The sequence below is a fragment of the Episyrphus balteatus genome, chromosome 1 (genome assembly GCF_945859705.1).
Source record: "Episyrphus balteatus chromosome 1, idEpiBalt1.1, whole genome shotgun sequence".
NCBI lineage: Eukaryota > Metazoa > Arthropoda > Insecta > Diptera > Syrphidae > Episyrphus > Episyrphus balteatus.
In genome coordinates this window covers 86011844-86522946 of record NC_079134.1, presented here as the reverse complement: position 1 = coordinate 86522946, position 511103 = coordinate 86011844, and the positions used below count along the sequence as shown (strand labels likewise).

Sequence of the window (511103 nt, the reverse complement as noted above, 5' to 3'; positions counted from 1 at the left end):
TTCAGTTTTGGGAATTGGTGAAGTGGTAGTATTGGAAGGATTTTGAGGAGGTGTAATCCTACTTTCGAGCTGGTGTACACGATTGTTCACCAATTTAATTTGTTCAATGTTCTGATTTACAGCACCAACCAGCTGTTTTATTTGCTCAGATAATTCTTCCAGTATGACAGGCATTTTGGAAAGGAACGATAAAAAAATGGGTGGGATTGTATTTTTGTATTAAATTGGTTAGGATTTTTTGGAAATTTTTTGTTTTTACAGTATTTTTATATGGTTAAGATTTTTATAAGATTAACTTTTTCTTGGAATTCAATTGTATAAATATAGTAGTCAAATAATAATAAAAATTATATAAAAATAAAGGTATTTAATAAGTTTTCCTATCAAAATTTATATTTAATAGCTATGATAATTTATTTTAAATTTTTTTTCTTTAATTGTGTTGTTCTTACAGCATAATTTGCATCATTGGGGTTCCGGTTTTCTCCTTTTTGCGTCAGCTGCTAGGGTGCGGTTTCTTCTGGGTAGTCCCACGGTTTGAATGCAACAAAGTTTTTTGTATAGGTACACTGTGCTTTTCGCACTACACTACACTTTATTGTGCGGTTCTTATGTTTTACGCACTAGGTTGAGAGTTTTTAAGTTAATTCGAACTTTCACTTGTTCGGCTGTGTTAAGCTTTTATTTTTCTGCCGGGTACGCGGTTCTTATGTTACGCGATGTACTTAATGCGGTTGTTAAGTAACGCACTTAGAAATCTGCTCGGCTTTCTTAAGCTTTTGTGTTTTAAATTTTTAATTAATTTTTTTGCCGGGTACGTGGTTCTTATGTTACGCGATGTACTTAATGCGGTTCTTATGTAACGCACTTAGAAATCTGCTCGGCTTCCTTAAGCTTTTGTGTTTTAAATTTTTAATTAATTTTTTGCCGGGTACGCGGTTCTTATGTTACGCGATGTACTTAATGCGGTTCTTATGTTACGCACTAATAAGCTGTTCGGGCGCCAGTTATCGAAGTTGTTATACCTCGATTTAAAAAAAACACAATTGATTCGGTTGACTAACGAAGAGTGTCTTTATTTATTATTTTACCTTCTATTTATAACATATCATTCTTTAACAATATTTCAAAGTATGCAAAATTAACAAATAATTCTTTAACAATGTTTTTTAGTTTCCAAGAATGCAAAATTAACAAATATATCTTTAACAATGTTTTTTAGTTTCCAAGAATGCAAAATTAACAAACAGATGAATTAATAAAATGTTGAATAATCTAAATGTTTGAATTTCTAGGAAATTGGAAAGTTAACAAATAAAATATGATTTTCATAAATGCTGATTTGGCAAAGGTGGGTGTTTGTTTTGTTAGTAGCGGAAATTGGATGGGAATGTGAATGGGAATGAGAATGGGAATGTGTCGTGTTAACTTGGATGTGTTGTATGGTCACCATACTATGCAATAGGTACATATTGATGGAATAGAAGGTATTCAGAGAAGATTCATGCTATTTTCTCTCCGTTTTTCTACCATGGTCCCCCGCAGTCTCACTAACTCCCTACAATCAAAGAGTTATGCTATTAAGTTTCCCTCTACTTTCAGCTTTGTTACATCAACAAACTTATTAATAAACGGTTCTATAACATCGCCATCAACTTTGGATCGTCTACATTTCAGTTTTAGCCCAGTTAACATAAAAAGACAAATACCTTTATGTCCATCTTTCAGTAGAGTAAATTATGGATTAAATAGTCCTCTTAATCAATTGATTTCAGTATTTATGTAATAAATATTACTTTATGATCTCTTCCATTAATGATAATTTTAAAAGTATTAAATTCAAACAAACTTTTTTGTAATGTAAATTTGATCTATACTAGTTTTAAGATATATAATAACAGCCTTATTTATAAGATTTCACTAAAAAGCTCTAAACGGCTGCATAGTTATACAATGCATAAAGCTTTATGTAGCCTCTATGCAACGTTACATAAATTTTTAATTATAAAACATTTTCTTAGCCATTATTATAGTTATGCAAGATTATGACCTTTTTATGCAATTTCTTGGATTTTTTGATTAAATTAGCAATTTTCTTAGATCTTTCATATTTATTTTCACATAAAGTTGATTATTTGGGCGTTATATATTTGGCAAATATGTTTTTATGAAAATAAATAGAAAAGATGTAACAAATTTGCTAATTTAATCAAAAAATACAAGAAATTGCATAAAAAGGGTATAAAAGTAATATGCTTCAGTGTCCCAAATTTCATGACTTTTTGTCAAGAAATGGCCGTGTAAATGATTTTTGACGCCATAAAGCACCACTGTGCGACGAGGAGAATGATACATAGTCAAATCCCTCTTGACCAACAGATTTTCAAATCATTAACGAGTTAAGCTGCAAAGAAACCGGCGAAACGCACGGTAGCAAATAGATGAATTAGTGTTTCATTAATTGCATCCAAAAATAGAGATCATTAAAGCCCAAATAAAACCTAAAAATATAAATACACAGTTGAGAGTTGTTTTCGACGCCTCAAGTCGGACATCTTCTCAACTATCACTGAATAACACCTTGATGGTTGGGCCAACAATTCAAGGCGAGTTATTTTCGACGTTGTTCCGTTTTCGTACACACAAATATGCCATTACGGCTGATATTACGAAAATGTACCGGCAAGTTCTTGTTGCTGAAGAGCATAGAAATACCAGCTCATAGTGTGGAGGCAGCATCCGTCCCAGCCATTGCAAGTCTTTCGATTAAACACTGTAACGTATGGAACGTCTCCGGCGCCATTTTTAGCGATACGGTGTAGATGTTGGGCGATGCCAATGAGTCTTCTTTCCCTACAGGGTCAGATGTAATTCGAAGAGATTTTAACGTTGATGATCATCCAACTGGTGCTGATAATCTCGAAACCCTTAAAAAATGAAATTTGAGATTCAATAAATCCTCACAAAAGGAGGGTTAGGTTAGGTTAGGTTAACGTGGTTATCAGCATGAGAGCTGATACCACAATGAATCTATGAGATTTTTTCTTTTTATTCGTTGAACCACTTAGAGCTTCTAATAAAGCGAGCGAGACTACCTATGTCTATATTTGCTAGCTCACTAGGATTGTTATAGGAGAATTCTCCCAAATGGAGTCTACGTCTTTGAGAGAACGCAGGACATTCACAGAGAAGGTGTGGAATCGATTCCACCTCCTCCTCATCCATTCAGCTTTTGCAGAAATCATTGAAATAGATTCCGAGGCATGTTGCGTGCTTGCCTATTATGCAGATCCAGTATTGGTCAGATCTGTTTAGTCGCTACATGTGGTGATATTATTCCACCTAAGCTAAGGTTTGTTTTATTTGTAGCATCTTGTTTGAGCATTAGTTTACACGTAGCGATGGGAATACCTATGTTGACCTTATTTGGTAATAACGGTATCAGTGTTCCACTTTTGGCAAGTTCATCAGCTCTGCAATTTCCTGAAATGTCTCTATGACCCGGCACCCAGCAAAGGTGAATATTAAACTGCTGTGCCATTTCCATCAGAGATAATCGACAGTTAAAGGCAGTTATTGAATTGACAGAGAAAGAATCAAGAGATTTAATGGCTGCCTGGCTATCCGAGAAGATACGAATATCTTTTTTTGATACCACCTTTAATTTAAGCCAAGACATGACTTCTTTTATTGCCAAAAGATCCGCCTGGAACACGCTACAGTAATTAGGAAGACGAAAGGAGAGACAATTTAGTATTTCTGAGTATAAACCTCCTAGGGCTGCCATATAAAATTTTATTAATGTCGGGACAACAGGCCTTAAAAGTCGGGACAAATAAAAAATACATGAAATCGAAAATTTATAAAAATAAAAAGAAGAAAAAAAGTAATAGAGCATGTGTTATTCCAAACTTTTGACTTATTGCTTACATTTTATGCAAAAGTATGAATTTTATTGGTAAAAATTCCATTTTTTGAAAACTGGACTTAAAGAAAAATAACAAAGTCTTCCTCCTTAAAAATAAAAACTATCAAGTGATTGATCTTTTAATAAATGTAGGTACCAAGCATCAATTTCCATTAAATTTAACGTTCCCTTTTGAAAGAAGGAGTTTAAAAAATTTTATGCGATTTGACAGTTTTTTTTTTAATTTTTAATGTGGACTTTAAAAATAATTGAGAATGAATATATTGAAGCTAAAAGCTTTTTATGTTTAAAATTTTAATACACAACAGAAAGTCAAAGATATAATTTACCAATCATTTTACTTTTCACACATGTTCCTAGTTAGGAAATGTCAAATGTTATTCATTTATTTTCATAAGTATATCAGTGACTGATTTTCTTCCCCTAAGTCTTCGAACGAAAACAAATTGTCGGGACAAAATCGGGACATTTTGTAAATCGGGACAGATATCGGGACAGGGTCCAAATGTCGGGACTGTCCCGCCGAAATCGGGAGGTCTGGCAGCCCTAACACCTCCACCAACTCAATCTTCAGTTTTTAATCCGTTCGAAACATCTTCCAGGAATCCCTTATCCTCCCAGACTGATCTAGAGGGGATGGTTACCTGAAAGCTTCTATCAAATTACAGTTGTGGGATGGCGTAGTCTATTTTACTTGGGATTGATCCGAAAGAGTTAAAATGATAGATTGACGAATGTTATAATTGATCCATTGTGAAGAGGCTTTGAGACGAATAGCTGTACTTGCAGCCATTTGTTTGCTTTATATGTCGAGGGGTGTTAGATGGAACAGCGAGTCCAGTGCTTTGGATGGAGTTGTGCGAAGTGCTCCTCCTATGCACAGACAGGCTGAACGTTGGACTTTGCTTAGTTTAACAGAATTAGCATTAATTTCTAGAGCAGTCCACCATACTTACACACCGTATGTTAGAATCGGTCTGATTACTGTTGTGTAGAGCCAATGAGTAATTCGAGGTTGAAGCCCCCATTTGTTTCCCATGGCTTTTTTGCAAGGCCACTTTGGCCTTTTTAACTCTTTCTTGAATGTTAGGTTTCCAGCTTAACTTTTTATCTAAGATCAGACCTAGACCTAGATAATGGAAGGGGGTTCTATATGAGGAATTTTGTATTTCCTGGAGAAGAGGATAAGATCTGTTTTGTGGGGATTTACATCTAGTCCACATCGATCGGTCCATCTTGTTAGCTTATTTAAGGCATGTTGTAAGGGATCTTTAAGGGTACTGGGGTGCTTTCCTGATACGGTAATAGCAACATCATCCGCATATGCAATCACTCTCCGCCTCTAAATGTCTCAACATCTCATTTACTACCAAGTTCCATAAGAGGAGTGAAAGGATACCGCCTTGCGGCGTCCCTCTACTGACAGATCTTCTTGCAGAGGAGTCGCCCAGCTTTGAATTGATCATTCTGCTAGTTAGCATTTGTTTGATCAATTCTCCAAGCGACTCTTACACCTTAATAGATGACAGTGGCAGACGCGATTGCAGATGTGTTGACATTGTTAAAAGCACCTTGTATATCGGGGAAGGCAACCATAGTATACTCTTTATGATGGAGGGAGTATTCGATGGTTCTCACCAGTGTATGGAGAGCTGTTTCCACCGATTTCCCTTTGCAGTAAGCATGCTGTGCCATAGACAGAAGTCTAGTATCAATGTTTGTTCTTAAGTTCGTTCACAGGTTTTGAGGAGGAATGATGACAGACTGATAGGTCTGAGATCTTTCGGTTCTACATGGGAACATTTTCCTGCTTTGGTTAGCAGGGTTATTCAAGGTTCCGTAACAAAAGAAAAAAATGAGAAAAATTAAGATTTGTGGTCACGGCACATGAAAAACCGTCATATAAATGCAACTTTGTAGAGCGTTCAATTTTATACAATAAAATGATTAAATATAGCCTTTTTGATGAACCATTAAAAAGTTATAAAATTCCAAACTCAAAAACACAATATTTCCCATGTAAATCATATGGGTAATAGAAATTTGCGATGCGGCGGTAATTAATGTTAATATTAAGGGCTGAAACTTTTACAGTATTTTTTTTCGGCTTTTCCAACAATATTTTCGGAAATGCTTTGCTTTGCGGAGAGTGATTGCATAAAAAAAAATTTTTTTTTTGAATCAGTCTAATATAGCGTGTTTCTTTATTGTTATTCCAAAAACGTGGAACACGCCTATTTCGTTTCTTTATTCCTCGGAATATTCCGGATACACTTTTTTGTTTTTTCTTTATACATTCCGGAATATTTGGAATGCATTTTTTTTATTCCAACTCAGACCTGGAATTTATGGAATATTCTTTCACACATACGCAGTACGCAGTTGTGTGTAGGTTGTAGTGAAAAGCTGTCAGTTTTTCAACAAAAACAAAATTAAAATGCACTCTGAAGCAATTCCTGGACATAAATAAATACAAATTGTCAGAAAATATAATTTATTAATAAAAAAGTTTTTATTTAATTGTTTTTTTTTTCAACATCTTATTCATGAAAATAGAAGTAGAAGAAATAATAAAAGATGATTTTATATGTGTTTGTGTTTTAACTAAAAAATGTGGTTTATTTTTGCGTTCTGGATATTCTGGATATACTTTTTTGTCTCGCCGGTCTATTCTATTCCTTTTCCGGAAAAAATAAAGAAACACACTCATAGATTTTATGATATTTGGGAAAACCTGCACCAGGTAAAATCTCTAAAAAATGTGTTTTTTTGCTTTAGTCAAAAATGGGTACGAATCAAAAATTTATTTTTGTAGTTTATGTTATTCTTCTTAAGACCTAGTAACAACAATTATTTTAAAAGTTCTTCTTGATTTTGTGTGCTTGATAGAGCCCATTTTTTTGTGGGTTTTATTTACCTATATTAATTGATGGAGGTTCTCCAATATGATTTACCAGATATAATCCAGGATATTTCACTGATTCAATTAGCTACTTTAATTACGAATAAGATGACGCCCACTAAGGGCTGATGAAGATTACGGTTATCATTGGATGGGAAGAAATGGACCTGTTCAATGATTTGCATGTTCTCCAAACTGCAAAATATTGGCTTTTTTATGAATAGAAGTGAAAAGCGTCACTTATTTGCATCAACAGCACTTCTTGTGGAACAAGAAGAATGTATTCTCTGAACCATCATTAAAAAAGGGACAATATATTGAATAAATTAATATTCCCGATAAAATCCAAAAAACGAGCACAAACGATTAAGCACATAAAATCAAGGGGCACACTTTAAATAATTGTTGTAAACAGAATATATTTAAACTACAAAAGTAAATTTTTAATTCGTACCCATTTTTGACTAAAGCAAAAAAACGCATTTTTTACAGATTTTACCTGGTGCAGGTTTTCCCAAATATCATAAAATCTATAAGTTTTCTGGCAAACTTGTGAACAACATTTTTTTTCATTATTGTTATCTTCATAAGAATAAATTTATAAAACACTAGGTTTGGTTTATAACACATTTATCGAAGAAAATCGGGCCCAAAGTCAAAAATTATCATGGGTAAGAAAAAAATAATTCCATTTAAGAATTAATATCTGAGCAATAACAAAGGATAATAACATTTTTACTTGCTCAATAGGGCAAGTATTGGTTTCGTATCAAAAAAAAATTTTGAGGTTTTAATCAAAACTAACATTACGATGATGGAGAAGTCCAAAAAAGTCGGTTTCGTCATGACGTCCGTCGGTCTGTGCGTCGGTGCGTCCATCTGTACAAGTAGCTACAGCCTAAACGGGTTAACAAATTTTTTTGAAATTTGGTATAGATGTTTTTTTCGTAATTTCCAAGGTTGGTTTTTTTTTGTTTTTTAATATCTCGCTTAGAACGTATAGCTCCCATTCAAAATTTTTGAGTTATTGCACTTTTCTCGAAAACGGCTCTAACGATTTTGATTAAATTTAACACACATATTGCTGTACAAAGTTCCAACAAAACTGCGTTTTTAGTTTTTCTCTAAAAATACGGATAATAGAAATATGGTATTTCTTTTTTAATCACTAATGTCGGCTCTAACGATTTTGATTAAATTATGCATACGTTATATTCAAAGCAATTGCAATAAAACTGCATTTTTTGTTTTTCTCAAAAAAGTCAAATAACAAAAAAAATTTTATTTAACAAATTTTAGTTTCCATGTCGGCTCTTCCTCTACATAAACCAAATTTCTTAAAAATATACATATATAGAGGCAGCTCTTATAATCTACAAGTAGACTAACATAAAAGTGCTTTGAACTGCAAGAGCAAGTACATGCGACCCCAGTCGTGCATTTTATTTAAATGCAGGTACAAAGAATAGCATTTCTTCTAAAAATTAAGACATTAATAAAGTTTTTATCGTAAGTATTAACGGAGTTATTAACATTAACATGAGTAAAGGCATACCAAAGGACAATTTTTTTCTTAGAATATACCCAAGAATCATCCCTCAAAATCTTCTTATCTCAATCCGGGACAAACTGTATATTCGTTTTTGTTTGTTTCGCCTCCAAAGCTGCACATATTGAATAAGCTTCTTATTTGTCGTCTGAATGTTTTGTTCACCCTTAAAAGGTTTATCTGTCGCCGAGGACGATCTACTGTAGTGATGGGAATAGTGATGGGTAGGACACGAATTTAAAATGAGTTTGTATGAGGTACTCATTTTTCGAAATGAGGTGGTACTTTGTCCTACCTCAAATGTCCCATGGGACAAACCAATTTTAGTGGACAATTTCGATTACAAAAAAAAAAATTAAAAATAACAATAACAAACCTCATTAAATTTACAACTCTTTCTTATTCTTCTTTTTCTTTTTTTTCTTTATTTTCTTTCTTATCTTTTTTTTTCTTTCTTTTCTTTCCTTTCTTTCTTTTCATTGTTCTCTTTTTCATATTTTTATTATTGGTTTCATTTTAGTACATTGTCGTATGTCCTCCTCGTTTTCTTTAAAAAAAAAAACAAACGTCACATTCTCCTCCTCATTACTTCTAATTTTCTCCCCTCAAAATACGTACCTACTTCAAATGTCCCATAACACAAAACCTCATACATTAATTTATTTTTCACTCTTTACTCTTCATGCATGAGGTACCCATCACTATGATGGGTACCTCATACATGAGGCAATACAAATGTCCCATACAAAACTCTGAAATGTCCCATCACCTCAAAGCAAAAAAATGTATTACCTCACACCTCACCACAAAAACAAAAAATATCTCTTTACTCTTTCCAGAAAAAAACTTATTCGTATTTCTCTCTGTCTCTTCTCATGATGATGAGCAGATGAGGAATGAAATTGAGTGTATGAGGAAAAGGAAAATCATGAATGTACCGCGCCACGAAATGTGTGTTCATAATGTACAGTTGTGTTCAAAATAATAGTAGTGCCTGCAACAAAATAACATTTTTTTATATTTACGGTGCTTCTACGGTTAAAAATTTAATTTCTTTGATGTCAAAGTTTGTAACGGTCAATTACTAATAAATGTATCGTAGTTTTAAAATGAAAAAGAAGGTGCTAAATAATTTTTCATTGACCTTTGGTTGTTCTTTCTAATTTGGCCTGTTCAAAATAATAGTAGTTAAAGTTATTTTTGAAGAATTTAAAAGCGGTTTATACCTTAGAATATTTATGTTTGCTTTAAAAGTAAGTACTCATATAATTTGAACAATTTTTCAACAAAAAACGATTTGTTTCGGTTTTAATCTATTTAAAGTTCGAAGAGCAAAACACTGCAGTTCGGATAACGGAAACTTATACGAAAGCTGCTTGAAGAAGGAAAAACCTACTTGGAAATTCAAGGTTATATTAGGATGGTCCCCTACAATGGTAGCCAATACAATAAACTCAACAAAAGACCCGAAACGCGCGGTAGAAAAAGAAAAAAGACCGTCGTAGACGACAGGCGTATTGTCTAGATGAGCAAATTTGAACCTTCGGCATCGTCGTTTCGAATCCAGACGGCTTTAAGGGGGGGTTTCCATAGCATTTTAATGGAAGACGGTTGACTAATTGTTGTATAACTTTTGCAGTTTATAAGATAATCTTATGAAACGTACGTATTTTTATAAGGGTCGAAAATGATTTTTTTCCTGCAAATTTAGATTGAATCAGAATTTTGGTTGGGGCACCGTTGTTTATAAACTTTTTATTTATTTTTTTTTTGTTTTATAATGATCAAATGTGTTTTCATGCAGTACGCGAAACAGATTTTTTTTTTTTTTTTTTTTTTATTAGAAAAAAAGCTTCGTTAATTTGTTGTAATTTCATGTTTTTTTACTCACTCTTCTTAGAATAACTTTACCGTTTATTAGTGTTTTTAGATGAAACAAAAAGAAAACAATAAAGGGAAATTAGGAGAATCCAATAAAATTTCTAAAATTTAATTTGAAGTTAGTTTGAACGGTTAATTTGAAGGAAAGGTGTCAAAATGCACTTTTTTAGCATTTTGGTCGTGGGGCAAAGCGTGATTATTTTTTAAAATGTTTTTGTATTTTTTAATGAGAAGTTAATAAAGTTGTTCATGCAACCCGTTTGCCAAAAAAAAAATATTTTTTTTATTTACACACTAAAAATTTGATTTTAATAAACCAATATTTGCATTCTGTTTTTGAGGAAGGGGCAGTCAAAGCATCCACAATTTATTTTTATTATTTTTTTTCATTATATTTCAAATCAGTTTCAAAAAAAAAATATATATTTTTGCTCACAGTATTTTTAATATAAATTGTTGAAAAAGTGTCTATTTAAGCTTTTTTTACTTTGAAAATTCCATTGATCACGCACACATGCAAATTTAGTTCAAAAGAATGCCACGCATAAGCTGGCGCTGATGAACTCTTTTTTTCTGTTCTTTTCTATTTATTGAAAAAAAAACTTGCTCTTGCGCTCTCATTTTCTCGTTATATTTTGTTTTTGTTTTTTGTGTTTACATAATATGTACTTTTTTTTTTTTTGTTTCCTATTTCCTCACTCAGGCAGGCAGAAATCATTCATGAAATTATGAAGATGCTGCAGAGAGTAGGTAGGTAGATAGTAGATATTTTTTGCAAGATCATTATCTTTTGTTTTCAAAAAGGGTTGTTTTGTTCTTGTTGACTCTTGGGTTTTTTCTAACAATTCATTTCGTGTTTATAATATCGCACCCGCGGTTGCGAGTTGACACTTTTGGGTTTTTTTTTTTTTGGTGTCAGCGAAATTCTTTGCATTGTGTAATATTCACATCGCTCGTGCGGGGATATAGGTAAAGGATTAGATATGTGGTATGCATTTGTTTGTGTGTAAAAATGTGTATTGACATTTGACATGTGCTTGTGCACAATGATTGATTTCTATATTTAGGTTGATTTCTGGGTTGTATTGTTTATTATACTACACTCGCGCGTGCGTGCGGGGTTATATAATATAAATATATCGTTTTGTTTTTCATAGTCTTTGTTTATATGTTGCGGATTCGGTTTTTTTTGTAGGTTTGTAGGTATAATAGTTATATTTTCGCGGGGGAATGTGTAAAGGGTTATATAAGTGTATTTGTGGTTAGAATGCACCTGATGGTATTTATAGAAATAGTTTTGAATAGGTGAAGATGCTCAGTATGTTTCCTTAGCAAAAACAAAGTTTTTAAAATTACACCTACTGAGGAAACAAGCAAAAAAGTAGCTAATGCCTATCTGAATTTATAAATAAAATATCAGTTTGAAAAAATAGATCTTTTTTTTTTTTCAAAGTGTTGAGCTTGAAAATTATTTTTGAAAACTTCCCTAAACTTTGATTACATAGTTGAAAAATTAATTTCAAGGTTTAAAAAAAAGTAACTTATAAGTTACACTGGTCAACAAGCTTTTTGCCACAAGAACCAAAATATACTTTTCTATATGTTTTTGATATGCTGAACTCGAATCTGAAGTCAGAAAATGTTTATTGGCCTCCGTTTTTGAAATATTACCGTTAGAAAATACCGAAAAACGTCATTTTGGCTATTTTCGAGGTTATGTTTTTATGTGGGGTAGTTCCTTATGAAAAAATTTGTAACGGTTCCTATAAGAACTGGTTTTATTCTTTCAAAAAATGTTTAAATCTTTCCGATATCTTTTTTACTTCCCGAGATATTTAAAATTTAAGGAGTGGTCTTTGACTCAGAAATAGCACTGGCCAAACAAATTAAACTTTTTTTGCCACAAGAACCAAAATATACTTTTTTAAAGGTTTTTGAGTTGCTGAACTCGAATGCGCAATCAGAAAAATGCTATTGGCAACAAATTTGTTTATAATGAATTACCCCACATAAAAACAGAAGCTAGAAAAGAGCCAAAATGACGTTTTTCAGCATTTTATAACTGTTATATCTCAAAAACGGAGGCCAATCAAATTTTTTTTGACTTCAGATTCGAGTTCAGCATATCAATAACCTATAGAAAAGTATATCTTGGTTCTTGTGGCAAAAAAAAAGTTCAATTTTGTTGACCAGTGTTATTAATGCTGCCTTATTTTTGTTTCCTAATAATGTAGGTATAGGTAAATAAAAAACAAAATCGATTCAACTGAGTTCATTGCATTGGTGACTCTAAAAAAATCTTTATTAAAAAGGTGTTGAAAGTAAATTGGATTGATATCGAGTCCATCCTCAAACAACATATAGATAAGAACCTAAACATTCTATATATTTTAAGTAAATACATTTCCATGTCAGCTGGCACGCGCGTGTGCGAGATAAAAAATTGCTCAACGAAGAACAACTGAAAAGTGAGCAAGAACCTGAAAACCAATCCTTCTGCGCATCTACTCATATTTTTATACAAACTACACAAAGGATACTGTCAAGTATATTATATCAATGCACCCATATAACACATCCTCTACCTGCTTCTCCGCTGAACAACTATAATTATTATTATAATGCAAAAAATTTCTCTGATACACAAAAAACTCAAATGCCATCCACAACAGCAACATGGAAACAAGTTTTCATTTCAAAAATAAATAGGTATACACTCCAGAAATCTTTCATGAAAATATTGAATTTCAAACCAGTTTTCGTCCACAAACACCATATCCATATAAAGATCTATGTAGTATACCTACATCCATTTGCATGTCACCCCGCACGCGTGAGTGCGATGGCGATCTCACAAAGAGACAATGAATGAAAACCATAACCAACATCCTGAGAGTAAAAAACCAGAGAATTCGATGGCGAGAGAGCGAAACACATTCACTAATACACACAAATGCTTTTACATGAGATTTGACTTTGCTGAAAAAGGGAACCCAGTCTTAAGCCTGGATTGCAGTGCAGTGACCATTCAGAGGCGACTGTTAGAGACTAATTTTTGCGCTTGAAGTCCACGAAAAGTTCCGCGGAACATATTAAAAAGCGTATCCAGTTTGTAAATACCACATAAACTGGCCAACGAAGTAATGGCGTAACATATTGTTTACTGATGAGAGCAAATTTGTCCTCTTTGGTGGTACTGGATCTCCACAATACGTCCGACGTCCACCCAATACGGAATATGTTCCAAAGTATACGACGAAAATAGTAAAACATGAAGGGTCCAAAATTTTAGTATTTTAACATATTTCTTTGTTAACAGCGGAACTTTTCGTGGACTTCAACCGTACAAATTAGCCTCTAACAGTCACCTCCGAATGTTCACTGCACTGCAATCCAGGCTTAAAGCCTTCTGGATTTGAAACGACGATGCAGAAGGCTCAACTTAGCTCATCTGGACAATACGCCTGTCATCTACGACGGTCTTTTTTCTTTTTCTACCGCGCTTTTCGGGTCTTTCGTTGAGTTTATTGCATTGGCTACCATTGTAAGGGAGCATCCTAATATAACCTTGAATTTCCAAGTAGGTTTTCCCTTCTTCAAGCAGCTTTCGTAAAAGTTTCCGTTAACCGAACTGCAATGTTTTGCTCTTCGAACTTTAAATAGATTAAAACCGAAACAAATCGTTTTTTGTTGAAAAATTGTTCAAATTATATGAGTACTTACTTTTAAACCAAAAATAAATATTCTAAGTTATAAAACGCTTTTAAATTCTTCAAAAATTACTTTCACTACTATTATTTTGAACAGGTCAAATTAGAAAGAACAACCAAAGGTCAATGACAAATTATTTGGCACCTTCTTTTTCATCTTAAAACTACGATACATTTATCAGTCATTGACCGTTACAAACTTTGACATCAAAGAAATTAAATTTTTAACCGTAGAAGCACCGTAAATATAAAAAATGTTATTTTGTTCCATGCACTACTATTATTTTGAACACAGCTGTATGTATGTGTATGAAGAAATGCATGAAGAGTAAAGAGTACCAATGCTTTAAAATGAAAAATAAATTAATGTATGAGCAAAGATCATATAACTAGTAAAGATGTCGCACGTAGAACAAACTTCTGTGCTTGAAATTTTCTACCATCAGATTTTACCCATAGGTCCAAAACATGTATCCAAGAATTAAATTGTTGAGAAACATTTTAAAGTTTTTCGATGACTGCGTAGAAAAGAGAGGGTTGATTTTTATAGATGAATTTATTTAATGGGAGGAAGCGAGATAGTAGTTAAATGTTGATACGAATAAGGAAAAGAAAAAAAAATACATTTGTCTGCGAGAATGTAGGTACCTATGAAATAATTTTTTTTTTGTTAAATTAACAGGAAACTGATATTAACACATGATTCAAAATAATAATTTAAATAAGAATAATTTTAGATATATATATGACAAGAGTGTATGAGCAAAATTGTGGGAAAATGAATTTCAACCCTCAAATTGTCAATAGGTCCAAATCATTATAATGCAGAAATCCTTCGCAACATTAAAAAAAAGTTCTTATCGTGAGTGGGAAAGAGAGAGTTATTTTTAATAGATTTCTTAAATGCGAAGGACCGAGATGTAAGTTGAATAGGAACAAATGAAAACAAAAAGGATCGTTTTGCCGTGCGGGTATATATTTTTTTCACAACTGGATTGCTTCGCACAAGCAGGGCGAAGACGAGATGGCTAGTTTTAAAGATTGATGAAAAAAAGAAGCAAAAACAACTTTTGCAAGTGACTGTGTGCTTGAGGTGGGTAGGTATAGGTAGGTATACGTGTAAGCAGAAGAAGGTTGATAAGTTTTTTTTTTGGTTTTAATTTTTTTTCGATGGTAGTTAGATATTTAGATATTTTTTTAAGTGGAGGGTGGTTTTCTATTTCTATATTTTTGTTTCCTTTTTGAATAATCGCAAAGGCACAGGCGCATTGCTTTTAGGTGTAAGTACACACGTAATATGTAGGTAGGATTTTTTTTCCTTTGCGATAGCAATCGTCCTTGAAAAATGTAGTTCATTGTATTTTGGTTGGAAAAAGAAATTCAAACAAGTGGTAGGTAGGTAGGTAGGTAGGAAGTGATAAAAATGATCATTCTTAGTTTGTTGTTATTTTCTTTAGTGGGGTAGGTTATGTAGGTAGGTATCTATTGATATTGAAAGATTTATTTAGTGTGGATCAGGGCTGTAAAAAGTTCTATTTAAAAATGCATTTGAAATTAAAAATAAATGATTGCAACCAAAAATATTTTGCATAAAAAAATGTTATTGCAACTGAAGAATACCTATTTTAATTGAAAATTAAATTTTTATTGCAACTGAAAATATTTTGCACACAAAAAAAATTAAAAATGTTGCATTAAATATTTGTTCATGATCTTAGGCGATTAACTTTGCATTTATGTTATTTTGCAATTATTAAAAATATACTATTGGAGATACAAAAATCTTCTATAACTTATTTGAAAGGTAATAATGTAAAGGTGAATACCACAAAAGGATTCTTAAAAATTCAATCATTAAATAGGGTAAATAGGGGTAAAACGAAATTGCAATAAAGTGACTATTTTCTAAAAGCAACGTTGTAGAAAACTGTTTTTTTTTTTTTTAAATGTGTAGATACATTTATTGGAAGACTAACGAAGGTATTGAAAAATTCTAGAAAATTTCAAAACTAAGTTATAAACGATTTTCTTAAACTAAAACATGAAGTAGACCTTTGACATAGTTGTAGGTAGGGGACATTTTTTTCACAATTTGAAAAATGCCATTTGAAAGATAACGAAAAAAAAAAATTAAGGGTCTCTGCGTTTCAAAATATGAATTTTTGATCTTTGGTATGAGGTTTTGTGTTATGGGACATTTGAAGTAGGTACGTATTTTGAGGGGAGAAAATTAGGAGTAATGAGGAGGAGGATGTGACGTTTGTTTTTTTTTTTAAAAGAACACGAGGAGGACATACGACAATGTACTAAAATGAAACCAATAATAAAAATATGAAAAAGAGAAGAATGAAAAGAAAGAAAGGAAAGAAAAGAAAGAAAAAAAAATACTTGTGTCACTAGAGGACTGCCGCGGTAAAGCTATTGCATTGCATTTTTTATCGACTTATGCAATTATAATTTATTTACCTACACTACACAAAACCAATGATTATGTTTTTTTTTTTATCTACCTATCAATTCATATACAACAACAAGGTCACATTTGAAAACATGCATACACACAATCTCATGTCATAAACTTCTCCAGACAAAAAAAAAATAAGAAAACACACTCTTCTGATTTAATATCGCAAGCGCAATGCAACGCTTTACTCGTTCACAAATCACAAGAAGTTGAACAAGAAACAGAAGAATGGGAAGAGAAAAGAAACAGACACATCATTTATGGTCTTCTTCCTTACTCCTCTCTTTGTTGTCTAACACAATTTTTATAACCCTCTCTGTCTGACTTAAGGAAGTTGAACAAGAATCAGAAGAAAATAATAAAATACATAGACACCATACCATACACGTATAGCTAATTATCTATGTGTGGGGTGTACTAATTTTTCGTTACGAAATTTCTTGGTTAGCTCCCCATGCCAGGCCTGCGTTAAAATCTATGCAATAGCTTAAAAAGATAAGAAAGAAAAAAAAGAAAAAGAAGAATAAGAAAGAGTTGTAAATTGAATGAGGTTTGTTATTGTTATTTTTAATTTTTTTTTTTTTTTGTAATCGAAATTGTCCACTAAAATTGGTTTGTCCCATGGGACATTTGAGGTGGGACAAAGTACCACCTCATTTCGAAAAATGAGTACCTCATACAAACTCATTTTAAATTCGTGTCCTACCCATCACTAATTTCTACTGCGACAACGGGGCGAATCTTGAGAGAAATTCGAGAGGAGTTGACAGAAGGCGCAGAAGCTGTTCACGGATACGCAGCAGAGGAAGGCTGCTTGAAAAGATGGCAGCTTCTATGCTGGCTCAAGCAGCAGTTCCAAGGAGTATCTGCTTGGCCTACAAGCGCGATCCAAGTGGGTACAGGAGCAGCCCAATCTCGTCGGGGGCCAACTCGTCCTTATCCACGAGGACAACTCACCTCCTCAGCGGGGGAAAACAGGGCGAGTGATAGGGGTCGTCGAAGGGCAGGACGGCAAGGTCAAGGTCGCCGACGTCAAAACCGCCAACGGCGTGCTTAGGCGCCCAATCGTCAAACTGGCCCCCCCTTCCTGATGAAGATATTTGAAGCCTACAGTCTTTCTACGTGGCTGGTGTTTCGTCAACACGTATCTTTTAAAAATACAAATGAATTATACTAAAATTGAAATTGTAATTAATAACTACATACTATGAATTAAACTACTTTGAATTTAAATTATTGCGTTTGTTTAAAAAATTAGCTATTGTGAACTATATTTATTGGTATAAAATTCAATTATCCCGCCCATCCGGCCATATTTAATTTTAAAACATAAAAAGAAGAAGAAGAAGAAAAAGAAAGGGATAATAAAATCATTCCATACAAAGTAACCACTCTATACGCACGCATTTTTAATTATCCATTTTCGCAAAGTTTAAATTTATCTTTTTTTAGTTTTTTTTTACTTTGAAGCTCAAATAAGAGCAATAATTGAAGCGCTTAGAAGATGAAGGTGTTAAGTGACATTTTTTGAAATTTTGATTTTTCTCTACAGATGAAAGTCTTACATAAAAACTTAAATTTCTCCTTCATCTGCACTCTTCTAACGCCTATAGATTGTTATTTAGCCAAAGATGAAGGTGTTATATGCAACCACTTTGGTAATAAACTTTGTGGATGAATGTGTTAAATGCGCTTAAGGGGTAATATCACCTTGTAAACCATGAAATCGAGCGTCATATTCATCACCGTATAAAACAAAGAAGAAATATTATTTTCTTTTGGTGTTTGTTTAGTTTAATTAAGTATATTAATAGGTAACAGAATAGGCTAATGTAAAATTTTTTAATGATGTGAAATTTTTTAAATGGCGGTGTAGTCCAGGATGATAGTAAAATCCTGTGCTCCCATCGGGCGACCAACTAACTCCTACAGTTTTTAACCGATTGGGCTGAAATTTTGTGTGGAGCTTAAAAATACTATTCTCTAGTGAAGTACGTAGGATTTTTTTGAAATATTAATTTTTAAAGAAATGGCATTAGTTTGAAAAAAATTATTTCATTCCAAAAAACAAAATTCGTTGAAAAAAGACCATAAAATCGTTAAATTTCAATATTTCAAAAAAATCCTACGTACTTCACTAGAGAATAGTATTTTTAAGCTCCACACAAAATTTCAGCCCAATCGGTTAAAAACTGTATGAGTTAGTTGGTCGCCCGATGGGAGCACAGGATTTTACTATCATCCTGGACTACACCGCCATTTAAAAAATTTCACATCATTAAAAAATTTAACATTAGCCTATTCTGTTACCTATTAATATACTTAATTAAACTAAACAAACACCAAAAGAAAATAATATTTCTTCTTTGTTTTATACGCTAATGAAAATGACGCTCGATTTCGTGGTTTACAAGGTGATATTACCCCTTAAGTCCTTTATACACAAAAAAATTATAAATGAACTTTTTATTTCGTGCATAAATAAGTGTGTTATGTGAGCACTTAACAGCTTCATCCAAAATTTATTTTCCTTTATTAATCAAGCTACCGACTATGATAACACTGTATTTCGCGACATTATAGGTAAACACCACGAATATCAATCAGTGCATGTGCAGGATAAGCCACCGACGCAGGTGAATTCATAACGGGAATTTTCCTAAGCTTGCTATGATTATGTTTCTTATTCTGATTTCGTTAGTAAGCGGAATAAATTATGTAGGTCATAAGAGTATCGAATTCTTCTATTTAGGAACTCCATAAAATGGATTCGGGTAGAGGAGTTTGGTTCTTACCTTGATACAAAGAATGCTATGATGAAGATGTTCCTTTTAGTAAGGTCATTATAGCCAAAAGTAATAAGCGCCCTGATATTAATCAAGATTTTATGCCAAGAGAGAACAAATCGAAACAACTTTCTGAAGAAAAAATACAGAACTTAAAAGAACAGATGAAATTCGTTCCTGTAGAACATCAATGGATTTATTTAAATGCAATTTCAGCAGGTCCTGGAGAAGGTAAAGAGAAAAAACAAAAAAAAAAAATAAAATACAACATATCAAAAAGTCACTTAACCTTTATAAAAAAAAATCCGATTTGCTACAAAAAAGTTCCTGTATAAAGGTGTTAAATGTACAAAAGTCTTAATACCTCAAAAACTATTTGCATTAAATACAAAAATTACTAAAATTCAATTCACCTGAGTTTTATTGACTTAAAATTATCCATACAGTTTTTTTATAAACAAAGTTACAGACAATAAACTTTAAATGCTGATAACTCAAATGTTTAAAAATGTCGCATAAGTCCTTCATCTTCTGAGCGCTTCAATTATATTTGTAAAAAAGATTACAAATTTTCAATGTAAATATGGATTAACTAAATAAAGTAAAATTGTCACGAGATATTTGCGAAAAACTTTTCGTGACCTTTTGACCCTTATAATGTTTAAGCCTGCACGACATCAATGTCGATTTTTCACGTGTTTATTGAAACGCCTTAATAAAGGTGTATACCAAAATTCAGGTCAATAGGAATTTTTCCGCAGATCAAACATAAAATAAATTATTGGACTATAATACAATTTATTAAAAACCATTGGTCAAAGTCTATCAATCAATTCAATTTTCAGTTTTTCAAAAACGAAGGAAATTGTGCGGTAGGTGCAGTTGACATTCTGTATCGCTTTTCGTTTATTTTTTTTCTCTTCGCATAGATGTCAAAAAAAAGAATTTTTGATTGTGAACTTTAATTTTCTAGGCGTGAGAGATTTAAATCGATACAAAATTTGTACCAAAGCTTTGATCAAAAATTTATTTTTCCTTTCATTAGTAACGTCCAAGAAACTAAAATTTTATATCAGACCCAAAAATCGTAGGTAATCCAGATTTCGGAGGTGTGGTGTATTTTTTTAAGTGTGGGTAGGTACAAAGCAATATAAAGGCCTATTAATATGCTCAGAATTTTATAACATCAACATCTCAGTATGCTATTATTTTAGTTATAAATGAAGAAAATGTATGCATATGTCTGAGTTCTACTTACAATTTCTTTTATTTACTTTAAATTTAAGCTTTACAACTATTTATGTTAATATAAAGTAAACAGTCATGCGCGTTAATATGGATACCATCTTAATGGAAAGTAGGGATGGGAAAAACCGGCCGGTTTAAACCGGTTTCGGTTTTTTTGCTTCGGTCAACCGGTTTTTTTCGGTTTTTTTGTCCTCGCGGTTTAAACCGGTTTTTACAAAAAAACCGAAAAACCGAAAAAAAACCGGCTGAAAAAAAAACGTCCAACAAAAAAAAAGATCCGACGAGACAAAAAAGTGAAAACCCTCAAAACATTCATTCCCTCTCTCAACTTACCATATAATTATAAATTTTCATTCATATTCGGTTTAACAAATTCCTCAAAACTCTTATTAAGAGTGAGTTAAGAACTCTTAGGGCCAATTTATTGAGCCTCCATTAAATTTGGAAATTTATCGTTTTAGTTAAAAGCTTTGTTAATCTATTGACGTCTTTAAGTTTCCACCATTAAAAATTCATTTAATTCACTCTGCTTTAGTTAAAGTCTTTCTTTTAATGGAAACTTTAAATTTAAAACTCCATTAGAAATATGGCAGGGTTATTTTTTGAAAAATTAAACTGTCAAAAGCTACATTTTTGTCAAATAAAATATATTTAAATTTGAAGATTTGAAGGATAAACAATATAAAAACACAAAAATGATGACCCGTAACAGAAGGTGTTACAATTAGGATTACGCAGCATCTCAACCCTGATTAGTTTCACTAGTCGTGAAGATATTCTCTGCGCTATGTGAAGTGGATAAGAAATGAATTAATTTCTTTGAATTTTGTGTCTATTAAAAATCTCAAATAAAGTGTTGTCCATTAACCCTCATACCCATAGATTTAAAAATTTATATACCATACTGGCGAGAGAGAAATGCCAGTAGTGACCAAAACCTGAAGCAATTCATTCCTATAACGTACATGTCGTTGAACTAAAAAAACACAAAAACGACTTTTTCTGTAAACCAAAATTACCAATTACCAAACGTTGGTCTTATGAAATTGATTGAACACATTTTTACCATCCCATTTTTCCATATTCATGCATGTTTTATTCATTTGTAATTGTTAACTTACACTGAAACTTTGTTTAATAAAATAATAAATGAAATGACATTTGACGCTAATGGAGAGTGAATAAATAGAAATCCTGTTTAAAACCTTCGTTTGCTCTAAAAATCCCTCTTAAAAGGTCGAATTTGGTGTTTTAACTAAAACGACTTTTAAATTTAATGCTCAATTAGTTAATGATGCCAAACTTCAAAAAAATCCTTAAAAGAGACTGAATTAAACGAATTTGGTTTTAAATTTTGAAATTCCCTTTTTTAATGGCGATTTAAGTTTAATGGAGAGTCAATAAATTGGCCCTTATAACAAAATCAAACTAAAAAAAGCTTTGCTCAGGGATTTTCTTCGAAAAGTTTTTTTTTTTTTGGTTGACAATTTAGGTTTAATTTTGTCTTTTTTATAAATCAAGCAAAAAAAAACCGAAAACCGGTTTTTCCAAAAACCGGTTTATTGGCCCGGTTTAAAACCGGTCGGTTTAAATGAAAGGAAAAAAACCGGAAAAACCGAAAACCGGTTTTTGTACTAACAACCACGGTTGCCACTCGCATAAAAAATTTCCTACCAAAGTTTCCAAAAAAACCTACCAATTCAAAGAAGAACCTACCCAACGAAAATTTTCGATTTTAAGAGAATAAATTCTTGTTAAAAAAAAAACAACAGCAATTACCTACTGATATTTTATTGGAAAAATAAAAACATAAATTATTGATTAATATTAATTCACAGTTCGTTTTTTTTATTTTAATCACAAAATCAAAACTAAGTCTAATAATAAGGAACATGAATCATAAATTATTACAAAATAAATACTTATTTGAATTCAGTTCTTTTATGTTATCACAAAATCATAGTAAAGTATAACAAAGTGCTTACAAAAAATAAAATAATAAAATCAATAATAAACTTAAAATTTTGTGCTTGGTACTCAAAACATATTAATAATAATAAAAATAAATTGAAAATTGCCACACATAAAGAGAAACAAATGTTTATACAATGTACAGTAAAGTACATACATAAAAAAGCAGTATTGGTACCTATATGAAAATGGATGAGTTCAGACACCAACAATGAAGATACTTCGTTTACATACACTAGTTAATATAATTACTCTCAATTTAGATGGGCACATTTATTTGGCACAAATATTTTGGGTAGATTTGACAAAATTACAATTTTGTTTGTCAATTACACTGTGCAAGTCGAAATTCTTGACAGGCGCGCGAATAACTGTTTCGCCCTATTTCGGACCCGAGAAATCCATTGGCATCATTAGTTTTTGGATTTATCGGTACGACTTCGAACAAAATTTTTTTTGAAAGTTTTTTCAATTATTTTGAGAATTTTCCACTGTTTTTAGTCATTTTTCAATCAAAAACATTGTTTATATTGCTAATAATTCTGCTCAAACGTTATTTGCTACCAGTAGAAAAATATTGTAAACAATTTTGAACAATTTATTTGAAAGTTTAGTGATTTTTTTTGAAATTTTTTTAAAAAAATCGAAATTTTTTACATTGTTATCGTTTTTTCGCTGTTTTTGTTCTCTTTTGCACAAATACATAGCATGTTTTCCATTACAAATTAATTTAACTGTTAATTTAGTGTTGGTTAAACTTTGACATACTATCGATAGCATCGATAACAAAAAAATATCGAGTATATCGATACTTCACAAAACTATCCATAGTTTCAATACTTCCAAATTATTATACCACAAGGATACCGATATTTTTTCTTAAAACTATCGATACAATCGACAATGGGAACTATCGATATCTACCAAACACTATGTTAATTCGTTGTTTACATCCAATGTCAAACGAAAACTTAACTTGTAGTTCAAATTGTGTTTAATTAATATCAAAGCTATCGATAATATCGGTAGCCTTGTGGTAAAATAATTTGGAAGTATTGAAACTATCGATAGTTTTGTGAAGTATCGATATACTCGATATTTTTTTGTTATCGATGCTATCGATATTATGTCAAAGTTTAACCAACACTAAATTAACAGTTAAATTAATTTTTAATGGAAAACATGCTATGTATTTGTGCAAAAGAGAACATGTTTTTGTTTTTGTGCGAAAAAACGATAACAATGTAAAAAATTCCGATTTTTTTTTAAAAATTTCAAAAAAAATCACTAAACTTTCAAATAAATTGTTCAAAATTGTTTACAATGTAGCTACGGTTTGAGCAGAATTATTAGCAATATAAACATTGTTTTTGATTGAAAAATGACTAAAAACAGTGGAAAAATCTCAAAATAATTGAAAAAACTTTCAAAAAAAATTTTGTTCGAAGTCGTACCGATAAATCGAAAAACTAATGATGCCAATGGATTTCTCGGGTCCGAAATAGGGCGAAACAGTTAATCGCGCGCCTGTCTCAAAAATTTTTTTCAAAAAACTTGCACAGTGTTATTAAAAATAAAATTATTTTAGAGAAAGAACTTGGAAAAACCTACCAAATTGACTTCAAACCTACCAACCTACCCAAGGTGAAAAAACCTACCCAGTTTGGTAGGATCCTACCCACTCCGGCAACCGTGCTAACAACCGCCATCCCTAATGGAAAGTAATTATTGTGTTTGTAATATTCCAAAAAAGCATTGGGCGTTATTAGAAATTACATTTTAGTAAAAAGGAAAATTAGACATCTTATTTTATAAGCTATATTTTCTTATTAATTCAATTAGGGTAAATCACACTTGTCCTTTTTAAGTGATAATGAGTTTATGATATCTTTAATTGTTGCTCCAATTCCTTTGCTGGATGTACTTGAATCAAATGATAAACTATTTTCTGGATGTGCATCTAGGCACTTTTGATATCGGAGCTGTGGGATAAACATTTGAGTAAAACATTCAAATTTAAATAAAATTCTTAAACCTTGCAAGCTGCTTCCACTGTTTTACAAAGGGCTCCACTTGAAGGCTCACAATGAAAAACATGAGCCACAAACTTATTACGTGCGGTGTGAACGATAAAAGCGCACTTTTTGAAGTTTTTCCCAATTCCCAGAAAACTTAAGTATCGAACTCTGCATTCAGCTATGAGTCTGCCATAGTCCTGTAAAAAATAAACAAAATAATATTAAGATATAAATAAGAGGTACTTGTTCATCAAAATGGTAATAGTTGAAGGGAATGTAGGTATGAATGAAGGGACGGGTATGGTTTGTTTCGCTTTTCTTATTTCGGTTTTTGGTTGTTTCGTCTAAGTCGATTCGCTATTTTATTGTTTCGTATTTTTGTTGTTTAGTTTTTTATTTATTTCGTTTTTCCTTATTTTGACAAACTTATACTCCGTTTTCTTATGACTTCGTTTTTATTTTATTTTGTTATTGATTACTTCGTTTTTTCATTATTTCGTTTTGGAATTAAGTTTTCTTTAGTTCACATGGACTTTAATTATTTCGCCACCATTTGTTTCGGCCATTTTTTTGTGGATGTTAATAGCCTAATTCGCGCGAAAAAAAAGAAGAAAAAAGAAAAAAAAAAAAAACAAGGAATTCGTTATAATTTAAGGTAACAGATCTCTTATATTATAACGGTTTGCTTATCTTTAATACAAAAGTCTTCAAAACCCAAAACAATCCACAAAACTAAAGATGGACTAACCAGATACCAAAATAAACTAAAAGCAAAATGAACCTTGGAAAAACAACTCATTGCACTTGTTATGAAAATGCGAAATAAATAAAAATCAAGAAGTGTACGAAAGTACAACAGTAGCAAATAATAGTACCTACTAAATTATACATTGGGCAATGCTTATAAATTACATTCCACAATTGAGCTACTTTTTTTAAAGCTAATAAATTGATGATTTGACTGTACGAATCGGCTGTACCATAGGTCTTATGACAAAAATAAAATATTATAACGATTTATACTTTCAAACTAAGTGGTTGAGTTTTATTTCGAATTATTCTAATCAAACTTTTTTTAATACAAAAATTTAAGAAAATTATTAAGAGTGATTAAAACAAGAAGACACAAAGCGAAGTTATAATTGGGCGAAGTGATCGAAATACGAAGTAAACGAAAACCCAAATAAAGGATGGCGAACTAATAAAAAAAATTTTGTCAAAAACGAAATAACACAAATCGAAGTAAAAAAGGGGAAACAATACGCGACCTTAGAACAACAGGGTTCTTAGTACACCTAAGTGTGTTTTGAGAAAAACGCTTCTGAATATTCAAACACCTTTATACCGTCACTGTGTATGAAAAGTTTGATTTTTTGTTTACAATTCGATGAGTTTATAGAAAATCTTCAAGATTTTAGCTTGGAATGCGTTGAAATAAAAAGATTTAAATAATGTATTTCTTTTTGTTTAAGAGTGGTGGATTACGGCAATTATTTATAGTTTTGAGAATAAATTCTATTTCAAAATAATAAACAAAGTCTAGTTGCTCAGCATTCAATTTTTTCGTCTAAACATGTAACAAAGTTCTAACTGCAACGTTGTTTGAAGTTAGAACCCTATTGCTCTCAAATCAAATCGAAAAAGAGGCAGATAGAACTCTGTATCTCTGGATATTTTGTGAAACAAAGTAGACCGAGAGCCCAAAACAGATTTTGGGAGTTTTTGGATAACCGAAAATGGGTCATATGTATATGTAGGTAATAGCGTCCTGATGAAGAATTCGAAAGTCTGGCAGGTTTATTTCACGGCATTCTATGGTTAATGGGGAGTTGAAAAATGCATTTTTTCCGATTTTTGTGTCGAGTATATAACCACTTAAATTCATATAGAGCCGATAAAGGGCGATACCTTGATTGCAAAAAGTTCGGTCCCAGACGTTTTATTCGCGGCATTACCCTTGCCAGACGTCCTTGAAAATTCGCGAAATGCGATTTTCATACAAAAGTCGAATATTATTTTTTGCAAGATATATAACCGTCTAATGGTACCTCTTAAGAAATTACCACTACCCATTGATAAAAAAAAAATCAGTGCCAGACGTTTTAATCACGGCATTACCTCCACCAGACGTCCTTAAAGAGTCGCGAAATAGCGATTTTCATACAAAAGTCAGAAAATTATTTTTTGCGAGATATATAACCGTCTGGTGGTACCTCTTAAAAATTACCACTACCCATTGATAAAAAAAAAAATTAGTGCCAGACGTTTAAATCACGGCATTACCCCCACCAGACGTCCTTAAAGGGTCGCGAAATAGCGATTTTCATACAAAAGTCAGAATATTATTTTTTGCAAGATGTATAACCGTCTGGTGGTAACTCTTAAAAAATTACCACTACCCATTGATAAAAAATAAATTAGTGCCAGACGTTTAAATCACGGCATTACCCCCACCAGACGTCCTTGAAGAGTCCCGAAATAGCGGTTTTCATACAAAAGTCAGAATATTATTTTTTGCAAGATATATAATCGTCTGGTGGTACCACTTAAAAAATTACCACTACCCATTGATAAACAAAATTGGTGCCAGACGTTTTAACCACGGCATTACCCCCACCAGACGTCCTTGAAGAGTTCCGAAATAGCGACTTTTGTATGAAAATCGCTGTTTCGAGACTCTTCAAGGACGTCTGGTGGGGGTAATGCCGTGATTTAAACGTCTTGCACTAATTTTTTTTTTATCAATGAGTAGTGGTTATTTTTTAAGAGGTACCACCAGACGGTTATATACCTTGCAAAACATAATATTCTGACTTTTGTATGAAAATCGCTGTTTCAAGACTCTTCAAGGACGTCTGGTGGGGGTAATGCCGTGATTTAAACGTCTGGCACCAATTTATTTTCTATCAATGGGTAGTGGTGATTTTTTAAGAGCTACCACCAGACGGTTATACATCTTGCAAAAAATAATATTCTGACTTTTGTATGAAAATCGCTATTTCGCGACTCTTTAAGGATGTCTGGTGGGGGCAATGCCGTGATTGAAACGTCTGGCACTAATTTTTTTTATCAATGGGTAGTGGTTGTTTTTTAAGATGTACCACCAGACATTTATATATCTTGCAAAAAATAATATTCTGACTTTTGTATGAAAACCGCTATTTCGGGACTCTTCATTATCCTCACTCTCTGGTGGGGATAATGCCGTGATTTAAAAGTCTGGCACTAATTTATTTTTTATCTGGAGGTAGTTGTGATTTTTTAAGAGCTACCACCAGACGCATATAAATCTTGCAAAAAATAATTTTCTGACTTTTGTATAAAAATCGCTATTTCGCGAATCTTCAAGGACGTCTGGCAAGGGTAATGCCGCGAATAAAACGTCTGGGACCGAACTTTTTGCAATCAAAGTATCGCCCTTTATCGGCTCTATATGAATTTAAGTGGTTATATACTCGACACAAAAATCGGAACAAATGCATTTTTCAACTCCCCATAAACCATATAATGCCGTGAAATAAACCTGCCAGACTTTCAAATTCTTCATTAGGACGCTATGACCTACATATACGTATGACCCATTTTCGGTTATCCAAAAACTCCCAAAATCTGCTCTGGGCTCTTAGACTAGTTTTAAGTGGAAGTTAGAACCTTATTGTTTAAATCTCAAATGAAAATTGTGCAGATAGAACTCTGTAGCCCAGCTTATCTTCGAAACGGAAAGAGATAGAGCAAAATAGATAGCGGGAATCGAAAGAGCACCACGATTTTACCTAGATTGGATATATAACTCATTTTTTTCAAAATTGTCGGTTAGAACCTTGTTGTTTTGAGGTCGCGAATAGGCACCCTGAAGGGGATATGGTTTGTTTCGCTTTTCTTATTTCGGTTTTTGGTTGTTTCGTGTAAGTCGATTCGCTATTTTATTGTTTCGTATTTTTGTTGTTTAGTTTTTTATTTATTTCGTTTTTCCTTATTTTGACAAACTTATACTACGTTTTCTTATGACTTCGTTTTTAGTTTATTTTGTTATTGATTACTTCGTTTTTTCATTATTTCGTTTTGGAATTAAGTTTTCTTTAGTTCAAATGGACTTTAATTATTTCGCCACCATTTGTTTCGGCCATTTTTTTGTGGATGTTAATAGCCTAATTCTCGCGAAAAAAAGAAGAAAAAAGAAAAAAACAAGGAATTCGTTATAATTTAAGGTAACAGATCTCTTATATTATAAGGGTTTGCTTATCTTTAATACAAAAGTCTTCAAAACCCAAAACAATCCACAAAACTAAAGATGGACTAACCAGATACCAAAATAAACTAAAAGCAAAATGAACCTTGGAGAAACAACTCATTGGACTTGTAATGAAAATGCGAAATAAATAAAAATCAAGAAGACACAAAGCGAAGTTATAATTGGGCGAAGTGATCGAAATACGAAGTAAACGAAAACCTAAATAAAGAATGCCCGAGTCGAACATTTGGTACTATTTAAAACATATTTTAAACCGAAACATTCTCTGTAAAGATTTAATAGGATATAAATATCACCTATTTTTTAAAGGAAATAACCTCTACTTAAGACCTCAAACAGTCGGTTATCGGAAAAAATCCCATTTCGGGTAGTTATTTAGGACCTAAATACGCTACAAGAACTCATTAGGCTCTATTGATTCTGATTATATTTCGCTTTTTGTTCTCATTAGGGTTTAAATATTCTTAATAGGTCCTACAATTTTCAATTACCTAAGATATTCTTGTTTAGGCTAAATAAAATGAATAGTGTCTTTGTTTTTCTGACCATTCAGTACTTAGCTGAGTGAACATTTAATACTTTAAACAAACACCAAACTATTACTTTTATTTATTATTAATAAATCATTTGTTGTTGAAGAGTCAAAAATGTACTATACAATATACATATGGAGGTTTCAGAAACTGACCAAGTCAAAAAAAGAAAACAAAAACAAATCTAGTTCCAAAATCTGCACAAGATTTGACTCTACCGACGTCTTTCATTACTTTCAAACAAAAGTGTTTCGATTCAAATTGTCATTTGTTCGAAAAAAATATATATTAGTTTCAATGGAAACGAATTTACTTTAACTCGTTATATCTCCGAATTGACTTTTTGTGACTTGGTTCACTTCAGCTCTTAGCCCTCCATATGTAAGTTTGGAAAAAAATGTTTATGTAAACAAAACAAACCGATATTTTGTTTATCCTTAGCAATTATTTGTTGTTGTTTACATAGCAAAATTTTTCTGAGCTAAGTACTGAGCTACCAACAAAACACGGCTCACACAGAAATCTGTTTATTATATTGATCCAGATTAATAGCAGTTTTACCTGTTTAGCTCAGAAAAGAAATCCGAAAACATCGAGCATATCGAGCATTCTCTGAACATCCTTTGAACAAAGTGTGCTCCGAGCACTCAGAATTATTTTTAAAACACACACACTACACTTAACACTTACTTGCCATTATTTGACATTTCTCATTTTAATTTTCATTTTCTTTTACGCTAACAAAACTTTAATAAAAATGAAAAAACTAAAACTAGACCGACTACAACTGCACTCCTGCGCCATTTTTAATTATTGGAGAGATTTTTTTTCACAAAATTTTTATTTTTTTTTTATTTTCTATCACTTGAGTTTTTTTTATTTTCAATAACTTGAGTATGTTTCATGTTTTTCAAAAATTAAAATCACCGCGCGACTACAAATTCATTGATCCGCGCTCGGAAAATGACCTACTTCGAATGGTCTTTAATGTGTCAAGTGCAATAGACCGAGAGCCCACAGCAAATTTTGGGAGTGGAGGTATAACCAAAATGTGAGTATGCAGTTTTATAGCCTTATGCGTTCTAATAACGAATTCAAAAGTCTGGCAGCTTTAAATCGCGGCTTTATATGGTTTTCGGGGGGTTAAAAAACGCAAGTTTTCCAATTATAATATGAATAAGCTAAGTAAGCAAAAATTCACATTCTGATAATGAGGAATGATGCTCTGTCATTTCCCCTAATCCTCAATACTTCAATCTCGGTGATACGACAAATAGTAATCAAGATATAAGCTTTTTTAACTAACAATATCAGCTCTCTTCTTGGAGAGTTTTGAATTCAAAATAATAAACAAAATATTAAACAGAAAAGTCTCCAAAACAAAGCCGCTTAAAAAGCTTATATCTTGAGTTCTATTAATCGCATCGCCAAGATTGATGTCTTCAGGCTTAAGGGAAATGACAGAGCATCAATTGCTGTATAAAGAATATGAAATAGTTTGAATTTAGCCTACTAATATGAATTGGAAAACTCACATTTTTTAAACCTCTGAAAACAATATAAAGCCGCGATTTAAAGCTGCCAGACTTTCGAATTTGTCATTAGAACGCATAAGGCTATAAAACTGCATACTCACATTTTGGTTATACCTCCACTCCCAAATTTGCTGTGGGCTCTTAGACTACAAGAGACAATGGAAAAGATCATGCTTGTCTGAACTTGTATTTTTAGGACTTAACTAGAACTTGGAGTTTTGATAGTCTCTAGCTTAAAGAGTACAAATTTAGGGGTTAAACATTCTAAACACATAAAAACATTTAGCACTTGAAAAGTGTTTGAGTTTTAATAGTCTCAACCTAGCTTAAAGAGATTTTCAAGTACATATTAAAGTCTAAAACTTCAGGGCACAAATAGAATATTTATGATTAAACTATAGTGTCTTCAGTTTTAAAAGTCTTTAAGTATAAGTAGTGAATGTTTCTCAGGAGAAACTGAGTTTTGTAAGTGTACAAAGTTCATATTTAGGTTCATTTTAAAATGAAAAGTATTAAAATAGATTCTATTACATATTTTGAGTGCTAAATTCGTACATAAAGTTCGACTCGGGTGGCGAACTAATAAAAAAATTTTTTTCAAAAACGAAATAACAGAAATCGAAGTAAAAAAGGGGAAACAATAGGCACCCTGAAGGAACACTTAATAATAAACCAAATATAGAAGGACAAAAGAGTGGAAGTTTATGGTGAACACGCAGGCCCCAAGATGTCGACATTCATCGACTGCAAGAAAAATGAGTGGGAGTGGCAAGTTTGGCTCCCAAGGATTGTACAGGCACAACCAACAAAAGCAATAGAAATGAAGATGTACACAAGGATTAATGTTGCTACACTCCCCTCCCTCGGGGACAAAATCCATGGGTGGTCAGAGCATAATATTGGCGCCAAGCCCCACAGTTCAATTAATCCACATGCATCGGCGCGTCGCACAGTGCGTTGATTGTATGGAGATGTTGGAAAAAAATCAAATTTTTAAAAATAAGTTAAGTTGGGAAAAAAAAATTGTTTTTTAATGTTATAACAACACGTTTTACAAACTTTAGCGAAATTTCCACGCCCCCTGCCACGCCCACTTCTGAGTGTGCATATTTATATCTAGAAAACGGCTTGCACAATTTGAATAAAATTGAAGAAATTTGATTATCTAGGCGAGTTCAAAAATACAAACTAGTGTCGACCCTATTCGCCCCCTGCCACGCCTACTTTTGTATACATGATTCAATCCAGGAAGTTGTTTGTATGGGAATTCGGGAAAAAAATAAAAAAACTAGTGTTTTGCTAAGATTTCTTGATTTTCAGGCTCTAAATTTGATTGCATATTTAGTTTTGACTTCATTAACTGCAAAACACCACGCAATCGGGCTGTTGAGTTGGAAAAACAAACATCAAAAAGCTCCCTAGCTGAACACATTATGTAAAAAATACTCGTAAACAAACACTTGTTGCAAGAGAAAGCGCAAGTTTCTGCAGAAAAAACTTACTTTTTTTAAAAGTTATAATTGTTTTCTTTCTTTAAATAAAAACACTTTTTTCCCATCTGACCCCTCTCAAAATATATGGCTAATCAAAGTTAGTACTTTCCACGAACAAAGAAGCTTTGATTTGGACTCTCAAAAAAAATTTATATTTACATGTAGAAAAAAAATATGCTGTTAGAATAATTATATTTTCTCTCCTGAATGTGAACCTAGCAAAAAAAATATCATATGTTCCTTTTTTCTTCAGTAAATTGTCTTTTAACCGGTAACTACAAATCTTACTCTAATTGTTTGTTTTTTTGTATTGATCTTCTGAGGATCTCTGACAACAGAAAATTGAACTTTATCATAAATTAACTGTCGATTTATTCATTCAGACTTATTACCTTGAATTTGGCATACTTGCTTCACATTTTTGGCAAATTTTTTTTTTTGATTTTTTTCCACTAGTCGCCGCACTGTGCGTCGCGTCACAAAGTCTGCTTCTACACGAAGACCCAAGACGCAGAAATTGTCTTCGAATTTCCTTTTTTTCGTTTCGTTTCGGTGCGTCGCGCGCTTCTACACGTAGTACCTATTTTTTATAAGACGCAAATTTGACAGCTATTTTTTTTATTGTTTTATTTGTTCTCGTTTTCGTTTGCATTTTTATTCCAAAATAAGCACCAAAATATACAAAAAATAACTTCATCTGGCTATGTGCAACGAAAACATTTAAATAAATAAAAACAAAGTTACTATACACCCAAATTATATATCTACATCCGACGAAGCGAACTCTGCGACCGACGAAATCAATAAATGCAAAACAGCAAAAAAAAGGAACAAGATCAAAGAGAAATGTCAAAGTGAGTCTCGAAATTTTCGACCGGAGACTCACAGGGTAGAAAATCTTCCTTCCCTTTTTTACGAACTTTCTTTCTCCCTTGCTCATTTGCGTCTAGTAGTAGCAGACATTATTAAGATAGGTGTGCCCAGGGGCGCAAGAATTGATGGGCGCCACTTTCACAAAGGCGTCCCAATTTTTTTTCTATTTTACTTTTTCAACGGCACTCGTATTTTTCGTCCTAAGCTTTTTGAAGAATGAAGGCGCCTCCCATTTTGGGTTAATTTGTTTGGCTTCCGGAAGGACAATGGTGTCCAAAATCTTCGTCCATCTTTGAAGAACAAGGCGCCCCAATATCTTTTGAAAGACTAAAGCAATCCTAATGTTCCTCCAACCAATTCAATTTTTGCAAAGTCGTCCCTATATATGAATCACTAAATCATAGCTGATAATGTGGAGATGGAGTGTGTTTCTTAATTTTTTCCGGATATGGAAAAGAATAGACCGACGGAACAAAATAGTTTATGGAGAATATCCAGACTGTAATAATGAATAAAGAAACAGAAGGAGACGGACAGAATCCCGAAATCCAAAATCCTGAAAGCCCAAAAATCCCGAAAACTTAGAATCCTGAAAACCTAAAATCCCGAAAACCCTAAATCCCGAAAACTTAGAATCCCGAAAAACCAAAATCCCGAAAATCCTAAATCCATAAAGGCCAAAAATTGATAGCTTCTCCATTTCTCATAAGAACTACGTTTTTGTGTTAGAATAAAAAAATTGGTCTGTGTTCCCCCCTTCAGGCTTGATTCAGCCTTGTGCGTTAAGAAAAAAAAAAGATACGAAAACCACCACCAAAATGCAGAGTAATTTTTTTCTTTTTCAGTATTCTCAACTGGCCAAACCAGGGATCTTTTTTTTATTTATTTATTTTTCAAAAAAAAAAAAAAAAAATTGTTTGTGTGATTCCAATAAATATTAAATATATAATGGTTGATTAAAAGAATTGTTGGTTTTTTTTTTGAAGATTTTTTTTTTTATTTCAAGAGAAATTACAGTTTTATTCTTAATGAGACAAAGTTTTTTGAAATCACATTTGAAACAAATTTATATGTTAAATTAAAGTTTATAAATAATTTTTCACTAAAAGCTAGTGAATTAAAATTTTTTTTTTAAATTCAATTTATCATATAAATTTGTTTCATGCGTAATTTCAAAAGGTTTAGTTTCACTAGGAACAAACTATTTCTTTTACGTACAAATTTCACCACTTCTATATACAGGGTCTCTCAATAGTTATGGATCAAACGAAATATGCTGATAGGCCAACTTAAGGGCTCTCAGAATTTGGTAACTGGTTCATCCCAAATCCTTACAGTTTTCGATTAAATGCAGTTCTTGTGAAATTTCGTTAAATCCCTACTTTGCAACAGTATTTTGCTTCCTGTGCCCATAATTGATTTTTGTTTTTTTACCATTCCTTCACTAAAACATTGCCTGATAGTAAGGAACAATTAATTGATCAAAAGATTTTTTATTTCATACGCCATTTTGCTGCAAATTAATTAACAGGTCCAAGTTTTATGAAAACTCAATTTCTTACTTTTATTTCAAAGCAACACCCTGAAAAAAACTTGTATGGTGTGGTACAGGTTTATTATTTTAAAAACTTGCCGTGTTATTGCAGTTTTCAAAAATGTATACAAATTTCCAAAGTTAAAATTAGAACGAAAGATATTATAGTCTAAGATCCCGCCATAGGACGACCTACCCTCATCGTTATACCAGTTGAGAGTTATATTTTCTGAAAGCTAGTGTCTAAGGAAATAAATTGCACATGGGTTGCCTAGCGATATCCTGTCAAGGCATAGGCCTTAAAGTTAATTTTTGCAAATTTTTGAATACGCGACCCTGCTTAATGGCAAGCCTAAGAGTTATAAAAAAAATATAATGTCATAGGAAATTTAATTTAAAAATTTTAATTTTCAGGATTTTTTAAAATTTGAAGTTTGAGTAGGGTAAACAAAGGTGAATTTAGAAAAAGGGCAAAAATCTATTATCTAAACAAAACGTGATAAAAATAAAATTGAAATTGGAATCGATAGATATTATAAATATATGAAAGCCACACATACAAATAAAAAATGTTAAAAATCTACAACTCGAGATATAGTCTTTTTAGAGTCATGACACTCAAATTTGATATTTGAGAAATAATTCACCAAAAATCAGAATGAAAGATTTTTTAAATAATTTTTATGTGATAAGTTAGGAAAAATAAAATAACTTGACACGTATCTGTCAAATTTTTAATATTACTTACCGTTTTTGCGTAGGAATGTTTTTAAAAAGTACTTATTTTCGTATTTCAGCATATTAAAGGAAAAAATCCCGTCATAGGTAGACCTATCCACGTCGTTATACCAGTGGAGAGTTATATTTTCTGAAAGGTAGTGACTAAGGAAATAAATGGCACATGGGTTGCCTAGCGATATCCTGTCAAGGCATAGGGTTGCCAGGCCTTAAAGTTTATATTTGCGTATTTTTAAATACGCGACCCTGCTTATATGGCAAGCCAAAGAGTTATAAAAAAAATATTATGTCATAGGAAATTTAATTTAAAAATTTTAATTTTCAGGATTTTTTTAAATTTGAAGTTTTAGTAGGTTAAACAAAGGTGACTTTAGAAAAAGGGCAAAAATCTATTTTCTAAACAAAACGTGATAGAAATAAAATTGAAATTGGATTCGATAGATATTAAAAAAACATAAAAGCCACACGTACAAATAAAAATGTAAAAATCTACAACTCGAGATATAGTCTTTTTAAAGTCATGATACTCCAATTCGATATTTGAGAAATAATTCACCAAAAATCAGCATTAAAATTTTTTTAAATATTTTTTATTTGATAAGTTAGAAAAAATAAAGTAACTTGACACGTATCTGTCAAATTTTTAATTTAACTTACCGTTTTTGCGGGGGGATTTTTTGAAGAAGTCCTTATTTTCGTATTTCAATATACTAAAGGAAAAAATCCCGTCATAGGACGACCTATGCACCTCGTTATACCAGTTGAAAGCTATATTTTCCTAAGGATAGTGTCTAAAGACACAGTTTGCACATGGGTTGCCTGGCGACATCCTGTCAAGGCATAGGGTTGCCACGCTTTAAAGTTCATTTTTTGAGTTTTTTCGACCACTCCACCCTGCTTATATGGAAAGTGTTAGAGGTGTAAAAAAAAATTATGTTAGAGAAAATTACATTTAAAAATTTGTATATTCAGGATTTTTAGAAATTTGACATTTTAGAAGGGGAAACTGAGGTAAATTTAAAAAAAAGGTCAAAAAGCTATATCCTTAACAAAGAGTGATAGAAAATAGATTGATACTGGAATCGATAGATATTGTTAAATTATATAAGTCACACATACAAACCAAAAATGTAAAAAATCTGCTACTAGAGATATGGACGCTTAAAAGTCAAAACCGTGAAATTCGATGTTTGAGAAATAATTCACCAAAAATCAGCACGAAAGGTATTTGAAATAATGTTTATTTTATTAGAGAGCATAAATAAAATAACTTGACACGTATCTGCCAAATTTTTGATTTGACTTAGTTTTTGGCTTTCAGAAAATATAACTCTCAACTGGTATAACGATGAGGGTAGGTCGTCCTATGGCAGGATCTCCTACTATTACAATTTGAATTAAAAAAACAGACGTTTTCAGAGCAAAATAACAAACAAAAATCGAGACTTTTATTCAAAAAGAAATAAACAAACAACAGTCGAGAAAATGTGTTTATTTTTCTTTCTAATTTTAACTTTGGAAATTTGTATACATTTTTGAAAACTGCAATAACACGGCAAGTTTTTAAAATAATAAACCTGTACCACACCATACAAATTTTTTTCAGGGTGTTGCTTTGAAATAAAAGTAAGATATTGAGTTTTCATAAAACTTGGACCTGTTAATTAATTTGCAGCAAAATGGCGTATGAAATAAAAAATCTTTTGATCAATTAACTGTTCCTTACTATCAGGCAATGTTTTAGTGAAGGAATGGTAAAAAAACAAAAATCAATTATGGGCAGAGGGAGCAAAATACTGTTGCAAAGTAGGGATTTAACGAAATTTCACAAGAACTGCATTTAATCGAAAACTGTAAGGATTTGGGATGAACCAGTTACCAAATTCTGAGAGCCCTTAAGTTGGCCTATCAGCATATTTCGTTTGATCCATTACTTTTGGGACACCCTGTATGTACTTTTAAAGAACAGTTTTCAGTGGTTTTTGTGTAGCTAAAAAAGTACTGAAAAATATATATATGAAGCACTTCCAGATGTGCTTCGCTAATGTACTTTTAATGGAGGGGAAATTTATTTCATCTTGCATGCAAGAAAGAAATAGTTGCTTCACGTATTCTTATGTACAGAAAGTATATAACTCCCGAGCTCCTATCTGTTTTCAGTGGAAAAGAAGTACTTCTTTCACGTACATATTTCACCGGTTTTTTTTGTAGTTCTACGTTTGCTGGGTCCGCTCTGACAAAATACCCAGTTATTCAGTGTGCGAACACAGAGGAAATAACTACTCTGGTTGAAAAAGCAGCTACAAAAAACGCTTGACAACGAATTCGGAGTGACCCAGAGTGCCCTAGAGCTCACAACGAAAAAACCTAATACTTATAAAGGTATGTCGTTTTCGATTGGCCGTCCGGAATCATTCAGAAGCCTTCTCCTAGTGAAAATAAATGTATTTGATTTTTTACCAATACCTACAGATAATAAATAATTTCAGAATTGGGTGCAAGCCATTCAAACTTTTTTTATTGGATTTCAGAATAAGTGATTCCAATCGAAAACAACATTAATGTACCTATTTGAAAAAGTTTTTGAAAAAATATTCATGCCTCTTACCTCTTACCCAAGACGCAGTAATTCACTCCCCGGGAATCTACTCGATCCGTAACCGCATCAAATTTCAATCCGTGAACTCCCCGGGATAAACTGTATTACCGATCCACGAAACCACCTTAAACTGCTTACTGACATATGTCAAATGTCATTCTATCACTTCGGCACCGGCGAGTTCAGTATTAGGAAATCTGAGGAAAGTGACTCTAATTCCCGCCGCTTCTGCGTCTTCGACTGTACCTACTCTTTAAATGTGTTTAAACAAAAACGTCAGAGATAAACGTAAACTTGTCAATTGAGCCTAATAACATGAATATTTAATTTTTTTAAAGTTAAGTTTATGTACTTTAATAAACTGAACATTGTTACATAAATGCATTAACAAGTATATGAAAGGTAAGACATAATCTACTATTGCTTTTTTCGTGATTTTAAAAAATTGTTTTAAAATTAATTTTTTTTTAGAGGCGCCACTTGCAATCTTGCCCAAGGGCGCCGGTAGTGCTTAAACCGGCTTCTCCACAAAAGAGTAAATCGAACAAACGAACAAAAACAAACTGGTTGTGCGAGCTCTGCGCGTATACTTATCTACTTCTTTTCTTCTTTCTATTTCTTTTTTTCTTGTATCCCTAACAATTAAGGTCTTAAACCTGTCCAAAAACATTTAGGAACATTTTTCACATCAAATAAAAGACTACAAAGTTATTTAGAAGGAACATTTTTAATTTTCTTGGTACCTACAGTAAAAGTGCTTACCTCCCGATGATTAAAAATGATTAAAAATACAAAAATGTACGTACAGTCCTGCGCTATAATTTTTTTTAAAGCTAGTAGTTGATTCTTTATTTTGTTTTTTGATTCAAGTTGTTTCATTGAGTAGTTTTTGAGAAATTAAGTTTTAAAGATGAAATTTAGAAAAAAAAAAATTTTTTTCGTTAATTAATTGATTCTGTATAAAATTTAGCAATATCATGGACCTTTTTTTATCATTAGTTAGTTTTAATTCAAATACTAAAGAATTCATTGTAATAAATAACAAAGTTCCTAAAAAATTTAAAGAAAACTGAAACATACTTTTTTGCTGGGATACCTTGATTTTTTTTTTTTAATTTGCATTTTTTTAAAAATTTTTATCTGAATGCATTATATCTCAAGAATATTATTTCAAAATTTTGGACTTCGCTTACGAATGTTTTATTCCAGAGTTCAAAATTTTAAATCGTTCTCCCCACAACTAACGTTTTCAAAGCCTCATAACTTAAAAAACTACTGCACTGATTCTATTGAAATTTGAAATACTATTTCTGTATCCCTATAGAAATTTTCTCATTAATATAATACATTCAATGGAATAATTTTTTGTTGAAGAGTTTTTCAAAGAGCCTTTATTTCCGGGGTAACTCGGGCAAACTCTTGAAATGCAATATTGTTCTACATATCAAGCAGTTAAGTAATATATAAGTTAGAACAAATGTTGCGGCGTGTTGCGGTATTTCAAAACACTAATGTTTAAAAAAAAAAACAAGCAAATTCTTTAAGTGTTTACTTCAACCCCTTCGTATGAAAAAATAGAGTTGCATATAAAATAAAATTTTTTTTTAGAATACAATTTATACCTTGATTGTCAATATCCATATCAAAATTATTCACTAAAATCACTTTTATAGTAAAAAATACTTAGAAAAGTCACCTTTTTTATAAAAAACGCAGAAAAAATCGTGTTTACCCAAATAGTGCAAGTTGCAACTGATGGTGTCGCGAACTGGATTGACCAATTTATAGATAGATTTCACTAAAAAGTAGCCTGGTTATTTACCTGTTATGTTACATAAGCTTAATCCTGGGGGGCAAAATTGAGAAATTTGATTTATGACCACGTTTTAGGTCAAAGTACCGCACTGTGGGATGTTCGTTCGAAGTTCAAACATGTTCCTAGGTCTGAGTTTTTTCTATTTCCTTTTTATTCGAAGATACGAATCTTCGAATCTGAGTTCGACTTTTTGTCCGTAGGCCTCTTAAACACAAATGAGATCATTTCAAAATATTCCAAAACATATGAAACAAAATCATTTTTAAAATATAATGAGCCATGTTTACTTTGTTTATTTTATATTGTTTAATTTTTTATGTGTTCTGTGTTGCCCTTTATGAAAACTGCAATTCTTCAGCGTTGATCGTGCCTATCGTAGTCCTCCAATATTTGTTACACCTAATGATGTGCCTCCGGTATATATAATAATGAACTGTTCATTTTTCTGTTTTCTGAATGTGCAAAAATCGTAATATTCGAGTATTCAAAACTGGGGACCTATTTTGTAAAAAGAATTTTTGTGGAAACTATTTCGTTCTTGTTCAAATGTGATCAGGTATTACGATAATCATTTTATTTCAACGATACTCGTTTCTCCTTACGACTGTCATTGGTCTATCGTTTGACTTTCGTTTTCGTTTGGCTTGCTTAGAAAAAATTTGCCAAACTTTGAAGCCAATTTTATTTCCACTGAATACAATGAACATACCAACAAAAAATATAAAAATACTCAAATGTTAGGTAAAAACGAAGCACATTTCGTTTATAAAGCACAACAACACAACAAAAGGATAAAACAAACAATTGATCTCAATCTTCATGGCCAAATAGGTAACAATGGCAGATATAGAGTTCTCGGAAAGATGATTTTCTTCTTTAAATTCATAAAACAAATAGTCGAAATCAAAAAATATGTCCATAACAACAATTTTATTATGTTTTTAAATAGAAAATATTGTTAAATAGCACAAGAAAAGTAAAAAAAAAAATATATTTTCCCACAAAAAATTTTGTTTGTCTACTTATTTTTGACCGCTTTTCATAGGCGTGAAGTTGGATGCGCTTGAAAAAAATACGGATTCATTATCGTTTTACTTAATCGAACAACTATCGTTGTCCTGGGTATCGTTGTTTTGCCTTTCGTTTCGTAATACGAAATAGGGCCCCTGTTTTTTTTGTGAAAATTGCACTATCGGAAAAAAATCAGAAGACAATTCATATCTAGTTGGACGAAAAGTTTCAAACAAAAATTTCAAAATTTTAAAAAGTGTGGAGTTTGACTTGGATTTTCGGGAATGTTTTTTTTAGTTACTTTTTGAAATAAAAATTAAATAATAGTTAGAAACTCGATTAACTTTTTGTTTCAGTTCATTATTTGATTTGATACCAATCGGGCGGGTATTTATAAATGGGTATTTACCGGGCTTATACCGGGTAAATACCCAAACGGCACTTATATACCCGAAATGAGGGTGTTTACGATTTAAAGACGAAAATGAAACATCGACATCCTACTAGGGGGAGGAGTGATGTCAAGAAATATTTTTTTGTATAAAGTCCATTACATGCCCTTTAAAACGTTTTCAATCAATACTTGTATTTTTAATAAGCTTTTATTAGCTTCACTTGTAACAAACAAACTAACTAGCAATGTAATAAAATCGAAAAAGTTAATTTTGACCGACTTCCGGTTATCGTATCAAGCTGAAACTTTGTACACATATGTAGTTCAGACGCACCAATTTTCGTTTACATAAATTTCATTTTTTTTCTGTTTGTGCAAGAATAACCAAAAAAATTGTATTTATAAGAATGGTTATTTAGTTCTTAATAGAAAAACAAAAAAAAAAGTGGGTGAGTGGAAGTTAACGGTACTTTTTACTCCTTCTTGTCTCTGATGTAAGAAAAAGGGCAGTTTTTTTTTGGTTCACATGATTAGACGCGCACCTTAAATTAGTTAGGAAGATTAAGCATAAAGAAGTTATTTTTTAGTGATTTTCATTCAAAATCTGTTGAAAAAAAAATTCTGAGTGTGGAAAAATAAGGGAAAAATAACGCGTTGGACTAGAAAGGTTTTCCATAAGCACCATTGCCAAAAGAATAGGATAAAGTGAACATTTCGAGATAGAAATAGTTCCTCCTATGAAAAACACTTTAAGGGAGGAACAATAGAAGCTTTAACACCTCAGGAAAAAAGAAAATTTATGAAAAAAGCGTGGAAAACAGCTCTATCTCCGAGCAAAATTAAAGAAAAAGCTGGGATAACGGCAAGAACATCAACTTTACGGTGAACTTTTTTGAATGCTGAACATCAGCTTTTATTTTTCATAATTTTTTCAAGCAAATCCAACGATCGGCTAGGAAGATATAGGCAAAAAAGGACTTAGTATACTGCCCTATTTTGTCACTTATTCCAAACAAAATCATACTAACTGCACTTAGTATTTTTATGAATAAAATTTCTACTAAACCCATTTATATTATATTGACATAGTATTGTTTTGCATGGAATTCTTAAAAGTTTTAACTTAAGTGTCACTTAGTATTTTTCTTTTTGTACAAAAGAAAAGAAGCTGACACCTAAATGTATCTTAGTATACTTTTCAGTAGATTTTTTTTTTTCTTGCCTGGTGTATGAAAGTTCATATTTTATCCAAATTTAGCCGTATTCAATTTTTGACAATACACGACAATTTTAAAGAAAAATAAAGTTTCTTCTTTTCTCCATTACATGTTCAATATCCATAAATACTCAAAGATAAAAATGGATTATTTAGTAGAAAATTAAAAATGTCGTTGTTTCTCATTTTTGAATAGTTTTTCTTAAGTTTTTTGCAATAGGTATTTGAATTTTAAATTATTTTAAAAAGATACCGGTAGGATATCCATTAGAAATTTAATTATCTACAAAAAATTTCGTAATAAAAATTTTCAAATTCAGCTTCCTTTTCAAGTTATAGACAAAAACTCAAAAAGTAACAGAAAAAGTCGAAAATATTGATCGTTACAAAAATTGTCATATCGTTATAAATTATCCATAGATTTTAAAGAAAACTATCTTTTTATCTTTGCCAGAAAGTGTACTATACATGAAAAAATTTAAACTATGAAGATTTTAATTTTTTCTTTAAGTAATAAAGTTTTTTTTGCAAAAATTTCCTTTAAAATATCGATTTTTTTTAAATGTTTTAATACATTGCACTTAACATCTAGAGTTACCCAGAAAAGTTATTCTAGTGTTTCTTACTTATTTATTCAGCTTTCAGGTTCTGGTTCTTTTGTTCAGTTTAGTCATTTATTACTCAAGATATAACCCAAATACTAAGTATGCCTAGAAAAACAACAACAAAAAACTTTGAAAAAATAGCTTAAGAGCCCCCGCACACTACAAACTTTCTATCGGCTGATAGTTTAGTCGGTCTCTTAATCAGTAGGAAAATGTATGAAAGTGCGCACACTACAACGATTAAGTATCGGCCGATGAAAAAGTTTGTTTGATCGAAAAAATAGTTTGTTTTGCTACACAATTGCCTTCAAACTAAAATATTTCTTACCCAGCCGACTATTTAGTCGCCTGCCTGTGCGCACACTAGGAGCCCAACTTGACTAAACTATCGGCCGATAGAAAGTCTGTAGTGTGCGGGGGGTCTAAAAGTGTAAAAATCATAACAGAATATTTTTTTTTTGAAAAGATCATAGAAGTTCATATTTTGAGCTAAGGAATCAGTAAAAATTGACACAAAAAGATTTCATGACATAGGTATTTTTCATACAGGTATTCTTTTCACATGGAATTACTCATAAAGAAAATTTTTGAAATATAAAAAAAAACTAATAATAAAAAACAATATAAAAAGTAATACCTAATAAAAAAATTTGATAAAAAAATAATAAAAAAAAAGTTGTGTAGCTTTTATGTTTTGAACAAATTTCATACAAAATGCTTAGGTGTGTGAAAAACTTACTAAGTTTCCTTTCCGTTGGTAAATGGATTTTGGTCTGTAATGTCCCTATATGTAAATTGTATTGTCTGGATTTCAACTGGTGCGCTCGAAATTCAGCTGGTATCTCCATTCATCCCAATTTTACAACCACAACATAGATCGGAGGGTGTAGCCCGATAAATGGTTGGCTGCAAAATGAAAATCAACTTCGATACGATTCAGGAAACTAAACTTCTACCACACAAAAAGTTGGGTTGTACCTGACTTTATGGTTTTTTTTTTTATAATAAGCGCGCACTAAAGGGATTAATGTACCCTTAATATGGTGAACACAGTACGAGCATTGGGAAAATAGGGAGGGGTTTGAAAGGAGATACCGATGAACATTAGTTTTGAAGTTCTGAGTTTTGAAATGGGATAGGAAAACAGAGGCGGGTAACGCGTTCCACATTAGTGTAGTGCGGCTGAAGAAAGAATCTCTGTATTTGACGGTACGTCCGAAGTTGGACTCTAGGGTAAACTGATGAGCATTCCTTGAAGCGCGAGTATTACGGTTGAATTGTTTCAGGGGAGGAATGCAACTAGCTATTTCATAAAAATAAAAATAACGATAGATCAACGTGAGACATGAGACGTTACGTGAGACATGAGACGTTACGACGGTGCTCGAGAGACGTAATTGTATCAGTTATTGATCTATCACCTATCATTTTTATAGCTCTATTTTGTATTCTATCCAAGAAACTCAACGAGGTTATTGGAGCACCTGCCCAGATGTGGGAGTTATATTCAAGCTTTGGACGAATGTACGCCTTATAAATAATTGCTAGATCAGACGGGGAGAAAAATTTCTTGCATCTTCGGAGGAAACCTAAACATTTCGCAGCGGATTTAGCGGTGTCAAATATGTGTTCATTTCACAGGAGGTGGTTTGTAATGCACATACCGAGGATGGAAAGCTTTTCGGTTTCTTCGATGCAAGTACCACTCATGGATAGTGGCATGGGAGACATGTTCCGCTTTAATTATAGTAAGCAGCATTGAGTTTTGGAAGCATTAAATTCTACGCGATTTCTTATTCCCAATTGGACAATGCTATTAAGATCAGAATTTAATGAGTTTATCATATTTAGCCGTTCAAGATCCACTTCCGAAGAACTTGGGCGAGAATCAGGAAACGAATATGAAAAACTGAGGGTACTATCATCTGCAAAACAGTTGAGTGGATTAGAAGTTTCAGACAGGAGATCATTTATAAAAATGAGAAAGAGAGTCGGAGACAGAACGGAGCCCTGTGGCACACCAGCATTTATTTTGTGGGTTTCAGACTTGAATCCATCCAATACGACTTGTATTGAACGGTTCGAAAGGTAATTTCTAATCCAACGAAGAAGAGATTCATCGACGCCAAAAGCACGCATTTTCGAAAGAAGAGCTTGATGCCAAACTCTATCAAATGCCTTTGAAATATCAAGTGCAACAATCTTACTTTCTCCAAAACGATGTAAAGATTTGTTCCACTGCTCGGTGAGATAAACTATCAGATCACCAGTGGACCTGTTGCTACGAAAGCCGTACTGCCGGTCATTAAGAAGCTTCCGTTCCTCAAGATATTTCTTAAGTTGAAAGTTAATCAACGTTTCCATGACCTTGGAAAGAAGGGACGTAAGTGCGATCGGTCGGTAGTTTGAGGGTGAGGAAGATTCGCCTTTTTTAGGGATAGGCTGGACAAATGCTGTTCTCCATCCACTCAGAAAGAGACCTGTAGAGTAGGACAGATGGAAAAGCTTACGCAGTGGTTTTACCAGCGTGGAAGAACACCTCTTCAGAACGATGGGGGGGATACTATCCGGGCCAGCGGATTTGTGTATGTCAAGATCTTTAAGAACTCTTGCTACTGTACGAGTGCGAAAGAAGATTTGTCCCATGAATCCGTTTACGCGCTCAAGTACTGGCGGAGTCATGACACTATCAGGCAGTGTTGAGTTGGCAGCGAACTGCCTCGCAAGTAGGTTAGCTTTGTCAACAGAGCTAACAAATGGAGTGTCATTGAAGACGAGCGTTGGAACCGACGACGAGGTAGTGTTGCGAATATTTTTTACAAATGACCAAAATTTTTTACAGCCTTTGGGACATTGTAGTATTTTTTGCCTTAATTCTTGATCATGCAAAAATTTTGTTCGTCGAATATGGGCGTTGCTGGCCTTTCTAGCTTGTTTGAACTTTTCTCGGTTTTTCTCAGTGGGATTGGCTTTATAACATCGAAAGCTTGCCTCTTTAACCCTGATAACCTCTTTGCAGCTCGAATCAAACCATGCATTCTCTTTCGGTTTGATTATTTTAACCCTATTCGGGATAAAATTTCTCATTCCGGAGAGAATTAAATTTGTTATCATATCAGCACTGGAATCAACGTCACTATCGAGGAAGCATAGCGACCAGTTAAAGTTTTTGAAGAATTCGTTGAGTTGGCTTTCTCGTATTGCCAGACGGTTCTTCTTGGTGCTTTTTCTTTAACTGGGTTTGTTTGACACGAGAAATTCGACACACGAGAAAGATGACACAATGGTCTGATGTGCCTAGAGGCGATAATACACTAACAGTGTATTTATCAGGGTCAGAGGTAAGGAACAAGTCTAGAGTGTTTTCAGCTCGACCATTAACGTCCGATATTCGAGTCGGCTCGTCGACAAGCTGAGTTAGGTGGTTTAACTCAGCAAAGATCTCGGCATACCTTCTTTCGGGTGTTGTCTGGCCAAAAAAGCGAAGCCACGAAGAATTGTGTACATTGAAATCGCCCGTAATAACGATTTCAGTGCGAGGATAAAGGGTAACAATCCTTTGAATGGAGTCGGACAGAGCATCAAGTTCGTTAGAAGTTGAATTACTGTCCAGATTGGGGCTCCGATAAATAAAACAGGTATGAATGATGCGCTTATTAACCGTGAATTTAAACCACATGAAATTAAAATATGTGTTTGTACATGGACCGTATTGTGGTTGAAGTTGGTATGCGACATCGTTTCTAATATAAACGGCGAGACCATGGTGGGAAAAGAATAATGGCACCAAGCTATACCCAAATAGATTAAATTCAGAACAGTCTGTATTTTCACCTATTTGCGTTTCACTCAGTGCCAAAACAGCTGGCCTGTTTTGTACAGTGTAAATATACACGTCACAGAAATTGGATCTTAGCCCACGAACGTTGGCATAATCGACCCTGAATTTACAAACCATTAAAAAACTCAAAACTTTCTAAAACCTATTCGGACAATTACCTATATTGATTCCCTTATCTAAATCCCAATTGAAACTTCACAAAACAAATTGTCACTAGTGTTATGCCTTAGTGACAACTTGAACTGATCCGCCCCTGTTGGCTATTTAGTAAGACAATCAATAATCTATCCGAGTCAGATTGATAACAACTGTGAATATGTACGAAGAGTTTTTTCCCACAATACCACAGTTGCTATACAAAAACTAATTGCGAAAGAAGATGGGAAGGGAAAAAAAAATCAAAGCTGAAGTAGCGATTCCTTTGACCCTATTCTACTTTTGGTGTCGTCACAAATCCAAATTACCTCACTAAATCTCCGAGTCTTACCCTGTTGATCGGATAGCAATTTTCAATCTATGACGTAACCAAAAGTTCCCTCTGTCCCTAGATTTGCTTTAAATTGGCTGTAAAAATGGGTGTGGTTCTTGCCACTCCTCAAAATACTTTCTGCTCTACTAATCAAAAGAAAATCGTGCCGATAGTAAAAGGAAAGGAAAGTGGGAAAGGAAAAAGAAAGAGGATGTGAATTAAAAAGGAAAGAAAAAACTACTAAAAAAAACTATTGCTGAAAAGAAAATGAAGAACAAATCCAGGAACGTGAACATCATCTAAGGAAACGTAAGTATAGTGCTTCAGCAATTATTTAAAATCTAACCTAACTAACCTAAAAAGATAGTAACTTTAGTAGATTAGTGGTTTCCACTCTAAATAATATATATATATGGACCTTTGTGTCCTTTGGTTCACTTACCAGTTTCTTGATCCTTTGATATTCTGCCGGCAGCACCACGACGAATCCCTTTTTGTGCCTTTATGCACAGTATTTACTTTTTTATAAGTTAATTAATTAATTATTAAAAATGAAAATTATCACTTTTTCCAAAGCTTTCTTATCTCTTTTTGTAAAACTAAAAAAAAACTGAATTTAACTTAAAAATTAAAAACAAAAACAATTTGGAGAACTGAATTTCTTTAAACTTAATTATTCTCATAAAATTTACTTTAAATCTCTAAAAAAAATTGTTCTTTAATTAAACTTTTTGTACAAAAAAAAATTCACTTCTAGAAGTCCTCCTTTGTATAGATGTATATGTGCCCTTAATTATGAAAGTGGACTAAGTCACTCCTTAAAATGGCCTCAAATCAAGTCTTAAAATAACACTGTGGTAGTTTTTAGAACTTTTTTTTGCAACAGAGCGGAGACACATCGATTCTAGTTAATTCGCGTGTGATGAATTCAGTGGTGGCAACCGTTTTAAAAGTTTGGCTCAGGTTTTCGAGATATTTCGCTTTTTAAGCGACCGAAATATAACAATCTAGGTTGGAATAGTATTAAACATATAGCTTTATACAGGAATAGCTTTTCTCTAAACTAAAAACGGCTTAAAACAACTTAATTATTCGAAATTATCAGTATTTTAATAGTCCCGACCTAAGATTTTATTTTCGAAATATCTCGAAAACCTGAGCCAAACTTTTAAAACGGTTACCACCACTGAATTCAGCACACTCGAATTAACTAGAATCGAGGTGTCTCCGCTCTGTTGCAAAATCGAACTATCACAGTGAAATTATTATTTAAGAGGTAACGTTTATTTGAAAGCGAAATTGCAGTAAATAAACTTCTCTAGTGATTTCATAAAAGAAATATAATTATATCGTTATAAGAAAATTATTATGTAAGTTTTTCTTTAAACAATGCAAAAAGTGACTTAGTCCACTTTCACAATCATGGGCACATATATACGTTCTATATATACATTTACACTATCTTGTCTTGAAGTCTCTTCAAGCTTCTCAAACTTTCGACCTTTGTTCTTTACGAACAAAGCAAAGTTTCCTTTGGATTCAATTCCAGTTGCTTTTGGTGCGATATATATATGTACAAAAAAAAACCCCAGCAGAGACCTAGGTTTGATTTGATCTTCGAACTGGTAAAATTCATAATTCTTAATTTCTTTCTAAATTTCTATTTTTAGATTTTATAGATGACATACCTATGCTTTATATAAGCTTTGATTTTTGTATTCTAGATTGTCTAAAAATTCCCCAAAAGTGTTCCTTTTCTGTTCTCACAAATTGGCTTTCTATGTACCTACGTATATATATATACCTACATATATATGTCCATGCATCTAAATTGACTTTTATTACACTTAAAATTAAACTATTGGCTCACTTTTTATTATCTTTTGATATATTTCACAAAATTTATAATTTTATTGTCTTTTGCTATAAAATTTGCAATAAAACTTGCACGTTAAAAAAAATGCACAAAAAAATTTAAATTCCGATTTGAAAATTTTCTTTTCGAATTTGAATTGAATTTTGCAATGATCATAAAATCTTAATGCATTCTCTAGTTTCGTTATCTTTCTGTAAATGTATACATAGTTACCTCTATATCTGAGTGAGATAACTAACTTGCAACAAAATAGTCGGTTCAAGCTGCTCGCGCATCTTGAATTTTCCAAACCAACATGGATGTTCAGCATTGATTAAAATTTTTTTTTTCTTAATCTAATATTTCTTTTCTTTTTATTTACAGGCATGAAGACCAAACTATAACTACCACTTTACTAAGAACCACAATCAAAAAAATTAAAAACAAAAAAAAAAAAAATCGCCTACAAAAAAAACAACCACAACAAGGGGACTACAACGTCAAGGGATGAGACAATTAAACCCTCAAGCCTGCATCCGTACAGCCAGGTTTGGCCTTTATTCAAAATTACTAATTCTCCGTATATGTGTTGGGTCGTTAGCGTTGCTACCTCTCTCTTAATTCTAAATAAAAGTTCTAATACTAATTTTCACTAACTTATTTATTAGCATTTATTTTTGTTTCATATATACGTATTATGTATATCATCGTTTCAGAGAGATTTTAATGAACATTGATAAAAAAACGTTTTTAAAAATTTAGAAAATTCTTTGGTTTTCAATCCATACGAGCACTTTGTTCTTCGGTGTGATATAAGATCACACCCCAAGTTGAACAGGAGGGTAAGTAGGAATGATGTAGGGTTGGTAGATAGGACATGTTTACAGGAATGATGTTAATGTGAATTGCTGGAATAGGAAGAAAAATAGGGATAAAGATCGGTAGGAAGGTAGGTCAGTTAGAAGATAGAGTAATAGATAGGTAGATTAGGTAGGGAGATAGATAGGTAGGATAGGTACATTATTAGATAGGGGTGATTAGGTAGTTAGGTTTATAGCTAGTAAGATGATAGTTAAGTAGGAAGTTAATAGGGAAAGGATGTAGGAAATGAGGTAGGTTAGTAAGGTTGATAATTAGATAAATAAGCAAGTAGGTAGTAAGATAGGCATGCAATAGGAACTGGAATATAATTAAAGAATAGTTACTGTACAAAGAATAAAAAAAATAGTTTTTATTAGTGTGCTACGTAACATAGACTGTAAGTAGGTATTACTCTGCTGTTTTATTTCCGGTTTTTTTCTACAAAAAATCAGTTTTTTCCCCGAAGTCGGCTTACTAAAATATTTACATTTTCAAAACGAATGGATATCCACACTCTGAAATTGGCACATAGTTTTAAAATTGTATAAGCTAGTTTATAGTCCGGTCAAATTAGACTAAAATAAGGGGGTGAGGTTACATCAATTCCCAGCAAGCTGAAAATTGGTAGGATTGTTGTTGAAGTTGAGTTGTAATCGTCATAATCAGGCCTATCCTAAAAAAAAACTCCCAACTGAAAAGTTCTTGACAATTCATTATTTTTTTAGCTTGAAGTTCGTTCTTCAATGGTTAAGAATATGGGAAAAGCAAAAAAAAAAATGGAAATTTTCCGATTGGGACCCTTCTCCCCAAACCATTTCCCTGGGAATTTTTGTTTAAAATATGTCTGAATATATACAGGGTGTCCGATAGAGAATGGACAACCCTTAAACGGCTGATAGCTTAAATGTAGCTATCTGGGAATTAATGTAATCTAGGATGTCTAAGTTAGCTGGACTATTTAAGACTATTTGAAAAAAATATCAAAAAGGTGGAAGTTTTTTAAATATGGGTTTGAAGTGCCAACTTCGGGTTTTTATCAAAAAAATAAATGTATTTCCGGTTTAGAATTCATATTTGAAAAGCACGTCTAATTTTGCATATAATCCATCATTAGCCCTGTTCCATTGGGAGGTGGCAAAGTACTACTAGTTGTTTACTAGCGATTTTCAATGGAACGCACTTTTAACGAATTCAATACAAATCGTATCTACAAAATATCTACTACTAGTAAACTACCACCTCTAATTGAACAGGGCAGTTAAAAGAATTTGGCTTTTTTTTCTATTTTTCAAATAAACTCATCTCAGAGTTTTCCAAAACATTAGAAGCCCATAACTTCACTATTAGGGCCTAAAATTCAAAATCCTTCCAGATGTATTTTTTGAATCGATTCAGGAATACATACACCAAATATGAACAAAATTTGACTACCCACGAAATTTTTCGTTGCTAGTTTCACGTGAAATACTCCACATGTAAAATACTCAAGTAGCACACTGGTGTATAAATTGGTGTAAATTCATTAATTTTGGTGTAAAATGAGGAAATTGAAAAAAATATGGTGTATTTCTCAAAATTATTGGTATAAAAATTTTCTGTAAAAAATTTAAACATTTTTTTAAGATTCAGTGCAAAAAATACACCTACAGTGTTGGACAAAGAATTAGCACATTCATAGGAGAAAAAATTAAATTGTATTTAGAACACTTGTTTCTATTTCCATATGTACATTTTTCTGTTAAAAACATTACTGACACATATAAGTATTGAAAAAACCGACAACTGCATTAAACGCAAAAACAACCGGACAGCTTGGTGGTAAAAAGTATTCTCCTTTATTCAAAATAATCTACTCTACTCTATAAGTATATCTTATATCTATATACAACTACATTTACATCTACTTAAATTATCTTATCACTAGTTTTCTTAGGATTCTAAACACATATCGATAACGACGCAAGATACGATACATCCCTTCTTTACAGCTATATTGCTCACAGATGTGTGTCATAAAACACAATCTCTGAGTAATTACGGTTATGTTTGAAAGGGATCGACGTGAACTAGCGTCGCTATTTATTTGTTCTTTCAACTTATCTAAAGATAATTGAACATACTCCCGCCATTGGCATCATTGAAAATGTGGCAATTTAATGGTGTTAGGGTTATGCTGATCTTCAGAAACGTCGTCGTTGGAAATTGGTAGAATTATTGTGGTATGATTCGGTTTTATGATGATGCTGAATGCCGCAAGTGGTGCTTTTGCAAGGTATATCAACTGGATACAACGATTTGACGATTATTCACCAGAATCTTCAAGAGTTGTGTCATCCCATTTTTATTTTACGTCGAGGAGGCACCGTGATGTCTTTATATGCCGTCCTAGACTCCATATGCTAGAAACGGTGTTAGTATTTTCTTCTTTCAGAACTCAATTCGATTGCTCGGATTTGCAAGAGCTAACATCTGGTTGCCAATAGTACATCGATTGGGATTTGAATAGTCGATAAATAAGAGCCTTGTCATTATTTATATCCAACATTCTTCATCTTCGTTTATTTACCATTTAGACTCGTCATTATATCGATCAAGGGGAATTAAGACCTTTAAACAAGTTGGTGTTACTGGCAAATTGAGTGCAATCCAAGGTCATCATCTTTTGAATATTCGTCTTTACTGAATTCGAGTTTTATCAGTATGTAAATCCTAGATGATTTTATCAAACACTCCATTGCACTCACTGGTGATATCATATCAGCATACAATTTTTCTGAATCAACCACTTAACTCTTCTAGTTTACCAATTCCATTATTGTTGTTGTTTCCTGGTCGGTCCAATGCTTCCTTCGGTTCGAGATAAATTTACTTGTAATTCTAAGATGTTATTATATTTCTTCTCAGTATAAAACTTAATAAATAATGCCAGTTTACAATTTTTACAATATTTTAATTCAAGCAATTTTTAAGTAAAGTCTATAAATTCTTTAATTATTCAAGATATTACAATGAATTAGATCGATTTTTTTACATTTTGAACCTGTTTGGAACATGTACTTAGGTATAAATTTGTATAGAAACACGAAATAAATGAATTTATTGTTTGGAAAACGTACTATATCAATAAAATCATAAACAACATATTTTTCTTAAACATAAAATGTTATACAAATTTAAGTGTTTTGTTTGACATATTGTAATTTCTTTTTCAAATGTCTATACAACTTTTGATAATTAGATTGAATATTTTATTGTTCAGTTAACTTATGCTAACAATATTGACTACAATTTATTACTACTATATTATAAATGCGTTGATTAATTTATAAATGCGAGATATATTTTTCAGTTATAAATATATAACTTGTTTTGTATCCTTGCTAGGAAAAGGACGAGCAATGTACTTGAATTTTTCGAAGTCCCATTGCTTGTCCTTGCGTCTAGTGTGGGATAGAGGCCAATTTAGCCAATGATATTCTTTGATTCCCTGCCCCCTTCCACGGCTATAGGGGTATAATTTCTTTTTAAATATTATATTTTTATATAAAATGAGCAACAAGATGGCAACACTAAAAATATTTCTTCTTTTTGAAGCTTTTGTAATAAAAAATAACCATCTTGTTTCCGTATTGTAAATATTACAATTTTTGAAATGGTTTGAAACTGCAAATATTACCGTTACTTTGCCAAATTCAGAACTTCTTGACAGTACTTGAGAACCTGAAATATAGAGCTTTCGATTAATAATTTTCTTTAAATAACATATAACCATGCTGCGAAAATAAGTATAGATAGTAATCAATGCTTTGGTAATTAATAAAACATCTTCTTGGAACATTTCAAGTTTATTTTCGGCCCATACGACTACTTCTCTGTTTCCTTTATTACTACAATATTTGCGAAATACTAAAGGCGATTTTAGCATCATCATAGGGGGTGATTCTTCATATAAACCCAAAACAAAAAAGTAAGAATTTTCATACAACAATAATTTCAATTCCATTTTGATATCCTTGGATATATCAAATAGTTTGAAAAAATACTTTAGCAAAGAATCTTCATTTATATACCAATAATAAAGGTTAGTGGAAGAAAGACTTTTTAAACAAAATTTCGAAACACCAACTGTTACGAAATTGGAAAACTCTATGTTCATTTGATGTTTTAAATTTATTTTAAAATGAAATTGAAGTTTTTGATCAATATTATCAAAACCTGTTGAAATTGGAACACTTGCGGTTTCCTTAACTTCTTGTTCCGCGGAATCCTTGCATTCCTTTAACATACAACTATGTAGGGAATTAAAAAATATTCCCATTAATTTTAGAGTTTGAGTTTTCGTTGGAACATTAACTATAAAATCTTGTTCATCAGAACTTAAGCAACTAGAACCTATTTCTACTGCTGATGGGTAAGCAATCCCATCAAGTTCTTTTTCATTATTCAGATTTAACTCTGAAATTTGTAGATCTTGAGTCTCACTTGGATTACCAAAGATCATACTTTGTTCTGTTTTAGAACAAATCAATAGAGAATCTACCCTTTCGACTTTTTCAATTTCTTCTTTATCGGAATCTTCATAGTTCGAAATTGGTAGAACTTTAATTTCGATTGGATCACTAAGGATCCTGTTTACTTCTTTATTGAAAATTAGCTTTTCATTCACCAAAGGACCATCAAGGGTCACATCATGTTCCTCCGCTTTGGAAGATACAAGTTTTTTATTAGTTTGAATATTCACGTCATGTTGTTCTTCGTAAGAACATGCTTCGCTCGAAAATAAGTGCTCTGCTTCAACTGACGAATCACTAAGGATAATCTCAGTTTTGGTACTAGGAACCTTTTTTCTGCATGAAGCAAAGTATTGTGATTGCCATTGCAAATATCACAAGAACCTTCGCCACAACTTTTGCTTAAATGTTTGCCTTTCAAACATTTAAAACAAAGTTTATTTGCGATTAACTTCTTCAACTTTTTCTTGTAGCTCAATTTAATAAATTTGGCACATTGATGAGTGAAATGAAAGGAATCACATCCCATAGCGCAATTATCGATTGAAGGTATAGATGCCTTAAAAATAGGCTTTTTTTCTTGATGGGCTTTTAAAACTTGAGATAAGCTATCCTCCAAAGGAACCTTTTTCCTTTGAACTCCTGCAATATTTGAGAGCTTGGTTTGGCGGGTTTCGAAAACAAAACGCTTTTCTTCTGTAGCTTTTTCAGGATTTCTCAAGTCAAAATCATTTTCGAATGACTCTTGAGAAGAACACTCTACAAGGGGTTTCCACAACATACACTCTTCTCGAACATTCGAGAGTTGCGTTTTGGAACTAAACGTAAAGTTTGTATTTTCACACTCTTCATTTGAAGCTGTGTCTGAAGTTTCTATAGAAGGGCAATTGGTTGCAAAATTCCCGCTTCTTTTACCAAAGGTACAGTTTCTCAGTAATGGCCCTTGAGGTGCAATTTCCTCTAAAGGAACTAGTTTCCTTTTTTCTCCTCGCATATATGAGAGATATGTATCTGAAATACTTAGGATGTTTCTAAAAGAAGAATAATCCCCAACTGAATTAGTAAGAATTCTTTCGGATTTTTTAATTAAAGATTTGAGGTGTTCTGTTGTCTCATCCTCCGAGCCAGTTTCTGACACATATTCATCAGATAACTGTTCGGCGCAATCTCTTGCCCTAAGAAGAGAACTTAAGCCTTCAGTGCCTGTTTGGAAGTCCTCCAAAACTTCCTCAAAGTTTTTAATTGCTCGTTTGAATCTACTAATCACTTTGCTCGACACCTTACTTATTTTTGAAGCCTCATTTAATTTACTCCAAAGGTTCTTACCCGATTGTATTTTGTTTCTTACCTTTGCAGCGCAGTTCGTCCTAATGTACTGCATGTTACCACTGGCTCGTAAGTCTGAATCGCATTCCTCAAACAGCCACTCCCAGTGGTCCAGTTGTAGTTTCTATTCTGTGAATTCCTTCCTTCTCTCCTCAAGGCTGGCCTCAAGCATCTCCCTTTTCAAACTTGAAATATGTTGCCCAATAATATATTGGCTTTTTATTGTTTCAAGAGTCATATTTTTAATTTATACGCGGAACACTTGGAGAAGAAAGAAACAAAACACAAACTTATAAGGACTTGTTCCTTATTAAACTTCGACTACACGCACTTTAGAACATTTTTTTTTATTAATATTGTGTGCTCGATACAACACTAGGGGTCACAATGAAAAAACCGACAACTGCATTAAAAGCAAAAACAACCGGACAGCTTGGTGGTAAAAAGTATTCTCCTTTATTCAAAATAATCTACTCTACTCTATAACTATATCTTATATCTATATACAACTACATTTACATCTACTTAAATTATCTTATCACTAGTTTTCTTAGGATTCTAAACACATATAGATAACGACGCAAGATACGATACATCCCTTCTTTACAGCCATATTGCTCACAGATGTGTGTCATAAAACACAATCTCTGAGTAATTACGGTTATGTTTGAAAGGGATCGACGTGAACTAGCGTCGCTATTTATTTGTTCTTTCAACTTATCTAAAGATAATTGAACAAGTATATTTTCCCAAAAAACAATCTTATAATTTTAATATCTGAAAGAAAAAATTAAAAAAATACTAAAAATATCCATTTTTGTGTGGACACGCAATTAGCACATTTCAATAAAATTGCTTATTTATGATACTTAGCGTTACTAAAACTATATTTTTTTAATATAATTTGTTGGAAATCCGTTATTCTTTAAAACTGAGTTGAGTCTTCTTGGCAAGCTCTCGACTTAGGCCTCACTGCGTTGCTTAGGTATTGAATAACAAGTATTCTGTATCTCTTGCCACAAATCTGTTAAAATGTTCGGTTTTTGTTTTTCAATGCGTTCCTCAGCGTCATCCCATAAATTTTCTATCGGATTTAGATTGGGTGATTGAGCAGGCCACATTGAAACATTTACTATATTGAAGTTTAAGGCACTTTTCGCTAATTTTGAAGTGTGCTTAGGGTCATTTTCGTGCATGAAGCGCCATTAAAGCGGCGAATTTTCTTCGGCATGTGTAACGCTCTCGTGTGAAGGTTCAGGATAATATCTTTGTACAAGTTCTGATCCATTTTGGGGTTTATCTTCACTATTGGACCAGCACCGTGCCAAGAAAAGGCAGCCCACACCATCGCGTTTCCACCACCTTGCTTAACTTCTTTAATGGTGTGCTTTAGAACGATGAATCCAAGTTCTGTCGAATTGGATCGGGCGGTAAAACACATTTGTGGCGTCCACAAAACAAGGAACATGATCTAAAGTACATCATTAAAGAAGTTAAGCAAGGTGGTGGAAACGCGATGGCGTGGGCTGCCTTTTCTTGGCACGGTGCTGGTCCAATAGTGAAGATAAACCCCAAAATGGATCAGAACTTGTACAAAGATATTATCCTGAACCTTCACACGAGAGCGTTACACATGCCGAAGAAAATTCGCCGCTTTAATGGCGCTTCATGCACGAAAATGACCCTAAGCACACTTCAAAATTAGCGAAAAGTGCCTTAAACTTCAATATAGTAAATGTTTCAATGTGGCCTGCTCAATCACCCAATCTAAATCCGATAGAAAATTTATGGGATGACGCTGAGGAACGCATTGAAAAACAAAAACCGAACATTTTAACAGATTTGTGTCAAGAGATACAGAATACTTGTTATTCAATACCTAAGCAACGCAGTGAGGCCTAAGTCGAGAGCTTGCCAAGAAGACTCAACTCAGTTTTAAAGAATAACGGATTTCCAACAAATTTTATTAAAAAAATATAGTTTTAGTAACGCTAAGTATCATAAATAAGCAATTTTATTGAAATGTGCTAATTGCGTGTCCACACAAAAATGGATATTTTTAGTATTTTTTTAATTTTTTCTTTCAGATATTAAAATTATAAGATTGTTTTTTGGGAAAATATACTTATATGTGTCAGTAATGTTTTTAACAGAAAAATGTACATATGGAAATAGAAACAAGTTTTCTAAATACAATTTAATTTTTTCTCCTATGAATGAGCTAATTCTTTGTCCAACACTGTATATTCAGTTGTTTTTATAATATACCATTAATGGTGCATAAAATTATTCGATTCTGAAATCAACCAAAACGGTATATTTTGTATACTCTCTTTGGTGTAGGAAGTACACCCTGTGGACATAAAATTTACCAGAATGCAAAAGTGGGAGACGACATATTTTTCAATGGCCGCCATTTAAAAAAGAAGACAGCGATTAATTATTTTACTATAATAGTATATTTATCGACCTAATTATCCCGCATTCTTGGTTTTTTCGATTCCATTATATTATAAAAGAACTCTTCTAAAAAATGTAAAAACAACAAAAAAATTATAATTTTTGAAAAACTGATTTTTAAAATCGAAAAAAAAAATCATTTATTCACTGACATTTTTGAGGCGCTCGATTTTTAGAGGGGGTAGTATCTAAAATAAGTAGACAGAATTCATATTTAACCATTAGTTTCTTATGGCAATATTATGAAAGTGAATAAAAATTCATTTTCATTTATTTCATAAGAAATGGTGTGAATTAGAATTCATCAAACTGTTTGAGGTAAAAATAAACTTTGGCTCAAATTTTAAATCAGAATAAATTAAATGATGTATTTTATCCATAGATTTATTGTGTATTTTTCAATTTCAAAGGGATAATTTTCACCAAAACCCAGATCATTTAATATACCACTAGCGCCATTTATACACCAAAAATCGGTTTATTTTTTTAACCACCGGAGTTTGTTATATACGAGCAAATGGTGTATTTTTTATATTAAAAATGTATATCACGAAAGTGCAAAAAATACACCAAATATTTTGGTGTATTTTAGACTTTTATACTACTTGAGTAGTACATTAAATCAAAAAATCAGAATTAAGAATCTATAAATCCCATAGAAATTAGGAATAAAACAAATCTATTAATTTTTAAATGTGAAAGGGTGTTTTTTTAGATGTAGAGAAAATATGCGTATATTTGAAATAGTGTGTAATACTAGAGTTATATTAGTGGTACCCTATTGTAATTCAGTAATTATGTTACTTTTAAGAAACTACAATCTAAAGGGTCTATGAAAATATCATGGTTTAAAGGGTGTTTTTTTTAATGGGTCACTCTAATAAAATTTGGTAAAAACATTGAATTTGGGATAGAAGCAAGAATAAAGAGTTTTCATAAAAAATATTTAGGTGAAAGGCTGTTTTTTTTTCGAAGATACAGTAAAATCTGTAATTGGTCCCAAAAAATAACATGTGTCATATGATAATATTCGACAAACAATTTTGTTCACTATATTTTTGACCTTCATCCCTTCCCTTTTGTCCGCGAAAAAACCCTTCCACACAACTTTTTTTTATAGACTTCCTTGGGTCTTATTCCAAAAGCAAACTTTTTACCAAGTTTCATGAGTGTAACAATTTTTTCTTTTTTAAATGCTTATTTTACCTGTACTAATAGTAAAATATATAATTTTAAAAACAACGCTTTTTCACGCATTAAAAAACTATAAAATAATTTTGTTAATTTATGTCAAATGGTTAGTCTTAAAACAGTAGAGCGCGCTCTGTTCAAACTTAAACTACACACGCACAAAATGCGCTCTACGTTATTTGATCTAAACATTTGATATAAGTTAGCGCCTGATTATCAAAATTAATTGCATTTTTTTCAAAAACCCACTAGATTTTTGTGGAAAATTTGTTGAAGACTTCAAAACACTCTTTTTCTTCTGCAATCAGCGGATGCTTATTTATTGATGGCTAAAACAAAAAGATCCGTTCAAAATTCGATATCTAAGCGTCGAAATCAAACTTTAAAAAAGAAAATTTATGCTGAATAAACAAGTTATCCGATCCATATTGTGGTTAAGCTGGAAAGATTTTTTCCAAGTTTTTAGAACAAAAAAACAAACGGAAAATTGCTAATTTTTTTGTCTTTAATAGGATTAAACCGAACATGTAGCTTGAAAAAAAAATTCTTATGATTTCTCAAAACTGGAAAGTTTGAGCTTTATCTTTTTTTAAATTTTGGAATTTTTCTTCTGATCCGTTAATTTTTTCCGCTAGTGTCTCTTTAATTAAATAAAACTTTTTTATAAATAGAGCAGTTTTCAAGAAACCAAACAATAATAAAAGTGGACGTGGCAGTGGCCGGATTTTGCTTAAATTACTTTTAAATATTTTTTCTTGCTCATAACTCTGAAAATTTCATTTAAAACTATACATCTGTTTTTGAAAAACAACACTGATAAACCTGGGTGAACAAAAAAATGAATTGTTTTTTCCTCCAAAATTTAACACAACAAAATAACGTCAATCAAGAAGACCGAACAAGTGTGCCCCAGCCCCTGTCATGTTTATATAATATAAGGGGCCTATTTCCCGGCGCGGATCTAGAAATTTGGTTTTGGGGGGGGGGGGGTCACAGGATTAAAAAAACTTACTTTCAAAATAATCAAAAAATGGTCAAGTGCTCAAAATATATGCTAAATTTTATCTAACATACAAAATTCTATCCAAATTCTTAGATCAAATGTAATTTCAAAAGATTTTGTTTCGGAGCTTAAATTAAGCTAAATTTTTGACAATACATTTTTTTAGAAAAAATTTTTCAGCTGTCAAAGATTAACCCTGCTCTGGGAGCCGGTTAAACTTTTATCTTCAGAGCATAAATTGTTTGCAGAAGAATTAATGTATTTTTTTAATTTATAATCAAAAACTGAAAATAAAGAAAGAAAATTGGGAAAGTAATGTCAACTTTTCACGAGTCGATTTTAGCCTCACGATAGCTTACAATAAAATCAGGATTTCGCAAATAAATATAATGATCTGATCTGGTTCACGAGAAAAATAAAACACAGCTTTTATTGATGATGAAAAAAAAATTAAGTGAATGTAAACGCAAAAATAAAATTCACAGGTCAACGCTTGGTGGAAGTTTGTAAATTGTTAATATTTATAAATGTTTTATACACCATTAATTCTTTGTTTTGCAACTAAGAAAGTATTTAGTAGTACTTAAGTCAAAAACTCATCCTCGGCTAAAAATTTAACCAAATTCACACACGGCCTAAAACTAAGACTTGAAAAATATGTCCCGTTTTCGTAAAATTGATATTTAAAAAATATATAATAATGAATGTTATCTTCTTCGTTGGCTACAAGTCGTATTTTGATTTTACTTTTATTACCTACCAGAGTATTGGATATCAGTGATATTGCCTTTCGTCAGAATAACATTAACAAAATCATGGATACTCTGCTTTAAAATTCTTTTCCAATAAATATAATAAAAAAATTATTGAACCAGTATTTTAATCCATTGGTTCAACCAAATTTAGTTACAAATACAACATAGTTTTCGTACAGAAGTTGTTTGTACATTCCTAATCTTTCGAATCGACTTCAAGATGCTCTTATTAGAAACAAAAATAATGTTCGTTTAGCTATCTAAATGTTTTAAGAAATGATAAATCAAATATCGTATATAAAATAAAATGTTAAGGTGATGGAACAAACAATTGCCCATCAGTTTATGCAGGTACATCCATGCAAAAATTGAAAAACCGTATAGCTGGTCATAGATGAGATATAAATAACGGTCATAGACCAGATTATAACAATGTAGATATTTTACAAACAGAAAAGCATTATAGCAAAGATCATATAACTAGTATCATTGTACAAAAAATTCAAGGACACAGTAGAGAATTGAATGAAGTTTTTAAATGTGCCCTTGAATTTTTTGTACAATGATTCGTTTTTGAGATATTGATAGTCAAAGTCAAAAGTATGGTTTTTGGTTTGATGACTGATATTGCAGTCTAAAAAAAATCGTAGAAGTTTGAAACAAAATGAATCTTAAAGCCAAATAAATAACCTTTCTAAAAATAATAATCATTTTATCAAAAAAATTTTCCCACTTTCTTAGGAGAAAAGTAAAAACAAAAAAAAATGAAAAATTTTGGTTTTTGAACAGTTCAAACAATTTAGCTATTTTACCGTTAGAAAGAAAATATTTAAACTATAAATCCTAAAACAAGAAGAATAGAGCTTTCACATGCTTTTTATTTTGTCATGATGCGTTCATTTTTTACTGAGATACAGCCTATCGAAAATCACTAAAAAAATCACGATTTTTTTTTGTTCCCTTAATTTTTTGGGCTAGTGTATATAAGCAATTTTTAGAACATTTTTTCTGAGAGTCCTGAGGAAGATTGTAAGCACAATCGAAACGTCGACAGAAAAGAAAAGTAATATCAAAACACGACCTGTAGCTAACGAAGAAGATAAAATTCATTAAATAAAGAAAGGTCACGTAATAAGGAAAAATTTATATTTTCCTTGCTCCAATAAATTAATTTTTCTATATTTAATTTTTTTTTTTAATTAATACAATCAATTAATTTAATCTGTTGAAATTATTGAGGTTGTCTGTTCAAACATTATGAACATAACAAATCTATAGATAACCCAATGTGTATGTGAAATAAAGATAAGACAGATTACCCTAAGCATACACTGACGGTTATCTACAGATAATTTACATAAGTAAGAATAGATTGATAAGAACATAGACATTAAGAATAGAAGATAAGACTAGAAAATTGTATATATATAGTAGGAACGTAGTGAAATAAAATTAGTATTCATTCGACTTTACAACCGAGTTTTACTCAATCATTTGGTCCTTCGAGCTATATTAAAAATTTTCCCCCACCAGTGGTAAGAGATTTTTAATAAACGAACGAGTGAAGTTTAGCGTTATCAGAGCTACAAATACTGATAAAGTAAAATTAGCGTTGTCAGAGCTACAAATACTGACAAGTACCAAAAAAAATATATAAAGTGAAAATTAGCGTTGTCAGAGCTACAAATACTGACAAGTAAAAAAAAATCATATTCAGTGAAAAATCATAACAAGTAAAAAAAAAAACAAATTCAACAATGTCATCAGAGCATTTAAAAGTAATTGAAAAACAGGTTGAAATATTAAAAAACCTGGAAAAGTTATTAAAAGATGGAGAAAGTGTAACAACACGCAGCAAAAACCAAGAAATTCTTGTCTATGCTGAAAAGAATCTTCAAGCATTCAAGGAAAATGACAAGCTACTTCATAAGCTTGGTGTTATTGATGTTCCCTATTTTAAAGAACAATGGATGAAAGGAGCAGAGAACTACTTTCAGAAAATTCAAAATTTGCTGAAAAACAAAGATCTGGACAGTGTAGAACAAGGCATAAGCGAAGCAATGTTAGCTAGCAAAATAGCAGAAATAAAAACTGTTAATCAGCAGCTAGCCACTGGACTAGACTTGCAGCAAAAACAAATGAATGAGATCATGATGAAAACAATAACAAATCATGAAACTCAAATAGATTTAACGAAATTACGTACAATAATGGAAAGTTTAAAAAAAACAATAGACGAGGCGAAACTTGAGGCAATTTCCCATCCTCATACAAAAAACATATGGATTGGAAAATTGAAACGGTGGAATGACCGACTGCAAGTTGAGCTGTCTAAGATGAATCCAATACAAGAAGAGGAATTCAGAGAAGAAAATTATATAATCGAGTTGGAAGAAGATCTGAAATTACTTCTTTTCAAGTTGGAAGAAAATCATGAGAGCATAAAATCTGATCCATATGCAAATGTATTAACACAAAGTCCAAAAATTGAACTGCCTAAATTCGATGGAAAAATTGAAGAGTGGAAGATATTTTCCGACCTCTTCATAGATTTGGTTCACAATAAGAATAATGTGCCAGATTCTGTGAAATTAAATCACTTGCGATCGTGTATAACCGGTGATGCTCGAACTTCTATTGCTAGCCTAATACAAGGATCTTCGGCAAACTATAATGAAGCATGGAAGACTCTCGTCAGAAGGTACGAAAATAAAAGAATCAACTTCTCCACGCAATTGAATTACTTGCTGGACATGCCAATGATGAACGCTACATCACCTTCTAATGTTAAAAAGCTTCACGATGCAGCAAAGGAATGTATTTACATCATCACATCGACAATAGGCAAACATAACAATGAAAACGATGAAATATTTGCTCACCTACTCCTTCGCAAATTTGACAAGGAGGGCTTACAATTATATGAGCAACACATCAAAAAACCAAGCCAAATACAAAAACTGGAGGATGTTATGGACTTCCTTGAGCAATTATTTCAAACCCTTGAATCTCAACATCAAACAATGACTTGAAACAAAGAATACAAAAAACAAAGTGGAAATTCTCAATCAGACAGAAGAGAGTGGAACTGTGATTTCTGCATGCAGAGTGGTCATCGAATTTATTATTGTGAGAAATTTTTAAACACCGTGATTCCCAATCGATTAACATATGGGTAATTCCATGAAAAAGTGGACACGAATTTTGAACAAATTATGCAGTCTTTTTTACTGTCAAATTACTATTTACAAACGTCAACTCTTTTTGCAAGTTGCAAGAAAAGATTCTTTGTTGTATTCCCTTATGGATAGACATCAAATTCAGGGAGTTTGAATAATCTTAAAGCATTTTTATAGCATAAGCTTGCCAACAACAGAAGAATTTCAGATGAAAATGACGGAAAAACAAGGAAACTAAAAACATGATGAGTCTAATAGTGACGATGACAACACCCCCTCGTTATTGGTAAAATAAATTAACATTTAAGCAAGCTTCGTTACACAATATTCGATTTAAAAAAAACTTGAGTGAAAATGCATCTTTTCTTTACATTTACAACCACAAATCACAGGTAACATGAGTTACCAAAATAATGTAACGTGAGTTACCTAAATATTTTAAAATTTTTCCTCGAAATATTGAAAAAATGTTTCGTTTTGTCACTTATATTAAAAGCTTGTAATTTTTTATGTATGGAATCTTCATTAAAAACAAATAAAGATTCTTAATTTCACATAAAAACTTCATACTGTCGGACTCTTAAGACTGGGTTCCCTTTTTCAGCAAAGTCAAATCTCATGTAAAAGCATTTGTGTGTATTAGTGAATGTGTTTCGCTCTCTCGCCATCGAATTCTCTGGTTTTTTACTCTCAGGATGTTGGTTATGGTTTTCATTCATTGTCTCTTTGTGAGATCGCCATCGCACTCACGCGTGCGGGGTGACATGCAAATGGATGTAGGTATACTACATAGATCTTTATATGGATATGGTGTTTGTGGACGAAAACTGGTTTGAAATTCAATATTTTCATGAAAGATTTCTGGAGTGTATACCTATTTATTTTTGAAATGAAAACTTGTTTCCATGTTGCTGTTGTGGATGGCATTTGAGTTTTTTGTGTATCAGAGAAATTTTTTGCATTATAATAATAATTATAGTTGTTCAGCGGAGAAGCAGGTAGAGGATGTGTTATGTGGGTGCATTGATATAATATACTTGACAGTATCCTTTGTGTAGTTTGTATAAAAATATGAGTAGATGCGCAGAAGGATTGGTTTTCAGGTTCTTGCTCACTTTTCAGTTGTTCTTCGTTGAGCAATTTTTTATCTCGCACACGCGCGTGCCGGCTGACATGGAAATGTATTTACTTACAATATATGGAATGTTTAGGTTCTTATCTATATGTTGTTTGAGGATGGACTCGATATCAATCCAATTTACTTTCAACACCTTTTTAATAAAGATTTTTTTAGAGTCACCAATGCAATGAACTCAGTTGAATCGATTTTGTTTTTTATTTACCTATACCTACATTATTAGGAAACAAAAATAAGGCAGCATTAATAACACTGGTCAACAAAATTGAACTTTTTTTTGCCACAAGAACCAAAATATACTTTTCTATAGGTTTTTGATATGCTGAACTCGAATCTGAAGTCAAAAAAAATTTGATTGGCCTCCGTTTTTGAAATATAACCGTTATAAAATGCTGAAAAACGTCATTTTGGCTCTTTTCTAGCTTATGTTTTTATGTGGGGTAATTCATTATAAACAAATTTGTTGCCAATAGCATTTTTCTGATTGCGCATTCGAGTTCAGCAACTCAAAAACCTTTAAAAAAGTATATTTTGGTTCTTGTGGCAAAAAAAGTTTAATTTGTTTGGCCAGTGCTATTTCTGAGTCAAAGACCACTCCTTAAATTTTAAATATCTCGGGAAGTAAAAAAGATATCGGAAAGATTTAAACATTTTTTGAAAGAATAAAACCAGTTCTTATAGGAACCGTTACAAATTTTTTCATAAGGAACTACCCCACATAAAAACATAACCTCGAAAACAGCCAAAATGACGTTTTTCGGTATTTTCTAACGGTAATATTTCAAAAACGGAGGCCAATAAACATTTTCTGACTTCAGATTCGAGTTCAGCATATCAAAAACATATAGAAAAGTATATTTTGGTTCTTGTGGAAAAAAGCTTGTTGACCAGTGTAACTTATAAGTTACTTTTTTTTAAACCTTGAAATTAATTTTTCAACTATGTAATCAAAGTTTAGGGAAGTTTTCAAAAATTATTTTCAAGCTCAACACTTTGAAAAAAAAAATGATCTATTTTTTCAAACTGATATTTTATTTATAAATTCAGATAGGCATTAGCTACTTTTTTGCTTGTTTCCTCAGTAGGTGTAATTTTAAAAACTTTGTTTTTGCTAAGGAAACATACTGAGCATCTTCACCTATTCAAAACTATTTCTATAAATACCATCAGGTGCATTCTAACCACAAATACACTTATATAACCCTTTACACATTCCCCCGCGAAAATATAACTATTATACCTACAAACCTACAAAAAAAAACCGAATCCGCAACATATAAACAAAGACAATGAAAAACAAAACGATATATTTATATTATATAACCCCGCACGCACGCGCGAGTGTAGTATAATAAACAATACAACCCAGAAATCAACCTAAATATAGAAATCAATCATTGTGCACAAGCACATGTCAAATGTCAATACACATTTTTACACACAAACAAATGCATACCACATATCTAATCCTTTACCTATATCCCCGCACGAGCGCACAGTGGGTCCCACCATAGGTCAAAAATAAAAAAAGTAAATGTCAATTTTTTAAAATCCAATGATTAAACAACGTTCTACAATGTCCCATCGAACCAAAACCAAAAAAAATTTGACGGTTACCCTTTTTTTCATTTCTTAATAGCCATTCAAAGTCGGTATATAAAAAAAGGTACAGTTTTTTAATCGCTGCAGTTATAAGGTGTGAACTTGCGATAGTGATAGCGGGTGTTATAAATTGTGAACAGTATTAAATTGTTATGAATATTAAACGAGAAGGTTAATACTTTCTAAAAATATAAATTATATTGTTAAATAACATTAAGGCTAATTGTAATGGGGCTCGTTAGCGAAGCAATTTTAACTATTTTTATTTAGCTCAATTTTCATTAAATTAGAGATTTAGTTGGTTTGCCTTCGAGTGCCCTCTACAATTTAAGTTCTCAAATGAAGAATACCGTCCTACCTTTCGAAATAATAGCGCCGTTTTTTCCCCTTTTTTCCCCTTTTCGAGTAATACGAGTTTAAATGACGATGGACGGAGAAAAAAAAATTAAAACGTAAAACTTAAAAAATTCCTTTTTGGCACTATTATTTTTATAAAAAACTGAACTAGAGGGTAAGGGTAAAGTGCTCGACTGACAGGCAGGTCCATTTCCGGCATTAACCATTTTTTTTATATTTTCAAAAAAAAAAAATTTTTTTACCTTTTTTTATTTTTCTTCAAAATAACCAAAATTTTAAAAAACTGACTTGATGCATTTTTTTGCAATAATAAATCATATAAAATGATAATACAGGTGTTTCATTTAAAAAAAAATGGTCATTATATTTTTGACCGCACTTTGTATGGGAGGTGACCCACTGTGGAGCGATGTGAATATTACACAATGCAAAGAATTTCGCTGACACCAAAAAAAAAAAAAACCCAAAAGTGTCAACTCGCAACCGCGGGTGCGATATTATAAACACGAAATGAATTGTTAGAAAAAAACCCAAGAGTCAACAAGAACAAAACAACCCTTTTTGAAAACAAAAGATAATGATCTTGCAAAAAATATCTACTATCTACCTACTCTCTGCAGCATCTTCATAATTTCATGAATGATTTCTGCCTGCCTGAGTGAGGAAATAGGAAACAAAAAAAAAAAGTACATATTATGTAAACACAAAAAACAAAAACAAAATATAACGAGAAAATGAGAGCGCAAGACCAAGTTTTTTTTTCAATAAATAGAAAAGAACAGAAAAAAAGAGTTCATCAGCGCCAGCTTATGCGTGGCATTCTTTTGAACTAAATTTGCATGTGTGCGTGATCAATGGAATTTTCAAAGTAAAAAAAGCTAAAATAGACACTTTTTCAACAATTTATATTAAAAATACTGTGAGCAAAAATATATATATTTTTTTTGAAACTGATTTGAAATATAATGAAAAAAAATAATAAAAATAAATTGTGGATGCTTTGACTGCCCCTTCCTCAAAAACAGAATGCAAATATTGGTTTATTAAAATCAAATTTTTAGTGTGTAAATAAAAAAAAATATTTTTTTTTGGCAAACGGGTTGCATGAACAACTTTATTAACTTCTCATTAAAAAATACAAAAACATTTTCAAAAATAATCACGCTTTGCCCCACGACCAAAATGCTAAAAAAGTGCATTTTGACACCTTTCCTTCAAATTAACCGTTCAAACTAACTTCAAATTAAATTTTAGAAATTTTATTGGATTCTCCTAATTTCCCTTTATTGTTTTCTTTTTGTTTCATCTAAAAACACTAATAAACGGTAAAGTTATTCTAAGAAGAGTGAGTAAAAAAACATGAAATTACAACAAATTAACGAAGCTTTTTTTCTAATAAAAAAAAAAAAAAAAAAATCTGTTTCGCGTACTGCATGAAAACACATTTGATCATTATAAAACAAAAAAAAAATAAATAAAAAGTTTATAAACAACGGTGCCCCAACCAAAATTCTGATTCAATCTAAATTTGCAGGAAAAGAATCATTTTCGACTCTTATAAAAATCGCACAAGAAATGTTTCTAAAATTTAAATGATGCAAAAATATTTGTACGTTTATTACCTTTTCAAAAAAGTACGTTTCATAAGATTATCTTATAAACTGCAAAAGTTATACAACAATTAGTCAACCGTCTTCCATTAAAATGCTATGGAAACCCCCCCTTAAAATTCGTGTCCGATTTTTGTAACGTGAGTTACCATCAAACTTTTATTTTTCCCAAGCAAATGTTAAAAATAAAGTAAATTTTTTTAATTAATTATTAAAGTAATAGTTATGCTCCATTCATGGATAGTAATTTCGTATCAATTTACATTAAAATTGACAAAAAAAAAATTTTTTATGTGTTGAAAATTTTTGTGAATGTAACGTGAGTTACCATGGAATTGCCCATATGTACGCAATAAACAAATATGTAGTATATGTCTTAAACACAGTGCAGAAACCAAATGCTACTCTCAAATAAAATGTAAGAAGTGTAATAAATCACATAACACTCTACTACACAACGAAAACTACCAAACGAAGAAAAGGGTCGAGGGAAATCAATACAAAAAATTGAGCCCCTCAGACAACAACAATAAAAAAGAAAAATCATTATCATCCCTGATGGTAAAGAAGATAGAGAGTCCAATGGTAATATTAGCTACAGCACAGATATCAGCCACATCGTCAAATGGTGAAACATGTCTATTTCGGGCATTGATTGATCAAGGTTCTCAAATATCAATGATATCTGAGGAAGCAGCGCAGATCCTCTCCTTGCCAAGGAAAAGAATAAGTACAGAACTAACTGGACTCTCAGATGCAGCAGTGGGTACATCAAAATCAAGAGTGTATTTAGAGATAAGACCAAGATTTATGAGCAACAACAAAATGCAAGCAGAGTTTTTGGTATTACCAACCCTTAATAAACCACTACCTGACGAATCATTTGAATTTAATAAAAATGAGTGGGAAAACTATATTCTGGCAGATCCAAACCTGAATACAAAAGATCGTATTGACATTATCATCGGAAGTGACTTATATCCAAAGCTAATTGAAGAAGGAGTAAGGAAGCACAATGGCATCGTGGCACAAAATACGATTTTCGGGTGGGTAGTTTCCGGCTCACTACACGAGAAACGACAATGTGGCAAAATCATGTCAGCGGTTACTTCATCGATGGAGAGGTTCTGGGAGATAGAAGAAATAGAAAAAGATAATGAAATATCAGAAAACGACATCTGCATGCAAGCATTTGCAGAAACAACAAAAAGAGATACGGATGGCAGATATGTAGTTATGTTGCCACTAAGAACAGATATAGAGCTTGGAGAATCTAGAAAACAAGCTTTAGCTAGATTTTTACAGTTTGAGAAAAAGATTAATAACAAAATAAAAATCGACTACATACAGTTTATGCGAGAATACGAAAACCTGGGCCACATGGTCAAGGTAGACAAACAACACGAAAATATGGGTAAATACTATCTACCGCACCATGCAGTTGTGAAAGATACAAGCCTAACAACAAAAACAAGAGTTGTATTCGATGCCTCAGCGAAGACGTCCAACGGATACAGCCTTAATGACGCAATGATGATTGGCCCTAGACTGCAAAACAATATCTTTGACATCATCATCAAATGGAGGCAATGGAAATTTGTAGTTACGGCAGATATCGAGAAAATGTACAGACAGATCAACATAGCTGAAGAACATCAAGATTATCATCGAATATTTTGGAGAGAACAACCAAAAGACAATATAAGAGAATATAAACTGACAACAGTTACGTATGGAACAGCAGCAGCTCCATTCTTAGCTGTCCGAACATTGCAAGAAGTCGCAAACCAATGCAAAGACAAAGACAAAAGAATAAAAGAAATCATAAGAGAAGAATTTTACGTTGACGACTTAATGACAGGTGCCAACAACGAAGACGAATGCAGATACATAATAAGAGCAGTAAGTGAAAATCTTTCAAATGCTGGTTTTCAATTACGAAAATGGTCTTCAAACAATCAAAATTTGCTGACTGGCATAATGTCGAATGATGAGCAAAAAATAATTAATGTCAAAGAAGGCGACACTATGAAAACATTGGGACTTCACTGGGATCCAGATCAAGATGAGTTCCGATTTGTTATAGATTCATCTAAATTGTGCATTTCAAAAACCAAAAGAAATGTGTTATCAAATATTGCAAAAATATTCGATCCTATTGGATGGCTTGCTCCAGTTACGATAAGAGCGAAAATATTCATACAAAGATTGTGGCAATCAAACTATGACTGGGATGATGAACTTGATGAAATCATGAAGGCAGAATGGATGACCTTTCAACAAAACTTACAAGAAATCAAATTAATTAAAATCCCACGATGGATATTTAATGACGAAGCAGGTCCAATAGAAATACATGGATTTGCGGATGCTTCAGAAAAAGCATATGCAGCTGTCATATATGTTAAAACAAATATGACAATTAAAATACTAACAGCCAAAACCAAGGTGGCACCCATCAAAAATAAAAAAACTCTTCCCAAATTAGAGTTATGTGCAGCTCAACTACTTGCAAGGTTACTCAACAAGATAAAAAAGTATTTCTCAAATGATACAAAATACTATGGGTGGAGTGACTCCACTATTACTTTGTGGTGGATAAAAAACAACAAGAGCAAAGAAAAGTTTATACGAAGCAGAGTAGCTGACATCAAGAGTCTAATGGATAAAATCGAATGGCTGCATTTAAATTCGAAAGACAACCCAGCCGATGTTGCATCACGTGGCATATGCCCTTCAAAAATTGCTGCACACGAACTATGGTGGACAGGTCCGCAGTGGCTGAAACAATCAAAACATCATTGGCCGCAACAGCAACACTTGGCACCATCAACAGATTTAAGAACGATGTCAACATTACAATGCAAGAAACATTTTGTATCGAATTTAATCGAACGATTATCGAACATCAACAAAATTGAGAAAAGTGTTGCATATGTGCTTCGTTTTATTCGGTGGTTTCGATACAAACAAATAACGCCAGGATCAATAACTGTATCCGAACTGTCACAGGCGAGAATTTTAATCATCAAACAACAGCAAAAAATTCAATTTTGCAATGAATTACAAAAAATTGAAAACAAAAAGGATATTCCTTTGAGCAGCAAAATAATTCAAATGAAACCTTACCTAGATGATGAAGGAATCTTAAGAGTGGGTGGAAGGCTTAAGTATGCAAGGTTACCTTTGAACCAGAAACACCCAATAATACTGGATAAATGTAAACTAGCCAGTTTAATCGTTAAAGAAGCACATGCAGCTACACTACATGGTGGAAATTCGGTGATGGAAGCATATATTAAAAGAAGATACTACATAATTGGTATCAAAACACTAATAAGAAGATGTTGTCGTAGTTGTCCGATTGGTATTCGATACAACAGTAGCGGTGCGAACCAAATAATGGGAGATCTACCAAAGCAAAGAACTACAGTTTCTCCACCATTTCTACATGTTGGGGTCGACTATGCTGGACCAATATTGATGCGAACATCAAGAGGTCGAGGACAGAAAGCGTACAAGGGCTACATAGCAGTTTTTGTATGCATGGCTACTAAAGCCATTCATTTAGAACCAGTGAGTGACCTTACAACAGAAGCATTCAGGGCAGCTCTAAGAAGATTTTTTGCAAGACGTGGCAAAAGTGCTCATATATATTCAGACAATGGGTCTAATTTCATTGGAGCGAATCGATGTTTAGACCAAGAATTCAAGAACGCCATCAAAAACAACGCGTCACTCGCTTCAAGGTTAGCTGAAGACAAGGAGGAATGGCATTTCATCCCACCCGCAAGTCCTCACTTTGGAGGGCTTTGGGAAGCAGCCGTCAAATCAATGAAACACCATTTAAAACGAATAATGGGAGAATCTAAATTAACATTTGAAGAGATGACAACATTGCTATGTCAGATAGAAGCAATATTAAACTCACGTCCCTTATGTGCGATGGGTAATGACATAGACAGCATTGATGTATTATCACCTGGACATTTTTTGGTGGGACGTCCTTTATTGGATTCCCCTGAATCAGGAGAACTTGAAAAAATTGGGTCCCTAGATCGCTGGAAACTGGTGCAAAAATTAAAACGAGACTTTTGGCAAAAATGGAAGGACGAATACTTGGTGTCTCTTCAAAAACGTACCAAGTGGAAGTCTGAAAAGAAGAATCTGGAGGAAGGTGCAATCGTTATTATTAAAAACGAAAATACCCAACCGTCGAGGTGGCCCATGGGACGCGTTGTTGAAGTCCACAAAGGGTCAGACGGCAATGTACGAGTCGTTACACTAAGAACAAAGGACGGACTCTACAAAAGACCAATACATAAATTATGTCCACTCGAGACTTCTGAAGAAGAATCGGAGAGTAAAATTTCACAGCAAACATGCCAGCTCACCCGTTTAAAAGAATATAATGGATCAAAAAACACACAAGTTAATGGAATTAAATTTTTGATGTTGATGTTATTAGTATTAATTGCATTTGGACGAGCAAAGAGTTCAACAACCAATATGAGCACAACACCTGATATGACAATTAAAAACTTAGACGAAAATGTGGGAATTTACTTAGACCCAATCGGAAAAATGGATGTGGTGGCATCAAAATGGAGACTTGTAGTTTACTACGATTTAGATTCATATATTGAAGAAACCAATAATATTTCAAGCTACATAACTAAACTACAAGACAAGTGTTCCAAAATGTTCTACTTCAGCGAGCAGTGCAGTTTAATAACAGCAAACTTAAAGAGAAGATATGAAGTACTGTCTGAAAATAACAAACTATTAATAATAACCAACAGGGTAAAAAGAGCTCCACTTGAATTTGTTGGTTCACTCTACCACATTTTATTCGGTATTATGGACAGTGATGACAGAGAATCTTTAGAAGAAAACATGAAAAATCTTTTGGACAACCAGCATGAACTGGATGGCTTAAACAAGAGGCAAACATCACTGGTAAATGCTACAGTAAATGTCTTAAAGAAAACGACAGACGAAGTAAACGACCAATTTGTAAGAATCAATGGTCAAATTAATGAAATACGCAATACGACACTTCAAGCTCATAATGCATACAAAGCAGGAATGATATTTCAGTTAGCAGCAATGCAACTTGATGCAATGTTAAGTGAATGTAATGATGTGCAAATGGCAGTTATAAGCATCCTCATTGATGTTAATAATCACCATATAAATCCGTTGTTATTAAAACCATCCCAACTACAAGAAGAGATTCACAAGATTCGGAATAAAATCTTAGGGAAGTTTCGTTTACCTGGTGATGGTACAAAAAATGGATTGAAAGAAACATTTCGCCAAATGAAAGCGAGGGGATTCATACTTGGCCGGCGTTTAGTAATAGACGCGGAGATTCCACTACTTCACTCAGAAGCATCGGACGTTTTTCGGGTAATTGACTTGCCAATACGTCAGGGAGATATTATTGTGACACCAAAAATATACACCGAAATACTTGTCTTCAACTTCCAATTAGACGCATACAATCTAATGAGTCAGGCACAACTAAATCTCTGTCTAAAAAACGAAGAAACGCACTATATTTGCCATGGTAATTGGTCATGGAAAACTGCAGCAGATGGATCATGTGAAAGCAAAAACAGCAAGCTGTCATTTTGAACGAGTTGGTCAGCAAGACAAATGGATTCAGTTGACTAAACCAAATACATGGTTGTTTAAACAATTTACGACCACGGCTATTCATATAAGCTGTGGAAATTCTGAGCACAAATTGGTTAAGCTTCCAGCACAAGGGCTTCTAACATTAAGGCCACAATGCACGGTTAGATACAACGGAGGTTTCCTTACTTCACCGCAACAAGTTAAGTCTGAAACCATCAGCCATTTCGAGGAACAGACGATATGGACGAAGGCACTGGACGAAGTTGCAGAGGAAAGAATCAAACCTATACAGGCAACGATAATAAACAACAAAAATGAACTACTCAAAATTCAACGAGACTTGGAAAGGTTTAAGAGGGAAAACATTCACCTTAAGGGCTTGGACCTTCACCACATAAGCGGTCACAGCGGATTTATATTAAGTTGCATTTTGGTTATTATTTTAGTAATCTATATAGTACGAGGCATAATATTCAGGAAAAGAATTTTAGCCCTTTCTGTTGGCCCGCAGAATGTTCAAACATTATGAACATAACAAATCTATAGATAACCCAATGTGTATGTGAAATAAAGATAAGACAGATTACCCTAAGCATACACTGACGGTTATCTACAGATAATTTACATAAGTAAGAATAGATTGATAAGAACATAGACATTAAGAATAGAAGATAAGACTAGAAAATTGTATATATATAGTAGGAACGTAGTGAAATAAAATTAGTATTCATTCGACTTTACAACCGAGTTTTACTCAATCATTGTCATTTTAAACAAATTTTGTAGTTAATAACCGTTCTACACTGTGTAAATCTTGAACCTAGTAAAAATAAACAGAAACCACTTTGATTTAACTGTTTTTCGGAATGATGTTTCGTTGAAAGCCATCATTTTCAAATGTATTTTTTTTTTTTCAAAATTGAATCAACGTTGAACATACTATATTTTACATTGCGAGTGCAGTTGAATGTTTTTATCAAAATCGCAGGGACCGGTTTGGAGAAAATTACCTATATTTTTACAAAATTCTTACGTGGAAGGTACCTTAATTTATGGTTCAACTGTACTTAAAGTACGAAAATAATTCAGAAATGTTTTTTTTCCACATTCGTGTTTTGAGTAGAACTTGAATGGTGCCATTCACTTAAAAAAAACTTTGAAGTTTCGATTACATCGATGTTTCCAAGAGCGATGTTTTCAGCATAATTATTTTTTTTGCGGAAACATCAAACCATAAATATTTTTTTCTATAAAAAAGTACCGAGTAAAAATAGTATAGTTATATGTTTAATACGCATTTTGAGAAATGTGATCTCTGAAAGCAAAAGTTGGCTTTAAAAAGAAAAATATGTACAAATTAAAAAATACATAGGTATGTTTAGGATGAAATAAATTTCCTCCACACAGGTTTGTTAGAAAGAAAAGCGTACCTATATCTTCTTAAACCAAAATATCGTTATTAAGTTATTGCGATTATGTAGATATGATAAAGCGTTCGTGGATCGAGATACATGTAATCATGTAGTAGTTATTATATCATGGAAAATTATATGATTTTTCAGGTTTTAAAAGTTTTCATTAAAAAAATGTGTAAGAAAACAAAATTTTTTTTTTTCATGGCCTCGTTATATTTACAACTAAAAACGACTTCTTGCTAATATGCCCATGAATCATTTCCTAAAGCATAGTCATAACAATAAAGAAACCCTTCTTATGGTTTAAAAGCTCGTTTCCACCTTTTTGCCTCATAATTTTCTGTTTTTCATCTGAGGTTTTGGGGTGGGTCATGACCCCCACGACCATTTGGGCGCCCTACTTTTATTTTGGGCCCCTGATGCATCATTTGTTGGTTGCTAAGATCATTCATGTATCATTTTTAGGGGCCCTAAGACAATTATTATTTATTTTTTGGGGCCCTGACGTAATATATATATTTTTTTTTATGGAATATTATGTGGCTGACAACCAATTCGTTTTGCATTACACTGAAGAATATAATTTGTCTCTCTTGTGTCCAAAGTGATTAATTTTATAAGTTCCCTTCTTTGCATTGTCTCCAGTGGGGGCCCTGGCGTGTTGGGGGCCCCGGGGCACCACCCTGCTTGCCCCAATGGTGTGTACGCCCCTGCCCAAGGTATAAACCCACAAATGGTATATACCGGGTATTTGCCCATCACTAGACACCAATAGGATGCAACCGCTAATTCTTTGTCTTAAAAATAAAGAAACTACATACATTTATTACAAACCGTTTCGTTCAATCGTTCTATTGGTAGGGGAGCCCAGGAAGGGATTTCGCGCGTTACTCGACCACGTCAGAAAATCATATGGGGAGAAAGCTTGTACTCAGTAATGTACTCCTACCAAATAAAAAAGCTTGATACAGTGGTGTTCTTTCGGAAACACTCGAGCGCGTCAGATTAAGGAATGGTTAAGTACATCCAGAAAAGTGTATATTTCAATAATCTGACAATTTGAGCGTGGCATAAGAAAATGGGGGAGGCACGTTAAAAAAAAACTCCACCTCGAAATACTCGAGCGCGATAATTTTTTTTTTTTATTCTGAAGGGAATTTTATCAGGAACACGAAAAAAATATAATCATGGGGCAATTTAGCCAAATCCATCCATAAAGCATGAAAGTACAGTTAAAAAAAAACAATTTATTGGTTCATGTTTCTGAATTTTTAACGTGTTTGTCGAAATATCTAATTCCCACTATTTACTTACACTTATTATCTGGATACGGATTGACTTAAAAAAATCAAAAGAATTCATAAAATTTGATAAAAAGAACGTGCCAAAGGGAATAAGCTCCAAACGGCGTTTTCTATGGATCTTTGATTTTATGGATCTATGATTCGCGTAAAACGTGTAAGAACTTATCTATAAATGTTTAATTTGTCATCAAAACCATAAATTAAATGAATCATTGGCTTTTTGGGACCAATTGCAGATTTTACTGTCTCTTCGAAAAAAACACCCTTTCACCAAAATTTTTGTTATGAAAACTCTTTATTCTTGCTTTCTATCCCAAAATCAATGTTTTTACCGAATTTCATTAGGGTGACCCATTATTTTTGTTTCCACTCAAAAAAACACCCTTTAAACCATGATATTTTCATAGACCCTTTAGATTGTAGTTTCTTATCTTAAAAGTAACATAATTACTGAATTTCAATAGGGTACCACTAATATTACTCTTGTATCACACACCTTTTCAAATATACCCATATTTTCTTTACTTAAAAAAAACACCCTTTCACATAAACAAAATGTATAGACTTACATTATTCGTAATTCCCATGGAAAAGAGAACATATTTAATGAATTTTGTAAGGGTACCATTTATACCATTGATTTTATCGGACTTATCGCGGATTTTTCCCTATTTCCCAAAAAAACACCCTTTAACCTAAAATATTTGTATAGACTGTTCGGGTTCTTGGTTTCTGTTATTAAAAGAAACATTTTTACCAATTTTCATCATCGAGTAAAATGATCGTGAACAAAATGTTTATGATCAATGTGATCCAAATTACTCGAACTGGAAAGGAAATGTTCATAGTGTTCGAGGGTGGTTTTTCTTGTAGCATAAATAAAAGAGAATCAGTTTGGTACACAAAAGCAAGTTACATTTGTTTTATTTAAATTAATTAATTTGACAAGATAATGAAATGAAGAAAAACATATTAGAATAAAATTAAATTAAATACAGAAAAAAAAGAAAAATTAAATAAAACTTAATTGCTAGATACAAAAATTTTTATTTATTAATTATGAAAAAAAATATATTTAAATTGGATTTATCTTTGAGTTTGAATTCGCAATCATCAAATTACTTACAGTTTCTGGGTTCAACCTCGATCGTTTTTCTGTAATTATATTTCCAGCCTGTGAAAATGCATTTTCACACCACCATTGAAGAATATCCACAGGGCCTTTCGAATTAAACTGAATGTATCTTTCTATTTCAATATCAATCGTTGTTGTATTTTCATTCAAAAGGTTCGTCGTTGTTTTAAAATTTTTCTTTACTTTTTTGCGCGATCTGCATACCACAAAGTTTGGTATAGTATCACCATTTTGATTTTTTATTTCGCCAAAAGTCCCCCATACCTTACTTCGGCAGTTTATTTTGTCGCAAATAGAAAATATATTATTATTAACATTTAAGCTAGTACTTTGTTCTTCCATTGTTTTTTATAAAACTATTACTTTTTTAAATGAACTCAGAAGATTAATATTTAAATATTGTTCTCGCAAGAAATCAGCTTTTGAACTAAAATATTTCATTCATAACTTTCCCTTTAACCCTTTCATGCTGATTTGTATTTTCCCCAATATACCTAACCGAAAAAATAGTAATTTGTTTTAAAAACAATCAGCCCAAATTGTATTATTGCATATTTTTTAGGGACAGTTTCTACTACGCACCTACCTGCACAAATTAACTGGGCATTCCCCACTATTTGTATTGTTACCTAACGACTAATTACTTTTTTATTTACTCAGGCATTGAAAATCCCTTTCTAAAACCACAATTGTTAAATTAAAATAACCTGCTTTAAATGCAGTTGTACCGCAAACAACTAACCCTCAAAATCTAATTAAAAAAAAAATATGCAACAGGTACCTATAGGACGTAGAAATTGGAAGTGCTTGTTTTCATTATTCAAACTGTTCATGATTTTTCGATCACGTTCGAACACTTCGATCACTTTCGATCATTTCGAGTAAAGCCTAGTGTTTATGAACAGTCGATCTGTTTACGAGTAATTTTGTTCGTGGGTATTGAGAATCGAGTATACTCATGAGTTCAAACAATTTGTATGGTTTTGTTTGTGAGTGTTTTTGTTTATGAGTAAGATGATTTACGAGTATAGAGAGAAAACGATCGAGCACGAACGATCATTTTTAAAAATTGAAATTGCTCGAACAGGTTGGAACATACACATTTGGATCTCTGGTCCCCATGACGCTCAAGTAACTGCAAATTTATACGAGCGTATTTTTAAGAATGTTGGCCACCTAGGTTTCTACAGATTTATTTTATACCACAGGTGTTTAAAATTTTTCATAAAATAATTTTTTTACATTTTGCATCGAAAAACAGATTTCAAATTTTTTTTAAGGAAAATGTGCAATAGCTATGAAATTTTTAAAGTGTTTATGTACTCATGCAATTATTGTAGAAAATTATAAAAAAAAAATAAATAAAATTCATTCAATCGTGGTTGTAGTGAACGAAATCATAAGATGATAAAATTTAAAATACACTGAACTATCAGCTATTAGCCGTTTAAGGGTTGTCCATTCTCTATCGGACAGGGTGTCCCTATTCTAAACAACAGGGTGTCGGACCTATTCTAAACAAAAATTCCCAGGGAAATGGTTTCGGGAGAAGTTCCCCAATCGGAAAAATGGTGAAAATTTACATTTTTTTTTGCTTTCCCCATTTTCTGAATCATTGAAGAACGAAATTCAAGCCAAAAAAATAATGAAATTTCAAGAACTTTTCAGTTGGGAGTTATTTTCAGAATAGGCCTGATTATGACGATTACAACTCAACTTCAACTTTTTGAATCGTTATACCCATAAACAAAAAATACCAAGACTGGAAACTCGGCGGTCAACTGACGTTTGCCTACAAGCTGCGAGGTGTGGTGAATGTCGTGAACCTATCGTTGTGTTCGTGTTGGATGTGTGGTGAATGTCGTGAATCTATAAATGTGTGCGTGTTAACGTCATTTACCAACGTGGTGGCTTTCACATATATTCACAGACAACACTGTACACAAAAGGGTTTTGGGGGGAAAGACGTACGAAAGTTTCCAGTCTTGGTGTTTTTTGCTTATGGTTATACCTAAGAAACGGTGGGTAAAAAAAAACGGTAGTAGGAAAAAAAGTGTCATGACACTTTTTATATATAATAATCTGGTCTACAATTCTCGCATTGAATTTGTTTGATAAGACTTACCGTTTTCCTGAAAATCGTGAAAAACCAGTTTTTGTGACCTTTGACCCCAAGTAAATTTTTTCCAGGTCTCGGATTGATGAGGACTTTTTAGATTTAATGGTGTTTCCAACAATCCTACCAACTTTCAGCTTGCTGGGAATTTATGTAACCTCACCCCCTTATTTTAGTCTAATTTGACCCGACTATACTGGGCAATTGCGAGGCACTGATGCGTAATGCACCAATAGTCCAGTCATTTTATATATTTGGAAATGCAAAATGACCGAGGAAGCTAAATTTTGGATATGTTGTAGGGGATGCTTAAAAAAGCTTAACTTGAAGTTTTCGACCAAGATTTCTCCGCCATTTTGAAAAAAAGGATAAAATTGGTTTTTTGACAATAACTCGGCTACGCGATACGAAAATTTTATAAGAAGCTTTTTTATAGCTCCTACCATGTTCCACAATTCATGTTTACACGTTTTTTGCGTATCATGAACCGTTTTCGAGATATCGATCAAAAAAGTCAAAAATTTAGGACCAAAAAACCAATTTTATCCTTTTTTTTCAAAATGGCGGAAAAAGCTCATAAGAAATCTTGGTCGAAAACTTCAAGTTAAGCTTTTAAGCATCCCCTACAACATATCCAAAATTTAGCTTTCTCGGTCATTTTGCATTTCAAAGCCACTTTTTTCCGACGAAATGACTGGCCTACATAGATACCTTGGTCAGCACCAGGTGGTAGTTTAAGATCTTCCGTCTCCTAAATACTCCAAACAAATTGAATAAATGAAAGATATCAACCTGTACGGACACCGTGTTGTAAGAAGTTACTCACTAGACCTTGAAGATCCTAGTGCTCTATACCTACATTCATTCATACAATAAAATATAAATTACCTTTGAACTGCGCACTGTTATCATGCTCGGGGCAATAACAACGTTAACATTCTCCCAATCTTCATTTCTTGATTCTGATATAACACTATTTATTGCTTCATTGATAATTTCCATTCCTGTTGGTCGAGAAACATCTTTACATCCCACGTACAAAGCCTTCAATATTTTTTTTGGCTCCTCCATTGGAATGGGAAATGATTGCGCTGAATAAAACAGAAATTAAAACATTTTATAAATTTTGTTGTGTCATGTTCTCAATTAATTTATTTATTATTCATGTTAACAAAAGCCGTGTTTTATTTTCCCTGTTATCCAGATCAGATCAATGCATTAATTTGCAATGCAACACAGACAGGATTTTGCTTTGTTGTTTTAACGTAAATAAATTCAAATGATCTGGTCTGGATCACGGAAAAAATAAAACACGGCTAATATGTTTATTTCAAATCCGAAAGATTAGTTTCGGATTTGTATAGAAAAACCTAAAGGTAGGGTTGCCATACGTCCGGGTTTTCCTGGAAATGTTCTCTTTTTTGACTGTGTGGGGGAAGTCCATAAAAGTTTGTATTAGTTGTCCGGGATTATACTCTTTTCAACCCTTCAAATATCTCACTACCTGCATGCTTCTCTTCAGAGTTCATTTAAAGTGAGGCGTATTTATTTTTGTTTATTTCACAATAATTTTTGTATTACTGTTCCAATTTTATTTTTGTAAAATAAAAAATAGAAAAATTGAGCTAATAAAGCTCAATTTTTCTATTTTCTGTTCCAAAAAAATCGAAACTCAAAAATTAGCGTATTAGCTATTGCTCAGGGCCATTTGCTGGCCATTTGCTGGAACGAAACTTAATTTATGTTGAACATAAACTCTTATTCTCTACTTTTTCTTCTGCGTAAAATGTCACATAAGGATTAAGGTTGAACTTAAATGCTTGAGTTTCGATTCAGCAAACGGGTCTCAATGAATTTTCTGATCAACAAGAACAAAATTAGTCTTAGAAAATGCTAGTACATATTTACTTAAAAATCACAGTATTGCTGAGGGTCTTCGGAATTTTTTATTCAACTTTAAGTTAATAGCTACAAAATTAACATTGAACAACAAAAAAAGATTGTATCTAATGGTTCTGCAATCTTTAATATATTTATAGGTACATTTTTATAGTGAGAAGATTAATTTTCCAATTTTATTAGTAATTAAATAATCCCTTATTTTAAAACACATTGGTTTTTAACGGCATTTTATAATTCGTCGGCTAAATTCACTATTTACCGAAAATGAGTTAATGATGCAGTTTTACTAATTTGAGGGTGCTCTTTCTAAATTTGAAAACCGTTTTTGTCAAAAAAATTTCATTCCGCAAATAATATTATTAAATGGGACATAGAACAATAAAAACAGGGAAATAGCCTTTTGAAAATGAGCCCGAGTTTTCTTGATTGTTCTAAGTCCCATCATATTTTGTTCTAAGTCCACTTTTTATTTAAGGAAAAAACGTACTTGTACAGGAATTGTTCTATGTCCAATTTTGGGTTTTTAGTTTAAACAAATATTTAAAAATAGTATACACCTAATAATGAGGTAAACTTGTATATTTTATTCAAGAGAAAAAGAACAAAACTTTATAAAAAACAAGTTAGAATGGCAAACGAGCAGAAAATTGTCGCTTTAACCCTTAACCACCTACCTGCGGTCTCACAGACCGCAACGGTTTTTCAAATGCAATAATGCGATAGTGTGCATCTATGTACCTTTTCTACACCTGAAACAGCAACACGCATGAGCTTTGGGCGTTAATACGTGCACACGTTTGGCCTACGTTAGTAAAATTAATTCTTCAGCGGTCTCCGAGACCGCAGGTAGGTGGTTATGTTTTTTTTTTCGCCGTTTTCTACAAATAATTGAAGATTTATCGTATCAAGTGTAGAAATGCTTAAAATGCGAAAAACAAGATCCAGTTGTGATCCCAAAATGAAACGGGAGACAGTTTACTAATATTTCATGTACAAAAACAAAATTTTCTTGGGGTGCCCGAGCAAAATTTGCACTAATTGCAGCGAAAAATTGTGAATGTAAGTGCCTTGCAATTTTGTTGAAGATTTTTTTTTATATTCCATTCTTTATTTTTATTTAATTCTTTGATATGTTAGTTTATAAGAATAAATAGGAAGAATTCGAAATTTTAAGCTCCTACAGTAACAGAGCGCAATGTAATGTCATTGTTTGCTCTAAAAGCGCCAATATATGAAGTTTTTAATAAAATCACAAAATATTAATTTAATTTACGTTATTTTAGTCTTTAAAATAATGGTTAAATGTATTGTAAACAATATTACAGATTTTTTAAAAAATATAATACCAGAATTTGCGAGATAGAGGTAAAATTCTGTAGCGGTCTCCTGGACCGCACGTAGGTGGTTAAGTGACTGAAATAGGGGTAGGTGGTTAAGGGTTAAACCAATTTGAAAATTAAAAATCGTTCAATGTAAAATTTGCTTTTTGTGACTTAGAACAATTTTGCTTTACGGCGACGAATTATTATTTTTATTTTACTGAAAAATGCGTTGCAACTTTTTTAGCTCAAAAGATAACACTGGTCAGCAATGGATATAGAGCAAAAACCAAACCCTCCTTTTCGAGAGGAATTTTGTGTGCTGAGTCCGAATCCCCGAATCTGAAGTCAAAATTTCACTGGCACGTCTCATTTTTGAAATAATTGAATATTAATAGGACAAAAACGCGTTTTTTTGGGTACATTTGACATCGAATTACATCACCTTGTCTCAAGGCTTTTCATATTTTTTTGTGGAAAAAATAAGAATTCAAAAAAAAGTTGGGAAAGAGTTAATAATGTGATGTGTTAAGTAAAACTTAGGTAAATCTTCAAAAGATTTTTTTTTTTGTTTTTTTTTTTATAATATTATGCATTTGTTGTGTTAGACACTAATCTATTATGTCTCACACTAACCATAACCCTCCACAATAATTTAATTCATTCATAATTCAAAAATTCAAGGGCACCAAGAGTAATTCGCTTTGTAAACAAAACAAACGAATTACTCAAATTAATTGGGCCAACAACAATTGTAAACACCTGGCCAATGATTCAACTTCAATAATAAGTTGAAGCGACGGCAGGTCGACGACGATCCGGTGACAAAGCATACTGGATCGTCACAATTAAAATAAACAAAAGAAAATTGCTGATGGGTCATATTGGTTATTGAGTGTTGATGGCTCAAATTGCGTCACCAAGAAATTGAGGATGACGCAAAGTAAGGTAAAAGAAATTAAGTAGGTATAATTTAAATATAGGTTAATAAACAATAAGGTTAATAAATAATAAGCAACAAAATAAAGTATTACCCAAGATTGCGATGTAAGCAATCTTAGTTTTGTAATTGGGTAATGCTTAATACTTTATATTGTATACTTTAGTCGTATAAGTATTAGTGTGTAATATTAAAATGAAATTGTATAAATAGTATAAGAATTATTAAGAAAAGTGTCAGTCTTGATAACTACACTGGGAGGAACCTTTTTTCTCGTATCCGAATATTCTCAAGGGACCTTTATTCTCGTATCCGAATATTCTCAAAACAATAAATGTAAGAAAAGTTTACAAAGACATTAATTAATCTTTTATTTTCTCTCTTTGAGGAAGTGGGCCTTAGTTGCCTCCAAATAACTGACCCCCAGTGTGCCTAACAACTGGAAAATATGGAACTTTAGGGGAACTATCTTAAAAAGGGAGAGGAACCCATTTGTCGGGTTCACATCCCCTGCCTTTACGGCAAATCCATTTTATTAATATTCGTTATGTATGAAAGATTACATAACATGAATTGTCGCAGCCGGTAGGATGGTATGGCGTTTTGAGAGTAAACAATTGCCTTAGAAACTGAAGCATCCTCCAGCTTCAGCATGCCATCCTACGAACATACAAAAGAAAAATTTTAACTACAATTTCGTTTCCACTGACATGCTTTTATTTGAAGTCAAGTCACTTCAAACTTTTAATTTACTTCCTGATTTCAATATTTAAAAATAAAATAATAAAATAAAAAGAAAAAAAAATGAAATTTCAGAATCAAATAAAATCACTCTTTTTATAAGCAAACCAACATAAACAATAAAAAATGTCGTTAGGCTTTGAAAAACTTCTCAAGCTATCACACGGCGTTCCTGAATTTTCGGGAGGGAATGACCCAAGGATAGCACAGAAGTTACAAATTTTTTGGACATGCTTACGTCCCATTCAAAATCACATACCTAAAATAGATGAAAAACTATTCATAGAAATACTGACTACTCGGTTACGAGAGGATGCTCTTGACCTTATATCAACTTCAAAGCCCTCTACATTCAAAGCGTTTGAAGAAATCCTAAACAGAGCATATTTACCAATTGAAGATGGTAATGATCTGGTAAATAGTTTAATCACCAGTCGCAAAAGTCCATTCGAGACTTTGAATACTTTTGTAAGTAGGCTTCGACATTGGTTAATACAATGTCGAGAGGCAGCAGACATTAAGTATGGTGATCAATCTGATGTTGTAAAAAAAAACAATTAGAAGATTTTGCTAAATCAGCCCTTGCTTCCGGGATCTCAAACAAGCAATCAGGCCAATACTTGTTTACTTTAAGAAATCAATCTTTAGAAGAACTAATAAGAACCGCTTTTAGCATGGAAAAACACGTGCAGAGAGTGGAAACAATACCACTCTCACATACATCGTGCAATCACACTCAAGCGGCTGCGCCTACTTGCAATGATCTAAATATTTTATTACAAGCGAAAGAAAATATAATATGTAGCTTCTGCAGCATAAAAGGTCACACAAACAGTGAATGCCTTAAACGACAAAACACTCCAATTTGCCAACTATGTAAAAGTTATGGCCACGAGGTGGCTACTTGTAATAAAAACCACAATCAGAACTACAACACGAGTAATCAACAAAATAACTATCACAATAATCAGAGGACTCAAGATCAAAACAGATCGAACCCTTTTAGAAATGTTTATCCAAACTCTCAAAACCGAATAGAAAATAACAATGAAAACCGAGTATTCCATATGGAAACCGTTTGTGATTTTTGTGGAAGAAAAAATCACACAATCAATGAGTGTTCTTTTAGAAATAAGTGGAAAAACACCCAGTCGGGAAACTCCAACTAGTCGACCGAAAGTTTCCCCGTTCGACTTTAAATAGAATTAAGACAAATTTAGGACAATCCCATTGGAAACACCAAGTTCCAAGGAAACCTGATCCTATACAGGACTCAGAATTATTAACAGTAAATAAAAAGATAAATTTACCTTCAATAGAAATAGTAGAAACAAAACAACACGGTTATTGGTAGACACCGGCTAAGAGGTCAGTCTCTTTAAAAAAGGAGCATTAGGATATAAAACGTTCATAAACACTAAAAAGAAGTTAACCATTAACACACCTTGTGGTTCTGATCGAACATTAGGAGAATGTATAGGAAAAATTGAAATACCAACACTACCCAAATGTGAATTTCAAGTTATAGAAGATGACCTAGCCATCCCAGGTGATGGAATTCTAGGGTATAATTTTTTGGGAAAATACTGTAATGTAGATGGCCCAAACAAATTATTAACATTTTCACAAATACACAAAAGTATCACGGGAACACACGTTGGTGAAGTATTCAGTATCCCACTGCTGGAATCCGATGTAAATACAGAGAATGGGTTGCCCATTTCACACAATGGAAGTTGTTTCACGAGATATCACTCGCACGTGTATAACTCAAATGAAACACAGCAACAAACCCAAACAAGCCACAATCAAAAGGTGAGGGGTAAAGGTTCAAACACACTTAATTTGGAGAAAAAATTACTTGAAGAAAAATGTAGTTTGCGGCGCAACATTGCGACCGGCCTAGACAAAGATTCTGAAAGTTTATTGACCACCAATTTAGGTTCCTTGAGCACAACCACTAGTTTGCAATCACCAAAATCTCAATATCTGCCTCGCAAAGTGGAACAAAAAGACGATGGGCAAAAAGTTAGTGCAACTGGAGAAGAAGTAAAACTGCAGAAAGTATCATTGCGACGTGGCTCTGGTAAGCAGAAAAAACTATCTCTCAGAAAAAGGAATATCAGAACTAAAACACCTTCGTGTACCCCAAACAATGGTATTTCTTCAAAAATAGAAGAAGAAATTAGAAAAATGATGAATATAAATATTTCTGAAAATAAACATGTAAAAAATAATAAGAAAGGTCATAGGAACCAGAAGAAAATAGGTACTGCACACACAGACCACAATTTAGATAGAAAAATTAATCAAAATACACTGCAAACAGCGGACTCACAAGAAAAAGAAACAATAAATGGTTTTCACCAACAAACAAATGAAATTATAACACAAGTAGAAGAAGAAGAAGTAGAAGATGAAAACTTAGCTCAATTAATACAACCTCAAGGGTTAGGAAAGACAAAATTACAAGAAATATATAATTTAATAATAACATTATCATATACAATTTTACATACACTTATATTAATAAGCACACCTATCCAGACAAAGGTTATAACATTATTATACATATATCATTATAAATAGACTAATATTAGTAAACACATTTCTTCAGACTAGAATAGGTAAACAGAATTTACCACGTGAAAATGGCGACACATATAAAGAAAATATTAGTTTAACTTTGAAAAAGGAAATGAGAATTCCTCCCAGATCAAAAAAGATAATAGAACAGGCATGTCAAACTCAGTGGTTCCTAGGGGCCAAAACAGCGAGATCTAAATTTTGATGGGCCACAAAAAAGCTAAACTAGAACTCTTTAAAACAGATTTATAAAAATAAGAAGAATTATAACATTAATGATTTCTTCCTGATAACTAGAATCTCTTCTTTACTACCATTTTGTTTTTCACCAGACCAAGGTGTAAGTTAGGCTGGATTTTAATTCTCTTAATAGTTAAAATATTTGCTCGCATCCGAAAGTTGTATGAAATTTGCAAACGATTTTTAATTGCAGTTTTAAATTGTGCCAAATCTGACTGAAAAAGACGTATAAAATTCGGTTATATCCACTTCATAGAAATTTGGAATTTACTTCGCAGTTACATTAAAAATCGCATGCCTCCATTACTATATCATTCGACATTTATTCTAATTTTTATGAAAAAAAAAAAAAAAAAAAACAAAGAATGCCATACCTATGGCATTCATGATTTAACCTACCGTTGGATTAAATCAGAACGTTCGCTTCCTAATTCACGATATCTTATTAATTTATAACTTTTTTTTCAGGTACATTCCATGCCTGGTACGCAGATCGAGAAAAATTTAAGCATATTTCGAACTTTAATTGGTCAGAACAAACTCATAATAAGATACATTTTAGCTCCCATACAAACTGTCGAAAAATGTTTGCCGTTTTAAAATTCATCTGAGCATCTTATCTATAAATTTGTATGAGACCTAAAATTTAGCTCGAATCTGTGTGAGGGCCGCAAAGTTACTCGTTGTGGGCCGCATGCGGCCCGCGGGCCGCAAGTTTGACATGCATGTAATAGAACTACCAATACAAAATGAAGAAGCAATGATTTGTTTAGGAAAAGAAATAGAAGATGGAGTATTTTTAGGAAATTGTTTAGTTAAACATAACAAAAATAGTATATTAGTTCCAATAATAAATACAAAACAACATAAAATTAAAATACATAATATTGATTTAGAATTAGTCCCTTTAAAAAATTATAAAATACCTAATAAATCTTGATAGGAATCTTACAGATACAAACCACATTTCATGTTATTACAGAAAAACGTCAACAATTAATGAGCAAAAAAGAATAATAGAACTTAAACAGAGTTTAAATAAAGAAAAAACTTTAAATAATGAAGAAAAAAAGGCCATATTAGATCTTTGTGCACAGTACAATGACATATTCCATTTACCAGAAGACAGATTGACTCACACAAATACAATGACACATGAAATACCAATAAAACAAGATCAGGCTCCAATAAATACAAAAATGTATAGACTACCTGAAAAACAAAGAGGTATTATAAATGAACAACTTGCTGAAATGTTGGAAAACGATATAGTTCAACCAAGCAAAAGTCCTTGGAACTCACCACTTTTAGTAGTACCTAAAAAGGCGGGTCCAGACGGTGAAGCACGATGGAGAGTTGTTGTTGAATTTAGGAAACTTAACGATTGTACAATAGGGGACGCTTTCCCACTACCGCGAATAGAGGACATACTCGACCAACTAGGACATGCTAGATATTTCACTACACTGGATCTTGCAAGTGGTTATCACCAAGTACTTGTCCATCCAGAAGATAGGGAAAAAACTGCTTTCAGTACAGCGTATGGACACTATGAATTCAAACGAATGCCATTTGGACTCAAAGGAGCCCCGGCGACTTTCCAACGACTCATGAACTATATACTAACTGGACTACAAGGTTTAGAATGTTTTGTATACCTGGACGACCTAGTCGTTTATGGCAAAAATATAGAAGATCACAATACAAAATTGAGACTAATTTTTGACAGGTTGCGGGAACACAATTTAAAACTTAATGTAGAAAAATGTCAATTCCTCCGTCGAGAAGTTGTATATTTGGGACATAAGTGTTCCGCAGAAGGGGCACAGCCCGACCCCAGCAAAACAAGTTGTGTACAAAATTTCCCGGTACCCCGAACCGTTAGACAAACACAATCTTTCCTTGGTTTAGCCAACTACTACAGAAAATTCATTACAGGTTTTTCAAAAATAGCACGACCACTTTCTAACTTAACGCGAAAAGATGCAAAATTCAAGTGGACAGACAAATGTCAGGAAGCCTTCCAAAAACTTAAAGACTTATTAGTATCACCCCCTCTCCTAATTTATCCCGACTTTGAAAAAGATTTTATTCTAACTACTGATGCTAGTAATGAAGCCATTGGAGCAATACTCTCACAAGGAGAAGTAGGGAAAGATAAACCTATTGCATATGCTAGCCGAAGTTTAGACAAGACAGAACGAAAGTATTCAACTATAGAAAAGGAAATGCTTGCTACTATAGCAACGAAAAATTTTAGATGTTACCTGTTAGGTAGAAAATTCGTTGAGTATACAGACCATCAACCACTAACCGGTATTTTCAGGGTAAGGGATCCCACATCAAGACTTATTAGATTACACCACAAACTATTAGAATATAGTGAATGTACTTTAAAATATAAAGCAGGAAAAACTAACATTAATGCTGACGCACTCAGTAGAATACCAGCAAATACGTCTGACAATAAAGACAAAGACACAATGGACGAGAAAACTTGTTTGGCAGTCACAAGAGCTCAGAAAGCTTTACAAAAGACAGATGCAGAAGATAAAAACAAGGACGGAACTGACTTCGATACTAACATATATAACGATGCCAATTCTCAAAATGAGAAACAAATTATTCAATCAATCGAACCTAACAAAAATAAAGATATCACAAATACCAGAGAAAAAATAGACAATCACGAAGAAAAAATGACAATACTTAGAGATTATCACGATTCACCCTTTGGCGGACATCAAGGCGTTATTAATACATACAATAGAATCCGAAAGAAATACGTTTGGCCAAAAATGTTCAAAGACATTTCAAAATACATTAAACGATGCCCAAAGTGTCAGAAATGAAAGTGGCAAAAATGCCAATGGTAATAACGGATACTTGTGAAGTACCATTCGATAAGGTTTATTTAGACATAGTAGGACCCCTTCAAGATTCACATTTAGGAATTAAGTATATATTAACTTTTCAAGACAACCTAACTAAATTCGTAGATTTTTATGCAATACCAAATCAAGAGGCAGAAACAATTGCCCATATATTTTATGAACAAATTATAACTAGATATAGGATACCAAAAAGATTAGTAACAGATCAAGGAACTAATTTTTTAAGTAAATTATTTAAACAAGTATGTAAACTTTTAAAGATAGAAAAACTACAAACAACAGCTTACCACCCTCAATCAAATGGTGCACTTGAAAGAGCTCATAGACCTCTAGTAGAATATTTAAGAACAATTTGTGATGAAAATCCAAGATCTTGGGACCAGTACTTAAGAACAGCTGCTTTTGTGTATAATAATAGTGTTCACGAAGGAACGAAATATACTCCAATGGACTGTCTTTTTGGTTTCACAGCTGACATACCATCTAATCTAAAGCGAGACCCAGAACCAGTTTATGACAGTGAAAATTATTTCTTCGTTCTAAGACACAAACTCAAAAAAACATATGCTATTGCCCGAAGAAACTTGATAAATAGTAAAAAGAACTCAAAGATTCACTATGATCAAGGCATTAAAATTAAAGCATTCCATATTGGAGATAAGATACTAATATAAAATGAAAACAGACAACACAAACTGTCTGAAATATGGAAAGGTCCATACACAATAGTAGAAATACTCAGCCCTACAAATAGTGTAATTCTTATTAAAAGGAAACGAGTGAATATACACAATAATCGTCTTAAACATTACTATGATACCGAAGACGAAAAACTTAAAAAAAAAAAATATATAAAATATGAAATAAAATAAAATTCAAATATTAAGGTTAAAAAAAAAAAAAAAAAAATATCCAAAGAAAAAATAATAATAATAAAAAAAAAAAAAAACAAAACAAAACAAAAAAGATAATACATAATTAAAAAAATAAAATATTATATATATATATATATAAAAGATGGGAGAAAGATAGCCCCAAAAACAATATACAACAAAAAAAAAAATAAATAAATAAATAAAAAGATGGGAGATAAAGAGCCCCAAACACAATATATAAAAAAAAAAATAAAATAAAAAATAGGTATATATAAAAGATGGGAGATAGAGAGCCCCTAATTCACACATACACAAAAAACACCAACACTACACACACATACACTAAAACAAAACAAACAAAATAGGCACCCCAAACAGGACTAAAAATTGATGGAAGACAGAACTAACCCACCGGACCAATACTAGTGGAAGATAGGCTAAACCACAGGACTAAAAACAAGCAAAAAAACGCAACATCCAAAACCTTCACGGAAAACTACATTATTTCGATTAAGTTAATATAAAAACAAAAATAAAAAACAAAAAATTATATATATAATCAATAGGTACAATATGTTAAAATGTGTTTCACTACTTAATAAGAAATTCTTTCAAACAATGTTCCTTTGTACACTAAATTAGAAGTTTAAAAAAAAATAAATAACCTGTAAATCATGAAACATTCATTAATCAATTTTTCACATGTTAACAAAGACAATTTTAGAATTCAAAATACATTTACTCAATAATTTTTAATACTTGAACAATCATCAAATATACATACATCAAATTAAAAAAAAAAGAAAAAAACATGTAAAATTAAAATATCTATTTAATTTACTTTGCCTTCTGTTTGATCAATAAAAATACCCGCTCAATGACCAAAGGAAGCAACCCACTCAGAAATTTTTGTCTCTTCTAAACAAAAAATGCAATTCTTTAAAAGGGGGGAGGTGTTGTGTTAGACACTAATCTATTATGTCTCACACTAACCATAACCCTCCTCAATAATTTAATTCATTCATAATTCAAAAATTCAAGGGCACCAAGAGTAATTCGCTTTGTAAACAAAACAAACGAATTACTCAAATTAATTGGGCCAACAACAATTGTAAACACCTGGCCAATGATTCAATTTCAATAATAAGTTGAAGCGACGGCAGGTCGACGACGATCCGGTGACAAAGCATACTGGATCGTCACAATTAAAATAAACAAAAGAAAATTGCTGATGGGTCATATTGGTTATTGAGTGTTGATGGCTCAAATTGCGTCACCAAGAAATTGAGGATGACGCAAAGTAAGGTAAAAGAAATTAAGTAGGTATAATTTAAATATAGGTTAATAAACAATAAGGTTAATAAATAATAAGCAACAAAATAAAGTATTACCCAAGATTGCGATGTAAGCAATCTTAGTTTTGTAATTGGGTAATGCTTAATACTTTATATTGTATACTTTAGTCGTATAAGTATTAGTGTGTAATATTAAAATGAAATTGTATAAATAGTATAAGAATTATTAAGAAAAGTGTCAGTCTTGATAACTACACTGGGAGGAACCTTTTTTCTCGTATCCGAATATTCTCAAGGGACCTTTATTCTCGTATCCGAATATTCTCAAAACAATAAATGTAAGAAAAGTTTACAAAGACATTAATTAATCTTTTATTTTCTCTCTTTGAGGAAGTGGGCCTTAGTTGCCTCCAAATAACTGACCCCCAGTGTGCCTAACAACTGGAAAATATGGAACTTTAGGGGAACTATCTTAAAAAGGGAGAGGAACCCATTTGTCGGGTTCACATCCCCTGCCTTTACGGCAAATCCATTTTATTAATATTCGTTATGTATGAAAGATTACATAACATGAATTGTCGCAGCCGGTAGGATGGTATGGCGTTTTGAGAGTAAACAATTGCCTTAGAAACTGAAGCATCCTCCAGCTTCAGCATGCCATCCTACGAACATACAAAAGAAAAATTTTAACTACAATTTCGTTTCCACTGACATGCTTTTATTTGAAGTCAAGTCACTTCAAACTTTTAATTTACTTCCTGATTTCAATATTTAAAAATAAAATAATAAAATAAAAAGAAAAAAAAATGAAATTTCAGAATCAAATAAAATCACTCTTTTTATAAGCAAACCAACATAAACAATAAAAAATGTCGTTAGGCTTTGAAAAACTTCTCAAGCTATCACACGGCGTTCCTGAATTTTCGGGAGGGAATGACCCAAGGATAGCACAGAAGTTACAAATTTTTTGGACATGCTTACGTCCCATTCAAAATCACATACCTAAAATAGATGAAAAACTATTCATAGAAATACTGACTACTCGGTTACGAGAGGATGCTCTTGACCTTATATCAACTTCAAAGCCCTCTACATTCAAAGCGTTTGAAGAAATCCTAAACAGAGCATATTTACCAATTGAAGATGGTAATGATCTGGTAAATAGTTTAATCACCAGTCGCAAAAGTCCATTCGAGACTTTGAATACTTTTGTAAGTAGGCTTCGACATTGGTTAATACAATGTCGAGAGGCAGCAGACATTAAGTATGGTGATCAATCTGATGTTGTAAAAAAAAACAATTAGAAGATTTTGCTAAATCAGCCCTTGCTTCCGGGATCTCAAACAAGCAATCAGGCCAATACTTGTTTACTTTAAGAAATCAATCTTTAGAAGAACTAATAAGAACCGCTTTTAGCATGGAAAAACACGTGCAGAGAGTGGAAACAATACCACTCTCACATACATCGTGCAATCACACTCAAGCGGCTGCGCCTACTTGCAATGATCTAAATATTTTATTACAAGCGAAAGAAAATATAATATGTAGCTTCTGCAGCATAAAAGGTCACACAAACAGTGAATGCCTTAAACGACAAAACACTCCAATTTGCCAACTATGTAAAAGTTATGGCCACGAGGTGGCTACTTGTAATAAAAACCACAATCAGAACTACAACACGAGTAATCAACAAAATAACTATCACAATAATCAGAGGACTCAAGATCAAAACAGATCGAACCCTTTTAGAAATGTTTATCCAAACTCTCAAAACCGAATAGAAAATAACAATGAAAACCGAGTATTCCATATGGAAACCGTTTGTGATTTTTGTGGAAGAAAAAATCACACAATCAATGAGTGTTCTTTTAGAAATAAGTGGAAAAACACCCAGTCGGGAAACTCCAACTAGTCGACCGAAAGTTTCCCCGTTCGACTTTAAATAGAATTAAGACAAATTTAGGACAATCCCATTGGAAACACCAAGTTCCAAGGAAACCTGATCCTATACAGGACTCAGAATTATTAACAGTAAATAAAAAGATAAATTTACCTTCAATAGAAATAGTAGAAACAAAACAACACGGTTATTGGTAGACACCGGCTAAGAGGTCAGTCTCTTTAAAAAAGGAGCATTAGGATATAAAACGTTCATAAACACTAAAAAGAAGTTAACCATTAACACACCTTGTGGTTCTGATCGAACATTAGGAGAATGTATAGGAAAAATTGAAATACCAACACTACCCAAATGTGAATTTCAAGTTATAGAAGATGACCTAGCCATCCCAGGTGATGGAATTCTAGGGTATAATTTTTTGGGAAAATACTGTAATGTAGATGGCCCAAACAAATTATTAACATTTTCACAAATACACAAAAGTATCACGGGAACACACGTTGGTGAAGTATTCAGTATCCCACTGCTGGAATCCGATGTAAATACAGAGAATGGGTTGCCCATTTCACACAATGGAAGTTGTTTCACGAGATATCACTCGCACGTGTATAACTCAAATGAAACACAGCAACAAACCCAAACAAGCCACAATCAAAAGGTGAGGGGTAAAGGTTCAAACACACTTAATTTGGAGAAAAAATTACTTGAAGAAAAATGTAGTTTGCGGCGCAACATTGCGACCGGCCTAGACAAAGATTCTGAAAGTTTATTGACCACCAATTTAGGTTCCTTGAGCACAACCACTAGTTTGCAATCACCAAAATCTCAATATCTGCCTCGCAAAGTGGAACAAAAAGACGATGGGCAAAAAGTTAGTGCAACTGGAGAAGAAGTAAAACTGCAGAAAGTATCATTGCGACGTGGCTCTGGTAAGCAGAAAAAACTATCTCTCAGAAAAAGGAATATCAGAACTAAAACACCTTCGTGTACCCCAAACAATGGTATTTCTTCAAAAATAGAAGAAGAAATTAGAAAAATGATGAATATAAATATTTCTGAAAATAAACATGTAAAAAATAATAAGAAAGGTCATAGGAACCAGAAGAAAATAGGTACTGCACACACAGACCACAATTTAGATAGAAAAATTAATCAAAATACACTGCAAACAGCGGACTCACAAGAAAAAGAAACAATAAATGGTTTTCACCAACAAACAAATGAAATTATAACACAAGTAGAAGAAGAAGAAGTAGAAGATGAAAACTTAGCTCAATTAATACAACCTCAAGGGTTAGGAAAGACAAAATTACAAGAAATATATAATTTAATAATAACATTATCATATACAATTTTACATACACTTATATTAATAAGCACACCTATCCAGACAAAGGTTATAACATTATTATACATATATCATTATAAATAGACTAATATTAGTAAACACATTTCTTCAGACTAGAATAGGTAAACAGAATTTACCACGTGAAAATGGCGACACATATAAAGAAAATATTAGTTTAACTTTGAAAAAGGAAATGAGAATTCCTCCCAGATCAAAAAAGATAATAGAACAGGCATGTCAAACTCAGTGGTTCCTAGGGGCCAAAACAGCGAGATCTAAATTTTGATGGGCCACAAAAAAGCTAAACTAGAACTCTTTAAAACAGATTTATAAAAATAAGAAGAATTATAACATTAATGATTTCTTCCTGATAACTAGAATCTCTTCTTTACTACCATTTTGTTTTTCACCAGACCAAGGTGTAAGTTAGGCTGGATTTTAATTCTCTTAATAGTTAAAATATTTGCTCGCATCCGAAAGTTGTATGAAATTTGCAAACGATTTTTAATTGCAGTTTTAAATTGTGCCAAATCTGACTGAAAAAGACGTATAAAATTCGGTTATATCCACTTCATAGAAATTTGGAATTTACTTCGCAGTTACATTAAAAATCGCATGCCTCCATTACTATATCATTCGACATTTATTCTAATTTTTATGAAAAAAAAAAAAAAAAAAAAAAAACAAAGAATGCCATACCTATGGCATTCATGATTTAACCTACCGTTGGATTAAATCAGAACGTTCGCTTCCTAATTCACGATATCTTATTAATTTATAACTTTTTTTTCAGGTACATTCCATGCCTGGTACGCAGATCGAGAAAAATTTAAGCATATTTCGAACTTTAATTGGTCAGAACAAACTCATAATAAGATACATTTTAGCTCCCATACAAACTGTCGAAAAATGTTTGCCGTTTTAAAATTCATCTGAGCATCTTATCTATAAATTTGTATGAGACCTAAAATTTAGCTCGAATCTGTGTGAGGGCCGCAAAGTTACTCGTTGTGGGCCGCATGCGGCCCGCGGGCCGCAAGTTTGACATGCATGTAATAGAACTACCAATACAAAATGAAGAAGCAATGATTTGTTTAGGAAAAGAAATAGAAGATGGAGTATTTTTAGGAAATTGTTTAGTTAAACATAACAAAAATAGTATATTAGTTCCAATAATAAATACAAAACAACATAAAATTAAAATACATAATATTGATTTAGAATTAGTCCCTTTAAAAAATTATAAAATACCTAATAAATCTTGATAGGAATCTTACAGATACAAACCACATTTCATGTTATTACAGAAAAACGTCAACAATTAATGAGCAAAAAAGAATAATAGAACTTAAACAGAGTTTAAATAAAGAAAAAACTTTAAATAATGAAGAAAAAAAGGCCATATTAGATCTTTGTGCACAGTACAATGACATATTCCATTTACCAGAAGACAGATTGACTCACACAAATACAATGACACATGAAATACCAATAAAACAAGATCAGGCTCCAATAAATACAAAAATGTATAGACTACCTGAAAAACAAAGAGGTATTATAAATGAACAACTTGCTGAAATGTTGGAAAACGATATAGTTCAACCAAGCAAAAGTCCTTGGAACTCACCACTTTTAGTAGTACCTAAAAAGGCGGGTCCAGACGGTGAAGCACGATGGAGAGTTGTTGTTGAATTTAGGAAACTTAACGATTGTACAATAGGGGACGCTTTCCCACTACCGCGAATAGAGGACATACTCGACCAACTAGGACATGCTAGATATTTCACTACACTGGATCTTGCAAGTGGTTATCACCAAGTACTTGTCCATCCAGAAGATAGGGAAAAAACTGCTTTCAGTACAGCGTATGGACACTATGAATTCAAACGAATGCCATTTGGACTCAAAGGAGCCCCGGCGACTTTCCAACGACTCATGAACTATATACTAACTGGACTACAAGGTTTAGAATGTTTTGTATACCTGGACGACCTAGTCGTTTATGGCAAAAATATAGAAGATCACAATACAAAATTGAGACTAATTTTTGACAGGTTGCGGGAACACAATTTAAAACTTAATGTAGAAAAATGTCAATTCCTCCGTCGAGAAGTTGTATATTTGGGACATAAGTGTTCCGCAGAAGGGGCACAGCCCGACCCCAGCAAAACAAGTTGTGTACAAAATTTCCCGGTACCCCGAACCGTTAGACAAACACAATCTTTCCTTGGTTTAGCCAACTACTACAGAAAATTCATTACAGGTTTTTCAAAAATAGCACGACCACTTTCTAACTTAACGCGAAAAGATGCAAAATTCAAGTGGACAGACAAATGTCAGGAAGCCTTCCAAAAACTTAAAGACTTATTAGTATCACCCCCTCTCCTAATTTATCCCGACTTTGAAAAAGATTTTATTCTAACTACTGATGCTAGTAATGAAGCCATTGGAGCAATACTCTCACAAGGAGAAGTAGGGAAAGATAAACCTATTGCATATGCTAGCCGAAGTTTAGACAAGACAGAACGAAAGTATTCAACTATAGAAAAGGAAATGCTTGCTACTATAGCAACGAAAAATTTTAGATGTTACCTGTTAGGTAGAAAATTCGTTGAGTATACAGACCATCAACCACTAACCGGTATTTTCAGGGTAAGGGATCCCACATCAAGACTTATTAGATTACACCACAAACTATTAGAATATAGTGAATGTACTTTAAAATATAAAGCAGGAAAAACTAACATTAATGCTGACGCACTCAGTAGAATACCAGCAAATACGTCTGACAATAAAGACAAAGACACAATGGACGAGAAAACTTGTTTGGCAGTCACAAGAGCTCAGAAAGCTTTACAAAAGACAGATGCAGAAGATAAAAACAAGGACGGAACTGACTTCGATACTAACATATATAACGATGCCAATTCTCAAAATGAGAAACAAATTATTCAATCAATCGAACCTAACAAAAATAAAGATATCACAAATACCAGAGAAAAAATAGACAATCACGAAGAAAAAATGACAATACTTAGAGATTATCACGATTCACCCTTTGGCGGACATCAAGGCGTTATTAATACATACAATAGAATCCGAAAGAAATACGTTTGGCCAAAAATGTTCAAAGACATTTCAAAATACATTAAACGATGCCCAAAGTGTCAGAAATGAAAGTGGCAAAAATGCCAATGGTAATAACGGATACTTGTGAAGTACCATTCGATAAGGTTTATTTAGACATAGTAGGACCCCTTCAAGATTCACATTTAGGAATTAAGTATATATTAACTTTTCAAGACAACCTAACTAAATTCGTAGATTTTTATGCAATACCAAATCAAGAGGCAGAAACAATTGCCCATATATTTTATGAACAAATTATAACTAGATATAGGATACCAAAAAGATTAGTAACAGATCAAGGAACTAATTTTTTAAGTAAATTATTTAAACAAGTATGTAAACTTTTAAAGATAGAAAAACTACAAACAACAGCTTACCACCCTCAATCAAATGGTGCACTTGAAAGAGCTCATAGACCTCTAGTAGAATATTTAAGAACAATTTGTGATGAAAATCCAAGATCTTGGGACCAGTACTTAAGAACAGCTGCTTTTGTGTATAATAATAGTGTTCACGAAGGAACGAAATATACTCCAATGGACTGTCTTTTTGGTTTCACAGCTGACATACCATCTAATCTAAAGCGAGACCCAGAACCAGTTTATGACAGTGAAAATTATTTCTTCGTTCTAAGACACAAACTCAAAAAAACATATGCTATTGCCCGAAGAAACTTGATAAATAGTAAAAAGAACTCAAAGATTCACTATGATCAAGGCATTAAAATTAAAGCATTCCATATTGGAGATAAGATACTAATATAAAATGAAAACAGACAACACAAACTGTCTGAAATATGGAAAGGTCCATACACAATAGTAGAAATACTCAGCCCTACAAATAGTGTAATTCTTATTAAAAGGAAACGAGTGAATATACACAATAATCGTCTTAAACATTACTATGATACCGAAGACGAAAAACTTAAAAAAAAAAAATATATAAAATATGAAATAAAATAAAATTCAAATATTAAGGTTAAAAAAAAAAAAAAAAAAATATCCAAAGAAAAAATAATAATAATAAAAAAAAAAAAAAACAAAACAAAACAAAAAAGATAATACATAATTAAAAAAATAAAATATTATATATATATATATATAAAAGATGGGAGAAAGATAGCCCCAAAAACAATATACAACAAAAAAAAAAATAAATAAATAAATAAAAAGATGGGAGATAAAGAGCCCCAAACACAATATATAAAAAAAAAAATAAAATAAAAAATAGGTATATATAAAAGATGGGAGATAGAGAGCCCCTAATTCACACATACACAAAAAACACCAACACTACACACACATACACTAAAACAAAACAAACAAAATAGGCACCCCAAACAGGACTAAAAATTGATGGAAGACAGAACTAACCCACCGGACCAATACTAGTGGAAGATAGGCTAAACCACAGGACTAAAAACAAGCAAAAAAACGCAACATCCAAAACCTTCACGGAAAACTACATTATTTCGATTAAGTTAATATAAAAACAAAAATAAAAAACAAAAAATTATATATATAATCAATAGGTACAATATGTTAAAATGTGTTTCACTACTTAATAAGAAATTCTTTCAAACAATGTTCCTTTGTACACTAAATTAGAAGTTTAAAAAAAAATAAATAACCTGTAAATCATGAAACATTCATTAATCAATTTTTCACATGTTAACAAAGACAATTTTAGAATTCAAAATACATTTACTCAATAATTTTTAATACTTGAACAATCATCAAATATACATACATCAAATTAAAAAAAAAAGAAAAAAACATGTAAAATTAAAATATCTATTTAATTTACTTTGCCTTCTGTTTGATCAATAAAAATACCCGCTCAATGACCAAAGGAAGCAACCCACTCAGAAATTTTTGTCTCTTCTAAACAAAAAATGCAATTCTTTAAAAGGGGGGAGGTGTTGTGTTAGACACTAATCTATTATGTCTCACACTAACCATAACCCTCCTCAATAATTTAATTCATTCATAATTCAAAAATTCAAGGGCACCAAGAGTAATTCGCTTTGTAAACAAAACAAACGAATTACTCAAATTAATTGGGCCAACAACAATTGTAAACACCTGGCCAATGATTCAATTTCAATAATAAGTTGAAGCGACGGCAGGTCGACGACGATCCGGTGACAAAGCATACTGGATCGTCACAATTAAAATAAACAAAAGAAAATTGCTGATGGGTCATATTGGTTATTGAGTGTTGATGGCTCAAATTGCGTCACCAAGAAATTGAGGATGACGCAAAGTAAGGTAAAAGAAATTAAGTAGGTATAATTTAAATATAGGTTAATAAACAATAAGGTTAATAAATAATAAGCAACAAAATAAAGTATTACCCAAGATTGCGATGTAAGCAATCTTAGTTTTGTAATTGGGTAATGCTTAATACTTTATATTGTATACTTTAGTCGTATAAGTATTAGTGTGTAATATTAAAAAAAAAATATGGAACTTTAGGGAAATTATCTTAAAAAGGGAGAGGAACCCATTTGTCGGGTTCAAATCCCCTGCCTTTACGGCAAATCCATCTTACTAATATTCGTTATGTATGAAAGATTACATAACACATTCGATTTGTCCTAGTTTTGTACTAATTTTTAAGTCCTTATTTGTTCGGGAAAGTCCGGCAACTCTATCTAAAGGGCATATTTTTAAGAAACGCTAATCTTGGCATACATTTTTTTGCTAGCTTCAAATTAAATACAAATTAAAAAAAATAACAACAGTCGATAAGGTAGCTAAAGTAACGATAATAATAGAGTATTCTTTTATCTTTGGTTTTTGGCTTTCAATTTTATTCAATATGTCACCTATGAGGATGTACAAAAGCCATCTACACGGTTAAAAATTCTGGAGCTCTTGTATTAAAGCAATTTTCAATACAAAAAATATTACATTTTAATACTTCCAAAATATTAAAATTATTTTTAATCTTTTTTGTATTAAATTTCAATATCTAAGTATTAAGTTTACTACTTGTAATACAAAAATTATTAGAAAATAATCTTCGTGGGTTAAATTCTAATCTGGTATTAAATTTTAATACCGCTGTATTAGATTTTAATATTTTTGTATTATATTTGAGTATATTGTATTACATTTTAATATAATTATACTACATTTTAATATAATTGTATTAAAATATAATAAAAATTTATTAAAAACTAATATAAAAAGTATTAATTTGTAATACGAGAATATTAAATTTTAATCAAACGTCAGCTGCCACAGTACACATAATGAGGTAATATATTCCGAACGTTGTCAAAGTTTGTTTGTCAAAAATGGCCACCAATCTGTCAGGTCGGCCTTTAATTTTTATATTTTAATCGCGGTAAACAGGAATTTTTTTTTTGTTTTAATTTATAAAATTTCATTTGAAAAAATTATAAATTAAAAAATAACCAATTTCTTTGTGTTTCTTCGCGGAAAATGGTGAATAATTGTTAACAAATTAGTGGTGAGCGTGGTTTTTCGGTTTTTGTGCGTTTTTCGTCGGTAAATAAAAGAAATACGATTTGGAATATATTACCTTTTTATGTGTACTGTGGTCATAAGCAGCCATTTTAAAAATGAAAAAAATCCATTGTTTTTTTCGAAGCAAAATACATATATTGCAGATGAATTTTGATCGGCAATAAGATTTTACATGCCACAGTTTGTGAAACATATAAAAAAGATACAATAATATCACCATTATTATATTATTTATGATTAATATATATTTTCAGTAATGAATTTAGGAAAAGAATACTTATTATTAACTTTAAATACATTTGGTATTGAATTGAAATATTTTTGTATCATCTTTTAATCTTTTTAAAATCTTTTTAGATCTAGAACATATAGATATTTGCCTGGTGTCCGAAAGTCACTTTTCCAATGGGCAAAGTCTAGATAATGTAATAGAAAACTATTCATGTTACCATGCTCCACATCCAGCTGACAAGGCAAGAGGTGGATCTGCGATTCTTATAAAAGAAAGCTTAAAACATTATGAAGAAACCAAGCTTACTAATGAAAATATGCAAGTAACAACTATTAGTGTTGGTATGAAAAAGAAAGAGTTTAAGATAGCAGCTATATACTGCCCACCAAGGCGCTCCCCGACAGAAGATGACTATACAGATCTATTAAATCTTCTTGGGCATAACTTTCTTGTTGGTGGAAACTTCAATGCGAAACCCACCCATTGGGGTTCAAGACTTATATCAACAAAAGGCAAAAGACTTTTCCAAGCAGGCCGTAAATACAATTGCGAATTCTATTCCTCCAGGTCGCCTACTTACTGGCCTTCCTAACTAACAAAATACCAGACCTAATTGACTTTTTCGTAGCTAAAGGAATCAAACGAAATCACATTAGTGTCGAAGGTAATTATGACTTGTCATCAGATTATACTCCAGTGATTCTATCACTAAGTGAATCGGAAGTAATAGAAAAAAGTAATCCAAAGCTTGTAAATAAGAAAACAAACTGGAGTGATTTTAGAGAAAGGCTTTTAAGTTTTATAAATTTAAGATCTCCCATGGATACAATCCAGCAAATTGACCATGAAGTGGAACAATTTATTGCTGATGTGCAACAGGCCGCTGAAGAAAGTATTCCAACATTTTCTAATAGAAGACAAAATGAAATAAAATATCCTTTAGAGATAAGAGAGTTGATAATAGAGAAAAGAAGAGCTCGAAGAAAATGGCAAAATACTAGATTTCCAGATTTCGCCTTTGAAATCTCAAGATGGGAAATGGATCGGTAACCCAAAAGAAAAAGCTAACCTTTTCGCGGAACATCTTGCGAATGTTTTAAAGCCATTCCCAACAAACGCGGCTGAAAATAACTCACAGTTTGTTGATAAGATAGATGAAAGTGAAATTCCAATTGTAAGATTAAAAGAAATAAAAAGTATGTTCTTACATCAACTATCAAATAAAAAATCACCAGGTTACGATCTAATTACTGCCCAGGTTATGAAAGAAATGCCTTTGAAAGCCTTCATAAAACTCCAATATATAATAAATGCATGCCTTAACCAACGGTATGTCCCACACCGTTGGAAAATTGCTGAAGTTATTGTCATACCCAAGCAAGGTAAGCCACCTACAGAAGTGACGTCTTACAGACCAATATCGCTTATACCAATTATGGCAAAAGTTTTTGAAAAACTGCTCTTGAAGAGACTTAGCAAAATTATAGAAGAAAGAAGGTTAATCCCAAATCATCAGTTTGGCTTTAGAAATAAACATTCCACGATAGACCAAGTTCACAGAATAACGGATGTAATAGAAAAAGCATTAGAAGAAAAACAAGTATGTTCAGCTATTTTCTTAGATGTTGCTCAAGCCTTTGACAAGGTTTGGCATGAGGGACTTGAGTACAAACTGCAAAGGGATCTTCCCAGACAGTACTATGAAATATTAAAATCGTACATCTCAGATCGATTGTTTAGAGTAAGGTACGATCAAGAATATTCGGAATTGAAGAAAATAGAAGCCGGTTTACCACAAGGAAGTGTCCTAGGTCCTACCGTGTATTTACTATACACAAGGGATATCCCAGTTGGTAATCACACCATAATGGCTACTTTTGCAGATGATACCGCAATTTTGGTACCCGACAAATGTGTCTCTAAGGCAGCAGTAAAACTACAAAATGCCGTCGACACAGTCAGATATTGGACCGAAAAAGGCGTATCAAACTCAATGAAACAAAATCTTCACATATAAACTTTACAAATAAAAAGATAAACAATATTCCAAAATTCATTAACAATCAAGCTGTACCTTACGCCAATATGGCCAAATACCTTGGAATGACTTTGGATGCAAAGCTAAAGTGGAAAGAGCACATCAAAAAGAAAAGAGAAGAACTAAACTTGAAATATAGAAAAATGTACTGGTTACTTGGTAACAACTCTGATTTATCAACCCAAAACAAAATAAATGCTGTATAATCAAGTACTAAAGCCTGTTTGGACCTATGGTATCCAATTATGGGGCTGTACAAAGAAAACAAATACAGAAATCATCCAAAAATCCTAAAACAAAGTCCTTCGTTGAATAGTTAATGCACCTTGGTACATAAGAAATAGCGATCTACATCGTGACTTACAAATAGAAACGGTTACAGAAGTTGTTAAAAAATACGCTGTATCGCATAATCAGAAACTGCAATGTCATACCAACTCTGAAATGATGTCCGTCTTGAATACCAGAAACCATGTTCGGAGATTAAGAAGAACCAAGCCTCATAAGCTTATGGTCTAAAAAAATATGGGAAAGTATTAAAAGTTTAAACTTCCCCCAAAGTGATTTTACAAAGTTAAGAAAGAAAAATCTGATGTCGATCTCTCAAGATTGGTCCTGATAAAGGGGTGGTGTTAGTGGTTAAGAGTCCCACACTACTTGGTGTCGAATACTGCCAAGTGTCTTTTGAAGATTTCCTCCCGTCAAAAAAAAAAAATTATCTTTTAATAAAATTTTTATTAGAAATTTATATGAAAAGATTAAATTTTAATATACAAAAATTGAAATTTAATACATTTGGTATTAAATTCTAATATAAACTGTATTATTTTTTAATACAACTATATTACATTTTAATACATTTTTTATTAACTAAAAAATTTTAATATTTGTCCTGTATTACATTTTAATCCTTTTTTGGTGTAGACCTTTATCGTCGCCTGAGAAAAAGAATGTCGTATATCACAAAAATCGTTTTTTGAGGTTTGAACGCAGTTTTGATAAGAAAAAAATAATCTTTCGAATGGTGCAATCCGCGTTTTGATATTTCCTTTAGTTTCGGAGATATTTTGTATTATTTTGTCGTATGTGCAAGGTCAAATGCGTTTTGGGTATTAATTTTGTCGTATGTGTAAGAATTTTTCACATACGACATTTTTTCTATGTAAAATCGCGGTTTTTGTTGGTTGCGTAAATGATTGTCGTATGTGTTTGAAATCCTTCACATACAACAATTTTTTACCCAACTTACGGTTAATTATTGTCGTATGTGCCATAAGAATGTGTATGCAGAAGAACAATTTCAGTTGACTTCAGAATGTCGTCGAGTGCGGACGGTCCCCTGCGCCGGAGTTACCGCCAGAACTTTTAGCGTGAGTATTATAAAGTATAAATCAACTTAAATATTTTTTAATAAAAAATATATAATAGCTAGCATGAGTGATGACCAGGGATAGGATCTTGTGGACCTAAAAACTTAAAAAAAGGCAAAATAAAACTCCGAAAAAGGCATAAAAAGGCATTTATTGAGAAAAGAATGAAATATAAAAATTAATTGCAGTAATTTGGAACAATCATGAGTTTTTTAAAATTTTCAGTTAACAAGCGCCTACGATTGTCCCTTAAAGCCTGGTACGCTGCTCGCGCTAAATTTTAGCTAAAATAAAATTTCCATACAAGTTATCGATAATAATTTGTATGGGACTCATTTTAGCTCTGCTAAAATTTTTCGATAATTTGTATGGGAGCTAAAATTTAGCGCGAGCAGCGTACCAGGCTTAAGAGTGCTCTAAAGGAGCTAAAATTATCTCTCTACATCTGTAGAGACGACTGGACCCCAATTAAATAACTCGACATCGCCCACTTCAACATTTGCAGGGTGCTCTGGGGTCGAACTACGGCATAAGTTCGTTACCGTTTTGACTATTGCTTTCTCTATTTGATTAGAAGAAAATGAGTCCCTCGAAAACATCTTTTGCGACTGCCCCTTTCGCAGCTTCCAAATCTCTCTGGATTATGTCCAAAATCTGGAAAACTTCTTCAATGGAGTATTGTAAATTGAGAATGTTAGCTTTTGAACTCTGATACGTGTCGGTTGTCGGCCGCGCAATAGAACGTAGAAGACAATAAATGGTAGCAATAGCAGACAAACAAGTTGCATAGGTAGATCTTTTCATTCGAATTTTGTTTGTGTGGGGTAATTAGTGAATTTTTAATATAGAAGAGATATATTGAGTAAGTAATATACTGAGTAAGTTAGCTTTTTGTTTGTATATTTGAGTGTTTTGTGTGTAGACATTACCTTTAAGATGCTAAAAAGATAAAAAACATAGGAAAAGACAAAAAAAGGCAATAACAAGAGAAAAGGCAAAAAAAGGCAATAACGAAAGAAACGGCAAAAAAAAGGCAAAATAAAATACATATATTTGGAACGAGGGGGACGTAAAACGTGTTTGTATTTAATCTATAATGTCGTACGATTAAGCAAGAAAAAAAGGCAAATTCCACAACATCCTATCCCTGGTGATGACATACTAAATGACACTGATTCTGTTGACTTTTCTGTTGACGACGAAGAAGACGATCCCACCTTTTTACCCACAACTGAAAACAACGAGCGCTCAGCTCTCAGGTCGTTCTATGAAAATGCACCAAACGAAATAGAAACCCCATCGACATCGAACCAAATAGAGAGAAGTTTACCGTCCAACTACACAAGCTCGTGTAATTTTTTTTATAATTCTTATCCACAAATTGAAGATGTATAACGGCATATTTATTTCACAGCTTGCAGCAGCACACCAATAAGCAGGAAACGAAAACGCAATCCATCTCTACGGAAGCAAAATGTAAGAAAAAACTGCGAGAACAAGGTTTGCCATTCACAAACAACAAGGGAGTTGAAAAACAGGGACGGACTTTGAAACCAGCATGTTCTGCCAAATGTTTTTATGCATGCACGCAAAATATTTCAGATGAGCGCAGGCACGAGGTACACTCACATTTTTGGGGTCTGACTTTGGAGGAAAAACAAATATATTATGGCAACTTCATCAAAACAGCAGACATTAAAAGGAGGAGGATCTCTAAGAACGCTGTAAACTCAAGAAAAAAGGCAAGTTTCCATTTCTATTTTCAAGTTGATGGTAGCAGAATTTTTCAAGTGTGCAAAAAATATTTTTTGAACACTTTGGACATATCGGAACGCACTGTATATTATTTTTTTACTAAACACTATGATAGCACCGTATCTAAAAAGAAAACATTTAAATTTTTTATTTTATGTGAATTAAATTATTTTTGTTTCAAAAAAATATTGAATAACTCGTATTTTTTTTATTTGTTTGAATAAAAAGTAGCTGAATTGGGCAAAAGTTTGTCGTATGTGCAAATTTTTTGTCGTATGTGTATGGAATAAACATTTTAGTTAGCAAAATGTAACATACGACAAAATAATACTATGGTTTATTGGCTTTAAAATCTGTAGAAATGGAAGCTGGGTTTTAATTTTGATTCTAAAATGAAGTTCCATCAGCTCTGCAACTATAGTTAAAGTTTTGAAAAATTAATTCTTAGCCGTTTCGGAGATATGATTTTTTAAACTTTGATTGCGATTTCCCAAAATCAAAAAAATGTCGCTTACGACATTATCATTCTCGGGCGACGATATGTAACCAAAAAAGTATTAAAAAATACTCCAGAATTTTTAACCGTGTAATAATCACAAATTTCACAAAACTTCATTTGAATTGCTTTCTGTGCATCGTTATAAGCATCTTCATAGGTGAAATGTTAAGTGGCCCAATATCTTAAAATGAGGGTTACATATTGTACTAACAATCCTATTAATTTGATCCTTTTATCACAAACTTCACAATAATTTTTCATACTTTTACTTTCACTCCATCAAAATTGTAATTTGTATGAGAATTTAGTAAAAAATAAAAGCAAGCAATTTAAGTTTTGCATGAATATTCAATATTCCATGGTAAATACAATTCCTTTTTTGATTATTTTTGATTCTCATACGATGTATAAATTATATATGCGGTTCAAATAAATGCAAACATTTTCCATGTGCTGCAATGGTACCATTTCAAATGTGTTTTTTCTCACTAAAAAGACCCTTTAACCCGAAATATTTGGATGAGCATATTTTTTTATTATTTTTTTATATGGTGCTCAAAACTTTAAAATTGTCATTTTTTTCTTTTTTTTTCACTTTATCGGCTTGTAACTTTTTTAATATTCAGAATATCGAAAAAGTGTTCTTAACATAAAAGACGCGAAATTTAATTGCCTACGTTTTTTGTACATACCACTTTTATGAAGGATAAATAGAAATCGAGATATTCAACAAAAACTAAAATCCAAGATAGTGGCCGAAAGGTGAATTTCGCGAGAGCCAAAAATCAAGGTCATGATATGTTCTATCGAATGAGCAAACAAAATTTGGGGGTGGTACAAAGTGCTGGGTCGCCCATGTATGACCATCATAAATGCACTGGACTATCACTATTACTAAATGGCTAAAAGCTAATAGATGTCTGTGAATTAAAAATGTAATTTGTACATCTGTGATTTTTTAAAATTTCTTTTTGTTAACTAATTAGATTTAAGAAATTTAATGCTTTAAATAAATAAATAAAAATAAATAAATAAATACCTTTACATTTACATTTTTAATAAATTGCAGTTTAATGTTTTAAAGAAGAACTCTTTAGTAAAATATTTGGCCCTAACTTTTTTCAAATGGCCCTCAAAAAAATTTGAAATGGCCCGCTACGCTTTTTTCTTCGCGGCAACGCTGGATAACGTGTCGATTTGGATGATGGTGAACGGTGTGGTAGACTTCGTCGCCTCAATAAAATATTGTCGTTTGTGCAAAATTGGGGTTTTGAGATTTGAATGCAGTTTTGCTAATTGATTTTTTCTCTTTCATTCTGTGAAATCCGTTTTTCGATATCTGTATCCGTTTCCAGGATAATCGCTATGCATTTTGTCGTTTGTGTAGGTTTACTAACATTTTCAGTAGCTTTTTGTCGTAAGTGCACAGAAAACGTGCACATACGCCGAAAATTATCACATACTACAATTTTTCAGACTAAATCTGTGTTTTTCTTCGTTCCGTTAATAAATTGTCGTATGTGCTGTTTTTGCTACACATACAACAATATTTTACTAAAATTTCAGTAAACGTTTGTCGTATGTCCCATAAGGAAATACACTGACGAGTGTAATTTCAGTTTTCAGTTGCAATCAAGATGTCGAGCAGGTCGGACGATTCGACCTGCGCCAAGTTTATCCGAGGAGCTTTATGCTCTATTTTATGCATACAAAATGCAGAAAATAGTTGTTTTATGATTTTATTAATTAAGCATACGTAACGAAATATTGGAAGATGAATTCCTTGATGCCGATTCTTTAGGTTCTCCCCTAATTTTCCGAATCCAGTGACAGTAGCTTTGTTCCTTTGTGAGGTGGCGAAGTACTACTAGTAGTTTACTAGCGATTTTCAATGGAACGCACTTCCAACGAATTCAATACAAATCTTATCTACTCGGGAAGAAGAGCATGAGTAGATGATAGTACTAGATTAAGTAAAACATCTACTATTCCACCTCCAATTGAATAGCTTTTGTCGTGCTATCTTAAAACAGTAATAATTTTAATTCAACTTGAACAGTAACTTAATTTTAGTAAACTGTAATCTCATTAATTCTACAATTGCTTTAAAAATAATGTAGCTATTATTTTTTTTTCTATTTAGGTATGTGAGTTTCTCTTTAAGAAAGAATTTTGCTGTGAAGCCAATAACCCATAGTAATAGGTATAGCCGAATTTAGCGAAACCTCGATTTTAACAAAAAAATAAAACATACATCTCCCTTCGAAATTAAAAAAGTTCTATCATATTATAGTATTGGTGAACTGCTTGTAAACCAATTCTTAGTTTAGAACTAAGATGTAGGGGAAGTGGGTGCAAGACGGCCTATGGGGGCAAGACGGTTTTCGTACTATGTTGTATGAAAAAAAGTAAAATTGGCAACACTTGCAACATAAAATATGTGCCTTTTGGTATGATCGATTATGTCTGTAAGTATGAGCAAGCTCGGTTGAGACGCCGAAAAGTACTGTTAAATTTATGGTTTTTCATCAAATCGTTATCGTTCATGTAAAAAGTAAGTTGTATTTTTAACAGTGAAATAATTCAAGTTTTAAATTTTTTTTATTTTTATAATAGAAGGTGGATATCCAAAAATATTTTTTTGTGAAAGAAGGAGCTGTTAAGAGACGATCTCAAAATAATATTCCAGAACATCAGGTAAGATCTGAATGGGGCAAGACGGCCCATGGGGGGCGATCTTGCCCCCCATGGGTTAATTGTTTTTAAAGAAAAAACCTTCATCTATGTGTTTTTTCGCATTGAATTTGAAATCTATTTGTCGTATGTCGTAAGCAAGGTCGAATTCAACTTTGCTTATTTTTGTCGTCGTATGTGTCATCTATTTGTCGTATGTGTTTGCCTAACAAATAGTTTCTGTGAAAACGTTACATACGACATCGGCATATTGGAGAAAATTGACTATATATTTGTTTCTGCATTTGAATATTGAAATAATTTTAACATAATTCAATAGGAAAATATTTTCTGTATATGTCATGATATATGATAAAAAAACAACTTTTAACTAAAATGAAGTCTTTATTCAGTAGGTAAGTATATTATTTTTTCTAGGAACTGTCATCATAAAAAAAAAATTTAAAAAAATACTGTATAAAAGATAATATGTTTTGAAAAAAAGTCGAACAAAAAACCGTCTTGCCCCCACATGGGGGCAAGACCGCCCTGTCAAATTGTATTGATGGCGAGACCGGATTTCTCTTTTTAAATGCAATTTATTTGCAATAGTCACACACGTAAGCTATGTCTTCATGAGATCCCACTCCAGCACAAGCTTCGTGGCACCATTTGATGCACATTGTGCATTTAATCCACCCATCTTTTGGATTAGATTTTGAAAACAGCTGCAGACAGAAGAGACAAATACAGTCTGCAACGTTGTTTTCTTGTGAATCATCACTTACAAGCACCTGTCGCTTACTTTGTTTTGTTTCTTTAACGGTGGTATTTGTTTTGTTTCTTTTTTTGGCTACCAAATCTTCCAATTGATTCTTATATGGAGAACTTGTAAGAATGGCTGTTTTATACTACGTTTCCACCTACCCTAAATCCGAGATTTAGATTTAGAATAAATCTCGAGATTTATTCTAAATCTACTTCGCTAAATCACGGATTTGGGTTCATCTACCCTAAATCCAAGATTTTCACCTAGCTTCAATCCGAGATTTAGAATAAATCTCGAGATTTATTTTAAATCTACTTAGCTAAATCTCGGATTTAGCGTAGGTGGAAACATAGTATTACCTCTTCTTGTCTTTCTCTGGGAAGTAAATCTCTTCCCAGAAGGTATGTTCATAAGATCTTTTGGAGAAGTTACATTGAAAGCTTTAGCTGTTGACGTTGATGGTATGTTGTCAATGTCAGCTAGGTTAGTGTTGGCACGAGTTCGGTGAGCTGGAGACGGTTCACGCACCCTTTCCATGGAAGCTTCAAATGTGTTTTGTGCTGTAGAAGTTCTGGCGGGATCTAAAGTGTCACTCAATAATATTCGTGGTTTCTGCCGGTTCAAACATCCAGTCTTTAAAAATGTCACTATTTAATGGATAAATTTCTGTTTTCTTAAACGCATTCACTGCCGTCTGAATAGTTGCAGATTTCATGTACGCAACACCAAACATCTCTGGAATTTGGCACTCGGTAACCATTGACGTTGAATTTGGGCGCATCAATTTTTTCGCTTCTGACGAATAGTATTGACTGAGTGGTGACATGAAAGCAACGTCGAGAGGTTGCATTCGATGCGAACAATGAGGTGGAAAACATAAAACAAAAACATTGTTCTCTCGAGCTTTGTTTATGAATTCTAGATTCTTCGTATGAGTTGAGTGTCTGTCGAGTAATAATAGCACTGGTTTATCTTTGGTTGGATTTGTATATTTCAGAAAATGGTCAAACCAAATTTAAAACAAATCAGTCTGCATCCAACCACTAGGGTGATAGGATGCGACTGCAGATGGTAGAGCTCTCTGAATTAGGTTGACTTGCTTGTGTGCTCTGACACGGGGAAAAACAAAGAGGGGTGGTATGAACTGCCAGACGCACTCATGCAGATTTCAACAGTGATGGTTTTACCACGTTCTGAAGAGGTGAGAGTTCCAACCTGACAATTAAAAGTAAGGATATAGAATTGATTGTAAGAAAAGAAAAACTAACTTACCTGTGGTTTGCCTTTCTTAGCCAATACTTTAGAAATTTTTTTTGGGACCGTTGATATACCCGTTTCGTCAACGTTATAAATACAACTCGGTGAAAAGTGATACTTATCGATTAGTTGTGTCAAGAGCTCAAAAAATTTAGACACGGCTGCTACCCGATTGGAACCCATGGCTCTGGCACCAGACGTTGCTTTTGGTTTACGGAGACTGATTGTAGAGTTTCTCTTTAAAAAATTTTGCACCCACTTGTATCCAGCCATGCCAATTTTTTTGTCAAAATTGTTTTTAATGTTATTTTTTAGTGCAAGTTGAAATGCAGTTTCACCCAACTCCTTTATAGTTATGGGAAACAAACGTCAAGAGCTCAAAAAATTTAGACACGGCTGCTACCCGATTGGAACCCATGGCTCTGGCACCAGACGTTGCTTTTGGTTTACGGAGACTGATTGTAGAGTTTCTCTTTAAAAAATTTTGCACCCACTTGTATCCAGCCATGCCAATTTTTTTGTCAAAATTGTTTTTAATGTTATTTTTTAGTGCAAGTTGAAATGCAGTTTCACCCAACTCCTTTATAGTTATGGGAAACAAACGGCTTTCGAGAAAAATTATATGATTACACAACTCAATCTCTTGTTCTTGTGTTTTTTGGTTTTATGGGTTCAAGAGAGCACTTTTTTGAGCACATTTCAAGAGTGTGACTGCCGCGTAGTTTTCCTAATGTAATTCCATACCCAGAGACCAGAAATAACAGTCAACCTTTATTTTCAATCGGTTTCTCTCTGAGAGTTACCACATTACTTTAAATAGTTTCGGTTAAGGTTTGAGATTTATTTTTAAAAATAAAAAATAAAGGTTATCGGTTGAGATTTATTTTTTATTTTTTTAAATATCTCTCAATGGTTGAGATTTTTACAAAAAAATTAATGGAAACCGTTTTCGATGAAAATAAATCAAAACAGGTCAATTCAAAGAAAAATGTCGAATATGTCAAGAATGTCTTTATATTGAAAAAATAAATATGAAAAGGATGTTTTTTCTAAGATTATGTATTAAGTAATGTATGAACTAAATAGACCCAAAATTATATCTCTTTTCGTTTAAAGTAAAATCTAAAGACGAAAATGTTTAACATGGAAGATGATTTTTTAAAAATCTGACAATGTGCAAAGCGTAGGCCCATGACACAAGCTATCATTTGGCATCACTCCCAAAAATTGCTCTCAAGTGGTTTAGCTTCCAGAAGCGTTCAAAGATTCGGGGATTTTTCGAAAAAAATATTACCCCAACTTTCAAACGCGATTTTCTCGGAATTTTGAAAAAAATCCCAAAACCCGATTATACCACTATCGGGTAGCTGAGAATATAAGCTTTCATTAGGCACCACTCCCATGTCTCCAGGAATTGATACATTTGTAGATGAGATTTATTTTTTTCTCTCAGCGATAAATCTCACTGGTTGACCGAAACATAAAAAAAATACAAAATAAAGGTTTCTCTCAGACCTTGACCGAAATTTTTCTTTGTTAAAAATAAAGGTTATTTTATGACCTTTATTGAAAATGGTGACAAATAAGAGTTATTAAGGAACCTTTTGAAAGGTTCCTTAATAACTCTTATTTGTCACCATTTTCAATAAAGGTCATAAAATAACCTTTATTTTTAACAAAGAAAAATTTCGGTCAAGGTCTGAGAGAAACCTTTATTTTGTATTTTTTTTATGTTTCGGTCAACCAGTGAGATTTATCGCTGAGAGAAAAAAATAAATCTCATCTACAAATGTATCAATTCCTGGAGACATGGGAGTGGTGCCTAATGAAAGCTTATATTCTCAGCTACCCGATAGTGGTATAATCGGGTTTTGGGATTTTTTTCAAAATTCCGAGAAAATCGCGTTTGAAAGTTGGGGTAATATTTTTTTCGAAAAATCCCCGAATCTTTGAACGCTTCTGGAAGCTTAACCACTTGAGAGCAATTTTTGGGAGTGATGCCAAATGATAGCTTGTGTCATGGGCCTACGCTTTGCACATTGTCAGATTTTTAAAAAATCATCTTCCATGTTAAACATTTTCGTCTTTAGATTTTACTTTAAACGAAAAGAGATATAATTTTGGGTCTATTTAGTTCATACATTACTTAATACATAATCTTAGAAAAAACATCCTTTTCATATTTATTTTTTCAATATAAAGACATTCTTGACATATTCGACATTTTTCTTTGAATTGACCTGTTTTGATTTATTTTCATCGAAAACGGTTTCCATTAATTTTTTTGTAAAAATCTCAACCATTGAGAGATATTTAAAAAAATAAAAAATAAATCTCAACCGATAACCTTTATTTTTTATTTTTAAAAATAAATCTCAAACCTTAACCAAAACTATTTAAAGTAATGTGGTAACTCTCAGAGAGAAACCGATTGAAAATAAAGGTTGACTGTTATTTCTGGTCTCTGGGTATGGAATTACATTAGGAAAACTACGCGGCAGTCACACTCTTGAAATGTGCTCAAAAAAGTGCTCTCTTGAACCCATAAAACCAAAAAACACAAGAACAAGAGATTGAGTTGTGTAATCATATAATTTTTCTCGAAAGCCGTTTGTTTCCCATAACTATAAAGGAGTTGGGTGAAACTGCATTTCAACTTGCACTAAAAAATAACATTAAAAACAATTTTGACAAAAAAATTGGCATGGCTGGATACAAGTGGGTGCAAAATTTTTTAAAGAGAAACTCTACAATCAGTCTCCGTAAACCAAAAGCAACGTCTGGTGCCAGAGCCATGGGTTCCAATCGGGTAGCAGCCGTGTCTAAATTTTTTGAGCTCTTGACGTTTGTTTCCCATAACTATAAAGGAGTTGGGTGAAACTGCATTTCAACTTGCACTAAAAAATAACATTAAAAACAATTTTGACAAAAAAATTGGCATGGCTGGATACAAGTGGGTGCAAAATTTTTTAAAGAGAAACTCTACAATCAGTCTCCGTAAACCAAAAGCAACGTCTGGTGCCAGAGCCATGGGTTCCAATCGGGTAGCAGCCGTGTCTAAATTTTTTGAGCTCTTGACACAACTAATCGATAAGTATCACTTTTCACCGAGTTGTATTTATAACGTTGACGAAACGGGTATATCAACGGTCCCAAAAAAAATTTCTAAAGTATTGGCTAAGAAAGGCAAACCACAGGTAAGTTAGTTTTTCTTTTCTTACAATCAATTCTATATCCTTACTTTTAATTGTCAGGTTGGAACTCTCACCTCTTCAGAACGTGGTAAAACCATCACTGTTGAAATCTGCATGAGTGCGTCTGGCAGTTCATACCACCCCTCTTTGTTTTTCCCCGTGTCAGAGCACACAAGCAAGTCAACCTAATTCAGAGAGCTCTACCATCTGCAGTCGCATCCTATCACCCTAGTGGTTGGATGCAGACTGATTTGTTTTAAATTTGGTTTGACCATTTTCTGAAATATACAAATCCAACCAAAGATAAACCAGTGCTATTATTACTCGACAGACACTCAACTCATACGAAGAATCTAGAATTCATAAACAAAGCTCGAGAGAACAATGTTTTTGTTTTATGTTTTCCACCTCATTGTTCGCATCGAATGCAACCTCTCGACGTTGCTTTCATGTCACCACTCAGTCAATACTATTCGTCAGAAGCGAAAAAATTGATGCGCCCAAATTCAACGTCAATGGTTACCGAGTGCCAAATTCCAGAGATGTTTGGTGTTGCGTACATGAAATCTGCAACTATTCAGACGGCAGTGAATGCGTTTAAGAAAACAGAAATTTATCCATTAAATAGTGACATTTTTAAAGACTGGATGTTTGAACCGGCAGAAACCACGAATATTATTGAGTGACACTTTAGATCCCGCCAGAACTTCTACAGCACAAAACACATTTGAAGCTTCCATGGAAAGGGTGCGTGAACCGTCTCCAGCTCACCGAACTCGTGCCAACACTAACCTAGCTGACATTGACAACATACCATCAACGTCAACAGCTAAAGCTTTCAATGTAACTTCTCCAAAAGATCTTATGAACATACCTTCTGGGAAGAGATTTACTTCCCAGAGAAAGACAAGAAGAGGTAATACTATGTTTCCACCTACGCTAAATCCGAGATTTAGCTAAGTAGATTTAAAATAAATCTCGAGATTTATTCTAAATCTCGGATTGAAGCTAGGTGAAAATCTTGGATTTAGGGTAGATGAACCCAAATCCGTGATTTAGCGAAGTAGATTTAGAATAAATCTCGAGATTTATTCTAAATCTAAATCTCGGATTTAGGGTAGGTGGAAACGTAGTATAAAACAGCCATTCTTACAAGTTCTCCATATAAGAATCAATTGGAAGATTTGGTAGCCAAAAAAAGAAACAAAACAAATACCACCGTTAAAGAAACAAAACAAAGTAAGCGACAGGTGCTTGTAAGTGATGATTCACAAGAAAACAACGTTGCAGACTGTATTTGTCTCTTCTGTCTGCAGCTGTTTTCAAAATCTAATCCAAAAGATGGGTGGATTAAATGCACAATGTGCATCAAATGGTGCCACGAAGCTTGTGCTGGAGTGGGATCTCATGAAGACATAGCTTACGTGTGTGACTATTGCAAATAAATTGCATTTAAAAAGAGAAATTCGGTCTCGCCATCAATACAATTTGACAGGGCGGTCTTGCCCCCATGTGGGGGCAAGACGGTTTTTTGTTCGACTTTTTTTCAAAACATATTATCTTTTATACAGTATTTTTTTAAATTTTTTTTTTATGATGACAGTTCCTAGAAAAAATAATATACTTACCTACTGAATAAAGACTTCATTTTAGTTAAAAGTTGTTTTTTTATCATATATCATGACATATACAGAAAATATTTTCCTATTGAATTATGTTAAAATTATTTCAATATTCAAATGCAGAAACAAATATATAGTCAATTTTCTCCAATATGCCGATGTCGTATGTAACGTTTTCACAGAAACTATTTGTTAGGCAAACACATACGACAAATAGATGACACATACGACGACAAAAATAAGCAAAGTTGAATTCGACCTTGCTTACGACATACGACAAATAGATTTCAAATTCAATGCGAAAAAACACATAGATGAAGGTTTTTTCTTTAAAAACAATTAACGTTAATTTATTAACGTTTTAAAATCAGATTGGCTCTTAATTATAACCCGACTTAGTTTTATCAAAACTCTATTTTAATAAAAACATCAATGGTAATAAAACATAGGGGAAGTGGGGGCAAGACCGCCCACTTAGTGTTTGACTGTCTTCGCGCGAATTTTTCGATTCCCCAAATTGACCCCTTCGTAATGCCTTAAAATTTTTTTCAGTCTCCATATCTGATCGTCAACTTGGATTTCGTTTTAGTTTACATATATCTATTTATTGTTCCATCTCATGGGGCAATGGTTGGTGCTTGGGACTTTGACGCCAGAGGTCTGGGTTCGATTCCCAGTTCCCAACATCTAAAAGCAACAACTTGGATTTCGTTTTAGTTTACAAATATCCTTTAATTACCGAATTTAGACTCTGAACTACCTTGCAACTAAAATTTAAAAAAAAATCAACATTATTTATTGAAATAAATGGGAACAAATAATAATTTAACGAACAAAACATTAACTATAACTATATCAACAACGATATCTATCCACAAAATGGGAGTTGGTGAACAAAAGGAATTTTTTTTAATTTCCCGATTGTCTTCTTGATAAATATCAGGTTTTATTCAGAGATTTTATTATTTGTTTTTTTTTTTTTTAATTCGTAAAAATTTAAATTGAAATAATGCCAAATTGGTATTATTTCGTTTTCTGAAACGAAATAAACCCAAATTGAGAATTTGGTCTTATTTCGTTTTCAAAAACGAAATAATGACGTTAACACGCACACTTTTATAGATTCACAACATTCACCACACATCCAACACGAACACAACAATAGATTGACGACATTCACCACACCTCGCAGCTTGTAGGCAAACGTCATTAGACCGCTCAGTTTCCAGTCTTGGTATTTTTTGTTTATGGTACAGTCACCACACCTGAAATATCACCCCGCAACTCCGCATCATCAGCGTCACTAGATGTTCACCACCAAATCATCTCCTCTATCATCAGTTTAATCAACTTTACCTTAATTAAATTCACCTCAGTTAAAATCATCATTATATATTTCTGTTTCATTTGTTTAATACTATCTTTGTTTTTTGTTTCTCTTTTATGCGATCACTTTTGATAGTAAAAAAATTAATTCCTCTCACCTCTTTTCACCACAGTACAATCGTATTTTTTTTTTACCGAATTTTTTTTTAAGTGTACAACAAAAAAAAACAACCAATTGCTAACTAATCGGTGTGTGTGTATGTGTAAGTGCTCTCACGCACATAAATGTGGTGAATCTCTCTTTTCCTTTCAATAAATTCTTCGCTTAGCAATTACAGTTGAAACTCGATTAACCGGGATGGTCGGGACCGAGTCCATTACGGATAATCGAAAATCCCGAATAATAGAACTTTCTTTTCTGAAACAAAAAATTATATTTATTTAAGTATTTATTTAAAAACTTATATACGAACAGTGTTCATATATTACGGATAGTAGAGTTTATTACGGATAACAGAGTTTAAACTAATACGTTGTCTTTATTTTCGAGAACAAATTTCCAATTTTTTCATCACGGTTAATCGAATCCCGGATAATCGAGTTTCAACTGTATAACAGATACAAATGGTACTATGCAGAAATGAACCTATGATGCGGTGCACCTCCTCACATGGAAATCTTAAGTAGTGGTAAGTTTTTATTTTTAAATTGTATTATTGGAAAAAAAGATAGATTAATTTGCTCATTTGGCTTTAAACTTTAACAGATACATATGTTTGATTGATTGATAATATTTGGTACTTAAAAAGCAAAAAAATTATATTCAAGGTCAATTTTTCTGAGATGTGACCACGCCTAAGTACAATTGAACACATTTTCCTTCCTGGGCCCCTGTTCTGCAACTTTATCACTGGCTATAAACGTTTTTCAAGGTATCCAAAATCCATTTTCTTCCATAAATAAAGCAACATTTCTTTCAAATTCAGAATTAATGAATTAAGAGATTCTGATCTGAAACAAATTTTCTTTTAATTTAATGAGATTTAATGGATTTTAAAGTCATTCAAATATTTTATCGCCATTGATAAAAGTTACAGAACATGAGCACTGCAGCCAGGATCAGCCTCCAGTACCTTTACGCGCGCTGGAGGTTGCAATGGTGGTAAGGGGAGAGAAAGGTTCAAGGACCCTTTGATAGTTATGTTCCTTCAGAAGGTAACCTGATCAGGGGCAATATTTCACCCTGATACAGAATCTCGTTCCTATGGCATTAACATCCCTAAATATTTAAAACAACATAACGTACTGCTCAGAGTCTTAGCCGTCAACACCAGGTTCCGTTATAATTTCGTCGGTCAAAGGAAAACTCACTAACTACATACGATTTCAATAGCAGTTGTGAGTTTTTCAATTGAACCGACGATTTATAGTCCAAGAGCCCATTCGATTTTTATGTCCTGAAGGGCTAGACGATTATTATGTTTGCTAAATTTTTCTTGATAAAATTTAGTTTCTGAAAAGTCAACAGTGTCTGGTCATATCCTGCCGAAAGACCATGTGAAACCATGTGAACACCCCGAGGACAACCTAGTCAGCAGACTTTTTAAATTAAGTTTATCCATGTATAATATTTATTTATATTTTATAACTTAGTCATTGTATAAGGTTAGGCCCCCTCTGTGCCAACAAAATTTTGTATCTATCAATGAATCTTAGACATAAGTTAATTTTAAGTCAATTGTAAATAACAAGTTCAATAAAAACAAAATTGAAAATTGACCATGTGAAAGTGGTGGTGCAGTGCACGCTTTTTAAAGCTGTAAGAACACTCGGTCTTAGACCAATCAAATCTGAAGCGGTCAACTTAATTGAATAAAATTCTAAACTGATAAAAGATAATAAAGTATAGTTACATAGTAACATCACTGTGTTGGAGGATGGAGGTTGATCTATCTAGCCAAAATGATGTCGCTAGTACAGATTAACCTTCAGTACTCAATCAAGGCTTCGGCCTCCCTAATCCTCCGCCTAACACAACAAGCGGTAGACATCGTCCTTATCCAAGAACCCTGGAAAGTAAAACACCATGATGAGGGGACTAAGGACTCCTCTATACTACATACTCTATGCAAAAGACAAAGGTAACCCCATTTCTTGCATGCTAGTTAAGTTAAAAATAGCATTAAAGTATTTTTACTCCCTAACTTTAGCCATATAACCGCAGACAGGCTTAAAACAGCCAAAAGCTTATTTTGGCTAGTTTGGCTATCTTGGTCATTACAACCTTGGCCCTCTCCAAGGACAAACCCTAGAAAAGATAATCGCTGAAGCTGAACGACAGAAGACAAACCTCATAATGAACCCTGCCTTTTCTAGCAAGTGACGTGTATTTTTGCGCTCCATCTTTATTTTGTTTATTCTCGTCGTAATTAATTAATTTACTAATTCTCTTACTTATTCTAAATAAAAGTACTGTTAAATATGACTAAGTGTTAACTAAAATATAAGTGGTCTTTTAATAATTAACTTTTACAAATTCACATTTTTCATTCTGTGTTTTGACAACCTCCATCCAGTGCTTTATTTTTTTGTATTGAGTGGAAATAAATCTAATAAGAATAACTATCTGTTTCATTCTCTGGTTTGTGGTATTTTGCTATTGCATACTTCAGTGATTTGTATGAAATATTCTAGCAAATACTTCATATTGTATACTTTTGAAAATACATAGCATACTTTCGGGCTATTTGTGGTTTTATTATATAACATTGGAAATCACACAGGGCCGTAGTTCAAATTGTACCCCAATAAAACAAAAATTATTATTTAAATTATTAATAGTGGTCATAATGTCTGTATGCGAGAAATGTTCTGAAATATGCGACTTTACGATTGATTCTATCATATGCCATGGTAACTGCCATAAAACATTCCGATTTAAGTGTATAGGCGCACATTCTAGTTCAATTAAGCTTTTAACAAATCGAAACCGAAAACGAATCCCTCTCAACCTCCAGCCCCACTCATCCCACCAGAATTAAATCAACATTCATCTGAACAATCTGCAGCTTCAACTTCCAATCTCGCTCAGCTCTCTGTTTCAATGATTCAGCCTGCATCAACTCTACCTCCATTTGAACAGCCTCCAGCTTCAACTACTAATTGTGCTCAACATTCATCTGAACAGTCTGCAATAACTCTACTTCCCTCAGACCAATCTACAAATTCAAAGTCAAATCCTGTTCAACTTCTTGTTTCATCGACCAAACCTTCATCAACGTCACCTACAGCTTCATCAAAAATTCCTCCCGCCAATCCATTCCGTATTGTGGATAACTTAGCATCGCCTATTGACTGTGGATTAAAAATAGTTGAAGGACAAAAAACTCTTTTCATTTCGAAACTTGATCCCTCTACAAATGCTCTCGATGCAAAAAACTACATTAAAACAAAAATCGGGAAGCTACGTTTAACGCTCGTCGAGAAAATGATTCATCGTAATTTTGCAAAATATTCTTCGTTCAAGATCAAAGTTCCAGACTCAATATTCTATCGTCTTAACTCATCATCGTTTTGGTCAGAAGGAATTATTTCACGAATTTCAAAAGAGAACGCTGCCAATTAATCATCACCATTTTCAACAACACCACTGACAACGCCATACCTGAAACAGAGCAGCTTCAAAAGGTATTAATCTACTACCAAAATGTTAACGGACTTCGGACAAAGACCAATAAGGTCTACAAGAATATAAACAACATTCCTCACGATATACTTATCGTCACCGAAACTTGACTAAACTCATCTTTTATGGATACAGAAATTTTTGACTCCAGCTTTCAATTATTATGATCCTTCCGCTACTGTTGGTGGTGGTTTGTTAATAACTGTTCGTAACCAATTCCTCTGTAGTCTTGTCGATAATGATAATTAATCAGTTCAACACGAGCAGTCAGTAGACACGGACGTGTGTACGGATTAAAAAAAAAAAAAAAAAAAAAACACCCCGACAGTAACCACAAAAATTACCTGACAGCTACTTGAAGGAAATTCCAAGAAGTCAACAGACAAAAGGATTTTCCCCAAGCTAGTTAATCCGCCAAAAAGTAATTAGTGCAAAGGACCCGTTTTACTACCCTGTGGTAATAAAAAGGATTATCCCCAACAAACTAATTAACTTAAGCCTACACAAAGTTTTTCTTAAAATATATCCAGCTCCAGAAGAGACTCCAAGCAATCAAGCCAGGTCCGGATACTTTCAAGAAGATCAACAGTGTTATCGGAAAGAAGCCTCCTATGCCAGTCATCATCACAACACCTAATGGATAAGTTACAACTAGCGAAGATAAAGCAAAAGCGTTTGCCGACTACTTTGAACATCACTTCAAACCGAACCCGCCTCTGGACCCTGAGTTTTTAGAAGAAGTCAACACTTCAGTGGAACGCGCCCACAACATCACTGAGACCAGGCAATTCAGCGCCCCAAAGACAACTCCGAGCTTACCAACCCAGATGAAATAAAGGAAATTCTACAAAGGAGCCATCAAAAGAAGTCAACAGGACCAGATAACACCTCTAATTTTGTTCTGAAAAGAGTGCCTCATTCAGCGATAATTTTCTTGGCAATTATCTTAAACAACTGCGTTGTCAATTGCTACTTTCCTAGCAAATGGAAAAAATCAAACTCGTGGCCATACCAAAGAAAGAAAACAACAAGGACGTCTCTGGATATAACCCATTTCACTTCTAAGCAATATGAGCAAGATACTCGAGGACCTTATACTTAGGCGTCTGAAATCATTTTGCAGCGACAACTGCATAGTGCCTGACATGCAGTTCGGATTCCGGGAAAAACACTCTACACTCCATGCACTCCTAAAACTCCAATATGATGTTGTCGCCTCCCTAAACAAAAACCAAGTCACTGTCGGGTGTTTTCTCGACATAGAAAAAGCATTTGACAGTGTCTGGATACAAGGACTTATTCACCACTTTCACTTATTCACCAACTCTTCCAGCTAAGATTTCCAATTTCACTAATCAAAATTTTTTACAGCTTTCTTCATTCCAGATCGTTCTTTGCACAATTAGGAAACAGCCAATCAACAATTTTTTTTTTTTTTTTTTTATAATTAACGCGCACTAAAGGGAGTTAAATACCCTTAATATGTTAAACACAGTGCGAGCTTCAGGAAAATAGGGAGGGATTTAAAAGGAGAAACCGATGCACATTAGTTTTAAAGCTCTGGACATTAAAATGGCAGGGAAAAACAGAGGCGGGTAATATATTCCACATTCGTGTGGTGCGGCTAAAGAAAGAATCTCTGTATTTGACGGTACGTCCGAAGTTGGGCTCAAGGGTAAACTGATGAGCATTCCTAGAAGCGCGAGTATTACGTTTAAATTTTTTCAGGGGAGGAATGCAACTAGCTATTTCATCTGAACATTGTTTATAAAAATAGCGATAAAACAAGGAGAGACATGACACATTACGTCGGTGGTCTAGGGACGCAATTGTCTCAGTTATCGATCTATCATCTATCATTTTGAAAGCACGTTTTTGTATTCTGTCCAAGAAACTCAAATACGTTATCGGAGCACCTGCCCAGATGTGACAATTGTATTCAAGTTTTGGTCGAATGTAAGCTTTATAGATTACAGCTAGATCAGAAGATGAGAAGAATTTCTTGCATAAACGAATATGAAAAGCTGAGGGTACTATCATCTGCGAAACAATTTAATGGATTAGAAGTTTCAGAGAGCAAATCATTAATGAAAATGAGAAAGAGAGTCGGAGACAAAACGGAACCCTGGGGCACACCAGCGTTTATTTTGTGGGTTTCAGACTTGAAAGCATCCAATACGACTTGTATTGAACGGCCCGAAAGGTTATTTCTAATCCAATGAAGAAGAGAATCATCGATACCGAATGCATGCATTTTCGATAAGAGAGCTTGATGCCAAACTCTATCAAATGCCTTTGAAATATCAAGCGCAATAATCTTGCTTTCTCCAAAACGATGCAAAGATTTGTTCCACTGTTCGGTGAGATATACCATCAGATCACCAGTGGACCTATTGCTACGAAAGCCGTACTGCCGGTCATTAAGAAGCTTCCGTTCTTCGAGATATTTCTTAAGCTGGAAATTAATCAGCGTTTCCATGACCTTGGAAAGAAGGGACGTGAGTGCAATTGGTCGATAGTTGGAGGGTGAGGAGGATTCGCCTTTTTTAGGGACAGGCTGGACAAATGCGGTTTTCCATCCACTCGGAACGAGTCCAGTAGAGTAGGACAGATGAAAAAGCTTACGCAGTGGTTTTGCCAGCGTAGAAGAACACCTCTTCAGAACGATGGGAGGGATACTATCCGGGCCAGCGGATTTGTGTATGTCGAGGTCTTTCAGGACTCTTGCCACTGTACGAGTGCGAAAGAAGATTCGTCCCATGGAACCGTTTATACACTCAAGTACTGGAGGAGTCATGACACTATCTGGCAGTGTAGAGTTGGCAGCGAACTGCTTTGCAAGGAGATTAGCTTTCTCAACAGAGCTTACAAAGGGAGTGTCATTGAAGACAAGCGTTGGAACCGCAGATGACGAAGAGTTTTCAATGTTTTTAGCAAATGACCAAAAATTTTTACTCCCTGTGGGACATTGAAGTATTTTTTGTCTTAATTTTTGATCATGCAGGAATTTGGTTCGTCGGATATGGGCGTTGCTGACCTTTCTAGCCTGTTTGAACTTTTTCCGGTTTTCCTCAGTGGGATTGGCTTTATAACAACGGAGGACAATTAATGCTGGAGTTGCCCAATGATCGAAGCTAGGACCATTCCTCTTCAATATTTACACTTCCGATCAGCCATACCCAGAATTAGCTCAGAATCTTCTGTTTGCAGACGACAAGCAGCTCATAAGGCCTATCATCACCTACTGTTTTCCTATCTGGTTCACGGTGACAAAGTCCCACCTAAACAAGTTAGCAATCCTGGAGAGGCAGATCTTAAGGATCTGTACAGGCATGCACTACGACAGGATACGTAGAAAACACGTCAGCAACAAGAGATTGTATGAAGAATCTCAAATTATAAAACTCGACAAGTATCTAACAAACACAATTACAATTAACTGTAAATTTAGCTGTGATGCCTTTCTACCTGTCGACGCTTCCAACAACAACGAGTTTCTCGTTATCGACGGAATGGCTTCTTTTGGCCTTGATCAATAAAATGGAGTGAGTAACTAATTTGGCAAAACTTTGGACCTTATCTATTTCTCTCATGTCTCCAACTCTGATGCTGCAGTTTTATTGAGTGACACAAAACTTGTAGAAGAAGATCGCCATCATCCTGCATTATCTATTTCTATGAGCTTAAGTATCTATCATTCATCTAATATTTGTAAGGATCAGCATGAATTTAATTTTAAAAAATGTAATTTTACTCTACTGTTTAATTTACTCAATGACATTAACTGGGATTCTGTTTTCTTTAATGTTTATTTTGACGAAATGATTGTACATTTTTATGAAATATTATTTGTTTGCTTTTTAGAAACAGTCCCTTTAAGCAAAAAAGGTCTATTTAATAACAGCGCGCCATGGTTCGATCTACATATAAAAAAGCTTAAAAACAAAAGAAACAATGCTTGGATAAAATTCAATCTATCACAAACTGATGAAAATCTTAACAGTTACATTCATTTAAAGGATGAATTTATAAGCTACTCTAACTTTCTTTATACAAGCTTTATATCTAAAACAGAAAATGAACTTAAATCTAATCTGAAAATCTGACGGTTACCAAGCACATATGACTTATAATAATTCAACTAGCCATTCCCCAGAGGTTATAGCCAACATGTTCGCCGAGTTCTTCCAGGGTGCTTTTGAAAATGATTCTACAAATGACTCAAATATAACTTATTCAATTGATGAATTCTCACATCTTAACTCGATTAATTTTGCAATTTCTGAAGCAACTATTCTTGACTATATCGAAAAGTTAGACGAGTGTTTCAGTCCCGGCACTGATGGCTTGCCGTCTTTTATTTTGAAAAAATGGTGCAATATATATGTCTTACCCGTTATTTGTGCTTTTCCATACGTCAATTAGTAATTCTACGTTTCCCGCTATATGGAAAAATGCATTTCTTACTCCCATTCACGATGACGTGAAAATATTTCGAAAAATTGACTCAGTAGCTGACTGTGAAATTTTACAAGAAGATCTTCAAAAATTCTGGGAATGGTGCAATACTAATCGTCTGTCTTTAAATATCGACAAGTGTAAAATAATGCGTTTTATACGCAAACACAATGTCCTGTCATATACTTATTTGTTGAACACGTCTCAATTATGTAGTCCATCAAGTTTCTCTGACCTCGGTGCAGTGCCGGCTTAAGCACTACCGGCGCCCCTGGGCAAGATTGCAAGTGGCGCCTCTCAAAAAAAATTCATTTTAAAACAATTTTTTAAAATCACGAAAAAAAGCAATAGCAGATTATGTCTTACCTCTCATATACTTGTTAATGCATTTATTAACAATGTGCAGTTTATTAAAGTACATAAGGTTATCTTAAAAAAAAAATTAAATAATCATGTCATTTAGGCTCAATTGACAAGTTTACCTTTATATCTGACTTTTTTGTTTAAACACATTTAAAGAGTAGGTACAGTTGGTTTTATTTGAACAATAATTTTTCAAAAACTTTTTCAACTAGGTACATTAATATCGTTTTCGATTGGAATCACTCAATGATTCACTCATTCTGAAACCCAATAAAAAAGTTTGAATCGCTTCCACCCAATTCTGAAATTAAATATCTGTATTGGTGAAAAATCAAATAATTTTTTTTTGTTTTTTCACTAGGAGAATAAAAAACTTGCAGCAGGCTTCTGAATGATTTCGGACGCTTCCGGACGTCCAATCGAAAACGACATACATTTAGAAGTATTAGGTTTGCTCGTTGTGAGCTCTAGGGCACTCTGGGTCGCTCCGAATTCGTTGTCAAGCGTTTTTTGTAGCTCCTTTTTCAACCAGAGTTATTTCCTATGTGTTCGATGTTCGCTGATGAAACTAAAGCTCTGAGGTGTTCGATGAAAAATGAAAACCCGAGAAACTCTGATTTTTTTGACAGTTAATTGACATGATTTAGAGTGCCCTGGAGGGGGGAACAACGAACAGACCTATTTTTTTATTCTCACAAACGAACGTAGTTCTTATGAGAAATGGAGAAGCTGTCAATTTTTGGCTGGATTTTGGGTTTTCGGGATTTTGGTTTTTCGGGATTTTGGGATTCTGGGTTTTTAATTTCGGGATTCTGTCCGTCTCCCTTCTGTGAATATTAGGATTGCCTAAGTCTTTCAAAAAAATTGGGGCGCCTTGTTCTTCAAAGATGAACGAAGATTTTGGACACCATTGTCCTTCCGGAAGCCAAACAAATTAGCCCAAAATTGGGGGGGCGCCTTCATTCTTCAAAAAGTTTAGGACAAACAAAACGAGCGCTGTTGAAAATGTAAAATAGAAAAAAATTGGGGCGCCTTTGTGAAAGTAAAAATGAATAAAACATCGATTGGAAAGACTTCGTTATTTATATAACTTTTGTAAAAGTTCGGGGCGCCTGTGGCGCCCCTCAATTCTTGCGCCCCTGGGCGACGGCCCAGGCTGCCCCCCCCCTTAAACTGGCCCTGCCTCGGTGTGGTGTTGGATTCAAAACTTTCATTCACTAACCATTACAATTATATTATAAAAAAAGCTAATAAGATGCTTGGTTTCATTAAAAGATTTGCTCGTGACTTTCGTGATCCTTATGTGCTTAAAATTCTGTATGTTTCATTTGTTAGGTCTATTCTGGAATATGGTTGTATTGTATGGGCCCCATATTAAGTGGTTCATGTCAACAGAATAGAATGTGTTCAAAGAAGATTTATGAGATTTTGTTTACGTTTTCTTCCCTGGTCTAGTATGATTGATTTGCCACCATATTCACATAGACTTCAACTAATAAATCTTCCATCTCTTTTAAGTCATCGAGAGTACTTGCAATTCTGTTTTATGGTGGGAATTGTTAGCGGAACTGTTACTGCTCCATCGGTTCTGTGCAGATTGAGTTTTAGTGTAAGTCGTCGCAGCTTGCCTCTTTGTAATATCTTTAGTAGATCTAACTATGGGGCAAATAGTCCTCTCAATATTTTGATAAATATCTTCAATAAAAACTATTTCTTAATTCAATCAATAAATGTTAACGTTAAATCACAAAATTTTAAGAATATGTTCTTCATACATTACAATTAAATTTATAAAATAGATTTAAGTATTTATAAGTATATGTAATTAACGTGTTGAATAAATAAACTTAAGCATCTGGGGCTCGGAAAACCCAAGAGTTATTGTTGAAAAGCCTCTCCTTCCTCAACGCGTGACTGTTTGGTGCGGTTTATGGTCCGGCGGGGTAATTTGACCTTACTTTTTCGAAAATGAGGCTGGAGCAACAGTTACGGTCAATGGATTGCGCTATCGAGAGATGATTAATGATTTTTTATGGCCGGAATTGGATGGTATTGATCTGTACAACGTTTACTTTCAACAAGACGGCGCGGCGCTACGTGCCACACAAGCAATGAAACCATCGATCTTATACGGGAAAAGTTTCCGGACCGTGTTATCTCTCGAAAAGGTGATCACAATTGGCCACCGAGATCTTGTGGTTTAACACCTTGCGACTTCTTCCTTTGGGATCACGTGAAAGATAAGGTTTAAGCCGACAGCCCAGCGTCGATTCAAGACCTCAAAGATGGAACTCGTGAGGCTATCGAGGACATAGGGCAGCCACTTTGCGATTTGGTTATAAAAAATTTTATGAAAAGGATATGATCCTGTAAGCGTGGTCGTGGCGGCCATTTGGCTGATGTTGTGTTCCATTATTAACGGTAATTCCGTTATAAAATACAAAACGGTAACGGTTATAACGGTTATATTTCAAGAACGAAGGCTAATAGAATTTTTCTGATTGCGGATTCGAGTTAAGCACCCCGAAAACTACTAGAAAAGTATATTTTGGTTCTTGTGACAAAAATTCTGTGACCAGTGACTTAAACTTTAGATTAAATTTAGTTTCTCTTTAGCTTATTAACTGAAACTTAAGATATCTCGAGCAATAAAAGAGATATCAGAAAGATTTAAACAGTTTTTGAAAGAAGAATATCTTCTTCTTATAATCACCTTTACAAATTTGTTTGTAATGAATTACCCCACATTAAAACAGAACCTCGAAAACAGCCAAAATGACGTTTTTTAGCATTTAATCAAATTTTTCTGACTTCAGATTCGGATTCAGCACCCCAAAAACTACTAGAAAAGTATATTTTTGTTCTTGTGGCAAAAAAAAAGTTAAATTTTGTTGACCAGTGTAATTAATGTTTAATATGTCACTTATTTTATATAACTATTTAAAGAAAAGAGAAAAAAAATATTTTCATATTTTTGTACATATAATTGTAGTTACATTTGCCTACAGTTACACAGAAAAAATTATGACCCGCTAAAAACTAACAGATTGCCATATTGTTTTACCGTCCATACATTTCATAAGGAAATCTTATTAAAATCAACGATTAATTTTAAGGAGATTTCTTATTATTTTAATTTTTTTTTTTTTTCACTTCAGATTCTTTGATGTAGTAAGCTTAGAACAAGCTTTTAACTACAATCAGAGGCTCATCATAAGTGCATGTTAGTGGTTAGTAGACAAAAAATACAACCTCCCACATGCACAATATAAAACAAAATAATTACGAACAAATTTACAAGTTATAAAATTATAAGTACAAAAAATCCAACATGTATAATTTATTTAAAACATTGATTAACAGTCACGATTGTGGAGCACTGGTTCGAAACAATGTTTTTAAACCCATTTTCGTCAAATTAAAGTCTAAGGATGAATAGTTCAAGTTAAAAAGTTTACTCATGCGACTAAGACGCTCATTAATACCATAGTTTGTTCTATGAAAGTCGATATGCAAAGGTTCAAATCTTCGTAGGAGGTGAGATCCACCCTGATAATTTATACCAATACAAGCTAATAGATCAGGGGCGTCAATTTGGGAATTAATAAGCTGATGAAGAAAGATTAAATCATTATTTACACGTCTCTGTGCTAAAGTTTGTATCTGAAGAAGTTGAATGCGATGTTCATAAGGTGGCAAGTTGAAAGGGTCGGTCCAAGGAAGACCTTTTAGAGCGAAGCGTACAAAATTGTGTTGAATAGATTCGATTCGGTTTTTATGAACTTCATAAAAAGGACTCCATACTTGAGAAGCGTACTCAAGATGGGGTCGAACGTAGCAGTTGTACAAAGATAGAGTAACAAATGGATCATCAAATTCCTTTGCCCAACGTTTAATAAGACCAAGCATTGAGCTCGCTTTATTTACTATAAAATTGATGTGTTCAGTAAATCCTAAATTTGAACTAAATTGGACACCCAAGTCTTTGAAGCTAAATACTCGACATAGCTTATGTTGCAAGATGTAGTAATCAAAAATATTAATGACTCGTTTTCTCGAGAATGTAATTGTTTGGCATTTATCTGGGTTAAGTGAAAGGCCATTTTTACCACACCAAACATTAAAACTGTTAATATCGCTTTGTAGAAGGATACGGTCATTGTCAGACTTAATTTCTTTAAAAATCTTCATATCATCAGCAAATATGAGAATATCACTTGAAGTTATGCACGAGATTACGTCGTTTATAGCTAAAATGAATAAAAATGGGCCTAGGTGACTTCCCTGAGGGACGCCAGAGTTGGCTATAAAAAGATCTGAAAGACAGTTTCTAAATTTGACCTGATAGGATCTTTGGTTAAGATAAGATTCTACCCAGGCAATAAAAATACGTGGAAAACCAAAAGCTTTTAATTTGAAGATTATTATTTTATGACTAAGTTGATCAAATGCCTTTGAAAAGTCAGTGTAAACGAAGTCAACTTCATTACCTTTTTCTAATGCATTTGAACATTTATTTAAGAAGCTAAGAAGATTAGTTGTAGTAGATCTTTTTCTTACAAAGCCATGCTGCTTTTCACTTATCAGATTTTTACTATAAAATGCTAGACTGTCACAAACGACTTGCTCAAAAACCTTTGGAATGCAGGATAGTTTCGAAATAGGCCTATAATTCTTTATATCTGTCTTATCACCCTTCTTGAAAACAGGAGTGAGGAATGACTTTTTCCAGATGGAGGGAAATTTTCCTGACTTGATGGAAAGTTTGAATAAAAATGTTAGAGGCTGAACTAGGGAGTTTCTACAGTTTTTTAATACTATTGGTGGCACACCATCTGGGCCAGCAGAACAATCATCATTTAAGGATGAAAGAAGGTCTAACACAGTACTTTGCAGTACAGGGAAGTTCGTACAACTCGTTTCGGAATATGAATGTACGTTTTTGAAATAGATTTCGTCAACATCAACAGTCTCATTAACAAATGAATTACGAAAGTTATTGGCGAAAGCATTGCAAATGTCAAATGTTTGATGTAATGTAATATCGTCATGAATGAAGTTTGCCGGATATCCATCTGAGTTTTTCTTTGAGTTAACAAGATTCCAAAATGACTTTGGATCTTTTCTTAGGGAATTTCCTTTCTCAATCATATAGTCGGTGTACAAATTTTTTGAATGAGTTTTGAATTCTTCAAATAGTTCAACGTAAGAAGCGTGATCAACTGGTGAAAGGGTTCTTAAAAAAAGTTTCCATGCTTTATTTCGTTTATTTCTTAGTATTTTTAGGTCTTTTGTGTACCAAGGGTGACTAAAATTATTATTATTATTATTTGATTTTTTCATGGAAATGGAATTTACAAGGCAACTGTTAAGGATGTTATAAAAATTTGTAACTGCTTCATCAATATTAGATAATGTAAGTATATTTTCTATCCCTGAACTAGATATGTTTTCAGAAAGCAACTCGAAATTTGCTTTTTTAAAATCAAGAGTATAAGAGCAATCAAAATCGTTACTGTTTTCAGTAATATGATTGCTCCAGTCAAAGAAGATATCCAAAGGTGGATGGTAACCGTCTATATTAGTAATGCCAGTTCTAGACTCTAGAACAAGAGTACTAATAGCGTCAGAGGAAAATACTAAATCGAGAATTCGATTTTTATAGTTTTTAATACAGCTTATCTGCTGTAAGTCAGTATACAAAATTTTGTCTAATAAAGCAAGCTCATTTTGTGAAGATGTTAGTGAAGCTTCTTGATATGTTTCATCATCGGAAGGGACCCAATCAATGTGAGGTAAATTGAAGTCTCCTAAAAGTAATATGTTGCTATTGGAGCAAGACAGGTCAAGTACGTAATCTAAAGCCATCGAAAGCTCTGTATAAGAGGATGATGTACTTTTTGGAGGGATATATACATTTAGAATATAAATTGATTTAGTCATTGAAGAAATTTTAACGCAGATTAAGTCAATTGAGAGCTTAAACGGGAATGATATGGAAGAAGAAACAAATTTATTTCGAACCGCTACTAAGACACCTTCTCCGAGTTCCTTTGCATTTCCGGCGTGTCGATCTTTTCTGTAAACTAAGAACTCTTGACAAAATAGTTCCGTGTCTAAAAAGCTAGCATTTAACCAAGTTTCTGTTAAAATAAATATATCATGTGGAAATGTTTGTGAATTCATGAAAATGTCAGCGGCTTTGCTGCGTAACCCCCTTACGTTTTGGTAAAAGAGGGCCATCCTGCTGAGTTTTTTGTCGAAGGTATTTTAGATACAGGGTGTTTTTTTGTGATAGAGAACTCTTTAACTAAGGTTTCTAGGGGCCAATTATGAGTGTTGCAAATGGAATCAAAATAAGTTGGGTTTGTTACAATTTTAAATGATGAAATAAAACTATTGGGCTTACTTATTTTTGTGCACTTAATAGATGTTGTTGAAGGAATGCTTTTACAAGAAACTTAATGGGAAATTATATCATCAGGAGATGTATTAGGGTCTAACCGTGAAATGAAAATCGATCTTGGTTTCGAAACAGCCTTGATTATATTAGTACTAGCAACGGTGGTTGTCGAGGCTACTGGTTGAGTAGGATTGGGTAATACAGCAATATGATGAGGATTTGTGTTGAGATTTGTGCGTTTTGGAGATGGACCAGAATTTTTCCCATTCGATGAATTGTCTCTCCTTCTTTTTTTGTTAATTTTTTGGGTACGCACATGAGCTTTGTTTATACCGGAACCAGACTGAGCAAGAATATCATCATCGTGAGAAGAAATAAAATTTTGAGGAAGGTCAAGAACTAAATCATCAGTTGAAGTGGAGTTATTTACCATACTGTTAGTTGTTATGGAAAAAGAATTTAAATTTGAGACCGCAGTATTTAAAACATTGAGAAGTTCTTCGAAACCTTTTGAGAGTTTTAAAGTGTCTGCTTCAAAAGAAGACATTTTGAAAGCTAATGTAGATATAGATAATTAGCGGCAATCAGGGCAATACCAATAGGCAAACTTAGAGTTAGAAATCTTTTCAATAAAACCATTAGTGGAACCAATGCATTTTGCATGGTAGAGATTACCACACGGTCCGAAGCAAGCATATAAGGGAGTAGAAATCGACCCATCAGAACAATTTTTAGTCGAGCAAACCATGGTATTTATTTGAAACACAATAAAAAAAAAAAAAAAAAAATAAGTAAAAATGATAATTAAAAATATAAAAAATAAAAAAAAATAATAAAAAATAATAATATTGAAAAAACAAATTAAATAAGAAATAAAAAATAGATAAAAAATAAAACAAAATAAAATTGTATGAAAATCAATAAAAAAAAAAGAAATTGATTTTTCGTCAGACAGTGGGAATTGAACCTGGACCCCTAAGATTAAAAAAACTTAAACAAAAAGAACCGCGCTTTTACCACTTGAACCGCGGACGCTTTAAATATTTTAAAAACAAATTCTAATGAGAAACTAAAAAAATGGGTTTAAAAATATTAATACAAACAAAAAAAAAAAAGTGAGCTATAAACTAATAAACGGAATTAATAAATGAGGGGAAGTGCTAATGTATAAGAAAAATACACTGACACATGTAAATAAAGAAAAAAAAAACACTCAAACTGAGGGAATTTTTTTTTTATTTTTTAATAATTACCGGAGACTATTTTCTATAAAGTAAAACATTTAATTTTAAACACTTTTAACACAATTTATAGAATTATTATAGGTAAACACAAAATAGTACACTTTTTTCAGTGCACTAAAACAAAAATTTGAAATTAAATTTAAAAATTTACAAATAAAAACGACAGAAAACACGGAGACTATTATAACACACAGCTACAATAAATGAACCAGTGCTGTCCACTGAGAGAAAATCTTATTAAAATTTGACTGAAAAGTTGATTTTTTTTTGCTACTTAGTAGGGCTGTAAAAGTAACGACAAAATGAGTACCCGCATGTATACGTTACTTTTGATACTAGTACCCGCATCAATAATATCGTTACTCGTTACTTTCGTATGCTTCGTATATTTCGTATGCTTCGTGTGTTTCGTATGTTTTGCATGTTTCGTTTGTTTCGTTACTTTTGCATGCTTCTTATTTTTCATATATTTCATGTATTTGATACATTTCGTATGTTTAGTATTTTAAGTATGTTTCGTTCGTTGGTATAAGAGTAAACCAAAAACAATTTGTATAATCTAAGCTACTTTTTAAAGCCATAAAAATTAATTTAAGTTGCGGCGTTCTCATGTTATAAGAGTTTGAAGGTAGCTATACTGATTTTTTTCGATTTTTTTTTAATCAAACGTGGAAACTTTTTTTATTTTTTTCTATTTTTTCGACAAAATTTTGGTAATTTTTTGTTTATATCCGTTCAGTAATCTTATCACAATTCTTTATTTCAAAAGTACATCGCCCAGATCTCGTAATATTAACACTTCAATACAACCATGTCGAACAATTTTTCATTTTTTTTTTCTATTGACAGTGATTTTTTTCTCGGCTTTTTTTTTAGTTGAAAATTTTGCAATGAAAATTAACAAATTTTTTCAAAAACCAAAACACTTTTGTAAATTGTTATTATCGAGACAAAAGTAAACTCCAGATAATTATCTGGAGTTAGCATTCCGACTACGGTAATGATATCGATACGAGATGCTAAATGCGCCAAATTGAGTGTATCACTTCGTTTCGTATCTCATATATCGGATGATTTAGTATTGAAATTGGAATGGGGTCGTTACTCGTATGTTTCGTATCTCGTATATGTTTCGTTACTTCAGTACCCAGTAACGAAACATGCGAGTAACGATACTGTTTAGAAAGTAACGTTTCGTTACTCGTTACTGAAGCAAATACCCGCATTTTAGTGACGAATACATACGATTTGCTACAGCTCTACTACTTAGCACTAGAACTAAAATAGCAATCAATATTTTCATAGCAGCTTGGTTCTGGTGGTAAGGTGGGGGACTAATGATTTGAAGTCTCCAGTTCGATTCCCGGCCTGGTCGTCGTTTTTTTTTTTTTTTTTCAAAACCCTACAAGTGCAGATTTTAAAACAATAAGGAAACCCGATTGTTTTGATAAGGTTTCCTTCTTGGATGAAAACCATAGATATTTCTTATTGTTTTTGTTCTATTTTATGTGGTCTATTTTTCTCTGTGTAGAGACTATTAAAACCATTTTCCTTATAGCCCAGTAATTTTAGGCATTTTTTACCCCAATCTGCGGAAAAATTCCTACTGGGCTCGATTTTGGTATAGACCTTCGTTACGGCGTTGTTATGAAGATGTGAAAAATCGACATTGATATCGCGTCCGCGTTAGAAGTTATAGAGGTCAAAAGGTCACGAAAATCAGTTTTTCGCATATATCTCGTGACCTGTTGCTCAGAGGTCAATAGGGGTCTATGGAAAATCTGTTCGTCATAAAATTATCTACAAATATTGCCTTATGCATTTTTCTGTAAATCCAACCGATTTCGGACTATATTATAACGTAGTCATTCAAACTACATAAATTTGTTCAAAGTTTCGATATGACTCTTTGAAGTAGTCTAAGATTGATTTGGGGTGTTTTGAACCTCAAATATTTTTACCCTGAGACTAAAACGTAGGTAATTTTGACCTAAGGGTCAAAATTAATTGCTAAGATTTTATTGAATAGTTAGTTAGTAGCTAAGTAACTTAGTTAGTTAGTTAGTTAGTTAGTAAGTTAGTTTGAATATCGATTACAAGTGAAACTTATAAAACCGTATTAATAAAAAGCAAAAGAGATTAAACATGTATTTTTCAGTATTCAAATACTGAATTATTCACTCTTAAATAAAACAAAACTATTATTACGTATCATGTATTATGCCTACGCTTGAAACAGCTCTATTCCAAAAACGGTTGGATTTACAGAAAAATGCATAAGGCAATATTTGTAGATAATTTTTTGACGAACAGATTTTCTATAGACCCCTATTCTGCCGTACTAAGCCAAAAGGGCGCATGAGCCAAAAATTCAAAATTGAGTTAAAGGCATATTTGACATCCTGAAACAATTCCTCATTTATATGTCAACTAAAAACAGCACATTTTCAATTCCAAGTGGCTTAAAATAGTCAATGAAGATAAGCACAACGATATTACTCCACTGTATTCCTCAAAAGAAAAATGCATTTATTACTAACTCTAAAAATTAAAAAAAAAAATTAGATGCGCATTTGGGAAGCTTGAACAATATATAATTATTGTGTAAACTAAAAATTATAATTTTCCTACTACAAGTTTCTTAAAATCATTTTTGAAACTGAACACATTTACAATTCTCAACCTTTTCCCTTGTCAGTAAAATGCATTTATCTCAAAACTACAAAAATGGATATGCGCCCTTTTGCTTAGCACGGCAGTATTGACCTCCGAGCAACAGGTCACGAGATATATGCGAAAAACTGATTTTCTTCATAACAACGACGTAACGAAGGCCAATACCAAAATCGAGCCTAGTAACAATTTTTCCGCAGATAAAACCTAAAATTACTGGACTATTATGAAATTACCTTTCGATAGAATTTGGGTGCCACTGCCATTTTTATTGGCAATTCAAAATTTCATTTGGTCGCAAAATTTATTTTCTTAAAACTTACTTCAAATTAAAAAAAAAATATTAAAAATCAATGGCAACACTTTCAATTAGAACTGATACTTTAAAAGCCAGAACATTACGCTTAATTTAAGTCTTAAAATTAAGTTCTTTAAGTCAACTGTTTTTGAAACAACCGATTTCAAAAACAAAATTTTGAAAAAAAATAAAAATAAAAACACATTATATGAAGAAAACTGCTTTTATAGAATTATAACCAAATACTGAAAACCATAATGTTTCTATGCCTTCTAGTTTTCGAGAAAATTGAAAAGTAGAAAATCTCCTTTTTGTCAGACTTTTATTTTTTGGCTGCAAGCTGGAAATGCTTATCCAAAAAGACAAACAGAGAAAGTAAAATTAATTCGCAAAACTTTTTTTTATAAATCTACTTCAATAAAATTACATTTGATTTTCTGACCTTGCTTCAGAAAAATGAATTTTCGATATACATAGGTACGTAGCTTAAATGTTTGCATATTCAAATAAAAAACGAGTGAAAAGGAATAAGTACAGGTAAAATAGGCATTTAAAAAAAGAGGTTGTCTGTAAAGCCGGTTTACGGACGATGATTTTACGTGATAACGTCGTCAGAAAACAGGTTTTGTGCTTTTGTTTAAAATGAGTCAATTGAAGCGTTTACTTATTTCACACAATCATAATGTACAAGAAAAAGCTAAAAAAAATACATTTTTTATTTTCTCATTATATTAATTTTTCTATTTTAAAAGCTTACAAAAAAAATTATGCAATTTAAAAGCCAAGTATTTCTTCTTAAGAATAAAACCATTTTTAAATTTTTACAGTATAAAAATTATTTATTGAAAATAATCATTTTCATCAAAAAAAGCAAAAAAAAACGTCATTAATTCCATTTTTTTCCCTAACAACCTATACAAAATTTTATACCATCTGTCTTAGTTCAAAATATATATATCGATCAGGCCTATGGGACATCTACAAAAAGAGATAGAATTTTTTGAACTCGATCAAATTTCATTAAAAAAAGCAAAAAAAAAACATTTATTTTTATGTTCTCACGCTATGGAATCATTTTTTTTGTTTGACATGGTATAACAAAATTTATACCATGTGAAAGCTTATTTTGTATATGTTGTAGGGGATGCTTAAAAAAGCTTAACTTGAAGTTTTTGACCAAGATTTTCTATGAGCTTTTTCCGCAATAACTTTTTTGAGAATAACTCGGTTATCCTTCGAAATACGAAAATTTTACAAGGACCTTTTTTGTAGCTTTTACCATTTTCTACAATTGAATCGTTTATTTTCAAAACATGATAAGTCCACTTTTTTTCAAAATTCGTTTTTTTAACTGAATATGTTCTTTGGGGATAACCACACCTGCCTTCAAAATATGAAGCATCTACTCAGTCTATATTCGATTTTACAGCTAAGCGAAAAAAAATTTTACTGTCAAAACATCATAAAAGTCCCGGACTTATCATCTTTTGAAAATAAACAGCAACTTTTTTATGAGTAATTGACTACACATAGAGAAGCTGACTACTGACTGACTGACTCAAAATCTTAAGTTGAAAGCGTCTTTCAAGTAAAATAACTACTCGAAACATTATATTCTATTCCCTAATGCAATTGTTTGATAGACTGAGGCTTTAAAAAAATTATATATTCATTTTAAAACTTATTTCACATTCGTTTATTTTCAAAGTATGATAAGTCCAAAATCGTTTTTATTTTTTATCTTTTAAACAATCGGTCCAAAAAGTAAATACCAAACGATATTCTGTAGCTAGGTAAAAGTTCTACAAAATATATTTTTTATACATTTTGCTACACTTAACAAAAGAAAATAGAACGTTTTTTTCTTCTCCTGAAAAATTTGAAATCATGGACTTATCATGTTTTGAAAAAAAATGATTCAATTCATGAATACACATTGTTTGCGTATCATGAACCGTTTTCGAGATATCGATCAAAAAAGTCAAAAATTTACTATATGCGATTTGTTTTTTGACATTATCTATTTTTGGTGATGAATATCCAAAAAAAATATTAAAATCAAATTTGTAGACCCTGTTCAGACCTACAATTAAGTATTTTTTTTTTTTACGTAAAAAAACATTAGGTAATGATTGTTTTTTTCACAACCGAACGAGCGGCTTGCTTGGCTGTGGGTGCGGACTAAACGACTTTGCTGGCGGCTGGAGGTCGTAATTTTTGGCAAAAAAAAAAATAAATAAAAATACGGAATTGTAGGTCTGAACAGGGTCTACAAATTTGATTTAATATTTGTTTGGATATTCATTTATTTTTGATCGATATCGCGAAAACGGTTCATGATACGCAAAAAATGTGTGAATTGTAGAACAAGGTAAAAGCTACAAAAAAGCACCTCGTAAAATTTTCGTATCTCGAAGGACAGCCGAGTTATTGTCAAAAAAGTTATTGTGGAAAAAGCTCATAGGAAATCTTGGTCGAAAACTTCAGGTTAAGCTTTTTTAAGCATCCCCTACAACATACCCAAAATTTAGCTTTCTCGGTCATTTTGCATTTCTAAGCCGTTTTTTCCGACATAATGACTGGCTTATATTGGAAAGCTGACTGGAAAGTAAAGAAAGAAATTTGTCCCTAAAAAATTAGGAAAGTTATTTTTGTCAACATGACAGCTTATTGTATTTAATTACAGAATTATGGTAGCAGTATTAAATTTATTTATGTTAAAAAAGAGTAAAAAGTGTATTATCGGTTATAATTAATATTATTTATTATTTATATTTATTAAAGTGAAGTGTAATTTGGTGTCTGCCCATGCGATCTCTTAAATTCTCAAGTAAATTTTGACAATAATGGTGTATCCAAACTAATTTAGTCAATTTACTCAAATTTTCGTTCAGAAAATGACGTTACCTAAATATCTAGTCCTTAATATTTCCTGAACGTGTCCATTTTATAGATAATTTTACTGTTAATATGTCTTACCTGTGACATTTTTTTAAAAATGAATAACAATGATGGTGGCTGCCCCGCCCTCCAATCATCCCAACAAATTGACAACCACCTGTACGTACACATTCCATTAAAAAAATTTTGTCCCGCGAAAAATGCGATTTCATGCCCATATTTTGACTAATTTGCCTGACTATAATTTTTGAAACTATCATAAACGCTTTTAATTGGTTGAAATGTAAAGTTACCCAACCCTACGTAAAATTAATTAATAACAGAAACTATTTACTTACAATGTCTAAATTCCCGAGGTTCATATTTAAGATTTTTTGGTTGGAATGATTCTTGTTTAGTTTTGTAACCACTTGTTATTCCTTGTATATTTGAATCCAACTGAATTGAGCGCTCAATCATAATTTGTTTGCATATGTCACTGTAAAATAATGAATTATATATGTTTATGTACTAAAATATGTAGGTACATTAAGGTGGTCCTTATATTGTTTTTTGCCGAAGTCGACCATGGGCGAAAAAAAAAATTTTCTAATATTTGCGAGACATATTAAAATCAAAGGATATGTTTGCGTTATTTCCGGGAGAGGAACTGAGTCAAATAAAAATATACAAAAATAGGGAAAATTTTTCTCAGTATTTCCAACCGGATGGCGGCTATTCAACTACATGTGCCAAATAAGGACCACCCTAATATACATATATGAACAGCATTTGTTTTTAAATATTTTTACTTAAAATTATGAAAATTTCTTTAAATCACACTAGGGTCAATGTGGGTAAATGTAAACAATTTCATGTCTTTTTTTTTCTTTTGACTTTAGATTTTAATATGTTTTCACGGAGCAACTTGACAGGTATCTTCTAATGCAAATATGAAATGATGGCAATTCTTCTTTATAAATATAAACAAATATTTCCCAAATTGTTTAAATTACTGTAAAATATGGCATGTTTACAAATACCCAACCATGTTTGTGTTTTTTTTACAAATTCGGGGTAAATGTAAACGGTGGTGGTTTAAAATTTAGAATTTCCTCTTAATCATTTGGATAACGACTTGAAAAACGTTCAAGAAGGTATTTGACAAAAACTTTTTCAAATTCTAATAAAAGTTTTTGTTTTCTTCCTTTGATTCTTTATATAGGCACCCAATATTCATCCTGAGCAGCTGTGAACGTCATATTTTTTTTTTCGTCAAAGACCGATTTTGCAACATCATCCACTGAAAATGATTGTGTTGGCTGCTTTAAAATGTAACTCCGCGGCACTTTAGCAATAGTAATTGACTAAAAGTACTTTATTTTTATTAAAACCAATAATTTCAGCAAAAATATATGTTTATATTTACCCCCAGAATACGTTGTTTTAAATGAAAGCACAAATCGACATAAATGTCCTGTATTTTAAAATTTGTTTGTTTCACATAGAATCTACATCAAAATTCAAAACTAAAAAGTATTTGCAAATTATACTGGCTTAATTGAATCTGCAAAAATATTTAATTTTTCTGAAAGACTAACGACTTGTTTGGCACTTTAAAAAATTATCTTTCACGGAAAATACGCTCGTCAAATGAATTCTCTCTCGACAGCAATGAGCTAGACGTATTAGTCAAAAGATACATGCGTCCGCGATTTGTACTTATGTATGCATCAAAGAGATTTAACTGAAGCTTGTTATGAGCCATGTTTTCTTTTACCCCTGTTTACATTTACCCACATTGACCCTAAGGGGTTATATCTAGTTGTAAATGCGAAAAAACGTTCATTGTGGATTTTTTGTGAAGAGGCATTTAATTATATAAACATAAAGAATACATGAACATATAGCAAAATTTATGTATTAAAAGAATTCGATGTGTTTTTTTTAATATTGGGTTCCGTTATTTTTTTAGTAGATCTCCTAGACGACCTCCAAAAAAAGGTGTCGGGCGGTGAGCGAGATATCTCTGATCCAAATCACTGAAAATTAAAAAATCCAAAAGATTAATTTCCAGGATAGACGAATGCAGGTAATGAACGAAGGAATAGGTAAAATTTGAATTTTTGACAAAATGGCTGCTTTCCAAAGAAAAAAATCGTTTTTTTTCACGAAAATTTACACTTTAAAGTGGCTTAAAATATCGAATTATTGTCAAAAACCTTATTCCTTCGTTCATTGCCTAACAAAAGTATCTAAGAAAATTGTGTACAAATTTCAAGCCGATCACTCCAGCCGTTTCGGAGAAATTGTACTCACCGACTTTGAAAACACAGTTTCGAGAAAAACGCGTTTAAAAATTTTGGGAACCTGTAAACTTAGTTAAAAAGTCTTCACAAATACGTACTTTCTCGGAAACTAATTGCTGTATCAATGTGAAATTTTCGGACAACATTCTTATTACGTACATTTAAAATATGCATATATGCAAAAAAAAATTTTTTATTTTTTTCAAAATTACAACTAGGTATAACCCCTTAAATTACATTTGGGACTAACTGTAAATATAAATTGGATCAGTTAGTAAGTAATTAACTTACCGTAAAGTATTCGCAATCGTCCTTGCAGCTGTATCACATCGAAATACATGACACATGTGAACTCTAGTTAATCTATCGCGAGATACATAAGCGAAGTCCCTAAAATGATTTAAAGATTGGTATAATTAATAAATTATTAAAAAATATAATAAAATACAATATAATAAAATGAGTTGTGTGTAGTGATGGGAACTATCGAATAAAAACTATCAAACTATCGATAGTTGTAAAATATTCATTCATTCGATAGTTTAAAATCATTCATTCGAATAGTTTTTTCGTTCGATAGTTTTTTATTCGATAGTTTTTTCATTCGAATAGTTTTTTCGTTCGATAGTTTTTTATTCGATAGTTTTTTCATTCGAATAGTTTTTTCATTCGAATAGTTTTTTCAAACGATAGTTTTTTCATTTGAATAGTTTTTTCAAACGATAGTTTTTTCATTCGAATAGTTTTTTCAAACGATAGTTTTTTCATTTGAATAGTTTTTTTATTCGATAGTTTTTTCATTTGAATAGTTTTTTTTATTCGATAGTTTTTTCATTCGAATAGTTTTTTTAAACGATAGTTTTTTCATTTGAATTTTTTTATATTCAGTTACTGTTTTCTTTCAGTCTATTAGATTGTTTTTTTGTATTCAGTCATAATTTTACTTCTCTACTATTTTCTTTTTTCTCTTGATTTTACAAATTAATTGTAAATGTTCTTATCTGCTTTTGAAGGAAGGACTGAAAAGGAAGATGAATGATGAATTGATGATACACATATTGTGGGATCTTCCAAATGATATCTTGAAAGTTTTTCAGGACTGAATTTATGTGTTTTATGTTGGAGTGCCCATATTTTCAAAACAAAGGCGGTAAAGAAGAAAAAGAAAGGCGACACGGTGCATGAAAAGAATAGAAGTTATCTGTCGGTTAGTGCGGTGTCATAAAAAAGTGACAAAACAGAAAAAAACAACTCGTTGACCTGGAAAGCGGAACATGTTCATTTTTCAGTCAGTGTATAGTTTATGATCCTAATTAGTGGGAAAACCCATCATTTCAATCACTTGACGAGACATGTCGCCGGAAGATGCAAAACATTCGCGCACGCACAAACAGCAGGTATCTGTGTCAACAAGTGGATTTTGTAAATAAATAAAAGGGTTGTTAATCGGCTAGACAAATATATGATGCAACTGTGTGGTTGGTTTGGATTATTGTATATATAGGTTTATACTTCTGATATTTGCAATTTTGCATGTGGACGAGCAAAAATAGAAAGAGTAAGAAAAGGAAACAAATCCTTTTCATAATAATATTTTGTTTCTTTTTGTGCGCAAATGTTTTGCCTCAGTGTGGGTTTTCCACTGTTTTCGTTTTAATTTAAATCATATCATATTTTAGCAAAAATTCCTTTATGATTCAGTATTTGTTATTTATTATTTAATGTAACCTCAGTTAAGAAATAGTATTTAAATTCTAGTTAAAAAACTGCAAACAGTGAAATAAAGTATGTCCTTTACAAGGTCAATATATTAGTAAAAACTGGAGAAAATAAATCGGATAAAAAAATTGCGAGTAAAAAATAACTGAATATTTGATAGTTTTCATTCGATAGTTTATTCGATAGTTTTTATTCGATAGTTTATTCGATAGTTTTTATTCGATAGCTTATTCGATAGTTTATTCGATAGTTTTTATTCGATAGTTATATTCGATAGTTTTTATTCGAATGAATAAATGAATGAATGAATGAACTATTCGATAGTTTAAATCATTCAGTTACTAACTATCGATAGTTCAAATCATTCGATAGTTCCCATCACTAGTTGTGTGATCTTAAAAAAAAATAAACTTGCTATCCTGACATCGTAGTACAAAAAAAAGAGTGTGTGTACACATACATGTACACGCGACTGAAGTTATACTTCTCACTCATTATATTAAATGAATTTCATTTGATATTTTTATTATTTTTGTTTTATATTATTATTAAAACAATCAAACAGCGTATTTTTATAACGATCTCAACGAATGGTAAAAAAAAATTAAATTTTAATAACCATTGACGGCCTTTATATCAATACAAGTTTTGTTTTAGTCTATGTTCTTTTCTTTCTTTACCATATTTTGCATACTGACTGCCACACACCTCATGCTACTTGCCACATGCTCTTGCACCATGATTCATGCCACATGGTACTTGCGACATGCAACTTGCGACATTAAACTTGCCACGTGTTGTGTGTTTTTTTACCGTACTGCTGCGTACTGCATTTTTAAATACTAAAGTACTACTACTACCAACTCTAAAGGTTACGCGACAGCCCTGCTGCCCAATTGTCTCGGAGATGGCGATCGCGTCATAATCATTTTGACATTCTTGTCAAAAAACAAATTTTCATACCCACCGTCCCATAAGAAGTATAACTTCAAAAACTTTTACTTCAATAAGTACCTCGATTAAGGCCATTTGCTCATACGGTTCATAGATATGAATCATAGCTACACGGAGAAAAAAAGGGCACTTTAAAATTAGATGATGCCTACTTTAAATCTCACCCTTTTAAAATAGGTAGAACCCGCTTAAATATAAGAAGCACCCCATTTCATTTCAGTATGAATTTTCACCTTGAAAAATAAATAAAAATTTAAAATTAAAGGCAGTCCTCAGGTCTTATACCTAAACACCAGTTAGGTTTTAGAAGCAAACACTCGACGATTGAACAAGTGCAGAGAATATCTCAGAAACCTGACGTGATGGGGTAAAATTAACTTCGAATTTGGATTCAGCGACCCAAAAACTATATGATTAACATATTCGCACATCGAGATCAGAGAAGAAAAAAATTTTGTTCGTGACATTTTTTGAGGTTTTCTCGAAAACCTGATGTGATAGGGAAAAACGGACTTCGGGTTCGGGTTCAGCGACCCAGAAACAATATTAATATCAAAGTCGCAACCCCAGGTCAGAACTTTTTTTTTTGTGTGGCTGTGTTATTTATTGTTTTTTTTATGAAATTAAAGTAACTTTTTATTGTTTAAATTTTCAAAAGCTCAGTCTGTTTATTATTATAAACGGACTAAAATAATTTAATTAGCTTATAGGAAATGGTAAAATCAAAAAGCGTAGAGCGCTTTGTTCAGTTTTTATAAAATACACGGAAAAAAAATGGGCTCTACGCTCAGGCCCGTATTTCGTTCCGGGGGGGAGAGGAGAGGAGAGGAGAGGAGAGGAGAGGAGAGGAGAGGAGAGGAGAGGAGAGGAGAGGAGAGGAGAGGAGAGGAGAGGAGAGGAGAGGAGAGGAGAGGAGAGGAGAGGAGAGGAGAGGAGAGGAGAGGAGAGGAGAGGAGAGGAGAGGAGAGGAGAGGAGAGGAGAGGAGAGGAGAGGAGAGGAGAGGAGAGGAGAGGAGAGGAGAGGAGAGGAGAGGAGAGGAGAGGAGAGGAGAGGAGAGGAGAGGAGAGGAGAGGAGAGGAGAGGAGAGGAGAGGAGAGGAGAGGAGAGGAGAGGAGAGGAGAGGAGAGGAGAGGAGAGGAGAGGAGAGGAGAGGAGAGGAGAGGAGAGGAGAGGAGAGGAGAGGAGAGGAGAGGAGAGGAGAGGAGAGGAGAGGAGAGGAGAGGAGAGGAGAGGAGAGGAGAGGAGAGGAGAGGAGAGGAGAGGAGAGGAGAGGAGAGGAGAGGAGAGGAGAGGAGAGGAGAGGAGGAGAGGAGAGGAGAGAGAGGAGAGGAGAGGAGAGGAGAGGAGAGGAGAGGAGAGGAGAGGAGAGGAGAGGAGAGGAGAGGAGAGGAGAGGAGAGGAGAGGAGAGGAGAGGAGAGGAGAGGAGAGGAGAGGAGAGGAGAGGAGAGGAGAGGAGAGGAGAGGAGAGGAGAGGAGAGGAGAGGAGAGGAGAGGAGAGGAGAGGAGAGGAGAGGAGAGGAGAGGAGAGGAGAGGAGAGGAGAGGAGAGGAGAGGAGAGGAGAGGAGAGGAGAGGAGAGGAGAGGAGAGGAGAGGAGAGGAGAGGAGAGGAGAGGAGAGGAGAGGAACAAATTGGTTTTTGGAGGGTAAAATGTACGAGAGTTTCACATCCTCTTTAGGGTATCTCTGACCAGATCAATGAATGAAATTTTGTTCTTATCTTTAATATTTTTGCATGAGATAGATAAGGGTTAGGAATAAATAAATGAGATCTGGTTTTGAAAGATTTTTTGGAAATCAAGGAAAAAAGAATGCATGCACAGTTTTATTTGTTTGCGCATTGATTTGATTTGTATTTATTTTTTTTGTCTTGTTGAACTGGGGTATGAAATCATGAGTATCTAAGTAGCCTGGTACCTACCTACCTTCTAATAGATAATTAATGTGAAACAAGTAGGTACATATAGTTACATATCTACTACACTTTGTTTTTAATTTTGATCAAGTTAAGTTAGTAGGTAGGTACATACCTATGTTGATCAAATAGTAACTATGTTCAAACTTAAGGAAGGTAGAACATAGGTATACATACACAAATAAATTCATTTAAACCGTAGTCAGTCAGATATGTTTGTAATTATATTATGTATGTAGCAGATACTACGTATTTCATTGAGCCGTATGCATAAAAGGTAGCAAATGCTTTTACTAGTAAATTTTTATAGGGTTACGGTAAAATTTACCGCAACAACGTCCCTTTCTTCCCGTTTGCTTTACAGGTGTTTCCTTCGATTTACTGAGAGAGATGAGGGCAGCCATGGATCATCAGCCATCGGTTATCTCTTTCAGTAAATTTGTAGAAACAATAAACTTGATCTTAACACCTAAATTAGATTGGTGCGCTAATCGACGAAATGCACTCTGCTATTATACCAAGGGAGTGTGAAGCAGTAAAATCGGCCGACAGGTGGTCGAGCCTTAATTATGGAAATATGCCGACAGATGGTCGTGCCTTAACTTCAAAAATCGGCCAAGAGGGGGTCAAACCAAACACATAATTAATACCGCCCAAAGATGGCCTAACAAAAATTGTTTGATGTAGAAAACTGACCAAAAGATGGTCAACATAAAAGTCTATTGGTATACGAGCAAAAGCACGGGTTACGCTTGGTTCCCGATTGCTGAAGACACTCAAAGTTGAGTATGGCCCAGGGCCCAACATATCAATATATATTTTTGTAAAAGATGGATAGTTAAGGTTATTTTTCTATGCACTTTGCACTTTGATTATTTTCTTTCGTTTTATCTTGTAAAAAAAATGGGGATGAATGGCTGAATGCGTTCATGGAATTCCCGCCACTGGAAACGATTCAGCTGCCGGCGAATTCCAGGATGATAACGAAAAACCATGGGAGAACGAGAGTGCGATTAGGTAGGACCGTTTGATTCCGACATGGGCGCTCTGCAGCCAATGAGCTGAGAGTTGCTGAGTGACATGATCGGAATCGGCTGCTCCGGATTGGCCGAAAGCACTGGGGGTATGAGAGCGAAAAACTGTCGTCCAGGAAGAAAAATTTCTGGCGGTCACTTTGATACTGGCTAGCTCAGAGATAAGATTTAAAAATTGGAAATTGGAAAAAAGATAAGCAAAGAAAATTTTGAAAGTGTTTAAGAATTTAATTTTAGCAAAGTTAAGTTTTAAAATTTGGTTCCTCAAAAATAAAAATTTTGTGAAAGTGTTAAAAATTAGTATTTTTGAAGAAAGAAGATATTTTTTGATATTTCATTTGGTATTATTGCGTTTTATTGTTCGTAAATTTTGAAAAACCTTTTTGCTTACAAGCCGTTGGCTTTTGTACCGTTTCATAATTTCCAAAATTGCGGGACACGCGACCCAGTTAAATAATTGAATTGTTAACAGTTCGAAAAACTGAACTTAGCATTCCATTTTACTAAGCCAAAAATCTTTGTTCAATTGGTTGAAAAGATTTTGGGTCTTATCCCTGATTAATTGCAAGGTTTCCCAAACAAATAAAAAGCTTTCAATTCTCCACTACAGAAACTAAATTCATTCTTTTATTTTTTGTAATTTCCTTTCCAAAAAAAATTGCTGGCGCCCTTTTCATTTTTAAATTTCAGCTTGCGACGCTCCTGATTAAAGTAAGTTGGAATTCAAAAATTGTATTATTACCTTTTTGTTATTTTAATTCGCTCATTTAATTATCATCATATCATATTCGCTGAACCCACCCCTTGCTAATTTAGCCGTGGTTGCAGCATATAAATTTGCTGTGTGTATTACACTTTTTTTTTGTTGCTTGAATTGGGTGAACAAAGTCAGCTTATAGTCATCATATTCGTCGTCGTCGTCATCGTCATCATAATTGTCCCTTGCGGTTTTAATATTTTCTTTTATTTAAATAATAAATTAGAGTCGGAAAAAGTGTAACAATAGGTAGTATTTACTACTTTCCATATGCATAAAAGACAGAAGAAAAGTATTTACTAGTTTTTGATGAATTTTTGTAGTACATACTTGTACTGGTATGCATAAAAAAAACTAGTACGAACTTTTACTACAAATTTTTCAAGTTTCGAAATACCAACTTGAACATTTACTAGTAAAAACTTTCTCATGTTTAATGCCGACATCATCAGTCACAACTTTACTTTCAAAGCAAGCGGTTTGCAGAAGATTTATTTCGAGTATAAATTTGGCAGCTTTTTTCAATTTAAGATCTGAAAAAGTTTATAAAGAGCGAAGATCGCCCTCGAATAATAATTTTAAAATGCTCTAACGTTTTGAAAAAAATAACGTTGAGCGAATATTTTATGGGTAAGATATTTTATTTGCAATTAATTGCAGAAAATTGAAAAGCAAGCGGCGGCGGCGCACACTGGGGATTTTGAGGAAAAAAGTCAAAAATTTAAATTTCCTTGGAGAATATTTCAATAGTGTTTCTAAATTCTAGAATAAAATCTGAATCGAAATCAGAAAGAATTACTAAAATCGGACTTGTAGTTTACTTTTTAGAGCTTTGTAAAGGGACAAGTTGTTGAAAGTATAAAAAACGATGTGAAAATACCCACAAATTAAAGCTGTGTAATTTTTTTTAGCTTGAGCCGACTCATACACTTTTATTTTTCCGTAAAGAAGCCATCGTTTGTCTATTGTAAATCGAAGAAATTATTAATTTTAAAGATGTTAATTATTTTATATAACTATTTAAAGAAAAGAGAAAAAAATGGCTTGATTTTTTCATATTTTTGTATATATTATCTTAGCTACACTCGCCTACAGTTAGAGACTATTAAAAACTTTTTCCTTATAAAATTCCCTTTCGATGAAGGCCAAATTTGGATGCCACCAGGTGCCACTGCGTTTTTTATTGGCAATTGAAAACTTCATTTGGTCGCAAAAATCATTTTCTTAAAAATTACTTAAAATAACAAAAAAATATTAAAAATCAATGGTAACATTTACAGTTATAAATGATACTTTTTTTAAAAGCCAAAATATTAGGCTTAATTTAAACTTTTAAATTAAGTTCTTTAAGTGAATTGTTTTAGAAATAATCGATTTCAAAGTCAAAATTTTGAAAAAAAAAAAATAAAAAAAAAATATCCAATACTATTTTTGACAAGGCTGGGGATTTGAATTCAATTTGAATGATGAAGAACACTGCCTTAATTAATTCCTTACCAATCACTGAAAACCATATGTTTCTATGCCTTCTAGTTTTCGAGAAAATTGAAAAGTAAAAAATCTTCTTTTTGTCAGATTTTTGTTTTTTTTGGCTGCAAGCTTGAAATTCTTATCCGAAAAGACAAATAGAGAAAATAAAATTAATTCGTAACACATTTTTTTACAAATCTAGTACAATAAAATTACATTTGATTTTTTGAACTTGGCTCAGAAAAATTAATTTTCGTTATATGTAACTGAAATGTATGTACATAATATATTGAAAACTATTCAAATTAAAAACGAGTGAAAAGGGATTATGCGTCTTCATTATACATTTTATTAATAATGGGGTTTTTTATTTTGCGTGGACGTGGACCTCGACAACAGTACCTACTATGAGTTATTCTTTTCCATTTAATGTATTTAAAATCGGGGAAATGGTTCCAATAATACAAAAAAATTTAAAAAAAATGCTATAAGTACAAGTAAATTGAGAATCGGAATTCTTTATTACTCTCACAAATTTTTTTAAAAGGGCGTGGCAGTGGGCGGAAATGAATAATAATAATTTCTTACGACGAAAACTGTCATCCCTGAAAATTTCATCCAAATCTATTCAGTGGTTCAATTTTTATTTAATTATTTCCGCACTCCCATACAAATTTCCCCAGTGTGCGGCGCTGACTCTTCTTTGTCCTCTTCTGCGCTTTTTCGTTCCTTGTTATGGTTATCTGATTCCACGGATTGACCACCTACAAAAAAAGATTTGTAAAAGTAATTTTTTTTATAAAACTTAATATAACAGGTATTCTTGAAATTGATGGGTGTTCGTTAACATTGATAAGCTTTAAGAAAATATGTTCCCATTCTTTAAGCTTGATTGGTTTATTTCTCGTTGATTTAAGGTCCGATTTTTTTTTTCACGTCAGTCTTAATGTTATTTATCCTCTTTTTTAGTTGGTCTTCCGTTATTAAAATACCCGTTCTGGCTTGAAACTCATGAATAAACAATTTTAAAAGCTCCACGTTTGATTTTTTATTTATGAGGCTGTTGAGATTTTTTGTAAATAAGTACGGCATACTTTTCTAGTCTTTTAACAAACTCTAAGGTTGTTGAACCTTCTGCTTTTGCCATTTTTTGAACTTTGAACACTCACTTTTAAACTCTTAAAAATTGTAAAACAAAAATTGTAGGTAACACAAAAAATGTAACGGTAATTTACAAAACAAAGAGAATCAACACCATTTATTCTTTAACAAATTTGGTGACTTTTCTTATATATAAATAAATTCTTTTATTGTGGGCTTAAAGTCAATTTTATTCAATTTTTATATATTATATTTTTTGGCGCAACGTTTCAGGGATGGTTATCCCCTTCATCAGGCCTTTAAATAAAAATATTTTAAATAATTAATAAAATATTTATAAATTACAAAGTTGGAAAACTTACAAAATATAAACAATATTTGATGAAAACAAAATTATTTATGATTTTTACAAAATAAGCAAAATATTTAAAATGAAAACAAACTCAAAATTTAGTAGTAAAAATACATAAGTAAGGTAATTTAACTTTTAGCTAAATGACTATATTTAATACTAAGACCATCGCAGTCCGATCTTCTGTTGACAACATTTTCGTTCTTTTGAATGTGCAGCATTTCTAATAGCATACGTTTAGAATAATGATTTTCTTGTTGTAAGATTTTTACATTATCAAAATCTGGCCTGTGGTCTTCCTCTAAACAATGCATAGCTAGCGCCGTTTTTTGTGAGTTACCGGTTCTCACATCTGATTTGTGTCCGGATATCCTGTTTTTAAGTTTTTGTTTCGATGTTCCAATATAAACTTTTGAACAAGTATTATTTCCACCTAAACAAGTAATCTGGTATACCACGTCCGATTTGTCTTCTTTTTTTGTTTCGTCTTTTAGTTTGGTAAACACATTTGTTTTTAGTGTATTGGAAGATTTGAAAGCTATTTTTATCCTTTCCTTATCTCTTATTGGAGCATTTGTTAGTCTTTCCGAAAGTTGTGGAACATATATAGAACTTCTATATATTCTTTGTTGACCACAATAAAAGAATTTATCAACACCATTTATTTATAACATTTATGTAGGTATCTAGTATATAATACTACTACTTTCAGATGAATTAGTAGTATTCACTGGAATGAATCCAGTATTTACTACTAGTTTATAGATACTAGCAAGTAGAAACTTAGGTTTATGCATACCGAATGTAGTAAGTATGTACTATTACTATTTCAGCTTCTACTAGTTCTTCTTCTTCTTCTTCTTCTCCATTATCGACGATAGTCATGATCTCGAATGGGGTCACAACTCTCCCACTCTACTGCTTCACACTACGGCTCCGCATGTGGGGTTCGCCGGGTTGACCTCAGGAAACGTCGGCAGGCTTCTCGATTTTGAATTGTTCCATGTCTAAGGCCAACTGAATGCAGTTGTCGTTGCATTTGTCTTCTCCATGAGTTCTTAGGCCTGCCTCTTCTTCGCGATTGCGTTGGAAAGTCGTAAACGATCGCCTTTTGAACTGGATTCTCAGGGTTTCGTATTTGTACACGACAGTACCAGCTTAAACGGTCATGCTGGTATTTTATCCTAGATGGTGTTTTTGACGTGAAGGCTTCCTCGGATTTTCTTGCTTCTAATTCGATCAAGCTTTGTTACTCCTGCTGTCATACGAAGCATCTTCATCTCAGCTGCTGTCAGTTTACTCTCATACGTTCTGTACATTGTCCAACATTGTGAACCGTATGTAAGTGCTGGGCGAACAACTGCAGTATAGAGCTTTCCTTTCAGTTTAGGGGGCATTTTTCGGTAACAGAAGATGGCAGAGTTTTCGCGCCACTTCATCCACCCTTCACTTATTTGGTGGTTGATGTCGTCATCACAAGAAGCTTGGTTGTTGATCATAGATCCAAGATATTTGAACTTTTCGCACTTGGGAAGTATTGTTCCATTCAGGTAAATGTCCGGAATAGGGCCGTCTGGGTAAGAAAATGGACAGCAGAGATATTCTGTCTTTTTCGCGCCTATCCGAACCCACTTCCTTCCAGAACATCCACCCACACATCAAGTGCTCGTTGCAAGGATGTTGGATCTTCACTTATGATGGCTCCATCATCAGCAAAGAATAACTTTCGGATCCGTCACTTTTCCTTCAAGCAGAAAGTCAAGGACTGTAATAAAGAGCAAAGGACTCAGGACGCTTCCCTGGTGCACACCGACTTTGATTGGGAACTCTTCGGTGACTCCTGCGGGGCATTTTACCTTCGTTTTTACTTCCTCGTACATGTCCTTGATCATCCGCACGTAGACTTCCGGAACCCCTCGCTGTCTCAGGGACACCCATATCAGATCTCGTGGTTGTCTATCGAATGCCTTTTCGAAATCAACCAGCACAATATGCAAATCCCTTGAGGAATCACGGTGTTTTTCCATTCGGATTCTTAAACTCTGTATGGCATCTGTGGTTGATTTACCCGAGACAAACCCGCACTGGTCATCAGACAGCCGTATTATTTTTCGCAGTCGGCCGTCCAAAATCCGCTCAACGATCTTTATGGTGTGACATCAGCTTAATCGATCGGTAGTTATCACACTTTCGTGTGTCCCCCTTTCCTTTGTAGATTGGGAGAAGGAAACTTTCTCTCCACTGATTTGGCATTTGGTCACCGCTAATGAGTTTGGAGATGAGAATCGTGAGCCATTTACACCCAATGTCTCCCATCTTTTTCCAGAACTCAGAGGGTATTTCGTCTGGACCAATCGCCTTTCCTTTCTTGGAGTTTTTCACCGCCACGCTAACTTCTTCGACTGTAAGGTCGGGTACTTCTTCTAAATTAGGTTCGGCTGTTGGAAAGTATATCCTGGGAAATTGCTCATTTAGGAGTTCGTCACAATACTGTCGCCACCTGTGAAGAATTTTGGCGTCATTCACAAATAGTAGGCCTTGAGCATCGTTAATGAACTTTGGTGAGCGAATTTCCTCAGCATTCCTTCTCCTTTGAGCGGCAATTTTGAAGATGGCTGCGCCCTTGTTCAGCTCAGCATGTCGCAGTTCCTGGAGAGCCTGGTTTGCATCAGCAGCTGGATCAGATATTTCCCCAAGCTCGCGATACATGCTTTCCGTACTCTCTGCCTTATGCTGGGCGCATTTCTTCTTTGCTTCCTTCTTGTAGCGCTTGTAGTCCACTTCGAGTCGTGCTTTTTCATCTCTATTATGAGAGGGGCATTTGGACCAAGCTTGGAAAGCGGTCTTTTTCCTTGTTATCACTGCTTTAACTTCATCGCTCCTTTCCCGTTCTTTTTCCCGTTGGTAGTTTCCTTTAGATGTTCCTAGCAGTGATCTCGCCTTCACCAAGGAAGTTCTTAGCAGAGAGTCCCACATATTTTGTACTCTGCACTCTTCGTTTTTTAATCTGCTGATGGTCTCGCACAGATAGTTTCTCATAACAGAGATGAATGCATCGCCTTTTTCTTTGTCCAGGTTGTACCACTTGATTCCCCCGATAGCCTCTCTTTGTTTGTTTGCCGCCTTCGTCTCCATAAAAAATTCTGTCAGTAGGAGACGGTGTTGCTGGGCGATCGCTTCTCCTTATATCACTTTGCAGTCTTTCACTAGCGGCTTCATAAAACTAGATACAAGATGGTAGTCGATCTGTGTTTCATTTCCACCGCTGCTATAAGTGATAAGGTGTCGGCTTTGTTTAATGAACATGGTATTCAACACTATAAGACCATGTGACCTGCACATGCTTAGAATTTCTTCACCAGGAGGGTTTCTAGCTCCAAATCCAAGGCCACCATGGCAGTCCTCATAGTCTTCGTTGCCGTTCCCTACATGTCCATTTAAATCTCCACCCACAAACAAAAGCTCTTCCTTTGGGATGTCTTTAATGAGGTTGTGGAAGTCTAGCCAGAATGCATCTTCCACCTGCTCACATCCAATTTGGGGAGCATATGCACTGACTGTATTCCTCACCTTTCCTTCCATCACCAGTTTAAGAGACATCAATCGGTCACTGGACTTCGAAATAGCCAAAACGTTTCCAAGAAGCTTTTCCGCAAGGATGACACCGATTCCGTTTCTACCTTGCTCTGTTCTGTATTGTTTTGTCTTGACGTCTAAGAAACGAGCTCTGTTTCCAGTGTTTCGCCACTTGGTTTCTTGGACGCACAAGATATCCACTCGCCTCCTCTTCATCATCTCTTCTAATTCACAGCTTCGGCCGTTCATACTACCCACGTTCCAACTCGCGACTCTCAATTTTCTTCTAACCTCGTGCATTACTTTGCTAGCCCCCGGAATCCGTATAGCTCTGACCCGATTATTTCTAATCGGTCCAGGATCAGTACCGTGTGTTGCAGCGGTACTGCCTGGCGGGGTAGTGCTGTTCGTGTTAGCAAGTACTTTTATAATGCTCGAAATTTTTCGGAAAATTTCGCGAAACGTTTTTCGCAAATTGTCGACACTGGCATGCTCCTGTTTTTGTAATGTGATCGTCTTTTACTACGCCGGTGATCTCCAGTCGCCTAACCCAAGGAATTGCATGCACGCGTAATGGAAAGCTCTTAGATATTGGTGTGTGTCGCTGGGCTCACCTTGATGTTATTTTGCCTAGATGTGATTTGCTCCTTATATACCTGTGCTCTGAATATGTCGGAGTAGCTCATATAAGGGGTTCACCAAGTAGTTCGGCCTAACTAGAACTGGTGACGCTACCGTTGATTCTGTAAATGAATTCTTCCGCTACCGTCAATTGTTGGGAGTGCCTTGGTGGGAACACTCCTTCGTTGTTGGGGTAATTAGTAGCAACAGCCTACTCCGCTTCGACCTGTCGACCATGGGAGGCCCTTCTGTGAAAACAAGTTTCGCGATCGCATAGCTCTTAGCTTCATAGTAGTAGTCACCGTAAGCCCATCCGCCACGACAAGGCTTACCCCCATGGATGGGGGTAGTACTACTAGTAGTACTAGTATTTACTACAAACCTTTTACTACTAGTAATTACTTTCTTTTTATGCATAAATGCCTCATTGTTGTACATTACAATAAGCAGGTTTATGAAACTAAACTAGTTTTTATCAACTTTTGATTTTGATCAACTACGATTTTTATTCACAGAACAGAACATTAATATTTGTTTTACAAAAGAAATTATAAATTGTAGGTACAAAATAACAACCCAGTGATTTTTCGGGTTCCGTAGCCAGAATCATGTAGAGAAAAAGAGTATTTGAAAATAAGTAGGCAGAAGGTACCTAGTTACGAATTTTCAAAAACATAAAAATGTTTTAATTGAAATACCTACCTACCTGCATTAAAAATACCTAATATAAACATGCTAACAAATTTAAGGAGTATATACATACCTATATTTATTTAGTTTAGCGTTTCAGTATTTTGATTGGAAAAAAATCGATATCAAGAAGGGGAAACCGACGAAGTTACGAATACCAGTGTTACGGGCGATAGAGCTACGAGCGGCAAAGTTACGCGAAACCGAAGTTACGAAAAACTAGAAATACGGATTCTAAAGTTATGTTAAGCTATGACATGTGATTTTTGGGTTGGCAGCAATATCGAGGAACGATATGGAATTATGGAAATACAAACAAGAGATTAACATTTTTCTCATTGGTCAGAACTAAATGAGTAAAGCGAAAATGGGTGTTATTTAATCTTGTAATATTTTGATTGGATAGGTATATATACATATATGGTTTTGTTTTTGTGAGAAGATCGCAAAAACGTTGAAATAGAAAAAAAAACATAAGTATACCTACATATGTAAGTTTGGGGGACATAATTGAAATTAACTTCTATTTGTCCAACTAATATTGCACCTACGTATTTTTTATTTTGGTGGGGTGAACTGATGTGCAATGGTCTTTTATATCATTGAAGTTGCGATCATTCACTGAGCTTTGGTCTAACTGCCTGAATACAATGGTGTAGCTGTGGCTGTAGCTTGTAGTACTGTCAAAATTTTACTAAGGGAAAGAACAACCAAAGTTGGCGGCAGCAGAGCAAAAAGTTGAGAATTCTTCAACTTGCGCTACAAGCTACAGCCACAGCTACACCATTTTATTCAGCCAGTAAATTACACTCCCCCCTCTTTTCTCCTCAGAAGAAATTATTGAATGGGGCACAATTTGCTGACGTTTGTTTATTTTCATTTCTGTTTTGTTTGTAATATTGAATAGAATAATATGTCACAAAATGTGACGCCACAACCTCCTTAAACGGAGGTCAGGTAGAGCTGTGTCTATCGTGATTGATTCGGTCTTTTTGATCCGTTCACCGAAAATTCTGATTGATTGCAATCACTATAGACCAAATCAATCAATCCTAATATCAATCTCGTTCATAAAATAAGAAAATACGAAGTTGAAAAGTACGTTTCGTTCATCCAAATCGTTTACAATCAAAAGCAAGAAGTGGAAAAGAACGTTTCGTTCATTCAAACCGTTCACAATCAAAAATCATCTAAACTCGGATCTCGTTCATTCCATTCATTCTCAATCATCATTTCGATTCAATGCATACAACTGATGCAAGTTTATATGAGCAGGTTCAGAGTTTGAATTGAATCGGATTCGATTGGGAATTTCTATCGAACATCTGACCTTGTCTTCTTTTTATTTTTGATGTATCTATTTCGACGTTTTGAACTTGGCGAAGACATAGGGCCTTACTAATAATCAAATTTACCATTAAAATTTTCCAAAAATATATTTTCAAAAAAAAAAAGCAGAGAAAATTTAGATTTTAAAAAAGCTCTCATAGAAAATATAAACGCAAAATTGTTTTATATGGTTGCATTGAAATGTTAATATTTCACGATATACCCGATGAACTTTTCAGACAAAATTCTCTAAAGAATTGGTATACAATTATTGGACGAACATAAACATAATATTACCAAAGTTTTGTCAAAAATTAAACAAAAATACAATAAAGTTTTCACGTTTGATTTAAAAAAAATCAATATGGCTACCTTCAAACGCTTATAATACAAGAAAGCCGCAATTAATGTTAGTGTTTATGGCCTAAAATGTTGCTTAGATTATACAAATGTTTGTTATTTCTCTCAAAAAATTTCCACCCATTGACCCATTATGGACCCAATAGCCCCTAAGCCCACCAAAAAAAAGTTTAAGGAAGTATAGCAATATTAAAAGTACAAAAGTAAATATAATTTTTCTCTTGCTATATTGGTTTATAAAAAAGAGTTCATAAAAAGGTTTTTTTTCTTTACCAAATTCTAAGTTTTCTGCTTTATTGCAGTAAAGTTTCTACTCGGAAAAACGATCTAAAACTACTTTTGAAAATTTTCTCTTTCAAGCCAATGCGTTTCTGTAGTCGGGTTTTCAAAAGTCTTCTTTTTTTTCTGCGACAGTGAAAACAATCGCCATGTGTAAATCTTTAGTATAAATACTTTTATGAAAATGCAAACACTCCCTTTTCCAGACTTGTTTTATTTTGTCGTACTATGAAACGCATTCACTATTTCTGTTTCGATTCCATAAGTTTTCCCGATTTCTTGTTTCTTCTCTCATTTGTTAGAACGAAATGAGTGAAAAAAAAATGGTTTTGATTAAATGAACGAAAGAACGATTGATAGAAAAGACCTAATCTTTGGTGAAATCAATCTTTGAACGATTCGATCTTTTGAAATGAACGATTTGCCCCTCTAAGGTCAGGGAACCACTAAAAAAAAAAAAAAAACCAAAGATGAAAATGTTCTATTTCAATCGTTTCTGTTTGGTAGGGGAAACTCCATTTTTTTTAACTCGTATAGTCTTTCCTTGTTTAACAAATTCATAATTATGTAAATAATTTGACAATAACTGACAAATAAAAGCAGATACATAACATTATACAAATTCAGTGCACACCTATTGAGAAAGAACAATGGTGGTGGCCGATCACTGTTTCCCCAACTCTACAAAAAATGGATCGCGCATGTAAGAGAAGGAAGGAGCAGTCAAAAAAATAAAAATAAAAAATCATTCACATCCGACCGCAGCGTTGCCGAATTGGCACGGTCGTGTACTTTTGGTGTTTTTTTTAATTACATGGTACTGTGGTTCTCAAATGTTTTGAAATGCCACTCTATAAAAATGTATATTAAAGATACAATATTTACAACATTTAGTTAATTTGACCTTATGTCGCACCTCCTATGTATGGACTTATATTTTTAATTAACTAATTCCTTGATGCTTTTATTTACTTGTTATGTTTCGTTGAAACTTTGAGGGCTTGGCCACACCAAAAAGGTATGCGGTACCTACGGGTTAGTGTAACAAATTCCGCATCTCAACGTTGATGTACACTGTACAGGTTTGGAATTTTTTTGCAAACATACCATTATCGAATACTGTCTTGTGTGGCCATTCATTAAGTTCTTTTTATAATTAAATAAATTTACTAGTTTTGCGCTCAATAATTCTCATTAGTTATGTCTTTAGTCTTCAGACTTATTTTTACTTTTATGTTTGAGGCACGAAATGGCCCAAGTTGTTACCTGTTGTTAACATTGGCACTTTAGAAAAAAAAAATTCCCGGTAACACCTCCGACGTCTCACCTACATAAAGGGGCCAAGGCATAGAAACTGTCGCATCCGTTGATTTGTCGACGGATTTTATTGACCTTGATAAACAACATTTTTGTAAGAACCAATTCGTATATTAGTTGGACTTGATGGTTGCCGTTTGCTTATAGGTCTGTTTTCATGAGAACTAATGTATTTTATTGAATTGTCCGTTGAATGGACTCTTAAATGCGTATACAAAGAATTCATAAGTTGAAAATATATAGGGTTATTTTATTTTCATAACAATGAGTTCAATCAATGAGGAATCAAATGCAGTGGATCCGACAAAAGTTGTAACGTCTGCTAAGTTTGGATGCAGAATTGAAGAGGGGTTTATCCTGAGTATAAATCCTAGAGAAAAAAATAGTACTCAGGAAAGAAAGATAATTATATTACCAATCTAAAAAGCCCCTGCAAATTTTCTGTTCGATCAGGCGTTCTCGAGATATTGAGACTAATGAGTTTTTCAAAATGGCGGACGCCCCACAAGACCAAATAATACGCAAACTGAAATTTATACTCAGGATAAACCCCTCTTTAATACTGCATCCAAACTAAGTCACAACTGTCGGATTTTTCCCCATTGACTGAACTAAATGCAAGTTTTAGAAAAGAACAAGTCAACAAGTCCAAAATTTGTTAGGTTATCTCTTTCATAACAATAATAGTGTTAGACAGTGGCATCTTAAATGAAAAAAAATGCATTCTTATTTCCCCACCTAAATAAGTAAAATAAAAAGCGCATTTTTATTTCCATTATATAACTCTGTTTCTGTTGTTAGATTGGGACAAACCTAAGCCAACGATAGATGATATCTTTCTCACACACACTCCCCACCTCCACATCAACTAGTCGAAAATAATGTGTCATTAAAATACGGTTGTAGTGTTATGTAAAGTATAACACAAGGTGGAGAGGGAGAAGTAGTCGAGTAGTAGGCCAGTCATTATGTCGGAAAAAACGGCTTAGAAATGCAAAATGACCGAGAAAGCTAAATTTTGGATATGTTGTAGAGGATGCTTAAAAAGCATTTTGAAAAAAAGGATAAAATTGGTTTTTTGACAATAACTCGGCTATCTGACGAGATGCGAAAATTTTACAAAAAGCTTTTTTGTAGCTTTTAACGAGTTCTACAATTTATGCCTGCACATTTTTTGTGTATCATGAACCGTTTTCGAGATATCGATTAAAAAAGTCAAAAATTTAGGACATGCCATTTGTTTTTTGATATAATCTATTTTTGGGTGATGAATATCGAAAAAATTATTCAAATCAAATTTGTAGACCACATTCAGACCTACAATCTTGTATTTTTATATTTTTTTTTTGGACAAAAATTACGACTTCCAGTCGGCCGCAAAGTCGTTTAGTCCGCGCCCACCGCCAAGCAAGCCGCCCGTTCGGTTGTAAAAAAAACAATCATTCATGTTTTTTTTTTTAATATTTATATTATTATACCAGTAACACATACCTACATAACAAATGTATGTATTTATTTAATGAATAATGAGAAGAAGATGGTAATTGTTTTTTTGTAACCTCAATTTTATTAACCCAAATTTTGTAAATACAGTATACCGGCTTTTTGTGTTGATTGTGCATTTTGTAATTTGCTTCAATCTCTATATTATTTAGTTCATCAAAATTGTTATTAGATCAGTGCCAATAATTTTTGAAAATAAAAAAATTATTAGCAGCATTAGCAGGTTGGAAAATTTAGGATAAATAGTATATGAAAGGGGAAAAATAAATTGCCCACAAACTAATTGGTGGAAAAGGGTGGGTGGGCGAAAAATAGGGGTTGGTGTGAAAAATCGTGGTTTTTTACGATTTGTGTCAAAAGTAGACCTCCTATCGAAAAAAGTTAAATGCAAAAGTTTTGGATATTAAAAGTGTCATAACTTTTACTCAAACCATTTTTTTAATACATATAATCTCAAAAATATTGAAAAAATGCAAAAAATGCGATTTTTTTATTATTATCTTTTACCAAATGATTTTTGATTTTAACAAATCTTGGTTGAAAATTACTTTGTTATATTTTCTATCTATTTTAAATGTTTTTTGAGCAAAAAGTTAATGTTTGGATTTTTGACGAATTTAATTTGAAAAATTGCCTATTTTTCAATCCAAAAAGTTTTTGATTTTTGAAAAGCTTTGAATGCAGTTACTTTTAGATTAAAACCTTTTATTGAAGATTGTATGGAAAAACTATACTTTTGATTAAGAAAATATTGAGAAAAATTGAAAAAAAAAAACAAAAAAACGATTTTTAAGATCGATTTTTCCGTAAATGACAGTAATATTGGCGAGAAATAATTTCCCATAGAAACCAAATTATACTTTTCTAATGGCATTTGACCTTCTTAATTTCAATCTAGCATTAGAATAGCTCTAACGTGCAAAGTTTTTGAGATATTGAATTTTGAACGTTCAAAATACTATTTTTGTGATGTATTGGCATGGTAATATCTCAACGTGATGTGATAGAATTTTTCTGACTAAAGATTCGAGCTCAGCATACAAAAAATCATTAGAAAAATATACTTTGATTTCTATAAAAAAAAAACTTTTTGACTAGTGAAATCGAACAAGGCATTCACCCACCACCTTTCCCCCAATTAGTTTGTGGGCAATTCATTTTTCCGCTTTCATATACCATTTATCCTAAATTTTCCGAACACCCATATGCTGCTAATAATTTTTTTATTTTCAAAAATTATTGATCTAATTACAATTTTGAGGAACTAAATAATATAGAGATTGAAGCAAATTACAAAATGCACAATCAACACAAAAAGCCGGTATACTGTATTAACAAAATTTGGGTTAATAAAATTGGGGTTACAAAAAAACCATTACCATCTTCTTCTCATTATTTATTTAATAAATACATACATTTTTTATGTATGTGTTACTGATATATGTAATAATATAAATACAAAAAAAAAACATGAATGATTGTTTTTTTTTACAACCGAACGGGCGGCTTGCTTGGCGGTGGGCGCGGACTAAACGACTTTGCGTCCGACTGGAAGTCGTAATTTTTGTCCAAAAAAAAATATAAAAATACAAGATTGTAGGTCTGAATGTGGTCTACAAATTTGATTTGAATAATTTTTTCGATATTCATCACCCAAAAATAGATTATATCAAAAAACAAATGGCATGTCCTAAATTTTTGACTTTTCTAATCGATATCTCGAAAACGGTTCATGATACACAAAAAATGTGTACGCATGAATTGTAGAACTCGTTAAAAGCTACAAAAAAGATTTTTGTAAAATTTTCGCATCTCATCAGATATCCGAGTTATTGTCAAAAAAACAATTTTATCCTTTTTTTCAAAATGGCGGAAAAAGCTCATAGGAAATCTTGGTCAAAAACTTCAAGTTAAGCTTTTTTAAGCATCCTCTACAACATATCCAAAATTTAGCTTTCTCGGTCATTTTGTCATACGATGATTTATCGTATGTGTCGATTACCTCTTTCTGTGGCTGATTAAAAAAACGAATACGAGCATATTCTACACTTAGCTCAAGTCAGCGGTTATAAAAAGTCTCTCATCGACCAATTGATTAAAAAGCATACCCAAAGAATCAAGAAGAAGAATTGCTCTACTCTTTTCTCCCAAAATACAGAGAACATCAACACTGATCGTCGTGTCGCACTTCCTTTCGTGCCAAAAATCTGTAATCAACTTAAACACACTTTCAGTAAAGCTAATTTGACTATCGTAAATTCCAACAAAAACAAACTCAGCTCTTCTCTTGGTTCTTCCAAAGACGCGAAACCAATGAACAAAAAGAGCGGAATTTATGAAATCAATTGTTCCACCTGTAGCAGCAAATACATCGGACAGACAAAGCGCGCTGTTGAGTGTCGTATAGCTGAACATCAAAGGTACATCAACAACAAAGAAATTCAAAAAGCAGTTGCAGCTCATGCATTTGACTTGACCCACACTGAACCTCATAACATGACACCTCTCCTCGACAACTACAAGCTGTGTACTGTGTACCCCTTCCATCGAAATTAGACGCATATGAATCAATTTACATGAGCATCACCGAGAATTTGATGAATATAGAAGAAAGTCCAATAACTTCTAATTTTTTTGCTCTTGCTAAATAATTTTGTTTGTGTAATTTACATATAATAATCTCAATGTTACTCTCTATTTTTTAAATTTTGTAATTGCTCTTTTTTGTTTTAATTGTATTAACTTATAACTTTTTAGTTGTTCACGCGTATTACGCTGATGATGGTAGGCCAATTGCCTTCCGAAATGCATTCGGTATTGGAAAAATATAAATAAAGTACAACTTAACTAAATTTTGTTTGTGTTTTTTTTGTTTTTTGTTTTATTTTTCTTCAATCTTTTTGCGGTCAATAAGGAAGAGACTTATCAATTTTCAATATGACACAAAAGACCTGCCCATATGGCAAATATATAGGTATATTAGAATTCTTTTTATTAGGTGGGGTTTTTGTTTGATTTTTAACTTATCCTGTGTCAAATAAATAAACAAGGAATGGGGTTGTTTTTTGCATAAAAAGATTAAACCACACCCATTTTCGTTAAAATCTATAAAATAACCAATGATAATCGATATTCTCTTATTTATGTGGGATAAGAAAACAATAAAAAGACCCGAACTATGATTCTAACAAATTTAATTAAATTTAAGTGTAATTTAAACAAAAAAAGGATAATTCAAAACAATTTAGGTAATTATAAGAAATAATCCAGTCAAATAAGGGTTTAACCTCGGAATGAATGTTAGTAGAAATTTTTTTTGCTCAATATCTTCCTTTTGCCATTCTATAACATATCTCAAAAGTCTAGAAAAATCTCATGTCCGCTTGTCGCGATTTCAAGGTCAAATCGCGAAATGGAGATTTTCAAAATTAGCAAAAATAGGCTATGGTATTATATACGCATATGATACATGATTTCAAGGTATTTTTTAATGCTGATTCCAAAAAAATCTAAAATCAAGACAATCTGACGTCTCTGGAAAAAGTTATACCTGTTTTTCATCTGTCAACTCATATTATTATAACAGTTGCAAACTTACTGCCGTAAAACCCTTAAAAGTTATGGTAGATGAACCAAATTTTGCATGAAGATTTTAGAATCCATCATTATTAAAAATCAAAACAATCCATTACAAAAAATATATATACCTACGAAATAATGGTATTTTTTGATGGAGGGGCAAATTTTAGGATATGCACTAAAAAGATTCTTGTTCATCTTAGGAATAAGTGCTAATAGGCTAATTTTTTCATTTTAATATTTGTTTGGATATTCTTTAACTACCCTCAAAAATTCAAAAAAAACTCATGTCCGCAAGTCCTAATTTTCTTGGTTTGAAGATAAGGTGCTGATTTTAAAAAATTGAAAAACTACACTTTTCATTGCATTACTTTTCAGGGATGGTCAGGTTGACTTGTTTGTGAGTTTTGTTGGAATAAGTGTTAAAAAATACCTTTAAATCATGTCGCTTATGTTGGTATACATATAAAAATTTAAACTTTTCTTATTAATTTTTTAAAATCTGCACCTTATTTTCAAACCAAGAAAATTAGGACTTGCGGACATGAGATTTTTTTAGATTTTTGAGGGTATTTAAAGAATATCCAAACAAATATTAAAATGAAAAAATTAGCCTATTAGCACTTATTCCTAAGATGAACAAGAATCTTTTTAGTTCATATCCTAAAATTTGCCCCTCCATCAAAAAATACCATTATTTCGTAGGTATATATATTTTTTGTAATGGATTGTTTTGATTTTTAATAATGATGGATTCTAAAATCTTCATGCAAAATTTGGTTCATCTACCATAACTTTTAAGGGTTTTACGGCAGTAAGTTTGCAACTGTTATAATAATATGAGTTGACAGATGAAAAACAGGTATAACTTTTTCCAGAGACGTCAGATTGTCGCGATTTGACCTTGAAATCGCGACAAGCGGACATGAGATTTTTCTAGACTTTTGAGATATGTTATAGAATGGCAAAAGGAAGATATTGAGCAAAAAAAATTCTACTAACATTCATTCCGAGATTTACCCCTTTTTTCTCCTTATTTGACTGTATTAAAAAAGAAAAAGAAAAAATACACCGTCGTTTCACGTCTTTTAGGTACGTCAGTAGTGGGTCGCTGTTCGTCGTTCAATAATATATATATGATATGATCAACCGCACTATGGAAAATATCGGCCATTTGCTGATCAAAAACCCATAACTTTTATGATTTTAAAGGCACAGACTTGAAATTTTGCACGTATGTAGTTAAATATCCAACAATTCATTGTGCAGAATATCAAACATAAAAATGTATCAATCGCAGTTCTGTGCTACTTTCGAAAAACGATTTTGTGAAAAATCGACTTTAATATTTTAGTATTTGAGTAAATTTGGCATTTTTAAGAACCAAAATATACTTTTCTAGTAGTTTTGGATGTGCTGAACTCGAATCTGGTCAGAAATTTTTGATTGGCCTCCGTTTTTGAAATAATTACCGTTATAAAAAGCAAAAAAAAAGGTTTTTTTTTAGAACGGTTATATTTCAAGAACGGAGGCTAATAGAATTTTTTTGATTGCGGATTCGAGTTCAGCAGCCCAAAAACATTTAGAAAAGTATATTTTGGTTCTTGTGGCAAAAATTCTGTGACCAGTGACTTAAACTTTTAATTAAATTTAGTTTCTCTTTGGTTTATTAACTGAAATTTAAGATATCTCGAGTAATAAAAGAGATATCAGGAAAATTTAAACAGTTTTTGAAAGAATAATATCTATTCTTACAATCACCGTTTTAAATTTGTTTATAATGAATTACCCCACATAAAAACAGAACTTCGAAAACAGCCAAAATAGCGTTTTTTAGCATTTTATAGCGGTAATATTTCAAAAACGAAGTCCAATAAAATTTTTCGGACTTCAGATTCGAGTTCAGCACACCAAAAACCTCTAGAATAGTATATCTAGGTTCTTGTGGCAAACAAAAAGTTCAAATTTTATCAATTTTATATACATTGTAGGTCTTGGTGTGGTTAAAAATTACTAAAGCATGTGAATAATTTCGTCAAAGATAAACTGCAAACTGGGGTGCTGAATCCGAATCTGAAGTCAGAAAAATTTAATTGACCTTCGTTTTTTAAATATTACCGTTATAAAATGATACAAAATGTCATTTTGGCTGTTTTCGAGGTTCTGTATTTATGTGGGGTAGTTCATTGTAAACAAATTTGTAAGAGATATTATAAGAACAGGTATTCTTCTTTAAAAAAACTGTTTAAATTTTCCCGATATCTCTTTTATTGCTCGAAATATCTGAAGTTTCAGTTAGTAAGCCAAAAAGAAACTATATTAAATCTAAAGTTTAAGTCACTGGTCACAGAATTTTTGCCACAAGAACCAAAATATACTTTTCTAGAGTTTTTTGGGTTGCTGAACTCGAATCCGCAATCAAAAAAATTCTGTTAGTCTTGGTTCTTGAAATACAACCGTTCTAAAAAAAACCTTTTTTTGCATTTTATAACGGTAATATTTCAAAAACGGAGGCCAATACAAAATTTCTGACTTCAGATTCGAGTTCAGCATACCAAAAACCTATAGAAAAGTATATTTTGGTTCTTGTGGGAAAAACCTTGTTGATCAGTGTTATTATCAATGTAATTTCTACAATAATGCCTTTGCGATACATGATTGCAAAATTCGTCATTACTTCAAGAATCGCAAAAACTAGCAGCTGAATTTTATAAATAATATAGATAAATACCTAGCGTATGAACTGAAATAAATTTTAGAACAAAGCTCAATAAAGCAAACTTTAAAAGTCTCGTTGAACTTTAAAATAATACAGTCAAATAAGGAGAAAAAAGGGGTAAATCTCGGAATGAATGTTAGTAGAAATTTTTTTTGCTCAATATCTTCCTTTTGCCATTCTATAACATATCTCAAAAGTCTAGAAAAATCTCATGTCAAAAATAGGCTATGGTATTATATACGCATATGATACATGATTTCAAGGTATTTTTTAATGCTGATTCCAAAAAATCTAAAATCAAGACAATCTGACGTCTCTGGAAAAAGTTATACCTGTTTTTCATCTGTCAACTCATATTATTATAACAGTTGCAAACTTACTGCCGTAAAACCCTTAAAAGTTGGCGCAGGGACATAAGTCCCCGGGACACAAGTCCCGAATTTTTTTTTCGGGACTAATGTCCCGCTTTACTGGGTCACAAGTCCCGAATCCAATTCGGGAATTATGTCCCACCCTACTGAGACAGAAGTCCTGAATTTTTTAGTCGAAAATGGGACATAAGTCCCGAATAAAGTGAAAACTATTTTATATACATAAATTTTTACTATAAATGTTCATATAGGTACTAATTAATCCATAACATTATTTTTTGGTGCCATGAAATACGCCCAAGTGAAATAAGGAAGTATTTCGCGAATTGGTATAATTTTAATTTTCAAAAGAGAAATAAAGCCATTTTTCAACATTTGGCTTTCTTTTTCGCGTCAATTTATTTTCAAAAAAAAAAATAAAAGAAAAGTGCCTCGTTTCGGTTTATTAAAGCGAAATAATACCATTATGATTTTTAAATCATTCTTACTTATCAAAGAATAAGTTTTATATAAAATTTGTCTTACTCCAGTTTGCTCCAAGGAAACAAAATATAACTCAAACTTCAAAGAGAATATTTTGCCAGTTTAATGTTTGTTCCAAAGATATGCTTGTGTTCTAACTCGATAAACGCGAAGCGGAAAAAAATTTCTCAGATTTGAATTTTTTCCGCTCCGCGTTTGGGTTGTGCAAATTAAAGAGATTCGAATCTGAGAAATTTTTTTCCGCTTCACCCTGGTAAGTACTCATATCGGTTATCACAAATATCAATTATTAAACTTTCACTTTATACATTTGTTTATATTTTGTCACGATGCAATTTCGACTTACCAATAAATTTGCAAGCTTTGCTTTTGTTTTCCAACAGCTTGTAACCGTACCTTACATCGGAGTTGGTACTACGAAAAAAAATCGTGAGAACAATATCGGTTCTATTATTTCGTCAGCTGTAGTCTTTAATAGTCTCTATAGATATATTTATACAAAAAAAAAAACGTGGGACATAAGTCCCGAAAATTTTTTTCGGGACTAATGTCTCAGTAAGGTGGGACATAATTCCCGAATTGGATTCGGGACTTGTGACCCAGTAAAGTGGGACATTAGTCCCGAAAAAAAATTCGGGACTTATGTCCCGGGGACTTATGTCCCTGCGCCTTAAAAGTTATGGTAGATGAACCAAATTTTGAATGAAGATTTTAGAATCCATCATTATTAAAAATCAAAACAATCCATTACAAAAAATATATATACCTACGAAATAATGGTATTTTTTGATGGAGGGGCAAATTTTAGGATATGCACTAAAGAAGATTCTTGTTCATCTTAGGAATAAGTGCTAATAGGCTAATTTTTTCATTTTAATCTTTGTTTGGATATTCTTTAACTACCCTCAAAAATCTAAAAAAATCTCATGTCCGCAAGTTCTAATTTTCTTGGTTTGAAGATAAGGTGCAGATTTGAAAAAATTGAAAAACTACTCTTCAGATATTTGTGTCAGATCAACATGAATAAGGTACATTACTTTTCAGGGATGGTCATATTGATTTGATTGTGGGTTTTGTTGGAATCAGCGTTAAAAAATACCTCGAAATGATATGGGTTATGTTGGTATACATATAAGAATCTAAAGTTTTCTTATTATTTTTTTTAAATCTGCACCTAACTTAGTTTAACCTGGAAAATTAGAACTTGCGGACATGAGATTTTTTTAGATTTTTGACATAAGTTATAGAATATCCAAACAAAGATAGAAACAAAAAAATTAGCCTATTACCACTAATTCCAAGATTGTACCAGGATGTTTTTTAGTGCACATGCCAAAATTTCCTCTTTTCTCAAAAAATACCATTTTGTCATATATATAAAAGTTTTTTTGCATTGCATTGTTTTGATTCTTAATGATAATGGATATGAAAACCCTCATGCAAAATATGATTCCGCTACCATTACTTTTAAGGGTTTTTCGGTAGTAAGTTAGCAACTGTTATAATAATATGGGTTGAAAGATGACAAACAGGTATAACTTTTTTCAGAGACGTCAGATTGCCTTGATTTTAGATTTTTTGGAATCAGCATTAAAAAATACCTTGAAATCATGTATCATTTGTGTATATAATACCATAGCCTATTTTTTCTAATTTTGAAAATCTCCATTTCGCGATTTGACCTTGAAATCGCGACAAGCGGACATGAGATTTTTCTAGACTTTTGAGATATGTTATAGAATGGCAAAAGGAAGTTATTGAACAAAAAAAATTTCTACTAACATTCATTCCGAGGTTAGACCCTTATTTGACTGGATTAAAAAGGAGTTTTTTTTTTAATATTTCGTCGTTTGAAATAATTCCATCAATAAAAAATCTTGAAATGCAATAACAATGCCTGATTTGAAACCTATAACTAATACGCTTTCTAAAAAAAATCACAATATAGGACTTTCTTTGGCACTAATACTCGTAATCGAACTTTGAAAACATGCATAAAATGACAAAAAACCGATCTGATTCCCGATATGTGCCCTTAATAAGTCACTCCTAAAAATGGCATCAAATCTAGCCTAAAAATAATTATTATTTAACCCACGCCACGCAAAATAATGCAATAACCAAACTTGCGGTTCGCGCGAACCCCAAAGCTTTTATGCACCCCTAATTGTTCATTATCAACAATTTGATGCATTGTCTCTTTCTGTTATTGATTAAGGCGACAGTTGCGGTGTCTTTTTATGATAACACGTGTTTGGTTTTGCCAAAATATACCTAATAAAAATGGTTGAAAATAGTCCATTTAAAGTCTTGGGGTTCGCATGAACCCCAAGTTTGGTTTGTGACTTTTTTTCAGAAAAAATTCCAGAAAATTATATAAAACCGCTTTTATGGAAAAAAAGACAAAAAACGTAAACAAAAATGAATTTCGTTCACTGAGTTTTCATCCCAGGTCGAAAAAACGATTTAGAAAAAAGTTATAACCATTTTAACATGCGTTGGGGTTCGCACGAACCCCAAGTTTGGTTTGTGACTTTTTTTCCGAAAAAAATTCCAGAAAATTATATAAAACCGCTTTTATGGAAAAAAGAAAAAAAAACGTAAACACAAGTGAATTTCGTTCACTGAGTTTTCATCCCAGGTCGAAAAAACGATTTAGAAAAAAGTTATAACCATTTAAACATTCGGATCATGCGAACCCCAATTTGTAAACTAGGGTTAAAAGGTAAAGCTTATTTGAAAGCGAAATTGCAGTAAATAAACTTCTTTATTGCTCCTCTAGTGATTTTATAAAAGAAATGCAATTAAATCGTTATAACATAACACGGTGTTACAAAAATGAGGTTTTAAAATATACGCGGGCGGAGACCTATCAGGTTTTGTAGAGCTAGTCGCACTGAATACGAAACGGTATTTGAAAATCCCCTAACACCCCCAAAATCTGGAGTTACGGGCAAAAAACGGTTTTTTGGACCTTTACCCATTGAAAAAATTCTAGCTTCGACAATTTTTTACCCATTTTCGATTTTTTTTATAGTTTCTGATAGAAGATAAATATACCTTTTTAACAATGTATAAAACATGTAACTCGGTTAAACCACTTAGAATTTATAAGATGTCAAAGTTCAAAAATTCAATTTTTTTTGTCATTTGCCCAACTTCGGCATCAATTTAAAGTATATGTTTTCAAAACAACTACTCCAGTCAAAGCGTCATTTGACCTTGCGATGAGAGGCACTGTCTGTTTTTATTTCATGGATCGATAGGGGTATATTTAAAAGGCTTAAACATAATTTCTCACCACCTGATCATTCTTTTTAGCGGAGTTATTCACAAAAATGCATTTTTTGGGATATTTTACTTCTAAGCTAATATCTTTGCTCCAGATTATCGTAGACCAAAAAATAAACATACATTCTCTTCCTTATAATATTTTCTATCGTTGTATGTAATTTCATTGTATTTGAGTGAGTAAATATAAAATGGCAACCATTTAAAGTCAAATTCTTGTTGTTAAAAAACACAATTTTGTCATTATTTCGAAAAAAGCTTATATCATGATTGACATTTTTCTAATCTATTTTGTAGCCCTATTCATGTCCTGCATTTTACAGAAAAAATCAGCTCTTTATCACCAAAGATGGCCGAGCTATTGATAAATGAACGCATGCAAAACCGGTGCGAAAACACCCAAAAATATGGTTTTTTGGGAATAACTCGACTTCAGAATGTCCTACGGCAAAAAATAAAGCAATGAATTGTTCGTTACAACATTTTCTATCAATTTAGTGCACAATCTTTTTGTTGAAACAAATAAAAAATGAGTAATATTAAGTCAAAGTCGTTTTTTTGTTTAGCAAACTCTTGCCTTATTATTTTGCAAACGGTGCGAGTATTGGCTAAGAAAATAGAATATTATTGTAGTCCTTTAAATTATCTACAATTTAAAAAAAAAATTAGCACTCTATGACCCACACGAGCCGAGTAATTAATTTTTTAAAAAAGGTCCAAATGACCAACGAAAAAACATAAGACAAATTCTCTTATAACAAGAAACAATGAAAACAACCCCTCTCACTGAGAACTAGTATTCGAATCATAAACAAGGGAAATTTTTTTGAATTTTCGTACGGATTAATGCTTTCTTAAAATTATAATAGCTCGGCTCCCGTGGGTCGTAGAAAGCTAAATTTTTTTTTGAATTGTAGATAATTTAAAGGACTACAATAATATTTTATTTTCTTAGCCAATACTTGCACCGTTTGCAAAATAATAAGGCAAGAGTTTGCTAAACAAAAAAACGACTTTGACTTAATATTACTTATTTTTTATTTGTTTCAACAAAAAGATTGTGCACTAAATTGATAGAAAATGTTGTAACGAACAATTCATTGCTTTATTTTTTGCCGTAGGACATTCTGAAGTCGAGTTATTCCCAAAAAACGATATTTTTGGGTGTTTTCGCACCGGTTTTGCATGCGTTCATTTATCAATAGCTCGGCCATCTTTGGTGATAAAGAGCTGATTTTTTCTGTAAAATGCAGGACATGAACAGGGCTACAAAATAGGTTGGAAAAATGTCAATCATGATATAAGCTTTTTTCGAAATAATGACAAAAATGTGTTTTTTAACAATAAGAATTTGACTTTAAATGGTTGCCATTTTATATTTACTCACTCAAATACAATGAAATTACATACAACGATAGAAAATATTATAAGGAAGAGAATGTATGTTTATTTTTTGGTCTACGATAATCTGGAGCAAAGATATTAGCTTAGAAGTAAAATATCCCAAAAAATGCATTTTTGTGAATAACTCCGCTAAAAAGAATGATCAGGTGGTGAGAAATTATGTTTAAGCCTTTTAAATATACCCCTATCGATCCATGAAATAAAAACTGACAGTGCCTCTCATCGCAAGGTGAGGCCCTTTTTTCCGACGCTTTGACTGGAGTAAACATGCTATTTAAAAAATATATTCTAAAACTATATCTATTTCCCAAGTGATCGATGTATTTTTTATGAAAATCACTTCAAAATTGGCTTAGAAAAAAAAATTTTTCGATTTCAACCCAGATACAGAAATTCGAACTTTTAGGTATAGAACAAAAATGTTGTTTCGGCACGTAGAAGGATAAGTTGGACGCCAGGATTTGATGAAGGGTTTTTGTAGAGGAGCTCAATACAAACATTTTTTTTCTTTAAGAGGGGGGTCTATCTCCCCCCGTTTAGGTGGGAGGGGCATTTTTCTAAAAAAAAATTATCAAAATAAAACAAAATTATTAAAAAACAACGGCAACACTTACAGTAATAAATGATACCATTTCCAAAAGGCAAAATTGTGCATTTGATTCTAATTTTTAAATCAATGTAATATTACCAATAGTTTTTGAAATAATCGATTTCAAAGTTAAAAATAGGGGAAAAAAAATTTTTGAAAACTCATTTTATACTATTTTTGTCCAGACTGTGAATTTTAGTAAATAAATTACTTAGACAGAAAACTGCCTCAATTAATTCCTTATCTAACAGTGAAAACTATATGTCTCTATGTCTTCTAGTTTTTGAGAAAATTGAAAAATAAAAACAAAAAATATTTTGAAAAAAGAAAAATCTGATAAAATAATTTTTCAATTTTCCCAAAAACTAGAAGACATAGAAACATATAGTTTTCACGGTTCGATAAGGAATCAATTGAGGCAGTTTTCTTTGTAAGTAATTTTTTTTACTAAAATTCGCAGTCTGGACAAAAATAGTATAAAATGAGTTTAAAAAAATTTGTTTCCCCTATTTTTAACTTTGAAATCGATTATTTCAAAAACTATTAGTAATATTATATTGATTTAAAAATAAGAATCAAATGCACGATTTTGCCTTTTGGAAATGGTATCATTTATTACTGTAAGTGTTGCCGTTGTTTTTTAATAATTTTTTTTTATTTTGATAATTTTTTTTTAGAAAAACCCGTCATCAAATCCTGGCGTCCAACTTATCCTTCTACGTGCCGAAACAACATTTTTGTTCTATACCTAAAAGTTCGAATTTCTGTATCTGGGTTGAAATCGAAAAATTTTTTTTTCTAAACCAATTTTGAAGTGATTTTCATAAAAAATACATCGATCACTTGGGAAATAGATATAGTTTTAGAATATATTTTTTAAATAGCATGTTGTTTTGAAAACATATACTTTAAATTGATGCCGAAGTTGGGCAAATGACAAAAAAAATTGAATTTTTGAACTTTGACATCTTATAAATTCTAAGTGGTTTAACCGAGTTACATGTTTTATACATTGTTAAAAAGGTATATTTATCTTCTATCAGAAACTATAAAAAAATCGAAAATGGGTAAAAAATTGTCGAAGCTAGAATTTTTTCAATGGGTGAAGGTCCAAAAAACCGTTTTTTGCCCGTAACTCCAGATTTTGGGGGTGTTAGGGGATTTTCAAATACCGTTTCGTATTCAGTGCGACTAGCTCTACAAAACCTGATAGGTCTCCGCCCGCGTATATTTTGAGTGTTACACCGTGAATTATTATGTAAGTTTTTCTTCAAACAATGCAAAAAGTGACTTAGTCCACTTTCATAATCATGGGCACATATCGTCGCCCTAGTATAGTATAGTATACGCCATTTTTACATTTTTGGGAAATCGCATTTAAATGTTCGGAAGATAATTGCGAAAGAAGTAACCGCTGGTATTTTTTGATATTTTAGTATGATATTTAATTAAAATGTGTCTTTTATATACATGTTATTGGACATCTGCAATTCGTTTAGTTTTCAAAATATTTAAATTTTTGTCCAAAATGAGTTTGCCGTATACGCCATGAAAATCAGAAGTTTCTTTTATTCTTATACACGAACGTGACATACACATACACATACACACGAAAAAAACATAACGTACGTCAAAACAATTCTCAAAATTTTCTTGCATTGCATGAAAAATTTGACGTAAATGCCAAAATTTCTTGTTTTTGTCAAAGCAATAGTGAATATATCGGCAATGAAAAAAGATAGAAAAAAACGGATAGCAGATTTGAAAAGAGCACCTTCGAAAACATACGACTGCATACCTAGTTCAAAAAATGCAATTTGGCGTATACGGCACTCCAATACTAGGGCGACGATATGTCGTTTTCGAACTCAATTTTCAAGCTTCAAATATATTTTGGTAAAAAAAACTACTGAATAATGAAGAATAACTTATTAGGTATAAAATAAAGCCAAAATATCATTATATATTCAACATTGCTAAAAATGATTTTTGATCAGCTCTTGTATCCACACCGAAAACCTTCAGAAAAGTATATTTTTGTTTCGGCAACAAAACCCTTGTAAACCAGTTTAATTTATTGATTTTTTTTTTATGAAAATACATAAAGTAACTTTTTATTGTTTAAATTCTTCAAAAGTTAAGTCTGTTTATTATTCGCCAACATTCTTTTTCTAACGAAACAGATGCACTCGCGCACTTTTAAATGCCAATTAAAAAAAAACAACAAACAAAAGTCTATTAAAGAAAAAAAAAACATGTTTAAGGGGTAATAACACCTTGTAAACCATGAAATCGAGGGTCATTTTCATCAGCGTATAAAACAAAGAAGAAATATTATTTTCTTTTGGTGTTTGTTTAGTTTAATTAAGTATATTAATAAGTAACAGAATAGGCTAGTGTTAAATTTTTTAATGATGTGAAATTTTTTAAACGGCGGTAGAGTTCAGGATGATAGTAAAATCCTGTGCTCCATTCGGGCGACCAACTAACTCCTACAGTTTTTAACCGATTGGGCTGAAATTGTGTGGAGCTTAAAAATACTATTCTCTAGTGAAGTACGTAGGATTTTTTTGAAATATTATTTTTTAAAGAAATAACATTAGTTTGAAAATATTATTTCATTCCAAAAACAAAATTCATTGAAAAAAGACCATAAAACCGCTAAATTTTAATATTTCAAAAAAATCCTACGTACTTCACTAGAGAATAGTATTTTTAAGCTCCACACAAAATTTCAGCCCAATCGGTTAAAAACTGTAGGAGTTAGTTGGTCGCCCGATGGGAGCACAGGATTTTACTACCATCCTGAACTACACCGCCATTTAAAAAATTTCACATCATTAAAAAATTTAACATTAGCCTATTCTATTACCTATTAATATACTTAATTAAACTAAACAAACACCTAAAGAAAATAATATTTCTTCTTTGTTTTATACGCTGATGAAAATGACGCTCGATTTCATTGTTTACAAGGTGTTATTACCCCTTAATCTTCTACGAAAATACACTTTACCTTCTTTTTTCTCTTTTTTAATAGTTGCGGAACACAATTAATAATAATTTTTATGATATTTAAATCCACCACGCACAAAACTAAACCTAGATTGTCTACTTTATAAACAAATCTAAATGTTTTATTCGTCGCCCGAGAGTTGTTTTGTCGTAAACGCCAAAATGGACTTTTTTAAACTGGATATGTAGTAATAGGTTTTAGATTTGTCGTATCGTTTACCGTTACTGAGATAATTAGTGTGCATTTTGTCGTATATCCACAAAATAAGCATTGGATTAGCGTTGGTTTGTCGTAAGCGCCAACTTTTGGCGTTTACGACAAAAATTTTATGTATTTTTCAGCTTTTTTTTCCTCAGTATTGGTTTGTCGTACGTCGTACAAAACCGATACGGTAGAAAATTTCGAACGAAATTTTAAAATTGTTTTTTCTTACATGTATGCAGGTATATATCCGAAATAGAATATAAACAGATATAATATACCTACTAGAAAAGTATTTATTGAAAATAAGGACTTCATGTGCTATAGGGACAACGACTTTAAAAACTATGGGCTGCATTAAGCTCTGCGCTACTTGAGGTTTTGCTTTATTCCTAGAGGTGCAAGGAAGAAAAAAGTGCATTTCAGAGACATCTCAAATGTTGTGTTTAATTAATGGTTCTTGTCGTTTGTTCCTGCCGCAAGTATCTTGACCTCATCCTCGGTCGCAAGTACCGAACTGACACAATATGGAAGTGGGTGTGGCTCATAAATATGTACCCTTATTGATCTTCTATCGAACACACAAGATCAACAAGTCGACCGTCGGTCGCGGGCGCCACTTCGTTCAAGCGCGCTGTCTTGAAAGAAGTGAAAAAAGGTTGCGGTTTTATTGTTTTATTTTTGTACACTTATTGATCTTGTAGCTTCGTTCACGCGCGCTGTCTTCAACGAAGTGAAGTGAAAAAAGATCGCTGTGTTATTGTTTTATTGCTCTTGTATCGATCACGTAAGATCAACAAGTCGACTATAGTCGTGGGCGCCGCTCCGTGGCGCCTCTTCGTTCACGCGCGCTGTCGTGAACGAAGCGAAAAAGGGTTGCTGTGAGTTTTGTTATTGCACCCGCTCGCAAAAACACCTGCTGGTAGAAAATTATTTTTTTAAGTCGCCATTGTTCTTCGCGAAAAAAAAGGTCGCTGTTTTATTGTTTTATTGCTGTACACTTATTGATCTTGTATCGAGCACAAAAAAACAACAAGTCGACCGTCGGTCGCGGGCGGGGCACTTCGTTCAAGTGCGCTGTCTTGAACGAAGTAAAAAAAAGCTCACGGTTTTATTGTTTTATTTGTTGTTTCTTTCATGTTTCATAGTCATAGAATGGCTTTTATTTTTTGTTAAAATTTAAAAAAAAATTTTTTTTCCATGTTTATGGTCATATTTATTGTTTTATTCTTTGTTTTTAATCTATTTATTTTACTACTTCTATGTAATAAGAAACTATTTGTTAAATGTTTAATTAATAAATAAAAACGAACTGTAAAAATTGAAAATTTACTTTTTTATTTATGTCTTGGTATTGGAATGTGCGCCTACTTTGTCGTACGTGTATGGGATGGAAAAAATTTTGATTTTGGTGGCATTTACGACAAACTGATTTTGGGTAAAAACCCCGATAATTTGAAAACCAAACTAGATGTGACAATTTTGACAACATAAACATGAAGAAGATATCGCACAAAATATTCTACTAAAAATTGAAAAAAATCTATCGGCCAGTTTTTTTTTTAGAAGCTCAAACCTTAAAATGCGATTTCCCAAAATTCCAAAATTGGCGTATACGACCAAACAATTCTCGGGCGACGAAATAATAAAACGAAAAATCGACAAATTTAATTTGATATGTCAACTTTCCAGTTAGAAATGTCTACAAAAAGCTGAAAATTCCATGAAAAAAGTAAACTTACTGGTTGAACAGAATAGAAATTCGCTTGTAGCAAAGAAAATAACGCCGTAATACAAGATATCAAATTAAATAAAATCGCTCAAAATGTAGAAAAGATGAACAGAATATGTGGCGCACTAAAATGTCAAGTGCGTTGAAAAAAAAATTATTTTAACTGAGCAACCATTAGAAACGTCAAAAGTCATTGCGCTTGTAGCTTGAAGCAAAAGTCGACTCGACTTGTACCACAGCGATTTTCCTTGCTACAGCCACATCTACGTATTCCGGCACCAATATATTAATTTCACATGGTATAAGAAGACAAGGTTTGATCATTAGAGTCCCTTACAAGCAGATTCTTCGACCTGTCATCGCCTAAAGCTTTCCGGTATCTATGGTATACCATCTCCAAGACCACCATGAAGGAACTTCAAATTTTTTAGAGGAAAATCCTAAGGATCTGCACCGGAGTTTACTTCGATCGACAGTGACAAAGGTATACTACAGCAAGGAGCTACTCTACGAGGAAGCAAACATCATCACGTTGGACAAGTATCTGCTGCAATCGGCTGCAATCTGCAAAGAAACTTGTCGGAAGCATCGCCTACTACCCCAATCAGCTGATGAGAAGCATTTGATAAAATAGTAGAGCTGGAAGTTTATAAAAAGGAAAAAAAATATATCTGAGAATTGTAGCCAGGGGCAACTGCCTATTTCCGCTGAATTTTCATCAAATATTATAGAGCACTTCTAACTATCGCAGAATCTTGAAATTTAGTAGAATGGTTGACCTGGTAGTTTATACAAAAGAAAAAATTTAAAATTTGACAAGGGGCGTGGTAACCGCCCATTTTCTCTGAATTTTCATCAATTACAGAGATTTTAAGTTCTACAGTTCTATGTTGAAATTATGCTGACACAAAAAGTACTGAAATGTAAAAGTGTACCAAGTTCTAAAGCTTCGCTCTAAATTTGTATAAATAGTGACACACACCAACATCTAACAGCTTTCCATTAAGGGCCTAGTTATAGCTATCAGTAAAATCCATCAGTAAAAACTTTGTTTTGCTATTTTGAATACTTTAATCTTATATTTTGTGGAAAATTTTGATGAAATAAATTGAAAACATATTTCCACTAATTTTTTTTTAAATAATCAATGCATTTTGTGTTAAATTTTATAAACAAATTCATTTTATAAATTTTACTGATGAAATCTCATTTTACTGAACAGCTGACTGCCAAAAAAAATTCCATTTCGTTTTACTGATGGCGTTCCATTTTTTTACTGTTCCGGTGCCATCATTTAAAAAATTACTGATGAAATCAACAGTAAAAAAAATTGCTTGAGACGCGAATGTCAAATAAACATTTAATTTAATGACGTAAATTTACTGATTGCTATAAACGCTTATTAGTAAAAGATTTCAGATTCCTGATGTTTCAATTTTTACTGATGAATTTTACTTATAGCTATAACTGAGGCCTAAGCGTGCATGCAATTCCTTGGGTTAGGCGACTGGAGATCACCGGCGTAGTAAAAGACGATCACATTACAAAAACGGGAGCATGCCAGTGTCGACAATTTGCAAAAAACGTTTCGCGAAATTTTCATCAATATTTCGAGCATTATGGAAGTATCACGAACAGCACTACCCCGCCAGGCAGTACCGCTGCTACACACAGTACTGATCCTGGACCGATTAGAAATAGTCGGGTCAGAGCAATACGTATTCCGTAATGCACGAGGTTAGGAGAAAATTGAGAGTCACGAGTTGGAACGTAGGAAGTATGAACGGCCGAAGCTGTGAACTAGAAGAGATGATGAAGAGAAGGCGAGTGGACATCTTGTGCGTCCAAGAAACCAAGTGGGGAAACACTGGAAACAGAGCAAGTTTCTTGGACGTCAAGACAAAAGAGAACAAGATGCTCTACTACGGGACGGAGCAAGGTAGGAATGGAATCGGTGTCATCCTTGCGAAAAGGCTTCTTGGAAGCTAGGAACCCTCCTGGTGAAGAAATTCTAAGCATGTGCAGGTCACATGGTCTTATAGTGTTAAATACCATGTTCATTAAACAAAGCCAGCACCTTATCACTTATATCAGCGGTGGAAATGAAACACAGATCGACTACCATCTTGTATCTAGTTTTATGAAGCCGCTAGTGAAAGACTGCAAAGTAATATTAGGACAAGCGATCGCCCAGATCGTCTCCTACTGACAGAATTTTTTATGGAGACGAAGGCGGCAAACAAACAAAGAGAGGCTATCGGGGGAATTAAGTGGTACAACCTGGACAAAGAAAAAGGCGATGCATTCATCTCTGTTATGAGAAATTATCTGTGCGAGACCATCAGCAGATTACAAAACGAAAAGTGCAGAGTACAAAATATGTGGGACTCTCTGCAAAGAACTTCCTTGGTGAAGGCGAGGTCCCCGCTAGGAACAACTAAAGGAAACTACCAACGGTAAAAAGAAACATGGTGATGGAGCGATGAAGTCAAAGCAGTGATATCAAGGAAAAAGACCGCTTTCCAAGCTTGGTCCAAATGCCCCTCTCGTAATAGAGATGAAAAAACACGACTCGAAGTGGACAACTAGCGCTACAAGAAGGAAGCAAAGATGAAATGCGCCCAGCATAAAGCAGAGAGTACGGAAAGCATGTATCGCGAGCTTGGTGAAATATCTGATCCAGCTGCTGATGCAAACCAGGCTCTCCAGGAACTGCGACTTGCTAAGCTGAACAAGGGTGCAGCCATCTTTAAAATTGCCGCTCAAAGGAGAAGGGATGCTCAGGAAATTCGCTCACCAAAGTTCTTTAACAATGCTCAAGGCCTACTACTTGTGAATGACGACAAAATTCTTCACAGGTGGCGACAGTATTGTGACGAACTCCTAAATGAGCAATTTCCCAGGATATATTTTCCAACAGCCGAACATAATTTAGAAGAAGTACCCGACCTTACAGTCGAAGAAGTTAGCGTGGTAGTGAAAAACTCCAAGAAAGGAAAAGCGATTGGTCCCGACGAAATACCCTCTGAGTTCTGGAAGAAGATGGGAGACATTGGGTGTAAATGGCTCACGATTCTCATCTCCAAACTCATTAGCGGTGACCAAATGCCAAATCAGTGTAGAGAAAGTTAACTTCTCCCAATCTACAAAGGAAAGAGGGACACACGAAAATGCGATAACTACCGATCGATTAAGCTAATGTCAAACACCATGAAGATCGTTGAGCGGATTTTGGACGGCCGACTGCGAAAAATAATACGTCTGTCTGATGACTAGTGCGGGTTTGTCTCGGGTAAATCAACCACAGATGCCATACAGAGTTTAAGAATCCGAATGGAAAAACACCGTGATTTCTCAAGAGATTTGCATACTGTGCTGGTTGATTTCGAAAAGGCATTCGATAGACAACCTCGAGATCTGATAGGGGTGTCCCTGAGACAGCGAGGGGTTCCGCTACGTGCGGATGATCAAGGACATGTACGAGGAAGTAAAAACTAAGGTAAAATGCCCCGCAGGAGTCACCGAAGAGTTCCCAATCAAAGTCGGTGTGCACCAGGGAAGCGTCCTGAGTCCTTTGTTCTTTATCACAGTTCTTGACTTTCTGCTTGAAGGAAGAGTGACGGATCCGAAAGTGAATCAGTTATTCTTTGCTGATGATGGAGGCATCATAAGTGAAGATCCAACATTCTTTCAACGAGCACTTGATGTATGGGTGGATGTTTTGGAGGGAAGTGGGTACAGGATAAGCGCAAAAAAGACAGAATATCTTGATCGAATCAGAAGCAAGAAAATCTGATGAAGTGAGTAATGTCAAAAACACCGTCTTGGATAAAATACAGCATGACCGTTTAAGCTGGTACTGTCATGTACAAAGAAGAAACCCTGAGAACCCAGTTCAAAAGGCGATCGCTACGACGCACAGTGGATCGACTAGTACAAAATTCCGGTCATGGGGTGATTTTTTTTTTTTAGTTTATTGTACGAAATTTTTTTTGAATTGTATAGATAAATTATCCCTTCTGTCATAATCCACAAGTTTTTTTTTATCAAAATGTTTTGGTTCCCAAAATACAGAAGGTCAAGTGGGGACTATTTCACAAGAAAAAAAATGATGGTTGTGTTAGTAATTTTCATACTCTTATATCTAGCTCATTTTTTAAGATACCTTCTCGAAGTAAATTTTTTCCATAAGATAATGATATCTAAAATATATTTTTAAGAAAAAAATTACTAAAAAAAAATTCTAAATAATTCTAAAACCCGTTTTTCTATAACCCTTTTTAAAAACTTCACTTAACTTTGAAAAGGCTTTTAAAAAAATGCTTTCAAGTAGTCTAAGCTTTCTAAGTAGTCTAGAATGAAAGCTCAATATTTTGTGTGTAATATTTTTAAGCTTTTGGATCCGACCGAATCCGACCCCGTTTTTTGGAGCACCATCTTTGTAAATTTAACCCTTAAGGTAGTATTTTTTCTAATCTGCAAGGGGGAGGCTTGGTGTTATTTGGCTAACTAAAAGTGGCATGGGGTAGTTAAAAGCAAGAATGTAACAAAATGTAAATCAGATTGATATAAAATTAAAGAAAGAATGAGTAAAAACAATTAATTTTTAAGTTTTTTGTTAGGAGTAAAGCATTTTCAGATCATAACGAACATATGAAATATTATAAACATACATATGTATTTTTTAACAAAAACTTGATTATAAAGTAGCAATCCAACTTAAGTTTAATTTAAAAAAAAAATATTAAATTTCAATTTATAAAGTCCAGTATCCTGCTGAAGCGAAACGAAAATTTTTATACAAAAACAGCAGAAAGAAAAATTTTGTTATGCTTTTCGTTTCAGAGCACAACAGCTTGGCAAATGACATTCTTACCTGTACTTGAATACTTGGAGAGTTTTCAATAATTTTTCACTATTATTTCTGACTAGTATATTACAAAAGACTGTAGTAACTCAAAAAAAAAAAATTCTCGCTGAATCAGCGAAAAACTGTTTATTTACAAACTTTTCAAAATTATGAAAAAATAATTTTTGTATCAAGTTCCTTTATATAATTTTGAGTTAACCAGTGCGATTTGTTCAAGTCAAATTTCTTGGTCCAAAAAAAATTTGCACCTTTTGAATTTTTATTTCAAGTTTTTTTCTTCAAAATTATTTTCTAGTTTTAATTTATTGACTGTATTTAATTTTGACTTTCGCTATTGACTTTGTAGACTTAGAAACATTTTCGTTTCGCTTTAGCAGCGTACTAAGTAAGCTTAAAATAAGAAAAAAACAAATTGGTGGTTTCGAACTAAAATTTGCCTTACAAAAAAATTGATATTTTAATTATTTCTCGTTTCATTAAATAAAATGTATTTTTTTCGGTTGTTTGAAAAATTTAAACTTATGTAGGTTAGATTACTACTAATCCAGTTTTTATGTTTAAAAAATTGCTTTAAAAAATAGGCACATAATACAATTTCATTCATTTTTAATCTATTTTTTATTCATAAGATTTTTTTGCAAGTTATCAGTATTTCAAAAGACTTTTAAACAAAGTAAACGCTTTTTTTTAATTAATTAATGAGACAACAATGTAAATTAATAATTTTCTGCGTAGTAAAATAAGGATTTGGTAATTTTTGTATGCTAACTGATATTTAGGTAAAAAAAAATTAAAGAACTAAAAAATTTATGTAATTTTTTTTACTGAATTCAATTCTGTGAATTTCAAGAAGCAATATAGCGAAAACCGTTTTAAAATCCGTTCATTAGATCAGAAGTTACAGCCCCATGACCACTTTTTCACAGTTACGATCCACTGTGCGACGTTCCAACGCAATCGCGAGGCAGGCCTAAGAACTCATGGAGAAGACAAATGCAACGACAACTGCATTCAGTTGTTCAGTTGGCCTTAGACATGGAACAATTCAAAATCGAGAAGCCTGCCGACGTTTCCTGAGGTCTACCCGGCGAACCCCATATGCAGAGCCGTAGTGTGAAGCAGTAGAGTGGGAGAGTTGTGAGTTGTGACCCCATCCGAGATCATGACCAGAGATACCCAAAAGAGATGAGAAACTTCTGACGTCATACGGGTTTGCCTACAAGCTGCTTTAGACATTTTTGGATAAGTATGCGTGAAAAAATATACATTTTTGGCTAAGTATACGTGAAAAATCGTAGATTTTTGCTTAGGTGTGCGTAAAAACACCGTGGCTACACTATGTGTGTTTTTCACATTTATTCACGAATACAAAAGAGATTACAACAACACGAAATAAACAAATGGGTTTTGGGGGGTAAAACGTACGAAAGTTTCCCATCTCCTTTGGGTATCTCTGATCATGACTATCGTCGAAATGGAGAAGAAGAATTTTGATTGTTCTCTCGACAATTTTTCTTAAAATTACAGATTTTTAAAGCTATTTGAAAAATTACCAAGAAAACAATCAAAATTCTATTTATACAAATTTAAAGCCAAGCTTTAGAACTTGGTACACTTTTACGTTTCAGAACTTTTTCTGTCAGCATAATTTCAACATAGGAGAACTTGGCTCTTTTTTTAACAGTAATGTATTTGTTCTTACACTAAAGTAATAATAATACCGAATTCTAGGAATTTCCCCCATTAGAGATCAGTGCCCTCGATACATAGAAAAAACTCTTAATGCTGTCATTGAAAAGTGCGCCATTGGTTTTCCATTTCTTTTGGATGTTTTGTTTTTTTGTCAAAGCTTTTAGGTTGGTCTTGCGGAATAATTACATAAATAAATTGCACGACTGGGGTCGCACGTACTTGCTCTTATGCTTAAAGTAACTATAATGTTAAAGCTTTTTATTCAAGAAATTTAAAATTTGATATTTTGAAGAAATTTCATAAGTAGTATAAAAAAATTAAATCTGTTTTTATAGTTAATTAAACTCCGTTTTAAATTATCTTAAAATAAAAAAAAAAATATGCCATTTTATTTCTCGTATAAAAAGGTATTTTTAGAAAAAAATTTCGAAAATTGTAGGAGCCGTTTTTTAAAAAAATAATTTTTTGTATATAAAAATTTTTTAACATTTTTCAAAAAAAAAGTTGGTATGCCATTGTGAAGAAATAATTGATTTACACATAAAAACTAAATTTCAAAATTTTTCATTGATCCGTTTTCAAAAAATTGATTTTTCAAAAAAAAATTTTGAAATATTTTTTAAAAAACCAAAAATGCGTTTTTTGAAAATTTTCTAAAATTTTAATATTATCTTTCCTTACACACTTTTGTACAAAAATTTTCATTTAAATCGGGTTAATGTTGTACGAGATATTCAGAAACGAAAAAAACCGTTCTATGACAGGTACCGTTAATAACGGTACAAAAAATATTTTTTTTATTTGAAAAGTTGGCCCTTATGTGTAGTACTACACACAAAAATTTTAATCAAAATCGTTAGAGTCGTTTTTGAAAAAAATTAACTTTTCTATTTCCGTTATATGGCAGGTACCGTTAGTTTTGGTCATAAAAGAAAAATTTCAATTTCCCCTCTAGGGAATCACCAAAAACTGCTAACTACCAAGTTTGAAGAAAATCACTTCACTCGCTGCAGCTCCAGATAGAGACAGACAGACAGACAGACAGACAGAATTGCCAGACCCACTTTTTTGCCATTCTCCATCATCGTAATGTCATGTAAAATTGTTATCTCGAGTTCGATTTTTTTTACGAATCCTAAACTTGCCCTATAGTACCTATATCGCAAGTAAAAAATAACACGTACAAATATGTTTTGTTTTTTCTTTTGAAAGTGAATTTTTTTCATTACTTATAATGTTCTCATGTGCGTTGTTATCTCCTAATTTCAGATGGCAAATTTTCATCTTGTGTAAAGCCTAGTACGCAGCTGAAGCGAAACGAAAAATTTTCAAGTCTCCAAAGTCGACAACGAAAATGCTAACGAAAAAGTATCATTGAGTATTCTGTCAAAGTCAAAATAAAAACATGCAAAATTAATTTAAAATCAAGAAAAATCAACGGCAAATAATTTTTAAAGTAAGAAATAATTGAATTAAAAGTGAAAAAACCGTCAACACTGCTCTTGGATCAAGAAAAATACACAGGACAGTAAAAAATAAGTGACAAATGAGTGAAAACTCTCCAATTTTTCGCTAGAGATGCGTACTGTAAAACGAAAAGCAAAATGAAATTTTTCGTTTAAGATTTCGTTAACGAAATTTTGTATAAAAAATTTCGTTTCGCTTCAGCTGCGTAGGTAATAGGCTGTAGAATGGTACGCGTATGCATTAACATCATTAATTAATTCATAAAGAATAAGCAAACAATTGGATCAAATAAAGTCAATTTCATTTTTATTGATGATATTTCCTTAATAAAATTGTATGTTTGTATCTTACAAAAATCATAATAAACTAGGTTATTTATTTATGTATTTATTGAAAAACATAACAGGGTCATACGTTCTTAAGTACATTAAGTACACGGTTAAAAATTCTGGAGTATTATTTAATATTTTTTGGGTTACATATAGGTCTACACCAGAAATGTATTAAAATTTAATACATGACAAATATAAAAATTTTTTAGTTAATACAAAATGTATTAAAATTTAATATTGTTGTATTAAAACATAATACAATTTATATTAGAATTTAATACCAAATGTATTAAATTTCATGTATTGCATATTAAAATTTAATCTTTTTATATTAATTTCTAATAAGAATTTTATTAAAAGTCAATACAAAAATATTTCAATTCAATACCAAATGTATTTAAAGTTAATAAAATATATTCTTTTCCTAACTTCATCACTGAAAGTTAATATTAATCATAAATAATTTATAATAATGGTGATATTATTTTATCTGTTTCACAAACTGTGGCATGTAAAATGTATGCATTTTGCTTCGAAAAAACACAAAGCGCCTTCAAATTAGTACAAATTTACAGTTTTTGATTTAATTTTTTTTTTTTTGGAGAAGGTACCTCAAACAATGGATTTTTTCTTTTTTTTAATGGCTGCTGGCGTCCACAGTTCACATAAAACATTGGTCGCCAAATTGTCAAAACATGACTATTTGGCGACCAATGTCAGCTACCGTCATTCTTAATTGTTTAAATTACCAACGAAAAACGCACAAAAACCGAAAAACAACGCACACACACTCATTTTTTAACAATTATTCACCATTTTCCGCGAAGAAACACGAAGAAAACTTGTTAATTTTTAATTTATAATTTTTCAAATGACATTTTATAAATTAAAACAAAAAAATATCCTGTTAACTGTGATTGAAATATATAAAAATTAAAGGCAGACCTGACACGTGTACTGTGGCTGGCGTCGTTTGATTAAAAATTAATATTCTTGTATTACAATTTAATACTTTTTATATTAGTTTTTAATAAATTTGTATTACATTTTAATACAGTTATGTTAAAATGTAATACAAAAATATTAAAATCTAATACAGTGGTATTAAAATTCAATACAAGATTAGAATTAAACGGAGGTTATTTTCTAATAATTTTTGTATTACAAAAAATAAACTTAGTACTTAAATATTGAAATTTAATACAAAAAAGATTAAAAATAATTTTAATATTTTAGAAGTACATATTAATATGTAATATTTTTTGTATTGAAAATTGCTTTAATACAAGAGATGTATTAAAAAATACTCCAGAATTTTTAACCGTGTACGTGTTACCCAGTTATGTTTTTCAATAATTAAAAATATCACCTTTTTTATTTTAATTAATTTTTGTAAGATAAATGCATACAATTTTATTTGGAAAAATGTCACCAATAAAAAAGAAATTGACTTTATTTGATCCATCTGTAACTAAATTATATACCTTCCATAGGGAAGTTTAATTTGCTTTAAAAATCAGTATTTTCAGCCTTATAATAGGTAAGTTAAAAAAATATGTACCTACCTTACTTTCTAGTAATTTCTATTAGAAACTCATACAAAAAAATGATTTACTGTAAAGTTAATCATAAGCTATAAATTTACTAGAAAAGTAAGGTAAATTTCATTCTATTGGGGAGTCATCCCTATTTTAACTTAGTTAAGTTTCAGATGAAAAAAAATTTATAGTTTTACTTTATTCGTAGTTCCTATGGAAAAGACAACATTTTTAATAATTTTCGTAAGAGTAACTTTTATACCATTGATTTTATCGGACTTACCGCAGATTTTCCCTATTTCCAAAAAAAAAAAAAAACACCCTTTAACCCAAAATATTTTTATAGACTACTTTGATTCTTGGTTTCTGTTATAAATCAAATATTTGTACCAATTTTTATTGGTGTAACAATTTTTTCCCAGTTTTTGTGGTACTAGCTCCGAATTTCATCATATCTTTAAAAAAAACACCCTTTCACTCAAGATAATTTTGTACAATTTATAGATTCTTAATTCTTAACCAAACAAAACTTTTTCACCTAGTTTAAAAATTAATAAAATATAAGTCAGCTGTTATGATACCTTTCTCACACACAACTCAACCAAAAAAAAAAAACACCCTTTCACCAAAAATATTTTTAAAAACTTTACGAATCCTTTGTCCCTGCTTTATCTTAAACCTTCATCCCGAATTTTGTCAGTGTAGCATGTTTTTCACATGGGTTTCGGTTATATTTTACCTGTTGAAGTAAAAAAACAAGCACCCTTCTTTTTAATCGTCAATAACTTTTCTTTATTTTTATGTCATTAGATTCAGCATCAAAAATATGTGTTATATGATGATATTCGACAAAAAAATTTTTTCAGTATATTTTTGACCTTCTCCCTCTTGTCCGCGAAAAAACACCCTTCCATCCAACTTTTTTTATAGACTTTTTTGTCCTTGGTTCTTATCCCAAAAGCAAACTTTTTGCCAAGTTTCATGAGTGTAACAATTTTTTTTTATTTCTTGATTTTATGTATTTTACCTGTACTATATTGGTTTTTAATACAGTCAAACACTAAAGGGGCGTCTAGCGCCCACTTCCCCTACATAAAAATTATAAATCACGGAGAAAGATACCTTTTTTCGAAAATTTTAATAAAATGTTTAGGCAACTGAAATTCGAGAAATTATAAACAAAAGAAACTTATAATAAATTAATTGAAAAAAAAACTTCAAAATATTCAGAATAATAACACTGTGCTACAAAATAAAAAAAAATTAATACACCCGATACGTAACATAATGTAGGCTGTTTATATGGTCGAATAATGCATGAAAATATTTTTGTTATGTTTTTGGAACCCTCCATTATTTTTTTTGCAAAAAACCATTTTTACAGACCTTACGAGGTAATCTATCAATATCTGAGTCAATTTAATATGTTATATGTTTTTGGGAACAAGATTTTCAGACCTTTTAAATGATGTATATAAGTCTATTGTTTAAACATATTAAGTGTATATTTTATCCCATAAATCTTGAAAAAGTGATCTTTTCCTCAATTTTTCCAACTTTGCTCATTTTTTATTGCACAATAAAATAAACAAAAAAAATAAACTTAGGTTATATTCTGCAAGAATATATGTTAAGGCACAAATTGGTGTATTGTTTTGTTGAATTTGACCCAAACTGCAGAATCTATGCTACTTTTTCGTAACTAGAAAATATGACATATCATGATGTGAATTGCAAGTTGCACAATAGGGTGCTCGTTATTTTAAAATATTTATAATTTGTATGCTCCTCAGATCTTATATGATTGGAAATAAACTAAAAAAAATATTCCCCAAGTTTCAAGTCTCTAACTTAATTCTAACTCGTGCCGCCAAGCCGTTGATGTTTCTTATGGGAATAACATTGGATTTCTTGGACCTCGTTCGATCAATCTTAAATTCCAGCCAAACCATTTGTTCAAAAAATTTAAAACTTTACAGACTTAAACTTTATAAGTGTAGCTATCATGTAAACATTTTTCAGATTTTTAATTGTTATAATGTTAGAGATTTAGCTTGGTAAAGAAAATCATTTTTTTTAGACTTTTTCAAAAAACGCTTTTAACACGTTTATGCAAAAAAATTTTAAAACATACATTTTTATTTTTATTCACAAATAAGCATTGTATGTATATTTAAAATGTATATTCAATACATAGTTATAACCCCCTTTCCAAAAACATATATATAGATATTGAGAATTTAAAAAAAAATGACTGAGATATTGATAGATTACATCGTAGGGTCTGTAAAAATGTTTTTTTGTAAATAAAAAAAAATGGAGGGTTCCAAAATTATAACAAAAATATTTGTATGCATTATTCGACCATACGAACTGCCTACACTATATAATTTTTCGGGTGTATTTTCAGTGTTGCACCGTGTAGTTGTTATAGTTAAAACGAAAAATCTACCAACCTTTCTCTTATTGTCACAAAAATGTCAGGAAAACGAGCATGGAATAGATTTATGATTGAGTAAGAGAGGTAATCATAATTATAAACAAAAAAACCAACCTGCCATTGTCACGTCCTACGCCCCATACACGTATCGTGTGAATAGGTTGTGAATTGAGTACAGTTAATGTGTCCGTTTCAACAAGTTTTAGTGATCCATCTTCCAAATCCATGTACATGTTCTTACCCTGTAAAATACTCAAGATTAGTCTAAGAAAAACATTGTTCTGTGTATACAAATTTGTAAAAACATGTGGAGGAAACAGAGAGACATGTCCTATTTAAATTAAGTTGGTGATAAAAACATACCTGGTTATATGAGCAGCAGCATAAACAACTTTGAAAACCTACATGTATTTATTTTCGTTTTATTCTGCTATTAATTTTATACAAATATGAGATTTTCCAATTACTTAGATTTGTCTAAAACCGATTAGGCCGAAGTGTTATTTTTCCAAAAAGAAATTACAAGAACTTCTTCCCATAACTTACCAAGCTTCCCATAACTTTTGCGGGACAAAATTTTTTTTCATGGAATGTGTTTGAATGAATTTCCTTATCATAAAAGTCAATTTGTTGGGATGATAAAATGTCGGGAGCAACCGCCAATTCTTAAAAAATCAATTATGTCACTTTTAAATATCTGTTAAATGAGCTCTTAAACGTTATATCGTTATTGTAGAAGGAATCTAACAGCGAAGTTCAAATTGTACTAGTAAAAAGTGAGAAACAAAACAAGTTTTCTTCTTTTAAACGAACAATAATGGCGTATTGAAGGGGGGCTCAGGGGGCAACCCTCCAAGTTAATCTTATTAGTTATGTGTTTTCATCATAGATAATGTACAAAATTAACTAAAACTTGTTCGTTAGTCTTAGAGATTTAAAGGAAGCTCTATACTCAGATACTTGAGCCTCCCTTACCATTTGTTCTACGTTTGGTTGTTATTCTAAACCACAAATAGGTATACAGAAACAAAAATTTAATTTACAATTCATAATTCTATGCAAAATATTGAATTTGCGAAATTATCTCATTTAAGGCTGCATTGACGACAGACTACTTCACTTTGCTGTTTGTGTATAATGTTTGAGATACAACAACTTTGAAAAAATTATAGTTTAAAAATGAAAGGAGGAGAAGAGATAGTACGAAGTTGTGGAGCGCAGTAAAATACTACTGTAGTTCTTTCCACAGCACTGCGTTTCACTCTTAATCAAAGCAGGGGCGTATACAGGATTTCTAGGCATGAACTTGAAAATGTGCTATTTGAATTAAAAATATTATAGTTACTTCGTTTTGCATTTCGAATCGAAGAGTTCTCAGAATAACCAAACAAAAACATTGTGTGATTCGTTTGCTTTTGATTAGGTTTTAGTCTTATGTAAGTCTGACTAATTAAGGCCATCCTGTCCTTAAATTACAGTGTAATGTATAGAGATAGGATTTTCATGCACTTAAAAACGAAAAATATGCGCTTAAAATATGCTCTTAATAATAGAAAATATGCACTTTAAATATGCTTTTAAGGCCACATGAATTTGTAAAATATCAATATTTCTTTAAAATTATAAAAAGATTTTAGTAACTCTTATGAAATCTATACATATACAAAACCATTTCTGAGGGTGCCGTGAAACAACGCCGAGCGAAATGAGGCCGAATTCCAGAATTCGGCCTTATTTAACTTTACAAAAGCGAAATAACGCCGAATTTCAACATTCGGCCTTATTTCACAATGACAAAGGAAATTACGCCGATTCGGCATTATTTCACTTTTTTAGTGAGGCAAATCCTGCTAAGTGAAGCTTAGGAAAAATTTCAATATAACCACCTGCAGTCAGTTTGGTATTGAAATGCCATATTCTTGGCACAGGGACATAAGGCCCAGCCATTTTTTATTTGTTGGACTTAAGTCCCACTTGAGTGAGACATAAGTTCCACATTAAATGTGGGGCTTTTGACTAACTCAGGTTGGACATAAGACCCACATATAAAAGATGGGCGTTATGTCTCACTAACAACAAAACTCACAAATTATGAAATTATCTCCCAACTGGATTTGGGACGGTGTTGTTCCTCTACGCGTCGTCTTTGACTGTCTAAATTTCTACGTAGACAATTGTGTCAAAAATGTAGACAATGTTGACAGTGTAAACAATGAAGTCGACAATGTACAGAATGAAGACAATTCGTTTCAATCTGTTAATCTTGATAGTTATTTCGCGTGGTATATATCAATTTATAAAATGCTTGTGTTGATTTAAGGTCAATATTTGGAATAAATATTGTAATTAAAAAAGGCTATGGTGAACTGGGTTTCGTTTAAATGAAATCTAACAAATATGTAGTTATGGTTATTGCACAGATGGCTGCACCGGCAGCCACAGGCTAAAATAAAAATGGAGATATTAAATAAACTATAAAATCATATTATTTTCAAAAGCATAATGCTTTATCATTTGTCATACAGTCCAAATCACAAAAGGCATCTAAATCTAAGGCAAAAAAAGTTGAAAATTTTTTGTCTACATGGAACAATACTAATTTGGGATAGTTACAAAATTCGATTTTGCACTTATGTCCCACCCTATTGGCGCATACGCCAATCCAATATCTAGTGTATCCAAAGCAGGGCAGCATGTCCCCAGCCTGCAAACTTACTTCACTGTTTATACGCCTTAGTCCTTGGTATTATTATTGTATTTATGTGTATACTAAACAACAAAGATATTTTTGTGTTACAAATTGGCAAACGCGAAGCGGACAAAAATTTGCTTACATGAGAATCTATTTAATTTTCGGAACCCAAACGCGAAGTGGAAAAAAAATTTGGCCCTCGGGAGAATCAATTTCACTTCATTTTGCGCGAATTTTTTTATGAATATATGAATACAAAGAAATTAAAAGTTTACAAGCCAAAAAACCTATGAAAAAAAAAACATTAAAAATACCCCTTTCTCTATTAAAAAACATGAAGAAATTGATATAGGTTTAGTTGTTATGGTAATGTTTTTTTTCTACAACTCAATAGTCAAAACAAACGAGTTTTACATTTTGTCTACCCGTGCCAGAACGGGTATCTTAAATACCATCCTCAACTTTGATGTAGGATATATCCCACAGTTGGACGTCTATAATAACTATCGAGAACCCATTTTATGGAAAAATAAGTCCCCTAGAACTTAATTCTTGAAAGTTTTCCAAAAAAGTCACACACAGACGTTTTACCCCCACCATACATATGAGCCACCCACAATAGTTCCAAGTTGGATCAACTAAACTGCACTGGCTTAGAGCTTTCATAGATAATCACACATGAGTTGTACAATGCAAACTGAACCAACCTTTTTTGTAAGTAGTTCCTCCCATATCCCAACTTTCGCAACGAACTAAAATTCGTGCGAATTTTTATTTTCACACCTCAAAATTGAGTCTCTCGTGGGCCAAATTTTTTTTCCGCTTCGCGTTAGGGTTTCGAATATTAAATAGATTCTCATGTAAGCAAATTTTTGTCCGCTTTGCTTTCCACTAATTAAAACAGGTGGGATTTATTTTTTTCTTATCTTTGTATTGTGATTAATTTGAACGCCCTATTTGCGACATAATTTTCCAAATGACCCGCGCTAATTATGCGAGGTTGGTTACATTCAGTTTCTTTTTCATTTAAAGAATCTAGAACAAAAAGCGAATAAAGTAGAGCAAAATTTATTGTGCATTATTGTTTTATATTTCAAATAGTGTGGGGCTTATGTCCCAGTTAAATAAAAAATATGTGGGGCTTATGTCCCATTCAAGTGGTATAAAATTCTTAAATTAAATGTCAGCCCACTCCCATAAATAAAAAGTGGGCGTTCTGTCCCTGCTCCAAGTTTTTATCACATCTTGAAACTAATCTAAAGGCCCAAAGGGAACCTATACCCCGATGGGATGGACATAAGTCCCAAATTGGTATTGGGGCCATTGTTTCTCATAAATTTCTCAGTTGGAACTCGATGTTATTTCACTTTGACAAAGTGCATTAAAGCCGAATGTTGAAATTCGGCGTTATTTCGCTTTTGTACAGTGATATAACGCCGGAATTCGGCGTTATTTCGCTCGGTGTTATTTCACGGCACCATTTCTGAGTTCAAAGATGGAACTTTTTGGAAAGATTAGGGTTTTCTCAAGAAAAAAATAAATAAAATTGATCGTGTTTTTTATGAGTTTGGACAACGTTGGTTTGTCAGTTTTGCACAGCATTTGCTTACGTTTTTTACTTTTTTCCAATTGACTTTCAGTCACTTTTAGTCAAAAATTTCAAGCGTGTAATTTCGTTATTTTTGCCAATTTTTGCGAAAATATTCACGAAAAACATGCATTTATTTCCAAAATATGTCAAAATATGCAAAAAAAAAAATGCAAAAATATGCACTAAGAATTGATTGGCTATATAGAGCTATGTCTAGTTTTGGCATCCCTGCAAAGCTCGTCCGGCCGCTGAGCAGGATGACGATGGAGAATGCACGCTCCTCCTTCAGAGTCGGTAAGAACCTAACCGAAGCATTTGATGTCGAAAAAGGTTTTAGACAAGGCGACGCACTGTCATGCGATTTTTTGAACATCGATCTTGAAAGAATTATACAGAACTCAAACGTCAACACCAGAGGCACCATCTTTCAAAAGTCCGTTCAGCTGCTTGCATATGCCGACGATATTGACATAATCGGAAGAACTCAGCGCGATGTCAATGGCGCTTTTGTAAGCATTGAAACGGAAGCGGCAAAAATGGGTTTAAGGGTGAATGAGGGCAAAACCAAGTATATGCTGTCGTCAAAAAAGGACACACAACACCGACGCATTGGACAAAACGTCACCATCGACAGCCATAACTTCGAGGTAGTAAAGGACTTCGTCTACCTAGGCTCCGCTATAAATACGGAAAACAACATCAGCGCTGAAATCAAACGGAGAATTACTCTTGCCAACCGCTGCTACTTTGGTTTGAGAAGGCAATTGACCAGCAAAGCCCTCTCTCGAGCAACTAAGGTGTCCCTATACAAGACCCTTATCATCCCAGTCCTGCTATATGGTGCAGAAGCATGGACTTTAACGAAGGCGGATGAAAACATCTTGGATTGTTTCGAGAGAAAAGTTCTTCGTGCGATTTTTGGTCCCGTGTGTATTGATGGTGATTGGAGAAGAAGATACAACAACGAGCCTTACGGGTTGTACAAGGACGCTAACCTAGCCAAGAAAGTGAAGGTGCAGCGCCTGAGATGGCTAAGTCACGTGGAGCGCATGGACAACAATGCTCCGGCCCGGAAAGTTTTCGACTCCAACCCAGATGGACGGCGCAGTAGAGGAAGACCTCGTCTGAGGTGGCGCAACCAAGTGGAAGGGGACCTCAATCAACTTGGCGTGCGCAACTGGAAGCAGCGAGCTAAGGATAGAGCTGGCTGGCGAAGCTTGTTGGTTGAGGCCCAAATCCACAGCGGATTGTAGCCGCCTTACGACGCTGGTCACCCTAAGTAAGTAAGTAAGTAATTGATTGGCATTTTAAAGGAAATATCCTGACTCGTAAACATAATTCGTTGCCATGCTTCCAAGGTGTTCCTAAAAAACATGCATTATTATGGTAGAAATATACAAGTCCTTCTATTGAATAATTTGCCTTTAAACAACTCTGCATTGTTTTCCGCTAGTCCAGAATTATTTTACAAATTAAAATAAAAATCATTTTTATTTAATAACACTGGTAACTTTCGAATTAATAGTCTTCCTAACCTCAGGCAAACGAATCGCAAAGTTTTGAAAAAAAAAATGCATTTGAAAAATGCAATTTTTTTTAAATTTTGTTTTAAAATTGTACGCGAATTTGTATTTCCTTTAGGACGAGAGGGTTACAGGATTCAAGTACCTCCGTTTTATTTAAGTTTTTGTATTCTGAAAGGTTCTGAAAGGGTACAAAACTTAAATAACATGGAAAAATTACCTAATAAGAAAGTCGGATTTCTTAAGAAAATAAATTTTATCTCGGTTATTTATGGAATATTCTCAATAATGTTATACCATTTTGAAAAGAGATTTGAACATACTAACTTTTAAGGTAACTTGCCGAAACATCGTAGTGCATTTTTTTTATACTACGGTTAATTGAATTAGAGTCATGTAAAATTTTTTAGTACTTACTTGGCCAAAAAAGTAATATTTGCTTTAAAACTGATGCAGCTGAGTTAAAATTTTTGAATACATTTGGTAGCAGGGTTATTCAAGGTTCCGTAACAAAAGGAAAAAAATGAGAAAAATTAAGATTTGTAGTGACGGCACATGAAAAACCGTCACAGGGTGACCATTTTTTCGGCCTTTTTTTTCAAATGCCCATTACGCACAAAATATATGGCTGCGATTTTTTTTATTATTTTTCTGATAACTGTCACCACCTACCCTATCTAGCGTTTTCGTTTCGACGTTAACTTTTGGGACAACCTGTATATACATAGAAAAGTAATATAAAAAGTATCTATAAGAGTTTAAGTATTGCCATTTAGTGTTTTACATTTTAAGTAGATTTTACGATATAGTTTAGTATTAGTTTAATTTGCATTTACTATTTCATAGATTTTCAATACACCTTCTCAAATTAAATTTGCAAATAAAATCCTAGCTTGTTAACAAGTCTTTTGTTAATATATCGGCAATCATATAATTTGCTGATATATATTTTAAATTAATAAAACCTTTTTCGAAAATGTCTCTTACAAAATGTACTTTAATATCGGTATGTTTACTTCTCGCATGGTAAACAAACGAATCGCAAAGTTTTGAAAAAAAAAATGCACTTGAAAAATGCAATTTTTTTTAAATTTTGTTTTAAAATTGTACGCGAATTTGTATTTCCTTTAGGACGAGAGGGTTACAGGATTCAAGTACCTCCGTTTTATTTAAGTTTTTGTATTCTGAAAGGTTCTGAAAGGGTACAAAACTTAAATAACATGGAAAAATTACCTAATAAGAAAGTCGGATTTCTTAAGAAAATAAATTTTATCTCGGTTATTTATGGAATATTCTCAATAATGTTATACCATTTTGAAAAGAGATTTGAACATACTAACTTTTAAGGTAACTTGCCGAAACATCGTAGTGCATTTTTTTTATACTACGGTTAATTGAATTAGAGTCATGTAAAATTTTTTAGTACTTACTTGGCCAAAAAAGTAATATTTGCTTTAAAACTGATGCAGCTGAGTTAAAATTTTTGAATACATTTGGTAGCAGGGTTATTCAAGGTTCCGTAACAAAAGGAAAAAAATGAGAAAAATTAAGATTTGTAGTGACGGCACATGAAAAACCGTCACAGGGTGACCATTTTTTCGGCCTTTTTTTTCAAATGCCCATTACGCACAAAATATATGGCTGCGATTTTTTTTATTATTTTTCTGATAACTGTCACCACCTACCCTATCTAGCGTTTTCGTTTCGACGTTAACTTTTGGGACAACCTGTATATACATAGAAAAGTAATATAAAAAGTATCTATAAGAGTTTAAGTGTTGCCATTTAGTGTTTTACATTTTAAGTAGATTTTACGATATAGTTTAGTATTAGTTTAATTTGCATTTACTATTTCATAGATTTTCAATACACCTTCTCAAATTAAATTTGCAAATAAAATCCTAGCTTGTTAACAAGTCTTTTGTTAATATATCGGCAATCATATAATTTGCTGATATATATTTTAAATTAATAAAACCTTTTTCGAAAATGTCTCTTACAAAATGTACTTTAATATCGGTATGTTTACTTCTCGCATGGTAAACTGGATTTTGGAGCAGCTGTTGGGCGCTTAGATTGTCTCCATACAGCACAATGGGATTTGTAGCGACATATCCGAAACCAATGTCATCTCTTGATGACGGGTTGCGCAAGTAGAGAAGTTCTTTAGATTCAGAAGAAAGCGCCATGTATTCCGCTTCTGTGCTGCTGGGTGCAACAGTAGGCTGTTTCCTGGACTCCCATGAAACCGCGCACCCAGCAAGAATGAACACGAACCCAGTAAAAGATCGTCTATCATTCGAATCTCCACCCCAGTCAGCATCAGCGTACCCAACTAAGAAGACTTTCTGAAAATAAGTTTCAAATTTATTGTTTTATTTAAGTATTTGAGCAAATGCTTTGCAGCTGTAAAATGCTCTTTATGAGGGTTTTTATTGAACTGCGACAATTTAATCAAAGATCTCACGAAACCAATTTTCAGCAGGACACTAGCTATTTAGTTTTTGATTCCACTGCCTTCCGGACTGCTTAGGTCCGTACAAGGCTTTCACCAGCTTACATACTTTTCTCGGATGTTCTTTGCTCACAAAATGTTCAGGTTGTTCCATATATGTAATTGTTTTGATCTAGCTCACTGTTGAGGTATGCAGAGGTTATGTCAATTTGGTGTACGAGCAATTTTAACTCAATGGCCAAGGCAATTACAGGGGCGTATACAGGTTTGCTTCTTGGGGGGGGTCATGCCAATTTTTTTTTTTTTTTTTTTCAAAAGTTTTGATAGCAGGCATAAACCTGAAAATGGGCTTTTTGAATTATTAAACATTAAAATTTGTGCGTCTTGCATTTCGAATCGAAAAGTTCCGAATGTAGTTCTAAAAATAACCAAACAAAAACGGTATGAGATTCGTTTAAGTTTAGCGTTAAGCCTTAAAGCCTAGAACGCTGCTGATGTGAAAAGAAATTTTTGTCGGTCTCCACGAGGACAACAAAATGCTTGCGAAATCTGGACCGAAAAATACTCAAAAATTGCCAAACATAAATGAAAAAAAAAGCAAACACGCATCGCAGAAAGACATGCAATGACAAAATGAACAACAAAAACAAACAAAAAAACTCAAAATATCATTTTTCCACACACAATGAATGTCCCCGGAAATTGTTTGTGTGCGAAAAAGAAGTTTAGACTTTCAATTTCGTTGTGCCGAACAGCGTACTACAGAACGAAAAGTTGAACGAAATTTTTGGTTTACCATTTCGTTGTTTCATTTTTGTATTGGATTTTTCGTTTCTTATCAGCAGCGTACTAGGCTTTAATTTTGACCAATTGAGGCTATCCTCTCCTAAAAATAAAATGTACTGTACGAGTGCTTCGACTGAATAATTTGCCTTAAAACAACTGTTCATTGTTTTCCGCTAGCCCAGAAAGAAATAAAAATCGTTTTTACTTAATAACAGTTTTAACTTTTGAATTAAAAGTCTTCCTAACCTCAGGCAAACGAATCGCAAAGTTTTGTAAAAAAAATTGCATTTGAAAATATAATTTTTTTAAAATTTTGATTTAAAATTGTGTGGGAATTAAAAATACCTCTATTAAAATAGTAAAGACAAGAAAAATAAATTTGGCGATGTTTTATTCGTCCGTTTTCAGGTATTAATCAGCGGTTTACAATATAAAAAACATTCAGTTGTATTTATTAGACTAAGCCCTGCTTTTTCAATCGTCAGATAGACTGTCAGAAGAATAAATGTCACTATAAAATGGGAGCGTATCGGAATCCCGCTTTTTAAAATCCCGTTTTTCGAAAATCCCGAAAAAAAAGTTTCAAAATCCCGTTTACTAAAATACCGCTTTTTTAAATCCCGTTTTCTGAAATCCCGCATTTTATAATCCCGTCAAATCCCGAAAATCCCGATTTTTTTTTACAAAATACATGCTTAATTCACAGATAAAAAAATCATGAGAAATAGACAAAAAATTAGTAAACTGATTTTTTGCGTTGTAAAGCCCACACAATATGTACCTTCAACACATTATGAAAACGGTATTTCTTTTATAAAAACATAAAATGATTAAAGCCTTAAATTGAGTTCACACATAAAAGAAATTTCATTTATTTAAATATCAAAATTGTTGAAATGCATCCAAATATAAGTTGAATTATATTTAAATGAAATTTCTTTTGATTATGTAGTGTGTACTTAATTTAAGATGTTGTGATCATTTTATGTTATTATTAATCTATGGGATTATCACGATTTGATTGTTCTTCTGAAACTTTAAAGTAAATATTAGTTTGTTAATTGATTTCTTTTTAGTATCACATTCCTTACTTTTTCTTATCCTTTTTATATATTATACTTTTTGTTAAAGGTTCTAATTAAATGCGTTTAGAACAATCTCTCATTTTTTAATTTGTTTTAGTATCCCGATTTTGCAAGCAAAACAAGTTGTGGGATAATAAAAAACGGGATTATAAAAATCGGGATTTCAAAAAGCGGGATTATAAAAAGCGGGATAATGAAAAACGGGATTTTAAAAGCGGGATTTTAAAAAACGGGAATATAAAAAGCGGGATATCGAACCCAACCCCTATAAAATAAAACATTTATTCCTAGGAATAAGCTCTAACTTATGTTTATCTAACTATTGAAAAAATTAGCCCTAAGTGATATTTAATAATAACATTTAAATTGCCTTAGATAAGGTTGCTTACATTGCTTCTATAATTGACTGGCCATTGATGATTAACAAATCGATAGTTGTTTCAAAAAATGCAACAGATCTAGCAAATTTAGTATGTACAAAATACTGTTATATTCTGTAAGCAAACAAAATTCACCAAATTTTATCAGACGAATGTATTGAACTGGAACATTGCAAAAAACTAAAAAGATTTGAGAAATGATATCCTTCTTTAACATTTTGCCGATGACGAATTTTATCAACAAAATTAACCTCCACACAGCAAGGCCACAGAAAGCTTCCATATTTAAAACATATTTTATTCACTTCATCATATAAAAAAATAGAAGATATGGCTGCTTCTTTTATTTGCTGGTAAGCAGTGTCTTGCCCTTAAGATATTATTTTTGTGTACCTACCCGATTCAATTTCTTTTAAAAAGCTTTGAATATAATACTTATCCGGATTTTGTTTCCATACAAAACTCTACAGCACAGCTCAACTAATATTATCGAACGAATCAAAATAATCCTAATCCAGCATAGCGCTCGCTAAAATATGACCACATCCCCAAAATATGGTAAAATAGTTTGTTTGAATACCAAAAATTTTTTTTACTTTTGATTATCGTTCATGTTCTAAAACTTCAACATTTTGAAAATAATCGTACTCAAGAGATTTCAGTATCACATAACAAATTCTTTTTTAAGTTCTGAGTTCTTGGGGGGGGTCATGACCCCGTGACCCCCCCCTTGTATACGCCGTTGGGCAATTACCAGCCTTATTGTGGAATACCTGGTGACTGGAGAGAAAGTTTCAGTAAAATCCTGGCCATACTGCAGCCCTTAGCTAGTCTTGCTTTCAACCGCTCAATTTTGCCACATTTATCCCTTTTGATATTAAAAACCCACTTGGATTTTATGGCCTTACGAGATGCTGGCAAATCTACTAAAACCCAGGTTTTATTATCCAACAATGAATGATGTTCAGCATCCATAGCATTCTGCCACAATTGTGAGTCTTTACCACGAAGGGCTTCCTGTACGGTTTTTGATACATCATCACAATTTTGCCCAACATTCATCATAAAATTCAAAGAATTTGACCTTCGTCTTAAATTTGACTTTTTCTTTGATTTATTTTCTAAGTTTCTAACTCTACCACTTCTTAAAATTCTAGGACTAACCTGGTTTCCATTTTCAGTAGATGCCTCTTTAGTACTGGCATTGGAACACATTCGTAGTTCATCATCCTCACAGTCCTCGAATTCATCATCATCTCCAACAGGAATGTCATCAGAAAATTCATATTCTTCATTAGGCTCACGTTCAAAAACAGCAACAGCCTCGTCGACAAACTGACCAGCAACAACATCTTGTGGGACACCAGCAACAACAAAATTTTGTGGAGAATCAACAACAACAGCTTCATTTACAACGGGTATTCCAATTTCGCACAGGTCTTCATGCTCTTGTCCGAGGGCATCTTCAAATTCGGTTTCATCACCTTCTACTTTGAATGAATCGATTTGTGTGAAATTATTTTTACCGAATTCTTCTTTCGATGACTCGATAAGAACATATTCAGAGTCTGTAAGACATATTTTAGACGGATTCTCAATAAATTTAACATCTCGACTTATATGAATCTTACCCGTTTTACGTTCATATAATCTATAGGCTTTAGCCTCTCCAGAATAACCAACCATTAAACATTCAAAGCCTCTTGGGCTGAATTTGGAATTACCTGTTTTTTTTTTATTCAGCATGAATGCCTTGCATCCGAAAATCCTCAAATGATATACGTTTGGTTTAAATCCAAACCAAGCTTCGAAGGGTGTTTGAAGCTCCAATAACTTCGTTGGTGATCTGTTTCTAAGATAAGCAGATGTGTTTATTGCCTTAGCACAAAAACTTTGCTTCATATCAGCTGCGATCAGCATACAACGCGCCATATCTAAAAGAGTTCTGTTTGCTCTCTCAGCACACCCGTTCTGCTGTATATTTATATTTTAAAAAACTGTCAAACTCTTTATTAACGTATTCTCTCCCGTTGTCGCTTCTCAAAATTTTGATTTTATTACCAGTCTGTGTCTCTGCCATTACCTTAAACGCATTAAAAAATTTAAGCGTCTCACTTTTTCTGACGTAAAAAGTAGACAAAAATCATCATCAATGATCATCGATGAAAGTCAGAAAGTATTTTGTGCCTCCATTTGATACACTTTTCATTGGCCCACAAATATCGCTGTGGATAATTGAAAGCACAGACTCACTCCTATTTTCTGATAATGCAAAAGGTAAAGATGACATTTTCCCCCTCAGACAGACCTCACATATTATAGCAGCTTTGTTTATTTTTTGAGAACTGTCACCTCGAACCATGTTTTTATTAAACAGGTTATGCAAGATTTGCCCATTTATATGGCCATACCTTTGATGCCACAATGCCAAAACTTTATCCCATGTACCAACAGCAACAACACCACCAGTATCACAACTACTCTCAGCACCAGTGGCGTATTGAGGGGGGGGCTCAGGGGGCTCAAGCCCCCCCCCCCCCAAGCTTTCAAGATCTTGTTATTATCTAGCTGATTTCATCATAATGTTCATTATTAACTGAAACTTGTTCGTAAATCTTAAAGATTTAAATGCAGCTCAGTTGCTCGAGCCAAATTCTGAAACAGCTGTTGTTCGTGTTTGTTTGAATAAGGTTTAAGGTTTAGACAAAATCTACGCTAACCCTCAAGTTGGCGTAGATTTTTTTCTGATTTTAGTCCAATTCGGAATTCTTCAGATAATTTTTTTATTATTTTGACATCGAATTACATCACCGTAAAATTTTGCAAAATTGCTTATGCAAGCTCAAAGCTCCGTATTTAATCGTCTTAAGTATATTTACTTTTTTTTTCAAAAATAATATTTTTCTCAAATATATTGGAAATAGAAATTTTTGATATTCCAAAATCTTAGTGGTCAGCATAAAAATAATGATTGCGCTTCTGATTTGTATTATAGTCCAGTAATTTTAGGTTTTATCTGCGGAAAAATTCCTACTGGGCTGAATTTTGGTATACAGCTTAATGACGGCTTTGTTATGAAGATGTGAAAAATCGACATTGATATCGTGTCCGCGTTAAGAGTTATAGGGGTCAAAAGGTCACAAAAACTGGTTTTTCACGATTTTCAGCAAAACGGTAAGTCTTATCAAAAAATTTTCAATGCAAGAATTGTAGACCAGATTATTATAAATAAAAAGTATCATGACACTTTTTTTCCTAAGACCCACCGTTTCTTAGGTATAACGATTCAAAAAGTTGAAGTTTAGTTGTAATCGTCATAATCCTATTCCTGAAAAAAAAAACTCCTAACTGAAAAGTTCCTGAAATTTCATTATTTTTTTAGCTTGAATTTCGTTTCTCAACTGTTAAGAATATGGGGAAACCAAAAAAAAAATAGAAATTTTCGCCATTTTTCCGATTGGGGCCCTTCTCCCGAAACCATTTCCCTGGGAATTTTTGTTTAGAATATGTCTGAAAATATACAGGGTGTGCAATAGAGAATAGACAACCCTAAAACGGCTTAAAGCTACACTTATGATTGTTCTAAAAACTTATAGAAAAAAGTTCTATCGCAACCAGTTCATAAAATATGGACTTTTTTCGTTCAGTGTATTTTAAATTTTATCATCTTATGTTTTCGTTCACTACAACCACGAATGAATGAATTTTATTTATTTCTTTTTTTATAATTTTCTACAATAATCCATCTTTCTTAAAAATATTCTCCTTATACCAGAATATTTTTAAGAAAGTTGGCCACCTAGGTTTCTATAGATTTATTTTATACCACAGGTGTTTAAAATTTTTCATAAAATACTTTTTTTACATTTTGCATCAAAAAACAGATTTCAAATTTTTTTTTACGAAAATGTGCAATAGCTATGAAATTTTTAAAGTGTTTATGTACTCATCCAATTATTGTAGAAAATTATAAAAAAAAAAAAAAAAAATTCATTCATTCGTGGTTGTAGTGAACGAAAACATAAGATGATAAAATTCAAAATACACTGAACGAAAAAAAGTCCATATTTTATGAACTGGTTGCGATAGAACTTTTTTCTATCTGTTTTTAGAACAATCATAAGTGTAGCTATAAGCCGTTTTAGGGTTGTCCATTCTCTATTGCACACCCTGTATATTTTCAGACATATTCTAAACAAAAATTCCCAGGGAAATGGTTTCGGGAGAAGGGCCCCAATCGGAAAAATGGCGAAAATTTCCATTTTTTTTTGGTTTCCCCATATTCTTAACAGTTGAGGAACAAAATTCAAGCTAAAAAAATAATGAAATTTCAGGAACTTTTCAGTTAGGAGTTTTTTTTCAGGAATAGGATTATGACGATTACAACTAAACTTCAACTTTTTGAATCGTTATACCTAAGAAACGGTGGGTCTTAGGAAAAAAAGTGTCATGATACTTTTTATTTATAATAATCTGGTCTACAATTCTTGGATTGAAAATTTTTTGATAAGACTTACCGTTTTGCTGAAAATCGTGAAAAACCAGTTTTTGTGATCTTTTGACCCCTATAACTCTTAACGCGGACACGATATCAATGTCGATTTTTCACATCTTCATAACAAAGCCGTCATTAAGCTGTATACCAAAATTCAGCCCAGTAGGAATTTTTACGCAGATTGGGCTTAAAAATGACTAAAATGACTGGGCTATTAAAAAAGAAGCACATTATGAAAAATATAATATATTTCGGATTAAACATCAAAAAGAATGTTATTGAAAACAAGTTTTTGAAACTCTCAGGTTCAGCATTTCACTTTTTGCGCATTCACTTGCCGAAAGTAAAATTAGGTGTTCTGCATTTTTTCACTCATTAAGATTTTCTGATGGAATTTAATTCACTTTGTTTTTGTTCGTGAATTTGGTACCTTTTTTCAAAGAATCTAACTTTATCTAATTCATTTTTCTTTTAAAATTTGCAATAATATCGCCCATGCTCTGCATTTCACTTACATATTTGATTTGTTTCGCAAATTGTGTTTTCTTATGTTTATTTTAAATTTTTCTTATTTTCCTTTAAATTGCCAATAAAATTGCGTCCATGTTCAAAGCAGCAGTAATTTTACTTTATGTCGTTTTCGATTGGCTCTCCGGAATCGTCCGGAATCATTCAGAAGCCTTCTGAAAGCGTTTTATTCGCACGAATATGACAGGCAACGGCGTATACAAGGGGGGGTCACGGGGTCATGACCCCCCCCAAGAAGTCAAAACTTAAACAATAATTTGGTAAGTTATACTTAATTAAGATGATTTTTAAAATGCTTAAGTTTTAGAATATGAACGAAAATGAAAAGTGAAAAAATTTGTTGGTGTCAACGAACTATTTTACCATATTATTTTGAAGATGCGGTCATGTTTTTAGTGAGCAGCTCTTAACCAACAAACAAAATAACGGTCGTTTCTATAAAGCAATCTTAAAAGTTGTTCAATTTTAAACGTATCCTTAACACGTTGACCACCATGTGACCCACCGGTGCCGGTGGGTCACGCAAAATTTTCCCAGGAGGTCACAGTCAGTTCATTTTTAAATGGATGTTTTTTCATGTGGCGATTAATGTTTTTCTTCTTTGGCACCTAGAAAAAAATACGTTCTTGATAGTGCAAAAGAAAAAATATTATATGTCGAATTCTCAATAACCAAAAATTCGATCTGCAGTCGACTTGCAGTCGCTACTTTTTCCTTAAATGAATTCCAATGAAAAAAAAATTCGCTACTTTTTCCCGAAGAATCGATCCTTTTAAATCGAGACGTATTTACACACATTTTCACAAACACTACAATTTTGTCAAATACAAAACGTCAAACCAAAATAAAATTTTGTAAAGAAATGAAGAACCAGAGCCAATTTTTGTTTATTTGTGAAATATAAATCATTTTTAGTGAACAAAATAAACAAATGTTACGTTGTCTTGTTCCTACTATGAAGTTTTGTATAGTTTTTTGTTTTTCATCGGTCACTTAGACACAAATACAGTCACAAAAAGAAATCGCTCCCTTATTTAATTACACAGCCACACAAAAAAATATAAAAGTTCTGGTCTGGGGTTGCGACCAGGTTTTTCATATAGTTTTGGGGTCGCTGAAACCGAATCCGAAGTCCGTTTTGCCCCATCACGTCAGGTTTTTGAGATAACCTCAAAAAATGTCACGAAAACAAAATTTTTTTTCTCTGATCTGGATGTGCGAATATGTTATTCATATAGTTTTTGGATCGCTGAATCCAGATTCGAAGTCAATTTTGCCCTATCACGTCAGGTTTCTGAGATATCTTCAAAAAAATGTCAAAACCAAAAAAACAAAATTTCTTATCTGGAGTTGCGACTAGATTTTTCATATAGTTTTTGGGTTGCTTAAACCGAATCCGAAGTCTATTTTGCCGTATCACGTCAGGTTTTTGAAATATCCTCAAAAAATGTCTAAACTCAAAAAAAAAAGTTCTTATCTGACATTTTTTGAGGATATTTCAAAAACCTGACGTGATACGGCAAAATAGACTTCGGATTCGGTTTAAGCAACCCAAAAACTATATGCAAAATCTAGTCGCAACTCCAGATAAGAAATTTTGTTTTTTTGGTTTTGACATTTTATTGAGGATATCTCGAAAACCTGACGTGATGGGGCAAAACGGACTTCGGATTCGGTTTCAGCGACCCCATAACTATATGAAAAACCTGGTCGCAACCCCAGACCAGAACTTTTATATTTTTTTGTGTGGCTGTGTTATCTAAAAAGCCAAGAATTTGTGAATTTTGTTTGCTTATAAAATATAATAGTATTTTTTACTTTATCTTTTGAAACAACTATCGATTTGTCAATCATCAACGCTAAACCAATTATTGGTAAGAATTTAAGTAACCTTGTCTACAGCTAATTAAATACATATTTCCAGCAAGCTTAGAATATTAAAATTAACCTTTAAGAACCAATTTAAGAAAATCTATAAATATAACTGAATGTGTGTTATTTTGTAACCCGAAGGCTGACGAAATCAGACCCATATTTTGTAAAATTCCTAATAAGTAGGTAATATAAAGCATTTTGTTCAAAATAATATTACCGTTTAAAATTACCAAAATTTCTATAGGTACCTTTAAACTAGCATTATGTTTTACGCCAAAGATAGTTTTTTTTAAATCGGAAATTATCCTAAACATGGGTCGGTCGTAGTTGGGTGTTATGCAAACTGCATTGAATTTTAATATTGTAACGATGAATTACCGAACTACTTTTAAGATAAAAGTCTGAACACACTACCTGCTACAGTAAGGAACATGAAGAGAAACCAGAATGGGCCGACATCTCCGACCGAAGCCCCAATCTCAAAGCATATTGGGCACAATGGGACTCACTTCATGTGCAAGAAGGGTTACTCAGGCGTAAGTGGGAATCCGCAGATGGTAAATCTTATGTAATGCAACTAATCGTACCTCAGTCAAAGGTTAATGATGTTCTCCGAGAGATGCACGAGGGAACTTCTGGAGGCCATTTAGGCATCAACAAGACGCTGGAAAAGGTACGCCAGCAATTCTACTGGTTACGTATGAGAGAAGACGTTGAAAAGTGGTGCCGAAAATGTGATACTTGTGCCGCTAGCAAAGGACCAGCTAGAAAAATGCAAAGCAAGATGCATCAGTACAATGTGGGCACACCTTTTGAGAGGATTGCAATAGACGTGGCAGGTCCTTTTCCCGAAACCAACAAAGGAAACCGGTATATCCTCGTAGTGATGGATTACTTCAGCAAGTGGCCTGAGGCATTTGCCATCCCAAACCAGGAAACCAAAACAGTTGTGGATAAGATTGTCTTTCATTGGGTGAGCAGGTTCGGAGTACCCATGGAACTTCATTCCGACCAAGGAAGGAACTTCGAATCTAAGATTTTTCAAGAGGTTTGCTCACTCCTTGGCATCAAGAAGACGCGAACAACACCGCTTCATCCACAATCTGATGGGATGGTTGAGCGATTTAACAGGACACTTAAAGAACACCTGTCAAAAGTAGTCAACGATAATCAACGAGACTGGGATCGACATATTCCATTATTCTTGATGGCTTATAGAAGTGCAACACATAGTTCCACTGGACATACACCATCGGAAGTCCTTTTTGGTTCTACAATACGGCTGCCAAGTGAGATAAAATTCGGATGTGTTCCAAATGAGCCACAGGAAATAGATGAGTATGTTGATAACCTGAAAGAAACACTGGCTGACATTCACCAACGGACAAGGACAAATATAAAAGCGTCTAGTGACAGAATGAAAACAAGATATGACGCGCGAGCGACAGCAACAGGGTTTCAAGAAGGAGAACTTGTGTGGTTTTACAATCCCCACCGACAAAAGGGACTATCACCGAAGCTACAACAAAACTGGGAAGGCCCTTACACAGTAATAACCAGAATCAACGACGTGGTTTACCGTATACAGAGAGGGGTAAGAGGCAAATTAAAGGTAGTTCATTGTGACCGTTTACATCGTTATAATGGTGAAAGAAGCAATGGAGTTGTTCGGGACGAACAATCCTAAGAGGGGGGCAATGTAACGATGAATTACCGAACTACTTTTAAGATAAAAGTCTGAACACACTACCTGCTACAGTAAAGGTAGAAATGTGAACGGACCTTTAGTAATTAAGAAACTACCCTCTGAACGCATCCAAAGAAATTCCCTCGACTGCTGAATATCCCAAAATATCCCACTGGACTGGAAGTATGAAGCGCCCCCTCTTGGAAAGGAAGCTTCGAGAAGCAAAGACGAGAACCTTCGAAGACATTCTCGAATTCCGAATTTCAGGTATAAAAGGGCAGCGTGGACACCGACCGGACACAGTTTAATCTTGAATGTGAAAGAGTACAGTACAAAGTGAAATAAAGTGTTGGAAATTGTTAGTAGTAAATAAAGTGATTGAAAAGTGTGTTTGTTTCAGCGAATAATAAAAGTAAATTGATTTGAAATAAATTGTGTTCTTATTTGAACGGAAAGATAAGTGGAAGTTAAAATAAACGAAATAAGTTTTATTGTGAACCCGGAATAAAACATTACAATATATTATAAAAAATGTTATCGCCCTAGTCTAATAAAATTTGCATAAGATTTAAAAAAATATTTTTTTTCGAAATGCTATTTTTTTAACTTTGTGATTCGTTTGCCTTAGGAAGACTTTCAACTAAAAAGTTACCACATTTATTTAATATAAAGAAGATTTTCATAGTATGTATTTTTAAAAATGATTTTGGGCTAGCGGAAAATCGAAGTACCTATACAGTTTAATTTTTAGAACAGGATGGTCTAAGCAATTGGGCTCAAGGCTAAGGCTAAACTAAAGCAAAACGAATCACATACCTTTCTTTGTTTAGTAATTCTCCGATACTGTTCGGTTCAAAATGCGAAACGAACAAATTTAAATATTTGTAATTTAAGTAGCACATTTTCAAGTCTATACTTTTGTAAAAAAAAAATTTCAGCGTGACCCCCCCCAAGAAGTAAACCTGTATACGCCCTTGATGACAGGCAGAGCGCTTCTCAGAAAAGAAATTCTCTTCTCGATTTAAAATCGGAATTCACTCGAGAAGCACTAATACACGAATATTTAAAAGTCAAATAAATCACTCAATCAATATTTTTTTTATTTTATGAAATAAATGAATTTTTTTCCGAAACAAATTTTTTAATTCATTTTCAAAATTACTTAAAATATTTTGGAAACTAACTTCCCTATTAATTTCTTAAACATTACTAATTTTTAAAAAATTTAAAACATTTCATTTGAAAGAAAAATAAATTAATATAAATATTTGACATTTGAAATTTAAAAGAAAAACACACAAACACAAAAAAAACAGAATTGAGTGGAAGCGATTTGACCTGTTCCATTCGATTTTAGAATGAGTGAATCCTTGAATGAAACCAATCGAAAACGACATTAAAATGAAAGTAAAAAAGGATGATCTTTCAGTTTTGACATTACGAAGCAATTTCGAAGTTTTCGAAATCGATCGATATGAAGATCGAGAACAGTAAAATGCTACTATACCACTTTCAGTACCGCAGCACAGCGCTTTACTCTCGATCAAAGATGAATAAGAAAGAGAGCAAAATTTTACGTATAGGTAAAATTACCCTCTAAAAAATTTTTGAAAAATTTTCTAGCCCCCTCCAATTTTTTTTCTGGATACGCCACTGCTCAGCACGTGCACCAACAACATCTCCAGTATCGCGGCTTTCACCACCTGCAGCATCTCCAATTTTTTTATTCAACATACAACTCCCAGCCTTTACAGGGCTGTCTGAACAAGAAGCAAGTGCTCTGAATTGTTTTTCTTTAAAAACATAAATATTGTAATGTTTTATTCCGGGTTCACAATAAAACTTATTTTGTTTATTTTAATATCCACTTATAGACCAGTGCCGATGCCTTCAAAAACATTAAAAAGTACAAAAAAATCATAGTAGGATGAAACCCATTGGAAAAGGAGGGGAATATGATAAGAATGAAAGGAAAAATAAATTACGGGCAAGCCGAGTTCGGGAAGTGGGTGGGTTGAGTTTTTAGTGGTAAAAAATGGTATATCTCGATTTCCGGCAAAACTACAAATCCTATAGAAAAAAGTTGTATGGCAAAGTTGTAGGTAATAAAAAGATCTACAACTTTTGTATCAACAATTTTTTCACATAACCTCAAAATTTATGTGAAAAATTCAAAAAACCGAGTTTTTGGTTTTTTATTTTTATCTTTTTCAAAAACAAAAATTTTTCTACGAAATTTGGTGAAAACTTACCTTATTATGTTCCAAATACACTGTAATTTATTTGATTTAAAATATTAATTAGTTCACCTTATTTTGACGTAATACCAAAAAAACACCCTAATTTTCAATCGAAAATTCACGTGTCAAAATATCAGCTTTTTTCAAAAAGTCGGTGGGCATTTCGTTCGTTAAAATGTCTATTTTCTGATGGTGTAAAAAAAATTGTACATTAGTATACTATAGAACATGTTCTAGTAAAATTCAAAAAATGAAAAAAGCTTGAATTCGAAAAAAAATTTTTATCATTGTTTACAATTTTGGCCTATTTATTCAAATTTACACTTTAATTACTCAAAAAACGTAAGATTTCATGTAACATTGATTAATCTTACGTTTTGTGAGTAATTAAAGTGTAAATTTGAATAAATAGGCCAAAATTGTAAACAATGATAAAAATTTTTTTTCGAATTCAAGCTTTTTTCATTTTTTGAATTTTACTAGAACATGTTCTATAGTATACTAATGTACAATTTTTTTTACACCATCAGAAAATAGACATTTTAACGAACGAAATGCCCACCGACTTTTTGAAAAAAGCTGATATTTTGACACGTGAATTTTCGATTGAAAATTAGGGTGTTTTTTTGGTATTACGTCAAAATAAGGTGAACTAATTAATATTTTAAATCAAATAAATTACAGTGTATTTGGAACATAATAAGGTAAGTTTTCACCAAATTTCGTAGAAAAATTTTTGTTTTTGAAAAAGATAAAAATAAAAAACCAAAAACTCGGTTTTTTGAATTTTTCACATAAATTTTGAGGTTATGTGAAAAAATTGTTGATACAAAAGTTGTAGATCTTTTTATTACCTACAACTTTGCCATACAACTTTTTTCTATAGGATTTGTAGTTTTGCCGGAAATCGAGATATACCATTTTTTACCACTAAAAACTCAACCCACCCACTTCCCGAACTCGGCTCGCCCGTAATTTATTTTTCCTTTAATTTTCATCATATTCACCTCCTTTTCCAATGGGTTTCATTCTACTATGATTTTTTTTGGTTTCAAAAATGATCGACCCTGGTCTATTATATTTCCGTCCAAATAAGAACACACTTTATTTCAACTCAATTTACTTTTATTATTCGCTCAATCAAAACACACTTTTAAATCACTTTATTTACCACTAACAATTTGCAACACTTTATTTCACTTCGTACTGTACTCTTTCACTTTCAAGATTAAACTGTCTCCGGTCGGTGTCCACGCTGCCCTTTTATTCCAGAATTCCGAAATTCGAGAATGTCTTCGAAGGTTCTCGTCTTTGCTTCTCGAAACTTCCTTTCCGAGAGGGGGTGATTCATACTTCCAGTCCAGTGGGATATTTTGGGATATTCAGCAGTCGAGGGAATTTCTCAGGGATGTGTTCAAAGGGTAGTTTCTTAATTATTAAAGGTCCGTTCATATTTCTACCTTTGCAGTAGTAGGTAGTGTGTTCAGACTTTTATCTTAAAAGTAGTTCAGTAATTCATCGTTACATTGCCCCCCTCCTAGGATTGTTCGTCCATTGCTTCATTACATTATAACGATGTAAAAGGTCACAATGAACTGCCTTTAGTTTGCCTCTTACCCCTCTTTGTATACGGTAAACCACGTCGTTAATTCTGGTTATTACTGTGTAAGGGCCTTCCCAGTTTTGTTGTAGCTTCGGTGATAGTCTCTTTTGTCGGTGGGGATTGTAAAACCACACAAGTTCTCCTTCTTGAAACCCTGTTGCTGTCGCTCGTGCGTCATATCTTGTTTTCATCCTGTCGCTAGACGCTTTTATATTTGTCACATCCAAATTTTATCTCACTTGGCAGGCGTATTGTTGAGCCAAATAGGACTTCCGATGGTGTATGTCCAGTAGAACTATGTGTTGCACTTCTATAAGCCATCAAGAATAATGGAATATGTCGGTCCCAGTCTCGTTGTCCTGTTAAATCGCTTAACCATCCCATCAGATTGTGGTTTGTGGATGAAGCGGTGTTGTTCGCGTCTTCTTGATGCCAAGGAGTGAGCAAACCTCTTGAAAGATCTAAGGTTCGAAGCTCCTTCCTTGGTCGGAATGAAGTTCTATGGGTACTCCGAACCTACTTACCCAATGAAAGACAATCTTATCCACAACTGTTTTGGTTTCCTGGTTTGGAATGGCAAATGCCTCAGGCCATTTGCTGAAGTAGTCCATCACTACAAGGATGTACCGGTTTAGGTTGTTGGTTTCGGAAAAAGGACCTGCTACGTCTATTGCAATTCTCTCAAAAGGTGCACCCACATTGTACTGCTGCATCTTGCTTTGGATTTTTCTAGCTGGTCCTTTGCTAGCGGCACAAGTATCACATTTTCGGCACCACTTTTCAACGTCTTCTCTCATACGTAACCAGTAGAATTGCTGTCGTAGCTTTTCCAGCGTCTTGTTGATGCCTAAATGGCCTCCAGAAGTTCCATCGTGCATCTCTCGGAGAACATCATTTACCTTTGACTGAGGTACGACTAGCTGCATTACATAGGATTTACCGTCAGCGGATTTCCACTTACGCCTGAGTAGCCCTTCTTGCACATGAAGCGAGTCCCATTGAGCCCAATATGCTTTGAGAGTGAGGCTTCGGTCGGAGATGTCGACCCATTCTGGTTTCTCTTCATGTTCCTTCCATGCAAGGATCGGTTCGATGTCCTAATCTTCCTGTTGGGCCATCCTTAAATAATAAACTGCCCAGCAGCTAGCTCGATTCTTTCTATGTGATCGTTACAAAAAGTAAACTTTTTTCTGTCACAGCATAAGTGACTCGTGGACCCACTGTCTATAATCCATGTATTTGTATTAAATTCACTGGTACTTATAGAATTTAACAATGCAAACGCTGAAGCAACACTAGATGTGTGTTTTTGCTTTTCGTGACAGTTTGATGCCACGTGGCCATGGCGCTTACATCGAAAACACCTGCCTTTGAAGGAAGGTTGGTCCGACGATCTATTCGTTTGAGAATACTGTTGGTTTGCAGAGTTTTTGTGTGCATATTTATTTTTCTTTTGCTTATGATGCAAATATAATGCTCTTTCTGACGAATACTCGGCTGGTTCATTATCTCCTCGACGTTGACCTTCCTCAAGAAGTTTAACCTTCAAAATTTCGATCGATGGCAGCTTGTCTCGTGACTCGATTGCGATTATGAAATTTTCGTATGCGCTCGGTAAACTCGACAGTAAGATAATCGCCAAAAGTTCTTCTTGTAACTCGATGTTACAAGTTGTTTCAAGTTGCTTGAAAAGTGTGACTTTCCTGGCCGGTCTAGTAGGTTGATGGATTTTTTCCAAACTCTCCCAAGCCTCTGCCGACGTCTTACAATTTTTAATATACCTAATTTATTTGCGAAGGTTCCACACACAAAAGTATTGTAGCAAGGGCTTTTTCGTCTTTCGTAGACCATAATGTGGATTCCTCTACTTTTTCTAGCTCCATAAAAAAGTATATTGGAAGTGGAGTTTTTGTGATGTTAGGAATAGAGGTGAAAGACCTGTTTCTATGAAGAGCATGTAGCTAGGTGTTGTATCTGGAAGCCGGAATTGACGTTTTTAATAGTATCTAAGAAGCTTTTCAGTGATTTCATACTGTCGCCATCCCCATGATTGAGCTGCTAAAAGCATAATTGATTCGGAAGTAGCAACAAAAACTTTGTAGTAGTAGTAGTAGTGTGATTTTATTGAAAACAAAATATTGATTTACATTATGCATACTTAAACACAAAATATAGCATTGGCTTTTGCCGTCAGCCAGAAAAAAAGAGTATAATTTAGTTAACATTACATAAATTGAATAATTATAATACTTAAAGTATTTTTATGTTAATTTTTTGTTAACAAGAAAAATTTTGAAGTACCAAATTAAAGTTATACAGGGTGTCCGGTAGAAAATGGATAAACCTAAAATGGCTGATAGGTGCACTTTTGACTGTTCTGAAACCGAATAGAAAAAGTTTCTATCGCAACCAGTTTAGAAAATATTAGCTTTTTTTCGTTCAGTGTACTTTTAATTTCATCATCTTACGTTTTCTTTAACCACAACCACGAATGAATGAATTTTATAAATTTCTTATTTTTATAATTTTCTACAATAATTGGCTCACTACATAAGAAGTTAAAAGTTTTTACAACTGTTGCATCTTTTCTTTAAAAAAATTTTGAAATTAGTTTTTCGATGCAAAATGTAAAAAAAAATATTTTATGAAAATTTTCAAACACCTGTAGTATAAAAAAAATCCATAGGAACGTAGGTGGCCAACTTTTTTAAAAATATGCGCGTCCAAAGGGGATTGCAGAATGGTAAAAGTTTTTATCAAATCTAGAGTTACTAGGAAGTTATTGGTACCAAAGTGCAAAAAAAGCCTATTAATTTAATAAATTATTTTAACTGTAAAATCTTAAGTTTTTCACATTGCTGCCTCAAATGCATGGATTTCATCAGTTTTTTTAATCAGTCATATTTTACAATAGTTCTTCTTACACATAACTACTAAAAAAAAGTGTTATAACCGTTGAACAATGGCTATAAAAAAATAATTTAACTTTTTTTTTAATTCAAAATAGAAAAAAAAATATTTGTTTGCTAATTCGCTAATAACCAGTTTAAAAGATAAAATAAGAAGTGGCTCACAATATTAACTGTAAATTAAATTGCATCTAACAAATATTGGATGTTTTTCGTAGCCCAATAACATTGGGAATTGAACAAAAATTCGAAAACATTGCAACATTTTCGATGAGTTTGCATTGGGCCAACGGGACCGAAAATCTCAATTTTTCTTTAAAACGAGATCATTAAGAAGTCAAAACTCAAAACAAGCTGTCCCGATGCACAATTGTATGCCCATGCTTAAACTGAGCAAACAAATATTTTTTTTTCTACTTTGCATTAAAAAAAGTTAAATTATTTATTTTATAGCCATTTTTCAACGGTTATAACGCTTTTTTAATAGTTATGTGTAAGAAGAATTATTGTAAAATATGACTGATTAAAAAAACTGATGGAATCCATGCATTTGAGGCAGCAATGTGAAAAACTTAAGATTTTACAGTTAAAATAATTTATTAAATTAATAGGCTTTTTTTGCACTTTGGTACCAATAACTTCCTAGTAACTCTAGATTTGATAAAAACTTTTACCATTCTGCAGTCCCCTTTGGATGCGCATATTTTTAAAAAAGTTGGCCACCTACGTTCCTATGGATTTTTTTTTATACTACAGGTGTTTGAAAATTTTCATAAAATATTTTTTTTACATTTTGCATCGAAAAACTAATTTCAAAATTTTTTTAAAGAAAAGATGCAACAGTTGTAAAAACTTTTAACTTCTTATGTAGTGAGCCAATTATTGTAGAAAATTATAAAAATAAGAAATTTATAAAATTCATTCATTCGTGGTTGTGGTTAAAGAAAACGTAAGATGATGAAATTAAAAGTACACTGAACGAAAAAAAGCTAATATTTTCTAAACTGGTTGCGATAGAAACTTTTTCTATTCGGTTTCAGAACAGTCAAAAGTGCACCTATCAGCCATTTTAGGCTTATCCATTTTTTACCGGACACCCTGTATAATTAATATGGATTCACGCCTATATTTTAAAAAGCTTCATTTATAATTTGAATTCTATAATTATATGCTGTCTTGACGAATGAGTATAAGTTCGTCCAATTTTGGCCGTTGAGTATGTCCTTGGTTTCTTCTAAAGTCAGGAACCATTTTCCCCAGTGTGCACGTCGAATCGTTTTCAATATTGGGCATGTTCCCAAGGAGTGAAGGGCATTTTCGGTTGCTCGCAGGTTGCAAAGACTGCACTCTGTGCTCCCTTCAGGTCCATAAGGTTGATAGTTTAGGTGAAGCAATTCCCCCCTGGTTTTGAAAATCGATGATATTAAACTAATTGAAAAACGGTCATTGAAATAGTTATTTTCGCCAAGGTTGTATTGCAGCACCTTATACATATTTCGGGATTCGCTCCTATGAGCCGATTCTTCAAATTTAGCAAACATTGAAACTTCGATTTTTTCCAACAATGTAGGGAAGCTGTCTTTCCATGATTCTAAGTTGTTTTCTAATAACTGGATCTCATGTTGGGTGCCAAGTCTGGTCCATTCTTCAAAGAATTGAGACTTTTGAGATAAAAGATGTCTTACTATCTTGTTTGACAGTCGATGATTTGGGAGCACTATTACACTAGCCCAAAAAATTAAGGGAACAAAAAAATATCGTCATTTTTTTAGTGATTTTCGATAGGCCGTATCTCAGTAAAAAATGATCGCATTATGACAAACTAAAAAGCATGTGAAAGCTCTCTTCTTCTAGTTTTAGGATTAAATGTTAAAATATTTTCTTTCTAACGGTAAAATAGCTAAACTGTTGGAAATGTTCAAAAACCAACATTTTCCAATTTTTTTTCGTTTTTATTGTTCTCCTAAGAAAGTGGGAAAATTTTTTCTGATAAAATAATTATTATTTTTAGGAAGGCTATTTATTTGGCTTTTATATTTATTTTGTTTCAAACTTCTACGATTTTTTTTAGACTGCAATATCAGTCATCAAACCAAAACCCATACTTTAGACTTTGACTATCAATATCTCAACAACGGATTACTGTACAGAATATTCAAAGACACATTTAAAAACTTCATTTAATTTTCTACAAAGAAATTAAGTTTGGTTAGTTAAAAAAATTGTTTTCTTATTTTTTAGATTAATTTAGAAAAGCTATCAAAATAGGCATTTTTACGGTTTTTTAGAAAAATTACCGCTATTTTATTTCTATGGGTGATAAGCAGGGATAGGATGTTGTGGAATTTGCCTTTTTTTCTTGCTCAATCGTACGACACTATAGATTAAAAACAAACACGTTTCACGCCCCTCTCGTGCCAAATATATGTATTTTATTTTGCCTTTTTTTTGCCTTTTCTTACGTTTTTGCCTTTTTTTGCCTTTTCTCTTGTTATTGCCTTTTTTTGCCTTTTTCTATGTTTTTTTTAGTCTTTTTAGCGTCTATAAAGTAATGCCTACACACAAAACACTCAAATACAAACAAAAAGATAAGTTACTCAATATATTTATATGAAGTTTTTAAATGTGTCTTTGAATATTCTGTACAGTAATCCGTTGTTGAGATATTGATAGTCAAAGTCTAAAGTATGGGTTTTGGTTTGATGACTGATATTGCAGTCTAAAAAAAATCGTAGAAGTTTGAAACAAAATGAATATAAAAGCCAAATAAATAGCCTCTCTAAAAATAATAATCATTTTATCAGAAAAAATTTTCCCACTTTCTTAGGAGAACAGTAAAAACGAAAAAAAATTGGAAAATGTTGGTTTTTGAACATTTCCAACAGTTTAGCTATTTTACCGTTAGAAAGAAAATATTTTAACATTTAATCCTAAAACTAGATGAATAGAGCTTTCACATGCTTTTTATTTTGTCATGATGCGATCATTTTTTACTGAGATACAGCCTATCGAAAATCACTAAAAAAATGACGATATTTTTTTGTTCCCTTAATTTTTTGGGCTAGTGTATTTTGGATATATAGTACAGATGCATTTTAAGGGTGAAGACGTAGAGCGACGCGACACCGGTCTCTAAGTGCACCATTGTCGGGGTATTTTCCGGGAGCCAGAATATCTTTTTTATAAAGTACCTACCTTAAAAGTTTTTCAACTTCCTCATGCTGATTTATTCCCCAAACTTGACCCGCATAACACATAACTGATCGCATGACCGCTTCAAAAAGCTTGTACTTAGCACTCGGAGCGATATGTTTTTTCCCAAGTGCTCCGTTCCAATTGCAGTTGATTGCTTTTTTTGCTTCCTTCAACTTTTCCTGAAGATGCTTTTTGAAAGAGAGCTGCGGGGTTATGATAATTCCGAGGTATTTATACTCCCTTACCACCTCGAGTTCCTCACTTTCCCATTGCCACTTCTCATCCCTTGCATACCGTCCTGTTCCATTTCGAAAAATCATCACTTTAGACTTTCTGGTATTAACTGTGAGACTCCACAGCTGGCAGTACAATTGCAATTTGTTTATCATGATTTGCAACATATTTTGAGTCTCTGCAAAAATAACAATGTCGTCTGCATAAAGCAATGCTTTTATGTCAGTACCCGCAAAAGAAATACCTCCTGGTAGAAACGTTGTCAGGTCATCTAAGAAGAGTGAGAAGAGGAGTGGACTCAAAAGGCAACCTTGTTTGACTCCTGATGTCGTTTGAAACCAGTCTGATCCTTCAGCTCCGTCCCATACTCCTGATAAATTATCTTCATACAGCCGGCGTATTATCGTTAGCATTTTTGATGACAAACCGAGGCAACTGAGTTTATAGAAAAGAGCGATCCGGTTGATTGAGTCGAAGGCTGCCTTAAAATCAATGAAGAAGGCATATAATTTCTTTCGTTTGCTAATGTAAGAACTAGCGATACTTGTTAAGGCAAAAATATTGTCCACTGTTGAATATTCCTTCCTGAACCCAGCTTGAAACTCACTTAGGAGGTTGTTTTCTTGTGTCCAGAGTGTCAGCCTGTCTAGAATGACTCCGGTAAAAATTTTCATAACTGCGTTCAAGAAAGATATACCTCGATGGTTGTTAGGGTCGTTTACATCACCTTTTTTAAATAGGGGAAAGATGATATTCTTTCGAAAGTTTTGTGGAATTTCACCGCTGTCAAAGACGAATTTAAAGGCATCCGTAAGCTTTGCTATGTAATTTTCCGATGCGTATTTGTAGAACTCGTACGGGACACGATCCTCCCAGGAGCCTTATTAACACTGCATCTGCTAAGGACATCTGTTATCTCTTGTGTTGTGAAAGCACGGTCCACCCATGGGTAGGCAAACTGCATTTGATTTGGGCTTCCCGAGACACAAAGTAACCGTTCGAAATGTTCCGCTAATATAGTTATCCTTATTTCAGTTTTCCTCGCAAACGGTATGCCATTTAATTCCCGAGCAAGCTTCCAAAAAGCACGGCTGTCTCTTACTTCTGATAGTCTTTGCATGAGAGAGCGAGAGTATTGGTTTTTCTTTTCTTTACAGATTGTTTTGAAGGCCTTATTTGCTTCTTGATACCTTGATTTTGCTGACATTGAATTTGATGCTCTGAGAAGTTTCAGAAAGCTGAAAGACTTTTTTCTTGCTGCCTCGCAATCTGCATCAAACCATGGATCTTTCCAGTTTAGCTTGCGGTGTGATTGAAATGTTTGTGCTGTTTGAAATATGCTTGAGATTAGCAGATCAATACCTCCAGTGGACTTAATTTGGTCATCGTTTAGAGTACTTATACACAGGTCAAGGTTCATTTGATATGACGCCAACAGAGTTTCTTTCCACTTAAGTTTAGGCAGCAATTTCAGGCCTTCATTTCTTTCTCCTTGTAATTCACTGAATGTACACTTAACATTTAATGGAAGGTGATCAGAATATACCAGTTCCTCAACGCTTAGATCATCTACACAAACAAGCCACCTTCCACGAATGAGGCAGTAATCTATTGTGGAACAGTAAGTTCCTCTTATAAAGGTGAAGTTACCATTTTTGTCGCTCGGCATTCTCCCGTTCAATAGTGTTAGTCCGATTGTTTCACACATTTCTATGAACTTTCTCCCTTTGCTGTCTACCGTTGTGTCACACGCTGATCTCTCATCACATATTGATGCTGGCACAAATTCCGGCTCCACCTGAAGCAGCTGCGAAGCGCCCACCCTTGCTTTACAGTCACCGATTAACATAATATTTTCTCTACCCAGCTCCAACAGAAAGTTATACAACTCAGCAAAATCATCCATCCACTTGTTACAATTTATATAAACTGGTATGATATAAAATTTTTCATTAATCGCGGTTATTTCGACAACCGTCCTATTCATCTCGCTAATAAATCGGCAACTTGTGCTTTTTTGAAACGATTTTTTTATTCCGAACAGACATCCTTCGCTCGCTCTTCCGTATGCCTGAGGCCTCGTAGCTGGAATCCAATTTAATATAAATCCCGGAAAAAAATTCTCATATTTGTCTGTGTCCTTATATATAAAATTTTCAAAGAGTAGAAAAATATCATTTAGTCTAATTTTATCAAAGAATTCTTTATAAATTAATTTTTTTCCTAAACCTGCTACATTATACGAACAAATTTTACATGAAACATTTTTTACAATTACATTACTTAAATTACTAATGTAAACAAGACTGACGGCATTTTCGTTAAAAATAATTTGGCAGCACCTGACTATCTACACTTTGGACAGCTGTGGTAGAGTTTTCATTAGTTGACACATCGTTTGACAGCTGCTGCAGTAATGACATTCCTCCATCATCATCACATGTCAACACATTACTCCGGTTAAAATAAAATGTTTTTCCCTCGATTATGATGGTCTCTCCGCGGACAAATGGCTTGATATTTCGATTTTTCGATGATATTTGTGACTTTATTTGGAAAAGTTTTCGTCTCCTTTCCCTTGCTGCTGCTGGGTAATCTTTGTGTAGTGAAATACCTGTGCCTCTTAACCGTGTTGCCGATTTTAAAATGCGCCCGACATCCTCTCTGTTTTGCAACTCAACAATCACGTTTTCTGTGTTTACATTTCTTGGACGAATCGTGCGTGTATCAGCAATTACTGCCCTGCCTTGGGTTTGGAGCAAATCCATGCAAAGTTCTCTTGCTTTTGCAACTCCTTGGACCCCCGCCTCAGTTGGAAAGTGTAGAATAATGTTTTTCTCGTTTGCCTTCTTTGACATGAGCTCAACTTGTCGTTCAAGAGAGGAACACCGGGACTCCATTTCCGATAACTGTGCCTTGAGAGCGACATTATCATTTTTTAGTAAATTGATTTCTGACGCAATTATATCCATATCTGCTTTGGTTGGAAGATCTTTCAGTTTTTCATCCAGAAGTGAGGACATTGTGCCTTTTACCAGGTTTAAAAGATCGGGAACCAACATATTTCCGACGGACATATTAGTTCTTTCAGCGGTTTGTTTTTGTGGTGGAAAGTGTTCCGGTGATGTTTTGGCTAGGACTCTCTTAACGGAACGGTTTGGTGTTATTGTATTTTTGTCGGTTCCTTTTGGTGGTGTGCGATCAAGAGTCATTTTAAACGGTTATATCATAAATGATTTAATTATACAATTGCCGTCAGTCAAAACTGAGGAATATTTTCTTGGCCAATTTAGGATAAATAAGCCTATCTTTCACTTTCAAATTAGAAAAACTCACCCACAAATACAAAACCGCCAGTGTTCGTAAAGATTTTTCTGTTTTTACTACAAAATTTGAGGCTCAAAATGTAAATTTCCTGGAGACAATATGAAACACGACTTTATTCACTGACTCTCTTGTATTTTGAGCTGAAACGGAGGTCTTGGTTCCTATATACATTTTTCCAAAATATCCCTATCACATTTTTGGATGCCAATAGTTTTTTGGTAAGGTGTTTTTCGATGTAAGGGTTCACTGTTTCGATTAGATCTTGACCATAAAACCATTTTTCGTTTAAGCTAAGCGTCCTGATCCTCCCCGGAAAACCATCGTTTTCGACTTGTTTAGATTGACGGTCAAATTCCAGCTACGCAATCTGTTGATCATCAACTGGAGTGACTCAGGAGATTCTGCCAAAAGCACGATATCGTTGGCGTACATTAAGATCTTGATCTGGAGTCCGTCAAAATTGATTTCTCAAGGCATGATTTTATGAAGGCCTTCAATGTATAGACATAAAGCTGGTGGACTAAAGCTGCATCCTTGTTTAAGTCCTATGGTGGAGAGAAACCAATCCGAGAGATTAATGCCATTCCATACTGCATTCCATGTTTGACTGTAAATGCCCTCAATAACATTACCGAATTTTAGTGACATTCCATCCCTGTACATTTTATATATAAGAACTTTTCTATTAATTGAATCAAAAGCTGCTCTAAAGTCAACGAAAAAGACATACAGTTTTTTTCGCCTACGTAGGTATGTATCCGCAATATTTGTTAGGGTGAAAATATGATCTACGGTTGAGTAGCCTTTTCTGAAACTGATTTGAAATTCGCTAAGCAGATTAGTGGTCTCAATCCATCTCATGAGACGGCGTCTCAGAAAGGTGCTTTATTCTCTTTGAATTTGGATATTGTTGACATTACCTCAGCGAGTGTTATATCAGAGTCTAGAATGTTGTTTTGGAAAGCCGGTCTGGGGTATTGTATTTCGTGTTCAAAGAATTCAGCATTGACAAGTTTCATGAACCTATCTCTTAGTATCGATGTTGGTATTTGGGTGTTTATTGACATATTATTTCCTTTGATATTTTGGATGGTTTTCCAGAAATCTGACGAGTTTTTGCAGTTTATAAGCTTATCGGCTTGCTTTTTGTCAAAACTTTCCTTTTAAAGCTTGCATAAGGTTTTATACTCTCTGTTTACTTCTAAGTAATCTTTTTTTGCGCTTTCGGCATTATCATTTTGAAAAATCTTTACAATGGCGAATGATTTTTTCTGCTAGATTCCCAGTCTCTATCGTACCAGGGTGAATGATATTTGCTTTCACTTGTTTTCGTGCTTGGCTGCTGACTGTTCTATTATGTGCTGTAAGTCTTCTATTGTTGTTTCGGAGTTATTTAAGTAGTGCTCTGCGATTTTGCGGTCCAAATTTCTTTTGTATGCTTCGGCTTGGTTTTTTCGCCATCTTAGTTTTGGCAAAAGTGGGTTCGCTTTATCTATTCGAGATTCGCGTTCAGACGTCTGAAGTGTGGTAACTTAAGGCATGTGGTCGGAATAAATTTGGCTTTCCACAAAGAGAAGCAATCCGATGGCATTAAGAGGTAATCAGTAAAAATGTCATTTTACCGAGACAAACCCGGACCTATAAGATTTAATTTAATTAACTCGAGGAATTCATTTGTCTGTCCTTTGTCATTAAAGAAAAACGGTGCTAACCTCTTTTCTAAGATGGTGACTGCTCCCGACATCCTATCATTCCAACAAATTGACTTTTGTGATAAAGACATTCTCCCTAACACATTCCATGAAATAAAAATTTGTCCCGCAAAAAATGCGATTTCATACATATATTTTGACTCATTGGTATGGGTTAAAACTGAAATAAAAACAATAAAACAAATTAAAACTTGAATTGAAAAAAAAAAATAAACAAAAATCAATATACATAAATACCCAACCTGTAACCTGACTAATATAGGAATTTTCTCTCAGTTCTAATGAAAGAGTAAACTATAAAATTACACTGTTAGGTTGAATGTTATTTGGGTTAAATATTTATGCGAGGGTTAATTTCTGACTATTGAGCTGAAAAGATAAATAACTCCGAAACTACATCGGCTTACTAATGAAATGATAGTCCAAGTTTAAATCAATAAAAAAAAATAAATAACAACAAACAAATTTTACTTTTATTTTAATTTTGGACAAAAAACTTAATAATCCATTCTTGAAAACAAGAAAAATTCAGTTAAAATATGATTTTCAAAGAATTAAGTCTTTTAGTAATAAAAATCTTCTTCTTCTCCATTATCGACGACAGTCACGATCTCGAATGGGATCACTCTCATACGTTTTGTACATTGTCCAACATTGTGAACCGTATGTAAGTGCTGGGCGAACAACTGCAGGATAGAGCTTTCCTTTCAGTTTAAGGGGAATTATTCTATCACAAATTATGTTTTCTCGCCACTTCATCCACCCTTCACTTATACGATGGTTGATGTCGTCATCACAAGATGCTTGTTGTTGATCATAGATCTAAGATATGTGAACTTTTCACACTTGGGTAGAATTGTTCCATTAAAATAGATGTTCGGAATAGGGCCGTCTGAATCAGAAAATGGACAGCATAGATATTTAATCTTTTTTGCGCTAATGCGGTATCCACTTCCCTCCAGAACATCCACCCATACATCAAGTGCTCGTTGCAAAGATGTTGGATCTTCACTTATGATGGCTTCATCATCAGCAAAGAATAACTGATTCACTTTTGGATCCGTAACTTGTCCTTAAAGCAGAAGATCAAGGACTGTGATAAAGAGCAAAGGACTCAGGACGCTTCCCTGGTGCACACCGACTTTGATTTGAAACTTTGATTTGGAACTCTTCGGTGACTACTGCGGGGCATTTTGCCTTCGTTTTTACTTCCTCGTACATTTCCATGATTTCCGGAATCCCTCGCTGTCTCAGGGACAACCATATCAGATCTCTTGATTTCGAAATTAGCTAGCACAATATTCAAATACCTATAGGAATCACGATGCTTTTCCATTCGGATTCTTAAACTCTGTATGGCATCTGTGGTTGATTTACCCGAGATAAACCACCACTGGTCATCAGACAGCCGTATAATTTTTCGTAGTCGGCCATCCAAAATCCGTTCAACGATCTTCATGCTTAATCGATCGGAAGTTATCACAGTTTCGAGTGTCCCCCTTTCCTTTGTAGATTGGGAGAAGGTAACTTTCTCTCGACTGAACTCATTTAGGAGTTCGTCACAATACTGCCGCCACCTGTGAAGAATTTTGTCGTCATTCACAAGTAGTAGACCTTGAGCATCGTTAATGAACTTTGGTGAGCGAATTTTCTGAGCATTCCTTCTCCTTTGAGCGGCAATTTTGAAGATGGCTGCACCCTCCCTTGGTAAGCTTGGCATGTCGCAGTTCCTGGAGAGCCTGGTTTACATCAGCAGCTGGATCAGATATTTCCCCAAGCTTGCGATACATGCTTTCCGTACTCTCTGCTTTATGCTGGGCGCATTTCTTCTTTGTTTCCTTCTTGTAGCGTTTGTAGTCCACTTCGAGTCATGGTTTTTTATCAGAAAGCGGTGTTTTTTCTTGAAAGCATTGCTTTGACTTCATCGCTCCATCACCATGTTTCTTTTTCGCGTTGGTAAGAAAAATAATTTTATTAAAATATTGACCAACTCAAACATGGACATACTGTAAACATAATTATGTCCTGCTATACTAGTGTGGTCCACGTTATAACGCAAAAAAAATAAACTATATAAATCATTACTTTCCCACCTATTATATTGCTAAAGACATCTATACCAACATAATATGGTGTAAGTTTTAGCCCTCACAAGTCACAAGTAAAAGAAACAGGGCTCTCATCAGCTTTGAAATATTAGACTTTCTTACCCTTAATATCTGACTATATCGTAACAGGACTTGGTTTGGAGCTGCAATTTGGCTTAAACATAATAAGCACACAAGTTCCCGAAAGCCAAGTACATAAATAATTTGCATGCTTTGGCTTTGAGACACTCATATTTCATTGTTTTGTTTTAACTTGAAACAAAAAAATAAACTTACAGACGAATTTACAATAAAAAAATTTTATCTGTGAAAATATCACTTAATTAGTGGTTTAAAAAAAAAACCATATCATGAAAAACTTTACGACTAACTTTACTTTATAAATTAAAAAAAAAGTTAATGACTAGGCATGAGCACCTAGCTGGAACACCATTTGAGCAAAAACTTTGAGCCTGTTGAGTGCCTACTTAAATTTCACCTAAAAAGCTGAAATTTCACGTGTATAATACAAAATACATATGCAACCAATTTTTAAGTGTAAACAGCAAAAACTTTGACCACCCTATGCTATACTCTGTCCGATAGAAATTACTCCACTTTGTTGATCAAGCGGGGTGATCACCACAAATCAACATAATATAGACGCAGCTTAATCGATAATTGTTTGAATTTACAATATGCCAGTTTACTTACGTCACCCCATCGCCCAACTACATCTAAAAGGTCATTTCGCCCTAACGATAAGTCAATAATGCATTTGTTCACCGCTTTTGATGACTTTTCTGGAACAAGATCTTCCTCAGCTATTCTTACCCATCCTAAAGATCTGACAGTGAACCTAACTAGCTTGTTAGATTCAGACTTAGTTTGATAACCTCTTCTCCTAAAAATTAAACAAAATAAAATGTATATATCTTAAATTATCGTTTAAAGTTTTGAATTGTACTCACATGTATTCTCGAGTGTGTTTTTCCTGTTCTTGTTTCAATGAGGGTATTGTTTGACTTCTCAATATAGAAAAATTTTCAAAATCCTGTAAAAAATAATATATTTACGGTAAAAATTTTACAAAAAGGCTGTTATTTGGCATGATCTTTTTTATAGTGTAGTAAGTAAATCTTTATCTCACTCTTTTTTTAGATTTTCATATATCCTATTACCCCAGTCAAAGAGTCATTTGACATTGCGCGGAGAGGCACTGTATTATTTTTTTTTAATGAATCGATATGTATGTATGTGATGTATTTTTATAGGACTTAAACCCAATTTCTCACCACCTAATAATTCTTTTTAGAGGAGTTATTCACAAATATGATTTTTTTTTTGATATTTTGTTTCTAAGCCAATACATATAGACCAGGGACGATAATTTTTGAAACCAAAAAAAATCATAGTAGAATGAAACCCATTGGAAAAGGAGGTGAATATGATGAAAATTAAAGGAAAAATAAATTACGGGCGAGCCGAGTTCGGGAAGTGGGTGGGTTGAGATTTTAGTGGTAAAAAATGGTATATCTTGATTTCCGGCAAAACTACAAATCCTATAGAAAAAAGTTGTATGGCAAAGTTGTAGGTAATAAAAAGATCTACAACTTTTGTATCAACAATTTTTTCACATAACCTCAAAATTTATGTGAAAAATTCAAAAAACCGAGTTTTTGGTTTTTTATTTTTATCTTTTTCAAAAACAGAAATTTTTCTACGAAATTTGGTGAAAACTTACCTTATTATGTCCCAAATACACTGTAATTTATTTGATTTAAAATATCAATTTGTTCACCTTATTTTGACTTAATACCAAAAAAACACCCTAATTTTCAATCGAAAATTCACGTGTCAAAATATCAGCTTTTTTCAAAAAGTCGGTGGGCATTTCGTTCGTTAAAATGTCTATTTTCTGATGGTGTAAAAAAAATTTTACATTAGTATACTATAGAACATGTTCTAGTAAAATTCAAAAAATGAAAAAAGCTTGAATTCGAAAAAAAATTTTTATCATTGCTTACAATTTTGGCCTATTTATTCAAATTTACACTTTAATTACTCAAAAAACGTAAGATTAATCAATTTTACATGAAATCTTACGTTTTTTGAGTAATTAAAGTGTAAATTTGAATAAATAGGCCAAAATTGTAAGCATGATAAAAATTTTTTTTCGAATTCAAGCTTTTTTCATTTTTTGAATTTTACTAGAACATGTTCTATAGTATACTAATGTAAAATTTTTTTTACACCATCAGAAAATAGACATTTTAACGAACGAAATGCCCACCGACTTTTTGAAAAAAGCTGATATTTTGACACGTGAATTTTCGATTGAAAATTAGGATGTTTTTTTGGTATTAAGTCAAAATAAGGTGAACAAATTAATATTTTAAATCAAATAAATTACAGTGTATTTGGGACATTATAAGGTAAGTTTTCACCAAATTTCGTTGAAAAATTTTTGTTTTTGAAAAAGATAAAAATAAAAAACCAAAAACTCGGTTTTTTGAATTTTTCACATAAATTTTGAGGTTATGTGAAAAAATTGTTGATACAAAAGTTGTAGATCTTTTTATTACCTACAACTTTGCCATACAACTTTTTTCTATAGGATTTGTAGTTTTGCCGGAAATCAAGATATACCATTTTTTACCATTAAAAACTCAACCCACCCACTTCCCGAACTCGGCTCGAACGTAATTTATTTTTCCTTTCATTCTTATCATATTCCCCTCCATTTCCAATGGGTTTCATCCTACTATGATTTTTTTGTACTTTTTAATGTTTTTGAAGGCATCGGCACTGGTCTAATATTATAATGTTTTATTCCGGGTTGAAAATAAAACTTATTTCGTTTATTTAATTTCCACCTATCTTAACTTTTATTATTCGCTCAAACTAACACACTTTTGAATCACTTTATTTACTACTAACTATTTCCAACCTTATTTTCACCTTGTTATGTATTCTTTCACTTTCAAAATTAAACTGTGTCATTTCCGTGTCCGCGCCATATATTTATACCAATATTTCGAAATGGGAAAACGCCTATGATACGGAAAACTATGATACGCACGACTATGATACGACCGAATATGTTACGAATTCAAATGTTACGAATTTTTTTTCGTTTTGTTTTTGATCTGGCAACAGTAAGAGGAACGTTTTGAAATAATGACAAAAATGGAATGCAAGACGTGTAATCTGTTTGGTCAAATATTAATAAGTAAGCCAAACAGAAGATGAGATTGGTTGAAATTTTTTTATGAGGTTTCAAAGAACGTATCAATACGAAAAAGAGGTCTCAGTCTCAGATGTTAAAATGGTTTTGTAACATTATGTTTCTAGGAATATTTTAAATGAAGAAAAAGAAATAAAACTAGAGGGATGATTGGACGTATGCTTTCCTTTAAGGCAAGGAATCTGGTACAAAATAATGAACCTTTGGGCATTTTGTGGACCTTTTAGGTTTTGGTATTACATATATGGAATTTTTTTTTTGAGATTTTTGTCCTTGAACTTGAAGCTTGAGCCTTGAGGACTTTTATGTCACTTAACATTTTTTTATGTAAGCATCTCTGATTGGTAGATTTACTTCAAAACTTAAAATTTTGCTTTATATCTTATAAACTCAGGTGAGAAAAAATTATTTTTTGATCTGGGAGTGCGCCTATGTTAATTATATGTTTTTCGGTTCGCTGAAGCCAGATTCGAAGTCTATTTTGCCCTATCAAGTCAGGTTTCGGAGATAACCTAAAAAAAGGAACGAACACATTTTTTTAGGTTATCTCCGAAACCTGACTTGATAGGGCAAAATAGACTTCGAATCTGGCTTTAGCGAACCGAAAAACATATAATTAACATAGGCGCACTCCCAGATCAAAAAATAATTTTTTTTTTAGGCTTTGACATTTTTTGAGGTTATCTTGAAAACCTGACGTGATGGGACAAAATGGACTTCGGATTCGGTTTCAGCGACCCTAAAAACCTATGGATTCCATTAAATATAGCCCAAAACACAAAATAGAGAGTTACTATCCCTTATAAAAGGTTTGAGATAGTCAACGGAAAAATCCCGTTATCTTAAAAACTGTCCATTTTTTTACTTTCTGCCCATAACAACTTTTGATCAGGGGCTCCAAGAGAACAACATACTAAAATTTCAGACAATTTCACAGAGGGCCACTTCCCATACAAAATGTGCGGGGTCCTTTGTATTTCAGTTTCAGTTGTTTCAATTTGGTGGGGCAGATTTATTTTTGTTATTAATTTATCAAAGCAATCAAATTTTAAAATATGTATTTGTAAAGTACTTTCTATTGGCTGGTTATTTTAAAATATTTTGATTGGTTGTTCTTGGTTCTTGTTGCTTTGATAAAATTTTTAAGAAAATCCCCACCTAGCGGAATCTACCGAAATGCAAACCGATGCACATTAGTTTTAAAGCTCTGGACATTAAAATGGCAGGGAAAAACAGAGGCGGGTAATATATTCCACATTCATGTGGTGCGACTAAAGAAAGAATCTCTGTATTTGACGGTACGTCCGAAGTTGGGCTCAAGGGTAAACTGATGAGCATTCCTAGAAGCGCGAGTATTGCGGTTAAATTGTTTGAGGGGAGGAATGCAACTAGCTTTTTCATCTGAGCATTGTTTATAAAAGTAGCGATAAAACAAGGAGAGACATGACACATTACGTCGGTGGTCTAGGGACGCAATTTTCTCAGTTATAGATCTATCATCTATCATTTTTAAAGCACATTTTTGTATTCTGTCCAAGAAACTCAAATACGTTATCGGAGCACCTGCCTAGATGTGACAATAAACATTTCGCACGTTTTTAGCGACATAGAATATGTGTTCATTCCACAGAAGGTGGTTTGTTACACTCATACCGAGAATGGAAAGTTTATCAGTTTCCTCGATGCAAGTGCCACTCATTGATAGTGGCATAGGGGGAAGGTTCCGTTTTAATGATAGTAAGCAGCATTGTGTTTTTGATGCATTAAATTCTACACGATTTCTTATTCCCCATTAAACAATGCTGTCAAGATCAGAATTTAATGAGCTTATCATATTTTGTCGTTGAAGTTCCGGATCTGAAGAACTTGGGTGTGAATCCTCAAACGAATATGAAAAACTGAGGGTACTATCATCAGCGAAATATTTAATGGATTAGAAGTTTCAGAGAGCAGATCATTAATGAAAACGAGGAAGAGAGTCGGAGACAAAACGGAGCCCAGGGGCACACCAGCGTTTATTTTGTGGATTTCAGACTTGAAACCATCCAATACGACTTGTATTGAACGGCCCGAAAGCTAATTTCTAATCCAATGAAGAAGAGAATCATCGATACCAAATGCATGCATTTTCGACAAAAGAGCTTGATGCCAAACTCTATCAAATGCCTTTGAAATATCAAGCGCAATAATCTTACTTTCTCCAAAACGATGTAAGGATTTGTTCCACTGTTCGGTGAGATATACCATCAGACCACCAGTGGACCTATTGCTACGAAAGCCGTACTGCCGGTCATTAAGAAGCTTCCGTTCATCGAGATATTTCTTAAGTTGGAAATTAATCAGAAAGAAGGGACGTAAGTGCAATCGGTCGATAGTTGGAGGGTGAGGAGGATTCGCCTTTTTTAGGGACAGGCTGGACAAATGCTGTTTTCCACCCACTCGGAACGAGACCAGTAGAGTAGGACAGATGAAAAAGCTTACGCAATGGTTTTGCCAGCGTGGAAGAACACCGCTTCAGAACGATGGGAGGGATACTATCCGGGCCAGCGGATTTGTGTATGTCAAGGTCTTTCAGGACTCTTGCCACTGTACGAGTGCAAAAGAAGATTCGTCCCATGAATCCGTTTACACGCTCAAGTACTGGAGGAGTCATGACACTATCTGGCAGTGTCGAGTTGGCAGCGAACTGCCTTGCAAGAAGATTAGCTTTCTCGACAGAGCTAACAAAGGGAGTGTCATTGAAGACAAGCGTTGGAACGGCTGATGACGAAGAGTTTTTTTATGTTTTTAGAAAAGGACCAAAAATTTCTACTACCTGTGGGACACTGTAGTATTTTTTGCCTTAATTTTTGATCATGCAGGAACTTGGTTTGTCAGATATGGGCGTTGCTGACCTTTCTAGCCTTTTTAAACATTTTCCAGTTTTCCTCAGTGGGATTGGCTTTACAACAACGGAAGCTTACCTCTTTATTCCTGATAACCTCTTTACAATTTGAGTCAAACCATGCATTCTCTTTCGGTTTGATTGTTTAAACCCTATTCGGGATAAAATTTCTCATTCCGGAGAGAATTAGGTTTGTGATCATATCTGCGCTGGAATCATTGTCACTATCGAGGAAGCATAGCGACCAGTTAAAATTTTCAAAGAAACCGTTGAGTCCCTCTCAGTTGGCTTTCTCGTATTGCCAAACAATTCTCTTTGGTGTTTTTTCTTGAGATATGATGGATTTTTGAGATATGAGAAATTTGCAGATATGACACAATGATCTGACTTGGATAGAGGCGATAATACACTAACAGTGTATTTATCAGGGTCCGAGGTAAGAAACAAATCTAGAGTGTTTTCAGCTTGGCCCACAACGTCCGAAATTCGAGTTGGCTCGTCAACAAGCTGAGTTAGATGGTTTAACTCAGCGAAGATCACAACATACCTTCCTTCGGGTGTTGCCCGTAATGACGATTTCAGTGTGAGGATACAGGGAAGCTATCCTTTGGATGGAGTCGGACAGAGCATAAAATTCGTTAGAAGTTGAATTACTGTCCATGTTGGGACTTCGATAAATAAAACATGTATGAATGATGCGCTTTTTAACCGTGAATTTTAACCACATGAAATTAAAATTTGTGTTTACACACAGGCCGTATTGTGGATGAAGTTGATAAGCTACATCATTTCTTATAAACTAGCCCAAAAAATTAAGGGAACAAAAAAAAATCGTGATTTTTTTAGTGATTTTCGATAGGCTATATCTCAGTACTATTTAGACCTGCAGAAATATGGTGTTTTATTTCATCTCAAAAGTTCAAACCCTCACAACAGAAAAACTGCTTGATGAATAAAGCCTCAGTTTAATCTTATCACCCATAGAAATAAAAAAGCGGTAAATTTTCTAAAAAAACGTAAAAATGCCTATTTTGATAGCTTTTCTAAATAAATCTCAAAAATAAGAAACCATTTTGTTTAACAAAGCAATTTCTTTGTAGAGAATTGAATGAAGTTTTTAAATGTGTCCTGGAATATTTTGTACAATGATCCGTTGTTGAGATATTGATAGTCAAAGTTAAAAGTATGGTTTTTGGTTTGATGACTGATATTGCAGTCTAAAATAAATCGTAGAAGTTTGAAACAAAATGAATCTTAAAGCCAAATAAATAACCTTTCTAAAAATAATAATCATTTTATCAGAAAAAATTTTCCCACTTTTTTAGGAGAAAAGTAAAAACAAAAAAAAATTGGAAAATTTTGGTTTTTGAATATTTCAAACAATTTAGCTATTTTACCGTTAGAAAGAAAATATTTAAACATTTAATCCTAAAACTAGAAGAATAGAGCTTTCACATGTTTTTTATTTTGTCATGATGCGATCATTTTTTACTGAGATACAGCCTATCGAAAATCACTAAAAAAATCACGATTTTTTTTTGTTCCCTTAATTTTTTGGGCTAGTGTATATATGGCGAGACCGTGGTGAGAAAAGTATAATGGCAGAAAGCTATAACCATTTAGATTAAATTCAGAACAGTCTGAATTTTCACTTATTTGGGTCTCACCTAATGCCAAAACAGCTGGCCTGTTTTGTACAGTGTAAATGTACACATCGCAGAAGTTCGATCTAAGCCCACGAATGTTGGCATAATAGACCCTGAATGTACCTACCATTTAAATATACCAAAACTTTTAAAAACCTTATCCGACAATTAACTATATCGTATATGTTATATAAATTCCAATTTGAGCTTCAACAAAACAAATTATCACTAGTGTTATGCCTTAGTGACAATTTGTATCGATCCGCCCCTGGTTATTTATTAACACACACAATAATCTATCTGGAATCGAACTGATAACGATTGCGGCATTTTGAGAAGAGGTTCCACTCACAATACCACAATCGTTAGCAAGTAAGACTGCAGAAAGATGGGGGGAAGGAAAAGAAAGGATTACTCGTATGCACTGAACACTATTTGAGCGGCGCGAGAATTTGTTTTTTTTTTTTAATGCCGTTATAATATGTGGTTGCTTCAGTGATTTTTTTTCTATTGCACTTGATGGGTATTATATTTTTTGGTTGTATTTAACACTATTTGGAAAACGAGCGATTGTTGTTATTTTTTTTTTGTTGGGAGAGCTACTGTGGTGTTGTTGTTGCACATTGCATTTATGTTGGATTTGATTTAATTCTTTTTTTAACCCATCGCTCACATTGATTTGTATTTATTTAAATATTTCTTTTTTTTTCTTTTTTTAATGGACTATTGCTTTTTTTTTTTGTTATTAATTTGGGGTTATTTAGGGAAAGCACTATTAAAACTAGAAAACTATTACAGAAGATAAAAATTAGTTGCTTTGAGAAAAGTCAATAGAAAAAAGTTTTAGGACCCTTAGAAATACTTGTTTATTTGTTTAAGAAGTGAATATGTAAAAGGTACATATATACAGGGTTATTCAGGAGGAATTACGGAATGTGTCAAAAAGTTGCAGCGTGTAGGTTGGGTCGAAAACAAAACAAAGCAACAAACACGAGTATGTAGGTATCTGAAAGGTAATTCAATAGCAAGAAAATAAAAAATAAGGAAGAAAATTGAAATGGTTTCTAGTGCAAAATATTTTTCTTCAAACCTTCAAAAATCAGAAAATATGATTTAAAAAATACTTTTGATACTATCAACTGCATACTTAATAATTTTTTAATCGTTTTGCATTAAAAAAATGCGATCTTATTGCCTTAATTCCCTTAAAGCTAGAATCCATGGGCACCGGTCGCCCCAGAAACAGTAAGAAAAATTCGCAGGTCAGTTTTGAGGTGTAATCCATGAAAAAAACTGATTGATTCTGGGTATATCCAATACTTATTACTTTATTGTGTCCTTATTGAAGTACTTGTTGGTAAATTAATTTATGAAACATTAACCAGTTGCAAAGGGTGGTGCTGCCCCTTTTTTTCTTAGGTAGGTACTATAATATGTCAAGTTATTGGTAGAATTACTTTTAACTTGAAATCTTGCTTTATATTTTAGAAACTCACATGAGAAGTTTTAAGAATTTTTCAAAACACAAAAAAGGTATTTTGTCGTTGCGACCCGTGCATTACCTAGCTCCACTTATAAGACTTGGTGGTAGCACCTTCAATTTGTCGTTTCTTTCTAGGAATATTTTAATGGAGTGTCAACAAAGAATCCCACATTTTGTTTTTTTTTTGTTTAAAAAAAAAACCTTTAAGATTTTCTCACCTGAGTTTATAAGATATAAAGCAAAATTTTAAGTTTTGAAGTAAATCTACCAATCCGAGATACTTACATAAAAAAATGTTAAGTGACATAAAAGTCCTCAAGGCTCAAGCTTCAAGTTCAAGGACAAAAATCTCAAAAAAAAAATTCCATATATGTAATACCAAAACCTACAAGGTCCGCAAAATGCCCAAAGGTTCATTATTTTGTACCAGATTCCTTGCCTTAAAGGAAAGCATACGTCCAATCATCCCTCTAGTTTTATTTCTTTTTCTTCATTTAAAATATTCCTAGAAACATAATGTAACAAAACCATTTTAACATCTGAGACTGAGACCTCTTTTTCGTATTGATACATTCTTTAAAACCTCATAAAAAAATTTCAACCAATCTCATCTTCTGTTTGGCTTACTTAACCAAACAGATTACACGTCTTGCATTCCATTATTGTCATTATTTCAAAACGTTCCTCTTACTGTTGCCAGATCAAAAACAAAACGAAAAAAAACTCGTAACATTTGAATTCGTAACATAGTCGGTCGTATCATAGTCGTGCATATCCTAGTTTTCATGTTTGCATGTTCACACTTATATTACTAAAGGTGCGTTCAGTTGTTTATCTTCACATAAGTTCAGAAATTCATCGTTACAATATACATATTAGCTCCAGTATGTTGTAGACAAAAAAATAAACATACAATGTATATAACTTTTAAGGTTTTCGCGGTTGTTAACACATGACATTATTAGGGTTTTCGGATTATCCGCGTTATATATATATAAATATAAAGTGAGTTCACTACCTTACTCACCCCGAACGTTTCGCTTCGAATTGAATGAGCGTGGTCACCGGGAAACTGCCAGCAATGTATTCCTCATAATATTTCCTATCGTTTAAATGAAATTTTATTGCATTAATGTGAATAAATACAAAACGGCAACCAGTTAAAGGCAAATTCTAGTCGTTAAAAAAAAACCATTTCGTTATTATTTCGAGAAAAGAATACCTAACTCCGCTAAAAAGAGAGAAATTAAGTTTAAGCCTTTTAAATATACCCCTATCCTATAGATGCATGAAATAAAAAATGATAGTGCCTCTATACAGGGTGTCCCAAAATTTAACGTCGAAACGAAAACGGTAGATAGGGTAGGTGGTGACAGTTATCAGAAAAATAATAAAAAAAATCGCAGCCATATATTTTGTGAGTTATGGGCATTTGAAAAAAAGTCGAAAAAATGGTCACCCTGTGACGGTTTTTCATGTGCCGTCACTACAAATCTTAATTTTCCTCATTTTTTTCTTTTGTTACGGAACCTTGAATAACCCTGCTATCAAATGCATTCAAAAATTTTAACCCAGCTGCATCAGTTTTAAAGAAAATATTACTTTTTTGGCCAAGTAAGTACTAAAAAATTTTACATGACTCTAATTCAATTAACCGTAGTGTAAAAAAAATGCACTACGATGTTTCGGCAAGTTGCCTTAAAAGTTGGTGTGTTCAATTCTCTTTTCAAAGTGGTACAACATTGTTGGGAATATTCCATAAATAACCGAGATAAATTTTTTTTCTTAAGAAATCCGACTTTTTTATGAGCTAATTTTTCCATATAATTCATAATACAGTCAAATAAGGAGAAAAAAGGGGTAGATCTCGGAATAAATGTTAGTAGAAATTTTTTTTGCTCAATATCTTCCTTTTGCCATTCTATAACATATCTCAAAAGTCTAGAAAAATCTCATGTCCGCTTGTCGCGATTTCAAAGTCAAATCGCGAAATGAAGATTTTCAAAATTAGCAAAAATAGGCTATGGTATTATATACACATATGATACATGATTTCAAGGTATTTTTTAATGCTGATTCCAAAAAATCTAAAATCAAGACAATCTGACGTCTCTGGAAAAAGTTATACCTGTTTTTCATCTGTCAACTCATATTATTATAACAGTTGCAAACTTACTGCCGAAAAACCCTTAAAAGTTATGGTAGATGAACTAAATTTTGCATGAAGATTTTATAATCCATCATTATTAAAAATCAAAACAATCCATTACAAAAAATATATATACCTACGAAATAATGGTATTTTTTGATGGAGGGGCAAATTTTAGGATATGCACTAAAGAAGATTTTTGTTCATCTTAGGAATAAGTGCTAATAGGCTAATTTTTTCATTTTAATCTTTGTTTGGATATTCTTTAACTACCCTCAAAAATCTAAAAAAATCTCATGTCCGCAAGTCCTAATTTTCTTGGTTTGAAGATAAGGTGCAGATTTGAAAAAATTGAAAAGCTACACTTCAGATATTTGTGTCAGATCAACATGAATAAGGTGCATTACTTTTCAGGGATGGTCAGGTTGACTTGTTTGTGAGTTTTGTTGGAATAAGTGTTAAAAAATACCTTTAAATCATGTCGCTTATGTTGGCATACATATAAAAATTTAAACTTTTCTTATTAATTTTTTAAAATCTGCACCTTATTTTCAAACCAAGGAAATTAGGACTTGCGGACATGAGATTTTATTAGACTTTTGAGATATGTTATAGAATGGCAAAAGGAAAATATTGAGCAAAAAAAATTTCTACTAACATTCATTCCGAGGTTAAACCCTTATTTGACTGGATTATCAAGTTTTGTACCCTTTCAGAACACAAAAACTTAAATAATATGGAAAAATTACCTAAAAAAAGTCGGATTTCTTATGAGAAAAATTTTATCTCGGTCATTTATGAAATATTCCCAACAATGTTATACCATATTGAAAAGAGAATTGAACACACCAACTTTTAGGGCAACTTGCCGAAACATCGTAGTGCATTTTTTTTATATTATCGTCGCCCTAGTATTGGAGTGCCGTATACGCCAAATTGCATTTTTTGAACTAGGTATGCAGTCGTATGTTTTCGAAGGTGCTCTTTTCAAATCTGCTATCCGTTTTTTTCTATCTTTTTTCATTGCCGAGATATTCACTATTGTTTTGACAAAAACAAGAAATTTTGGCATTTACGTCAAATTTTTCATGCAATGCAAGAAAATTTTGAGAATTGTTTTGACGTACGTTATGTTTTTTTTTTTGACGTACGTGTATAAGAATAAAAGAAACTTCTGATTTTCATGGCGTATACGGCAAACTCATTTTGGACAAAAATTTAAATATTTTGAAAACTAAACGAATTGCAGATGTCCAATAACATGTATATAAAAGACACATTTTAATTAAATATCATACTAAAATATCAAAAAATACCAGCGGTTACTTCTTTCGCAATTATCTTCCGAACATTTAAATGCGATTTCCCAAAAATGTAAAAATGGCGTATACGGCACTTCAATACTAGGGCGACGTTATATCGACTAATTTACCGCGCATTCTTAATTTTTTTGTTTCGTTCTTAAGAGACCGCTTCTAAAAAAATATAAAAACAACAACAAAAAAATTATTTTTGAAAAATGTATTTTCAATAGGGTCAATTTCATGTCTTTTTTTTCTTTTGACTTGAGATTTTAATATCTAGTCACGGAAAAACTTGAATGGTATCTTCAAATACAAATATGAAATGATGGTAATTCTTCTTTATAAATATAAATAAATATTTCCCAAATTGTTTAAATTACTGTCAAATATGGCATGTTTACAAATTCGGGGTAAATGTAAACGGTGGTTTAAAATTTTGAATTTCCTCTTTATCTTATGGATAATGACTTGAAAAACGTTCAAGAAGGTATTTAACAAAAACTTTTTCAAATTCCAATAAAAGTTTTTGTTTTCTTCCTTTGATTCTTTATATAGGCACCCAATATGCATCCTGGGCAGCTCTGATCGTCATTTTTACTTGCGATATAGGTACTATAGGGCAAGTTTAGGATTCGTAAAAAAAATCGAACTCGAGATAACAATTTTACATGACATTACGATGATGGAGAATGCCAAAAAAGTGGGTCCGGCAATTCTGTCTGTCTGTCTGTCTGTCTGTCTGTCTGTCTGTCTGTAAGAACCTCGAGCTACAGCCTAAACTACTGAAGCGATTTTCTTCAAACTTGGTTGTTAACAGTTTTGGGTGATTCCCTAGAGGAGAAATTGAAGTTTTTTTTTTAGGACCAAAACTAACGGTACCTGTCATATAACGGAAACAGAAAAGTTGATTTATTTCAAAAACGGCTCTAACGATTTTGATTAAAATTTTTATGCTTACTTTTACAGATAAGAGGCTTCTTTGATAATGCAAAAAATATTTTTTGTATCGTTATTAACGGTACCTGCCATAGAACGGTTTTTTGGATTTATGAATTTCTCATAAACGACAAAACAGATTTCGACCAAATTTTTAATACAGAAACGTTTTAATAATCATTATTTTAAAAAATTTTAAATTTTTCAAAAAACACTTTTTTGGATTTTTAAAAAATATTTCAAAATTTTTTTTTGAAAAATAAATTTTTTGGAAACGGGCTGGTGAAAAATTTTGAAATTTCGTTTTTATGTGTAAATTAATTATTTATTCAAAATTGCATATCACCTTTTTTTATGACAAATGTTAAAAAATTTTTATATATAAAAAATTATTTTTTTAAAAAACGGCTCTAACGATTTTCGAAAAAAATTTTCTAAAAATTCCTTTTTATACTAGAAATAAAGTTTCATACTTAGTTTTTTGTAAAAGAGCATTTAAAACGGTATTTAACTATTTATAAAAACAGATTTTATTTTTTTGCAGCACTAACGAAATTCCGTGAAAATATCAAATTTTAATTTTTCTCTTATTTTGTTCAATTGAAAACTTTAACATTAGAGTAACTTTTACCATAAGAGCAAGTACGTGCGACCCCAGTCGTGCAATTTATTTTTTTTACGTCAAAGACCGATTTTGCAACATCATACACTGAAAATGATGGTGTTGGCTACTTTAAAATGTGACTTCGTGGCACTTTAGCAATAGTAGTTGACTAAAAGTACTTTATTTTTATTGAAAATAATAATTTCAGCAAAAATATATGTTTATATTTACCCCCAGAATACGTTGTTTACATTTTCCCATTATGAAAAATATTCTGGGGTAGTAGTAAACACATGCAAATCGACATAAATGTCCTGTATTTTAAAATTTGTTTGTTTCACATAGAATCTACACCAAAATTAAAAACTAAAAAGTATTTGCAAATTATACTGACGTAATTGAATCTGCAAAAATATTTAATTTTTCTGAAAGACTAACGACTTGTTTGGCACTTTAAAAAATTATCTTTCACACAAAATACGCTCGTCGAATGAATTCTCTCTTGACAGCAATGAACTTGACGTATAATATAAAAGATACATGCGTCCGCGATTTGTACTTATGTATGCATCAAAGAGATGTTTTCATGTTTTCATTTACCTCTGTTTACATTTACCCACATTGATCCTAATAGAAAAAAAAATAATAATTTATTGAAATTTTCAAGGCGCTCGATTTTTAGAAGGGGTAGGACCAAAAATCAGTAGACAGAAATTAGGCACTCAAATTCGTATTTATGCATTATTTTCTTATGGCCTTATTATGGAAGTGAATAAAAATTCATTTTCATTTATTTTATAAGAAATGGTGCAAGTTTTAATTCATAAAACTGTTTGAGGTTGAAAAAATAAACTTCGGTTCAAATTTTAAATCAGAATAATTTTAATGGTGAATTTTACGCATAGATTTATTGTGTACTTCTCAAACTCAAAGAAATAGTTTTTCACCAAAAACCAGATCGTCTTTTATACCACTAGTGCTATTTATCTACCGAAAATCAGTATAATTTTTTAACCACCGGTGTTTATTATATACGAGAAAACGGTGTATTTTTTTACGGTTATGTATATCACGAAAGTGCAACAAATACCCCAAATATTTTGGTGTATTTTAGACTTTTGTGCTACTTGAGAAAGAGCTTGCTTTTATTTTTCATACAAATTCTAGTTTTGAAATAATTCTGTAGTTTGTGATAAAAGGATCAAATTAATAGGATTGTTAATAAAAAATATATATAATATATATATATATTTAAAGATATTGGGCCACTAAATATTTTACAAACCAAGACAAAACAAATGTGTTGTTATTACTTTCTTACTTACATAGGGTGACCAGCGCCGTAAGGCGGCTACAATCCGCTGTGGATTTGGGACTCAACCAACAGGCTTCGCCAACCAGCTCTATCCTTAGCTCTCTGCTTCCAGTTTCGCACGCCAAGTTGATTGAGGTCCCCTTCTACTTGGTTGCGCCACCTCAGACGAGGTCTTCCTCTACTGCGCCGCCGCCGCCGTCCCTCTGGTTTGGAGTCGAAAACTTTCCGGGCCGGAGCATTGTTGTCCATGCGCTCCACGTGACCTAGCCATCTCAGGCGCTGCACCTTCACTTTCTTGGCTAGGTTAGCGTCCTTGTACAACCCGTAAAGTTCCTTGTTGTATTTTCTCTTCCAATCACCATTAATGCACACGGGACCAAAAATCACACGAAGAACTTTTTTCTCGAAACAATCCAGGATGTTTTCATCCGCCTTCGTTAAAGTCCATGCTTCGGCACCATATAGCAGGGCTGGGATGATAAGGGTCTTGTATAGGGCTTTACTGGTCAATTGCCTTCTTAAACCAAAGTAGCAGCGGTTGGCAAGAGTAATTCTCCGTTTGATTTCAGCGCTGATGTTGTTGTCCGTGTTTATAGCGGAGCCTTGGTAGACGAAGTCCTTCACTACCTCGAAGTTATGACTGTCGATGGTGACGTTTTGTCCAATGCGTCGGTGTTGAGTGTCCTTTTTTGACGACAGCATATACTTGGTTTTGCCCTCATTAACCCTTGTTATTAGAAGGCTCATAAACATCCTAGGAAAAATATTACAGTAGGTGGCCACATGATTATGACCGATGAAAATTTTCACAAATTTTTTACGCTAAAAACTAATTTTGTTTTATTTGTTCTGTACAGTAATTATTATTACTGCTTTCTACTATAACGCTAGAGTGTCACGTACTTCCTATGTAAGAAAAATTAAAGAATAAACAGGCTTGGTAATTTTCCAGGGTTGAATTCCACAAATAACGCTCTTTGGGGTTTTTTTAGCGAAATGCTGCAGAAAACCTCATACCAACTGGTGGAAAAGCTAAGAGGTGAGCGGCTGAATCATTACAAGCACGGAACAACAGCTCATTCAGGTTAAAATAGAGTTCCCAAAAGAATACAGGCAGTTTTGCAACAAAAGGAAAACACACGAAATATTGAAAAAATGGTGGTCTCCTCTATCGTTATCAATTTTTTTGACTTTGTTTCTTTAAACAAAAAAATTAGTATTGGCATAATGTACGGTTGTATAAAACTTTATGCCAATACTAATTTTTACTTGCGATATAGGTACTATAGGGCAAGTTTAGGATTCGTAAAAAAAATCGAACTCGAGATAACAATTTTACATGACATTACGATGATGGAGAATGCCAAAAAAGTGGGTCCGGCAATTCTGTCTGTCTGTCTGTCTGTCTCTATCTGGAGCTGCAGCCTAAACGAGTGAAGTGATTTTCTTCAAACTTGGTAGTTAGCAGTTTTTGGTGATTCCCTAGAGGGGAAATTGAAATTTTTTTTTTATGACCAAAACTAACGGTACCTGCCATATAACGGAAATAGAAAAGTTAATTTTTTTCAAAAACGGCTCTAACGATTTTGATTAAAATTTTTGTGTGTAATACTACACATAAGGGCCAACTTTTTAAATAAAAAAAATATTTTTTGTACCGTTATTAACGGTACCTGTCATAGAACGGTTTTTTTCGTTTCTGAATATCTCGTACAAAATTAACCCGATTGAAATGAAAATTTTTATACAAAAGTGTGTAAGTAAAGATAATATTAAAATTTTAGAAAATTTTCAAAAAACGCATTTTTGGTTTTTTAAAAAATATTTCAAAATTTTTTTTTGAAAAATCAATTTTTTGAAAACGGATCAATGAAAAATTTTGAAATTTAGTTTTTATGTGTAAATTAATTATTTCTTCAAAATGGCATACCAACTTTTTTTTTGAAAAATGTTAAAAAAATTTTATATATAAAAAATTATTTTTTTAAAAAACGGCTCCTACAATTTTCAAAATTTTTTTTCTAAAAATACCTTTTTATACGAGAAATAAAATGGCATATTTGTTTTTTTTTTTTAAGATATTTTAAAACGGAGTTTTATTAATTATAAAAACAGATTTAATTTTTTTATACTACTTATGAAATTTCTTCAAAATATCGAATTTTAAATTTCTTGAATAAAAAGTTTTAACATTATAGTTACTTTAAGCATAAGAGCAAGTACGTGCGACCCCAGTCGTGCAATTTATTTGTTTAAGGAAACAAAGTCAAAAAAATTTATGACGATAGAGGAGACCACCATTTTTTCAATATTTCGTGTGTTTTCCTTTTGTTGCAAAACTGCCTGTATTCTTTCGGCAACTCTATTTTAACCTGAATGAGCTGTTGTTCCGTGCTTGTAATGATTCAGCCGCTCACCTCTAAGCTTTTCCACCAATTGGTATGAGGTTTTCTGCAGCATTTCGCTAAAAAACCCCAAAGAGCGTTATTTGTGGAATTCATCCCTGGAAAATTACCAAGCCTGTTTATTCTTTAATTTTTCTTACTTAGGAAGTACGCGACACTCTACCGTTATAGGAGAAAGCAGTAATAATAATTACTGTACAGAAAAAATAAAATAAAATTAGTTTTTAGCGTAAAAAATTTGTGAAAAATTTCATCGGTCATAATCATGTGGTCACCTACTGTAAGTGGTCCAATATATTAAAATGAGGGTTATATATTTTATAAACAATCCTATTAATTTGATCCTTTTATTTTTCAATTATGCACAATTATTTTTCATTCTTTTACTTATGCACCTCACTCCCTAAAAATTTTAATTTGTATGAAAATTAAATGAAAAATAAAAGCAAGCTCTTTAAGTTTGTCATGAAAACTAAATATTCCATGGTAAATATAATTAAAATTTATTTTAATTTGGTTCTCATAGTAACATTTGAATGAAGTCCAAAAAAATGCATACATTTTCCATGTGATGTGATACCAAACAATTAACAAAATAATTTAATAAGAAGTCAAATATACCAAACAATTAACAAAATAATTTAATAAAAAGTCGATTTTTTTTCAACGATTTTTTACTCAGCAATTTTTCGGTCAATTTCAGATTTTTTTACAGTTCTAAACAGAGAAGTAGGGGAAATACGTCCAAAATGACATAGGGTAAGGTGGTATAAGAGTGCGCATTTTAGACAAAACACCAAATGAAACAATAACAAAAAGAATGTAACAACTTTTTTAGATATATTTTTTAGTTTATAATCAAAGCAACGAAAAAAACTTAAAACTGGTAACAAAAATGTATTAATTAAATAGTTATAAACAAAATACCACATTAGGTATTTTGCGCACTCTTATATATCCTATTGTGTAAGAGTGCGCGGCTTAGTTTGTAAGAGTGCGCAGCTGCGTACAGGTTTAAGTTCGCACAAAAATCGTAAATAAAACTGCCTATCTTTACTTTAAACTGAGTATTTATCGACATATCACTCCTTGCATGAGTAACAATCTATTTTGCCTTCGATTAATTAATGGTCCCGAGAAAATTTCCACATTTCCTAGTTACTTCCATTCGCTTGTTTTTTGTAAAACTTGTATTTGGTTTCTTTTTGGTAGGAATAGCTTTTTCTAGCTGCTGCTTGCTGGTATATGGACAAATGACAGTTATTTTGAAGCCTTGGATAGCATTTACTGCTCTTATAACCCGCTCACTCTTATACTTCATGATGGTGCGCACTCTTACACGTTCAGACATGTAATCGAAGAATATAGATGTATTTCACAATGCACTTTATAACCAATCATATGTGTTCCTCAAATGTTTTCTTTTTGTCTACTTTTCAATATCCCATACTTTATTTATTGTTATTTTTTGTTGTTTATCAGAAAATTTAATTTGTTTGGCAAGAAAAATTAGAAAAAAAAGAGCTAAAAAACTTAAACTTAACTAGCACCTCTGTTTAAAAACACATTTGCATGACATTTTGACAGCAGACTTAGGTCTTTCCAAAATAAGTGCATTCAGTCCAATATTCCCTTTCAAATCGTAGAAAATCGCTTTGCGCACTCTTATCGACCGCGCACTCTTATACCATCCTACCCTACACGGACAATATGACATACCAGCCTTAACTTTTAACCGTTCTTTTTAAACCAAATAGCAAATCTATCAAGATCATCTTGCAAGGATATGCGGTCATTCACAGAGCTTATGCTTTTGTAAATTTTCATATCATCTGCGAATATAAGAATTTCACTCTTACGTAAACATAACGGTACGTCATTAATAGCTAAAATAAAAAGAAGAGGTCCCAGGTGTCTACCTTGCGGGACGCCCGATTTGGCAATGAAGGATTTTGAGAAGGTCCCTCTGAATTTCACCTGATATGACCTATTTTTAAGGTAAGAAGAATTCCAAGTTATAAAACTTATAGAAAACCAAACATTTTTAATTTAAACTTTATGATGTCAAATCATAAAGCCTTAGAATAGTCTGTATAAATGCAGTCGAGTTCCTGTCCACTTTCTAAAGCGAAGGAGCAATTTTGCAAAAATAAAAGTGGATTCGTAACCGTTGATCTTTTTTGCATGAAACCATGTTGTTGATTACAAATAATATTTCTACAGTAGAACGTTAAACTATCACAAATAACTTGCTCAAAAAGCTTTGGAAAGTTTAGATGTTGGCCTATAGTTTGTTATATGGGCTTTATCTCCCTTTTTAAAAACAGGAGTAATATATGCACTTTTCCATATATTTGGAAATATACCCGATTTAAGAGATAATACGAAAATGTGTTGAAGAGGGAGAGCTAAAACGGATCAACAGTTTTTCAAAACTATCGGAGGGATTCCATCAGGTCCCAGAGAGCAATCATCATGAAGAAGTGAAAGACAGTGTGAGATCTTATCGAGCTCAACTGGAATACTGTTAAATGTAACTTGGGGGTAATCACGTACATAATGGAAGTAATCCAGGTATATCTATATCGATGGGGGTATCAATAAAAGATTGACTAAAGTTATTTGCAAACGCGTCAGAGATCTCAATAGTACTTTTTAAGATATTATTGTTATAATTAAAGTTGACTGGATAGCCATCAGACTTCCTTTTTGAATTGACGAATTTCCAAAAACTTTTAGGGTCTTGTTTGATAGAAATCTCCATCGACTCAAGATATTCTGCATAAACATTATTGGATAGAGTCTTAAACTCATCAAAAAGCGAGATGCATAAATCATGATTTTCGGGGGACATATTTTTCAAATAATTTTTCCATGCTTTATTTCTTTTGTTTCGGAGAATTTTAAGTTCTTTGGTATACCATGGATGGCATATGCTTGTGTATTTGGATCTTTTCAAGGGAACTATCTCCGCTATACAACTATTTAAAACGTTATAAAAATATGACACCGCGTTTTCAACGTCACACGAAACTGGAATATTTACAATACCAGATGCACTAAGTTTATCAGATAACTGATGAAAATTAGCTCTCCTTGAGAATTACTATTTAGAAGTAAATGACCCGATAAGTCAAGAAATAGGGTAGGATGGTATAAGAGTGCGCGGTCGATAAGAGTGCGCAGAGCGATTTTCTACGATCTGAAAGAGAATATAAGACTGAATGCACTTATTTTGGAAAGTTTGATCTGCTGTCAAAATTTCATGCAAATGTGTTTTGTAAACAGAGGTGCTAGCTAAGTTAAAGTTTTTTAACTCTTTTTTTTCTAATTTTTCTTGCCAAACAAATTAAATTTTCCGCTTAGCTACAAAAAATAACAATAAACTATGTATGGGATATTGAAAAGTCGACAAAACGAAAACATTTGAGGAACACATAAGATTGATCATAAAGTGCATTGTGAAATTCTATATATTCTTCGATTACATGTCTGAACGTGTAAGAGTACGCACCATTATGATGTATAAGAGTGCGCGGGTTATAAGAGCAGTAAATGCTATCCAAGGCTTCAAAATAACTGGCATTTGTCCATATACCAGCAAGCAGCAGCTAGAAAAAGCTATTCCTACCAAAAAGAAACCAAATACAAGTTTTACAAAAAACAAGCGAATGGGAGTAACTTAAAAATATTGAAATTTTCTCGGAACCATTAATCAAAACTAAATAGATCGTTCTTCATGCAAGGAGTGATGGGTCGAGAAATATTCTGTTTACTTAAAGGTAGGCAGTTTTATTTGCGACTTTTGTGCGAACTTACACCTGTGCGCAGCTGCGCACTCTTACAAACTAAGCCGCGCACTCTAACACAGTAGTATGTATAAGAGTGCGCAAATGACCTAATGTGGTATTTTGTTTATAACTTTTGAGTTAATACATATTTGTTACCAGTTTTAAGTTTTTTTCGTTGCTTTGGTTATGAACTAAAAAATATATATATAAAAAAGTAGTTAAATTCTTTTTGTTATTGTTTTATTTGGTGTTTTGTCTAAAATGCGCACTCTTATACCACCTTACCCTATGTCAAGTGGGGGATGGTAGGGGTCTATGTTAGATATATCAGAGGAAGATTCTACCACTACTGTATTAACTGCGTCAGATGAGAAGACTAAATCGAGTAATCGATTTTTAAAATTTTGAATACAGCTGACTTGCTGTAAGTCTGTAGAGATAATACTACCCAAATTCTGGAGATGAAGTTAAAGAAGTTCGAAGTAGGACTCGTCTTCTGATGGCACCCAGTCAATGTTAGGAAGGTTAAAATCGCCTATCAGAATCAAGTGCTAAGGAAAGCTCTGAAAAGGTAGAAGTCAGACTTTTTGGGGGGATGTAAGCTGTTAATACTAATAGACACATATTAATTCTATGGTAAGATCAAAACGGAAGGTAACAAGAGATGTTCAAAAATGATTTCGAACTGCGATAAGAACTTCTAAAACTAAGAACTCTTGGTCGAAAAGTTCAGTGTCCAAAATTGTGCCATTTGGTTCATATCGTAGTCTTGACACATTTTAATACAAAACACTGTTTTAAACCATTATTTCATAAAAAATATTAATTAGTTTTAAACTTTGTATTGTAAACTGTCGTTATAACCAATAATTTAATCAAAAAAGCTACATACAACTCACAACATAACAAAATTAGTCCAACCCCATTAAAAAAAAATAGCTCCTATAAACAAACTTTACTTTTTTCATATCGATCATCAAGCCCAATTTGAAATTATCAAAAGTTAAATATATATGATCAAAAACCAATATACATAATAGTTAATCGGTGGGCCTGCCGAAACATATACCTAACAACATACGTATTATTTTTTAAGAACAAATACAATGAAAGGTTTTTTTGAACATATCAAATACAAATATGACAACTATTGTAGACAAAAGAAAGTACTAGCCAAAAACAAAGAAAGACTCAAGTTTTTGCTTTCATTCAAAGATTATGAAATTATTCCAACACATCTAAAAAGCATAACATCTAAATTAAACAAACAGTTCACTACAGAGACAATCAAACAACAACTACAAAAAACAGAACACATTTTTTTAAAAACTGGAAATTAAACAAACACAAATAACCATCAAAACAACAGAAAAGACAATATTTCATACAGACATCGAAATGAAATCCATACTTAATAATACTGAATATAATTCTTTCACATCGAAACAAATACAAAATTATAATCATATTAGAAAACTAACACAAACAACACAACTCGCTAAATTTGGGAAGCTTAAAATAAAACAAATTACAAGTTACGGTATCATCTTCAATGAGAGTTGGTTCGAAAACAAAACAAAAGTTGAATTCCCAAGAGCCAATGGCTTCTCTCTCTTGGTAAGAAATTTGCTCTCCCAATTACTAAAGCTAATTTCTCGGCTATACATGTAATAGCAGAAATAGAACAATACAATAAAATTAAAAATTCGCGCGATTAATTAACGCCCGTCGGGCGTTATTTCGGGTTTTCCATGGAAATAAAGCCGCATTTCAAATGGGGCCTTATTTCGTAGGGCGTTATTTCACGTCGCCTAAAATTTAACTTGGTGTGGTACTCATTCAGTGTTTTGAGTATGATGTTCGTTTCTGAGTTTTTGACGACTGCAATTATATCATCTACGTACTTAGCTATGAATTTTATTTTTGTATTGCATTTTAGTAGTTTGTCTATTGAATCGTTTAATCTACTTATGTTACTACGAGTAAGTATACAAGTATGTATAGGTAACTCAATTTTATTAATTTTGAATTTCTTAAATGTATTTTTGTTCTTCAAGTTGAAGGGAGAAATATTTTGACACACATTTGGATAAACTTATTTCCCACCATAAATGATGGAATATAACGGAAAAGTAGAATTATTACGCACAACAGATGAAATTTTTAAGTTAGTTCCCTGCACCGATTCAAGGTAAGTGTTAGGTTGGGTGTGAGCATATGTTCTTCAAAATTTTAAAGTTTCTAGGAAACTAAAAGAAATATTGAATTCACTCAACCTTGCCTCCACCCAAATCCTATAATATGCCCTAAGAAGGGGGAAAGGCGTTGTAGGGGGCTGCATCCCCGCTTATTCATCTGACGTTTATACGCTCTGAACTTCAAATAACATTTAAATTTTTTTTAAAGAATGAAGTTTGGAAGTTCAGATGTTCTTACTTCCAAGTAGAAAAAACCTTATTTTCATTACAAATGGAAATAAGGGGCCGATGCGGCCTTATTTCGTAGCGCGTTATATCACGTCACCTAAATTTTACGCTTGAAATTGAATATGAAAATATGATTCCATTCCTAGATGTAAAACTAATCCGTCAAAACAACATAATAATTTTTGATTGGTACACCAAACCCATGTCATCGGGTAGTAGTATTCTACTTTATGTCTACACAACCTTATGTCTACACAACTCCCGCTAGCAACTTACAACCCTCTGCCACTTCATCCGACTCAACATCCTTTCTAGATCCTCTCTTCCCCCCAGTTGCCAAACTTACAAAACATCTCATTGACCAAAATGATGATGGCCGTTATGTTCTCTCTCGCTTACGTGACCAACGAATATATTCAAATATTCGACTATATCTTGCATACCTTCACAATAAAGAAGACAATGTAATCGTTAACGGCGCACTGTTGTCCAAAATGACTTATCTCGTTGCAAAAATCATAACTTTTGAACGGATTGAGGTAGCGGTACAGTTTTTTTTTTAATTTGAAGGAAATTTCCAGGGCTGTTACACCAATGAATTTCAAGGAAATTGTTTTACAGGGTGTTTAGGAATCATCGGCCGAAAACCGATTTTCTTAAAAAAAAAATATTTAAATTAAAATTGGTATGCCATTTTGTAGAAATCACTAATTCACATCTAAAAAAAGTTCAGATTACACTTTTCCATGATATTACGATTATAGAGAATGCCAAAAAAGTTGGTCCCGGAAATCCGTCTGTCTGTCTGTCTGTATAAGGATCTACAGCCTAAACGGATGGACCGATTGACTTCAAATTTGGTATGTAGCATTTTTTGGAGACCCTCCAGAGGGGTTTTTGGAATTAATTTTTTTGGGCCAAAAATAACGGTATTTGTCATACACCAATTTCAGTAAAGCTGTAATTGCTCAAAAACAGCTCCAACGATTTTGTTTAAAAAATTCAAATGTAAGTTTGAAAACAAGGTCTATCTTCTAATGAAAAAAATTTTTTTGGAAAATCATTATTAACGGTACCTGCCATAGAACGGTTTTTTTTAAATCCGATATTCTGCGAAACGGCTTATTCGATTTCAACGAAACTTTTTTTGAAGAAGCACTTATATAACTCAAATATAGGCCAAAAATAAAATTTCAAAAAAAATAATTTTTGGATTTTTAAAAAAATTTTGAAATTTTTTTTTGAAAAATAAAATTTTCGAAAACGGGACATTGAATTTTTTTGAAATTTTGTTTTTAGATGTGGATTAGTGATTTCTACAAAATGGCATACCAATTTTAATTTAAACATTTTTTTTTAAAGAAAATCTGTTCCTTCTGCCTTCATTTTTTTTCAAAGTACAAAATCTCGGCAGTGCGCAAGCATGCGCAGCTAAATATTTTTATTTTGGATCAACAATTGATTGGTACACATACCCTATTCGGCTTAATGCATGGAACCGAATGGATTTTTTACGGTACCTGCCATAAAACCGTTTTTTTTTCAAATCCGATATTCTCCGAAACGGCTTATTCGATTTCAACGAAACTTTTTGTGAAGAAGCACTTATATAACTCAAATATAAGCCAAAAATAAAATTTAAAAAAAAATAAATTTTGGATTTTTAAAAAAATTTTGAAATTTTTTTTTGAAAAATAAAATTTTCGAAAACGGGACATTGTATTTTTTTGAAATTTTGTTTTTAAATGTGGATTAGTGATTTCTACAAAATGGCATACCAATTTTAATTTAAACTTTTTTTTTAAAGAAAATCTGTTTTTGGCCGATGATTCCGAAACACCCTGTGAAATAATTTTATTGAAATTCATTGGTATAACAGCCCTAGAAATGTCCTTCAAATAAAAAAAAAAATTGTACCGCTAACTCAATCCCTTTAAAAGTTATGATTTTTGCAACGAGATAAGTCATTTTGGACAACCGTGCGGCGTTACAAGGACAAACTTAATAGTTTCCATCAACCAAGAAGGTCTCCCTACAAATCCAGTCGATCTCAAAAAAATCTTTGTACGCTTTCATGAAACATTAAATCTTACCTCTTCCGATGTTGATAACGATCTTTCTGCCTATGCGTCGTATGTCAATTCAAATAGAATATCTCACCTCCAAAGAAGTAGGGCTGACCATAGTAAATTTTTTCATTCCTAGCTCAACTTTAACGTCTCCTCGCCTACAAAATCCTCAACCTATCCCTATCACATTTTACTACCAAAATGTGAGAGGTCTTCGGTCTAAAACTCAAAGTGTATTAAAGCAATCACATGGTCTCATTTCGATATCTACGCTCTCACCGAAACCAACCTTATACCTAGCATTAATAACCAAGAACTATTCCCTTCTTATTTTAATGTGTTCCGCGATGATCTTAACCGACTTTCAACTGATCCCCCTTGCCGAGGCGTTTTACTTGCTGTTAAAAACACATTTGACTCATCTCTTATATCATTCTCTTCATCACCGAACATTGATTATTTATCAATTAAGATAAAACTCCCCCGCAAAGCACTTTATATAATTTGCTGCTACATTTCGCCTGCGCAACCCATTGAGTCATATGACATAGCTATTGACGCTGTTGATCAACTAATAACACAAGCTGACTCTCAAGACGATATCCTTGTTTCCGGAGATTTTAATCTTCCCCACTTAAAATGGAAAGCGTCTGAAGATCAATCGCATTTTACTGCCTCTAACCCTTCCACTGCAAAAGAATGCCTTTTCATTGATCGACTGACTGACTTAGCCTTTTCCAGGTTAGTAGTATTTGCAATTATATGGATAGACAACTCGACCTTATTTTCTCAACAGACCCTATCAATTCCAGTGTATCACTTTGTACACTTCCTTTTTCAATCATTGACAATTACCACCCACCTCTCTTTCTCTCTATGTTTCAGGAGTGTCCTATCCAGAACTTAAACATTTCAACTCGATCGTTCGACTTTCATAAAGCAAAATTCCGAGAAATAAACGAATATCTTAGTAGAGTCCCTTTTAACTTTGCAAACCAATCTGTAAACGATGCCACTGCTTCATTGTACGAGGAAATTTATAATGCAATTTCTCTCTTTGTTCCAACTACACAACGTAAAAACTCATTTTCTTCTCCTCCTTGGTATAATCAGAGATTACGTTCTCTGCGAAATAAGAGAAATAAGTTGTGGGACACTTTTCTTCGTACTCGATCAAGTGCGGATTATTCTAACTATCTCGGAACTTATCTCGCTTTTACTGAACTCGGGCCATTTCTCCCAGATTTCATCGAAATAAATCTCATCGAAGATAAATTGAATCAACTTGATGATGAATACTCTGAAGGACCAGATAAACTCCCTGCCATTCTTCTTAAAAAATGTTCTCATACTCTCTCTTTCCCGCTTTTTCAAATATTTAAGTTATCTTTATCTCAAGGAGAATTCCCCCAGGTATGGAAATCATCTTTTATAACTCCAATTCACAAAAAATGACGTTAAGAACTACCGCCCCATTGCTAAACTTTCCCATATACCCAAAATTTTTGAATGCATCCTAAACGAACTCATAAGCTTCCGCTGTAAGTCACTTATATCCCCTAGACAACATGGGTTTCTCAAGGGTAAGTCCACTACCACTAACCTCATTGAATTCGTATCTTTTACCCTTTCAGCACTTGAGGCTGGGTTAGAGGTCGATGTTGTCTCCACCGATTTCAGTAAGGCCTTTGACAAAATTTCCCACAGCCTAATACTTTTCAAGCTTACTGCACTTGGTTTCGAACCTATATTTTTGAAATGGATATCTTCCTACCTCCAAAACCGTTCTTATAGAGTGCGTTTCAGAAATGCTTACTCTACCCCCTTTCTCGCTACCTCGGGGGTCCCCCAAGGAAGTCATTTAGGCCCTCTCCTCTTTATTCTTGCCATTAATGACATCGATATGATCATAAAGCACTCCCATATCTCGTTGTATGCTGACGATACTAAGTTTTTTAAAACAATATCATCGGTAAATGATTCAAAACTTATTCAATCAGACCTTGACAGCTTCTCAGTTTGGTGTCTTAAAAATTGTCTCGAATTAAATGTAACCAAATGCCAATCAATGACCTTCACGCGTAAGCGCATAAAATCTCCTCCCCGTTACTACCTACTCCACAATGAACACATTCCCATTGTTGAAACGATTCGAGATCTTGGTCTCATATGTGACCGAGAACTCAATTTTCTAATGCACATCGATAACATGATACACAAAGCCAACTCAGCCCTCGGTTTTGTTAAACGATGGTCCAAAGAATTCTCTAACCCTTATGTGACTCGCTCCCTTTATATAACTTACGTTAGACCCATCCTTGAATACGCCTCTCAAGTCTGGTCACCATATCACCATGTCCACACAGCCAGAATCGAAAGCATTCAACGTCGCTTTCTTCGCTTCGCTCTTCGTCACCTACCGTGGGACGATCCCTTTATCCTCCCTCCCTATCAAAATCGTCTCCAACTAATCAACCTGAAAACTTTAGAAGAACGAAGAAAAATAAACGATATTCTATTTATTCACCGACTTCTCACCGGATCTGTTGACTGTGAAACTCTCTATAATTCCATCTTTTTCAATACTAACCCCCGAAATATGAGAAATCCTCGCCTTTTTTATTTGTCCTCCCACCGTACATCCTATGGATCCAACGAACCCCTCACTCGAATGTTGCGGAGTATAAACACCAACCTTGACTATTTTGATTTCAACATCAGCACGTCTCTTCTTAAACACCGCCTTCTTAACTGTCCCGATCACCCTCTAAGTTAGCTATAAGTTAGTATTTAAGTTAGATTAAGTTTTTTTTGTAGCTTGAATTAAGCCGAATAAATGGGGGTGCTGCCCCCACCAAAATTAAAAATTAAATCAATGAAATATAAAGTAAACACAGCAAAAAATCTAGTTGATAAAGTCATCGACATCAGTGACACGAAATTTCATGATGAAAACTTAAAAATAATTAGAGAAATTCTGCAAATGAATAACTTTCCAAACGAAATTATAACCGATCTCATCAATAACAAATTACATCAAAAACAAAATAAAAACAATATCACAAAAACTAAACCTGGCAACCCTAAATACTTCTCCCTCACATTCATCCCATTCTCTCACTCAACAAAACAATAGAAATTGATCGAGAGAAAATAACATTCGCACACAAACCTAACTCCACTTTACACACAATATTCACTAACACCAAACCACCCATCAAAATATCCGAGCAACATGACGTCGTGTATGAAATCCCATGCAAAGGAAATTCTAATGAAACTTGTCAACAAATATATATATATGTAAGGCCGCCTCCACAGGAGATAATTTTTGTCATGTTGACGTGTCTTAACAAGAAATGTCTTGTGGAGCCTCGCCATTTCTTGTTATGATTCAATGTTAGACAACCGTGTCTTCGATTTTGTCTGAACACGATTGTCTAACATCGAATTTGACAGATGTGTTTTTTTTCTTTTGATAGTGCAGTTTTTTCATTATTTTTTTTCCTCTCATGAAGAAGGTTGTCTCCGTAGTAGCGGACGACAAAATAAATTTGTTTGTTTTGCGAATTTTTGCATGTTTTATGTTGAATTGAATTAGATTTCATGAAATGGTATATATTTTTTGAATTTATTTATTTATTTTGAATTTATTTAACAGTTATTATAATGGATTTTTTTATAAAAATAGATTTTTAATTTTTTAATAGGCAAATAAAAAACAAACCAAGCAATAGGTACGTATAAATCGAAAAAAATTAAAGAAAAAAAGAAGTATTCATACAAAATTGATCATATAAAATAAATTTTGTCCGCGAAAAACCATACATCATCCTCTGGCGAACGAAGCATATGAAATGAATTGTCCGAACATAATTTGCCCAGCCAAGAACATAAAAATTGTTATGTTGTAGATGTTAGAGATTGAGTTAGAGAAAAATATCTCCTGTGGAGGCGGCCTGTAAGGAAAAAGAGGGTTGGGTTCGATATCCCGCTTTTTATATTCCCGTTTTTTTAAGTCCCGCTTTTAAAATCTCGTTTTTCATTATCCCGCTTTTTATAATCCCGCTTTTTAAAATCCCGATTTTTATAATCCCGTTTTTTACTATCCCGATTTTGCAAGCAAAACTAGTTGTTTTATTTTAAAAAATCGCGCGATTTTTTAAAATAAAACAACTAGTTTTGCTTGCAAAATCGGGATACTAAAACAAATTAAAAAATGAGACATTGTTCTAAACGCATTTAATTAAAACCTTTAACAAAAAATATATTATATAAAAAAAATAAGAAAAAGTAAGGAATGTGATAATAAAAAGAAATCAATTAACAAACTAATATTTACTTTATAAAGCATAAAGTTTCAGAAGAACAATCAAATCGTGATAATCCCATAGATTAATAATAACATAAAATGATCACAACACCTTAAATTAAGTACACACTACATAATCAAAAGAAATTTCATTTAAATATATTTCAACTTATATTTGGATGGAAAAAATCGCGCGATTTTTTAAAATAAAACAACTAGTTTTGCTTGCAAAATCGGGATACTAAAACAAATTAAAAAATGAGACATTGTTCTAAACGCATTTAATTAAAACCTTTAACAAAAAATATATTATATAAAAAAAATAAGAAAAAGTAAGGAATGTGATAATAAAAAGAAATCAATTAACAAACTAATATTTACTTTATAAAGCATAAAGTTTCAGAAGAACAATCAAATCGTGATAATCCCATAGATTAATAATAACATAAAATGATCACAACACCTTAAATTAAGTACACCATACATAATCAAAAGAAATTTCATTTAAATATATTTCAACTTATATTTGGATGCATTTCAACAATTTTGATATTTAAATAAATGAAATTTCTTTTACTTGCGAACTCAATTTAAGGCTTTAATCATTTTATGTTTTTATAAAAGAAATACCGTTTTCATAATGTGTTGAAGGTACATATTGTGTGGGCAAAAAATCAGTTTTACTAGTTTTTTGTCTATTTCTCATGATTTTTTTATTTGTGAATTAAGCATGTATTTTGTAAAAAAATCGGGATTTTCGGGATTTGACGGGATTTTAAAATGCGGGATTTCAGGAAACGGGATTTAAAAAAGCGGTATTTTAGTAAACGGGATTGCAATAGTTATCAAATTGTTTAAATTATTTAAATGTACAAATTATTATTAGTTTTTTATTTATAAAACATTTCATTGTTAATTGTTTTTTTAAGAACAAATAAATCCAAACCCCCTGATGAAGCCGGAAAAAGACCGGAGAAACGTTGGGAAAAAGAATGAATTAGTTTTTTAATTGATTGCATTTTTTCATATCGATCATCAAGCCCAATTTGAAATTATCAAAAGTTAAATACATATATATGATCAAAAACCAATATACAAACTTTACTTTATATTTTTGGTTTGCGGCTGTCAAATGAGTTGTTATTTTGACAGAATTTCAAATTTTATTGGTTTCACCTACTGAGATAGGAGGTAGATTTACTTGTGGTACACATTTCAAGTTAAGGCTGGTATGTCATATTGTCCGTGTAGGGTAGGATGGTATAAGAGTGCGCGGTCGATAAGAGTGCGCACTCTTATACCATCCTACCCTAAATTTATTTTTTGAAAATATATTTTTGGAAAATTTTAATGGTAAATTGATTTTTAGTAAGGCCGTATGTCTCCGCCAAGTTCAAAACGTCGAAATAGATACATCAAAAATAAAAAGAAGTCAAGGTCAGATATTCGATAGAAATTCCCAATCGAATCCGATTCAATTCAAACTCTGAACCTGCTTATATAAACTTGTATCAGTTGTATGCATGGAATCGAAATGATGATTGAGAATGAATGGAATGAACGAAATCCGAGTTCTGAGAGATTTTTTATATGATTTTTGATTGTGAACGATTTGGATGAACGAAAGTTCTTTTCCACTTCGTGGTTTTTGATTGTAAACGATTTGGATGAACGAAACGTACTTTTCTACTTCGTACTTTCTTATTTTATGAACGAGATTGATATAAGGATTGATTGATTTGGTTTATAATGATTGCAATCACTCAGAAAAAAAGACCGAATCTATCACGATTGACACAGCGCTAGTAAAAAGTGACACTACGTCAAAAGAAACTAGTACTTCGTCTTCTTCTAATGATATCTCTTTCATTTTGTCTTTAAGTTGAAAAGAGTTTTTTATGTTTAATTCTTCCGAGATTATATTTTTGAGTATTTTGCCGATATATTTAGATAATCCATAACGGGGTCAACCCAGGTTATCATGGGACAAGCTATCGTGAGACATCATACGACAAGTTATCATGAGCAACCTATCATGACGCAATTGATCATGATCATACGGTTTGATTCGAACAAATTCATTTTTAGTTCATTCTATTTGACTCCTCCTTTTTTGGAAGGACTTCTATTTGGTGGTTGTTTTTCTTTATTTTTTTTTATTTTTGAGGTTTAGGTTTATTTTTTTTAGACGGAATTTTGCGTTGATTGATATGTGCGAAAGGTGTTTGGTTTTTTGCAATTTTTTTGTGTGTTTTTTTATGAAGAGAATGAGAAGTAGGTAGGGACATAGTTTTTTTTATCTTCTATATAGGATGTGATTATGTACCTTACGGCTTTTTTATGAATTTAGGGTGTGTGGTCTAGGTGGTTTTCGTGGGTAGGAAAGACGTATGGTGTATTAAGTATAACTATATAGAGCGAGGGAGAAAAAAATGTGTCAAGATCTTTATTCTTGCTTTTTTTTGCATGAACAAAATGAGAGGTAACATATGTATATAAGTAGGGATATACTGATTTTTTTTGCATTGTTTTCTTTTCTATGTGGGTTTGTAACAAGGCAACAGGATGAGAATTTGGGATAAGGATTGGGAAAAAGGAAGACCGGATCGGATAAGGATAGGGATTTTTGAAAGGAAATAGGATAGGAATAGGAATGCGCAACGGACGAGACCATGGCATGCTGGCGGAGCACGGCTAAGCTCGCCGGATTAGGGGGGGATCTTGTCTTGCCGGTACGCCTCACCTCGTTACAAAAACAAACATCATGCCAACTTTAACTTTTTATCTCATAACAATAGTTGCGGCTCTGAGGGTGTCTGCAGATGTCGGGGCAGACGGGCCGTTCCCCCACCACACCTGGAATCGGTTTGGCCAATATGGTCCGATTCCCCTTGGACCGATCCACTGCTACCCCATCATACTGCACCGTCCATTCTTAGCGGGCCCCTCCACTCCTCCTGAAAAATCTACTATTTAGCAATGCATATTAGAACCTTTTGGTCCCATACAAAAAACGATGTGTGGCGTGGCTAACAATAATAAACATTTTTATTCAAAATAAGAAACATCAAGTATTGAAATTTGTACTATATGACTTGCATCCGTGTAACTCCATTCGAGTTTACACTTAATGCGACAAACAAAAAAACAAGTAAAAAGGTAAAATTACAACGATAATAAAGTATTTGACCAAAAATAACAATTTAAAATGAAAATATGATTTAAATATAAAGATTTAAAAGATTTTAAGAAATACCAAGATGGGATGCAAGTCGACTCTTTCGTCGGTGGACCTTTGCATCCACACTGGGGCTGTCGACGTCTCTGGAATTTAAATTCTGCCAGAGAAGTGTCACTCTCCCCTTCGCACTTCAGCGACACAATCATTTTAGGGTCTATGTTTCGAGACCAGCCTCGCCCGAACTTTCAACTTTGCAATTTTGTACCAAATATTAATTACCCTACCTATAAAGCGCTTTTTAGGGGGGTTTGCACCTCAATTGGGGTGATAAAAACAAACTACTATCGTCGGATGAAACTGGTTCGCCCTTGTCGCTCCCGTACGACGACGTCACGCCCTACCCGCAACACCCTTTTGGTTTCTTAGCACTTTAGTTAAAAATTTAAACAATAAAACATTACATAAAAACAATTTAAAATAAAAATTATGCCAACGCTCAAAACAAATAATTCAAATTAAACGTCTAGTTGCGTTTTTCAATGATGGCCGCTCTTCTGGGCATCCGGTTGGCGATTTGGATAATTTTGGGTTCGTGCCCTCGATGCCAAAAGCTTTCGATTTAAGTTTTTATATTTCGATTCGAAGTGAACTTTCGACTTTCGAATTTTCGCACTAATGTTTGAATTTTTAAATGTGGGGTTCGGTCTCGGCTTTTTCGGAGTTCAAATTAGGTTTTGTTATAGGGTGATTATTCACAATTACTTCTAATTTTATTTTTTTGAAGATTCTTAGACTATCTTTTATAACTTAAATTTCTAAGTACTCATCACTTCATTTTTTGTTACAGCTTCTCGTGCACCTGACTCAACGTTTGTTTTGTGCCCTTTATGTTGCTTCTTCATCCGGGCGACGCTGTCGTCGTCGTCGTCCTGCCTCTTTGACCCGAACCCTATATTTTTATCGGTTATAGTTCTATCTTATTCAAATTCTTAATTTTTAGGACTCACCACACAGTTTTGCTTTTTGTTTCTTAATTTTTTTACGAAAGTTTCTTCGAATTTTCAGCCTGTACAAAACACTAAAATAAAATAAACTTGAAGCACTGAAACTTTAATTTTAAAAAATCTACTATCTTACACTTTACTCTCAACGACTTGATTTAGACACTCCGACTATCTGTTTGCAACTATGCCTAGTACTTCTGGTTCGCATTCCTACCGCTACCTAAACGTACCAAAACCACCACTATTCCTTTGTTCAGGTAACGTACATGAACTCCGTTGGTATAGAGGCACCTCGATTTAGTAGGAGCCGTCCCTTAACGTAACCCCCCGTTGCGGATAGCATTGCCTACAAATATTGTTTTAGTGTGTGTATCCCCCAAAAGTAGCTAATACCCCCACTACTTCGACATGTTCGAATCTGAATGCTTCCATTCTATTCGGAGTCATTCGGACTTTTTGATTCGAACTCCATCTGTCAAAACATCTCTGTGTAGTTAGGAATAATCAAAAAAACAAGAAGCAAATGCCGGAGCATTATATTTTTATTTGGTTGCTAATTTTAATTTTATAAATCATCCTAACTTAGCCATTATTCAGCAATAAAAACTTTTCTAATATCATTCATTCATCGGTGAATGAGAAAAGGTGTATGTTTCTTCGTTTTCTGGTAATTCTGGGTAAGTGCAAGTGGTGCGTTCATATATGGATACCTTTGTTTTCTTAAGATGCTTTTTTTTTTCTTTTTTGTTCCCCAGGCCCATCGTTTAGCAGCATCCTCAACAACACCATGCAGTAGGACACATACGCCGCTGCCGCAGGACCTACTCCAAGGTTGAGTTCGGTCAACTTCGACCCAGGACGACGATAAATTCGTGTTTTTATACTTATGTATGTAGATACAGGTTGGTTGCAAAATAAAAACATTTCTCGGGAATTATATGTATGTCTTCTTGTATCTCGGGTATCTCTTCTTGTATGTGGAGGCTGCCGTAACAGGTTATTGCAAATATTTTTTTATGATTTTGGGGTGTGTGGCTTAGAAAAAAATCATTCGAGACGTATGGTGTGGTGTCTATTGTGTATATATAGAGTGAGGGAGAGAAAAATGTGCCAAGATCTTTATTCTTGCTTTTTTTTTGGCATGCAGAAAATTATATGGGTACATAAAACATTACATAGAAAGGGATATACCTACCTACCTGTTGTTGATTGGATTATTGCAATTATTCTTTTTATGAATATGGGGTTTGTTTGTTTATGGTTTAGGTTTTTTTTAATTCGGTGACGTATGGTGGCAAGTGTGTGGGTATATTAGGATAATGAGAAGAGAGGCAGAGAGGGAAAGATAGTTTCCTATGTGCAAAGATTTTGATTCAATTGGTTTGGTTGATTGTAGGTAGGTAGGTACATAGCATAGGTAGGTAATTCTTTTCTGTCAACGCGAAAGGGATTTTGTGATTTGATTTTTTTATGCTGAACAGAATGAGATGTAGCATGAAGGTACCTAGTTAGGTGTGTAGGTACTTATATAGTTAATGCTCTTGTTTAATGATTCAAGTGATAAATAAATTGATAAAAGTTCAAATTAAATATTAAAAAATTAATCATTTTATAAAAGTTTTAGTGAATCGAAACTTAAGCATTTAAGTTCAACATAAATCTTTCTGTGACAGTTTAACATAATTATTAAAGTTACCATTCAGCAAATGACCCTTAATCGTTAAGAATGATGATAGGTAGTTGGCATCCGTAATAGGGTTAGGGTTGTCTGGTAGGTACCTATACTAGTTTTTTAATTGGTTGATGAGAGAGAGGAATAAAAAACTATCGTAGATAGATAGGTACCTACTGTTAAGACTAAGAATAGGCACCAATCGGCAAAAATATTTTTAATGGTTTAACCCTTTCGAACCCAAGCTATGAAAATCAATATTAAAAAATGTTTTTTCGGTATTATCGGGTCAAAAACATCGCAACTACGAGATATGAATAGCAAAAAGTTATTTTCCAAAATAATAAATAGCAAAACTAATGTGTTATTCTCATGTTACATGTAAGTAACATGCACTGCCTATGACCACCAAAAAACGTCGGAGAACTGAGAAAATAACTTTTTATGAATCTATAATGTATGCTACTTCTTCTTAGCAAAAAAGTAAAATACTTTCTGCATTAACATTTTTTATAGGTTTCTTTTTTTCAAAATTATGACCATGTATAAAAAAGTTTTTTTTTGCAAAAAAATGTGAATTTCAGTCCCTTTTTCGATTAAAAAATTTAAAGGTAGGTATGATATTTGACTAACTTTTTGTATTAATCCAATAACTAGGCATTATTATCTTTCAATTAAGCCATCGAAACCTAAAAAATTGTTTAATTTAATATTTTTGTAAGAATTTTTAAAAAAATGTTACATCAGAGTAACGCTGGGTCCGAAAGGGTTAAAAGAAGGTATAACAAGAAAAATGTAAAATAGGTTGGTAATAAGAATAACGGACAAAAAATGAAAATGGCTTTTTGTGTAGCCATATCCCTTCGTAATATAGACATTATAGGTACCTAGGTAGGTACTGTACAATGAAAACTAGTTGGCCTTGGATTTCTGTCTTTCAAACATTAATACAAAATCTGTCGTGTGTCCAATAGAATATATATAATAGAATATATATAGTCTTGTGTCCTATGGAAAAAAAAGAAACATGTAGCTAGGTAAGTGTGTTCCACTTTACAAGGCAAAACAAAAAAAATTAACCATATAAATCATTAGTTCCCCACCTATTATTTTCGCAGACACATCAATACCTACCAACATATGTGCTGAAAGTCTTAAGGGGTCTGGTCATCCTGATTTTTTTTTTCTTTTTTTTTTATTTAGCTTAAATTAACCCCCTAACTATAACGAACATTTTAATACCTTTTGCGTATCGAAACACTCAAAATTGACGAAGTAAAAGGCATTTTTCGACAGGAATATTGAGCCAATTAGAGCGGTGGACTCCATTTATTTTACAATTATCTCGAAACTACATTTTTGACCGGATGCCATCGAGATCTCGGAAACTATCCGTCCGATTGCTTTCAAATTTTTACTGAATATTTTTGAAAGCGAAGTATTTTTTTGATAACATAATAAGGTAGCTTTTTTTTAATAATTTTTTGCTTCAAAAATCTTGGTAAAAAAAATGAAAAAAATTGTTTTTCTGCTCGCCATAATTTTTCTAATGGTCCAAATAAAAAAGTATTCCGGCTCACAGTTTCGGATTTATTAATTCAAAAACAAAAAAATGAATATTTCGGTCCACCAGGGTGCTCAGACCCCTTAAGTTTTGGGAAGAGGGCGCTCATCGGCTTTGAAGTATCAGATTTTGTAACACCTATTATCTGATGTTATCGTAATTAGACATGTCTTGGAGTTGGAAAAAACGATTAGTTTACAAGGGCCCCATAACCCAGTTAACAAATTTCATCTTTTTTTCGTGCCGAGTTACACATTTTGAATTCATAAATTCTTTTTTTAATTTTGAAAAAAAAAAATAAATTAACTAACGGTTTTTATAAAAACGAAAGGCATATCATGAAAAACTATACCTACCTACTAAATCAAAACTAACTTCACCAAAACTTCATTTTTTTTAAAGTATGGGCACCTGCCTAGAACAACATTCAAGTAAAAACTTTGAGATAAAAACCTGATATTTTACGTATTTAATACATAAATAACAAGATTTTAAATCGGGAACAACGAAAAATTGAAATCCAAAAAATTGGACCACCCTAATGTAGGTAGTTATCTACCGACCTTATAAAATATAGTAGGTGCAGGTAAAATAGTATCTATTTAAAATCAAATAAAAAAAAATTGTTACACTCTTGAAACTTGCCAAAAAGTTTGCTTTTGGGATAAGAACCAAGGATAAAAAAGTCTATAAAAAAAATTTAATTAAAGGGTGTTTTTTTCGCGGACAAGAGGGAGGCAGTGGCGTATCCAGAAAAAAATTTGGAGGGGACTGGAAAATTTTTTCAAATTCGTCTGTTTTTTTTTTTTGTTACCTCATAACTTTGGATTGAGTGAACCAATTTTGATAATTCTTTTTATATTGGAAAGCTGGGGGCTGACATTTGGTCCCATTTCAACTTCGTTCAGTTCTGGCCATAGAAACTTATAGAAAAACAATAAAACCCAGTTTTGATCCATGGAACTCAGTTTTGTTTTTTGATAAAAATGATTATTTTTATTCATCTTTTATCGACAAAACAATTAAAATAGGTATACGCCACTGCCTCCCTCTTGTCCGCGAAAAAAACACCCTTTAATTAAATTTTTTTTTTAGACTTTTTTATCCTTGGTTCTTATCCCAAAAGCAAACTTTTTGGCAAGTTTCAAGAGTGTAACAATTTTTTTTTATTTGATTTTAAATAGATACTATTTTACCTGCACCTACTATATTTTATAAGGTCGGTAGATAACTACCTACATTAGGGTGGTCCAATTTTTTGGATTTCAAATTTTCGTTGTTCCCGATTTAAAATCTTGTTATTTATGTATTAAATACGTAAAATATCAGGTTTTTATCTCAAAGTTTTTACTTGAATGTTGTTCTAGGCAGGTGCCCATACTTAAAAAAAAATGAAGTTTTGGTGAAGTTAGTTTTGATTTAGTAGGTAGGTATAGTTTTTCATGATATGCCTTTCGTTTTTATAAAAACCGTTAGTTAATTTATTTTTTTTTTTCAAAATTAAAAAAAGAATTTATGAATTCAAAATGTGTAACTCGGCACGAAAAAAAGATGAAATTTGTTAACTGGGTTATGGGGCCCTTGTAAACTAATCGTTTTTTCCAACTCCAAGACATGTCTAATTACGATACCATCAGATAATAGGTGTTACAAAATCTGATACTTCAAAGCCGATGAGCGCCCTCTTCCCAAAACTTAAGGGGTCTGAGCACCCTGGTGGACCGAAATATTCTTTTTTTGTTTTTGAATTAATAAATCCGAAACTGTGAGCCGGAATATTTTTTATTTGGACCATTAGAAAAATTATGGCGAGCAGAAAAACAATTTTTTTCATTTTTTTTACCAAGATTTTTGAAGCAAAAAATTATTTAAAAAAAGCTACCTTATTATGTTATCAAAAAAATACTTCGCTTTCAAAAATATTCAGTAAAAATTTGAAAGCAATCGGACGGATAGTTTCCGAGATCTCGATGGCATCCGGTCAAAAATGTAGTTTCGAGATAATTGTAAAATAAATGGAGTCCACCGCTCTAATTGGCTCAATATTCCTGTCGAAAAATGCCTTTTACTTCGTCAATTTTGAGTGTTTCGATACGCAAAAGGTATTAAAATGTTCGTTATAGTTAGGGGGTTAATTTAAGCTAAATAAAAAAAAAAGAAAAAAAAAATCAGGATGACCAGACCCCTTAAGACTTTCAGCACATATGTTGGTAGGTATTGATGTGTCTGCGAAAATAATAGGTGGGGAACTAATGATTTATATGGTTAATTTTTTTTGTTTTGCCTTGTAAAGTGGAACACACTTACCTAGCTACATGTTTCTTTTTTTTCCATAGGACACAAGACTATATATATTCTATTATATATATTCTATTGGACACACGACAGATTTTGTATTAATGTTTGAAAGACAGAAATCCAAGGCCAACTAGTTTTCATTGTACAGTACCTACCTAGGTACCTATAATGTCTATATTACGAAGGGATATGGCTACACAAAAAGCCATTTTCATTTTTTGTCCGTTATTCTTATTACCAACCTATTTTACATTTTTCTTGTTATACCTTCTTTTAACCCTTTCGGACCCAGCGTTACTCTGATGTAACATTTTTTTAAAAATTCTTACAAAAATATTAAATTAAACAATTTTTTAGGTTTCGATGGCTTAATTGAAAGATAATAATGCCTATACTCTGTCCGATAAAAATTGGCAGTACAGGGAAGATAGGACATTTGCATCTCACTCTGCTTCACGCCTTCTGGATATGTCTATCACATCAAAAAGCTCACACAGCGATGCCGTATTATCCAGAAAAAATGTTTCGAAAAGGTACCAGCGTTACCATCTTGGCGGTCAAATTTCACAAAAACGAATTAAAAAAAATTAATTTTTCTTTTTACACCACAATAACAAACAAAAATTCACTCTTTTAATACACAGCCCAACCCTACGGATGCGTAACAAATTTTTCCTGTTAAAATCTTGAAATGCGTGTTAAAATATTGACATTAACTGTTTTCCTACATGGTACACAAAATAAAAAAAAAAAACAGCCCCAACACCACGTCAACACATATGCTTTTTTTCGTTTTAAAAGCTTGAAAAAAGCATTAATCCTGAAAGCTCTTTCAAAAAAATAATAGAAAAGGGAGTAGTTTATGAAGGAAGTTTACCAATGGTAACTCTTATGTATTGTGAATACTTTTAAAAAGCAAATTTGATGATTGAGTTTCATTCTGCTGCCACAGATCGTGTGGCAGATCGGTCATAGGGGGATGTACGTCGCTTGGTAAAGAAATTACAACAACAATGCCATGGCGCGCCTGTGGTTTTCTTGTGTGTTTCAGGGGCATATTTTTCGTTTGGCAACTGTTTGGTCCCACTGATTTAAAAAAAGCTCTCCCATAAGGCCTGTACTGCCAATTTTTATCGGACAGAGTATAGTTATTGGATTAATACAAAAAGTTAGTCAAATATCATACCTACCTTTAAATTTTTTCAATCGAAAAAGGGACTGAAATTCACATTTTTTTGCAAAAAAAAAACTTTTTTATACATGGTCATAATTTTGAAAAAAAGAAACCTATAAAAAATGTTAATGCAGAAAGTATTTTACTTTTTTGCTAAGAAGAAGTAGCATACATTATAGATTCATAAAAAGTTATTTTCTCAGTTCTCCGACGTTTTTTGGTGGTCATAGGCAGTGCATGTTACTTACATGTAACATGAGAATAACACATTAGTTTTGCTATTTATTATTTTGGAAAATAACTTTTTGCTATTCATATCTCGTAGTTGCGATGTTTTTGACCCGATAATACCGAAAAAACATTTTTTAATATTGATTTTCATAGCTTGGGTTCGAAAGGGTTAAACCATTAAAAATATTTTTGCCGATTGGTGCCTATTCTTAGTCTTAACAGTAGGTACCTATCTATCTACGATAGTTATTTATTCCTCTCTCTCATCAACCAATTAAAAAACTAGTATAGGTACCTACCAGACAACCCTAACCCTATTACGGATGCCAACTACCTATCATCATTCTTAACGATTAAGGGTCATTTGCTGAATGGTAACTTTAATAATTTATTAGAAGAGGTTTGTGTATTTTCATACTTGCAGGCAGCTGCTTGTGTAATCAATTTATATTGAGGAATTTGAATGAACAACAACAACTTGTGTGTGTTACCACCAAGTTCATAGGCTGGAGTTATAGCTATTTCACGGGGACCAACCCGATCATCAGACTCCTTTCAGTGGTGCTAAGTCGCTTATGTTCAATTGATTTTGAAAATTGCCCGAGCTGGGCTTGAACTCACGACCTAGCGGTTGGGAGGCCGACGCACTACGCTTCGCACCACCGCTGCCACTTGAGAATTCATAACCCCGAACAGGTTTTCCAATTATCAAGTTCACTTGAACCGACTAGCATTTTTATTAACTCAGACAAGTCTGTTATTGTTCATTCGGTTTCTTTCACTTTTTCTCCAACTCTATTCGTATGACAACAATTCGTTGTTCGTATACAAGGAGGGAGATGAGCGGAAAGAAGTTGACCACTGGTCAAATTTTAATTCATTATTAGAAGAGGTTTGTGTATTTTCATACTTGCAGGCAGCTGCTTGTGTAATCAATTTATATTGAGGAATTTGAATGAACAACAACAACTTGTGTGTGTTACCACCAAGTTCATAGGCTGGAGTTATAGCTATTTCACGGGGACCAACCCGATCATCAGACTCCTTTCAGTGGTGCTAAGTCGCTTATGTTCAATTGATTTTGAAAATTGCCCGAGCTGGGCTTGAACTCACGACCTAGCGGTTGGGAGGCCGACGCACTACGCTTCGCACCACCGCTGCCACTTGAGAATTCATAACCCCGAACAGGTTTTCCAATTATCAAGTTCACTTGAACCGACTAGCATTTTTATTAACTCAGACAAGTCTGTTATTGTTCATTCGGTTTCTTTCACTTTTTCTCCAACTCTATTCGTATGACAACAATTCGTTGTTCGTATACAAGGAGGGAGATGAGCGGAAAGAAGTTGACCACTGGTCAAATTTTAATTCATTATTAGAAGAGGTTTGTGTATTTTCATACTTGCAGGCAGCTGCTTGTGTAATCAATTTATATTGAGGAATTTGAATGAACAACAACAACTTGTGTGTGTTACCACCAAGTTCATAGGCTGGAGTTATAGCTATTTCACGGGGACCAACCCGATCATCAGACTCCTTTCAGTGGTGCTAAGTCGCTTATGTTCAATTGATTTTGAAAATTGCCCGAGCTGGGCTTGAACTCACGACCTAGCGGTTGGGAGGCCGACGCACTACGCTTCGCACCACCGCTGCCACTTGAGAATTCATAACCCCGAACAGGTTTTCCAATTATCAAGTTCACTTGAACCGACTAGCATTTTTATTAACTCAGACAAGTCTGTTATTGTTCATTCGGTTTCTTTCACTTTTTCTCCAACTCTATTCGTATGACAACAATTCGTTGTTCGTATACAAGGAGGGAGATGAGCGGAAAGAAGTTGACCACTGGTCAAATTTTAATTCATTATTAGAAGAGGTTTGTGTATTTTCATACTTGCAGGCAGCTGCTTGTGTAATCAATTTATATTGAGGAATTTGAATGAACAACAACAACTTGTGTGTGTTACCACCAAGTTCATAGGCTGGAGTTATAGCTATTTCACGGGGACCAACCCGATCATCAGACTCCTTTCAGTGGTGCTAAGTCGCTTATGTTCAATTGATTTTGAAAATTGCCCGAGCTGGGCTTGAACTCACGACCTAGCGGTTGGGAGGCCGACGCACTACGCTTCGCACCACCGCTGCCACTTGAGAATTCATAACCCCGAACAGGTTTTCCAATTATCAAAGTTAATAATTTATGTTGAACATAAACTCTTATTCTCTACTTTTTCCTCTGCCTAAACTGTCACAGAAAGATTTATGTTGAACTTAAATGCTTAAGTTTCGATTCACTAAAACTTTTATAAAATGATTAATTTTTTAATATTTAATTTGAACTTTTATCAATTTATTTATCACTTGAATCATTAAACAAGAGCATTAACTATATAAGTACCTACACACCTAACTAGGTACCTTCATGCTACATCTCATTCTGTTCAGCATAAAAAAATCAAATCACAAAATCCCTTTCGCGTTGACAGAAAAGAATTACCTACCTATAACCTATGCTATGTACCTACCTACCTACAATCAACCAAACCAATTGAATCAAAATCTTTGCACATAGGAAACTATCTTTCCCTCTCTGCCTCTCTTCTCATTATCCTAATATACCCACACACTTGCCACCATACGTCACCGAATTAAAAAAACCTAAACCATAAAAAAACAAACCCCATATTCATAAAAAGAATAATTGCAATAATCCAATCAACAACAGGTAGGTAGATATATCCCTTTCTATGTAATGTTTTATGTACCCATATAATTTTCTGCATGCCAAAAAAAAGCAAGAATAAAGATCTTGGCACATTTTTCTCTCCCTCACTCTATATATACACAATAGACACCACACCATACGTCTCGAATGATTTTTTTCTAAGCCACACACCCCAAAATCATAAAAAAATATTTGCAATAACCCACATAGAAAAGAAAACAATGCAAAAAAAATCAGTATATCCCTACTTATATACATATGTTACCTCTCATTTTGTTCATGCAAAAAAAAGCAAGAATAAAGATCTTGACACATTTTTTTCTCCCTCGCTCTATATAGTTATACTTAATACACCATACGTCTTTCCTTCCCACGAAAACCACATAGACCACACACCCTAAATTCATAAAAAAGCCGTAAGGTACATAATCACATCCTATATAGAAGATAAAAAAAACTATGTCCCTACCTACTTCTCATTCTCTTCATAAAAAAACACACAAAAAAATTGCAAAAAACCAAACACCTTTCGCACATATCAATCAACGCAAAATTCCGTCTAAAAAAAAATAAACCTAAACCTCAAAAATAAAAAGTAAAGAAAAACAACCACCAACAAGAGTCTTTTCTTGAAAGTCACCTCCTCTTTTTTTAGAATGAACTCAAAATGAATATTTTGTTGCAATCGAACCTTATGATCACATGTCCCATGATAAGTTGCGTGCGATATCTTGTCCCATGATATCTTCTGCCATGATAACTTACACCCAACCCATCCAAAATAGTTACTAAAATTTAATTTGAAGTTAGTTTGAACGGTTAATTTGAAGGAAAAGTGTCAAATGCACTTTTTTACCATTTTTTTTACGCAAAGCGTGATTATTATTTTTTAAAATATTTTTGTTTTTTTTAATAAGAAGTTAATAAAGTTTTTCATGCAGCCAGTTTGCCAAAAAAAAAATATTTTTTTTATTTACCCACTAAAAATTTGATTTTAATAAACCAATATTTGCATTCTGTTTTTGAGAAAGGGGCAGTCAAAGCATCCACAATTTATTTTTATTATTTTTTTTCATTATATTTCAAATCAGTTTCAAAAAAAAAATATATGTTTTTGCTCACAGTATTTTTAATATAAATTGTTTAAAAAGTGTCTATTTTAGCTTTTTTTACTTTGAAAATCCATTAATCACGCACACATACAAATTTAGTTCAAAAGAATGCCACGCATAAGCAGGCGCTGATGAACTCTTTCTTTCTGTTCTTTTCTATTTATCGAAAAAAACTTGCTCTTGCGCTCTCATTTTCTCGTTATATTTTGTTTTTTTTTGTGTGTTTACATAATACTTTTTTTTTTCCTATTTCCTCACTCAGGCAGGCAGAAATCATTCATGAAATTATGAAGATGCTGCAGAGAGTAGGTAGATAGTAGATATTTTTTGCAAGATCATTATCTTTGGTTTTCAAAAAGGGTTGACTCTTGGGTTTTTCCTAACAATTCATTTCGTGTTTATAATATCGCACTCGCGCGTGCGAGTTGACACTTTTGGTTTTTTTTTCAAGTGTCAGCGAAATTCTTTGCATTGTGTAATATTCACATCGCTAGTGCGGGGATATAGGTAAAAGGATTAGATATGCGGGTACATTGGTAAGTATTCACTTGTGTGTGTGTAAACATGTGTATTGACATTTGACATGTGCTTGTGGGTGACGTGAAATAACGCCCTACGAAATAAGACCCCATTTGAAATGCGGCTTTATTTCCATGGAAAAACCGAAATAACGCCCGACGGGCCTTATTTCAGTTGCAATATAGAAATAAGACCCCATTCGAGATAGAAATAAGGCCGCATTTCTGGAGGAAGCGAAATCTTGCTTCGTGTTCATAGTACCTATAAGTGATAAGTGAGAAGAATATGGGAGGGGGATGCGGCTTTCTTATGGGACATTACTTCACTAAGAGTAGGAAATAATTTCACTTTTTTTGGGAATTTAGTTCTCGCTGAATGTAAGAACAACAATTTTTTTTTTTTTGAACGAAATTCATTTTTGGGTGAAGTGGGAGGTGGAAAATAATTTTTCTTTTTAGTACTGTATCTTATTAGATGAGGTGTCTTTGGCACATATTTTTTTACAAAAGTCTGCACTGAAAAATGAAAATGGGAAATCGCGGGTCTTCACAAAGTTTTTGCTTTCTTTTTTTTCTAGTACAAACTTTTAAGAAATAAGTAAAATCAAGAATACATTTAGGGAATTCAAAATAAATAAAATTGAGTTATATACTTACTCGTAGTAACATAAGTAGATTCAATTTAATTCCAATGTTCAAATGCGAAGCGGAAAAAAATTTTTCTAACCCGAATTTTAAATTTTTGCCCACGTGAGGATCAATTTTGAGGTGTGAAAATTAAAAATTCGCGCGAATATCTCCTAAACGTAGGGTGGACAAACGACGATTTTTTGTTTGTATCCATTTCTCGAGGTGGACAAATGATTGCCGTTTGAATTTTTGAAAAAAAGTAATTTTTGAGGATTTTGAAATTTTCACTCTGGTGTATGCGTAATATTTTTTTTCGATTTCTCAGTACAAAATTTGTTTTTTGAATATCTTTTAAACGTAGGGTGGACAAACGACGATTTTTGGTATACGTGTAGAACTCGAGGTGGACAAACGTCAGAAATTTGAAATTTTGAAAAAAGTCAATTTTTGGTGTATGCGTAATATTTTTTTTCGATTTCTCAGTACAAAATTTGTTTTTTGAATATCTTTTAAACGTAGGGTGGACAAACGACGATTTTTGGCATACGTGTAGAACTCGAGGTGGACAAACGACAGAAATTTTAAATTTTGAAAAAAGTCAATTTTTGGTGTATGCGTAATATTTTTTTTCGATTTCTCAGTACAAAATTTGTTTTTTGAATATCTTTTAAACGTAGGGTGGACAAACGACGATTTTTGGTATACGTATAGAACTCGAGGTGGACAAACGACAGAAATTTGAAATTTTGAAAAAAGTCAATTTTTGGAGATTTTTTGGGACTTTGAATTTTTCAGTACAAATTTTGTTTTTTGAATATCTCCTAAACGTAGGGTGGGCAAACGATGATTTTTTGTTTGTATACATTTCTCGAGGTGGAATTTTTGAAAAATAATAATTTTTGAGGACTTTTTAATTTTCAGTAGAGGTACACTGTGGTGTATGCGTACTTTTTTTAAGTTGTGTTACGTCAAAATTTGACATAACAAAAACTACCTTTTCTTTATCCCTTTCCCACTCCCCACTTAATTTTTCTTTTTGACAGGTTGATTTTCTTCGCCTTTATGAGAGAGAGTAGGACGGCTATGGTTTACCGGCTTCATGTTCTCTCTCTCAGTAAGGTGAAGAATATCATGTATCAGTTGGCAAAATGGATGCCGCCGATAAGTACACGGCGAAGAAGTGAAGCCAAAGGGGCAAAGATGCCATACCGCTTTTAAATGGTAAAGCGGGATTTGAAAGGCGGGACGGCCTATTTTAAAAACTGAGGCAATCATTCGTAAAGCGCGGTAGACACTTGGTCCCCGACGCTGAAGTTACTCATATTGAGAATGGCCGCTGGCCCAACATAATTAATTAAAACCAAAATTGTAATTTTTGAATAATTCTTTTTAAAAATTTACTAAAATTTTTATTGATAAAAATTGGTACGTAAGATGGAACGTTAAGAGCGAGTTCTCTTAACCCAAAATCTGAGTAGGAGACAAAATGTTTAAAAGTGTCGATTAAAAAAAAAAAAAAAACAAGGAGAGCTACCACTTTTTCCTCTCCGTCAATGGGGTTTAAAATTATTTCCACACCAAACATCTTTCCTATTTTTATTTTTTTTTATTCGGTGGGGAAGAATGCTCGGTGAGATGATTCAGTTTTTCTTAGGTTTTGAAGTTTTGATTTTCTTGCTAATAAATAGTGGGTTTTGGTTGAATGCACTCATGAAATCGCCGTGACCTGGAAGTGATACCAGCGTGCGGCGAATTCATGAGAATGACTTGCATTCTGATGGGAGAGTTATTGCGAGTAAGCAGGACCGCGGTATTCCGGCACGTCGGCGCTCTTCAGCAAACTTGCTGTGAGTGGCCAAAAATGACGTGATCGGAATCCGCCACTCCACATTGGCTGAAAGCTATGGGGGTTAATGGAAAAGAAGTGATTGTTCAGGAGATGAGAGTCCTGACAATTCAATTCTGATTGTTCACTGGTGAAGACCGGAGGTCATAAATATTAGTAGCAAGAGGATAAAAATTTGCGGAACTTAAGAAAAATTTAAATAATAGTTAATATTAGTGTTTGAAAAAAAAAAAAAAGGTTTTTGGAAGCAGAAAATAGTGGTTATTTAAAGGAAAAATAGTTGGTGTGGAATATTAAGAATTGGGATAAATTCGGCAGCAGGAAGTGGTGGTAGAAGCTGGAAAATTTGATAAGTATCAAAACATATATATAGACTGTTGTTTCTTTCCTTGTTGTAGTGTGGTTAATTTTGAGAAAAAATTTTCTTCAAAAAAAAAAATACATTTTGTCTTCTACGGTTAATCGTCCTTTTCCGAAATATTGCGGAACGCGCGTCCCGTTCTCTAAATATATGTATATTCGAGAACCAGGCCTTAACGGTCCCTCTTACGGTATCAATATAATTTTCTCTTAACTGTTCATTTTGATTTTGAAAAGATTCTGAGTTTTTCTCCTTGCTTTAAGGTTTCTCAGACAATAAAAATATTAATATAAAAAAAATATACTTTGATTCTTTTATTTATTGTGGTTTATAATTTTCCTTCACCGTTGTTCGTTTCCCAAAAGGTTTGCAATTTCCTTATTTTATTTTTCAGAAAAAAAAAAATTGCTGGCGCCCTTTTTGCTTACAAAAGTAAGTACGCCCCTGTGGCATTATATCAAATTAATCGAAAAACATTTTTAATTGATTGATCGTTCAATAAAATTAATTGTCCAATCAATCAACTAGTGAACTCACCCCCTTACTGAACTAGCTTGGTGGCAGCACTTATTTTGCTGTCTTGTAACACTTTTTTTTAATTCGCTTCTTTTTATTAAATTCGCCTGCCTTTTGACAGATCAAATCAGTTCTTAATTAACATCGTGGTTTTCAATCGCATACGTCGTATCGAATCTCGTTTGTGTTTAAAAAAACAAAATTGTTTGTTAAATTATTCAATTGTTCGGTTCGCGTATTGAAATATTAAATCAAAATATATATAAAAAAAAAGTGTTACAAATTGGCGCCCAACGTGGGGCTTTTGTGTCTTTGTCGAAAAATTCTCGGTGGAAGAAAATTTCTGTTCTGTGTTTCAAGTGTTCTTTTAGGGAAGTTTTTCGTTTACCCTGTTAAATCCTTTTTACTTTTTGAAATTTTGTTTTCTCTTTAGTAGCATATTATAAAGGCATTACAACAAAATCATTGAATCCAAAACTTGTGGCAGTGGATTGCGGCATTATTGAATCTACAAAGTGGATAAATTAAGATTTGCGGTGCGTTATTTTGATCTTCGGATTTAACCTTTAATAGTTTCATACATAGATTGTATACATATACCTTTACCTGGAACTCAAGTAAGTTTTTCATTTTTTTTTTGTTTTGGTGATTCCATTTTAAATTCCTATTTTTTTACAATACATATATTATATACATACATACATACATATTCCATATAAATATTCTTCGAAAAATCTTTAGCGGTACTTTTATAAAAAGTGGTGTTTTTTTTTATACCGGTACTCATATCAGATTGACTTCATATCTCTTTGTCTCTTTCTTTCCTTAAAGTACATTGGTTTTGGTTGTTTAACTCTTGTTTACATTTTTTTTGCATATTCGCTTTGAAATTAATTGGATTCTAGTTTCGCGAAATACACTCCGGTGATTTTGATTAAACTCATATTTTTTTTTTTTTTTTTGGATAGGAAATTTCGAGTGATAATTTTTTTTGAATATTTTATTTTGATTAGATAAATAATTAAATTGATATCGAAGATATATTTACAGTCAGGTGACTGAGATTTAATCCACAATTTTTTTTTGTCTTTTTTTTTAATTTCTAATTTTGTTTTATTTTTTTTTCTCGCGGTTGATTGATAATTTAATTAAGTTAATTAATATTTGAAACGTTATAAATATTCAATTAAGATACAAAGCAAAATTAGTTCTCGTTTTAAATTTTAAAAATTAAAGAAAGATTATTCGGGAATTAAAAAAAAAAAAATTTATAAAAAGCAAACAACTGGGTGTTGATCAAGCTTTTATAAAGTATTTAAAACATCGAATACAAATTTTATTCGTGACATCGAATGCGTTTTTTTTTCTTTAGTTATAGAGTTGCCACCTTGTTTTTTTTTAATAAATATATTTTTTTTTAATTTTATTTTTATTTTATTTTAATTATTTTGTTTTAAATCGAACAATTTTTTTTTTAAACTCGTTTTTTTTTCATATTTTATTTTTTTTTAAATTTGAATTGAGGGTTTATTTTTTTTTAAGTATGGATATCAACAAGTTAAATAAAGAAGAACTCGCGTATGAATTGAAGGCCCGTGGCCTCAAAGAAGGCACGGTTGATAGCATGAGAACACAACTAAGATCCTCAAGGATTCTTGAGCGTGCGGGCTCCATTCCATCTGAGTATCAACATTACCCATTCGCTTTTGATGAGGATTTAAAGGCAGTTCAAGCCAAAATTGTTGAGATTAAGGATTTGTTGAAAACCCCTCCGAAAGATCCGAAATCATTAGATTATTTGAAGTTACAAACCAAAATTGAGTGGTCGTTAGGTAGGATTAGTAGGGCGAAGGCTGAATCCTCGGAAGAGGTGAACGAGGTGGCCGACATCAGGGGGGAATTACTTGTATTAATGGCAACGTTGGTCGAAGGGAGCGAAGAGCTACCCAAAGGTTCAAATAAAAATAGTGTGGTTACAATTACAAACAATAATAATAACAACAATAATAATACAAGCAACAATAACAACAATCAACAGTCGACAGCAGTCGTGGGTGCGTTACCAGCTGCACAGGTCGGCCAACGTGCGAGTTCAGAATTTCAAATACAGGGTGAGCCCTGTGACCGGAATTCTGAGCGAATTGAAAAATGGAACGTGAAATTCTCTGGTGAGCGGTGCGGCTCATCAGTGAATTCTTTTATTGAAAGGGTTGAAGAACTTAGGGAATCGCGTGGTGTTTCGGAGGCGAGGGTTTTCAGATCAGCGGTGGACTTATTTACAGGGAAGGCTCTTCTTTGGTTTAGGACGGTTAGGGATTCAATATCAACATGGACAGAATTGGTTAGGGAATTGAAGTTGGAGTTTTTACCCTCCAACTATGACGACCTCTTGTTGGACGAGGTCAGGCGGCGTACCCAAGGCAAAGATGAGACGATGGGGATGTACATCGCTCTCATGCAGACATTATTTAAGCGTTTTTCTGAACCTCTAAGTGAGAATAGAAAATTATCTATTCTCATGAAGAATATTACTCCCTTTTATCAGACGCAACTGGGGTTGGCTGAGATCAAATCAGTCAACGATCTTGTTGCGTTGGGTAGGAGAATGGAGACGATTAGGGCAAATGTTGAGGCTTTTGTGCCACCACCTAATAACCGATCTAGACAGGCATTGGAGCCTGACGTTGCATATGTTGCTGCCGTTCAGGAAGCAATAGCAACGGTTGCAGTTAACCCCCCAACTCGTAGGCCCATTAGATGCTTTAACTGCAATAGGGAAGGTCATTTCTCAAATTCTTGTTCCGCTCCTAGGCGTTGTTTTGGATGTGGGGCTACGGGTACAACTCGTAGCAATTGCAGACGTTGCTCGGGAAATGGGCAACGGACTCCTGGGCCAGCAGGACAGGAGCGCCGTCGAACTTAAATAGGTCGCCTGCTGACGACCAGCTGGTGACAGAAGTAAATCTTGGTTTCACGTTAGAGTCAAGTGGGGATGACAGTCGTCCCTACTTGGGGGTAAATATTTACGGGCTTAGGTTTTTAGGGCTTTTAGATTCAGGGGCTTCGCGAACAATTGTATGTAGGGATGTTTGGAGATTTTTAAAAGATTTAGGGTTAAATTTAGAAAATACTAATATTAGGCAGGTTCAATTAGCTGACGGTGCAGGTGTAGGAGTATTAGGAGTTGTAAATCTACCAATTGTTGTCGAGGGCAAATCGGTTTTGATAGAATGTTTGGTGATACCTAGTTTACCGCATGCGATGATACTAGGTGCAGATTTTTGGGCACTGACGGGAATAGTTCCGGATCTTCGATCTCGTATGTGGAGTTTTTCAAGCCAAGATATGGTGGCTTCGATAGGTACTTCGTTTATCACGGAAGAGTCCGAATTGGATGAAGGACAGAGGGGTGAATTAGTTGAACATTTGTTCAAAGATATGCCGGAGGGTTTGGGTCGAACAACAATGGTAGAACACAAAATTAGATCTTCATCAGAACCAATCAAACAAAGGTACTACCCTGTTTCCCCTGCGATGCAGGTTCACATAGATAAGGCTTTAAAGGAAATGATGGATGAGGGGGTAATAGAAAAATCGAATAGCCCTTGGGCATCTCCGATAGTTTTGATTAAAAAGAAAGATAGTACTTATAGGTTCTGCGTCGATTATAGAAAACTTAATCAGGTTACAGAAAGGGATGCTTATCCACTCCCTATAATTTCAGCCATCTTGGATAAGCTTAGGAACGCTAGGTTTTTATCATCACTCGACATAAAATCAGCTTATTGGCAGATTCCGGTGGAAGAGGAATCTCGCAAATTTACAGCCTTTACGGTACCGGGTAGGGGACTTTTTCAATTTAAAAGAATGCCATTTGGCTTACACAATGCCCCTGCAACTTGGCAGCGGTTCATCGATAGTGTTTTAGGACCCGAGTTGGAGCCTTTTGTTTTCGTTTATCTGGATGATATTATTATCGTCACAGATTCATTCGAAAAACATTTAGAAATTCTGAACGAAGTTTTTAGAAGATTAAGAGAAGCAGGGTTAAAGGTAGGGCGAGAAAAATGTAATTTTTGCAGACCTTCTCTTAAGTTTTTAGGTTATGTTGTCGATAGAAACGGGTTACATGTTGATCCGGAAAAAGTAGAAAGTATGGTAAAAATACCTGCACCGAAAAATTCGAAACAAGTTAGGAGTTTTGTAGGGACTGTTTCATGGTACAGACGCTTCGTACCAAATTTTGCCACAGTAGTTAGACCTTTAACCGATTTACTTAAGAAAAATAAAAAGTTTGTTTGGACGCAAGAATGTGAAGATGCTTTCAGAAAAGCAAAGGAATATTTAATTACGGCTCCGATTTTAACTTGTCCCGATTTTAGTCTTCCGTTCGTAGTTCAAACTGACGCTTCTGATTATGGCATCGGCGCCGTACTTACCCAAACATTTGAAGATGGAGAAAAAGTTATTTGCTATTTAAGTCGATCTTTAAATCGCAACGAGAGGAATTATTCCACAACGGAAAAAGAATGTTTAGGAGTTTTGTGGGCAATTGAAAAGTTACGACCGTATCTTGAAGGTGTTCATTTTACGGTTATAACGGATCATTACTCACTCGTTTGGTTGAATAACCTGAAGGATCCGCAAGGTAGACTTGCACGCTGGGCAGTTAGGCTACAGCAATTTGATTTTAAAATTATACACCGTAAGGGAAAGGATCATGTCGTTCCGGACATGCTATCTCGGGGGGTTCCAGTAGTGGCTGGAATTTCAGAAGAGGATTTAGACCCTTGGGTGAGGAAAATAATATTGGCGGTAGAATCAAATCCATTAGGTTATCCAGCATGGAGGGTGGAAAACGGGCGACTTTATAAATTCGTAAAATCGACGCATATAATTGTTCATGAAAATAATGATGAATGGAACTTAGTAGTTGGGAAAAAGGATAGACAAAATATTTTACAGGAGTGTCATGATAGTCCTTTAGCAGGACATATGGGGGTTAGAAAAACGTTCGCGAGAGTAGCGGCCAAATATTACTGGCCAAAAATGAGAAATGATGTAGCAAACTATGTTAGGAAATGTTCAATTTGTCAACAGGTGAAACCAATTAACGATAAACCAGCGGGTCTTATGACTGAGAGAATAGGAGTTGCTTCGCCGTGGGAGATGATAAGTGTGGATTTAGTAGGGCCTTTACCTAAGTCCACTAGGGGCTTTATGTATATACTTACTGTTGTAGACTATCTTACTAAATTTCCCTTGTTATTTGCTTTGAGGTCTGCCACTGCAAAGGCAGTGTGCAAAGAATTGGAGGATAATGTTTTTCTTCTTTTTGGAGTACCGAAGTTTGTCATTTGTGACAACGGTCCGCAGTTTAGGAGTAGGGAATTAAAATCTCTTTGCGATGAGTATTCTTCGAAAATTAGGTTTACTCCACATTATCACCCTCAGGCTAACCCAGCAGAGAGGATTAACCAGATTATTAAAACTACTTTAAGAGCTTATGTTTCTGAGAATCATAGAGTGTGGGATTCTCAATTAGCGAAAGTTGCATGTGCAATCCGTACGTCGCAACACGAAGTGTTAGGAGTTTCTCCATATTACGCCAATTTCGGTAAAGAGATGTCTACAAGTGGTAGAGAAAACATCTCAATTAGGGACCCAGATGGGAATGGTTTACAACCGGTAGGAGATGTAGGGGAAAGGTTTAAAAGATTAAGAGCCGACATAGCGGTCAAACTTCAAATAGCGGCAAAGAAATCAGCTGAAGCGTACAACCTGAGAAGAAGAGATATTCAATATTTCCCTAATGACGTTGTATGGCGACGAAACTTCGATTTATCGAATGCAGCAAACTATTACGCAGCTAAATTGGCGCCGAAGTACGTCGGGCCATTCCGGATAAGAAAACGTTTGTCTCCATGGACGTATGTCTTGGAAGACGATAATGGCAAAGATCGTGGCACTTGGCACACAAAGGATCTAAAGCCTTTCAACTCATTTTCTGAAAATGATTAAGTTAAAGAAAAAAAAAAAAAAAAAGTCCCAAAAGTAGAGTAAAGTTTTTTTTTGTTTTTTTTTTTTAATTTTGAATTTTATTACTTATTTTGATTTTTTGGTCATACTTGGCCAATGGGACACCTGTGTTGTGTTGTGAACCAATCTCATCCGCAGGAAATGGTTTACTTTCTTACAAAAGCAAACACATTTCCAAAGGAGGAAAGGGTGGGGTTTGTTACGTCAAAATTTGACATAACAAAAACTACCTTTTCTTTATCCCTTTCCCACTCCCCACTTAATTTTTCTTTTTGACAGGTTGATTTTCTTCGCCTTTATGAGAGAGAGTTGGACGGCTATGGTTTACCGGCTACATGTTCTCTCTCTCAGTAAGGTGAAGAATATCATGTATCAGTTGGCAAAATGGATGCCGCCGATAAGTACACGGCGAAGAAGTGAAGCCAAAGGGGCAAAGATGCCATACCGCTTTTAAATGGTAAAGCGGGATTTGAAAGGCGGGACGGCCTATTTTAAAAACTGAGGCAATCATTCGTAAAGCGCGGTAGACACTTGGTCCCCGACGCTGAAGTTACTCATATTGAGAATGGCCGCTGGCCCAACATAATTAATTAAAACCAAAATTGTAATTTTTGAATAATTCTTTTTAAAAATTTACTAAAATTTTTATTGATAAAAATTGGTACGTAAGATGGAACGTTAAGAGCGAGTTCTCTTAACCCAAAATCTGAGTAGGAGACAAAATGTTTAAAAGTGTCGATTAAAAAAAAAAAAAAAACAAGGAGAGCTACCACTTTTTCCTCTCCGTCAATGGGGTTTAAAATTATTTCCACACCAAACATCTTTCCTATTTTTATTTTTTTTTATTCGGTGGGGAAGAATGCTCGGTGAGATGATTCAGTTTTTCTTAGGTTTTGAAGTTTTGATTTTCTTGCTAATAAATAGTGGGTTTTGGTTGAATGCACTCATGAAATCGCCGTGACCTGGAAGTGATACCAGCGTGCGGCGAATTCCTGAGAATGACTTGCATTCTGATGGGAGAGTTATTGCGAGTAAGCAGGACCGCGGTATTCCGGCACGTCGGCGCTCTTCAGCAAACTTGCTGTGAGTGGCCAAAAATGACGTGATCGGAATCCGCCACTCCACATTGGCTGAAAGCTATGGGGGTTAATGGAAAAGAAGTGATTGTTCAGGAGATGAGAGTCCTGACAATTCAATTCTGATTGTTCACTGGTGAAGACCAGAGGTCATAAATATTAGTAGCAAGAGGATAAAAATTTGCGGAACTTAAGAAAAATTTAAATAATAGTTAATATTAGTGTTTGAAAAAAAAAAAAAGGTTTTTGGAAGCAGAAAATAGTGGTTATTTAAAGGAAAAATAGTTGGTGTGGAATATTAAGAATTGGGATAAATTCGGCAGCAGGAAGTGGTGGTAGAAGCTGGTAAATTTGATAAGTATCAAAACATATATATAGACTGTTGTTTCTTTCCTTGTTGTGGTGTGGTTAATTTTGAGAAAAATTTTTCTTCAAAAAAAAAAATACATTTTGTCTTCTACGGTTAATCGTCCTTTTCCGAAATATTGCGGAACGCGCGTCCCGTTCTCTAAATATATGTATATTCGAGAACCAGGCCTTAACGGTCCCTCTTACGGTATCAATATAATTTTCTCTTAACTGTTCATTTTGATTTTGAAAAGATTCTGAGTTTTTCTCCTTGCTTTAAGGTTTCTCAGACAATAAAAATATTAATATAAAAAAAATATACTTTGATTCTTTTATTTATTGTGGTTTATAATTTTCCTTCACCGTTGTTCGTTTCCCAAAAGGTTTGCAATTTCCTTATTTTATTTTTCAGAAAAAAAAAATTGCTGGCGCCCTTTTTGCTTACAAAAGTAAGTACGCCCCTGTGGCATTATATCAAATTAATCGAAAAACATTTTTAATTGATTGATCGTTCAATAAAATTAATTGTCCAATCAATCAACTAGTGAACTCACCCCCTTACTGAACTAGCTTGGTGGCAGCACTTATTTTGCTGTCTTGTAACACTTTTTTTTAATTCGCTTCTTTTTATTAAATTCGCCTGCCTTTTGACAGATCAAATCAGTTCTTAATTAACATCGTGGTTTTCAATCGCATACGTCGTATCGAATCTCGTTTGTGTTTAAAAAAACAAAATTGTTTGTTAAATTATTCAATTGTTCGGTTCGCGTATTGAAATATTAAATCAAAATATATGTATATAAAAAAAAAGTGTTACAGTTGCTATAAAAAAATTCTTTTTGGAATATCTCCTAAACAGAGGGTGGACAAACGATGATTTTTGGTATACGTAAAGAACTCGAGGTGGACAAACGACAGCAGTTTGAATTTTTGATGAAAATTGATTTTTGGGGATTTTAGGGGAGTTTTAATTTTTCAGTGCAAAATTTGTTTTTTAAATTGCTCCTAAACGGGGGGTGGAAAAACGATAATATTTGGTATGTATATAGAACTCGAGGTGGACAAACGATTGCAGTTGGTTTTATACGCCTATCTCAAAATTTGAGCGTTTTAGACGATTTTTCATTTTTCAGACTTCCTATAAAAAAAAAGAATTTGCTCTTAAATTTTTTTGAAGGGTGGACAAACGAAAATTTTGGGTGGACAAACATGGACAAACGGTGGACAAACGAATTAGACAAATTTGGTTCGAAAATTTTGAGGTCGCAGTTCTGGCTTCACGGAGCCCTCCATAAATCTTTCATGAAAATTGAAAATTGAATTTCAAACCAGTTTTCGTCCACAAACACCATATCCGTATAAAGATCTATGTATACCTACATCCATTTGCATGCCACCCCGAACGCGTGAGTGCGATGGCGATCTCACAAAGAGACAATGAATGAAAACCATAACCAACATCCTGAGGGGAAAAAACCAGAGAATTCGATGGCGAGAGAGCGAAACACATTCACTAATACACACAAATGCTTTTACATGAGATCTGACTTCGCTGAAAAAGGGAACCCAGTCTTAATATATCAATCAAAACTGCATACTTGTTTTGGAGGGCAATTTAATTTCAGATTTTATTTTATTTTTTTTTTAAACGAATTTTATTTTTTTTTTTTTCAAAATTTCTATATAAAAAGTCTTAAAAATTTAAGCAACTTTAACTCTAAGAGCACGTTCGTGCGGCCCAGTCGTGCATTTTTTTTTTTTTTTGCCAAACTGGCTTGATGAACAACTTTATTAACTCCTCATTAAAAAAATACAAAAAAGTGTTTAAAAATGATCACGCTTTGCCCAACGACTAAAATGATAAAAAGTTTATATTTACACTTTTCCTTCAAATAAACCGTTCAAACTAACTTAAAATTAAATTTTATTAATATCATTCCACTATTCCACATTATTATTTATTTTTGTTTCATCTAAAAACACTAATAAATGGTAAAGTTATTCTAAGAAGAGTGAGTAAAAAATATGAAATTACAACAAATTGACGAAGCTTTTTTTCTAATAAAAAAAAAAAATCTACTTCATGAAAACACATTGTAGCGTAGATTTCAAACACCAAAAAACATGCACAAATTTCAAGTGTCGTAACAGTTTTTAGATCGATTTGAACACTTAGAAATAATTTAAGATTATCCCTTCTATGTAATGAAGCGTCCACAAGTCTCAGTTTAACAAATATAGTACCATAAATTAGATACATATGTTGCGTAACGTATGCGACATTAAGTCAACCACGTTTAAGCGTTTATTTTTACTTAAAACTTGATTAAAAGTTTGGCTTGGTGAATATCAATTTAGGATTTAAGTTCGCAATCACTTGTTGACTCTTGACAAAGAGTTATCTGCCTCTAAAGAAGTTTTTCATTGTAATAAATCGCATCTTTTACTCTTTTTCCTTATTATAAAAAGTTACCATTTTTCATGGAATGCCCCATTTGATCATTATAAAACAAAAAAAAAAAAGTAAAAAGTTTATAAACAACGGTGCCCCAACCAAAATTCTGATTGAATCTAGATTTGCAGGAAAAAAAAAAATCATTTTCGACTCTTATAAAATAGCAGAAGAAATGTTTCTAAAATTAAAATGATGCAAAAATGTGCATACGTTTATTACCTTTTCAAAAAAGTACGTTTCATAAGATTATCTTACAAACTGCAAAAGTTATACAACAATTAGTCAACCATCTTCCATTAAAATGCTATGGAAACCCCCCTTAAGGTTAAAACTCTAACAGTCAAATTTTGCAAACAAAATAAAAAATTAGGTACTCACTTCGTAAAAAAATTATGAAATTAGTGTTTAATTTAAGCTCGTTTTCCCTTTCTCTAAGTTTTACCTTAGCTTAGATGCAAAATACATTACAATTGTGAACTGTCAATACCTAAAACAACTTACCCTCATCTCGGAACGGGAGTAGGTTGGACTGACGGCTAAGTTATCATAATGGTCGACCGTAGAGTTATTTTCGTACTCATAACCGGGAGTTTTACAATCCTTTTCGTCATTTATGTACTTGTATTGCGGGAAAATGGGAGGTTCTCTTTGGATAGTTCCTGATTTAATATGCCAATAATAAGGTCCATCATTGTCTGTAAATAGAATGTCGATTAATTTTTAATATACTTTTATGTGAGAAAATTTTAAAGTTACCTTCATGTTTCTCCCACCCCATTGGTAAGTCTTTATTTCTATCCTTTTCTTCAATACCTTCTAAAAGAGTGCAGTTGATTTCTTCTTCATTGTAATAAGCGTACTTTTTATCCGATAAGGCATCACTTATTAGTCCAAAGTTAGATTTTTCAAATTTCTTGTTTCTTAAAGCACGCAAAATTTCAGAATTAATATTTCCAGATATGTATTTCGTGGTTGGGTTGCCGATTGGTTTACTTTTGACATTGTAGCTTAAGTCGACATGTTGGTTTGATTGAACTTTAAGGTCAAGGGATGGAGAATAATTGAAGAAGTTTTTTTTCTCTGCAGACCTGCAGTAAATAAATAAGTATCCGTGTTTTATTGCGTGGTTCAAATTTACATTAAGATTGTAAGTCTGGCCGTACAAGAAATTTTGAACTATTATATAGGGTGTCCGTTAGAGAATGGATAAGCCTGAAATGGCTGATAGGTGCACTTATAACTGTTCTAAAACCAAATAAAAAAGTTACTATCGCAACCAGTTTATAAAATATTAGCTTTTTTTCGTTCAGTGAACTTTAAATTTCGTCATCTTACGTTTTCTTTAACCACGAATGAATGAATTTTATAAATTTCTTATTTTCAGAATGTTCTAAAATAATTGGCTCACTACGATGCACAGAAAGCAAATTAAATGAATTTATGTAAAGTTTGTTATTATTAGAGGCCCATATACATTAGAGTGGAGCGTTTTTGGACTTTTCTTTCAGATCACTGCGTGCAACTCATGGTTTATGCCTTGTGCTCTTCTGAACATATTCTGATACTTTTTTTTTATTCGACAATGGAAAAATAAAAATCGGGAACCCTCTGAAGATTGCTCGTATTTCACGAAAATCCATATTTTATGCGGCGTTAGAACCTATCTGAATTGACTTAATCTTTTTCATTTCACTACCAACTGCTCATAACTTATGCTGAGTGGTCTCTAGAACCAGATCTGATCCCCTATTTTGAGTCGTTAATGGAAAAAACGAAATCGGGAAGGCTCCGAAAAATGCACATTTTCGCAAAAATTAAGATTTTTTAAATTGTATAAAATCCCACCCAGAACAAATTTCTTTTCCAACTTGTTTGTATTTGCTATATTTGTTAGAACCTATTTGAACCTTATAAGCTATGGAGCACTCAAACTGAGAACTTTTCTGTAATAATGACGTCGTTTATGGGGGATTTAAGAAAATGCTACTTTGACATCCCTTGACCCATTTCAATAGAATTTTAAATTCAAATACTACACTTTAAAACTTCGTTAATAATTTAGTTTTTATATAAAACACTAACCTTTGCAACTGCATTTAATTTATGTCGATATTTTATTTCAATCCTTAGATATTTGACATTTAGGTGTTTCCATAATTCTTGACCATGCTTAATTTTTTTTTAACTTTACCTGCAGACGGTTTTCTTAAATACCATACAATCTTTTGTTTTCCACAAACTTTTGTTTTTAATATTGTTAAATTCATAAGAGTAAATCGTTAAACGGTATAATTATTACGCCATTTTGACTTCAAAATAAAAATTTAGCATGGGCAAGAATTTAGTATGGGCAAGAATTATGGAAACACCAAAATGTCAAATATCTAAGGATTGAAATAAGATATCGACATAAATTAAATGCAGTTACAAAGGTTAGTGTTTTATATAAAAACTAAATTATTAACGAAGTTTTAAAGTGTAGTATTTGAATTTAAAATTCTATTGAAATGGGTCAAGGGATGTCAAAGTAGCATTTTCTTAAATCCCCCATAAACGACGTCATTATTACAGAAAAGTTCTCAGTTTGAGTGCTCCATAGCTTATAAGGTTCAAATAGGTTCTAACAAATATAGCAAATACAAACAAGTTGGAAAAGAAATTTGTTCTGGGTGGGATTTTATACAATTTAAAAAATCTTAATTTTTGCGAAAATGTGCATTTTTCGGAGCCTTCCCGATTTCGTTTTTTCCATTAACGACTCAAAATAGGGGATCAGATCTGGTTCTAGAGACCACTCAGCATAAGTTATGAGCAGTTGGTAGTGAAATGAAAAAGATTAAGTCAATTCAGATAGGTTCTAACGCCGCATAAAATATGGATTTTCGTGAAATACGAGCAATCTTCAGAGGGTTCCCGATTTTTATTTTTCCATTGTCGAATAAAAAAAAAGTATCAGAATATGTTCAGAAGAGCACAAGGCATAAACCATGAGTTGCACGCAGTGATCTGAAAGAAAAGTCCAAAAACGCTCCACTCTAATATACATCCTCCTAGGTAAAACATCAAGTGGCCCAATATCTTAAAACGAGGGTTAAAAATTGTATTAACAATCCTATTAATTTGACAATTTTATCAAAAACTGCACAATTATTTTTCATACTTTTACTTATGCACCCAACTCTTTCAAAATTTAAATTTTTTTGAAAACTCAATGAAAAATAAAAGCAAGCTCTTTGAGTTTGTCATTAAAATAAAATATTGCATGGTTAATGTAATTAAACCTTTTTTATTTTTCGTTCTCATACTATGCATGACATCTATATGCAAAAAAAAAAAAATGCATACATTTTCCATGTGGTGCCATGGTACCATTTCAAAAGTGTTCTTTCCCGCTAAAAAAAAGCACCCTTTAATACGAAATATTTTGATGGACATATTTTATTATTTTTTTCTATGGTAGGTATATGAAACGTCATTACAAAATTTTATCAGCCTACCACTTTTTTTTCAAAGAGCAATTGGTAATATTCTGATTCTTGCTATTTAAGTTAAAGACGGATTAAGAGTCCAATAACTGTTTACATGATGCTCGAGACATTTTGGTATTGATTTTATTAGATCGGGCGTTAAAAAATACCTCGAAATCATGTATCATATTAACAAAAATGTTTTATTACTAATACAATGTGCAACAGATAAACCTTTGTATCTACCCTTCCAGATAGAATACAAGGTGGCCCAATATCTCAAAATAATTCTTATATTGAGTACTTCCAATGATGTAAATTTCATGATTTTATCACAAAGTGCATTATTGAGCTGTTTTGTAACGCTAAGCCGCCTCACTTATAAGAAATTAAAAGTTTTTATAACTATTCCATCTTTTCTTTAAAAAACTTTGAAATTGGTTTTTGATGCAAAACGTAAAAAAAAAAATATTTTATGAAAATTTGTAAACACCTGTGGTATAAAAAAAGCTCTATAGCAACGTAGGTGGCCAATTTTTTTTTTAAATATGCGCGCCAAGAGGGCATTTCAGAATGGTAATACCTAGTTTTTATTCTATTCTAGAGTAATTAGGAAGTAATTGGTACCAAAATGCATAAAAAAAGCGTATTAATTTAATAAATTAATTGAATTGTATATCTTTAAGTTTTTTCGAATTGCTATCACAAATGCATGGATTCCATCAGTTTTTTTGTTAAATCATATTTTACAATAATTCTTCTTATACATAACCATTAAAAAAATGTTTTAACCGTTGAACAGTGGCTATAAATAAATAATTTAACTAAATAAATGTAATTGTAAATTGTAGTGCATAGTGAAATAGCAAAAGGGATTTGCCGGAAATACATTTTCAACACAACCGCAACCCCTCAATTCTAAATTACATTAAACCAAGTTTATTTACAAATTTTTGGTTAGTTAGTTTCGACAACCATTTCATCCGTAGTTCTTTCGCTTGCTTTTCATAAACATCTCGAACAAAATGCATCTTTATGTCGATATGCTTGCTCCTAGCGTGGAAAACTGGATTTTCGGAATTAATTTCAAATGTGAGAGCCATTATATAAAACTTACTTAATCGAAGAAATGAAACACTCAGAATAATAAATAAATAAAAAAAAGAACAAAGAAAGAGATTTTAAGGACAATAACTAAAATGTTGAATTTGCACCAGCAAAAATAATAACACAGAACCAGGGCCGTCTTTAACTATCCTAGGGCCCTTGGGCACACGAGAATTTGGGGCCCTTTTGGAAAGTAAAATAAGTGCAATGGTTGGCTTCAAAGCAATTGTTGGTGAAAAAGGCGAGTCAATATATCGTTCCATATAAAGTACCTAGCGTCTTTATTATTGGCAGGGGGCGCCAATTATACGTGCATTGAGACATCAATCGTTGCCACTGCCAATAATAACCCTGTATAAGTTATAAGTTTCAGTTTGAAGAATTGAAAAAAAGAGCTCAAACGGATTGATAGATTTGCTAAAAACTCGGTACAGACGATTTGTACGGATTTAACGGATCTCCAATATAAAGTTTTCGAGATATTGCAATTTTCTCAAAAACGGATAACGATTTTAGTTTGAAAAAAAAACATGTAATGCTGCAAATAAGCCGCACTTTTGAAATAAGAAAAATATTTTTTTGGACCGTTATTAACGATACCTACTTGCCATAGAACCGATTTTTTAATGTAAACGACACAATCGATTTTAATGAAAATTTTGACATAAGAAAGGTTTATACTGATATTAAAATTAAGTAAACTTTTAAAAAAAATTATTTTTGGATTTAACAAAAAAATATTTTTTTTGAAAAACAATTTTTTTAAGTTATTTAATGAATTTTATGTGTCAATCTTTAAATACGAGAGCAATTAGCAATTCAAATTAAAAAATGTTTGGGGTTGCCAACCATTGTACCATGGCGTTTTCCATTGAACCAAAACATTGATGTACCGTCGACGAGCCGGCAATAGTTTTTTCTTAAACGTTTTCCAACGGAAAAAGTATTGATGTTTTTTTGCCGACGAATTGATTCTTTTTTCGTCTTTTAATACGAATCTACACATATTTTTACACAAGCACTAAAAATTTGACAGTTTTGCAAACTTCAAACGAAATTATTATTTAAGGAAAAAGATAATGGAAGAGAATTCGTTGTTTTTATTAATAAATAATCCTAGCTACAGTGGAAAAAAAAGATATTTTTCTTGTTTTTTTTGAAAATATTATTGTCTTATTTTTTGGAAAATTGAATTTTGGTTTGGTCGTTTGGATTTAGAATTTTGTCCGCATACAACGCCACATAATTTGTTTTCATTTTGAAAACATATACACTAGCCCAAAAAATTAAAGGAACAAAAAAAAATCGTGATTTTTTTTAGTGATTTTCGATAGGCTGTATCTCAGTCAAAAATGACCGCATCATGATAAAATAAAAAGAATGTGAGAGCTCTATTCTTCTAGTTTTAGGATTAAATATTAAAATATTTTATTTCTAACGGTAAAATAGCAAAATTGTTGGAAATGCTCAAAAACCAAAATTTTCTAATTTTTTTTTGTTTTTACTTCTCTCATAAGGAAGTGGGAAAATTTTTTCTGATAAAATGATTAATATTTTTAGAAAGGCTTTTTATTTGGCTTTAGAATTCCTTTTGTTTCAAACTTCTACGATTTTTTTTACACTGCAATATCAGTCATCAAACCAAAAACCATACTTTTGACTTTGACTATCAATATCTCAACAACGGATCACTAACCAGAAAATTTAAGGACACAATTAAAAACTTCATTCAATTCTCTATAAAGAAATTAAGTTTGCTTTGTAAAAAAAAATGTTTTCTTATTTTTGAGATTAATTTAGGAAAGCTATCAAAATAGGCATTTTGACGGTTTTTTAGAAAATGTACCACTTTTTAATTTCTATGTGTGAAAAGATTAAACTGAGGCTTAATTATTGAAGTTTAATATACCTGAAATTAATATGCAAAGTTTCAGACTTATTCATCAAGCAGTTTTTCTGTTGTGAAGGTTTGAACTTTTGAGATGAATTAAAACACCATATTTCTACAGTTCTAAATGACTTACTTCTTGTTACTTTTTTATGAGCAAAATCAATTTGTTTTTAGTTTATTTGAACAATTTATTGATAAATATCGTTTAAATTATAGATATACCAAAGAAAAACAAAAAAAAATTCAAAATTAGGAAAAATATACAAAAATGGTATAAATAGCTTTTATTCAAAATTTAAATTTTTTTGAAAACTTTTAATTTTTTCGTGGTTTATCTTAAATTTAAACGATATTTATCAATAAATTGTTCAAATGAACTAAAAAAAATCGATTTTGCTTATAAAAAAGTAACAAGAAGTAAGTCATTTAGAACTGTAGAAATATGGTGTTTTACTTAATCTCAAAAGTTCAAACCTTCACAACAGAAAAACTGCTTGATGAATAAGCCTAAAACTTTGCATAATAATTTCAGGTATATTAAGCTTCAATTATTAAGCCTCAGTTTAATCTTTTCACACATAGAAATTAAAAAGCGGTACATTTTCTAAAAAACCGTCAAAATGCCTATTTTGATAGCTTTCCTAAATTAATCTCAAAAATAAGAAAACATTTTTTTTTACAAAGCAAACTTAATTTCTTTATAGAGAATTGAATGAAGTTTTTAATTGTGTCCTTAAATTTTCTGGTTAGTGATCCGTTGTTGAGATATTGATAGTCAAAGTCAAAAGTATGGTTTTTGGTTTGATGACTGATATTGCAGTGTAAAAAAAATCGTAGAAGTTTGAAACAAAAGGAATTCTAAAGCCAAATAAAAAGCCTTTCTAAAAATATTAATCATTTTATCAGAAAAAATTTTCCCACTTCCTTATGAGAGAGGTAAAAACAAAAAAAAATTAGAAAATTTTGGTTTTTGAGCATTTCCAACAATTTTGCTATTTTACCGTTAGAAATAAAATATTTTAATATTTAATCCTAAAACTAGAAGAATAGAGCTTTCACATTCTTTTTATTTTATCATGATGCGGTCATTTTTGACTGAGATACAGCCTATCGAAAATCACTAAAAAAATCACGATTTTTTTTTGTTCCTTTAATTTTTTGGGCTAGTGTATTTTCCGTATAGTAGAAAAAACTTTATTTGATTGTTTGGTTGCCATATAAAAACTAAAACTTTTTTGGTAGATGGTCTACCCGACAAAAATGTTTTGAGAATAAATGTGTGAGAGAAATTTTCGTTCCTTCGGGGCCCCCCTGAGAATGGGGGCCCTGGGCACGGGCCCCGTGTGCCCTTATGGTAAAGACGGCATTGCACAGAACAAAAAATGTATTTCAATAGATAGATAATTGCTTGAAAATCACTTATACTTCAAGTAAATTAGATATAGTACGGGAAAGTTGGACTTTTGCTGGGAAAAGGACTCAAGACACGAGTCGCAAATCACATTTTGCACAATCGCACCTAGAGTCATTTGGTCACCATTTTGTTTTTATAAAAATTTTACTTTTTCACATAACTCGCGTATTTTTGAACCTACAGAAAAATAATGTATGACAAACTTGAAGATATTTTAATTTCCTACAATAGATGTTAAATAACTTTTTTTCGATTACACTGGTCAACAAAATAAACTTTTTTTTTTGTTACAGAAACCAAATTATATTTTTCTAAAGGATTTCGGTGTCCTGAGCTTGAATCCGTAGTCAAAAAAACTCTAACACATCACATTTTTGAGATATTCCCGTTTGAAAATCCAAAATGTCGTTTTTTACCAGTTTACGAGGTAATTTCTTAGAGTTTGTTTATTTGTTTTAGTTAAATTTGTAACGATTTCTAAAAGAACTTCATTTTTAGTATAACTATCTAAACTATAACTAAATTTTTAGTATAACTATCTGATACGGTCACAATTTGCTGTATCTAACCGCGATATACCAACTTTGCAGATTAAAAAACTTAGGAGAGTGTAAATGGAACGTTGGCGTTGTGTCAAAATTTGAAAGTGATTGGTAAGGAACTTTTCGAGATTTGCTATTTAAGGCAAATGAACACGATGAGACACGTTGACTTCAACTTAAGATTTCTCAAAGATCTGTGGCAATAAGGAAAAACAACATAAGTCAGTTCTTACAACTTTTCAGGAGAGCGTTTTGAAAGTTTGGCTTCCCATAAGAAGTCAATGCTAATGTCATTTTTCTTTTACCTGTAATTCATAAGCCGCTTAAGATAAAAATATGAAAAAAATATGGTATATAGAATCGCTTATTGTGCATCAAATTTTGTGAAAATCTCAATTTCGACATAAGTTGACTTATGTTGTTATTCCTTGTTGCCACAGAGATTAAAAGCGAAAATTTAAAGATCTAAACGGAAAGAAAGACAAAATCATTGAATAATTACAAAAAGAAGGTGACACTCCACAACTTGAAGCGCCGTACCAGCATCGTGGCAGAAAAACGCAAACTCCATTTCCGCTTTTTGTTCTCACCGAAAAATTCCTTAGGGAAATTATTTGAAACCAACGAACATTAATGAATGACGAATATTCTCTGTCTCAGCGTGTTCAAAAACAAAAAAGTGAAGAGACGAACGAAGGGCATGAAATTTTTTTTTTCCCTGGGTAGGTGTTGAAATCTTCAAAAGATTCTATGAGGAAAACGCGTGCTCATAGATATGTGGGACTCTTAACCACTAAAACCACCTCCTCCTCCCGATTGCAACTAAGTTCAGATTGAACTTATCTAGCAATTTTCTTTCTCGAAGTTAAGTTATGTGTTGTAGGTAACTTTCCGGTGAAAGTTCCTACTGATGATATTTAGAACTAGCTAAATAACATTTTTTTTAAAAATTAAATCATTAAAGTAATGGTTCAAATTTTTGTTATCAAAAAAAGTACAATAATTCCTATTTTTGTGACCTTATTTTGAATATAATAAATGCTAAAAAAGTACTTTATAGGAAACTAGCTAACCCCACCCGCTTCGCTGAGTGCATTTATGAAAAAAATTGAACCTGTGTGAAAATAATTTAAAACCGAATAAGTGAATTTATATTTTTTGCAGTGAACATTTCTCAATTTATTCTAATGTTTTTTGGTTAGATCAATACCTCATATTTTCAACAATGGACTTTGCGCTGTATTTATGTTTAAAATGAATGTTTGAAATCTAAAAGCAAGTCCGACGGAATCATTTAATTCGATGAATCCAAACATCTTTGTCTTTGAATTTTCCCACACAAAATGGTAGCTGCAATCACAGTTGCCATTCAATTCTTTACGGGAAGTCTGGTACCATTACAAAGTTTAGGTTGATTGATATTATATTATGATAATATAATTGGCGCTCCTATTGCGGAGTTCCTGGTTAATCGAAAGAATTCAATAACTCCGTCGGGTAATTAACTACATAGTTTTCACTTGTAATTGTGTCAACTGATTTGTGTAGGCTAAAAATTTGTATTTAAAAATACAACTGACTTTTCACTGAACGATAACAATTTGATGAAAAATCACAAAATTTACAGTAACTCTTCGCCGCCTCAACTGAGCTTGCTAAATTGACAGACGTGATCGATCATACTAAAAGACACATATTTAATATTGCAAGTGTTGCCAATTTTACTTTTTTTCATACAAAGTAGCACAAAAACGGTCTTGCCCCCATAGGCGCTCTTGCCCCCACTTCCCCTATAGTTTTTTATTTATACACGAACATTGCTCCAATATTTTTTGACTTTATCGCAAATCCATCAAGGTGAAATCTAAAGCTCCAACTGATTTTAAGTGCGCCATTGTGGTCTCATCAACACAATAACCTGACGCTGCTGCAAAACTTTGGTCATTGCCAACTTTTTTGAAATATTTATAACATATAGGTGTTTTAAAGGCAACTTAAGAACAGAGTGAACTGTATTGTTACCATTAAATAACGTAGCATTAATTCCAGAAGAAGCCAGATTCCGCCACAAAGTAAGGGACGTTTTAAGATCTCTTAAACCATTAAGCTTCAATTTATTCCCTCTCCATCATATTAAAAATCACCATTAAAAATTAAAAATCTGTCAAATCGCATACAAATTTTATAGTTTACCGTTTAAAGTTTTCCATTTTACGTTAAAAATCACAAAAAATTAAGAATTGAATATGGAAATATGTATGTATGTAGAAATGGTCACACTTTTTAACTTAAGTTTAAGGTTGTCCGCAGAAAAAAAAGTTTCGAGACAAACTTAAACTGTAGTAAATTCTTGATTGGTTGTAAAAAAATCTTTCAAATCAAACGTAGTTTGGCAAAGATAAGGCCAGTTAAAGGACAAGAGAGCAAAAATCATAAAAACTGTGGTAGCTCGAAAACGGGACGAAAACGAGAAAATTACCTCTTAAGTTTTTCGACTCAAAAGACAGACAGAATCCCACAGTCACCGCCCCAAATGAAAACTGAAAACACCCTGTATACAGGGTGTCCCACAGTCACCGCCCCAAATGAAAACCGTGGATTCCTGAGGTCATTTTAAGTCGAAAAACTTAAGAGGTAATTTTCTCGTTTTCGTCCCGTTTTCGAGTTACCACGGTTTTTATGATATTTGCTCTCTTGTCCTTTAGTTGGCCTTATTTTTGCCAAACTAAGTTTGATTTGAAAGATTTTTTTTACAATCAATCAAGAATTTATTACAGTTTAAGTTTGTCTCAAAACTTTTTTTTCTGCGGGCAACCGTTTTTCCACAATTTTACATCAAACACAATGTTCTTCGTTTTTTAAGTTGTTTTTTACACTTTCATATCATTTAAGTCAAAAAAACACGTTAATGAGTATTAATTTTTTGTCCTTTTTATTAAAGCCCAGTTTATTTTCATAAAAAAAATAAGTTTTATTTCACAAAAAAGGCTACTGAAAGTTATTAAAAAAAAATAAACAAACTGAGTGAAATAAAAAAAATTTTTTTTTTAAATAAAAAATTGATTTAAATGAACTAAAAACTTTTTCTGAGCTATTGTGGTTAAGAAAAGAACAAATAGATAAAGCTCAGAAAAAATTTTGATTCATTTAAATCAATTTTTTATTTAAAAATTATTTTTTTTTTAATTCACTCAGTTTGTTTATTTTTTTTAATTACTTTCAGTAGCCTTTTTTATGAAATAAAACTTATTTTTTTTATGAAAATAAACTGGGCTTTAATAAAAAGGACAAAAAATTAATACTCATTAACGTGTTTTTTTGACTTAAATGATATGAAAGTGTAAAAAACAACTTAAAAAACGAAGAAAATTGTGTTTGATGCAAAATCCAAAGAACAGCAAGCGTAGGGACCAGGGGCGTATACAGGTTTGCTTCTTGGGGGGGGTCATGCCAATTTTTTTTTTTTTTTTTTCAAAAGTTTTGATAGCAGGCATAAACCTGAAAATGGGCTTTTTGAATTATTAAACATTAAAATTTGTGCGTCTTGCATTTCGAATCGAAAAGTTCCGAATGTAGTTCTAAAAATAACCAAACAAAAACGGTATGAGATTCGTTTAAGTTTAGCGTTAAGCCTTAAAGCCTAGAACGCTGCTGATGTGAAAAGAAATTTTTGTCGGTCTCCACGAGGACAACAAAATGCTTGCGAAATCTGGACCGAAAAATACTCAAAAATTGCCAAACATAAATGAAAAAAAAAGCAAACACGCATCGCAGAAAGACATGCAATGACAAAATGAACAACAAAAACAAACAAAAAAACTCAAAATATCATTTTTCCACACACAATGAATGTCCCCGGAAATTGTTTGTGTGCGAAAAAGAAGTTTAGACTTTCAATTTCGTTGTGCCGAACAGCGTACTACAGAACGAAAAGTTGAACGAAATTTTTGGTTTACCATTTCGTTGTTTCATTTTTGTATTGGATTTTTCGTTTCTTATCAGCAGCGTACTAGGCTTTAATTTTGACCAATTGAGGCTATCCTCTCCTAAAAATAAAATGTACTGTACGAGTGCTTCGACTGAATAATTTGCCTTAAAACAACTGTTCATTGTTTTCCGCTAGCCCAGAAAGAAATAAAAATCGTTTTTACTTAATAACAGTTTTAACTTTTGAATTAAAAGTCTTCCTAACCTCAGGCAAACGAATCGCAAAGTTTTGTAAAAAAAATTGCATTTGAAAATATAATTTTTTTAAAATTTTGATTTAAAATTGTGTGGGAATTAAAAATACCTCTATTAAAATAGTAAAGACAAGAAAAATAAATTTGGCGATGTTTTATTCGTCCGTTTTCAGGTATTAATCAGCGGTTTACAATATAAAAAACATTCAGTTGTATTTATTAGACTAAGCCCTGCTTTTTCAATCGTCAGATAGACTGTCAGAAGAATAAATGTCACTATAAAATGGGAGCGTATCGGAATCCCGCTTTTTAAAATCCCGTTTTTCGAAAATCCCGAAAAAAAAGTTTCAAAATCCCGTTTACTAAAATACCGCTTTTTTAAATCCCGTTTTCTGAAATCCCGCATTTTATAATCCCGTCAAATCCCGAAAATCCCGATTTTTTTTTACAAAATACATGCTTAATTCACAGATAAAAAAATCATGAGAAATAGACAAAAAATTAGTAAACTGATTTTTTGCGTTGTAAAGCCCACACAATATGTACCTTCAACACATTATGAAAACGGTATTTCTTTTATAAAAACATAAAATGATTAAAGCCTTAAATTGAGTTCACACATAAAAGAAATTTCATTTATTTAAATATCAAAATTGTTGAAATGCATCCAAATATAAGTTGAATTATATTTAAATGAAATTTCTTTTGATTATGTAGTGTGTACTTAATTTAAGATGTTGTGATCATTTTATGTTATTATTAATCTATGGGATTATCACGATTTGATTGTTCTTCTGAAACTTTAAAGTAAATATTAGTTTGTTAATTGATTTCTTTTTAGTATCACATTCCTTACTTTTTCTTATCCTTTTTATATATTATACTTTTTGTTAAAGGTTCTAATTAAATGCGTTTAGAACAATCTCTCATTTTTTAATTTGTTTTAGTATCCCGATTTTGCAAGCAAAACAAGTTGTTTTATTTTAAAAAATCGCGCGATTTTTTAAAATAACACAACTTGTTTTGCTTGCAAAATCGGGATAATAAAAAACGGGATTATAAAAATCGGGATTTCAAAAAGCGGGATTATAAAAAGCGGGATAATGAAAAACGGGATTTTAAAAGCGGGATTTTAAAAAACGGGAATATAAAAAGCGGGATATCGAACCCAACCCCTATAAAATAAAACATTTATTCCTAGGAATAAGCTCTAACTTATGTTTATCTAACTATTGAAAAAATTAGCCCTAAGTGATATTTAATAATAACATTTAAATTGCCTTAGATAAGGTTGCTTACATTGCTTCTATAATTGACTGGCCATTGATGATTAACAAATCGATAGTTGTTTCAAAAAATGCAACAGATCTAGCAAATTTAGTATGTACAAAATACTGTTATATTCTGTAAGCAAACAAAATTCACCAAATTTTATCAGACGAATGTATTGAACTGGAACATTGCAAAAAACTAAAAAGATTTGAGAAATGATATCCTTCTTTAACATTTTGCCGATGACGAATTTTATCAACAAAATTAACCTCCACACAGCAAGGCCACAGAAAGCTTCCATATTTAAAACATATTTTATTCACTTCATCATATAAAAAAATAGAAGATATGGCTGCTTCTTTTATTTGCTGGTAAGCAGTGTCTTGCCCTTAAGATATTATTTTTGTGTACCTACCCGATTCAATTTCTTTTAAAAAGCTTTGAATATAATACTTATCCGGATTTTGTTTCCATACAAAACTCTACAGCACAGCTCAACTAATATTATCGAACGAATCAAAATAATCCTAATCCAGCATAGCGCTCGCTAAAATATGACCACATCCCCAAAATATGGTAAAATAGTTTGTTTGAATACCAAAAATTTTTTTTACTTTTAATTATCGTTCATGTTCTAAAACTTCAACGTTTTGAAAATAATCTTACTCAAGAGATTTCAGTATCACATAACAAATTCTTTTTTAAGTTCTGAGTTCTTGGGGGGGGTCATGACCCCGTGACCCCCCCCTTGTATACGCCGTTGGTAGGGACGACTGGAGCCCTCCGGTCGTGCCCCACGGAGGCTCTAAACGTTCTCTTGCACCTCTTACCCATAGACCTTCATATTAAATACCAGGTCTCTTGTAGCGTTTTAAGGCTAAAAGAAACAGGTAGTTGGAAGGCAAAATCTTTTGGTCACAGTGACACAACAAATTTAAGAAGCATATCCGATGGCTTCTGACACCCACGGACTACTGCACCCCTATTTTGAATACTGTAATGAATTGCAAGGTCAGCTTCCCGTCGAAATCAGACTGGGAAGAGGGCATTGTGACGAGAGGCTTCGACACCTGCATTTTCACTGATGGCTCAAAAATGGATTGTGGGGTCGGTTCGGGTGTCTACTATGAATCCCTCAATAACTCAAAATCCTTTCGACTACCAAACTTTGCCAGTGTATTCCAAGCGGAATTGCTGGCAATTAAAGAAGCTTGCAAATTACTTAGAGTATATCCAAATCAAAACCAAAATATAGCTATACTAACAGATAGTCAGGCAGCTATAAAAGCAATTGCTTCGGTCACGACATCCTCCAAATTGGTTCAGCAGTGCAGACAGGAACTCTCATCTGGATCCCAGGCCACAGTGGTTTTGAAGGCAATGAAAAGGCGGATGAACTGGCCAGGCAAGGATCAGCCCTTCATGAGTCACTAGCAGAAATAGTTAACATTCCCATAGGAGTCATGAAGGGCGATATCTTCTTAAAATACCTAACAAAAGCTAACAATAGGTGGCACAACTTGACTAGCTGCGTCATATCCAGAAAAATCTGGCCCACCTATAATAAATCCAAAACATATGACCTAATCTCTAGACCCAGAAAAGATATTAGCAGAATCGTTGCGGTGTGCACAGGACATTGGCCGATAGGGGAACATGCAGCAAAGTTGGGTATACCTCACAATACCTACTGTCGCAGCTGCTTGGACCAGCAAGAAAAAGAAACGGTCTTCCATTTCCTATGTCAATGTCCCGCCCTTGCTAGGAATAGAGCACTCTCTCTGGGGAGTGAATTCTTTAATGTCATAGATAACATCTTAGAATCAAAGATCAAAGACTTGATCTCGTTCCTAAATGCAACAAAGTGGATTTAGGACTGCCTAACACTTGTTTTTCCTTTTTTTAAAACCAATTAAAAAATGTATTTCAAATAAATCCAATTATCACTCACAGGTTTCATAAGTTTTGGTATCAAAACGGCGCATCCTGCGCTAATTGGGTCAATCAAACATGGTTTGCCTTGACCGCCATCTCTACCTACCAACCTTGATGCAAAATTGTGGAAAAACGGTTGTCCGCAGAAAAAGTTTGGCAAAGATAAGGCCAGTTCAAGGACAAGAGAGCAAAAATCATAAAAACCGTGGTAACTAGAAAACGGGACGAAAACGAGAAAATTACCTCTTAAGTTTTTCGACTTAAAATGACCTCAGAAATCCATGGTTTTCATTTGGGGCGGTGACTGTGGGATACCCTGTATATTAAATTTATATTAATCAAAGCTGATATTTTGAAATAAGGAAATTAAATTGAAAAATTTCAATGTACCAAATCGGAAGGTTTAGTCCTTCGCAAACATCGTACTAAGTTTGTCTCGTCGAGATCTTCTAGTATTATTTTATTTGTATGTTCGACTAACCGTTTTCTATGCTTATGGGCAAAAGTTTTCATTTCTTCGCTAACCGTGGGGATTCCAAGATCCCTGTGTAGATTCGTTTCTTATAATACCACCCCGCATTTACAAATGATCTTAATAATTTATTTTAATAAGTTTGTAATCTATTTAAATTTGTATCGTGCGTACAACCCCAGAGTTGAATACCATATGTACAGACAGGCTTAAGTACTTGCTTGTAAACTAATAGTTTGTTTTCAATACTAAGTCTAGAATGTTGTCCCAGCAACCAGTACATTTCTCTTAATTTCATATTTAACTAATCACATTTATTTTCAACATGCGATTTCCATTTTAATTTCGCGTCGAGAGTCATCCCGAGATATTTTCCCTCATTTGCAAATGGGACCTGAGTAGTATTAATAAAAACAGGTAGTCTACTTATTTTCTTATACGTAAAGTCCACGTGGACTGACTTAAATTCGTTAAGCGCTATTCGCCATGTTTGTGTCCATTCATTGGGTGCGTCCACGTACCGATCCAAGGGTATCCGGATACCTTTGTGTTGTTGTAATCCCATATAAAATCTCAGCTGATTGAACACATGTGTTGACAAGCAACAAAATCCAAAGGTATCCTAAAAATTTCTGGATTCTTGTGTATCTTATGGGAGATTTGAAGAACAGCTGATTCGTGTTCACAAACGTAGCGGATACTTAGGCATCTTGGATAGGGTATCTGTGCGTACGTGAACGCACCCATTGACAATATTAAGAGCATTTTGCAATTTTCTTGTCGATTCGTTAATTGTTTTGCCTTAGAGAGAGTTCGATCGAATTAGACGTGTTAATCAAGTGCTTAAGAAATAAATCTATTTTTTTGATTGATTTTGTTGGTAATAAAATACCACAAAAAGTTCTAACATCGAAAAAACTATCGCGAATCTGGTTTTCGTAATAAACATTCAATACGATGGATGAATCTTGTGGAAAATGCGAAGCAAGATTTAGTCGCAATGATGTGAATATAATTCCTTGTAGCGGTTTCTGCAATAAAGTTTTCCATCGGTTGTGTTGCGAAGGCAAATTGTCTGAGTATGACTTTAAACTACTAAAAGGAAATACAAATCTTGCTTACTTGTGTAATGATTGCTTGGTTTATCCAAAAAATATTCTCAATCAATATGAAAATTTATTGGATTTACAGAAGTCAAAAAGTGATAAGATTGTAGAAGTTTTAAATGAAGGTGTGAAGAGTCTATCAACACAAATGAAAGATATGGCTAGTGCATTTCGTACTGATTTGAAGAATAAGAGTGAAAAGGAAAAAGCAGAAGTGCAAACAATATCTGCAACAGTAAAAGAGTTAAATAATAACCTAATGCTTAAATCTACCGAAAGCAAAAACGAGAAAGATGATCAACTTAAAAGTATCAAAGAAAATGTTAGAGAGTGTTTAATAAATAAATTTGATTAGCTAAAGAGTGAAGTGGTAAAATCCCGCAATAATAATAAAGAGTCTGAAGTTAAACCGTCATATGCTGAATTACTAAAAAAGCCTATTGAGATTGCCCCTGTGTTAGTGAAACCTAAAGAAAATCAGCACTATGACGTCACTAAATCTGAAATTAAAGAGAAGATAGACCCATCGGCCCTTTCTATCAAAGTAAATAACATGTTTGAGAGGAAAAATGGTTCGATCGCTATATGTTGTGACAGTGAGGAGGCTGTAAAAAAAATTGGTGATGAAATTAAGAACAAAATGAGTGATAAGTATGAAGCAGAGATACCCAAAAGAGATGAGAAACTTCTGACGTCATACGGGTTTGCCTACAAGCTGCTTTAGACATTTTTGGATAAGTATGCGTGAAAACACGCATACTTAGCCAGAAATGTCTATTCACCACTGTGGGAAGTAAAAAAGCCGTTTTTTTTAACTTAGCAGTTATTTTGAAAAAAATATGAAAAATTCAGAAAATGGGGAAGAATCAGAAAACGAAGTTCAGAAAATGGAAATGTGTGTTCCATTGGGGTGATCTGAAATACTGCGCACTTTAGAAATAATTTAAACATTTAAATGCATCAAAAATATTTATCTGAAGAGTGTACGGCATCAAATTGACGAAGAAAAAGTATTCAAAACTTTATTTTATGACTTTGACGTAATAACCGATGGTATTTTTTCGTTAACATGTTCGCTGCTGATTTTGGAGAATTAAATTTTTTTCTTTTCGCTTGGACTGCGTACTAGGCTTTAATTACATTGACCTAAAAAGTGAAAAAGTACAAAAGTGAAAATTTTCAAACTGATTTTGTAATGATTTCTCGAAATAGAAAAGTTACAAAATTTATCCAGAAAGCTTAGTTTTTGGTTTCAAAAACAATTTGTAACTACACTCTTTTTTACAAACAAATTGCGCTAGGGAAAAAAATATTTTCACTTTTGTACTTTTGCAAAAAGTGGTCAATGTAGTTAGGGCTTTAGTTGTTATTTGCATTTGCAATTGAAAATTGAAAATAAAAATCTTAATTTTACATATTTATTTTGGAAAAATAGGTCCCAACAAGAGATATCTCAGAGGGCTCAGAGATTTTTTAAGTGAGACAAGAAACCTCTGCTGACCGCTAATTTTTTTCGGAGATTTCTGGAACGAACATTTTTGGATTAATTTCTCAGCTTTCTTTCTTTAATTTGTTTTTCTTATTGTTTTGACGTTATTTGTTTTATGGTGGTGTGCAGTTATAAAAGTGCTAAAAACCTGAAAAATTTAATGAAAATTTGAAAAAAGTGTTATTATTTTGAGGCCATAGCATCCATGTTGGATTCAAAAATTTTATTTTCACAAAAAACCAAAAATTATTTTTGTATTCTTAGCTACATTTTAATACCATAACCATTAACATTAGTTTGGTCGTTCTGGTGTTATAAGCGTTTGAAGGTAGCCATATTGATTTTTTTTCGATTTTTTAAAAATCAAACATGAAAACTTTTTTATTTTTATTTCTAACTTTTCGAAAAAACTTTGGTAATTTTATGTATATATTTGTTCAACAGTCTTATCGGGATCTATTTCAGACAATTATCTGAAAAGTGCATTGCGTATATACCGAAATACTTACATTTCAATGCAACCATGTCAAACAAATTTTTGATTAATTTTTTCTATGAGAACTTTTTTCAAACCCCATTTTCTCCGCTTTTTTTTTTTGTTAATATTTTTAGATATTTCTGTATAAAATACCACAACAATAACACAACAAATAAAGTACTTTGGCACTACTGTTTTTATCGAGAGACTTATCTGGATTTTTCAAAAATCTATACAGATAAAGTTTTTGTTGTATTGAACAAGTAAATTGTTTTGATTTTAAATATCCCGATGTCGTTTTTTTGCACAAAATCTATATAAACAAAAAAAACACACCTATTTATTGTGTAATGTAAAAATTGTATGATGTTATCCGACCCTTAGCTTAAACTTCGTGTGTCTATACCCTTACATCAGAATTTTCCAAACGCACCCTTTGAAAAATTTTACAGCTATTTTATTTGAGGTGAATTCAAATTTGTTATGTCAAAAAAAAAAAAAAAAACAAAATTCAAAACAAATGTTTGTAGGAGGATGGAATCTTAGAAGCATTTGCTTAAAAACTGTGGAGTATATTGCTACGAATTAATTAAATTTTAAAATTCAAGTGACCTCAAATCCAAAGCGTTTCGTTTTTTCGTTATTGCTACGAATTTATTTTCAACAAACCCACGCAAGTGTTGGATCAACTTCTTGAGTCGAAAATCGATGTAAGTTTTCTTTTGGTTTTATTTAAAAAAAAGTAATCTCATGGGCTTCTCTTTTTATTATAGTTGAAGAAAATTACAGAGAGTGATGTCCAAACGCATCGAATGGCAAACAACCTTGTCTTATTTGGGTAAGGACGAATATGATTTCGAGCCATTAGACAATCAAGAAAAGCCGGAACTTTTCATCAACCAAAACACGCTTCGAGAACAAATATATTTATGACATTTTGCCTCCATTCGCGCACTCGTACTATGCTGTTGCACATTCATTTAAAGTTTTGTACAAAAATTCAATGTTGGAAAGTGAATTTATTATATTAGTATAAGAAGTATTTAACAACAACAATAATAAACAGATGTATTCTTAGAAATAATTATACTGTTGATGATGATGTTCTAACAAATAGCGCCTTTTACGTTCGTCCTTCATGAAGTTTTTTATTTTCTTCCTGAGGATTTTTAAAATCATCTTCAAGTTCTTTGTTTTGTTGAGACAGACGGATAATGTTTTCTTGCATTGAAGAATTTTATTTGTCGATTCATGGGAAGATCAAGGGCTGCAAGTAGACGTATATTCTCTATATCTAGCTTCAGTGCGCTCTTCTAAAATATAAATTATTTTTTTTTGAATGAGAAATCAAGTCCTTTACTTGGTTGGATGTTGGTACTTACTTGAGCATTATTTGTTAATTGTTCAGATAGACTGTTGTCTCCAGAATTACATTTTCTGATAATGATTTATCGATATCTTGACTTTTATTTAGATTCTTCGCCACCAACTTCAGTTGTGTGTTTTCCTCGAGGAGTTTTTTCTTGCCAATTAGTTAATTTATTTTGTAAATAAACTTTTCTTGTCGAAAATTTTTATTTCAGAGAAAAAAAAAATAGAACTGTCAAAATAAAAGAAACTCACCTCATTTTTCACCTCATCACTTTGTTGTTGCTTTTCACATTTATTCACAGACACGGTTCAAATTACAAAAACAATTTTAGGAAAATGGGTTTTGGGGGGTAAAACGTACGAAAGTTTCCCATCTCCTTTATGTATCTCTGGTATGAAGTTCATATGCCTATTATCCCTCAATTCTAGTAAGTGGTATGTGTGAATCTTTAAGCAGCGATGTTATAGAGGAAGCAATTAAAAATCAAAGCAATATTGTTTTTAACACTTTAAAGTGCGTCAAAGTTTATAAGTCTTTTAAAAACAATATTTATTATAATGCTATTTTAGAAGTTGATACTAAAGCATTTCATGAGATTATGGAACTAAAAAAAATGTATATCAAATATGATAAATGTGTTGTTGATGAAAAAGTTGGAATCCGTAGATGCTTCAAATGGGTTATAACCATAAGCATGTTGACTGCACGAGTGAAAAAATTTGTTTGAAATGTGGTGAAAATGATCATGAAATTTAAGACTGTAAAAATGAAGTTCAATGTGTTAATTGTAAAAGACTTAGTAATAAAGCTAATCTTCCAGATATGGATATTAAACATAATGTTCGTAGCTTGGAGTGTCCAATCTTCAGAAGGCAACTGCTCAATGAACGCAGTAAAATAAACTATTAGCAATTATCTGAAATTAAGTGCCTTAGTCTAAACATTGAAGGTCTATTAAATAATTTTAGTGAGCTCGAATCGTTAGTTTACAATAATAATAAATTTGCCTTCATATGTGCTACAAAAACCCATACTACAGATTTGGTTGAAGATGTTGAAATCGACTTAAAAGACTTCCAAACAATAAGATGCGATTCTATATCTGCACATACGGGTGGAGTGGTTTTTTTTTATATAAAAGAAGGTTGGCAATTTGAAATTTTAAATAATATTGCGTTTGAAAAAAAGATTTGGTTTTTATTAGTGAAAGTAAAAAATATAACCTTACATATATACTTGGAGGGATTTACAGATCACCCAGCTACTCAGCAACGATATTTTTCGATCGATTTCCAAACTGGTTAAACATAATAAACTGTGATTTTAAAACCGTGATATTAATATAATAAATATAAATTTATTAAAAGATAGTTCCTTGAAAAACCAACTAAGTGCAATATTAAGTGATAACTCCTATTATACCCAAATAGTCAAAGAACCTACGCGTATAACCAAAAATACTAGAAGTTTAATTGACTACGTCATGACAAATAATCCGGAAAGAGTTGAAGCAAAGTGTGATAGTAAATTAAAAATTAGTGATCATGAATCTGTGATAATTAGTATTAAGGCATTATATAATAATAAGCTAAGAGAGAAAAATATACGTGTTTTTAAATATAGTCCTGAAAGTTTTGTCTCTAAGCTGCGAATCTGTGATTTTTCAGTACCTGATAACAATATACCTGTTGACACGTTAGCAAAAAAGTTTTCGAATAATATTCTACAGACAATAAATAATTTTATAACATATAAAAACGTTAATAATAACTATAACCCATGGTTTAACGAAAATTTAAGAATGCTTAAAAACGAAAAAGTATCTAAGTACGAAAAAGCTAGTTTCTTGTCTTGTGGTTGACTGGAAGAACTATAAAATTTCTAGAAATAAATTCAAAAACTCACTTGAAAGTGCAAAAAACGACTACATTAGTAGAAAAATAGAAATTTGTAGTGATCAGAAAACTATGTGGAGAACTTTAAAACTCCTTGTATTAAAAGAAAGTAAAAAAAATATAAATGAAGTGATATACAATTGTAAACGTTACAACAATGGTCCTGAAATGTCGAATGTTTTAAACTCATTTTTCGTTCATAGCATTGATGAAATAAGAAGTAATATTCCAAAGAGTGCTTATATTAATTTGATACCTGACTATTATTACCTGGATTTTAAATTCAAGGAAATTAATATGAATGATCACAATCAGTTTTAAAATCAATGAACAATAAAAAAGATACAAACGGAGTTAATGTTAAAATGTACTTGGATGGCTTTAATATATGTGGTGATATGTTGCTGAAAATTGTTAATTTATCTTTGGTTAGTGGTGCGTTCCCGAATTGCTGTAAGGAGTCCCTTGTTGTCCCTATTCCAAAAATAAAAAACTCGAACAAAGTGGAAGATTTTAGACCGGTTAATATGATGAACCACGAAAGTAAAATCCTTGAAAAGATTGTGTATAACCAACTACAGAATTATTTAGAATCTTTTAATCTAATATCGTGTTATCAATCCGGCTTTCGAAAAAATCATAACTGTGAATCCCTTCTAAATCTAGTAATCACCAAATGGAAAATTGATATCCATGACAAGAAAGTGGTAGTGGCAGTGTTTCTAGACTTAAAGCGAGCTTTTGAAACTGTGGATAGACTAATATTAATTGAAAAACTAAAAATGTTTGGTGTCAGAAACACAGAATCTCAATGGTTTAAATCATATCTCAGTAATAGAACCGAAAAAACAAAAATGAACAATGATATCTCAAACCCTATTCCTGTAATGCATGGTGTACCTCAAGGATCTTTGCTTGGTGTTTTGCTGTTTTTGGTGTATATCAACGATATGGAGAATGCTATCCGGTCTTCAAAAATTGTACTGTTGGCTGATGATGCGTTATTGTATGTATCTGGTAGTAATGTTGATGAATGTATTGATAAAATTAATGCAGATTTGCAAAATTTACAAAAATGGTTTGATAGCAACTTGTTAAAATTGAACATAAACAAAACTAAAGCTATGACATTAAACTGTAATACAAATAGAACATCTGATATAACCATAAACAGTCAAAATATTGAGATAATACACTGAAAATAATAACTTTCGTAAAATTACGAAAATCGTTTCATACACAACATTTTCGTTGGCCCAACGAAACTTTCGTTGGCTCAACGAAAATATGTAATTTTTCGTAATATGAAAACCTTCATCAATTAATGAAAATTTACATCAACTTATGAAAAAATACATCAGTTAACGAAAATAAATGGTTGCCATACGAAAAAAACGGAGGCTAACGAAAAAATGCATACAGAGCACGCTGTATTTTAGTTTATTGTGTGCATTTCGGGTAGTCATAGTTTATAATCAAGCCCCAAAGTGCGAAGACCTATCGCGCGGAATAAATTTTAAAAAATATTGTGTGATGAAAAAATTGAAAGTAATTATTTGAAAAGGAACAACAATAAACAATAGAATTAAACAATGAGAAAAATAAGTGGTGTTTATAACAGCAAGCGATCAAGAAGCGGGTCCTTACCAAGAGGAGTTAAAAAAAAACTCCTTTTTAGCCGGAGCTTGCACCATTTACTCCAGAAAACGATGAGACAGTAAGTATCACTCTGTTATTGCTTCCTATATTTTATAAAAAAAATATTTTTGTCTCTTATAATAGGTATTCTAACTGTTTTTTTTTTTTGTTTTGTTTTTCTCTATATGTTTTCTTTCAGATTCCAAAGATGTCACCTAAAAAACTGTTCTAAAGGACACTATCTTAAGGGGTAATATCACCTTGTAAACCATGAAATCGAGCGTCATTTTCATCAGCGTATAAAACAAAGAAGAAATATTATTTTCTTTTGGTGTTTGTTTAGTTTAATTAAGTATATTAATAGGTAACAGAATAGGCTAATGTTAAATATTTTAATGGTGTGAAATTTTTTAAATGGCAGTGTAGTTCAGGATGATAGTAAAATCCTGTGCTCCCATCGGGCGACCAACTAACTCCTACAGTTTTTAACCGATTGGGCTGAAATTTTGTGTGCAGCTTCAAAATACTATTCTCTAGTGAAGTACGTAGGATTTTTTTGAAATATTAATTTTTAAAGAAATGGCATTAGTTTTAAAAAATTATTTCATTTCAAAAAACAAAATTCGTTGAAAAAAAGACCATAAAATCGTTAAATTTTTATATTTTGAAAAAATCCTACGTACTTCACTAGAGAATAGTATTTTGAAGCTGCACACAAAATTTCAGCCCAATCGGTTAAAAACTGTAGGAGTTAGTTGGTCGCCCGATGGGAGCACAGGATTTTACTATCATCCTGAACTACACTGCCATTTAAAAAATTTCACACCATTAAAATATTTAACATTAGCCTATTCTGTTACCTATTAATATACTTAATTAAACTAAACAAACACCAAAAGAAAATAATATTTCTTCTTTGTTTTATACGCTGATGAAAATGACGCTCGATTTCATGGTTTACAAGGTGATATTACCCCTTAAGAAAAGTGTACGATAAAAAACACCATCAAAAACTCCCAGGAAGCTTTCTTTGCAAGAGGTGAACGACCAGCTGAAACACTTCAAAAGCCGATCATCAAGCATCCAACCATTCCTGATTGGCATAGGAGATCAAATCCCTAATAGAATTCGACGGTACCTTTAAATATTCGTTTACCTCCTTCCTAGAGAGTTTTAAGTTTTAAATGTAATTAATTTAATTTTCTATTCCATGTACCTATTTAATTTGAGATGATTAAAAATTCAAATTCAAAATAACAAATGGTTTTTTTAATGGTTAAAAATTTTCGCTCCGCTCCACTTTTTCTGAATTTCAGGTTTTTTATTCCAAAATTTAGGGAAGAAAAATGAATAAAAAAAATTCGTAGTCCTACGAAAAATTTCGTAGGCTTACGAAAAATTTCGTAGGCTTACGAACAAATTCGTAGGATTGCGAAAATAAAGTAAGTATAATCTACTAAAAGTATAATTAATACAACGAAAAGTTTCGTTAGCTAACGAATATTTTTTCGTAATTTAATTAAAATATTCATAAAATAACGAAAAAATTCGTTAGCTTACAAAAGTTCCTTGCATAAATTAATCAAAAAATACATTAACTAACGAAAAATATCACCGTGTTTAATTAAATTTTACGTTAATTGATGAAAAACTTTCGTAAATTGATTTAAAAATTCATTAATTTTTTTATGAAAAATTTCATTAAAATACGACAGTTTTCGTTAGTTGATGAAGTTCTTCATTAACGTATGAAAGCCATTTCGTTGAGCCAATTAAATTTTTCACCGGCTGAAAATTAATTAAATTTTCGTTGGCTCAACGAATTTTTTCGTTGTATTTACGTAAGGATTTGGTTCAGTGTAAGTGAAATACAGGGGCGTACACACCATTGGGGCAAGTGGGGCGGTGCCCCGGGGCCCCCAACACGCCAGGGCCCCGTAAGGAGACAATGCAGAGAAGCCAACTGGTCATTAAAGTATCGAAGCAAAAAGATAAGATATTTGACATGAATCACTTCGGACAGAAGAGAGACAAAAAAATTACATATTATCTTGGGGCCCCAAAAATTACACTGTGATAGTTCAAAAAACCAACAGACGGCTCTTATGTCTATTAAAGATAATTCGAGTATGCTGAACACGATGGCGTTCTTAGTTTTTCTGGATTAGGTCAAATAAGAAAGATTTTTGCGTTTGAGATTTTGTTTGCACATGCCAAAACTGAGGGTATGAAACACCTTATATTTTCCAATTTTTAATATTTTATCGATGAAAAATTATGGAAAATCTAGTTATTTGAAAAAAAAAATCTGTTGAATAACTATTTAAATCATTATTTTATGGCAAAAAACTTCGACTTTTCTTTCACTTTTTCTTACATTTTTTAACTATAAAAGTACAAATGTATGCTAGAATATGTTTTTTTTCTAAGGTTCAAACCTTTAAAATTCATTCTTTCCCAAGAAAATACTCTTGAATATCCAACTTTTATTATAAAGAATAAGTTAAAAACTTTAACTATCTCACGGTTAAAAAGCAACTTACTTTTAACATAAACGGTAACGATTTGTTGAAAAATCACAAAAGTTTCGGCGTTTCAACCAAACATGCTCATACTTTCAGACATGGTCGATCATACCAAAAGCCACTTATTCATATTGCAAGTTTTGCCAGTTTTATTATTTTTTTTTTTTCATACAACATAGTAAGAAAACGATTTTGCCCCCACTTCCCCTACATTGTATTGCATTTAAACTTTTTGTAATTTTTTTATTTTATAAACTAAAAAATTTAAAAAAAAAACAGTGTTTTACTGCTACTTTTTCACTCTTTAGCTTAACCAATATTGTAGATAGGTAGGTATTCGTATTTGTAAACAAAGCCATATTATAGCCTGAAATACAAGATCAAATCGTTGCCACCGAGTGCTGCATTTTAATTTTAGTAATACGAAAAATATTAGAAAAATTGAAGAAAAATCGCCGTTTTTTTGCCATAAAATAATGATTTAAAATGTCATTCGACAGATTTTTTTTTCAAATAACTTCTTATACGAATAATACTTGGGAAAAAATAGATTTTCCATCATTTTTCATCGATAAAAAATTAAAAATTGGAAAATATAAGGTGTTTTATACCCTCAGTTTTGGCATGTGCAAACAAAATTTCAAACGCAAAAATCTTTCTTATTTGACCTAATCCAGAAAAACTAAGAACGCCATCGTGTTCAGCATACTCGAATTATCTTTGGTAGATATGAGAGCGCTCTGTCGGAAAAAAAAGTTACATTTTCGAACACAGTGGTATATTACTTGCATATTCTTAGCGACCAACAAATGATAGGTACATCAGGGGCTTTTTTTTGTTGTTGTTTTCTATATCAAAGGGGCCCCAAAATTTAGTCTTGTCCCGGGGCCCCCACAACTCAACGTACGTCCCTGGTGAAATAAAATACTTAGGTGTAATTATTGACGATAAATTAAATCTTAATGCGCATGTTGATTATCTATGTAGAAAAATATCTAAAAAACTTTTCTTTTTTAGTAGAATTAGAAAAAAAAATGTCAAAAAATACATCAATTAAAGTATATAATACGATGATAAAACCTCATTTTGAATACTGTTCTAGTATTTTGTTTATGTGTAATAATCTCATGATAAATAGGTTACAAAAACTTCAAAATAGAGGCATGAGAATTGTTTTACTATGTAAGTCAGCTATTACATGAAGCCTCAAGAGGCTTGACTCTTTTTTCGAATTTTCTTTTGATAATCATTCTGTGAGGCGCGTACTATTACACGATGCCTCTTGAGTCAAAGACTCAAATTTGACATTTCTCTTTTGATTTCAGTTGTTGTTGTTGTATTCCACCAAGAAACAAAAAGAAATGAAAGAGAATGTTGAAAAAAGAAAAAGTGGAAAAAGAAACGTCAAAAAAGAGTCTCAGAATTTTGGCCCACGACTCTCCGGTCGGATAATTTTTTGTTTTATCTTCTTTCTCTTTTGCACTCATTAGTTTTGAAAAGAGGCGCGCCTCTTGAGGCTTCATGTAATAGCTGACTAATGGATTTACTCCAATAAGAGAAATGTTGATAAAATTATCTTGGATGAGTGTGAACCAAAGAATAATGTATAATGCCATTGTGTTTGTATTTAAAATCAAATTTAACATATTACCAAACTATTTAAATGAATACATATGTAAAAAATAGTTTTATTTAATTTATAGAATGCTAAATTTTTATAATGAATTTTTTAAATGGCAAATATTGCCAAATAAATGATATAAAAAAAAAAAAAAATAAAGAAATCAATCAGGTCAGGTATTTTCGAGGTATCCGCTGGCCAATAAGTGAGTTTCCCAGTCACAATTATTCTGCATACCGGCTTCGTATAACGCTCGGCCCTTTTGAGATATGCATCTAGAGCCCCAAAACGTGTGTTTAGCGTTAAAATCGGCACCAATGATTAACGTTGGTCTAAATGATTTTAGTAAGTTTGAAAATTCATTTGTATCAATTTTGTACCGCGGAGGGCAGTATATTGATGAGATATTCAATTCATCATGTTTAGTTTAAACATGCACACTTATAAGCTGCATCTATTCAAGTTCAAGCTTAAAGCCAATCGAGTGTTTGCTACATTCTATTATAAATAATGATGCTCCGCCTCTTGCTTTGTTCGACGAATGAATCTAGAAAATCGTTTATATTGAAATTAAAAGAATAATTTGGTCACCGTAAGCCAAAAGGAAACATTTTCTGCAAGGGTTGTTGAAAAAAAAGAATAAAAAAAAAACAAGGGCATGTTTTCAATTAGTTTTGTTTTTTTTTTTTGGCGTGATAAATCGATGCAAACGACTGCTGCGTATGTTCAGCTCCCACCTGAGCCTGTTAGCAGTGTGGTAAGTGGCCAAGTCATATGAAGTCAAGTTTATCTTAAGACAACCAAACTTAAATAGAGTCCGTAGATCAGTGTGTAAAAACGTTGGAAAATGTATCTTTTACATCAAAGGTCAGTGGTTCAAATCCAACGTTAGTCAAATACTTTTTTAATTAATTTTTTTTTTGCTAAGAAATAATTTTTGAAGTTGCGGTGAAAATTTACTTTTTGACAAGAACTGTCAAAAGGATAAGCAAGTAGCGCCATTTCAACCCAGCGCGGTAAAAAAGTATAACTATTGTAAACAAATACCTATTGTTTGGGTTCTTTGTGAACAAACATTTTAACCCTTAACTATAGTGGTGGGTCCAGGGGACCCACATCAACTTTTAAAAAGTTAATAAAAACCGTTGAAAATGAATTTTCTCTTTTTTTTTTTTATTTTTTTATTTTTTTTTAAATTGTTATCTTTTGATGCTTAAAAACAAAATTTATAAAAAAATTCAATTTTGTATTTTATTTTATCATTTCAAAACACCACAAATTTTCACCACTATAGTTAAGGGTTAAGGAGTGGGGATGAAATAATCTCAGAGAAAAAAAAATGAGTAATGCCTAAAACAGATGTGCGGCACATTTGCACGCATCGCTGCATGCAGCGCTGCACCCAAAATACATGTGCATCACTTTTTAAATTATTGATGCCGACTTCTGACAAAAAAATTGATAACCTTGATATTTTTTATATTTTTTTTTTGTAAGAATTCGTTAAAAATGGATTATAAGCGGTTAAAATGGAAGAAATAAATGAACTTATAAAACAAAACAAGATGGTTATGTTTTTTTTATGAATTCAATTAGTTCTTTTTAAAAAAATGAAAACGAACGTTATTTGAATTTTTGAATGATAGATTGTGCCAACTGCCAATATCAGTAATGCCAAATAGCAAGTACTTTGTATTTTTGTTGAAACTTGGCATTGAATTTAGAAATAGAGACATGATGCAGCTCTGCGCTGCATGCAGATTTTTCTACCATAAGAGCCCGTGTAATTTTGTTTTGCTGAGGGAAAAAAACTGCACGTCTGTTTTGACCATAAAAGTACCGAAACACTAGGTCTGTTTGGGTAATGCCTAAAACAGAAATATTTCTACTTTTTTCAACTTTATTAACCCAATTCCTGTTTGGGTACTCCAAAACTGTGTAGTTTTTCAAAAAAAAGGCCACGAGAGAGAAAAAAATTTCCCCTTCTTGCAAATTTCTGCCCAAAAATTTCTTCGGACAAAAATCTGAAATCTATCAAACGATAGTAGTTTCTCTGTTTTTCTTTCTTTGTTCTTTGTTTGTCGCCAACATAAACAAACCAAACAAGAAAAATGGCGGTGTGGTTCTTCTCTTCTGTTTTTTTTTTCTCTTTTTTTTTATTGCGTGGTAATCTGCTTTATCAAAATTAACAATGAGCTTATAAAACCTGTTACTTGCGATAATAATAATTTTTGATACTAGCAGTTCAGGCGAATAATCTGCTTTAAAAACAAATGCTTCTATAATACCTGTTACTCGGATCAAAATTATCTGCTTAGTCAAAATTATCAACGAACTTATAATACCTGTTACTTACGACTTGCGACTTGTAACAGGTATTAGAGGAGCATTTGTTTTTTAAGCAGATTATTCGCCTGAACTAGAAATATCAAAGATGAATTTTATCGGAAGTAACAGGTATTATAAGTTCCTTGGTAATTTTGACTAAGCAGATAATTTTGATCCGAGTAACAGGGATTATAGGAGCATTTGTTTTTTAGCAGATTATTATTATTATTATTATTTAGCTACCAAAATAACAGAGTATGTTTAGTTCAGGCTCAGAAGGACTTTGGAAGCACAGAGCTATTAAGGATAATGATTAATTAACAGTCAGAAAAATGTGTTTGTTTTCTCTTCCATTAGTGTAAATTTTTTTCACTAACTGTTATTTCGGTAACAGGTATTTATACCTGTTATTGTACAGTAGCAATAACAGGAAGTAACAGTTATCAAAAAATAGCAGCTAAGCCCATCCCTAGTGTGGTTATGTTCCGAGTTCGTCGGTACCGCATCGAGTGGCAGCTGTTGTTCCAGCTCCAACTCCAGTTTCGAATAATCCATTTCGTCGGGCAGTTAGGTGTTTTAATTCTAACAGGGAAGGCCATTTAGCTCAGAACTGTTCAGTTCAAAAACGTTGTTTCGGTTGCGGGGCAGTGGGGGTAAATCGTAGGGATGTAGAAGGTGTTCGGGAAATGGGAATCGGGCTCTTGTGTCAGCTGGACAGGAGACCCGTCGGCGTTAATTAAGTCGTCTGTTGGCAGCCAACAGAACGATGGGGTTCATTTAAGTTTCACTTTAAACGCAAATGGTAGGGACAGTAGACCATATTTGGGGGTTAATATTTATGGAATCAAGTTTTTGGGATTGCTTGATTCAGGAGCTACACGCACCATTGTAGGAAGGGATGGGTGGAAAATTTTAAAAGAGTTAGGACTCAAATTGGGAAAAAGTAGTGTTGGGTCAGTATCGTTAGCAGATGGGGCGGGTGTAAAATAGATCACTACTAATAGAATGTCTGGTTATACCGAATCTCCCACACCTATTGATCTTGGGTGCTGATTTTTGGGCACTCTCGGGTATCGTTCCGGATTTAAGATCAGGTATTTGGAGCCAAGAGATGGTGGCTTCGATAGCAGACAACATTGCGATTAGGGAAAAATCAGATTTAAATGAAAGTGAAAGTATGGAATTAGAATTGGTTTTAGAGGAACTTTTTAAATCAATGACCGAAGGATTAGGGTGCACCAATTTAGTTGAGCACAAAATTAGAACATCCGCAGAACCAATTAAGCAACGTTATTACCCTGTTTCGCCGGCGATTCAGAAACATATCGATAAGGAGCTTCAGGAAATGTTTGAAGCTGGGTGATCGAAAAGTCAAAGAGTCCTTGGGCATCCCCGATTCTTCTTGTGAAGAAGAAGGATGGTAGTTTTCGGTTTTGTGTTGACTATAGGAAATTAAATGAAGTTACTGATAGGGATGCTTATCCACTCCCCTTTATCTCAGCGATTTTGGACAAACTTCGAAACGCGTAATATTTGTCTTCGTTAGACATTAAGTCTGCATACTGGCAGATACCTGTAGAAGAAGAGTTGCGGAAATACACAGCCTTTACTGTACAGGGAAGAGGTCTTTTCCAATTTCGCAGAATGCCTTTCGGCCTCCATAATTCTCCGGCTACATGGCAGAGATTTATTGATGATGTTTTAGGTTCCGATTTAGAACCCTTCGTTTTTGTTGGTTTAGATGACATCATCATCGCCTCTGATTCTTTTGAAAAACACATTGAAATTCTCAAAGAAGTTTTTAAAAGATTAGGAGAAGCGGGTTTAAAAGTAGGTAGAGAAAAATGTAACTTTTGTAGACCGTCTTTAAAATTTTTTGGTAACGTCGTAGATAGGAACGGACTTCACGTAGACCCCGAAAAAGTGGAAAGCATGGTGAGGATTCCCCCACCGAAAAATCAGAAGGAAGTAAGAAGTTTTGTAGGGACTATTTCTTGGTATCGAAGATTCGTTCCAAGTTTTGCAATTTTAGTTAGACCACTTACCGATCTCTTAAAGAACGGTAAGAAATTTGAATGGACCAACGAATGTGAAGAGAGTTTTAGGAAAGCCAAAGAGTGTTTGGTTACGGCACCGATCCTAAAATGTCCGGATTTTTCTCTGCCGTTTGTTGTTCAAACAGACGCGTCAGATTTTGGTATCGAGGCCGTACTTAGTCAGCAATTTGAGGATGGCGAAAAAGCCATCTGTTATTTAAGTCGGTCATTGAATAGGAATGAGAGGAACTACTCTACAACTGAAAAGGAGTGTTTGGCAGTTCTTTGGGCGATTGAAAAGTTGCGGCCGTATCTCGAAGGTGTTCGATTTACAGTCGTAACTGATCATCACTCATTGGTCTGGTTAAGCAATCTCAAGGATCCACAAGGTAGATTAGCAAGTTGGGCCATTCGGCTCCAACAATTTGATTTCAAGATTATCCATAGGAAGGGAAAAAAACATGTCATTCCGGATATGTTATCGGTGTCCCAGAATTAGCGGAGATCACAGGTGCGGATTTAGACCCTTGGGTAGTCAAAATGAAATCGTTAGTAGAAAAAAGTCCATTAGCGTACCCATCTTGCAGAGTGGAAGATGGTCGACTCTATAAACATGTTCGGGTAAATCATGTTGTAGTTCACGAAGAAAGTGAGGGGTGGAAATTGGTGATAGGTAAACAAGATAGAGCAAAAATTCTTAAAGAGTGTCATGATGCTCCGCTTTCAGGACACATGGGCGTTATGAAAACTTTTGCTAGAGCAGCGGAAAAATATTATTGGCCCAAAATGAGAGGGGATATAACTAAATACGTTAGAAATCGTAAAATTTGCCAAAAAGTGTAACCGGTGAACGAGAAACCAGCTGGTCTTATGACGGAGAGGGTAGGGAATTCTAAACCATGGGAAATGATTTGTGTGGACTTGGTGGGTCCATTGCCAAAGTCTTCGAAGGTTTTATGTATATTTTTACAGTGGTTGATTACTTTACCAAGTTTCCACTTTTGTTTGCGTTGCGGGCGGCAACGGCAAAAGCATTGTGTAGGGAGTTGGAAAAAAACGTTTTTCTTCTCTTCGGGGTTCCAAAGTGGATCGTCTGTGACAACGAACAAGCTAATCCTGCGGAGCACATCAACCAAATCATAAAGACTTCTCTACTACTCTAGGCCGCAAAAACCTACAACATGGCGATCTCGTATAGAGAAGAAATTTTACGCTGTCTGATGCAGAAAACTATTATGCGGCGAAATTGGCGACCAAATTTGTTGGTCCATTTTGCATAAGTAAGCGAGTGTCACCTTGGACATATTTGCTTGGTAAAGATCGGGGGACATGGCCCGTAAAGGATTTAAAGCCTTACATTGACGGCTGAGCCAAAAAGTCCCTTAATCTTTTTACTAATTTTGCTTTTAAATATTTTTTTTATAAATTATATTGGATTTTCAATTTTAGTTTTTATAATTCGTGCCATTCTAATAATCTTGTTTATTTCCTTTTTTTCTTTTTTTGATTAAATGTGTTAATGATGGATACCCAATGTTGTGTTGTTCACCTTAATTCAAGTCTCTCTTGAAAAGTAAGCACATTTCTTGGGAGGTTACGGGTTTGTTACGGTAAAATTTACCGCAACAAAAACCAGCTTTCGCTGCTTTCCTTTCCCCGTTCTCTTTTCGTTGCGGCTGCAAAATACTGGCGAAGTTGAGGGCAACCTTGGTCCCATCAGCCATTGGTGTACCTAGCCAGTGTTTTGCAAAAGCGACAAAAACAGGTGTTCGTCTGTTCGTGTTGAAGTTCGAGTTGGACAGATGGTCCTATATATTGTCTTTTGAAAATGCCAGCGGATGAGCTGAAGAAGTAACTAGTCAGAGGACTCTTACTTACAACATAACATTAACGATAACATCAATGTAAACATCAACATAAACATTAACATTAACACAGTAATTTAATTTTAACGTAAAGTAATAATTTTAACGTAGAGTAACATAATTGAAAATCTTTTATATATATGTAAGCATAATGGGTCTTTAGCAAAAAATATTGCTTGTGGTAGAACTAAGGAAATGAAAGTTCTAAAAGAAAATCTCTGCCAAAAAGCAAGAGACCAAAAAATTGAATTGCTTCAGAACGAAAAATTTTCTTTAATCACTGATGAGTCAACTGATGTCAGTGTTTCTAAAGCACTGGTTCTGATTGCAAGAGTGTTTTTTATAAAAAAAAGAGCAGTTGTCGACATTTTCTTTGGACTTTTAAAGATGCATGAATGTACCGCTCAAGCAATTTTTGAAGCTAAAAAGGATCATTTTGCAAAGTTAAATATTCCAATGAAGAACTTGATTGGACTGGCAACTGATGGAGCACATGTTATGGCAGGGGAAATTAATGGGCTTCAAGCTAAACTTAAGCAAGAAAATGGGAATTTATTTTTCACAAAGTGCATTTGTCACTCCCTTCACCTTTGCGCAAGTCTTATGCTTAAAAAAAAATACCAATTATTGTTGAGAAAACAGCGAAGAAAATTTGGAACTTTTTTGCCCATAGCTCCAAACGCAATAGTGATTTTCAGATGTTTCAAGAATTTGCCAACATAAAGAAGCACAAAATCCTGTCGCTTGCTCAAACAAGGTGGCTTTCATACGAGTGTGTTGTCAACCGTATTTTAGAGCAATGGGATGCTTTAAACATTTATTTTATTTCTTGTCGTCTTGAAGACGAGAATGAAGATGCCAAAATTCTCGCTGAAACTTTAGACAACCCTAGCATAAAATTATATTTTTTATTTATCTCGTATATTTTAAAAATTATAAATGTAATGAACATAGAATTTCAGTCAAAGCAACTACGTATTCATGCTCTATTTTATATTTTAGAAAGTAACACCAAATTAATTTTAAGCAATTTTATGAATATACCTGAAACTTTTGAATTATCCAAATTATATTGATGATCTCAATGAAGTGGAGACTAATTTAAGGGAATTTTATAAGGAATTAATTGAACTTTGAAACGATTCGACTTCGACAATGAAGTTATAAAAAGCCTTCGTGTTATTAGCCCCAAATTAATATCTATTCCGAACTCAATTAATGACATATCGTTTCTTCTTCCTAATTTAATCGATTCCAACAAAAATGAAAATATTATTTCGGAATATAAGCTTCTTTCATTTTCTTATTCATCACTTGACCATTTAAATAAAAACGATATAGAAGAGTTTTGGATGGAAATATTTGGAATGAAAAATGGTTGTGATGAACCCATTTTCGAAAATATTTCAAACTTTATAATGAAACTGATGACTTTTCCACACAGCACAGTGTGGCCAATCACGAATCTAGCTGGACAAAATTAATAACTCGCTTTAAATCGACTTTTTTTCTAAAGAGTTTTAAACAAATGAATGTGAATAAATAAAATTCTATAAAAAAGAAAGATTTTTTAAATAGAAATCTATAATTTCTGCAAAAAGTGGGTCAAAATAGTGATGAAGAAAATGCGTTTTTGAATTTATGTTTCCGTAAACATATTCTATGATTGGATATACTTAATTATTTTAAAAAACGCTTGAAAAATCTCAATAAATAAAAACTCTATTGCTATTCACGAAAAAAGAGAGGCAGAATAATTAGTTTTTATTAAGAAATAGAACTTTTACACACGTTTTTGACAGGTGACATACATGATTTATTTTCTCAATATCATGCTTTAAATTAAAATTTTAGCAATGATTTTAATTAAATATGCTTCACAATCATAAAAAATGGCATCACCTTTAAAAATATCTGCAGATAATTTAAAAAAATAAGTAACTCCTTTTTGTGCGATGCAAACTTGAAACATAAGGGCCTATTAAAAACAGCTGTGTTTATATTACCTTCGATGTTTTTCAAGCTAATAATTCTCTAAATTTCTTCGTGACCCTATTTCTGGCCTTTTACACTTGCTTGCTTTTTGCATTGAACTTCTTTAAAATGTTCCGAAAGAAAAGCATCATTCATCAATGATAATGCCTCATTAGTTGAAAATTCCAGTGGTTTAGTGGTTCCAGAGGATCAGAACTTAATCTTTTATACATTTTGACCCTTCACTCAAAGAATATTTCAATAAATCCTTTCCGGTATTATTGGAATATGCTTTTTCAATTTTGCGGAGAGCGATTCTACTGATTTTAACTATTATCTAATGGATAGGTGCACTTAGGAGACTTTTAACCTTCCGTTTGTTATATTTTTCCCGTTTTTTTAGTTTTTAAAAATTCTTTTCTACTTTTGTTTCCCTATCTACTGTTTTTGTTTATTTAGTTATCAATCACATACCTAATATTGGTCAAGCAAAATGAAATTCATGTTTAAAGAGCGGTCCAAAGTGTCTTCCACCTTTTTTGTCTTTTTTTCGCTTAAAGGCTTGGCCACACCGAAGGGTACATACGGTAGCGGTACGGGTAATTGTATGAAAAAATTTCCACAGCTGAATTTTGATGTTCCAGTTTGGAATTTTTTTCATACAATTACCCGTACCGCTACCGTATGTACCCTTCGGTGTGGCCAAGCCTTAACTTGAAGCACAAAACTTTTATATATGTTTTTAATTTTTATTTATTGTCAAAAATGTTCCAAAGATGATACCTGCTCATTAAAAGATCAAAAAAACTGTCTTTTCGATCTTATTTGGCAGTTTTGACACATTTTTCGAAAATTTGTTTTTTTGAAAATCTTGACTTCATTTTGAAAAGTGAAAAAAGTTGTATGGCGGTCGAGAAAACGCGAGACATGTAAATAGCTAATCTTAATGACAACACTCCACAATACATTAATTAATTAATTTCAGACCGGAAAAATGCGGAAAAATTAACTTTACCTCTAATTGAAAAACAAAGATATTTTTTTTTGCACTTCCTAGCCTTCTTACAGAATTTATATTATTTTAAATAGTTGCAATGGTAATTAATAAATAAAAATTATAATACTTTACCTCCAAATGTAGATTAACAATTAAAAAAAACAATTACAACAAAAAAACTACCACAGCGTTTTTAATCGTCAACCAAACTCAAGCGAAAAATAGAATACTTTGTATTATCTCCATCCAACTGTTGACAAAAACCAACTTTCAAGCTTAGCTTACGCTAATCCGAGATTAAAACAAAAAAACCAAACATGAATTACAGTTACCCATTGTATTGAGAAGCTCAACTCATGATTTAAAATCATGTGGCTAAACTTTTTTTTTCTATTTTGTCCAGTCAGATTGGCGAATTACCACACTGTGCACAGCTTTGCAACAGGAGAGCGAAAGTTTTCAGAGCTTCAATTGATAAAAACAAAAAAGTCTAATAGATTTGATATGGGAACGGTTGAGGATATTATGTTTACTAAAGAGTTATGTTCTGAAACATATCCAGGAAAAGTTTGGACACCCACTTAAATATTTTAAAGTACATAATGTGTATAAAATTATTTGTTTTTTGTTTATTTATGAATTTTTATTGTATCTTGTATAATAGTTCCTACATTTTTTGTGATTGAAGTATGTATCTATTCACTTTTTGTTACGTTTTTGTTGTTTTATGAAATAAAAAAAAATTAGTAACACTAACAAGTGGTCTTTTTGAAAGGGACACATTTATTTTCGAAAGGACTCTTTTTTTTTGTCCTGGGGGACTCTAAAATAATTTTTGGGTGTGGTAAGACTGATAAAAACAACAAATTGCTTTACTGAAAAGTCAAATATCACGAAAGGTGTGTTGCAAGGAGATCCATCAAGTGCTCTGTTATTTAATCTTTACATAAACGATCTCGAACAATTCCTCCGAGCCGAAGGTCTACCAGGGTTGGATATATCACAATTCACAAATATTATTCTGATGATATAGCCGTTCTTGCAAATTCACAGATGGAACTAAAGAAAACCTTGAAAATTCTAGAAAAATATTTCTCTTTAAAGAACATGACATTAAATGCTGGAAAAACCAAAATTATGAACTTCTCAAAAAGAAGAAACACATCATGTCCGGTACGATTTAAATATAAAGAAGATTGGATTGAAGTTGTTGATAACTTTGAGTATCTAGGAGTAAATTTAAGCCCTGGTTCCTGGAATGGAACAGTAAATATCTTCAAATCCAAAGCAAGAACAGCAGCGGCATTATCTGATAAAGTTTTGAGAAGCTCTTATATGGAAAATTATGATGGTAGATTGAAAGTGTTTGAATCGACAGTTAAATCGACTGGGTTTTATTGTTGTGAAGTATGGGGACTAGGAGCTAGCTATAAGTTGAGGTAATCCAAACATCCATATTAAAGAAATTACTTGGTCTAGCCAATAATACCCAAAGCAATGTAGTTCGTTTGGAAGCTGGATGTCTCCCATTGCAGTATGAAATTACAAAAAGAGCTGTAAATTACACTGGTCAACAAGGTTTTTGCCACAAGAACCAAAATATACTTTTCTAGTAGTTTTTGGGGTGGGAAATCCGAATCTGAAGTCAGAAAAATTTGATTGGCCTTCGTTTTTGAAATATTACCGTTAGAAAATGACAAAAAAAAGTAATTTTGGCTGTTTTCGAGGTTATGTTTTTATGTGGTGTAATTCATTATGAATAAATTTGTAACGGTGTCTATGAGCTATTTTTATTCTTTCAAAAAATGTTTAAATCTTTCCGATATCTCTTTTATTGCCCGAGATATTTAAAATTTAAGTAGCGGTTTTTGAATCAGAAACAACACTGGCCAACCAAATTTCACTTTTTTTGCCACAAGAATCAAAATATACTTTTCTGAAGGTTTTTGGGTTGCTGAACTCGAATCCGCAATCAGAAAAATTCTATTAGAAATATTACCGTTATAAAATGAAAAAAAAGGTTTTTTCTTATAACGGTTATATTTCAAGAACGGAGGCTAATAGAATTTTTCCGATTGCGGATTTGAGTTCAGCAACTCAAAAACCTTCAGAAAAGTATATTTTGGTTCTTGTGGCAAAAATTTTGTGACCAGTGACTTAAACTTTAGATTAAGTTTAGTTTCTCTTTGGCTTATTAAATGAAACTTGTAAACCCGATATCTCGATATCGGGAAAATTTAAACAGTTTTTGAAAGAAGAATATCTGTTCTTATAATAACCGTTACAAATTTGCTTAAAATGAACTACCCCACATAAAAACAGAACCTCGAAAACAGCCAAAATGACGTTTTTTAGCATTTCATAACGGCAATATTTCAAAAACGGAGGCCAAAACTACTAGAAAAGTATATTTTGGTTCTTGTGGCAAAAAAAAAAGTTAAATTTTATTGACCAGTGTTATTGGATGAAAATTTTAAATATACCTGATGATCGCTTGTTAAAAAAGTGTTATAATGACATTTTGAGAATCCATCAAAATACTCAACGACCAAATTGGATAACAAAATTTAAAGACCTCCTAACAAATGATTTTTCCATAATTTGGGAACAACACAACATAGAAACTGTAAGGAACCTATATACGAGAATTCTAGAATCCAAGAAGAGAACTCTTTGTGATGAAGATTTCAGAAGGGCAAATAACTCAACTTCATGTTGCTATTATGATTCTTGCTTAATGTACGGGAGCTAGAATATAAGCCGGCGTCGTACTTAAATAAACATTCAAACCATTTGTTCATAAAGTCATGGCGCAAATTAGATGCGCTAACAGGTATGCCCATAGAATTATTATACATGGTTGGTGACAGGCATAATTTCGATCCACTAAGTATTTGCACGATATGTAGATAATACACACGAGAATGACACAATTGAGCACTTTCTCTTAAGATGCCCTATTTTCAACGTGGTTAGAAACCATTACCTGCGTTCAGTTAATTTGGTTGATCTAAATAGTATAATTAGAGCAGAGGACCCAAACATTATGCTTAATATTTATAAGTATGTCATTAATTCCTTAAAACTTAGAGCTTTTATTTTGAATGAGTGATCAATCCAGGTTTCATCTTCGGGCATCAACACAATACAATGTTCTTTCTTTTTAATTTAAATTATTAATGTAGTATATAAAACTTATTGAACATTGAACTGTCAATTAATCCACATAGTATGTAAAATAATATAATTGCCAATCAATCAATTCGTAAAAGCAAAGCTTGAAAGCAAATAAACAAATCTATCTAATCTATCTACCTATCTAAATTTAATTTTTATTTTTCTTAAAAATTTAGGGTTGGGGTCAAAATTCTGCTGGGGTCAAAATTCTTTTGTCAAAATTCTGCTTTCAAAATTCTGCTTAACAAAATTCTGCTTTCAAAATTCTGCTTTTCAAAATTCTGTTTTTCAAAATTCTGTTTTTCAAAATTCTGCTTTTCATAATTCTGCTTTTCAAAATTCTGCAAAAAATTAAAAAAGGGTTTGGAAAATGTTAAAAAGCGCGCGCTTTTAAACATTTTCCAAACCCTTTTTTAATTTTTTGCAGAATTCTGTAAAATCATCTTTTTGAAAAATTATCTGCTTATTTGATTACTTACACACATTTTTTAAATGCGAATTAATTTTTGTTTTATAAATGAATAAATTTGAAAATATTAAGAAAAGGTTTTTAATATTAAACATTTCCAAAAATAACTAAAAATTTATTAATTTATCAAATAAAGATGAATATTCAAAAATTTGAATAAGAAAAGGAATATACAACATCGGTTCCAATTAGTATACATATTTTATTTGAAAGAAAGTCAGTATATGCATTTCAAAAAATATTTGCGACACTTAAATAAAAAAATTTAGGAAAGTACCAATGTTGAATTACATTGATGAGGTGTATTTTTCTTTAGCCAGCGCATATTCAATAAAAAAAAACAGAATTAGCAGAATTTTTTTTGTTCAAATATAATGCTGGCAGAATTTTGAAAAGCAGAATTTTAAAAAGCAGAGTTTTGAAAAACAGAATAGAAAAAAAGCAGAATTTTGAAAAACAGAATTTTCGCTGAAAAAGCAGAATTTTGAAAAGCAGAATTTTGAAGCCAGAATTTTGACCCGATCCCAAAAATTTAGCCCCGAAAATTGATATGAAGATTCTTAATTTCCAATTATAAAGATTTTTTCATGCTTAAATATATTCAAGGAAGTCAGATTGTCTTGGGTTAAGGTACGGAGATAGCATCAAAAAATTTCTTAAAAATTAAATGAAATCCATTTAAAAAAATGAGTGAGAAGTATAACTTCAGTCGCGTGTTCATGTGTAAATTTTAAATTAAACTTCTTTAAAATATTTTTTAAAAAAGAAATAAATTTATTAGTTTGAATCTCAAAGGTTTTCTTAAGATACGAAGTATCTTGTTCGATGGTCGACTTAAGATTTCATGTATCTCGTCCGAAAGTACACTTAAGATTTAATGTATCTTCTGCGAAAGCCAACTTAAGATTTAATGTATCTTCTGCGAAAGCCAACTTAAGATTAAATTATAATTTTGATATTTGGAATGATCCAACTGGGAATCGTTACAATGTTCTTTGTTTAAAAATGATGACACAGCATCTTACAGTTGCTCTAGCGGATGCTTGGATGTCGAAGTTTATTACTACTTAAAATGATGACACAGCATCTAACAGTGGATGCTTGGATGTCGCAGTTTATTATTACAAGATAAATATTAGAATACACCAGAAGGGTATATGCTATGATCCAACATTGTAGATCGATACAATGTTGTATTGTTTATTTGTTTAGGTCTCGCTATTTTGTTTTAATTTATTGTGGAGGCGCAAAAGTGATATCGGATAAAACTCCTCCCCCTTTAGAGTCTTCTAATGGTTGAAATGAGACCGTTGGAAGATTTACATTATTTATTATCTTCCTTTTGTTATTTTTTAATTTCGAATAAGCATAAATGATTAATGTAATTAAAATAGTTAAAATGATAAAATATACTGTCAAGTTTGACTTTTTATGATTATGCTTAAGTTCTATAATTTCCTTTAAATTATTAATATTTTGATAATGTAATTTCTCAAATGTGAGTTTTTCAAATCTTGTATAATTAATATCTAACATTGTATTAGGTATTATTATTTCATGTTTATAATTTTGTCTTTCATAGATTTCATTGTTTATTTCTATTTGACAGTTTTGAAATTTAATAAGATAGGTTCCTTTAACATAAATCTTTTGTTTATTACAAGTTTGATTAAGTATTTGCTGTTTAACATTTATAAGTAAAAGGTTATTGTTTCCTATTTCTAAAATCTCTTCATTTAGGTTTTTTATAAAGTTACAATGCATTTGTGCGTTAAAAAGGTTTTCAATACAATTATCTTTTATAAGTTTCAAGTTTTTAATATATTTTGTATCTTCATATACAATTTCATTATTAGTTAGGTATAAATGTTTATTTATGTATAATTGCAAATTATTTTCTTTATTAGGAATAGGTTGTATATATAATTTTTTATATTTTTCATTTGTGTATTCTGGTAGTTGAATTATGAAAACTATATTGTCTTTATACAATGCAAGGCTTAATTCGATGTCTTCTAAATTATTTATTTCAATATTGTATTTTTCTATTTCTTCTGTAGTAAGTATATCCCTACTAAGTATTCCTAATCTTGAAGTCATTATTACTTCCTTAATTTTTTCAATATCTTCGTGTAAGTAGTCAAGATTTTCTCTTAGTTTTATTTCATATTGGATCTTAGCTATGTCTTTTTCATAATCATAAGTTCCTATAAAGTTATCTATTTTTTGTATTATATCTTTTGTTTCATTGTTTAAGGTATCAGTAAGTATTTTAGTTTGCTTATTAAATTTATCGTTAATTATTATCTGATCGTTAAGGTTTGTTATTTCATTATGTTCGTTAATTTCGATTAATTTTAGATGTTTTTCGATGTTTTGTCTATCGTTATCGTCCATTGTTCCGTATAAAAATTTTAGTCCTGTACCTACTATATTTATTAGTCCACGTTTCGGCTTATTTTCCTTAGGGTGTGGTAAAAGGATTTTGAATTCATTTTTTATTTTTATCATTTTCTTTAACAAATTGTTGTTTTCTTCTGGTAATCTATTAATGTTTCTTTCCATTATGTCTATATTTCTCTCGTATTCAGTTAAATTAATGATATGAAGGATTGTATTAAATCTTTTTATGATTGGATATTCTCCTAATTGTATAGTTGTAAACCCGTTTCCTTGATTCAAGTCAATTATTTCTAACTCCGCTTGTACTAGGTTGAGAGTTGTCAATATCGTCAATATTGTCAATATTGTCGGAATTTTCCCCGAAAGTAGCATTATTCGATATGCTTTCACTGAAGGATCTAGAATGGAATGATATGTCATCTTGAAACTTTTTATTTTTTCTAAATTGGTCTTTGTGAAGAGTTACTTATTACCTTTGCTTTCTTATGTCTTGGTATAATTTTATTCTTAATGCGTTCTTGTGTTGTCGTTTTTATGAATTGTTCATTAATTTCAACGTCTTTTCATTTAATTTGTTTAATATCTTTTCTTTTTTTTCTTCTATATTTTTATAAATTATTTCATTGTTTACTTTATTTAAGTGAACATTAATAGGTTTCTCTTTGGTAGTTAAATGTATAGTGTTATTATAAATAGAAAGAATGTTAATAACTTGATCTATTAAAGGGAATGGATCATCTGTTTTTTCTATTTGAGATAGGATTCTAAGTTGTTCGTTTAAAGTACTATGAAATCTTTCAATGTCGGAATTGCCCGTATGTCTGTTTGCTGTACAGTAATGTACCTCTATATCGTTATTCGATAAAAAGTTTTTTAATGTTTCTGCCATAAAAGCATTTTCGTTATCTAAAGTTATAAGTTTGGGTTTAGTCATGTACGAAAATATTTTTGTCATAGCGTTCATAACGTCTATGTATGTTTTATTTTTTATTTGTTCTACGGCTGCGTATTTTGAAAATTTATCAATACAAGTTAGGTATTTTCTGTTTTTATCCCTGAACCAGATATCTAAATGATAATGTTCATGTGGTCCTTTGGGTGTAATTGTTTTTTCATAGGGTAATTTTATCGGTTTTCTATCTATTTTTGTCATACAAAAATGGCATTTGTTCAAAATTTTATTAATTAATTCTTTAAAATTCGGAATATAATATTCTCTTGTAAGTTCTAAGTAAAGTTTATCGATACCTATATGATTAAAATCTTTATGGGTTTTAAGTATAAATTCATGTGCATCTTTTATATTCAAGTCTTTTCTTACTTCGCATTAGTATTTTAGTATTTTCTTACTTCGCAATAGTATATTCTTTTTTAGTTTATTTTCTTTAATCCATATACTTTGAAAATCGTTAAAATGTTCATCATTTTCAATATAAATTGCTTTTGTGATATTTAAATCGATTTGATTTATTATTTTTAAATATAATTCTTCATTTGGACTAGTGCTTCTAAATGTAATTCTCCTTCTACCAACATGCGGGAATAAAATTGTATGATCACCATTTGCGTTGGCATCAAGAACAATTTGTCTCTTAAAATAATTTAGAGGTTTTTCGCTAATAGGTATAAAAGAAGAACTGTCTGATTCTGCACTGTGTTGAGTATGTAACTCATTATCTTCATTTATCATATTTATATTATTGTTTTCTATTTTAATACGAGAAAGTGCGTCTGCTACTTTATTTTCTTTTCCCTGAATGTACTGTATTTCGAAGTCGTATTCTTCTAGTTTTATTTTCCATCTTTGGAGTTTACTATTTGGTTCTTTAAGATTATGTAACCATACTAATGGTCTATGATCAGTTTTTATAAGAAATCTTCTACCGTAAAGGTAATGCCTAAATTGAGCTGTAGCCCAAACTATAGCCAGTAGTTCTTTTTCTATAGTGCTATATTTGCACTCATGTTTATTTAAGGTGCGTGAAGCAAATGAGAGAGGTCCATGTGTTTGACTTAACACGGCTCCAACTGCAAAGTTACTTGCATCAGTAGTTAATATAAATTCTTTTGAGAAATCAGGATGTCTATTTATTAGATCAGTAGTCATCAAAGTTTTTAATTTATTAAAAGACTCCTTGTATTTTTCATCATTTATATTTATGATGCTATCTTTTTTAAGACATAAAGTCATTGGCTTTATAATAGCTGCATAATCATGGATAAATTTGCGGTAATATCCAGTTAATCCTAAGAAAGATTGGATTTCTTTCACTATTTTTGGTATTGGAAATTTTTTTATAGTTTCAATTTTTTTCGGGTTTGGTTTAACACCATTGGGAGTTACTACATGCCCTAAGAACTCTGTTTCTTTACGAAGAAATTCAGATTTATTTAATGACACTTTAAGATTTGCGTTCTTAAGCGTGTTTAAAATTTTGTGGAGTGAATCCATATGCTCTTGTAGGCTGGAAGAAAATATTATAATGTCATCTAAATAGACATAACATATTTTTCCTATGTAGTCTTTCAAAACCTCATTCATAAGTCTCTGAAAGGTTGCGGGTGCATTCTTTAAACCGAATGGCATCCTAATAAACTCATAGTGTCCCGATAAAGTACTAAATGCTGTTTTTTCTCTGTCTTTAGGTTCTACTTCTATTTGATAGAAACCTTTTGTTAGATCTAATGTAGTGAAATATACTGCATGTCCTAATTTATCTAATATTGAGTCCATGTTTGGAATGGGATATTTATCTTCTTTTGTTTTATTATTTAATTTTCTATAGTCAATGACTATACGTCACTCCTTATTTCCAGCGTGGTCTTCTTTTTTAGGTACGACCCAGATTGGGGCGTTATAAGGCGAAGTTGAATGCCGAATTATTTTTGATTCGAGCATTTCTTTTATTTGCCTATCCACTTCCTTTTTGTGGATTTCAGGATATCTGTATATCCTTGTGTAAATTGGAGAGTTATCCTCCGTAGGGATGTTATGTTTTACATGATTAGTAAATGTCAAATCATCACCTTTTTTATAGAATGCTCCATCACATTCTTTTATTGCTTTGAATAATTTTTGTTTTTCCTCTTTATTTAAATGATCTATTCGCAGATCTTTAATTATTGTATTATTTAATATGGAATCTACAGGTTTAATATCATTAAAATAATTGATTGAGCTTTCATATTCTTTCTCTTCATTTTCGCTGAAGAAAAATGGAATGAATATGCCGTTCAATTTTAATGTCCTATTCCTGTAATTAATCTCCCCATCGTTTGGGATCAGGATATTATTTCCTATTATTCCGTTGTACTCTTCATTGAAGGTATGTACTTGGAATTCACAATCAGTTCTCACTGATAGTGCAAATTTATTTTTTGGTATTATTACGTCTTTATTTACAGTTATTGAATTTCCTGCGGTTCGTATTGTCATAGGCTTAGTACGCCATTTTGTATATTCCTTTGGTGAATCTTGTTCACGCAAAAGACTATTAGTTGCTCCTGTATCAATAAGGAGTCTTAAAATAGTGTTCCCTTTTTCTAACTTAATATAGGGAAGTGAATTTCCGAGGCTGAATCCCGAAAATTTGCTTCTGTATGTTCAGTGTTTTTATTAATATAATTCGTTTTGTTAATTCTTCTTACTTGTGATGAACTTGGATCTATATCCATTGGTTCAACTTGTTGAGGATATTGTTTATTTTCGTAAGTTCTTTGATAATTGTTATTTTGTCTTTGGTTATTTTTATTATTGTAATTATGGTTATTATTTCTGTTATTAGAATTTTTCCTAAAATTACTATCATTTTTAGGACTTTCATTTTTGGATTGGGGTTTTGAATCAGAATTATGAGTTACAAAACCTGCTTCTGATAATTCGTGGAGTGCTGCTTCCATACTGGAAGGCTTTAGGGAATATAAAATTGTTCTCATATGAACAGGAAGTTTTTCTTTAAAAATTTTTAAGGCTGTTTCGTTATTTCTAGGAACGTCTAACTGGTTATTTTCCTGTAAACATTTTTGATTTAACAAAGATAAAGTTCTTTGTATATAATTATAATACTTAAGCACATCACATTTGAACTGTGCTGCTCTGAGGTCATAATACAGTTGATAACTGTTTTTGAATCCCCCGAAATTTTGAATTAGGATAGCCTTTATATCGGCCCATTGAGTGAGGTGAGAATGAATCTCAATAGTTTGCCTAGCTCGACCAATGAATTTGGACTTTAATAAATTAATACACATTCTTTGTCCTTGATCGTTGTATGTCAGTAATGTTGGAATTATGTCATCTACGTTACTTATAAAAATAGGTAAGTCCTGTGTCTTACCGTCAAAAGTAGATAATCTTTCTATGTACTTTAAAGGATTGAGTTCTAAGACTCTTGGAATTAAAACATTGTTATTAATATTAATATTGTTACCATTGTTGTTTTGTGCTGCTGCTACTGCTGCTGCTGCTGCTGCTGCTGCTGCTGCTGCTTGTTGATCCATGGTGTGATTTTCTAGATTCCTTTGTTGGTTGAATTGTAGGCTTCTTTTTTCTTTTGAATTTCTGTTCAATTTATTGATGATCTTCTTCATCTATTTTTCGAACTCGTTGGGGCTTTCGATCATGCCACTTGCCGTTGGATTCAAAAAGTTTTTACTTTATAATATGAACCATAAATTTTAATTTTTTAATGTGCGTTTTTTTTCTCCACACAAAAGTTTTAAACAAATAATTTTTATTTTGTTTTGTTATATTTTTGAATTTAATTTTCTTTAAACAATTTTTTATTTTATTTTACTTTGTTTTATTTTGAGTGTACACTTTTTAATTTTATTTTGATCAATTTGTTTATTTTCTGAAAATACCTTCCTCTACGGAAATTTCAGCATAGGCCATATGCACTGGCTTGAGCTGGGATATTTTCTGTAAAACACTTTTATTGTTCTTTTATACAATAAAGCACTTTAATTTGGTTTTGGTTTGATTATTTTCACTAATCGATTTATTGTGTTAAGTATTTTCGTTACTCGATACAATCAATAGTTTGGTTGTGAATTAGTAAAATTTAAACACTTATTTTTCCTTAAATGGATTGGTTTAATTCACTTATTCACTTATGTAATCAATGATTTAATTATGAGTTTGTAAATTTAAAACACTTATTGTTCCTTACATGGATTGGTTTAATTCACTTATTCACTTTATTAAATTTGATTTTCTTTTTGATTCGTATCACTGAATCTCATTTTATTTTAATGAGATCCTACCGACTGCGCCAATTTTAAATTAAACTTCTTTAAAATATTTTTTAAAAAAGAAATAAATTTATTAGTTTGAATCTCAAAGGTTTTCTTAAGATACGAAGTATCTTGTTCGATGGTCGACTTAAGATTTCATGTATCTCGTCCGAAAGTACACTTAAGATTTAATGTATCTTCTGCGAAAGCCAACTTAAGATTTAATGTATCTTCTGCGAAAGCCAACTTAAGATTAAATTATAATTTTGATATTTGGAATGATCCAACTGGGAATCGTTACAATGTTCTTTGTTTAAAAATGATGACACAGCATCTTACAGTTGCTCTAGCGGATGCTTGGATGTCGAAGTTTATTACTACTTAAAATGATGACACAGCATCTAACAGTGGATGCTTGGATGTCGCAGTTTATTATTACAAGATAAATATTAGAATACACCAGAAGGGTATATGCTATGATCCAACATTGTAGATCGATACAATGTTGTATTGTTTATTTGTTTAGGTCTCGCTATTTTGTTTTAATTTATTGTGGAGGCGCACAAGTGATATCGGATAAAACTTGTACACACTACACACACTCTTTTTTTTTTCTTTTGTTTTTTTTTTTTTGTAACTTTTATGATAAAAGTGTGTATGACAGCCATACTTAGATAGGATACTGAGTAAAAATATCTAAAAAATGCAAAATTATGAGCGTCAGACTACATTACAAAAAGTAAAAAGAAATATTTTTGCGATTATGTTGTAGTGGCCTTGATTTTTTAACATAACATCACCAAAAAATTAAAATTTCAATCCAACTAAACGCCAAAATAAGCGTTCCCGGAATGACGGTTAATTGATGTACGCACCTTAAAAATGAAACTAAAACTAGCTTCGTAATACATTTTATATATTTATCCATAAAAATAGGTGTGGAATGATAAATCTATATAAAATCAACTTTAAAAACTGCTTGCTGCACCCTCTTGCACGTTAAATGATTAAAATATTGATACTTTAAGAAATGTTGGTTTTAGGCGTCATTTTTCTTGGGACAACTTTTATTAATGTATAAAAAATAACAAAACTTAATTTTTTTCTAAGAGATGTACCAATTTATAAAGAGTATTGTGTAAATGAAGTATTAAGAAAAGAAATACCTACTCAAAAATAATTAACTTTTATGTGATTTTAAGCCATTTGATTTTCAGTTTTTAAGTTATGGACATGTCCGGGAAAGCTTTTTGGGTATATTAGATGCAATAAAAAAGAAATGAAAACTTTTCTAACCGAAACAAATACATTCGTAGATGCTTGCCTACTATTTTAATTGGTAAATGAGAAAAAAGCTTTAAATAAATGGTATTTTCATAAAAAAATGCCTGCGCATCAAATTTTCCATGATTTTGACCCATATGTAGTGTACTAGCCTCCTTCTGAGTTCAATACGGAAAAAGTTTTTCGAATAAAAATGAAAATCTACTACACTTACCACCACCAAATACAGGAGTCTGATCCCTTCAAGCAAAAAAGTCCGACCTCGGTCCGAATCCGCTCCACCTCGGGCGGAGCTGAGTCCGACTTCGGCTCAGAAACGGGTCCGAAGGCGGCTCAAATTAGTATGGAAATTATAATCACCGCGGAGCCGATTTTATATGTATTGGTTTATTCACCACGATTTCTCCTTCGACTTTGTGTTCATACACAAAAAGTTGCAAGTGTGTGAGTGCAATCCCGCTTTTCTCGGTCGGAGGTCGGAGTTTCTTTTCTGACCTCCGTTTTCTTGCTTGAAGGGATGATGGGATTAGCATTCGTGATGCAGCTGTAACTCTAACGTCTAGCCATAAGACTTGGTAGTAGCACCTTCAAGTTGTTGTTCAAAAATTATAATAAAATTGACAGAAAACAGCAGCCTAAATGCAATTATACGAAAAAATTTAACAAAAAATATGTATTCCCTGAATTTCCTCCAATTTTCTGATTTTATTTTAATACCACTTCTAATATAATTTGAGAAAAAGCTTACAATATAATTTGTCGTATTATTTAAAAAAAAGTATGTAAAAAAATGTAAAGCTTACATGAAATGCTCTTTTAAGTTAACTCCCATTGAGCCAAAGTCAATTTTTGCATAGTCCTTTCGGTTACTGCCTATTACTGATTTATTTTCTCTTCCAGTATAGTTTTGAAGCTGCTCTTGGTTCATTGTAACTTTATGAAAATCTGGTTGCTTGTTCATATTTTTGTTATTAAGACCTATTCAGTTCAATTATATTTGATTGAGATCTGAAACAAAAAATAAAAAAGATTTTCTTTTTGTGGATAATAAAAACGTACCATCTGCATCAAAATGTCATCTAGCTATGTATTTCGTTCTTCAAACTGACGTTTCATCGATACATCATGACTGGAAGAGTTTCTTCTTACCTTAAATAAGGTGTAATAAATGTAGTAGTTTGTGATTTCTTAAAAACGGTGGAAGAAAAAATAGAACAAAATTAAACAAGTAATCATTATGAGAAGTGTGGGCAAACGCTAACCGCATACCATTAGTATTAACAGAGTAGGTAATAGGTATCTATAAACCATTGAATAATTATTACAAATAGAAGTGACACCGCAGATTACTCATGCGAACATAATGAACCGGAAGATAGATGAACTACTTCTTCGAGTTGAGTCTTAACTTATAATTTTTTTAAACCTTCATAAAAAAATTAATATGTAATTACCTATAATTATTATTATACATTTCAAAGAGCTTATATTGATATAAGTTTTCGTATAGTGAAAAGTCATATTAGGGTAGAGAACAAGGACGATGCCTTTTACTCATAGTGGCCTAGGTTCGAATACCGATAAAAATTTAAATTGTTTTTTTTTTTTTTTTTTTTGGAGATTTTTTTTGACAAACTTTAAAAAAAAAAAAAACAATCTCAATTTCCCTTCAGATTCGAACCTAGGCAGGTAAACTTAATAGACATTCACCTATCTCCACTTTTTGAAATAGGTAAACTTTTATCTATATAAGCTGTTTAGGATTTGATTTTGGGTTGCTGGATTTGCTTTTGGATTGTTGGATTTGCTTTTGGATTGTTGGATTTGCTTTTTTAATTCAACGCACTATACTAGAAACAGTGATTTTACAGCGGAAGTTTCCCTGGGTGTCCACTTATATTTGAAAATATTCAATGCTATAAACTTTGCAAATAGAGCGTTACTGTAGAACAATTTTTTTCTTGTACATACTTTTGTATGAAAGTCACTATTTTGGGACTCTTCAAGGATGTCTGGTGGGGGTAATGCCGTGGTTAAAACGTCTGACACTTATTTATTTGCTATTAGGTACTAGTGTTGATTTTTAAAGAGCTACCACGAGACGGTTATACATCATACGAAAAATAATATTCTGACTTTTGTATAAAAGTCGCTATTTCGGGACTCTTCAAGGACGTCTGGTGGGCGGGTAATGCTGTGGTTAAAACGTATGGCACTATTTTTTCTTCTATTAGGAAGTATTGTTGATTTTTAAAGGGTTAATAGTTACCACCAGACGGTTATACATCATTCGAAAAATAATATTTTGACTTTTGTATAAAAGTCGCTATTTCGGGACTCTTCAAGGATGTCTGGTGGGGGTTGGGGGTAATGCTGTGGTTAAAACTGTCTGGCATTAATTTATTTTCAATGAAGAGGTAGTTATAATATTTTAATAATAATAATATAATAAATTTTAACTATAAGACCTAAGGTCTTTTAAATGCATACTGCACGGCACTAATTAAAAGGTATAGAAAGATAGAAAAGAATTTTTTGTTGGAACAGTGAATTGAGAAGAAGATGATTATTATCTCATATAATACCACGGGTGGCTTCCAAGCTGGGGGGTAAAAAAAAGAATGCTACCTGAGGGAGGGCTCGAACCCACACCTCCAGATTAGCAGTCAAGCACTACATCCACTCCATTATTGCCACCCGCAAGAGGTACCACCAGGGCTCAGGGTTGGTGAAACAACTTACAAATTTGTAATAACAAGTAATTTTCACAATATTTGTGAAAAAATCGATTAATTTTGTTTCACCATCACCAGTTTCTTGTGATGTAGGTACTTGTAATCTACAGTTTTAAATTTGTGAAAAAAACCAAGGAGATGGGGCGTTTTTGGGCCATGAGCGTACATTAATGAGACTAGTTCTTACACATGCCTCCAATAAAAATATTATTTAATAAATAAGTTCGTTGCACTTTGCAACGATCTAGGTACATATTAATGTATCAAATATTCCTAGAATTTTGCATTTTCAGTTCACATAATTCACAATAATTCTAAGTACTATTTGATTGCAACATGTGAATGCAATCTTGCACATTGTTAATGCAAGCTTGCATATCACATGTTGAAAACCGAGGTATAGCAATTAATAAAAATAAATACAAATGCTAGTCTTAAGATAGATTCAGAACAAAGAATAAATAAAAATTATTTTTTTAAATTTCAATTTTAATAAATTTATTTCTGGCGCAGTCGGTAGGATTGCAGTATATTGTTATTTAAAGATAAAAACAATAGTTCGTTTTAACGTTCTAACTGCAAACCTGCAAACAATTAGTGTTAGTATACATTAAGAAATGATAAAGCATTCCTTGAAGCGCGAGTATTACGGTTGAATTGTTTCAGGAGAGGAATGCAACTAGCTATTTCGTCGGAGCACTGCTTTTAAAAATAACGATAGAACAACGTGAGACATGATACGTTACGACGGTGCTCAAGAGACGTAATTGTATCAGTTATTGATCTATCACCTATCATTTTTATAGCTCTATTTTGTATTCTATCCAAGAAACTCAACGAGGTTATTGGAGCACCTGCCCAGATGTGGGAGTTATATTCAAGCTTTGGACGAATGTACGCCTTATAAATAATTGCTAGATCAGACGGGGAGAACAATTTCTTGCATCTTCGGAGGAAACCTAAACATTTTGCAGTGGATTTAGCGGTGTCAAATATGTGTCCATTCCACAGGAGGTGGTTTGTAATGCACATACCAAGGATGGAAAGCTTTTCGGTTTCCTCGATGCAAGTACCACTCATGGATAGTGACATGGGAGACATGTTCCGCTTTAATGATAGTAAGCAGCATTGAGTTTTGGAAGAATTAAATTCTACGCGATTTCTTATTCCCCATTGGACAATGCTATTAAGATCAGAATTTAATGAGCTTATTATATTTAGCCGCAAAGGCTATCATCTGCAAAACAGTTGAGTGGATTAGAAGTTTCAGACAGGAGATCATTTATAAAAATGAGAAAGGGAGTCAGAGACAGAACGGAGCCCTGTGGCACACCAGCATTTATTTTGTGGGTTTCAGACTTGAATCCATCCAATACGACTTGTATTGAACGGTTCGAAAGGTAATTTCTAATCCAACGAAGAAGAGATTCATCGACGCCAAAAGCACGCATTTTCGAAAGAAGAGCTTGATACCAAACTCTATCAAATGCTTTTGAAATATCAAGTGCAACAATCTTACTTTCTCCAAAACGATGTAAAGATTTGTTCCACTGCTCGGTGAGATAAACTATCAGATCACCAGTGGACTTGTTGCTACAAAAGCCGTACTGCCGGTCATTAAGAAGCTTCCGTTCCTCAAGATATTTCTTAAGTTGAAAGTTAATCAACGTTTCCATGACCTTGGAAAGAAGGGACGTAAGTGCGATCGGTCGGTAGTTTGAGGGTGAGGAAGATTCGCCTTTTTTAGGGATAGGCTGGACAAATGCTGTTCTCCACCTACTCGGGAAGAGACCAGTAGAATAGGACAGATGAAAAAGATTACGCAGTGGTTTTGCTAGCGTGGAAGAACACCTCTTCAGAACGATGGGGGGGATACTATCCGGGCCAGCGGATTTGTGTATGTCAAGATCTTTAAGAACTCTTGCTACTGTACGAGTGCGAAAGAAGATTTGTCCCATGAATCCGTTTACGCGCTCAAGTACCTACTGGCGGAGTCATGACACTATCAGACAGTGTTGAGTTGGCAGCGAACTGCCTCGCAAGTAGGTTAGCTTTGTCAACAGAGCTAACAAATGGAGTGACATTGAAGACGAGCGTTGGAACCGACGACGAGGTAGTGTTGCGAATATTTTTTACTAATGACCAAACATTTTTACTACCTTTGGGACATTGTAGTATTTTTTGCCTTAATTCTTGTTCATGCAAAAATTTGGTTCGTCGAATATGGGCGTTGCTGGCCTTTCTAGCTTGTTTGAACTTTTTTCGGTTTTCCTCAGTGGGATTGGCTTTATAGCTTCGAAAGCTTGCCTCTTTAACCCTGATAACCTCTTTGCAGCTCGAATCAAACCATGCATTCTCTTTCGGTTTGATTGTTTTAACCCTATTCGGGATAAAATTTCTCATTCCGGAGAGAATTAAATTTGTTATCATATCAGCACTGGAATCAACGGCACTATCGAGGAAGCATAGCGACCAGTTAAAGTTTTTGAAGAATTCGTTAAGTCCCTCCCAGTTGGCTTTCTCGTATTGCCAAACGGTTCTTCTTGGTGCTTTTTCTTTAACTGGGTTTGTTTGACACGAGAAATTCGCTGATATGACACAATGGTCTGATGTGCCTAGAGGCGATAATACACTAACAGTGTATTTATCAGGGTCAGAGGTAAGGAACAAGTCTAGAGTGTTTTCAGCTCGACCATTAACGTCCGATATTCGAGTCGGCTCGTCGACAAGCTGAGTTAGGTGGTTTAACTCAGCAAAGATCTTGGCAAACCTTCCTTCGGGTGTTGTCTGGCCAGAAAAAGCGAAGCCACGAAGAATTCTGTACATTGAAATCGCCCGTAATAACGATTTCAGTGCGAGGATAAAGGGTAACAATCCTTTGAATGGAGTCGGACAGAGCATCAAGTTTGTTAGAAGTTGAATTACTGTCCAGATTAGGGCTCCGATAAATAAAACAGGTATGAATGATGCGCTTATTAACCGTGAATTTAAACCACATGAAATTAAAATATGTATTTGTACATAGACCGTATTGTGGTTGAAGTTGGTATGCGACATCGTTTCTAATATAAACGGCGAGACCATGGTGGGAAAAGAATAATTGCACCAAGCTATACCCAAATAGATTAAATTCAGAACAGTCTGTATTTTCACCTATTTGTGTTTCACTCAGTGCCAAAACAGCTGGCCTGTTTTGTACAGTGTAAATATACACGTCACAGAAATTAGATCTTAGCCCACGAACGTTGGCATAATCGACCCTGAATTCACAAACCATTAAAAAATCTCAAAACTATCTAAAACCTATTCGGACAATTACCTATAATGATTCACTTGTCTAAATCCCAATTGAAACTTCACAAAACAAATTGTCACTAGTGACAACTTGAACTGATCTGCCCCTGTTGGCTATTTAGTAAGACAATCAATAATCTATCCGAGTTAGATTGATAACAACTGTGATTATGTACCATAGCTGCTATGCAAAACTAATTGCGAAAGAAGATGGGAAGGGAAATGAAAGGATTACTCACTGTGCTCATTGCCAATTTGCTTATCGCGACAAACAATTTTTTTTTATCACTTAAACCGGTTGATATTTGGTTTTTGTTGCTGTTAATGCAGTGGTTGGTGTTGTTGTTGTTGGTGTTTTGTGTGATGATGTGATGAAAAGATGGTTTGCTTGCATTTTGGTTACTTTTTTTTTTATTATTTATTTTTATTTCTCGGCGCGGATTATTTTTGGGTTTTATTATTTAAATTAATTTAATGTTTGGAGTGGTGGGTGGCAATTTTAGTATTTATTTATTTTTTTTTATTAAAAGTTATAACCTTAAACAAAGAGCAAGTGACAAAAAAAAAAAAAAACAGAGACACAACGAGAAAACTTTAATTAAACGAGACGAAGCTTTCGCGTGCGTTGCCAATGGGAGGCAGATCGGCACTCAAATAACATGTCTGATACAGGAAATTTAGATGAAAATATTTTAGAAGAAAATAACGAGATAGCACAACAAATAGAGGATTTAACCCTTTGCTTCCTAGTGGTTTCAGCATGAAACCACCTACTCATTACTTTGTGAGTGTTTTTTTTTATAAAAAAATGGACTTCTCCTTTCGTACTCTCAGCTCAAAATATTCCTTATACAATGTTATTACTAGTACAATCATTATTTTTTCATTTTAGTGTGTAATTAGAAAATATCAAAACTTTTTTCAAAATATTTGTAATTTTTATCCGGGAGCAAAGGGTTAAGAGAAAGAAGTAGTCAAATTTCCGATATATTAGGAAATTTTTTCTCAGAAAGAACAGATAATAATAAAGAGAAAATGCTAAAATTAAATATAGATCCATTAAAATACATCTCAAAACTCCCTGATTTCAACGGAGATTATAGAGAACATAAATTTTACTCTTTTCGTGGGCTATAGGGTAAAACTATACAATACGCCCCAGTTTACAAAACGCCCCGCTCAAACTAATTTAAGTTGCTCGTCAATTGTGTTATTGAGTTGTAGTATTCTGTGTGTCCTGAAAAGAAAAAAACTGCAAAACAAAAATTTGGCACCAAAACATATTGCGGAGACCGCAGACAAAATTTCATTTTTTCGGAAAGTATAAAGACCATATCAAATTGATACATATATTTAGAAAGTTAAAAAAATGGGCTTCTTAGTTCTTCTTTGGTAATTCCTTGAAATCAGTTTGGGTTGCTATATTTTTGCATGCGCGTATTGCACTTCGAAATTTACAAAACGCCCCAGTACAGTGAGTGTAATACGCCCCACTAAATTATGAGGTAAAATACTAATTAACATTTTTTTTAATTTCCTATAGGTAGGTCTTTCTTTAATATATTCTAATTCGTAGATACCAGTCGACGTTTCGGGTATACTTATACCCTTCTTCAGGACTAATATTCGTGTTAAATATATTAAATCTTTGTTAACCACTAAGGTTTTAAACTTCTTTGAAATTCGCTTGCCTTTGCTTTTAATATTTTAAAACTTCAATAATTGAAGTCTTGACTTTCGTTTTTATCAAAACTTCAAAGTAATGGAAACTTCACAATAAACAAGAATTCCAAAATTAAAATTTTTGGAGATGTTACGTTTTTATGTAATTGACAACAATTATTTAGAATTCGATAAACATTTTTATCAGCAGAAACAAGGAGTTCCCATGGGAAGTCCAGCTTCTCCAATATTAGCAGATATTGTTATGGAAGCTTTATTAGATGACGTTTTTGATAAAATTGCAGATAAGCCACAAATAATAACGAAGTATGTCGATGACATTTTTATAATCCTGAAATCTAGTCATGTTAATTCTACTCTAACTGCTTTAAATTCTTTTCATCCAAAAATTCAATTCACTGTTGAGTATGAAAATAATAGAGAACTTCCATATCTAGATGTGATGGTTATAAGAAAAAATAACAAATTGATATTTGATTGGTATAAAAAACCAACATCTTCGGGTCGACTTATAAATTATAATTCCAAACAGCCTTATCAATGCAGCAAAAAATTTTATTAAGATAGTATTGGATATCAGTGACATTGTCTTTCGTCAAAAGAACATTAAAATCATCATGGATACTTTACTTTCAAATTCATTTCTTTTAAATAAAATAAAAACATTATTGAACCAACATTTTAATCCGCTGGTTCAAACAAATTTATTAACAAATGTTACACAGTTATCATACAAAAGTGTTCTATATATTCCAAATCTTTCCAATAGAATGTTAAATGTTCCTATAATGAATAAAGAAAACGTTCGCTTAGCATTTAAATCGGTAAATACTTTTAGTCCAGTGCATTTATGATGTTCATTTATGGGCGACCCAGCAGTTTGTACCAGCCACAAATTTTTTTTGCTCATTCGATAGAGCATTGGCTGAATATCATTACCCTGATTTTTCGCACTCGTGAAATTCACCTTTCGGCCTCCATCTTGGATTTTAGTTTTTGTTGAATATCTCGATTTCTATTTATCCTACATAAAAGTTGTGTTAACAAGAAACGTAGGCAATTAAATTTCGCGTCTTTTATGTTATGAACACTTTTTCGGTATTCTGAATATTAAAAAAGTTACAAGCCAACAAAGTAAAAAAAAACCGAAAAAATGACAATTTTAAAGATTTGAGCACTTTTTATCAAAATTATGAAAAAACGTATCGAGAAAAGATTATTCGCCTTAAAATTTTCTACAACTCTGCTATACAACTTTTTTTTGTATACACAACTTTTATGTAGGATAAATAGAAATCGAGATATTTAACAAAAACTAAAATCCAAGATGGCGGTGCTCTATCGAATGAGCAAAAAAAATTTGGGGGTGGTACAAACTGCTGGGTCAAATTATAAATGCACTGGACTATTTAAGAACTTCATTGTTCTCGAATTTTAAAGGTGAATTTTCCAAAAATGAAAAATCGAGCATTGTATATAAAATTAAATGCTTAGGTGATGGGACAAACAATTGCCCTTCAGTTTATGTAGGGCACTTCTATGCAGAAACTTAAGAATCGAATAGCTGGTCATAGATCAGATATAAATAGTGGACAGTCGCAAAAAACAGCGTTAGCTTTACATTGTATAGATGAAGGACATAGACCAGATTTCAATAACGTAGACATTTTACAGACGGAAAAACACTATAGAAAGAGAATGTTGCTAGAAATGTTGCATATTTTAGATACAGATAATACTGTTAACAGGAGATCAGATTGTGAGGGACTTAGTAATATTTATAGTCAGTTTGTCCAAAGAAGTATGTTAGATTAAATTTTTATCTTTTTTGACCAGAAATTTAGGTAAGATTTGTTTTTGTTTTGATAAAAAAAAAAAAATTTGAATTTCTTATCAAATAGAAATTATTAAACTTCATTATTTTGAAGTTTTGATAAAAACGAAAGTCTTTTTCAAGACTTCAATAATTGAAGTTTTAAAATATTAAAAGCAAAGGCAAGCAAATTTCGAAGAAGTTTAAAACCTTAGTGGTTAACAAAGATTTAATATATTTAAGACGAATATTAGTCCTGAAGAAGGGTCGGTATAAGCATACCCGAAACGTCGACTGGTATCTACGAATTAGAATATATTAAAGAAAGACCTATAGCCCACGAAAAGAGTAAAATTTATTTTACTGAAAAGGTCACGTAAGGAGGAATTAATGATTATAGAGAACTACAAAATTGTATAGATTTGGATCCACCCTATTTTGGTCAAATTATGACCAACTCTCTCAAAGTATCTTTTCTGATAACTTAGAATCAAAAGTAAAAGGTAAATCGAGGGAAGTACTAGAGACAAACTCTCATATAACTTCATGGCCTGATATAAAGGCAACACTTATTAGCAACTTCGGTGACAGACTTACACTCGAGGAGCTATTTGTCGAACTTAGGTCCGTTCAATTTAAAACAAACAGCGTAGACTTCTTTATTGAAATAAAAACTACTTTGAGACGATTAAATATAAAAATAAACTTTTATTTAAAAAAGAAGGTCATACAATAATCGAAACAAACATAGAAAATAATAAACATTCCGCTCTAGTTATTTTTAGAAATAAAATTCCCGAACCAATGCGTTCACTGATATGTTGCAGGAATCCGCAAAGCTTAGAAAGTGCAATCACTATTTTACATGAGTGTGAATACGCACAGTATAATCCTTATAATAAATCCCTTACTCCTAAACTTAATACACAACAAAATAAATACCTACTATCTCTATCAGGAGCTGTAGCAAATCGTATGTATTCGTTACTTAAATGCGGGTATTTGCTTCAGTAACGAGTAACGAAACGTTACTTTCTAAACAGTATCGTTACTCGCATGTTTCGTTACTGGGTACTGAAGTAACGAAACATACGAGTAACGACCCCATTCCAATTTCAATACTAAATCATCCGATATATGAGATACGAAACGAAGTGATACACTCAATTTGGCGCATTTAGCATCTCCTTTCGATATAATTACCGTAGTCGGAATGCTAACTTTATCTGGAGTTTACTTTTGCTTCGATAAAACAGTAGTGCTAAGGTATAGTTGAGTTATCGATAATAATGTATACAGAAATATCAAAAGAGACGTTTTAGTATTTTCTCTATGTGACCGAAATATACCCATGCCGCAACCAATGTCAATGTGTTTATGTGCTTTTTGTTAATGGTCTTGAAATGTAGCTTAAGAATGTACAAAAGTCTTTTGGTTTTTGAAAAAATTTGTTAATTTTCAGTGCAAAATTTTCAACTAAAAAAAAAGCCGAGAAAACGAGGTTTGAAAATCACTGTCAATAGAAAAAAAATGAAAAATTGTTCGACATGGTTGTTTTGAAGTGCTAATATTCCGAGATCTGCGCGATTTCCTTTTGAAATAAACGTCTCTAAAGAATTGTGATGAGATTACTGAAAGGATAAAAACAAAAATTACAAAAGTTTTGTCAAAAAAATAAAAAAAAGTTTCCACGTTTGATTAAAAAAAAAATCGAAAAAAATCAGTATAGCTACTTTCAAACTCTTATAACATGAGAACGCCGGCCGCAACTTAAATTAATGTTTATGGTTTTAAAAATTAATGTTTATGGTTTTAAAATGTAGCTTAGATTATATTGTTTTTGTTTTTTTTTTTCAAAAAAAAAAAAAAAATTTTCACTCTTATATCAACGTACGAAACATACTTAAAATACCAAACATACGAAACGTATCAAATACATGAAATATACGAAAAGTACGAAGCATGCGAAAGTAACGAAAGTAACGAAACATACGAAGCATACGAAATATACGAAGCATACGAAAGTAACGAGTAACGATATTATTGATGTGGGTACTAGTATCAAAAGTAACGTATACATGTGGTTACTCATTTTGTCGTTACTTTTACAGCCCTATAACACTGACACTGCTATACAAAAGAAAAGACCAATGAACCCAAACACATCTTGGCAACCTAGATCCCATCATTTGAGTACTATAGACCAAACAATTTTAATACATCGTGGCAGCCTAGAACAACAAAAATAATAATAACAGCCCCTATTCGATCACTATCGATAAAAAAATACTAGTTATAATGCAAATAGGCAACCTAATAATAATAATAATAATAATTATTTATTTTATATTATAAATGCGTTGATTTTTTTTTTTTGACCATTCACATAATCACTGGCTCTATATGGGAAATAAATAAAAATTTTCAAACTCAATGGTATATGATAGGTATAGGTGAAGCGGTTTGCACTAAGAAAGGTTTTTATCCAAATCGCACATTAAATATGGCAAAAAGGGGCAAAATGGCAAATTGAAAAAATTGTCTAAAATCTAAATGCGTTGTTGTAGAGAGTTGATTTTTTTTTTGCAATAGATAGATAATCATTTTTTATGTTAATGAACCTTTGGTAAAAAATTTTAAAAAATTTAAAACTATAAGAAATCGTTAGGTTTTGAAAAGCTTACCAAATCGGGGCAAGTTGAGAAAGGGGTGATTTTGGGAGAGGGGAATTTTTCTGGGGAATTCTGAGTATACCAATGGATAGGTGGTGGAAAAATAGTCGAGATGTGTGTTGGGATTTTTTTTTAAAATGAGTAGTTTTTGAGATAGAGAGTTTTGAAAAACACCTATTTTTTGCGTGTTAAAATTGGGTGAGTTTTTATTTTTAGAAATATTTCCGAGTGCTCTGAAACTTATAGGGTGTATAGGAGTATGTATGAGTGTATGTGCAAAAAATTGGAACCGTTGAATGAAATTTTCCATCTAAATCGGAACGAAGAAGTTTTTTTGGGCCAAGTTTTTTGGTCATTTTTTCCCGTTTTTAACCGTTTTTTATTTTTATTTTTTATTTTTCTTAGCTCATAAATGAATACAGGGTTGATAGACTATTGGTAGGACTATATGTGTACAAAATTTCAATCAATTTCGTACACACAATTTTGAGATAACGGTAAAATAAAATGTTGGAATTCAACAGGTTATAACTTTTGATATAGAGCAGATAGAAATTTTATTAAACTTTTATGAGCATCCTGATACAATTCCCTTTCATTTGGTATATCACACTTAGCGGTACATTCACTACAAGCTACACAATGTTAGATCAAGAAACTTGCGAAAAACCTCAAAACACCAGTGGAGATCTGTTGATCATGAACAGTCACCAGTGTAGGAAGTACCGTAATCTCAGTCTTTAAATTCGACATGGTTGACTTTAAAAAATTCTAACTTTTCTTGTAGGCAACTTGGAAATAAGATTGAACCGTCATGTGAAAGGTGAAACAATAAGCTTTAACGTGATATAAAAATGTTTATAGGTTGCCATTGAAAAAAATTGATTTAATAGAATGAGAAGAAAAAAATAAATGTTTTTTTGCTTTTTTTGATGAAAATACATTGAGTTCAAAGAATTCTAGCTCTTTTTGTAGATGTCTCATAGACCTGATATATATATATATATTAAGCTAAGACAATAAGCTTTTAGATGGTATAAAATTTTTTATAGCTTGTCATTAAAAAAAATTGAATAAATGACGTGTGAAGATAAATTTATAGGTTTTTTTTTTGCTTTTTTTGATGAAAATGATTGTTTTCAATAAATTATTTTCATACCTTTTGATCATTCTTAAAATTTTAATATGGCTTTATTCCTTAGGAAATTTTATAAGCTTTTTAATTGTATAATTTTTTTCTAAGCTTTTCATATTAAAAAATCGATATATTGATAAAAGAAAAGAAAAAAAGTGTTTTTTTTTTGGCTTTTTTTGTAAAATTTGATTGACTTTAAAAAATTAAAACTTTTTTTCTACAAAACTTACAGATATAAATTAAATCTCAAATTCTAGCTTATGTAACAAGCTATAACATGGTGCTATAATTTTATTGATTTTTAAACAAAAAAGTTGTAAAAAAAAATTACATAATAATATTTTTTTGTTTTTTTTTTTTTTTTCAAGAAATAAGAAAATTTAAAATATTACAATCTACCTACACATGATTTGTCACAGTTTCTTTGATACTTGCTTGATTTATCTGATTGAGGTATCAATGGAAAGGTAATATCACATATAAAATTAAAAAAATAAAATCTTACAAAATTCTTAAAAAAATAAAGCAATAAAGGGTTATATAGAAAAAACAGACTAAGTACTACATTTTTTACCGCTTTGATTACTTTTCTTATGCATTAATTAAATATCTAATTTACTATTTTTCTACACAAACGTATGCTTAATTTGACTTATCAACTTTATTGTATGTCAATTACAAGCGTCTTGAAAAATAATTGAAATATGCTAAGCTAAATTCAAGGTAAGCAAGGTAAGCTAAGCAAAATTCAAGGTATTTTGTCGGAAAAAATTCATACTCTAAAAACTCTGATTTGATTTCAGAAATCCACTTATTACTTCGGTATTTTTATTTTTAAATCACAATAAATGGGTTCTCAAATAGATCATGATATTTAAGGGTCACTGTATGTATTTTGATCAAATAATAATCCTGAAAATTACCATAATTTTTGAAGGTTTTATTTGAAAAATAAAATGTTTTTCTCTCGCTTATTCTGACCAGCTGCATTAAAAGTTTTTATTTTCATTTAAAATAGTACTCAGAATGTTCATTAATATTGTCCAATATAGTAGAGTAACTAAAACTCCAAAAGTGGCAATATTTGAAATAAGAAATAATTTAAAACATTTAACACGTCCTTTTAAAAACTTTTTCGTAATATAAATTGCATTTATTTTTCAAATTTTCTTTGCCACATTTTTTAAGATTTGAAATTATAAAAGGAAAAATTAACTAATTTTTTTTTTAAATTAGCTAATTTTTTTTAAGTTCAACATTTAAATATAAAGTTATTTTTTCACCATTCAATAGCCCTTATTGTTGAAAGTTAAATAGCAAAAGTTTAAAGTTCTTATTTGCCAAAGTCTTTGAGAAAATCAATTATTTTAATGCACAAATTCTGTTTTTATCAAAAAATCCAATGAAAATGAAGTAATTTTTAATTTTTTTTTCAAATCTGTAATAAATATTACCTTTTCCTCTTCGGAATTCATCTGATAATATCTATGGCCCAAATTTTTTTTCAAAATAAATTCAAATATTACCAGGAAAAGTTTGAAAAAAAGCCATTTAAAATTTTTTAGTAAGGTTTTTTTTTTACAAAACTCTGAGTTGAGGACCAATTTTTCAAAAAGTCGTGATTATATAGTGAATTTAAATTTATATAGATAGAAATGAGATTCTGTTTTTAAAAAGTGTATGCAAATATTGTAGGTGCTGCCGTTGGGTTTAAAATATTTTGTTTGCATTTGAAGTCAGTTCGTGAGAAAATTAAAGATAGTCTTTTACTACCATATATTTGTTTTCCTTAAATTACGTAGAGAATCTTTAGTATCATTTATCTTATGAAATTTAAGCAAAAAAAATGGTTTTGTTTAAAAAAATTTAATTTCATCGGCAATTTTTAAACTATAGACCTTAAAGTATTTCATTGCCGACGTTTTAAAAAAAAGATCATCAAAATCAGATCTGTTCGGCCGGGGTTTCTAATAATTTGCTTTAGTTACTACACTAAAAAATATTATTGCTTTATAATGTCTACGAGCTTCAAATTAATTTTTCAAATATCATAAAATTTAAAATTGTATAGGTAAATCTATGAAAAAGTTGAAATATTGTAAACCACCAGCGCATTATTGCTCACAGTTTCCCTAATAATTGCTGGATTTGTATATCAATAGAAATGCAATATGATGTATAAAATTAAAAAAAAAATAAAAACCTTGAAAATTTTTAAAAAACTAAAGCTTTTTAACTGTTATGATTAATTTTTTTTCGCAAACTTGATAAATTAAAAATGTATCCATATCAAACATTATTGTGCGTCAATTACAAGCTTCAGGAAAAATAATTGAATTATCCTTATCTTTAATTCTAAGCAAAATTCTTGGCTTTTAGTCATAAAATGAATTAATTTTTGAACTCTGGATTAATCTTAAAATACAATTAATTATAAATTCGAAAATTAATTTTTGATCATTACACAGGTCAACACGAAATTTGTGCTTGGGTTGTGACTATGAAATTATGATAGATATATTGATACTCATCTGGAAAACATTTTTCTTTTTATTTTTAATTTACTTTTGAGGTCAGCAGATACTTTCTATTTTCAATATTTATGGTAAAAGTAAATCACTCTGATGGTATTTTTAATCTACAAAAATAACTGTATCCAAACTGTAGCCAAACTAATTCATATTGAAATTCTTTATTTATTGAAACATTAAATTAATTTGTTTGCATAGTATTTTTATTATTTTGTTGCATATACAGGGTGTCTAGAAAATAATGGATCAAACGAAACTTAATATCTCTCAGAATTTGATAGCTTTTTCAGCCCAAATCCTTACGGTTTTCGATTAAATATGCAGTTCTTGTGAAATTTCCCTACTTTGCAACAGTATTTGCTTTCCTCTGCCAAACCCAAGCACAAAAAATATTTTTATTTTTGTCGACCTGTGTTATAAATGCGATTTTAAATGAAAGATAACATTCAAAGCTTATTAGGGAAAGTGGGGAAAGGCCGTCTGGCTTTTCAGTGTTTGACTGTCTTAAAACCAATAAAAAACTTCTTCTAATTAAAATAAAGGGGCATATTAATAGTCGTTTTTTGACGCCGTTTTATCTTAGAATGGGGTTTAATGTTATTTAAAAAGGATAAACTCCAGTCTTTTTTAGTAATAACTTAGACAGCGTCAATGAATATGGCCCATAGTCTTTTTTCATTAAGTTTATTATTCTTTTTAGAAACTCTCAAAATTAATAAAAAAAAAACACTGAAAAGAAGATAATACGTTTTGAAAAAACATAAAAAAAAAACTTTCTTGGCCCACATGAGGGTAAGACCGCCCTATCAAATTTTGTTGGTAGACAAATTGTTTCTTTTGTTTTAAATGCAATCTATTTGCAATAATAACACACGTATGATAATATTTTCATTAGTTCTTCCTCCAGTCATTTATCTTTCTGGCAACTTTAACGGGTACCTTCTTTTTTCACTTTTTTTAGCTACCTATCTATTTCTTTTAATGTTATCTTTACGACCATACTTCTTTCGCAGAAAATATTTTTGAATATTTACTATCTCTTATAGAAAAAAAGAAATGCTAAAAATACTACCGATTAACATGAACGATAACATTTGATGAAAAATCACAAAATTTACTGTCTCAATTGAACTTGCTCAAACTTACAGACGTAGTTGACCACATTGTATATATATTTCTATACTACTATCATGAAGTCGAATTTAGTATTACTTTAAGTCACAACTATTTTGAGGTGGCGATCAGTGCATTTATTTCATACAAATTCTGCTTTTTTAAGCTACTACTAGAGTTGCTAAGATCGTTTGTCTTCATGATAGTACTATGGAAATATATATACATACCAGAAGGCACTTATTTTATGTTACAAATGTTGCCAATATTACTTTTTTTCATGCAACATAGTGCAACCCACTTGCCCTAGATGAATTTTGAATAAAAAAGAATATTAGAAATTGCAATTGTTTTTGTAGGCTTTATATGAAAATATGAATTTTTCAAGCGTATTTAGCAAATATTTTCTTTACTTTTATTAAATATTTTTTTTTTTTGTAAAATACTCAGATTTTTAAAAATTATATTGTTTTTTAATACTTTTGAGTACTTATGACAGTTTTGTTTCTGAAGTGAAAATTTCTTTAGTATCGTAGTGATTTGAAACAAGATGAAACGAAAAAGCGACACGAAAAATCATTTGATTATAACTTCTTTGTTTTAATAGATAGATAAATTAAATTTATACTGTAGATAGGTAATTAAATAAACTATGACTGTGCGAAATTTCTATTAATTTCATATTCAATATCCTGAGATAATTATCATACAATCAGAAATCAATATTATGTTCCGTCAATAGAAAGCATGAGAGATAATTGAAACAGGAGATGTACCTATAATAAAATTTTGTAGATTCAAAAGTTGATACTTGATCGTCAAAATACATCATATTGTTTAAGTTATAATAAACTTTGCATATAAACAAACTCAAACCCACTTTACTGTTAACCCCACTAAAACTTTAAGCCCACCCTTATTCCTATAACGTGTCCAAGAAGTAGTTTTTTAAATGATTAAATGTATTCATGTGTACAACAAAAACAAAAAGAAGCAACAAGCACCAAACAGCAAACAAGGACCAACAAACAACCAAACACCCCAATAACAATCCAAACAACTTAATAACAAAAAAACAAACACCTAACAATCAACATGAAACAACAAACAAAACTCTGATTTGATTTCAGAAATCCACTTATTACTTCGGTATTTTTATTTTTAAATCACAATAAATGGGTTCTCAAATAGATCATGATATTTAAGGTTCACTGTATGTATTTTGATCAAATAATAATCCTGAAAATTACCATAATTTTTGAAGGTTTTATTTGAAAAATAAAATGTTTTTTACTCGCTTATTCTGACCAGCTGCATTAAAAGTTTTTATTTTCATTTAAAATAGTACTCAGAATGTTCATTAATATTGTCCAATATAGTAGAGTAACTAAAACTCCAAAAGTGGCAATATTTGAAATAAGAAATTATTTAAAAAATTTAACATGTCCTTTTAAAAACTTTTTCGTAATATAAATTGCATTTATTTTTCAAATTTTCTTTGCCACATTTTTTAAGATTTGAAATTATAAAAGGAAATGTCAATATGTATTACAGTTTATGAAAAAAATTAAAAAGTATTTCATTTTCTAAGAACTTTTGTAATAGAAGTTTTGAAAAAAAAAATTAACTAATTTTTTTTTTAAATTAGCTAATTTTTTTTAAGTTCAACATTTAAATATAAAGTTATTTTTTCACCATTCAATAGCCCTTATTGTTGAAAGTTAAATAGCAAAAGTTTAAAGTTCTTATTTGCCAAAGTCTTTGAGAAAATCAATTATTTTAATGCACAAATTCTGTTTTTATCAAAAAATCCAATGAAAATGAAGTAATTTTTAATTTTTTTTCAAATCTGTAATAAATATTACCTTTTCCTCTTCGGAATTCATCTGATAATATCTATGGCCCAAATTTTTTTTCAAAATAAATTCAAATATTACCAGGAAAAGTTTGAAAAAAAGCCATTTAAAATTTTTTAGTAAGGTTTTTTTTTTACAAAACTCTGAGTTGAGGACCAATTTTTCAAAAAGTCGTGATTATATAGTGAATTTAAATTTATATAGATAGAAATGAGATTCTGTTTTTAAAAAGTGTATGGAAATATTGTAGGTGCTGCCGTTGGGTTTAAAATATTTTGTTTGCATTTGAAGTCAGTTCGTGAGAAAATTAAAGATAGTCTTTTACTACCATATATTTGTTTTCCTTAAATTACGTAGAGAATCTTTAGTATCATTTATCTTATGAAATTTAAGCAAAAAAAATGGTTTTGTTTAAAAAAATTTAATTTCATCGGCAATTTTTAAACTATAGACCTTAAAGTATTTCATTGCCGACGTTTTAAAAAAAAGATCATCAAAATCAGATCTGTTCGGCCGGGGTTTCTAATAATTTGCTTTAGTTACTACACTAAAAAATATTATTGCTTTATAATGTCTACGAGCTTCAAATTAATTTTTCAAATATCATAAAATTTAAAATTTTATAGGTAAATCTATGAAAAAGTTGAAATATTGTAAACCACCAGCGCATTATTGCTCACAGTTTCCCTAATAATTGCTGGATTTGTATATCAATAGAAATGCAATATGATGTATAAAATTAAAAAAAAAATAAAAACCTTGAAAATTTTTAAAAAACTAAAGCAAGAAAGTCTTCAATTCCAAAAACTGACTAAATATTACAGTACCTTGCCATATTATTAGGCCCAAGCGAAAAAAATACAATTTTTCTGTTCAGTTTTTGCTCAGTTTTTAAAGTTTTTGTCGAAATATCTTGAATTTTTTTTGTCCCATTTACTTGCATATATCATGTAGATACGGATTGACTTAAAAAAAGTTTAAAAATTCATACTTTTTGATAAAAATAACGTACAAAAGGGGGTAAGCTCCAAAAAACGTACCCTATGGAATTCACGCCCGGATAATTACCAGACCGGTCCAATACTTAATTTCTTGTACCGAGGAATAACGTGACATTCTTAACTTTATGACAAGGATCGCAACTTGCATAAATATAGTAGCTTTGAGCCTCCAGCCTATTCCGAAATCGTAGAATCAAAACGTTCCCAAGCTCCTTTTTGTGTTGGTCTGGAGTTATGGCGTGTTCCACAATATAAAAATAACCTCACCCTTTCCCTGAGATAGTACAACAGCCAATAATGACAAGAGGATGTTTTTTTATTGGAATAATGTACTTTGAATAGCTGTGCTCGTCTGGTCTTATAAAAAAGAAAAAAACTACCCCAAATCTAAGAACATGTTTTACTTTCCAGACGATCAGGGCTTCTATATTTATGCAAGTTGCGATCCTTGTCATAAAGTTAAGAATGTCACGTTATTTCTCGGTACAAGAAATTAAGTATTGGACCGGTCTGGTAATTATCCGGGCGTGAATTCCATAGGGTACGTTTTTTGGAGCTTACCCCCTTTTGTACGTTATTTTTATCAAAAAGTATGAATTTTTAAACTTTTTTCAAGTCAATCCGTATCTACATGATATGTGCAAGTAAATGGGACGAAAAAAATTCAAGATATTTCGACAAAAACTTTAAAAACTGAGCAAAAACTGAACCGAAAAATTGTATTTTTTTCGCTTGGGCCTAATAATATGGCAAGGTACTATATACTTTTAACTGTTATGATAGATAGATAGATAGATAGATAGATAGATAGATAGATAGATAGATAGATAGATAGATAGATAGATAGATAGATAGATAGATAGATAGATAGATAGATAGATAGATAGATAGATAGATAGATAGATAGATAGATAGATAGATAGATAGATAGATAGATAGATAGATAGATAGATAGATAGATAGATAGATAGATAGATAGATAGATAGATAGATAGATAGATAGATAGATAGATAGATAGATAGATAGATAGATAGATAGATAGATAGATAGATAGATAGATAGATAGATAGATAGATAGATAGATAGATAGATAGATAGATAGATAGATAGATAGATAGATAGATAGATAGATAGATAGATAGATAGATAGATAGATAGATAGATAGATAGATAGATAGATAGATAGATAGATAGATAGATAGATAGATAGATAGATAGATAGATAGATAGATAGATAGATAGATAGATAGATAGATAGATAGATAGATAGATAGATAGATAGATAGATAGATAGATAGATAGATAGATAGATAGATAGATAGATAGATAGATAGATAGATAGATAGATAGATAGATAGATAGATAGATAGATAGATAGATAGATAGATAGATAGATAGATAGATAGATAGATAGATAGATAGATAGATAGATAGATAGATAGATAGATAGATAGATAGATAGATAGATAGATAGATAGATAGATAGATAGATAGATAGATAGATAGATAGATAGATAGATAGATAGATAGATAGATAGATAGATAGATAGATAGATAGATAGATAGATAGATAGATAGATAGATAGATAGATAGATAGATAGATAGATAGATAGATAGATAGATAGATAGATAGATAGATAGATAGATAGATAGATAGATAGATAGATAGATAGATAGATAGATAGATAGATAGATAGATAGATAGATAGATAGATAGATAGATAGATAGATAGATAGATAGATAGATAGATAGATAGATAGATAGATAGATAGATAGATAGATAGATAGATAGATAGATAGATAGATAGATAGATAGATAGATAGATAGATAGATAGATAGATAGATAGATAGATAGATAGATAGATAGATAGATAGATAGATAGATAGATAGATAGATAGATAGATAGATAGATAGATAGATAGATAGATAGATAGATAGATAGATAGATAGATAGATAGATAGATAGATAGATAGATAGATAGATAGATAGATAGATAGATAGATAGATAGATAGATAGATAGATAGATAGATAGATAGATAGATAGATAGATAGATAGATAGATAGATAGATAGATAGATAGATAGATAGATAGATAGATAGATAGATAGATAGATAGATAGATAGATAGATAGATAGATAGATAGATAGATAGATAGATAGATAGATAGATAGATAGATAGATAGATAGATAGATAGATAGATAGATAGATAGATAGATAGATAGATAGATAGATAGATAGATAGATAGATAGATAGATAGATAGATAGATAGATAGATAGATAGATAGATAGATAGATAGATAGATAGATAGATAGATAGATAGATAGATAGATAGATAGATAGATAGATAGATAGATAGATAGATAGATAGATAGATAGATAGATAGATAGATAGATAGATAGATAGATAGATAGATAGATAGATAGATAGATAGATAGATAGATAGATAGATAGATAGATAGATAGATAGATAGATAGATAGATAGATAGATAGATAGATAGATAGATAGATAGATAGATAGATAGATAGATAGATAGATAGATAGATAGATAGATAGATAGATAGATAGATAGATAGATAGATAGATAGATAGATAGATAGATAGATAGATAGATAGATAGATAGATAGATAGATAGATAGATAGATAGATAGATAGATAGATAGATAGATAGATAGATAGATAGATAGATAGATAGATAGATAGATAGATAGATAGATAGATAGATAGATAGATAGATAGATAGATAGATAGATAGATAGATAGATAGATAGATAGATAGATAGATAGATAGATAGATAGATAGATAGATAGATAGATAGATAGATAGATAGATAGATAGATAGATAGATAGATAGATAGATAGATAGATAGATAGATAGATAGATAGATAGATAGATAGATAGATAGATAGATAGATAGATAGATAGATAGATAGATAGATAGATAGATAGATAGATAGATAGATAGATAGATAGATAGATAGATAGATAGATAGATAGATAGATAGATAGATAGATAGATAGATAGATAGATAGATAGATAGATAGATAGATAGATAGATAGATAGATAGATAGATAGATAGATAGATAGATAGATAGATAGATAGATAGATAGATAGATAGATAGATAGATAGATAGATAGATAGATAGATAGATAGATAGATAGATAGATAGATAGATAGATAGATAGATAGATAGATAGATAGATAGATAGATAGATAGATAGATAGATAGATAGATAGATAGATAGATAGATAGATAGATAGATAGATAGATAGATAGATAGATAGATAGATAGATAGATAGATAGATAGATAGATAGATAGATAGATAGATAGATAGATAGATAGATAGATAGATAGATAGATAGATAGATAGATAGATAGATAGATAGATAGATAGATAGATAGATAGATAGATAGATAGATAGATAGATAGATAGATAGATAGATAGATAGATAGATAGATAGATAGATAGATAGATAGATAGATAGATAGATAGATAGATAGATAGATAGATAGATAGATAGATAGATAGATAGATAGATAGATAGATAGATAGATAGATAGATAGATAGATAGATAGATAGATAGATAGATAGATAGATAGATAGATAGATAGATAGATAGATAGATAGATAGATAGATAGATAGATAGATAGATAGATAGATAGATAGATAGATAGATAGATAGATAGATAGATAGATAGATAGATAGATAGATAGATAGAACACGTCTCAAATATGTAGTCTTTCAAGTATCTCTGACCTCGGTGTGGTGTTGGATTCAAAACTTTCATTCACTAACCATTACAATTATATTATAAAAAAAGCTAATCAGATGCTCGGTTTCATTAAAAGATTTGCTCGTGACTTTCGTGATCCTTATGTGCTTAAAATTCTGTATGTTTAATTTGTAAGGTCTATTCTGGAATACGGTTGTATTGTATGGGCCCCATATTACGCGGTTCATGTCAACAGAATAGAATGTGTTCAAAGAAGATTTATGAGATTTTGTTTACGTTTTCTTCCCTGGTCTAGTATGATAGATTTGCCACCATATTCAGATAGACTTCAACTAATAAATCTTCTTAGATAGATAGATAGATAGATAAGTTCTTTATTTTTTCAATTTTGTTATAAGTACAATCAAAGATCATATAACTAGTAAAGATGTCGCACGTAGAACAAATTCCTGTGCTTGAAATTTTCTACCATCAGATTTTACCCATAGGTCCAAAACATGTATCCAAGAATTAAATTGTTGAGAAACATTTTAAAATTTTTCGATGACTGCGTAGAAAAGAGAGGGTTGATTTTTATAGATGAATTTATTTAATGGGAGGAAGCGAGATAGTAGTTAAATGTTGATACGAATAAGGAAAAGAATAAAAAAATACATTTGTCTGCGAGAATGTACTTATGAATTATTTTTTTTTTCTTAAATTATTCAGGAAACTCATAACAACACATGATTCAAAATAATAATTTGAATAAGAACAATTTTAGATATATATATGACAAGAGTGTATGAGCAAAATTGTCTGAAATGAATTTGAAAAACTAAAAACCTTTTTAGGGGCAGGTATTTTGGGTGATTTTTAATGTTTAGCAATTTTTCGGAGCTTTCAAAAAATCTGAAATCGTGTTGCTAAAATCTAAAAAGGTTTTTAGTTTTTCAAAAATTCATATTTTGAAACGCAGAGACCCTTAATTTTTTTTTCATTATCTTTCAAATGGCATTTTTCAAATTGTCAAAAAAATGTCCCCTACCTACAACTATGTCAAAGGTCTACTTCATGTTTTAGTTTAAGAAAATCGTTTATAACTTAGTTTTGAAATTTTCTAGAATTTTTCAATACCTTCGTTAGCCTTCCAATAAATGTATCTACCAATTTAAAAAAAAAAATCAGTTTTCTACAACGTTGCTTTTAGAAAATAGTCACTTTATTGCAATTTGGTTTTACCCCTTTTTACCCTATTTAATGATTGAATTTTTAAGAATCCTTTTGTGGTATTCACCTTTACATTATTACCTTTCAAATAAGTTATAGAAGATTTTTGTATCTCCAATAGTATATTTTTAATAATTGCAAAATAACATAAATGCAAAGATAATCGCCTAAGATCATGAAAAAAAATTTAATGCAACATTTTTAATTTTTTTTGTGTGCAAAATATTTTCAGTTGCAATAAAAATTTAATTTTCAATCCAAATAGGTATTCTTCAGTTGCAATAACATTTTTTTATGCAAAATATTTTTGGTTGCAATCATTTATTTTTAATTTCAAATGCATTTTTAAATAGAACTTTTTACAGCCCTGATCCACACTAAATAAATCTTTCAATATCAATAGATACCTACCTACATAACCTACCCCACTAAAGAAAATAACAACAAACTAAGAATGATCATTTTTATCACTTCCTACCTAGCTACCTACCTACCACTTGTTTGAATTTCTTTTTCCAACCAAAATACAATGAACTACATTTTTCAAGGACGATTGCTATCGCAAAGGAAAAAAAATCCTACCTACATATTACGTGTGTACTTACACCTAAAAGCAATGCGCCTGTGCCTTTGCGATTATTCAAAAAGGAAACAAAAATATAGAAATAGAAAACCACCCTCCACTTAAAAAAATATCTAAATATCTAACTACCATCGAAAAAAAATTAAAACCAAAAAAAAAATTATCAACCTTCTTCTGCTTACACGTATACCTACCTATACCTACCCACCTCAAGCACACCAGTCACTTGCAAAAGTTGTTTTTGCTTCTTTTTTTCATCAATCTTTAAAACTAGCCATCTCGTCTTCGCCCTGCTTGTGCGAAGCAATCCAGTTGTGAAAAAAAATATATACCCGCACGGCAAAACGATCCTTTTTGTTTTCATTTGTTCCTATTCAACTTACATCTCGGTCCTTCGCATTTAAGAAATCTATTAAAAATAACTCTCTCTTTCCCACTCATGATTATGATAAGAACTTTTTTTTTAATGTTGCGAAGGATTTCTGCATTATAATGATTTGGACCTATTGACAATTTGAGGGTTGAAATTCATTTTCACACAATTTTGCTCATACACTCTTGACATATATATATCTAAAATTATTCTTATTTAAATTATTATTTTGAATCATGTGTTAATATCAGTTTCCTGAATAATTTAACAAAAAAAATATTATTTCATAGGTACATTCTCGTAGACAAATGTATTTTTTTTTTCTTTTCCTTATTCGTATCAACATTTAACTACTATCTCGCTTCCTCCCATTAAATAAATTCATCTATAAAAATCAACCCTCTCTTTTCTACGCAGTCATCGAAAAATTTTAAAATGTTTCTCAACAATTTAATTCTTGGATACATGTTTTGGACCTATGGGTAAAATCTGATGGTAGAAAATTTCAAGCACAGAAGTTTGTTCTACGTGCGACATCTTTACTAGTTATATGATTTTGATTATACTTATCAAACAGGAATTACGTTAAAAATGATCAAAAATTTGTTTTTTTTTTTAGAAGAACGCCGGCGAACCCCAAATGCGGAGCCGTAGTGTGAAGCAGTAGAGTGGGAGAATTGTGATCCCATCCGAGATCATGCCTATCGTCGATAATGGAGAAGAAGAAAGAAGAACGCCTCCATATTCTCAGTTATTTTAAATCCTTTTGAATGGATATTTAACTTCTCTAGAGAAGTAAACTTTGGAATAACTGCACAAGTCAGCTTTTAACGAGCCACAATTTACTTAAATTGTTATAAAGTACTTAGATAAAAAAAATCGAGCTTAAAGGCAATTAAACTGAGATCCGTGTAGAAAAAGAAATTATAAAATATGTAGATCGAAAACGAAAAACAGAACATATCTCTTTTGAATTTAAAATTAATTGCGATGAACACTTTATTTTAACTGTGAGTGGGCAGAGTTTGAGCAAAGATCATATAACTAGTAAAGATGTCGCACGTAGAACAAACTTCTGTGCTTGAAATTTTCTACCATCAGATTTTACCCATAGGTCCAAAACATGTATCCAAGAATTAAATTGTTGAGAAACATTTTAAAATTTTTCGATGACTGCGTAGAAAAGAGAGGGTTGATTTTTATAGATGAATTTATTTAATGGGAGGAAGCGAGATAGTAGTTAAATGTTGATACGAATAAGGAAAAGAATAAAAAAATACATTTGTCTGCGAGAATGTACTTATGAATTATTTTTTTTTTCTTAAATTATTCAGGAAACTCATAACAACACATGATTCAAAATAATAATTTGAATAAGAACAATTTTAGATATATATATGACAAGAGTGTATGAGCAAAATTGTCTGAAATGAATTTGAAAAACTAAAAACCTTTTTAGGGGCAGGTATTTTGGGTGATTTTTAATGTTTAGCAATTTTTCGGAGCTTTCAAAAAATCTGAAATCGTGTTGCTAAAATCTAAAAAGGTTTTTAGTTTTTCAAAAATTCATATTTTGAAACGCAGAGACCCTTAATTTTTTTTTCATTATCTTTCAAATGGCATTTTTCAAATTGTCAAAAAAATGTCCCCTACCTACAACTATGTCAAAGGTCTACTTCATGTTTTAGTTTAAGAAAATCGTTTATAACTTAGTTTTGAAATTTTCTAGAATTTTTCAATACCTTCGTTAGCCTTCCAATAAATGTATCTACCAATTTAAAAAAAAAAATCAGTTTTCTACAACGTTGCTTTTAGAAAATAGTCACTTTATTGCAATTTGGTTTTACCCCTTTTTACCCTATTTAATGATTGAATTTTTAAGAATCCTTTTGTGGTATTCACCTTTACATTATTACCTTTCAAATAAGTTATAGAAGATTTTTGTATCTCCAATAGTATATTTTTAATAATTGCAAAATAACATAAATGCAAAGATAATCGCCTAAGATCATGAACAAATATTTAATGCAACATTTTTAATTTTTTTTGTGTGCAAAATATTTTCAGTTGCAATAAAAATTTAATTTTCAATCCAAATAGGTATTCTTCAGTTGCAATAACATTTTTTTATGCAAAATATTTTTGGTTGCAATCATTTATTTTTAATTTCAAATGCATTTTTAAATAGAACTTTTTACAGCCCTGATCCACACTAAATAAATCTTTCAATATCAATAGATACCTACCTACATAACCTACCCCACTAAAGAAAATAACAACAAACTAAGAATGATCATTTTTATCACTTCCTACCTAGCTACCTACCTACCACTTGTTTGAATTTCTTTTTCCAACCAAAATACAATGAACTACATTTTTCAAGGACGATTGCTATCGCAAAGGAAAAAAAATCCTACCTACATATTACGTGTGTACTTACACCTAAAAGCAATGCGCCTGTGCCTTTGCGATTATTCAAAAAGGAAACAAAAATATAGAAATAGAAAACCACCCTCCACTTAAAAAAATATCTAAATATCTAACTACCATCGAAAAAAAATTAAAACCAAAAAAAAAATTATCAACCTTCTTCTGCTTACACGTATACCTACCTATACCTACCCACCTCAAGCACACCAGTCACTTGCAAAAGTTGTTTTTGCTTCTTTTTTTCATCAATCTTTAAAACTAGCCATCTCGTCTTCGCCCTGCTTGTGCGAAGCAATCCAGTTGTGAAAAAAAATATATACCCGCACGGCAAAACGATCCTTTTTGTTTTCATTTGTTCCTATTCAACTTACATCTCGGTCCTTCGCATTTAAGAAATCTATTAAAAATAACTCTCTCTTTCCCACTCATGATTATGATAAGAACTTTTTTTTTAATGTTGCGAAGGATTTCTGCATTATAATGATTTGGACCTATTGACAATTTGAGGGTTGAAATTCATTTTCACACAATTTTGCTCATACACTCTTGTCATATATATATCTAAAATTATTCTTATTTAAATTATTATTTTGAATCATGTGTTAATATCAGTTTCCTGAATAATTTAACAAAAAAAATATTATTTCATAGGTACATTATTTCATAGGTACATTCTCGTAGACAAATGTATTTTTTTTTTTCTTTTCCTTATTCGTATCAACATTTAACTACTATCTCGCTTCCTCCCATTAAATAAATTCATCTATAAAAATCAACCCTCTCTTTTCTACGCAGTCATCGAAAAATTTTAAAATGTTTCTCAACAATTTAATTCTTGGATACATGTTTTGGACCTATGGGTAAAATCTGATGGTAGAAAATTTCAAGCACAGAAGTTTGTTCTACGTGCGACATCTTTACTAGTTATATGATTTTGATTATACTTATCAAACAGGAATTACGTTAAAAATGATCAAAAATTTGTTTTTTTTTTAGAAGAACGCCGGCGAACCCCAAATGCGGAGCCGTAGTGTGAAGCAGTAGAGTGGGAGAATTGTGATCCCATCCGAGATCATGCCTATCGTCGATAATGGAGAAGAAGAAAGAAGAACGCCTCCATATTCTCAGTTATTTTAAATCCTTTTGAATGGATATTTAACTTCTCTAGAGAAGTAAACTTTGGAATAACTGCACAAGTCAGCTTTTAACGAGCCACAATTTACTTAAATTGTTATAAAGTACTTAGATAAAAAAAATCGAGCTTAAAGGCAATTAAACTGAGATCCGTGTAGAAAAAGAAATTATAAAATATGTAGATCGAAAACGAAAAACAGAACATATCTCTTTTGAATTTAAAATTAATTGCGATGAACACTTTATTTTAACTGTGAGTGGGCAGAGTTTGAGCAAAGATCATATAACTAGTAAAGATGTCGCACGTAGAACAAACTTCTGTGCTTGAAATTTTCTACCATCAGATTTTACCCATAGGTCCAAAACATGTATCCAAGAATTAAATTGTTGAGAAACATTTTAAAATTTTTCGATGACTGCGTAGAAAAGAGAGGGTTGATTTTTATAGATGAATTTATTTAATGGGAGGAAGCGAGATAGTAGTTAAATGTTGATACGAATAAGGAAAAGAATAAAAAAATACATTTGTCTGCGAGAATGTACTTATGAATTATTTTTTTTTTCTTAAATTATTCAGGAAACTCATAACAACACATGATTCAAAATAATAATTTGAATAAGAACAATTTTAGATATATACAGGGTGTCCCACAGTCACCGCCCCAAACGAAAACCATGGATTCCTGAGGTCATTTTAAGTCGAAAAACTTAAGAGGTAATTTTCTCGTTTTCGTCCCATTTTCGAGTTACCACGGTTTTTATGATTTTTGTTCTCTTTTCCCTTATCTAGCTTTATCTTTGCCAAACTACGTTTGATTTGAAAAATTTTTTTTACAACCAATCAAGAATTTATTACAGTTTTAGTTTGTCTCAAAACTTTTTTTTCTGCAGACAACCGTTTCTCCACAATTTTGCATCAAACACAATTTTCCTCGTTTTTTAAGTTGTTTTTTACACTTTCATATCATTTAAGTCAAAAAAACACGTTAATGAGTATTAACTTTTTGTGCTTTTTATTAAAGCCCAGTTTATTTTCATAAAAAAAAATAAGTTTTATTTCATAAAAAAGGCTACTGAAATTAATTAAAAAAAATAAACAAACTGAGTGAATTAAAAAAAAATAATTTTTAAATACAAAATTTATTTAAATGAATTAAAACTTTTTCTGAGCTTTATTTATTTGTTCTTTTCTTAACCACAATAGCTCAGAAAAAGTTTTTAATTCATTTAAATTAATTTTTTATTTAAAAATTATTTTTTTTTAATTCACTCAGATTGTATATTTTTTTTTTAATTAATTTCAGTAGCCTTTTTTATGAAATAAAACTTATTTTTTTTTTATGAAAATAAACTGGGCTTTAATAAAAAGCACAAAAAGTTAATACTCATTAACGTGTTTTTTTGACTTAAATGATATTAAAGTGTAAAAAACAACTTAAAAAACGAGGAAAATTGTGTTTGATGCAAAATTGTGGAGAAACGGTTGTCCGCAGAACAAAAAGTTTTGAGACAAACTAAAACTGTAATAAATTCTTGTTTGGTTGTAAAAAAAATTTTTCAAATCAAACGTAGTTTGGCAAAGATAAAGCCAGATAAGGGAAAAGAGAACAAAAATCATAAAAACCGTGGTAACTCGAAAACGGGACGAAAACGAGAAAATTACCTCTTAAGTTTTTCGACTTAAAATGACCTCAGGAATCCATGGTTTTCGTTTGGGGCGGTGACTGTGGGACACCCTGTATATGACAAGAGTGTATGAGCAAAATTGTCTGAAATGAATTTGAAAAACTAAAAACCTTTTTAGGGGCAGGTATTTTGGGTGATTTTTAATGTTTAGCAATTTTTCGGAGCTTTCAAAAAATCTGAAATCGTGTTGCTAAAATCTAAAAAGGTTTTTAGTTTTTCAAAAATTCATATTTTGAAACGCAGAGACCCTTAATTTTTTTTTCATTATCTTTCAAATGGCATTTTTCAAATTGTCAAAAAAATGTCCCCTACCTACAACTATGTCAAAGGTCTACTTCATGTTTTAGTTTAAGAAAATCGTTTATAACTTAGTTTTGAAATTTTCTAGAATTTTTCAATACCTTCGTTAGCCTTCCAATAAATGTATCTACCAATTTAAAAAAAAAATCAGTTTTCTACAACGTTGCTTTTAGAAAATAGTCACTTTATTGCAATTTGGTTTTACCCCTTTTTACCCTATTTAATGATTGAATTTTTAAGAATCCTTTTGTGGTATTCACCTTTACATTATTACCTTTCAAATAAGTTATAGAAGATTTTTGTATCTCCAATAGTATATTTTTAATAATTGCAAAATAACATAAATGCAAAGATAATCGCCTAAGATCATGAACAAATATTTAATGCAACATTTTTAATTTTTTTTGTGTGCAAAATATTTTCAGTTGCAATAAAAATTTAATTTTCAATCCAAATAGGTATTCTTCAGTTGCAATAACATTTTTTTATGCAAAATATTTTTGGTTGCAATCATTTATTTTTAATTTCAAATGCATTTTTAAATAGAACTTTTTACAGCCCTGATCCACACTAAATAAATCTTTCAATATCAATAGATACCTACCTACATAACCTACCCCACTAAAGAAAATAACAACAAACTAAGAATGATCATTTTTATCACTTCCTACCTAGCTACCTACCTACCACTTGTTTGAATTTCTTTTTCCAACCAAAATACAATGAACTACATTTTTCAAGGACGATTGCTATCGCAAAGGAAAAAAAATCCTACCTACATATTACGTGTGTACTTACACCTAAAAGCAATGCGCCTGTGCCTTTGCGATTATTCAAAAAGGAAACAAAAATATAGAAATAGAAAACCACCCTCCACTTAAAAAAATATCTAAATAAAATATCTAACTACCATCGAAAAAAAATTAAAACCAAAAAAAAAATTATCAACCTTCTTCTGCTTACACGTATACCTACCTATACCTACCCACCTCAAGCACACCAGTCACTTGCAAAAGTTGTTTTTGCTTCTTTTTTCATCAATCTTTAAAACTAGCCATCTCGTCTTCGCCCTGCTTGTGCGAAGCAATCCAGTTGTGAAAAAAAATATATACCCGCACGGCAAAACGATCCTTTTTGTTTTCATTTGTTCCTATTCAACTTACATCTCGGTCCTTCGCATTTAAGAAATCTATTAAAAATAACTCTCTCTTTCCCACTCATGATTATGATAAGAACTTTTTTTTTAATGTTGCGAAGGATTTCTGCATTATAATGATTTGGACCTATTGACAATTTGAGGGTTGAAATTCATTTTCACACAATTTTGCTCATACACTCTTGTCATATATATATCTAAAATTATTCTTATTTAAATTATTATTTTGAATCATGTGTTAATATCAGTTTCCTGAATAATTTAACAAAAAAAATATTATTTCATAGGTACATTCTCGTAGACAAATGTATTTTTTTTTTCTTTTCCTTATTCGTATCAACATTTAACTACTATCTCGCTTCCTCCCATTAAATAAATTCATCTATAAAAATCAACCCTCTCTTTTCTACGCAGTCATCGAAAAATTTTAAAATGTTTCTCAACAATTTAATTCTTGGATACATGTTTTGGACCTATGGGTAAAATCTGATGGTAGAAAATTTCAAGCACAGAAGTTTGTTCTACGTGCGACATCTTTACTAGTTATATGATTTTGATTATACTTATCAAACAGGAATTACGTTAAAAATGATCAAAAATTTGTTTTTTTTTTAGAAGAACGCCGGCGAACCCCAAATGCGGAGCCGTAGTGTGAAGCAGTAGAGTGGGAGAATTGTGATCCCATCCGAGATCATGCCTATCGTCGATAATGGAGAAGAAGAAAGAAGAACGCCTCCATATTCTCAGTTATTTTAAATCCTTTTGAATGGATATTTAACTTCTCTAGAGAAGTAAACTTTGGAATAACTGCACAAGTCAGCTTTTAACGAGCCACAATTTACTTAAATTGTTATAAAGTACTTAGATAAAAAAAATCGAGCTTAAAGGCAATTAAACTGAGATCCGTGTAGAAAAAGAAATTATAAAATATGTAGATCGAAAACGAAAAACAGAACATATCTCTTTTGAATTTAAAATTAATTGCGATGAACACTTTATTTTAACTGTGAGTGGGCAGAGTTTGAGCAAAGATCATATAACTAGTAAAGATGTCGCACGTAGAACAAACTTCTGTGCTTGAAATTTTCTACCATCAGATTTTACCCATAGGTCCAAAACATGTATCCAAGAATTAAATTGTTGAGAAACATTTTAAAATTTTTCGATGACTGCGTAGAAAAGAGAGGGTTGATTTTTATAGATGAATTTATTTAATGGGAGGAAGCGAGATAGTAGTTAAATGTTGATACGAATAAGGAAAAGAATAAAAAAATACATTTGTCTGCGAGAATGTACTTATGAATTATTTTTTTTTTCTTAAATTATTCAGGAAACTCATAACAACACATGATTCAAAATAATAATTTGAATAAGAACAATTTTAGATATATATATGACAAGAGTGTATGAGCAAAATTGTCTGAAATGAATTTGAAAAACTAAAAACCTTTTTAGGGGCAGGTATTTTGGGTGATTTTTAATGTTTAGCAATTTTTCGGAGCTTTCAAAAAATCTGAAATCGTGTTGCTAAAATCTAAAAAGGTTTTTAGTTTTTCAAAAATTCATATTTTGAAACGCAGAGACCCTTAATTTTTTTTTCATTATCTTTCAAATGGCATTTTTCAAATTGTCAAAAAAATGTCCCCTACCTACAACTATGTCAAAGGTCTACTTCATGTTTTAGTTTAAGAAAATCGTTTATAACTTAGTTTTGAAATTTTCTAGAATTTTTCAATACCTTCGTTAGCCTTCCAATAAATGTATCTACCAATTTAAAAAAAAAAATCAGTTTTCTACAACGTTGCTTTTAGAAAATAGTCACTTTATTGCAATTTGGTTTTACCCCTTTTTACCCTATTTAATGATTGAATTTTTAAGAATCCTTTTGTGGTATTCACCTTTACATTATTACCTTTCAAATAAGTTATAGAAGATTTTTGTATCTCCAATAGTATATTTTTAATAATTGCAAAATAACATAAATGCAAAGATAATCGCCTAAGATCATGAACAAATATTTAATGCAACATTTTTAATTTTTTTTGTGTGCAAAATATTTTCAGTTGCAATAAAAATTTAATTTTCAATCCAAATAGGTATTCTTCAGTTGCAATAACATTTTTTTATGCAAAATATTTTTGGTTGCAATCATTTATTTTTAATTTCAAATGCATTTTTAAATAGAACTTTTTACAGCCCTGATCCACACTAAATAAATCTTTCAATATCAATAGATACCTACCTACATAACCTACCCCACTAAAGAAAATAACAACAAACTAAGAATGATCATTTTTATCACTTCCTACCTAGCTACCTACCTACCACTTGTTTGAATTTCTTTTTCCAACCAAAATACAATGAACTACATTTTTCAAGGACGATTGCTATCGCAAAGGAAAAAAAATCCTACCTACATATTACGTGTGTACTTACACCTAAAAGCAATGCGCCTGTGCCTTTGCGATTATTCAAAAAGGAAACAAAAATATAGAAATAGAAAACCACCCTCCACTTAAAAAAATATCTAAATATCTAACTACCATCGAAAAAAAATTAAAACCAAAAAAAAAATTATCAACCTTCTTCTGCTTACACGTATACCTACCTATACCTACCCACCTCAAGCACACCAGTCACTTGCAAAAGTTGTTTTTGCTTCTTTTTTTCATCAATCTTTAAAACTAGCCATCTCGTCTTCGCCCTGCTTGTGCGAAGCAATCCAGTTGTGAAAAAAAATATATACCCGCACGGCAAAACGATCCTTTTTGTTTTCATTTGTTCCTATTCAACTTACATCTCGGTCCTTCGCATTTAAGAAATCTATTAAAAATAACTCTCTCTTTCCCACTCATGATTATGATAAGAACTTTTTTTTTAATGTTGCGAAGGATTTCTGCATTATAATGATTTGGACCTATTGACAATTTGAGGGTTGAAATTCATTTTCCCACAATTTTGCTCATACACTCTTGTCATATATATATCTAAAATTATTCTTATTTAAATTATTATTTTGAATCATGTGTTAATATCAGTTTCCTGAATAATTTAACAAAAAAAAAATTATTTCATAGGTACCTACATTCTCGCAGACAAATGTATTTTTTTTTCTTTTCCTTATTCGTATCAACATTTAACTACTATCTCGCTTCCTCCCATTAAATAAATTCATCTATAAAAATCAACCCTCTCTTTTCTACGCAGTCATCGAAAAATTTTAAAATGTTTCTCAACAATTTAATTCTTGGATACATGTTTTGGACCTATGGGTAAAATCTGATGGTAGAAAATTTCAAGCACAGAAGTTTGTTCTACGTGCGACATCTTTACTAGTTATATGATCTTTGGTTTGAGAGTTGAAACAACGAGACAGATAATCGTAACGTTCTTGAAAAACTATGGACGAAAATAAAAAAAGATACTAAAAAGAGGACATTTGAAAAATAGAGAACAAAAAAAGAATATTATGAAAAAAGCGAGTGTTTAAAAAAGATCAGAGTTGAAAAAGAGAACATGTTCTCTTTAAAAGAGATGTTCTGGATACCCTAAACTGATATAACGATGAGGGTAGGTCGTCCTATGACGGGATCTCCTACTATAACTATTGTGCTGTCTGAGCATAACTTCAAATAAAATGTAAGGGGTGTGGCTTTCTAACGTCAAATTTCATTAGGATGGTCCATCATTTTTGTTTTCATTCAAAAAAAGACCATCACGATATTTTTATAGACACTTAAGATTCTTGTATCTAATTTCAAAAGTAACATAGTTGCTACAAACCTCCATTCATAGCCGTATTTAGGGGAGGGGTTATGGGGTTTAACCCCCCCGAAAATCAAATCAGAAAATCAAAAGATATAGTAGGTATAAACAAATACAAGTCTAATGAGTGCAGCACTAAATCTTTTGTGTGTGTATTTTAGTAATTTAATTACCTATCCGAAAATCTCCCTTAAAGTCTCTACCAATTTTGTATCATTAAAGAAGCTGTCGATGAAGTTTTTATAAGGGAAAACAAAAACGTTTTACAACGTTTGGTAAGGGATTTTTCAAAAAACTAGTTTTTAACTCTTTTATCATTTCTTTTAAGAACCCTTTAAATAACACAAGTATTTCTACAAGGTTTTTGGTGCCGAGACTAAACTATAGTTTTTCAAAAGGTTGCTGAACTCGAATCCGAAGACAGAAATATTCGATCACATCTCGTTTTTGAAATATTACCGTTAAATCTATTTAAATCTTTCCGACATCTTTTCTAGTGTCCGAGATATCTTGTGGGTTGCTTGTTACCCACTTTTGTTCAATGCTAAGCTTAAATCCAGTGTATAAACGAAAATAAATGTATTAATTTATTCAGAGAGTGTAGTACCTATGTAAAATATTTCGTTGTATGTTTATCTTTTTATTTAAAATTTTTTCAAATTGGAAAATTAAACAATTTAAGTTTATAGTTTAATTTCAACGTGAGGTACTTAGCTCATGCCAAACAACTTGGATTATTTAAAATTTTAAGTTTTAAGTATTCCCGATTTAACTTGAACTAAATTGATATAATAGAATATATCAAATTTTTGCTACAAAATTTCAGTGCCCGAAAAATTCCATTTTTCAATGTTTTTATATATAAAACTTACGAACTAATTTTTTGTATAAAGCCTAAGAATGGTTCAAATTTATTTCTTTAAAAAAATTTTCTTGCTCGCTGACGCTCGCATTTTATATCAAACAACTTATCACTCTTTGTACCGACTAGAGATGCCGCCGAATATTCGGCCATTTTATATTCGGTACATTTTTAAATTCTTCTACGGTAAGCAGAGCTATTTTAAACTCTTAACTACGAATTTATCTCTTAAAAAATACTTAAAGAGGATATTGGCAAGTTTTTTCGCTTCTACACAGTTCTAATGACCATTTGCTTTAGGGAAATTAAGAATTGACTGCAGTTATATAAAGTTGGTACAAAGTATTGTGATTCCTAAAAAAAATTTTGTTCGGTCTGAGGAACGGTACCAGTCGAAAGCGATACTTTTTCTCAACGATTTTGAATTAAAAAAATTATTTTAAAATCGGTAAGCAATTCACAATGCTGATATTTTTTTTGAAAAATTAACTAATTTTTATTTTAGTAATATAAACAAAAAAAATCAATCTCAATTTCCCTCCAGATTCTAACCTAGGCAGGTAAAATTAAAAGACATTCACCATATCCTCTAGGCTATCTCGACAGGACACTTAAAGATCACCTGACAAGTAGTCAATGATAATATACGTCGTTTCAAATTAAAAGTCCCATGGAAAATTGAGCAAAAATAAAAAAACTCATTCGCTTACTGGAAAGAAGCATTTATGAGGCAGCTGAACTTTTTCTAAAATTACGATAAAATAATGAAGAACAATTCTTGATATCCCTATTTTAATTAATTGATCCGTCTGTGAAAAAGCGGAGGCAAGTCCCCGAGCTTGCATCACTCCATATCCGCGGGCAATACAAAAAAACATACAATTATTTAATTATTTATCATTTGAAGGCAGTTGGGATAACTTTGCCGAAGATATTATTATAGGACTAGGTGAAGATGGACCAGAAATGTCCAGTTTATATGATAGCAATTCATAACTTAAAATTCTATTCACATCTTTTCATTTGTATAATCGGGCAGTAAATATCTTATTTTTATTTTTCAATTATTTTGGAGTCGTCACCATAGAAATCATTAATAAACAAATTCAGATTTTTCGTTTGTTTATTTTTTTCTCTAGCATTTCTTTCATTCAAACAAGCATGATTTGTGGTTTTTTTTTTGTTGATTTGTCGCAATGAGCCAATAAAATTGAGTTTTTTGTTTATTTGTTCTCAATTTTATTGGAAGGGAGAAAATAAACTCAGAGTCAGGACTTTTGATTTGAAACGACCTATAACACTGTGATAGTTCGATTTTGCAACAGAGCGGAGACACGTCGATTCTAGTTAATTCGAGTGAGCTGAATTCAGTGGTGGCAACCGTTTTAAAAACTTGGCTCAGGTTTTCGAGATATTTCGAAAATAAAATCTTAGGTCGGGACTATTAAAATACTGATAATTTCGAATAATTAAGTTTTTTTTAAGAAGTTTTTAGTTTAGAGAAAAGCTATTCCTGTATATAGCTATATATATAACACTATTCCAACCTAGACTGTTATGTTTCGGTCGCTTACAAAGCATTTTTTAAACAAAAACTTCACTTTTTCATGTATTTTTTATTTTTTTGACTTTCAAAGCCTTTAATATGGATGTAATTTGAGTTTAACATTGGTTCGGGATATCTTATATTATTTACAAAGCATATAATTCCAAAAATGAATAAAATACTGCAAACCTGAACAAGTAGATACTATAGTGAAAATCATTCTATTAAGCTACGGAAATGTATTAAATAACATTGGTAAGCAAAATTAAACTTTATTTTTTGCCTCAAGAACCAAAATATACTTTTCCGAAGGTGATGGGGGTGCTGAACTCGAATCCGAAGCCATACATATTTATTTGGCTTCCTTTTTTTTTTAATATTACAGTTATAAAAGGGAAAAAACGTTATTTTGACTGCTTTTATCCCGGCTGATGTACGTATATAAAACGTTTTTTGTTCTTCCAAAAACTATCTAAATAATTTATTATCTGATATATATTAAACTTAAGCTAAAAATCCAAAAACTATCTTAACTTAATCTTAAGTTCAAGTTTTGATACATTTCCGTAACTTAGTAGGCTGATTTTCACTACTGAACTTTTTGAAATTTGCAGTATATTATTGGAACTATATGCTATGCCAATAATATAAAATATCCCGAACCAATGTTAAACTCAAATTGCATCCATATTAAAGGCCTTAAAAGTCAAAAAAATAAAAAAAACATGAAAAAGTGAAGTTTTTGTTTAAAAAATGCTTTGTAAGCGACCGAAACATAACAATCTAGGTTGGAATAGTGTTAAATATATAGCTATATACAGGAATAGCTTTTCTCTAAACTAAAAACTGCTTAAAAAACTTAATTATTCGAAATTATCAGTATTTCAATAGTTCCGATATAAGAATCAATGTGTCACTGCTCTGTTGCAAAAAAAAAATCATGTGTGCAATTCACGCGTGCTAGAAGTGAAACCTTAGGAATTATTTTTCTTGCATAAAATAAAAATCGAAAAAATTTACCTTTTTTTTATTCCATCACCTTTAAATCCATATCTTTTATATGACAACCTAATAAATTAAAAAAATAATAAATTTTAAATCATCTGAAAGCTTATTATTTTACCTTTTATTTGACTTTTCAATCATGTTTCTACCATGCCTACAAAAAAAGTAAGAATTTTTTAAATTCAACCATCTCGAAATTTAAAACAGAGATTACGGTACTTTATACACTGGTCATCGGCAACAGATCTCCACAGGTGTTTTGAGGTATTTTTCAATTTTTTCAATTTAAGATTGTGTAACTTTTAAAGCACTTACCGTTATGTGTGATATATCAAATAAAAGGTTATGTTATTAGCATGCGTATTAAAGTTAAATCGAATTTGTTTGTGCACTAGGTCGAATGATATAACGTGTGCAGGAAAAGAACATTTTTTTTTTGTTATCTCAGAATTTTGAATGTGAAATAAATTGAAACTTTGTACAATTATAATTTATTTAATTACCTATCTACAGTACAAATTTCATTCATCTATCTATTAAAACAAAAAATGTATAACAAGTTGAATGTTCGTGTCGCGTTTTCGTTTCATCTTGTTTCAACTCACTACGATACTAAAGAAGTTTTCACTTCAAAAAAAAGTTCTAAAAACTATCACAGTGTAATCAACGAGACATGGATCGACATATTTGATTATTCTTGATGGCTTATAGAACATGATGGGTAACACATAGTTCCCCTGGACATAAACCATGCTAATTGGCTCAACAATACGCCTGCCAAGCGAAATAAAGTTCGGATGTGTTCCAAACGAGCCACAAGAAATAGATGAGTTTGTAGATAACCTGAAAGAAACACTGGCTGACATTCACCAACGGACAAGTACAAATATAAAAGCGTCTAATGACAGGATGAAAACAAGATATGACACTCGAGCGACAGCAACAGGGTTTCAAGAAGGAGAACTTGTGTGGTTTTACAATCCCCACCGACCGAGGGACTATCACCGAAGCTACAAAAAAACTGGGAAGGCCCTTACACAGTAATAGCCAGAATCAACGACGTGGTTTACCTTATACAGAGAGAGGTAAGAGACAAACTAAAGATAGTTCATTGTGACCGTTTACATCGTTATAATGGTGAAAGAAGCGATGGAGGTGTAAGGGATGAACAATCCTAAGAAGGAGGCAATGTAACGATGAATTACTGAACTTCTTTTAACATAAACATCGTGTTCAGATGTACATACTACTACATACTACCGTGAAGATAAACATCTGAACGCACCTTTGGTAATAAGAGTGAACATGCCTTTAAATTTTCTGGACGAACCCTTGGACATCCAAAATATACTGCAGCGCCCCTCCTGGAAAGGAAGTTTCGAGAAGCAAGACGAGAAGACATTTTCGAAATTCAATTATAAAAGGGCAGTGTGGACACCGACCGAATACAGTTTAATTTTGAGGAGTTCATGCCACAATTTTTTTTTTTTTGAAAAGTTTTGATAGAATGCATTAATTTGTAAATGTGCTTTTTGATTTACAAACACTTAAATTTTTTCGTTTTGCATTTCGAATCGAAAAGTTCCGCAGAGTTGCAAGAATAACTAAACAATAACGGTATGTGATTCGTTTGCTTTAGTTTGGCGTCAAACCTTAAGTATTGACCAATTAAGACCATCCTTTTTTAAAAATACACTGTGCTTTACAAGTAGGTACAACAATTCTTTATTGTTTTCCGCCAGTCCAGAATTATTTTAAAAGTTAAAATTTAAATCTTTATTATTTAATAACAGTGGTAACTTTTGAATTAAAAGTCTTCCTAAACTCAAGCAAACGAATCACAAAGTTTTGTAAAATAATTGCATTTGCAAATGACAATGATTTTATTAGGTACTTTAATAGAGTGAGGGAGATACAGTTTTCTTACAAGAAATTAGAATTCAATGCTGTTTGCGTAAAACCCAACACCGACACATGTTAAGGATGATTTCTGATTAAAATAGGTACCTCTATCAAAATAGTGAAGAAAAAAATATTTATGGCGTAACTGAAAATATTAAACAAAATTCTGCTAGTTTTAAGGGTAGATATTTTCGAATTCGTCAGTTTTCAGGTATTTATCAGCCGTTTACAATATAAAACTGATTTAGTTTTGTTGAGATATTAGATTAAGTGACCTTGCTTTAATATTTAGTTTGCCTTTAGACAAGATCAATATTAGCATATTCGTATCTATAAAATCGGTTTACCATTGATGATTAACAAATCAATTTCAAAAAATGTAAGAGAGTTAGCTAATCTATTACAAATTACTATTATATTCTGTAAGCAAATAAAATTCACCAAATTTGATCAGTCAAATGTATTGAACTGGAACATTGCAAGAAGATTTGGGAAATTATATTCTTCTTAAAAATTTCGCCGATGACGAATGTAATCAACAAAATTGACCTCCACACAGCAAGCCACAGAAAGGTTATTTAATATATATGTATGTATTTCATTCACTTCATCATATAGGTTATCAAATAAAATCCAAACTGTCCATGCACAAATCTGTGTAAGTAAAAGATCATTTTTGGGAAAACTCCAATAACTTGAAGTTTTTGTCGAAATCAATTATAAAATGGCTAAATGATAGCTTGCCAGAAAATGCGATTGAAGTTTGAATAGTGCATGAACATCGGTGAGTTTGTGAGCATCGATCCGTTTGATTCTTTAGAAAACAGTTGCTCTTAATTTATGTTTTTGATACCAAATGAATGAGAATACACAATGTGTATGTGTACATTTATTTGCTGGTAAGCAGCATTTTGCCCTTAGGAGATGATGTTTTTGTACCTACCCAATTGACCCCGTGACCCCCCCCCCCCCCCTTGTATACGCCGTTGCTAATAATATTTACTACATTCGGTATGCATAAACCTAAGTCTTTACTAACTAGTATAAATTAGTATTAAATACTGAATTCACCCCAGTAAATACTAATAGTTCATCTGAAAGAACTAGTATATTATACTAGATACCTACACATATTCGTTAAATAAATATCTACTGTTGCTTCTCTTTGTTCTGTAAATTACCGTTCTATACAGGGTGTCCCGGGATGAGATAAGAAGATTTTGAGGGATGATTCTTGGGTATATTCTAAGAAAAAAATTGTTCTACAGTAACTCTCTATCTGCAAAGTTTATACCCTTTAGCGATGATTTAAGAAAACGCTTACTTTGGTATACCTTTACTCAGGTTAATATTAATAACTCCGTTAATACTTATGATAAAAACTTCATTAATTAATTCTTAGAAGAAATGCTATTCTTTGTACTTGCATTTAAAAAAAATGTTAATATCTTTTTTATTGCTCAGATATTAATTTTTAAATGGAATTATTTTTTTCTTACCCATGATAATTTTTGACCATAAGGCCGATTTTCTTCGATAAATGTGTTATAAACATAGTGTTTTATAAATTTATTCTTATAAAGAAAACAATAATGAACAAAAATGTTGCTAACAAGTTTGCCAGAAAACTCATAGATTTTATGATATTTAGGAAAACCTGCACCAGGTAAAATCTCTAAAAAATGTGTTTTTTTGCTTTAGTCAAAAATGGGTACGAATTAAAAATTTATTTTTGTAGAATAAGCATCGTCGTCGGGGTGTTTTTTGAAAAAAAAAAAATCATATTTGTAATTAACGATTGGAGTTCTGCTTTGCCCATTCTTTAATGAATTTTTAAAAAGCTTTAGTATTTCAGCAATTTATAACTTAAGAACGATTACGTGCGATCCAGTCGTACATTTAATATGCACATTACTGATTTTGATACCTTCATTGTTTAAATTTTCTGAAATTTTGATTGTTGGGAATATAATAGTTATTTTCCTTTTTATATCGTACATTAACACTTGAAAGCACTCCCTCCCTTTAAAACATTTTTGGGCTTCATTCTTGTGAACATGTGTCTGGTTTAATGTCTGCTTTCAACCACAACAATACAACAAATTAAAAATGTTATAATGCTGTATACATCATAAATTGTTTGTTAAATTTTCACAGAGTTATTTCTCTTCTTATTTCTGTGGATTTCAAATATAATATATTATTATTAAATTTGTTCATACCTATATTGTTTAAAAAAGAAATGAATTAGAAGTAATTTATAGTAAACTTTTCAGCCAACCAAAATGTTCGGAATTATATGAAGGTTAATATTCAATTATTTACACCCTCATTGTGATGCATTGATTTTTTAATCCATAAAAAAAACACTAAAATGCGTTCGAGGATGAACTCCAGCTTTTCACCATTAACAACAAAAAAATGTCTTTCTTTTTATAACATAATAATACAAAAAATCCGAATCGGCGCACATAAAGTAGAGAAAGTTGTATTTAAGACTATTTGAAACCAAAAAAAAGGATATAAAGTTTATTTTTGTAAATATGACACAATAAAAACATTTAAAACGAAATGGAACTAGGGCAATATAATTTTGAAAATATTAAATCAGCACATTTCTAAAACAGCAAAAATATTGTTGTTTCTATTTTTTTTGCTTTTAATTAACCTTAATAATCTTACTTGAATCACAAGGTTTCTGTAAAAATGTAAACGCTACGGCAAAGACTGAAAAGTTATTGATGCATAGTATGACATCAACAACTGTAGTTTTTTTCCATATGGTTCTTGTGTCAAAAACAAAACGCATGCGTTAGATTCAGCAGTTTTAACATTATTTTTTTTATTGTTTTTTTAAAGAATTTTCCCAGATAAAATTTAAATTATATGAAAATAAAAGTATTGAGTTTTAGTGCCCTTCATATTTTAACTAAAAGATATTTTGTAGGCTCTTTTAGTCAAAGTCTATAATATCTAGAATTATATGAATGAAAACAATAGAAAGTTTATAGCAGCCTGTTAGTTTTATTATTATTATATTCAGTGGCATGACAAAAATGACAATTTTGCCCCATAAATCGTCGACTTTGATAATAATCAATCATATCGACTATCACGTTATTCGATTTCTCCACTGATTTTAACTCATCAAGGAGTTTGAAGACTCATTGAATAGACTGAGTTCACTATAGGGGAAGTGGGGGCAAGACCGCCTATGGGGTCAAGACCGTTTTTGTACTATGTTGTAGGAAAAAAAATTAAATTGGCAGGACTTCTAATATAAAATAAATGCCTTCTGGTAAGATCGATTATGTCTGTAAGTATGAGTAAGTTTGGTTGAAATCCCGAAAAGTAGGTAATAGTTAGTTTTGGATTTTTCATCAAATCGTCATGTTTCGTGTGAAAAGAAATTCGTACTTTTTTAAATAAAATATTTAAAAGCTTTAACTTTTTCTTTTTTTGTAATAAGAGTTGGGAACTGATGAAAATAGAGCGTTTATGATTATTGCAAAAAGATTCCATAATTTAAGATAGAAACGGTTTTATTATCAACAGAAGTTGATGGGGCGGTTTTGTCCCCATGTGGGGGCAAGATGTTTTTTTTTTCAAAACGTATTAAGTATCTTTTATACAGTATTTTTTTATTTTATTTTAATGATGAGATATCTTACAAAAACATTAAAATAATGAATAATTTTTTTTTGACGTGATAACGTCTTATAAATCGATGAACCATGGCAGCCACCACAAAAAAGTGACGCCATTTTCTAACGTTACACTCTCGCACTTTCGCCGTGCGGCAAAAAATTTCAATTCAAAATTAAAAATAAACTATTAGAGATACAAAAATCTTCTATAGCTTATTTGAAAGATAATAACCTAAAGCTTAATTCAAATGAAGGATTTTTAAAAATTCCGTCATTTAATAGGGTAAATAGGGGTAAAACGGAAGATGAAATTTAGGCTAAAATCTAAACGCGAAGTTGTAGAGAGTTGATTTTGTTTGTTAAAGATAGATGAGACTAATTTAAGAATAACTGCATTTAAGAAAAAATTCTAAAAAAATTTGAAACTAAGCTATAACGTTTTGTTTGCACGTTGTACACGTGTTGGTGCTATGACAAAATGATGATTTTGGGTAAAGGAAATTTTTTTTGACAATTCTAAAGATGCCAGGTGAAATATGAGGGAAAAAAAATTAGGCGTCTAATACGGATTTTTTTTCCAACACTCTGTGTTTCGAAATATGAATTTTTGAAAAACACCTTGTTTTTAGGGGTATATTTGGGTAGTTTTTGATTTTTTGCAAGCGTTCAAAACATTTCAAACTTATAGGGCATGTAGGGCTTGGCTATACGCATACATGTGCATAAAAAAGGAAGAAACAAGTTTTTAAAAAAGTTTTTTTGACCGTTTTTAACCGATTTTCATCGTTTTTGATTTTTATCTTTTTTTTCAACAGTTAGAGAAATAAAGAATGCAGAGCAATGATAGATCATAACCAGGACTATATGTGTACAAAATTTCAATCATTTTTGTAATCATTATTTTGAGATAACGGTAAAATAAAATTTTAGAATTCAACAGGTTATAAATTTTGATATAGAGTAGATACAAATTTTATTAGACTTTTATGAGCATCCTGATACAATTACCTTTCATTTGGTATATCACACATAACGGTACACTTACTACAAGCTACACAATGTTAAGTCAAAAAACTGTCGAAAAACCTCAAAACGCCCGCCAGTGGAGATCTATTGATCATGAACAGCCACCAGTGTGGGAAGTACAGTAATTTCAGTCTGGAATTTGACATGGTTGACTTTAAAAAACTCTTACTCCTCTTGTAAGCATCTCAGGAATATGATTGAAGCGTCATATGAAAGGTGAAACAATAAGCTTTCACATGGTATAATTTTTAGGTTGTCATCGAAAAAAATTGATAAAATAGCGTGAGGACATAAAAATAAATGTTTTTTTTTGCTTTTTTTAATGAAATTTTATCGAGTTCAAAAAATTCTAGCTCTTTTTGTAGATGTCTCATAGACCTGATCGATATAAATGATGGTATAAAATTTTGTACAGGTTGTTAGGGAAAAAAATGGAATTAATGACGTGAGAAGATAAAAATTCATGTTTTTTTGATGAAAATGATTGTTTTCCATAAATTATTTTTCAACTTTTTGCGCATTGTAAAAATTTAAAAATGGTTTTATTCTTAAGCAGAAATACTTGGCTTTTTAATAGCATAATTTTTTTGTAAGCTTTTAAAATAAAAAAAATTAAAACATATAATGAGAAAATAAAAAAGTTTTTTTTTTTAACTTTTTTTTGTAAATTATGATTGTTTGAAATAAGTAAACGCTTCAATTGACTCATTTTAAACAAAAGCACACAACCTGTTTTGACGACGTTATCACGTAAAATCATCGTCCGTAAATCGGCTTTACAGACAACCTCTTTTTTAATTAAACGATACTTTTTATTGGTTTTTAAGACGGTTAAACAATAAAGGGGCGGTCTTAATCCAAAGTTGAATCCGAAAGTTCTTTGAAAAAATCTTAAAAACGTTGGTGTCATTGAAGATGAAATTCCTAAATGCTCACACAATCCTTCTGTTATGGGCTCAGTTCTTGTACCAAATATATCCGATGCTGTACTTTTCAACTATGGTGAAGGTTATTCTAGTGAGGGCCAGTTCACAAACGTACAAACGTGGTTCATCCTCGGATCAACGTTTGAACTCGGTTCAACTCATTTGCAGTGTTGTACAATCGATGTTCGGGTCTTAACCCACAGCTGAACCACGATCAGAAGTTACCCACCAATATTGGTGGGTTAGCAGTGGTTCAGCCATGGATCAGGTGATTTAAAGTGGAAACAATGTTGCTTTCTCACTTTAATCTGAATTTTTTGACAGTTCAAGTAAAAGCTCGTGGAAATGATGTGTTTTTCCCAAATGATTGGGGTGCTTTTTTTATTTGTTTTGGATGTGTTTTTGAACTAAAAAATAAATAAAATAATAATAACACAGCCAATTTTATTGATTTTTAATACTTCTTTATTTATTTATTTATTTATTTATTTTATAAATGGATACAATATTCTTCATAAAAAAAAAGCATAACAAAAAAATAAATAAAACAACCTTCCAAGAATCAATCCTCCTCTTCCTCATCAGCCCATTAAATGAATAGTCCGCCATTAGAATTGGCAAAAAACTAATTTCACTAAAATATTACTTTACATTTGTGTATTTTATTCCAAATCACAATACGATATATTTTCTTGATCTTGTGCTTTATAAAATAAGGACAACTGACAGTGACATTAGGTATATATATAATAAAATTTTCTTGTATATAAACCTAATCTGCGGTTCAGCTGACTCTCACTAAATCCACAACTGTACAACCCACTCAAAGTTGAACCTGGTTCAAGAGTTAACTCGAGCTCAGCTGATCCGTGGGTTAACCCTCAATACTCAATTTGTACAACTGACCCTAAGGGCCAGTTGTACAAACGTGGTTCAGCCTCGGATCAGGAATTTAACTCGCCGATTTCGGCGGATTAGCAGTGGATCAACTGTGGGTCAAGGATGGTTTTAGTTATTTCAACCTATATGGACCTAGAACCAGTGCTAAAAATCAATTTTAACACCGAATTCAGAAGATAAACGTTGCTGAACCACGGATTAAATATTTGTACAACTGGCCCTAAGTGTTTAATTTCAACAAAAGTTTTTTCTTGGAATTATCTTTCACGAGAAAGCCTTAAAATAATGTAATATATTTTTTTTTGTATCCAAACGTCACAGTTAAAAAAAAATCATATGTGCAATGTGCAAGTGAAACCTTAAAAATCATTTTTCTTGCAAAGAAAAATCGAAAAAATCTTTTTTTTTTATTCTATCACCTTTAAGCCCATGTTTTTTTATTTGACAACCTATAATAAATTGTATATCATTTAAAAGGTTTTTGTTTCAGCTCAAAATATTTATATCGACCATGGCTATACAACATCTACAACCCAATCACTTTTCATCAAAAAAGCAAAAAAATCAATCTTTTTTCTCTTCTAACACCATTAAATATTTTTTTTTAAATGACAACCTATGATAAATTGTATATCATCTGAAAGCTTATTTAACCTTTTATATGACGTATCAATCACATTTCTACCATGCCTACAAAAAAATTAAGAATTTTTTAACGCTTTTCAAACTGAGATTACGGTACTTCCTACACTGGTGGCTGGTCATCGGCAACAGATCTCCACAGGTTTTTTGAGATATTTTTCAAGTTTTTCAATTTAAGATTATGTAACTTTTAGAGCATTTAGCGTTATGTGTGATATATCAAATAAGAGATAATATTATCAAAATTATTATTATAGTCAAATAAAATGTTTATGTGCTCTAGATCAAAAGATATATTGTGTTTAGAAAAAGAACATCTTTTTACCGTTATCTCAGGATATTGAATATAAAATTAGTTAAAATTTCCCACAATTAGAGTTTATTTAACTGCCTATCTACAGTATAAATTTTATTAAACTATCTATTAAAACAAAAAAGTTATAATCAATTGATTTTTCCCGTCGCTTTTTCGTTTCATCTTGTTTCAAATCACTACGATACTAAGGAAGTTTTCACTAAAAAAACAAAAATATAGGTATGTCAAACATCTATAAAAATCCAAATTTCTTCGATTTCTTCCTATATTTTGAGCGAGCCAGAGATATTAATAAAAATGAAAATTGTAAACGCTGAAATCAATTTTGATAGGCAATGAATCTTTTAAAAGCTATTACATTTGAAAATTAAAAAGTTGAGCATTTTGACACACACTATTGTATGTATATACAGCTGTCAATTACCTGAGAAATGGAAAAGTGCCAAAGTAATTTATATTCCAAAAAAATCAAACCCATCAAGCGCATCGGAATTCAGTTAGTTTACTCTTATTTTTGTCAAAGATTTTATTTTTGCTCAACAGATTCAGGATGATTTGAGTATGCACCATAGTTTATCTAAATGGCAATCAGGGTTTACACAAAAACATAGTTGTGAAACAGCAGTTATCAAAGTTACCTCCGATGTACATACGTGCATTTATGAACCTTGATCAAATTTGTATAATAGTGGTGCTAAAATTTTCAAGGCCTCTGACAGTATTGATCAATCTTTATTAGGTTCTGCAACTCAAAACCAAATTCCAATACCCCCATTCTGCTCTGAAATTAGTATAGATAAAGGAACATCCAGCCCTTATCTTGTGAATAACGGTGTCCCACAGGGATCAATTTAAGGTCCTTTACTGTTCAGTGTATATATTAATGATTTGCCCCATATTATTTCTAACTGCAATGTGCATATTAACGTAGATGATGTGACTCTTTATCTATCTAGGAAACCTGGTCTCTTAGAAGATTATATGGATAGAGTTAACGACGATTTGAGTCATTTTTCACGTGGTGCGACTCACCTAAATAATGGAAAATACACTTCCTCTTACATATATCATGTTTTTCTTGTTTTTACATAACGCACACAATTTAGCCTTTTTTCAGTCCTTATGCAAAAAGATGTTATTATATTTTTTTTAAATATTTAGGGGGTTGCGTAAAGTTCTGTACCTTTGGTTTGAAGAGCCATACTCGTATAATCTTCAAAAGTATACCAAATTAATGGATATTTTATGCTCTACAACTTTTATAATGCTTAAAAACTATGTTTCTATCATAGAGACTGAGAAAAATTATAAAATTAAGAAACATAACATCAAAAGTGTTGTTCTCGCTGAAAAACATTGAATGTACAAGAAAAGACATATATATTACCTTCAAGTTTCGTTGAGTAACTTATTCGATCAAGCCAATAGTTTAGTAGACCAATTCGGGTTTTTTTTTTAAATGGCGGATTGCTACAGGAGGTTGGCGTCCCGAAAACCAGGGCTTAAGCTTTTCTAATACCCTTTAAGCCTTCCTGTATTTCTTTCCTCGAAAATGTCTATCTTTCCTTACTAAGAGTCAAAATCGTTGTTGTTGACAAGGCTTGTGTAGCTCGCGAACGAACTAGTTTAATGAACTAGTTCATCTTGGTGAACTAGTGAACTTAGTTCAATTTAGTTCGCGAATAGCGAAAAAGATTTGTTTCAACAAACTAAACAGCAACAGCAACCTAAAGCAGTCGTTATATGACATTACAAAACAGCTTGCGCTCAACTTACATTGACCGGGTTCAACGCGCCATCTGAACTTAAGTTCAGATTTTTTTTTGACGTTGAACGCAAAAAGATTTGTTTCAACAAACTAAACAGCAACAGCAACTTAAAGCAGTCGTTATATGACATTACAAAACAGCTTGCGCTCAACTTACATTGACCGGGTTCAACGCGCCATCTGAACTTAAGTTCAGATTTTTTTTTGACGTTGAACGCAAAAAATCATCTGAATCTCAGGTGACATTAACTTTTTTTCTTTACTTGGATTGACTTTAAAAAAATAACATTTATTTTTCTAGGATAATAAAAATAGTTCAAGTGATTGTAAAAAAAGAGTTATTTAATGATATTTTCTAGTGATGGGTAGGACACGAATTTAAAATGAGTTTGTATGAGGTACTCATTTTTCGAAATGAGGTGGTACTTTGTCCCACCTCAAATGTCCCATGGGACAAACCAATTTTAGTGGACAATTTCGATTACAAAAAAAAAAAAAAAATAAAAATAGCAATAACAAACCTCATTCAATTTACAACTCTTTCTTATTCTTCTTTTTCTTTTTTTTCTTTCTTTTCATTCTTATCTTTTTTTTCTTTTTTTTCTTTCCTTTCTTTCTTTTCATTCTTCTCTTTTTCATATTTTTATTATTGGTTTCATTTTAGTACATTGACGTATGTCCTCCTCGTTTTCTTTCTTAAAAAAAAAAAAAAACAAACGTCACGTCACGTCCTCCTCCTCATTACTTCTAATTTTCTCCCCTCAAAATACGTACCTACTTCAAATGTCCCATAACACAAAACCTCATACATTTATTTATTTTTCATTTTAAAACATTGGTACTCTTTACTCTTCATGCATTTCTTCATACACATACATTATGTACACACATTTCGTGGCGCGGTACATTGATGATTTTCCTTTTCCTCATACACTCAATTTCATTCCTCATCTGCTCATCATCATGAGAAGAGACAGAGAGAAATACGAATAAGTTTTTTCTGGAAACGAAAGAGTAAAGAGAGGTGTGAGGTAATACATTTTTTGCTTTGAGGTGATGGGACCATGGGACATTTCAGAGTGCTGTATGGGACATTTGTATTGCCTCATGTATGAGGTACCCATCACTAATATTTTCAGTGAGATCACTTCAGTATTTGTAAAAATTATTTTGTTGGATTCATTAAATCCTTTTCTGCTATCCACTTATGTATGTTTAATTTTGCTTTGGTCCCCAACTTCATTAAGTTTTTTTATTTCCTCATTTATTTTCATTATTCTATTTCTGCACACAGTGCACACAAACATGCGGAGGAAAAACACAGAATTATATTATGTCGTTAGCTTATTCTGAAATCCAATAAAACAGTTTGAATCGCTTTCACTCAATTCTGAAATTTTGTATCGGTGTTCGTGAATAATCAAATAAAAATTATTTATTTTTGCCCGAGAAAAATTTGTTTGACATTCAGTCTCTATGTATTAGTGATTTCGAGTCGATTCTGATTTGAAATCGGGAAGAGAATTTTACTTCTGAGAAGCGTTTTAGCTGTCAAGTTTTTGTGAATAAAACACTTTCAGAAGGCTTCTGAATGCTTCCGGACGGCCAATCGAAAACGACATTAATTAATTACATATGTCGTAATTCATATCAACAAATAACAATAACACCGCAACAATGTCCAAACACAAAAGAAATATAAACAAATCCATTTATAACTTGTACTAAAATCATAAAGTTCAATTTTGTTGTGCAGCACATTTGGTTAGTTTACCAACTTCACCAACACAAACACATCTGATTTTTCAGACAAAAAATTCCACCTGAAAATCATAACTAAATGTCAAAAAACGTAACTAAATGCCACCTAACTTTTTATGACATCTGACCAATCAGAGCCTCTGAAAATTCAGATCTTAAGTTCAGGTGGCCTGCGTTGAACGCGGGGATTATCATTTTTTTTATATATATTTTGGGTAAATATTAATTGGATAATTTTTTGAAAAAAAAAAGTAAAGGAAAGAGCATCACGCAAGCCGTTTCGGACACGGTAATTTCAAGGCCTTTAGCAACTTTGGTAACAAAAACGCAAAAGCGAAAATCCTTACCATGTTATGAAACGGGCTTCAGGTCAAATGAAACAAATGTATTATTGTCACGACGTTTCGTTCATGTCTATGAACATCATCAGGTGATGGCAAAGGAATCTTTATTAACATTAATAAATAGGTTATAAATTTGTTTACATACATCAAACACAATAGTAAACTTACACTTGTTACATTTATATTGCACTTAAGTAAAAAAAAAAAAACAACAAAATCAATAATTAAAAATGAGCTGCATAGAGCAAGTCTCCACTTAACAAAGTTAAATTAACAAGTAACATGTCTAAGGAAATGCAAAATTAAAACAATTACAACAGAAAGTACATATATTAAAAGCTTTTTGTTCCCATCCCCTCCAATAGGTGTTTGTATTGAGGGCTGACATCTTCCATATCAGTTCGACGGTTAATGGTGTTGTCGGCATTGATGATATGCAAAGTTTCGATGATCATACAAAAGAATGATAAAAAAGAATGATCGTCGAAATTTTGCATATCATCAATGCCGACAACACCATGAACCGTCGAACTGATATGGAAGATGTCAGCCCTCAATACAAACACCTATTGGAGGGGAAGGGAACAAAAAGCTTTTAATATATGTACTTTCTGTTGTAATTGTTTTAATTTTGCATTTCCTTAGACATGTTACTTGTTAATTTAACTTTGTTAAGTGGAGACTTGCTCTATGCAGCTCATTATTATTTATTGATTTTGTTGTTTTTTTTTTTTACTTAAGTGCAATATAAATGTAACAAGTGTAAGTTTACTATTGTGTTTGATGTATGTAAACAAATTTATAACCTATTTATTAATGTTAATAAAGATTCCTTTGCCATCACCTGATGATGTTCATAGACATGAACGAAACGTCGTGACAATAATACATTTGTTTCATTTGACCTGAAGCCCGTTTCATAACATAATATCACAAATAATTATATACAGATATCTCATCTTCATAGAAAAAAGTGACATATGAAACTGAAAATCACCACTTTGAAGAGCTTTTAAAAAAGCTCTTTTCTTGAAGTTTTCGACCAAGATTTCCTATGAGCTTTTTCCGCCATTTTGAAAAAAAGGATAAAATTGGTTTTTTGACAATAACTCGGCTATCTGACGAGATGCGAAAATCTTACAAGGAGCTTTTTTGTAGCTTTTAACGAGTGCTACAATTCATGCATACACATTTTTTGTGTATCATGAACCGTTTTTGAGATATGGATTAAAAAAGTAAAAAATTTAGGACATGCCATTTGTTTTTTGACATAATCTATTTTTGGGTGATGAATATCGAAAAAATTATTAACATACAATTTGTAGACCACATTCAGACCTACAATGTCGTATTTTTATATTTTTTTTTGGACAAAAATTACGACTTCCAGCCGGCCGCAAAGTCGTTTAGTCCGCTCCCACCGCCAAGCAAGCCGCCCGTTCGGTTGTAAAAAAAAACAATCATTCATGTTTTTTTTAATGTTTATATCATTATATCAGTAACACATACATACAAATGTATGTATTTATTTAATAAATAATGAGAAGAAGATGGTAATGGTTTTTTTGTTACCTCAATTTTATTAACCCAAATTTTGTAAATACAGTATACCGGCTTTTTGTGTTGATTGTGCATTTTGTAATTTGCTTCAATCTCTATATTATTTAGTTCATCAAAATTGCAATTAGATCAGTGCCAATAATTTTTTAAAATAAAAAAATTAGGATAAATGGTATATGAAAGCGGAAAAATAAATTGCCCACAAACTAATTGGTGGAAAGGGGGCGGGTGAATGCCTTGTTCGATTTCACTAGTCAAAAAGTTTTTTTTTATAGAAATCAAAGTATATTTTTCTAATGATTTTTTGTATGCTGAGCTCGAATCTTTTGCCTGATTTACAATATTGCGAGACGACGAGACGAGAGCGAGACGAGATTTTTTCTTGGTCATTTAAATCGTAAGCCATGTGAAAATATTACGATTTTTTTGGGTAATTGTTTGTTCTTGACAGGAAATAGAAGAATGTGTCAAAAAAGAAGGAAATTATTTGGCCAAACATTGAAAACTGGATATCAATTTTACTCTCGCAACGCTCTCGTCTCGTCGTCTCGCAATATTGTGAATCATACATTTAGTCAGAAAAATTCTATCACGTTGAGATATAACCATGCCAATACATCACAAAAATAGTGTTTTGAACGTTCAAAATTCAATTTGCACGTTAGAGCTATTCTAATGCTAGATTGAATTTAAGAAGGTCAAAGGCCATTAGAAAAGTATAATTTGGTTTCTATGGAAAATTATTTCTCGCCAATATTATGTCATTTACGGAAAAATCGATCTTAAAAATCGTTTTTTTTTTTTCAATTTTTCTCAATATTTTTTAAATCAAAAGTATAGTTCTTCCATACAATCTTAAATAAAAGGTTTAAATCTACCTAAGTAACTACATTCCAAGCTTTTTAAAAATCAAAAACTTTTTGGATTGACAAATAGGCTATTTTATCAAATTAAATTCGTCAAAAATCCAAAAACTAACTTTTTGCTCAAAAAACATTTAAAATACATAGAAAACATAACAAAGAAATTTTTAACCAAGATTTGCATTTAACTTTTTTTGATAGGAGGTCTACTTTTGACAGAAATCGTAAAAAACCAAGATTTTCGACACCAACACTTTTTCGCCCACCCACCCTTTTCCACCAATTAGTTTGTGGGCAATTTATTTTTCCGCTTTCATATACCATTTATCCTAAGTTTTCCAACCACCCATATGCTGCTAAAAATTTTTTTATTTTAAAAAATTATTGGCACTGATCTAATTGCAATTTTGATGAACTAAATAATATAGAGATTGAAGAAAATTACAAAATGCACAATCAACACAAAAAGCCGGTATACTGTATTTACAAAATTTGGGTTAATAAAATTGAGGTAACAAAAAAACCATTACCATCTTCTTCTCATTATTTATTAAATAAATACATACATTTGTATGTATGTGTTACTGATATAATGATATAAACATTAAAAAAAAACATGAATGATTGTTTTTTTTTACAACCGAACGGGCGGCTTGCTTGGCGGTGGGAGCGGACTTAACGACTTTGCGGCCGGCTGGAAGTCGTAATTTTTGTCCAAAAAAAAATATAAAAATACGACATTGTAGGTCTGAATGTGGTCTACAAATTGTATGTTAATAATTTTTTCGATATTCATCACCCAAAAATAGATTATGTCAAAAAACAAATGGCATGTCCTAAATTTTTTACTTTTTTAATCGATATCTCGAAAACGGTTCATGATACACAAAAAATGTGTATGCATGAATTGTAGAACTCGTTAAAAGCTACAAAAAAGCTCCTTGTAAAATTTTCGCATCTCGTCAGATAGCCGAGTTATTGTCAAAAAAACAATTTTATCCTTTTTTTCAAAATGGCGGAAAAAGCTCATAGGAAATCTTGGTCGAAAACTTCAAGTTAAGCTTTTTTAAGCATCCTCTACAACATATCCAAAATTTAGCTTTCTCGGTCATTTTGCATTTCTAAGTCGTTTTTTCCGACATAATGACTGGCCTATTCTCTTTTACGTGGTCTTTGAGAGTGAGTATCATGTGTTTTCACGGCTCTGCCTCAGACAGAGCGAGAAGATCTTTTTGTAGGAATAGAAAAGAAAAAAAAATCATGGGCATAACGGTCTTGACTCTTGAGTTGGAATCGTTATTTTTCTGTATCTCTGAAATTTGTTCTTGTATTCTTGTTGTGTTTTTGCATTGCAAAATCGCGCTTTAACTGTTTCTTTTTTAGAGCTGTGTGTGTGCAGATGGATTGTGGACGTATTTAAAAATAAAAACCTGAGCAGTAAATGCATTTTTTTCCCTAATATTTTTTTCATAAGCTAGGTTCAGGTTGAGATGAGGAATAAAAATATGAGGTGATCTGTGGTTTTGCAATATTGTTTGTCAATTAAAAAAATGGAAAGGCAAACAGAAAATCGTCGTATTTGAAGTATAAGAGCACAAAAGAAAATAGTACTCAGATACGATTACAACTCAAGACCGTTGTGCACATATGTGTTTTTTTTTCTGTCCATAGAAGTAGACCTTGCAGCTCGAGTATTGAGTCTTCCTGGCGCACGTTTTTTGTTTCTTTCTATCAAAGGAATATACGGTTGACGCTGGTCAGTCTGCCTCAACGAGAACGATTCATTAAAAAAACAACACAAAAAACTTACTCAGTAGTTCAGTACCTACTCACAAAAGATTTATTAGAAGAGAAAGAAAGAATAAGGAATATGTACTAGTATCTACATACATATTTGGGTTGGTTTTTTGTTTTTGTTTGTTTGTTTTTTTTTTTTTGCAATTTATTTTTGTTTTTGTTTCCTTGGATGGCGCGATTGAGTAATTGTGTGTAGGTATGCAAAAGGATTGTGAATGCATTTTAAGAAATTAGGTAGGTACCTAGTACTACCTACCTGATCAATGAAAGAAATTTTGTTCTTTAATATTTTTTCATATAGGATAGGTTAGGGTTAGGAATATACAAATGAGATCTGGTTTTGGGATATTTTTTTGGAAATCAAGGAAAAAAGTTTTATTTGTTTGCGCATTGATTTGGTTTGTGTTTTTGTTTAACTGGGGTATGAAATCATGAGTATCTAATTAGGTAGGTGAAACAGGTCGGACTGGGGCAAAAGGGCCCGGGTGGCAAAATGAAAAAGGGGCACCGCTGCATACAAAAAAAATTACAATACTACAAACATTTCTCGAAGAAGAAAAGAGATATTTAAGAGATTTAACGGATTTAGAAAGACAAGATTTAGTTCTTTTAGAAACCGTTAGAAATTTATTTATAACAAATAAACAAATGCTAAGAAGTAACCTCGAAAACTGATAAAAAGCGGCATTTTCGATATTCTAACGGGATTATCTCAAAAACGTGATGTGATATGAATCCATGAGCAGCGGGCACCCCAGACATAGTAAGAAAAATTCTCAGGTAAGTTTTCAGGTGTTATCAATGAAAAAAGTTGATCAATACAGGATTAATCCAATATGGTCTCACTTTATTGTATCCTCAATTAAGTCTAAATGTTTAAAAAATAGTTGACGAATGATTAATGTTTCATAAATTAATTTATCAACAAGTCCAGCCATGTAAAAACAAAAAATACATGAAATTAAAAAAAAAAATTACTTTGAAATTTTTTTTCAAAATTTTTATTTTAAAAATTAATTTTTCAAAAACTGTGCCATAAAATGGCTTTCTTTAAAATGTTTGTAAAAGACTAGGGTTTTGGCTTTACAAAAAGGTGTAACACGTTATTGTGTTACAACCCCCCCCCCCCCCCCCATACGATTTTTTTCTTGTCTCGACCTAACCTACACGCTCTAGCTTTTTGGCACATTACTCCTGAATCACCCTGTTGTGCAAACAAGTGTGGTGTCTGGTGTGTATGGGTCTGTGAAAATTTAAGTAGATGGATAGGTAGGTAAGCAGGTTCTTAGATAGAGAAGAGTGAATGAATTGGCGAATTCTATTCATGTTTTTGCATTCATCCAGGTGAACTTTATTTTTTTTGATGGAACATGGAAGCAAGAAATAAAAAAAATAAAGCAGGGTTGTAAAAAATCTTTTTTAAAACAAATATTTACTGCAACTTGATAATGTTTTGCATTAAAAAAATACTATTGCACCATCTTTATTGACAAAAACAATATTTTGCCTTAAAAAAATTGTACCTATTGCAAATAAAAAAAAATTCTCCATAGAAAAAACAAATCAATGCAAAGTGTGGGGGTGTGGGCAATAAATAGTTCATTTTTAATATTCGTCGAACTTCTTACAATTTTAGTTCAAATAATTATTTTTTTTAATGAAAATATTTTTCTGTTGGTACAACAAAATTGTATAAGGTACTTATACAATTTTTTTATTGATGCATTTTTTTTCAGTTGCAATAAACGTTTTTTTTCAATTAAATTTTTTTTTTCCAAAAAATATTCTTTTAAATTTAAATTCGTTTTTTTACTTGCGGTTTACGATTTACGGAAAAGTTAAGAATTTGTAAAAAAATCGAACTCGAGATAACAAAAATCGAAGATTGGGTCTCGCAATAATTTTGACTGTCTGCCTCTATCTCGATCTGTAGCGATTTTCCTACTTGAAAATTGGTAACTAAGAGTGATTCCGTAGAGGGAAAATTTGCTTTAGGACCAAAATAAACCTTTTATAGAAAAGGTCGGGTTTCTCAAAAATTTTTGAATTTTTTTGAAACTTTTTTTTATTCATATTCAATTATACAGGGTGATTCAGGAGTAATGTGCCAAAAAGCTAGAGCGTGTAGGTTAGGTCGAGACAAGAAAAAAATCGTATGGGAGGGGGGGGGGGGGGGGTAACACAATAACGTGTTACACCTTTTTGTAAAGCCAAAACCCTAGTCTTTTACAAACATTTTAAGGAAAGCCATTTTATGGCACAGTTTTTGAAAAATTAATTTTTAAAATGAAAATTTTGAAAAAAAAATTTCAAAGTAATTTTTTTTTTTAATTTCATGTATTTTTTGTTTTTACATGGCTGGACTTGTTGATAAATTAATTTATGAAACATTAATCATTCGTCAACTATTTTTTAAACATTTAGACTTAATTGAGGATACAATAAAGTGAGACCATATTGGATTAATCCTGTATTGATCAACTTTTTTCATTGATAACACCTGAAAACTTACCTGAGAATTTTTCTTACTATGTCTGGGGTGCCCGCTGCTCATGGATTCTAGCTTTAAGGGGTTTTAGGCAATTTCTTAATGGAAATTGAATAACAAATAATAATGTACATCCAAAAGATCAATCGAGGACAAGAAATGGCAAATACGAAGGATAAGAATTCAAATGTTATCTAGAAAAAAATGATTCTCTTGAAACCATTAAAAATCAAAGAATATGATTTAAAAAGTCCTTCTTTTTATTTTGAACAGCTTGCGCAAGTACTATTTCATTGTTTTTTATAAAAAAAAAAAATAAAACAATTATACTGCCTTAAGACCCTTACAGCTAGAATCCATGGGCAGCGAGCACCCCAGACATAGTAAGAAAAATTCTCAGGTAAGTTTTCAGGTGTTATCAATGAAAAAAGTTGATCAATTCAGGATTAATCCAATACGGTATCACTTTATTGTATCCTTAATTAAGTCTAAATGTTTAAAAAATAGTTGACGAATGGTTAATGTTTCATAAATTAATTTATCAACAAGTCCAGCCATGTAAAAACAAAAAATAAAGAGGTTTCTTAGAAAAAAGTAGTTTTGGTTTTTTGTTAATTTTTCGAAAATCACAAAATATTTTTCAATTTGTTTTTTTTTTTTTTTTTTGTTTAAAAATGAATAAGAGCATCGAATTTAAAAAACTAAATTAGTACTTAACTACATGAAATTTTGAAAAAAATTACTTTGAAAGTTTTTTTTTCCATTTTTTTTTTTCAAAATTTTTATCATAAAAATTAATTTTTCAAAAACTGTGCCATAAAATGGCTTTGTTTAAAATATTTGTAAAAGACTAGGGTTTTGGCTTTACAAAAAGGTGTAACACGTTATTATTAGTATAACCTTTGATTTTTAATAATTTTTTTTTCCAAAATAAGTCAATTTTTTTTTAAATTGCCCCATACCTCCCATAGCCTCCCTCCCATACGATGTTTTTCTTGTCTCGACCTAACCTACACGCTCTAGCTTTTTGGCACATTACTCCTGAATCACCCTGTATAAATCACTTTTGTATGCATGATATAATATAAGAATATTGCGCGAAAAAAATATTGTTGATTAATGTACTAAGTAGCTGATGCAGAATCAATAAATGCTATGTATTAAATTATCATCTGAATTAAATTGATTAGTGATGTAACTAAATCATTTTTTATAGTTTAGGTATCTTATAATAATTTTCATAATTTTATGGGCTTAAATTTCACTGTAATTGCTCACTACGTGACCGTTCTTCTGTAGGTACCTACTAAATATTGAAAGAAATGAAAGATAAGTTCAAAATTCTGAGTTTGGGGACCAGTTTATCAAATACACTGCTTTCAATTTCCGTTTACTTGATTTTGAAATTTGTCAATTTGTTAGAAAATTGCTTCTGTCGCTTTAATAATGTCTTCAAACAACTCAGGCAATCTTTTTATATCATTTAGGAATATTTTTTTTGCTATTTTTCGAGCAATTTTTCATAGAGATAAGAGTATTTTTAAATTACCGACGTTTGTAAGAAAAGATCATGAATATCGGATCTGTTTCCGCCCTTTACAACATTTTTTAGCTCCACTCCACTAAATAATTTTATTGTTAAATTAGTAATTTTCTTAACTCTACACAAACGAAACAACAACAAAATTAGAATGTGTAATTCCTTTCGTTTATCTACAAGACATAAAAAATAAAAGAACTAAATAAAGGAGGAATTTATTTCCTTTTTTTTCCAATTTAGTAGGTATTAAGGTATTTAATTTGGTTCTGCAATATGGATCAAAGACAAACCAGACATTTGAATGTTCTCCGTTTCCGCTGTTCTTGATTTATAGATAACACTGGTCAACAAGGTTTTTGTTACAGACACCAAGATATACTTTTCTATAGGTTTTTTTGGGTGCTGAGCTCGAATCCGAAGTCAAAAAAATTTTATCACATCACGTTTTTGAGATAATCCCGTTAGAATATCGAAAATGCCGCTTTTTATCAGTTTTCGAGGTTACTTCTTAGCATTTGTTTATTTGTTATAAATAAATTTCTAACGGTTTCTAAAAGAACTAAATCTTGTCTTTCTAAATCCGTTAAATCTCTTAAATATCTCTTTTCTTCTTCGAGAAATGTTTGTAGTATTGTAATTTTTTTTGTATGCAGCGGTGCCCCTTTTTCATTTTGCCACCCGGGCCCTTTTGCCCCAGTCCGACCTGTTTCACCTACCTAATTAGATACTCATGATTTCATACCCCAGTTAAACAAAAACACAAACCAAATCAATGCGCAAACAAATAAAACTTTTTTCCTTGATTTCCAAAAAATATCCCAAAACCAGATCTCATTTGTATATTCCTAACCCTAACCTATCCTATGAAAAAATATTAAAGAACAAAATTTCTTTCATTGATCAGGTAGGTAGAACTAGGTACCTACCTACTTTCTTAAAATGCATTCACAATCCTTTTGCATACCTACACACAATTACTCAATCGCGCCATCCAAGGAAACAAAAACAAAACTAAATTGCAAAAAAAAAAAACAAACAAACAAAAAACCAACCCAAATACGTATGTAGATACTAGTACATATTCCTTATTCTTTCTTTCTCTTCTAATAAATCTTTTGTGAGTAGGTACTGAACTACTGAGTAAGTTTTTTGTGTTGTTTTTTTAATGAATCGTTCTCGTTGAGGCAGACTGACCAGCGTCAACCGTATATTCCTTTGATAGAAAGAAACAAAAAACGTGCGCCAGGAAGACTCAATACTCGAGCTGCAAGGTCTACTTCTATGGACAGAAAAAAAAACACATATGTGCACAACGGTCTTGAGTTGTAATCGTATCTGAGTACTATTTTCTTTTGTGCTCTTATACTTCAAATACGACGATTTTCTGTTTGCCTTTCCATTTTTTTAATTGACAAACAATATTGCAACACCACAGATCACCTCATATTTTTATTCCTCATCTCTGAACCTAGCTTATGAAAAAAATATTAGGGAAAAAAATGCATTTATGCTCAGGTTTTTATTTTTAAATACGTCCACAATCCATCTGCACACACACAGCTCTATTTTTCTACCATAAATCCCGCCTTAAAAAAGAAACAGTTAAAGCGCGATTTTGCAATGCAAAAACACAACAAGAATACAAGAACAAATTTCAGAGATACAGAAAAATAACGATTCCAACTCAAGAGTCAAGACCGTTATGCCCATGATTTTTTTTTCTTTTCTATTCATACAAAAAGATCTTCTCGCTCTGTCTGAGGCAGAGCCGTGAAAACACATGATACTCACTCTCAAAGACCACGTAAAAGAGAATCACAGAATAAATAATCAAAATTCCAAAGAGAAAAAAAAGCATTTTAAAATTTCTCAAATTTTTCATCGAAAAGAGCTTTTTTAAAAGCTCTTCAAAGTGGTGATTTTCAGTTTCATATGTCACTTTTTTCTATGAAGATGAGATATCTGTATATAATTATTTGTGCTATCATGAAGTGAAATTTTTTAGTTTGTTCGCTACCTGAGTGGTCGCGAGGGCGCTTAGATCGAATTCAATAATGGGAGTAAAGAGATGAGATATACATTTCTGTTTGAAATTTGAAATAGTTTTAGTTAGTTCGCTAGCTTACTTTTTTGGTGGCGCTGTTTTTTTCATGATAGTACTATAGATTTTATATACAAAGTACATGTATTCTTGATGATGATTCAAGAAATGGGGTTATTTCATCTATTGGAATTCTGAATAAATGTTTTGGAAAATGGATATTAAATTTGTTCTGATTAATCTCATGCTATTTCTAGAAGAGAATAAATCTAACATAAATTGAAGGCATTTTAATAAATGCTACGAATTGTTAACCAAATTGAAACAAGAATTTAAAAATATTATTTTCCGTTTTCACATTTGAAATAGTTCAAAATCACAACCCTAGTAGAAAAAAATATTCACCAATGTGAAAGTCAGTTTCATTTGAAACGAAAAAACGATTCTCGTCCTGCGAACAAAAACATCGTGTTGAATTCAAAAACTTTCACATTGGTGAATATTTATTTCTTCTGGGATTGTGATTTTGAACTGTTTCAAATGTCAAAACGAAAAATAATATTTTTAAATTCTTTTTTTTTCAATTTGGTTATTATTTCGTAACATTTATTAAAATGTCTTCAATTTATGTTAGACTTCTAATTCAAACAAATCGGAGGAATACACAAAGGTTCAATACATAAATATGTACTATATTACCATACAAATAGATTTATTCTCTTCTAGAAATAACATGAGATCTAATCGGAAGAAATTTAACAACGAAAATCCTTCCGAGATAATAACGGAGAAACATTTCATACAGGTATACCACTTTCCAAAACATTTATGCAGATTTCTAAAAGATGAAAAAATGCTATTTCTTGAATCATCATCAAGGATGCATGCACTGGAAATTTTTTGACTACGCAGGTTTCCCGGATGTTATAAGGTTAATCGACGGTACACACATAAAAATTGCAGCACCAAGAAAAGAAATAGAACACGTTTATTACTGCAGAAAAGGTGGACATTCGAAAAATGTCCAAATCATATGTTGTGCATTAGCACTATAATGCTCGATTTGGCTGACCTTCACACGATTCCTATATTTGGAGATGTTCAAAAACAAAAACCACCTTGGAAAGGTTATATTCTTCAGGGTAAAAGAACTTTTATTTGCTAGGGGACAGTGGGTATCCTTTGCAGCCGTGGTTGATGACACCGATCCTTGAATCTAATTCAAATGGTGAAGAGGCGTTCAACAAGTCACACAAAATAACAAGGAGTACCTATTGTCGAAAGGTTTATTGGTATTTTAAAAAAGCAGAATCCGCTATTTGGCAGCGGGAAGGCTGTTATATTACATTCCTGGAAAAGCAGGCGTCATTATAAAACGCATGTATTGTTTTACTAAAACGCATGTATTGTTTTAATAAGAGCAAGAAATCCCCTGAATGAAGACCTTATAATTGAAGCTGAATTCCAAAATGAAACGGTAATATCACAGACAATTATATACAGATATCGCATCCCATAGAAAAAAATTGTCATCAAAATTTTTTCCAGCCGACACGTTTCAGCCGACAAGAGCTTTTTAAATTGGAATCAAAAAGGAGAAGAGAATTTTTCAAATAGGTGTATATCGTCGGCGTAAAGCAAAATTGTTCTAAGTACATAGGATTCCTTAAGGACTAAGAACGATTTTGCTTTACGCCGACGATATGTACATAAACTGTATGTAATTGAAAATATTTTATAAGAGAGTGTCGGCTGATTTTGAGATTTCATGGGCACTGGGTACCGATCAGATTGTTCAATTGTGTGTAGACATATAGACATACATATGAGGTGCAGAGTGTTGGTGAAATATGAACATGAGCATAGTGTGCGTATCTTTTTATACATTAAGCCGATGTCGTTGGGCGACATGACGTCTGGGTGCATAAGGCGGCCGGCCCATAGATAAGATACTTGTGTGTTCGCTCCGGTGTGCACACAAGTGTGGTGTCTATTGTGTATGCGTCGCTTAAATCTGTGAAAATTTTGGTAGATGGATAGGTAGGTAAGCAAGTCCTTAGATGAACTTTATTTTTTTGATGGAAGCAAGAAAAAAAAGCAGGGTTGTAAAAAATCTTTTTTAAAACAAATATTTACTGCAACTTGATATTGTTTCGCATTAAAAAAATACTATTGCACCACTTTTATTGACAAAAACAATATTTTGCCTTAAAAAAAATTGTACCTATTGCAATTAAAAAAAAATTCTCCATAGAAAAAACAAATCAATGCAAAGTGTGGGGGTGTGGGCAATAAATAGTTCATTTTTAATATTCGTCGAACTTCTTACAATTTTAGTTGCAATAATTATTTTTTTTAATGAAAATATGATTCAAATGTTTGTGAACAGTTTAATAGCGTTGTATGTCAATATGTCGGAGGCAAAAGAATAAACTTTTCTCTTGGGCAGTCATACACTAATAGATGTGCTGCGGCAGTGGTTCAATTTAACTCTAAGAGGCCATTCACAGAGTTTACCAAGACACAAAATGAAAGCACCAATACTCCTAGAAGCAAGTTTTTAGTCAAATCCGAAGCTAGAAATAAGACCTTGCTCCGAAAAAGAAATTTAGCTTCTAACATCAACAAAACTAAGAACATTGCAAGAAAAAGAAAAAGAAGTGGCGCCGACTCGTATTATGGAAACGTGGAAATGACATCCGAGATCCCAGATAAAACAAGTGAAGAATTGCTCTTAGAAAAGCAAAAAAAACTTCAAATGATTGAGAGCAATTATTCAAGAAAAAGAGAAATTGAAGTTGAAACGCGTAATCAATCCCTTGATGAGAAGTGGTTTGATGTTAGACATCAGATGGTTACTGCTTCCAATTTCGGCAAAATATGCAAAGTAAAAATTTTAGCCAGCTACCACAATATTATTTTGCATATTTTGTACACTCGCGTATCAAATTGCAACATGTTATGGGGCCTTCAAAACGAGAAAAAAGCAATCCAAAAACTAGAAGAAGCGATAAAAATCAAAGTACGAAAATGCGGATTTTTTATTGATGATGAGTTTCACTACCTTGGAGCAACACCTGACGGCTTAGTAGGCGAAGATGGCATCTGTGAAGTCAAATGCCCATCATCAATAAAAAACTTGACTATAAGCGATCCAGTTGAAAAGAAAAAACTAAAATATCTTCAGAAAAGCGGAGATACTTTTATACTAAAAAAAACGACGATTGTTTTTATCAAGTGCAAGGACAACTGCACATTACAAAACGATCCCATTGTTTTTTTGGTGTATGGACATCATGCGATTTTGTTTGTATTAAAATACAAAAAGACGACTCATTTTGGGAAGACAAAATAAAAAACAAACTACTAAATTTTTATAATAATCATTTTTTATTGGAATTATGTGATCCACGGATTCCAAGAAAAATGAGGGTATGGAATACGTAATATAACAGCAAACGATCCACTTTCTATTAGAATATTATTACTTTTCAAAACTATGCGTATTTTTCTAAATCTGTAACACTATTTTCTTTTTTCGTTCCATACCTTCAAATTAATTTTCAATATTCAGTAATATTATATCTAAAGCAGTCTAACATTTAAATTGTTTTTTGTTTTTTTAGTTATAAGGAATTTGTTATGTTTATCACCTTTCTAAATAAACTATTGAGTATCTTGTACCTACTTTTAATAATGAAAAAAAGGTATTGTTTTTATACCAAAACTAATTAAAATTCAAAAAATTATTATTATAATTTCGTATGTAAAAACAAAAAATATTTATTTATTTATTTATTTTATCTAACTTAATTGAAGAGAAAAATATACATATATATATGAATAACAATAATATCAATTAATAATATAATATACAAATCTATGTACAAATTCGAAAGAAAAAGTTAAAAACATTCAAATAAATAAACAAATATGTACCTAATAGTTTTAAAAAATAAACGATTTATTTGCCAAAAAAAAAAAATGTTGAAAAAATTTGACTTCGGATTCGAGCTCAGCACCCAAAAAACCTATAGAAAAGTATATCTTGGTGTCTGTCACAAAAACCTTGTAAATTCCTCCTTTATTTAGTTCTTTTATTTTTCATGTCTTGTAGATAAACGAAAGGAATTACACATTCTATTTTTATTGTTGTTTCGTTTGTGTAGAGTTAAGAAAATTACCTACTAATTTAACAATAAAATTATTTAGTGGAGTAACTGAAGCTAAAAAATGTTGTAAAGGGCGGAAACAGATCCGAGATCTTTTCTTACAAACGTCGGTAATTTAAAAATACTCTTATCTCTATGAAAAACTAGGGTTTTGGCTTTACAAAAAGGTGTAACACGTTATTATTAGTATAACCTTTGATTTTTAATAATTTTTTTTCCAAAATAAGTCAATTTTTTTTTAAATTGCCCCTCCCCGCTAAACGAAGGGGAATAGACCCTCCCTCCCATACGATGTTTTTCTTGTCTCGACCTAACCTACACGCTCTAGCTTTTTGGCACATTACTCCTGAATCACCCTGCATAAATCACTTTTGTATGCATATAATATAAGAATATTGCGCGAAAAAAATATTGTTGATCAATGTACTCAGTAGCTGATGCAGAATCAATAAATGTTATGTATTAAATTATCATCTGAATTAAATTGATTAGTGATGTAACTAAATCATTTTTTATGGTTTAGGTATCTAATAATAATTTTCATAATTTTATGGGTTTAAATTTCACTGTAATTGCTCACTACGTGACCGTTCTTCTATACCTACTAAATATTAAAAGAAATGAAAGATAAGTTCAAAATTCTGAATTTGGGGACCAGTTTCTCAAATACACTGCTTTCAGTTTCCGTATACTTGATTTTGAAATTTGTCAATTTGTTAGAAAATTGCTTCTGCGGCTTTAATAATGTCTTCAAATAACTCAGGCAATCTTTTCATATCATTTAGGAATTTTTTTTTTTGAAAAAAAACCAACAAAACATAAATTGAAGTCTTAAGTAATTTAAATTTTAAAAGCAAAACGGAAGCAGTGCAATTTTTCAAGCAATTTTTCATAGAGATAAGAGTATTTTTAAATTACCGACGTTTGTAAGAAAAGATCATGAATATCGGATCTGTTTCCGCCCTTTACAACATTTTTTAGCTACAGTTACTCCACTAAATAATTTTATTGTTAAATTAGTAGGTAATTTTCTTAACTCTACACAAACGAAACAACAATAAAAATAGAATGTGTAATTCCTTTCGTTTATCTACAAAACATGAAAAATAAAAGAACTAAATAAAGGAGGAATTTACAAGGTTTTTGTGACAGACACCAAGATATACTTTTCTATAGGTTTTTTGGGTGCTGAGCTCGAATCCGAAGTCAAAAAAGTTTTATCACATCACGTTTTTGAGATAATCCCGTTAGAATATCGAAAATGCCGCTTTTATCAGTTTTCAAGGTTATTTCTTACCATTTGTTTATTTGTTATAAATAAATTTGTAACGGTTTCTAAAAGAACTAAATCTTGTCTTTCTAAATCCGTTAAATCTCTTAAATATCTCTTTTCTTCTTCGAGAAACGTTTGTAGTATTGTAATTTTTTTTTATGCAGCGGTGCCCCTTTTTCATTTTGCCACTTGGGCCCTTTTGCCCCAGTCCGACCCTATACCTACTTGTTTCACCTACCTAATTAGATACTCATGATTTCATACCCCAGTTCAACAAGGCAAAAAAAAACACAAACCAAATCAATGCGCAAACAAATAAAACTGTGCATGCATTCTTTTTTCCTTGATTTCCAAAAAATAACCTAAAACCAGATCTCATTTGTATATTCCTAACCCTAACCTATCCTATGGAAAAATATTAAAGAACAAAATTTCATTCATTGATCAGGTAGGTAGTACTAGGTACCTACCAGAGATCCAAATGAGTATGTTCGAACCTGTTCGAACAATTTCAGTTTTTTAAAATGATCGTTCGTGCTCGATCGTTTTCTCTCTTTACTCGTAAATCATCTTACTCATAAACAAAAATACTCACAAACAAAACCACACAAATTGTTTGAACTCATGAGTATACTCGATCCTCAATACCCACGAACAGAATTACTCGTAAACAGATTGACTGTTCATAAACACTAGGCTTTACTCGAAATGATCGAAAGTGATTGAAACGTTCGAACGTGATCGAAAAATCATAAACACTTTGAACAATGAAAACAACCACTTCCAATTTCTACGTCCTCTAGGTACCTGTTGCATATTTTTTTTATTTAGGTTTTGAGGGTTAGTTGTTTGCGGTACAACTGCAATTAAAGCAGGTTATTTTAATTTTACAATTGTGGTTTAGAAAAGGATTTTCAATGAAAAAGTAATTAATCGTTAGGTAACAATACAAATGGGGTAGTGGGGAATGCCCAGTTAATTTGTGCAGGTAGGTGCGTAGTAGAAACCTATCCCTAAAAAATATGCAATAATGCGATTTGGGATGATTGTTTTTAAAACAAATTACTATTTTTTCGGGTTGTTATATTGGGGAAATTACAAATCAGCATGAAAGGGTTAAAGGGAAAGTTATGAATGAAATATTTTAGTTCAAAAGCTGATTTCTTGCGAGAACAATATTTAAATAGTAATCTTCTGAGTTCATTTAAAAAAGTAATAGTTTTGTAAAAAACAATGGAAGAACAAAGTATTAGCTTAAATCTTAATAATAATATATTTTCTATTTGCGACAAAAGAAACTGCCGAAGTAAGGTATGTTCGTTTTGTTACTGACAGAGGATCCAATGTCATCAAAGCTTTGGAAAATAATCTTCGTTTCAATTGCTTCGGTCATCTTTTACACAATGTTTTGGAGAAAGCGAGTGCTGAAACACCTCAGATGAAACATTTTTTTGAAGAATGCAAGCACATAAAATCTTGAATTGTATTCCCGCAACATCAGCAGCATCAGAACGAGCATTTTCACAGGCTGGAAATATAATTACAGAAAAACGATCGAGGTTGAACCCAGAAACTGTAAATAATTTGATGATTGCGAATTCAAACTTAAAGATAAATAAAATTTAAATATTTTTTTTTTCATAAATACAAGTGTCATAATTTTTAACTTAATTTAATTTATTCAATTTTTTGTATCTTATTAAGTTTTATTTAATTTTTCTTTTTTTTCTGTATTTAGGTACTTTAATTTTATTCTAATATGTTTTTCTTCATTTCATTATCTTGTCAAATTAATTAATTTAAATAAAACAAATGTAACTTGCTTTTGTGTACCAAACTGATTCTCTTTTATTTATGCTACAAGAAAAACCACCCTCGAACACTTTAAACATTTCCTTTCCAGTTCGAGTAATTTCGATCACATTGATCATAAACATTTTGTTCACGATCATTTTACTCGATTATACTCGTAAAGAAAAATGATCGTTTGAACTCGTTTGAAATGTAGGATTACTTACGAGTCATCATACTCCTAAACAGGAAAGCTCGAACATATTTGAGTTGTGTTGATTCTGTTTGTTCGAGATCGTTTTTTTCGAGTAAGTACTCGATGTTCGTAAACAATACTCGACTCGTTTGGTTCTCTGGTACCTACCTACTTTCTTAACCCTTTGCTTCCTAGTGGTTTCGCAGTGAAACCACACTCTTAATGTTTTGTATCTTTTTTTCTAGTTGTTTTACGATAAAACCAAATGGATTTGTATACACCGTAATTAATTTCTTAACGTTAAAAAATAGTTTTTGTTGTTTAAAGTGCGTTGTAATTGCTAATTGGAGCATTTAGTTTGATCATTCGTGTCATGTGGAGTGATTTTTTCAGGCTGCGAATAAATATCATTAATTTGATGGTTTTTGAGAAAAACAAGTAAGTAAAGTGCATTATATACAAATATTGTTGTTCTTTTTTTGTTATAAAAAATAAAGTTTGTGGAAATACATGTTATGTAAACCATTTATCAAACTTTTTCTATGTGGTTTAGCTGTGAAACCAGTAGGAAACAACCATTTTGTTGTTGTTTGTTTTTAGACAAAGAACAATATTGACATCTTCATCTAGAGGCCATGGATTCGGATAAAATGCAGTTACTCTTTGAAGAAATACCATCGGATAGCGAATCTGAAAGTTTTGGGGAAGAAGAAAGAGATCCAGAAGCAAATATTGTAGAGGTTCTCATGTTAAAGTTAGTCATTTCAAGACTAAAGTGCCATACGAAAAAAGGTTTGACAAATGTGATCATATGCCGAAACATAGCTCTGATTGTAGCCTCTGATTGTAGATAGTAAGTAGCTTGCTCTAAGCTCACTACATCGGAAATTTCTGAAGTGTAAAATAGCTCATCACGACGTTGTGCACATTGCCAGTCCGGCATCTGAGCCTCACAGTACGAGGTGGTCCTGTTCCAGCTGTGAGGTGGGATTATGCTTGAATGATAAAAAAAAATGTTTGCAGCATACCACAACTTTTAGACTTAAAACTATATTGTATTTTGTTTCCTACTGGTTTCGTCCTGAGACCACTTTTTAAAACAACAATAAAAGATTTAAAGAAATCTATACATTTTTTTTTTTATTTAAATCCGTTATTAAAAATGTACATTCTATCTGAAATTCTAGTTTTTATACAGATATTCGAAAAACTTAGTACCTCCGGGAACAAAGGGTTAAAATGCATTCACAATCCTTTTGCATACCTACACACAATTACTCAATCCCACCATCCAAGGAAACAAAAACAAAACTAAATTGCAAAAAAAAAAACAAACAAACAAAAACAAAAAAACAACCCAAATATGTATGTAGATACTAGTACATAGGTATTCCTTATTCTTTCTTTCTCTTCTAATAGATCTTTTGTGAGTAGGTAGGACAACTCGATACTCGAGCTACAAGGTCTACTTCTATGGACAGAAAAAAAAAACACATATGTGCACAACGGTCTTGAGTTGTAATCGTATCTGAGTACCTACTATTTTCTTTTGTGCTCTTATACTTCAAATACGACGATTTTCTGTTTGCCTTTCCATTTTTTTAATTGACAAACAATATTGCAACACCACAGATCACCTCATATTTTTATTCCTCATATCAACCTGAACCTATGTAGCTTATGAAAAAAATATTAGAGAAAAAAATGCATTTATTGCTCAGGTTTTTATTTTTAAATACGTCCACAATCCATCTGCACACACACAATTATATTTTTCTTCCAAAAATCCCGCCTTAAAAAAGAAACAGTTAAAGCGCGATTTTGCAATGCAAAAACACAACAAGAATACAAGAACAAATTTCAGAGATACAGAAAAATAACGATTCCAACTCAAGAGTCAAGACCGTTATGCCCATGATTTTTTTTTCTTTTCTATTCATACAAAAAGATCTTCTCGCTCTGTCTGAGGCAGAGCCGTGAAAACACATGATACTCACTCTCAAAGACCACGTAAAAGAGAATCACAGAATAAATAATCAAAATTCCAAAGAGAAAAAAAAGCATTTTAAAATTTCTCAAATTTTTCATCGAAAAGAGCTTTTTTAAAAGCTCTTCAAAGTGGTGATTTTCAGTTTCATATGTCACTTTTTTCTATGAAGATGAGATATCTGTATATAATTATTTGTGGTATAAGCAGATACGCACACTATGCTCATGTTCATATTTCACCAACACTCTGCACCTCATATGTATGTCTATATGTCTACACACAATTGAACAATCTGATCGGTGCCCAGTGCCCATGAAATCTCAAAATCAGCCGACACTCTCTTATAAAATATTTTCAATTACAAACAGTTTATGTAGGTACATATCGTCGGCGTAAAGCAAAATTGTTCTTAGTCCTTAAGGAATCCTATGTACTTAGAACAATTTTGCTTTAAGCCGACGATATATACCTATTTGAAATATTTCACACCAGCTGATTGCTTAGAAAGTCAAAGACGAATTGAAATCACGTCTATCTACCCACTTGCACTCCTTTTTTTATTTTCGCGGGAGAGTGAGTAAGGTCATGGTCGTAAGAGATCCTTTTTATTGTTCTCTTTTTAAATTAAAAAAAAAGCTTTTTTGTCGGCTGAAAAATTCTCTTCTCCTTTTTGATTCCAATTTAAAAAGCTCTTGTCGGCTGAAACGTGTCGGCTGGAAAAAATTTTGATGACAATTTTTTTCTATGGAATGCGATATCTGTATATAATTGTCTGTGATAATATAATATAATTGTCTGAGGTACAAGCCATGGAGGAAGGAATACCTAGAGACGCGACTTCGGTTGGTTTTTCTCTTCCACCCTACAAGCTGCAATGAGAGGAAAAACTCCACAGTGCTTTATGTGGTAGTTTTTCCGTGCATTTTAAATGGCACCAACACATTCAACTGTGGAGTTGTGCTCAAAACAATTAAAAACAATTTAAAAGCTCAGTAGAGGAATTAATTCATAAAAAAATAATATAATAAATTCAAAACACGAACCTTTTTTTTATTTCTGTATATATTTATTGAAAGGTGGGTGTCTGGAGTGAGCTATTTGAGCTATTCAAGTTCATGTACAAACCAAAATCATGTTTAAATTCAAAGTTTGTGAGGACATCTACTGGTGAAAGGAATGTATTAAACGCATTATACCTTTCACACGTATTCACAGATAGTAAAACAAGAGAAAAATAAGAGAGATGTATACCAACTATCTGAAATTAAATTTGCGGGTGTTTTAGGCAAGGGGGGTACGAGTCGGCTTTCTAGGTATTCCTTCCTCTATGATACAAGCCATCAATAAACTTCTTCCCGGTGAAGGGCCCAACCCATAGAATCCGTTGTGTCCGTTCCGTCAATCCATCCGTTGAAGTTGAAGGTTGGGACAGAAAGGGGTGACCCATAGAATACGTCGTATGACGGATTGCTTTTTGACACCTCACTTCAAATACCAAGGTGTGTTCGATATTTTATCGCTGAATGTCCACTTAGGAAGTTCTGATGTAAGAAATTGTTAACTATTATTGTTGTTCTTTTTTTAATATAATTAAATGCGCGACTAGATTTCATGTAGGTACTTGCTTTTCAGTTAAAAACAATTTTTAATAACAGATTATCATTTTTAGATGTGACTTTGGCATAGTAAAATTGAACTCTACAACAGAATTTTAGTATTTAATTGATATAATTTATTAGATATATCATTAAATGTTACTATTATTACATTTTTTTCATAAATATATAATTAAAGTTCACAATTCATAAAATCGGAGGAGAAAAGAACACAGTTCTTAGTTCTGAAATTCCCCGGGGTGCACTCAGAAACAGAAAATCGAACTGGTCTATTGTTGACAACCAATGTCAAAGGATACGACGGATGAAAAAGTAGAAAGTTGGGCTACTTCTTCCGTCGAATCCGTCCGTCTCCGTCCGATCCGTCGCTTATGGGTCGCTTCCCATAAGAATGTGTGTATTCTATCCAGCTGTCAGTTGAAAACTTCGACGGAACGGACGCAACGGATTCTATGGGTTGGGCCCTTGAGTTCATCTTTAGTCTATGTTCTGCCGAGTCAGCGTTGCCAACCCATTCAGTCAAAATTATGCCTCACTTGAAAAAAAATTATGCCTTTTCAAATAAATTATGCCTCAATTTAAATTTCTTAGTTTATGCTTAAAAAATTATTATATACAAAAAGTACACTAGTACACAAAACGAAATGTTTATTTAATCAATTTATACATTAAGGGCCAATTTTTCAATAGTCAGAAAAACCTCAGATAGAGATTATTCCTAGGAATAAAATTTTTTATATTGAAATTTATTCTTCTGATAGAAAAATCGGGGCTGAGGCAACTTATTTGTCACGTAACGGAAACTTATTTTCTTTTAAAGGAATATTACAAGACGTTGCTTCATATAATTGGAAGAAATTAGCAGCCAATTTTTTTCACCAATAAAAAATATTAGCCTATTTGCAAGCGTTTTAGACCTTTTTACAGCAACAAAATTAGATTCTTTTCTAGTAAAAGTGATTAGTGTGAAAAAAATTCTTTGAAGAATTAAACACTACCATGAGTTAAATGGTAAAAACAAATTCTGTAGATAAAACTTCGAACAACCTTTATTTAAAAGATATAGAAAATATTAGTTTTTAGTCTTTTTATCAAAATATTTAAAAAATTATAACAAACTTTTAAAATATAAATCAAGAGTAGAATGAAAAAAATTATGCCTTTTTGGCAAAAAATTAGCCTCAATGTCTTAGCTAATAAAATTATGCCTAAAAGGCATAATTATGCCTCAGTTGGCATCGCTGTGCCGAGTACCTATTCAAGAGACTACACCACACTTTGTTTTCTCTTTGTTTCACTACTCTTACATCAGCTGTTTTACGTCTAAAGGGCCCAACCCATACAATCCGTCGCATCCTTTACGTCGACGGATTTAACTGACAGCTTTATAAAATATACACGTTCTTATGAGAACCGACCCATAAAACGCATTAGTTGAGTCCGTCATGTATGGGTCGATTCTCATAAGAACGTGTGTATTTTATCGGGTTGTCAGTTGAAAACTTCGACGTAACGTAGCGACGGATTCTATGGGTTGGGCCCTTAAAAACAACAAATCATCATCCATCAGTTTTGACGTTTACCCCAGCGCCACCTATCGTGACCTAGAAACCCTAGAGATCTTATTACTACTACACTCATACATTGATTTATGGTTTGTGTACCTACTAAGTACATTACTAAGTTCGGAGTACACTGCGAGTGAACATTTTAGCAAGTAATATCAATTTTTATTTTATGAAACAAAAATCGTCGTAAATTCATATTATCACCTCTAAAAAACAAAAAATTATAAATAACACAAATTATTATGTCTGCGTGCGCTTTGTGTAATAATATCGCAGATTACCTGATTGACGCTATTATTTGTCATGGAAGCTGTCGCAAATTGTTGCACATCAAAATATTTATTTATTTAATGCGTTAAGGACTAACGTTAAACACTTATTATATATCTTAAAACTAGTACATTTTAAATTTACATTACATTCTCGTATTAAAAAAGATTTGTTTGAATTTTATACTTTTAAAATTATCATTAACAGAAGAGATCATAAAGTAATATTTATTGAATACTGAAATCAACTGAGGACTATACTGCCGTGCTAAGCAAAAAGGGCGCATATCCATTTTTGTAGTTTTGAGATAAATGCATTTTACTGACAAGGGAAAAGGTTGAGAATTGTAAGTGGGCTCAATTTCAAAAATGATTTTAAGCAACTTGTAGTATGAAAATTATAATTTTTAGTTTGCACAATAATTATATATTGTTGAAGCTTCCCAAATGCGTATCTAAATTTTTTTTTTAATTTTAGAGTTAGTAATAAATGCATTTTTCTATTTAGAAATACAGCGGAGTAATATTTTTGAGCTCATCTTCATTGACTAACTTGAGCCACTTGGAATTGGAAATGCGCTGTTTTTAGTTTACATATAAATGAGGCATTGTTTCAGGATGTCAAATATGCCTTTAACTCAATTTTGTATTTTTGGCTCATGCGCCCTTTTTGCTTAGTACGGCAGTATAGAGGACTATATAATCCATAATTTACTCTACTGAAAGATGGACATAAAGGTATTTGTCTTCTTATGTTAGCTTGGCTAAAACTGAAATGTAATCGATCCAAAGTTGATGGCGATGTTATAGAACCGTTTATTATTTTAATGATGTAACAAAGCTGTAAGTATTCTCTATGCCTTGAGAGTAGAGGGAGATTTAGTAGCATAACTCTTTGATTGTAGGGAGGTAGTGAGATTTCGGGGGACCATGGTAGAAAACGGAGAGAAAATCGCATAAATCTTCTCTGAATACCTTCTATTCTGTCAATATGTATAGAATAGTATGGTGACCATACAGCACATCCATATTCGAGTATAGGCCGAACAAATGACACATATAATAGTTTTAAAACGTATGGATCATGAAAATCACGAGAGAACCGTTTGACGAATCCTAGAATTCGATTAGCCTTATTAATAATATAATCATAGTGATAAGTGAATGTTAGTTTTGGGTCAAGTATAATCCCCAAGTCAGAAAAAACGGACGGTCTAGTTAATGGGCAAGAGTCAAACATGTAATTATACAAGACTAAATTCTTTTTGCGTGTAAAACTCATTGTTTTACACTTGTCAACATTTAAAAATAAGCGGTTTGTAATGCACCATTCCCTGAAGTTTTGTAGATCTTCTTGAAGTTGTAGACAGTCACTAACTGAAGATATTTCTTTAAATATTTTTATATCATCTGCATATATGTATAAGAAGAGAAGAGTTTTTAATAATTGTGGTCACATCGTTTATATATAAAGTGAACAATAAGGGACCTAAGTGGCTTCCTTGTGGAACACCAGAATTAACATAAAATTGTTTGGAACATTCACTACGGAAAATAACGGCATAACTTCTATTTTCTAAATAAGATGCAACCCACATTAAAAAATTTTCGTTGAAACCTAAGGCTCTTAGTTTTAGTAATAAAGTTTTATGACATAGTTTGTCAAAAGCCTTACTGAAATCGGTAAAGACACAATCTACCTGCTTCCGTTTTTCAAATGAGTCGATGCAAAAAGAAGTGAAATAAAACAAGTTTGTAACGGTAGACTTATTTTGGACGAAACCATGTTGACTGTCACTAATAATAGATTTACAATTAAACGATAAGACATTACATATAAGAGACTCAAACAATTTTGGGATAACAGATAGTTTGCGATGGGGCGGTAGTTGCTAACATAATTTTTTAGTCCTTTTTTATAAATTGGTCTAATGTAAGCACTTTTCCACAATATGGGAAAAACTGAAAATTTTATAGATGTATGAATAACAAACATAAGGGATAAGATAGTTGGGACGCACATTTTTTTAAAACACATGACGGTACACCGTCTGGACCCGGACTATAACTATTTTCAAGGTCAAATATATTTCGAGCAATTGAATCTTCTTGAATAGTAAAATCTATGGAAGTAAGATGTGAGTAATTTAAGGGCGGAGCGAAATTATTGACAGGTTCATTAGAATTACAATCCAAATAAGCATCTTGGAAAAAGTAAGCAAACATATTTGAAATTTCGATGGAGTCATGGCTAGTTATGTCTTTGAATGACATAGAGTTAGGGTAATCGTCTGTGTTTCTTTTGGAACTCACAAAATTCCAAAAGTTTTTTGGATTATGCTTTAATTCACTCTCAACCCTCAATACATAGTTTGAATACAAGGTATTCGAATTTTCAGTAAACATATTTTTAAGTTCAGAATAGATTCTATAATCTTCATCATCCTTGGAGTTACTAAAAGTAAGCCAAGCCTTATTTCTTCTATTTTTCAAGTTTTTAATGCGATGATCAAACCATGGTGGGTTGTTAGATTTAATATAGTTATTCCGTAAAGGCGTCGTTTTATAAAAGCATTCAAAAAGTAAGTTATAGAATTTTAAACACATCTCATTCACATTACAGTTAAGAAACAGTTGATTCCAGTTTACATTACACAACAAATTGACTAGAAGATTAAAATTACATTTTTTGAAATTGAACTCAAGTTTTACATTTGATTTTAAGGATACATTACACATGTTCATGTTCAAAGATATATCTATTGCTGGGTGATGTCTATCTTCGTTTAATAATATAGTGTTAGCCGGAGTTACAGCTATGTCAGAGCACAGACAATTATATAATTATTTGTGGTCAGAGTTTATTGAATCCGTAAAGAAAACAAGATCCAGTATTTTATTAAAAGCGTTACGAATTCCATTATATTGATTTAACCCGCATGAGGTAAATCCGTCGATGACTGAAAATTCATTTGAAGATGATAAGTTTGATGGAGATAAGATATTGCAATCGTCTGGCTGTATCCAGTTCAAATTTGGGAAGTTGAAATCGCCTAAAATCAAAAGTTCGTCGTTTGGTTCCATTAAATTGTGTATAATTTCAATGCAATCAACATATTTTTCATATACATTATTATTGGAGCTTGGTGGTATATAAGTGCAGATTATATATAGGTAGCCAGTTTCGAATTTTATTTTAATAGCTATTATTTCAGCGTCTGTAGAAGTAAAATCGTCAACGAGTGTGCAGATATAATTGTTTTTAACAGCTAGCAAAATTCCGCCGCCAACTTTTTCTAGATCATTTGAGTTATGTCTATCACGTCTAAAGATTTGATATGACCCGTCAAAAAGCACATAAAATGTATTAACGCTCCGCTTAGCTCTATTAAGCTGTTCGAATATAGAAAATTTTTTTATTTCTTTTGTGAAGAATGTGACCCGTTTGCATATACGAACATTGTACGTGATGTACTACAAAACAAGCAAAATCTTGAAAATCTTCATAACCAATTGCTTCAACTGAATAAGAAAATTGAAGATATTACTTCCAATCAACAATCTTTACGAAATGTAGTACAAAATCATGATTATTTAATAGTAAATAACCCATCTAAATACATCTGATTCTGCACCCTTGAAAAAAAAACCGAAATATCTGAAACAAGCCATTTGACAAAAAAAAACCTGCCACAGGCCCAAAGCTATAGTTATAAATTCATCCCAAGAATCTGCTAATAACACAGCATGACAATAACAATCTGTTGATCTTGATACTTGGAAAGAACTTTCTACATCAAATCAATGTAATTTCCCAACTTTACCTGGAAATAATACATCAACAACAGCTACTCATTCGTTATTAATTGACCAGCAATCTTTAGAAATGTTTGCTAATCCTATCAACACATTTCCTCGTACGGGCCCAGTTACTGATGGACATTTTATTTCACCTATTGAGTCAGCTTTAAAAATAGTTCAAGGACACAAAACACTCTTTATTTCGAAACTTGCTCCATCTAAAAATGCTTTTGATGTGAAATGCCATATTAAAAAAAAGATTTAGAACAAGATAAAAACCAAGAAGAAGAAGAAGAAGTTATAAAATCAAGACGATGAAAATAGAAATTTACAAGACCATGAAGGGTACTGGATGCTGAAGACAATGAAGAAGAACCGACGATAGTTCAAAGACAATTAAGAGATTGAAGTACCTTTAAAAGACCAAATTACTTCAATAATTTTATCTTTGCACTTGATGATTCCCTTGTGAATACCGTCTAGTTTTTTATTGAAAAAAAATAGCAAAAAAAAGATTAATTGTAAAGTTAAATTTCCAACTTCTGTTAAATAAAAACACAACCATTTACTTTGAGAAATAATTTGTAATGATTTTATTAGGTCATAAGACTAATTGTATAGTCGATTGTATATCCGCTGCATCAATTTTATTGAATTTTATTGGTACCACAAATTGTGGAACGTATTGTATACCATTGCCTAATACATAATTTTAGTACTATATTTTAATACTTTTTGTACTTTCGTACATTCTCCCGCCTCAAATTGATGTAATTCGGAATTTCGCTCATCTGTCAGTACCAAAAGAACAAAAGAAAATAGAAAAAAATATCTCCTAAACTGGGTGAAGATCAAAACAAACCAAATTTTTCAAGGACGCGCGCAATTTTAAAGAACTGTTGTTTGTAAAAAAAAACTCATACAAATAGATTTCAAGTGTTTTTTTGGTAGTAACGTTCTACTATAACTTAATTTAGTGTCTAAAAATCGAAAAAATTACGGAATTTAAAATATATTTCTATGCTGTATTTTTTGCTTTTTTGTTTTGTTGGTTTGTTTTTGCTGGTTTGTTTTGATTTTCGCCGAGTTTAAAACGTCAAAATGGTAACTGTAAATAGAAAGAGAAGACAAGGACAAATGTTCGAACTTCCCTATTATGCCCTCGAGTATTTGTCTGCATGAATACAAAAATCGCTCCATGTAAACGCCATTCAAGACTGCTTTGTAAAAAGACTGTATTTGGCATTACCTTTCAAGATCTGTATTGCCGACCCATGTTGTTGATGACGGATAACAGCTGTTGATTTTATTCTCATTCATTTGTTACATTTACATGTAAAAAGAGAGAGAGCCCTTCAAGCAAGAAAACGGAGTTCAGAAAAGATACTCCGACCTCCGACCGCGAAAGACGGGGTTGCACCCACACACTTGCAACTTTTTGTATATGAACACAAAGTCGAAGGAGAAATCGTGGTGAAAAAACCAATACATATAAAATCGGCTCCGCGGTGATTCTAATTTCCATACTAATTTGAGCCGCCTTCGGACCAGTTTCTGCCTCGAAGTCGGACTCAGCTCCGCCTGAGGCGAAGCGGATTCGGACCGAGGTCGGACCTGTTTGCTTGAAGGGAGGTTAATGAAAAAGTTTACAACAACATATACAATATACTTCCAAAAAAAAATAGATTTTCCATCATTTTACATAGATAAAAAATCAAAAATTAGAAAATATATGGTGTTTTATAGCCTCATTTTTGGCATGTACAAACAAAATTTCAAACGCAAAAATCTTTCTTATTTGACCTAATCCAAAAAAACTAAGTACGCCATCTTGTTCAGCATACTCGAATTGTCTTTAGTAGACATGAGAGCCCTGTGTCGGTTTTTTGAACTATCACAGTGTAATTAATTGGCTTTCAATGCCATTTTAATTTAAAAAAAATAGTGTTTTATATAAGAAAGGCTTTCAATTTTGCTAAACAAACAAGGAACCCATTACACTGGGGCCTGTATAAAGAAGACACAACTACAACTACAACTACAAGACACAAGAAACAACTACGGAAAAGTAAAAGATCCTCCTGGAGGAACTTCTGTAATAAAATTGAAGACTCCTCTGAGGCATCTAGACTTAAGAAAATCCCTTCATTTAATCCAACCATGCCGAGCTCTCTAGTGCGATTGCACTAGCTCCTATGAGGAATCACTAATCTTGCTACTAGACACTCATCTCCCTGGTAGCTCGAACTCAATAAGTGACATTGGTCACCGATCCAACCAATTTTATCAAATTAGTAAAGATCTTATTTCCAGGGATAGACTAATATGGGCAATAAACAGCTTCAATCCATTAGAGCTGGGCAAATCGTTCATTTCAAAAGATCGAATCGTTCAAAGATTGATTTCACCAAAGATTCGGTCTTTTCTATCAATCGTTCTTTCGTTCATTTATTCGAAACCATTTCTTTTTCACTCATTTCGTTCTGAAAAATGAGAGAAGAAACAAGAAATGGCATATAACCTTACATATTAACATTTCAATGCAACCATATAAAACAATTTTTCGTTTATATTTTCTATGAGAGTTTTTTAAAAATTTAATTATCTCCGCTTTTTTTTGAAAATATATTTTTGGAAAATTTTAATGGCAACTTTGATTATCAGTAAGGCATTATGTCTCCACCAAGTTCAAAACGTCGAAATAGATACATCAAAAATAAAAAGAAGTCAAGGTCAGATATTCGATAGAAATTCCCAATCGAATCCGATTCAATTCAAACTCTGAACCTGCTTATATAAACTTGTATCAGTTGTATGCATGGAATCGAAATGATGATTGAGAATGAATGGAAAATAGAATGAACGAAATCCGAGTTCTGAGAGATTTTTTAAGATGATTTTTGATTGTGAACGATTTGGATGAACAAAACGTTCTTTTCCACTTCGTTGTTTTTGATTGTAAACGATTTGGATGAACGAAACGTTCTTTTCCACTCCGTGGTTTTTGATTGTGAACGATTTGGATGAACGAAACGTTCTTTTCCACTTCGTGGTTTTTAATTGTAAACGATTTGGATGAACGAAACGCACTTTTCTACTTCGTAATTTCTTATTTTATGAACGAGATTGATATAACGATTGATTGATTTGGTTTATAGTGATTGCAATCACTCAGAATTTTCGGTGAACGGGTCAAAAAGACCGAATCAATCACGATTGACACAGCTCTACAATCCATATAAATTACCTGGGCCAGATGGTATGATACCCGCCGAACTGCAACACGTCTCAGATTTCATATTGGAAATTTGATAAGGTGTACCTATAAGCTTCTCGTATATTCCAAAGGCCTGTAAAGAAGCTAAGGTGGTTTTTATACCAAAGGCGGGAAAATGCTCTCATGTCACTCCAAAAGATTTAAGACCTATTAGTCTATCATCCTTTCTGCTCAAAACTCTAGAAAGAATGATTGATATCCATCTAAGACAGGCTTTAAAGAAGCTAATTCACTGGGCTAAAGGATGTGAGTTTGATATTAATCCCCACAAAACGGAACCTGTCCTCTTCAAGAGGAAATACAAGATTCCAGACTTCAAACTCCCTACAATTAAAGATGTAACACTCACTCTATCCGATCAAGCTAAATATCGTCGGTCTCATAAGGACACCTCGTAACTCCACCTTTTTTCGGAAATGACTTTTGAATGTCATGTTTTAGAAAATATGTCAGCTGAGCAACCCAGAAAATTTGAAGTCATTGCGAAAACTCTAAATAGACTTAAATTCAAATTTTGCACGTTACTCCCCAACTACTGTGTAGTCTCTCTACTCCTTCGTCTCTCCTGTAAAATTTTGATTTTGGGAGTTACGAGGTTTCCTTATAAGACCGACGATATCTAGGACTCGTTTTTGATAAAAAACTGACCTGGAAGCTCAATATTGAAGAAAGGGTTAAGAAAGCCAATGTTGCAATCTTTTCGTGCAAAAAAGCCATTGGTGGCAAATGGGGCTTTTCTACTAACATTGCACAATGACTGTACACCTCGGTCATAAGACCAATACTTACATACGGGGTGGTAATTTGGACAAAGCGATAAACTTAAACAAGCTTATCAAAGTCCAAATGTCAGCTTGTATGTGCATAAGCGGTGCGCTAAGGTCAACCACTTCTGACGGCCAAAACAGAAAGATCTTAATTTGTATGGGCCGCAAAAAAAGTAAATTAATGTTTTCTTCCTGATACCTGTAGAGTCTCTTCTTAAATTCCATTTTTTTCGCAAGACCAAGGTGTGAGCTAGACTGGCTGGATCGAATATAGGTGACTTTTTCCTCTTAATAAGTAAAAATATCTAGTCGAATCCACAGGTTGTGTGATATTTGCAAATCTGACTGAAAAATACTTATAAAATTCGGTCATATCCACAATCCACTTCACAGAAATTTGGAACTTACCCCGGAGTCACACTAGAAATCACATGCCTCCTTGTCCTTTTCCATGTAATTCGGCAATATATTTTTATGGAAGAAACAAAGAAAATTAAGATCACTTTTCTTTCAAAGGCATAAGTCATTCTGCAAACCTTTTTCATACTCAATTTTAAAGTTTATATTTTTTTCCATTCAGTATTTTTGATACGACGATGAAGATTTAACTAAATTTGACATATTGCAAGTAGGAAAGCCGTTAAATCCTTGTTTTTTTTTTCTAAAAAGCTAAGTTGCATTTGAATGCCTTGACTGGGGCATTCATGATTTAAATAAAAACATTCGCTTCCTAATTTTCTTTAAGAAATCACAGAACTTACTCTGAATTAAACCACAAGATCTTATAAATTTAAAATTTTGTTTTCCGGACCATTCCATAAATATTTGTTCATTAAAAAAAAGCTGTGAATGTACGTTGAATCGAAAATATAAATAATAACCTTAAGCTCAAATTGTTAAAAATGACGTGGGCCGCAAAGTTATTCGTTGTGGGCCGCATGCGGCCCTCTGGCCGCGAGTTTGACATGCATGGCTTAGACTATACCACACCTCAATAATTGGTTTTCGATAAAAAATTTCCAGACCTCTATTCCCTCCAGAACAGTATGGGAGAACCGTAGCATTGGGGACAATGACTCTTTACACTTCTATACTGATGGTTCAAAAATTAACGAAGGTGTAGGAAGTGGTATATTTTCGGAATAACTGAATCTCAGTCTTTTCTTCCGCCTACCAGACTAATGAAGCTTGTTCTAAGCGGAAATTCTGGCGATTAAGGAGGTTCTCTCTTGGCTCAGAGAAAATGTAATATCCAATACGGGTATTCGGATCTTCTCGGACAGCCAAGCAGCTAATAAATCGCTTGCCTCTGTCATTACAAATTAAATAACGGTCCTCGACTGCCAAACTTCTCTAAAAGAGATGTCTGAGCAGTTTAACATTCACCTCGTTCTTGAAACAAGGAACAATCACTCCTCTACAACTAGATAGGAACAATATAGGAATACCTACGCTATATGTAAACTTATGCCAAAGCAGGACGCTTTAAAAAAAAAAAACAACCTTTGATGAACTCAGAGTAAAACTTGCCTAGCAACTAAACAAATATGGCCTTGTATAGACCTGAAACGTTCAAAGGGTTTGTTGAATTTAAACAGAATGCATATTAGCTCCACCATAGGTGTTCTTACAGGACACTGTCTAATAGATAGACACCCAAAAAGAATGGACGTGTTCTCTAACGATTTCTGCAGAATTTGCATGGATGAAGAAGAGGAAACTGTTCAACATTTTCTGTGCATCTGCCCTGCTCTCTCTATTAGAAGGAAACTCCATCTAGGAGAACGATTCTACGAGGACACTAGCAATCTAGTGAAAACGGACGTTAAAAGTCTATCCCTATTCATAAGAAGCTCCGAGTGGTTCGGCTAGTGAGTTCCTAACTTGCTAGTCTTTTTTGGTATCATAATGGATCCATAAGGGTCTAAGTGTGTAGGGTAATTTGCCTGACAACCACTTCTACCTAACCTAACCTATCCGTACAGGTACCATGTTGTTCTTTGGTGCCAGAAGAGTCTTCCCGATGATGATGTTTTGGAAACTCTTCTCAACTTCTGGTTCGACCAGCTAGATGGCTTCCAAATTTCCCCATAAGTTTCGTCCGCACAAAAACTTCTTAAGAAGGAGGCAGGCACATGACAGTTCTAATTGTTATTGAGTTTTCGTTACCATAGACCATTGGAATCTCTACATTTCTGTATTTCAGGATTTGATCACCGATATCCAAAATGATTCCATGCTCCTTCATAAAGTCTATTCTAATGATGCACTCGTCACATATTTAGTTCTGCCAAAAGGATCTCCAGATGAACTTCGCCGTACACTCTTGCTGCTTCTCCTGTGGCGGTCTTCAGACAGTAGCTGTTGGTGTTGTGTAGCCATGTCATCTTTACCAAGTCTCTTTGTACAATGGAGGCCGTGGCACCGGTGTCAATTGTAGCCACATGTTGTTTGTTGTTTATGGTCTCTTCCACTGTCAGACTTGTGTTGTTTCGTTTAGTCTGTGAGACTTGAATTGTGGTTCTGGGACCATCGATTCTGGAAACGAACATCAGCGTTTCTATTATTGCTTACCTGTTCTCGGGCAATATTTCTGTTTCCACAGTGTTGGCAAGCAGTTCTTTTTGGTGGCAATCTGCACTGCCGCTGCAGATGTCCTGTCTAGTTACAATTCCAGCATCGAACGGCTTCGTGTTGCTGGTTTCTTTGCAATGCGAGTTTTTGAGTCGTCTCCTGCTGTTGGATATGCCAGGTGAGCTAACCTTTCATTATCAGCTTGGAGTTGTTGCAGAGTTTCTCCTCTTTTCTGGACTCTTGTATTGAGTTGAACGCGGAAGACTTCTTGCATATGGCCATCTCTTTTCTTCTTTAAATACTTTAAATACAGAACTTTCTTGCATCTTAATTTTTCGAACCTTGTCAAGTTTTTCGGTAAAACTTTGCATTTTAACTTCCATTCCTTCAAATTTGTCATCGAATTTTATTTCTACTTTCTCGAGTATTTCTCAACTTTCTCGAACTTTTCTTGAGATTGTTTTTCAACGCCTTTGATGGAAGCATCAAGAGCAACGAACTTTAGCTCTCGCTAAACAGCCATCATGGATGACATATCGGAACTAGTAGGGGAAAGGTGCGAACAGTGAGACACTGCAAACAGTGAAACAATCCATTTTTCTCTTTTCTGAAAATAAGCACAGTAACGCTAGTTTGGGTCAAAACGTTTATTTCCCAGTCTGGGTCTTTCAATTTTTTCCCGACTAAATTAAAGCTGTCCATTTTCCTACACCGTAAAATATCACAAAAAATCAGGTAAAAGTAGTTTTTGGAGTGTTATAAAAAGAGTGTATAACACAAAAAAATCTGGTTAGTGGACAGAACTTTTTTTTACATATGTATTATATTTATATATTCTTTCATAAAAAAATATCATGTAATTAGAATTCCTTCTCGTTTTTTGTAATTTTATATCTTTCCGAAAAATGACAAAAAGTAAATAGTGAGACATTATTAAAAAGCAAACAGTGACACATAGATTTTTAAAAAGCAAACAGTGAGACAAAGATTTTAAAAAAGTCTCTTATTTTAGATATGATTTCGTAGTGTTTTTTCTTTCGTTTTTTTTTTTTGCTTTTTATCTTTTTGAAAAAAAATGGGTTAAAGTAACATAAATTATTTCATTATATACTTGTCAATTACCTTATTATTTGACGTTTTCGTTAATTTTTTTTTTTTACCTAAGAATGTCTCACTTATCGCACCCCTTGCAAACAGTGAGACGTTTTGCCTTTTTCTACATTTTAGTCCAATGTGATGCTCTCATTCATTCCTTAACTACATTTTGCAACATTAAGATAAAATATGTCTTAAACTGACTTCAAAGTTTCGTTAAGCTATCTTGAAAACATTCTAACATATACCAATTTAAAAAAGGGGTGTCTCACTGTCCGCACCTCTCCCCTACTTAATTGTTCTTCTACCATTTCAATTGAAATGTATCCAAATTTTCACTTTTCTGTGTTAAATAATCCTGCAGACGAATAATGTGGTCATTTTTCGATCCCGGAGTAGAAAGACCTCGCTTAGTTAATTCCGCCTTAAGCTCAGTCAAACTTAACTGATTTAATTTTTAAGGGCATTGAATCCGTTGCGTCCGTTCCGTCGAAGTTTTCAACTGACAGCTCGATAAAATACACACGTTCTTATGGGAAGCGACCCATAAGCGACGGATCGGACGGAGACGGACGGATTCGACGGAAGAAGTAGCCCAACTTTCTACTTTTTCATTCGTCGTATCCTTTGACGCTGGTTGTCAACAATAGACCAGTTCGATTTTCTGTTTCTGCGTGCACGCCGGGGATTTTCAGAACTAAGAACTGAGTTCTTTTCTTCTCAGATTTTATGAATTGTGAACTTTAATTGTATATTTGTGAAGAAAATGTAATATATTTGTGAAGAAAATGTAATAGAAGTAACATTTAATGATATATCTAATAAATTATATCAATTAAATACTCAAATTCTGTTGTAGAGTTCAATTTTACTATGCCAAAGTCATACCTACAACTCATAATTTGTTATAAAAATTGTTTTTAACTGAAGAGCAAGTACCTAGAGGAAATCTAGTCGTGCATTTTATTTTATTAAAAAAAAAGAACAACAATAATAGTTGAAAATTTCTTGCATCAGAACTTCCTTAGTGCACATTCAGCGATAAAATATCGAACACACCTTAGAATTTGAAAGTGAGCTGTCAAAAAGCAATCTGTCATACGACGTATTCTATGGGTCACCCCTTTCTGTCCCATCCTTCAACTTCAACGGATGGATTGACGGTACTTACGCAACGGATTCTATGGGTTGGAGCGTTTACCCATTTTAGATTTTTTAATTCCTGAGCACTTCTACTTACTTCAAAATGTTTTACATTTTATTGTTAAAACACATGCGCACTTCTTTTTTTATTCGCGAAATTATCTGAATCGCACAAATAAAAAAGTTTTATTCCACTTTTCTGACACTAATGTAATGTTATATTCCGGGTTCACAATAAAACTTATTTCGTTTATTTAATTTTCACCTTATCTTTCCTTTAAAAAAACACACACTTTATTTCAACTCAAATTACTTATTATTACAAAAATGTATGCCAGAAAAACTAGTTAAATACGCTTTGTCATTCCAAACGTCAGTTTTTACATTTTCATACAATTTATGAAAAAACTAGTTTGGTAGCACAGATTTAAAACTGTTCAAAAAGTTAAGCCCGAAGAAATCTCCGGGCTAAACAACTAAAGGCACCAACCCATAGAATCCGCTGCGCCCGTTGCGTCCGTTGCGTCAATCAATCCGTTGAAGTTGAAGTAAGTGACAGAAAGGGGTGACCCATAGAATACGTCGCATGACAGATTGCTTTTTAACATCTCACTCCAAATTCCAAGGTGTGTTTGATATTTTCTCGCTGAATGTGCACTAAGGAAGTCTGATCCAAGAAATTGTTAACTATTATCGTTGTTAACACGATTCTTAGTTCTGAAATTCCCCGGTGTGCACTCAGAAACAGAAAATCGAACTGATCTATTGTTGACAACCAATGTCAAAGGATACGACGGATGAAAAAGTTGAAAGTTGGGCTACTTCTTCCGTCGAATCCGTCGGCCTCCGTCCGATCCGTCGCTTATGGGTCGCTTACCATAAGAATGTGTCAGTTAAAAACTTCGGCGCAACGGACGCAACGGATTCTATGGGTTTAGCCCTTAAGCCGAGGAGGCTAAGGTGTTGTTGTATTTAACATGTACATTGCTTAGCCCCGACTGCGTTTTTTTTTTTTGTCCAGTTAAGACCGGTTATAATAAAAAAAAACACAAATATTGTTAAACTTTTATTTAAAGAATCAATAAATCAAAAGTCAAAACAATAAGAAAAAAAATCATGTGTGCAATTCACACTTGGTAGAAGTGAAACCTTAAAAAATAATTTTTCTTGAAAAAAAAAAATTGAAAAAATCAATCTTTTTTTCTTCTATCACCTTAAAGTCGATTATTTTATATGACAACCTATAATAAATTTTATATCATCTGCTTATTATTTAAGCTTTAATAAGAAAAAATTTACAATTTTTTAAAGCCAACCACGTAGAAATTTCAAACTGAGATTACGGTGCTTCCTACACTGGTGGCATTTTTCTGTTGTGAGGGTTTGAACTTTTGAGATGAAATAAAACACCATATTTCTGCAGGTCTAAATGATTTACTTCTTGTAACTTTTTTATGAGCAAAATCAAATTCTTTTGAGTTTATTTGAACATTTTATTGATAAATATCGTTTAAATTTAAGAAAAGCCAAGGAAAAACAAAAAATTTTCAAAACCAGGAAAAGTATCCAAAAATGGTATAAAAAGCTTTTTTTCAAAATTTAATTTTCTTTAAAACTTTTAATTTTTCCTTGGTTTATTTACATTTAAACGATATTTATCAATAAAATGTTCAAATAAACTCAAAAGAATTTGATTTTGCTCATAAAAAAGTTACAAGAAGTAAGTCATTTAGACCTTCAGAAATATGGTGTTTTATTTCATCTCAAAAGTTCAAACCCTCACAACAGAAAAACCGCTTGATGAATAAATCTGAAACTTTGCATACTAATTCCAGGTATCTTAAGCTTCAATAATTAAGCCTCAGTTTAATCTTATCACCCATAGAAATAAAATAGCGGTAAATTTTCTAAAAAACCGTAAAAATGCCTATTTTGATAGCTTTTCTAAATAAATCTCAAAAATAAGAAACCATTGTGTTTAACAAAGCAAACTTAATTTCTTTGTAGAGAATTGAATGAAGTTTTTAAATGTGTCCATGAATATTTTGTACAATGATCCGTTGTTGAGATATTGATAGTTAAATTCAAAAGTATGGTTTTTGGTTTGATGACTGATATTGCAGTCTAAAAAAAATCATAGAAGTTTGAAACAAACTGAATCTTAAAGCCAAATAAAAAACCTTTCTAAAAATAATAAAATTTTCCCAATTTCTTAGGAGAAAAGTAAAAACAAAATAAATTGGAAAATTTTGGTTTTTGAACAGTTCAAACAATTTAGCTATTTTACCGTTAGAAAGAAAATATTCAAACATTTAATCCTAAGACTAGAAGAATAGAGCTTTCACATGATTTTTATTTTGTCACGATGCGATCATTTTTTACTGAGATACAGCCTATCGAAAATCACTAAAAAAATCACGATTTTTTTTTGTTCCCTTAATTTTTTGGGCTAGTGTATTTCCGGATGGAAAACTTAAAAAAAACCTAGTTTTTTTATCGAAAACAATTTATATACTCTTTTTCACATTAAACTTGCGCTAGCGAGAAAAAAAATAACAAATGGAAAGAATAATTTCACATAAGGGCGCCCTGCGGCTGCAGCGCCACATTTACTCACACATTTACAACTTTTTGTGTATGAAAACAAAGTCGAATTAGAAACGTGTGTTGAAAAGTGCGAAAAGGAAAGTTAACGAAGGAAAGATAAAGGCAAGAAAACAACAGAGTCATTTGATCAGAGATACACAGAAGGAGATCGGAAACTTCTGACGTTATACTGGTTTGCCTACAAGCTGTGTCTACCCGCATGTATACGTTACTTTTGGTTCTAGTACCCGCATCAACGATATCGTTACTCGTTACTTTCGTTACTTTAGGTATATTTCGTATGTTTCGCATGTTTCGTATGTTTCGTATGTAGGGCTGTAAAAGTAACGACAAAATGAGTACCCGCATGTATACGTTACTTTTGATACTAGTATCCGCATCAATAATATCGTTACTCGTTACTTTCGTATGCTTCGTATTTTTCGTATATTTCGTATGTTTCGTATGTCTCGCATGTTTCGTATGTTTCGTTACTTTCATTACTTTCGCATGCTTCGTACTTTTCGTATATTTCATGTATTTGATACGTTTCGTATGTTTGGTATTTTAAGTATCTTTCGTACGTTGGTATAAGAGTGAAAAAAACAACAATTTGTATAATCTAAGCTACATTTTAAAGCTATAAGCATTAATTTAAGTTGCGGCGTTCTCATGTTATAAGAGTTTGAAGGTAGCTATACTGGTTTTTTTTCGATTTTTTTTTAATCAAACGTGGAAAATTTTTTTTATTTTTTTCGATTTTTTCGACAAAACTTTGGTAATTTTTTGTTTATATCCGTTCAGTAATCTTATCACAATTCTTTAGAGACTTTAATTTCAAAAGAGCACCGCGCAGATCCCGGAATATTAACATTTCAATACAACCATGTCGAACAATTTTTAATTTTTTTTCTATTGACTGTGATTTTCAAACCTCGTTTTCTCGGCTTTTTTTTCAGTTGAAAATTTTGCACTGAAAATTAACAAATTTTTTCAAAAACCAAAACACTTTTGTACATTCTTAAGCTACATTTCAAGACCATTAACAAAAAGGTCATAAACACATTGGTTGCGGCATGGGTATATGTATTTCGGCCACATAGAGAAAATACTAAAACGGGTCTTTTGATATTTCTGTATAAATTATTATCGATAACTCAACTATACCTTGGAACTACTGTTTTTATCGAGACAAAAGTAAACTCCAGATAATTATCTGGATATTATCTGATAATTATCTGGAGTTAGTATTCCGAGTCGGAATCGTTACCGTAGTCAGAATTTCTGACTATGGTAACGATATCGATACGAGATGCTAAATGCGCCAAATTGAGTGTATCACTTCGTTTCGTATCTCATATATCGGATGATTTAGTTTTAAAATTTGGAATGGGGTCGTTACTCGTATGTTTCGTATCTCGTATGTTTCGTTACTTCAGTACCCAGTAACGAAACATGCGAGTAACGATACTGTTTAGAAAGTAACGTTTCGTTACTCGTTACTGAAGCAAATATGCGCATTTTAGTAACGAAGACATGAGATTTGCTACAGCTCTACCCCGCACGCACGCGTGAGTGTAGTATAATAAACCATACAACCCAGAAATCAACCTAAATATGGAAATCAATCATTGTGCACAAGCACATGTCAAATGTCAATACACATTTTTACACAAAAACAAATGCATACCACATATCTAATCCTTTACCTATATCCCCGCACGAGCGATGTGAATATTACACAATGCAAAGAATTTAGCTGACACAAAAAAAAACCCAAAAGTGTCAACTCGCAAGCGCGGGTGCGATATTATAAACACGAAATGAATTGGTAGGAAAAACCCAAGAGTCAACAAGAACAAAACAACCCTTTTTGAAAACCAAAGATAATGATCTTGCAAAAAATATCTACTATCTACCTTTTCTCTGCAGCATCTTCATAATTGCATGAATTTCTGCCTGCCTGAGTGAGGAAATAGGAAACAAAAAAAAAAGTATTAAGTAAACACAAAAAAAAAAAACAATACCTATATAACGAGAAAATGAGAGCGCAAGTTTCTTTTTCAATAAATAGAAAAAAACAGAAGGAAAGAGTTCATCAGCGCCAGCTTACGCAGTGGCATTCTTTTGAACTAAATTTGCATGTGTGCGTGATTAATGGAATTTTCAAAGTAAAAAAAGCTAAAATAGACACTTTTTCAACAATTTATATTAAAAATACTGTGAGCAAAAATATATAATTTTTATTTGAAACTGATTTGAAATATAATGAAAAAAAAATAATAAAAATAAATTGTGGATGCCTTGACTGCCCCTTCCTCAAAAACAGAATGCAAATATTGGTTTATTAAAATCAAATTTTTAGTGTGTAAATAAACTTTATTAACTTCTCATTAAAAAATACAAAAACATTTTAAAAAATAATCACGCTTTGCCCCACGACTAAAATGCTAAAATGCATTTTGACACCTTTCCTTCAAATTAACCATTCAAACTAACTTCAAATTAAATTTTAGAAATTTTATTGGATTCTCCTAATTTCACTTTATTATTTTCTTTTTGTTTCATCTAAAAACACTAATAAACGGTAAAGTTATTCTAAGAAGAGTGAGTAAAAAAACATGAAATTACAACAAATTAACGATGTTTTTTTTTCTAATAAAAAAAAAAAAAAAAAATCTGTTACACGTACTGCATGAAAACACATTTGATCATTATAAAAAAAAAAAAAAAAAAGTTTATAAACAACGGTGCCCCAACCAAAATTCTGATTCAATCTAAATTTGCAGGAAAAAAATCATTTTCGACCCTTATAAAAATCGCAAAAGAAATGTTTCTAAAATTTAAAAAAAAATGCAAGAATGTTCATACGTTTATTACCTTTTCAAAAAAGTACGTTTCATAAGATTATCTTATAAACTGCAAAAGTTATACAACAATTAGTCAACCATCTTCCATTAAAATGCTATGGAAACCCCCCCTAAAAAAAAAAAATGTTGAAATTATTGAGGTTGTCATTTTAAACAATGTTAGAAGTTAATGTTATATGTTTAATACGCATTTTAAGAAATGTGATCTTTCAAAGCTTTAAAAAGAAAAAATGTACAATTAAAAAAAAATATGTGTAGGTTTCCTCCACACAGGTTTGTTACAAAGAAAAGCGTATTTCTTCCTAAACCAAAATATGAAATTAAGTTTTTGTGATAAGTTATGATAGTGCATTCGTGGATCGGGATACAGGCAATCATGTACAGTAGCGAGCAAAAAAATGCAAACGAAAAAGGTGAAAAGAGTTTTACATGATAACTAATGTCGTTTTCTATTGACGAATCTCAGAATGAGATTTGTGAATTTGACAGCTGAAAGGGGGGGTGAAGAGGGGAAATAGTGGAAAAATCTCAGATTTCATGATCTATTTGCGTCTTGAGATTCAAAAAAATGACAAAAAAATGAATCTGAGATTCAAGAATCTGATTCTGGATTTTTATCAAGATTCACGCATACAAACACACCCACTTTCACACACACTCCACTGCTTGACATTTGTCTGAACATTTGTTGTTGTTTTATTTTTTTTATACGCACAGATTTCACACACAATTACAAAACTAGATTTCATATTCTATTTGCAGTGGAAAATCTGAGAATTTTACACAAAAATCTCAAAAGTCAATAGAAAACGACATAAGTCATTTTACATCGTTATTAAGTTTGTATTTGTTCGTTTCTTAACCGTTACCGTGTGAGTAATGTTGGAGCCAGTAACCGAAACAATAGCAATAGGATAAAATCTTAAAAAAACGATTAAAAATGAAAAGATTTCGTACATACGTCGAAATATTTCTTTAAAAAAAATAAATCATTTGATTTTTATGCGGAAATTGTATTAATGGTAGTTGAAACAACTTAAACAAATTTTAAGATGCAGTCATAAATTTAATTGAGATATACTGATGGTAAACAATTTTCTTTGCGGGACTAACATTTTAAAGAGTTAATTCATGTTTGTTTTTATTACCCTTGAATATGAGCGATTTTGAACCCCAAATATTGAATTTGCTTATAACTTGACAACATACCAGGTCCAACTATAAAACAAAACGAACGAACCTTATCACACACACACACACACACCACCTACCGGGTCCAATTATAAAAAAAAACCTGTCTCGGACGGACCTTATCACATAAACAAAATTTCACAAAAATCTGTTCAGTCGTTCGTTCAAAATATGAAATTTTTCTATAACTCGACATCAGCGCCACCTACCGGGTCCAATTATGAAACAAAACCTGTTTCGGATGGACCTTATCACATCCACCAAATTTCAGACAAATCTCTCCAGGGGGCCAATTCTGGTTCTGTGAATAAGTGAAACGAAAAGCTTTTCACTTGTTCACTCATTTTATTCTCGTTCTGTGAAAAAATGAAAACAAACATCAAAAACATTCATATAAATATATATTTTTTTCACTAAATTATTTGTGATATCATAGGATGAGAATCGTTTTTCGTTTCAAATGAATCGAAAAAGTGAAAAGAGTGTTTGAAAGCTAAAATCAAAAAGTTTTTTTTTTCGATTCACGTTTTCACAGAACCAGAATTGGCCCCCAGTCTGGTCAAAATATGAAATTTTCCTAACTCGACAACAGCGCCACCTACCGGGTCCAATTATAAAAAACCTGTCTCGGACGGACCTTATCACATAAACAAATTTTCACAAAAATCTGTTCAATCGTTCGTTCAAAATATGAAATTTTCCTAAAACTCGACAACAGCGCCACCTACCGGGTCCAATTTTGAAACAAAACCCGTCTCGGATGGACCTTATCGCATACACAATATTTCATAAATATCTGCCCAGTCTTTCGTTCAAAATATGCAATTTTCCTAAAACTCGACAACAGCGCCATCTACCGGGCCCAATTATAAAAAAAACCTGTCTCGGACGGACCTTATCACATAAACAAAATTTCACAAAAATCTGTTCAGTCGTTCGTTCAAAATATGAAATTATCCTAAAACTCGACAACAGCGCCACCTACCAGGTCCAATTTTGAAACAAAACCCGTCTCGGATAGACTTTATCACATACACAACATTTCATAAAAATCTGCCCAGTCTTTCGTTCAAAATATGCAATTTTCCTAAAATTCGACAACAGCGCCACCTACCGGGTCCAATTATAAAAAAACCTGTCTCGGACGGACCTTATCACATAAACGAAATTTCACAAAAATCTGTTCAGTCGTTCGTTCAAAATATGAAATTATCCTAAAACTCGACAACAGCACCACCTACCGGGTCCAATTATAAAAAAAAACTTGTCTCGGACGTACCTTATCACATAAACAAAATTTCACAAAAATCTGTCCAGTCGTTCGTTCAAAATATACAATTTTAATAAAACTCGACAACAGCGCCAACTACTGGGTCCAATTATAAAACAATCCTGTCTCGGATGGACTTTATCACATACACAAAATTTCACAAAAATCTGTCCAGTCGTTCGTTCAGAATATGCAATTTTCCTACAACTCGACAACAGCGCCACCTATCGGGTCCAATTATGAAACAAAACCTGTCTCTGATGGACGTTATCACACCCACCAAATTTCAGAAAAATCTGTCCAGTCGTTTAGAAGGAGTAGGGTCACAAACAAACGCACAGGAGAATTATATATATAAGATATATGATCCAGTTATGTACCAATGAAATTCAATAAAGATCTCAGTCATATTCATCATCTCCTAAAGACTAGTCGTTTTACTCTGACACTAACATGGTGTCAGATGTGTTTTAAAATAAATAACAAATGTCTGGACCAACTATCAAGACGGAAGACCAAAGTGACAAAGATATTGAACTAGACAAAAATTTAGTAAGCGAGTCAAGTAAAATTGCACTAGATAAAAATTTATTCAGTGAGCCAAGTGAAGAAGCAACAATGAATATTGCCCCTCCCCGTGCTGTAAATGTAAAAGAAAATCAAGCGGACAATTTTATAATATTTCGGAAGCAATGGGAAAATTTTGAAATTGCCGCTGATCTAGCAAAAAAACCAGAAATTCAAAGAATTGCAATTCTTAAAACGTGTATTGGCGAAGATTGTTTTAGAATTTTATTACAATTGAAAATCTCTACAGAGGCCGGTAAGACTACTGCAGGAATTTTGGATGCACTAGAAAACCATTTTAAGCCAAAAGTTAATATCAGGTATGAAAGGTTTGTATTTAATACTACAAAGCAAACTGAAAATGAAGGTATAGATTCCTACGTTTGCCGTCTACGTGAGCTCATTAAAAGTTGCTCATTTCCCGCAGAGCACGAGGAAGATTTTATTTGCGACAGATTGATACCAGGTGTCATGAATACCGAAATGCAAAAAAAACGAATTAACTCTTAAATCTGCAATCAATATTTGCCGTTTGATAGAACAAACAACAGTAAGAATGAAAGCTCTTACACATGAAGACAAAGACAACACATTTGAAGCAAATCAAATAACATCGAATTATGTACCGAAACATCAATTCAGCAATGCAACAAATTATAATCATCAACACACTAAGAAAACACATAAAATACAACAGGGTAACAGGAATAACTGCGACTACTGTGGAGCTCTTCATGCTAAAGGCAAATGCCTAGCATATAGAGCAATATGTAAAAAATGCGGTAAAATGAATCACTTTAGCAATGTTTGTAGGAGTCAAAGTACATCATATGTAAAAAAAAGACAAACGAAAAATCAAAATAGAGTAAATGAGATTCACAATGCAGCAACAAGTGAAGAAGAAACAGAGGATGATGACATTTTCCTTGTCACTTGTATTGAATCATATAATAAGAATCTGATAATGCGAAACATGAACTTTATATCCAACAAAAACAAAATTCATACAATTGAATGTATAATTGACACAGGTGCGTCTTGCAACATAATTAATATGAAAATTTTAAAGCAAATAACCTGCGGTTCTGTCAAAATAAACAAAACGAATAAGAAATTAAAAAGTTACAGTGGACATTCAATTATTCCAATTGGTGCAGTTAATTTAGAATGTGAGTCTAATGGGAAAAATGTTTCTATAGAGTTTCAAGTAATTAATGAAAAATTTAAAACTATAATCGGTGCCCGTAGTTCACAAGACCTAGATATTATTCGCGTTAACCATACCGAAGACAAGCAAACAAATCAAACTACGACTTTAATTCTAAAAAAATATGCTGATGTATTTAAAGGAGAAGGTATTTTGCCAGTTCCTCTGAAGTTGGAAGTCGATCCAAAGGTACGCCCATCACATGAACAACCTAGAAGAATCCCAGTTGCGTTGCGGTCGGAATTACAGAATAAACTTGAAGATTTGGAAAGAAAAGGCATAATAAGTAAAATTGAACACCACACGCCCTGGATAAGTAATGTTTTATTGGTTAAAAAGAATGATAAGCTGCGAATATGTTTAGACCCAACAGAACTTAACAAAGCATTGTTAAGTGTACACTACCAAATTCCTACAATAGAAGAAATGTTACCCAATTTAACAAACGCAAAGATTTTTAGTAAGCTTGATGCCAAAAATGGATTCTGGCAAGTTCCATAAGACAGTGAAAGCCGTGAATTAACCACATTTTGGACACCTTCAGGAAGATATTGTTGGAATCGCATGCCGTTCGGAATAGCACCTGCACCAGAATATTTTCAAAAGTTACAACACGAAATATTACATATTTTGAAAGGCGTGGAGGTTATCGCGGATGACATTTTGGTTTATGGAAAGGGATTGACCGAAGAAGAAGCACAAAATGACCATGACCAGAATTTGGAAAAGGTTTTAGAAAGGGTAAGAGAGTATAATTTGAAATTAAATTAAAAAAAGAATCAAATAGGTTTAAAGAAAGTAACATTCTTTGGCCATTTACTCACCGATCAGGGTCTCCAAGTTGATCCAGATAAAATTATAGCGATACGCGATATGCCGCCACCAACAGATGTTGCAAGTACACAACGATTTCTCGGTATGTGTACTTATTTATCTAAATTCCTACCTAACTTGTCAAAAATTTCAGCACCATTACGAAAAATTTGTCGTGAAAATGAAGAATGGAAATGGACATCCCAAGAAAAGCAATCTTTTAATGAAATGAGAGAAATGTTAACAAAAGTTCCTGTCTTGCAATATTTTAACGTCAACAAAGATGTCCAGATACAATGCGATGCTAGTAAAGATGGTCTTGGTGCCGTACTTCTTCAAGAGGGACATCCAATATCTTATGCGTCCCGAACCTTGACTAAAACCGAACAACATTATGCGCAGATTGAAAAAGAATGTCTTGCCATCTTGTTTGCCTGCAAGCGATTTAACCAATACATTTGTGCTAAAAAAACTATTCTGGTCGAGTCTGATCATTTGCCATTAGTAACAATTTTTAAAAAATCAATTTTGAAAACACCTAAACGATTGCAACGCATGCGGCTGAGCTTACAACGTTATGATGTCAAAATTGTATATAAAAAAGGAAAAGAAATGTATTTGGCGGATACACAACTCGAGCCGTAGCTCCTAGTAAGTCGGAAAACCTGTCCAAAAATTTGACATATACAGGGTGTCCCACAGTCACCGCCCCAAACGAAAACCATGGATTCCTGAAGTCATTTTAAGTCGAAAAACTTAAGAGGTAATTTTCTCGTTTTCGTCCCGTTTTCGAGTTACCACGGTTTTTATGATTTTTGTTCTCTTTTCCCTTATCTAGCTTTATCTTTGCCAAACTACGTTTGATTTGAAAAATTTTTTTTACAACCAATCAAGAATTTATTACAGTTTTAGTTTGTCTCAAAACTTTTTTTTCTGCGGACAACCGTGTCTCCACAATTTGGCATCAAACACAATTTTCTTCGTTTTTTAAGTTGTTTTTTACACTTTTTTGTTTAGGGTTTGTTTTCTCGAGAAGTGTGTCACTTGTGCCAAATGAAAAGAATAAATCGGATGAATGCAGAAATGTGCAAGGACATTGTGGAAACCCATATGTTCCACATTTTTAGTCCAATATCCCCGAAAACAGCTTGTTTACACAAGATAATGACCCCAAAAACACCAGCCGGTTAGAAAAAAGCTTTTTGAAAATGACCAATTTCGCTGTTCTGAAGTGTCTAACGCGATCTTCAGACCCCAATACCACAGAAAATTTGTAGGATCTTGTAGATCGGGTGATTAGAAAGCGAAAGCATTCAAAATGCACGGTTCTGATGGAGCAAATTTGATCAGAATGTGAACAAATACCATAAAATTTATGATAGTCTTTAATAGACTCAATACCAAAAAAATCCGTGCTTTTGTTTCAAATAAAGGGTTCCCAACAAAATATTAATAAAATATGAACCTAAAAAACCAAAAGCATAAACAAAAAATATGAATAAATCATTATACTTTATTGTTTTTTACACATTTGCATTTTCTTTGCTCGGCTAAAAACGCATATTTAGGCAGACTTTTGACCAAATAATTGTCTTGAAGTAAGATATTCCACAAATCGACTCTGTTTCGTGAAAATAAAAGATTTTCAATATTGTGTGCCAAATTTGGTAGCATAACTATGTAAAATGACTTAGTTATCATATAAAACTCTTTTCACCTTTTTCGTTTGCATTTTTTTTGCTCGCTACTATAGATAATAGTTGTTATATCATGGAAAATTGTATGATTTTTCAGCTTTTAAAAGTTTTCAAAAAAAATGTGTAGAAAATCAAAAATTTTTTTCAATGCCTCATTATATTTACAACTAAAAACGAATTCTTGTTAATATGCCCATGAATTATTTCCTAAAGCATAACAATAAATGATTCCTTCATATGGTTTAAAAGCTCGTTTCCACCTTTTTGCCTAATAATTTTGTTTTTCACCTCAGGTTTTGGGGGGAGGGGGGTCATGACCCCCACGACCCTAACCCCCCCCCCCCCCCCTAGATCCGCCACTGCTCCGACATACGTATGTATTGTATCTGTCTCCCTTTACTTTTCTCCATGCGGACATACAAAGTAATATTCTCCAACTAGTAATTCGGAATTTCATACAGCTGTCAGTACCAAACGAAACAAAAGAAAATAAAAATGATATCTCCTAAACCTGGTGAAAACCAAAACAAACCAAATTTTTCAAGGACGCGCGCAATTTTAAAGAACGTTTTTTGTAAAATAAAACTCATAGAAATCGATTTCAAGTGTTTTTTTTTGGTTATTACGTTCTACTTTAACTTAATCTAGTGTCTAAAATCAAAAAAATAATACGAAATTTAAAATACATTTCTATGTTGTATATAATCAGCCCTATCACTTATTCCATCGTAATAAATTTCCGCACGGTATCTGAGAGGTCTGGGGTTCGAGTCCCGCTTCTGGCAAGACTTTTTTTTTATTTTTTATCTACATTTTATTAGTTTAAATAAATTTTGCAGTTATTAATTGCAGTAAATTTAGTAATAGAGCGGTAGTTAGTAAAAGAAGTGAATAATTTTGTTATTAATATTAAGTTTGTGTTTGTGACCAATTCTTTGTAATTTTATAATTTAAGTAGTTTAATTGGGCTTTTTTGGTCAAATTGATTTGTTTATGTAAATAAAAAATTAAAACATAAATTTTTGTCCCGACGTTTCGCTGGAGTTTCTCAGCATCTTCAGGGGCGCTTTATTATTACGTCTACATACATATATAAAATAACAATTCTTTAATTCGTTTGAATTTTAAAATTAGAATATTTTTAACTTACATTATTTTTTTATTTTTATTGTATTTTTATATTTTTTTATTTTTAATCAAAATTTAGTTTTATACTTTTAAATAAATTAACATAAGATTTAATAAATTAAAAACATCACAATTTAACAATAAAAAATTTTTTAACATCTTAACGCACAACATAAATATCACAGAATGGCGGTGTTATATATCGAGTTGGTACTGTCGATGTCTTCTTTCAAATTCATCGAATATGCTCTCTTTTGTTGTATTCTCAGACTTTCTAGTGTAAATCTCGTACTGCTCTTTCTTTCTTTGTCCAAGATCTTTACGTTTTCGATGTCTGCAGCATGTCCCGTTTCCAATATGTGTTGTGATAGTCCAGTTGATTCTCTTTTATTTTTAATGTCAGCTTTATGTTCAGCAATTCTCTTATCTAATGCTCTCTTTGTTGTGCCGATGTAAACTAGACTGCATTCTTCCCCCTCTTTACCATTGCAATCAATTTGGTATATGATGTCGTGCATGTGTTCTTTTGGAATTGGTGTTTTGGTGTTAGTGTATAATTTGGATAATGTTTCATTTGATTTGTGTGCAAATGTGACGTTATTTTCTTCTCTTATTATTTTGAACAGAAGTTTGCTTTCAGTCAACTTGGGTATAAAGGGAACTTTTGCAAATATTTTAGGGTTGCCATCTGGATTTAATAATTTCTTTTTTGTGTTTATTTTTTGTTGTTTGTTTTTTATAAGTTGATCAATTAAATATTTTGGAAAACTATTCATTTGAAGTATGAATAAAATTTTTTGTTTGTTTTCTTCATGGAATTGTTCGTCGCTTATATCAAAAATTTTATTAATGAGGTTTCTGGCTGTATTGATTTTTTGTGTCATCGGTTGTGTTGAGTGAAAATTTATTAATCTTCCTGATGATGTTGGTTTTGAATACCAGTTGAAAATTGTGGTGTTGTTCATTCTAATTAGTGTTGTATCTAAATATGGTAAACTATTGTTCTCTTCTATTTCTATCGTGAATTGTATTTTATTTCGATATTGATTAAGTGTTTTTAAAATTTGGTTTTGATCTTTTTGTTTGATTATGGCAAATATGTCATCTACATATTTAGCGATGAATTTTATTTCTATGTTCTGTTCTCTTAAAATTTCAAAGACATAGTCAAGAAGATCGTCCAAAACTATATCCGCTACTGTTGGAGAAAGTGGGTTGCCCATGGGCATTCCAAACGTTTGACTATAAAAACCATTATTGAATTCAAAGTAATTATTATCTCTTAAACAAAAGTTCAATAATTTCAAAAATTGTCGTTTTGGTATGTTCGTGTGTTGCTGTAGTTGATCCCATTTTTTTAAAATAATTTTGATAGCAAGATAAGTTGGTATATTTGTAAATAACGAAACTACATCGAACGAAACAAATATGTGTTCTTCATCAAGTTTAACATCTCTTAATTTTTCTTTTAATTCAAATGAGTTTTTAATATTGTATTTTTCGGAGATGATGTTTCTAAGTATTTTTCCAACAAATTTTGAAAGCTGTGAACAAGGGACATTTGTCGACGAAGATATAGGTCTCAAAGGTAGATTAGTTTTGTGGATTTTGGGGAGTCCATACAACCTTGGTGCTGTTGCTGCGGAACATCTCAGTCTATTCTTTTGGAACTTGTCGATTAATTCATTTTTAAACAATTCCGAAACTATCTCATTATTCGTTTTTTGTAGCTCTGGTGTTGGGTCGCTTCTGATAGTTTTGTAAGTATTTTTGTCTTCTAGTAGTTCCATCATTTTGTTTTTGTAATCTGCATTGTACATGACTACTGTTTTGCTTCCTTTGTCAGCTGTGGTAATTATGATATCTTTTTTGTGTTGTTTTAGAAAATCTTGTGTTTTTTGGTATATTTTTAAAATGAATTTTTCTTTTATTGAGTTTTTTTTAACCTTCTTTTATGTTCGGTAACTCTATTTGCAATTTTAAATCTGGCAATCTCTTTTTCTTTTTCGTCTCTTATTTTTTGTATTGCTTGTTCAACATCTGCTATTATGTGTATCGGTGAGAAATTTCTCTTATTTACTGGGAGAGCAAATTTTTTGCCCAAAGAGAGCATCCATTTAACTTCAGTGGGAAATACAATGTTCGTAGTATTAAAAAACCAATTTTCGTTGAACACAAATCCAATTTTTTGTAGTTGTATATCCTTTAATTTATCGATTTTAAGAGAGTGCTTACTATTTATTTGTGTGGCAATGTATTTGTACATATGTTTTTGTTTTTGAATAAATGTATTGTATTCGATTTCATTTAGTGTTGATTTCATTTTGATTGATGTGTGAAAAATGATTTTCTGTATAGATTCTATGGTTGTGTTTGCTTGTCTAATTTCTAAATTTAACACCTTATATAGAAATATGTGTTCAATTTTTTCTAACTGTCTATTGATTTTGACTGATGTGAAGCTTAATTTAATTTTTGAGGTTGTATTAGTGAGATGCTTAGGAAGTATACCGTATTCTCTGCATTGTAATAAATATTTAAGTTTCTCTTTTTGTTTTACTAGTTTATTATTCTGTTTGCTATAGTTTTTTAGAATTATGCATGTTTCAATGTCATACTTCATCTTGATATGTCTAAAGAATTGTTTCATTTTGTATATGTTTGTATATGTGTTTAATAAGAACGCGTAGGATCGGCAGGCCCTCCGATAGTTTTTAATATTAAGTTTGTGTTTGTGACCAATTCTTTGTAATTTTATAATTTAAGTAGTTTAATTGGGCTTTTTTGGTCAAATTGATTTGTTTATGTAAATAAAAAATTAAAACATAAATTTTTGTCCCGACGTTTCGCTGGAGTTTCTCAGCATCTTCAGGGGCGCTTTATTATTACGTCTACATACATATATAAAATAACAATTCTTTAATTCGTTTGAATTTTAAAATTAGAATATTTTTAACTTACATTATTTTTTTATTTTTATTGCATTTTTATATTTTTTTATTTTTAATCAAAATTTAGTTTTATACTTTTAAATAAATTAACATAAGATTTAATAAATTAAAAACATCACAATTTAACAATAAAAAATTTTTTAACATCTTAACGCACAACATAAATATCACAGAATGGCGGTGTTATATATCGAGTTGGTACTGTCGATGTCTTCTTTCAAATTCATCGAATATGCTCTCTTTTGTTGTATTCTCAGACTTTCTAGTGTAAATCTCGTACTGCTCTTTCTTTCTTTGTCCAAGATCTTTACGTTTTCGATGTCTGCAGCATGTCCCGTTTCCAATATGTGTTGTGATAGTCCAGTTGATTCTCTTTTATTTTTAATGTCAGCTTTATGTTCAGCAATTCTCTTATCTAATGCTCTCTTTGTTGTGCCGATGTAAACTAGACTGCATTCTTCCCCCTCTTTACCATTGCAATCAATTTGGTATATGATGTCGTGCATGTGTTCTTTTGGAATTGGTGTTTTGGTGTTAGTGTATAATTTGGATAATGTTTCATTTGATTTGTGTGCAAATGTGACGTTATTTTCTTCTCTTATTATTTTGAACAGAAGTTTGCTTTCAGTCAACTTGGGTATAAAGGGAACTTTTGCAAATATTTTAGGGTTGCCATCTGGATTTAATAATTTCTTTTTTGTGTTTATTTTTTGTTGTTTGTTTTTTATAAGTTGATCAATTAAATATTTTGGAAAACTATTCATTTGAAGTATGAATAAAATTTTTTGTTTGTTTTCTTCATGGAATTGTTCGTCAAAAATTTTATTAATGAGGTTTCTGGCTGTATTGATTTTTTGTGTCATCGGTTGTGTTGAGTGAAAATTTATTAATCTTCCTGATGATGTTGGTTTTGAATACCAGTTGAAAATTGTGGTGTTGTTCATTCTAATTAGTGTTGTATCTAAATATGGTAAACTATTGTTCTCTTCTATTTCTATCGTGAATTGTATTTTATTGTGATATTGATTAAGTGTTTTTAAAATTTGGTTTTGATCTTTTTGTTTGATTATGGCAAATATGTCATCTACATATTTAGCGATGAATTTTATTTCTATGTTCTGTTCTCTTAAAATTTCAAAGACATAGTCAAGAAGATCGTCCAAAACTATATCCGCTACTGTTGGAGAAAGTGGGTTGCCCATGGGCATTCCAAACGTTTGACTATAAAAACCATTATTGAATTCAAAGTAATTATTATCTCTTAAACAAAAGTTCAATAATTTCAAAAATTGTCGTTTTGGTATGTTCGTGTGTTGCTGTAGTTGATCCCATTTTTTTAAAATAATTTTGATAGCAAGATAAGTTGGTATATTTGTAAATAACGAAACTACATCGAACGAAACAAATATGTGTTCTTCATCAAGTTTAACATCTCTTAATTTTTCTTTTAATTCAAATGAGTTTTTAATATTGTATTTTTCGGAGATGATGTTTCTAAGTATTTTTCCAACAAATTTTGAAAGCTGTGAACAAGGGACATTTGTCGACGAAGATATAGGTCTCAAAGGTAGATTAGTTTTGTGGATTTTGGGGAGTCCATACAACCTTGGTGCTGTTGCTGCGGAACATCTCAGTCTATTCTTTTGGAACTTGTCGATTATTTCATTTTTAAACAATTCCGAAACTATCTCATTATTCGTTTTTTGTAGCTCTGGTGTTGGGTCGCTTCTGATAGTTTTGTAAGTATTTTTGTCTTCTAGTAGTTCCATCATTTTGTTTTTGTAATCTGCATTGTACATGACTACTGTTTTGCTTCCTTTGTCAGCTGTGGTAATTATGATATCTTTTTTGTGTTGTTTTAGAAAATCTTGTGTTTTTTGGTATATTTTTAAAATGAATTTTTCTTTTATTGAGTTTTTTTTAACCTTCTTTTATGTTCGGTAACTCTATTTGCAATTTTAAATCTGGCAATCTCTTTTTCTTTTTCGTCTCTTATTTTTTGTATTGCTTGTTCAACATCTGCTATTATGTGTATCGGTGAGAAATTTCTCTTATTTACTGGGAGAGCAAATTTTTTGCCCAAAGAGAGCATCCATTTAACTTCAGTGGGAAATACAATGTTCGTAGTATTAAAAAACCAATTTTCGTTGAACACAAATCCAATTTTTTGTAGTTGTATATCCTTTAATTTATCGATTTTAAGAGAGTGCTTACTATTTATTTGTGTGGCAATGTATTTGTACATATGTTTTTGTTTTTGAATAAATGTATTGTATTCGATTTCATTTAGTGTTGATTTCATTTTGATTGATGTGTGAAAAATGATTTTCTGTATAGATTCTATGGTTGTGTTTGCTTGTCTAATTTCTAAATTTAACACCTTATATAGAAATATGTGTTCAATTTTTTCTAACTGTCTATTGATTTTGACTGATGTGAAGCTTAATTTAATTTTTGAGGTTGTATTAGTGAGATGCTTAGGAAGTATACCGTATTCTCTGCATTGTAATAAATATTTAAGTTTCTCTTTTTGTTTTACTAGTTTATTATTCTGTTTGCTATAGTTTTTTAGAATTATGCATGTTTCAATGTCATACTTCATCTTGATATGTCTAAAGAATTGTTTCATTTTGTATATGTTTGTATATGTGTTTAATAAGAACGCGTAGGATCGGCAGGCCCTCCGATAGTTTTTAATATTAAGTTTGTGTTTGTGACCAATTCTTTGTAATTTTATAATTTAAGTAGTTTAATTGGGCTTTTTTGGTCAAATTGATTTGTTTATGTAAATAAAAAATTAAAACATAAATTTTTGTCCCGACGTTTCGCTGGAGTTTCTCAGCATCTTCAGGGGCGCTTTATTATTACGTCTACATACATATATAAAATAACAATTCTTTAATTCGTTTGAATTTTAAAATTAGAATATTTTTAACTTACATTATTTTTTTATTTTTATTGCATTTTTATATTTTTTTATTTTTAATCAAAATTTAGTTTTATACTTTTAAATAAATTAACATAAGATTTAATAAATTAAAAACATCACAATTTAACAATAAAAAATTTTTTAACATCTTAACGCACAACATAAATATCACAGAATGGCGGTGTTATATATCGAGTTGGTACTGTCGATGTCTTCTTTCAAATTCATCGAATATGCTCTCTTTTGTTGTATTCTCAGACTTTCTAGTGTAAATCTCGTACTGCTCCATAAACAAAAAATACCAAGACTGGAAACTGAGCGGTCTAATGACGTTTGCCTACAAGCTGCGAGGTGTGGTGAATGTCGTCAATCTATCGTTGTGTTCGTGTTAGATGTGTGGTGAATGTCGTGAATCTATAAATGTGTGCGTGTTAACGTCATTTACCAACGTGGTGGCAATCACATATATTCACAGACAACACTGAACACAAAATGGTTTTGGGGGGGAAGACGTAGGAAATTTTCCAGTCTTGGTATTTTTTGTTTATGTACTGCTCTTTCTTTCTTTGTCCAAGATCTTTACGTTTTCGATGTCTGCAGCATGTCCCGTTTCCAATATGTGTTGTGATAGTCCAGTTGATTCTCTTTTATTTTTAATGTCAGCTTTATGTTCAGCAATTCTCTTATCTAATGCTCTCTTTGTTGTGCCGATGTAAACTAGACTGCATTCTTCCCCCTCTTTACCATTGCAATCAATTTGGTATATGATGTCGTGCATGTGTTCTTTTGGAATTGGTGTTTTGGTGTTAGTGTATAATTTGGATAATGTTTCATTTGATTTGTGTGCAAATGTGACGTTATTTTCTTCTCTTATTATTTTGAACAGAAGTTTGCTTTCAGTCAACTTGGGTATAAAGGGAACTTTTGCAAATAAGAAAAATTAAGAGATGTTAAACTTGATGAAGAACACATATTTGTTTCGTTCGATGTAGTTTCGTTATTTACAAATATACCAACTTATCTTGCTATCAAAATTATTTTAAAAAAATGGGATCAACTACAGCAACACACGAACATACCAAAACGACAATTTTTGAAATTATTGAACTTTTGTTTAAGAGATAATAATTACTTTGAATTCAATAATGGTTTTTATAGTCAAACGTTTGGAATGCCCATGGGCAACCCACTTTCTCCAACAGTAGCGGATATAGTTTTGGACGATCTTCTTGACTATGTCTTTGAAATTTTAAGAGAACAGAACATAGAAATAAAATTCATCGCTAAATATGTAGATGACATATTTGCCATAATCAAACAAAAAGATCAAAACCAAATTTTAAAAACACTTAATCAATATCACAATAAAATACAATTCACGATAGAAATAGAAGAGAACAATAGTTTACCATATTTAGATACAACACTAATTAGAATGAACAACACCACAATTTTCAACTGGTATTCAAAACCAACATCATCAGGAAGATTAATAAATTTTCACTCAACACAACCGATGACACAAAAAATCAATACAGCCAGAAACCTCATTAATAAAATTTTTGACGAACAATTCCATGAAGAAAACAAACAAAAAATTTTATTCATACTTCAAATGAATAGTTTTCCAAAATATTTAATTGATCAACTTATAAAAAACAAACAACAAAAAATAAACACAAAAAAGAAATTATTAAATCCAGATGGCAACCCTAAAATATTTGCAAAAGTTCCCTTTATACCCAAGTTGACTGAAAGCAAACTTCTGTTCAAAATAATAAGAGAAGAAAATAACGTCACATTTGCACACAAATCAAATGAAACATTATCCAAATTATACACTAACACCAAAACACCAATTCCAAAAGAACACATGCACGACATCATATACCAAATTGATTGCAATGGTAAAGAGGGGGAAGAATGCAGTCTAGTTTACATCGGCACAACAAAGAGAGCATTAGATAAGAGAATTGCTGAACATAAAGCTGACATTAAAAATAAAAGAGAATCAACTGGACTATCACAACACATATTGGAAACGGGACATGCTGCAGACATCGAAAACGTAAAGATCTTGGACAAAGAAAGAAAGAGCAGTACGAGATTTACACTAGAAAGTCTGAGAATACAACAAAAGAGAGCATATTCGATGAATTTGAAAGAAGACATCGACAGTACCAACTCGATATATAACACCGCCATTCTGTGATATTTATGTTGTGCGTTAAGATGTTAAAAAATTTTTTATTGTTAAATTGTGATGTTTTTAATTTATTAAATCTTATGTTAATTTATTTAAAAGTATAAAACTAAATTTTGATTAAAAATAAAAAAATATAAAAATGCAATAAAAATAAAAAAATAATGTAAGTTAAAAATATTCTAATTTTAAAATTCAAACGAATTAAAGAATTGTTATTTTATATATGTATGTAGACGTAATAATAAAGCGCCCCTGAAGATGCTGAGAAACTCCAGCGAAACGTCGGGACAAAAATTTATGTTTTAATTTTTTATTTACATAAACAAATCAATTTGACCAAAAAAGCCCAATTAAACTACTTAAATTATAAAATTACAAAGAATTGGTCACAAACACAAACTTAATATTAAAAACTATCGGAGGGCCTGCCGATCCTACGCGTTCTTATTAAACACATATACAAACATATACAAAATGAAACAATTCTTTAGACATATCAAGATGAAGTATGACATTGAAACATGCATAATTCTAAAAAACTATAGCAAACAGAATAATAAACTAGTAAAACAAAAAGAGAAACTTAAATATTTATTACAATGCAGAGAATACGGTATACTTCCTAAGCATCTCACTAATACAACCTCAAAAATTAAATTAAGCTTCACATCAGTCAAAATCAATAGACAGTTAGAAAAAATTGAACACATATTTCTATATAAGGTGTTAAATTTAGAAATTAGACAAGCAAACACAACCATAGAATCTATACAGAAAATCATTTTTCACACATCAATCAAAATGAAATCAACACTAAATGAAATCGAATACAATACATTTATTCAAAAACAAAAACATATGTACAAATACATTGCCACACAAATAAATAGTAAGCACTCTCTTAAAATCGATAAATTAAAGGATATACAACTACAAAAAATTGGATTTGTGTTCAACGAAAATTGGTTTTTTAATACTACGAACATTGTATTTCCCACTGAAGTTAAATGGATGCTCTCTTTGGGCAAAAAATTTGCTCTCCCAGTAAATAAGAGAAATTTCTCACCGATACACATAATAGCAGATGTTGAACAAGCAATACAAAAAATAAGAGACGAAAAAGAAAAAGAGATTGCCAGATTTAAAATTGCAAATAGAGTTACCGAACATAAAAGAAGGTTAAAAAAAACTCAATAAAAGAAAAATTCATTTTAAAAATATACCAAAAAACACAAGATTTTCTAAAACAACACAAAAAAGATATCATAATTACCACAGCTGACAAAGGAAGCAAAACAGTAGTCATGTACAATGCAGATTACAAAAACAAAATGATGGAACTACTAGAAGACAAAAATACTTACAAAACTATCAGAAGCGACCCAACACCAGAGCTACAAAAAACGAATAATGAGATAGTTTCGGAATTGTTTAAAAATGAATTAATCGACAAGTTCCAAAAGAATAGACTGAGATGTTCCGCAGCAACAGCACCAAGGTTGTATGGACTCCCCAAAATCCACAAAACTAATCTACCTTTGAGACCTATATCTTCGTCGACAAATGTCCCTTGTTCACAGCTTTCAAAATTTGTTGGAAAAATACTTAGAAACATCATCTCCGAAAAATACAATATTAAAAACTCATTTGAATTAAAAGAAAAATTAAGAGATGTTAAACTTGATGAAGAACACATATTTGTTTCGTTCGATGTAGTTTCGTTATTTACAAATATACCAACTTATCTTGCTATCAAAATTATTTTAAAAAAATGGGATCAACTACAGCAACACACGAACATACCAAAACGACAATTTTTGAAATTATTGAACTTTTGTTTAAGAGATAATAATTACTTTGAATTCAATAATGGTTTTTATAGTCAAACGTTTGGAATGCCCATGGGCAACCCACTTTCTCCAACAGTAGCGGATATAGTTTTGGACGATCTTCTTGACTATGTCTTTGAAATTTTAAGAGAACAGAACATAGAAATAAAATTCATCGCTAAATACATATGTAGATGACATATTTGCCATAATCAAACAAAAAGATCAAAACCAAATTTTAAAAACACTTAATCAATATCACAATAAAATACAATTCACGATAGAAATAGAAGAGAACAATAGTTTACCATATTTAGATACAACACTAATTAGAATGAACAACACCACAATTTTCAACTGGTATTCAAAACCAACATCATCAGGAAGATTAATAAATTTTCACTCAACACAACCGATGACACAAAAAATCAATACAGCCAGAAACCTCATTAATAAAATTTTTGATATAAGCGACGAACAATTCCATGAAGAAAACAAACAAAAAATTTTATTCATACTTCAAATGAATAGTTTTCCAAAATATTTAATTGATCAACTTATAAAAAACAAACAACAAAAAATAAACACAAAAAAGAAATTATTAAATCCAGATGGCAACCCTAAAATATTTGCAAAAGTTCCCTTTATACCCAAGTTGACTGAAAGCAAACTTCTGTTCAAAATAATAAGAGAAGAAAATAACGTCACATTTGCACACAAATCAAATGAAACATTATCCAAATTATACTCTAACACCAAAACACCAATTCCAAAAGAACACATGCACGACATCATATACCAAATTGATTGCAATGGTAAAGAGGGGGAAGAATGCAGTCTAGTTTACATCGGCACAACAAAGAGAGCATTAGATAAGAGAATTGCTGAACATAAAGCTGACATTAAAAATAAAAGAGAATCAACTGGACTATCACAACACATATTGGAAACGGGACATGCTGCAGACATCGAAAACGTAAAGATCTTGGACAAAGAAAGAAAGAGCAGTACGAGATTTACACTAGAAAGTCTGAGAATACAACAAAAGAGAGCATATTCGATGAATTTGAAAGAAGACATCGACAGTACCAACTCGATATATAACACCGCCATTCTGTGATATTTATGTTGTGCGTTAAGATGTTAAAAAATTTTTTATTGTTAAATTGTGATGTTTTTAATTTATTAAATCTTATGTTAATTTATTTAAAAGTATAAAACTAAATTTTGATTAAAAATAAAAAAATATAAAAATGCAATAAAAATAAAAAAATAATGTAAGTTAAAAATATTCTAATTTTAAAATTCAAACGAATTAAAGAATTGTTATTTTATATATGTATGTAGACGTAATAATAAAGCGCCCCTGAAGATGCTGAGAAACTCCAGCGAAACGTCGGGACAAAAATTTATGTTTTAATTTTTTATTTACATAAACAAATCAATTTGACCAAAAAAGCCCAATTAAACTACTTAAATTTTGTTATTGGTAAAACCGCATTTAAGGACGTCTTTAAAATTTAAGTAGGAATCTATCTAAATGCGTATTTAGCGAACGATTTATTAGTAAGGCCCATGTTAATAAATACTTTGTCAACATTCTAATGGAAATTACTTTTTTCTTTTATGTCAATTTGCTTTTTATACGAGACTTTCTATCGAACCAACTTATCAACTCAGAGAACCTTTGAGTTTGGGCATTATTTGTTAATTTTGAACTTTAAAATAAAGCAAACCATAATTTTTAACCAACAAAATTGTAAATTACTTCACACGACATGTAAATAACTTTCATTTTACATAGATAAAACTGTTTTCATTCAGACTCTGACACAAATATTCTATCGTAGAAAAAAGGATTCCATTCCACTCGAATTCAGTGATTCCTGTTTTTTAAGAATTTCGAAAATCGTACAACTTTTTCCAATCCGAATTAACTATGATGGATTTTGGAGAGTTTTATTAGGAAACGTGGGATATTTTCACCTACGATGGAATTTGTGATAAGGCTGATTAACGAATGTGGTTTGTTTTGGTTTTCGCCGAGTTTAAAACGGCAAAATGATAACTATAAAAAGAAAGAGAAGACAAGGACAAATACTCGAACTTCCCAAGAGACTGTTTTCACTTGTCCCACCCTTCAAGCAAGAAAACCGAGCTCAGAAAAGACACTCCGACCTCAAAACGCGAATTACGAGGTTGCACTCACACACTTGCAACTTTTTGTGTATGAACACAAAGTCGAAGGAGAAGCGTGGTAAAAAAAAGTGAAAGGAAAAAACGAACGTAGGAAAAACAAGGGCAAAAAAAAAAAACTGCGTCATTTTGTTATTCCTGCAACGCTTGTCGCCCTACCTCCTCTAGCAAGTTGTGGGGGATATAGGCTTCCCCAAGCCGAAAGAAATTGATGGCTACATAGAGCCTATCTTTGATGAAAAGTATAAAACAAGAGCCAGAGTGAACTGCTATTCTTCAAGTTTAAGGCCGTGTGTGAAATAAATAGTTAACACCGTGTAAAATTTTTGACACTAATGAATAAAAAATTTTCAGCTGTTAAAAATTTATTGGGCTCTAAGACATGGTTAAATTTGAGTAAATTTTTTTTTTTTTTTTATTAAAAAGGAGTTTCATGGCAGAAAAGAGGCAGAGAAAAATATTAAACAATAAGTCATACAGCTGAAATTTTTTTGTTCACCTCAATAGTGTCAAAAAATTTACACGGTGTTAACTATTTAACGCAATCCGCATAAGGCCTAAGAGTGATTGAGGTTGACCATGAATGAAATGCGAGTGCATTTGAGAAATATATTTACTATTGTAAAGTGAAGTGTTAGTCAATCAGCGTTGCCAGATTCCACAATTTTTCGTATTTCTCCCGATTTTTTGAGCTATTTACGATTGCCCGATTTTGTGTTTAAAAATTAGGTTTTGTCCCGATTTACAGCTCAAAAAAGTATGTGCTACCTGAACATCGTCACTTTTTTCTCATTACTCATTTCATTACATTACATTACTTTATTTAAAAACAAAATCACAGAAATTAAGCTATGATTCACGCTTCAATGTAGAGACAAAATTTCAGTGCAATTAAAATTAAAAACCTCATAAAATTAAGTCGACAAAAGCTAATCTGCCTTATTGCCACAGAGTTAAACACTAATATTAAGTTCTCTATACCTTATTTTAAATATTGCGGGACGAAACGACTGCGTTGCACTTTTCCCAAGATTTTTCTTAAAAAAAAAACGTTTTAAAATCGTTAGACAATTCAAAATACGCGATATTTTAGACAAATTTAATCAACTTTTATTCTACTAATGTAAACAAGAAAATTCTCATTTTCAACGACCATTTAATTTAGAAAAAAATTTACATATACATGTGGCATCACCATCTCTAGTGCAAAAGCAGCAAGTAATACCAACACCACAACACCAAACGAAAACAGCAGCTGTCAACACAAAAAAAAGAAGAAGAAAACAGATTCTGTTGCTAAGACAAATTTATGAATTCACTTCTAATTGACTCGTTTCATTGTTCACTTCGATGTAAAAGATTTATTAACCAAACCTCAGTATTTTATATATTTTAATAAAGATTAGGTAATAAGTATTGTTTTATAAAAACATCTAATTTTTTATTGGTGTATGAACCATTAGAGTGACCGCAAGAAATCGATTTTCGAAATTTGGTCGGGGGAACCCCATAAAATGTTCCGCCTTTGCAGATTTTTAGATAGCCAAAATTTCAGCTCGATTGGATAATACTACGTTTCCACCTACGCTAAATCCGAGATTTAGCTAAGTAGATTTAGAATAAATCTCGAGATTTATTCTAAATCTACTTCGCTTAATCACGGATTTGGGTTCACCTACCCTAAATCCATGATTTTCAACCACTTTCAGTCCGAGATTTAGAATAAATCTCGAGTTTTTTGCTAAATCTACTTAGCTAAATCTCGGATTTAGCGTAGGTGGAAACATAGTATAACTCTAAATGGTGCCGACACTCGTCCAAAGTATCAAAAATCTCTGTTTTTTCACTGTTTTTCGAAGAAAATTAGCTCTAGCTCCCAAAGAGATCGGGTTGTTTTCACTTTTTATATATTAAATTAAGGGTAGTGTTGCTACACATAATTCAAATGCTAAATTTGTTTAGTTTTACTAAAACAGAAAAATTTTGTCATCAATTTAAATTTTCAGTACTTACCTCAAAAAGAGCTGAAGTGCAAACTCGATTTAAAATGAAACTTTTTTTTAAACTGTTTTATTTAAAAAAACGAAACATTTAACAGAATTCTAAGGCTGTGTGTGAATTGCGTTAAATAGTTAACACCGTGTAAAATTTTGGACACTAATGAGGTGAACAAAAAAATTTCAGCTGTATGGCTTATTGTTTAATATTTTTCTCTCCTTCTTTTCTGCTATGAAACTCCTTTTTAATAAAAAAAAAAACAAAACAAAACCATCTCCAAAAAAAATTTAAATCAAATTTAGCCAGGTCCCAGAGCCCAATAAATTTTTAAAAGCTGAAAATTTTGTATTCACCTCAATAGTTTCAAAAATTTTACACTATGTTAACTGTTTTACGCAATTCACATAGGCCTAAAAAACAAAAAAAATAACATCGTGTTACATTTCTTATACATAATTATTGAAGTAAATACTAAAAAAATTTAATCAAGAGATTTACAAAGTAGTTTTGGAAGCATCAGGATACAATTTTCGGCCCTCACTGACTACTTGAAGTACATATTGTTTTTGTTCCTCATCTTTAGTTAAAAGGTTATTAAAATCGGTTATTAATTTGACTCCTCTTTCTGTCATGTCATTTACGACTTTAAGTTATTGCACTTTTTTAAAGCCTTCTTTAAAATGCGGGTTTTCGGGCCAAAGATTTGGAGGTTCTTTGAGAAAACTTGTGTCTATTTTCAATCGGCTGAAAAAGTTCAATGCTTTTTTGTTCACAATATTTTTTAACCCTGCTGTGACAAATTGTTCATCTTCATGTGTCTGTAGCTTTGGATTTATTATTCTGTTGGTTTACGTTTCACTGGTTTTCAAGATTATGTTGGCCGTTTCTAATTTTTCGCCATCTCGTAAAGTTAGGTCAAAGAACGCCAGACCTGCCAGCTCTGAACTTAAATACCATAAATGGTTTGAGAATTTAGCAAGAGCCTTCTCTGAAATATCTTTGTCTATCTTGCGGTATTCAATGCAATTATGCAAAAGATCAAGATCTTGATTAGGAGCCAGATAAGCTCTTGGGGCATTAAACCAAGCAAAAGTTTTTTCTTGTTGAATGTAAGTTTGATTTTGAAACTACAAAGTCAATTAGATTTTGCCCTAGTGCTTCTATTGTAGCTATAATTATGCGAGAAGCATTTCTATCAGATGCCTTACATCGATCCAATAACATAGAAAGTTGCATTGTTAATAGCTCTTTCACCCCACGACTATACCTCATACTTTTGCTACCCGAGGGCCCAGAGATAGAGAAACATCCATTCTATCCCAATCCGCAGAATAAAAAAAAAATTTAATTTTAAATCGAGTTTGCACTTCAGCTCTTTTTGAGGTAAGTACTGAAAATTTAAATTGATGACAATATTTTTCGTTTTTAGTAAAACTAAACAAATTTAGCATTTGAATTATGTGTAACAACACTACCTTTAATTTAATATATAAAAAGTGAAAATAACCCGATTTGTTTGGCAGCTAGAGCTAATTTTCTTCGAAAAACAGTGAAAAAACAGATACTTTGAGCGAGTGTCGCACCATTTAGAGTTATCCAATCGAGCTGAAATTTTGGCTATCTAAAAATCTGCAAAGGCGGAACATTTTATGGGGTTCCCCCGAAAAAAATTCGACACAAATTTTTTTCTATGGGAGTTGCGGTCACTCTAATGAACCATACACTAAATTGATGACATCGATCTTTAAATAATAAAAAAAAAAAAACGAACAAAACTAAAAACGCCGCTGCATCAGTAAATTGTAAGCAATAACCTCAAAATCACAATGGCGGATCTCAGCGTTCTGGTTTAGAACAGAGGAATCGTCAAACAACAAATCACAAAAATTTGCAATTTTTTCACTGTCGAGCGTACAGCGACTCAAGCTTCAGTAAAAAAAGGGAAACTCGATAAACTCTACCTTGATCTCGACATAGTCCAATCGGCCATTGAGGAGAAGTGCATTGACGATTGTGATCAGGACGAGATGACCAAGACTAGAGAAGAAGCAGAAGCTGAGAGAGACCACATCGATAAGCAGTATGAAGAAGTCACACTTATCATAAATCAAATTCTTCAGAAACAGGAGCAAGAAGACAAAGCACGCCAAATCGAATTGTTTCATCATGAAGCCCTCTGACAGAGACCAGTGAACTTGCGTTGCTGAGAGAACAGGTAAGACAATTGACATTACAAAATCAAACCTCATCCACTAATCATTAATTACTACAGGAGTTGCATTCCACACGCAGCAGATCTTCAAGCACCCCTCAATGTATTTATTAAAGACTCAAAGAAAAATGATAAGCGAAAAGTTCCTTGGACAGAAAAAACAAAACAAATGTTCGATATGTGCCGAAAAAGTCTAGGTGAAGCAGCACTTTTAGTCCACCCAGTCTCAACTGCACCTCTTATTTTGACTACAGATGCTTCTCATGTTGCACTTGGAGCCGCTTTAGAACAAAAAAAACAGACAACACCTGGAAACCACTTGGGTTCTATTCTCCAAAGCTCACTAAAACTGAAACGAAATACAGCGCTTATGAACGAGAACTACTTGCCATTCACGATGCCATCAAACACTTCGAGCGTATTCTTGACAGCCGACAATTTGCTACCAAGTCCGATCACAAAACACTTGCAACAAACATCGGAAACAAATCTTATAGAGCATGCAAACGACAACTTAGACACCTGGACTACATCTCAACTTTTCAGACCGTCAAAGTGCACATCAAGGGCGATGAAAATATTGTAACTGATGCATTTTCTCGTCATGCTCACTCAAACATCAACGAGATTGCTATGCCTATAGAGATTGATGCAAAAACACTTTTTGATACACAATCAAAAGACGTGGAGCTCAAAAGTCTTCTCGATGGAAAAAACTCACTGAATCTTCAAATAGTGCATCTTGAACCAGTAAAACTTTCAATCTACTGTGATGTGTCAACTAAATAAGTAAGACCATATGTTCCAAAAGAACTCAGGAAACGCATTTTCCATTCAGTTTATAGTCTGTCACATCCAAGTGGAAGAGCAACAGTCCAGCAAATAAAAAAAAGATAGGTTTGGCCATTTTTAAAGAAAGACGTCATGAATTGGGCTCGCAATTGTCTCTCTTGCCAAACAGCAAAAATTTATCGACACAACAAACTTCAGCCTGATCACATTGACAAGCCAGATAGTCGCTTTGATCATGTTCATCTAGATTTAGTTGTCATGCCTCTAGTTCAGGGGTACAGATACTGCCGCTTTTGATGATGGCCAGAAGCTATTCCGCTCAAGGATATGACTGCTGATACGGTTGCAACTGCTTTCTGGACACATTGGATTGCAAGATTCGGTTGTCCTAAGACCATCACCACTGATCAGGGGACGCAATTGGAGTCAGCCCCCTTCAGATAATTGACCAACTTGACAGGAACCAAACGTGCACGAACAGCAGCGTATCATCCACAGGCAAATGGTATGATTGAGCGTTGGTACAGATCCTTTAAAGCAGCCTTGATGTGTCACTCAACAACTCCGTGGATAGAGCTCCTTCCAACAGTACTCCTCGGACTTAGGACGTGATATAAAGAAGATTTGAAAGCTCAGCAGCTGACTTTCTTTATGGAACTTCCATCAGACTTCCAAACGAGTTTTTCACCAACGAAGACATGCCTGCAGATCCTCAATTTTTTGTGGAAAAATTTCGTGAGCATATGCGCATGCTAAGACCCGTTCCAACAGCACATCATATCACACAGCATATTTGTTCTCAAGGATCTGTACCAATGTTCGCATGTTTTACTCAAAACTGTAAAAAAAACCATTGGAGCCGCCCTATACTGGACCATTTGAGGTAATCCAAAGATTGTCGGATCGTCTCTTCACTATTCGTATTAATAATAAAGATGTTAATGTATCTGTGGATGTGGACCGTCTTAAGGGGTAATATCACCTTGTAAACCACGAAATCGAGCGTCATTTTCATTAGCGTATAAAACAAAGAAGAAATATTATTTTCTTTTGGTGTTTGTTTAGTTTAATTAAGTATATTAATAGGTAACAGAATAGGCTAATGTTAAATTTTTTAATGATGTGAAATTTTTTAAATGGCGGTGTAGTCCAGGATGATAATAAAATCCTGTGCTCCCATCGGGCGACCAACTAACTCCTACAGTTTTTAACCGATTGGGCTGAAATTTTGTGTGGAGCTTAAAAATACTATTCTCTAGTGAAGTACGTAGGATTTTTTTGAAATATTGAAATTTAACGATTTTATGGTCTTTTTTCAACGAATTTTGTTTTTTGGAATGAAATAATTTTTTTCAAACTAATGCCATTTCTTTAAAAATTAAATTAATATAAATATATATTGTCACCCAATGAAAATTGAAATATTGAAATTTAACGATTTTATGGTCTTTTTTCAACGAATTTTGTTTTTTGGAATGAAATAATTTTTTTCAAACTAATGCCATTTCTTTAAAAATTAAATTAATATAAATATATATTGTCACCCAATGAGCAAAATAGCAAAATGAAGAATTTAGCCAGCATCAACAACAACAACACTCCAAGAATCAAGCCAGAGTCAGCAGCAGCAACAACACGAAGCAGCAGTCAAATCTCCAGCAATATTTCAGAATAAAGAAAAGGTTTTCTTCAAAAACAATAACAATCGTGACAATGTCACTGGTGGGGGAGTAGATGTGGCATCACCATCTCTAGTGCAAAAGCAGCAAGTAATACTAACACCAAACGAAAACAGCAGCTGTCAACACAAAAGAAAGAAGAAGAAAACAGATTCTGTTGCTAAGACAAATTTATGAATTCACTTCTAATTTACTCGTTTCATTGTTTAATTCGATGTAAAAGATTTATTAACCAAACCTCAGTATTTTATGTATTTTAATAAAGATTACTTAGTATTGTTTTACAAAAACATCTAATTCTTTTATTGGTGTATGAACCATACACTATATACATATACATTAGGCCGGTCCTTATTTGCTTTTTTACGAAATTAAATGAAGACATCCGCTCAAACGTCTCCAAATAAATAAAAAAAATCCTCTAAGTTTTTCAGATTTTTATCTATACTTCTAAATCGCCCTGTAACATGGTGAAATTGTAGTACTTGGACTTTGCGTCTGATTTTTTCCATATATCTCCTTTACGGCTTAATCGATTTTGTTCTAATTTTGCGCAATTATACTAAGGATGATTCTTAGTAATTTTGCATTCTAAGATATTTTAAAAAAAATATATTCTTGAACCACAAAATAATTAATGTTTAACTCAAATTGCATCCATATTAAAGGCTTTGATAGTCAAAAAAATAAAATAAAAAACATGAAAAATTTAAGTTTTTGTTTAAAAAATGCTTTGTAAGCAACCGAAACATAACAATCTAGGTTGGAATGGTGTTAAACATATAGCTATATACAGGAATAGCTTTTCTCTAAACTAAAAACTGCTTAAAAAAAACTTAATTATTCGAAATTATCAGCATTTTAATAGTCCCGACCTAAGATTTTATTTTCGAAATATCTCGAAAATCTGAGCCAAGTTTTAAAAACGGTTGCCACCACTGAATTCAGCACACTCGAACTAACTAAAATCGATGTGTCTCCGCTCTGTTGCAAAAAAAAAGTTCTAAAAACTATCACAGTGTAATTATTATGATCTCGAGTGTGATCCCTTCACACCACGCTTCCCGGGGGAAAAAGGAGAAATCATGACATGTCTTGATTTCTTCTTTTACGCGTCACTTGTATAATAGGGAATTTGAGTTTAAGAACTATTAATAATTTTTTTTTTGTATTTATTAATTTTTTTGTATTATGTGTATGCTGATAGTATGTTTGACTGCATGTTTACAATGTAATATATTTCTTTTTCTTATTCATTTTTTAATTAGTTTTAACGACTTTATAGGTAGTTACGCATTCTTTTATATGAAGCGACTTATTTAATATATTTTTCTTCTTACAAATATCACTTATTATCTATACTTTACTTCTTATGTTATTGTAATGTTTTATTCCGGGTTCACAATAAAACTTATTTAATTTCCACTTATATTTCCGTTCAAATAAGAACACACTTTATTTCAACTCAATTTACTTTTATTATTCGCTCAAACAAACACACTTTTAAATCACTTTATTTACTACTAACAATTCGCAACACTTTATTTCACTTTGTACTGTACTCTTCCACTTTCAAGATTAAACTGTCTCCGGTCGGTGTCTACGCTGCCTTTTATACCGGAATCTCGAGACTCGAGAACGTCCTCGAAGGCTCTCGTCCCTGTCTCTCGAAACTTCCTTTCCAGGAAGGGCACTTCATACTTCCAGTCTAGTGGGATATTTTGAGATGTGTTCAGTGTGGGATATTTTGAGATGTGTTCAGTGAGATATTTTTAGATGTGTTCAGTGAGATAATTTTAGATGTGTTCAGTGAGATATTTTTCTTAATTACTAAAGGTCCGTTCACATTTCTACCTTTGCAGTAGTAGGTAGTGTGTTCAGACTTTTATCTTAAAAGTAGTTCAGTAATTCATCGTTACATTGCCCCCCTCTTAGGATTGTTCGTCCCGAACAACTCCATTGCTTCTATCACCATTATAACGATGTAAACGGTCACAATGAACTACCTTTAGTTTGCCTCTTACCCCTCTTTGTATACGGTAAACCACGTCGTTAATTCTGGTTATTACTGTGTAAGGGCCTTCCCAGTTTTGTTGTAGCTTCGGTGATAGTCCCTTTTGTCGGTGGGGATTGTAAAACCACACAAGTTCTCCTTCTTGAAACCCTGTTGCTGTCGCTCGTGCGTCATATCTTGTTTTCATCCTGTCACTAGACGCTTTTATATTTGTCCTTGTCCGTTGGTGAATGTCAGCCAGTGTTCCTTTCAGGTTATCTACGTACTCATCCATTTCATGTGGCTCGTTTGGAACACTTCCAAATTTTATCTCACTTGGCAGACGTATTGTTGAGCCAAATAGGACTTCCGATGGTGTATGTCCAGTAGAACTATGTGTTGCACTTCTATAAGCCATCAAGAATAATGGAATATGTCGGTCCCAGTCTCGTTGATTATCATTGACTACTTTTGACAGGTGTTCCTTAAGTGTCCTGTTAAATCGCTCAACCATCCCATCAGATTGTGGATGAAGCGGTGTTGTTCGCGTCTTCTTGATGCCAAGGAGTGAGCAAACCTCTTGAAAAATCTTAGATTCGAAGTTCCTTCCTTGGTCGGAATGAAGTTCCATGGGTACTCCGAACCTGCTCACCCAATGAAAGACAATCTTATCCACAACTGTTTTGGTTTCCTGGTTTGGAATGGCAAATGCCTCAGGCCATTTGCTGAAGTAGTCCATCACTACAAGGATGTATCGATTTCCGTTGTTGGTTTCGGGAAAAGGACCTGCTACGTCTATTGCAATTCTCTCAAAAGGTGCACCCACATTGTACTGCTGCATCTTGCTTTGGATTTTTCTAGCTGGTCCTTTGCTAGCGGCACAAGTATCACATTTTCGGCACCACTTTTCAACGTCTTCTCTCATACGTAACCAGTAGAATTGCTGTCGTAGCTTTTCCAGCGTCTTGTTGATGCCTAAATGGCCTCCAGAAGTTCCACCGTGCATCTCTCGGAGAACATCATTTACCTTTGACTGAGGTACGACTAGCTGCATTACATAGGATTTACCATCTGCGGATTCCCACTTACGCCTGAGTAGCCCTTCTTGCACATGAAGTGAGTCCCATTGTGCCCAATATGCTTTTAGAGTGGGGCTTCGGTCGGAGATGTCGGCCCATTCTGGTTTCTCTTGATGTTCCTTCCATGCAAGGATGGGTTCGATGTCCGAATCTTCCTGTTGGGCCATTCTGAGTTCTTCATTACTCCAGCCGCAAATGGGATCAGCTCTCGTTCTTCTAACAGCGACAACTTCCTTTTCTTCTAGTCGTGTGCAATGCTTGCAGTCTTGCTTGCACGGGCGCCGAGATAATGCGTCTGCATTTGAATGCAGCTTTCCTCTTCGATGTTGAATCTGACATTGATACGTCTGAAGTATCTCGATCCATCTTGCTACTTGACCCTCTGGATTTTTGAAGTTCAAAAGCCAATTTAGCGCACCATGATCTGTGCGAAGAAGGAACTTCTGTCCATAGATGTACTTATGGAAGTGCTTTGTTGCCAATACTAGAGCTAGAAGTTCCCTTCTGGTCACGCAATAGTTTCTTTCTTGTTTTGAGAGTACCTTGTTGAAATAGGCAACGACCTTTTCTTCTCCGTCATGAACTTGCGATAAAACAGCACCAACTCCAACATTACTTGCATCTGCGTCAATGATGAATTGTTTGCCTGGAGTCGGATAGGCCAGCACAGGAGCTTCACATAACCGCAGCTTCAGTTCCTGAAAGCTTTTCTCACACTCACCTGACCATTTAAAGGGTTTACCCTTCTCCGTAAGTTGGTGCAAGCTTTTGGCGATTCTCGCAAAATCCTTCACAAATCGTCGATAGTACGTTGCCAGACCGAGGAAACTCCGAAGTTGATGCTTGTCCTGAGGGGTTGGCCAGTTCTTCACAGTGTCAACTTTTTCAGGATCAGTCTTCACTCCTTGGGATGAGATGATATGCCCCAAATATTTAACCTCGGTCTTGAAAAGTGCACATTTCTTTGGATTCAACTTAAGATGTGCTTCTCGTAGCCTTTGGAATACAGCCTTTAGGTTTTCACAATGGTCATCAAACGTTTTCCCGTAAACGATGACATCATCCAAATAGACTAGGCAAGATTTCCAGGTTAATCCATTTAAAACGCACTCCATTAAGCGCTCAAAAGTAGCTGGGGCATTGCATAGCCCAAACGGCATGACATTAAACTGCCACAGACCATTTCCTGTGGAGAAAGCCGTCTTCTCCCGATCTTCTGGATGGATTTCTACCTGCCAGTAGCCACTCTTCAAATCCAAAGTCGAAAACCATTGTGCTCCTTCCATTGCATCTAGAGTATCGCTGATTCTTGGCAGTGGGTAGCTGTCTTTCTTCGTCACATCATTCAGCCTGCGGTAGTCGACACAAAATCGAGTGCTTCCATCCTTCTTTTTGACGAGAACTACCGGTGATGCCCAAGGGCTTTTGGAATTTTCGATAAGCCTGTCTTTCTTCATTGTTGTTATCATTTCTTCAACTTCACCTTGTTTGGCCAAGGGGAGACGTCTTGCTGGTTGACGAATCGGCCTAGCATCTCCTGTATCGATTCGATGCTGCACCAGTTGTGTCCGGCCGTATTGCCCGCTGGGTGAAGAGAAAATATCAGCATATTCGTGAAGAAGACTTCCCGCAACGTTAAGCTGATGTTGACTCAAGTTGTCTGATTTGAGAATTTGTTTCTTTAGTTTCTCCGAGTTCATAGTCATCTGTGTATCCACCTCGTTGATCTTAGTTATTGCGGCCACAGATTCACATTGCCCAACAACTTCTCCTTTCTTAAGCTTGATTGGGTACGGTTTGATGTTAAGTACAGGTACCATGTTGTTCTTTGGTGCCACAAGAGTCTTCCCGATGATGATGTTTTGGGAACTTTGTTCAACTTCTGGCTCAACCATGAGGTATCGATGGCTTCCAATATTCCCCTTTAGTTTCGTCCACACAAAAACTTCTGAAGAAGGAGGCAGGCACATGTCTTCTTTGATGACAGTTCTAATTGTTGTCGAGTTTTCGTTGCCATAGACCATTGGAATCTCTACATTTCTGTATTTCAGGACTTGATTACCTATATCCAAAATGATTCCATGCTCCTTCATGAATTCGATTCCAATGATGCACTCGTCACATATATCTGCCACCAAAAACACATGTGAAAACTCTAGTTCAGCTATACGGATCGTAAGACGAACTTCTCCGTACACTCTTGCTGCTTCTCCTGTGGCGGTCTTCAGACGGTAGCTGTTGGTGTTATGTAGCCATGTCATCTTCACCAAGTCTCTTCGTACAATAGAGGCGGTGGCACCGGTGTCAATTGTAGCCACGTGTTGTTTGTTATTTATGGTCGCCTCCACTGTCAGACTTTTGTTGTCTCGTTTAGTCTGTGATACTTGAATTGTGGTTCTGGGGCCATCGATACCAGAAACCAGCTTCTGCCCCTCGAACTTTATCTCTCTTTTTTTTCTTTCTCTCTTTTTTCTCTTCTTTATTTTTTTTTCTTTATTATTTTTTAATTTCTGTATCACCTTCGATTTATATAAAAGTGGTTGCTTTGTGTTTATTTGTTATATTAAATGCATGTTACTTTTTTCTCGCATGAGAGTTTACCAGTACAGAGTTGAGTGAAAATGATATGAGTTTCAGAGAGGACAGTGGGGATGTTTCATTAAAAATTATGCTCAATATTTTTTGCAACAGAGTTATGGGCCTAAAAATTGTTCATATAAATGCTCAAAGTTTGTTTCCGAAAATCGAAGAATTTCGCTTTTTATTTGAAAAATCGAATATAGATGCAATTTGCATCTCTGAAACGTGGTTTTCTCCTGACATTGAAGATATCTCTTATAAATTAAATGGTTACATGCTCTTTCGGTCTGATAGATGCAGTCGAGGTGGTGGGGTTGCGATTTTTATAAAAGAGGGGTTAGCCTGTAAAACGACCAAGTTGAGTTCTTAAACACAAACATTTTATATTTGTATAACACCCATGTCCCACTAAAACAAATTAAAACTCGTAATGTTTCAAAACCGTGGTTCACAAATATAATTAAAGATCTTATTAATCAACGTGACCAAGCATATAGGCGATGGGTTCGTACTCGGGCTATTGAATTTCAGGAAGTCTATAAAGCATTGCGTAATCGAGTGGTCTTAGAGATAAGAACAGCAAAAAAACATCATTTTGCAAGTCACCTCCAAACTAAAACCGATGGTAAGAAGCTTTGGAAAAATTTACGTGAGCTTGGACTTGGGAAACAAAAACCTCAATCTCAACCTAATATTGACATTGATGAATTAAATCAAAAATTCCTAAATCCTCTATCTATCCCACTATTGCTTGATAATGAGGTTCCAGCTGTTTCCTTTTCACGCTCATTATTCTGTTTTTCTGGTGTAAGTGATCTTGATGTTTTGGAATGCATTCTTTCAGTGAAATCAAATGCAGTCGGAGTTGATGAAATTAATCCCATCTTTCTTAAAGCCATAATGCCATATCTGCTGCCTTTCGTTACACACATCCTCAACAGTGTTCTTACCACCGGTATCTTTCCAAGTCAATGGAAATTGGCCAAAATTATACCCATTCCTAAAAATGCAGTATGTAATGAATTCAGACCGATCTCTATTCTCCCCTTCCTTTCTAAAGTTTGCGAAAGAGTAATGCAAAAACAATTAAACGAGTATGTTATGAGGAATAAACTGTTAGTTGACATTCAGTCGGGATTTCGACCCAAACACAGTTGCACTACTGCGCTTATGAAAGTGGTCGAGGATATCAGGAAAAGTCTTGACGACAACGATGTTACCTTTTTGGTCCTTCTAGACTTTTCGAAAGCCTTTGACATGGTCAATCATTCTCTTCTTCTAAGAAAACTACAGTTCTCCTTCAATCTGTCTTCTGATGCAATCAAACTAATCGCATCCTACTTAGGTGGCAGAATGCAAGCTGTGTATCTTGCTGGTAATTATTCAAGTTTCCTTCCTGTTCCCCGAGGTGTTCCCCAAGGATCCATACTGGCACCACTCCTCTTCTCCCTATACATAAATGAAATCGCGTCCATAATTTCACAATCATCTAGGCACTTTTATGCCGATGACATCCAAATATACAAAAGCTGTTCACTCGGCCTAATTGAGAATTGCGTATTCACAATTAATGAGGAGCTTGGTTTGATTTTTGGTTGGTCAAATAGCAACGGCTTAAGTCTCAATCCCAATAAATGCAAATGTTTGGTAATTTCGAAAAAACCCTTGGATTTAACCTACTTCCCACCAATTACATTAAACAACATTGCACTAGAATTCGTAAGCACAGCCAAGAATTTAGGAATGATCTTTAACCGAACACTAACATGGAGCAATCATATTTACTCTATTGTCGGAAAAACTTATGGAATTCTCCGCACTCTTTGGACTTTCCAACAATACACCCCAATAAATACACGATTTATGCTGGCAAAAACCCTAATAATACCCGTACTTACTCAGGGTTGTGAAATTTTCCTAAACTGTGATTCGTTTTGTAAACAAAAACTAAAAGTCGCTTTCAATAGCACCATTCGTTATATCTACGGACTTAGAAAATATGATCATGTTTCGCACTTGAGTATGAGCCTTCTTGATATGTCATTTGAAAACTTCCTTCAATTTCGAACCCTTAAAATGCTTTATAATATAATTCAATCACGCGAACCAAATTATCTTTTCGAGATTCTTCGCTTCGCGGAATCAAACCGTGCGATCTATTTAATACTCCCTAGATTCAACTGCCTGACATCTGAACGTCAATTCTTCATCGCCGCCATCCGACTCTGGAACTCACTCCCATCTTCTCTGAGAAAAATAAGTAGCATCAATAATTTTCACAACGAACTAATGGAATTTTTAAAACAACAAAGCAACTAACTTAACCTTTTATAGTCTATCTTTTTTTTTTTCTATCTCTTTCTTTCTAAGCTTCAATTTCCTTATCTATTTCTTGCCTTCTAGGTTTACATCTATTTATTATTAATAGTACATTATCCTTTTCAATTTAACTGTCCATAATAAAGGACTAAACATGTACAATAATTTTTTTTATATTCCATGTATTATATTATTCACAAACTTGCACTATTTTATAAGATTTATCTTACTGTGTTAGTATATAAAAATACGTAATAAATGAAATGAAATGAAGTTGGTTCTTACTCGTTTTCCCGAATGGGAATCAAGCTGAGCATGAGTGTTAGTTGTATCGCTTACCTGTTGTTGGGCAATATTCCTGTTTCCACAGTGTTCGCAAGCAGTTCTTCTTGGTGGCAATCTGCACTGCCGCTGGAGATGTCCTGTCTTGTTACAGTTCCAGCATCGAGCAGCTCCGTCTCGCTGGTTTCTTTGGAACGCGAGTTTTTGACAAGAGCATTCCTCCACTGCAACTTCTCTTACCCGATGAACGCCTTGAGAAGCCTGTTCTGCTGCTTCCATAGTCAGTGCAAACGCTAATGCTTCAGGAAGGGAACGTTTTCCAGCTGTTCGAATTGCTCGCTGAAGATTTATATCAGATAAAGCACGTACAAAGGCTTCTGTCGCAAACTGATTGATAATGTCGTCTCCTGCTGTCGGATATGCCAGATGAGCTAACCTTTCAATATCTGCTTGGAGTTGTTGCAGAGTTTCTCCTCTTTTCTGGACTCTTGTATTGAGTTGGACGCGGAAGACTTCCTGCATATGGCCATCTCCAAAGCGTTTTTCAATGACCTGGACAAGAGCGTCAAAGTTACCATTCTTTTCTGGTGGTAAAGTTTGTAATAACTCAGCAGCAGGACCTCTAAGAGCAAGAGTCAGCGCTATACATTTGTCTTCGTCATCCCAGCCATTTGTTGTTGCAGCTGCCTCAAACTGTTTCTTGTAGATCGACCAAGAACTTTGTCCATCAAATGTTGGTGGATGCATTTCCTTCTTCTTTGGGTACTCACCAGAACTTTCTCGGATCTTAATTTTCCGAACCTTGTCAAGTTCCTCAGTAATACTTTGCATTTTAACTTCCATTTTTTCAAATTTGTCATCCACTTTCTCGAACTTTCCTTCTACTTTCTCGAGTTTTTCTTCAACTTTCTCGAACTTTTCTTGAGATTGCTTTTCAACGCATTTGATGGAAGCATCAATAGCAACGAACTTGTTCTCGATCGCGTCAAGCTTAGGTTAGGTTAGGTAGTAGTGGCTGTCAGGCAAATTACCCGACACACTTAGACCCTTATGGATCCATTGTGATACCACAAAAGACTAGCAAGTTGGGACTCACTAGCCGAACCACTCGGTGCTTCTTATGAATGAAGATAGACTTTTAACGTCCGTTTTCACTAGATCACTAGTGTAATCGTAGAAGAATTCTCCTAGATAGAGTTTTCTTCTATTAGAGAGAGCAGGGCAGGTGCACAGAAGATGTTGAACAGTTTCCTCTTCTTCTTCATCCATGCAACTTCTGCAGAAATCGTTAGAGAACACGCCCATTCTTTTTGCGTGTCTACCTATTAGACAGTGTCCTGTAAGGACACCTATGGTGCAGCTAATATGCATTCTGTTTAAATTTAACAAACCCTTTGAACGTTTCAAGTCTATACAAGGCCATATTTGTTTAGTAGCTAGGCAAGTATTACTCTGAGTCCATCTGAGGTTGGTTTTCTTTAAAGCGTCCTGCTTTAGCATAAGTTTGCATGTAGCGATAGGTGTTCCTATATTGTTCCTTTCTGGTTGAAGAGGAGTAATTGTTCCTAGTTTGGCAAGTTCGTCTGCCCTGCAGTTGCCTGGGATGTCTCTATGTCCCGGCACCCATACGAGGTGAATGTTAAACTGCTCAGACATCTCCCTTAGAGATGTTTGACAGTCGAGGACCGTGATTGAGTTTGTAGAGACGGAGGCAAGAGATTTAATGGCTGCTTGACTGTCCGAGAAGATCCGAATATCCGTGTTGGATATTACGTTTTCTCTGAGCCAAGAGAGAACCTCCTTAATCGCCAGAATTTCTGCTTGGAACACGCTACATTGGTCTGGTAAGCGGAAGAAGAGACTGAGATTCAGTTTTTCCGAAAATATGCCACTTCCTACACCTTCATTGGTTTTTGAACCATCAGTATAGAAGTGTAAAGAGTCATTATCCAGAGTACTAAGGTTCTCCCATTCAGTTCTGGAGGGAATGGAGTTCTGGAAATTATTATCGAACACCAGTTGAGGTGTGGTATAGTCTAGACGATCCGGAAGGAATCCGAAGTTGTTTAGAATGTTTGTGTGGCCAATATGATTACTGGTCCACTGAGAGGTTGCTTTTAGACGAGTAGCTGAGCTAGCTGCTACTTGTTTGCTGAAGATGTCTAGGGGTGTGAGATTTAGAAGTATGTCTAGGGCGTCAGAAGGGGTTGACCTCAGCGCACCGCTTATGCACATACTTGCTGACCTTTGGTTTTTGATAAGCTTGTTTAAGTTTATCGTTTTGTCCAGTGCGGTCCACCAAACTACCATCCCATATGTAAGTATTGGTCTTATGACCGATGTGTACAGCCAGTGTGCAATGTTAGGAGAAAATCCCCATTTGCCACCAATGGCTTTTTTGCATGAAAAGAGTGCCACATTGGCTTTTTTAACTCTTTCTTCAATATTGAGCTTCCAGGTCAGTTTTTTTATCAAAAATGAGTCCTAGGTATTTAGCTTGATCGGATAGAGTAAGTGTTACCTCTTTAATTGTAGGGAGTTTGAAGTCTGGAATCTTGTATTTCCTCGTGAAAAGGACAAGATCCGTTTTGTGGGGATTAATATCCAATCCACATCCTCTAGCCCAGTGAATTAGCTTGTTTAAAGCTGTTTGTAGAAGTTCTGCAAGTGTCTGTGGGTATTTGCCCGATACGGCAATTGCCACATCATCCGCGTAGGCGATAACCTTAAAACCTTCTCCCTCTAGGTCTAGCAGCAGTTCGTTGACTACTAAGTTCCATAGGAGAGGCGATAAGACCCCTCCTTGAGGGGTCCCTCTGTTGGCTGCTCTACGGGTTTTGAAGTTTCCCAACTCTGAACTGATAATCCTGCTACTAAGCATGATTTCTATCATGTTCTTAAGCGGGTCTTCTATTTTGAGATTGTCAAGAGCATTCATGATTGCTGAGTTCCTGACATTATTGAAAGCACCCTCTATGTCTAAAAAGGCGACAAGAGTGTACTCTTTGTAGTGTAGAGAGTATTCAATGGTGCTAACCAGAGAATGGAGAGCAGTTTCCACCGATTTCCCTTTAGTATAGGCATGTTGTGCCTTAGAGATCAGACATGGTTCAATTTCCTGTCTTAGATGGATATCTAAGCTTACCGCGTCAAGCTTACCTTGGATGATGTTTTTCTGTTCATCTAATTTTTCGAGAAGATTCTGTTGTTCACTCTTTTGCTCGGTACGTTGTTTCTCTAATTGTTCTCTCTGTTCCTTGCGTTGTGTCTCAATTTGTTCTTTCTGTTCTTCAAATTGTGCAAGGAGAACAGCCATCATGGATGACATATCGGAACTAGTACTTACTCGTTCTTCTATCATTTCAACCTCGAATTGAAATGTATCCAAATCTTCGTTTTTCTGGGTTAAATAATCCTGTAGACGAATAATGAGATCATTTTTCGATCCAGCAGTAGGAAGACTTCGCTTAGTCAATTCCACCTTCAACTCAGTCAAACTTAACTGATTTAGTGTTTTACCCATTTTAACTTTTCAAAACGCGAGCACTTTTACTTATTTCAAAATGTTTTACACTTTGTTTATTGTTAAAACACACGCGCACTTTTTATTTTATTCGCGAAATTATCTGATTCGCACAAATAAATAAGTTTTATTCCACTTTTCTGACACCAATGTAATGTTTTATTCCGGGTTCACAATAAAACTTATTTAATTTCCACTTATATTTCCGTTCAAATAAGAACACACTTTATTTCAACTCAATTTACTTTTATTATTCGCTCAAACAAACACACTTTTAAATCACTTTATTTACTACTAACAATTCGCAACACTTTATTTCACTTTGTACTGTACTCTTTCACTTTCAAGATTAAACTGTCTCCGGTCGGTGTCTACGCTGCCTTTTATACCGGAATCTCGAGACTCGAGAACGTCCTCGAAGGCTCTCGTCCCTGTCTCTCGAAACTTCCTTTCCAGGAAGGGCACTTCATACTTCCAGTCTAGTGGGATATTTTGAGATGTGTTCAGTGTGGGATATTTTGAGATGTGTTCAGTGAGATATTTTTAGATGTGTTCAGTGAGATAATTTTAGATGTGTTCAGTGAGATATTTTTCTTAATTACTAAAGGTCCGTTCACATTTCTACCTTTGCAGTAGTAGGTAGTGTGTTCAGACTTTTATCTTAAAAGTAGTTCAGTAATTCATCGTTACATTATATTAGGTTTCAAATATTACTTATTATCTATGCCGGCTATTAAAATTAAATGAAATGGTACCTAACTTTGTTTATGCATATATGTAATTATTTACGTTTTCGGAAGTACTTCCTTCCCCTTTTTTCTTTTTATTTTTTTGATTTCGGTTTAATCATTAATCATATTAAAGTTAAATATATGTAAAATGGTTTTAGCCTATTCTTGTGTACTGTCATTCTTTTATTATCGTATTTGATATCACAATTTACAGCATTTTGAGATAAAACTTCATATGGTCCTATATATATTGGATCTAATTTCTTTCTAGCCTCATGTCTTAGTAAAATAAAACTTCCTTTTTCAAAACTACTACTCTTCGTTTGACCCTCTTTATCATATTTATCTTTTCTAACATTTTTCTTCTTAATAAGCGTTTCCCGAGCGTCTTTATGTGCAACTTGTAATTTATGTTTGAGGTCAAATATGTAATCGTTATAGTTGTACACCGGTTCCATTTGTTTTGTCAGGTTTTTTGTCAAGCTACACTGCTTTCCGAATATTAATTCAAACGGCGCACAGTGGTGCCATTTGACGTTTTTGGCGACAAAATTCATTTGCACGGCCATTTATGGACGAAAAGTCATGAAATTTGGTACACTGAATAATTATAGTATGAGGAATACGAAAAGGCTGCCAACTTTTTTTTATTCAAAATGGCGGCTCCAAAATAGCGGAAAGAATGAGCGTTAAAATAGAATTTTCATTTTCAAAACAGTATATAAGCTAGAAATTGGGCTAAATTCATGTCAAAAAGGTGTTAGATTTAAGATTTAGAACTCATAGATTCATATTCTTTACAAAAATATCAAAAAAATTGAGAACAAAGTCCAAAAAATGCCAATTTAGTAAAACACACTTTAAGACCCCTAATTACACTATTTCATGCATTTTTTTTTTAATTTATCACAATTTTGAGATCTCTTCTATTTATGTTTCATAAGAAAATTGAAAATATTGCGGTTATATGGTTGCCAACTATGTTTTTAATTAAATATAAGAAAACATGATATAATGAAAAGTTTCAATGTTCAATAAAACTGAGAATTTATTTTTTCCGTAAACAAAAACATTTTTTTCTAATAGATTTTAGCGTTTTAAATTCAAATCCGGAGTCAAAAAAATCTATGACGTCACATTTTCGAGATATAAGCAGATCAAAATTAATTTTTATCTTCGAAACGTGACGTAATAGATTTTCTTTGGCTGCTATATGCATTATCAATGTACAGCTTAAACTATTAGACTGGTTTACAAGAGTTTTGTTGCCGAAACAAAAATATACTTTTTTGAAGGTTTTCGGTGTCCTGAACTCGAATCCGAAGTTAAAAAAAATTAATCAGCTCCTGTTTTTGAAATATTACCGTTAGAAGATGCAAAAAAAAACGTTTTTTTTTGGGTATTTCGAACCTTATTCTTTTATATAAGGAATATTGTTTGAACATATTTAGTAACGGTTCATTAAGAACTGTTTTCCATCTTTCAATGCCTGTTTAAATCTTTCTGATGTCTTTTTTACTGCCCGAGATATCTTTAATGGGAAAAAATATTTCTTTTTCCCAAATTTTTAACAGTTTTCGAGCCCTTTTGACCGTTTTTTATTTATATCTTTTTCGTTTTGATAGTTATATTATTCAAATTAACATGAAATATAAATAAAAGCCAGGGGGGTCATTCCGTATCTCGATTATCGTCAGACGTTAACGTTTGGACGATAGACTTGCTTCACATAAAATTGAAAACGTCAATCGTTTGGACGATCACGTTTTCGCTATATTTTTTTGCTTCACGGAAGACGAAAATCGTCTAAACGTACACGCAAAAACGTTGACGTTTGGACGATAGCTAAATAGCTCACGTTTTCCATACGTTTATACCCATTTAATGTTTTTATTTTTTCAAGATTGACCAAATGTAATATTAGATCCGTGTTTGTTTATTATTAAATACAAAAACCATCAAACGATATGGTTAATTTTTTTTCTTAAAAAAAAATTAAAATGACAAGTTTGTCCTTACAAACGTATTTGTATTTGTTAAATTTACAGGTGCATACATATTATAAAAATTGTGTTTGCTAGAAAAATGCAAACAAAAAAAATTAACACATTTATTTTCCATTTTTCTTCAATTCATACCACCAACAAAAAAAAAAAATGACAGGACACAAACACAAAAAAAAAACACATATAAAATGCAACCACGCTTCTTCTTCTTCTTTTGCTTAGTGACAGACAGAGTCAGTATGACATTTAAAGCAGTTTGAAAATTTCTGAAAGCTCTCAAACTGCATCAAGAAATAAACGTAGACGAAACGTATTTCGCTGAGTTACGTGAAGCAAATTGTGGACGATCACGTCCACAATAAACGTTTCGACGATAAACGTTTTGAAAATTACGGAATGACCCCCTAGGACTATATTAGTGCATTTTCATAGTCACATTTTTGAGATAACGGTCAAAAGATAGTCTGTTTTTTGACACGTAATATCTTTTTACATAGAGCATTTATAAATTTGATTTAATTTTATTTTGAAAAGAGATAATATAACCATTCATTTCATATATCACACATAACAGTTCATGCTCTACAAGCTAGACAATCTTAAACAATGTCCTTCCGTAAAAAAGTGGTCACCTTAAAAAGAGCGGATTGGTACCTGAAAGAGACGAAAAAAATAGTTTGCGGCGGTTTTCGGCACTTAATTTTAGCATCAAATTAAAGGTAATGATTCAAACTACAAAATATAAAAAATTCACGATGGCACTCTTCGGCACTTTTTTTTAATCGTCCAAGAAGTAAAAAACAAACATCTGAAAACTATCAAAAAAATGCTTTACAAACATTCAGTTAATAAAAATAGAATCGGACTTTTTTTTACAAAAAAAAATTGAATTTAAAAATACATACCACTAGTATTTTCTGACATTTTTTTTTGTTCAACTCAATTACTCACTTTTATCATTAACTATCACTTTGTAAGCACTTGTTAACTCGCGGACGTTGAAAAAGAGAGTGAGCAAATCATGAATGATTACATTGAGATGCTTCCCATGAATAAAATAACGGAATCAAAAAATTATTTTTGTTGTTTTTTTGTTGTTTCTTCTGAGACATAACTTCTGAGATACGCGCCTAGCCTTTTCACACCAAGCCAAAAACGCGGTTTTTGTGAAAAAGCCTAAAAACCTGTAACAAAAACACAAGTTTTTCCATACATTTTTCATAAACCACAAGTTTTCGTAAAACACAAGTTTTTGATTAAACTCGCCAAAAACCTGAAAATGAAAACATTCAACTCCAAACGAAATAACCAAACAAATTTTTGAGGGATTCAGCAACAATTCAACAGACAAAAAAAAGAACTAACAGCAGACAAAAAAAAAAGAACTGACAGGCAAAGATAACTAGTTGTTTTACAAATGCGGTTTGTTGATTTTTTTGATAATATGAATCAAATTTATTTTTTATTTTTTTCATTAATTATAGAAAATGGCAAAGCAGAAAAAATAAACAAAAAAAATGTGGGGGACCGAAGATGAAGAGTTCCTGTTGGAACAAAGCAGAAAAAATTAAAAAAAAAAATGTGTGGGACCGAAGATGAAGAGTTCCTGTTGGAACTTTAGGCTGCAAAGGAGCCACAGCCCACAGCTCAAAGGCAGCCGAAAAAATGCTCATATTTACATCAAAATGTCCAAAGAATTTGAGGGGTGGCCAATATATTACTCTCCGGAAGAAATTAAAATGAAACTACACAATTTAACGACCAAATAAATAAAATTTTATTTAAATTGTCAGAGTTCATTTTATTTGATAAATTTTGTGAGCTCAAGCTGATTTAAACAAAGAAAAATTAAATCCCATTGAAAACTTGACATTTGGATGTAAAAAAAATTTTAAACGTCAAACAAAAACCTGTAAATTTGTGGTTTGAACGCTTTTCAGGTTTTTGAAAACTGTTTGCCATAAACCGCGTTTTTGGGTTTGGTGTGAAAAGGCTATAAAACCTTATGTGAATTTTCTAAAGCTCCTATACTCTAATGATGGTACGCAGTAGATTGTTATTGTTCTATTTTCAAAAGCTTACAGATACCCTTGATAACCTGGTTTATAAATTCGGTTCCCTGATCAGATGCTATTGTATGTGGTACTCCGTATCTACTAGAGCTTTGGCTACCGTGCTTGGCTCTTTATTTGGAATTGGTAAGGCTTCGATAAATTTTGTCAGTTCATCTTGAATGGTGAGTATGTATTTAGATCCATCTTCATATTCTACTAAAGCATGGTATAAAAAGACAAGGTATGATCATTAGAGCCGCCATCTTACAAAATGGGGTAATAAGGTTTTGACGTTTGGCATTTGGCAAAGTCAAAAGCAACAACAATTTCCAAGACAAATTTGTTTACAACAACAATTTCAATGGGCTGGGCTGTCAAAACCTTAAGTAGCCATAAGTTTTGACAGTTCTCGATACTGAGTTTTTTCTTCTCTTCTCTTTTTATACCATGCTACTGAAGGACCTACTAGGTCTATGAATATTTTGTCAAAACCTGATTCGGCCGTTGATGTGATAGTCGTCGGTTGTTTTTTCGGTTGGATATAATTGTTTCGTTGTGTAAAGAAAACACCTTATTCGTTTTGATTACCAAACAATAATGATTTGGTTGGATATTTATTTTGACTTAGTAACTTATTTCTAGTTGAAACTTATTTCTATAAGTCAGCGATTTCATATTTCAGAAATCAATGACTGTTGGCATCAGCGAATAAGGGTCGTTACACCTAGCACTATGCAAGCGATGGCATATCCAAGCGATGGCATATGCAAGCGATGATGCAATCGATGGAAGCGGTGTCATATGTATGCACAAGCAAGTAATCCAAACTGTGGAAATTTATAGCAAGTAATCCAACTTGTGGGAATTTAATGTTTTATATGGGTAACTGACCGAACGACCTTTATTCGCAACAGTTGGCATACTGGGCAGTGCTTAACGTATGTCGTCACATCGTTTTGCATTCCTGTCCAAAAGTATTTTTTCTTGTTATTTTGTATCATGCGGTTTATACCTGGATGTCCACTGATTAGAAGTATGTGAAAGTCATTTAGTATTAATTTCTTCTTACAAGGATCAGTAATTTCTATAACATTATCTACGAGGTATATCTTTATATTACTTTCTTTAAAGGGCCCAACCCATAGAATCCGTTGCGTCCGTTCCGTCGAAGTTTTCAACTGACAGCTCGATAAAATACACACGTTCTTATGGGAAGTCCGTCTCCGTCCGATCCGTCGCTTATGGGTCGCTTCCCATAAGAACGTGTGTATTTTATTTTAAAACTTCGACGCAACGGACGCAACGGATTCTATGGGTTAGGCCCTTAAATATTTCTCCTAATATATTTTTTAATTCATTAATTTTATATTCTCGATGGCCATCAGAGTTTTTTTTTATTTCATTTTTAGTAATATATATATTCTTAATTGATTTGGGTCCGCAGAGTTTTTGCACATCCCTCGACAATATTTTGCCAAATAATGTCGATTGGGTTTTAGTGCTGTCTTTGTACTTTTTTAGGAGTAAACAATTCCCTTCAGGAATATATGCCAAAACTTTGTTTGGTCCTATAATAATGTCGTCCTTTAAATTTACTAAATCTTCTTCAAAATTGTCAACGATTTTTAACTCAGTTTCCTTTAGTATATTCTCGGGTGGTTTCAGAAGTTCTGTTATAATTTGTGCATTAGTTTGTATCTCATTTTTTTGGTGTATCCTCATTTATAGTATCTACTTTCGACTGGGCTCTCGTTACTGCACATATATATATAATTGTTTTAAATCTTCTCAGTCTATTTTTATACGACTTAGTGCATCAGTAGTACAATTATCTTTACCTGGAGAATATTCTACATAAAAAATGTATTCTTCAAGTAATAGCCTGAACTTAGTTAGTCTACTACTTGGTTCTTTTAGTGAAAACAAGTACAAGAGGTCTGTGGTCTGTCAAAAGTTTGAACTTTCTTCCGATCAAATATGGCCGATAGTGTTTTACTGCCCATACTATTGCAAGTAAACTCTTTTTCAATTGTACTATAATTTTTCTCTGATTTGTTAAGAGTTTTACTCGCGTAAGCAATTGGGCTGTCGTCGAAATTAGACAAAACAGCTCTTAGAGCGAAACCTGAAGGGTCTGTACGTAGAATGAATTCTTCGTGAAAGTTAGGAAATTGTTAAACTGTTGGACCTATTAGAATTTCTTTTAAGATATTGAATGACTTTTCGCAATCTTTATTAAAATGGAATTCAACATCTTTTTTTAATAATCGATTTAAAGGGATGCAAATGGTGGCAAAATATTTAATGAATTTTCTATAATAGTTTGCGAAGGCTACGAATCTTCTTACTTCATCAGCGTTAGTAGGAGTTGGATAATTCTTCAGTGCTGCTGGTTTGGTGGGATCAGATAAAATCCCTTTGTATGATATTAGATGTCCAAGGTATAATACTTCTTTTCGCAAGAAAGAGCATTTTCCTGGGTGTATTTTAAGATTTACTTCTCTGAGACGTTCGAAAACTTGGATCAAGTTTTTGTTGTGGTCCATTAAATTTTTACCAAAATTTATAAGATCATCAAGTTAGACAAAGCATCTTGAGTATGTTAGTTCTGACATAGCGATAGACATCATTCTAAAGAATTTACTGGGTGAGATTTTTAAACCCATTGGTAGCCTTTTTAGTTGTTATGTCGTTTTCTATTGACTTTTGAGATTTTTGTGTAAAATTCTCAGATTTTCCACTGCAAATAGAATATGAAATCTAGTTTTGTAATTGTGTGCGAAATCTGTGCGTATAAAAAAAAATAAAACAACAACAAATGTTCAGACAAATGTAAAACAGAGGATTGTGTGTGAAAGTGGGTGTGTTTGTATGCGTGAATCTTGATGAAAATCCAGAATCAGATTCTTGAGTCTCAGATTCATTTTTTTGTCATTTTTTTGAATCTCAAGACGCAAATAGATCATGAAATCTGAGATTTGTCCACTATTTCCCCTCTTCACCCCCCCTTTCAGCTGTCAAATTCACAAATCTCATTCTGAGATTCGTCAATAGAAAACGACATTAGTGACCGTCTTCTGTTGAGAATGCTGTTATTGGTCTACCAGTGGCGTACGTTGAGTTGCCGGGGCCCCGGGGCAAGACTAAATTTTGGGGCCCCTTTGATATTTGGGGGCCACTTAGATACAAAAACAAAAGTACGCATACGCCATACATTTTTTTTGTATGGCTTATTTATTTTTAGGTTTATTTTAATGTTTTATTATGTTCGTAATGCACTTTGCTATACTTACTTAAAATTTCTATCATAAAAGTAGCAAATGCTTGTACTAGGGGCCCCCAAAATTGAATATTTAGAGACCCCTAAAATAATTTTTTTTTAGCTTAGAATTGATAGTTCTTTGGGGGTCTATTCTGAAGTAATATGCACAGGTACACATTTCGTCGCCCTAGTATTGGAGTGCCGTATACGCCAAATTGCATTTTTTGAACTAGGTATGCAGTCGTATGTTTTCGAAGTTGCTCTTTTCAAATCTGCTATCCGTTTTTTTCTATCTTTTTTCGTTGCCGAGATATTCACTATTGTTTTGACAAAAACAAGAAATTTTGGCATTTACGTCAAATTTTTCATGCAATGCAAGAAAATTTTGAGAATTGTTTTGACGTACGTTATGTTTTTCTTTGACGTACGTGTATATGAATAAAAGAAACTTCTGATTTTCATGGCGTATACGGCAAACTCATTTTGGACAAAAATTTAAATATTTTGAAAACAAAACGAATTGCAGATGTCCAATAGCATGTATATAAAAGACACATTTTAATTATATATTATACTAAAATATCAAAAAATACGAGCGGTTAGTTCTTTCGCAATTATCTTCCGAACATTTAAATGCGATTTCCCAAAAATATAAAAATGGCGTATACGGCACTTCAATACTAGGGCGACGATTTGATTTTCCATCATTAAACATAATTTTTTTTTACTGTGCGCCCCCTGAAAAATTAATTTTGGGGCCCCAAATATTAAATATTTAGCCCTCTACTGCATGAATTAATATTAGCGGACGAAAAAATTAAAAAATGCTTTACATGGGTTCTTTGGTTGTTTCAAAACGGTTTACTTTAAAAAAATTTGTTTAAATTAATTAATTTAAAAAATTTGTTTGTAAGCCAAATTTGGCTTCGTATGCATTAAGGGGTAAGAAATTTTACTAATTTTATTTATTCAGATTAGGTAAAGAATAAAATTAAAATTATAAAAAGATAAATATTTATCATTTAAAAACAAAATAAAGTAAAATAAATACATTGCATTACAAAAGGTTAAGAATTACTTCAAATTTGGCTCATTTTAAGCCATGGAACCGAGAAAAGCAATTTGTTTTTTCAGTTGCATATATTTTTTCTAGTTCACATTCCTTCCACTGTTGAAGTAAGTCTTGCTCCAACATTTTCACCCACTCCCAGATCTTAAAAAAACTAAAAAGTAATAAAATGACCTAAATTTTTTGTGGTTACGCCCCTGGAAATGGGGTTAACATTAAAAAAAATGTCTCTAAAAGCGAAGGGGCTCCATTTCTGAAGTAAAACATAGCTTCCAAGCAAAGTAAAAATGTAAAGGAAAAAAATTTACAACAAAAAAATTTAACAAATTTTGTAGATTTAAAACCATACGAAGCCAAGTATGGCTTCCGTACTTTTTGCACTCCCAAGACCAGGCCAATCATTTTTTTTTTCAATAAAAATTGGTTCATAGCATACATAATAAGACAATCCATCAAAAATAAATTTTTAATTCCACTTTTCTTTCCAAACAAACTCAGTAATTAACACTTAAAGTATGAAAATATTCTACACTTTCGATTTCAATGCACACGACTGATCGACTCACCTGTGATCATAAAATAAACCTTTATTTTGTGTCGGACACACGAAAAAACTATCTCTATGGGTTCTCAGAAGCACAAAGAAGAGGATTGTATTGAATCTTTACCATTTTTTTGTGACAGAGAAGAGAAAAGTGCATACAAATAGACAAAACCATATTTGGCTTCGTATGCAGTAGAGGGTTAGAGTCCCCTAAAATAAAAAATTTTGAAGCTTAGAATTGATAGTTCTTGGGGCCTCTGTTCTGAAGTAATAAATACATATAGGTTAGGTATTTGATTTTCCATCACCAGACATAATTTTTTTTATTTTGGGGCCCCTGAAAAACTATTTTTGGGGCCTCAAAAGTGAGTGCTTAGATGCCCCTAAAATATAATATAATTTTTTTGGAGCCAAGAATTAATAGGTATTGGGGCCTCTGTTCTGAAATAATATTCGAAATGCCACCAATAACGTAATGTTTTTATTTTGGGCTCTGATGTATTTATGTTGGGGCCCCTGAATTGATATTTAATTTTCCATTTGATTGTTTTGAACCACTGAAGTAATAGCTTTTGAGGATCCTCAAATAATATTTGTCATGCCATCAGAAAATTTGATGAATATTTTTGGGCTCCTTAGTAATAGATTTTGGGGCCCCCAAATTAATATTTGATTGGCTCTCAACTAACGGGATATAGCCTTTATCCAGGAACCTTATATAGTGAAAGACCAGATAAAAGGCCAGGTGAGCTAATTTATGATTCTAGTAGTGAAGGTAGACCTAGAGCTTGCATAATGATAAATAAATCTACAAAAACCATTCCTATTTCACAGCACACCAGCAAGAACATGGTTGCAGCTATCATCCAGCTGCACACCTCGGAGGGCAGGTCAGAAGCTGTCATATGCTCAGCCTATCTCGCAGGGGATTCTGCCGACCTCAGCTTTACACCACTGCAAGATCTTGTAGACTACTGTGGCAGAACAGGCCGGCAAATCATCATTAGTTGTGATGCCAATGCCCACCACACTGTGTGGGGCAGCTCCAACATAAACAAAAGGGGTGAGTACCTTTTAGAATTCATTTTCAAAAATAATCTGGAAATTTTAAACCATGGAAAAAGCCCTACTTTTATGAACAGAATTAGGGAAAAAGTCCTTGATCAAAACTGGCATTTGCTTTGATATATGTATAGAACCAAAACCCTCCTTAACGTACAGACAACCGAGAGCGACGAACTGGGACGACTACTGCCTAGAAATCTTGCAAACGATCAGGAACTGTCCAAACAGCATCAGAGACATCGACAGCCTCGAAATAAGCTGCAACAGTCTCAATGCAATAATCACCACTGCCTACCATAACGCATGCCCAGAGAAAACTAAATCAAGCACACGAAAAACACCATGGTGGAATGCCAAGCTCTCTAAGCTAAGAACGCTGACCAGAAAATTATTTAACAAAGCCAAGCGCAACGGAGACTGCACTTCATACCGCACTTCACTAACCAACTACAATACAGAGATTAGAAGAGCCAAAAGAGAGCCAATGGAGAAAGTTCTGCAATGATCTATCTGACATACAAAGCAGTGCTCGCATCCACAGAATTCTTGCTAAGGAGCACACTAATCATATTGGTCTCTTAAAGAAAACAGATGGTACGTGTGCGGAAAATGGTCCAGATACGTTAAAAATCCTTACGGACACTCACTTTCCAAATTCTGTTGTCATACCCTCTGATCTAAATAGTTCTTCTCCCCAGTTCAGGCTTACCAGACCAAACAGAGAAGACTGGAAAAGAGCAAGGGAACTATTCTATGAGGGAAACATAAAATGGGCGATAAATTCTTTCGACCCATATAAATCTCCCGGAGAAGATGGAATCTTTCCAGCACTCCTTCAGAAAAGAAATGAGTTAATTACACCTATGCTAATAAACATATTTAGAACAAGCTACGCATGGGGTTACCTACCAACAAGCTGGAAAGAAGTAACGGTCAAGTTCATTCCTAAATCAGGACGACGACCATCTGACCAAGCTAAATCTTTCAGACCCATGGTATAAAAAGAGGAGGTATGATCATTAGAAAAAACTCAGTATCGAGAACTGTCAAAACTTATGGCTACTTAAGGTTTTGACAGCCCAGCCCATTGAAATTGTTGTTGTAAACAAATTTGTCTTGGAAATTGTTGTTGCTTTTGACTTTGCCAAATGCCAAACGTCAAAACCTTATTACCCCATTTTGTAAGATGGCGGCTCTAATGATCATACCTTGTCTTTTTATACCATATTTCAGACCAATTAGTCTTAACTCATTCTTCTTGAAGACAATGAATACTAGACAGGCATATCAGGGACGGGCCACTGAAAACAACACCTCTTCACAACAACCAATATGCCTACCAGCCAGGAAAATCGACACGCTTGCTCTTCAGGAATTAACAACGCAGATTGATAAATCCCGACAGATTGATAAACGACAAAGAGACTGCGATAGGTTGCTTTCTAGACATTGAGGGTGCTTTCGATAACACTGATTATGCACAAATACAACGCTGCATCCTCAGCACAGGGGTAGATACTACCACATGCAGATGGATTCAACATATGCTTAGTCACAGGAAAATTAATGCCACACTGGGCAATGACAAGATCAGAATCACAGCTGCAAAAGGATGCCCTCAAGGCGGGGTTCTCTCCAGACTTCTGTGGTCCATTGCAGTTAATGAACTGATTGTCATACTTAGCAATGCAGGATTTTATGTTCAGAGCTATGCTGACGACATTGTGATTCTCATTAAAGGTAAATTCGAAGACACGATCTCGAATCTTCTACAAAGAGCACTCAATCTTGTCGCAAACTGGTGCCTAAAAGTTGGACTTAACGTCAACCCTAAAAAAAGTACCATAGTCGCCTTCACCAGAAAAAGAAACAAACACAAACTTATAAAGCCTACCCTATTGGGTGAAGCGATAGAATTCTCAAAGGAAGTTAAATATCTAGGGGTTACCCTAGACGAAAAACTCAACTGGAACTCTCATATACAGAAAACCATTGACAAAGCCAGGACTGCCTTATGGACCAGCAAATGTCTAACTGGTAAAAACTGGGGTGCCAACCCCAAAATCTCTCGCTGGCTCTACACAGCCATTGCCAGACTTATAATAACATACGCTGCACCGGTCTGGTGGCATAAAACAAAACAAAAAATAATACAGGCCAAGCTCAATAAACTACAAAGACTAGCCTGTATAAATATTACAGGAGCAATGAGAACAGCCCCCACAGCAGCGTTAGAAGTTATCACAGACCTACCACCACTCCATCTCCTACTAAAGAAAGAAGCCATGGTCACCGGCTACAGGCTCATCGCAGAAGATAACTCTAAATCCAAGATAATTCACCCTGATATTCTCACTGAATTAAATAGGAAAGAATTACTTAAAATATCTCTAGTAGACAATTGTCTCCCAAGATATAACTTCACCCTAAACTATAAGGTCGCATTCCCCTCACGACATGAGTGGGAACAGAACAGACCCATCTTCAATAGTGAGTCTCATGTATGGTACACAGATGGCTCCAAAACAAATGAAGGTGTTGGGGCCGGAGTATTCGGAATGAACACCAAAACTTATCTGCACCAGAGCATGGACAGCTTCAATTCCGTATTCCTAGCAGAGATATTCGCAATTGAACTCTGTCTCAGAGAGAACTTAAACAGAGCTGTAATAAACAAAAAAATTTATATTCTCTCTGACAGCAAGGCCGCTTTCCAAGCTCTTAGGAGCAATGAAGTTACCTCAAAGCTGGTATGGGACTGTATACAACTTCTACATCAGCTTGCCAGTACAAACAGAGTTCAACTCATTTGGATACCTGGTCACAGCGGTCACGTTGGGAATGAAATAGCAGACACACTAGCCAGAAAAGGTTCCGCATCTACATTCATGATGCCAAGACCATTCTGTGGCATACCAACAAGCACTGCAAAACATTACATCAATAAATGGCTAAGAGCTATGGCTAATCATTACTGGACGCATACGGAAGGTAACAGACAAGCCAAAAAATTTATACCAAACATCTCCCACGCCAGAACGAAACAACTCCTCACACTCACCAGGAGTCAGATTCGCATAACCACAGGCTTCCTTACTGGACACTGCTCAGTAAAAAAACACCTCAAGACCATGGGCATTACACAAGACGATACCTGCAGAATGTGTAACGAAGACGAAGAAACAGCAGAACACATATTGTGTCACTGTAATTGCTTAATCAATACACGTCGACGTCACCTCGGAGGGTATTATCTCGAAGCGGAAAACATCGCCGCTAGTTCACCTAAAAACATACTAAGTTTTCTAAACTCAGGATTTCTACGTGAACTTTAAAAAGAGGAAATCACAATAGGCCCATCAGAGGCCGCAGTGATAACGCGAATTATTCCCACCTCTCACCCAAATCTAGTCTAACGGGGTTCCTGAAAAATTATTTTTTGAGACCCTTCATATAATATTTTGGAGCCCCGAAGTCATATTTTTTGGGGCTCCTAAAGTAATATTTAGTAATCCATCAACAAATGTAATTTAATTTAAAAAACAATTTTTTTAATTTAATTTTTTTTTTTGACGCCCAAAAGTAAAGGCTTTTGGGGCCCGTGGCCTGAATGTATTATTTGTGGTTGCAAAGATTTTTCAAGTAATATTTTTTGGGGCCCTAAGATAAAATTAAAATTTTTTCTTTTTAAAAGGCAGTTTATTTTTTTGGGGCCCCTTGGGTAACCTTTTTACTAAATCAATATATCGCACCCTCAGTGCAAAAGAGCGAGAACTCAAAAAAGTTCATTTCGAGAAAACGCTTCTGCAAAATACATACTGACTCTAAACTTTCCCCTATAACTTTCCATGGGAAAGCAATTTCCATAATGTCAAAGCTCTATTACAAGAACCATTTTGTTTATTTTGTAGTTTTAGTAAATTTATTTTTTAAAATTGTGTAAATTAGGAAAGAGTTTGACTTTTAATATAGTAGGAATTGGATAAAAACAGTCATAACCTTTCGAATTTTTCGTTTACGTTAACAACAAGCCCTTCAAAAGAAAGGTAATTTAAAAAGCAACATTTCCTCATCATTATCTCAAAAATGTCATTTTTTGACTTATCGCTCTTTTGCACTGATGGTGCGATATATTGTGTGGCTACCAATGCATTATACATTACACTGAATGATATAATTTGTCTCCCTTGTATCCGAAGTCGGGGGCCCCAGGGGTTGGTCGATGGCCCCAGGGCGCCGCGCCGCCCCGCTTGTCCCAAGGGAGTGTACGGCCCTGTGGTCTACTATTTTCATCTAACTCCATTTGGTAATATCCTTGACTCAAATCTATGCATGAGAAGTAAGTTGCTCCTCTTACCATATCATAGATATCTGTTATGTTTGGCAGTGGAAATTTATCATCTTCGATTCGATCGTTAACGTGACGATAGTCAATCACCATTCGGAATTTTTGTTGACCGGTTACAGGGTCTTTCTTTTTCGGTACTATAAGTATTCGGGAGTTCCAAGGGGAGATGGACGGTTCTATTATATCATCTGACAACATTTTTCGTATCTCTTCCCTTATATCTTCTTTTTGAGTGTGTGGTAGTCGATACGGCTTGCTATGTTTTGGTGAAGATTCATTTTTGAGTTTAATGTCTGCCTCTCCAATGTGTACATATTGATTCAATCTCGTTTCTTTCTTCGATATTTAATGTTTCGAAATTTATTTCATTTAGAATTTTCTGAACTTGAGTATGTATAGGTAGAATCAGTGGCGTAGATAGCTTTTTGCTAAGGGGGGGGGGGGATAGATCTAGTTCGCAAATTATTTTTTTTTAAGTTTTAATAATGCTTCTTTGTATTGTTTTTATTCTCTTTAAATTGGAGAAAGTTCTTTCGGTAGTTGACGTAGAAACCAGCAGTGTAGCTAATATCTTTAATAAAATATAAATACCAGGACAACTTTTTTCGGTGCAGCTTTCGAGCGCTTTCAATGAGTTCATAGAGGAAGTATTTTTCCTTCTGATCAAATATCTTTTCTGAGTTTTTAATTCTTCACACAGAGAAAAATATGACCAGGACCACCTAAATACCAACAGATTTCCTTATTGAAATGTTTTATGAAGAAACCTTATTAATTGTTTATATTAATAGAGAGAGATTTCTTATTATTTTCATGTACAAAATCTTTCAAAATTTTTTGTAAAAATTTCATATTTTTTCCAACTTGGCACTAGAGCAAAAATTGTGACCAATATTTCTATAGTAAGTTGGAATAGGTGATCCCGTACATGATCGTATTTTTTTTTTTTTTTAAACAAAACCGACTTCCATGGATCAAAACTGGGTTTTATGGTTTTTCTAATGGTACTGAACAGGCACCAGCTTTTCAATACCTACAAAAAGAATTATCAAAATTGGTTCACTCGGCCCAAAGTTATGAGGTGACAAACACAAAAAAAAAGTACAGAAGAATTGAATAACTCCTCCTTTTTGGAAGTCGGTAAAACAGTTAGGAAATCCCGATTGTTTAAATAATATTTCCTTCTTGGATGAAAACTATAAGGAAATCTTTTTTTCTTTTAGTTGATCCCTTAAATCTTTAGCGAGCTCAATTGCTTGGACCAAGTCTAAATTCACTCTTTGAAACACCGACTTAATGGCAACGAAAGTTGGTAAACCATATTTATAACCTTTAAGCTAATCAAGAACTCGAAATCCATAGCGTTTTTTTCAAAGTGCGCTTCTTCAACTTATTTATTCATCACTGTTTATACTGCACAATTATCGATCCCAATGGGGGGGGATATATCCCCCTGATCCCCCCCCCCTATCTACGCCACTGGGTAGAATGACTCGTTGGTTGTCTACTTCGAACTTAAACGAAAACTCTTCTAAATTTATAATAGCTCTGAATTCTGTAAAGAAGTTTGCTCCGATACGATTATACCATCGACTGGGATGGGAAAAGAATCACTCACTATGTGAAATTCATAAGAAATAGAAATTTCTTCTACCTGTAACACATAGATACATGTCACTAAAGTTTATAAATTTCCTGATATCCCTAAAACTTTTGTACTTTTTCTTTCATCGATAATGATGTTTTTCGTAAGTGAGTTCTTTTTTATAACGCATATTGAGGCTCCTGTATCTAGCAAGAATTGTTGGTTTATGGTGTTTTTTGATGTTGTTTGTATATATATGCCGTTTGTTATTCCAACAGTAAAAATGGCATTTGTTATCTGTGGATTTAATGAATCCCTTCCGATGGGTCGGCGCGCCGCGGCGGCGTCCCCTTTGGTGGGTAACTCGTTTCCCAATGTTAATATCATATTTTTACCTGCATTGTTGTACCTTTTTGTATTATTTTTGTTGTACCCATTTGTATTATTATTGTTACCGTAACTGTTACCGTTACCATTAAAATCATTATTATTGTATCTCTGTCTGTCATTATTAGTTACATACCTGCACCTATTGCCGTAATTATTATTATTTCTATAGCTATTGCGATTCCTCATGTTTTGTTGGTTATAATAAGAAGGTAGTTGAGTTGTTGTTTTGGGGATAGAAATTTCTAACTCTGTTATTATTTAAATTATGCTGTGAGAATCTAGGTTGAGAGTTATTGAGGTTATTATTTTGTCTACGAGAGTTTGTACTAATATTGTTCATAAACCTTAAAGTGTTTGAAGTGGATGTTGTGCTTTGATCCACTTCTATTAGATGTAGGATAGCATCTTGAAGCTTAGTGTGCCTGGCGCTATTTAAAATAATTTTTAATCGATCGTTCACCCCTTTTTTAAGAAAAGCTAAGCCTCGTCTTTCGTTTGCTTTTGCCAGTATTTCTCTTGATTGTTCACCATGGCAAGAGACTTCAAACTCAGTCATATTTGTTATAAGTGTTTCAATGTCTGTTACGTATTCTCGTATGGGTCGATTTCCTTGATAAGTCTTACTAAATTTTGCTTGTATTGTTTCTATTGTTTCCCTAGGTCCACATTTTTCTATTAAGTTTTTTTTTAATGAAGCAAAATTTTCTGGTTTTTGATTTCCTAGCTCAGTAAGGGCTTTACCTTGAATTTTACATTTTAATATGAATTTAATTAGTGTGGGCTTAGACCTTTCGGAGAGGGTGTCATGATAAAATTCGATGCTATTTATAAAATCCCTAATATGTTCACTTCTTTTGCCATCCTCCTCACAGTTTAGGGTAGGCAGTCTCCGTGCTATACTCAAACTAAATTCTGCCATTTTATCAACTATTACTAATTTTTGGTCAGTCCCAATATACTCTTCTTTTGTGTTTTCCTCACCAAGTAATTTTGTTTTTTTCGTCTATTATTTCCTTCAATCTGATTAATAACTTGTCTGCTATTGGTTTTAAATTTTTGCATCAAATTTTTCGTTAAACTCTTTTTCTAAGTCTAGTATTTCTTTTAGTTTTTCATCAATATAGTTTTCTGAATATTTTATGCTTGGAGTTCTACTAAAGTTCTCTAGTATTTCTTTCAATCTTTTTATTACATTTAACATTTTCGCAATTTAAAAATTTTTAGGTATAACTTCACATTTTTTTTTTGCTTTGTAAACCTAAAATTTTTTTTTTTTTGTAACTGTACCTTTACCTGCCTTGGTACGTGGTGGTTTACGGTCGACCGAAAGGATAGGTTTTTCCACTATTTTCATTCAAAAAGGTAAAACGAAGCCTACCAACTAGGCTTTTAATTTCAATGCTATGAGTTCTAGATTTTTTTATTTTCACCCAACTAAAAAATTGAGATTTTATAGGAAAAACATTATTGTTTCCGTATTCCGTTATTTATGAAATACTTTCAACAATAGCCATGATTTATTTTCCTTGTGATCCAGATCAGATCATTCTATTTATGAGTGTTACAATAGCTGTGTTTTATTTCCCTCGTGACTCGGATCAGATCATTAATTTATTTGCAAAACAATAACAAAACAAAATCCTGCTTTTGTTGTAAAGCTAATAAAAACAATGATCTGATCTGGATGGATCACGAGGAAAATAAGACACAGCTAATATAGAAGCAAACGAGTCCGACCTCGGTCTGAATCGGCTCCGAAGTGAGTCCGACCTCGACTACAAAACGGGTCTCACGGCGGCTCAAATTAGTTTGGAAATTATAATCACCGCGAAGCCGATTGCATATGTATTGGCGTGGTGAAATTCTCCATTCCGAATAAACGGAGCCGAGCTTGTAGCCGAGTCGGAGCACAAAAAGAATCGAAAAAAGGAATGACGTATGGTACTCATCGCCCTAGTATTGGAGTGCCGTATACGCCAAATTGCATTTTTTGAACTAGGTATGCAGTCTTATGTCGTTTTCTATTGACTTTTGAGATTTTTGTGTAAAATTCTCAGATTTTCCACTGCAAATAGAATATGAAATCTAGTTTTGTAATTGTGTTCGAAATCTGTGCGTATAAAAAAAATAAAACAACAACAAATGTTCAGACAAATGTCAAACAGAGGAGTGTGTGTGAAAGTGCGTGTGTTTGTATGCGTGAATCTTGATTAAAATCCAGAATCAGATTCTTCAATCTCAGATTCATTTTTTTGTCATTTTTTTGAATCTCAAGACGCAAATAGATCATGAAATCTGAGATTTGTCCACTATTTCCCCTCTTCACCCCCCTTTCAGCTGTAAAATTCACAAATCTCATTCTGAGATTCGTCAATAGAAAACGACATTATGTTTTCGAAGTTGCTGTTTTTAAATCTGCTATCCGTTTTTTTCTATCTTTTTTCGTTGGTGAATAAAAAGTTTTTATAATTTGAAAATTCAATGACTACAAACGTCTTTTTCAAGACATTTTTATTGAATTTTTAAAATATTTGAGCGATTTGAGAAATCTAAAAGCAACTTATTGAGAACCATAACAAAGAATTTAAGAAAAGAAAAGTTTAAGATAAGTATCTATTATTTTTGAATGAGGGTTTTAAATCGTATTTTTCCCTCAAGTAAATAAATTCATTTAACTATTTAATTTATTCTTTTTATAAATAATGTTTCAGTAGTAAGAAAATGTATTTCAAATCTCTGAATGTAAAACGTGCGGTCGTAGGCTTTGTTGAAAAAATGTTATTACGAAATAAAAATCTAATCTAAAAAAGTATGTATTATAAATATATTATAATTTTTTAGAATAATTTTATTTGTTAGTCCTGAAGAAGAGTGTATTCACACTTGAAACGTCGACGAAAAATAATTATTTATCAAAAACGACCTATAGCCTACACAGAAAAACAAGTTAAGTCAAAAATAGTTTTGGTTTTTTGTTAATTTCTCGAAAATGACAAGATATTTTTGGATGCGGTTTTTGTTTTTCTTTAAAAACAAATAAGAGCATCGAATTTTAAAAACTTAAGTAGTACTCAATTACATAAAATTTTGAAAAAAAATAGTTTGAAATTTTTTTTTCAAAATTTTGATTTCGAAAATTAATATTTCAAAAACTGTACAAGAAAATGGCCAAATTAAAAATTTTTATAAAAAAACAGATTTTTGGCTTTACAAAAAGGTATTGCACGTTATTGTAAGTGTAACCGTTGTTTTTTAATATTTTTTTGTTTAAAATTAAGTTTTTTTTTTTTTAAATTGCCCCTCCCCGCTAAACGAAGGGGAATAGACCCTCCTCCCATACGATTTTTTTCTTGTCTCGATCGAACCACGCTTTAACTTTTTGGCACATTGATCCCTCTCTTTTGGAAATTGCTCCCAGTACTTTACTTCCAACAAGCATGCAAATTTTCTAGGGCGTTGTGAACCCTCAAGATATTTTTTGATCGGGCTGAGATTTGGTATGCTTTTTTTATGACTAATGGCACCCGTCCCTGGTATGTAGAAGAAGAAAAAAAGTGCAGTTTCACTCCACCCTAGTGTGAGTGCAACCTTGTTTTTAATCGTATTACGCGTTTTGAGGTCGGATCGTCTTTTCTGAGCTCCATTTTCTTGTTGTAAAGCAGAGTTATTCAAAGCTAAGGAAACCCTTCAATAAGCAAGAAAACGAAGCTCAGAAAAGACACTCTGACTTCAAAACGCGAAAAACGAGGTTGCACTCACGCACTTGCAACTTTTTGTGTCGAAGGAGTAATCGTGGTGAAAACACCAATACATATGCAATCGGCTCCGCGGTGATTATAATTTCCATACTAATTTGAGCCGCCAACTTCAACGGATTGATTGACGGAACGGACGCAACGGATTCTATGGGTTGGGGCCTTTAGTGCACATTCAGCGAGAAAATATCAAACACAACTTGGAATTTGGAGTGAGACGGAAGCGACGGATCGGACGGATGCGTTTTATGGGTCGGTTCTCATAAGAACGTGTGTATTTTATCGAGCTGTCAGTTGAAAACTTCGACGGAACGGACGCAACGGATTCTATGGGTTGGGCTCTTAAAGGTGTTCGATATTTTATCGCTGAATGTGCACTAAGGAAGTTCTGATGTAAGAAATTTTTAACTATTATTGTTGTTCTTTTTTTTAATAAAATAAAATGCGCGACTAGATTTCATGTAGGTACTTGCTCTTCAGTTAAAAATAATTTTTAATAACAGATTATCATTTGTAGATATGACTTTGGCATAGTAAAATTGAACTCTACAACAAAATTTTAGTATGTGATTGATATAATTTATTAGATATATCTACTTAGCCATATTATTCACTCTGGATTTAGTTTGGATTAAAGTTAATTTTAAATCCAATCACTTACGGCCATATTATTCACTCTGGATTTAGTTTGGATTTAAGTTAATTTTAAATCCAATCCATTAAATCTGAATTTCATAAATCCAAAGATTTAATTTTTTGGTCATATTATTCACTCAAAAAAAATTATATGTTTATTCAATAAATTTTGTATAAATTGCATTTATCTTTATTTTTCCTTCACAAAATACTTGACAAAAACAACTGAACACTGTGAAAATTAATTTTACATCTGGATTTATAAAGTTAAACAGACCTCCAGAGAGCAGTTTAAATTTGTTTGGATTTAACGAGATCGGATTTAAAAAATTGGATTTAAGACTGGATTTAAGATTGGATTTAAGTAGTGAATATTATGGAATTGGATTTATTTTTGACATTTGCCAGATGTATTTTTTAAACTAGTGAATAATAAATAATAAACTAGTGAATAAAAAATAATAAATCTGAATTTCATTAATCCAAGGATTTAATTTTTTGTTCATATTATTCACTCAAAAATATATTATGTGATTATTCAATAAGTTTTGTATAATTTGCATTTATCTTTATTTTTCCTTCACAAAATACTTGACAAATTAACTGAACACTGTCAAAATGAATTTTACATCTGGATTTATAAACTTAAACAGACCTCCAGAGAACAGCTTAAATTTGTTTGGATTTCACGAGGTTGGATTTAAAAAATTGGATTTAAGATTGGATTTAGGTAGTGAATATTATGGATTTGGATTTATTCTTGACATTTGACATTCTTTACACCCAGATGTATTTTTTAAACTAGTGAATAATATGGCCGTTAAGGTTGGAGTCAGAAAACAAATTTTTTTTTAACATTTTCCTTTGTGTTATGTCAACGAATACTACCGTTATAAATACAGTCCGTTCTCGATTAACGCAACTCTCGATTCACGCAACTCCTCGATTTTCGCAACACCCCAATTTTTATCATTGTTGACGCAGTAATCGCAACTCTTGTACAAAAATTGACTCGATAAGTGCAACTTTCAATAAATTTTTATTTAACCCTTATTGAAAAAATGTTGATTGTTCAAAAATTGCTAGATATGTCAATTTTTAAAATCTAACAAACTAAAAAATCCAAACAAAAATATCCCATTTTTTCGAAATAAAATAATTAAATTTGGATAAAGAACTAAACATTCATAATTACGTACTTATCGTAATGAATTAACTTCCATTTGTTTCGTTTCATATCAATTATATTTTATTGGACAGAAATTTGTTGCATTAAATATATTTTTTAGTGTTGCGTTTCTGCTTTTCATCTCATATTGAACCTAAAAATTATTTACTCGGTCATTGCAACAACCTCGGTCATTGCAACCACCCTTGTTTTAATTAGTTGCGTTAATCGAGAATGTACTGTAAATATTTTGAAACAAAGTTGCAAACTCGTGTTTGATTTGTTGAAATAATTAATTAAGATGAGTAAAGGCCCCAACCCATAGAATCCGTTGCGTCCGTTCCGTCAATCCATCCGTGGAAGTTGAAGGATGGGACAGAAAGGGGTGACCCATAGAATACGTTGTATGACGGATTGCTTTTTGACAGCTCACTTCAAATTCCAAGGTGTGTTTGATATTTTATCGCTGAATGTGCACTAAGGAAGTTCTGATGCATGAAATTTTTAACTATTATTAGCCGTTTTTTATTATCACTTGATCCATATAGATCATTAATTAAAATGTATTACAACAACTACATGAGATCTTGCAAGATTTCGATTCGTGATCCTGATGAAAAGCAAGATCACGATTCGTGATCCTGATGAAAAGCAAGATCTCATGTAGTTGTTGTAATACATTTAAAGTAATGATCTATATGGATCAAGTGATAATAAAAAACGGCTATTGTTGTTCTTTTTTTTAATAAAATAAAATGCACGACAAGATTTCCTGTAGGTACTTGCTCTTCAGTTAAAAACAATATTTTATAACAAATTATGAGTTGCAGGTATGACTATGGCATAGTAAAATTGAACTCTTTAACAGAATTTGAGTATTTAATTGATATAATTTATTAGATATATCATTAAATGTTACTTTTTTTCACTTTTTCTTCACAAATATACAATTAAAGTTCACAATTCATAAAATCGAAGAATAAAAGAACACAGTTCTTAGTTCTGAAATTCCCCGTTGTGCACTCAGAAACAGATAATCGAACTGATCTATTGTTGACAACCAATGTCAAAGGATACGAAGGATGAAAAAGTAGAAAGTTGGGCTACTTCTTCCGTCGAATCCGTCCGATCCGTCGCTTATGGGTCGCTTCCCATAAGAACGTGTGTATTCTATCGAGCTGAAAGTTGAAAACTTCGACGGAACGGACGCAACGGATTCTATGGGTTGGGCCCTTAAAGGCCCCAACCCATAGAATCCGTTGCGTCCGTTCCCTCAATCCATCCGTTGAAGTTGAAGGATGGGACAGAAAGGGGTGACCCATAGAATACGTCGTATGACGGATTGCTTTTTGACAGCTCACTTCAAATTCCAAGGTGTGTTCGATATTTTATCGCTGAATGTGCACTAAGGAAGTTCTAATGCAAGGCATTTTTAACTATTATTAGGTCTGTTTGGGTACTGCCTAAAACAGAAATATTTCAACTTTTTTCAACATTTCCAGCCCAATTCCTGTTTGGGTACTCTGAATTTGTGCATTTTTTCACAAAAAAGATGGCCTTCCCCTTTCCCCTTAGTGCGAATTTCTGCCCCAAAAATTTCTTCGGACAAAAATCTGAAATCTGTCAAAAGGTAGTGCTTTTTCTTTTTTTTTCTTATTTGGTCTTGTCGCGCAACAAAAGTAAAAAAAACTACAAACATCAACATGGCAGTGTGGCTTTGTGTTGTGTTTATTTTTATTTATCGCGTTTTAGTGCTGTAATAATCACAATAAATAAGTGTTTTTATGAAAAAAATAATAAAAAAGTGAATACAAATTCAATCCTAAGTGGGCTTTAGGTCTGGTTTATAATTTTTTTCTTCTATTTTGTCTCCGACGTTTCGACAGTGTTTACAGTCTTCTTCAGTCTTCTAATTTTAAGAATTTAATCTGAAAAATTTTAAAGGTTTTGTTTGTTTTGGTTTGTTTTTATTTTTAAGTATTTTAAAATTCAAAAAATTCGAAGTCTTGAAAAAGACGTTTCAAATCATCGAAATTTCAAGATAAGGTCACGAAGAAAGGAATTATTAATAAAATAGTGTTTCAAAAAAAATACAAAGTTGTTTTAAATTTTTTGTTTCTTTATTTATTTTTTTCAATTGGTGTTGTTGTTTACATTATTTGTTGTTGTTAAAAAAAGCTCAAAATTTTGTCAAAACGTGTTTGGGTACTTTTGCTCAATTATTTTTTCTCTGAGAGGATTTCATCCCCACTCCTCAAAATTTGACAGGTTTCATATTTTTGTAAAAAAAGAACCCAAACAGACCTATTGTTGTTCTTTTTTTTTTAATAAAATAAAATGCACGACTAGATTTCGTCTAGGTACTTGCTCTTCAGTTAAAAACAATTTTGTATAACAAATTATGAGTTGTAGGTATGACTTTGGCATAGTAAAATTGAACTCTACAACAGAATTTGAGTATTTAATTGATATAATTTATTAGATATATCATTAAATGTTACTTTTATTACATTTTCTTCACAAATATGCAATTAAAGTTTACAATTTATAAAATAAGAAAAGAAAAGAACACAGTTCTTAGTTCCGAAATTCCCCGGTGTGCACTTAGAAACAGAAAATCGAACTGATCTATTGTTGACAACCAATGTCAAAGGATAGGACGGATGAAATAGTAGAAAGTTGGGCTACAGGCCCCAACCCATAGAATCCGTTGCGTCCGTTCCGTCGAAGTTTTCAACTGACAGCTCGATAAAATACACACGTTCTTATGGGAAGCGACCCATAAGCGACGGATCGGACGGAGACGGACGGATTCGACGGCAGAAGTAGCCCAACTTTTTACTTTTTCATCCGTCGTATCCTTTGACATTGGTTGTCAAAAATAGATCAGTTCGATTTTCTGTTTCTGAGTGCACAACGGGGAATTTCAGAACTAAGAACTGTGTTCTCTTCTTCTCCGATTTTATGAATTGTGAACTTTAATTGTATATTTGTGAAGAAAATGTAATAAAAGCAATATTTAATGATATATCTAATAAATTATATCAATTAAATACTCAAATTCTGTTGTAGAGTTCAATTTTACTATGCCAAAGTCATACCTACAACTCATAATTTGTTATAAGAAATTGTTTTTAACTGAAAAGCAAGTACCTACAGAAAATCTAGTCGTGCATTTTATTTTATTAAAAAAAAAGAACAACAATAATAAGGCCCCAGCCCATAGAATCCGTTGCGTCCGTTCCGTCAATCCATCCGTTGAAGTTGAAGTTTGGGACAGAAAGGGGTGACCCATAGAATACGTCGTACGACGGATTGCTTTTTGACAGCTCACTTCAAATTCCGAGGTGTGTTCGATATTTTATCGCTGAATGTGCACTAAGGAAGTTCTGATGCAAGAAATTTTTAACTATTATTGTTGTTCTTTTTTTAATAAAATAAAATGCGCGACTAGATTTCATGTAGGTACTTGCTCTTCAGTTAAAAACAATTTTTAATAACAGATTATCATTTGTAGATATGACTTTGGCATAGTAAAATTGAACTCTACAACAGAATTTGAGTATTTAATTGATATAATTTATAAGATACATCATTAAATGTTACTTTTATTACAATTAATTCACTAATGAATACTGAAATTTCACAACTCATAAAATCGGAGAAGAAAAGAACGCAGTTCATTTAGTTCTGAAATTCCCCGGTGTGCACTCTCAAACAGAAAAATGAACAGATCTATTGTTGACAACCAATGTCAAACCATACGACGGATGAAAAAGTAGAAAGTTGGGCAACTTCTTCCGTCGAAACCGTCCGTCTCCGTCCGATCCGTCGCTTATGGGTCGCTTCCCATAAGAACGTGTGTATTTTATCGAGCTGTCAGTCAAAAACTTCGACGGAACGGACGCAACGGATTCTATGGGCTGGGGCCTATAGTTAACAATTCCGTTGCGTCCGTTCCGTCGAAGTTTTCAACTGACAGCTCGATAAAATACACACGCGTTCTTATGGGAAGCGACCCATAAGCGACGGATCGGCAGAGACGGACGGATTCGACGGAAGAAGTACCCCAACTTTCTACTTTTTCATCCGTCGTATCCTTTGAAATTGGTTGTCAACAATAGATCAGTTCGATTTTCTGTTTCTGAGTGCACACCGGAGAATTTCAGATTTTATGGGCCCCAACCCATAGAATCCGTTGCGTCCGTTCCGTCAATCCATCCGTTGAAGTTGAAGGATGGGACAGAAAGGGGTGACCCATAGAATACGTCGTATGACGGATTGCTTTTGACAGCTCACTTCAAATTCGAAGGTGTGTTCGATATTTTCTCGCTGAATGTGCACTGAGGAAGTTGTGATGCAAAAAATTGTTAACTATTATCGTTGTTTTTTCTTATGAAATAAAATGCCCGACTAGTCTTCATGTAGGTAGGTACTTGCTCTTCATCAAAAACAATTTTCAATAACAAATTATCAGTTGTAGGTATGACTTTGGTATTGTTAAATTGAACTCTACAACAGAATTTAGATATTTAATTGATATACATTATTACATATATCATCAAATGTTATTTTTATTACATTTTCTTCACAAATGAACAATTAAAGTTCACAATTCATAAAATCGGAGAGGAAAAGAACACAGTTCTTAGTTCTGAAATCCCCCGGTGTGCACTCAGAAACAGAAAATCGAACTGATCTATTTTTGACAACCAATGTCAAAGGATACAACGGATGAAAAAGTAGAAAGTTGGGCTACTTCTTCCGTCGAATCCGTCCGATCCGTCGCTTATGGGTCGCTTCCCATAAGAACATGTGTATTTTATCGAGCTGTCAGTTGAAAACTTCGACGGAACGAACGCAACGGATTCTATGGGTTGGGCCCTTATGGGTTGGGGCCTTCCGTCGAACCCGTCCGTCTCCGTCCGATCCGTCGCACTGTGGGCTAGAACGCTTTTATAGCTGGAATTAATTATAGAAATTCTTGAAATAATCTAAAGTTGCAGTTAAAGCCATTAAGATGATGTCGAATGATATAATAATGATAATTTTATGGTATAACAGACACTAAAGATAAGACCAACAACAAAAATAAACGAAATATTATGTTAAATAAGGTTTTCCCATTTACAACAGATATTATTGGTATAAAAAACAAAAAAATGAGTTTTTTGAAGTTTGAACTCATCAAACTCGAAAATGGTGTCATTGAACGCTTACAAAAGTTGTTACTAAATAGGGAAGGTAAAATGTTATCGCAAATAAAAAAACCGTTATTTGAAAACATTCAACACGTTTTTTTTCATCGTAAGTGGTTTTTTTGAACATTTTTCTCACTATACTTTCAGAGTTACAGCGAAAAAAGTTTGCTCTTGTAGGACATAGTTTTATAAAAAATATAATACCATATAGGCTAGCTACTTTTTAAAATTATTTCTAGAGTGTGCCTACGCGTGCCTTTTTTTTAAAGCTTAGGAACATTCGTTTTATATGAAATCGGTGCTAGTAACATACTTTACCTTAAAATTTATAAACAAAAGTTCAATATAATTACAATTTAATAGCAAGTACTATATTAGGATATATCAGTAATTGATAAACTAGCAAAATTTTCACAATCGATCCGTTAAAACAAACTCATTAAACGAATATCAGGATATAGGAAAAAATGGACTTTTTTGTTTTTTTTTCGAAAACTTGCTTTTCGGTTGTGTTTTTATGTATCCAATGAATGTTTTGACCTCAATTTTGAATGAACAATCATAGCTAGTCCATTTATCTATCGAATAAGACTAAAATGAGCAATATTTGAAGAAGTTGACTTTTTAATTAATTCATGCTAAAATAGCGTTCTAGCCCACAGTGCGTCGCTTATGGGTCGCTTCCCATAGGAACGTGTGTATTTTATCGAGCTGTCAGTTGAAAACTTCTACGGAACGGACGCAACGGATTCTATGGGTTGGGCCCTTAATTGGAACAGACTTCAAACGACACATTTAATTATGTTATACGAATTATGACAACTACAAACAAAATGAATGTGGAGTGTTTACACTACTTATGTGTCTGAACACGACGGTGTGGCCTTACGTTAATATGAAGGGCCCGACCCATAGAATCCGTTGCGTCGAAGTTTTTGACTGATAGCTCGATAAAATACACACGTTCTTATGGGAAGCGACCCATAAGCGACGGATCGCTGAATCTTAATATAAATTAAACGTAAAAAAAATTATTTTTGTGTTGGTAAGGAGATAAGTTATACAATTTCACATTATTGTGTGATAAAATTAAATGTTTTCTAAAGGTTAAACTCTTATCTAATTGAATCTGTAAAAAAAAATTGCAATTAAGTGCAACTTCGACACATTTGCCCCTTTTAAACTTTTTAGGTTTTGAAAAATGATTACCTTGTTTTCATGCATCCATATTTTAAGTTTTTTTAAACTTACAACTTCATAAATTACAAAATCTGATTCATTATAATTTTTCCTAAATTTAAAGACCTTTATCTTGGTGATACCAATAATAAAACTCCATTTATAAGCATTTTAACAAACCATTTGGGTCCATTCTTGACACTTTTTTGTTTGATAAAAAATTGGTTTTGGAATAAAAATTTTTTCCTTGAAATCAACAGTTAAAATATTTAATTAAATACTAAATACAAGCTTTTGCCTTGTCGATGAAAATAAACCGGAAAAATAATTTTGTCCGCGTAAAACTTGCAAATACCCCTATGTGCGACGGCGACGTTGAGTTTTGGGAAACCCTGTATAACAAAACACAAAAGTAGTTATTTTATTTTTTTTTTATTTAAATAAAGATCACTTGTTCTTTTGACCTCCTGCTAAAACTTCTTTGGCAGACAAAAATAAAGATAATAAGCCCTGCTTTTTTTGCCTTCGAGAAAAATAATTTGAAACCACATCGGGATTACCTACCAAGAAAAACATTTATTACGTTAATACGAATTTTTGAACAATCAGTACAACTTACCGTTATGCAAAATATGATCATTCAGAGTTGGTAAAACATTGTCATTAGCACTGAGAGAAATAAATAAGGCGAATGGTACCAACCATAAACAAATTATAAAGTAGCCCAAAACCTAGCAATTAAAGTTATCATGCACGTAAGTAAACTCAGCTAAGAAATTTAATATATAGTGGGCGGCTTAGCATTAAAAAAGAGGTCAACTGAGCGCTTTGTGATAAAAATTAACTGTTGGTAGTACTCAATATAAGAGTTATTTTGAGATTTTGGGCCACCTTGTATTCCATCCGGAAGGGTAAATACAAGAGTTTTTCTGTGTTGCACTCGCTTTGTTGCATATCATAGTATAAGTAACAAAACATTTTTATTCATACGATACATGATTTCCACGTATTTTTTAACGCCTGATCAAATAAAATTAATACCAGTTGTTTCGACTTTCATGTAAAAAGTTATTGGACTCTTCATGAATAGTCTTTCACTTAGAGCATAGAGGAAGGAATACCTAGAGAGCCGACTCGTACCCCCCCCCCCCCTTGCCTAAAACACCCGCAAATTTAATTTCAGATAATGGGTATACATCTCTCTTATTTTTCTCTTGTTTTCCTATCTGTGAATACGTGTGAAAGGTATGTCCTCAGTAGATGTCCTCACAAACAGGTTTGTGCTTTGAATTTAAACATGATTTTGGTTTGTACATGAACTTGAATAGCTCAAATAGCTCACTCCAGACACCAACCTTTCAATAAATATGTACAGAAATAAAAAAAAAAGGTTCGAGCTTTGAATTTATTATATTATTTTTTTATGAATTAATTCCTCTACTGAGCACTTAAATTGTTTTTAATTGTTTTGAGCACAACTCCACAGTTGAATGTGTTGGTGCCATTTAAAATGCACGGGAAAACTACCACATATAAGCACTGTGGAGTTTTTCCTCTCATTGCTGCTTGTAGGGTGGAAGAGAAAACCAACCGAAGTCGCGTCTCTAGGTATTCCTTCCTCTATGACTTAGAGCAAGAGTCAGAATTTTATCAATTACTCATTGGAAATAAGTGGTAGGCTAATGAAATTTTGCATGGACCTTTAAAATATCATAGAAAAAATTATAAATATGCGCATCAAATTATTTTATGTTAAAGGGTGTTTTTTAGTGAGAAAGAAAGCTTTTGAAATGGTACCATAGCATCTAGAGTTGGGCACTTTAGTTCATTTGAGTGATCGATCACTTTAGTTCAAATCACGCTAATGAACTAGTTCATTTTAGTTCAATTTATTTTAATCACTCCGGTTTTGTTAGAATTAAAAACAAAATAAGTTTGTACAAAATGTATGCAAATTTATGTACAATTGACGCATTCTAATAATAAAACAAATACAACCTAAAAATAACAGATATGTAAATATTTTCTATAAAAATTCTTAATTTCGTTCATGTCGAGCTTTCTGGTACCTGACAAAAGTTTGTCGGGCTAAAAGGGCGCTGTCGTCGTATAAGACAAGGAGACAAGGATCAAATTTGAAAATTCCCTATACAGATGGGACTTCCTTTCTCCCAAAAAATATATAAAAAAAAAAAATGACAATTTAAGGTGAGCGCAAGCTATTTTGTAATGTCATATTACGACTACTTTAAGTTGCTGTTTAGTTTGTTGAAACAAATCTTTTTCGCTATTCGCAAACTAAATTGAACTAAGTTCACTAGTTCACCAAGATGAACTAGTTCATTGAATTAGTTCGTTCGCGAACTACACGAGTCTAATAGCATCACATGAAAAATTTATGCATACTTTTGGACTTCATTCAAATGTTATACATACTATGAGAACCAAAAATTAAACAAATTTTAATTATACTTACTATTTTTTATTTTGACTTTGACTTTAATTGACTTTTCATTGAATTTTCATACAAATTTTAAAAAAATAATTGGCGCAATATCTTAAAATGAGATTTATATATTGTACTAGCAATCCTATTAATTTGGTACTTTTATCACAGACTGCACAATTATTTTTCATACTTTTGCTTATGCACATCACTCCCTAATAAAAAATATAAGCAGGCTCTTTAAATTTGTCATGAAAATTAAATATTCCATGGTAAATATATTTGAATCCTTTTTTATTTTTGGTTCTCATCTATATACAATTCTAAAAAATGCATAAATGTTCCAAGTGGTGCAATGGTACCATTTCAAAAGTGTTATTTCTAGTTAAAAAAAAAACACTCGAAATATTTTGATGGACATATTTTATTATTTTTTTTTCAATGGTATATGAAACTTCAGTACACAATTTTATCAGTCTACCACTTTTTTTCAAAGAGGAATTGATAATATTCTGATTCTTGCTCTTTAAGTAGAAGACTATTTATTAAGTCCAATAACTTTTTACATGATGGTCGAGACATTTTGGTACTAATTTTATTCGATTTATTGTTAAAAAAAAATCTCGAAGCCGTAGGTATATCGTATTAATAAAAATATTTCATTACCTTTCCTATGATATGCAACAAAGCGAGTGGAACACAGAAAAATTCTTGTGTCTGACCTTCCAGATGGAATAAAAGGTGGCCCAATATCTCAAAATCACTCTTATATTGAGTACTACCAACGATGTTAATTTCATGTTTTTATCACAAAGTGCACGATTTTGATGCTAAGCTATTATACAAACCTCTGAAAAAGGATACAAATTTGTTGTAAAATATTGAAAGGCAAGAAGATGGTTCAGTATCAAAAATATTACAGCGCCAAAAAATGAAAAAGACAAAAATCTAATGTTTGGGAAATTCTTCATTATGCAGAAATGAAAAAACTGGGCACCAAACCCACAAAAGACCATATTCCACGACAGATTTTCAAAAAATATAAACGCAATATATAGGAGAAAGGTTGCGCCAATCATACTCGATATAAACTTTTTAGCAAATACTGAATACTCTTCCACTAATTCAGCTAAATAATACAGCCCTGCAGCTAGAAAAAAACAATGTTGTAGCCTTTGGAAAAATATAGATCAAAAAATTACCTATTGCCATTGTTACAAAACATATTTGTAAAGCAAGAGAAAAATAACTTAAAAAATATAAAAGCCCCATTGCTTGCTGTCTTAGAAGTAAATAATTTACATTTCTTTTTGTTTATCGATGATGAGACGTGGAAGTCACCGAATTCTCCTTGGAAAATACAAAATATAATGTCATAATGACAAGTAAAGTGTCACTCTGTCACAAAATTTTTAGTCAGGCCGGATCATAGATAATAATTACCAAGATCCCAAACCCACCTGAGCAGCGCAGTATGTGACCAAACCATAAACAAAAAAATACCGAGACTGGAAACTCGGCGGTCAACTCACGTTTGCCTACAAGCTGCGAGGTGTGGTGAATGTCGTGTACCTATCGTTGTGTTCGTGTCCGATGTGTGGTGAATGTCGTGAATCTATAAATGTGTGCGTGTTAACGTCATTTACCAACGTGCCCTTCAAGCAAGAAAACGGAGTCCAGAAAAGACAGTCCGACCTCCGACCGAGAAAAGCGGGGTTGCACTCACACACTTGCAACTTTTTGTGTATGAACACAAAGTCTAAGAGAATCGTGGTGAAAACTGAGAAAAGGAAAAAAAAGTAGACAGACATAGCCAACAAGAGCAAAAGCGTCATTTTGTTATTTTTTGTTGAAGTATAAGTATAATTATAAACAATTATATCAAACTATTAACAATATGGAAACAAAAAAAGGTATGTTGTATATATCGCTCAAAGTGTTTGGATTAAAGTGATGTGTTTCTGTTTGTGTTGTAGATGTAATCTCTAATGATGAAGAAAAATCCAGAAGGTGAAACATGCGATTGGGTATCTAAAAAAAAAACACAAACAACAGCAGCAGCATCAAATGAAATAAAATGAAAAAAAATGTATTGTTTTTATATTGTATTTATTGTGAAAATTTCGTTTGCTAAAATAAAATTAAAAAATAAAACAGTTTCAGTGAAAAAAAAAATAAATCTTGTTCTTTTTCTGGTCGCAAATGCGAAACGTCATCCCTTTTTTATTCCTCTTTCTGGTAGGTTTTCGCTGCTCCGACTCAGGTCCGCCTTCGCCTCCGTTTTCTCGGAATGGAGATTTTCACCACACCAATACATATGCAATCGACTTCGCGGTGATTATAATTTCCATACTAATTTGAGCCGCCTTCGGACCAGTTTCTGATCCGAAGTCGGACTCAGCTCCGCCTCACGCGGAGCGGATTCGGACCGAGGTCGGACCTGTTTGCTTGAAGGGTGGTGGCTTTCACATATATTCACAGACAGCACTGTACACAAAAGGGTTTTGGGGGGAAAGACGTACGAAAGTTTCCAGTCTTGGTATTTTTTGTTTGTGGACCAAACAATGTAAATCATCTCAAAATTCCATAATTCCATATACTAGCTGCGTTCCTTTGGAAATATTTATCTACTTTTTAGTACTTAAAACTACTTTGAACTACTTTGCTATAGCTGTGTTCCTTTGGAAATATTTATCTACTTTTTAGTACTTAAAACTACTTTGAACTACTTTGCTATACTGAAAAAGTAGTTCAAAGCCACAGTACACATAATAAGGTAATATATTCAGAACGTTGTCAAAATTTGTTTGTCAAAAATAGGCACCAATCTGTCAGGTCGGCCTTTAACTTTTATATTTCAATCGCAGTAAACAGGAAATTTGTTTTTGTTTTAATTTATAAAATGTCATTTGAAAATATTATAAATTGAAAAATAACAAATTTTCTTCGTGTTTCATCGCAGAAAATAATAAATAATTGTTTAAAAATTAGTGGTGTGCGTGGTTGATCGGTTTTTGTGCGTTTTTCGTCGGTATTTTAAATTCGGTAGCTGACATTGGTCGCCAAAGTGTCATGTTTTGATAATCTGGCGACCAATGTCAGTTCGGAATATATTACCTTTTTATGTGTACTGTGGTTCAAAGCAGCTTTAAGTACTAAAAAGTAGATAAATATTTCTCTTAAATTTAAATCCACTAAATTAAATTAAAAGTTTTTGAAAAAATGGTCCTCAAACTCAGAATTAAAAAAAAATTGTAATTTACGCCTAAATCCGAATACTCCACTTTTTGAAAAAATACGTTTAAACTGTGTAGTTTTCTAGATTTTCAATTTATGTAAATGCAATTAAATGTGTTACTACCCTAAACCTTGAGAAATTTTCAACTAGTACAATTCATGCCAACGAACTTTTATAAGAATGGTTGTTTGTGTTAAGCCAGAACTATAATTGGCGGATGGAGTCGGATGCTAATGTCAATTGTTGTTGTATTTCCATAAGTTTCCATCCGACGAGTGCGGTTGCGAGCGCACTCGTCGGATGGAAACTTATGGAAATACAACAACAATTGACATTAGCATCCGACTCCATCCGCCAATTATAGTTCTGGCTTTAAGCCTTCAGAGAGTGCGATCGTTTAAAGGCAGAACTATAATTGGCGGATGGGGGCGGATGCTAATGTCAATTGTTGTTGTTCAATTGTACAATTTGTATCTAAAAAGTTAATAATTATTTAATATTTTAACTGTTCGAACATAGGAAACTTAATTTTTACGAGTTTCCTATTCGAACACTTGTGTTCGAATATAGGCAACCTCGTCAAAATAGTTTTCGTTCGCTCAAGCTTGAAATATTATAGGAAAATAAATCATTCTCACGATTTTCTTACGATAAAGATAGCAAAATCTTAAGGGCCAGTATTCGAACACATTTTTATCGCGTGGGCCAGCATTCAAACACATTTTTATCGGGGGTTCGGATCAAGGAAACTTACTATTTTTGGTTTCCTTTGTTCGAATAGTTACTAAATTTAGTCGTTTCTTGCCTTGAATTTGAAAACTAAAAAATCTTTCAGACAAAATGAAACGAAAATATCAAACATATAGTGAAGCCTCCCTAAAAAATGGATTGAATAGTATTCGTGACAACCATATGAGCATTCGAGGAGCAAGTAGGGAGTTTGGTGTTTCCATAACTCACAGTACACATAAAAAGGTAATATATTCCGAACTGACATTGGTCGCCAAATTGTCAAAACATGACAATTTGGCGACCAATGTCAACTACCGTAATTCTTAATTGCTTAAATTACCGACGAAAAACGCACAAAAACCGGAAAACCACGCACACAACTATTTTTTTAACATTTATTTACCATTTTCAAAGACGAAACACGCAGAAAATTTGTTATTTTTCAATTTATAATTTTTCCAAATGACATTGTATAAATTAAAACAAAAACAAATATCCTGTTTACTGCGATTGAAATATAAAAATTAAAGGCCGGCCTGACAGATTGGTGCCCATTTTTTGACAAACAAATTTTGACATTCCTCGGATTATATTACCTTATTATGTGTACTGTGCCATAACTACCCTCCATGATAGGATTAATGGGAAATTTGCAGATGAGCTTAAGCGAATGGGTCTCAAGTTCGCAGATTGGCTCATAAACTTGGCGTGAAAAAAAATTAAAAAAAAAAAACAAAAAAGACACCTTTAAAACTCGAAAACAATCTTGTGGCGTTTGTGAAGACGAGATGGCACAGACGCCGAAGAAGATGGCCTTAAAAATATAGGCTGCGATAATTGTGATAAGTGGTTACATTTAGCGTGCACCAATCTATGTAGAATGACATTTAACGAGGCTCAAAATGAAGTGTTTTTTGCACATAAACTTGAAGACTGAATTATGTTTTTTATAACTTTTTATATTTATTTTACTTTTATTATCTAGTATGTATACATTACATTGCATTTTAAAAAGAATTCCAAAACTTACTTTGCTGAAGAATATTGCCATTTATGTTTTTTTTTTAATTTTTTGTAAGGTTTATTTATTACTTTCGTACCTATTTTCAATTAAATTGAATAAAAACTACATAATACTAAGAATTTGTTCGTTAAAACTGAAATAAAAATTCCAAAAATTGGTTTTATCATTTTTTTTATGTTTTTTCTTACGTTCGAAATCAGGAAACTCTATGTTCGGCTTCAGGAAACAAGTGTTCGACTACTGGGAAATTTGGCTTTTTTTCATCTTTCATTTTTTTATTAAAAAAAACAATAAAAGTAAATAAAAGAAACTTAAATTTAGTAAAAACAATTTGAGTTTCAGCAATTAATTAACTTAATATAACGAATTTAAGTTGAACGGTTTCCTCACAGTTGAGGATTACTTTTTTGTAAGGTACTATGTGTTCGATTATAGGGGAAATGACCCAATATAAAATTACTTTTTTCCAGATTTTTTCTGATAAAATATGAATTTATTTTAAAAAAATTTTTGGCCATAAATATTATCAGTTGAATTCCAAAGCAGAAAAGGTAATATATATCACACTTTTGAAAAAATATATTAAAAATTACTTCAATTTCAGTTTAAATAATTGATTTCTCAAAGATTTTAGCAAATAAGAACTTTAAACTTTTGCTATTTAACTTTCAACAATTAGGGCTATTGAATAAATAAAAAATAACTTGATATTTAAATGTTGAACTTAAAAAAAAAAATAAGTTAAATTTTTTTTCAAAACTTCTATTAATAAAAGTTCTTCGAAAATGAAATACTTTTTAATTCTTACTATTACTATATACACTGTACAACGCACATAAATGTACGAAGTACAGACACTTAACATCACCCGCAAGGAGGATGATGTATGATTTTTTGCGGACAGAATTTATTTTATATAGCCTGGTAAGCTGTTCGTGCTAAATTTTAGCAGAGATAAAATTCCCATACAAGTTATCGATAATTTGTATGGGATCCATTTTAGCTCAGATAGAGCAGCGTACCAGGCTTATGCAGTCAATTCTGTATGAATACTTCCTTTTGTTAAATTTTTTCAATTAATACGTGTACCTATGGCTTCGTTTGGTTTCCCCTTCTAAGAAATAAACAAGCTTTTTTTTTATAAAATCAATTATAATACCTGTTAAATAAATTCACATTAAATAATTAAATTCAAAAAGTATATCATTTCATTAAATCTAATTGAATTCAACATAAAACATGCAAAATAGAAGACAAAATCGAAGACACGATTGTCTAACATTGAATCATAACAAGAAATGGCGATCTTCCACAAGACATTTTTTGTTAAGACACGTCAACATGACAAAAATTATCTCCTGTGGAGGCGGCCTGTTAACTAACTTTGAAGTCGAAATTTTTACACTAGCCGTTTTTTATTATCACTTGATCCATATAGATCATTAATTAAAATGTATTACAACAACTACATGAGATCTTGCAAGATCACGATTCATGATCCTGATTAAAAGCAAGATCACGATTCGTGATCCTGATGAAAAGCAAGATCTCATATAGTTGTTGTAATACATTTTAATTAATGATCTATATGGATCAAGTGATAATAAAAAACGGCTACTACATCGGAGGGTAAATTTTAACTAATTTTTTAGTTGTTTTCAGCCAATCAGAACGAGTCGACTACGTAGTCACTAGGTTCCATGGTATAAAAGGAGAAGGTATGATCATTAAAAAAAACACAAACACATAAGAAAAACACAAAATGATTAGTTTAGTATTTAAAAAATCACTGCGCGAGCACACTCACCCATATTTTATCGATAAATTCTTTTTTTGCCTTAAAATGATCCCATATTATATATTTAATATATATAATTTAATATTAAACAAGGCGAGACACGACACGCCACAAACACTGCAAGAAAAAAAAAATAAAATGAAGTTGACGCTTTGTTTTTCTGTTCCCTTTGTCTTTCCTTCGTCAATTTTCCTTTTCGCACTTTTTCACCACGATTCTCGTTTAACTTTTGTGTTCATACACAAAAAGTTGCAAGTGTGTGGGTGCAAGCCCGATTTTCGCGGTCTGAGGTCGGAGTTTCTTTGTTGAACTCAGTTTTCTTGCTTGAAGGGTCTGTATCGAGAACTGTGAGAACTTAAAAATGACTACTTAAGGTTTTGATAGCTACCCATTGATATTGTTGTTGCAAACAAATTTGTCTTGGAAATTGTTGTTGCTTTTGACTTTGCCAAATATTAAACGTCAAAACCTTATTACCCCATTTTGTAAGATGGCGGCTCTAATGATCATAAATTGTCTTTTTATACCATGACTAGGTTCGTGATTCGTGAATGCGCCCATTGTATAATATTCACATCGCCCGTGCGGGGATATAGGTAAAGGATTAGATATGTGGGTACATTGGTAAGTATGCACTTGTTTGTGTGTAAAAATGTGTATTGACATTTGACATGTACACAATGATTGATTTGCATATTTAGGTTGATTATTAAAAAGGTGTTGAAAGTAAATTGGATTGATTTCTACATATTTTCCTTAAAAATAATTAGGTAATAATCTTGTTTTTTTGGTCTATCCAAATTCACACAGCTATATTCATTCAAGGCTAAATTTTATTCACAGTCATAAATATCAAAATTTATTCTCGGCTAAATATTTAGTCCAATCCGCATGCGGCCTAAGTTTCAAAAAATCAGGAGACACTTTTTGCGGCATTCTCCATGATCACAATGTCATACAAGATTTATTCGGCTCATTTTCCATTAGTTATTAAAATTCAGCTTAAGGAGTTAAATCAACAAGCTACACCTATATAAAAGTCTCCTGTCCCGACACTTCCAATCTCTGCCTCAACAATCCATTGTCTCTTCTGAAAAGACGTGTGAAAGCATAGAACAGGTTATAAAGGCTGCAGCCCCTT

General features: G+C 32.6%; 2 protein-coding genes and 1 long non-coding RNA gene across 14 annotated transcripts; 1 reads left to right on the top strand and 2 right to left on the bottom strand.

Moving 5' to 3' along the window:
- Positions 1-24243: 24243 nt before the first annotated feature.
- Positions 24244-383462, bottom strand: LOC129906890 (protein Fe65 homolog). Of its 12 annotated transcripts, XM_055982870.1 has the most exons (15): positions 379001-379061; positions 378900-378935; positions 378797-378844; positions 340200-340289; positions 339944-340148; positions 289724-290055; positions 289469-289662; positions 230618-230700; positions 230361-230550; positions 193357-193484; positions 144833-144931; positions 142592-142731; positions 81716-81918; positions 24475-24654; positions 24244-24421 (listed from the first exon to the last, which is right to left on the bottom strand). In XM_055982870.1, exons 5-15 carry the CDS (start codon positions 340099-340101, stop codon positions 24278-24280), a joined length of 1851 nt encoding a protein of 616 aa, XP_055838845.1. In that variant the 5' UTR covers positions 340102-340148; positions 340200-340289; positions 378797-378844; positions 378900-378935; positions 379001-379061; the 3' UTR covers positions 24244-24277. The 12 variants fall into 12 exon arrangements, 11 of the variants coding, with proteins under 11 accessions (XP_055838845.1, XP_055838840.1, XP_055838841.1 ...); XM_055982865.1 differs by lacking the exons at positions 378797-378844; positions 378900-378935; positions 379001-379061 and adding an exon at positions 383366-383461; XM_055982866.1 differs by lacking the exons at positions 378797-378844; positions 378900-378935; positions 379001-379061 and adding an exon at positions 383366-383446 and having other exon boundaries at positions 340200-340327.
- On the top strand, positions 264891-265345 carry LOC129906914 (uncharacterized). Its single transcript, XR_008770873.1, has 2 exons — positions 264891-265079; positions 265158-265345. It is a non-coding gene; the product is annotated as an uncharacterized LOC129906914 (long non-coding RNA).
- Positions 383463-500938: 117476 nt separating the features above from the next.
- LOC129906903 (protein TEX261) lies at positions 500939-504579 on the bottom strand. Its single transcript, XM_055982900.1, has 5 exons — positions 504373-504579; positions 504019-504320; positions 501344-501455; positions 501176-501284; positions 500939-501116 (listed from the first exon to the last, which is right to left on the bottom strand). The coding sequence occupies exons 1-5, from the start codon at positions 504440-504442 to the stop codon at positions 501005-501007; spliced, it is 705 nt and encodes a 234-aa protein (XP_055838875.1). The 5' UTR covers positions 504443-504579; the 3' UTR covers positions 500939-501004.
- Positions 504580-511103: the final 6524 nt, after the last annotated feature.

Bases quoted from the DNA above. Each gene is read 5' to 3' on its own strand.
- LOC129906890 (XM_055982865.1), bottom strand. From the start codon at position 340,101: ATGAACAAGCAACCAGATTTTCATAAAGTTACAATGAACCAAGAGCAG. The intron at 290,056-339,943 runs GTAAGCTTTACA...TATTTACTGCAG, and splicing joins AACTTAAAAGAGCATTTCAT to GTCTGCAGAGAAAAAAAACT. The intron at 230,701-289,468 runs GTAAGTTGTTTT...TATTTTTTACAG, and splicing joins ACTCCCGTTCCGAGATGAGG to GATTTTGAAAATTTTTCTAT.
- LOC129906903 (XM_055982900.1), bottom strand. From the start codon at position 504,442: ATGGGGCTTTTATATTTTTTAAGTTATTTTTCTCTTGCTTTACAAATA. The intron at 501,456-504,018 runs GTTTGTATAATA...TTTAATTGCTAG, and splicing joins ATTTGTATCCTTTTTCAGAG to GTTTTGGGCTACTTTATAAT. The intron at 501,117-501,175 runs GTGATCTTTATT...TTTGTTATACAG, and splicing joins GCAGGAGGTCAAAAGAACAA to GGTTTCCCAAAACTCAACGT.